The following is a 522,511-nucleotide window of genomic DNA, read 5'->3' as shown; positions in this document are numbered from 1 at the left end:
TACCTTAACTCTAAAAGTTTATTAATGTAACACAGCATGAAGGGAAACCATGCATACTAAAGGTAGAAAAGATGCTCCCTTCATGATATCAACTCCAGCACCAAGAAGAAGAAGAAGAAAAAAAACGAGTACAATTTAGTACCTTTATTATCAGTGCCCCCTGATGTACTTAAAATATTAAACTTCTATTCCATCTTATCAAGAACGGAACTTGTTCGACACTTGTTCGAATGCATGCTTAAACATTGACCTCCTAAAGAACATCAGGGATTAAAAAAAATGATCATGCTGCTTACCTTTAGGTGGAGAAGGGGTGAGGGTTTGTCTGGTATCAGCACAATATGGCGCATGGGGGAATTACGAGATGTCAGTATTCATTTGGCACTTTTTGTGCTTGCAGGAAAGAAAAATAGAAACGATCAGGAATGTCAGTCGACTGCAGATACACACGAAACAATAGAACTTTTCACAAGATGTAAATAAAAACTACATATCTTGCAATATATTTTTGTACACGAGAAATTGCTGCACACTGTGGATATTGTTCGATGAATGATAAAGGAGTCATTTACGATCTGTATATTGAACAATGTGAATAATTATCTTACAAATTAGACTGAAGAGTCACGAGAGCAAAATGATGAAAATATATTCAAAATGTTAGAATTTACAAACCAAAGGGGATAACATTACAGTATGTACTTGTGGGGTTTGGGGGTTTGTTTGCTTGTAGTACATAGCATTTTATTCATTTCTTCTTGATACGCAGCTCGGCATCTAGGAATATAACACATTGAGAGCAGAAACATGGAATAGTGCACAGATACTAATATAATAGCTACAATATCATTGTGCTTCATCAAAAAACTCTTTTTTTCCCCCTCCAGTATGCCTTATTTGACTAAATATTATACTTATTTTTCATACCATCAATGCCCTTTACATTAAAACTTTTAACTGTGACAAAGACTTCTGCTCTGCTGTTTGCATTGTGATATTAGATCACACTTCATTTAAGCCTATTGTTTCTTTTTTTTCTTATTTACTGTATTTATCACAAACTCAGCCGCAATGCATTATCGTCCTTGAATGCCGTTTAAGTCAGTGACGTGTCTGCACAGACTTACTGCCTCATTGACTGTAATGGTATTGGACTGGTAGGAAGGCACACATACAATATGTATAGCAGCACAGTGTAAGATATGTGTAATCTGTATTCTTCTAGTAAGCAGACTGTACAAGTAGAGATATTTTGGCAGTGTACTGTATGTATAAAGGACAGATATTTATAGCTACAAATTAAAAGATAACTGGATGATCTAACTTTTGGTTAGGTCAAAGAAAGTGTGATCAAACTTTGATGTCCTGTTTATGAAAAAAAAGTATGTTTTTTCTGTCGTGACGGTAGCGAAAGCGTGGTTATTAGCGATACGACAGATGTTACAAACTGCTTTTGTAGTATACGTGTAGATACTCTTACAGTCAAAGTAACATTTTATAGAAACATCAGTGGTGCGTATTCACTCGCCATCCCATCGACCACATTATGACTTGGTGCTATTTTGATCCATTTTGTGGTCTAGACAGAAGATAACTTTGGCGCAAAAACATCACATTTCACACATGTTCAGTCTAATGTGAAGACCTAGCGGACAGTACTTGTTAATATTTGATTCAACAAAAAAAGTTTCTTACTGTTAATTGTATTAATGCAGTGTTAGCAAAGACATGTAATAAGTAAAGACATAAGATGTGATGCTTACAAAATGCTGTAAACTAACTCATGTCTGAAACAAATGGCCTGAATTAAATCAAGAAAAAAAATAAAGAATTTTTGAGAATAAATAGCATGTACATTGCAAATTATACACAAAAAGGATTTGCAACAAATGGAAATGAATGAAGGAAGGAAGGAAGGAAGGAAGGAAGGAAGGAAGGAAGGGAGGGAGGGAAGAAGGAAGGAAGGAAGGAAGGAAGGAAGGAAGGAAGGAAGGAAGGAAGGAAGGAAGGAAGCATTTGTAACATCTGGAAGTAACGAAGCAAGGAAGGATTTAAAAAACTGGAAGGAAGGAAGAAAGGAAGGAAGGAAGGAAGGAAGGGTTTTAAAAATTGGAAGAAAGAAAGGAAGGAAGGAAGGAAGTGTTTTAAAAACAAGAAGGAAGGAAGGAAGGATTTGTAACATCTGGAAGGAAGGAAGCAAAGAAGGAAGGAAGGATTTAAAAAACTGTAAGGAAGGATGGAAGGAAGGAAGGAAGGAAGGAAAAAAGGAAGGAAGCATTTGTAACAACTGAAAGGAAGGAAGATCAAAAGAAAGTTGGGAAGGAGGGAAGCAGAGTTAGTCTATATTTATTTAGTCATTCTGTTCTGTAACCATATGTTCTTTTTATCCGCTCTCTGATTTCTACATCTTCAGGTTTTATCTGCTCATAAATTCATTTCACTGAAACTGACATTTCTGTAGACTAAGGACTATGATGAATGTTAAAGTTCATCTTCAAGTCTAATTGCCACAAATAACTATTTTATTATATTGACATAAAAATATAATTTCAAATCAGTATTAAAAGTATACTTTAATACTTTTAATCATCACAGCTGTACACACTGTCTTGTCAATGCTTAGTTATTTTGAAATAATGACTTTATTTATGTATTATACCTAGTTACCTAATTAATGATAAAATATTTTTGTCTAAATATATTATAATACAGAGATAATGATGAATATAATGGTTTAAAAAAAAGGTGGCGAGCCAGAATGTAAAAGACTTCACAGTATTTTACTATATTTGAGTTGCATATTATCAGTTATATCATCTATTCATTCTGTACTGACAAAAGCACTGGTCAAGCCAAAGGGCAATTCTTTTAGCCATCATGTCTTTACGGTGTCTATAGAGCTTCTGTGTTTTAGTACAGACTCAGTGTTAAAGAGGGCAGAAACATTTTCTTAAAACTAGCTTGTGTATTCTTCATTTATCTATGTGATTGCTGTAGTAGACGGGGGGCATTCAGGTCTATAGGAATGTGATTTAACTGGTTTAGAATACGATGATTCAGAATTCAAGATTCAGGATTGTGCGATTGTGATTTAAGCGATTCAGGACTCTAGGAACTTGATTCAGATATAAGTGAATCACTAATGCAGGACTGTAGGAAACTGTTTCCTATGATCAATGATTCAGAAATTCAGGACTGTGGGAACTTGATTCAGAACTCAGCAGTTCAGAAGTGTGGGAAAGTGATTTTGGATCCAGTACTGGGAATGTCTCTCGGTTCAGGCTATTGACCTATAATTTAATACCATGCATGCCATTTGGAAAACAAAGAGCTCTTACATCTGAAATACATCTGAGTTGCCCTTTATTTCACATGTTCCGTGCTGGGTAAAGCTCATTTGGTTGCCATGTTCAGATGCTACAGTGTTATGTAACCTTTACTCTGCTTCAGAAATGTTTTGTATTTTGATATAATAAAAAAATGAAAACTATGCTTGCATGTTTGTGCTTCTCATGCTTTAATACAGAATTCACCGATCCCTCTGCAAATTATTACACAAAAATAGGTTACTTTCTGTAGGTTTGAGAAAGTAATTTAATAATAATAATTTCATATCATACAACGCAGAAGAGCAGAGCAGCAACTGAAAGTAATATTTTTCTAAATGCCCAGAGGGTAAACTACATGTGGGAGGTTGCCTTTATTACCTGTATGTTCCCTTTACTCTCATTTATCATGTGCAAATTGGCCTCTTTGTCCTGAAACTCCTAACAGCTTCATAGGAAACTACAGCAGTGGTTCTGAAAATGGGCTTGATCTCCACCAGTGGCCTGTGTCATATAACCAGAAGGATGTGTTATTTGTGAAGATATCTATTCGTTAGTTTTTTTCAATTTCTACTAGCAATATAGCGGTTACATTATACTGTAGATTATATTACACTTTATAAGAATAATGGATCACACTTGAATTGTTTAGTTTATAATCTAAACCTATAATGGCAAAAAGTACAAATTTAAACATTGATGGATTTAATATTTGAAGTAATGTAGTTAACTTGCAGTAGCTACTTCATGTTGTTCAGGGTTCTGATGGGTGCTGGAGGAGCCAATCCTGGGAATATTGGGTGTGATACAGGAATAAACCATGGATGGGATGCCAGTCTATTGATGACACACACACACACACACACACACACACACACCCCTAAGGGCAACTAAGTGTAGCTAGTTCACCTTTTGGCACCCAACTGGAGCACTGTAGAGAAGCATTGTAGCATTGTAGCTAGCTGTTAAGCGCTAGTAGACAGGCTTGTGCATTACTATAACTAATCCTACATAAAATTAAAAAATTCCCCAAACATATATTGACTACTTTTAAAATATGTACTGACTAATAAAGATGTTCTAACAGTTTGACTAACAAGCGAGCCCCCAGCTGGATCCCCAGCAAAAGCTAAAATCTTTATCGAGATTAGCATTAATAGCAACACTAGCTAATTAGCATAAACGCGTTAAAAATAACAGGCTGAGGTTAGCTTATTTTATTAATTTATCATTTATCATATAGGAAAATTCTACGCATTAAAAAAATTTATACATTTTGTAGCCTCGTTTTAAAGCACACAGCATTTTACAGTCGGACGTGCGGATTGTTTGTAAATGAGAGTTCACGAGCTTCTTATAAACGTCCGTTCAGTCGTTTTCAAAAGTAGAAACGTCGGAAGCGTCCGAGTTGCTTACATGGTGCACATTTCTACAAAAGATTCGAATTTAAACGATGCAACAGCATTATATCCCATATCGACCATTAGATCTGATTCTGAAAGTATATACTTATTAATTACGAATTGCGGATAAACATAAGAATCGAAGGGGAACGTGAAGGCAGCTTGATTAACCGTTAATAATTTAAAACCAAACTTTTCAACGTATATTTGTGGTGATTTTTAAGAGTGAATTGGGGTTTGACTATACTTATAAATTCACGACTTTACTCCTCACAAAGTAAGCCATTTCCTACTTCAGCAAACGAGCACCATTTGGTGGTAAATTGTCATAGATATATACACATATGTATAGATATCTAGTGTAAGACATTGAAACATTTTTGTTAGCAAAGTGTAAGCTAAGTTGCTAACTGTAAGCGTTTCATGTTTTCTGACTAAGTCATTGAATAGTATTTTGTTCAACTTTAACTTCGCCTTTAATCCGTGTACGTTTTTTGTACGTTGCTTAGAAATGTGTGGAATTGAAACTATTTCAATTTTTATATTTATATTTAAAACAAACCGACCGTGAAATCCTTGAGATATTTGTAGGGGAACAGAACAGACACTTATATCAGGAGATACTGACAGCAGTCGGTGTGTGATCAGGTAGGGATGTGAATAAAACTTATTTCTTATCTCACCACTTAGTGTCTGTTACCTGTGAGATATAAACACGAAGGGAAATGGGACAAATCCAGGGGCACGTGGTCTATATATATATATATGTATACATACATATATATATATATACATACATATTAACATCATAATAGTTATGATACGCTTATAGACATGCATACAAAGAACAGTATAGTTCCGAGTATACATATCTTTGGGATGATTTCGGCTGTACTAGGCGCTATAAATGCCGCACTGCACAGATTAAATCCCAGCCTGTCTAATCTGCCTTGGCTGTGACGTCACGGCAGCCGCGCGCACTGCATATCTTTGCGCGTTCACGATTTGAATCCTGGACGAAAAAGTCTCCCGTTGCGAGGCGGCGGCGGTGGTGGCGGTGCGCGTGGCTTGTGAGCGCGCTGTCCCCGAGATCACACTGTGTACCGGTTTATTCTGTTTTTTTTTTTTAGGTGAGCGAAAAGATACACGCTTGCGGAAAGATCTAGTGGATCTTTAATTCATCACGCGGTTACTTTTGAAGTTGATCACAGCGGTGCAACACAAACAAACAGCTGCTCGGTTGTAGCTAAACACAAAGCTAGCTCGCGTGCTTGTCCTCGCCACCATCACCATCAGCATGACCTCCTTCTCCGAGACGAACCGAGCTTGTTTCATGCTTAGTAACATCTCAGATGAATATGACACCCTGTGGAGCCGGATTTCTCCTTTGGGTTTCTACTAAGCCACTGTGACATCTAGATCTGCAAGCTGTAATACGCAGGTAAGCATCGACCTTATTCAGCTCTGCGTGTGTTCCCCGGTTCCTCTGCTGAGTCCACTAGGTTTTACACAACCGAGTCAATGCTAGTGCTTCTAAAGAGACGTTGGTGCGTTTAGATCAGAACATTGTCTAAATTGTAGCCTGGATAGACATGACGTAGTTGGATGCACTGTTTTATGCACAGAAAACATGGGAAGGTTATCAACAGTTGTGTTTTTATGTAATAGTCATCGGGATTTACTTCAATAATACAGTCTTTTTTAATTTAGGAGTGTATGGTTGATTAAACAAACTATTTAGACCAGGCTACATAACAAGGTTGGAAACACTGTAGGGTTAACTGTTGCTGCTGGGTAGATTGTTTTCAGGGATAAACTGCTCCCACATTCCAACACAACACCCTCATCTCTGGATACCCATTAGTTTGTTGTAGTCACAATTTGTGATATCGCATTCATGACCTGTGTCGTGCCAGCCAACACGACAAGTGCTGAAGATCAGAAATCGCCTCCGAAAATGTCACATCTGATCTGATCCCCTCCCAATCCAGTCTTAGTTTTGAAAAGAATACTCGGGATTTGATTGGTACTTTGCATGAGTGATCTCAGCAGTTTTTGTAATAGTCAAATATCTTTAGGCTTCATAGAATTCTTGTACTGATGTTATTTACATACATATAAACGTTGGTTACACTTCAGGCTAGATATACACATTAAAGTTCTGAACATCAGCACTGACTTTTTTTAATAGCTGAATGAAACATCCAGATAGACTGAAAAATATTTGTATTACCTAAAACTCACTTTGAATATAAATATGTTTATGTTTACACACCATTTCTGCATGAACCCTGATCGATGATGTACACAACAATGTAAAAAACATTGTGAAAGTTGAATTCTTTTAAAAAATTATTAGGGTCACCTTGTACAGCATAAGTAATAATCTCAAAACACTGCTATCATCTCACAGTCTAAAGTGTGCACTTCTGAAATTAACACACAGGTGATTGTTTCACATGTATCCAAGAGGTAATATTGTGTCTTTAAACTAGCATTCATCACTTCCAGCTCATCTTCTCTCCCTTTCATACTGGAGCCCTTTATTGGTTCACATCAATATTTCACAGAAGGGAGCTAAACCGGTGACGAGTGTAATGAAAACATTCCTGTACTTTTAAAATCATCTTGGTCAAACAAACAAATCTGGAACACTCTGAAATTTGCTCTGCTTTCCACAGATCTGTGCTACAACATGTTCTGAATGTGTAATAAATAATAAAACGGTGGTACATTTGTAGGCATGCACTGACATGGACTTATAAATCCCATAAGAATCATTGATTACTAACACCATGTCTAAAACAATAGCAATAAATGTGACTGTTCTTGACAACCTTGAAGATGTGACCCTGATTAATTTTATATTGCCAAAGTTGGCTGAATAATAACTTCCAAACCTTACAATCAGTGATCATAAAGCATACAAGTACAACAAGCTTAAGTTGTAAAAACACTCCTCTTCCGCTTATCCATGCCCTCGCCAGCTGGAGATGTAATCTTAACTATATAGACAGAAAATCTGGCTAGGTTGAGTGTAACAGCTTGGTAACAAGCACATCTCTGTCAGTAGATTTTCTGTGCAGTGCCTGAATATAAAAAGCAATAAGCCCTAAGCAAACTAACTCATTATTATTCTTTATTTTATTATTATTATATTATTTTTCATATTATTCATTATTATTCAATTCAGTTCAAATTTATTTGTATAGCGCTTTTTACAATTAGGGTTGCAAAGGGGCGGAAAGTTTCCGGTAAATTTCCAGAAACTTTCCACGGGAACTTAATCTGGGGGATTTTGGGAATATTCAAAATCGGAAACTTTACGGGAATTTATGGAAATTTACGGGAATTTACAGTAATTTATGGGAATTATTTGGAAATATGGGGAAATGTATATAAACTATATCATATACAAACATAAATAAACATTTTGTTTGGTCATAAGCAGACATGTATGCAAGGTAATACAAATTTTAAAAATGACGTCTTGACTGATTTAATTGTAAGTAGAGCTTTAATTGATTATTTCATTGAGTAACACAAAAGCATAATAAACATTATGCTTGTAATAAACATAATAAACTTAATAATTGTAATAAACATATTTCCCTATGATTGCTGTAAAATGAAAGCACCCCCCACCCTTGCACTTCTAAAAAAAAAAAAAAAAAAAAAAAAAAAAAAAGTCCCAATCAAAATGTAAAATGAAGCATTTTTTCTCAAGCTTATTAGGTCTCTGCTTCTGTGGTAGTCAAGGCCTGGAAAATGGAGGTGAATCCCACCTTATGTGATATATGGAGGATTTTTTTTTAATTTCAGGGGGTGTGTGTGTGTGTGGAGGGTCATCAAATTCTCTGTGAATGTGGTAACACTCGTAATTTACTGCTTATTAAGAGTTACATGCAGGGGGTTTGGCCTCATTGGCCCTTACATTGCATTAAATCTTGTTGTTTTAAGCAAAATTATGGTGCAAAATTTTTTTTAACTACATTTAAGTTCCTTGTTATAGGCAACTCTGCATTTTTTTTTTTTTTAATTCCCAGTTTATTCCCGAAATTTTGCAACTCTATTTACAATTAGGGTTGCAAAATTCCGGGAATTTTCAAGGCTGGAAACTTTCCATGGGAATTAACGGGAATATACCGGAATTAATGGGAATTTACCGGAAATTTACCGGAAACTTGCAACCCTGTTTACAATTGACGTCGTCTCAAAGCAGCTTTACAGAACATAAACATAGAACAAAAGGTTATTATAAAGAATAATATAGAGATTGATATAATACAAGTTTGTTTTTATCCCCAATGAGCAAGTCTGAGGTGATGTCAGCTGAAACCCCCGTGTTCTTGTTGATTTACAGTCACATTTTATGTGTTCTGGTATGCTGACTAGAAGAATATGCTGAATATTTGATAAGTACTGTAGAAGAAATTTTAGGCTGGTTATTAGTTTCTCATCTTACCGATTAAATATGATCTGAAAATATGCCAGGTATTTTATATAAAACATAACAGAGCAAAAAAGTTTTAGCTTGTGATTTACTGACCATTAACAAAAGACTGAAAACAGTGGGATCTTAGATTCCTTATGTTCTTATGTACCTGCACACTTGCACCCTGATGTGATTAAGGGATGTGCGTGTTGATTCAAAGAAGCGTGTAGCTTATTATTAAAACTGGTGGTAAAACCTTTCCAAAAACTAATTTATTCTGTATCTTGAGTGCTTCTATGGTGAATATGTCTAAAATGTATGTTATGCTCTAACGGCAATGTTTGATGACATGGTGTGCCTTGCTTTTGTAATGATTCTTATCTCCAGCGTCAGTGTTATAATTAATCTTTGTTATATGGATATGAGTGAACTAGGAATAATTCTGATAACATTTTGGACCAACAGATTTTAATACTTATTTAAATTCTGACTTGGTCAAAATTATCTCCATCCACATCAGCGTTTCCCGCAGAAAATTTGTTATTTAAGGCGGTAGAGTTGGGTGGGGGGCGGAGCCCAGGGGCGGGGCTTCTTTGTGAGATAGACCACAGACTCTGTACTACGTTTAACAATTATTAAAAACAGGCACGTGCAACCTAGCTAACAGGTGAAGAACTCAAACAACAAAATCACCAGCTAACTTACTTTAAATTTGCAAGAACTATAGACTAATACAATAACAGGCTTAAATAAACCCAAAACTATTGGGCGTTGCACAAGACCACATGTCCAGGATGCGTGGATTGCGTATGGTGCAGTTGACATGCTGTTAACTATATAAAAGTGCAATTCAGTAATATAATTGAAAAACTGCCGTAAGCAATTTATGAAATTATTTTGAAATTAAGTAAATTTACATTTAAGCACTTTAAAATGTAAACATCCTAACTTGTTAAGTGTTTAAAAATGTTATACACATTACAATAATATTAAAAATAATAAAAAAAAAAAACAAATGTAAAAAATGTTGAACATCATATGGTTTTATATAGAACTTCTTATAAACCCACCGGTATAAATACGTTTTTATATAATTTTCACGTTATGTAATTGACTATAGAAATGAAAGTACTCTTACCTGAAACTGATATTACAGTAGCCAGTCTTAACAATTTACGTGATTTGGCTCTTCTTGTTGATTTCGTTTTTTTTATTTCTTCGCAGGGTAGCAAACACATTTACATCCATTATTGGTGTGCAGAAAGCAGAGACTTGAATACCGGTGCGCTAGGGTTAATACGGTAGTTCACGTTGACCAAAACAGACAAGAAAACGCGTTTTGGAAAAAACATTTTCGGCAATCACAGACATTCGCATTCAGACGGGATTAGATTTCTCAGAGGAGCGCTGATTTTGCTGAAAAACAGTAGGTAATTTGCTCTGGAATTTTTACACAGGTCATGTGAGAAAAAGACAGACATGGCAGATTCGGACGGGATTAAAATCACAAGGTACATCTGTGAAACTGAAATTTCTCTAACGACCCCCTGTAAAACTAGTCCCATCCAAATAGGGCTTTTCTCTCACTTCGCGCGCGTGCCCGCTCGCGGTGTTAATCGCGTCCGCACTATTCTCCGAGATGCACTTGACGGCCTTATGTGCAGAATTTGTTTTTTTTTTTTTTTTTTTTGGACGACCTAGGTAAGGCAGTAATGTTTCCCAGCTTAGGTGGGCCGCCTGAACTGCAAAGTGCTGCGGGAAACCCTGCACATGATGCTACTCATATTTATATATAAACTGTTAACGTGTGATGCCACAATAGCCGAGATAAGAGCTTGAGCAGGTGAAAAGTGAAATGCAGAAATTCTCTCCTTAGACTTGATGTTCTGATCATTTTTGGGTCTTAAACATGATCTCTTCACAGTATGGTTTGGGCCTCCAGAGGAGTGGGTGAAGGAGTAATAGCCTACAGGACATCATATATTCTAGTGCCTCTATAAAATAGTGGAAAAATAATAATAAAAATAATGTGCTACAATAATCTGTGAACATGTTATTAAATAAGAAATGCGCCCTATTGCAGACCAGGATAAACTGAGACCATTGAGAATACACACAAAACTGCTGTGGGGATGCTGAGGGGGACGTTTTCCATGCTTTTAGTTTTAAAATGCCTGTTTTCAAAATGCTGTCTTTTCAGTGACCATAAACACTGTGTTCATGTGTTTGGGAGGCCAAAAGGAACAGAAAATGTTAAAAAAATTCCACATAGGTCTGGGCAGGGACATTAGACTTAATGTTTTCTTCTTGCTTTTGGACTTATGTGTAATTTGCTTTGGTCATTCATTATTTTTTGTTACAGCATAATTCATCAGTCTTGTCTTTCTTTCAGCATAATTTGAAGAATTGTTTAATGTTTATTATCAGAACAAAGTTGTTAAATAAACCGATGTGTAATACATTTAGCCTCGTATTATGACATGAGTTTCCCTCATATTAACCTCACATGGCCGAGGTATTCACTCACACGAGGATTGTGAATAAACTAATAGCAGGTGGCTACAGCTCAATATGCATCGTTGCTACAATTAGACCAATAACATTGAACCACTTTATAGCATTTGGCATACAGCTGCTTTCAGAGAAGCAAGCATGGTTGTTTACTGTATAAGCGGTAGTAACATTTGTACAGCTGAGGATTTCGGCCTGTTTAGAGCTGTTTCACTGGCTGACCTATTTGCATATTTTGTTGTTTACATGTCGAATGCCTTTAGACTCTAGCATGACCATGAGAAATCTACAAAAATCTAAACTATTTTGCTTTACTGATAATTCTTTAAGCTCATGTGCACTGTTGTGCCATAGAGAAAGGGCGAGTTCAGTCAGTTTAAAACAAAGGGTTTAGGTCAGGAGGGAATAAGTACATTGTTTGAGGTTAGCGCTACTGTTGTGACCTTATGAGACAGGCCTAAGGATATGCAAATGTCTCCTGGTTGCATGGCTCAAGCCAGCAGCCTAGTGTTGGTACTGCCTGTTTATTTTAGCCACTTAAGTGAAGGCAAATATATGATGTCATATAGTGCACAACGATAACGAAACTTAACACCAGACGCTGCAGGTGGAGACAACCATTTCGGTCACATTTTGGCCATAATTTTGACACCGTTTTCAGATTTTTTGGCCCCTAAACATTAGCAATACAAAATATAGAAAGAGATAAATGTTTATTTCATGATTTCTGTACTCACACATCCACCCAAAAAACGCAGCAACTTTAAAAGCCCCGCCCACTTGCCACAATGGCATCATGTCATAAATACATAAAAATTATATACAATAAACAGTATTTTAAGTCGGTTTATGTATCATTATCTTATACATGTCAATTTTGTTTATAAACAATATACATTTTTCATTTCTTTTTAATATAAATACAATTATCTTGATTAAACATTTGTTGTTTTAAAGTGCTTTATAAATAAAGTTTGATTGAAACATTCAACTAATACTTCAGCAAACGTGAGACATTGAAATATAGATTTAATTTCCAACAGATTTTACATAGTTTTATTTTTATTTGGTGTATTTTAGTTTAATTACTGCATTTAACAAAAGCCTCATTTGAATAAGTAAATGTAATTAAAAAAAAAAAACCCAAAACAACAAATATAAACAGTATAGTGCAGAGTTTTGTCCGTTACAAGTTCTGTTTAATGTTTTCAGTTGATGAAAAAGCACGGTATCCATTAAAGGAGCTGTGCATTCTTAAAGTAAGCCCACATCTGCAAGTCTGAAATTCCTTACAGGTCAATCTGAATTAGTAATGCAACCGAGAGCACAATAACACGATTTTACACAAGCCTAAGTTTCTAGTCTCTGTATCCAAATGGCAAAACTATTAAAACTCTGTTACACTGATTGGGGCATTTATTTATTTGGCTGCCATTGTTTGGTTCCACTTGTCCACATTAGAAAGCTCACTACAAATCACTAAACGTTCTTCTTATGGGTCATTTAATGATGAAATACTTCTATCATCCTGATAGGTGTGGTCTCTTCCTGGATGACTCAGACCACCCCATTCACAGGGCATGTGGTCTCACCCTCAGTGTTTTGATGTGAAGTGTGAAAAATGATGCTGCTTGTGACCTTCTCAGTAACCAGCTCTCAATGCAGTTGAACACCTATTGGAGATTATTTTGGAGCTGTTTAACACATGGCACTGCGCCACCATCGTCAAAGCACCAAGTAAAGTAACATCTCTTTGAAGAACGATGTTTTATCTTTCCCCTAGTTATGGAGACTTGTACAGTCAATCCCAAGGTGTGTTAACACTGTTCTGGTGGCTTTTGGTGGCTGAACACACTCGAGTAATACACTTTAACATTATTATTATTATTATTATTATTATTTAAGCATTTCAGTTTTACAGGAAAAAAGTCCAAAAAGCAATATCTGACCGCTAAACCTAGTTCATTACTAAACAAATTATTTAAAGCTTTAATATGTTGAATCATTTTCAAGTTCTCAGATGAGGAAGAATGATCCAAGATTTATTCTTTAATTTTCACGCTTGGGGTCATTCATACTTAATTTTGCTGTGAATGTGTCTGGACACAGAATGTTGGCCCTGCATCCTCTTGCTTTTTGAAGCCTCCTAGAGATTTTCACTTGAAGGTTGTGGATTTAGGTAATGAATCTTATTCCTTCTGGCACTCACACTCCTCTTTTAATTTCCAAACTTTTTTGTTCGTTGCTCTTTCATTGTGGACTTATTTCTTCATAATGTTGTTCTACTGTGCCAGCGGTTTAGATTCACAAGGTAGCAGTCGATCGAGAAGAAGTCAGCACGTCTTTCCAGGTAATCCAGTGATGATGTCCTGGGAATTGTGTTAGGTCTCATCTTTCATCAGTCTGCCTGGGATTCTGGCTCTGGCTCACATTCACACAGAACTTCTCCTTTATTGTTGAATTCCCACATAAAAGAGCATATACAAAAGAAGTTAAAAACAAGCTCAATTTTACAAATGTTATTTTCAGAGCCAAGTTTACTGAATGAACAGAGCTTTAAGGTAATGTTAGTAATTAGTGTATTAAACAAATTGGCTTTATAAATCAGCTTTGGAATATTAGATAATTGTTTGGCAGCAAGCAGGCATTCAGGATTTGGGTTGTGGAATTGCTTTTGGAGGTGCTGCAGCTAAAGACGAAGAAGCTGAGCCCTGAGGTAATTTGGGCATGGCAGATTTATTGCCTGGTGTTCAAGTCGGGCTGTTGCATTGCATTGCATTTCATTGCAGCTTAACAAAACAGAAGTGCTGTGCAACGGTTGCTCATTCAGCCTAAGTCACAGGGTGTGCACTTTGCACTCCGTCTTTCTCCTGCCCTTTAATTCCCTCCCAACATCATTTGTCATTGGTCTGACTGCGTTCTGTTGTTTTCCGTTATGTTCCGTTACGGTTTTTAGATACCTTTGTTCTTGCCTTGCTGATACAGCATTTCTGTACTTTGCATGACCGGTTCTATTTGCTAGAATTGTGATCAAAACATTGCAGACAGCAAAGATCACAGCTTTTCTCTGGGTTATTACTTTGAAGATAAGAAGATGGAAGAACAGGTTGGGTTGCAGTGCTGTCATCAGCAAAATTTAAAATGCTTTGTGTCACATTATGCATTACCTTCTGTTTATTTATTTATTTATTTATTTATTTTAAACGTTGACCTTGTAAGCACGCAGTTAGAGACGGCATCCCATCTGTTTTCATGCACACAACATTCTCAAGCAGCTGATGAACACCTGACAAATTCAGTGCACATACTGTCTCATTTACAAAGAGCATTTATATGAAATGAGCATTTATGTAAAAATGACCTTGAGTAATAATCTCAACAACCTTCTGATCCAACAAGTTCCCGCTGCCCTTCCCTAGTCGTTCTATGTTTTGTGTTAATATGAAATAAGCAGCTTGCTCTGTACCCATAACAGTGTCTTACCAGACCCAGCAGTCTTTAATGTTCCTTTGGAGGCAGAAAATCAGTTAAAACGAAATGCTATAGAATATTTTCTTTTTCCACTCGGCACTATGTCCTCCTTGTGACTTGATTGGCCGGGAACTAAAAAATCTCTTTACTTCAAGTGCTTGAACTTTTTTCAACTTTGGTATCTGTCTATTCCAGGCAGCATCACTTATCCTCCTTTAGCTTTATATATAAAATGCAGTAAAGCAAAGTAAAATCAAGTAAACTAAACACGATGCAGCAGCTTCTTCTATGACCTTCAGCAGTTTTATGTTCAGCTGGCTGATCTGTTATAAAACGTCCTTCAGACCTTTGTGTGGTGGGAAATCTTGAACCGTACAGTATGTGATGTGTCGTCTAGGCAGTTTTTTCTTTAGATTAGACTGGACTGAATTCAAGGGCTAAATCTAGTGTTATAACAAAGCACTTCTGATTGGTCAGAAGGTTTTGGTTAGATTTATATAACTTTATCTCTTACAGTAGTGTATGCTTCATGGCCGATAACAGGTTTATAATAATGAAATTCTGATTGTGATTTAACAAAGACAAATATGGTTCTACATATTGTGAAGCTTTGTGTAAGAAAATATTTATTTATTTATTTATTTATTTATTTATTTCCTCCATAGCACTTTCACATACTTTGTTTTTTTTAATGGTAACATGACAAACTGCATACAGAAAGCAAAAAGAGAGGCTGATGCATATCTACACCATTGTAAGAGATTACAGGAAGTAAATGTAATTCTCACAGATCCACGACATTTAGTTTTACTAGCAGTAAAGTTAGAAAATCAATTACAATGCAAGTAATGACTAATCTCTAGAAATGTCCAGATTAGTTCAAGAGTCTCTGCTTCTGTGTTTTTTAAATGAATCCAAACTTAAATTCATCCATCTGTGAAAGGTTTATGGCTATATCAAAGGGTTTATTGTCTTTTCAACAACCAATGGTGGTAAGACACAAAGCCTGGAGTGACCTCTGACCTGAGGCTCTGAATACTGTGGATGCTTTGAGCAGTAATGATGCCTTTGTTATTCCACTCTGCATGTCCATTAATTACAGGAGCTCTTTTTCCCTCTACCACACACACTCACACACATACACTCACACACACACTCTCACACACACACACACACACACACACACACACACACACACACACACACACAGGGCTGAATTGAACTAAGAATGAAAAGCATTTCTTTTGGCCTCCAGAAGACATTGGCATAGAAAGATGCTTTGGAATTTTCTTTGGTATTCTTTGCTCCCAAACAATTCCTGCATTGAGAGAGGTTAGTGGAGAACAGCCAGAGAATCCCTACAATACAGCTGTAATGAGAATGCATTGGCAATCTGAAATTTCATTCAGGATGCAGTAGGCAGTGTGGTGAGTTAAAACCTGAGTGAGTACAAAGAAGAATCTGTGTAGACACTCGATACCTGGCAAACATAAGCACACAGAGATCTCCGTATGCCTTTTTTTTTTTTGTGTAAACAAATGGCTCTGACTTACAGGTCTAAATTTTAATAATATACAAATGGAAACAGGAAATATGTTTGTACATGCAAACTACTCTGAGTTTGACCAAGCCTATTGACAGTAGACTTTCACTGAATAAGAATGATTGAAAGAGCTAGCAGGAAAATTATATCATAGCTGTATGCTGCACTTTATTTTGCTCAGTTTTAATTCCACATGCCCACGTTACTGATGCTCACCTGCTCACCTGCCAGTTAATCTGACTAGTAATGCTGATGTGTGTAGTGCAGCAGGTGCTTCTCTGTAATTACACAAGTTGTGTATTTTGTGGGTTAAGTTTTATTATTTGTTTTATTTTTCGTAATGTTAGTAACGAGTAAGTTTTTCTTTTCTGCTTGTTGAATGAAAGAAGTAAAAATGCTGGTGACTTCTAGGCCACTTGCTTGATAACTGTGAATAAAAATGAGTAGCTCAGACATGTAATCTCCTTGTCCTGGACTCAGGATACTGATCTGGAGCAGTAAGTGAAAAGGTTGAAGAATCATTAGAAATCTGTTCGAACTGTCAAAAGGAAAACCTTAGTTCACTCTTCTTTTGACAGGTTAATTAAAGTCTTAAATAATCAGAGGAATAATTTCCATATAAATAAGGTTACATAACAATTAACTGAAGACTCATGGTTCCATATGCAATTTCCACTTTCTAAAAAAAAGAAAAGTGCTGTGCATCATTAAGCTGTCATCTTCCAGCACATTTCTAAAACAGCACCAGCATTATTCACAACAAGCTGAGTCCCTGATCCTCCAGCTGTGGGAAGAAGCAATTTGAGCAGTGACTCATCAGCCAAGATTCTTCTCCTCTCCTGACAGCTATTGCTTATTATTCTCCTTGTTGATTCTAATTTGACCGAAATGCAAATGGTGGATGCGCAGTGCTGCCTTCTCTCCAGGTTATGTGTTATGACTCAGCATTTGAGAAAACTGTCAAAGTGAATTTGGCTTCAAAAGTCAATGCAGACATAAGATCTGTAGATGATGAATTGACCAACAGCAATTTATTTCACCAATCATCGTCCCCAACTCGAAAGCCTTTTACAGGGTTTCCGCGGGGTCATAAAAAGTCATAAATTTAACAATAAGAATTTAAGGCCATAAAAAGACATAAAAACGTCCGGATTTTCCATACAAGGTCATAAAAAACATTTAGCCACGTCTTAAATTGATATGCTCGTCTATTAATTTGTTCTTCAATCAAAATGCGCTCGCGGCGGCAACGGTATTTATTTGTTTCGCCTGTTGTAGTTCTGTATGAGGAATCTGGGTGGTATCACACTGGTATCACAGCGTTCCAGAACTACAAGGTCCATGCGGCAGCATACAGACTTGTCGGAAGGACTTTCACAGAAACCCACACGAACTCCAAACATACTGTATCATACTGAGTCACTGCTTAGTTTAATTGAAATCATCCTGGCTATCACAATGGGAAAATGTACCTTTAACTATCTGTTGGCTCGAAGACGGTGCGTTTAGTAGCTGGCTCAAGCCCGTCACTAACAATCGGTATCAAGCCTATTGCACTCTGTGTAAGAAGACGTTGGAGCTGTCTAGTTTAGGCATAAAAGCCTTGAAGTCGCATGCAAAGTCGGAAAAGCATATCGTTGCTGTAAAAGGCCTGCAGCGGGTGCAGGCGATCCGTCAGTTTTGTTCGGCTCCGTCACTAACGTTACCCGGTCCAAGTACAGCGCGGGATTCCGTTTCTGTCGCATCCAGTGCCACACACAGTGGTTTCGGATCAACCTTCACACTGAAAGCGGAGGTCCTGTGGGTGTTGAATACTATAATAATAGAATTACTCTTTAAATAATCAAACTTGTTACTTTCAATGAAGGTCAATAATAAAGACTTTTGAAAGGAATTTTAATGACTGAAGTTATTTATCGTACTTCGTGTAGGTCATAAATTCAAATCATAATGGTCATAAAAAGGTCTTAAAGTCTTAAATTTGACTGATTAAACCGCAGAAAGCTGCAGAAACCCTGTTTTAAGCATACCGTATGAACATATGTTCTCATTGTATACATGCTCGCCACCTGTTTATTGATGTGCACATATCATATTCTTCATGCTGCAGCCTTACTAGCAAGTATGAATTTTCTCATGATTTGATCTAGCTCTTGCCATAGATATCAGACATAAACCTAATCAGTTCAGTTTGTCATCAGATTCATTCTGTCAGAGAATGAAACGTTCTTCTGCCATCACATCTTCATCTTTTACGTAGTCCATACAGATGACAGAAGACATCATTTTAAAAGAGTGACTGGATGACTGGCGATATGGATGATCAAGTTCAGCACACATTTCATATCGTAAAAATGAAGCTGTAAATACAACTGTGCATTTTCATGCATAGCTTAGGTTAAAATTTCAGAGGGAGGCAGAGCATCTTTCATCAGAATCGGAAAGAACTTTAGCTAGAACTTTACTTCTGGATCAGAAACATGCAAAAAGCAAACACACTGCCTTTCAGGGAAATGTTCAGAACTATTAGAGTAGAAAACTGACCATGTTAAAGATTTTCAGTTAATTATACATTAATTATACACCAAATTAATTCTGACTTTTGGATGTGTAAAGAACAGTTTGTGCTCCTTGTATAAACGGTATAAACGTGGCTGCTGACAGTCTCACAGGGTTTGTCTCGGAGCATGATGAATCGAACTGCAGCTAAAGAACAACATGTGGCAGAAACCCATTGAACAATTCAGCGACTTTAATGGTGGGTCTTTTATCAATCGCTGTCAATATCTAGGGTAGGCTTATAGCCCACATTGTCACTAATTAGGCTATAGCTCATGTAGTTGGCTAATTGCTAGACACTTGCATCTCTGTTGTGTAGCCTCCCATCCTGTTTATTGAATTTTTCTCTTTTGATTCTTATACATTAGTCTTATCTGTTCTGGTGTCCTGTTGTGTCCTGTTTAAAAAAGACTGTGTTTCAATTCTTGGAACTTGTAAGGCTACCTTTCAGAAATGTGCAGTTTCAGTAGCAATGATTTCTGTTCCCAAGCACAGCTTTACTTGAAGTGCTGACAGTCTCGCAAGAGTCTGACACCTTTATTTATTTATTTATTTATTTATTTATTTTTTATAGAAACGGAATAAATTTTCAGGTTACAGGGTGAAAAGAATGCAGAAAGACACTGTTAAATGAATATCTCTCAAATCTATTTTTAACTCTAAATTTTTAAAGTTTAGGACAAGACAAGAAATATGTATGTCCTAGGGCTGGGCGATATGGCTGAAAACGGTATCACGATATCAGTGTTTCATATCGGTCGATATCGATAATTATTGATATTTTTATGACCCATTTAAAATAAGGACCAGGAGAAAAATATATTACATTTAAACATTTTTATTTTAATCTTAACCTTCCTCTGATCATAATCCCCTTAGTTATTAAGACAGAAATGTCAACAACCAGGAAAACTCAAATAATTAAAATGTAAACATAAGTCTAAAGTCACAATGAACACTTAACAATTATCTATTAACATTTAAGGTGCAAAATGACAGAAAATGTAAGAAATGCTTAATAAAGTGTAGTAAAATAGTGCAAAGTGTTAAATATAAACATAGAGAAACCTGAGAATTTAGTGCAAGTTTAGTGCTAGTTTAGTGGAAGTTCACTAGCTGTTCACCTTCTGGTGAATAAAGTGTTTTAAAATATGTGCTATGTTTTGTAAACATAAAAAAAACTGAGGTAGACTGAGATACAAGTCTACCTCAATATAGAATATAAAATACAAACCCGATACAGTACAGTAACATTGTTTGAAATATAAATCCTGCAGAAATATGAAAAAGTAGCTGACTTTTCCTCTTTTATTTACAATTTCCTCGCTCGCTGCGGCACTCATTTTCTGCTTATCAGTTGCCGGTTACTAAAGAGGAATCCAGCAGACCAGCACGAGACATCGATATGGTGCAACCAAACTTGATACTGATACATGATTGGCTGTTAGCGTGTTACTCCCTACGTTGCTAGGTTACCAGAGAGTGAGCGCCTTTGTTAATGCAACTAAACTTGCTTCGCAATCTCTGCTTTCTTCCGACGGAGATTAAAAACTATTGAATGTTTTATCGAACACATTTTTTATTGATATTGATCATGTGTCTATCGCGATACATATAGTTATCGTTTTATCGCCCAGCCCTAGTATTTCCTACATGCAGGATATAAGCAGCACAGCAGCACACGTCCTGTTTAGATTCTTTAAGTTTGTTTTAGAAGCTTGTTTCTCAGACAATCCACAACATTTAATGTAGCTATATAAACTATAAGCTGTAAGTATGATGTGTCTTTCATTATTAGCTGTAAAAATGTACATTTTGGTTAATGGACGAGGTTTGAGAGGAACATTTTTTGGATGTGCTGTTAGATGAAGATAATCTATATCAGAGTTGCTTGGTCATTGTGTTAATAAGGCTTGGCTGTGAATGTTCAGGGAAGACAGAATATTAGAACGAAACATCATTAGCTTACACTTATCTTTAATCAGATTCAGCTTATTGCTGTTTATGGTCATGAGAGCATGTTACTCATTCAAGTCATATGTTCTATTTTACATTGATGTCAACATTAACAAGGTTAACCGTGTTTATTGTTTACTGTGCAGGAATTTTCCAAACCCTTGAGTGAAACTGTTGACAGAATTGGGCCACATAACATCTGACAGCAGCAAATTATAACACCGTGCGCTAAATCCTTTCTTTTCTACTTTTGCATTTAACACCAACGTATTCTCTTAGTATCCTTTACACATCTAACATGGTTTAATGTAAAATGTTTAAAAACCCGAATCTCGCCTTATTGCCAGTAGGCTTTCATTTTCTAACACACAGACTCAGTCATGTGCCTTTTACAATACGGATAAAAAGTACCAAAAAAGCTACAGTGAGACTGTTTTAATACACAAACAGAAATCTTCTTTTGCCCCTCATTCTCTCCCTCAGGGTACAGCTTAGTAAGAGTATGGATTGTGTCTCATAAAAAAGTCATTAAAGTTAGAGGATATTAATTATTCATTACACACTTGGGCAATGATAAACTGGCCATGTCCTCTATTGATTTTTAAAGATTCATTCCAAGTTCTCAAATTAACGTATTTTTCAGCATTGTACGTGATATAGAGGTGAGTCACTCAGACACAGTGTATGACATTACAGTATGTGTCATATTTTACACAATTTTTTGTTCTTGACAGTAGATATTTCTGTGTTGCAGACTTTTCTCAGTAGTCTGGGTTAGTATGTGTCCTAAAGGACTACTCTTTATTCCCTACTATTTTTATTTTAGAACTGTAACCATTTTTCATTATCAGAGCCATAACTCTGTTTTGACCATTAGCAGATTACAGACTCTTGTTATTATTGTTACTACCGTAATTTCCAGACTATTGAGTGCACCTGAATATAAGCCTCACCCACTGAATTTAAAAAAAAAATTATTATTTTGAACTTAAATAAGCCGCACATGTCTATAAGCCGCAGGTGTTTACAGGTACATTGAAACAAATTAAAGGAAGGGTCTTCGATTTTTGAGAAATGCTTCAGAAAACTGAGTCGGAACGACAAACTAAGAATCAAAACAAAAATCAAAACAAACGTGTAGCCAATGAGCAGAAAGGGGCGGGTCTTGTCAATATGTGGCATGTGTGACATTAGCAGAAAGCGGTTTTAACATTGACATGGAGGATAAAAACAAAGAAAGAAAGCGAAGAAAAGCTAAACGCTGGTACTAGCAAAACGCGGTTGTAGCTTCCTCTCTACATTACTAAGATAGAAAAGAGGTGTTATTTGTGTAGTAACAGCGTTTAGCTCAGGAGTTATTGACTCAGGAAACTCGAATCTGTGAATATGCGCCAACTTCCCGCTCCTTCAGTTCCCTCCAGCGCTGGAAAGCTGATCCTATATTAACACGGGTCCTACTTCTTGCCTTATTGTAAGCCTTTTTTTGCTTTCTTTCTTTGTTTTTATCCTCCATGTCAATGTTAAAACCGCTTTCTGCTAATGTCACACATGCGCACTGAACACTCTCTCCGCCCATATCGACAAGACCCGCCCCTTACTGCTCATTGGCCTACCTTTAACTTTACACAGGCTTTAATGAAACACGGCTTGTCACAAAAATAAATAGGCTTTATTGAAACACGGCTTGTAACAAAAAAAAATTAGCAATAAACAGTAGCCTACCAAGAAAGTCATTGGTCACTATCTTCCTCCTCCTGTGCACTGAAACCACTGAAGTCATCTCCTTCGGAATTAACCCATTCGGCAATTTCATTGGTCTTATGAAAGCTTCATGTCGCCAAAAAACTGAGCACGTCACAGAATGTGTTTTTTTTTGAAAGAAAAAAAATTGAAATATTTCGGGAAAAATCCATATATTAGCCGTGTCATTGTTTAAGCCGCAAGGTTCAAAGCGTGGGAAAAAAGTTGTGACTTATAGTCCGGAAAATACGGTAATAATAAAGATTCAATGCAGATTAGCTTCTGCATCTAGAAAGCTGACCACAGAAAGACCAATATGTCGCTAAAGTGGGACTGGTCCGTGACATTGCTTACCAACCGATGTCCAAAAACTAGTAAAAGTTACATGTGGTTACATAAAATCTGAATTATTGGGACACACAATTTTCCAACTCATTTATACTGATTTAAATGATTTCATTCTCTAACAAGAACAAATGTTCTGTATGATGGTTTCATGATGGAGTCACAACCTGATTGTTCAGGGGATTAAATGATTGGAATCATTCACGCTTTTCTAAAGAGCTGAATTTCTTTAAACAGTTGGAAACAATTTGCTTTCGAAAAAAGGTATGCTTATAACAAATTTTATAACCTGCTAAAGTCTGAGGAAGAAAAAAGCAACTTAAATAGGAAAAAAGAGCACTGCGTCCCAGCAAGATGGCTATTTAGAACTATTGTTCACGGTTTCAATAACACTTTTTATATGAGTATCAAAAAAAAACTTCTAAAAACTACAATCCCTACTGCTTTCTTTACTCGTTTATATTCAACAGTTGGGGAAAAAAGATCTTGGCAGATATGTGAGTTTTTATTTATTTATTTATCCTTATATAGTCTCATTTGTACTAAAACATCTCTTACAGCTAGTGTGCAGTGTTTAAATTGCTGTGCACTGTTTACTAAATGCTTTGTGGTTTTTAGAAAGTACTTTTGTGCTCTATAGGCTAACCGTATTCATTTATTGCCCTTTTCACATTGGCACAGGCTCCTCTGTGTTGTTTGATCCGATGCTGGCACTCAACACTACCTCATGTCACCAGCTGCCCTGTCTGCCATGAAAAGGGTCCAAGCATTTGCTCTGTACTCCTGCTAGCTGCACATCCCCTAGACTTCCCTTTCAAAAGCTTTATTGATGTGATGCTGATGGCCGCTTCACTCATCTCTAATGCTGCGCCCGTCTTGGCTTCTCACACTCCTCACTCTCACAGTCTGTCGTGCCAAGATAATGTCCAAGCCCTCAAATGCTGGATTCCTGTGGCTTTTAATTTTAGTTCTTGTATTTAGATTTTGACCCTTTTGACACTTCGACATAAATTTCAGTGCCACACTTTTATTTTTCTACTGGGTTTTTTTTCTGAGTTTTTTTTCTTCAGTATTTTACAAGTGTAATTTTGCTTTTTATTGTTGTCACTTCAAGTGACTGTTTTTTTTACTCCTCTTGGGTTAGATTTCCTAAGTAATAAAATTACTGTGGTTTCTAACTGATTATAGTGCTCATGTGTCAACTCTACTATAGATATTAAACGGATTTCTTTCTTTCTTTTTTCTTTCTTTTTATATACAGTAATACCTCAAGATCCAAGTTTAATTCGTTCCGTGACCTTGCTCGTATCTCAAATTGCTCCGTATCTCAAAGCAATTTTCCCCATTTAAATGAATTGAAATCCCATTAATCCGTTCCAGCTTGCAAAATTCCACTCCAGTTGTTTTGTTCATGTGTTTTGAATATGAAAAATATACAGTACCTGTATTTATAAATGACATATATTGTATAAAAACATACAGTAATAAAAGAGAATGTTAAAAAAATAAACTGGTTTTATTTTACGGAAGATGCGCACGGAGGTTGAGGGAGGAGTAAACAGGTGGAGGAGTTAGGAGGAATTACAATTTCACTTTCGTTCACTTACTCGCTACTGTACACTCTTAATGCTACTTTACACTTAAATGGAACTTAACTAAACTTCACTAAAATTAACAAACTTATCCGGAATTCTCTTAACTTAACTGAACTTAATTGCTACAATTTCTGTTTTCTTTACATTCATTTGGCTTAATTTTCTTCATTGCTTTTCTATTCACTTGTTTTTGCCTTTTTTGTCACTCTTTCCTCACTAACATCTGCCGGTCATTTTAATAAAAACCTGTCCGGTCGGCATATCAGATGCGGTGTAGTCGCACAAGTTCAAATTTTTTAACGGATCCAACGCTTAAAACGGATCCGAAAATTACGGATCCGCAGATGGTCAGCACCTCACGCAGCACCTTTGCGACTCTCCATAGGAAATGAATGACTTCCTGTTTATCGACCGTCGTTTGTCGTGTGCAGTGTAAAGGCGGCTTTAACCGAGTGAGACGCGGGAAGCTGAGGCGGGGGAAACAGAGCACACGTGGTTGTCGGGGATCTTTGTTTCTGCGGAGGCGGCGGCTCGGACGCTCATATCTCAAAAATCTGCTCGTATCGCAAGGCAAAAAATTGGTCGAATCACAGCTCATATCTCAAAAAATTCATATGTTAAAGCACTTGTATCTCGAGGCATCACTGTATATTTTAAAAGAATATATATATATATATATAAATGTATATATATATATATATATATATATATATATATATATATATATATATATATATATATATATATATATATATGTATGTGTGTATGTGTGTATATATATGTATATACGTATATGTGTGTATGTGTGTATATATATGTATATACGTATATATGTGTATGTGTATATATATATGTATATACGTATATATATATATATATACATATACGTATATACATATATATACACACATACACATATATATATATATATATATATATATAATATATATATGTATATATATGTGTGTGTATATATATATATGTGTGTGTGTGTGTGTGTGTGTGTGTATATATACATGTATACACGTATATATATATTATATATATATATATATATATGTATGTGTGTGTGTGTGTGTGTGTGTGTGTGTGTGTGTGTGTATGTATGTATGTATGTATATGTGTATATATATAATGTATATGTAAATATATGTAAATGTATATATACATGACTATAACTGCGATTATAATTCACGGATCAACACAAAATAGCCCATATTAAAGTGAGCTGAAACTACTGAGTTTACATGGAATGGTGCCAAAAAAAGTGAGATGGCAGTGAGATGGCAGTTTTGCAGTTAAACAGTGGAAAAGGCCAGACGATTATTTTCTGATCTATCCAGTTTTGCTGATTTCCTGCACTGTTCTCTGACAAGCAGGATCAAGTTAATGTGGTATTCTGCTGTCTTATTCCAGCCTCAGGAGTCAGTGTGCTGTGCCTTTGTGAGATGCTTTTCTGCTCAACACGATTGCAAAGAGTGGGTATTTGCGTCACTCTAGGCGTCTAATCTAGCTATTCTCCTCTGACCTCTTATCAAGATATTTCACCCCACTGAATTGTCTCTCGGTTTTTAACACCAGTCTGTGTAAATTCTAGCTACTGTTGTGGGTGAAAATCCCCAGAGATGAGCAGTTTCTGAAATACTCAAAACCAGACCATCTGGCACCAGCTTGCATGTCAGTCAAAGGCACTGAGATCACATTTCTCTTCATTCTGATGTGTGATGTGAATATTAACCAAAGCGTTTGACCTGCGTCTTCATTATTTCATGCATTATGCTGCTGTCACATAATTGTATGACCTGCGTACAGGTTATGAACAAGGGTACAGATGTTCTTATTAAACATTTTTTTTTGTATAACAAAACTCATTGGATGCTGCAGCAGAAAAGAAATAACAAATAAAATAACGACAGAGTTGGTCAGGTTTTATATAATCCTGCACAGAGACTCTATAGACCTGTGTATTTGTGCAATATAGTGCAAGTTATATTATGCGACAGAGGAACAAAACAAAATAGCACAAAATTTAGACAATATACATACTGTGTCTAATTGTGCAAATTCAATATAATTATAGCTGATCCGAAAAATAAACACCATCAAGAAGTGAGGGGAAAGAGGAGATTTGTCCCTGAAGTGAATCCTTAATCTTCAGGAGTTCTACATACAGCATTGCTGAAATATCTAATTATCTAAATCTCCAATTCTCAAGGTCTTAGCTGCTTTACTGCCTCTGTTTGCTGAGTTTTATACTAGGCTCTTTAACTAATCTTACAATGGCATGTCTTGAAAAATCTTCTCATTGTGAGGTCAAATTAAGGACATATGACTCATGAATAGCTGGGAACATGAAGTCCTTTCTACTTAGTGAAAGGGCTGAGTCTCTTGTAAGAAACATTGTCTATGCTGTACTCTGGTAATTATGGAAAACAGAAGAGAGTTTTCTCTCTCGTATATCATTTTTGCTTGAAAACCGGTCAGTGATGTCAGCTCTTTGTAATAAAGGTTTTTCTGTACTGGTACAGCTTTGATTGCAAGGAGGCTTTAAGATTTCGTTAGCTTCTCCCACAGAGCTGCTTTTCTCTGCTCTCTCTTTTGTGTGCTTAATCCCTGTTCAGAATAAAAAAAAACAACTCTGACAGCGTAGCATACTGATGGCAGTATACTTAAAAGTAAAAGGAACTGCATTACAAGAGAATTGCATTACACAACTCGCTATTCTTATGATAAACGATTTCCTTCTCTCTTTGTAAAGAAGCTTTATTACACTGATATATTAGTTGCTTTTACACTTTCCAGAGCGAGAAAGACAAGCATAAGCTGGTACTTTTTGCTTTGTCAGGAAGGTTCAATTGGTCTTCCTTTTTATTTTTCAGGACACCTTTGAAAGGCTAATGTTGCCATACTATTTCTCCTGACCTTCTTCCATCCCTGTCTCATGCCACAGCCAATAAAACAAACAGTTTTAACTGATACCTCATACCACAGAGCACAGAGTAATAATAGCTGTAATTCTGATCACAGGTTATTTAATGCACTCACTTTAACATTCAGGTTATTCAAAGGGACTCCTTCATATGCAGATGCAAACAGTAATAATTGTATTTGTTTTTTTGTATTATATAAAACAGTTTGCATTTTATGGTTTCTTGGAACCTTACATGTTGTGATTTAATTATTTTTTTTTTTTTTTATGTATTTAATTATCGACCTTATTAATTTAAAAAAAAGAGAAGTAAGAGTGGCTGGTAAAGTTTGGCTGTTTATAGCCAATATAAAGCAGTAACAGAAAATAACCTTTTTAATGGGTGCTCTATAACATTAAATGTAACTATAAACCGTTTGAAAGATGGGTTGTGATAGCTCAGTGGCTAAGGTGTCTGTTTACAGATCGGAAGGTCGTGAGCTCAATCCCCAGGTCCACCAAGCTGCCACTGCTGAGCCCCTGAGCAAGGCCCTTAACTGCTCAGTTGAATAAAATGAGATAAACATGTATGTCACTCTGGATAAGGGCATGTGCACAATGTCGTAAATGCAAAAGCACTAATTGCTGTTCGACGAATGGCAAATTTTTATGATATAGGAAGAAACACTTGGGACATGTTACAATCAATTTTGTGGTGGTAACAGTTACTTCAAGAAAACCTTTGGTAGTCATGAGAACCTCCATCTTCAGAGTGCTTTAACCGTCATGTTGTCGCGGGGTCAAAAAGATATTTTGACTCGGTCATTTTGGTCATTTTGACTCGGCCACATTTAGTGGGGCAATAGGTCACACTTTTGCCCTTTTCAGCGCAATGAACATACATACAGACACAAAAATGCACACGTAAAATGTCCACTAACACACGCACCCAAAACACACACTCACACCCCACACATACACACACACACACACACACACACAAACACACACACAAATTGGGCATTGCATTTCATTAGGCCCCCAGAAAAGAAAAAAAAGCCAAACATTTATAAATATTTCACACTTTTGATATGCCTTCGCCTAGCAGAGGGCAAAATATGATCTACCGAAATGATGCTACACACACACGCACGCACACACACAAACAAACACTGTTCAAAGCATTGGGCATTGCAATTCAGTTGGCCTCCAGACAAAAAAAAAAGCTACACATTTGTAAACATTTCACACACACACACACACACAAGCACTGGGCATAGCAATTCATTAGGCCTCAAGAAAAAACAAAAGCTACTCATTTGTAAATATTTCACACTTGTTAGATGCATTTGTCCAGCTGGGGGAAAAATCTGATCTACCAACAACTTTATACACACACACACACACACACACACACACAAGCATTGGGCATTGCAATTCATTGGCCCTCTAAAAAATAAAAACAATCATTTGTAAATATTTCACACTTGTTATATGCATTTGTCCAGCTGGGGACAATATCTTCTCTTCTCTTCTTCTTCTACCAACAATCTTTACACTTACACACACACACACACACACATTGTGTTTTCATATTCAAATCATATTTGTTTCCTCTCGCTTATTTATGAATTTAGTTGCATCAGTAAGCTTTGGCCTGGAGATATGCTGAGTAATGTTTGACATTTATCAGTCAGTGGTTATACAAAATAATATTTAATAATTTCTGCTTATTTTACTCAAAACATGGCAAAATTTCATAAGGGTTATCATTCATAAATTAAGTATAATAAAACAAAACATAAGGAGGTAAACAAAGTTTTATTCACATGAAATTATGGCATGTTTTTGAGTGTGTGTGTGTAGCCTGTTGTTGGTTGATCAGATGACGTCAGGTTGGCAAAATACATATTACAAGTGTAAAATAGATATTACACACAGAATGGTGCTAATTGTAGAATTATTGATTTATAAGCATTCAAGTCAATTTGGCCTGGAAAAAAACAGGTTTTATTATTTGCTGAATTAAAAATGGTCAAAATGGTTTCAAAACAATCTCCTGCCCTTCATATATTCCAGCCTGTAATCGTGCATCAACTTTTGTGCATCTGTAGTTTTTTTTTTTACTAAAAAATGAGGCATTTTTGTATATAAATAAGGTTTATTATACCAAATATATATAATTTTTTTTTTTTTTTTTTTTTTTTTTTTTTTGCAAAATATATTTTAATATGTTGGAAACAAGTTAGACTAAAAAGGTTAAAAAAAAAAAAAAAAAAAGTTATCTCTCACTCATTTTCTACCGCTTATCCAAACTACCTCGTGTCACGGGGAGCCTGTGCCTACCTCAGGCTTCATCGGGCAAAAAAAAAAAAAAAAAAAGGCTATCATATATAGTTAATTTTTTATAAGCAGTCAAAACAGACAAGGTCAAGTTGACTCAGCGCTCCTAATTTGTATAGGAGGACAACACAAGGGTTAAAATCACCTTTGTCCATTTTTCTACCACACAGTCTGCTTTTACACTACAAGTATCATCCATTAGTGTCAGAGGTTGCAAATCCAGGCATTCAGGCACAAGACATTCACTCCTAATATTAACTGAAATGTCAAACATCTCACGTTACCCCCAAGGAGCATAAATTAGCTCATAGTTTAGTTACAGCCAGCTGCAGAAAAGAGTTGAAGATATCCAGGGCAATCAGTACAGCACTGTAAAAAAAGAATCTAAGTTATTTGTGTTTGCGAGGAAAGCAAAGATTAAATCAAACTACAGTATGGCTGAACATTTGACTAATTCCAAGCTTGAAATGATATAATTAGATTTGCTTATATTCAGGGTATTTTTGCTTGCTAGTGGAGTTTTTAAGTCTCATGGTGACGTGGATAGACAGTGTTTGATCATTGCCTAATTCACCGTTTATTTTTCAAAAGAACGTTTTATCTTCTATTACAATTAATACCTTTATTTTGTTTACCTGCTCAGGTTCCTTACCACAGTGGTTCATATCTGTTTTGTGTCTGGCTTCCCAAAAGTGGACTCCCCTAAAAACATTCTACAGCAGTTTTTAAACAGTTTTTTTGTTTGTTTTTTTTTTAATTGCAGTGGACTGTGCTGAAAGCCCTTTGTCTGTGTTGTTAACTTCTGCTGCCAGCGCTAGCATATTTATAAATGTATTATTTGACCGTAATCAAATTGTAATTGCTGACCAGAGCTATAAGAAACAATTTTTTTTGGTACTGCACACTCTGAAACTAGTTAGGTTTTAAAAAAAATATATATTATGGAAAAAACTCTCTCTAAATTGAGGAGATCTTGATACTTTTTTTTCCAGTGTTTTTTTTTTTCTTTCAGTTTTTCAAAGGTCAAGTATTGTGTTTAGTAAATTTACATACGAATGCCTTTTGACTTGTTTGGGTGTTTCCAGAAAAGGCATGGCCCGTTGCCTGTTGGCTGCTGTTGGGAATGAATTTATGATTGAAGGACATCTCAGATATCCTTATTGCTGAGGCTTAAGCACATGAGATCAGATTGCTAAGGGAGAGGAAGGGACAGCGAAGGAGAATTCCTCATGGTCTCATGTCCATTGATTTAGTGTCAAATATCACGACAGCAGGGACAGATTCGGTAACACAATGACTGAATGGGGAGACTGATGTCTACTCTCACCAGAGCATGAACAACATTTCTTCATATGTCTGGCAGGTTAGATCATAGTATCTCACGAATAGATTTCCTTGGAAACTTCACAGTCAACACCAACAACTGATAGCATGATGGGAAATGTAAAATATTTGCAGTTAAATCACCAGCAGCATCTCAAGCATACATGGCTAGGTCATTTCTGCCAACATCTCGTATAGCTTGCGTTTCTATCTATTGATCAAAAGAATAATGGTGTGAAACAGACAGGCTAGGTGATTCACTGCATAGTGTTGAATCATCCCCGACACGGGGGCGTGAAGTACTCTTCCTTGTAAAAATGCTGAATTGTAGCTATCTTTAGTAGTGGATGTACTTTTGCTGTTTTGAACAAATAATTAGAGCCCTTGGTCAACCTATTAGTCTAGATACTTTTTTTTTTGTTTGGGTCTGTTTGGACATTTTTATAAGCAAAATTGTCCAAACACTCGGAAAAGTGAGCCAATACAAAGCTGATAAATAAACCTAAATAGTGCCCAGCTCCATGGTCAATGTTTTAATCCTAAACAGAGGTCGTTCCCTGTATGGATTTGCATGTCCGTGTGGCTTTCCGCCAGGCTCTACGGTTTCCTCCCAACTCCTAAAAATAATTTGGAGGATAATGAAGATGGATGGATGGATGGATGGATGGACAGTACTGAATCATTAGTATTAGCATTCTTTTTGTGGATTCTTCAGCATCAACAGTCAGGACACACTGCATTTCCACAATGCTGTTTTTTCCATGTATCCTTTCTGCACTCAGGTTTAGGCTTGCAGTCATTCCAACCGTCTATTTTTAAAATGAATAGACACAATGATGCTGTGTTTTTGAACAATTTGTGTTGTGCATTCAATGCAACACACATACGTGGTTTAAAATGTTTCAGAGAATAACATGAGAAAATATCTGATGGAATTTCTGAGCCAATACGTTGTTTCATTACTAATATTCAATATCAGGCCAGTACAGTCCTATTGGGGTTGATTTTTTTTTTTTTTAAATATTTTTGAACTATGCTGAACTTGGTTTTGGTCCAAAGACTTGTCCTGAAGAAAAAGGAGGTGAACAGACCAAGGTTCAGAATAAATACTGCATGTGAAATGGCCCTAATTCATATTCATGTCTAGCAGCAGCTAAGAAGGCACTTAGGGCCGTAGCAGGACTGATTACACATTCACTAAGCATTACAAATGGTCCGGAAGGTTATTTTTTTTTTTTTAAGTGAGGTAGTTACTTCTCTGGTCTGACAGTTTTTGTTGGAAAGGTTTTGACCAGTCAGAGTAAATAAAGTCCTCGGAGAATAAACAAATGTAAATATTCTTCTTTCAAATACAGTTGGCATATACAGTATAAGTGTGGGAGAGAGTAGAAGTGGGTGTACTGTCATACACTGCGTGTGTGTGTGTGTGTGTGTGTGTGTCTGTGTGTGTCCTTTTACACTAGCTCAAGGCTTATGCACTGCTATTTGAAATCCGAACCCATGCACTACCGACTTGTCACATAGATATGATGCAGTCCTCAGGGCAGCAGCCTATTTCCTGTGCTATCCCTCTATAATTTACCCAATGAATATGTGATACTCACTGTGTTAGGGTCAGTGCTGTTTGGAAGGCGAGACCAAACACTTCTGCTGATGAGAGCAGGAGTGAAATAGAGAGGATGTCTTGGCTTTGTGCTCTAGCTATCAGAATGCACTTGTCCCTCGGGATCTCACTAGGGAGCCCTTTTTTGTAGAGATTTTCTTTAGTAAAGGGACACAAATTCACAGTGAAGCTCAGGCTTCCATCACTGGAATTTTCTCTTTGTATTTAATTTGGATTTTCTGAATCACTCTGTATCTAAAAATTAATAAGTGACCAGAGTGCTTAGTAGTATTTAACAATTCATTTTAGAATATCAAATGTTGATTTATTGGCATTGGATGATTCTTTAACAGCTCTGAAAGTAGTTCAAGCTGCAAGGCAAATAACAGGTTTATATTAATACACTTGTTCTAATGCATTATGGATTCAATAATAACAGCTCAGTCACTTGAACCCTTCAAATAACTGGGATTAAAACGTTTAGTAGCTTCGTAGTTTCTCAGTAAGATTTCAAGCCATAGAAATTCTAGAGAAAAAACAGATGGACTGTTTCTAACTGCTATAAAGTGAGAAATACAAGGAGTAGCTTGTTTAACGGTCATTTCGCAAAAGGAATTATTGCAAGTATTATTGGATAAAAAGGTTAAATTCTATGTTGTCACGAAATGACTGCCTTCACAGGAACAAAATTTCAGACCCAAATGCAGGGATAGAAAAACAAACTGGGAGATTTATTGAAAATGACAGAACTACAAACAAGCGGAAACCGTCGAAGCCGTCCATGACATATGACTTTTTATATGCTTTTTTATAAAAAGCGCAGGTTTTGTTGTTTTTAAACATAGCTTCATGACTACAATTGCTTTATTTGATTACTTATAAGCTGTTGTTTTTGATTTAAGGAAACATTTAATTGTTAGTTAATTACTGTGATAAAAGGAGAATAAAATATTCAGGACATTCTGTGTTAGAAAAATAATTTCTAAGGGTGGTAAGAGTTACACTGCATCACATCAGGCTGTGTGACCACAACTCTGTGTCACATAGGGGCTTTTTAAACCTGGTCACTTCATGCATTTTTTGTGATTGGATAGCTATCCGATCGTAAAAACAACAGTTCTAAATGTCCTCCGAAACGTTTTCGAGGCGGATATATATCCGTTTTTTTTTTCAAACCACTTCACGAGGTGGTCTGGGACGCATTTCAGATGAAACTGGACAGGTGTAAATGAACGTGGTTGTTCAAGCCACATACGTCAGCGCTATACTCGTCCCAAACGGAAGTACGTCACGCGCAGGTCACTCACAAGGCATGCATCTCGCCAGAAACAAACAGTAAATGTTTTGTTTTTGTCTTCTTTTTGATTGCATTCTGAAAACCGCACACACCAAAGCGTGTTCCATTACAATTACCCTGGAAATGAGAAAGGTCGGATTGATATCTGATTCGCAAAGACGCATTTATGTGGCCTAATGTAAATGGAACAGTTTTAACAAATCAGATAGCTGTAGGATCAGAGAAAACACATGAAGTGACCAGGTGTAAAAAGGCCCTTACATGTTTTGCACTGCAACCTTTTATTAAATTAATCTTATTAAAGATTTCATTGTACATGTAAGGGCATCATTCATGATACAACATGGTAAATTAGTCCTACTTGTACCATGATTCTCTGTTAGTGTACTGCTAAAGCTTTCTCTACATGACATCAGCTTGTGCTTTGTTTTGTTCCTGAACCCAGTTTGTTGTACAGAAATCTGACTTTAAATGTCAGATTTTGATCAGCTCAATTTTCCTACTTTTTAAAGGCGGCAAAAAGCTCTCCTGATGGGCTTATATTAATAATGGAATGGTTTGAGGCTTATTCATCATTTACTTGGGACTTGACTCTGCTAGCTGTTTTGCTCTTAATTAGAGTTGGGTTCATGCAAGGATGCGATGTTTCAGTGCAGCTATTTGTATTTAATGCGTGGATGCTACTGATTGGATTATTATGGTGTGTTATTTAGTCCATTAACCCGAGGAAGCAGCAAGGCAATGCGATCAAGTGATATTACAGAGGGTTGAAATATACAAAACCGTTTAACTTTACTGTCAGGCTGTGGAAGCTATGTTATGTTCTAGTTTTGTCTACATAATCATCATCTTATTAGTGTAGAGAGTGCGTAATTATAAATTCATAGTTTAATAATAAGTAATTAAAGTAAAGTATTAAAGCAGATGATGTAAACCTGAAAACAATTAGCACAATTTACCATAGTTTCACAGTGAAAACTGTTCCTCCTGTTCTTACAGTCACACAACTGGCTCTTGCTAATGATTGAGTTGCTGTAGACCTTTAAATCACCTTGTCTGGTCATTTAATTTTACAGATTTAAAAGCTCAACAACATGCCATGGTTTTTGTGGAAAGGACAGCATGACGAGTTTGTCCTTCAGAGCAGCGCATTGGTCAGCGTCACGCATGACACTCTGCTCAAGTGCTTTAAACACGTCGACCACAAAATAACGTAACTAGCTCCTCATCACTTGCTTCTCTTATCCTTGACAAGAATGCCTGCATTGTCCTAAGAAATGGATATATTTTGCAGTCTGGTGGACACCTCTTATAGTACTTATAAACCTTATGTGCCGTTGTAAAGCTTTGGCTGGCATCAGTTCTCACATTCATCATTTTATTTATCTCTAAAACACCATTCCGCTTTCAGAAGTATATTACATTTTTTAAAGTCCTGCACGGCCAAAGCACACTCGCACCTCACTGACCAGCGGTAAAATAAATATCTTAGCATGGGAGGCATATATAGGGATAGAGGTTCATTTAATGGTTTGCATAAAAGAAAGTGCTACTACTCATACTACTACAATGACGGAAATGCAGTTGTACAGTTAATTTATATTTTATTATAGCCTCAGTTACTAAGGGTATCTTTCTTTTTTAGAAAATTCGCTATTTGGCTTTATCCTGTGCCCTGTGTCATTACTCGATCCACGTCCACTCTGTCATTACCCAGTGTGTCAGTTTTGTTATCCAATCTACCGATTTCCACTGAATATCCACCATTTTTATGCTTTTTGAAACTACACCACAAGTTTTGACCCCAGTCTGCACTGCTAATCCAGTATTATCTTAATATGTGGCCCCATTTACTCCACTTGACACATAAACCCAGTGGCCCCACTTAATTCGCTGCAACCCGTAAACCCAGTGGTCACACTTCCTTCACTGCAACCCGTAAACCCAGTGGTCACACTTCCTTCACTGCAACCCGTAAACCCAGTGGTCACACTTCCTTCGCTGCAACCCGTAAACCCAGTGGTCACACTTCCTTCGCTGCAACCCGTAAACCCAGTGGTCACACTTCCTTCGCTGCAACCCGTAAACCCAGTGGTCACACTTCCTTCGCTGCAACCCGTAAACCCAGTGGTCACACTTCCTTCGCTGCAACCCGTAAACCCAGTGGTCACACTTCCTTCACTGCAACCCGTAAACCCAGTGGTCACACTTCCTTCACTGCAACCCGTAAACCCAGTGGTCACACTTCCTTCACTGCAACCCGTAAACCCAGTGGTCACACTTCCTTCACTGCAACCCGTAAACCCAGTGGTCACACTTCCTTCACTGCAACCCGTAAACCCAGTGGTCACACTTCCTTCACTGCAACCCGTAAACCCAGTGGTCACACTTCCTTCGCTGCAACCTGTAAACCCAGTGGTCACACTTCCTTCACTGCAACCCGTAAACCCAGTGGTCACACTTCCTTCACTGCAACCCATAAACCCAGTGGCCCTGTTTCCTCCACTTGACACATAAACCCAGTGGCCCCACTTCCTTCACTACAACCGATAAGCCCAGTGTCCACAACTCTTCTACTGTGATTAATAAACCCCTTAGCAACACCACCTTTACTGCAACTGACACCATGTTGCCTTTACTTGCAGACACAGAGGAAACTCCTTCACCGGGGCAAGGCCAATAAGAAAACACACAGTTGATAATGCTTTTAAAAAAATAGAACTGTGATGCAACCGTTTAATGATGTCCTCATTAAAGTTAAGCCCTTAATAATACGATCCCAACATTTGCCCTGTATGTGCTATTTGGAATCTGTGCACCTGTTTCCTAAAATAGAAAGGATCTTTACACTGATGGACAACGAGCTAAGCTCATATACTGTCTGTGTATTATGTGAGAGGAACATTCCTAATACAGAATGAATGTTTAATTAGAGGTCTTTTTGTGACCTCCAGCCTACACAGAGATGTGCTGGCTGATGATCTGCAGTCGCTCCAGAGCCTGTCTGTTCTGCTTTTGTGGTGCCACTCCAGTGAGACCGAAGGCTACAAACTGCATTGTTTGTACATTGGTTCCAGCTTTACCCCGATCCTGGAGCACATACACCCTGATGCTAATACCACTTATCCATCTACACTGAGAACTATTTAAAATGAGCATGTAATTAGGCAGGGCAAATCTTAAAATCAATGCAAAGCAGTGGTACTTCAAGACCTTGAATGAGAACAGTGACTCATCACCGCATCGCACAGCATTATCATCATTTTCCCAAACAGTGCACCCCACTGTGTTTTATTGCTTGCCTATTGTATAACATGCCTATTCTCTGATCATTTGTCCTTCCTCAGTCATGGGAATTATACTCACCTCCTCTTTAACAGCACCCGGTGTGCTTTTGTTTTCTGAAACTAATTAAGAATAAGCAATGCTTTAACGGAGGCAACACTTTTTTGTGCTAATTGTTTCATGGCAGAACTCAAAGTTTCTTGGGAAAAGCAGCCAAAGCACTTTGTCGAAGAACATTCAGATTTAGGTGAATTGTCAGTTTAATCACACTGTGTAAAATTGTTTCTTGCTAAAGTGGTCAGCAGGTACTATTACTATTATACATGCTTTATATGTGCCTGATTCAAACTCTGAGCTGATACATTTGTCATAATTGTAACCTTCTCTGGTACAAGGTACCATATTACTCTAATTAATGTCTGCTTTTGTCATCATGATTTCTGTGGGCTTTAGTTGAAGCTTGTGGAGCACAGAATTCGGGGCACTCCAGTTAGACCCATGACATTTTTACATTCCTTCAGGTGTAAGAGTTGAATATGGAAATCTTTACAAAGCAGTTGTTCTGTGACCATATTATTTAAGGTGGCACAACTTGCTCTGTTTCTGTCATTCTTTTTCGGCCAGAGGCGCTGACTATTGCTTCTGCTTTTCTTCACTGGCTTTAGATCGCTGCACTGTTCTTCTAAGCATTTGCTTATTTAGAAAGCAAGCGTTTGCTTGTGAGCATAACCTTTTTTCTGTCAAAGTCAAAGCAAGTTATTGTGTTTTATAAATAGCAGGTCATAATATAATGCCCTCAAGCAGACTGCCTGTTTCAGATGTGGATTAATGAAATGGCTAAAATACTCATCTGACATTATCAGTGTTCAGCCTAGAATGAAGAATGTGGTTGTTGTAATGGGTTTTTATTTTTTTTTATGAAGATGCTTTTATTTAATGTAATGCTTATATCCCAGATGAAGAGCAGCTGCTTTGCATTGTGTTGGATGGCCAATTTGTCACATGTCTGTAGGGAATTAGAGAGTTTCAGTTACAATTCAGTTACCATTTGACTCTCAGTACATTCTGTCGACATGTACATGCATTACTTGAAGTATTTCATGGTGGGTTTTGGATCATTGCCCTGTTGTAGATGCCAGCCTCTTGTCAGCTTCTGTTTCTTGACTGTGTCACATTTGCTTTTAAATTTGCTGACATTTACTGGAATCCATTCTTCCATCAACCCTTCCAGTGTTTAATATGCCACTGGCCGCCACCCAACCACCAAAGTAAAATGGATCCACATGTATTCCTAACAGTTGGAAAAGTGTTCTTAATTAAATACTGCTCCTTTTTTTCTCCAAAAATAACTTTGGAGAAATCGTGTTTAATTTTTTTTTTCCTCTGTCTATAGCGCTTGTTTCCTAAATGCTTCTGGCTTAACTAGATGTTGTTTTGCTTACATTATAAATTGACATGGACGTGTAGAATTTACATGGAATTACAATTATAACCAGCTTAATAATCACTGATTCAGATTGAGTTTTTGGAATTGATCCCAAGAGGGTCAAGGTAAAATGTCTTCAACAGCTACATTATGCCTATGTTTTATGGGTAATTTTGGCATACAAATTAATAACAAGAAAGATTAGACTTGCTGGAGGGGAAGTCATCTGATTAATGCAGTTGTCATGGTGTTACTTCTTTTCACTTTAAAAAGGAACAAAGCCAAGTGTGCCTAAACATATACATGAAACTGTAGCTTAGAGTTGCACAGTGACATTTCAATAGTACAAGATTAGTAATACGGTCTAGCATAGATAGGAAATGCTAGATCTATGAAACATCCACAAGGCACATGGAAGTGGGTAGAATCTGTACTAATTAGTGTAATAGTAAGCGCCAAGCAAGGTCTGTCTCTCCAGTTACCAATTACCGAATCATGGACAATATAGCAAATAATATAGCAGTGAAAATAAAAGCAAATTCTGTCATTCATTTTAAAATGTAAGGACAAAAGTGTTCTTCATGTGTTCTTGAAGGTTTTATTGGAATCTGCAGATCTAATGTAGTTCCTGTTCTGTTCCAACATTTCAACTGTAGTCAATCACTGACCTTAATGATAGGAATTCAGCACGTGTCCAGACAAACGACTGCATATAGTGCTCTGAGAAAATATTGTGGACTATATATAGGAAGTCAGTGAAGTCAGAGGAAGAACACCATCACATGTACTTATATTAATTTACTTCCGTCTTTTGGATCATCTGCAATGCCTCAATAATATACACTTGTAGCAGAGAGTTAAGCCATGAGACGATGAGAACATTTGTTCTGTCAAGCATGGTTTGAATTTCCCAGTATTATAAAGCATGCAAGATTAGACAAGCTGGCTATTGATTGTTAGCCCATGGATTGTGACAAACCTTGATAATGATAACAATTGAGGCAAACCAGGCTTGATGATGATGTGATGGATTGAGGGATTTTCTAGAATTACACACATGTCTGAAACAGTGAATTGGTCCTTCAACCAGACTGAGATGTCTGTAAAGCCAACTGGGGCATTTTCCATTGAGTAAGAATATGTGAGGCTAATTAAAGCAATAAGTTGGACAACAAACAGTTGCAATTCCATTAACAGTTCTCTTTTATTAAGAACAATAAAAATAACAGCCAAAATTTCATGCCTTATATAATGCATTAAGCAAAGTTCTAAAGCTTCTACTTGGTTAAAGCCTGTGCCTGATAAGGAATAGGGCTACTGTACTTTTAGAAGAGATGGTTTCTTTTTTTATTTAATTCTTTTTTTTTTTTTTTTGAGTGCTGTAATGTAAGTCCTGAACTGTGTGTAATTGGATACTGGTTCATTCTTCAAAGCCTTTGCATCTGTGAGAAATGATGGACTTGGATGTCTGCTTTTCCAACATAATACTAATTGCTGTTCACCATAATATGATACAGTTCTTCAGATGCCTTTGAACGTGTGATTCAAATGTTTCAAAGAACGTTTTTTTTATGTGTTTGATTTCTTTTCTTTGCCCTGTTTACCTATATTATGCTGGGCAGTAACTCACTATAAAACAACAAGGTTGTGCTTTATGAAGGCTCTATTAGATAAGCTTAAATTGTAGGTGAATATTTTGTATGTATAATAATAATAATAATATTAATAATAATAATATTGGAATTCATCAATCAAATGCACAATATCCTGTGCCCACTTGTATGCAGTAAAGCATAATTACAAACTTAAATACAGACACACTCACAATTATCCATATATTATATCTAGACAGGACTTCTAGTGGTTCTTGAAAAAAGGACACAGACATTTTTCTAGTACAGGGGAGAAATGTGAATTTTTTTTTTTTTTTTTTTAACAAATAAAGCAATGACAGTTTAAATAGCTTTAATGAACATAAAATTGGTGTCATTCATATTGTACTTGAGCGGCCTGCTTTATTTTTCGTTACTTAGGTTACAGCTGATGTAATCGTTATCTACTTTTAAACCACACTGAGAGTTCGTCTGAACAAAAATAAAAATGGGTCCAGACTGTGTAAACGTGATCCCTGTGAATGGCACGATGTGGCATTGAACTCTTTGAGTCAAATACTTTGACAGCTAGTGAGACAGCCATGGGATATTCATTTTACCTTATTTTAAAATTGTCTGGTTGTAATTTAAGGCATATAAAGTACCAGTAAAAACTAGATTGTGTTTCATAAATATTAGTGGCATATATATATATATATATATATATATATATATATATATATATATATATATATATATATATATATATATATATATGCCACTAATAGATTATATATAAAAAACCTGAGTGTATAATCCTAATTATTTGCATTCTTTTCCTCCCAGTCATGTGTCAGTTTGCCACCGAATTTCATCAACTAATAGTATTATAATAAGAAGCGATACTGAACAACTACACAAAACCTGACAGAATAAATGTAATAAAATAATGAAATCAAATAATAAAAATATTCCAGATAATGCGTTATAGATGTTGCTTACTGTCTAGAATGAAGTATAGCAAAAACTGGTCTTGACCTGTTCCTGTATAGAACTTTGCTTATGTCTGTAATTTCTATCAATTTGTCAGCTGATGGGTGGTTTCCTTTTTCAGCCTTCAGCACATTGCCAACTGTTCTGTTTAAGTAAAAGAGGACTGATTGTCATATTAAACTGAAAGCCCACGCATTCACAGAAAGACAAGAGGCGGTGATTGGATATGGGGTGATGAGATGTTTGTCCAGATTTCTGTTCATTGTATGTAGTCAATTAGGCAGAGGCAAAGCAATTTAAATTTTGTTTACTTTGCCCTAACCACCATTCAGTATGTAATATCAGGTATGAGTAATCCTGAGCTGAATGGAAAGAAGCAGGGAGCAGAGCTGCCTTTCAGAGCGATGACTAAACACTTCAGAGAAAGGCTCCATGGAGGTTCACAGCACAGTAGCTCAGTAGAAAGGCGATGGCGTGTCTCCTTTAACGCCGTCATGCTGCTCTCAGTGGATCCCAGAGGGCAGATTTTTACTTAAACAAATGTTCTGGCTTTTACCTAACCACTGGTTTTTATACTGTATAGGGCTGGGTGCTAAGGTGATGTATGGACATCGCCAGTAACTAACATACTAGTGATTACCAGTACTTATCTAGGATGGGTGATAATCCCTTGTGTTGGAAAGGAGAATAAACAGCTTGTCATATAATGTTAGACATTGTGTGTGTGTGTGACTGTGATTGCTGCATGGTTTAGCACTTGCAACTCTTTTTCTCATTTTACTACATATTTATAATGTAGTGCTGATCATAGCTTAAATAAAAACAGTTTAAACATAAGACTAACAGATTTAGCAAGTAACAAACATCCATGCTAATGATATAAGGACATTGTAATGATTTGCTCGTATACTTTCAGTCTATAATTTGTGTGACAGGATTCTTGAAAGCAGAATTGAAAAGAAAAAACAACAGAGAGAATCCTTTTTGTAGGTATTTGTTTAAGTATTTTAAAATATTACATTGCGAGGTAAAATGAAATTAATGTGAACTGTGACCAGCAGAAATGCTACAGAAAGTGTTATAGAGGTTTTGTTAATGTTTTCAGCGGCTTATCGGAAATATGCCCATATGCTGCTGTGAAAGACATCTTATCCATGTTTAAAATACTAAATGTTCATAGCATCAAAATATCTTTTATCTTTACATACATATTTATAAACCTAATATCAGTGAGACACAAATTGCACCCTGCTCGTGGACTAACTCTTATGGTATCAATAAAAATTGTAATAATTTTAAAAATAAATAAATAAAACGGCAACTTGCCGAACCAAATTTAAGTGGAGCAAATGCAAATCTCTTAAAAAAGAAGCATTAGCTTAATTGCTTTGTTAAATCTTAATGCAACAGCATACAAAGACATTCAAGACTAGACACCATGGTGCTTCAGCGTTGGCAACAGCTTGGGGACGATTCACATATGTGTGTGATGGGCGGGTGTCCACATACATTTGGCCATATTATGCATTTTGTATATTGTTGAACCATTTTTGAGTATCATATTATATATTTGTCCTATTGCACACCTGTACTCTTAAGGGCCCAAAATGCTTTCAGCAGACTCCAGGGTGGACCTACAAGAACTCTATTTGAATAGGGCACAAAAATTGGTAGCATGGCAAATGTGTGACATTGGGACACATGGGTGGCGGTATGGTTGGTAATCCCAAACAAGAAAATATTGTGATGATTATTTTTCAGATTACATGGATCTGTAATAGATTATGCCATGTACCTGCAATCATTCTTTTCATGGCTGCTGATTAACCTGCTCTAATAAGAGACACTGCTGCTTGTATTTGTGTGTTCTTTCTGATTTATCCGTCCTGACACCATGCTATCTATTTAGCTTTGTGTGTGTGTGTCGCTGTAATGTGTTTGGCAGCACCGGCTCAGGATTCTGCCGCAATAAGACGCACTACACCTTTAATGCGCTAAAGCCTGCTTGAGGCACGGCCGGGCTCACTCAAGCATGAGACACAATTAGGCCAGTCCCATCCATCAGCCAACTGCTCCACTCCAGCAATGGAGCAGCTTTGCTGAGTCATTTGTGAAAAGTTTGTGAATGGCGTTAGAATCAGCCACACTGGAGCACATATCTCGATGATGCACTTTCACAACAGACCCCGGCGCGAGTGTACGGACATCACTCCTCCCCTCCCCCTGTGTGGATGACAAGATGCTTTTGGATTGCGTGTGGGTGGTTTTATGCCTCCTCCATTTCCCTGCCTGCCGTTCTTTGATATGATTGCCCTGTCCGCCTTGGAGCGTGCTTGTTGACAGGAAGCAGATGAATGCGGTGTGGGCTTTAGGTTTTGTTCTTTTAAATTCATGAGGAATGGCCTTTTATTCAGACTGTCACCTGGCACTGTCTCTGTAATTAGACCATGTAGCATGTGCTGGTGTAGGAGTTTGTCCATGATGTTCGCATCGTGCATTTGTGGACACCGTTTCAAACCTTTAGAAAGTGCATGTTTAGGTAAAGTATGAAAGATGAAACTGTGGTACAGTCAGTTGCTATCAGTAGCTAGCACCGGAAACTATTGGTGCTACAATGCTGACTAATGTGATTGGCTCTGTTTGTCACTGTACTTCCTGTATGAAGTTTCCTGATGCTGGTTCCTCAGGAAATTAATAAAAAAACAGTGTTAAATATTGCTGCATATGTGAGCTATGAAATAACACAATGGATCCAGAGAAACAAACTTTAGATTATGCGATGAAAAGAGACACCAGTTTGATCTGTAGCCCCTTTAACAAGAATGTACAAATCAATGTTAGCTAGCACGGCAGCTATAAAATGAGTTTAGCTTCTTAAGGATCTGTTTTGGCTAGCGGAGCAAAAATAAACAAAACCAGCTAAACGTTGTGTCTGAAATTTGCGGTACTCAATATTTACTTCTTGTTCATAGAATTGTTGTGTAAAGCAATATTACACTCATGTAATGTTGCCTAATTAAATCCTCAGGGAATATGACCTATTTAAACAAATGTCCGATCAATTAAAGAGCCAAACAATGATTCAAGAAATATAATGATGATGAACACTTTTACTGTTTCAGCTGTTTGTAAAACAATAATTCTTCCTTTTCTTTGTTTCTACTCTATTTTGATCTGAATATGTCACGATTATAGTTTTGTTATATAACATCACAGTGTGTGATTATCTTGGGTATTATACTGATGGTGTAAATGTGCTGCTGTGCTCAGAATGCATGGAAAAGTCTGGGAGGAAATGACTACATTTTTTTTTATCTCTCTACTGTTTCTCTCTGCTCTACTTTCATATTTTTCTTGTGCTAGTGCTCTGCCTTTGTGACACTACGTCTTTTCGACTCTGCTCATCTCTGTGTGTGTCTCTCTCCCCCTCCCTGTTCTCTCTCTCTCTCTCTCTCTCTCTCTCTCTCTCTCTCTCTCTCTGGCAGGCTTCTCCTGCAGTGAGTCAGTATCATGGAGGCAGGCAGCGGGGCTGCTGCAGTGGTGGGGAGTACAGCGCTAGGACTGTTCACGGCTACAGGAAGTCATGACATCTCTGACAGGTAAGACTTGCACGTCTTCTTCCCACGCTGCTTTGCCAGCCGCACAAGGGTCATTCTCACCTTTATAAGGATGCTGCTGGGAGGGTGTTGGACAAGCCGTGTGTGTGTGTGTGTGTGTACATCAGCATGTGCCCTGCTGCATGTGATCTCTGACTCCTCTGATCTTCCATTTATAAAGATTTTATAAGTGAGGCATAAGCGTATAAGATTGCATTTGTGGAATAACGGCAGTGATGTGAGTTGTGTGTCGGTGAACATGAGCAAATTTCTGGCATGGTTCTGGCATATCTGCGCTTTCTCCTGAGGTTTATAGAGCGATTATAGAAGTGTTGGTGTGTGGAGGCACATCACATGCAGATGTGGATTGCTCTCATTGATTTTTCCACGACCATACAGCAGTGTTGGGCTGATGACTATGTTCATGGGGAATGATTATTGGTCAGAGCCTTAGTCAGTCAGTGACTTTATTAATCAGCCATGAGTGATGTCACTACTCCAAGCTTTCTCTTGATGCAGTGTTACGTTACATTCATGCACTGACTCTATTGCAATGCCAGTGCACTCCCACCCACTCCCAGTGACAGACAACCGAAGCCCAAGCTCCAATTGCAAGTCACATGACCAAGAGAGTGCTCACGATTGCCTGTTCAGTGCTTTGCAGCATGAATTCTCAGAGGACAAGGGGTCTCCCAGACCCCTTTCTGAGATTCAATGATGAAATCCTTTCAAAGGATCACCTCCCTGCCACCAGTTTCGGGCAGTAGAGGCAGGGATTGTCTTCGTTTAAGGGATTATTGTTCTGGCCACTTTTTGAGCGCTCTGCCTCATTCGAAATGGGGTTGCCATGGCAGCCAAGGCTTAGCATATATTAGATATTAGCACAACATTACAGAGTTAAAATAAAAGGCTGCTTTCTTTTTATCCTATGAACAAGCCAGCTTCAGAATTTCTTCAGGAATCCTCAATATGCCTCCTGCATGCTTGGGAAAGGGCAGTGTAACAGTTTTCTGGCCTGTAGTACCCAGTGCTGTAACCTAAAGCAATGCCAGAAGGCCTCTTTAAAAGCTGCGGTCTTGCCAACATGCTCAGTGTTCTTCTTAACATATAAGTCTTCAGAGCTTGGCTCTTACTCGTGCTAGCTCTCAGAAGATGAGGCAAGCTGTGAAAAATTTATAGTTGTTGTGTGTTTTACGACGTAAAGCTACAACGGTCTGTGAAGAGCATACTAATGCACCTCACTGCCAGAAGAGTGTACTGTAATTTACTGATTATCAGACCTGTTTTTCTTTTTCACCCTCTGGTGGGTGCTGCAACATAGCATAGGCTTTTATTTATTTATTTTGCATTAGCAGGACAGTGTGTTCAATTCGTTACAGTAATCACAGTACCCCAGCATTCATAAGTGCTATGCTAATGTAATGGTGGTATATCTTCTCCATATCACTTAAAACTTTATACTGCAAATGTCTGTAACAATATGGACATCTTTAGGTGATATGAAATGTCTGGTGCATTAATGAAACTTGCATAGTATAGTACATAGTTAAAGCAATATAAAATTCCAAACTACTATTAAGTTCAGATATAGCAAGATATTCTGGAGTAAAAAACACAAAGAAAGATCTCGTATAACTTTATTATTTTGTTTATAAATGTAAGGATAAATTTAACACAATAGCTATGCTTTGCTGAATAGCTAGCAACTCACCTTTGCTATGGTAACTTAGGTGGCTCATGTTGTTATATTGTGACTTAAATTTTTGGTGCTTTATGTTCTAAACAGGATGCCAGTCAATCACAGTGTCGTACCATTCACACACTCATTCACACCTAATTTAACACAGACAGTTCACCTGCTGCTGTTTTTGTGGAAATCAGAGAAAACCAGTTGGACTTGGGCCGAACATAGGACACACTGCATTTTGTGAGGCTATATCTATATAAAAAACACTAAGCTGTGCAAAATATCTATTATTATCATAGATATCATTATATTTTGATTCCTAGTTACTAACTAAGAGAAAAGTTTTAAAAAGTGCCAGAAACACCCAAGAATTTTGATGCAGTTTTGTGCAATTTGTAGTCAGTCTGTCATGCTCTTATTTTCCCACCCAAGTGAAAATTCTTAACTTAAATTATTATCCGGAAAAATAGCCTAAGCGCTTTTGGTTTCTACTTCCCAAGTATATAATGGCATGAAACACCCTCAAGGGTTGTTACTTGAAAAGATTGGCTCATCCAAAGCCTTAATCATGCAGGCAGATTCCCGTCTCCGTTTTTTGACTGCCACTCTCATTTTTCCGTATTGCCGCTGGTGGAATATGGCTTGTCAGACCAGTTGTTTCACTTTTGCATGGCTTAAATCCTAGGTGCTTAAATGATTGCAGGTTAACCGTAGCTGTTAAAACGTATAATTTTCATGAATACCTGATGGTTATTTCTTGGAGTGAGGTGATTTTAAAATTGTCACGCAGTCAGGAATTGCAGACGGACTTTGGCTGTGACATCAGGTTGTAATTGTTCCCAGGTGTCCTGAGTTAACCTCGGGAAAGACAAATTTCATTGTTGCCATTTTGGATAGTTTCTTATGCTTAAAACCTCTGAGCTTTTGTGAGATAGAAGTTTCCCTGTGTGTGGCCTGGCTCTCAGAATTTAATTTCCTCTTTGGAGGAGAAGATCTCAAATCTCTTTTTGTGCTTTGAACAACAACAGACTTGCGGTTGTTTTGATGACTAGTTTCTTGCTGTTGTCTATTAAGAAAACAAACCTACAGCTGAAGAGGAGGTTTGAACTCAAAAACGGGCATCACAGGTTTGGTAATGAAAGCAGCATACAGTAAAAGCCCCGCTTTTCTCAGACACTGGAGGAGCGTAACATGTTGAGATTGTGGCTCAATCAGCCATGCTCGCTACTGTCAGATTGTGGTTGTTTCAGTAAAATTGCCCTGTTGCTGTGTGTGTGTGTGCATCCCAGAGACTACTGGACCAGCTTAGGTTCCCAGTCTTCTGCAGGGCCAAACACGGTGTCAGCATGAACAGGATATCAAAGTATGCTAGTCAGATAAGGTGCTTTAATTCTCACTTCTCAGCAGCAGTGTACAAGGGAACCGCAAGCTTCGGTAAAGCACGTACATGATTTATGAAGCGTCGCTGTGACCTTTATCAAATACTCTGATATAACGATGTGTTTCAGGAAGATTGTGGAGGATTTTTTGTGAACTAAACCTACCCACATTTCTAATCCTACATTATGTTTTACTGGAACATAGCACTATTACTCATATGCTGTACTTCTATGTCATATGATTGTGCTCTATTTTACTGCTAAAGCAAATCGAATTTATTTAACAGTTAACCCACCATTTGCTCAAATTTTCTCCCATTTTGGTCAATTCTTACCCACCAGCCAGTGCTCCCTTATCATATGATAGCTACCACTGAGGAGGATGAAGGCTTCATGTTACATCACAGTAAAATGCAGAGGAAGGTGCTGTCTACACTCTGGTGCACACATGACCTCCCTGAGCCCCACAGTTGGCTAGTGTCACTGTGATTGACCAGGTAGGGAAAGCATGCCATCTCTTCCACTCGGAGGGCATGGCCAATTTTTGCTCCTTTAGCGCCCAGACACAAAAACTGTTGCAAAAGGATTTAAACCCTTGTTCTCTGGACTACTGGGAACTTGTAATCTCTGGAAGATACACATTAGCTAGTTATTATTACCAGTTTATGTCCCCATTAGAGTAGTTCACACAAGGAAAAGTAGCTTACTAACAAACTATCAGCAGGACTTATAAATCCCATTCTTTCTCACAATAACGAGGATCTTACTGGACATTAAACTCTCCCTGTAGCATTTTGTTTTATGTCAATATATTTTATAGATCACTGAAACATCCAGTTTTTATAGATGCCGCCCAGAAATACAACATAACTTGGGAACCATCACTCATTTAAACGTAGTGTAAACGAGCCGAGTAAGCAGACCTAACAGGCATGTAAACCATATATAAATGCATTATTTATATTTAACGGATAATGTCTTCAATGTAAATTCAGGACTCAGAGGGCATATACAGTATCTCACAGAAGCGAGTACACCCCTCACATTTTTGTAAATATTTTATTATATCTTTTCATGTGACAACACTGAAGAAATGACACAGTGCTACAGTGTAAGGTAATGAGTGTACAGCTTGTATAACAGTGTAATTTGCTGTCACCCTCAAAATAACTCAACAAACAGCCATTAATGTCTAAACAAAAGTGAGTACACCACTAAGAGAAAATGTCCAAATTGGGACCAATTAGCCATTTTCTCTCCCCGGTGTCATGTGACTCTTTAGTGCTACAAGGTCTCAGGTCTGAATGGGGAGCAGGAGTGTTAAATTTGGTGTTATCGCTCTCACTCTCTCATACTTGTCACTGGAAGTTATACATGGCAACTCATGGCAAAGAACACTCTGTGGATCTGAAAAAAAAAAAAAGAATTGTTGCTTTACATAAATATGGCATAGGCTATAAGAAGATTGCCAAGACCCTGAAACTGAGCTGCAGCACGGTGGCCAAGACCATACAGCGGTTTAACAGGACAGGTTCCACTCAGAACAGGCCTAGCCATGGTCGACCAAAGAAGTTGAGTGCACATGGGCAGCGTCATATCCAGAGGTTGTGTATGGGTTATAGACTTATGAATGCTGCCAGCATTGCTGCAGAGGTGGGGGGTCAGCCTGTCAGTGCTCAGACCATATGCCGCACACTGCATTAAAGTGGTCTGCATGGCTGTCATCCCAGAAGGAAGCCTCTTCTAAAGATGATGCACAAGAAAGGCCACAAACAGTTTGGTGAAGACAAGCAGACTAAGGACATGGATTATTGGAACCATGTCCTGTGATAAACTTATTTGGTTCAGATGGTGTCAAGCGTGTGTGGCGGCAACCAGGTGAGGAGTAAAAAGACAAGTGTGTCTTGCCTACAGTCAAGGATGGTGGTGGGAGTGTCATGGTCTGGGGCTGCATGAGTGCTGCCGGCACTGGGGAGCTACATTTCATTGAGGGAACCATGAATGCCAACATGTACTGTGACATACTAAAGTACTGTACTGTGACCTTCCTTCGGAGACTGGGCCGCAGGGCAGTATTCCAACATGATCATGATCCCAAACACTAAGACGACCTCCAAGACGACCACTGCCTTGCTAAAGAAGCTGAGGGTAAAGGTGATGGTCTGGTCAAGCATGACTTCAGACCTAAACCCTATTGAGCATCTGTGGGGCATCCTCAAACGGAAGGAGGAGGAGCGCAAGGTCTCTAACATCCACCAGATCCGTGATGTCATCATGGAGGAGTGGAAGAGGACTCCAGTGGCAACCTGTGATGCTCTGGTGAACTCCATGCCCAAGAGAGTTAAGGCAGTGCTGGAAAATAATGGTCACCACACAAAATATTGACACTTTGGGCCAAGTTTGAACATTTTCACTTAGTGGTGTACTCACTTTTGTTTAGACATTAATGGCTGTTTGTTGAGTTATTTTGAGGGGACAGCAAATTTACACTGTTATACAAGCTGTAAACTCACTACTTTACACTGTAGCACTGTGTCATTTCTTCAGTGTTGTCACATGAAAAGATATTTACAAAAATGTGAGGGGTGTACTCACTTCTGTGAGATACTGGATCACGATGCAGGTTGTGCGCTGTAAAAATGTCAGCAGGTAGAAGGATGTGATCACCCAACCCTAGGTTACAGGGCTGTTAATGTACACCTGTTTATTTAAAATGATAAAGCACACTAAATTGTATAGATAAATCGGTTGAAATAATTGGGAAAATCATCACCGTGCAGCATTATTTCAGTGGATTGCAGGCCTACGCTTCGTCTCCTCCACCATGCCTTGTGTTGGTGGTTATCCTTCCAGTCTGTGCCTGATGAATCATTGATTGCTTTCACTGTTGGACTGATTTTGTGGTTCATTAAGCTGGAAGTGTTGAATAAGGGAAGCCTTTAGTGCTTCTTCATCACTGCCACAGCGCCATCTTTTGTACATGTGCCAGATGTCATCACATGATAGCATTAAGCCACACCTCTCTGTCTACATTCACCCAATTCATCAGTTCATAGATCTGATGCTGCTTGGGGATCAGTCAGAGGATTTGTAGCTTTCTCTTCGGGCTCCGCCCCCTGAGATCAAACAGGCAATTGGCACTGTTTGAAACCTGTATTGCGGATGACAGTTTGAGGTCAGCCACATGTCTATACAGCCTGAGGTGTGGAGATAGTGAGCAAGGTTTATATGTGCTCATGAGAACTGGCTGCAGGCTCTGGGTGGAGTGGAGGCCTGCGTTATGTAGGTTAAATCTCATCAGAAAGGAATTCATGGATCCATGCATGGATTCAATCGAATGCTTTTCGCATATCCAGGTTTCTGTTGCGTAGCTGTTGTCCTCGTTCTAACACTCTGCTTTTCATTTTATAATTTGTTAGTTTCTTCTACAAGGGTGTGTTGTGGGAACTGAATCTGTGTCAGAGATGAATGGGTTTTAGCTGCATGGAGCAAATAGAAACTGCTTGTTTCTTTCTTATTGAGCTTGCTTTGGTTTGCTCCACATTCCCTTATTTTGAGCGGTTTACAGACTGGAGCCATGTAGGTCACCAAGCGTTTACAGAAACCTCATTACCTCAGTAAGAAGGAAGGTTCATCATTCACAGTGTATTGCTGCAGAAACAGTGTCATATTGTATAAAATACACATATTGACTAAGTGCAGCCCAGAATGCTCTGCTTCAAATTATCCAGGCTGGTTTAATCCATGAAGCGCAGGTTTTTATGTAATTGGTTCCAGAGTGATTTTCTTCATTATGCCCCATACTAGAGAGGGAAATGTTGTTTTGGACACTGCTGTGCTTTTCAGATATATGCTCATTCAAGAGCATGCTAGTGTATTCTCCATAAAGAGAATAAAGATGAGCCAATGTATCATGTAGAATTTATTGCAGATGTTTTTCCATTCGGAAGAAACTACCATTTTTATGATACTAAATTTAGGCATTTTATATCTCAGTACTGCAGCAGATGGATGGATGGATGCATCGATGGATGGATGGACTAAAATTTAATAATGTTGATTTCAAGAAAGTTTGGGTACAAATGAATAAGAATAGGCTGAACAATCTTACATTTGGTTTTATCTCAATCTCAGAATTAGAAATACCTCATACATTCAACAATAATATCCTGTACGTGATTTTCTCATAATTACACGTCATATTTTACAGCATCGGGTAAGTCTGTGCTTTGCTAGACCTACTCTGTGATCAACCATGCTAGTTGTTTTTGTTCTTTTCACTCATGCTGCTTGTAGTACTTACTGTTTTATGACACACTCACAGGTGGGCTGCTAACTTTAATCTCATCATGTTCATTATTTTACAAGCAGATGTTCCTTTTTAGTTGGAAAACATGGTTTATTGCGGTGACACACTGTATTTAGTCATCTCTGGGCATGCAGAGTTTGCTTTCTCAATCAACATGAGGTTGGTTCAAAAAATTTGTCAGTAAGAGTTGTACCCTCAACTATCACACCATTATATGGCTGGCAATGATTTATAAATAATGTGGTGCACTATATAACCAAATGTATGGGTCTGGCAGTCTTAGTCCTGTGTGGTTATTGAACAATTATAGCCATTAATAGGAATTTGGATTTCTTTTTGCTCCTATAACAAAATTTTGAATCTAGGCTTTCCACTTTTTTGGAGTTTGGTTGTGGGGATTTGCCACTTCAGACTTGAGAGCATTGTTTAGAGGTGTTATGATCAGGGTCCTGTGCAGACTACTCAGTTCCAGCACATCAAATTTGACACACAATGTCTTTGAACTTGGAAGTTACCTTGTGCACAGGGCCACTGTCCTGCTCGAGGAGTTTTGGGCCTCTTAGTTTCATTTAAGTGAAATCTTAATGCCACAGTACACAAAGCCATTCTAGAAAATAGCATGCTTCCATCTGTATTTCACCTGTTTAGGGAAGGACCACACATGGGTACACACAAGCTTGGCCATATACTGTATTTCCATCTTATGATGGACACCTAAATTCAAGAGTTCCCAAATGAAAGAGGCATGCATGCAAAATTGTACGGACATTAAAGGTTCAGAACTAATCTTTTCTGTATAGGGACAGTCCAGTTGGAAATAACACCACTGAGCAACACCTGTAGTTAAAACTAACACCATCATTAAAGGCATTGTTATGCTCTCAGATCCTACATCATTGTGCAAAATTACTGCTGATCATGTGTCTGTGTTCTGCTGTTCTTTATGCATCAGGCTCAGTGTGGTGTAATAGCAAGTGCTGTAACCATGATGAAAACCGTGTTAACACTTGGGAGGTTGAGACTAAGAATGAGAGAATATTAGGTTTATGGATGGCCAGAATTCTCAGGAAATAACATCTTTCATGGCACACAGAAATGCACTGGCCAGCATTAGAATGGAGCAAAAGTTTATGCATGGTGCACAGATCAGGTAGTGACTGACATCTTTGGCTTCCCACAGCATGCAAACATTCTGTTTCTTCCAGCCTGTTATTTAGCCTTCGAAAAATATGCTTTGGATAGTTTTGGTTTTCTTTCCTTCCAAGTTTTAATTTAAATTTGACGGATTTTTAGTGATGCAAAGCTTTACAACTATGTATCTGCACTCATGAGTAATGCTCACACTTGTTTTCCTTCTCCTCTCCCTCTGCGTTCCCAGGGGATTGAGGCCTGGCCGCAACCTGGAAGCGGACGACATAGTGCCTGAGCTTGCCAGGAGTATTCATCCACGGGAAAGGCCTGACTGGGAGGAAACCATCAGCGCTATGGTGAGATGCAAATTCTTCATACACACTCTCTCTCATTCACTTTCTCACACACACACACACACACACACACACACACACACACCATCCACCCACACAGCACACAAATTCACTCATCTTGAAGAGGATGCTGGTAAATTCTCAAGTGTAGTAATTACAGCATTGAATCCCTGCTCGCTGATAAAGTGTTTTACAATACTACCATCACACTCCCATTCCTGGAGGAGGTTTTTGTACTTTTCTTATTGCCTTTTCACCACTTACATTATATTTAGTTTTAGTTGGTTATATGACATTGTAAATGAGCTATAGCTGTAACACTCTTCTTGTTTAGCCTCTCTTTCCATAGTTTGAGTCTGTGCATGTTATTTTGTTCTCCATGTTCATGATTTGGATATGTGTCCAATTTAACAACTCGACACGCTTCCAGTGCGTTCTGTGCAGCTGGAATGGCGCGGTCTCCATGGCAACCTCGCCGATAGCTGATGTTGTTTTGAGCACAGACGGATAGGGGGGACTTTTCACAATGATCAGAGTATCACAAATATGATGGCACTGTTTGTGTCAGTGTGTTTATCCTATAATCTCAGTCATAAATTATATGTCAAGGCCGAAAAATGATGGATAACACAGTACTCCTCTTATTCTCACTGGTTATTTATATTTTAATGTGTAGTCAGTGCACTACATTTATTGTACAGCACCTCGTGTGTGCAGTATGCAACTGATGTATTAAGTGAGAATGGTGAACCCATCCTCTAGTGTGTAACTTATTTAATATTCAGCTTTCGTGTGTATTGCACTGGATAGGTCAATATGAATGACACTGAGCGTCATCGGTATGTTAAGTACATTTATAACACTGCACTAATAAACTCTATTCATTTAAATTGTTCATATCTGTAGTTGTTAAAGAAGCCTTTTATTTAGGGATGCAGTGATGCTGGTAATAGGTATCTATCTAAAACTATGCTCATTTATTCATACTCTTGCAAAGAGTGGAAAGAGTTCAAAACACACTTACTTGAGTAAAAGTACTTCATACAAATTCACTTAAGTGAAAGTAAAAGTCTGATGCAAAACTATTAGACAGCCGTTCTTGTGGTTTTAGTAGCTTGCTAGGTTTGATAGCTAGGTATCTAGCTACATAGTTGGCTGCCTAGCAATGCCCCTTACACATTATCCTGAGAGTTAGCTGTGTGTATGTTGTAGGAACACATATATATTCGATATATTTAATGCCCCAGCCCATTGCTTCTGAACATTGAAGTGAGCTCTTAAGTTTAAAGAGCTTTTATACTGTAAAGCATTAAATGATGAGTAAGCTAGTATAGATTAGTCACACCTATACACGTCTCCTCCATTTGGATAATGAGCTGGGAAGTGGCCTTTCTTCACAGGTTCTGATTTGCATAATGTGCATAATGTGCAGATCATTGTCACATTTGTCTTGTTTCCTTTTGAAGCATAAAAAACTAAAGATACCTGATAAATTGGGACAATGATGCCTATGTGTTCCAGTGTCTCAAACATTGCTGCTGCTGCTGACTAAGCTTCTGGTATCTTCAGTGTATCCTCTTGTCAAGAAACTTCAGTTTCAGTTTTATTGGCTCTTGAAGTTATTTAAATTGTGCACATACTGCCTTTTGATTGGCTTACACTCTTCCTGTCCAGAGCCACAACTAGCATGACTGAATAAATAATTACTATAAAATGTTTATTAATTTATGCCACCATAACTTTAACCAGGATAAAGTATCTATTGAAGATGAACGAATGGACTGCTGCAGTTTATCAGTTGCCAACCTCTGTTCAGTAGAAACTCTTTTAAATGTGAGACTCACATTCCAGCACAGTAAAATCTGGCTCATATATGTTGTTCATTTACACAGTAGATCTTTCATTTCCAATCTGCAGTTAATGGATTCCTCTATCATTTATGTGTGATGCGTTTTTCTATATTAGACAGACCCCGTCCTGTAATACATCACCATATTTACACCATCTCTACTTAAGATGCTTTTGATGAGCTGCTATCTGACTGTGCTGCAGCCACAAGGATGATTCATATTTTCTAAGTGTTATTGACTCTCTGAGTTGTTTTACTCGACATTGCCAGATAACCGTGTCTGCCTTGCACTTGGCTAGATGTTGAAGTGACTGCATGCAGGCTTATAAGACCTACCAGCTGTCAATGGAATTAGGCTTCCTTCTCAGCAGGAGTTCCTCTTAGCTTCTCCTAAATGTTGACATTCACGTCACACTTGAGTGTCCTTCAGCCTGCTGTAAATACTCCTCAGCCCTCCTGTCCTAGTGTCCTCTGGTCCTGACTCTCCTTATTTAGAGGCCTGTTTTGTCCTCCATGACTTACCATCTGTAGATAAAGAGCTCTGCAGGTGCTGCCTATTTATGCATGAACTTTATCATCCTTTTTGCCACTTTTGTTAAGGAAAAATATCACAGTGTCAGTACCGCATCATGTTTAAGGTTTGTATCCCATGCTCACCGCTTTGTTCTCTCTTTAGGCACGGAGTGCGGAAATCCCAGAACTGAGCAGTGAGCCGCTGATCCGCTCCTGCAGCAGCACTGCCAGCATGAAGGTCAAGAATGTCAAAAAGTAAGTTCATTTTTACTTTTTACTCACATTATATATTCCTATGGTTTGAAGACCTATTTCTTAGATTGTGTGCTTAGAGATGGAAACATATTTTGTGCCAATGCATAGGCTTTTTTATGCTTCACATATTTTCATTCAGTTTATTGGTTGTGCCTCTGAAACTGCAGTCTGGAAACTTTTAGTCTGTTTTTTGTCCTGTGATTGTTGCCATAGTTCATGCTGCTCTTGTTTCTTTAACTTAAGCCTCTTAACACACTTCACACACACACACACACACACACACACACACACACACACACACACAGCATTATAGTCATATAAAACCTTGATCTGTACATATCCCATGTACTGGAACACCTCACCTTATGTCATTAGTTTATTCCAAGACTCAGGATTTAAGCTAAGAAAAATGACTAAAGTGGAATTAACCTTGAAAAAATGACCTTGCCCCCCCATAAACCCTTATGATCAACCCCATAACATCAGTAAATCTATCAAACACAAGTTTTTTACTGTATTGTTAATAAATTAGTACATTTTAATTGAAGCTAATATAAAGAAAAAAACAAAATTAAAATATCATGCACTTGATGGGTGACGTCGTTGTGCTTGATGGGCTGAAATCTATTCCTTCTCGTGAACGATTGGTCAATCCCATTACTGACTCAAGCCATCGACAAGGATGTGCTATAGCAACAACCTTTTCAACCTTTTCACCCTTTTCACCTTATCTTCCAATAATATAACACTTCATAGCACCAGCACTAGAAGTAGGAACTTCATCTAATGCAAATATTAAAATTACAAATTTAACACAAAGGTGACGCTGTGAATAACCTCCACAAACACAAGTTTAAATAAACTGCCATGACCCAATGCTGCCAGGTGGAAAAAACACTGTTGAAATGTCGGTCAATATAACATCATGTGAATAAAAAAAAAATTGTATGTTTTTAACTGATTTTATACATTATAGTATTTTAGATATCTGAACATTATTTTCATGTGATTTTTACTTTTAAAATTTTTTTAAAAATATTCTTTTTTTACTGACTGGCGTAAAGTTGCATAAACCTACGAAAAATGTAATTTTTTCCTCCTATTATTAACAAAATTCACATAAAGTCTTAAGACAGTTTTTTTGAAACAGTGTAAGTGGAGGTTTGTCAGTAATGTGAAGTTAAGCACGCATGCACCCTGAATTAACTATGTTATTTCCTGTCCAGTGTCACCCAGTTAATTTTAAACTTTATATTTATTGGTATATTTTTATTCTTAATTTTATTTCTTTTTTTCTGTACTTCTGATGAGACAGTGTGAATTGTTAAAAGCGTTATGCAAATCAATCAAATCGAATGAAATTAACTGTACACAGAGGAACAGTGCAGTAAATAAAGCCAGTTCAGAGACTAAAATAAAAGTTGGTGGTCATCTGTAAGCATCAGCAGATAGACCAGGATGCCAGAGCTTGCCTTATTCCAGCATTACTTGCCCTAGATATTCAAAAACCATATTATCTGCATAATTGATATGAATATGCAACATTTATATACACAAGACTCCTGCTCATAATTCTCCCGTCATACCTGGAAGAAGTCAATGTGTTAATCTTTGATACTAGTGAGCTGTAGCATTAATGTTCATTTAATTACTGATTTTGTTTTAACTGGAGAGGATACAAAAGTTGGTGTTAAGCATACCCATTTGGAGAATACCCATTTGAAATACACAAATAAATGAGAAAATTACATCAAGGTTAATGTCAAATTATCACATAACTGCTGTAGTAGAAAAGCATGGACTAAATTAGCTGTCCATGAAGAGCTGGGCTAATGTGTGTCTCTGTGCGTCTCAATATACTGTATGTCTGGGATTTTAATAAGCCATCGTAGCAATTTTATCGACTACTGTAAAATGTCTGAATTGATACCCTGGTAAGAATTGTGTCTGATCCTTTGGAAACAGGGTGCAGTTTGTCTTCACACTTTTCATCCAGTTTTCCTTTAGTTCTTAATGTTGTAGCTAATCACAGCAGTGCCAGTATTCAGTATAGCTGCACTTTTGCTGTGGTACGATAGATAACATGATGATTCATTCCACCACCTGCCTGTCCAGCATTTCACTTTACACCATCGTATTCCATTCAAGCAGTACTTTTCACACCGTCTGCTTTGTAAAAGAGTCTGCATTCACCAAAATCTTTTTCTGCATTGTTGGTTTTTTTTTCTTTCCCTTTAGACTGCCATTCACCAAGGGCCACTTCCCAAAGTTAGCCGAATGTGCACATTTCCACTATGAAAACGTGGACTTTGGGAGCATACAGGTAAGATGTTCAGTTTGTCATTCCAGAAGCACATTGATTGAGTTTAGTGTGTGCTTTCATTTTGCGTATGCATTAAAGGGTTAGGTTTTAATGCGTGGGTGAATGGAGCGTTGGTGTGTTTCTTAAAGAGACAGCTGGTTGCCAATGAAGTGGAAAGCACTGACAGATATAATTAACATGCCTCACAAACAATCAGTATAGCTCCGTTCCAGCTGTTCCTTCTTCCTCTTTGTGCATTTGTCGAGATGTGGTCTCTCTGAATATTTCTAGTGTTTCGTGGTAATGAAAGCAAATGAGGAAATGTTTTATATGACTTGCATTTTAATGTGCCTTGATTAATCTGATAAATGTGTTTTATTTGCTTTATTCATTTTCTTCATTCAGAGTGTTTACTGTTCCCTTTTTACACAGGCTGAGAATAGTCTTGTAAATGTCTTTACAAGCTCTCAGTCCGCCAGGATTCACTCTTCACTTTCAGCGTTTTACAATTCCTATTCCCAAATCCTGCTCATTTTACATTTCTCTTATTATAGCCTGTAGCATTGGTGTATAGAAAAGGACTAAAAGGATTTGGTAGTTTGTGAATGGGGTCTTGTTGCATGGAGACATAAGTATAGTAAGAAGGAGGACCCTGTGGTCTGTGGGCTCTTGTGTTACGGATTAAAGCTGATAATGAAGTACACACCATAACAGATAATAGATGGGGAAGCTCCGGGTGGGAACGAAGCGGGGGCTTTCTGCTTAGAATACTAATCCTGAACAAAGAAGCACCAACCAAATAGTATGGATGCCTAAAGACCAACGTATTAGTTTGTACCTGCTTATGTTGTACACATGCCACTTCAATGAAAATGTTAGAAAGATCAAATATTTTTTAATGAAAGTTTTAGTGACCTGGAATATTGGGAAAGTGTGCTAAGTATGTGTTTTCTGTCAGAAATATTTATCCGTGAATTTAAAATGTTTGTCAGATTTTTTGTACATTTGTGACTTGTAACATAAATTTCATTTGTAGTTCATGCATCATGTATCAGTAAGGGAACATAAATCAGAGGTGTTTAACTGCAGTTTAATGTCTAACCATTAGTGATTAGAGTATGGCTGCAAATAAAACAGCTCAGAGTGGTTATATTTAGATTCTCACAGTTAATTAATCTTTAAAAATTGTCTTTTTTAAAAAGCCACAACAATGGATCTGCTACTGAAGCCATGAAACTATATTTTCTTCACATGTTGATATATTATGCTACAGTATTCTTTAAGTGGTTGGTTCACATCCAGACCACAGTCCACAATCCTCGCTTTAGAAACATATTTTAGGGTAAACACTGATGTACTGTTTGTGTGCTTTGCCGTTGCTGCCGGGGATTTAAGCTGTTTCATTATAAACTGCAATTTGTAATTGCATCCTAAGTATTGTAAATGCTGCAGGATTGCAATATGACAATTCTCCTCTTAAAAGACATTTGCAGATTTATTAATTGCCCTCGGTTCATAAAATGATGCACATTTGCATATGCATAGAATCATTTTGATACTTGTGAACTCCACTGTGTGTCTCCTGAGCATGTTTGGTTTCTGATAGGTCAGGACCTTTTTTAGTCAGGATCTTTTTTACCACCTTTGTGGTTAAATCTTCATGAAATTGGACAGGGGTCTTTGCTGTTCCCTAAAAAGGCTGGCGTGGCTGCAGGGATGTGTTCAGGCCGGGCGTGAGCCTCTTCTGAATCTACATGTTTAATCAGTTGTTCTTGGTCTTTAGATGACCATTAGGTGTGGCTCCTATTCGGCTGGAATGCAAATCTGCAAATAATCCTGAAGACCCGATATGCAAGGGGTCTGCCATGTCTTTGGACTCGTCTGCTCACAACAAAAGAGGAGCAAGCAGAGGCATATTTTCTATATTATTGTAGTTTACACTGCTCCCTGACACTGGGTCACCCTTGAGGTTATTTTCTACGTTATTTTTCTCTAAAAGAAACATTAGACAAGTTTCCTGACATTACTACGGTCCATAAATCTACCAAGTCTCGGATTTTTCACATTTTTTACCAAACAAGGCATAATTTAGGCACACAAACTTCCACTCAGAAAATATCAGGTTTGCTAAATGTCCTTCTAGCAGAGCAGTAAATGTGTGATTCTATTTACATGCACAGATGTCTCCTGATGATGATAAAACTGGATTCAAATACACAAGGTGTGAGTGTGCTCCTCCAGTAGAGGGCAGTAACTGATTGCTCTTGCCAGTGGGCAACAACAGCAGCAGGGTATCACATTGACAGTACATGACGTAAATCCTTCCCTTTGCTGCTTAATAGTCATCTAAAATCTTGGTTTACAAAAAAAAAAAACACACTCCAGATTCGAGAACAAATGCTTTGCTGTGCATCATGCACTTTTAGCATGGGTGACTGTTTGCTGCTCTGCATTTCTGCTCACACACTGGATGTCGTCCTTCTCACAATGGTTTATGAATGGCTTGTAATTACAGGCCTCAGCCAAACGTTATTGTGTTATTTTGGGCTAAGAATCAGCCAGTGGCGTTCACACTGTGCACAACACACTTAGCTTAGTGAACTGTATGAATAAAGTGAAGTTGTTATCCTTGAAGTCTCTTAGATCCTAGATTTAAATGCCTATTTGGCTATTAGTACTCAAATCTGTCTTCATCTTCCACTAAATGCTAAATCAGTGGACATTTTCATAACTGCTTTGACCTGTTCAGGCAGCGAATGCTGAAATACTTTTAATGAACTCTAAAACAAGATTCTACCCCAAATCCCAGCTGAAAAGCTCTGAGCGGAAAGCTTTTCTCGTGACCATGCAGTCTCGGATTAGGATTGAATTTCCGCTCCTTCGAAAAAAAAAAGCAGACTGTGTGTGCACTCTGGAGCTTGCTTAGCATTTCACATATCAATGGACAGTGGACGTAGGGAGGTTTATTGTCCCTGGCTTTGCCATTGCACACAATGAAAGACTTGTGCTGCAGATCTTACTGGAGCCGTCACTGGAAGCGTGCGGCGTGGTACCTGGCACTGCACAGGAACCACAATGAGTCAAAGACTAAAGTGCTACTCAGATTTAGTTACAGCCAAGCCTGAAATTGCAAATTGCAGAAAATAGACAGGCTGTAGCAGGGTGTGTGTTTACCCCCCTTGGATTGTGTGTTCTAAGGCCTCATTGACTGTTAAACCAAAGGAAATAGTTTCCATGGATTCCCCTGCTGGCCTGCTGAGTGAGTGAGTGAAAGGATCCAGTTGCTGTGAGGATTTTACAGTGACTCTGACTGTGCTGTTACTGGGCCACGTGCTGTTCCTGACCCCATTTCACTCCCATCTCAAATGGCACTCCAGCTCTGGCACATGGAAGCACACCTCAATAACACATAGTTTACTCCACAGCCTCACTACCATGTGGATGCTCCTCCATCTATACTTTAAACATTACAGTGTATATAATATAGACACCACTGTGTTTTACAAAGACCAATTAGGCTGCTCAGACAAAATGAATCAGTATATCTCTTTGTCGTGTCTGATGCATTATAAAAACATCTTTTTAGTGCTACAGTCTCTACAGTCTTAAATTTTTGCTCTATTAATGTTGCTGTAGTTTGATATAACAGTATATGCACTCAGTCAGAATATGCTTTGTACATTTTTACTATTGTATATTTTGCTAGTTCTCCCCAGAGATTTTTTTTCGTCTGTTTCTAAACTTGAATCCTTTTTTGTTAAAATTTTTTTTTTTTATATTTTTGCCGTTGAGAATGACTGTGGGGGTCGGTGCCCATTCAGCCATAAGAGCAATAGTAAGATCTGGATACTAATAGGACGAGGAGGCATAGCACACTGACGGCAGGTGTCCACATACTTTTGACCATAGAGTATAGTGGTCACACTGTGTTAGATTGCAGTTTCTTTTTAAAAATTATTGGAATATATATAAATACTTTTACCATGCAGTGTATTGACTGAGATCAGGGTGCTTTTTTTTCAACCTTTGCTAGGTTGCTAAGTTGTTCGTGTTGGCAGTAGAGGGCTTTCTTTCTCCTTTTACATACTGGTTTTAGTGTCCATGCCAGCTTGCTTATGTGTGTGTGTGTGTGTGTGTGTGTGTGTGTGTAACAGCCCAAAAAAAACATGCCTCAGTCTTCTCAGATCTGTAGCTGTCACTGTATCCATTTCCCTTTCTAAATCGGTCTCTCCACATCTTTTATATGTGTTGAGAGAGTCAACCACTTTCACCTCTCATCCATAGTAGACGGCATGTGGGCTCTTTAAGATATTAGACAGCCTGAAGAGAAGCGGCAGAGAGAAGCCTCCTCCACCCCAGGGGTCAGTATGTCTACTGTCAACCCCACACACATCAGTTTGATGTTAGAGTTGTAGTGCTGCCTCAAGTGGGGCCACTTAGCAGCATCATGCCAGTGTGCCACTCCACTGAAGAAGGCCAGTCAACCTGGGGAAAAAAGATACTGGAGGAAAATTCATCCCATTCGCCCATCCTCTGTCCGTCCTCACTGCAGGACAGGGAAGCCCGGTGTCTCCTCTCAGCTTGGAATGGTCAGCTGTTTATTTTCAGGCCAGTATTAATGTGTTGATTTGCACCATCTGCTAGTCTTGGGCAGGCTGTTGGAAACAGATACGGCTTCTGCACTGTTAATGTCGCTGCCCAGATTTATGAGGCAGAGGAAATATTTGGTTGAGTTCTGCCTTTAGTTGACTGATTGCCTTTATTATTCTGTCTCACAAAGATCCAAAATAAAGCTAACCTGTGCTGCTTTTTTACTCTGGTGATTGCTTATGCTGTCATTTGGCTTTTCATCTGCTGAATATATTGCATTCTTCCTTACTCAGATTTGAACAATTTCACAGGATCTATCCACCAGTAGTACAATAATTATCTGATTTCTGCTGTGTAAACCGTAGACCATGATGGTTTATATCGGATTAGAACAGTACATTTGTATGCAAGTGCCCAATAAAACCTCACAGCATGAAGAAAAACAAAACTGTTTGCAGTTTGTTGTCTTTTAAAATCCCTTGATGATATAACAGAATAAAAGCTCATTTTGAACATTCTCTTTTTTAGTGGGTAAACTGGGGATATATCAGTATCAAAATACAGGGCATCACAAACTTATTATATCTTAGTGTTATTGGAACAATTACTGTTTTTATAACCGTTTTGATGGCCCTCATAATTGCTGTTATTTTTTTTAATTAAAACTTACCTTATGATATAGTTTGCCATGGCCAGGTGGATTTATAGCACTCTATTATCGTTATAACAAGAGTGGACCAATTATCCGTTCATAAGCTGGCTCTGTTGGGCTTGCTCTTGTTTAGGTTCTTTCAAATTAATTAAGCTAACGTGTTCTAACTAATGTATATTAACCACAAAGCATGATGAGTTCCATAATTGCTTTAATACAGAGTAATGATTGTGTGAGCATAAAGGAGGAGAGGCTTCTGTATGACCTACTATAATGAAGTCTTTGTGGAAGCATATTGTGTTTATGCCCTTGAACAAAATGCAGCAAGTCTTTGGCTAAGAATTTTCTACACTTGCATCACCCATGAAAGATTTTATTCAAGTTTGGCTATGTGTTTAGTTTTGCTTAACGTGATTTTAGCAGCGTTCTCATAGTGACATGCTGCACTGCTCTGTATTTGCTCAGTTTCACCACTGTTCTTACATTTACGTTACTGATTTGAAAACATTCTGTCAGGCGTACAATCTAATAATAATAATAATAATAATAATAATAATAATAACTCCAAGTAGGGGTGCTATAATCTAGTGGGTGCAAGTGTTGAGGATGGAGAAGATAGGGATAGGTGGAGAGAGATGATTCGCTGTGGCGACCCCTGAAGGGAAAAGCCAAAAGAAAAAAGGGGTGCAACAATACTATTATAATTCTAGGCATGTTTTTATTGGATTTATGATGCTGTAACTGTATTCAATTTGATTCTAAGGATATTTTGAACAAAATTTGAAGGAAGAAAAAGCTTTATTGTTTTCATGTGCATTTTTTTCTGAATAAAATTAACTGCATGAAAACCTTTCAAGGAATAACATGTACTATGGCTTAAAAATAAATTCATATTCTCCCAAATATATTTAAACTGAAACATAATGTACAGCACAAGAGGCACATTACCTGGAAAGGGCTCTGGAAATAGAGCGCTATCTCATTCTTGGGCACAGGGAGAGTGTGCAGGGATGTTGATGTTTACCAGCTACTGAGAAGTTCTTTTGAACTGTTCGTAGTATAAATTAAGTATAACGTGTGTTGGTATCTTTAATGCATTTGGGTATTGTGTAAGTCAGTCAAGCAATCACTGTGAATTCCTGTTTCAGAATGAAACGCATTTAATACAAGAGCTGCTTTCCATCAAACCTTTTAATAGTCAGCACACATTTTACTGTGCAGTGATTGTGTTCAGTGCTAAATGAATTCTGGTTTAGGGTTTATCCTGCTCTGTATAATCAAGTTCTATATTAGTGCGCTTGGACTGAGTTTTCCTCCGGAGTCCTTTGGGAGTGCTGTTGTAGCGTCAGCATCCTTAGAGCCCAGACCCTGTAAGAACTGGTTGATCGTGAGCTGCCAGCTTTCACTCTGAGCATCTCAGAAATGCTGCAGTGGCCACGCTTGCCTGCGCATGTGTACACTGAGCACGTGCACTGTGTGTACACGCCATAATGACACGGTGTCTCAGCTGGTGTAGTGGAGTACTTACTGATGGAGAAAACAAATGTCTGGGGGAGGGGTTTCAAGCTGCAGAGCTTTTCTTTGACCCCACCCCCTACTGTGTGTTTCTGTGTACATCAGCGTTCTGTAAAGCTGCACGCTGGGCACAGTCAGTGTTAGAGCTAAGTAAATATTTGAATTATAAGCAGTCTGTGTGAAGTATGGAATATTAGGGAATATATCTTGTTCTAATTATGTCTGTGATTTTAACCTCCATTTTCTAGTTAATATTAATTTCTTTTCAGAGCATTTAAACCCCCACCAGTGGATGGGTGAGTAATCACTGTTCGTATCCATCACCACCCCCATTCAGTGTGAGATATTCACCCAGCCTATGGCTATTCCAAATCGTTTCCATTTCAATTACTCTACAATACAGTGCTTGAATGCATTTAAATATTATGACTTCTAATGTTATAGCAGGCAAACTTTTATCCCATTTTCTTGCACGTGAGAGAGCTTGAGCATTTCATTCATTCATTCATCTTCTACCGCTTATCCGAACTACCTCGGGTCACGGGGAGCCTGTGCCTATCTCAGGCGTCATCGGGCATCAAGGCAGGATACACCCTGGACGGAGTGCCAACCCATCGCAGGGCACACACACTCTCATTCACTCACGCAATCACACACTACGGACAATTTTCCAGAGATGCCAATCAACCTACCATGCATGTCTTTGGACCGGGGGAGGAAACCGGAGTACCCGGAGGAAACCCCCGAGGCACGGGGAGAACATGCAAACTCCACACACACAAGGTGGAGGCGGGAATCGAACCCCGACCCTGGAGGTGTGAGGCGAACGTGCTAACCACTAAGCCACCGTGCCCCCCCAGAGCTTGAGCATATTACGTGAAATTACATGTGTAAAATACAGCGTCAATATTGCAATGCATGCATTTGGTCTGATCTATTTTCTGCAAGTAGATTTCTTTAAATTAAATAACTAGTTTTAATCTGTTTATTTTCCGACAAGTTCATTCAAATTAGCAGTATAGAAATGATATATTAGACATATTAGATGTATATTAAACATATTAGAAGGAGTATATTAATATTAACCTGTGAGTTGTTTTGATGTAATGAATTAAACTATGACCAGTCAAATTCAAGAAATCATCTATATACTTCACCTTTAACACTGTTCTGTAATGAAAAACTGGAGCCTATAGATAATACATTATGAGGTTGTAATAACTCGTCTGTCTCTAAGTGCTAAGCTATTAACTCTAGTTCCATTTAGAAGACCGTCATTTGTTAAAGATAAGCTTTGTGAGGGAAAGTGGAAGCAAAGGTTTTTTTTCTCAACGCTTGTGTATGGTTTCTGTTTTACTGTAGAATAAATAATGCCACACAACACAAAATTGATGCCTAATTGCAAGGTTTTACCTGTCAAAAACATTACCATTACTTTTTCTCATAACATTTGGCAAAACTGTTCATGGTTTGTTGCTATACAGAAAATGTGGAAGTCTTTTGAAACGTTTGCAGTTAAAAACAACATCCTTCTGTGATATGACATGCATGTGTATCTGTATGTGTTTCTTCCCCAAACTTTCCCAAAAAATAGTTGGGAGCACTCAATTGTGCACAAAGTCTTTGTGTGCGGTAGAATAAAGATTTCCTTTCACTGCATCTAAGCAGCCCAAGCATGTTACAGCATGACCGTGCCTCTGTGCACAAGGTGAGCTTCATGAAGATATGGTTTCCAGAGTTGGATTGGAAGAACTTGAGGTTTCCTCATCTTCTGGCCGAGTGAGCACAAATCCCCACAACCACGCTTCAAAATCTAGTGGAAAGCCTTCCTAGAAGAGTAGAAGATATTAGAACTGCAGAGGGACTAAATGTGCTATGATTTTTAGTTGTGATGGTCAGGAGGCCTACAGACTGTTGGCCATATGTAAACATTTATGGTTAATAATAAGTAATAGAAACAAGTATTGTCTATATACAGAAAATTTTGCTGATGTATGTAGTCTTTGCCTGCAAATGTTTCAAATTGCTAAAACCTTAGCAATGATTTTTCACGAAAAATCACTTGAATGGTTTTCTAGCTGCTAATGGATAAAAGTGTACTCTATACCTGTAACTCGTGCCTTTTTAGACCTTTTTGCGCTCCTCTTTGCTTGTCCACAGCCTCTTCTACTTTCCACCACATTTAACCTCCACTCTCTGCTCGGCTGCTTTAGTACATCCATCTTTGCCATGCACATATTGTGTAACTCTCTAAATGTGTCGCATTGAAAGCACCTGACACTAGCTTGGCCCCCTTATTTCAACAGAGTGTGAAAATATATAATGTGGAATAAAGGGTCCTGTTTATTTTGAAGTTTGAAACTGGGCTACACTGCTAATAATAAAGCGATGCTGCATGTGTGCGCTAGCTGCTGAGCAGGATCTGTAGAGCAGAGCGTCAGGTTTTTCATTAAGCCGGTGAAAACAGACAGATGAGACATGGCCTACTTTATTACTAGCATTATTACTTCCTCTCACATAGGACCAAAAGAAACAGGACATTTCTGCAGCACCATTAATCTTATTTGCTTTGATGATATTTAGGAATTGCAAGGTGCTCTTTCAGGGTTAGACACCACTTCTTGAAAAGTCATCAGACTAAAAGCAACAGCCACATCCTGTGAGTGACTTTTTCTTTTTTGGAAGGTTTTTAATATATTTACATGCTGGTGAATTTTAGTACAAATTTCCAGGCCATGTTTTCTGCACCTGGTTAATGCAATAAATATAACATGGATATATATATAATAAGGGGCTTCATCTCCTATGTAGATTCAGTACTCAGATATGTGACCTTACTTTGACTCAGATTTTTTTAGGACAGAGAATGTACCATCCCTCCGACACTGGGCTCCTGGCTAGGGAGGGCTATGGCATTATTGTGGCATCGTTTACATGAGTTTAAATGTAACCTCATATAATGTAACCTGTATTTTATAATTATAGCCCGTTTTTTATGTTTGTTGAATGTGTTATTTGAGGCACAGACTCAACCCTACAACATGCACCACACTCATTTGTTTTATGAGGGGAAAACTAATCTGGATATTTTAGTGACTTAATTCTGATATTTCAGCAATAATCATTACATAGTGTGATTTCTGTGTTCTTTAGGGACTACAATAAAAGCTCTGTATTCGATCATTGTTTTCCTTGCAAACTGTGTGTCATATGAACTTGACTGTGGAAAGGTTCAGGTCAATTTTGAGATCATCTTTGCATTTGGTTGCTTTTTTTTAACTCCCTGAGCACTCACTTTGGCTTGCATTACTGAAATCACAGTATATTTCTGATTCCACAACATGGACACGACCATTTATTTTATTCCCCACAGTTTCTTAGGAGAGATTTCTCACTTGTTTGCCAGTTTCTTGGCTCCTTCTCTTCTTCCGTGTGGCTGCTCTGTGTCTTGAGGCTCCTCCAGGAAAGTCTATATAATTGTCCTCAGATGTGATGGCATGCCATTGCAGCTGTGGCAAATTTTATTCATCCATAGCCTATGTGTTTTAACACTCCTATCACAGCCATTGCCTCAAGTTCACCTCTCATCTAAAACCATATGCGCTCTGGAGAAGATCGACTGTCCTGCTTTGGAATTGCATGATTAGCTTGGAGATGTCCGCACAGCCAGCTGGATCGATCTCATACAGCCAGGTTTAAAAAAGCAAAACAAATGGAAAACAGCATGGATTTGTTAATGAGTAATCTGGAGGTTTTCTGCACTTGATATTATTGTTTTCATTTTTTTCCTGCCCAAGCACCTATTGTCCCATGCCTTCTCCCTGCATTTGTCTCTGTCACTGTGTTCCTTACGTCTGACTCGCATTAATCCCAGAGGGGGAAAAGAGCGCATAAGGGCACGTGCTGGAGATGCAGTCTGGGCTGTTGCAAGGGCATCCCCCCTCCTTCCAGCGTTGCCTTTTGGTGTACTAGTTCACTGCTTTGTCCCACGGACTGTACCAATGAGAGTGTGTAGGGGAGGAGGGAGCACAGAGGGGAAGGCAGGAGGGATTTACAGCATGTGCTGCTGAAAGGATATTCCAGACTGGTACACAGAGCAGAACTGCTCTTATTCATCATTCTCTGTTCATCGAACCTCTGGCATGTGGTTTCCTCCCATGCTGAAGAAACAGGACTTGGATTGACAGTGTGGTGCATCAGGGGTTTGATGAGAGAAACAAAACAGCGGAGCTTAGAAATCACAGCAGTCTTGTAGAATCCATTAAAAGCAGCCCGGTCATCATTCTGCTGCATGCATTTGTATGAATGCGTCAGTGGGAGGAGCGAAGTCTTACTATCGTGTCAGGACAGAGCACTAGAGAGGCAGCACCACCGTTATCTAGTGAGTGGAACGGCAAGTGTGTGTGTCTCCCACAAACCACGCTCCCGCTGAGTGATGGAGATGGAAGGCGGGCTGAGGGGGAGGAAGCATTAAGGAGGAACAAAAGACTGGCTTAACCATCTTAACCGGTGCAGACAGGACGCTGCTACTCTGTGAGTCCCTCCTCTGTCTGTTTTTGCTTTCCCTTATTTATTCAGTCCTCTTACTGCTCCTGATTTGTTCTCCTTTCACTTATAGTCTGTTCTGCACCTCCTACCTAAAGGATACAGATGTTTGGCTCACATTTCTTACCAAGGGAGCTAATCAATGAGCTTTGCGTCTGCTGTTAACTTTAAGATCTATACTCCAGCTGTTTTCTGCAAGGGGCTCTGTGCATGCTTTAACCTTATTTATATCGGTTCATTTGAAGTTTCCCTGTCTGTCCTGCAAAGTCCATAACCATAGAATAGTCCTTCTGATGATATCACGTGAGAAGGTTGGACAATTGATCAAATTATTACCCAGGCATAGTAATGTGCTAACATTGTTGCCCAGAATATTAAACTAACTATAAAAATGCTTCTTACTTTCGGCCGGAATGCATCCACAGTGGAATAAAGGCATTTAATGATTTTCCAAAGCTATACAAAAGTACAATATTTTTGGTCTTATTTACTAGCATTACCTATAAAAAAATCATGTGGTCATAGGGAAAGTATTTTTATTTCAACTCGGCACCTAAGAGCCAGGATAGGTTCATGGTCCTGGCACTCTCAGAGGGACGTTTTTCCGTGCTCTGTCTATAGTGAGTGTGTTAGTGCTCTGTGGTTTAGCAGCGGCTGTATTGAGCTGTTCTGGAGAAATAGGTCATTCTCTCTCATTGCTTAGTTTTTGGAAGAGTCTCTCTTTCTCATAAGCAGTGTGATGATTACTGCAGCTCAGCTGGACAGAAGTGCAGCTTTACTAATGAGCCGGGTGAAAACCACAACCTCACATTCACTGCCATGCCGTCTGTGATCTCTTCTTTAACTGTTCAGCCTCATTTTCCCATGAATATGCCAGTAGCCCACCCTTCCATTGTACACAGCAGAGTAACAAACCGTTTTACCTGAAAAGAAAGAAAGAAAGAAAGAAAGAAAGAAAGAAAGAAAGAAAGAAAGAAGCAAACAAACAAACCATGCATCCTGCAAAATGTGGAAAATGTGAGAGAACAAAAGAAAGATCATGCAAGAAAAAGACAGAAAAAAGTGAAAAAATCTAGCTGATTTTGTAGTATTAGGAGCTGATTTTGTAGTATGAGGAGCTGATTTTGTAGTATGAGGAGCTGATTTTGTAGTATGAGGAGCTGATTTTGTAGTATGAGGAGCTGATTTTGTAGTATGAGGAGCTGATTTTGTAGTATGAGGAGCTGATTGTCTGTTATGCTCTGTAAATGCCTGTAGGTTTTAATAGGTTTATGTAGATTCAATTCAAACAAACAATCCCACTAAAGCTCCTCCATGCTTGAAGAAATAAGTATTAACTCAAGGATGGTTTATCTCAGAATTTACAGCCGGCTGTATTTGTGTTTCAGAATCCACACTGTGCACTTTTCAGACCTTAAAAAACACCCTAATAAAGATTTGGTATTCTTTGTCCCCAGTTATAATTCAGGTTTCATGACAATATCTCTGCTGTCTTATAGAATTAAAGCTGGATAGTATGTAAGGGGAGTTTATATCTTGTTTCTGAAGGTGTTAAAACTCCTTTACTCATGACTTGTAATGTAACTGGGTCGGTCCAGCTGCTGTATACTGTGTAGGCCAACAAAAGTAAATGTGTTCATGGTAGTGACATAAGAACCAGAAGAAAATCAAACAAGACTTTCAGTTAGTTGATGCCTCTTTCTCCTCCCCCAGACCCCCCCAAACACACACACACACACACACACACACACACACACGCACACGCACGCACGCACACATACACACCCACACACATACACACCCACACACACACAATTACACCATGTAAATGGGAAATGGGATCCAATCATAACAGGCGATGGAACTGCATATAAATAGTGAGTGTGAGCACAAGCGTGAGATTGGATCATTCATTACCCGAGTATTAATATTCATGCACAGATCACATTGTTAAGCAAGGTTCAAATGAGCTCATCGTTTGTGAGTGTAGAGATTCAATTTGAGCTTGAGCTTTAGACACTTGCCAAAGCTTCTGTCAATGTGTTAACTGGAATAAATAATTGCAAATGTGTCTTGTGGAATATATAAAAAAGACTGCTGCTAAATGCCTCACCAAGCCAGATGACACAAAGCCAGATACAGAGATCGCTATTTGTTTATTGATGTTGAGGCTGATTTAGAAAGGCATCATTGTTTGTAGAGTAGGTGTGTGTGTGTGTGTGTGTGTGTGTGTGTGTGTGTGTGTGTGTGTGTGTGTGTGTGTGTGTGTGTGTGTGTGTGTGTGTGTGTTTTCACATAAATGCATGCTTTTTTCTGAGGTGCTTCCCAATCTTTTATTGTCAACATCTGAGGCTCAGTAGTAATGATGTGTCAATCATAGAATTATTCACAGCAGGCAAAGGAGAGATGTCACTCACACACACACACACACACACACACACACACACACACAACAATAAGAATCTAAAAACTCCAGTAACCATGTATATAATTTGTTCCAATGCATAAAAGTGTTTCTTAAAATAATAAGACTTTTTAAAATTGTGTAAATCATATGGAAGGCAGTGGCTTTCTCAACCCAGCTGGAACATTTGGGAAATTTTTAGAGCGATGTGTTTTGGCTTGATGAACAATGATTAGTTCTCCAGTATAGTTTCAGGGATGTGTAGAATTGGTCCCAAGCTGAATTGAAACAGTTTGGGTTGTTTTTGGTGGCACAGCACCTTACTAACACATGTTCATGTTGTTTAATTTGTCATGCTTGTGTTTGTTTATATTTTGAGAAGATGGTCAAATGTTTTAGATCCTTACTGAAATCCTCACTCTCTAAGCCCTGGCATTTCTTTTACATGCAGGAGACAGAGTGATTTTTTTTCACCTGCAATAAAGCTTTGCTAAGCCATAATTCTGAAATTCTGTACAGGAACTGGACAGAGTTACGCAGTACAGAGAGCAATTTGTCACCTGTAAAGCCCAATGTTTATTCTGGCATTCAATTCTATAGGCACTCAATACCATCATCAGTTGACACAAGCTTACTGTGCACATTGAGAACTGGAATATCAAGCTTAATGTGATTTCTGTACCTGACCATTACTTAGATGTGTTTCTGCTTTCGAATCTCATCACATCAGCAAGTAACAGGAAGAAAGGGATGTGGTATGTAGGAATCGGCAGATGCTAGTTTATTCCCAATTACGTACTGTTAACAATAATAACAATAACAATAATTAGGGAATGTAACTTTCTATTTGTTTTATTTGTGAATTAGGTTCATACACTAAGGCATGTACCTACACATGGTGGCATTTCTTTATGAAAAACACACTCAGGTGATTTGATTTGTGTGCACTTGAAGACGTCATCTCAGTAGAATAGCAGCAATCTCCCTCTCTGCCAGTTTAACACACTGCTGCACTAATCCCATTTATCTTCATCTATTATTCATGGTATGTAGGAAAAATGCTCAGCTGGTGACAAATCATCCAGTGTCTCCTCAGCTATAGCACCTAAATAAACTGCTGTGAATGGAGCCTTAGTGAAGGCCCAGATGATGTAAAACTGCTAATGTTAATGTGCCTTCAATTTAACAGTATGCACCTGACTCTCTTATTTACATCCGTGTTTCCTTGTGTGTTTTTCAGCTGAGCCTCGCCGAAGAGCAGAGCGAAGTCAGCCGGAATGGCCTGGAGTCAAAAGAGCTGGTGTACCTGGTTCACATCTACTGTCAGGTGCAGCACTTTTTAAGATCAGACTGCTTTGTTCATGATACAATAAATACTGTTGGCATATGCAAACAACTGGATGACCAGCTTCTTTAAAATTAGTGCTACTTGTGCTACATTTATAGTGCTAGGAATAGTCTAAATCCTATATCTGTGGATGGAGTGGTGTGCTGTGGCCCAACTCAGCAGAGTTACTGCTATCATGGAAGGGTGGCATATATTTTCTCTCCTTATTTGGAGCAGCAATAGCCAATCTTGTGCATGAGGAAGCAGGATAGAACTTTCCTCTAAGTAACACAATACACACTGTTACCGTCACTGTTACTCAATACCTTAGAGGGAAATAACCCAGAAACAAATAATATCCCCTGCAGCTTCAGTGACAAAGCCTCTAATTTTTCATATTTTTATACAGAAAGCACACAAAGCATCTTTGCATAATTTAAGCTCTTGGAAAAAAAGTGACAAAACTCCCATCAGAGCCCAAGAGAAAAACAAGACTCAAAGAGATACTCGAGAGTAGAAGTGATATTAACACAGAAACTTGGCTTAACCAGTGTAAAGGGTTCTCTGAAACTCTAGAAGCAATGGTGCAATTCTGTTAGAAGAAAACTGTCAGGGAAAACAGAATGATAAATGAGTCTGAGATCATGGAAACAAGAGATTGCCAAACAAATGATCCAGTAAAGGTTTGAAATTCATGCCTGAATTGGCAATCAAGTGAATGTGTAGCTAATTACAAATCATACGCAGGAGTTTCAAAGCGAGGTGATGATATTCTTTGCAGTCTTTTGACAGCCAGGTGCATCAAAGAACGCTCTGCTGCTTCTCAAATGGTCAATCAATCAGGAATACAAGCTCGGTTACTGTGGCTTCTGAGAGGGACAACAGAAAGCATTGGCCTTATCATCAGGAGACCACAAGTTCCACACCAATTCATGGTTGGGAGTCCAAAGGATAAAGATTTTCTGTGCTCTCTCATTCTTGTGGTGTGACACAAAACAATCACTGGCATCTGTTTGCTCATTAATGTAGAATAAGGTGGTTAATGCTCTCTTCCAAATGTGTTGAGCTCCCCTGCATAAGCAGAAGAAGGATGTACATGCTAACCTTAAACCTCTAGTGACTGTAAGAGAGTTAGACTTTTGCTTGGCAGTTAGTATCTTTGCAAACTTTTGCACATAGCACAAGTTATTGTGTTCTATGATTTTGTTCCACCTTTCAAAAACCTGAATCACACAGAGTGTGAAAAAGGATCGTGAAGATGGATGAATGTTGGATGAATGAACGAATGAACAAACGAACGATAAAATGAGGTATTTGTGAAACAGAAGAGGTGATGGTTTTATTTTTGAATTGAACAGGTTTTCAAATATTTTTAATGCAAGACAGACCACTATAGAATCTTTTCCATTCTGTCGATAAATGTGGTCAATTTTTTTCAGAAACCAAGGTAATTTGATTTGGAAGATGACCAACCACAGTTCTTTTCTCACAGTCAGTTGGCAATCACTGCACACTGCTTCAGATAAAGCTCTAATTACTAATACTGACCTTGTTTTTAATCCTGTGGCTATATCCTGCTCTAAAAAGCTCATTATGTCATAGTGTTAATGCTTTGTTTTCTTCTAGAAACAGACAAATTAAAGTGCATAGTGTCAGTCAGACTGTAGTATACAAGATTGTGAAGATCCTATGCAGAAACGTGTACAAAAATTCCAGAAAATTCCTTCTTCTGAAGGACTCTTCTCATTCTCTCATCATGGACCTCTGATAACAGAAATGTGCTTTTCAAACTGTAATTTTTGTTTGAGGCTTTTTGTTTTTGTCTTTTTGAGTGTTTTTGTTATGATTCTGCAAACATGTTAAATATCTCAAAGTAAAAAAGGTTTCTTAGCTACATCACAGAAAAGCAGTGAATGAGTGAAGGCTGCTAGAAACCTGCTCATGCACTTGCCTGAATTTCATCTCTCATACTGATTATATGGAAAAATGAGAGGAGTACCCAATCCACAAGCCTGCTCCTTCTGCAATAACAACCACGACAAAAAATAACAATGGTGTCAAATTATCCCCGGGAAAGTGCAGACACACATGGATAGGTCGTTTTAGTTCTACACTCTCTTAAAGAAGGAGTCCCAAACAATGGTAGCTCCAGTCAAAACCAAATGGGAGCAGAAGAATAAAACACCACCGGCTGCACTCCCTTGTTTATTTTCCCAATGTCTTCTCCTCAGCCATGGCTGCAGTTCAGAGGGATCTTTCAAAGCCATACCAAAGGCACAGAGGTTTTGTCTTGGATTAGAGCTCTGTGAGTTGGACAATGAAGGGAGAAAAATGAACAGAATATCAGAGTAATCCGAATTTGGAAAAATAGACTGATATTTTGGTGATTCAGCATGTTTTTGATTTCATCTATAATTTCCACTTGTTTCTGTGAAGCTAATATTAGCATGTTGTGGTGTGTTTTGAAATAAATAGCCATGAAGGTTGTGAGCTAAACAGCTCAGAGAGAGGGTTGTTAAAGCCGCTTTCTTGGCAGCGCCTGCTCTGTGGGTGTGCTGGCGTACTGGATAGACAGCTTTATGGTACACTCAGAGTCAGGCTCCAGAAACCTGCCACTATGATGGATGTCTCACAAAGGACACATCACATCATGTGTGGAATGGGGAAGAAGAGAAGTTACATCCCACCATAACACAACAAGCAGGATGACCATTTCACATCCTGCTGTTCATCTACAGAGCCAGTACTAATGTTAGTAAAGGTTAATAGTTTATAGGTTATGTCATTTTCAGCTTCTATGTCAGTTTTACATTTTATTTTTCACGTTAACAGTACTGGATATGCAGCTCATCTGCATATACATTTTTTATATGCTACAGTGGCTATATAATGGATGTGTTTAAGGATGCTCAGAACAGACAATGCTATAATCTTTGATTTCTGGAGGTGGAGGATGTCAGCAAAGCTTTTGCGAAAGATTTAGAGGAAGTCTGTTAACAGTAACCGAAGCAGAACCTATGATGATTTAAAACTCCACTATTCATCTCAATTTTTGCTGTTCAGAATGACGTTATGTCATTTATGTATGACATATACCAGTTATGGTGCGTATTGATGCCTAATGCATTTTGAAAATGGTCTGCTATTTTTTTCTTTCCTATTTTCCGGTTTTTCAAATGATTTGCATGCATATTAGGGTTATAAAGGAAGGTAATTCAAATGAATTAACAATAATTATCAATATCCTAACAGTAGAAATTGAGCAAACAAAAGCTGAATATAGCGATTCAGAAGGTTTCAGGTTTGCTTCCCTACATATATTGACTTACAGGCTTGACAAAAGAATTAAGTTCAGGACTGTCTGAAAACTTGGAACAAAAAATGAAAACATGGAACACTGCAAAGTAATAATCAAAGAATGAACATGAGTTGTAGTGTTTTTTTTGTCATAGTAAGACATTTGTAAGACATTCTTTTTTTGCGTCTTTAGTAAACACTATATTCTGGTCAGGGTCGTAGATGATTCTTGAAAAGTCCAGTGAGTGGAGCTGGGTCTGATCCAGGTCTTTCTATATGCCTAAGCTTAACCACTTACACACACAACACATTAAACACACAGCCAAAACACCCTGGACATTCGGCTTGACTCCAAGTAAGAGTTTTTTTATCCAGGCCCAGCTCCATCATTCTGTATTTTTTTCCTGATCATGTCTCCAATCTGTGTGTTGCTATTGCAGTGGGGGAAACCTAGGATGGCAGATGGTTGTAATAGTTGTTCTAGTTTGTGTACTGCTTGAGTGATCTTCTCTTATCACTCCACAGGGACGAAGCTGGATGGTGAGGCGCAGCTATGAAGACTTTCGTGTCCTGGACAAACACCTACATCTGTGTATCTATGACCGGCGCTTTTCCCAGCTCCCAGAGCTGCCTCGATATGACAGCTTGAGGGAGAGAGCAGAGGTAAGGCACTTGACACAACTACCTACTCTCTGTACTGCTTTGACAACTGGTCTTGGCTTTTAAAGTGTCATGGTCAGTCATTTGAAATCCTCTGAGTCACCTTCAGAGCTCTGTCCATGTTTTTAATAGCATCTGGTAGTTATGGCTGTAGAAACACTCAGATGTTCTACTACAGTGTTTGTATTGGATTTTTTTTCACCTCATATTTTATATTTGTTTACTTGAGCTATGGCACATCTCAACTTCATTGAACTGCTGTAATGACTGCGTCTTGGTGTTGTTTATACAGTTCAATTACTGGCCAGCAGTAATGGAAGGCTTTTTGTTTCTTTATTGATAAGCGGACACACTCCTGTATGTTGCTTTGTTCCATCATTACATAAGCTCCTCATCATAGCTGATATTTAATCTGTTATATCTTCCTAAAATGGGTAAATCAAAACATTTTCTTGAGGCCTAACTTCAGTATACCATTAACTCCTGTAGATGTACATGCAGTGGGCTTGTTAGGGAGTTTGTAAAGCATAGCCAAGGAGGTCCTGTTAGCCTGCGTGGCTGATCACATGAATCGAATGGGTTTAATCTAAACTACAATAACATAAAACAAGTAGGCCTATAAATAACTTCAGTTTGAATCTAATGAGCGCTGTTGGTGAAAATGTCAGGAATAAAATCTCTATGATTGCAATCAATAGACAACATATGATTGTACACATTTATAATATAACAATGATGTTTTCACAATCACAAATTTCTTTCATTCTTTTTTTTTTTTTTTTAATTGGTCGGTTACTCTGATGTACATAAACATACCGATACAGTCTCAAGTATACAATAAAAAAAACAATTAAAAATGGACGATCAGGTGAAAAAGATTACACATTGCACATTCAGGCAAATAACAAAATTTACACTGTAATACAGAGGATCAAGAGAGGTTGTTAATGTGGCACCAGAGAGGTGTCCATATCTGCCAAAAGTCATTAGACTTTTGGTGTATGTCATAAGTGAGTTTCTCCAGTGGAAGTAATATGGACATTTGAGACAACCATAATATGGACATTTGAGACAACCAGATTTATTTCATTCTTAAAGTTGTACAAGATGTTTGAGAGCCCCTATTTTTTTTTTTTTAGAAATGAAATGATAGTCTTACAACAAATATTAATAAGGATGCATGTTGGATGCATTTTGTAGTCAGCGGTTTCAGCTTGAGCTATGGTGGTGTAAGGGACGGTGGCATCAGGCACTTTTAATTTAGATTGTACAAAATAACTAAAAACACCAAGCAAAGGACACAGCTACACCACAGAAACAGGTTAAAAGCAAAAGGTTTATCAGGCTTTCATACTAGCAGCCAATAAACCAGCAAGCAACCTTTCATTTTCTGTCTAAGTGTGCAGTACAGAGCTGGGATTCCTCTGAGAGCAGCAAGCAACAAGCAGCACTTGAATCAGGAGCCATGCAGATTATATAAGACTCACCACAGCAACAAACCAAAAAGATTTTTCAACCTCAACTAAAAAGTTTGTTTCCCATCTCAGTTGACAGTCACATTGGATACAATGTAAGTGATTGGCTTCCCTAGACAAAACTAATGGCCCAAAGTTCTCCCATCAAATCTCTGTTCATACATTTTCACTTTGTACTTGTGTTTATTCAATATAAATTGAATATATATATATATATATATATATATATATATATATATATATATATATATATATATATATATATATATATATAGTGGAAAAAGCAGATTGGTGTAGTCGTGGTTATTACCTGACAAAATCTAGGGAAGTGATAGTACATACTGTGTTGGCTTACAGTGTACAATAAGGAATTTGAAACATAGCTTCAGTCTTTATTTGTTAGACAGGTGCTAGAGGTCTTGCTAGATTGGACTCCACCTTTGAATTGGACAAAATTCATAACCCTAACCCACCTATGAATTTGACAAAAAAACAAAACAAAAAAAAAACAGGCTGCTAAACTAAAAAAAAAAAAAAAAATTTTAACTGAGTTATTTGGACTGAGTTTTATAGGATGGTGCCAGATTTCTGTGCCAGTGTGACATTTGGGTGGAAATTAGAAAGAGGTCCTGCTAGCATATATCCCATCAGTGCTGTATTCGTCATGTTACTGCATTCTCCCAGTTGTGTCCTTGCTTGTTCACATTCAGGTAGCAAAGTCTCCTATGGCACAACAGCTAGCAAACCAGAGAACTTGAGGTCTAGCTAGGGCTGAAACGATTAGTCGACATTGTCGACAATAAAAAATTGTCGACAAATATCTTTGTTGTCGAGTAGTCGTTTGTTCTCACGTGTCCTAATGTAAGGGCCTGCAATATCGCGATTTGACCGCTACGGCGCTGTAGCGCCAGAGTGTAATGCAGCCCTAACAAATGCGGTAGAAGAGAACTTTTAAAAGAAGCGCAAATTATGACGGAGTGCAAGCGAATGCGAACAAGCAAGGTGTGGGAAAGTTTTACAAAACTTCCAACCAAAAATGCAGTTGTGTGCAATACATGCAAGGCATGGAAGCACAACGTGCATGCTCGAGCACTTGAAAAGGAAACATCCTGGCACAAGAGGAGGCTGGCCTTTCTTCATTTTAATTCAGCACTTATTTGAAAATCCAAAAAAGGCCAGTGCAGAAAGGACACTGTTACATACTGCTTTTCATTAAACTGAACACTTGTTTTACAAATGAAGCTCTTAATACTGCTGCCAAGAGATGTTTACATTCAAACATATATATATTTTTTTGTCTGTAATGCAGCTGATTCATTTGTGTAAATTTTTATTTTTTTTTAATTAAAAGATAACAGAATATTTAAACAGTGCTTAAAAAGAGAATGACCTGTTTAGTTGGCTCAAAGTTCATTAAAACAACCATTTCAAAAGCTGAAGTGATTTTCTTTTTTTATATTATAGTTAGAATATGTATAACTCAATGTTTTAACTAATTGAAAAAGCTGAATAATCATTCAAAACTTACTGATTAGTCGTCAATGACATTGACAATAATCGATGATTAGTCGATTAATCGTTCTAATCGTTAGATTAATCGATTATCAAAATAATCGTTTGTTGCAGCCCTAGGTCTAGCACAGTATATGCTTGCAGATACATTAAGCCAGCCACTGCATGTTGTACAGTAATTGCTGGCTTTGCAGTGTCAGGAAAGATGAACACACTTGGAGAATGGAGAAAGACTGCCATTACCAATCACGTTCTGCCAGGATTCCCAGTCATGGATACTGTGGACTTGTTGGAATTCATCTGTTTGTTTTTGGCCTTTCACTATTTACCAGGAAACGCCAATTTTTGTGTTGGTCCTGTATGGGGTAGTGGTGGCTCAATGGTTAATAAAATCTTTATCTTCTTATTCTTCTTCTTCTTCTTCTTATAACTCTTCTTCTTATAACTCTTCTTCTTCTTATAACTCTTCTTATTATAACGTTTCTCCTCGAAAGGCGAAATTTCAGTGATTTCAAAGATAAGTGTTAACAGACAACTTTTGCTTCTTAAAACAAAATTTTGCTATTTTAATGAGAAATCCTATGTACTGTAGGAGCAGTGGAGAAAGCAAATACTGGATTCAAGTTCCAGAATACATTGCAGTTATACTTCACAGTTGCACTAAATTACAGCAAAATATCTATTTGGCTAGTTAATGATCAATGAGATGATTAGCATGAATATTGAAGAGTATCTTTTATACAGATGTAGGTTTATAAGACATTTGTTGCCATCAAGCTTGTTTCTGGAGTCTTGCAGACCTTAAAGTCTAATTGTAAAGGAAAGCTTTTGTCATATACAGTGCTGTGGAAGTTAATACATGAGCTATTTATTAGTCAGAAAGTACTGTGTGCTGTATTAATGATAAAAAGCTCCACCTCAATACCCTTTGCTATATGACTCAATGTCCAAGCAATGTAGAATATTAATTGAAGCAAATTTATCATTTAGAATGCAGCTGGAGCTTTTAGGGCCATTATTATAGTGAAGCAAACACAGTCATTCCCATTCAAATCACTGTTTCTCACCAACATGTATAAATGCTCACAAAACACTGACACATTGTTAAACCCCATATAAACACACATGGGGCTAATTATTATTTTGCTTTTAAAAGCATGATCAGTAAGTGGGAAACAAAGTTTGGTTACTATTTCCATTGCCAGTCTAAAAACCTCTTATTAAACAGAGAGGATCATACTATACTGGTATCTTGTTCATGAAAGATTGCACCCAATTATCTTATGTTTTTGGGCTGACCATCCTTTTGCCTGAGTGCTGTATCTCAATAACATGTGTTTGGATGTTTGTAGGTTTTATCTGAATTAACATTGTAAACAGCAGATGAAATGATTACCCAACACTTAGGAATCGATCCAAACAGTGTCCAGTTCACAACAAGTGACACAGACGCATGTCTGAAATCATTATTTTTTTTCCCAATAGCGTTCTTCATGTGAGAAGTATATAGTAAGGGTTTTTGTCACAAGAAGGACTAGACTTTGTGGTGGTGAAGGTATTCCCAACTATGTTGTTGATTCGTTTGGCTTGTTTTAGGTAAGATGTCAATAACAGAATATGTTTCTCCCAACAGAAAAATAGTAAGAAAAGCAAGAAGTTACAAAGGGCCATTAGGATTTTAAAAGAATGTTACTAGAACTTTAAACCATTAATACAATCTTTTGCATTTAAATTGGTATTAGCACCTTGATCTTTTCTTTATTGATATCATATAATAAATAATATAGCACTTTTGTGTGTATCCATTTTTTCTCGCTCAACAGGCAGTTTCCCAGATGCTGATGGCTTACCTTTCCCGTCTCTCAGCAATTGCTGATAACAAGATAAACTGTGGGCCAGTTCTTACATGGATGGAGGTATTACACTGACACTATCTCACTGCTCTGCTCATATCAGTGGAAGAGTTAGACCTGCTGCACACTGTTAAATGGGCACCATCAATGAAATCTTAAGGATTTATTACCTTTCAGTTAAAGAGCCTTGAATTTTGCAGCAAAGCCGACTTCCACATTTCTAATGAGCTGACATATCCTTTTTTTTCTTCAGGTTGACAACAAAGGGAATCGTCTGCTGGTGCACGAAGAGTCCTCCATCAATGTCCCAGCCATTGCAGCTGCCCATGTCATTAAGCGATACATCGCCCAGGCAGCCGATGAGCTGTCGTTTGAGGTGAGCATGAAGACAATAAGCTTATTCAAATGTAGTGAAGCTGAACTGAAAACCTGTCTATAGATATGATTGCCAAGACAACTCTAATTCCTTTGAAGCCATTAGTACTGACATAAACGGCTCTTGTTCATCTCTTTCAGGTTGGAGACATTGTATCCGTGATTGACATGCCTCCTAAAGAGGATACTACATGGTGGAGAGGGAAGCACGGGTTCCAGGTATGTTGTTTGCAGATGTAGATACACAATGTGACATCAGGTGTACACGATTTTCCTTATATCCTGCATCTGATTGGAGTATTGATCCTGAAATTTGTTGGTGTATGAGCATGTCTGAAAGTTAATTATTAATGTTTTTGTCTCATCTGTTACATCTGTACTTGAGACAAATGAAATCTCATTGTACTTTTAGTGTTTTTATGGCTGACATGGTAGTACAGCAGGTAGCAGGATGTTTAGTTAAGATACTAGTAGGATTCTGCAGTCACACAAGGGAAAATGAAAATAAATGCACTTGCAATGATGGGAGAAACTAAAGCTACTGATAAGTTTAATTTGCAGAAAATACTCATTCTGACTGACTGGTACTGATCTGTTTGTCTTTATATTTAGACAACGTATAAGTTAAAATATATAAACATTACAAATGCTGTGTATCTATGTTGGATTGTAATCATAACTATGTAAGCTAATCTTATAATAATGCTTTGCTTTAGTATCAAATAAAAGTGGTTTAATTTGTAAGAAAGCTAAAGAAAATTATACATTTAACAGCAGTTAAATAACTTTACCCATAGTGGGGAAAAAAAGAAAGAAAGAAAATCCTCTGATTGTATAAGTTGATATAATCAGTGTATAGCTGAGTGGAGTGTAATTCCGCCGGAGCAGAGCGTGGCTTCCTTTAAGATCTGTTTCGATCACTCAGCGTCACACACTCAATATACTGGTTTGACAAACTGCAAAATAGGTCTAAGGTTATGAAGTTCAAACATTGTTTTAGTCAAGTTGCAAACTTTTCAATTAATAAAATGAATTACCAGAAGGTCAATTGAAAATATAATAATTTTTATCTTTACTACCGTAATTGAGCTACAACGGTACAAACGGAACCAAATATTCTACAGAGAAATTTCATGTCTGAGCGGGATTCGAGCCGACTTTGTTTTAGCAGTGATTGTGAGTGGTACATGAGCAGTGTGTTTGTTTGGTCCATGAGTGGTTGAGCAGAACACACACACGCCTGGAGCAGAATATTATTTGAAGCGTCACACCACTCTGCTTTGCTCACAAAATCTGAATATAAATAATTGCTTCCAAAATGGACAATATTATAACAACATATTTTCTGAAAATATGGTAAGCTATTAGATTTCTTTTACATAAAGTGATCATTTATTTTTAAGAATTGTACTCTACATTATGGACTGGCTTAATTTGACAGCTCTTTGTCCGTTAGTCAGCATCTGTCTGCAGAGAATGATCCTTAAAGCTACACCAGCTGTCACACACAGGGTTTAAAGAGGACATTCACATATACAGATAATGGGATGAAGGGTAAGAAGTAAGGTTATGCTAGGACTAATGCCAGGGTTAGATAAAGGACTTTCTTTTCGACAAGGCTGGTGCTAATGCTGTGATTGCAGTGCAAAATTGCAAAATTCATCATAAACAAGCTCTACCTTTGATGTGTAATTGCAGTGAATAGAATTATCTAGATTATAACTGGCAGCTGACTGTCTGTTTTGCTGAACTTTGGATCCTCCCGTGTGTCTTGTATCTAAATCTGTGGTGGGTAGCTCAGTAGGGACAGAAGGAGGTTCAGCGTGTTGTTATTGTTAGAACATGCAGAAAGAGTGAATTCACTCATATTTTTTTCCAGTTCTTTGGCGTGAAAATGAAAACAGTGCTGTAATTCTTGGAGTGAATTCATTCTTCACTGAAGTATTGGGGTTATGAGACGAAGTAGGGCCCAGTTGATATAAAACCTCTGGACTGATTTTAATGGCGTAATCATAATGTTTATAGCCTTTCTCAACACTGCGTCAAATGTTCAAACAAATCCTTGTGGTTCTAAAAGTCTGTCATTTAATAAAAATTTACCATTGATAGTTTGAAGAAATGTACAGATGACTGATTAAAGATTAAAGGAGAAAATGGTGGCTTATTTTGTTGCTAGCATGGTTTTGGGCCGCTTATAAATTCTTTTGCAATAATTGTTCCCCAAGTACAATTTTAGAAACCTCTGCAATCGAAGCCAAGAAATATTGAAACAGTTTTGGCTGCTTCTGGTGGCTCAGCACCTTACTAACACACTGCGTTGCTTCTTTATGTATTCTCAATCATCTTTATACCTCTGTATGATTTCAATAGAACTAAAAGCTACTGAAATACTGACCATCGTCTCTCCACTGTAACATTAACAGTTCATGAAAAGTGCTAGGAATGAAAAAAGTGGTTAGGAATGACAGGGAAGTTCCCACAGTGCACTTGTTTTTGTTTACTTATGAGTCATGAACATTGAGTGGTGTGGTTTGCACGTATTTTTATTGGCACACAATGCTTGTGAAACATGTTCAGATTTTGGGTGAACTCCACTGCAGCTTTATCTAGTATATTAAGCTTAAACACTAACACAACAGATTTGGATGAGACTACAAATCCCAGAGATACTCTAGTAATAATTCCTTTACTTCACATCCACATGTAAAATTAATTCAATCTGAGTAATGCTGAAGTTTAAAAAAATAGTTTTGGACAGTAGGGTAATGTAATTATTACACAATAGTAACTTAGTATTGGCCAAATTTTTTATTGAATTTTGACTTATGGTTTTGTGACCTATAATAAGATCATTCAGTAAAATTACCTAACACACATAAATGTGGAAATCTTATCCCATCTAAATAGTGCATAAGTCGACGTTTGAATCCTTTAAAAGCTAAGCTTAATTATTTTGTTTTGTATTTGTGATTATATTGCATTATTTGTGGCTTTAATTTTTTTACGATAATAGTTAGCTGTTCTATTCTGTTTTGGTGTGATGACACTTCTGTGAATCAGAGATGCAGAATGTGTGATGCTAATGCCTGTGTTTCCCTCCGTCACAATCAGTTTTTTCCCTCTCTTTAGGTTGGCTTCTTTCCCAGTGAGTGCGTGGAGCTGATTAACGACAAGGTCCCTCAGTCTGTCACCAATTCAGTGCCAAAACCAGGTACCAATATATATATATATATATATACAAGCAAACACAGATGCAGAATAAGAGTGTTTATCATGTACCAGCCCTTATTTACCCTTCGTTGTGCTCCTCACCTGCACAGAATTTCATAAAATCAGATTGGAAGCAAAACAAGCAGAATGTCAGTCATGTGAGTGTGATTTCGAGCTTACACACCATGTAAATCCTGTTTATGCAGGACGCACATATGATGTTAAAGCAGGTGGGTTGTGTGTTTATGGTGGATGAGAGTGATTATGAAGAGAGAACAGGGCTGTGAAGTAGTCATGTGACATGTTGGAGCAACCATGCAGCAGGCGTGTGTGAGTGAACAGGAGCAAATGCCGAAAGGAGACACTGGATAACATCTGAATGTGTGGAAGAGACCCTGAACACTACTTTGTGTCTTTAATTGAAGAGAAATGTATATTTGTTTTAATTCAGGTGGAATATTTTTCGCTTTCTTTGACAGCTCGGGTTTTGAAACCGTTGACGAACTGAGTGGGAGAGATGTGAAGTCTTTCAAGCGTACGGGCCATCTGCTGCGCACGTGTTAATATGGGCTCAGCCTAAGCTGTCTCTACCATCTACAGTGTTTTCCAGCAGTCATTTTATTTGCGATGATTTTGATCTTATGCTTTACACATTTGTACAGTTGTTTCCACATATTCAGTTACATTCAGGTTAATAGTTAAGAGCCTTCCAAATGGCTCAGCATGAATGTGTTCACTGGATTGTCAGGAGATCACAACCTTGACTCTAACTGGTACTTTATGGGTTTGTGAGCTCATATGTGTACATCTATTGCAAATTGAAAATCATAGGAGTCATGCGATGCTGCTGGACCCAGATAATACCTGATTTTGTGTTTGGAACATTAGTGGAACAAAATAGTGAAGATTTTTCTAATAGGATGTTAAAATTAGAGCCAAGTTGTTCAGTTGCTGGATGCTCCCTCAGGCCAAGAGAATTCTATTGATTTCCAAAACAGATCACTTGAATCACTGCAGTGAAGAGAGACTGCTGGATAAACACTAACTCTGGGGTCTGTAGCACATGTTTTATCTCAACTTTTATTAAATAATACACAATTTATAGTGCAATTAATGCATGGCACAAGTCTTCAAAAAATCATCTGAGGGTCTTAGAGATTTTTTAAGCCAGTGTTTAATACTCATACAGGGCTGAATACTCAGATGTGGAAAGTTTTTGTTTACCAAACAGAAAGGCTTACCAGCTAGCTAGCTAGCTTACCAAGCCTTACATTACCACACGCGCAACTTCTGTTGTAAAAATGTAAAAATGTTTTAGGAACATCAATTCACACTACATTTGTTATTGTTAGTCACAATGAAATGTTCTCTAAAGTGCATGCAGAGTTGTCATTAGAGCTCTGCTATACTGCAGCAACATTAAATCATGCTGGATATACTCAGCTTGTGGATATCTTTGTTCGTCTGTCTTCAGTCACTGCTCTATTGTAATCACATTTCAGTTGTTATCGCACTGCTGTCTTTCTCTTCTATGTTGCACTGCACTGACTGCTACTTGTTAATCATGTTAATGAATGTTACCTTAATAACAGCAATCCCCAACCAGCTCCACCCCACCTGCAAAAAACAACAACAAAAAAACACCTGTCAGAATGCAAAATGACTCATCAATATTAATACAGTTCTTCAATAAAGGGAAATATATTTTATAAAGCATGAAGCTGACCATAGTGCCAGAAAGCTCTGAAACACCAGTTTTGATCTCATGGGCACTTTAGGAAAACAGCTACGCAGCCAAGCACTACAAATTTGAACCAAATAAATGTCATGAATAATGCAAGTGTGAAATGGAGGGTTTCAAACACTAACGTTTACTGGGTGAATAATGAAATTTGTCATGTTTAGAGTGGACACAGATCACGCTCAGTCAACTTTACATCATGCTTTGGGCTGAATGCTCTGCCAAGTCCTCTGGAGAGCTTTCTGACAGCGCAGACCTTTCACTACACATCTGTCCACTTCTTTGTGCCTCACATCACTTATTACAGTCCTGAATTTGTGACTCATTATGACTTGACTATTCACTATGCTAGCTTTGGGTGGACAGAATACACATCCATACATTCTCTTGTGAGCACAGGAATGCAGTGCCACAGTATGGGAAAGTCCTGGGAAAAAAAAGCTAAAACATGTTGATTGCGAAGGGCAACACGATACAGGCTGAACCTGAGGAAGGAACACGCTGCATGATTTCTGCGTTTTGCTTTTTACTTTATCGCTTGCATGTTTGCTGATATCTTTGTGATATCTGTATGTGATCTATGTTGATGATTTGCTTGAGTGTGTTGTAATCTCCTGTGCATGTGTAATGATGTATCACTGTGCCTCCCTCTGCCGCCCCCCCCCTCAGCGTCCCCCTGCTCTGCTCTGCGGCCAGCCTCCTGGAGTCTCTTCCCACCCTGTGCGTGCTGGTATTCTCCCCCACCGCCTCACTAATCTACACTATACATAGCCAATATACACTCTCTCTCTCTCTCTCTCTCTCCCTCTCTCTCTCTCTCTCTCTCTCTCTCATGTGCAAATGATTTACTTTACTGAGTGTTTTACATGTGCAAAGATTTTCACTAAGCCCTATGATTTTGGATAAACTGTTTACATTCACCCTAAACTGAGCACTTAAAAAATGAGCCAAGTAACACATGAACCAAATCTACATACATGCTGCATGTAATCGACGCTGCCATAATCATTTGAAAACTGTTTAGATTAAGCATTACAAATGTTAATTGGATGATCATCACAACTCCATTTCAGTATCATTTAAAAAAAAAAAGGCAACAGTAGCTTCTTCTGGAGAGGTTTTGTTCTGCTTGCCAAGTGATCAGCTTGCATTGTGATAAAGAATATGGAATAAGATGAACTAGTCATGAAAAAACCTATAAATAGGTCACATATTAATCAAGTTCATTTTTATATATTGTAGAAAAAAAGAAAATTGTTCATTTCATTAATTGTATAGAGATTTCATTTATATCAGCCTGAATTGCTCAGTTTTCAAATTGTACTTTAAAATGAAGCTCCAATTATATATATATATATATATATATATATATATATATATATATATATATATATATATAGTCAAATTATATTAAAAAAAAAAACATCTTTCTCTATATTATAATCAATATAATTAGCCACCAGCTTTATCAAGCTCTCTAACTATAAGCTCTCTCCATAATTGTAATGTGTTTTTGTTTAAGGCTATTTTATTGCTCCAGCTTGTTTATTATCAAGCTCTCTGAAGCACTGTAAAACATTGCCTAATAGACAGGGTATGCAGAAGGAAATATTTTCCAAGTTAAGAAGAAGGCAAAGGCAGCTGTTGTTCCCGTGTTCTCTAACAGGCTCGACTACTTCTCTCTTCTCCCGCATGCAGATTTGGAGATGGAGAGTGTAAAGCAGGACAGTGCATTGGCACCCGACCCATTAAACCCCTACAGACTGAGCTCAGGTAGACAAAATTGTTCCTCTGTGTTCTTAATCACCGACTAACCCCTAAATTCACTGCCGTGTCTCTCCGCATGTCGCTGTCTCACTCTGAATCATCAATTCTTTATGAATACTGGCACTTTTGGTGTGTCTAATTTGACTCCTCACTACTTTTCAATGTGTAGTATTTACCTGAATTCTCATTATTTAACAAATAGCAGCGTACCTAACTCAGTTTGTAACTTCCTCTTAATTTTCAACCTGTTCTCTTTAATTACACTTGCTTTCATAATCACATTGTGTTTTTTAAAAGTATGTGTTTTGAATTTTTTTTTAAATGTTTATTGATGTAGATTCAACAGTTAAGATCATCATTCACTCCTAATCTAGCTTACTTCTGATTATTATATCCATTGTTATAGCACCGTTTTTTAAACGTCTGGTAGAATGACATTGTTTTCACTTTCACATATCTAATTTACTCAGCCCTGTTAAAGCAGGGCTATAAAATCATTCCGGCTTGGACAATATGAATGAATTACAGTCTCTTTACAGTGACTGCAATCCCACATTGTTCTAGGCTACATTCTGTATTTAAAACTCAGCCTTTCTTCAGCAGCCATCTCTTAACTGCTTGTGAAGCACTGACATCATATGAATCATTCATTTATTTACTTAAGGCTTATGTCTTGAGTTAATGATTAAGCAAATAGTTTTCTTTGCCTGGTTAGAATGAACTTATGGCAGATCTTAGAATGGGCTCATGTACAGATATGCACTTCACATAATTTTTTGTTGTATTTAAGACATTTCTAAAGTAATGGGTGCCTTTCAAGTTAATGACTTAAATGTAAAATAAACCATTGAATTTTAATCTCAACATTGTCACCCTTAATATACTTCTACTCTAGTCTCCAGAGCATATTTTGCTGCCTTTAACCACATCCTATTTACCGGGGTAGAACTAAGAAATGTATATTACTCATAACCATTGATTTTCAACACAAAAGAGACAAGTGGTTGGTTACTGAAATAAGTCAACTAATAGTTTCAGAAGACAGCTTTGCCAGGAAATAGCAAATTGACAAGCAGAATAAAACCAGCAAGCTTTTGATATGTCTATAATGGTCATAAAATTATGTCTTTGTATTGATTGCAAGTCGTCAGATAAGTTGGTCTGGTGTGTTTTTGCAAACAGAGCTTCCTGAAAAGCTTACTAAAAGAGCCAAAGAGTTAAGTATGGAACCCCATTTAGAATAAGTTTAGCCTTCAGTCATAGCAGGTGCTAATCCAGATGTAGTTTATCTCTCTCTGGATCTGTAACTTCCTGGTGAGGCACCAATGTCTTCCTCTCACAAGAGCAAAGGGCAGCTGGCTCGGTTAACAAGCCAAGACAGCTGAGTTTACGAGACATGTAGTAATAACTGTCTTCTTTCTTTCTCTGAGGCATTGTCCATTTCCTGCCTGACCTGTCCCCAATGTGCATGTGAAGTAAAAGCTTACACTGTGTACAGACCTCTGATGTGAACATTTGGAACTGTGTGAATTGGGAAAATGGATCAGAGACTCAAGTGTTGCATGCTGCATGCGCGCGCACACACACACACATACTCGCTTTCTACTCGCACTGTTCTTTTGCTGAATGAATATACTGCTTAGACTGGTTATTGGATGGTATTAAATTTGGTTTAATATTTAAACTGCATTTAAATGGTATATAGATTTAGTGTTCTTTACTCCACTGATACTGTAAACACTATAAAACATGTTTTAGTGCTTGAATTGTTTCTGAGGAGTTTGTTTTATTACGCATTCTGATAAATAATGAGAGTAATTTCCAATTTGCAAATTGATAGACTTTGGCCAATATTTCAACACTATAATATTCCATTACAAGAAATGTGTAAGGGTCTTGAGTGCCAACCTTTTGATTTAACAAATGCCTACAGGTATTTTGTGCATGCATGGGCATATTTCTTATACTATAGTGAGGGACAAATGTCTGCACAACATTTGGAAAATCTGACAGTCTTGGCCTTGACTGGTCCAAAAAAATGGAGGGACAAAAAAAGTTGTAAAACGTTTTTGGTTATTGAGGTTAAGGTTAGGATTTGCTGTAGGCATAACATTAATTAACTGCATTAATAATTATGTCAGTGGAGCGAGACTAAGACAAAAATCTGTATTGGAGTGAGATGGTGGAAGGAGCAGTAGTTTCTATCCTGCACATCAAATTATTTTGACATTTGTCAGATATTATTTTGTATGCAGTTTGTTTGTATCAATCTAGTTGTGTGTAAATATTTTTGTAGGGCAAACCAAACTAAATATCCCACTCCAAATCCAAAGTTCAGAAACATTTCCATAATGCCAAGCGCCTTAATTACCTGCAGATTTGCATTTACAGACACCCACAAAACTATAAAAGACAAAGCTCACAGATATTGAGTGACAAAATGACATACTGAGTGACAAAATGACAAAAAGTGAAAGAGCATGTGGTGTTTCCCCTTTTCCTTCCTTTATAACCCCATTTACTGAATGCCGTTGAATGTCCTAATCGAATGGATAGTTTTATTTACCTTCATTTATGAATTTATTTTGATTGCCTTTACAGATTATTAATATGAAACAAGTTTATTTTTCATTACAATGTGTGTATAGTTAAAATAATAGCATGATATAAACTTGACAGTACATTTAAAGTAACTCTTCTCTATTTTTTTCTCATTCTACTAAATAAATAAACATACAGTTTCAATATGATTATTGATTGATAATATCAATCAATATGATTTTAAACTAGATGTTAAAGAAAAAGTCAAAATCGAAAGTGTCGGTTCTTCAGTAACGATTCACTCATCCTAAACCGGCTCATTCAGAATGCAAAGCAGTTCGACTATTAGCATAGAGTAGATGTAATGACTGTAGGTTGCGTAACATGTGTATGGATAATAAATACATTTCTCACATGGAATGTATTTTTCGCTGAGTTTAAACGTGTACTTCACCGACGTGAGAGCGAGTCGGTTCACTTCACTCGCTTCGTATCGGTTACTGGTTTTGGTGGCTGAAAGCTGATCCGGGAGGCAGGACAACTGTGAAGGAAAATGTGAGGGGTAAAAGCTCACTGAGGGGATTTTTTTTTTCTTCCCCAAGACGCTCGCGCTGTGTGAGCTGAGTGAGGAAAAGTGAAGGGAGTGTGCGCGTGACGCGATGACGGTTTGAATTAGCTCGTGCTGCCGACTCGATAATAGAAACTAACTGACGTTCAGCTCTCAGACGTCCTTCAGTTCACTCAGTTCGCTGTCGGAATGAAAGTAGCTTTACACGCGAAGTTAAGTCACTGTTCTCGTTTGTCTTCCTGAGGTAAGGATTTATTAAGTTATTTACACTGTAGACACGAATACTGAGTTCATCTGGGTGGGTTTTTGAGGGGATTTTAACGACTTGATAAAGATTTCTCTGTAGTCAATTACGCTTGTATATTATTTACATTATTAAATTGTTTTGGATTAATAATGACATCAACATGGAGTATGTCTAAAGTCTAAAAGTATTACCTGGGATTGGCTGCAGAGAGAGAGACAGGGAGAGAGAGACAGACAGACGGAGAGAGAGAGAGAGACAGGGAGAGAGAGACAGACAGAGGGAGAGAGAGAGAGAGAGACAGGGAGAGAGAGACAGACGGAGAGAGAGAGAGAGAGAGAGAGAGACAGACGGAGGGAGAGACAGACGGAGAGAGAGAGAGACAGACGGAGGGAGAGACAGACAGACAGACGGAGAGAGAGAGAGAGACAGGGAGAGAGAGACAGACGGAGAGAGAGAGAGAGACAGGGAGAGAGAGACAGACGGAGAGAGAGAGACAGACGGAGGGAGAGACAGACAGACAGACGGAGAGAGAGACAGACAGACGGAGAGAGGGAGGGAGGGAGAGACAGAGGGGCAGACAGACAGATACACAGAAAGCGAGAGACAGAAAGAGATACACAGAGAGAGAGAGAGACAGGGAGAGGGAGGGAGGGAGAGACAGGGGCAGACAGACAGATACACAGAAAGCGAGAGACAGAAAGAGATACACAGAGAGAGAGAGAGACAGGGAGAGGGAGGGAGGGAGAGACAGAGGGGCAGACAGACAGAGATACACAGAAAGCGAGAGACAGAGAGAGAGAGAGACACCGTACGAGAGCTGCATGTTTATTCACCCTGATGTACCTTTTCTCTATAGAACATTAAAATCTGGCTCATATTTATATTACATGAGTTAAGTTCAGGTGGTTTCAAACTGATAACAGGTGAAAACAGTGAAATATCAATTGACTCCAACTACAATATATACGTCTTATTTTCACTCCAGCTCTCTAAACTAACTACCACACTATACCTTTCCTTATCACAGCTTTGGTACCATCAAGAGTACATCTTTTCACTGGAAATGTATAGTTTAAAGGATAATTAAATGTACACTTGTGGTCCCTAAGGTCCATTTAAGTACCATAAGACTTTGGTGTGTGTATATATACTAAAGTATAAATAAAGTATAAGGATTTGGTGAACGTTGAGTTGGACTAGGTTGGGGACCCGTCTTCATTTCTGTACTTTATGGGCATTTAGTGTTCATAATTCTTCTCTATTTAATGTTAAAATAGAGTTAAAAACTTAACTCTTAAATCTTAAAAACTGATTTCTACCACAAACATTAATAAAAATGTTTTTTTTAATACAATGAAAAATGTGTATTTGGTCTACTGTGTTCAGACTTAACTGTTAGTGAATATACACAGTGGTTAACAGGTGTCTTGTCTGAAGGACTAATTTGCATAATAAATCAGGTCATTTATTCATAAAGCAGTGTGAAACTGAGACTCTGTCTCACCTTATTTCTGTGTTCTCCATTTAACTTTTGTATCCCATTTTTACACTTGCAGTCTTATGGGCTTATAAACATAAGCGCTGTGATATTTATTATTGTGTCAGAATTGTCATATGTCTGCGTCTCCTCAGCCAGGATTAGGTACAGTCTGGAACAGGACGACACACACAAACACACACACTTTATCTATAGCTTGCATGTATAAATGCATGTGTGTTTGTCTAGGTAGTCTGTGAAAGATGTGTGAATCCCATATTTATGGCTCTGCTGGCTCTTAAAAAAGTAGGACAGGAAATGCCTGGTTTGTTTTACATTTCAGCTTTTGATGGGCAAATTCTTTGCAGATCAGGTGTCTGCTTAAGTGTCAGAGTTGCTTTGTGATATTGCCATAACAGTAAAAAGAATTTCAATAAAGATCATAAGCACATTTCTGTTTTGTCCATTGAGGTTTTATGTCATTCCCTTAAAGGGAAAATGCCAGCATTAAGCACATTCTGTGTTTATATACTGAAATATTTTTTATGTATTCAGCAATTCTGGTAAATTCAAATTCATTGTTGGAATCAGTATTTTTTTGTTGTTCTTGTGCAAAGCTAGTTGCACAAGTTGTTTGTCATGCCGATGTCACCATTGCAGTTACAGTGGTATTTAATTGGAGAAAAAAAAATTTAAATATCATAAAAACATGGAATAAATCAGAAATCTTGTGTATAAATAGTGGAGACTTGGAGTGGAGACTCGATTTGGCAAGTTGTAGACCTTCAAGATAATAAACGATAAATGATGGAGCTGGAGGTAACTATCATGACAGTTGACATTTTGGAAGCTGATCTGCTTGAGCTGATTGTACAGTTTGTGAGGTGATTGAGATGGACAGACCTAAGGACTAACCAGATCAAGAGCCAGAAGCTAAACCTCACTGAACCACTATCCAAAGGTAGTCATACAGCATTGTAGGAAACTGTTAGCCATCATGAAAATGAATAATGTTGATAAAGGAAGGTTAATGAGAAAAAGTAACAAGAAATCAACCTAGAATTTCATTACAAAAAATAAATCTTGGACACACTTGAAAGTCACATGGTAATATAAAGATTAATTTGCAAGTCATTCTGGAGTTTCCTATCTTGTTAAAGTAGGTTTGTATGGAATGACTTTGAATTGTCTCTAAACTCCATCTGATTTTTCTTTCATTCTCTGTTATATATCTGTTATATTTATAACCATTACTTTATTTATGAAAGTCAACACAGTTTGTTGACTTTTATTTAGTGTGTTCTCAAATGTTTCCCATGTTATTTAACGACTAACTAAGTGACTTTGGCTTCTCTACCCTTTTAATGTAGCTTTAATCAGGGTGCTAATAATTCTAGATCTGACTGGTCTAAAATGACATGTTCAGTTGTACTTTAGAGGAGATGGTGTATAACGAGAATTGTTCTGCTAATTGTTTGGCATCCTGTGTTACAATGTGTTGGTATACTTCACACTCAGTGGTGTGAATCCATCATATGTTCGCAGCAGTTATCTCAGCAGCTCCAGCTGCTCACGATCTTCCTATTTTCAGCAACAGCTGATTTTTTATGATCCAAACACCTTCCAGATCCAGACAGATTTTTGGATCATTCATGGAATGTTTTCTGTATTCAAAACAAAATGGAGCCAAGAAGGTCTTATAGACTGAATTTGTTGAGTGAGCTTCAAAAAAACATCTGGGAATGTGAAAATAAGGAGTCCCAAACAGTTTGAGTCCCAAACAGACTAGTTTGTGTTGAGTTTGGTTGTGATTCAGAAAGATTGTTTGTGTTTTCTGTGGTATTTCTTTGTTCATGATTCCCCTGGTCCCTTTTTCCTCTGTTTACTCAGTGTTTCTCATTTGTTTTATATGGCCCAGGCTGCAAGATTTAATATGCATGGCAATGACAGTCCGCACTTAATGTGAGTGAATGCTGTACAGCTGACTGACTCGAATGAAACCTAGCATTACCTCATTGCTGCTTCAAGAATAAAAGAGTGCGAAGCCTTATTCACTTATTAATGAGTCTAATATTGAGAAATGGCAGCTTGATGGCCAAACCATGTACAGTACCATGTAGGTCATTTCATGATTGAGCCCCTGAGAGCATTTAGTAATGCTGGAGACCTTGTTTGGTAGGATGTTGGAGCATGTGAGCTGCTGGTTCTTCATGATCATTTGGCCTGATATGACTTTACATCATGAATTTAGAGAGTGGGATGTGGACCACTCCACCCAGTATTGCCTTGGAAGTTGTACAATAACTAACTTATGCCTAAACAATATAAAAGTGGAAATATGAAGTGTCCCCATTAAAGAAATTTGGAACCACCATTATCTGATTGCACTAATTAATGAATGGCGTTTTGTTAGGTTTCACTAGTAAGGTATGAGTAGAGGATTTGAGAACTTATTTCTTGACAGAACATTAAAGAATACAGTTATGCTGAATTCTTTGTCCTGCTTTTACCCCAAGATTTTATAAATATTTATTTTGGTCCTATTGGTCCTGAACTGGTGTTTTATAAAATGTTATAAATATGGGAAATCTTATTTGTGTTAACATGGTGTAAACTGGTTCTCATGTGATGCTGTTGGATTTGAGAACAGGCTGCTCCATGGCTAAATTTCCTGAAGCAACAAAGACTTGTTAAAGACAGCACGTGTTTGTGAACAGTGCAGCGGTTTCCAGACTCTACACGGACTAAACAGGGTGCAGCGTGTGATAATCATATCTGTTTGTTGCAAAGTTATGACTGTGTTATTGGATGTTTACTGAATGGTATATGTTGTCATCATACTTTTGCTAGGCAGTGAGTTAAATTCAGGCTAGCAGACAAGACTGTAGCGATATCTTGCCATCACAAAAGAGGTTAAGATTTGTGATAGAACAATTATTTATATACCAAAGAAGTGTCATTATTTGTTGACTTTGTGCATACCACCAGGATGTTGAAGTTAATAGTTACCTTTGGTGGCAAAAGTATTGCTAATTGCTGGTTAATTATTTGCTATTTGCTGTCGGTATATAATAGTGTATATGGTCTCAAACTATCCTTCAGTATCCAAGAAGCACGGGAAGTTGATCACATTCCTGCGCACCTTCATGAAGTCCCGGCCCACAAAGCAGAAGCTGAAGCAGCGAGGGATCCTCAGAGAGAGGGTGTTCGGCTGTGACCTGGGAGAACACCTCCTCAACTCTGGCCACGATGGTGAGTCGTTAAAGTCCATTTTTCTTGTTCATTTGTCGGGTTAAATAGAGGCCACAGTGTCTGTCTTATGAAGGCCTTGGCTGGTTTCCAGCTTTGGTTTGTAAACTCTGTCTGTGTGGCCTGAAGACACGCTCAGTGACCCCCAGCAACCGTGCTGGCTGTGCCTGCTTGGCTTAGTTGCCATAGCAACTTAGTGCTTAAGAGGGTGTAAAGGTCAGCTTGAATTGGTTTAGGAAGGCAGTGTCTGGAGATTTCTCTTCTTCTGATTCAAAGCTCCCTGGCAGCCATCAACACTAGTCTATTTGTTTGACTCCAGAATCCACCTTGAGCTATTGCTGGTGCCTTTCAAACTATGCCACATCTTTGGCTTCCCAAAAATTCAAGGGTAAAAACAGTTCAAGGGTAAAAAATTCTGGTTGAATTCTCTTATGTGCTTGTTGATATTTGGACACTGTTCTTAAAATCACACATTTTATATACTATTTTATCCCAAAATGTCAACGTAAAGAACACCCACATTTTTTTCTCAGGAGATTAGATTGTTCATAGTAAAATGTTTTCAGTATTTTGAAATTTTATTGCTCATTATCATGTTTGGAGTTTAAAAACTGAAACTGCTCTCGGGTCAGTGTGATCTGACTTTTTATGGCTGAATTCACTGTAGAGTTCAGGGTTAACCCTTCACAACCTTTGAGATTATTTATGCTCTGTCTGTGTGCGTGCGTGTGTGTGTATGTGCGTGTGTTTGTGCTTGCGTGTGTGTTTGCGTGCGTGTGTGTGTGTACGTGCAGGCGTGCTCTTGTGTATGTATATGTAAAAGTTACAATATTCTGTTTTATAGAATGATGACCATGAACTCACTGAACAATTATTCTGAGAAAATACCACCAGCACATTATTGTAATTCTTCATTTTAGTAGTTATCCCAACATAATTAAAACAGAATGGCTTCATATATTTATGACTAGACTTCCCTTTAATGCCTCTAATTAAAAGTCCTCAACAGCGTATGCATTTGACAATGTTTACACCAAGTCCAAGAGAATGCAACATTCTTTCCTTATGGGAATGTATGTGTTGGTTTAGAAGTGGTTTTATCCTGCTTGAGAATTTTCAACTGCACTGTCAAGAATTCTGCTGAACAGCTGCTTCTGAGACTCTCTCATCACCAGGATATTTAATTTTTTTTTTAGGAAACAGGAGGCCAGGGCAGGGATGTCTATCTTCTGTGCTCCTGCTTGTCTTAAATGTTGAAAGGTTAAATAGGAGGCCAGACAGAAAAGAAATTTGTTTATTTTTATAATCATATCAGGACAGCATTCTGTAACCCTCACATTTAGTCACCCAGTTCTTTGTGTTTCTACTGTAATATCCAAAAGAATGACTTTCTTCATTTGCAAACATATCCAAACTAATATCATAAGCCTAAAATCATTTTATACACAGATTAAGTGCAGTTAAATATAGTCTACAACCCTGCAAGTGTTGTTGTGACATTGCCTGATACCAAGCAAAGTTACTTTTAACATTCCAAAGTTGATTATTCCTTTAAAAAGACTTTAAAAAAGTAAAGCCTAAAAGCACTGAAATTTTATTTAAAATTTATGAAAAGAATCTCTGTAAGCACTTTGTTACAGTCACGTTGCTTTGCAAAGTTAATCAGTACAAGAAAGACTTGAGCACAGAGTGATTTCACAGACTTGAGGACCGAGTAGATTTCTTGTTTCTCCATAAAATGACAAGCTATTAAATTTAACATTGCAGTAGTTGGCAAATGTTGTTATAACATCATTCAGATTGTGGAATTCAACATCAATGTGGTATCAATAGTGGTAATACTTTGCTGTTATTGATATATTTGTCTATTGCCATCCTGACCTGAAAGATCATGCATCAGGTGTATTATATTGCCCCTTATCTTCAGTGTTTGCACTCATTTCAACCCTTGTATCATTGTTTCCTCCTTTAACTCTATGAGCTTGGATTGTATTTTGCCTCACTTGTGTATCACTTTAAATAAAAGTATTTGCCAAATGAACAAATGCAATCGACATTGTATTTGTAAGGATATAAGTGTATTATCCAGAAACTGAACCAAGTCGTATTAAAACTCATGATGTGACCAACTCGTAATATCAATTCTTAGTCCCCCAGGTGCTTAAGAGCTGCACAGAGTTCATTGAGAAGCATGGAATTGTGGATGGAATGTATCGGCTCTCTGGGATCGCATCCAACATCCAGAAACTGCGGTATGTGTGAGAAAGTAATACACTGACCTAAAAATCAAGGGGGAAAGAGTACTTTAATAATTAAATTAAAATAAAAAAATCAATCAATCAAAATTCAAATCAATCAGCATGTGCTTTAATAGAAGATATGCATATGGCTTAATCTGAGTTGTTAAAAAGCAGTTAACATGGTCAATATCAATAGCAGTTTTACAGTTTTACGAGTGTAGAAATTTCAGAATTTATATAGGTTGATGAAGCTTATATGGGTTTATATATATATATATATATATATATATATATATATATATATATATATATATATATATATATATATATATATATGTATATATGTATGTATGTATGTATGTATGTATATATATATATATGTGTGTGTGTGTGTGTGTGTGTTATATATATGTGTATATATATATATGTATGTATGTGTATATATGTATGTGTGTGTGTATATATATATATATATATATATATATATATATATATGTGTGTGTATATATATATATGTATATATGTATATATGTATATGTGTGTGTGTGTGTGTGTGTGTGTGTGTGTGTGTGTGTGTGTGTGTGTGTATGTATATATATATAAACCTTCATAAATTAAGGTGTAATGTGCTTTTCTCTCCCCATTAGGCATGAATTTGATTCCGAGCAGATTCCAGATCTAACCAAAGATGTTTACATCCAGGATATCCACTGTGTGGGCTCACTGTGCAAGCTCTATTTCCGAGAGCTTCCCAACCCACTGCTCACCTACCAACTTTATGAGAAATTCTCGGTAAGCACGTCCTTAGTGGAGACAGCCATGATGGTAACAGCTCACACTTACACACATGAATGCAATTTAATGGTGAGTGTGGGTAGAGAGTATGTCCATTAAACAAAAAGGAATGGTCATGGTATTAATGCTTGTGTCACTGATCTACATATGCAAAATGTTGGGCTTTTATATTTTTATAGACAGGGCATGTGTAGATAGTTACAGGAACATTTACATCTGTAGAAACAAAGCATTCTGAAAATAAAAAGGCAGGGGTAATTCAAACACAAAGGTTTCTGCTGTTACTATGACAGCAATCACACATAGGTGACCATTAAAGGTGGGGTTGAGGCTTTTGCATTGTACACTTGGCCCAGCAGAGCAATGTGAAAATTGCACATAATGTTGGCTGCCCATGACTAAAGTGGGTGAAACAGGGTGATGATTCTAATATAAACATCACTGGACAATAGTGGCATTAATTTGTCTCACCTTAATTTTGTCTCCTTGTTTAGGAGGCTGTTTCAGCAGCTACAGATGAGGAGAGGCTAATCAAAATACATGATGTAATCCAGCAGCTGCCTCCTCCGCATTACAGGTCTGAAGAATGGGTACAGTGCCCTCTGCAGGCTGTGCTCACACTTTTGTTTCATCTACTGAAATTTAGAATTAATAATATTTTTTAATGATTACAGTATAGACATTGGAGAAGACTATCTGCAGAGTTGTGTTTGGTTTAAAATGTACAAATAGTACATACATTTGATTTCTTAAAATAGAAGAATATCAGGTTTATGTAGTATAGGTTGATTTGTTTAAATGATGACTTAATTGTAATGAAACTGTTTTTAGGACCCTGGAGTTTCTAATGAGGCATTTGTCACGACTAGCAGCATTTAGCTATGTGACCAACATGCATAGTAAGAATTTGGCCATTGTTTGGGCCCCCAACCTACTGAGGTAAGCTTTATTTTAAATCTTTGTAGAGTTTATATCCACTGTATGTTTTTTATTATTAAAATGCTAATTCTTTTGTAATCAGGTCTAAGCAGATTGAGTCTGCATGCTTTAGTGGAACAGCTGCCTTCATGGAAGTACGAATACAGTCAGTTGTGGTTGAGTTCATCCTGAACCATGTAGATGTTCTCTTCAGCCAAAAGCTAAGTTCACTGATCAGAGAAGGAGCTGGTATGTATAAACAAAGATGTTTCTTTTGAGATATTTGGATACTGAATTGATGAAATTCCAAATGATGTGTTCTGTTCTTTGTCTCTGTCTCGGCAGGTCACAACTCTTTGTCTCGTCCTAAATCACTACTAGTACCTTCACCTTCCACCAAACTACTTACATTAGAGGAAGCTCAGGCACGCACACAAGCCCAAATCAACTCTCCTGTGACTGCAGATAGCAAGTATATTGAAGTAGGAGAAGGTCCTGCTGCCTTACAGGGCAAATTCCACACAGTCATTGAATTCCCCACAGAAAGGTTTGCTGAATTACTGTTAAAATAAATATCTTCAAAAAAACTTTCTCCTGTAAGGTGTTGCTTTAGTCTGATCATGTGTAATGTAAGTTTGTTGTAAATGTTAATCTAAAGGTTATTCCGTTTTTTATAGAAAAAGACAGCCTATAAAATCAAAGAAGTCACCTGTTGGTAGTTGGCGGTCATTTTTTAACCTTGGCAAGTCTTCCTCTACGTCTAAGCGCAAATTGCACCGGAACCCAAGTGAACCTAATGAACTGAAAGCCATGGCATTAGGGGGAAGCAGAGGAGACACTGGCACTCTTCGATCTGCAAAGAGTGAGGAATCCCTCACTTCATTGCATAATGTTGAAGGTATTTCAATAATGCAGTTAAAGTGTTTTTTGTTTTTTTTTGTCTGTTATAAACCTTGGAGAGTCTTAAGTTATGTCTATTGTTTAATTCTAGGAGAGTCTAAAGTCTACCGGCCCCGCAGGCCACGCTCCAGTAGTGATGCCCTCTCCACATCCTTTAACGGTGACCTAATGGACAGCCGACAGCACTGCAATTCTTATGATAATATAGACCATGGAGATAGTGAGGGGGATGATGGGCCAATTTGTGTGCCAGCTCTTATTTCCCCGCCACGCTCTACTGATGACGTGGATTTGAGCCCCCCTGACATTGGCATGGCCACTTTGGACTTTGACCCTATGTCCTTCCAATGCAGTTTGCCTTTGGCAGAAAGCTCTGCCATTTCCCATGACACTGAAACTGTAAGTCTCAAGAGGAGTCCTGGCAGTGCCAGTGACTCAGAGCCTGTCTCGCCTGTCAGGCCGAAGATTACTAGTCTTCAGCAGTCTCCTGATCTCAGTCCAGCTTTTAGAAGTGTTTCTAACTCTTCTGAAAAAATTATGTACCAGTCTTCTGACAGCAGTGAAAGGTTTGCAGAGTTGCCACCCTTACATATATCTCAAACAACTGATACTTCCATAGTTAGTAAAGGATCAGAGAGCCCTGAGCACCAGCCATCTACAACTTCTCTGACACCTCACCAGGATTCTCCAGCCAAAGTTAGCATATTGTCTTTTAAATCCACTGATTTGCCTCTTAGCAAAGCTATTCATCTAGAGCTTCTATCTAAATCTGCTTCATGTGAGAATAAAGAGGCTTTAGGGATAGATGCATCACAACAAATCAATGCTCAGGAACAACCAGGTAAGAATGGTCAATCATAACACTTGTTTTAATTTTCTTGTTACACAGTCTTTATATTGTTAATTTATGATTCATTGGGATTTTTTGATTATTTGATATAGTAACTGCTTTGTTTTCAGAGGTAGTTTGGCAGGTTTTGCCCTTAACACTGTGCATGACCGCCCTAGAAGTAATTAAATTTTAGTTGATAGTGCTCACTTAATGTTTCCCCCTTTTTCCTATTCTTGATTAGCTTATCTCTCTTCAACCCTTTGTTTTGTTCCCTAGGAGCTGTATTTCTGGACTCACTAAACAGCACTGCTCCAGTCATCTCTGTGTCTCTACTTCCTCCTCCTCCCCAACCAAAGAACACTGCACGCATGCTGGCTTTAGCATTAGCTGAATCTGCTCAGGCTACCATTCTATCCCAGAGGGAATCCTCTGAACCCCCCACACCTGTTTCACCCATCAGGTCACAGGAGTTTCTGGAAGCCCATGACTGGCTACCCCCTCCCACCTATAAACTGCAGACTTCCCAAGAAGAAACGTCAGATGTGCCACTATTTCCTGCTACTTCCTCTTCATCTGCTCCCTGCACTCCAGCTGAAACACTAACCCAGTCTACCAGCATGCATCTTATAATAGATGAAAGTGAAAAGACTATGGCTGGCAATAGAGAGGACATTTTGGTGTCCTCAACTTCGGTGGCTCCCAGCAAAGGTGCTTCTCCTAGCCAACCTGTTCAACTTCCCCCCACACCTAATAGTCCAGAAAGGCAGCAGCCTTCTGTTGGCCAGACACCATCCAGCAATGAAACATGCAGCATCACCTTAGCAACCATCACATCCACTGATAGAAGAAAGGAACTTGTAGTCACACCACAAACAAGTTCTAAGGTGAGTTTTGAGATGCTTATCATTAAATAATTAGTATAAGGAAACATACAGTTTATTAATAATGTACTGTGCATTTTTTTATGTTCAGAGTCCTGAAAGTGTTTTGCCAGCACCAACCACAAAATCCCAGGAACAGCCAGTAGCTGTTCTTCAGCCTCAGCGTCAGATTCAGGCTCAGTCGCAACCTCAACAGCTTCACTCTCAGTGTCAGCCTCAAACACAGTCCAAAAATCAGCCTAATAATAGAGTTGCTCCTACAACAGCAACATCTCCAGAGCAGTCTGGAGAGAGGCCTTGGGAATCTATGAAGCCTGTAAATTCTCGAATGGAAAATATTAGCCATCATCAAATTCATGGGACCACACCACCGCCGCCGCCTGTTCGTTCAATTGAAAGTAAACTAGCAGCAGCCGCTCTGTGTAAAACTGAAGCTGCCAGTGCAGCCCCCTATCATTCTGTGGTAGGAGAGGGATCTATGCCGACATCATTAGACGACACACTCCCTCAGCCTCAAACATTACAACGCAAGTCTTCCGTTCATCTGTCATCTTATGTTTATCACGCTAAAGGAGAGACGGGCCTAATAGAGCCAACTGGAGAGACCTATTACCATCAAAGACCAACCCCTGCTGGGCCATCGTCCATGGGTTGTCGTCACCGGCCTGACAGCGTGCCCCCTCATCTATCATATGTATCAAAGTCAGAACCCCAGATTCCTTACAGAGCCCATGGTGATGGTCGCTACAATACAATTGGTCCAAGGTCCTTACACCAGTCAATGAAATCTCGTGAAGCAATGAGGAGTGAATATATTTCCCCAGGATCACTTCACCGCAGCCATGGTTACAGCTCAGTGGATGGACATGCTGCATATCCAACAATCCGCAGGGTTCACTCTCTACATGTTCCGCCCACCTCCATTCGGTCAGCACCAGTAACTAGAACAGAGGTTCCTCCAGATGACGATCTCTATTACTATCAGCGCCCAGTCTACCACTGCAAGTCTTACCAACAGCCATCACAAGCGGAATATCATGTGACACAACTGCAACCTTATTTTGAGAATGGAAGAGTCCAGTACCGCTACAGCCCTTACTCTGGGACTCACCCTCTTGATGTTCCCTACTATGATGTGGATCCTTACGGCACTGTTCGTCTACGACATTTTCACTCATTCAGTACTCGTGACGCTGGTCCACACCTCAGCAGGTCAGGGGCCAAATCAGGTGGCTGTCACTACATGTCACGACATGCCATTCCTGTGAAAGAGCATACATTTGTAAGTAGGGACCTGCCCCCCTACCATGGCTCAAAAGGAGCTGTTTACTATGCATGGGATCCAGAGGAAGCAGAAAGGCTACGGATGCATTCTATACGCAGAGAAAGTCGGACCAGGCAAAAGGTGAAAGTTCCCATAATGTCGCAGTATGACAATGTTGGGCCCTATATGCCAGGTGATATTGGGGGATTAGAAGTGCTACATCTGCGCAGTAAGTCAGACCCTGGTAAAGCTGTGTTGGTCACTGCTGAAGGAAAAGATGGGAGATGCAGTGTAACACCTGGACCTCAGCACGTCTCCAGACACCTGATTTCGGACCCAGACGTCCTCATGTATATGGAAACCGAGAAACACTGCCAGGGAAATGGAATGGGAGATAGAGTTGCTGCACCCAAACAAAGTAGCTCCAGGACCTATCAATCCACCCATCCACATCTGTCACAACTTCCCCCACGGAGCTTGCCACATCTATCAGAAGGTAGCCATGTTGAGTCCAAGTGTGAACCAGGAGACAATCAGATGAGTAAACCCTGGCAAGAGCACCCAGACAGCAAAAGCTATCATGCTCGCTATGAGCGAACAGATCCCGAGAGACACGTAGGAAGGGTCAAAAGCACCAGCAACAGTGAAAATGACCAGAAGCCAGCCCCTATAAAGCCTGTTCCCCCTCCCAAACCAGAGAGATCTCATAGTGTTAGAGAACGGCATCACTACAACCAACCTAATCCTTCTCATACCCAGGAATCCTTTTCTCACCAGTCGCATGGGCAGAGACAAAGTACTGTTACTCAACAATCTCAGTATGATAATCTGGACGATTATCATCCGGTACCTCATTCACAAACCCCATTGCCAAACCGCAGTGGTTTGAGCTTGTACAATACCCCTGGGTTCACAGCTTCACACAATAATCGCGCATACTCCACTGCCTTGGGACAGGGTGCTTTTATCCGTGCTGAGCTTGCCATGCAGAGGCCTGAAGCAGAGATTAATGCAGAGTAAAAAGGATGTGTAAAAACAGACTAATATGTTGGGATTTAAAATATTGACAACAGTTTTAAAAGGTTCAGCAGCCTCTGCAGGACAGTGGACTGTTATGACTGTATCCATTTAATTTCTTCACATTTTGTAATGTGTAAAATGACTTTTTATAAAGGAACTGAATGTACCACGATTTCTTCAGTAAAGTAAAAAGCCACATTGAGACATAAGAAACGTGGAGGTCATACTGTAGATACTGTATGTGATTGACAAATGGTACAATTACCTGAACCAGAAAAGTAATGTATATTGGAAAAAATACTACTGGTTATAAGGGAATTTTTTATGTTCTGTTTTGTTATTATTCTGGGCTTGGGTCTGATTTTGGGATAAAGGTTTGCATTTTAGAAATGCATGTAGTCTATCTCTTACAGAACAGTTCTGTGTACCTTGATATTTCTTGTGTACTTTAAATGTTACAGTAATGGTGGAGGAGAACATCTGTGTTAACATCATAATCTCCCACTGCTCTGTGTACACAACTAGGCTATGTTATGTAACTTCTCGTACTTCTCTGCCTTTGGTTTTGGAGACCGAAAATGTGCAATCTCATCATTTGTTCTCCAACTGTGCCATATAATATTACTGTTATACTATATAAGTATTTTTGCTATAAATTCAATTAAACAGACTAGATTTTAATGGTAAGGATACTGTGTGAAGGACCAAATGATGAATGAGGTTTTTGAGGTAGTTGAGGATGCATTCCTGCAGTTGCCTGATTAAAGAATAGGTTAAGAGAGCCAGTAGGTCGACCGGTGAGCCTTGTCTTATTCCCCCCTTCAGAAACAAAAGGCAAGCAAAAACGCGTTCCTGACTGTACTGTATGTCTATGAAGGGTTTCAGTCATCCAGGTTAATGAATGTGTACTGGTAAAGACATTGAGGAAGAGCTAGTATGATCTTGTAGACATTTCATCACTGATCTTCAGCGCTTCATCTGCTGAGCAACTAAAAATTCCCCAGTTTTTAAACCTCTGATGATCACACAACATTGGCAGGTCTAGAGGTGTAAATTGGTGTGAGCCAGCAGTTGATCACAAGTCTCGGATGATGAGTGCAAAGGTGCCAACATTTACAGTTTTGCCATAGAATTTATTTTTGACCCATTGGTACAGCAGTACAGGAGACATATTTGGAATATAAGATAAAGGAGCAGTCACTCCAAATGCAAATAAAAGAAGAACAGTTCATAAACAGAGGAAGAATACAAGACGTGAAAGAGTAAATCAGTCTCTTGAGCCCAAAGACACCAAGTGGGTGTGACTGGAGGAAAAAATAGGGAAGCTGCTTATTATTAATTAGAGGTCAGTCTGGAGCTTCTTTGCTGCACATATTGGGGAAAATTAAGTGTTCTCCACATTTTTTTGCTAGCAGTGTTGATGCCTTTGTAAGAGGAATGTCTTCAAAATCATACTACAAGCTTAGTTGCATTTCTTAACTTAGATATAGGCTTATAGTTACAGAGGCTAGCAGTTGAAATGTAAGTTAGTTAGACACATTTTCAGACCAGCACCTTGATAAAATATTTTCTCAAATTGCATTTCATCTTTTAAGGCAAAATTTTCCATTGGGACCCTTTGCTAAAATGGGCTGCTCATTTATTTTACTTGTATCAATTGTGCTTTACATGTATTTCATAGCACATGTTCTGTGTGAGATAAGAAATTTCTCATTTCTCAAAGGTAAATATAAATCTTATACACATAAAGAAAATAGAAAATGGGGTTGTGTTGGACACACCAGATGCATGTTTCTATTTTGTTTAAATGTTGTAAAGGTACAAATTCATTTTTGCATAACGTTGTGTTTTAATCTTTAGTTCACTTTAATGGGGTTGGGATGAACACTACAAGCGACCTTTTACACGACGGGTTTGATTATAAGTGGTATTGCCCTGCCTCTTGTGTCACACTTTCGTCAGGTCTCACCAATAGTCTTATTAAATTTTTTTTTTTTTTTTTTTTTTTTTTTTTTTTTTAATCATTATGGTCCACTTGTATGATTGAATTTAAACTGCCTTGTTTTTTCTTGTTTTTTTTTTTTTTAGACTGTGAAAATGATGATTGGGTGACTAGAAAAATGCGAAATAAAAACATATGTATAGCATTCTTTATGAGACTAATTTGACATTTATGTTTAGTTTGCTGCAATAATGAGAGCCTTAACCTTGAGCTAAAATGTCAGAGCCTCATTCAGCATGATATGTCATGTAGATGTTGGCAGGTAAGTGATATTGTGACACTGTACAGCTCAAATTAGTCATTTCTGTAGAACATTATGTTGGAAAAAGTTAGAATTCTCCATATCCTTGATTTGAACAGCATTGTGCCATCTTTGCAATCACAAATAAATCATATGGCCCCCAATATTTTACACAGTACAGGGATTTTAATCCCATTTTTATTTATTTATTTTTTTAATCACATTTACACAGCAGCGGTAGGTTTACCAGCACATTTAACAATCTGATTTTACACAAGCTTTTATTGAGTTTAACTGTCCAACAAATGTTTGAAACATTAAATCATCCACAGGAAAGAAGAAAGTTGTGAGCTCTGAACAATTCAAATGGACAAAGTTAGCAGACCAGATTAAATAAGGTATAACTTAAATATTTTTATTTTATTTTACACAATATCTTAAAATAGTGAGGTGCTGCTCTCTATGTCTCACCATTTAAAGAAAAATAATTGTGGAAAGTTGATTATTTTCCTATAACACCACATCCGTGAGAGTTGTATTCCTCATATACCCAGTAATTTGTTTAATTATTTTTAATTTCTTTATTCTAACATTTAATGGTGTGGAGCACCCATAAACAACAACAGTTAATTCTTAGTGTTGCTTATGATTATAGCATTCATAAACAGATGTGCACAGGCTGGCCAAAGCCTGCAAAATCATTAATACCTTAAGTGAATTCATTTTACAGCTGGAGCTCAGAACACTGGGGCTGCATTCTGATATAAAGTTGAGGTGTAACGTTTAGCAGTTTGAATGAATAGTTATTTTGTTTAAGGGAATAACTGTAATCTTCCAAACAGTTGATTTTAGGAATATTTCCACGTTGATACCGTTAGAGATAATACTGTAATTTAAGGAAACGCAAGACCTTTTCATTTCAGAATTTATGTAAAAACATTTCTTAGCCATAGATATGTTTGCATTTACATATCTAAGTTTTATTTGAAGAACAGCAAATGAACAAACAGCCAGACACACAATACAACTCAAAAACTTGCATTCAACCTGATCAAATAAAATTACATCGAACCAGTTATGTCCCAGTACTTGGAGTATTTTCATGCAAACTTTGCAACGCCAAGTCAGACCACTTCATTTCTTGCTCTTTGATGGACTCCGTGGATCCTCCATTATCCTGTTCTGCTTCTGGAAGTTCACTCTAAGGAATAATGAAAACAGAAACTCAAAAGTCACTATTATCATAGTTCTTACATTTATCACTCATCTCTTACACCGTATATGGCCAAAGGTTTGTACATACCTGATCATAACAACCAGAAATGTTCTTTCTGAATAGTGTGACTAAAAGATTTGTGCTCCTTCATGCATTAAGCAGGAGCATTGTCATGATGAACCATGTTTGGGCTTCTTAACTTGCAGTGAATGAATGAGAGTGTGTGTGTGCCCTGTGATGGGTTGGCACTCCGTCCAGGGTGTATCCTGCCTTGATGCCCGATGACGCCTGAGATAGGCACAGGCTCCCTGTGACCCGAGGTAGTTCGGATAAGCGGTAGAAAATGAGTGAGTGAATGAATGAACTTGCAGTGAAGGGAATTAAAGCCAACTTTATGGAGGCTGACATGAGTGTAATTGTCTATAAACATTTAGCCATAGAGTAGATTTTAAAGGTCTAATGTATTCTGTTGTAAAAAATGAGATATAAAAAGTTGTAGAACTTCAATAGAACTTTTCATAGTTAATAATGATGTGGATTAAGAGCTGGATTATGATGTGGATTATGAGGTGGACTCTGTGAAGTGGGGTCAGAGAAATGTATTTGACTGCTTTAACGTTCAAAAAGACATCATCCTGAAACTGATCATGAGTGTTGTGAAGTTTACCAGAGGAATCGTTACATCTTCATAAGGCAGCCGGTCTTCCCTCCAGGCATCATCGGTCAGATCCAACACTCTCCCGTCCCTCTGAACCTCACTGTCCATCGGCCAAGCTGTGAGAAAACCGCCACAGAAAAACGCTTTAAATAACACCATCAACATTATTGTACACGTTTCACTATAAACATCCATCACCTTTTAAACCTAAACAAAAATAATCACGCAAAAATACTCCGTCTCGTCTCGCCAAAGCAAAATCCACCTAGCAAGCGTTATTTGCCCACCCGTATTCCGGAATCCTGCGCTAGGATTGGCTACTCAAGTTCAGACCTGTAGGAAATGTGAATTTATTGGCCAATCACAGCACAGAGAGGTGGGGTTTGTATTTTACAGAGGGGTAAACATAGTTACAGCTTATCAAGTCGCTTTTTTATGACGTTTTTCCGCCTCTTGTCCCTTTATTTTCCAGTGAACGTTGACTTCATTATTATTATTATCCTCATTTATTATTATTATTATTATTATTATTATCGTTGTTGTTGTTACAGGGCATATTATGCTAAATAAATGCTTGGATCAAGGCTAGTTTTCAGAATTCCATGACAATGTTTCTTTAAATGGTTCCTAAGATCCGTGACCCCATGAGCAGATCGCGTCTTTGGCCAATCAAATCTAAGAAAGGTGATTAGATCATGCGGAAGTGCAGCGCTATTGGCTGCCTCTGTGTGCTGTAGCGAATCAGACCTGTGTACAGAGACCATCAGTGACTGATCTCTGATCTGATCTGAACAGGTAGGACAGCACTGATTACTGCTCTGCTTAGTTCATTACACTCAGATTTTTATATTAATATGATTTTGGTATAAATGTAGATATATATATATAATTTTCTGCAAGGCAAAGTCCAGGTATATATCAGGTATGTGTTATCTTTTCTATAATAACAACTAACTCACAGAGACTTATGTATGTCATTTGTTGATATTGTAAAGTTATATATTTAACATTCTCTAAGAAGGTTTCTTGTGGTATAAGATGAATAAAAGACATCTGGTTGTGCTGTTACAGGAGAATAATGAACTTCAGGGTGATAACAGTAACTGTGCTTTATTTCAGGCTGTACTACATCATAAATGTTTTCTTCTTACAAAGTTCTTTTGTCCTCTAGTTCATGTCACAGGATCAAACATGGACCTGGTACTGAACTTGGCTGACTCTCATTTCTTCACTCCGTATGTGTACCCGACCTCCTGGCCTGAAGATGAGCCTCTGCGACAGATCATTGGGCTGCTGGTGGTCACCAACCTCGGCGCTGCGATTTTGTACCTTGGCCTGGGAACTTTAAGCTACTACTTTATATTTGACCACAATTTCATGAAACACCCTCAGTTTTTAGAGGTCACGCCATTTTTCTTTTAGATTTCTAGATCATAATGTGCAAATAACATATGAGCTTATTAAGCTGATGTCTAGCATTAATGATCACTAAACATCGTCACAAAAGAGCATTGAAGAAATCCTGGTGTAGATTTTTATTTAGATCCTTAATGAGCAAGGACCTAAATAGTGACCGTGATGAGGAAAAACTTCTGCAGACGACATTATGGGTAGAAACCTTGAAACTGAGAAGGAAACCTGTCCTTTTCTGGGTGACACCAGATTGTTGGATTATAGATCATTGTCTACTATGAGTCAGAGTGTGTGTTATGTGTGTTGACAGGATGCTTAGTACAAGCATCATGTTCTTTATGAGTGGTAACTTAGTGGTTAAAGCATTGGACTACTGATTGGAGGGTTGTACTTTCAAATCCCAGGACCATCAATTTGCACCTCTGGTCCCCTGATCAAGACCTTTAACTGCTTAGTTTAAAAAAAAAAAAAAAAAAAAAAAAAAGAAGAGCTAAAATGTAAGTCGCTCTTCATAAAGGCATCAGCCAAATGCTGTTAATGTAAGTGAGTATTGTAGAAGTTCTAAGGTACAAATACAAAGTGAAATATACCATGTTATAGAGTTTTTGGAGGAGTGTAAATATTTATATGTGTAAATATATATATTAGTGTCCAAGTAGGCCTAGTCACAGCAGCAAAAAAAAAAAAGTCAAGATGGAATCAGGATGAATCAGGCATGTCCTTCTGGCGAGAGGAGCCACATTGTCAGGATCTGGTGCTACATCACATTCATTTCTGTTTGTTGCTCATGTTTCTGATTTTGTTCTACTGTAGCTTTGTTTTGAAGCAGAATGGTCAATAGCCACAATTTTCCTAAACTACTGATTTGATTCTTAAAGCATTTCCCCACCTGAGATGAATCAATATCCAACACTGAATCTCTGAGCACGTCTGTTTCATTCTGAAATACTTTAACCAATAATGTCTATTGTCATCAGGCCAGGCAGCAGAGATAGAATACTGTAGGTCTAAGACTTGCTCTCCAGTTCCTGTCTTTTCAAAACCTTGCATAGTATTAAAAATAAACAATATCTTCCCTATAGGAATGTGTTGCTGATTTTTTATGGATTTTTAAGTTCCTGAGTATATTGACAGTGAGAAATCTCTGATGTTACCTAAGACTAGGTTTAACATATCAGCACCTCTCCATCAGAGCACTGACTAGTAAGTTGGGTCAGGGGTTTTAGAGCCAGGATTTACACTGTGATTGATTATAAATTTTCCTCGAAGATCCTGCTGGGTTTTATTTGAGAATGAGATGAGCCACTGACCAAATATATATTAAGAAGTGGTCAGGTGAAACCTCACAAAATTCCGATCTCTGTGACTATGTTTATTTCCATATACACAGTGAAACTGGTACTGATTTTTGTTCCATGTACCCAACAGAACCAGGTGAGACGCGAAATAAAGTATGCTATGACATCTTTGCCTTGGATCAGCATTCCTACAGTCGCACTGTTTTTTGCTGAAGTACGAGGCTACAGCAAGCTTTATGACGATGTTAGTGAATCTCCACTAGGTAAGTCTCTCTCTCTCACTCTCTCTCTTTCTCACTCACTCACTATCTCTCTTTTTCTCCCCCTCTCTCACTCACTCACTCTCTCTCCCCCCTCTCACTCACTCACTCTCTCACTCTCACTCACTCACTCTCTCTCTCTTTCTCACTCACTCACTATCTCTCTTTTTCTCCCCCTCTCTCACTCACTCACTCACTCTCCCCCCTCTCACTCACTCACTCTCTCACTCTCACTCACTCACTCTCTCTCTCTTTCTCACTCTCTCTCTTTCTCACTCACTTTCTCCCCCCTCTCTCTCACTCACTCACTCACTCTCTCTTTCTCCCCCCTCTCACTCTCTCACTCTCACTCACTCACTCACACTCTCTCTCTCTCTCTCTCTCTCTCTCTCTCTCTTTCTCACTCACTCTCTTTCTCACTCACTTTCTCCCCCCTCTCACTCACTCACTCACTCACTCACTCACTTTCTTTCTCCCCCCTCTCACTCTCTCACTCTCACTCACTCACTCACACACTCTCTCTCTCTCTCTCTCTCTCTCTCTCTCTCTCTCTCTCTCTCTCTCTCTCTGTCTCTCTCACTCACTCTCTTTCTCACTCACTTTCTCCCCCCCCCACTCACTCACTCACTCACTCACTCACTCACTCACTCACTCTCTCCTAACAGCAGCTTTTATTTTCTAACATTTTAAGTGACAAAGTTTCCTTTATCAAGTTTAATAATGCAAGTTTAATAATGATGTTGATAGAAGGTCTTCAGAAGGCTAGTAAAACACATTTATGTGTGTGTGTGTTGGTTTGTGTGTATTCTATTTCTACTGATATAACCCTGACTTTGCACTTTGTGCATCATCTCTGTGCCAAGACCGATAGCCAGTGTGAGATAACTCAAGTACCTCTGTGTCTTTGCTTTCTAAGCATTTAAACCAAATACTATGAGATGTAACCAGTAGCAACATTATTTCTTTTTATATCTTCTTTGTATATATATTACTTCTTCTTCTTACACATTACTGGAATGAATTGCTGCTAAATGTAAATGTTACACTTTAGGTTTACAAATGAATTTAAAACTTTAACCCCACCCCCATATGTTATTTAAAACCACAGACATGCTACAGATGATTCTGATTGTTCAGTAAACACTTTGTATATCTGGATTATGCTTTATCCCTAAAGCATACAGAACAACACATGTTATATTTCTTGGCATAGCAGGATCTTTATGGACAGAGGGATGGTAAACAGGTTTTTAAGAATCTGCCTTATAAACCTAAAAAATAAAACGTCTGGTGCAGAACCATTCATTCATTCATTCATTCATCTTCTACCGCTTATCCGAACTACCTCGGGTCACGGGGAGCCTGTTCCTATCTCAGGCGTCATCGGGCATCAAGGCAGGATACACCCTGGACGGAGTGCCAACCCATCGCAGGGCACACACACACACACACTCTCATTCAGTCACGCAATCACACACTAGGGACAATTTTCCAGAGATGCCAATCAACCTACCATGCATGTCTTTGGACCGGGGGAGGAAACCGGAGTACCCGGAGGAAACCCCCGAGGCACGGGGAGAACATGCAAACTCCACACACACAAGGTAGAGGCAGGAATCGAACCCTGAGGTGTGAGGCGAACGTGCTAACCACTAAGCCACCGTGCCCCCGGTGCAGAACCAATTTCTTTTTAATAGCTGTGAAGTTAATGTAAATGATGTAGATTTGTTTCACAAAAATTGTACACAATAAATGGACAAAACCTATGACATGTTCTTTGATGAATATTAAATAACGTGACTAAAAACACTGTAGGATGTGCTGTTAATTAAAGATAAAATAATCAGTAAAAATCCCTGCCTTACTCTGGGCCGCATCACATCACCCTGTGATTGAGTAACAGCACAGCACAAAATTTCATTCAGCAAATCTATTTTTATTCATTTATTCATTCCTTAATATCTTTTCAATAGCTCATTTTCACTTTCCTGTTCCTCAGGTTGGTCAGGACTGATCTTTAGCATGGTCTCCTTCCTGTTTTTTACCGATATGTGCATCTACTGGATTCACAGATTCCTGCATCACAAACTGATCTATAAGGTAATTGTCAGATGTATATATTCTGTAATTGACTCAGATATCAAAATTTCTAACAATTTAATTTCAACTCCTCTAAACTGGTTACAGAATTTCCATAAACCTCACCACATCTGGAAAGTCCCGACTCCGTTCGCCAGCCACGCTTTCCACCCTGTGGACGGCTTTCTTCAGGGTCTGCCCTACCACATCTACCCTTTCCTCTTTCCCCTGCACAAGGTACTCTACCTGGGCCTCTATGTGTTTGTTAATGTATGGACCGTCTCAATTCACGATGGTGACTACCGGGTCCCTCGGGTGATGGAGAAATTCATCAACGGAGCTGCACATCACACAGATCACCACCTGTTCTTTGATTATAACTACGGTCAGTATTTCACGCTGTGGGATCGCCTCGGAGGATCGTACAAGCATCCGTCAGCTCTGATGGGGAAAGGGCCGCTTGACTGCAACAAGAAGAGTTCATTAATGGGGCATGCTAACGGAAAAGAAGAGTAACTCACCACTGTTTACTGTTTAAGGCATGTCTTCTTCATCAAAGAAATGTGCTGTTAATCTTGTAGAGCAGGGATTCTCAAACATTTTGCAAAAACAAAAATCAGTTCAAAATATCAGAACATATTTGTATTGAAATGCCATTAGGTTTATTATTACAGTCCTTCATTTCTGTTTCTGCAGATGCTTTTCTTTATAAAACCATACATTTCTAGGAACCCAGGGTTTTAATTTGTTGTTTAATTTAAGTTAAACATGTTTAATTTAAGTTGTATGCTTTTAATTTTTTTAGAAAGCTAAACTAAAGCAATTGTTTTAGATCTACTTCACAGACCTTTTTTGGGATCCAGTTTTAAGAACCAAGGCTCCAGATAAATCCCTGAGCTTGAACACTAGTATATAAAGTTGAATGCCTTTCATCAGCCTTTCATTAATCTTTACTTTTTAATGTTGACAAACATAGGACACCAAGGATCACCAAATAATATATTCCTTACCGTTGTCCTTCTCACATGCAAATAATATTTATTGTGTGCTGCCTAAAAATACAATGAAGTTATGAAGATGCCTTAACAGTTAAGACACATTTCTTACAAACGATATGTTTATAATTATTCATAACAAGCTAGAGATAAAATAAATAAATCGACTCCACACCATTTGTATATACTCTATATGGCCAAAAGTATGTGGACACCTGCCCATCTCACACACACACACACGTTTCTTCCCCAAACAGTCGCTAAGATGTCTTTGTGTACTGTAGCATTTCAGGTTCCCCAAAACTGTTCCAGCATGACCGTGCCATGAAGACATGGTTTGCCAAGGTTAGTGTAGTAGAGCTTGAATGTCCTGCACAACCCCACTGAACATGATTGGGATGAACTGGAAGTGCATTATGCAGAATTGAGTGCAAAGTAAAATTGTCACTAATTTTAATATTCACTTGCTATTAAAGGTTGGGTAGCGGTGTGTTAATAGGAAGAATTTAGGCTGCGTTTTAGAGAAGTGTAAATGAAATGTGGAAAAGGGAATTTTAAATTAAATTATACACTATAAATTACTTAATACTCTTTAAGGAATAATGAGTGAATAAAAGCTGAAATGCCACAGAGTTTGTTCATGATGGGGTGTGATGTTGGGCAACAATGTTCTCTTCCGTTATATGACGTGTTACTATATTGCACGTGTAGTCTTTTGTTATACACTGCCTCGGCTGAGCAAGTACATTTACATGAGGAGAATTGTTTAAATTCGACATTTTTGCCTGAATTGTATCATTCAATATCACTTTCTGACAGGTGACCGTTCTGATGTTTGAGTATTTCAACATATTCAGCTACATTTCTTACTTTATTGCGCATGCGGATTCCACATTAATGTGTTTTATCCTGTCCAACATGCAGCATAAAGCTGAACAACCTCATCATTTGATTAAGAGATCAAGTTCAAATGTGTGTGAATGATCATTTGATCATTAACTGATCATTTGATTAAGAGATCAAGTTCAAATGTGTGTGAATGACTGAGAGTATGATTTAAAAAAAAATTTATATTTCCGATATAAAGCTTATTTTCATGGATTCTATTGCTCTTGGTGTCATTACTAATTACTAGATTATTGCTATAATATTTCTTTACAGAACTACCTGTAAAGGAGGCTTGTTTTATATTTTTCATTATTTCTTTTTATTTGAAATTGTTATTATAATAAATCTAAAAACACTTTAAACAACACGAACAGCACCTTTATGATGAATAAATAAATTAAAATTTCCTAATTAAATGAAAATAACTAACTAAATAAATGGTCAATTCTATTCCTTGATTTTCTAGATTTTCTGGCATTCTAAAGCAGTGTTTGTTCTTCCATAAAATGAGCAGTAGAGGGCGCTGTGGAATAAGTATTTATTCCAGCTGTCTGATCCTAGCAGCACGTTTTTCAACCCCACATCTTTTTCTTTCACAGAGACCTTTCAGCTTTGAATGCGTGTATGTTTGCTCTTGTTAATCGACCTCAAAATAACATGTTCAACATGTCTATTCCCTCCTGCTGCTTCTGATTTAAGCAGCCTTTTTGGGTACCTTGTTAATTATAGAGCTTTGCCGAAAATTACATTCATTTTTAAATATTGTACATATGTGCCTTAAGAGATAAATAAAGGCATAATCAGATGAGCTGTGTTTTTAATTGTTCGAATAAAACCAGCAAGATAACAGCTGCGACAATCACCATAAGCCAAATGAAAACATCCAGGCCGCTTAATTTGTATCTATGGCAACAGGTCTCGACTCTGAACACTTCACAAAGGCTCAGGCTGAGCACATTTACATAGAAACAGCAGACTGGATCAACACCACTCTCCTGGGGGATGCATTTACAGTTTGACAGGCACTTGAGTTTTGTGATACAATTTGCACAAGTCCATCACTTGTTCAAGAACGACCTCGTGGACGTTTTACCATCGTGCCACGTGGACACCTGAGTTTGAGTCGTGAACATGAACAGATGTGCACAGTTTAGATGAGAGTTTCACTTTGGCTGTAGCTGAGACAGAAAAGGCTGTCCAGCAGTCCTCAGTCTCATCACATCACATCGCCAGCTGACGTGATTAGAACATGCATCAAGGGTCCTTCTCTGTTCTGGAAAAACTTTCCCTGTCTGTCTCAACAGCTGAGTCACTGTGGGCTGTCTCCAAATGAAGACGGAAGACCTGCCTCTTCACTGGACAAAGGAACATTCCTACCTGAAGTACAAGCATCATGTTTATATTGAAATATTTGTGATGTGCTTATAGATGATGGAGCTCATTTGTAATATGTGATTTCGTTATGAGTAGGAGAACTAGTCGGTTGTCTGCTTTGTTGACATCACATTGTTTAATGCTCATGCAGTTACATTGCAGCTGAATAGTGATTTTGTTTTCAACAATATAGACATAAACAGACATAAAAACCAAAAGAGCTTCTCATCTTAACTTAACATTATTTATTTATTTTTTTATTTATATATTTTTTTTGCACTGATACACTGCACTAATGCTGCATTAGACCTTCCTCATGACAGAAACCTGAACATTTTAAGTACATTTTTGTATTTTGTTAGATCAAATAATTGCATCTAAATGTAAAAGGCCTTACTTTGTGTACTACTGGTGATATGCTATGTTATTTGCTTGAACTCCTGGTTTAGGATACCATCTTATTTTCCCTGGTAGGATTTCTGGCTGTATTTTCTTTGGATTTTCCATGTTTGAGGTCACAAATCATGAGTTATGACCTTTAGTCAAATGCAGCATTTCCTCTCTAACAGAGCTTTAGCTTGGTAGTATTTTTATGTTGCATTTGTCCTCTGACTATTTAAAGCCAAAAAATGCCCTATGAGCTCAGAAATCCTTCTTCTACACATCCGTATGGCTGCTCACAGCATGAACAGTGCACAAAGAAGCACCTTCTACCTTTAAATGAGTCACATTTATTCCCACCAGGATCAAGAATCTAGTGGAAATCCATTGCTGTAGAGTGGAGCTTATTTTATATATACAGTATATATATATATATCAATCACAGCAAAGAGACATTGATCTGCAATGTGATGTTCAAAATCACATATTGATGTGATGGTCAGATCTCCACAAACTGCATCACACTCCCTCAAATCCTTTAGTACTGTTCAGCTGGTCTCACCCTCTCTCAGGGTACGAGGACGGCTTGCATCAAGACTCTTCTCAGTTCTGGCATTGAGCTCGTGGAAAGAACTTCCAAACAGCTGAGACGCTGGCAGTCTTCAAAATACAGCTTGTAGGCATTCGAAGACAACCAGAAGTCCTTAATTTACCGCTTTAATTAAGAATAAAAAAACCACAAAAACTTTAAATAAAAAAAGAAATAAAAATGTGTTGCGTGTGTTCTTTTCCTACTGTATTTTCTCCTCAGCAGAGTTTAGTCTGTGACCTACTGAACCAGTAGAAGGATGTATTTATTGATAGAGACTTCAAAGCATTTGTATAAGTCGCTCTAGATAACAGCGTGTGTTAATACCGTAAAGGTTTGCAACATTCACTCACTCACACCCATTTTCTACCACTTATCCGAACTACCTCGGGTCACGGGGAGCCTGTGCCTATCTCAAGCGTCATGGGGCATCAAGGCAGGATACACCCTGGACGGAGTGTCAACCCATCACAGGGCACACACACACTCTCATTCACTCACGCAATCACACACTACAGACAATTTTCCAGAGATGCCAATCAACCTACCATGCATGTCTTTGGACCGGGGAGGAAACCTGAGTACCCGGAGGAAACCCCCAAGGCACGGGGAGAACATGCAAACTCCACACACACAAGGCGGAGGCAGGAATCGAACCCCCAACCCTGGAGGTGTGAGGCGAACGTGCTAACCACTAAGCCACTGTACCCCCCAGGTTTGCAACAGGTGTTAGTAAATTCAGTTGTAATGATCTAAAACAACTTTATTAAAATGTTCCACATTCAGCCTTCGCATTTATACATAAAGGAACATTAGGGGAACATTTCGAACCTATTGAAGGAACATTAATTCTACATTCCTGAGATATATATTAATATATAACACATCACTTTAAAACCAGAGGTATGTGTACACTCCTAGAAAATAAATCATCAAATCTTGATTAATCTTTAAATCTTAAAGTCTAAGGAAGTGTTGTTTACTGATTAGTCTCCTGTTGCTATGCAGTTTGTCCTGCAGTTTGATAAGGAACCACCACAGGTTCGGATCACCTATGAGCAGATACAGTGTTATTTGGGTTTCTCAACACAACAGTGATGCAAAGGTGTTTAAAAAGTCAACACTGCTGTGTGTGAGTCACTCGTACCAGCACCACACAACCCACCATGTCAGTGTCACTGCTGTGCTGAGAATGAGCCATCACCCCAGTAATATTTGGTCAGCAGTGGTCCTGTGGTGGTCCATGTGTGTTGATGGATGAGGAAGAGGCCACCTGATACACTGCAGAGCAACAGATGGGCCAGACGTATATGACAGAAACTGGTGGAGTTTTCTAGTGAAAAATTAGTGAAAAATTGTGTCCAGATCTTTACAATTGTGTTTGCTGTATATTTTGTTTGGAGAAAGATTCTACTACACAAAACCAGAATAAAGCTAAAATAAAATACAGAATAAAGCTATTCTATATATGATATGCATATTGTTGTTTCGATTGGTTGAAAACGTTTTGTCCGTCCCTACTAGCAAGTGAGCGTACAGTATACACCCTCAGATAAACAGTGTATGTTTGCCAGCAGTGTGAACCTGACAGGTCATGACTGCCATGTTTTTTGTGTGTGTGTGTGTGTGTGTGTGTGTGTGTGTGTGTGTTGGCTGTGTTCCTGTATGCACTCTCACACTCTCTGTGTGCACTGGGTTTCTTTCCCTAACCCATGTTTTTATTCCTCATGATCTCGACTTGACACGCTTCCAAATATTGCATACCATTCAGTTCTTGGCTGATAGAAAGGAGCAATGTGTGTCTGAATATTATTAGTATAGTTTCTTCTAAATGAAGCTGAATATGCATATGAACTTGTGTAATGATAACAATGAGTGATGGGAGAATTGCTGTTTAATTTATGCATTAATTTAATTATTGATTTGTTGCTTGTATGGTAATTTGAGCAGTTTATTTCATTTCCGAATCAACTTGACTTAGCTTTATGTTGTGTGTTTGTGTGTGTGTGTGTGTGTGTGTTTGTGTGTGTGAGAGAGAGAGAGGAAAAAGGAAAAAGCAAGAGAAAGAGAGTTTATGAACCCAATCACTGAACTTGAAAATGGTCTTTTATTTCATGCTGGGTGAAATGGGTTTATTATACGGTGGATGTGCATGATCGCGTGGGATGCTTTGTGACTCATTTGTATCCTGGCAGCTCGCTGAGGTAAAAGAACACATAATTTAAAAGTTCACTTACTGGCATCGCAATATTCAGATGCCAGGAGGGGTAAATGCTATGTGGACAACAACGGCACATTGTCTACTACATTATTATGATCATGAGAAAACCAAAGAGGAAATTAATCATTAAATTCCTGTCTACCTGAAATTATCTGCATCCTTTATTAGAATCGATGGCACTGCACGCCGTACTAAACAGAGCTGTCAGTGCGGCAACTCCAGCCACTATCTTTTAATTACAGACCAGGCTGAGACTCATAATGATATATTCAGCGCTGTTTACAAATGGACCCTCCAGAGAATGGATTTCTCTTCAAATTAATAAGCAAGACTTTTAGAAAATCCTTTGTTTTTCCTCAATCATCATATTATATTCATCAACTGTTGCTTATTATTAGGAATTCTTTTTAGTCTGACTTACTGTGATAAGATCTGGAAAAACATGACAGTGAAAAATGATGTGCACCTTAGTGTGATGTGGATCTTCCTTTTGTAAAGAGACCACCAACACAAATGACAAAGAACAGCAATTCTCTTATATTCTGATCACAGATTACAATATTATTGTGATGTTAACATTAAAACTGATTATTAAGAAGGTTTGCGTGGTCAGACAGTATACAGTGTTAAAATCATTTCCATTTTATTGACAGATGAATAAAAAATAATGGATGTGTGTTAATTAGAAAATGAACTGGAATAAGAAATGCACTTTGCTTTTCAATTATTAATCCATATTTGACATGTTCTTGGGGCATTTAGCAAAGAACGTGTCTTTTGTTTTTGTGATGAAGTTATACAGTAATTCTCTCTCTCACTCACTCATTTTCTACCGCTTATCCGAACTACCTCGGGTCACGGGGAGCCTGTGCCTATCTCAGGCGTCATCGGGCCTCAAGGCAGGATACACCCTGGACGGAGTGTCAACCCATCGCAGGGCACACACACACACACACACACACACACACACACACACACTTGTTGTGTAACAAAATATACTGTAATAAACCCCTTGGTGGCATAAATCTAGAAAGAAATCTGAAATGGAACAAATGTTTCAATTCATATTTAAAACAATAGAATCACAAGAAATGTTTAGATTATCGATTACTGCCGACACTGGCTAAGAAATACAGCACTCGTTAATGCGTCTGCAAATGAGGATCATTTACAACAAATGCAAAAAACCTTTAGTTAAAATATAAAATTGGTCAATTTGACCCAAATGCCACACACAGTAGTAGTGTATGTGAAGAATATATCACAATACCTCAGCAAAATCAAAATCTGTTTATAGTTATATTCATAGGCGGCACCAGAGAGGGCTAGCAGCTTTTTTTTTGCATCCCCAAGAAAGAACAAAGCTCGCCCATAGCACCCCCAAACATAAAGACTGTTTTCTAATGAATATTTTAGTTAATAATTTAAAAGAGAAAATCAAATAAAGTAAAAACCGTGTATTTATTATGCATGTTCAAGGTAATGTCACATGACATGAGTTGCAGCTACGCTAACGCTAGAGGCGTAATATCATTACATTTTATTTTCAAAATGGAGCAGGTTCTTGTGCCAAATAAGTGACCTCGGTATTCTTATTCAGATTTCACTCCTAGTGAAAATGAGAATATGAACATACCTCAGCCCGAGGTAGAGAACAGTTCAGATGTTTATTGTTCGGACATAACTATTGAATAATAACTATTATTAAGTAGTATTTGGTGAACTATAGGTGTTTGTTATATTGCCATTGACTGAAATTCTGAAGTGTTTAATTAATGTCTATGCGAAATCATCTCATTTTTTAATCTGAGTGTGTCTTTAATTTCATAAAATAAAAATTAAAAATTAAAAACATAAGCCCAAGACCTTTTTTGCAAATATTATTTGTAACGGCTCTGCTACCCCTGTAAGTCAACTGGCGTGCCCTCAGAACCTCCTGGCGTCCCCCCTGGTATTATTTAATGTTGTGGAACATCCACAAAAGAGGATAGCACTTATATTACAGAAGTGTAAGAAATTACAGATTGTATGTGCCCTGATTCCACCCCAAGATACACATCAGAAGTAGATCATTCCCAATAAGGCTTAAGTATCATAAGTCAATCTAAATGAATAACCTTGATCCATTGGTAGTATGGGAGCGGCAGCAGGACATCAAGGAACGTCACTAAACAATGGCGTATACGTAACCGTGATTACATTAAACAATAGTATGACCCGACCATTTGGGTGATAACACCCATATCAATACCAAGCCAAGCCTTACGTGACCATGATTACCATTTAAAGACATCCAGCTAAACAACAGTATCATCCAGCCACTTGGAAGACACTCAGTTCTTACTCTCAATTTACATTTAAAGCAAAACTCCCTTTAAACTACAAAGAGGAAAAACGGTATGAAATGTTTGAGTAGGATTTTTGTCCTGCATTCTTCTTGACTCAGATGAACCTGAAGTACTTCATGTATTTTGTCTCTGCTACACTGGAAAAAATAAAGTTAACAAGCCATAAAATATGCAGCTTTTTTTTGAAGAATCGCCCATGGTGGAAAACCTCCAGCTTATTGAAAACCTACAGCTTTTTTTCCTCAGACTCTAACACAAACATCTGCTTACTGGAAACGTTTAATTATACTTCTCAAATCTATTTATTATTAGCTGTTATGTGGAATTTCCAGCATAGATGATGCTGTGCGTTAGTTGTTACTATAGAAATAGACATGTGTGAGTAGGAGCACATTAATGTAAACCTGTAATTTGCTTTTAAGCCAGAACTCGGAGCTGGTGTTCTAGAAAATTAATCGACACTTAACCCTTCAGATTCAAGCAATACGGTGGTATAAGACACTTTATTGACGTTTTACGATTTAAAGCATATGTTTGCTGTGTGCAGTTACTGCAATTCACTTTATTTATTTATTTTTTTACTGTGGGAAGCAGAGCTTTAGTTTGACTCAAAATATTTGATTCATTCCTTACTAACATTTGATTTGTTGAAGCAAAGGCTCAAATAAAATCACTTATATCTTTCATCAATGTCCTCTTGCTCCCACATTGCCGTCTACTACACTTCTGACAGATCACAAAAAGATTACAAGAGCCATGGGAAATTATAGCCTGTCTTCGCTAATCTGGACAACTTTGAGATGTAAACAGCCAAAGCCTGATTGTCTTAATACATTTCCTATTTGAAAGCACTGTGAGTGCAGCATGGCGCAGCATTACCTCTGCCCATTGCAGATCATGATCTTGTTACGATTACTGATTGTTCTGCCATGAAATAACCTTATATTTAATTCCATTCTGATTGTGCAGTCTGGGTTTTCAAATGCACCATGATAAGAGCTTTAGGAGGACAAATTTTAACACCTTACACGAAGCCTACATTATGCGTCAGTGATAAGAGACCCAAGAGAAAAGAGAAGATAACAATCTTATTCTGCAGCTTTGTATCATAAAAAAAAGAAAAAAAAAAAAACGACCTGAATGTGCAAATATAGGGTTTCTTAAAAGAATCCATACAGAGGGGAAATTTCACATAATTAGTTTGTATACACTGTATATTTAAAACCGTTAAGACGAACATATTAAAATAATTGCCATGTGGAAAGGTTCAGCACGATGAGCACAACACACACGACACTGCTGCTATCTGGGAGACAAAGTTGGGAGTGATGACTTAAAAAAACCATGTAGAGGATGTTTTGTAAATCAAGTTACATTTTGCTTAAAGGTGTTAATTTCCCCTGTGTATCGAGACACCCTGTATTATGAGAAAGAAGTCATACTCAATACGCATGACAAATAAAATCGATTCCTTCATGCGTTGTGAATTTCCTTTTAAGAATTCTGCATCAATTGGCAAAACATAGAAACACAGACTCAGACCTTTATTTAGGCTTTTTTTTTTTTGCAATTTGTTGTTGATGTTTTTTTTGTAGAATGTCCAATAGTTCCCAACAGTGCTGAATAAGTGTATAATGACTGCACATAGTGCGTTCTATAAAATCTTTGTGTTGTAGCGTACAGACTGCAATAAACGATGGCACTACACACTCTACACATACAGTATATTACAATGCATAGATTTTATTCATTTTTTTATTCACCTCTATGTATCAATAGATCTTTACTCACTGCAAATACTCTTACTCTCACTCACTCATTTTCTACCGCTTATCCGAACTACCTCGGGTCACGGGGAGCCTGTGCTTATCTTAGGCGTCATCGGGCATCAAGGCAGGATACACCCTGGACAGAGTGCCAACCCATCTCAGGGCACACACACACTCTCATTCACTCACGCAATCACACACTACAGACAATTTTCCAGAGATGCCAATCAACCTACTGTACCATGCATGTCTTTGGACCGGGGGAGGAAACCGGAGTACCCGGAGGAAACCCACGAGGCATGGGGAGAACATGCAAACTCCACACACACAAGGCGGAGGCGGGAATCGAACCCCCAACCCTGGAGGTGTGAGGCAAACGTGCTAACCACTAAGCCACCGTGCCCCCCACTGCAAATACCATACCTGTAATATACAGTTCCACTATTTATTCCTTATTTTTTTAGTCTGCACACACCATCCTTTGTTCCTCTACAGTTATCAGCAACACCAGGAACACCTGTAGCTCTGCTTAATGATACACTCATCCAGGCCATTTATGTAGCAGCAGATAATAATAATAATTATGCAGGTAAATCCATCGACAGGTCAAGAACTTCAGTAAGTATTCACATATCAATTATCAGAATATCAGGGACGGGTGGCGGGTGGCGGGCGGCGACCAGGGTGGGGGGTCAGTGAAAAAATTTTTCCAGGGATCAGCAGTTGTTCAGTCAGAAATTGATGAGAGGTCCGTGGAGAAGGTCAGCTATCATGTCATGAGAAGCTTTAAAACACAATAATGTCCTCATAGACATGTTACATTGTCACAGTACTGGATTAATCAGATTCCCACCTCTAATATTTCTGTCTCATTATTATCATTACGGCAATATTGTAAACTACTCCACATGTATTTCTCACAGCAAAAATATTCTGTTTCACATTGAATAGAAGATTTAGAAATAGATTTGTTGCAAGGTTCAAATGTACAAAAAAGTAACATCCTAATTGGTAATTCTTTTGGTACTTTTTTATTTTTTTTTTTTGCTCTCTCAACCCACGTAACATCTGACAGCCTCATGCTAGGAGGAGCAAAAAGAACAGGGCTTTTTAGACTGCTAATTGATCTCTTTTACATAAAACCACAAATTGTCGGGAACAAAATAGCATATTCTTTGTGAACAAAAACAGAACTTGTCGAGCAGCTCCAAAGCACTTACTGTTCTGAAAGAATTGCTAAATTAATCACATCTTTAATTACAGCACTGATCATCAAAGGCTTTCTACTTCACTCCGCTTGTTGCAATGCACTTATAAAGTGACTCTATGATCTAAAGTCAAGTAGATGATGAAGCATATTAAATGAACAGAAACAGGATGACACTGCCTGGCAGATGGCACCTACAGCAGCGGGTGTTAGATGATACAGTTCTGCCCGCCATGAAAACTCATTTCACCACGAAAGGATCTCCATTTCTGATCGTTTTTTCCCCCATACAGCCTTGTTTAGCATTCCTCTGTTAGATTTCTATCATTTAGGCTGCTGATTGAAAGACAGATGTTTTAATTTAGTAACCTAGGCGTTGTTTCACACATTAATAACAACAATAACAACAAATAATATTTTAGTGTTGCCTTTGCTAAAAGCTTCAATTTTAAACATCATATAAAAGTTCTGTTCTTGAATTTGACTTGAATTGTACCCATTTATTTTCTTTATTTTCTCTGGCAATAGCTTCGACTATGACCTAAACCAAATAATTCCTATTTATTGTCATCTCTGTAGATGATAACAAATTACACAGGGATTTATATGCTTTTTTCAGTCAGTATTCAGATCTTTTTTAAATCAGTGCTTTGTAAAAATCAGAGACTTTTTTTGGAATTCTTTTTGGTATAAGAAGTTTAAAATGTTTCTAGACATGTTGTTAACGAAAAAGAATCAACGTTGGTGTGGTAACAGTTACAGCAACTTTGTATCATTCTGAGGTATTGATCGTGTTCCTGTAACAGCATGTCGCACAGTGTTTTAGTCTTTAGTTATCTCATGCATGGTCTATTAATGAACTTTTTAAGAGCCTACTTTATAGGTAGGTAAGAGGTACTTTATAGGCTACTTTACACTGATGCATTCTATAAGCTATTTCTAGATTCTAACAATAATCTAAAGTAACTACCATTGTCTGTGTAGTTAAATACACATAAAGCTTTAACCAGATCATATGCATTTATCTACAATGAGTAAAACACACAGTCTTGGCAACCAAAATGTTCTGTTCCCAAAAAGTAGGAACATATTGACTGATCAAGTCAATCTACCAATCTAACCCCTGCAGAGCTTTTCACACAATAAAGATGGGACTGAAGCCTGAAAACTCTGAAAAAAGAAAGCAGTAACTAAAAGATGGCTGCAGTGCTCTGGCTCAGAATTACATCTCCTATTCGCTCCAACTCACGATTATTTTCCGCTACTAATTCTTTCGCTGGTTTGAGCCAAAAGCTCAAATTGGTGTGGCTCACCACATCATGCACATTCTGAATCATCTTGGGTCAAAGAGGTGATGTGGTAGAAAAATAATCATCCTCAACTCCTTCCTCAGTACAACTATTTTATTAAAGCCAGCCTTTTTCCTTATCTCAGCCCCTATTTACAATATGCACATACTACATATTTTCAGCACATTTAATACTCTTTGTCTTTTCTTTATGTGGCTATATAGTGTCATTTGTATTAATAATGTATTGTCTTTGGATCCTCGCAGGGTTTATGTCATCTCTTGCCTTTATGACCTATAGCTTTTAAAGTGATGTGTGACCATGTCACATAATAAAGAAATAAAATTGAAATACATTTATTTTAAATAGCGTCTTTTACCCAGTTACCAGGTTTCCCTTCCAGCAATTCCTAGACAGCCTTCAGTCCCAGCATTGACTACTGTACCTGTTTCCCTCAGAATCTTTTTCTTTTTGTTTGTTTCTTTGTTTGGTGTTAAATGGTAGTACATTTTTGAAAGCTGTTATAATTACACTTATTATTTGGGATGTGGTAGCCTAGCGGTTAAGGTGTTGGGCTACCAATCGGAAGGTTGTGAGTTCGATTCTTACGTCCACCAAGCTGCCACTGCTGGGCCCCTGAGCAAGGCCCTTAACCCTCAATTGCTCAGTTGTGTAAAAATGAGATTAAAAAAAAAGTAAGTCACTCTGGATAAGGGTGTCTGCTAAATGCTGTAAATGTATTATTTAGTTGCTATAGTTACAAACCTAATAGGCTAGTCACTTTATTTTAGATGAGACGCTATCACGCAGTCAAGCCAATGTGTTTTATTAATCTCAAGCTTACTGATGTGCTAACAAGTAGAAATCATGTCAAACTTCACCAAACTGCATTTTAATATTTAATTTATCATTCTTTAATAAATACACTAATTAATGGATTGAGGAATGCTTCACAACTTTAATACATCCTACAAGGTGTAAATTAAGCGTAGGTGACCATCTGGCATTCTATTTACTTCTTGGTTTTGACATGCATATATCTAGTAACATTAAAGAAGTGTAACATGGACTTTGATTTCCTTGGCAGGTACACTACCACAAACTGATCTGAATCACAGAGAAGTCTGTAGCTTTCTAATAGCCTTTCAACTAAATAAGACACAAGCCTTTAAGCAAGCCTTTAAAAAATTGACAGAACAAAGATGCTGCCAAAGCTTTTATATGCGAACAAGGTTAGCAGCTTGTTTGTGAATCCAAACTGGATAAAAGCTGAATGGCATTACTTGATCAAAGCACTGAAGGTAGAGGTAACGTCTGCCTTTCAAGTCATTGCGTGTTGGCTGATTTGTCTGTAATTGCTGGGAACACACTGCTGAACGGGTAAATAACAGGATACAGAAACATATTTGAGTCTGCTTCATGCTGAGTATGTGATGATGGCTAAATTGATACACTTCCTCATTGGGGGTCTTCTTTTAAGCGAAGGCCATCTTGTAAAATGTCATGGTATTTATCAGTGCAACTAAATGTCAGCAAGAGCTGCTTTAACTGACTCTGTGACCTATGCATGGCATAGATTTTTCAGATATTATTTATAATAGTGAAGGACATCCATGCCTATCCAAGTGATGAAATGGGAAATCTTCATAACGAAAATGTTACATTATGTTACTTTAATTCAAATGCCAAAATGAGTGCTAAAGAATTTTCTTGTATAACCTTTATTTGTGGGTTTAATGCTGCGGAACTGCTCGCTAAGACCTCGGTAGAGTGTCGAGAAACTTGTCCTTGTTCTTTTGGCTGGCGTTTTTATGTAAGTCTACCCACGGTACTAATCATCATCTCTGCAGGAAGCATTTTCTTCAATTCACCTATAAACCAGCCATGCTGAAAGCCTGATTTACCTTCTCCCATACAACACATTTGCAACAGTGATGTCATAATGATCCATTTGAATTTGCAGCCCTTTTCCAGAGAGAGTGCATTACAAAAGGAGCTGCCAAGTTGAATTAACTACCTGGAAATTGTCATGTGAGCATGTCACTCTTTCCTGCTTTATGAACCTCGTTTATACCAATAGTAAATTCAGAGAATTTTATCAGACATTGACAGTGTATGCTTGAGGTCATTTTCTATGATTGCTAACACTTTATGACATCTTGAAACTGGCATTTTATCTCATTTCTAATACGATTTGAAGAAATAATACCTTGTTTCAGGTGTGTGCAGCTAGATGTCATAAATTTCATGGACTGATTTATAATGGAAAATAAAAATATCACAAATTTGTCTCACAAGTGTGGCTTTTTGTTTTATCATCAAAACATATTTTCAGAACAGCGTAGCTTTTGTACATCAATGGCTTTGTACAACACGTAAAAATGTGGGGGCACTAAAAAGGCTGCTAAACATTTAATTCTTTTTCTTTAGTGACTGCTTGATTCTGGTCAGTGTTTCAGTCTATTCCAGGAGCACTGGGTGTTTGATAGGAATACACTCTGAATGGGATTCCAATCCTTCACACTTAAGGGCAAGTTAGTGGAAGCAAGGAAGGACTTTGGTCTTATTAACTGGAATTTGATTATCTTGGGGAGAGTGTGATTGTCAAAACAACCATGGAGCCGAGATGCTCAGTCATGAAGGACCGCTTGCATCCCGCAACACCATCAGCACATCCATTAGTAAATTCCAAGAGTGAGCTGAAAATGATTTAAGCCTGTACATGTTCATGTTCATGATGACACTCCTTATGTATATGATCAGGTATTTTATCAAGTCTAAATTATTTACCCCAAATGAATTTAAGATCTCTGTGCCATTACTCTGGGATTTCTTAGCAATGGGAAAATTGAGATTTAAATACAATTCTTATGAGCTGTTAAAAGAGATTAGTCCAGAAGCAATCATTTAGCTTTGATTACAATCTGAATAAGAACATAATGATCTTCATTGTTGGATGGGGTTTTTCTTTGTCTCCAGGCCAGACTTTGTGTTGCAGGCTGGCTTCCTGTCTTTGGCAGACCCAAAGTAGAAGAGAACAAGTTGTATGACAACCAAAGACTTTCCGTGTAGTCTTCTTTTTGCATGACGGCCTCCGTGGGCTTTTGTGAAGCTTTCAGAATTCCAAATGAGGATGCGGTCTGGTTGCTATCTAAGCCGGCACATCAGAAAGTTTGCTTTGATTTGCCAGATCATCACACATGCTCAGGGGCAGAAACCAGAGATTGCTGGCTTCAGTCCTTCATATGTCTCATTTGATCTCTGGCTGCCTGGCTTTCTTAAGCTAATCCATGCTGCATGCCTCAATTGTGCCCGATGTTCCCCTGTGCAGATCTCAGTCCTACCCAAACCCTAGTGTCTCCTCTTCACTCTGCTGTTTTCTCACTCAGGGCCATTTCTAGTTACCAAGGTACAGTGCAGTACAATATACTGTACATAAAAGTAGTCAAATATATGACTTTTTCTTAAACAGATATTGGATATTGGATCATAAACTGAAATTGGATATTATTGGATGTGACACTGATAAACAGTTAAGAATGTGGCAAACGGCACAGGATACAACTAATTCAGTAAGTCCAATGTGCATATATATGTATTTATATGACTATAAATGAGCTTGATTTTTAAGAATGTGTCAGTTGTTACAATGTACTGGAAGCTCATGTCCATCAACAAATCCTTCCTTACAGCTCAATGACCACCCTTCTTGATTGGAGGCACTATGTTTACAGCAGCTACAGGGAGGATTTTCAAGGCTGATAATGTCCCAGGATTTTACCATATATAAAAACTAGGGTTTTAATCCACCATGTTCAACTCTGGCCTCAGCAGCATATAAAAATAAGTCTGGATCAGTATCCATAAGCTTGACATTTTCCCTAAAAGGTTCACTGTTTATTTTTATTTTTTACTGTTCATTGTGAAAAATAAACTAAACACTACTAGTAGCTGTTTCTGTATCCGTAAATATAAAGTAAATAGTCAGTATATCACACGTCACTTCCATTTCCACAGTCAAGACATTTACTGAAACTCTCCATAACGGTCCATGAAGGAACTCAATAAACGTCACTGTTTGTGAGTTGGGTCTCCTCAGAAGGCAGACAGCTTGATTTGAGATTTTATCAAGCAAATGTGATCTGATCATCCGGAACAGTGGATGGTCAGTCATCAATCAACTTTAACACCATCCATTTGGGTCTCAGCCTCATTACATGCTTCCTTGATTCATATTTAATGCAAGTGAGAACCAAAAAAAACCTAACCAAATCCAATTTCCTGGTCTCTTCAGAAAACCTCCACCTCCCTAACTATGAATAAATATCAGAAATGATAGACATATTCCTTACAAAGTCTTTATTATTTATATTTAAAAAACTCTCTGCCACTCTGTGTGTATGTAACTGTCAAAGGTGAATGCAGTATTTTGTAATACTTTGCATACTTCATTACTTATAAAATGATTTTTTTGTGGGAATAATATGCCTCTAAATATATACACACACATTTTTAAGATAATTACATATTAAGTAATTAAATCCAAGCTCACATTAGGTTTACTATTACATTTGTAACAGATTTTTAGCTATTTGCCAAGTTAATAATTTAATCAATATATTAGTTATATCATTGTATTATTATAATAAGTAATCTAAGCAAAATGCTAGAAAGCTAAAATTATGCTAACTATTACATTGGTAAGTAAAAGTATTAAGTATTAGCTTTTACCTTTCTATATTGGAAGAGAGGGAAGTTTAGTCACTTTTTTAGTCAAATAATCTTTATATATATATATATATATATATATATATATATATATATATATATATATATATATATATATATATATATATATACACACACACAGTATATCTATATTATTATTATTATTATTATTATTATTATTATTATTATTATTAATTTTGGATTTTCTTGCATGTTTTGTTTCTGCACGTTTCCAAATTCTTGCTTGGAAATTCACAAAATCTCATGTCATTTCTGTTGTTCTACAGAATCAGAGTCACTTCATATTGTTAACAAATTAGTATAAGACAAAAAATTTGTCTTTTTTTGGCTGAACTTTGCTGAGCTAGTGTAGCATGTCAAGATAATGAAAAACTCTCCAAAAACATTTCAAAATAATAAATAATTGCAAACAAAGCCTTTTATCATACTTTGAGTAATATGTGTAACCTTAATTTGCAAAATAAACTAATTAAACAACAACTCTCACTAACCCATTTATAAATCTGTCCCTGCATGGGGTAACTAACCCCACTTGGAGAATTAGCACTAAATGTTATGGGTGTGAATAGAATCGATTAAATACCTCTGGCTAATAATTTATGCACTATCATATCCACATTATAATAACAGCACATTATCAGTTTGACAGAGTTCTACACATGCGAGTAGAGAAAAATATAGGAAGTCATGCTTGCATGCTTGCATACATATCAGGGAATAAATGCTCCAGTGGAAGCAGTCACACATCAAGTCTAGCAGATTTCATGCTATTAAGTGTCTGGATAGAAATCAGACTTTGTTATTATGAGTGCATACTTCAATAAAACTACAAGCTCTTTTAGAAGCAAGAGACTCAAATAAGACACAATTGCAAGAATTCTGGAGGGTGTAGATTCTCTTCTACAATGTATGTGGCAGCCTTACATGATTATTTTTTCCTTCATCGCCTAAAAAATTCTAATGAACAACCCAGAGACGACTTAACCAACTATCTAATAGCGCTGTGCTCAGAATGTGTTATTAGCCAACACTGCTTTTTGAAGGAGGCTAATTTTCCTTGTGTGTGCATAATTGCCTGGGGCCTTTAGCTAGAACATTGTGTCCAGTTCTCTAGGACACACTCTTAATACATATATTTTCTCTCTTCAAGCTAATCAGTATGCTATACACTCTGATTACCTTTCCCAGCAATGTTAGCCAGCTGGATTGAAAACACACGGCAGAGGATGTGTCTTACTCATTTGTCCACCCTTGCCTGTTCAAACCTAGCAACCTGTGTGAGTACCCCCTCTCCACAAGACATCTCTTGACAAGGCAGGGAAGGTGATTCTAATTTGTTCTTGCACATCTGAGAGCTTGCGTGGCTGTGCTGAGGAATGATTCAGCAGTGCCGCAGATGCATGCTTTGCTCTGGGACACAGTGCCACCTCTCATTCCATTCCCACAACAACACCTCTACATAACAACACGAAAATGAAGAAGTGAGCAGCATGAGAGCGCAACCCTCCAGCAGACCTGATAATTACCGTGAGCTGAGAGTGTAACGGCCATTACAGCTCTGTCCCTCACCTAGCTCAAATACTGTAAATGTCCTGTGCAGTCATAAATGCACCAGCAGAGCTACATATGCCAGGATATGTAGTTAAGAAAGTGGTATTTTGCCTTATGAATGCAAGACCATACTGTATGATGGACAATCGTGCATAGGAGAAATGGGTGCATGGGTGAAAATTAGCATTAAGTAGAAGATACAGCTATTTACATCATTCAACACATAAATGTTTGGATAAAAATATGGTTGCAAAAGGGTTTATTATTTGGGTTTCTAGTTGAATTGACCCAATCTCCCTTCCTTACACCTTTTTTCAGGAGCCCATGCTGGAATTCAGAATAATCTGCTGCATCCATTGATTGCTCAAGGTTTCTAAAGAAGTTTGAAGAAAAAGTAAAGTAAGCTGCTAGGTAAGGTCAAAACAAACAAAGCAGTGAAAACAAGAATGATAAACATGGACTATACAAAAAATATCCAGTCTATGAGACCTGTGGTGGAACACAACAACAAACAAGTACAAAGACAGTGAGAAAATTGAAGTAGTAGTGCTAACAAGGCATAATGAGACAGAGATGAGTATGATTAGTGAGGCATGTGATGTGGGTTCATGGGTTGTGTCGTTCAGTGTTCTTCCGTACTACTATTACTTATCTGTACGACATAATTACATTTTCAAAGCTATACAAGTGGCTATGAAACTGAAATCAGAAACCAATTTCACTAGCAAGTTAGCTAAAGTTACCTGCAGGTACTCTGTTGTGGTAATGTTATCTGAATAAGTTACTCAGCAAAAGCAGAAAACGTTGATGAGGCCGACTCAGTGAATCCAGAGGCATCTAGAGATCTACCAGCTCCAGTCAGACTCTGCGATACTAAAAAGATGTGAACTCCATGTGATCTGTTTGACTGTATATTTATAATCACACCCTCCAGTGTCACCCATATGAGGATGAGGTTCCCCTTTGAGTCTGGTTCCTCTCAAGGTTTCTTCCTTTACCATCCAAGGGAGTTTTTCCTTGCCACTGCTGCCTGAGTCACCTCAGACTTGCTCATTGGGGATAAATACATACACATTGTGAACTAAATCTATCTAATAATAATCTTGAATTTTGCATTCTATTTATACTATTCTATTCTATTCTATTCTATTATTACTAATCTAATTATACTATTCTTTATAAAAAACATTTGTTCTATGTTTATATTCTGTAAAGCTGCTTTGAGACAATGTCAATTGTAAAAAGTGCTATACAAATAAACTTGAATTGAATTGAATAATGAACAAAAAGCTATTTAGTTTGTTGGTAAATGTATTTACACTCTTAATACAGATAAAAGCACCGCTGTCTCTCCAACTGTCCTGAATGATTTTTGAATTCACAAATATTTTTGGAATACTTGGAATTAAGTAGATCCATTTTCTTCTGGACTACCTACATAAACATTTCTGGTAATGCAAATAAGATACATGAGCTACTTATTCCTAGGTTTATTTAAGCACACTGACTAATAGACTAGGTAAATATCTATTGTACTGATTTAGACCCTATATAAAACAATTCTGAGGTTTTGACCCACTCTCTGGCTGACTTCACCATAAAAACAGCCTTGAATAACGTTGCCATTGTCAAGCACATGTAGCGACCAGAGCAGCCTTGAAAATTTTTTTTTTTTTGGTGTTATTATAAACAAAAAGAAGTTCTCTACAGAAGATGAAGCCACTGTGCCTCGGGGGTTATTAGATGTCACCATATCCTGAGCTCCTGAGCTGTATCCATGTTTCACAAAATCACATACAGCCCATTTACTTTCTTTATTTAAGGATTCAGCATTCAAATTCATTTTTGCTGTAATTCCAAGCATTGCAAGTGTGTTTATTTCTGACTGCTTTTCTTCTGAATTTTACATTGTACCAATTCTTGTTTTTTTCAGTTATGGATCTGGTGTGTGTTATTATCTGTGCATGGGCTTTTCACTGTGTTATGATGTCACTTTTTTTGTGTGTGCATCTGTCTAGGTGTGTCACCAAGATGGCTGCTAAGAGGACAGATATTTTAGCATTGTGAGCTACCATCCTCCCACAGTGGACATAAACTGCACTGAATTATAGAGGGAAAATGATGTTATCCTTACCGCATAGACTGTGGTACCATCAAGATTCAGTCAAGCATCCCAGTTTTGCATTCATGCCCTTAAAAACATCTTCATTTCTACAAGTATATCCTGCTGTTGCATTAGCTGTGTGTGGCTACACATGTCTCATTTGAAGCACATGTATGATGTTTGTATTTCCAATTTGGTATTGAGTTGACAGAAAGAAATGTACAGTATCTTGCAGGTAAAAACTAGTGATGACTAATTTGGATATAAACAGTACACACTGCCATTTTCACTTACCTTCTGTAGCTGTAGTATTCTTTCTTCTGTCAACATTAAACCTTATAAAACCTTGTCGAAGGCCAAACTCTGTTGCTCAATCCCAGTGAATTACCCTTTGCTTGTAACTGTTTAAACTTACTCATCATCAAGGCATAATACAGGTGCTCAAAGACTTCAAGTATATGTAACTTCTTTCTTTCAGCACCCTCCAAAAGGACTAGATCCTTCAACATTAATGGAAATGTACAGTGAGCTGCCACATTTCTCATGTATTACTCATTGTATTCATTTTCCACCAGAGAGCAACTCTGCTCAGTTCCTTCAAATGTCCCTTCTCTGACTAAACAATGTCTTCAAATAGAAATTGTATTTGAGATGATGCAAGATGAAGGAAATACGCAGCTCATTATTATTTCAACCATACACTTCAAATGAGTCTGCGAGAGAACGTTGTGGTTCTGCTTAAAAGCCAGAAAAGACTGTAAAGTTCGGGTGAAAGGAAAATGTCCATCTCCGCATTCTCCAGATAAATAAAACTCCAGAAGGATCAACATGGAGTGGCATGTTGAGTGAGCTGCCTCTCAGTATAAGCTTTCTACAGACATGCACCCTGAGTGCTGGGTCTGAATAGGTTCCATCTCATTGGCAGAACTGTGACTGTACGGAAGAAGAGCTCTCGGTCTCTCCTACAGCAGAGAGCGAGAGTGCTGCACACTCTGAGATTACTGCACATTAAAGAGAAGCTACTTTAGGGCATACCACTGGCACTGACACAGCAAGGCTAGGGCGAGAGTGGCATGGCTACCCAGAAAATACTTCTGCTAATGCTGTCACTTCTAAAAAAGAATGGGATGGATTGCTTATTTCAGTACAGGTGTTTGAGTGCGATAAATGCTACTCAATATAGTGCATATTAGAGGGAATCAAAATGTGCTCGAAGCTCAGAATCATTTAGCAATATTTTGAATTTACCTGGGTGCTGTCAATAAATAGCAGATAGAGTAAGTAGACCTAGAGCAATATCCTGATACCTGATTTAATAGACTACATTTAAGCCAGAGTATAAGCAATCGGATTATTGGTAATAGAAATGTGGCATATTTGCGTAAGTCCATCCCTAAGCATGCCATAATATGAAATTTGACCAATGCAGGATGGCTACTGTATGTATCAGCTGTTATTCAGAATAAAGCCACCTCAGCATTTCATTCTCAACCATGGGAACATGGGAACATTTAGTCTAATGATAATTATGCTTTCATGTTGAAGTTTTGTGCTTGCACATAATTAACTGTGAACCCTCACCGTTCACATCTGTAGCTGCAACTTTTCTTTCTACAGAAATCATTTTGGACAACATTATCTCAAACGTGGTCATGAAATGATGTACCTGACTGAAATAATAGAATTACCTTACATAAGAGAAACAGGGTTCATACAGAAGGAAATTGGATTTTGAGATATGAGGAAGAATAAATAAAATGGTAATGCTTTGCGTTGAGATACTTTGAACTTGCAAACTTAGTTAACACTGACTATGAACTTCATCATTAATAAAGCTTACACTACTGTAGTGTTCCATTCTCGAGTTGGATCGGTCAGAAAGTGATGATCATTTATTTGTCACAGCAGTTCACAATAGTTACAACTGCAATGATCTTATAGTAACAGGGAAACTATACACACAAATATTTGTTTGAAATACACGCCACATAATCTAATAATAAAGTTGCTTGTAAGCTTGCTGAATGGTCTAAAATTCCACATTTAGACCTGATTTAAGTTAATCATGGAAATTTGTGACTTTCAATTGAATTGATTTATCTTAGTTGTAGCCTTAACATTACATACAATTCCTTAATGCTAAAATTTGCCATATTTAAATACCGCAGTACTATATTTACTATTTTTCGCAGTAGTCCGCAGTACTACTATATATTACATCAGTGTTAGTTAAAGGAACCTTAACGTTCAATGTTAACAATGCAATACATAAATATCAGAATCCTTCACTGACGGTGAGAACTGAAAGAAATTTGGTACAGATACTCTATGCTGGGATAAAAATGGTTTAAGCAATGGTCTCCTAATCAGCAAATAAGTCATTACTTTCCTAAAGGAGTTAAAGAATTCTGATTTGGTTAGAGATGCTTTACTAACAAACAAACAATCAAACAAACAAACAAACAAACAAATAAATAAATATAAACCAATATTGAAATGTTCCTGTGCAGAAAGATTTGGTTGTTATTCTGACTCATCGTAGGTGGTTCAACCCAAAAAAAAACAAGTTCCAAACCTGACACTGGTGGAAGCTGGGGGAAAATACATGCAATTTTCTGAAGGATAGAGAAACATGTCATGTGAAAAAAAAAACAAAGCATTAAAGCTGCATTATGACTGATGTACACTGCCACTCAAAAGTTTTTGAACACACTATGATTTTTTTATTTCCTCTTGACCTGATTTTTAAATTCCCTCAAATGTTAAAATCTAACAAAGGAATTAGAAAATATGTCTATTTTTTATGAAATAGTTCAAATTTTATTTATTTGGATTGTTTATTTATTTATTTATAATATGTAATGCGATAATATAAAATTAATATAATATATTAGATATACAGTAATATTTCATATATAATATACAATTCATCTAATCTAAATGAATATTTATTTATTATATTTATTGCTCATTTTTGCTACTTTAGGACTACAATATATTTATGTTTTACTTATTTAACACTATCTCTGGGTATCTCACCTATAGACTTAACAAGTTTATTTTACAAACGCGTCCACCTTTAATGACGCGTTTATTTAGCGAGGCGATCAGAGCTGAGAGTAAGCAGTTAATAAGTTCCACAAAGAATTAGGTTTGCTTAAGTAACTGCTGTTCTGTGTGTTTTGTTTTGTCTGTAGCAACAATATTGATTCAACTATAATAAAAAATCTTTACAAACATTATTGACAGAGAGTTTTTTACATACACTTAAAGAACAAAAATTCGAAATAAAGAAACATAAAAATAAATACATAAAATCAAAAAGTTCAAATAATTTAATTATTTTATTATAAAAAAGTTTATTATATTTTTGAACTATTCAGAAATTATTGAAATATACAAGCACTTTTATGAACTACACTAATACAGACTAGGGCCTGCTTTTCCTCTTCACAACAGAATCCACAAGATGTTGAGAACATTCATTTGGGATTCTGGTCCATGTTGACATGACAGCCTCAAAATTTCTGAGCATTTTTCAGGTGTACTTTCATGCTGCGAATTTCCTATTCTACCGCATACCAAAGGTGTTCTACTGGTTTCAAATCAGGTGATTGGAACGCCACGAAGGAACTCTTTCATGTTCAAGACACCATTTTGAGACAAATTTTGCTTTGTGACATGGTGCATTATGCTGAAAGTGGCCTTTAAAAGATGGTAAATTGTTGTCTTGGAGGGATACACATGGTCAGCAACAATACTTATATTGACTGTTGTATTCAAGTTATGATTGATTGGTATTAATGGGCCCAAGGTGTGACAATAAAACAAAACCCACATCATTACACCACCCCCACAAGCCTGGACCGTTGACACAAGCCAGGTTGGGTCCATGGAGTCATGCCGTTGGCACTATATTCAGATCCCACCATCTGTGTGCCTCAGGAGAACTCGAGATTCATTAAATCTGGCTATGTTTTTCTGGTCTTCAGTTATCCAGTTTTGGTTTGCCTCTGCTCACTGCAGCCTCAGCTTTCTGTTCTTGGATGAGAGTAGTGGAAGCCAACATGGACTTTTGCTGTTGTATTCCATCTGCCTCAAGGTTTGAGGTGCTGTACAATAGAACACACTAGTTACTGTATTTAAGTTACCATAGCCTGTCTGTCAGCTCGGACCAGTCTGGCCATTCTACATTTCTTTATCTGAGAAGACGTGTCCATTTACAGAACTCTTTGATGGAACCATTTTTATAAACTCCAGAGACTGTTATGTTTAAACATCCCTAGAGTTCAGCAGTTATAGAAATACACCAAGGTGCACCAATGGTCCAAATCACTGAGATCATGTTTTTTTCCCTCATTCTGATGGCTGATGTGAACAAAACCTGGAACTGGTGTCTGTATCAACATGATTTTATGCATTGCACTACTGCCAATACTATTAGCTGATTAGATAATTGCATGAATGAGCAGGTGTACAAGTGTTTCTACCAAAAGGTTTGGTGAGTGTATTTTATTTCTTTTCTCAAACCTATTAAAGCCACCTTTTGGTATATAAAAAGTACTCATTCACATAAAAACATAAATTACTTCAAAGGTAAATAACTAAATAGAGTCAAGTAAGATATCCACGGATTTATCCCGTTTAAAACAGTCACATGAGAGAGCCTTTTGTTAAAATCCTGAAATTTCAGTTGAAGTAGGCCATTGATGCTGAAGTATTTCTGTAATAATGCTTTGAAGGTTTCTGCTCCTATGCAATTGCCTGGCTGTCATGTAAATAGCTTGACTGTGGAGAGGCTGTCATTCTGCTCTGACTCTCTTCTCTGTTTTCCCTCCCCGCCTGTGACAGCCTGTGAAGAAGCAGATATGTCCTGGTGATATCCACGCACCTGCTGTTATTTGAAATCAAGCATGACAAGACGGGGTAATAGTGGAATTCAGTCACCCATGTGCATGCTTCTCCTTCAGTTGACATCAAATGAGTGGCCTCCCTTACGTCTGGTCCAATATTAACATGCACCTGCAGCCATGTTCTGCTTTCATCTGTGGTGCCTTAACGTCCTCCTTACTGATCTTAGAAGGTGTGGTGTACATTGTGCTTGCCGGAAAACAGCCCTGTAATACAAGTGTGTAAACAACATTTTTTATATTTGTTTGCGTTACCTGGTGGCTCGAATTTTTCAAACAGCAACGATGAAACAGAAAACAAATAGTGTCTAAAATGATTACTTCTGAAAGTGGCTTAAAAAAAGAAAAGTCTATGTTATATACTATACAGAACATAATAAGACATCATAAATCAGTGGGTGTTTTTTCTTCTTACATTTGACTATAAAACCCAACTGTTTATATCCAGGCTTCCTTTTACTAACATTATTTTCTGCATTGTTGAACATGAAAATTTATGTAACTAATTAACTAACTGTAATTGTAATTAATATTAGCATATAAGATCTAATAGAATTTAAAATGTAGAAATCAGAACTTACAATTCTGAATTGTAAATTTTGAATTTAGAACTCAGACTTCAGAACTCAAAATTCAGAAATTGGAATTTGGAATGTAGGACATGCAACTTAGAATTTAGAACTCATAACTAAGAATTTAGACTTTTATTATTTAGAACTTAAAATTCAGAAATTAGAATTTGGAATTTAGGAAAATAAAATTTGGAAAATAAAATTAAGCTCAAACCCCTTTATCTGTTTTTCATAACTATGGTTGATTAGACTGAATGTAGATGTTTTCATCTGTAACAGGTATTTCGACTGGCTGCAATATGCACTGAAGCCAAGTGAGGAGAAAAGTTGCGAATAGGATGCAGAGTCGGATGAGAATTCTGTGTCCAGATGGAGAAGGGGGAGGAGGAGAAAAATAGAGAGAGTGACCGCGCAGGGTCAGACTGTAGCATTAAACAGCAGCTTGACCGTGAATGGAGCAACGAGTCTGTTCTCTTGGACCAAATATAATGTTGAAAAAAAAAATGTTGACTTGGTGAGATATAAGAGGAAAATATCACGTCTATAACGTTATAAATTGTAAATAATTTTTTCAAGTTTGTGTCAGAACATCCTTAATTATTTTCCTAGAAAACTATGTTTTCACTTTACTTAATTCAAATTTCATGCTTTGTTACACTTAAATGTACCGAAGTGTTTTTTAAGCTTTAATCAGTAAGGTTTAAATACTCATTCATTCATCTTCTACCACTTATCCGAACTACCTCGGGTCACGGGAGGTTTAAATATACAAACAGTAAAGTGTTTAACTGTTTTTTATATAAGTAATTCACATAAAACATAATTTAATCTAACTATGTCTCAGTTTACATTTGTGTAACCTCTGCTTTAGTGCTTCTGAAAGTGACTTTCTAGAGAAAAAACATACTTTTTTGATGAATTAGCCTGGATTTGATCAAAAGTTTTAAAGAAATGTATACTGTATGCATGCTGAGTGATTTGAAGATCTGAATGAAAATGTAAAGATGGAAGTTTTATTCAGCTCAAGCAAGTTTTTAAATATTACCTTCTAGTTACTCTATCATTGTATCTTCCTGTAATACACCAGGCCTGTATAGGCTTTGAATTTTGTGTGAATAAGTAAGCCATCACACTATAAAACGGTGCTATACTCCCACATTCCTGCCTCTGTGGAGGTGAAGATAGACAGTGCAGGCCTTTATATTCATTCACTTTTCGGCTAGTTTGCCGCCAGCTCATCTTATGCACAATCACAAACTTGTGGTGCCGTTCTAACTGAGTGGGCTAAGCTAGTAGGCATTTTGAACTTCGACATTTGTATTCCAGTCACATTTCCTCGAAAAGCCTTCATGCAAATGATTAAACGCAAACAAATAAGAAACGCGTCTGACTGCTGAATTCAGTATTTCATGCCAGAGGGATCCTACTTTTGAAATAATACAACGTACTGTCATGATGCAATCTTTTTTCCTTTCTCCATGACTGGACTGCACACATGTTATCAGAGCCAGACACAGAATATGTGATGGACAATAGCGGTGTTCTCTGAATCTTCAACTAACCAGGCGTGCAGATTTGTTAGCTGTACAAACATGGGCAGTGAAGCTTCTCTGCAGCCACAAGGCTTCCGTGTTCATGCCAACTACCAGATAATAAGATGGGCACTCTTTTCCTGCAAACACTTGTGTCAATATTGCTCTTTGCACAGAGCAGTCTGCCACTTGCTATTAGAGATATGCTGTTGAGGGACTGTATTTGAACTGGCTCGAGGACTGACGCACGGCCAGACACATATGCAGACTTTATATAAGGGTCTTTATATAAGTATTTCAGCATATTCATTCATTCATTCATCTTCTACCGCTTATCCAAACTATCTCGGGTCACGGGGAGCCTGTGCCTATCTCAGTCGTCATCAGGCATCAAGGCAGAATACACCCTGGACGGAGTGCCAACCCATCGCAGGGCACACACACACTCTCATTCACTCACGCACTCACACACTACGGACAATTTTCCAGAGATGCCAATCAACCTACCATGCATGTCTTTGGCCCGGGGGAGGAAACCGGAGTACCCGGAGAAAACCTCCGAGGCACGGGGAGAACATGCAAACTCCACACACACAAGGCGGAGGCGGGAATCGAACCCCCAACCCTGGAGGTCTGAGGCGAACGTGCTAACCACTAAGCCACCGTGCCCCCTGCATTTCAGCATATAATAAGTCAAATCATCTTCAACCAAATGCTCAAAAACCAGGACATTCTTTAAACATGGCATGATCGCTTACCTCAAAATTCTGGTGAAAAATGTCAAACCTAGACAGATTTGGTCATGTGTCATGGCTGGGAGTGGAGTGGGTTAACACTCATGGTTAATGTACGAAAATGTTCACACACAATACAGATTCTTTGCTTTAAAGCAGAATCATTTGGATTTCTGTTGAACAAAGAGCAATAGTACCAACGATAATCTTAAGAAATATATACAGAATTGCCTGAAGAAGTAAAGGTGGGCCTGATTTATTTCTAGCACAGACTTTATAGTCAAAGCCAAACTAAGTACAATTACACAAACTGACAGAAGCTAAAGTTTATATTTTTCTCTCTACCATGTTTAGTATTTAGAAAACAACATGAACAAAGTAGAGCATTACTGTATGTACATGGAATGCTTAAGAACACGTATATTATGTATAATAAAATGACATATTTTATATTATGCTGTCAATTAGACTTAATGCAGAAATTAGAAATAATGCATTGTTGAGCTATATTTGATTTATGCCACATCTCTAATTGTGTTGCATGTCAAATAGTAAAACTACAAAATATAAACAAAATATTTTATTATTTTGTATGCACATTATGTTTTAAATCCTACCAGTGCCTGAGAAAATCAATAATTGCTGGAATGGAACTTATAGTATATGCTTCTGTGTGAGTGACAGCCATTAATTGTGACTAAAAATTTATTTTTTTCCAGTTCAGGAGTTATATACAGCAGTATATTTATACTTCCTATTTATATAACTCCCAAAGGTGTCCTCTGAAGTTTTTACCTTCACCTTTGCAACATTTCATATCAGGTTATTTCAATTAATTGGCTTTGTAGCTCTCAGTGACAGCTCTCTCAGCACCTTTGTGCTAGTATAATTGCCCCTAAAGTTGTGCTTTCTGGATATTTCTGTACTTTGATAAAGCAAGAGTATAATCCTAGGTTGTTAGAGTAAATCGATAATAGGCAAAGGGTTAGCACACATCCCTGAGGGACACCTTTGGGATGCGCTGTCATTAATTTTAACAATGTAGCTTCTATTTAGAGGAAATCAAAGGCCAGTGTCCCATGGATAGATTGGAGATTAAAAGTTTGACCTGTTCGCATTAGACAAACAGCAGGGCTCACAAGTCTCAAAAGATTCCTGCAAATTCCTGTAGATTATGAAGAAGAATGATGTTCAACAAACGCACCGGCACAGATTTGTTGAGATAAAGACATTCAAACTACTTAAAAACTCTCTAAGCTGGAGAATAGTTTTGAGATGCTGACATTTTATACTATATGAAGGTTTGAAAACTGTCAGAACTGAAAACTTCAGAACTGAAGTCATCACACCAGTGCTTGTTCTTCCATTAGTGTTGAAATAATCACTGATAAATTCACTGAGTTTTGTGGAAATTACATACAAGTTAGATTTTAAAATGTGAAGACTGCAGGTAATCATGTGCACCATCAGTAATACTGCATACACTCTTACAAAAAGGTATTAAATTGCACCATTGGTTGTTGCTTTGTTAAATATTTTTCCTTTGCATGTAAAGTACTTAAAATTGTACCAAAATGCACTCTAAAGCATTATGGTTCTCAATCTTGGGCTGTGAAATGTGGCTGGAGCTGCAGGAGGTTGTATCAACTGTTGTAAGTAATTTTTGATTTATGGAATATTTTTAAATACTCAGATCAACCTGTCAGATCCACTGTCATTCAATTTAATTTGGAGCTCCTCTTGAGCCCATTTTATACCAGACCGCAACAGTGCTGCATCCAACACACTCGACACTGGCAGCACACAGAGTATCATTAAAAAAAGCTCATTAATGTGCTACACAGGTTAAGGTTTCTAATAGAAACACTGCAAAATCATAGTAAAAATCATCCATACTATATTTTGCATCTGAAGAGCACACAGGCACACACTCAGGTATAAAAATCAGGTATAAACTTTTATGAAATGCCACCGTACATGATTCTCAATGGTTTCAAAACTTGTGATTTTATACAGTTCAAAATGTAGGATTTTGGTGTTTAGGGATATTCTTGAGTTATATGAAAGCATTGCTAGAAGATATAGTGATGAACGCTCCATTGGTTGGGGGTTCTGACAATTTTCAGCCCTTAAATTGGTGTCTCCGCCCCAAAAAGTATGGTACAATTACATATTTTGTGTATTTTTAAAGGTACAGTATATCCTCATTTCCAGGTGAAATATACATATCAAAGTTCCTGAGGTTTCCAACTTTACAACAAAAAAAAAAAGGTACAGTTTAGTATCCTTTTTTGTAGAGTGTATAAATGAAGTAACCATATGAGAGATATTGTGTAATTGCACACTATAACATGAGAGCGGTTTATTTCCCTGGGAACTCTAGAGAGAGAATGAATGTCAGATTGATTATGGGGCATATTTTTATTCTTCCAGCTGTTTGCACTGGGCATAACCTTTCTGCTTTTGGCTTTGAATATGTCACGGTGTGTCTTTCAGTTTTCACACACTTCACACGCTTAAATATCACTATCATGTGTTTTTTTATTTTTAAGCACCTTTTCCCCCCACTTATAAAACCACAGTTTTTAATAGCTGTATAAAGTTAGGAATAAACCGAGAGTAAATGCCACTGTAATCCTAGGAGATAGGCTTTATGCATAATTGATGCTTGGAAATGGCCAAGCATCTCTCAAGAAAGGAAGTGTCTTTAGAGAGCACTGGTACCTTGAAACAGAAAGTATTATTCATGTCTCCTTGCCAACAGAATGCACAGCGATTGAATGCTAAGTTCTGTAGTTAATTATACGCTGCTGCTTTCATTTGATAGATTCTTAATGTTTTAAATTATGTCTGTTTAATTAATCTTGTCAGTTTTAATAACCGGCTCTATTCATTTAACAAGGGGGAATGGTACAGCACTATTAGCAGTGAGGATAATATCATTCCTTGATGGCAAGTGAATGTTTCAAAAACAAACCAAACCCACCTTGGAACTGAAGCCCTGTTAATTTATGAGGTATCAAATTAACCTGGATGTGAGCTGATGTTTGTGGCTTCAGAAAATGCTGCATTTATGTGCAACAAATTTGCATAGTGTTTAATGGATTATAATGATTACAGTCATATATTATATTTGTCGTCCACTGTAAAATCCGTTCTAGTGTTGCACATGGAGGCTGACCTCAGGGGGAAAAGAAAAGAAACTGCAGGAACGGCATGCATAATAGTGATGCTATCAGTTAAGATTTAATACCTCTTGCTTTGAATCATCAGGTCCCACAAGGGTATTTGAAGTTTCTCAATGTAATGATCCCTGGCATCTTTGGGAGTTCAAAGTAAATTGGTCTGGGTTATAAAGCAAATCTTCTGCCTGATCAAAATAGAGGAATCAGCCAGCTATGCTAAATAGAATTCTCATCACTGCTCAACCAGTGCCACAAATAGGTTATCTAGGATAATTACTGTGTAGCTTCATTACCTTCTTATCAAATTAGGTTTCTCTTTCTCTTCAAGCTAGATTTGAGTCTGATTACGAATTTAACCATAAGCTCCTAGAAAAAGTCATGAAAATGGGGAAAAAAAAAGCATTTTGAAGTGAAGTGGAAATTACTTTCATTCCATCACTTCTGTTTGGCTGCAACTTTCCAGGAGACCCCAATTCAAGTTGAGATGAAAAACACAAGTCAGTGTGAAGCTCAGAGTGCTGCCACTCTTTCTTTCCTTTTCTTTTTTTTTTTTTGCCCAACCGTATTATCTGGCTGCTCGTCTCAGTTCTGTCGAAGATTTAATGTTGATGAGCGCGAAAAAGGCTTAAGCCAAGTTGCATCAGCATTTCTCATTGAGCTTTTTTAGCGCATGCACCTTTCAAATTGAAGAGTAATTCTTGCTAGTTGCCATTTTTACTATTGTCTGACTGAAACCAATGGTGATGCATATTTTATCTTTTTTTTTTATCTATCACATTGAGTCAAGAGCAGCAGTATTTCACACGGCTGTCTCAGGCACGACAGATTGCAGCGCTAATTTGTCACTGGCTGTCTCTAGTTGCTTACTGCCTTGCACAGTGATTCAAGGTCAGACTGACAGATATGTCACAGCTGGAGCCACTGAGGACTGGCCAGCTCTGCTGCAGCAACACTGAGTGATGAAACAGGAAGAAAGATAGGCGAGAGGACCATAGCAGGGCCAAGAGGGAAATTATGAAAAACATTCTGGGTTCACGTGATTTTTTTAAGAGGAAATCTAAGGTATATGACCTTTGTGCCTATAGAATATATGTTTGAATTATTCTTTATTTACCAGCTTGAGTTTCACCAAATAGATTCTTTTCCCAAACTGGAAGTTCAATGATAGAATTCATAGAATAGAACTCATTATTATAGATGCTTAATTATAAACTTTCACACTGGTTAATATTTATGTATATATGCCTTTATAGTCTCATCTGAAAGCACAGGAATGGCAAGATCAGTTCTTTAATTTTTGCTAGACACCGAAGACAATTGGGTATGATATCAAATGAGGAATATGAGATGATGAATCAAAATTTCCGCTTTCATTTCCTGATTTTACATCTCGATGAAAGAACAATTTGGCACCATAAAATGGTCCAAGAAAAGAAAGAAATCACATGTGTACTACTAACAACCAGACCTTGAACAGGTCAGCTAAAGAAAACAACAGCAGTTGATTAAAAAACATTATAAGAGCTGTGAACAAAAACTCAAAGAAAGGTGAAGGGATCACAATCTGCCGTTTGATGAAGGTTTCATACCATATAATGGAATGCACTCTTCAGTACGAATCAGAAGGTCAGATTGAGAATCACAAAGAAGCACAAAGAGGAGCCACAAAAGTTCTGGAACCAATATTAACCTCTACCAAAATATTAGAAATACCAAAGTGTTGAGAATAAAAGTCTCTGATCGTGATCCATGGAACAGCTTCAAAAATCGTTGTCGTTGTCGCTAGCAGAACTCGGAATGCTAGCAGTGAAATGTTTTCACCTCCTAAAGAGGAAAGTGCAAGAAGTAAAACAAACAACATGGGAAAGAAACTTCTAAGCAAGACTGGAATAGCATCAGTGGCTCATCAGCTTGATAACATTATACAAATCAAGGCATATGCAACCAGTATTTCAGAGGAGACTGTATGTAAAGAAGACTGTAGTTAAAGAAAATCTCAATGCAATAAAAACCTGACTAAGGTACAGTTCACAATGAGTTTATCCATGAGACAGATGATCAAATAAATGATTCAAACTTGGGGGCACGGTGGCTTAGTGGTTAGCACGTTCGCCTCACACCTCCAGGGTTGGGGGTTCGATTCCCGCCTCCACCTTGTATGTGTGGAGTTTGCATGTTCTCCCCGTGCCTCGGGGGTTTCCTCCCCCGGTCCAAAGATGTGCATGGTAGGTTGATTGGCATCTCTGGAAAATTGTCCGTAGTGTGTGAGTGCGTGAGTGAATGAGAGTGTGTGTGCCCTGCGATGGGTTGGCACGCCGTCCAGGGTGTATCCTGCCTTGATGCCCGATGACGCCTGAGATAGGCACAGGCTCCCCGTGACCCGAGGTAGTTCGGATAAGCGGTAGAAAATGAGTGAGTGAGTGAGTGAGTGAGTGATTCAAACTTCTCGAATATAAGAGAATTTAAGGAAAACAATTATAATGGAAATATGATTGAAAAATCTATTTCTAGACATTTATACTTTTCATACTTGCAATTACCTCCTTAAATTAGCAGATAATTTTGAGCATATATTATTTTAAGCATTCAATTCTTATAAAGAAGCAAATTATTTTCCAGATCAATGCAGTCTCACATTTGTTTTATGATCTTACAGTATCTAATCATTAAGCTTCAACGGCACTGTGGTATGATTATATATTCATTAATACCTCTTACATAATATAAAGCCTTTATATAAGCTCTGCCAAAGAAATGTCCTATTTTATTGTTGAATTCGCTTTATGTTTTGGATTGTTCTTTGGTTACAGGACATACCCACATTTTATTTTTAACTTGTCTGAGTTAAACTGTGAAATAGAATTTGTCTGTTCTTTTTTTTCCATTTAAAATCCATGGAGATGTAACTATAGTGGTCGCTAAAGAAAGTAAAGTAAAGTAATAGAGTGCATCTACTCCAATTATTGCGTCACAAACAAGGAAGCTCAAGAGAGAATGAAGACATTTCATAGATAATTTATAAGATGAAAGATCTCCATCAGGGGCACAGAGCTTGCTGGATGTGCAATCAGAGATGTGGAATCCCACTAACACCATGTTGCTAGCGGCAGAATGACAGGTGGATGTAAGCATTATTTTACCCCATTATTTATTGATGACTGAATGTACGGATGATGCAACCCAGTTTATTGTGTTTTCAGATTGAACACATCATAGCTCTCGGCCTCCCCTCCAAGGCTCAGTTTCCTGCAGTAAGATATTTCATGGCAGACTAACATTCAATATGGTTAGCATCTCTGCCAAACACTGCAGTGATAACACGAGTGCTTGTGTTGAAATATGTGACTGAACATTGCTTGTATTGCTCTTGCTATTAAACAAAACCTTCTCGGAGTAAGCTTCAACTTAAACAGTGGAGGTTACAATGGGGCTAGCCAGCTTGTGATGCAATCCGTGGCACAGGCAATAGCTGACATTTACGATGTCGAACTTAATCCATCACTAGAAATGATTCAGTAACAAAAATGTCATGCTCAGACTATCCATCTGCTCTGTGTACACATTCCTCTAATGCATTTTGAAAGGTGTTTTATGCTGAGTTAGATGAGGTAGTGATTTTTTTCATTTTCAATGCAGAAAAAATATTGCATATGTGCTACAGATATACAAGCAGTACATCTAATTGAACCATGAATGGGAATGTTAAATACAGTAAAATGACTGATGATCTGATTTTATAGTACAAGTATTTGATCAACAAAAGAAGCCTTGAAGTACAGGACTAATGTTACTTGACCACATGGATGTAGACGGTATAGTTTGCATTAGTAGTTTCTCCTCTATTGGTGCAGGAATCATGCTTCCCATGATCGATCTTCGATGTTTTAAAGATCATTTTCATTGGCAGAGGAACAGCAGACAAGACAGTTAATGATGTTTTTGCCAGATTTTCAATTTATGCCTAATTAGGCAAGTTTAGAAATACGCTGCATCTGCCAAGATCTTGTTTTTATTGCCAATAATTGGAATTAAATCTAATAATTTGTGAGAGTTTAGACAGCTGGTCTATGGTGTAAAGAACCATTTCTATTGTTAGATAGGTTGTAAAGATTGGGAGAGGCAAAAAGGGATTTTGTAGGAGAAAAAAGTCAGAAATGACACATCAGAATCTGCACATTGCTGAGACAAAGGTTCTCAATCCTTTTTAATTCTCAGCTCATGTTACTGTTTTTATGTCCACAGTTTCCTCTGGGTTTTTCAGTTTCCTTCCACTGTTGAAAAACAAGCCGGTAATTGGACTCTAAATTGCTCCTAGGTATAAATGAGTGTGTTAATTTTTGTGTGGTGCCTTGTGATGGACTGGCATCCCAGCCAGATAAATTCTCCTACCATGTGCCCAGTTTTTCTGTGAAAGGCTCCAAGTTTACTGAACCCTGACCAGGATACCAAAAATGAATGAAAATAGCTCATATGCATTAAATATTTAATATTTATGCTTGTGTGATGGTTTGCCAGTTGATAGAGTTCCTCAAAAAATATTATAAATATGAAATAAAATGTTAAATTAAATACAATAAAAGAATATCAATTTTCTATTGAATATCTTAGCATGCAAAAATGCAGACATTCAGAAAAATGGAAAAAATGGGAAAAAAACTGAATTGTTATACAAAAAGTTCATATCAGTCAGTTATTGCAATAGACTCAGTTATAATCTAAACAACACTACTGTAGACTGAAGAGGCAGAGGCTAGTGAGTCACTCAAAAATATGTTTAAAAGTAAATGTTTAAACACTTTACCTGAAGTGTATTTTACTCAACCACTTAGAGTTTTTTTTTTTAAGTTATTTGCACTAGAGTATCCAGTTGTAGTCGAGTGCTAAAGCTTGAGTTGAGGGCTTTAGCATTATTTCCAACACTGTTGATGTGATTTTTCCACAATGTCGATGCCATGGTTTCAGCTGGTTTAAATCTTCCTGTGCTTCCTCTAATTAAATTTCCTCTTTTGCCGGAATCGGGTTTACCCAAAGTTCAAATAAAAAGTTTTTGATACTTGGCCACAAAGAACCTGCATGAGTTTAAACAGCATGATCACAGCCAATTAAATCAAATACAGCTGTTTAAAGAGATTTAAACTTAAAAGCAAATAATACAAGATGGCATATTTATCACACTTACTGTTTGTACAAAATTTGATGACAGATCACCCATGAAGCCACATAATGCTTCCCTGGCAGAAAAAAACAATAACTAACTTATGGATAATTGGCTTCAAAGCTTCGTTTTGCCTTCATATAATTTACGTTGAAATTATATTCAGTAGTATACCATGCTAGGCTCGTCAACTAATAAACTATGACCCATGAATAAGAAGCACACTGAGGAGGAGACCCATAACCATCGTAGATTTTTTACAGGAGAAACAAAGCCAAACAGCAATTTGTAAGATGTCTCAATGCAGTAATTAATCTTTGGCCCATGGAAAAGGTTAATCATTTTGAGGTACCATGGTCAGAGTATGATCCAGTGTCCATTTGCCTGAGAAAGGCAGAGATTGAAGTCATTGTGTGGGCAAAATACTGTCCCCCCCTTAGACCCAGTGCAATTACTCTTCACTCCCCATGCTGTTTTATCTGCTCCCTCATACATCAAAGCAATAACTTCTTCAAAAGGCCAGCCTAGGCAAAGCTCTCTGCAGGGCTGCTTTATGGATCCGCTTTGGGAGGCTCTGTCAAGACATATTATCTTGGAGAATTAATAAGACAAAAATACTTTGCCTAGCACAAGCAACTCCATCTGACTATTTTGTTTCAAAAGAAATGTCACCAGTGTTGCATTACTCCATCATTCTCAGTCAGAAACACACTGTCACATGTCAGTATGTCTATCACTTCATTAACTGTAGTGCATCAAATGCATGTGAACTTATTAATGCAGCTATCACTCAGATTGTTTAAGAAGACAGCATCTACTTTTCCTGTTTGTACTGTGTTATTGCAGCTATTTGGGTCTATGATGTAATTTCCTCACACCCAAACCCTGGCGTTTTACAGGAAAAAGAAAAAAAAAGATAATATTCAGAAAAATTATAATATCCACTCTTAATCTCTGTTGATATTGTTATGAAAGACCTAAAGCGAACTTTATTTACAGACTTGATTATTTCTACTTAATATCTCAATGTTGCAATTTAAATATATTATCCTTTTATTTTGATCTGTTTTTTAAGATTGTATAATATTATATTGAGATGTATTTAGATAGTATTATTAAGATCATTTAATAATTATAAATGATTATATGTACTAAATGATTATATGTACATGGTTTAATAATAAAAAAATGTTTGTATTGTTGCATTTTTAAAAGCAAATGGGCAGCTATGTGTATTAGGTACAAAAATGTTTTAGCAAAATTTAGCTTGTTTTATGTCACAATATTTTCTTTGTTTTATAAGCTGCCCATTTGTAAGACTATTGTAATCCATCACCATTACTGCGTCACATCCCAGACGTTCCCCCAAAGCCACAGGCAAACAATAATTAATATCAAGGACATTTGTAGTGTATTGAAACAAGCTAAAAGGTTCCCTTGACAAAGAGAAAGTGATCGTTGGGGGCTTAGCGGTGGTGGTGATGCTGATGGTGGTGGTGGCAGTGGTGATGGGAAGCTGGGTTAATTGCAGCCATCGCCTGCCTTGCACGCGCTGATGTGCACTGACTGGCTGTCGGTCCCTCTCGTCCACAGGACCTTGCCGTTTGTGGTGATTGGTGACGAGGGACGCTGACAGCACCCCATTTCATCAAAGTACTCTTGTCACAGCCCGCTCTAATGCTTGGTAAAAATAATTCCCCTTGTTCCACTTCTGAAGGTTTTCCATAAATATAGGTTTGTTGTGGTTGCCACTGCCCTTAACTTTGTGGTCAGTCAAAGAAAAATGGGGTATTTGTTGGGCAGATAAATACCAAATGAACAGTTTTCTAAAGTGGCCTTTATAGAGGCATAAAGAGTGACAAAGTCACCATAGATTTATGTTTTTAAATTCTCTGATAGTCTTACCTTGAGCAAAGTGTAAGTCATTACTCTGCAGGACTCAATTAAAAGCATTTGACAGCTTACAGTGTGTGTGTGTGTGTGTGTGTGTGTGTGTGTGTGTGTGTGTGTGTGTGTGTGTGTGTGTTTGTTTGTTTGTTCATGAAGGTCTTCTGAAGCAACCTGAAATTACGGTGCCACTCTGTGTGCTTGTAATTGATGCCCTACACTTATTTGCTGTATGAATACGTTGTTTTCTTTAACAGGTGGAATTGGTATAATTCGTTACCATTATTGATTTGTTACTGTCTCACCAGCTTGACTAATGAAGGCGATTAAGAGGCCTATTTTCTTGATGATACAGACATTAAGGATGCCACTGGGAAGTGGTCTCAAGCACATGCAACAGATGGGTTTAGTTCATCTTCTCAGATGATACACACTCTCTCTCTCTCTCTCTCTCTCTGTCTCTCTCTCTGTCTCTCTCTTGCTCTCCTTCTCTTTCTCTATTGTTGTGTTCAGTCATGACATTCAGTACATTGAGATTAGCTAATTGTTAAACCTTGGAAGCTCCTTGGAACACATTGTTAGTCAGTGAAAGATTTTCTTGAACTTTGGGGAAAGTTTCTGTTCTGACTGAGGCAGGTGTTCACTGAGACTACTGATGATAGCCATGGTTATGTGTGTTGAGAGTATTTATTATAGAAAATACACATGGCCATGATTCAAAATTCAGGTAGAAAACCTCTGACTGAAAGCAGAAAGTCTTTCTCACTCAATGTTTTATCAAAAGTGTCTGGATTCAGAAATTACTGGGACAGTTCAAGTAATTCTTAGGAGTGTCTTAATCTAGGTCATGAATTATATGGCAGGTAATGGCCATTAAAACAACAACAACAAAGCATGACGATAAAGGAAATATAAATGGAAATGGAAAATTTCACAGATGCAGATTAAGATATAAGTGATGAGCACTGCTATAAGGAGATCCCTGTTGATGGACATAAGCATCTGTATTTCTTGCTTTCACTTTCAACCACGAGTACATTTTGACTTGATATATGCATAAAAAGTGTAATATGAAACACAGATTTATTATTTTGCACAACTATTTATGCACCATACATTTATTTCACCAGTAGCAGTATTTATTTATTTTTTTATTAGTCTGTGATGGCTATTCATTGAAGTGCAGTTTAACGTTAACTTTTTTAACTTTAACTTTAGAACTTCAAAACCAATAGTTATTAGTGACCACCAGTGCAATCACTAGGGAGTTGATTATTCAGTTTATATTATTCACTTTCCCACAGCTATAACTACAAATACAGTTTATGCTGTTGAAAAATATCAGACATCTGATATTTATCAGAAATCATCAGACATCTGTTGAGAATTAGTTAGCAGCCTGACTCATAACAGCCTAAGTGAAAACTGGCATCAATTTACAGTATGTACATTAATGTTTTATTGTTATTTATTATTAAAATTAATTAATATTTATTAGCATGATGTTGGTCATGGTTTATTAATAAGAAGTTTTGAACTCTAGATGTATGTTCATATATGGTGTCTTTTAGTAATTTTTCATGTGGAATTTGCTCATTCTGTAAAACTAAAGTTTAATTCGCATTAAGCTCTTGTTTGCTCTTGTTTATCATTGGTTGTTTGTAGGATGTTCCTGTGTAGACTGTGCAACTGAATCCTGCAGGAAGTGCCACTGTCAAAAATAGGCCTACTGGGGAAAAACCCAGGAATCCAATCATTTGTGGAATAGGACTGAAAATGTAGGGTTTGTGGGCTTGGGCATTTTGCACAGCAGACTTGCAAGCAGGTGTGACTATAAGTTATAATAATCACTGCTTTATCCTGGTCAGGAAATACTGCAAACACTAGGTGTAAGTTGGCAATATCATACATGCTTATTCAAATTACCCACTGGCATTATATTTAATTCAATCAATTTTATGAATTCAATTCACTTCAATTCAATTTTATTTATATAGTGCTTTTAACAATGGACATTTTAACAAAGCAGCTTTGCATAAAATATAAGGTAGAAAATGTGAGAGGAAATTGAACCCATCCTCATCTGGGTTATACCAGACAGTCTGATTTTAGATAACCAATGCAATTGTGTAACCAAGATCCTAAATCACTAAAAGATCACTAAATGAACATTTTGGAAATTGTATTTAAAAAAAAAAAAAAAAAAAAACAGAAACAAAAAGGAAACGTGTTCAGATTGCATGCAGATGATGATCAAAAATAGATCATCAGGTTTTACACAAACATGTGCTGTCACACTGTCATTAAAGCAAAAAAAAAGGGGGCGAGGAAATTTATGTAATGTAATGTAATGTAAATGTAAATGTAAATATTTTATGATTATATTTTCATTTAAGTGTTTGCTGTAATATCATTTGTAGGGAAATAGTTTGCGTTAAATTGAAACAGAATGTCAAATAGAAGCACGTGTGTAGAAGTGGTCTCTACCTGAGCATGTGTATTTCCACACAACATATTTAACCTCTATAATGCCCTCATTGTTCCTTTCTAAACCTACAGTTACAACTATTCTGGGGTCCTTCAGTTTGTCCATAAGTAATTGAACAGCGACAACAACAAAATAAGAACCACAGGCTCATATTCCTCAGCCTGTGTGGAACGTTGTCTGTCAGAAACTGAAACCTGTGATCCATGAATCTGTCTATAAATGGTACTAGACCCTGAGGAGTGAAAAGAAAATCGATAGTTGCTTTCAGACAGGGCATGCCGAAGCTCAGATATATACCACAAGCCAAGCTTTTGGAAACACATCTGAATAACATATTGCACGTAACTCAGAATGTTGCATGATGTATTTCACTGAGAAGGTTAGGGGAAATTCCAGCATTATGGATGTGACATTTGGATTCACATTGGCTAACTGAATGTCTCACAGCAGTGACAACGTGGGATCAATGAGCCAATTTGCATATCTTGTCATTTAATCTCTTGAGGTTAATGCAGACAAACCTTAAAAACTCATGTATTGATTTACATGTTTCAAATACATATTGCAATTTCATCCAGATAAGTTAATAGAGTGGAATATAGACATATAAAATGGACACTTTATAAGGAGTTTTCCTCTGCTCACAACTTTTTTCCACGGTAAGGTTGACATATGCATGGAAATGCTCTTAATCGGTAAAGTTACAAAAATAACATTAATGCAATGTTTTGAAAACGTGACATAATGGTTCATATAACATTTGCATTTACATTTGTGGCATTTGGCAGACATATTTATCCAGAGCACCTCATACTGGCTCAGGGACTAGGTCAGGATCAAAGAGTACTATCAGTCTGAAAACCTTGTTGGAGAGGATAGTATACTATAAAACAATTTTCTCTCTCATTTTTATGTAAATACTTTGTAAAGAGAGAGAGAGCTTTTGTGATTATTCCTAGACATCCAATGACTCCATGTTCAGACATCTAGCAGAGTTTTTTCCAAAGCCTAGGCACTAATCCGAAGGGCCTTGTTACTTGCTGTCTTTGTAAACTAATAGATGGTGGGTCAAGCCAGTCAGATGGATCTTAGTGCAGTGTGGGTTTTGATAATTGCTTTAAAGTAGGCATCGTACATTGTTACTGTAATGTCTACTAAACAACGGAACCAGACAAATTGAGCATGTTCTTTATATCTGTACTGTTGAAATGTTCTTTATATCTGTACTGTTCAGAAAATATTATGCTAACTTAATATTTTAGAAAGGATCTTAAACCTGTCTCAATAAGACAATATATCTATAGAATATACAACCTTCAATATATATTGTCACTAGTGAAGGTTGTTACCCACAAAATTTAACTGACTATCTTAAAAATTAGGAGTTTATGAGCAAAAACTTACACTTATTTTTATTTTTCCAGTTACAGCTGGTCACGATATTTCCACAGCCGGTGGAAAGAATACATTATTTTTAAATCCAATGTTTAAATCAAAATCATGTCATTCTGTCATCAAGCATTAATGGCAAACAAAAAAGCTCTGTATTCAGCTCTTTAATTCAATCTATGCACCCCTGCTTTTTTTGTTTGTCTCTTTGTGTAATTTGAACATGGATTGGATGATGTTTACTTCGCTTGTATTTACTTCTAGCTTCTCTAAAGACATTTAAATCATCAACAAAGATACTTTGTTTGTCCTTACGTAATCAATCACCGGCTTGTTACGGATGTTTCAGTGAAGTGGGCTTAAATAAATTAGCCCAATTGTTAATATGAAATGAGTGGGTCATTTTTACCAAAAGGAACATGACTGTCAATGATGAGCGTTTTATTGAGTCACAGTCTGGGCCCTAAAACTTCATACTGTCCTTGTTTTAATGTAATATACGTTGAGCCATTTGTTAACAGCAAATAAAATGTTTTTTTTTCCTTGAGGAAGAGGGAGGGCTTTTCCCTGTCAGCTCATTTATACCAGCCAGCACTGCATGTTGGCCAAATCTATCACTTAGATAGATGACTTACTAAATGACCACTTTAACACAGTTCTTTTCTTTTTGATACCTTCGGTTTTAGGGAAAATCCAATTCAGTTCACATAACGTCTCTGCTTGTGTTAATGTTCCTACATTGCATCCATTTATTCTAAGAACTCCGTTAGAGAATGGAATGGATTGAACATAGCTGTTAGCTAGGACAGCGCTCTAACCATAAATGATTTGGCTGCAGTAACATATTATGTATAAAATAAGAAGAAATAGATCATGTAGCCTGTCAGAATCCATATTATTTTAAACAATAGATGGCTTTTCCCTCTTAGAAATAAAAGCTAAATCTAACTTGTACCTTAAATGGTAACCCTAACGGTTTTGTTGTGGAATTGTGTAGAAAGCTGTGAATCCTCAAGCATTCAAAGATCGCTGCAAGATCCATTTGTTTCTAAAACAATGTTGATGTGTTGGATGAATTGATCTTTACAACAATCTAAATCCTCATCCTTAAAAATAACTGCTGTTTTTATTCACATTGTCTAAAAACGTGCGAGAGATACGATTAATTAGTAATATACTTTGACTTCATTCCTTTAACGAAACACAAATATATTTTTACTTCTAGAAAGGTGAAAATATTTTATTTGGACTAATTCCTAACTTCGCTAAGGAAGATACAGTAGTACAGAAATAAGAGTGTAATAAGAAACACAGGAGGAAAAACAATACCATTTTCCACATGAGCAAATCATGACATAACTAAATCATTTCAGCTTGTAAAATCAATGATCAAATTTTTCAGAAATCATTAAAACAGGGAGAAGTGATTACAGGATTGACAAGAACAGATAAATATTTTGAAATATTTAAATGGCCTAATAAAACCTAATTTAGCCAAAAGAATTAATCAGAGATGAATACTAATGTTAGCAGAAATTGAACCTATTGGATCTATTCAGTGATAGAGACTTCAAAGCACTTTTGCACATCACTCTAAATAAAGGCATCTGCCGAATGCTGTATGAAGAGACAGCACTGAGACTGCAGGTGACTTTTAACTCATGTGATAAGACAGTAAGAGGTGATAATCAAAATGTGAAATTGTTTCCTATTGTAAGCATATATATATATATATATATATATATATATATATATATATATATATATATATATATATATATATATATATACATATATATATATGTATATTTACTTGTGGTTAAATATAGAGGTAAGTGAGAGTTGTTTGATGAAATATTTAACAGGGATTTTCTCTACGTAATAGATAATGTAAACATTTCACAAGGTAAAGGGCTTTCCCAGGCTTTCACATAGTTATTACTGTTTTATTGTTTTACATCCATTAAGTCATGCATAATGTGCAACGTGATCTAAATATCCATAGAATTACATCTATTAGAAAGAAGCAGCAGTGCCAGACAGGTGCACATTTGTCCTCCTTCTCCTTCCCCCTTTTGTGTTACGACACTCAAGAGTGCACTATTGTTTAATTGAGACTTCTCTGAAGGAAACAGGGCAAGAAAACTATTCAGAAGTAAAGATAATTTGCATGTTTGAATGACCACATTAACAAACTCAAATTCATCAAAAATGGTTATAATTGAGTGCTATTAATGGAAATGGACAGTATTTTTCTGGTCTGTAGCATTACATCACAATAGACCACACTATTACAAATGATCTGTCACAGACATTCGCTTTGGTACCAAACTGTTTCAGTACAAGGTTCTTGCTGGTGACCACATGATAAGCTGATAAGCTGTTCCACATTTGGCTTAATATCACCGTTTAATGTTACCTGTTGCCCATGACAGAACAAGAAATGATAATAATTATAATAAAAAAAACAGTATGTGACAATCCACGGGAACGTCTGTCACCACAAGCACCAGTTCTTACTGGTCAAATTAGTAATGAATCAAAAGCACTGCACAGTGGTGCTACATGACTCGTTAACTTTCAAACTCATTACTTCCTCAGCTGGGAAGATTCCGACATGAGAGTACAGATTCACCGTGTTGTTCTGGGGTATACAATTTCTCTAATTTATTTATTTACTTACTTATTTCTACAATTTGAAAACAAAGGCAATTAGCCAAGAAACTGGAGGATACGGAACAGGCTGCAGAAATCTGAGGTAAAATTTAAGCTCAGCTTTGGAGAAAATGTAATTAAATCTGATCATTTAAGAGTCTTAAGAACGAGAAAGATGTAATCCCATAATTATGGGTTATATCAGAGCTGGAGGGTTTTTAACAGCAAAATAAAATGTATGTATTTATGTGGACTGTGGGTAGGATGCGAAAATACATATGCATTAAAATGTATATGAAGTAAAATTAGACCACTTTTATTATATGAATGAATGAATGAATGAATGAATGAATGAATGAATCCAATTAAAGCAATTGGATCTTTTTGTCTTAACTATATGGACTCCTGAACTATGTTGTATCTTTAATGAATCCTAATCATGTAACAGAACCACACAGAAAAATCTCATTTGAAATAATGTTACACATTGTCTGACTAAATCTATATTTTGAGAACAGCCTGAACCCATTCATTATACCTCTATAAATACACAGCAGCATCATTTTAGAGAACACAGACTATTTGGCAATGATGTTTTCATTTACAGAGAGAGAGAGAGAGAGTGAGAGAGAGAGAGAGAGAGAGAGAGAGAGAGAGAGAGAGAGAGAGAGAGAGAGAGAGAGAGAGAGATGCATCAGAAAGAGTGTGATAAGCAAAATGAATGAGATTGAGCAGCTGTGTAAAAAGGTTTATAAATATGATGAACAGGATCCTGCATGGTTTAACAAATCATTTGCACACTTCAGAGGAAAAAAATATGGGTCTACATTGAAATAATATTTAATGAAAACCTTTTATGGTAATTTAGGTTTTACACATTTCAATAACTTGAGAAGGGTAGGGGAGCTTTTAATTCAAGCAAATTTTAAGGGCAGATTTAATGTATCACTGCTTCAATCCTAAGCGTGTCCTGCACTTTCTCAGCTTTATGCCACTGTAAAATGAAATCTTGGAAATGTCAAGATATGACTTGTGAAACTAAGGGGTGCAACAGTGTTTCTTTAATACAAGGTTATATATCTGGGGCAAAGCTGCCATCTTAGCTAGTTGTTTTGCTGCCAATATACAGGAACAGTCAAAACAAACAAGAACAGTCAAAATCAAACATTACTCTTGTGACTTTAAAACAATTAGTAATTAAAACAAAACGAGAAGTAGACAAAACAAACACAAATAGTAAAAACTAAAGGAACAAAAGAAGCGTATATAAAAGCAAAATAAATAGACAACACAAACTGTAAGAGACATTTAAACAGCCAATAAATATAGGATTAGACAAAAAATATGTAACAAAATAGGAATAATCAAAACAGACAAACAGGATCAGTGAAATAATGTTATAAACTAACAAACAGGATCAGTCAGAAGAAATTGGAACAGATAATACAAAAAGGGACAGATGATAAAAACAAAAATGGTAAAAAAACAAACAGGAATAGTCAGAACAAACAGAAAAAAATTAATAAACTAAATAAAAAGGAACAGTGGATACAAACAGGAACAGGAAATAATAACTGTAACTAAACAAAAGTAGCAGTCAAAAGGAATAGTAAATACCAATCAGTAAAAACAGGAAGAAAACATTTTTCACATTTCCCATTATCCCATGAAAATCAAGTGGAAAAAAAACAAAAACATAAAAAGCATATACTTCATGTGAAATATTAAATGAATCAAAGTGCATTGTGTTATTTTTTCCGATAGAGCTCTCAAATCAAACGGGAATAAATTACCTAAAATAAAAAAAAAAACAAGAAGAATCTGAAGAGTTACATCATGGCTGTGATTCAGGACTCCTTCCATTTCATCTTGGAGTCTGCCACTTAACCAGATGTCCAGCAACATGCTGCCGTTCACGAGTCGCCTTTGTGCTGCTTGCCAAAGGCTGCAGGAATAATTGAAAAATAGTGCTCATCTGGCTTGTTGGGGCCAGACGGCTCCCATGTGCAGATTGTTGCTCTGGGAGAAAACACGCCTTGTTGATGTATGGAGCAGAAATTCTGAGGACCCGCACCACACTTCATCACATGACTTAAAAGAGTAAAGGAGTCTTCATCTTCTCCATCCACAACTGCATATGAGAAATGTCAAGTTAATATCAGAATCAACTTACAGTTTCTGCATGTTCATGCTCCTGCTTCTACTTCTGGCTCCATAAAGCAAAGGACAATATCCTGGCAGGGGTATCAAACATTATTTTGATTGAAATACCACTCTGAACAAAGCTGTTAATCAAATAGTAAATTGAAGCACTGTCGGCTTATGGAACCTCAACATGAAGCAGCTAAATCGGGATGGATGGACCATGCCCGTCTTTATCTCTGACTCTATTATTCTTAGTCCGACGTTGTTGTCCTGGATACGAGCCCTGCCATTAATCAACGCAACGAAAATAATGTCAGCAGCCTCTCGTAGACAGTAAGCAAGAAAGAGAGGGTAGAGCCAGTCAGCTCTGATTAATTTGCTTCGTTCCTCAGGACAGAGCTAATTGTAAGATCCATTAACTTGTTATTTAGGCTTGCTCTATATTGGGCTGGATGTCAATACAGGGCTCTTTATCCAGATCGAGTGCCCTTTTTATATCTGACATCCTTGGAAAACATTCATTTATAGCATATGTGCCTACAAAAATAATCACCTTGCTGATGTATCATAGTATCCATCTCTTACGTTACATGTGCACTGTGAATATTACTTAATTAAGGAAGAAAATAGTTATAGATAATGTACTGTACTGACGATACCCTGCTTATATTTAGATATTTAGGTAAATACAGGAAATGCTGGATAATTGTGGTGATGTACATTTTAATGTGCTGTTTCTTTGCTCAGATCATGTCACGCTGTATCATCTCCTTATCCAAATGAATGCTCTTTCATCTTTGGATCAAAGGACACCGTTCTGTCCTCTAACGGAAAGAGGATAAAAGGCTTCCTGTTGACCAATGTCATCCAGCTTTTAGAAATATTTTCCTCATGCTTTTCTAATCTCATATTTTCTAAAAATATGAACAAAAAAAATAAGATTTGGTAAATTAAGATTAGAAGAGCGTGCCACTCTCTTGAGTCTGTTAATGACTTACAGTAGATTGGGGAAGTGTATATAGAAGTGTGATGCATGCTGTGTTTGTATCTAAACTCTCCACTAGGAGTAGCTCCAGCTCTTGTGTGAGTTCAGCTTTGTTTCTGTGCTGCAGTGGTAGATAAGGATATGTAGAATAGAAAAACAAACCTAGACCTTTTAAGCTCCACTGAATAGGCAAACTAAATAGCTGCAATCTAAGAGCAATAGTTCTCAAAGTCGCATTTGTGACGCATAGTAACGGCATCCAGTAGTGGAAATCACACCTCCCTTTATTAGTACAATATTAGTCCATTTTTCCTATAGCCAAATCAACACCAGCGTTTAGACCACCAGTGACCAATGTGAAAATGTCATCTTAATGATTACTTGTTAATTTGTTTTAACATTAATTTTAACATTGATGGTAATTTATGGTTTATTAATAAAGTTTATGGTTTATTCATTTCAATTCATTCTGTAAATAATTTTAATGAGAGAAGACTAAATACAAAGCATTACCAGTGGGTTTAATCTAAACCTCAATAGCACAATAACAATGAAAGCTCAGGAAGGACAAAAGTTGTATAGCTTCAATAAATAGCTAAAAGACTATTGTGCATATTTAAATAATATTAATTTTATTTGAATAGCTGGATTAGGTTCATTAAATTAATTTGACCTTTTTTACACTTTTTTTACACTTATTAAAGCAAATGTCCATGGAAAGACCAATTTTATTCTATGTTCCTCTTACTCTAAATGTAGCCAGTCAAGACCTATACTGTATAGGGTATGATATTTACATTTACAGCATTTAGCAGATGCCCGTATCCAGAGCGACTTACATTTTATCTCATTTTTATACAACTGAGCAATTGAGGGTTAAGGGCCTTGCTCAGGGGCCCAGCAGTGGCAGCTTGGTGGACATACTGTAGGAATTGAACTCACAATCTTCCAACTGATGATTTGTAAATGATTTTACAAAAAATAGCTGTAATAGTCAGGATTTACATTTTAAGCTCAATGTGATGGTGCATTATGATGAACATAGATTAGTTCCTTGTTCCTTGTTACATATAAACCACTAGATTTATTTCTGATTTGAAGATATATTTTCTAAATGTTCATTCAATTTTATAAGCACTATTTCAATACAACCTTTAGAGTCATAAGCACTAGTTCATCAGAGGCCAAGCCCAATTGATTAAACAGGCGTGACTCCTAATGAGCTTAAATGGCAACCTGCAGTCACACCTGTAGTCCTTTGCTGCTTTAAAATGATCCACCTAGAGAGCCTTGAAGAGCTATTTTGTTTCTAAGTCTATATGATATAACAGAAGAAGTGGCTGCGCACTGAACAGATATTTACAGGAAAGATTTGGAGTGAGATAGACTTTCAATACATGATAGCTACATAAGCCTTATTGCTCCAGTGCAAACTTCAGAAAGCAAACATCAGACACCAAATATCATGGCTGATCGACTGCATCTAGATTGATGAGGTAATTACAATTTAATATTTCATCACACCATTTCTTTAATACTCTATTACTCTGAATAGGCTTTCTAAGTATAAGATAATCAATATGTATATATATATATGTTTCATTTTCTAAATGAAATGGTTACAGGGTAGATATAGTGAATGAGGAACATTTTATTATTGAGGGACTTACAGGTATTTTATCTGATTGTCTTGTGATAATCACTGTATCATATTGATCTCAAGAAATGCCGAGTTTAAAAACAAAACTGGTTCATCTTCTAAAATGTACTTTTGTGTGTCTAGTTGATCCTAAGGTTTTTTTTTCCCCACACAGCAAGTACTTCCTTTGCGATAAAACCTTACGGGGATCAGGTATTCAGCAGTGCTTACCACAATAAAGCGGGTTGGTGTATGCAGCATTTGGAAAAGGTCAGCCTCGGCTTGCTGTTGTGCTGCTACTGCTGGGCCACAGGGGGCACAGGGAGAGGCCGGCCTTTGTGTGAAAGACAGATAAGTCTACACCAGCGGCTTGCATGCATTTTTCCAGCCGTCTCACTGCTGTATTTCAGCTCATTAACTTTATCAGGCCATGCTGCACTCAGGAAATGTCTCTTTGGCTGCTGTGGGCGAGCAGCACTGGATTCAGAGGGAGCTCCAAGGCTCAGGGCGCTAACACCTTTACCTCCTCCTCCGTCATGGCGCAAAAGATGATGAGAGATGTGAGCCAGGGCAGTCTTTGAAGGTCTGTGGCTTACTTTAGGAATCAGAAAGGCAGTAGAGTGACAAGATTAATGTCTAGAAATGATTAGCACTTGTCCTACTTTATTGGAGATTCTTCTTGTGCACAGGCCAGAATATAAAGCTGTAATTACAGTGCAGCAAGTTCAGGTTTCTCTTCAAATGTGAGCTTTTCATATTTGTACTTGAGTGGCATGCCAATGCAGCAGGTAGCATTGCTGGATGCTGGGTTCTGTATTTTTTCCCTCCTACAACACACATGCCAGTGGGTGGATTGACATTCTCTAAATTGTCTGTATATGTGCCATGCAGTGGACTTGACTGGACTACACCAATCTGTGATGTATTCTGGCCTTGTGCCTTTTATTCCATAAGAGCTCTGACTCCACCATGACCACAACCCAATTTAATGACCTTTAACAGTTATATGTAGAAACCTACAACAATAACCAGAACTAGAACACACTAAACTAGAACCCTAATTTCCTAAAGTGTCTGCAGAATTAACTAGAATTTCTACTTCTTAATACTTTTTCATGTACATGGGCTGTTACCTGGACTAAGACTTTGCTTGTGAGACCATATGCTTGCTTATGAATATGGTTAAATAATCTCTGAAAATCTTTGGAGAATGCTAAAAAGGTCCCTGAACGAGTGAAGTGTGTTCTTCGGATTAAATTCATGCCTCAGTGCAATCAAAATGGTGTTATGCAAATACAAAGGCATTAAGATTAGCACTAGAGAAGGCAAACTTCAAATTTAACAAAAGACAACAATCAAAACAAATAGCACACTCATTAAAGCCAAGAGAGCTTTGTGCCAATTCAATATGGAGTATCTTTAAAGAAGAAGGAAAGCCTGTTAAGTTTTCCAGACGAAATCTTTAACTAAGAACATGTTGTGTGTATTGCATTCATTAATCTTCAGTAGCGATTTTGTCCCAGTCAGGGTTACGGTGGATTCTGAAGGTTAAGTGTCCCATTTTCATTTTCATAAGTTTATACAGCATGAGACGCCATGTTTATTTCTTTATAACTTTTTAGTTCTTAAGTTCTCAAGAGTAAATATTACCCCTCAGGCATGTCATATCTATTTAAGAAAATACATATTTATGTATCAATATGGTTAATTCATATTGATCCAAAAACTCTCTGCAAGATAAAACTGAAAAACATTGATTAACTCTACATAGTACATAAAACCAAATTAATTATTTTGGGTTCTCTATATGCTATATACTGTTAATAAAGTTTTTTAAACACTCGTATTAACCCACTCATTGACTTTCAGTAACTGCTTTATCCGGGTCAGGGTTGAGGTGGGACCAGATCCTATCCTTTTTAACTTTGTATTATATTAGATCGCTAAACAATATTTCAATTAAACTATTCAGATTATTCTGATTATAGTTGTAGCACATGTACATTAATTGACCAAATGTATGTGGACCCCTGACCATCACAACATTATGTGCTTTTGGAACATCCCAATCAAGATTTAGTTCAATTGCTGTTATAATATCCTTCACTTTTCTGGGAAGGCTTTTCATTATAGTTTGGAGTGTAGCTGTGGGAATTAGTGCTCATTCAGCCACAAAAGCATTAGTCAGGTCAGGCACTCATGTTGGGGTAGGGGACCTGGGGCAGAGTCTAAGTTCCAGTTCAGTGGGGTTGAGGTCAGGGCACTGACACTTGATTTTTTCCACTCCACCATGTATTCATGAAGTTTGCTTTGTGCACAAGAACACTATCATGCTGGAACATATGTAGGTATGTTAGTTCCAGGGAAAATGTAATGCTACAGTATTCAAAGACATTCTATACAATTGTGTGTTTCCAGCCTTGTGCTAACAGCCTGGTGAAGAACCACACATGGGTGTAATGGTCAGGTGTGCACATACTGTATATTTGGTCACATAGTTGATTCTAACATCATTTAATTTTAACTGAAAGATAAATTTAGGCATAGAATAATTACAGTCTTCACTAAAGTGCATGTGCCTTTAATAAAGTAATCATTTACCTAAAAGAGGACAAACAAAGTGGACAAATACCTTAAATAGTCCCGCCTGTCCCCTCGCCAGACCTCTTTGTCTCTGTAGCCATTTGACTGTGAATTAGCCATGGCAAGGGGTCATCCTATGTATCTATGTTTCTTTATTGTGAAAACGAGCAAACATCTATGCCTACTATGAGATGCTTATTAAATAATGTATAAAATAAGTGTTATAGCTACAGTATATATACATCATACATTGGAAACCCTTTCACAAAAACCATTTCACTATTTAATTATGTAGTTAATTTTCAGAAAAAAAATGTTCTTAGCAAAGTGTAATGTATCTTGCTGACATGAGTTTCAAATCAGATTGGTCAGAAGGTGTTGATTAATTTTATATAAGAGCAGCTCAGAAAACATATCCAGGCAAATGACAGGTTTCTAACACATTATAGTTTCTATAGTAACAGCAGGTACAAGGACTTCAGTAGACTATAGTAGACACTCCGTTTAAACCTTTTTTTATTTTAGTTAAACATAGTATTGTTTTTCTTAGATATGTATTTAGCATTTTTAGAATGAGACTCTATGGTTAAAGTTAGGGTTAGGGTTACTATGGCTTGTTTGTTGGCACCAGATAGACAGCTTTTTTACAGAAATGCAGAGATGCCTTGTTGATGAGAGTGTTTACCTGAGAATGGTTAGACTGGTTTGAGCAAACAGGAAGTCTAGAGTAGCTCGAATAACCACTCTTAATCGTGGTGAGCAGAAAAAGAATCTCAATATGCACAACACTTCACATGAACTTCGAACTGAAATGAAAATGCACATGAACTTTGAAGTACAGAATTTTTGGGCTACAACAGCAGAGGCAGTTTCTACTCCTGCTAGCTAAGAACAAGAAACTGAGGCCTACAGCAGCCATATGTTCACTGATACATTACCTGTCTTTAAAATGTACAGTTTAGGTGAATGCTTCACCGGAACTGAGTATCTGCATACTGTAGTTTTAAGTATTGTGCTGCTGCCACCTGATTGGCTGAATAGATAATGGCAGAAATCAGCAAATGTATAGCTGTTCCTAATAATGTGGCTATTGTGTGGAGTGTGTGTTTTAGAAAAGGTATTCTAGGAACATTATGCCAGCAATAAACTATTATGCATACAGGTATTTAGTTATTTATTTATTTTAGTCAAGAACAGTTCAAGAACCTGTCACATGATTCATGAATATTCCAATAACAGTCTGTAGTAGCTGGTTTAGTGCTTACTTACTGCCTCCTTGTTTTATTTTCATTTGCTTTTCCTGCCAACTTTTAATTGTGAAATGTGATATACAAATAAAAATGTATTTTGCAGTGACATCATTGTTGGCATGGAGAATGTCAGGGCATAAGCGAACCTTAACCAACCCACATAGTTTGTGTACTTGAAAAGTCTGTTCTGTCTTTTATTCTTTACTACTGAATAAATAATAATGGACTTTTTAAGGTCATTTGCTGATAATTTGATTATTTTCCTAAATGTGCAATGAAAAAGAAAACAACAAACAAATAAACCCCTTATTGCAACACTTCATTAAACAGAAATACAGTTTGACCAAAATAGAAATGTGTTGTTGTCACACTGATGAATTGCTCAACATCATAATTTGTCATCATGGAAGAATGAGCAAGCGAGCACTAACAATTATTCATTGTAAAGCACCACAGAAATCTAACACAAGGCTAAGTTAATGTAATACCATTGAGCCTAGAACTTCTGGTAGCATGAGGTTTACTGTGTTTTGTTTAAACTTGAATACATGAATCCTCATATTAGAAATCACCTGGAAATGATAGCAAATGATTGTGAATATACAAACAGTACCTAGGGACTACAGAGGTTATTTTGGCAACATCAGCATCTTAATACTTCAGATAATGTCCCATATTTTAACCATCTGAGAAAGACTTTTATGTCCAAAACATCTCAAATATAAGATATTTCACAAAAAAGTAATGTGGAATTGTTTTTGTGTGTGTTTGTGTGTCCTTTTACATAGATATTAGGCTGTAGGCAATACATGTAGATAAAAGTAAGCACACTACAGACTTTAAAATTCTCAGAACTGACAGTCCTTTTTACACTGAAAACTCACTTGTGATCAGATGTTTGGTGGACAGTTGTGGGTGTGCACTGGATGAAGCACTCAAACTACGCAGTCATTCACCTGGAGAGATCTCTGCTGAAATGCCAGATCCTCAAATCCCTCTTCTTCTCAAAAATAAACACGAGTGCTCTCTATCATGTGACTTTTTTTGTCACTGTTTTGTACGGAAACAAGAAAAAAGAGAACTAAGAGAAAATGTTTAGAAAACATTGGCTGGAGGACGCAGGCAGAGATGATGGTCTGTTGTGCAAAGAGAACTAGAGTTTGTTCCAAAAAAAGTAGTTGTTTTGATACTGTGCTTCAATAAGAATCATGTCACGCTTGTTTTTATTTCTGCTGTTTATCAAACCATAAATATATGACATGCTAATAAATTTCATATAGAAACATTATTATTATTCTTCTCACCTTTTTTCTTTCGTCATCATGTAGAAATAAATAGATGATTAACTGTAAGCCTAATCTGCTACACGTAAGAGATGAATCTAATTTTCTTCTGTTGACTTCTGGTTGTTGCTCATCGCTGTACATACAACCACACACAGAAGGATTCACACAACGTGACAAAGAAAATCGAACATACTTGAAAATATTCCATCCTCCAGCACACAAAATGTAATATACCTCATATTACCTTGTTATACATATATGTATATTTTATATTTCTGTATGTATATATATATATATATATATATATATATATATATATATATATATATATATATATATATATATATATATATACATACGTATATATATATATATATGTATACAGTCCATATTTATATTCTAAACAAGCTTTCCTAGTGCAGTTAGTACTGCATATCTCACAGATGAATTATATCAGACTTGCTGAGAATGTAGGTTTGTTTGGGGATTTCTGCTTGGTCACATGACAGCTGTTGGTTTATACACTCACTGGGCATTTTATTAGGAACACCTGTACATCTACTCATTCATGCAATTTTAGTTGGTACCAGACGGGGTAGTTTGAGTATTTCTACCATACAGATGGTAGGATCAGAATTTGGCGGCAACAGCATGAATCCATGGACCCAAACAGCCTTGTGTCAACAGTCCAGGCTGGTGGAGGTGGTGTAATAGAATGAGGAATGTTTTCATTGCACCCTTTGGGCCTGTAAATACCAATCAATCATAATTTGAATGCCACAACCTGTTTGAGTATTGTTGCATCCCTTCATGGCCACAATTTTCCCATCTCCTAATGGCTACTTCCAGCATGATAGTTGATCTCAAACTGGTTTATTGAACATGACAATGAAGTCAGTGTTCTTCAGTGGCCTTCCCAGTATTCCAGACCTTAATATAATTGAAAAATCTTTGGGAAAGTGAGATTTGCAGCATGAAAAAGCACAACTAAAAAATCTGCAGAAAATGTGTGGACATTTTAACATCCTGTGCAATCCATGCTATGAAGAATCAAGGCTGTTTTGAGTAAAAGGAGAAGCCCTGTCCAGAATTAGCCTAGTGTTCCCAATAAAGTGTCCCATGAGTTTGCATACTTTAATTATTGATTCATCTGCTATCAATAAAAAATTGAAATTGCTGAAATAGCTGAAAAACACTAAGAAATGGGCTTAACTACCATAAAATGCTAAACACATAACTAAACTAGTAGCGTGTTGACTGTCATATTATAATAATTGAGCTAATGCAGAAATGATTACATCTAACTTACTTTGCATTGTAAGTTCTAGCAACAGACCACAATAAAGCTTTTTAAAACATATTTTTATCTGCATGACTAAGATTGCTACCAAAAACCCCAAATCAAATCTACAGTACCATTGCTCAGAATTACCAGAGTGAGAGATGGACCAGTGGTGACTTATTTCCTGAATGCTCTGTCTGCGTAGGTTTGACAGAGGAACATCAGCAATGTCACACATCACTATTACACACATCTCCCACTGCTCCATAAACAGCTTCTGTAAATTAAGTCTCCTTGTGTGGGTATTTGTGCTGTAAAACTTGGAGGTAAATGTTCAGGGACTGCACCTTACCAATTATTGTCTCTGGATGGTCTGAACCAGCTCTCAATGTGCAGACAGATGCAGTTACAGCTCATAGTAGCTACCATGAGGGAAATCAACAGCACTATACCGGCTAACACTAATGACAAGCAACCATTATTTACTCATAAAAGTCTAGATGGTCAAAACTGCTAACAAGGGAAGTGTGGGACACAATAGAAATTTCTGGAAATATCATTCTGTAAAAAAGGGAATAATGATGAAACCATTGGACTGTATTTTCCTTTTCTGTTAACAGATACTATACCATTTCAAATGATGCTTTGGGGTTACCCACTAATCAGTTTATATGGAGAGCAGTAACGCTATCATAAATTTTAGCACTATCTGTGCTGACATGGAACTGAAGGCACAGTGGGTTCTATATAAAATGCTACCATCTTTCAAGAAAGAATCCAAGCAATGGCTTTTTAGGATTTCAAGAACCCCTACCTACCCAAAGAACTATTGAGCCAAAAAAGAAAAAATAGCTATTGAAAAGTATACTGAACGTAAGGAAAGGCTTTTCAGCAAAATAATGAACAGCATGGTGATGTGATGCAGCCCAACATGAAGCATAGTTACTGTTACCACTAAAGATCATGTCCTGAAGTGTTTTATTCCTTTTATAATATTAATAGAAATTTGCTAATGATTACACTGATTACATGATTAAATTGTAGTTTCTTATGTTAATGACTGAGTAATAACGTATTAGTTACTATAAAAACGATATTGTATTAGAATTCATTAATGCATTACAGTCTAATATGTTAGACTGAGCACATTAATATAATCCTTTGATTTGTCTTACAGCCAAAGCTACTGTTGAAGCTGCTGTTATATAAAATGAATCAACACCTACTGACCCATGGGATTCAACAACACTGTGGACTATGTTGCTTCTCTCACTGTTATACTGTATCCTTGCTCTCATTTACCTTCATACTTTGTCTCTTTAGTTTATTAATATAGTCAGTGTTTCCTGTTCTCGTTATCCTGTTACCATGGTTGTCATTTGTTTTCCTTTATCCTGTCTTCCTTGACCATACCTTAGGTTTCTCTGTAATTTCATATCACATGTATGTGTTAGGATTCAGTTTCTCAGCTGGACTTTCAAAATGAACTTCACAAAATGGATCTGTCCTTCATATCCTTGTCTGTCGGTTTTGACCACTGCCTGCACTCTTAGAAAAGAGTTCTAACAGTGTTCATAGTAATGGGATCTTAGTGTCCCAAAAAGCTCTATTTGAAACATTTGTTGATATGGAAATGCTCTGCTGTAGAGTTAAAGGTTCCCCTGAAGGTACAACTGAAGTATGCTTAATTTAAGTTCTAGATTTAATCTGTCATTTAATAGTATAGGGATTTTGGTATTAAGCATAATATACACTCTTTAAATGCATACATTGACCTCTTAGACATGAGGGCAAGAGCACCCTAAAGGATGGGATAACCTAATTAGGTGTACACTTTTATATAAAAAAAAAAGTAGCAAGTTCCAAGTAGCACACTTAATGCCTATTTAATTTGAGACGCTTAAAGGTTATGCACAGAACTTTTTTCTGTGTTAAGAGCCCATAACTGTCCAAAGGCCCCTTAAAAACTATTTCCCCCTCAATAGAGTAATGATGTAGACATGCTTGTTTTGTTCTTGTAGATCATTTAATAACATTGCTAAATGTCATAGAGCTTTAGTTCTAAATACTATTCTGGTTTTTTCATCCGTGAGGGAAACGTAAAGTTTCTAGGTGTAACTCTAGAGAGTTTCAAGCAGAAACTCATTAGCAATCTAAGAACTCAGAACTTTAAACTAACCTTTAGACCTTAAGTTCTTCACTTATCTTCATTATGGACTTTATCATGGTCAGCATCTTGTTGGATTCAGCGCATATCCTCGGAAAACTGGGCACAAAGTTCATCCTGGATGGAACACCAGCCCATTGTAGACATAATGAAAGGGATTTTGCAAAAAAAAAAAGTTCCAACAATAAAGTGGTGACCAATGACAAGTTTGCAAGATTCATACGTTCACTCTGTATCCATGCAAAGTGTCATCTGGCCACTCTAGTTTTCTTCTGTCTCCCAAAAATGTATGGGTCAACTATACTGCTAAATGTGATTCTTTGTGTGAATGAATGAATGAATGAATGAATGAATGAATGAATGAATGGATGAATGAATGAATGAATGAATGAATGAATGAAAGAACGCATGGGCTGGATTTCATTCATAAAATTTGATTGAATTGTACATATGTCATCAAAAAGGATAAAAATGATAGTTGGATGGAAAGTGGCTTGGCAAGGCTCGTTTCAAGCTTGACAATTGCCACTGTGCAGTCACGTTATGCTCAGTTCATAGAAACATATATGATATTGTGAAGCATAAGAACAATATTCATCAACTGATTTAATATACAAGTTTCCCATTCCCAATCCTTTAGAGACTAACTAAATGAAAAAAGATTTTACCTCCATAAATTGCCAGAAAGTTTCTAATAAAGTCAGAACAATGTCGAAAATCACTTTCCAATAACTTTTCATCACTTGTGTCTGTGACAAAGGCTTATTGCACTATTCCTAAAGTAATGTGTAATGAGAACACTGGCTCTCGTTACTGATCTCAGATTATAGATTGTGCCTCTGGATCTTGCCTGGTACTGATGGAAAAATCACTGCGGCTCGGCAGGCTGCTGCTGTCACCAACGCCATGACAGAAAACGTCTAGATGTGATGACAGGCCAGCCAAAAGCCATTAAAGCCCTAAAATAAGGTTCACGTAGAGTAGCATGCTGTTAGAAGCTTTTACCGCCTGTGACATGCAAACGGTACGATGGCATTACGGCATGACGCCAGCTGGGTTTGCTTTAGAATATTACACAAACAGAATTGATGGATAATCTACACAGCGCACACGTTCTTTAGGGAAAACATTTACTCCAAGTCATCTGTTCAGTAGTGTGCAGAGTCTATTATTCTGTTTAGATTCAACCCAGTGGTAAATGAATAGTTCTTTTCAGAGGAATACATGTTTTTAATATAAGGTGTGCTGCTTAGGGAGACAATTTCTTGCACAGTCAAGCTTCTCACTAAGGGCTCAATGACCTCCATGACACTAATAAAGTGAGGTGATTGCCTTTGAAAAGAAGGAATTATTGCTAATCTTTGAATCAGTAAATAAGACCTTCATATGACTCCAAAACACAGAGAAATGACTCAATCTCACCTGTTCCTATGAAACGCTGCTCAGATCCAAAACCTTATATTGAGTTTTAATACACTATTCCACCATCTCACTACCTGGAAATCTGTAGCAATTTCATGAATCAGTCTCCTTTGCACCTATTGACCTGGCATGCACTGTAAAGAGGGCCAACACCATTAAGACCCTCTATTGTTGAAGTGAATGATTTCCACTTTCTTCCTACCAGCCATCAGTGAGTCCATTTAGCTCCTGTAAAGGGTAGTTTCATGTCTATAGATGGCTAAAATGGAATTCATAACATGGCAATTTGTGGTGTCTGTGTGAGTGAGTACTGGAATTACACCACTATTTTGCGTTATTCTGCCAAGAAACACATATAAAGGAATTCAAACCATGCATAGTCTCAACTCGGGTTCATAAAATCCTTGCAATGAAGAGAAATCATGGTTTGAATATGAGTCTCTTGCATGAACAATTCATGAAAAATGGAGTGGTATAAAGAGCAGTGCATCAACAGTAGGTATAACATGGCTTCATAATGCATGAGTACATACATGTATAAGGACATGATGCCATTTTGCAAAGGAAGGAAAATGTATATGCAAACATAAAGTTTCTAAATATTACAAGCAGCACAAGGTATACTGTATGCATATTAAGTGCCTGATATCTGTTAGTGCCTGATGTACTACTAATATTAATCAGAAGATTAAAAGAAGATTCATTTGTCACATATACAGTAGAACACAATGAAATGATTTTTTCCTATAAGCCCAGATTGTTAGAAAGTTGGGGTCAGATCACAGGGTCAGCTATAATGTAGCACCCCTAGAGCAGAAAGGGTTAAGTAGTGGCAGTCTGGTGGTGCAATGGCTTGAACCCCAAACCTTCAGATCAGGAACAAAAAGCTTTAAACTTTGGGCCACTTCTGCGCCCAGTGGACCGGAGGACAACATGGCAGCTGGATATTTACCGCGCTGAATAAAAATCACTCAAAATGTATTTATGTACATGTCAATCACATTTAATCAGTGCTTTATTGGGAACCGGATAAGTTTCCAGAGCAAACATCTTAACCAGAGGAAGGAGTGTGCACAATAGTTTACTTTTACTTCCAGCTTAACTTGGTTTCCACTGTTATTACACTACAGTTAGAAAATAAGGCAATACTGCTTCTTATATCTGCTTCTTCTGTCTTGTTAACACTGTCTGCATTGCCATACACATTACTCCACATTATGTTAGTATGTTTGTAAATCAACTCTCATTACTGTTAATGACCATTTTGTAGATTTGTAAATATAAGTATATATTTTTTACTTTTTATATATTTGGAGTTATTTAATTTCTAAACTTGGAACATATTCATTTATAGAAAAATTAAATTGTGTCCTGTTTTAGTGACTGCAAAAATAAACTAAAATATTACATCCTTGTTTTGCACATTTTTATCTCAAAATGAAAAATAATTGGACACAATTTTCACATGTACCACCCCACCGTTTTGGTTTTTTGTCCCCCCCACCCACACCCTTCTCCCCTTTTTTCTCTCTCGACTGGAGATGATACCACCCAACATCCATGCAGGCAGAAACACCTTAAGAGTCCTTGCATCCAGGTAGAAGGTGACATTGAGCTTTGGCAGTGTTACAACTCTGGCGCTGTGCTCATGCACAGGCAATCAAAAACCAAGTATCATACAAACCAGAAATAAAAGTAATAAAAAGACAAAATCTCATGGTCAGCATCTACAGAGTGATTTGCTGGGACTGGCATGGAAAAGCAAGGTCAAAACAGGAGCATGATGCAGCTTGAGGATGGAGCACTGGGGAATATACTTACTTTGAGTGCTAGATTTTCTGTCATGCTTGACATTGTGGTGAAAAATGAAGTGTGATATTCAGCGTTCTGTGCACCACAGAGCCCTGTATTATAAAGGCTGGAATATTATAGAGCGTAGCGTCGCAACGAACAATCTTTTCATTAGCACAAGAAAATTTTTATTACACTTTAAACAGTCATATTGTGTTCTAACAAGTGTTAATGTTAGCTTTAACTGATGCTGCTGAATGGTGTCTGAGGGAGCTTTCAAATTTAACACTCTCCAAGAGAGCTATAACATCACACAAGAAAGAACAACCTTGAGACTTAGAAATTTGATAATGTTTCATGGATAATAATGTATTAAACAAGAGCGCTGTTGAATTCTTCAATCTGTTTGGACAGAAGTTGTTGATTCGGGTGACAAATCGTATTTATATTTAAGCATTAAATCTAATACATGAAAGTGCGATTGTTGTAAACGTGTCATTGTTGATATGCTGAACAGTGAGGAGAAGGTTTAAAATGTCAACATTTTCTTACAGTTAGCTGTTACTTTAGGTTTTTGTCTGACTAACTCCAAGAGAAAATAAATAGTGTTTATGAGGGAACAACTGCTTAAAACTACCTTACGGTAGATTGTATCAGAAAGTAAATATTTAAATGGATTAAAGTCACATAAATGAATCCCAAATCACATACTTATACGCACTGTTCTATACGTGTTTGTAGTAGAAACAGTGTGAGTAGTGTGATCATGCTGAAAACAAGAAAAGTGCATTTTAAGTACTAGCATAATCACGGCTGTGCTTCTGTAGAGAAATGTATCTTATAAATGCTTTATTTTTAATTAGCCATATTGATGAAAGTGATTTTTTCAACACTCAGCGTTCCATGAACTTGATGTCATTTGCATTCGATTGGGAAACGGCTCATACTTCTGGTTATTAAAGCAAAAAATACTACTCTGGTATTCTTTTACATTCATTCATGGTATTCTATTCTTTTACATTCATCTTTAAGCTATGGTATATAAAAGGCATGTTGTTGATCATTTTGCTATAACAGCATGTTTTATTCCTCAAAACAGACAGCAGAGAAAAACATACTGTATTCACAGAGCATTATTTCTACTTCTGATTTTACTCAAACATGCCTGACATTATAGAGTGTTCAAATATGCCTGACATTTCAGTCGTGTTAAGAAGAAAAAAAGCTATAGACTTTCTAAAGAAAGTTATATAATAATTAGTTATAATTAGCTGATGGCACAAATGGTCACACTTTTATGTTTTACTTGAATGCCATTTGATTGTAGAAACATGAAATCAGTTTATGTAGCAAAGGACAAAAAAAGAAAACACCACATACAGTGATTACTTTGAACATTAATATCTTTTCTTTTTATTAAGACAAGAACTCTCCATTTTTGTAAAAATGTCTAAAATGAACCAATACAAAATGTGCATGGGAATGTGGATATTTTTTGTTTTCATTAATACACAGTAACATTGCCCAAGTACAGCAGAGAGACAGAAAAATTCAACCTAAATCTATGGGTGATAAACATCCAAATCTTTCAAGTGATCCAACCCATCTGGAGCCAGACTGATTATATATATAGATTATATATATATATATATCAGTTTGTAACTGATGCTTGTCTTTCTGTCTTTTTAACATCTTTCAGCATTGTTTCTTTATGAACTAGGTCTAAAATGAATACTTAACATTTTGTGTACAGTGACCAAATATTAAAGAATTACAGAAAAATGTACAACTGTAATGCAAATTTAAACCGTTTTCTTTTCTTTCGACTTCCGATTCTTCTGATTAATTCGCACTGACTTCATTAATGAAAGGGGGCATGATGTTGCAATCTACCTGAGATGCAAACATTAGTGTTTGTTTGTTGTGGGTGAACCTGAGGCAGGGCGAAACAACAACAAAAAAAAATCAAATAATTAATGAATTTCGATTCTAAATACATCATTAACACTTTTGCACTATTTAACATGGGGTAGTCAAAATCAACGATTGTAACTGTATAAAATGGGGGCGTGAAAACAATGACTGTAGCTGTATAAAAGAAGACAAAATGCGCTAAAATCCAAATTCCCAAATTCACATATCACCACAGGCAGTTTGCGATTTTTGGACCTTTTTTCCACTGTACAAATAACAGACAAAAATGGAGGTGTTTAAAAACAACAATTTTGCACAACGCTGCATTTCCATAGAGTCCTATTTTGGACATTCAAGTCCTCAAAAGACCACAACCGACACATTTAAAATAGGTCTAACATATCAAGTTTAACAAAATGTACACCGGCCCAGTCTAAACGACCACTGAATCAGTAAAACGGTATTTTTTTTTTCCACGGATGCAAATGTCGAAGGATGGACTCTGAGATCTTGCGTGAATTGAAGCCACCAGACTTTTGACCAAAGCTAAACAAAGTCCACTATGGAAAAGTCACACAATCGCACATCTCTACTTACACCTCGGAACTGTAAGACATTCTTTCTGTACTGTGCTAGAAAATAGGAAGAATAAAGAAGCTTTCTAATGGTCAAACACATACTGAAAGTTTAGTGAAGGTGTAGTTTTTTAAATTTTAAATAACAAAATAAAGCAAAGCGTGACAGTGATTTCTCCCTAACCTCATTTGTCCTATTTACACACAAGAGGTCAGCAGGGCATGGTGTCTACTCAACAGCACAATGTGACGAGCAAAAACCATAACTTCATAAAAAGTACCCTCAGCTTTAAACTGATTGGTTTGCACTTGACATGAGAGGAAGAGTCAGAGTTCTGGAAAACGACATCCATATACACTTTTGTCGGCTGAGCTACAGATGCTTACATATATATATATATATATATATATATATATATATATATATATATATATATATATATATATATAATTTTTTCCACATATGAGAAATGAAGCTTTTTTCTTCATCCAGGGGTACAGGATGCATTCTGAAGAAGGCCCTGCTTACTTCAAGTTTTTTTTTTTTTTTTTTTTAAACCAGATTTAGAGCGACAGCAGAAAACACCAGTGTGTTCGACATGTTTGATTTCTGTTAGTTTCAGCGATAAAGTGTACAGTAATTTACAGAAGGTAAAAGACGAGTGCGAGTTACATTAATGATGAGTATATATGATGTGTGTATATATATATATATATATATATATATATATATATATATATATATATATACACACACACACACACACATCTCGGGGCTGATCAGTTCTACTGAACCCATTCGGGATTTCCAATTCAGTTCACAGAGTTAGTGGAGCTGCACATATGGTTAAATACAGTACATAAATCTGTTTGTTTGTTGTTTAGTATAGATTCAACTTCCTACCTGACCTGTTCATCTTTTGATCAGCATGTTGGCAGCATACAAACGATTGTGAACATGTTCATCATCATGCTGGTGAAGTGAAGCTGAGGGCTAGGGCCAGTTTATAAAGCTTTGACTTTAGTCATTTATTGATTTGGATTGGAAAACAAAAGAAAGGACTCGCTCCAAAATGCCGATTTCTCAATTAACCCATATACTAACTATTATACAGACTTCAACAAATTCTACACAAATCCATTCTGAATAAACGCTGAATCAGAAAAATTGTATGTTCTTTATGCAAACATTGAAATTGGACTTCTGGAGATCCTTTGTGAATCAAAAAACAAACAGACTTGTGACCAATGCCAAAAAAACGTTTATGGAAATCTCTTTATCTCTATAACTTTGAATCAGGAACATGGTAAGATATTTATGTACCGTTTTAAATTGATTAAACACTAATAACAAACCATTTCCTGGAGAATTCAACTCTAATCCTAAACCAACAGAGCCAATCAGGTAGGCTGATTACGTACGAATGGAGCACTGGTACTGAATTCTGATTGTTCTGTTTATTCGTAATATAATCAGTTACCTTTGACTAAACATTGGTTCTTTTTTTTTTTAAAGTTTGTTGTAAAATTAGAGACAGCATTTAGATCAGCTGCACCACTATTAAGATAGATCGATATGTACCATAATCACGGCTGGGGTTTGTCATCATTAGCACATAACTACAACGTCTACATGAGGAAATGTTGAGGATTTGTCCTTAGGTAGTATAATTATATTATAGAACATCCCACAGTCCAAAAGAAACATCTTGGTTGCATCCTACACTTGTCAAGTCATATATACTGAAACCAAAATCTAAAACCTACAGTACTAACAGACCCACAGTTTGCGTTGACAATATTTTAGGTAGTCAGATAAGCATGTGCTACAGGACCATCACCACCAGCTCAAGAAAGCTAGAGCATCTATTTCTAACGACAAAAAGAAAGGAAAAAAAAAGGGTTTGACCTTTTTTATGTCATGGCAATTATTTTACCATTATGGATTTTTTTTTTTGCAACATTTCCATATGACAGTAGCAAAAGAAAAAAAGACAACATTATACCCAAGCAATAAATATCCACAAAAAAAGGGTTTCAACAACATCTAGCTGAGTGCAACCAAACAATGTGCCTCTGTAAGTGCAGAATGTCAAGATGAAAATAATTCGCCTGCACGTCGTACTGGCACATGTAATTTGAAAACCAAACAGATGACACCGAGGCAATATTTAAAAAAAAAAAAAGAAGCATTCTGTAGCAATGCAGAAAGGCCTGCCAAGATAGAAGGAGGTGCAGTCCTCTCCTATAGCACTAATGTACAACTGAGTGGGATTGAATGGTCTTTAATGCGTCATACTTTTACTTTTCCTCATTTTGAATTCTTGGATATTTAAAACGTAATACACATGTTCTGGAATCAATAAAAGGATGTGGAAAATGTTGCCATATAACCTGGCCTTCTCACAGTATAGAGGATCAGATATGATGGGATTTTGGTTTGCAGTAGAAGAACTTGATGCCTACACAGTGCAGGAGTGTCTTGAGGCGCTGTGTATATTTACCCTCATAGGAAAGCAGACTGCGACACTGGTAAAAGGAACACGGATGAAGGAACGAGGATTGCGCTTATGCTTGGGAAAGCATGCCAAGTCGGGAGTTCAAAACCAAAAGCTTGACAGAGAAAAGAAATTCAGAAGAAGGCACAGAAGTTTCTGCAAATGGTCAGAACTGAAGGCGAAAGAAAAATATAAGAGTACCAGCAGTTTGGGAGGTGTTCAATGGTGAAGCTTTCTATAGTGATACATGGTAACATCTGGCAACCACAGCCCTTCCCCTTTCCCATCCCATCCCCTCCACCCCCTGACCACCAACCCTTTATCCCCACCAGCTCCAACTCCACAAAGACAATGGCTAAATCATCTCAGGTGTCCATGTAGTCTACATCACTCAATCCCCAGGAAGAAGAGCAAAAAAACAAAAACAAACAAAAAAAACTGCTCTTAACCCCTCCATGCCCCTCCCATCCCAACAATCCAAAAAAAAAAAAAAACCCAAATAAAAATAATAATAATAATAATAATAATAATAACAACACAACCAGAGATTTGTACAATCAGATATAGTATTCCTTCTTTTCATCCGAGTTGTTGTGTCCACCTTCAGCGTTGATGATGGCCGTGTCGGCGTCGGCCGCATCGTCTGCCCCTTTTGCTTCATGTGTGAAGTAGGTACCTGTAAGGAAGTTTCACAGAAAGTTATAATGATAAATCTAATACGCTCTGAACACCCTACGGCATCTGACTGATGCAACCGGTGGGTCTTAAAAGACTGTCTGGAGTGGCTTCTTTAATTTACCAGGAGTGTCGATCACACAGACTTTAAAATGCGAGTGGGATGCCTGTAAGTAAGGTGCGTGCAGCGCTGCAGGCTGTACCACTATGCTGCTTTTTATATGCAAACGTGGCAGGCGCCTCAAACCAATTTCAGATGATAAAACATGGGAGACAGTTTGATTACAGAATACATTTCCTCAGCTCTCATTTGCAATAGCAAATGAGCACCATTAAAACCAGCAAATCATTGCAAAATGGGCATGGCACATGTTTCTGAAGAACAAGCCTGTTGATCGTTTTGTTCAAAGTCACCATTAATTTATGAAAATATATTCTTCAATTTCCATGAAAAACCTCTCCAAATCAGAGACGCCGGTGTTTTCCATTCGCGCCGACTTGCACTTCAGGATTAACCTTCAAAATGTAACAAGGTGGTGAGAATAACAACGCCACTTCAAACTTCATTTCCGAGTGGTATTATTCCTGTCCCTACAGTCTACTGCTTGATAATGAAAGCAGTAGCCGCAATGAAAACTGGACTATTTTTTCATAATAAAAACACAGAACTGCACTTAGTCCCGAGGGATGCCAATCTTAGCCACGTAACACCAAAGAATTGTAGCAAGATGCTGTGCCTCTGCAGAGTCCTTTCCACCAAAAATCTTTGCCTAAATAATTACCAGGTCTCTTGACCTCATCTTAGAATGAGAGTGCAATTTGTGTGGTAATAAGCTGTCTACGAACCTTTGTGTCTTGCGAAGTATCGGCCCAAAATGATAAGAAGACAAAGCATGGCGAAGACCACGACGGCCACCACCCCTCCGATGACAGCATGGTCCACCGCTCTTTGAGCTCCTGCTCCTGCTCTGGAGTCTACTGGGACAAAATAATACACAGAAAAAAGTGGACACCTTAAAAATAACAGATTGTAGAAATCATAAAAAAGGCAAATAGGAGGGTTTTGAAGATTCTCAAAGGGTTGCACTCCTTAGAGTGTGTCTTAAAAGCAATTTACAAGTGTCAGAAACAATTTACAGTCTGACAAAACAGCAACCATGTTCCTTTTTTCCCTTTCTGGAAAAAGCATCAGAAACATGGCCATGTCTATTCCAGGACAAATTTAGGACTTACTGGACTTAGGTCAAAAAAAAGTCCTTTTTTTTAATGGAAATGACCATTAGGGTTTTTATGTGTTTACTTATAGAATTTATTTATTGAGGTTAAAAAAACTAGACACTTCCAGTAAACAGGACTTTTTACTAGACCTTTGAGTCTTCAAACACCTTAGCACACAAATAGTTAGGAAAATGGAAAATGTTAGAACATTTAATCACATACAGTGAACATTTTTTCAAACAAAGTAGTTCATAAGTAGATCAACATAACTTGTTATGTTATTAACCATTGTTTTTATTACCACAGCCCATATGAGGATTTGTAGACCAATTAGCTGAACCCTATGCTTAAGTGAGAAACACAAACCACCAGAGAAAGTAGTTAGGAAAGCAGAAAAGCAGTTAACAGGGCAACAATTCTCATAAAAAAGATAGGCTTTGACTTGAAAGGTCCATGTCCTCATATCAGTAGCATAAAAGCTCAGTACTACACCTTAAATGAATCTGGCACTGAAATACACTTTGCCCTCGAGACTAAGAATGTGAATCACAGGCAATTTTTAAGAAAGATTTCTACCACTCCAGGCCAAGAACAAGGCAGGCACCTCAGATGCAGCCCGCTGTAATGATATGTGAAGTTTATTGATCAAGTGTAGGCATCCATGACAACCCAAAGTTAATGCTGGCTTGTGGACTTGATTGGTTCTTTCATGGTGAAAAGAAGGCTCAAAATTTTTCATCAATATTTCACACTTAGCTCGGAAATTAAAGAGTTTGGTGGGAGATGGGAAAGGAAAATGGGCTGAAGCCTGCACTCTGTAAGGATTCAGCATCATTTTCACCTCACATCCAAGACAGTTCAAGTTCACTCCCACAGTACAACACCAACTCATCACTGGTAAAAAAAAAAAAAAGCAAAGGCCTGAAAATCATGAATCAAGACAGACACGTCCACTAGTGCATTTCAAAGTCTATATTTACTGTTCCGTAACGCCTGACCAAAAAATTCACCCTCTGACTTGATTGAAAAGGACAGCGAAGGAAAAGGAAGGAAGCGAGGATTGCTGGAGCGGCCGAGCAATCCAGCGCTTGGTAATCCAGTCACGAGGAGTTGATCAGCCCTATGTGTTTACTCACGGCAATCTCCCACACTCATCTCTGGTCTAAATCTGAGGGCTGCTGGATTTCCTGAGGGAGTTCAAAAACAAAAACCGACAGGCCACAACTTATTAGAGGATAACAAAAACCGTGAAAACACACATCGGTGTGCTTGTACAACATCCCACCCAATCTCACCTTATAAACAACTTGTGTGTGAGACTGGGAGCAGGGGGAAATAATACCACAGTGGTAGCTGCCAAAAACAACCAAAAATTACTTGATAAACCTGATAGTGTTGTTTTTAAGATGTTTTCTGTCCCCATGCAGACAGCAGATTCAATTAAAGTCAACAGGAATCTGCCTGACACCCAATTCAATCTTTTCAGTGAGAAGGTAAGGACATAGTTTGGCACACTCTCTTATTAAGATGTTAATGTGAACAAGGCTCCGTCAGCAGCACTCCAGAAAATAAACATACAAGGAGGGATAAACATGATATAGAATCAGTGCGTTCATTTCGAGTTTACCTTCCACCTAGGCGGGAGACAGTTCTTGATCTAATATGGATGTTTTGTCAGATACGGGTCATTTACAGCAATGACAACTGCATATAATTGAGATAACTAAGCAGCAGCATGTCAAAGCATGGAAACCTGTGTACATATGTACACCATTTTACATTTTGGACCATTTCTATACAACAGCACAGTTGACGGTTCCATTCTGGTAGGTCTGATGGGAAGACGTCGATTCATTTTCAGACCTGTGCTAGCTGCAAGGCCCATGTTAATCTTCATTCTATTATGTTATCGTTTCTATAGTAACTGTTGATATGGTGACAATTTTCTGCGAGGAGGTGTTTATTTAGCATTTTTGAAGAAGTTATCAGTGACATTGCATCAGATAGATGTAAAACAGTGACTATAATAAAACTGTACTGAAGCAAGTGTAATTAAATAAATAAAAAGTACAGCCTGTCATTCTTTAATTAAAAAGCTAGTTGGCAAATTGCTGTAATCTGCACCATGTCACCACCCTGCTGTTGATTCGCTTTATATAACAGCATGTCCTGTTGTGTTTTAATCCTTATAGATTATACTCGAAATATGATCTGATCAAGACTGAACTGTTGCCGTTCAGATGAGTGTAGAGCCTTCATCCTGCCTTGCTATATGGGACAGATAAAAATTTTAAGTGTGTCATCATTCATTTGATATATTGTCAGTCTGTCCATTGGCTCTGCTAAACTGGAGATTGAGCGAACTTGATAGCAATTAACTTAACAAGTGGAGTACAAGTAGTGGAGAGGGCTGTCCTATCCCATCCAACTTTTAAAGATTTCTTTCTCTCTCTCACTCTGTCTCTCTCAGTGCCCCCCCTTCTTCTCTCCACTGTCAGAAGATAAATGAAGGGGTGTGCAGAGAACAGCCACAACAATGAAAGAGAAGATTGAAGCTTGTGCTCTTGCTGCATGTGGCACACAGGTATCCAGGGCCACTCTTAACACAATGAATGAAATTCTAATTCAATAAGGGTCCACTGTGAGTCAACCAGTTTGGGTAATGTGTAATTTCAGAGGCAGATGGTTTAGAAGTGAGTAATTCACAAACAACCATATCTAATCTCATCTAGACAGTTTGCCTCCAGAATATTCAATAATTCTGAGAAATTGGTGTCTTAATGAAACCCCTAAAATTTGCTCTCATCTCAATTGAGTACAATAGATAAGATAATGAAATGTATTGCATGCTGCTTATTTGTGAATGATTACCGCAAACAGTACTCGTGTTTAACATTTAGAACTGTAATGAAAGGGACTGGAAAGCCTGTAGGGTTAGATGAGAGTGGGAGAAAAGAGCATGGTTCCTGAATTCCTCTTTTCTAAAGCTGGATGTGGAGACTGTGACTGTGTAGTTAGCTCTTTGGAAAAGATGACGCTTTCTCTTATTATTCTAAATCTGAAGTTATGTTTATTACTGTAAAGGAAACTATTAAAGGAAGACCGTTACTGCAAACTGACACCCTACCTCCGTTTAATCATCTCAGATAGCTGGCAGAGGATCATTGTTGGGATAAAGAAAAAGAAATTTCATTTCAAAATACTGCACACCATCAAAAATGAACACTTGGTTTTAAGTTACAGCATGGATAAGCTACAAAGCATAGCTCTGTCCAGTTTTTAGACAAAGAACACTTTCAAATATCTGTGTCCTGTAGTGTTGTAGGGTTGTTACGGACTCCTGGTGTCCATGCCAGAGGCTACTGGCTGGACTGTAGAGAAATACAGCAGACAATGTCTGTATGTGGAACTCTGCAGGCTAATCCACAGGAAAACCTTCAGCCAAGCTCAGTTCTGACTTATGGACAAGAGCTGGATAAAAAGTCTGTGGAAAACCAAGTAGAATTGTATAACACCAGCTACGGGATCTGTAACAAACCCAAACATTTGTCCATAAAACGAATGGGCAACGTACAAAGCATTAGGTTAAAATGCACTGGCACAGGTGTTTATATAACACCTCTTAACCTGACTGCTTTATGCCATATGGTTTACACTTGTGCTTGCACCAATTCACTGCATTAGCTTTTAGATTGAGTGGAAAATATGATTAGTATCAATTTGAGCAGCTTTGCAAGCGGGATTCACTTTTAGCTCACATACATGGCACATTCAAAAAGAATATCAAAACCATACTGAGGCATCACATCAGTTGCAAAGCTTCAAACTAAAATCCATTGGGAGGATGGTATTAAAAAGGAATGATATAATGGACACAACTAAAAACCCACAAACTCTCCACAAGTCCCATCTCGCAGCGGCACAAAGGGAAGAGAAAACCTGAGGCTGACATTTAATTCCGGCGTTCAAAGTCCAAATGAAGACAACCAGCAGATGGAAAGCTAGCGAGTAAACAAACAAAGCTAGGTGTAATGCCAGGCCTAGTAAAGTACCAGTGCAAAAGCAATCTGGCCTGAATAAGAAGAGCACACTCTTTGCTCCAAGGGTCTCAGAAGAGGTCTCAGGAGCTTTCCATGCTGGTCCGCTTCGAAACTGGCTTTTGATGATGGAGTTCATGTCTACTGGTTAGGAGTCACCTGAGACAATAAAGTTGATTTGTAGTTGGACAATTGACCAGATAAGGTCATCAAATAAATGCAGCAGTGTTTCCCTGAAGCACATCTTCAGACTTGCAGAGGAAACAAAAGGTGTGACCTTGTCTGTCATCACGCTCACACTATTAAAGTCTTTAGAACATGGTGCGTGGTGGACAAAGAGATAAAGCAAGCCAAACTATTATGTATCGATCCAGGTATTCTCTTCCTTTATCACAATCCTTCAGCATGACCGCAACATGTATTATCTTTATCACTTCACTATCACTTTTGAATGACTTTTTCATTTGAATGACTTTTTTTTCACATAAGATGAAAAAATATCTAATCGTAGAATTGTCTAGAATTCTACAAAAAAAAAAAAGACACTGCATATTGACAAAAAGATCTGTGACCATTTCCAAAGTTTAGTGTTGTCAAATGTGGTCCTTCACATTGAAGTCTTTTAATGCAAGATGCAGAGAAGGGCACTGATCTTTCTTCCTGTATGAGCAAAGCCTGTAGCTACATTTGTTCTTGCTCTCATAGGTAATTACTCAAATTCCTAAAGCTAATACAGCCGTTGTTTTATCAGCATGGATTCTGGCAATCATTGGCCAGTTCTAATAACTTTCTCAAGTGAAATTCAGGAAGCAATAGATATTATCCTCCAGTGAACAATTATAATGGCCTTTGCTAAACCTGTTAGAGTAGTTTACAGTTTGTGTCTAAATATAATACATACTTGAAATTCATACTTGCAGTTAGTTATAAATGCACCAGCCAACCCTAGTGCATTATGGCTAAGAGATGATTTAAAAAAAATCTTAGCAGCATGTTGTATATTAGAGTAGTCTTCAGTTCAAATATTATGGGTTGAGAGCTATATTTAGCACTAAACTTGGCAAAAATAACTGGTATTTAAAACAACCAGCCTTGTTTCCTAAAACCTTTTTTTTTCTTTAAAAGTCTGTTTTAAAAAATGAATTCACTTTTTAGATTTAAAATATAATTTCTTATACAAAACAATTTGGTTCTGATTAATTGATGGTTCTTCTTTTAATATCACATGGAAATTTACGGCCAGTAATATACCAGGATCTGCTGAAGTGAGTGCTAAGTGAGAAATAACACAAAAAAGGCTTGCAAAAGAATCAGTAAGAAAAGTAAGCACAGCTGACATTACACTTTGGCTTTCCAGTGGCTTTCCAGTTTTGGCTATGTCAATGTGGCTTGGAGTTCTCCTAAGAAATCCAAACCTCTGATGAAGGACAACCTGGCCAGTGTGCCCACAGGCTGGCAGAAACCCATTGCACTTGCTCAGACACAATCAAATTGACAAGAAGGAAATGGCGACCCTCAGGGCAACAAAAGTGTCTCATTTCAAAGGATGTGTTGATCTCTGAGACAGGAGATCTTCTAATTGGATCCTCTAATCTTCTAATTAAGCAATAGCGATTGCCGTTGTGAGCGTGTGAGCAGACTGTAATGAAAGAGCTCTGCTCTTGGGCCTATGGGCAGATGGATGACAGATGTGTTATTACAAAGCCTGTCTGCATTTACCTGTGTCCCTCCAGCCCAGAAGCAGTCCTGTGCCATTGTGAAAATGTAATTAAAAATCTCATTGACCCAATCTTTTCCTGTCACTTAAAAGAGAGGTTTGTGTAGAATGTTTTATCCCACTCTATCCACCCAAAGGTATGCACTGGTTTCTCATTGTAAATACGGATTGGAATGGATTTCAAATTGATATATTTCATTGAAATGGGAAGTCATGTGTAGTTAAGGGGAATGAGTTTGCGTATAAAACAGTACGCCAGACTCTAAGTAGCCTAGTTTATAGTTATTGCAGTCTGCAGCAATCTGTAGATCCATTTAGCAATTTACCATTATTCAACAAAGATTGTAACATAAGGCAATCATTGTAGCAGGCAAGCAACATTAAATCTGGAGAACCTTTGGGTAGTCCTCACGGCACTACATCTGTCCAAATATTCCATGTGATCCGAATGCAAATGAAAACAACAACAGGCTCCCAACAGGACAGCATATTAAGAACGAGGGTCCCCATCTCACTTTTTCTTTGTTGTTCAGACAAATTGCGATAATTAGTGATTACATTACAGCAGGGCCCATTGTCGATGACAAACCCTGACCAGATTCAATTCAATTTCTACTCAATTTCCTTCTATGAAATCTCTGGGGTTATTCTGAAAGGTTGCTGGTTAAACATATTAAAAATGTAATTACATCAGAAATAAAGAAACTTGATGAGGCCTTCCCCCCCAAAAAAAAATACAAACACAAATCTAAACCAGAATGCATCCTTATCTGATTTTCAAAACCACAACTGCTTTATCTGGCAATTTAGGCACAGCGACAGCAGGCTAGCGGTCACAACAGCATTATGGGAAGGAACCCATTACTGAGCTGTGCTGCATCTCACACTTTCAAAGGGTCAGAACCTATCTTTCATGTCTCAGTAATGCAATCCTGCAGAGACGGAGAGAAAAACAATGGAGCCATAACTGACTTAGCTTCCTAGTTGCCCTTTTCTCTGTTCAATGTCTGTTCATCTTCTCCTTTATGCCAGCCACCCCTTTCTGCCTGGAACTCTATCATTACTGCCAGCCGTGGTAACCCCCGCAGAGCCATATTAACAGTATGCAGGGGTGGAAATAGCTGGGCCAGGGTGGGTGACAAGAGGCAGGACAGCAGAAAGAAGACAATATAGACTAACTGAATGGACATCGATAGGATAGGTGAGTGTGTATTTCTTGATAAAGGGAATTTAAATGGTCAGTTAAATGGCTGGTTTCCTCCTTGTGTTCTTTTACTTTTTTCAAATAATTTTTCAAATGATTGCTGGGGTGCTTTCTATCTGCTTCAGTCTAACATTATGCAATGCTGAGTACAACACGTTCAACACAAGGGACTGTTGTTGCTGTGCTTTAAAATGGAAGGAAATGCGGTTTGTCACAGCTAATCCAGGATAAGATGTCCCTTCCAGGAGCATACAAACTTAGCACAGGCAGAAGGAATTCCTCAGATGCTTTCCTCATTTCCCCAGAGTAGTAGTATCAGTAGAAATTTCTCCTAGCTGGTTGACAAGACACCAGCCGTCCTCTTCAGCATGGCCTATTGCTGCAGAGAGCAGCCACCTCTATAGAATGGGATTTAGTGCACATTAAACAGTTGCCGTCAACTACCATTTTAGCAATTGTGATTCACAATTCCATTAGAAGCCTTATATTATAAGCGATATATGCACACTCTTTATAAGAAGACACTGCTAGCATGGGTTCTAAAAAAATTCATTCGGATCGAGCTTTTACTGTAATTTGGGATGCTTTTTGGCTTGGGTTGGTCTAGTCATAATAAGAGTTCTAGCTCACAGTGGGTAAGCCAGTTCCTGGATAGTGCAAATGAAAACCTTTGACTTCCTGAGTGGGTGGAAGCGTGAACAGGTATCTCTCATATAGTCCTCACTTCAAAAAGTTGTTGGCTCACACTCACGACTGAGCATAGGCTACAGACAGAAAAGATGTTTCCCCATCCCAGCATGAGCTTTTTGGCCAGGTATAGTTACTGTGTCAGCAGGGAGGAGTCTATAGGTGTCTTTAGCACTTGTGTAACTTTGATCTATCGTGAGACCCTTAATTGCTGGTAAGAAACGTTTAATTTTTAGATGATATAGGAGCAGTGTATTTTTCTATATCATGAGCATTATTGCTTACAAGTTGCCAAAAAACAGAAAGATGAGATATAGTATGAGGAAGCGTGGGAGAGGGAGGAAGCAGTAATGAACCTGGCCATCAGTGGCTTCTTCCCCAGTGCGTGAGAGCCTGCTTAAGCCTACAGACTGAAAATCATGAGATGGAGATTACTGTAGATTATATTCTGAACATATGGATAGAGCAATGCCTACTGGGAAATCAGCTTAGTCTTAGACCTGGGCTTGTCCTCCTTCTCCAAATGCAACACTCCATTCGCACAGGGCCTCATCGTTCTGCTGACCAGCCAGCACTGGTGAGGCAGAAATCAGTTCAGGCTTATGTGAAATCGTCCCAGTCCACCCTCCCAGACTAATTAGTGCAACATATGTGCATTGCCTTTGAGGGGCCTTCAGGCAGTCCTACCTATCTCACCTAAATGCCACTCACAAGAAAACACCAACAAAAGCACTTCTGACAGCCGTATATAAACAGCCAACTTCATGAAAGGAGATTCGAGAAAACAGTGAGAGAAAATGAAGTTTGGACGGCTTGAAAAACTATTGAAGTTTCTAAGCTATGGAGGAGGCCTCCCATTGATTGATGAAATCTGTGTCTGTAATGGCATCTGCATGTGATAATTCGAGGATATTAAAGGCGCAAACTCTTCTGCTTCACCTGATGCCGTCCAGCTGAGAGCAAAGTGGTCATTATCCCACTGCATTCTGCTATGGTCGCTCCCTGTGGTTCAGAGACTGGTCAATTATCTCCTCCACACACGCCGAGCCTGACAGGCATGTTGGCAGGTGTGTCCTTTCCATCATGTTCGCCTCTCAGATAGAGGATTAGAGTGCCGACTGGGCATCGGCATGCAACGCCGCTCTGGTAACATAAGCGCCTGCCCTCTCTCGGCCAGTGGACAGAGAAGAACAAAAAAAGCAAATGCTAGTCTTGGAAGATGTTCTTGTCCTATGATTATACATAAACTTAACAAATTCAACTTAGTGCATGAGAAAGGCAGCTGGTAGACGAACTTGATTGTAATCCAACCTCTCAACCTGAATTATACACATTATTGTCTCTGTGACATTTTTTCTATTTCCCTTATACATTCGGATATTAGACTTCTTCCTCTCCTTTCAGTTTTGTAGTAAAGACAACTGGAGTGAGTGATGTGTATGAACATATCTGACCAGCAAAATACTATAATTACCCAAGCATGTAGTGTCACATGACATAAATTTTGTCTCTCATTTTCAGCAAACCAACTGGAAAACCAAGTGTGGCAGCAAAGCAGGACACCTAGTCAATATTTCATGAGAAACAACAGCATATCAAAAGGGCAGCTTCTTGAAGGTTGTGACGGTAACTGGCCATGTACATGGTGTCATGTAACCAATAAAACAACTAATCACATTGTCCTGATCTTTGCACGTTCACTGTGAAGGTCATACTAAGAAGAAACGGACCAGTGCTACAGTATATAGATTCTTTTCACTATGTTCTTCTCACCCTTATTATTATATTTATTGGAAAAGTACTTTTATTTAAATTTATTACATTATAGGCAGGAAGTCAAGCTACTTTGCTGTGTTATCAATTGTATTCTGCCCAGTTGATATGTCCACTGTGTGCTCTATGTTTAAAAAAAAAATCATATTAAAAATAGGCTTAACTTTATACATACAGTATATGTGAATTGTTGGAGTGGTTATGAAGAGAGATAGAGTGAGAAAACTCACTAAGCCCTTGCTTAATTTCGGGCTTCGCATGTGTTACTTGCAGCTTTCTATTCATACTTTTCTAAAGCTGGCTATTCATTTTACAGGCTTTGTTTCGTTACACGCTACTTCGGCATTCAAAAGACAAAATTTAAGACATTATTCATGAATTGGTATTATAAAAGTTGAAGCAGAAATTTGGTTAAAGTACGAGCAGAAAAATGAAAATCATTTTCTCCTCCAATATGAAAGGGAAACTCAGCTGAATGGAGAAGTAAGAAAGGAATTTTTTTTCCCCAGATTTTTTTTTTTTTGCACCATTACTTTGCACTTGGCTAGAGTGTAGTCATTTCTTATCTGGTAGAATCAGAAGCACCACACAGAGGTTCTTTTACACCTGGCTTCTTCCTGTTGCTCTTGATGTCACCGAATGACTAGCTGAGACATGCCAGCTCTGTGTTTGCCAGGTCTGAATGTACGGTGAAATACTAAACAAAAGAATGATGGAATAAAGAAGATGTGAATGGTGTTCAATCATCTGGTTTGAAAATGAGGAGGAGAATAAAGAGCATGCTGGGATGGGGTGGAATAATATTGGGGAAGGAGGGAGGGGGAAAGAGAGAGAGAGAGTGAGAGAGCATCTCTCTGCAGGCTCTCACAATCAGCATTCATCTGGGATCCCTTCATTCTAATAGAAGGAGAGAGATTGGAGAAAAGGTCCTCTCCATTTACTGCTCTGAAAACAGTGACAAGATAGTGATAAATCAGGCTATGAGGGACAAGGCTGTGGGTGTGTGTGTGTGTGTGGCAGTAAATACTGTACATGCTGGATCGGGTGAGAGAGGAGCGATTAATAGCAGGCACGAGTGTCAGGCTATAGAGCCAGTGGATGACAAGGACTGACACGCTGATAAGGATTTGATCTATCTGACCCACAGAGCCATGTTTCTTCTCACCTGCTGCGTGATTCATATTCCAGCTGCAGCTCCACTGAACGACATGCTCATCTAACAAGATGGGCATTTTTTCAACAAGGCCAAGCTCTCAAATATTGTAAACCCTTTTATATATCTCTCTCCTGACAAAGGAAGAAAGGAGTAGCGAAACACACAGTACAGCCAAAATACTCAAATGGGACTACTTTCTGTGGTAATGTGCTAGCTTTTTTTTGCTGAGGAATCCTACTCCAGTCACCCCTCCCTCAACACACACACAAGCATGTGCACACACACACACACACACACACACACACACACGCACAAACACGCACACACACACGCACACACACACACTCACAGTTGAAAACCTCCCTTATTCCTTGAACAGCTTGTTGCTAGGCTACACCAGAGAGACTAAAAAAGACTGTTATCAGAGAAGAGAGAACTCTCCCCAACAGTGAAAGTAGCGCAGTCGAAAAAATAAGATGGTAAACAGGGTTTGTGCTTGGGCTACAAAAGCGAGGTGTGTGAAAATGGACACTGATGCCAGAAAGAGAGAGAGAGAGAGAGAGAGAGAGAGAGAGAGAGAGAGAGAGAGAGCATGGTCAAAATGTGAAAGAAACATCACCAGTACAGCATTTCACCAAACACACTCCTGCTTAATAGAATTAAAGAAATAATACACATAGGCCAACAACAATGCACATTAAAGGCTTTACATGTGTTCTATTTCATTACACTGTTAAAAGATTTCGTAATAACTAGTCAGTGGTATCAAGGAATGTATATGAAATATTGTGCAGTATTCAATTTCAGCAATTTTATTATCTGACAGTCTTTATTATCAAGTTATAAACTGTTTACTAAATCAGTTTTTTTTTTTTTTTTTTAATACATTGTCATAAATCTCATAGGAAAAAAAAAATAAAACCAATTTTATAAATGACATGAGGGAAAAACCAGGAAGCAAACCTATCTTACAGGATGGTGGGAGTTTCACACTCTTACAAATAAAGATTCTTAAATGTCAGAGTATGTGTTTCTATAAAGAACCTTTAAAATCCATGTCCAAAGGTTTGTTCTTGTGGAAAACGGTTCTTCAGACTATACAAGTGTCATTTTTGGCACAAAGATAAAAGGGGATCTTTAAAGAACCATGTACTGATTGGTTTCTTGTGGAACCAGAAATGGTTCTTCTATGGCATCAGTGCAAAAACCCCTTTTGGTTCTTTACTTCATCTCGTGTTACACTGTGATCTGTTCATAAAGACATATTTTTGTTCCTTCATGCAGACATGCAGACAAGCCATTTGCTCCGCTTTCTTAAATGCTGCAAGTCACGTTCAGTTTTTTTTTAAATATTTAAATGAACTTTAAAAAAAGCCTTTACTGGTATTGTTTATGTGAGTAAAACAATTCTTCAGCTCATTTGCATTGTGTACAGTAAGTAGCATCGGTAAATATTTATTCAGCGATAATAATCTAACTAATAATCTAATTAGATAACACTGACTTAATGACACATGTAGCATTATACAAAGTATTGAATCTATTACGTGCTGCTAAGATACATCTAGTTTGTGGATAAACAGTGCTTATCATGTGCAAACAATGTGGTTATTAAGCTAAACCCCTATAGGGAACTGAGTAGCTACTTTTACTGAGTAGGGAACTTTTAACTACAGTAGCTCACTTTTTTCAAGCATCTTTAAACATTTTTTTGCATGTTACTTTACATGAGGAAACCTACTCATCAAGTCTTTCTTGCTTTCTATTGTCCCAAATCCTGACACTCTTCTAATGCTGTGTCGCTTTCACCCTCCGGACTTCCCCGATTCATTCTGACGCTCTATTTCTGCTCAGAGCTTTGTGCATTTGTGACTTGTTTTCTTCACACATGGATATTCTAAAGATTTGCACTTCCATAAAACAGTTGCTTAAGTCTCACTCTTGCTTCAGCAGATAATGTCACCTGGGTAATGTTTGTTTGTATCAAAAAAAACTGCTTATTCACAGAGAGACTGTCCTGCACTCATGCCAAGGCTCTTATTCACAATATCCTTATTATTGAATATCCTTTCCACACTGTTCAGTAGTGTTTGACTTTACATTCACATGTACATTTACATTTATGGTGTTTGGCAGATACCCTTATTCAGTGCTTTTAAATCAATAAATACATAATCATACTGATTCACTAGGTCTATGGAACAGTCTATAGAAGAAAAAAAGCTTGCTCGAATGTTGGTGATGTAAAAGTTGTATATATTACAACTAAATCAATATTAGTGCTGAAATCATAAATACATAAATGGTGTTTCTGACCTAAACAAGGCTCTTATGTGATTACATTTGCAACTGGATGAAAGCGCATAACGTACATTTTAAATACTATTTCTTTCATGTTAATTCTGATAACAGCAAAGAGCTTGCACATGACTAAGGACTGTCTTTATTTCTTTTTCAAAGACAAGTACTGGCCAGTGCTCTGTAAGGAAATAGCTCAGCTACAGAGATACAACATGGAAAAATAAAAAAAAGTCTTGATTAAAAATCACATTTTGTTTCACCTTCTTGACCTTTGAGTCACTGGAAGACGTGCAAGATTTGTTCTGTAATGCAATGGCACAAGAGTAAAGCTGCTCGCTGTCTGACATGGAAAATGTTAACAGTAAACTGTATGAGTCTCAATTAATGCCAGGCACTCAGTGCACTGCTCAGCATTCATCCATCCAGGTGTGAGCATGTTTACTCCTCAAATACATTGCTTCTGCATTATAGATGTGTACAAGAATGAGTCTCACCTTCACATGTACCTCTTGTATTAGACTCGATCTTTTTATTTTCTCTTCAAATATTAAAAAGTGAATGCACATGAATGAAGAAATGCAGCTCATATTATAAAATTAAATCAAATATTCAGAACCTGAATATAACATCTATCACGTGAGGCATAAAGAAAGGTGCAACATAGAATTAACTGTGAACTAATGCAATAAATTGAGTTATTAAACAGAAAGATGAAACGTTAGTGGAATATCTTTGCATGAGAATGCAATTATTTATACGTTGAAATTCTTCATGATTCTGGTATTATTACTGAAATATAAGAAAGTTTGCTAGTTATGCAAATGAAACGCTTCGTGTTATCATGAGGTGTGGAATCTGCAATGTGGTTTTGTTTCACTTTGTCAGCGAAATAAATAAAGAAATTGATCAAGTAAAAAGATTTGAAGAGCATCTCAATTGATGGGAATGATGCAGGCAGATTAGGGGAATGTGACAGGAACAGCACGGCTTAGAGACTCATGCAGCCTAAAACAGAAATACCTGGTTAGACCCGGATTAGGCGGCCAAACCTGTGGGTGAGTGAAAGTCAAGTGCAAAAGACCAGGACAATAGACATGAGATGATGACAAGCACAGGACAGGCAGGACAAACAGATGGGTCAGACGGATACAGACAGATGGAAGAGGCGGACAGTCACACAACATGGCATTTTCGTCATTTCAGCGCCGCGCTTGTCTCCAGCTGCCTGCAGAGGCAGGGGGCACTAAGCGGTGCTCGGAGATCAGCTGGCATGCAGTGCCAGGCATGCTGGGCTAGCAGAAGAAGGAGGGAGAGGTACCAACCGTGAGCAGCGGGTTCAGTGCTGGGCGCAGCGTCTGAGCACACGAAGAGAGGTGTGACAGGCGGTGGTGGGAGGAGGGGAACAGGAGAACGGCATGCAAAAAAAGGAGAAATGGGAGAGGGGGGGGACAGAAAACAAACGGAAAACAATAAGCAAAAGACATTTACACACAACTAACACCTTGCAACAAGCCCAGGAGGAAAAAAAAAAACAAAGAAAGCACACAGATTATCCAACAGGAATACAAATATAACATCATACATCAAAGGAAATAGAGCATCACCATCCAACAGGCAGCACAGTCAGAACACACTTGTTTGTTTCTAGGAAAATGGGGCAGCACTTTTTTATAGACTTGCAACTGAAAGGCTGATGGCGGTATATGAACTGCAAACTGTTGATCTTTTTATTTTTTTCTCAGAGCAGCACGGTCACAATCATGGCACACCTGTAAAACTATCAGTGCGTGATCACTTTTAAATAATTGATTGCAGGTGGAAGGGGTTGATTTATTTTCTAACAGCAGCATTGGTTAATATTGGTAATTACTGGGGCCCTAATTCAAATCACAGGTTTGTTTGAAAATTGGAACTGGTGTTAAATGACTCTGTATAACATGCTGTAATAGGAAAATAAGCAACGTCAGGGAGGGAACAAGAACTTAACAGTGGTCGATCGCAGTTCTGACTAATTCTAATCAAACCATTTTCACATCAGCCAGTTGGTAAACATTTGACAGGATTTCTGATTCATTAGTTCCACTTTACAGGATACCTCAAAGGTGTGAACTCTTGTTATGAGGATTTAATAAGAACTTCAGCCATCCTGCTGTGGCTGATACATAAATAAAACAATATTAATACTGATACTGATATTAACACACTATATGGTATTAAATGGATACAATGCAAATATGAGTTTTTTTAGTCGTTGCCAGTTCCTTGGTATTGACAGAATCCTGTCAAGGGGGCTACAGTCAGAAGTAAAAAAAGAACATGTGCGATTGAGGAACATGATGAAATGGTGATCAAAATACCTTCTATTTTTAGCCTCTATCGATTTGTTGCTATCAACACTTGAACAAGTTATTATTCTTGAATATGTCATTAATGAGCCAAGCTTAAATGTTATCTAAGGCCAGAGACCGTTTTGCATGGTAGTTATTTTGAGGCGATGTTCGTCAGTTTTAGTCATTAACAGTACAACTCTCCCTTTTAGCTTACATCTAAGCCTTCCTTTTTCCCCGTGCCATGTATTAATGACCTGCTCTGAAATTTAGAGGCATGTGCAAGAGCTAGAGCCCTCATTGCAGTGCATTACCTTAGGGCACAGAACACTTCAAACACACCAGGAAAGCTTCTCTGCAATGCAGAGGTGCTTGTTATGGGGTTGAAAAAACATTAGGGATGTCAGTTGTTGTCTGAACATCAGACACTTTGGCCTTGAAGCATAACCTAATGCTCACTGCTAACTCTCCATTAAGATTAAGTTGAAGGTGTTGATGGACGCAGGGTCAGTTTACCTCTTTTCTCCATGTTTACCGGAGCTGGTCAAAGTATGGATGTGTGGTGGAGGCTTAGCATCCGAAGCACAGCACACCAGGGAAGATGAGAGAGAGCAGTGCAATCTCTGCATGCTGAGATGAGAAGGAGCAAACCTGTGGCAGGTGCTGTTTTAAGGAGTCAACTGCTCTCCAATCAAAGCAGCATGACACACAACACAGCTTGGGTCAATGAGTGGGAAAACTCTGCAGTGAAGTTGAAATGTGGGGTTGAATTGAGAGCTAATCTAGAAAAAAAATCATTTTAAGGTCCAAATATGATCAGCATGGTGTGAGAACTAGCCATTATTAAATATATATAGTAATAAGTCACATCAATACATGTTAATTATCTAGCCAAGGTGGATTTTCGGATTTTCTGAAAGGATTTTTGTAAGATTTATAAATCTTCCATGCTACAGCTAGTTACAGCTACTGTAGCTATCTTGAGCTACTGACTGTTTTATCTTAACTTTTACAGATATTCATAACTGCCATTTCAGATGCTAGATAGCTAGCCTATATAAGTTAAGCTAGCATCATTTTAGGAGAGATGATTTGTTAGCTGCTTAACATGATTCCTGTACGTGCGAGCTACAGTAGATAGCTAAAATGTGTTAGGCTGACTTACTCATTCATGTTCATTTTCACTTCTAAATCCAGCTAATGGGCTAATGTGAGGTAGTTTAACGGGATTTCTGAGGAGAATTTCTCCATCAGATTCATTAATCTTCAGGATATTCACTTCTAAATACAGCTATCTGGCTAACATAAGGTTATTTCAGAGGATTTATGAAAGGATTTAAAAAATGTATTAATAAATGTGCATAATCATAATAATTGTCGGTGCTTGTGCAGGCTAACAGGATGTCTGAGTACACCTAAATGCTCAGACTGCAATCAGAAAACTACATTAAAGGACTGCTTTGCTTTTTCGGAAACATTTGAAGGACGTACCTTTAAGCTAAATTATGCTGGTCTGTCGCATTCTGGTATGCAGGGAATGTTCTTTGAAACTGTAAAAGTATAGTAAAGAAACTGAGCCAGTATCATCTAGAGGCTCTTCTAATTCTGTCAGCTTTCATATGAACTCTACGTAAAGTCTTCACTAGAAACTGAAAACTAATGGGTTGAGAGCACTTCTGCCATGTCCGAAAGCAGAGTGGTTATCAAAGATGAACAGCTGGAGCCTTTGAACGCATGCTTGGTTCACTCCGGGCGAGCGGTTCGAGTTCAACATCTTGAGATAAAGCATGTGCATCTGAATAGAGGGTGTTGATCAAAGTAACGAATAATATCTTTAGGTTATTATTTGACATTGAGAAGGAACGAGAAAGATTCCCGCCCTCTTATGCATGCTGAGATTCCCATCAAAAAGGATGGGTTTGTGAAGACAGACTTTTAACAGATAGTTAAAGTGGAGGAGCTGGAAGGAGGGTGTGATTCTTCACTGCTCCTTTGGGACAGGAGAAATGCAGGAGCTTCTCCAAAATAAGTAGTGCAATCTGCTGCTTGTCCTCCAACCCTCAATCATAGGAGGCTTCCCTGGGAGCCTGCTAACCCTGTTACAGTCGAAGGCTGCGGGGCAGGAGCATATCAATGCGTCAGCCGAACAGCAGTGGCTATCCTGCCTAGGCACAGCCCTTTGTCTCAGCTCGGATCACCTGAGGCACTGTCCTTGCTGACATCAGCAGCTGATATCAGCAGACATGACAGCGGACACATTGCATCGTGGCTAATTGCAACAATGTATTTACACCAGGGACAGCAACTGAACATGCGCCTGCAGCACAGGGGAAGGACACGTGCTGAAAATCAGCAAAATTTGCCACTATGGGCATGACATTATAATTCTAATTGTATAGCTACAAAGACTGAGATCCGAGTGACGACTGAATTTCTTCTTTTTAGATTATACTGTCCTCCTCTGTCTGAGAAGACAAAAATTAAAGGTGTTACTTTGAAAAAAAAGTGTAGGGTAATTTAACTTTCTTAAATGCTTAGCTATCTGAGCGACACCAAAAAACGTATGAGAAACCAAAAATAAAGAAAGTGTCTATTTCATATCTATTGCACTTCTCCATTGATTTGTTTTTTTTTTTTTCAAGGAATCTTCACAATTATATGATTATAGCTCTAGGAACCTTTCAAAAAACATTGCATTCAAATAACATCCTTAAGCTGGCTTGGCAAAGCAGGCTAAGTTAGCAAGGGGAAAATGCAAACGTGTATATCTAAGAAAAATATGCACTAAGGCTATAATTTTGAAGCTCTCTTGAAAATTGTAGCAGGCACCAAATGAGAGGAAGGGAAATGAACAAGAAGAAAACAAACTGAAATGAGCACAGAGCACTTAAGTTATTACAGTCTTCAACTTTACAGCAAGTTTGTGGAAGCTGAAAGTGTGAAGAAGTGAAAGGAGTTCAAACAACAAAAAAGCTGCCTATGTGGTCGAAATTGAGAATAGGAGGAGACTGTAAGGAGAAAAAAAAATGAAACCTCTGACAAAAGTGTGCGTCAGTACCCTCAAGCTCCATACAAGGTTTCAGGGCTCTGGCTTTGAAGTGGTAAAGTAAGAGAATTTTGTCAGAAGGATAGAAAAAACGGGCAGAAATGGAGTATAGGTCTGTTACAGTTAGAGTTAGAAAAGTCTGATTCTGCCTAATATGGTTGTTGTTATCTGAAGGTCGGGGTTCAAGACCCAGGATGTCCAAGCTGCCCCTGTTGGCAGCCCTCTCTGCTCCAGGGGCGATGTATCATAGCTGCCTCTGTGCTCTGACCCCAACTTCCAAAAGGTAAGAAATGCTAAGAAATAATAATAAGTGCACTAATAATAATAAAGGCTTCACTAAGACTGACAGGTGTAGCTTTCGGAGCTGGTTTAAATAATAAATGAGAAAGAACAGAAAGAATAGGGTGAATAAAATAAGCAGCATCAATGTCTAATCCTAGCCAGTTCAAATTTCAATTATAAAGATAAATATTCCATAAATGGAAACTTCACATAAACATACTAAACACACAACCTCATATGCACAACCCCAAATCCTGATAGAAAGAGTGAACGCACACCTGTCGGCCAATCAGCGAGGAGCATTTCTCATAGGTATAATGTAGCGTATACAATTAAGCTAATTGTATACTTTTTTGTTTTTGAGTGCAGACAATTTTCGTTTTGACCTCCTCTGGAACATTTGTAACTGTTCACACAGTAATCACTGCTATCGAATGGTGCAGAATGGCAGTTTGGTTGATGTGAAGATGGGAAAATCAGGCTGAGCCTCTCAGTTAAGCGTGTCTGTGTGTCTATGTGTGTTTACTCAGCCCGTGATGCCTGGCAGCTTCACACTTGGGGTTCTGATTACCAGCAGGCCGCCTTTATGATCCCCATCTCCGCTTGGCCATCATAGCTTGCAATCATGGCTCCCATAACAATACAGCTCCATATAAAAAAAGACTTATTGGACGCATTTCTGTGTTTGCATGAGCACAATAAATGCTAAGTGCAATAAATTCCAGAGGATGGTATTCTCTGTGTGCTGTGTATCACTGCACTGCAGTCGTTGTTTTCCCGCTGGTAATGCAATTGACCTTTAGCGAATTAGCCTTTTCTTTGCCAACGAGCCATCCTTCTCTGTCCGTGCTGTACTCCGCAGCTGAAATCAAACAGTGAGAGAAATGGACTTCTATCTTGCAAGTGCTTGTACAGGGCAATTCATTTGTTCAACTTCAAAATCAGTTTAGCAGATGGTGTTTACGCCATTTAAATCCTCCCCCACCCACTTTTTTTTTTTTTGCTGAAGGCTGAAATGAATTGTTTGCCAACTCCGCTTATGGTTTTTCATCAATTAAAAAAAAAGTGGCATTTAATTTGACTGCATTTTATTAATGAGGGAGAGCAATTCTTTAATGACATTTCTGTTGTGTGTTTTAGTGTAGCCATTGTTTCGGTCGCTATTGTTTTCTTCAATAAACTCTAGTCATCCGGCAAATTGCTTTTTCTACAAGTAGGTTTAGGAATACACTTGTCATTTTTCCTGACAGCACAATTGCCAAGGTCATCAGTCAGCCACTGTACTTGTGTCTGTGAGATGAACGGGGATGAATGAGCACCTCTGTGTCTGGGCGTGTCACCCTTTTCATAGTGGCTCTGAACTAGAAATTAGGGGTGATAATAAAAAAATTTGCAGGGAGGAAATAGAAAAACGCAAAAGGGCTATGAGAAATGTGATGTGTATTCTGAGATCAAATTTGCAAAAGCTTTTTCAAATTAAAAAAAAAAACGGACTCAAGGAAAATCGATAAACATCCATTTCTGAGCTGTGTTTAGCAGGGGAAAAAAATTGGCAACACAAATAGCAATGAATGACACTGGGCTCTGTTACGTATGGCGCTCAGCAAAGCCTCTCCATGTAGCCATTTATTTTTCGGTCTAAATGGCAATTTAGTCATCTCTAAATGTCACCTCCTGAAGCTGCAGAGCACTTTAGCCTTCTGTTAGGGCTTTAATAGATTTTTTAAAAGTGCAGTATAGCCCATTCCATTCCTCTCATAGCCAGTTTATCAAAAATGTATTAAATCTTGAAGTGGCCTCTACCTCGGTGGACTGATAAATTCATTTGGTGTTTCTGATCTATACGCGTCCCCTGAACGGATAAAAGAAATCAGAGCTTTACGGCAAGGTGGTGGCCAGTGTAGCGAAATACACAAGTATAATAGGATACAATCAGAAGTAAAAGCATAAATCTGGGCTCATATAAGAAGACTTACTGCTACGTAGGGTTGTGGAAACTGGAACTAACAGAATGAGATTCCACGATTATAGATGAAAGTAAGTCAGATTACTGTAACAGACAACAGACTCAGTGTCCTAAACTACATCACCATGTCTGTGTGACATCAGTAAAAACTTAATGCAGTCAAATGAGTGTGTTACTGGGTAAGTTTCTGTTTGACACTGACGTCCTCACTCGACCTCACAGAACGAGATGAGTAATTTCCTTTTTTACATTAGACTATAGGTTTCACTGTGTCCTAAACTACACCACAGTGCCTGTGTGACATCACTGATAAACTCACATGATGCAGTCACATGACATGTTTCTGACTGACACAGACTCCCTTTGTAACGCCAGTGCAAAAACTCAAGGAACAATCACAAGTATGTGCTGTGAGCACGGAGAAAAACGCAATCGTACAGAGGAAGATTTGTAATTTCGTTCTTATAGATGACAATAAGTCGCACTGTGTCCTCAACCACACCACCGTGTCTGTGTGACATCACTGAAGAACTCGCTGCGGTCGGATGACGTGTTTCTGAGCGTGTTTCTGTTTGACACAGACTTCCATTGTAGCGCCAGTGCAAAAAGGAAAGAAGCTCACACGAGGCGTGGTGTAAGTGCTGTGCAAAATATCATAGCACAACACTCAGCATATGATACCACAGCGCTGTTCAATTCTCGATTCTGATTGGTCAAGGTGTTATTTCGGTGTTATGTATATAATAGCTCGTCTTCGTGAGCGGCGCCAACCGTAGTACAATAGATTTTAGGTTTCTGTAAGGAGACATATTTCTAAATTTTATGAAAGATTATACTAGATTTATGTCTCTAGTGTCAGCATGCTGCAACAGACAGAAATCTTTTTTTTTTTGTCTTATGAAAGTGAGGATAAAAGAAAGGCTTGTGAGAGAATGACTGTTTATAGCTGCGATTATAAAATAATTACAGGAAGGAACTTATTGATGTTCCACTATATTAAATGTGCAGTTAAAAAGCACAATTAAAAATGTGTAATTGTTGGTAAATCGCTGTGGTGTCAGAGAAATAAAACACTTCCGGATTGTGCTGTTTGAGAAAAATGATCCACTTCAGGGGGTTAATGAGCACGCACCACACCACCGCATGATGCATTATTCCTTATTTTTCCTATTACGGCACACCGCCTTGCATTTTATTCCTCACACATGGTAATATCAGTGTGGTGTCATTAATCCAGGTGCTGCTATTCCAATGGGTGATTGTAAGGCAGGTAGGTTGTTTGGTGCTGGTTGAGGTTGGGTTTGATAATGCAGAGGACAGGGTGTGTCTAATCAGCATGCATCACTGGTGCTTTCATTAAGTGCAATCATGCAGCCTAATCAAGCCTGATTCATTTTTATGCTTTTTACAGATTCACTCAAATCATCCGCACAAGTCAGCCCCGAATGTTTGATTGCACTTGTAGCTGAGGGCTGTTCTGCTTCAACTCAAAAGCACACACACACACAAAAAAAAAAAGAAAGAAAAAGTGCGCATCTCATCTCTGCCATACTGAGCTATGTTCTGTGTAATATAAAGAATTGCCCTGAGGAACACTGAAAATGGAGAGCAAAATGATCTAACTTGCTCGCTTCAAAACCATAATTGTTATAGGCAGCAAATCACATCAATGGCTATTTTAGAGTTTGGAGCCAGCAGCAACATTGAATTTGCTTTCTATTATCAAAAGCGTTATTAGCTCACCATATTCTTTGAGAACGATAGCCAAGGACCGGCAAGGCTAATGATGGCGGCAGGGAGATCACAAGACCGCATGTATTACTCGCCGACTCCACAAAGACACACAATATAGTCAGTGAGTCAGAGAATCGGTGGAGTTAGACCGTGAGTGATCGACAGAGCTTGCTTAATTGTGAAATCTAGAACTGGAAATAAAACTCAACTGGTCCTATTTTTAGTCTGCTGCCTTGTTCTATTAGATTTCGTGTGAAGCGTACACACAGTAATACCATTTGTTTGTCTTTTTTATGAGGGCAGCACAGCCTAATTTCTAATGAACGCAGGAAATTTAGGAACAGAAATAACAATATATTTAGAAAAAAGCAACAACATCTTGTTAAAAGTAAGCAATGTTCTCCAAGTGGATTAAGCAATGCAGATGTATGCACATGATTAAAGGGATGGTTCACTTTCCGAATGTACTTCATCGAGAATTTTTTCCGGGTGCCTGAAATTTGTTTTTTAAGCTTTTGCACTGTAGCTGCGATGGCAGTCAACCAGAAACACAAACTGAATGCACTGAGTTCTTCACTGATGTCACACAGACATGGAGATGAGGTTTATTTAGAATCTATAATCATAAAAGTTAGAAGCTCATTCGCCATTGGAATAAACTTAAAAATAATCCAACGTGTTGCCCAACATTCAAATCTGTTACTGTCACTATTCTGAGTTTGAATATTTTCCAATAACATCGTGTCCTGATGCGCTTTATTTCTTTTAAAGCACATAAATTGAATGTATAATTAAACAGCGTGTAAATTCTCCACATTAACAGGCTTAGATTATGTGAAGCGTCTGCCATACAGGTCGCTAGGACTGAGTTGTTACTATAAAAGAAGATCGTATTAGAGTGGGTGCATTAATATAAACCTATGATATGCCTCGCAGCAGGCATCTGGTACTATTATCAGAGATGCTGTTATAAAAAATGAATCACCACCTTCTAGCAAATCAGAATTGAGAATTCAGAGCTTTTTTTTTCGCATTATTATTAACCTAACAATGTCAATTGAAGATTTATGGCTGTGTTTATATATATATATATATATATAAAGAAATTCGGGTGAGACAGATTTACTTGCATTAGCCACATAGCTCCAGGGCAAAAGTAACGAGTTTGATGAGTCTTATGAGGCTGATGGACTACATTTTGGGAGATATAGTAGCCATTTTAAAAATATTCTTGAGGATTCATACCTTTAAAAAAAACCTGAGCACAAATATGATTGTCACTCTGCTTATCTATCGAAGAAGCACCATAACTGGACGGAATAATGTCCGATAGAAAAGAGGAGCATGAACCTGTTTGTGTGTAACCCCGGCCAGACAGCGCCGTCATTGTCACCCCTCCGGAAACACAAAGGGGTTCTGTAATCCTGGCAGCAGACAGGCCTGGATACAGCTCCAGATCCTGATAAGATTAGCTTGCTAAAGGAGCAAGCTGTGCTAAAATTTGAGAGAAACATGATGGCTCTTGGACCTGGCATTGCAGCAGGGCCAGGACTGGTCTGGCCACAGATGGGAGCAGCAGCCACTCATTATCAGCAAGAGAATCTTATCAGGACTGACTAGCTACCGGCAGTCTTCTCTTTCTCCCTGTTTCTCTCTCTCTCTCTCTCTCTCTCTCTCTCTCTCTCTCTCGCTCGCTCGCTCTCTCTCTCTCTCTCTCTCTCTCTCTCTCTCTCTCACACACACACACACACACACACACAAACACACACACAGGCTAGTAGGCGGGCGGGCGGGCGGTTGGAGGTCATACTATACCTTGGGTGATACCTGGGAGAGAGGTGGTGGTGTACATGGTGGTGGTGGCTGTAGTGGGTATAGGGGTGGTGGTGGGGGCATCTGGATGGGAAAACACAACACACACGCACGCACAAACGCACGCACACATACACACACAGGCACGCGCACACACACGCAAAAATGAAAACGGGGAAGTAACAAAAATGAAGCCAAAAAATCAAACTTAACACAATTATGGTATACACCATCACTCAGCAAAGAAAGCAACAAAATCAAAATCTGCATTTAAACATAGTATAAAGAAGCCAGTGTAGGTCACTAATGCATTTGCGGTGATATGTAAAATAAATAAATAAATAAATAAGTTCACTTGATCCACTCTTTGTACTCATATCATCGCTCTTAGTAGTCCCAGAGCGTATTAGCTAACTAGCCTAGCTTTCTATTTAAATGAGGTTATTATTATTAGCAAAAAAAAAACTGGTCAAGCTTTGTGACTTTGGGACGGATAAAACGGGATGTTGGGACATTGTGTCCTAAAAACAGACACATTGTAATATTTAAGAACACTGGAACACTGCCTGTGAAACTTCTGTCATTTAAAATAAAATGTCATTAATCTGCTTCTATTCCCTTACAAACAAGACTAATGTTTCTCCTGCTCTTTATGCTCTAGATTTATTTTTCTTGCCTGAGCTGTGATCTGATTGGTGCAGAAGAAACAAAAAATCCCTCTCGATGTCACTCAGAGCTTTTTTGAAAACTTTTATTCTTTTCTGTTTTTATGCAATTTTGTCATTTGCCAGTTCCCACCCACTAATTATCTCTTACCTATCATGCAACAGTGACTAACCGAGGAAGGGGACACATTTAGATGTGTGTCTAATTTAGCTCTCTGCCTTGCTCTCTGGCTGTGGATGACTGTGGCATCATCTCCTGAATGTTTATCCTCACTGGACCCGAAGTTGAAAATGAAAAAAATATTGTCAGCAGCCATTCAAAAAAAGGTCTTATGAGCGTGAAAGCACCTTAAGATGTCAAGCCAAGGAATGAAGGAACAATGAAAGGGAAGAATGGAAAAAGAAAGACAAAATGTTTTGAACAGAAGACAACAGAAAGAGAAATGGGGAGATGGGAGCCCATACCACCAAACCATGATGCTGAGGTATCTCTGTCATGCTCTCTACAGGGGGTTGTGTTGGTATGTTGGTATGATTTGGTTCGACGGGGTGCAGATTAGCACCAGCAGTGCCGGTTAACCAATGGTGCATAGGATTTTTAATCAGGATTGCTAATGAAATGAGTCAAATTCATTAGAGGCAGGTGAGGAGGTGGGTGTTAATTTGTCATTTACCATCTACGAAGCTTGGTGATCCCATCCTTGAACATTATTCCCTATTCAACTGGTGCACCTAAAAGCATGCAAAAAAAACCCTCAAGGCCCCTTTGTCTGTTGCTGGAAATGTTCCTTTGCGTGTGGAGTAATCAGGACAGACAAACAGGTGACTGTTAATGAAACGGGTAAAATGAAATAATACGTGGCTGGTTCTGGTTAGGGGAGGATGTGTGCGGATCGTGTGGATCCTGTGCTCGCTGCTGAGATAACAGGCGTGAAAAGTGACGCGGGCGGTGCCACTGTTTGCCCGGCGCATCCAGACAGATACCACTGTGTTAACATCTGTGCTGAGGAAATTGGCCGGCTGTCTCCCCTCCCAGCTTTGTTGTCCGCGCTCCATCAAAAGAGCTCGGCGGGAGCCCGGGAACACTTCCCTTCGCTAATGATAAAATATCCAGGAGGAGGGAACACAGCCAGAGATGGCGAGAAACATGCAGAGAGAGAGTAAGTTGCAGAGCTGCCTCCATCACACACGGCACGCTGCAACAACTCGGAAAATGGCAGACGCTACCTGTCTTTCAGCATGCGTCTCACACGGAGCGCAGTCTAGTCCTGAACGAGAAGATCAAAATTAAATTTAAAAAAAAGTGTGAATACATTGTGTATTACTTGATGCAACATCTATTAATTCACTAAAAGCACTATACAGTGCAATTAGAAATAAATGGAGGCTTACAGTACTTCTGGCTATATGTGGTTCTTTTACATGCCAATAAAAAGCTTTTTCTGTATCACAGATTATTAGAGGTTAAATTGATTTCTGTCTCAAACTACAGTGATTCAATCAACCACCTGTAGGGCTACTTTAATTTGGTTTAACAAAAGAGAGCACGGCGTCTGTGGTGCGTGAGTGATTGACACTCGACACCTGCCTCTACAGTAATTAATCTTTACTGTTCTGAAAAAAATTGCATAATATACTATTATTCTTATTCCTATCGAGAAAGCCATTTGGCTTTATGGTGTCCTGATTAAAAACGATGTATAAATTCATATTTTTATAAGAGAATCTTTGGTGGCTTTTTCATTTTTCTTTTATTTTACTGCTTGTCATTCAGGATTTTCCTCAGTGACAATGATATTATGTACTTTTACTACTAAAAATCCATCTGATATTACTGCTGTCCTGTCTAGTTTGTGTTTGCTGTCTTAGTTATTTATTGTATTTTTCCATTTGGCCCACGCTGTCGTATATTTTCACTTTCTGCGCTTTATGGAGACGTGTGTGGTGTGTTACTGTATTATGTTTGTGTGTATGTCATCCGAGTGTATATGAGTTATTAGAAGAAAATGGCAATAAATCTATCTGACTAGACTCGGTGGTACATGTCTGGTTTTTTTTTCACATTCCAAAAAAAAAGGGATTTTTCCATTATAAATAGACTGAAATTTTAGGCCTAATAGACATAAATAGACCTAAAAATGAGGACGTATCCAAGAAAAAAGAGGGCACCTGGTCACCTTGGGTTGCTATTTGTCCCTATCTACACTAATTCCATTATCCACCTGTAACAATGCAAAAGTTTTCTCTAACGTTTACCGTTACTGTGTTCTGCTGTTAATGTTATTTATTTCCAATAGTTGATATCATAGTTTTTCTCCGCCAGTGTAACAGATTTTCCACACTGACAGGAAATACAAGATCCTCCCCTCATCGTTCGTGTTAATCAACAGGAATGAACAAGCCCTGATCGGCGTGGCCACAAAACCAGTTGGATTTTGACACTAATGAGCTATTAGACGAGCAGCAGGTAAGTTTCAATTAGAGATTGATTACCGTGTCTTGGGTTTAATAAATAGTGTGTCTAGTTCGGTAAATTAAGAAATGTTCTCAGGGATAAAATGGTTATGACTGACTGCTAAATTGTCAAAAAGTGTTAGTGTCTTTCTTCAAGTATAAAAAAGCAACATTTTGTAGCTAGCAGTTCCATTTAACTTTCACTTGCAATAATATCCATGCTCTGTTAATTATGATGAACTAGAACTAGTTCAATTCCTGTAGACCTAGCGGGTAAGGATTTAAAACGCTTCTTCCTGTTCATGTGAACGTGTGTATGTTGTTAAGAAGTATTAGTAGCTAAAAGATTCTAAAAGCAGTATCTAAAACAAACAAGGCTAGATGAGGCGTACATTATTAAATGTATCGACCAAGCAGTTAAGCCCCGCCTCCTCTATTTTCATTGGCCACCATGCTTAACCATTTTCCGTCACTCTTGTCTCGGGGAAAAATTTGGGAAAGCAAAAAAAGAAGAAAAGTCCTGACTGACAGACACACAGGGAGCTGACTGAATGGGTAGAGTATTCTGTGTTATGGGCTTAAGACCAATCTCATCCTCAGTGGTGGGCCAACTTAATTGGCTCTATCCCGTTACGAACTGTGAATTCCTAGCAGATGTTTGGGATTAATGGTGTCAGCAGGTCATTAAAAAATGTGACAGGAAAAAAAAAAAGGTTGTGGTAGCTCTACTCCATGTTCCTCATTGGGGTCTTCTGTGTAAATATTTAGCCATGTCTCTTTTAAGAGAACACACACTAATGCTGGAGTGAATCAATAAGTTTAGGGCTTCTTGCCTTTTAAACAGCAGGCGCGCTCCTGCCGTGTCACGCTTGTGTGGGTTTATCATAGCACATTATGAATCATCTCAGCAGGCTGAGATGTGAGGTGTGTGGAGCAGGCTCATTAAACCTGAGCCACGGCAAAACACTGCCAGTTAAGCCAATTCCCCAGACGTGCGAATGCAGGAAGGAGAGCTCATCATACAGCATTTTAGAGTCCCTCCCTCGATCCCAGCTCTCTCTCTGTGCCTTCCCAGTGGACCACTTGCTAAAAGGGTGTATCTTCTACCTGCGATCAGGCATGCATAAACAGCGGGGAAGAGAGGAGGTACGGGGTGCCGTCAGTGCTGCAGAAGCTCATGGTGCTATTTTCAGGTGCACAGGGGACGGAAGATACTGAACGGTCATTCAGAAACATTATGCAAAGTGCATACGCAAGTAAAAGAGTGATCAACACCTTAGGGCTGTTGATTTGCCCAACAACTACCTTCTATCTTGGGCTGTTTGTTTGTTCAAACAGGGCTTTTGTTTGCACGTAAAGGGTGGGACCTAATCCTGACAAATATTGCAACGGTTCTGATGCTCTGGGGTTATAAACACAGAGCCACCTCTGCATCTCCTCGTCTGTCTGTCATTTGCCTCAGAAAAAAAAAAAGAAAGAAAACCCACAACCTATTTGGATCTGTGTGCTTTCCAGTGGCAGAGACAGATAGAGGCATATGCAGACAAATTCATCCCATCTGTTTCTGGCAAAACAGAGAAACGTTCCATCAATAAGTGCCAGACCTAGCACACTTTACTCAGTAAAAGCAAGTAAATTCAATTAGCTCTGTGCATTCTTCTTGCCTTTTTTGGGATCGATGGGTGAAACAGACGTTGAATGAATGGCATAACATAACAATGAGTACAGTCAAATCCAGCATTGACAAGAATCCTAGAGTGATTGACTCCAATTAACGGCTAACAAAGGAGGGGCTGGGGGAGTCCACTCCATTAATGATCCCAGCAAACAGATTGAGGTGGAGGTGCTGCAGAGAGGACTCCTCTGGCTGTGAGATGTGTAGACTGAGAGAGGAGAGGGAAGGTGGGACCAAGCCACTGGGTGCCTCAAAAAAAAAAAAACAGCATCCGCCCAATCTGCTGGCTGCATGGCATGACAGGAGACTGATGAGTCCCCTCTGGCCTATTAAGCGATGAATCTATGACAAGGCTAATGATGAAAAAGAAGCACATGCTGCATCCTGGCCAATTTCATGACAATCAAGTGCGGGTGTACACGTTAATGAGAGTATTTACAGGTAGGTTGCATCAGTGGGTCGGCTGGAGGCAGTGGAGTGAGTCTGGCCGTGTAGTCATCATCCTGCTCATGTTTTTTGCAAACAGATATCCTGTTTGGGTTCTGCTAACGGGATGGCGTGTTTACTGGAGGATAACAATTGACATGAGAATCCAGCATGGTGCACATGTCTGTTTCTTACTTTCCGAACGAGGGCTTATCACGGCCAGCGTCTATGTTTCAACACTCATTGAAAGGAATCCTCGATTGCATGCAGAAGAGAAAGACACGTTTACACGTGTCAGCCATCATAATGAATCCAATTCAGGAGCACAGGAAATCACTTGAACTCCTGATAATGTCAAGCAGCCTTGGTTAGCAGCTACCAATCCACAGGTTCATTGTTACTAAGGTTCGGCTCCATTGACATGCGTGTAATTTGCCATGCCTTGCCATTTCTGACACTTCCGGGAGCGTTTTACATTACCGAGTCTGATACTTGCGCATTTGCATTTCCAGCTGGGTGATTTCTTGAGAGGCAAACTACCGAAGCCATGTTTGACAGCAGCCAAGATGTATCGTAGAAATCTGACTTTTAAATGCGAGTGTCACGACTGCAACAAATTGCGAGGGAAATATCGGCGGCTCAAATGTAATGAAAGTGAGCGGGGCTGTAAGAATGGAAGGAGTGTGTTGAGCGAGGGGAATTTACAGCTTCATTATAATGACACAGTGATGGGATTTGGCCCGCAATGGCAGGACTGCAGATCTTGTGTTTTTTTTTTTGTTTTTTTTTTCCAGAGCATATTTTGAAGATTGCTCGACTGAGCCAGGCTGCTGCTTGGGAGTAACGTGTACTTCTGGGAGAAGTGTTCTCATCTGCTTCGAATTAGATGTTGAGTACGTGGGACAATTAGCTCTCTCAAGTAGTCTGTATCTTGTCGCGAAATGAGCCACGTTATCAATCACGGCTTTTTGTCTCCGTCGTGAGAGAGACGATCAGCTCTGGCTTTGTGGCTGGGGAAATGCGACTTGTGCTGTGACGAATATCTTTTTATGCGCCCTGGCATTTACGGAGACATATGGAGCTCTTCGCTGGAAAGAGCCAGAGCCAGGACTGTATTATAAGCTGTAATCCACAACAACACTGCAAAACCCATTCTCTCTGGAGTTAGGCTGCGTCTTGTGCGTGTGCAGTGATCGATTTCTCGCAGGCGGCAGCACGATGACAGAGGAAAGCACTCTAAGCGCTATCGGAAGTGTTACGGAAAGGGAACGAGAGCGAGGGTGACAAGCGGAGGAGGAGGGTGCAATAAAAAGGGGCTGGGGCTGTGGAGGAAAAAGCTAGTCTCTATTAGGTTAACAGTGTGCAGTAAACTGGTTACAGCCCTGTATGCTGCCTCTCATTCCCCTGCAAGGCTCTTCTAGCACTGAAGCTCTGGAAATGTGTCTCAGGGAATGTCGTTTTTACGCCTATAACCTCTTTAGTGCCAGACCCTCTCTGAGCGTTCTTCATCACTTAGCTTCCAATAGCTGCATTAGAGGGACAAGGCTGCTGCAATACATCTGTTCTGGCTATATGTAAGGAAAAGGCACAAATCCTGCCTCTGACAATCTCAGAGTTGATTTAACTCTTTCAAGGAGAAGTCATTCATAAATTAGTACGAAGGACCAGAAGCCTTCCAATTATAATCGTGTGAAGTTATTTTCAGTGTTGTTCAATGCGGCGGCACAGCGAGAGAGAGAGAGAGAGAGAGAGAGAGTGTGACAAAGACACATTTCTTGCACTCTTATTTCCAGCTGACACGCACGGTTCTAATGGAATACTTAATGCTTTTACGTTTCCACATGAAATCCTTGAAAGGTGTATTAAAACACTACTGAGATGGTTTCTATACGATCATGCATTGATGCTTCAACAATTACCGTTCTGCTATGCCATTTAATGCATGCGCTGGATTGTGTGAAAATGTGCCATGAGCTTGACAACTTGCTAAACAGCCATTTTGTCACACTCTTTCTCTCGCCTCAGATTACAAAAGCCTCTAACTGTGCCATCCCTTACAGAATTTTGGACTATTTCAGACACTTGAGGTGACTTTTTTTTTTTTTCAAACCACGCCAACTACAGTAGTGAAGCTCAGAAAGTGACAGGACCACTGTTTGTAATAAGCAGATGTCATCGCGTTAAAAACGATGGAGAATAATTATAAGACTATGAAGCGTGCAGATGTCATTGGTGCCTGTCTTTATGAGTGCATGTGTGGTGCTTGTAAAATACTGGAGGGTGTCAGAGCGCTCTGTTAACACACTGTGTTCAGGTGGGAGGCTGTGCGGGGTTGTCAGAGCAACATGACGCAAGATTAAGCGCTGACAGCCCGGTCCCTGCTTCCAGGCTCCACACTCCATTTGCAATTCTAATACTAGGACAAGATATGCTGCTGAATTACAGTAGACATTTAAAAAGTGGTGGCAGACATCAAAGCCATCGAGCGGCCAGACGGGGCTCCGTAGGCCCACGCTGCTTTTAATAAGGCTGTTGATCTCACCTCAGTCTGGGTGAGAGGTGCGTGTGGTGTGTGTAACTCCCCCTGTCCTCTTCTACAGGCTGGGTGCTTGTGAATTCTCCACCTGCAATGACTGCCAAGCGTATCGTGGGGGAGAAGTGCGAAAAGCCTGGCAGGTTCCCACAGTGTTCCAGAGAAAGGATTTGAAACACACTTACTGAAGTTGGATATCTGAGTTTACTGCTCAGGCGGTGTAGCATTTAGCAACTAAAACAAGACCATTATACTGCAAACCATTTGGTGGTACCAGGATCATTGACCAACTGTACCAAAGGTTTCACTAATAAAATCCAACAGTACTTGAATCTGGGGCTCGGAGCGCTGTTCAGTGGAGATTGGTTAAGCATGACGTTCCAACGCTGAATATTAATCAAACCTCACGGACTAGCAGTAGATTTGTACCATCACAAACTCACACTGTTCTGTTTCATAATGCAGCTCTGCTGAATTCTCAAATTGGTCAGAAGGTGTTTTATTAATTTTGTATAACAGCAACTTTAACAAGAAGGCAAATCACATTTTTATATCAATGTCCTTATTAATATATGTTAGGCTTTTTATTTTGAGTGCAGGGACTTGTATGACAGACACTAACAATAAATGTTGGTCTTGTTGTTGCTATTGTTGTCCTTTGGCTGCTCTCTGTTTGGGGTTGCCACGATACACCGAACAATCCACATATTTGATTTGGCACAGGTTTTACACGGGATGCCCTTCTTTGATGCAACCCTCCCGTTTTATCCGTGTTTGGGGACAGAAAAGAGAGTTAAGCCCTCAGGCTCTACCAATAAATCTATTTATTAAATGAAATTGTTATTTAACAAAGAAAGTAATTTTGTTATTTATATGTAAAGAGACAAGTCCTTAACATTTAAAGAAGGAGTCTCCAGTGTCAGAGGTTTGTTAAAGTCTTCTGCACCTTGTGTTATCTCCAAGAAAGCGAAAAAAAAAAAGAGAGGTCGATTAAGGAATAACTGTTTGCGGCTGCTATGTTGTAAAGGATAACAAGAATACCTCTTGCGATTCTTCCATAACTTTAAACATAACAAATGATTCAAATGTCTCAGTCATTATTCACTAAACGTAAGAATATCATTATTCCACAAAATCCTGTGGTATCAGTGTGCTTCTTATTTTAATCCTCAATAAGCATCTTTTTTTTTGGTCAGTATTTTCACTGCAGCAGTTTCCGAACTGATCAGATAAAGTAGCACTGTTCATCTGAGCAAATCGTCCATGTTGAACTGCCATTGTCGCACACCGAAACCATGCAGCAGGACATTTTTACTGTCATATTTTGAGTTTGTAGTAAAAGAACCAAAAAGCACAAGTTCCACTGATTAGGTCCTTGTTTCTAATCGTGCAGCGGAAAAAACAACAACACTTATAGTCGCCGTATGTGCTTATCTATTACATCTCTTTCTTCGATGATCTGTCATAATGTTTTATTAGAAAAATACATGAACACAGTCAATAATGAGGAGGTGCAGATGGTTTCTGATGAGAGTCTCTTTCCTTTTTTTGCTCGCACAGCTGTGCATTGTAAATGCTACTATAGCTCACCACTTAAAGACCCTCTGCACAACACAAATCCTTTTAAATAGGGGTCGATTATTGCAATCTAAGACCAGACGTGAGTCATTTCTCCACAGGCTTAGTGCTGTAAACGGTATCAGAAGTGTTTTCAGATAGAAGAGTGTTCGGATCCGAATGTGATATCCTAAGGAAAAGGATACGTTATTGAGATCAAACTTATTGATCTCGTATTCAGCTCGAGTGAGAAGAAGTGTAAGAAGGGTTGAAGATTGCTTAAAGCTTGGTGAACTCACCATACACGTAGAGGATGTAATCGTCATAGGATTCTCCCACAGAGTTAGAGGCCACACATCGGTAAGTACCGTTGTAGGACTTGTTAAGGTTCTCGATGTAGAGATCCGAGCCGATGATGACGGCATGCGAGGGCACGTCGTCGTCCACCTTCACCCAGTTCACCTGTTGAGGCCTGCAGAGAGACGGCGTACAAACCAAACTGGCTTTCAGACAAAATGGACAGAAAATATGCTCTACTTAAGCCAGCTGGATTGCTGTAAGCATCTTACACGGCCAAAAAAGAGCAAAGGTTGATATTTTTCTCTTGTCTATTGCCATTAAGTGCAGCTAAGTGTCTTGTTTCTTTGTCCTAACAGCTACTGTAAACAGAGCATGAAACAGCCTTTGCCCATTTTCACAATGACGGGCCGACTGAGCTAAAGCCGCTAAAAGCCTCTAAACTTCTTTTTAGCGCACTCAAGGCTCAGTGGTGGTCCTGAAGCCTAGTTATTTCCCTGGAGCTTCTGGAGAAGCTGGAAGTGGGGGGTTCTCGTTTTGTTTCTGTGGTAGTTGTACTTAAAACATTGGGAATAAATAAAGAAAAAGAACGAGTATGTATGTGAGTATGAGTGTGGGTATGCCTTTTTATTCTGTTACAGCAATATGACATTCAAACAAATCGTAACTACAATTGGCGTCAAAAAACAATAACACGAAGAAAATTTCTGATGACGTGGAGAGAGTCTGAATCTGAGGGTAAATATAGATATACAGTACATACATGTGTGGAATAAAGATGCAGGCACAGATCTTGTGAGAGAACAAGAAGAGAAATGACCTAGAAAAAGTTCTTTATTTTAGTGAAAGGAAGAGAGGGGGGAGAGAGAGAGAGAAAGAGAGAGAGAGAGAGAGAGAGAGAGGGGCACAGTAGAGGGGCTGAAGAGAATATGGGGTTAGAGGCAGAATACAAATGGTCCCAGAGCACCAAGTCCAAAATTATATGACAGTAATGACTGCAGCCCCTTCTCTTGCCTTTAATGAAAATGACTTCTAATTTTCTGCCCCGCTGTATTGATTGCATTCTCATGCTTATTAAATGAATGCAGGAGGAGCTGGAGCTTTCTGCACAATACGAGTTTGGAGGGAAAAGGGTGGTGGTGTTGGGGAGTTGCAAACGAATTACCTCTCTTTGTGTTTGTACACATTCGCCCCATTGTCTTGTCATCCACAAGCTTTTTTCAATTAGACGCTATAGATGCTGCTATATGTGAGGTAATGTTTGATGGTGCAGGGTCTGATGGCACGAAAGCATATAAACACAGTGTGTGATTGATGACATCATTTGGCTCGTGTGTTCGCCTCTTCAGTATGCACATGCAAATCACACTTAGGCTCAGAGCTTGGGCTCCTGAGGACTGATTACCATACAATTACCAGACGGCAACATGTGCAGCCTGCTCCGGCCTGCATTTCTGCTTTCGCATTCACGCGGCATCGATATGATACGTCTGGAAAGGATGTATTAATTCCACCCTACTACTGATCTTGAAGATGCTGCCTTTTAACGCTAGTCCTACAGACAATATTCGGAATCTGATGGGTCTGATTTTCCATAACAGCGGCTCTCAGACACTGGCTCAAAGGAAAGATTTGTAATCGTTCTAATATGCAACAGTTTTATAGTGACAGCTCACTGGTGAATGGACATATTCTAAGGCTATTAATAAACAAAGAATAAGGAAATGATTATTTCATATTTATAGAAGGAGTCTCCAGTGTCTGCACTTATATAACAAGCTGCATCAATTCCTCCCACTTATTATCATGAACTCTTTTTCTCAGGTGCCAAAACATAGAATTTGTTCCTGTTTTGTTTTGTGTCCATGTTCAGCATTGAATGTCTTTGTCATGTCACACGTCTTAACGTGTGCTTAAAGGCTCATAACGTACATACTCGTAGATTTAGAAATATCTTTTTCAAAAGTATTAATTTTGTTACCTAGACTACTAGGAGCAATATATTCATAGAAAAGTTCCCAATAAACAAAATGGTGAGTTTATATATATGTTTGAAGGGAAATGAAAACCCTCTCACTCTGGTTTGCCTTTGGTCTTGCACGTCAGCTCCAGGTTTTCTCCCTCTCTGGTTAGTCCTTGAGGAAACTCCACGACAATCTTCACCTCTGGTTTATCTGCCCGAAAGAAAAAAACAACAGCAAAAAAAAAAAAAATAAACCTTCAACCAACCATATTTTAATACTTACTTGATTTTCATTACCAGCTGTAAATTGCCATGCTGGGTTTTATTTACAGCTTAACACCTGATTTCAAGACCTGTTTTGGTTGCGATGGTGGATACTGCAACAAGAGAAGAGTAGAATGCGATTGTGGCCGCTGACAGTATGGCCACCTAGGTTGCAATAACACACCCTAACCCCTCTACACACACAATATTGACCTTTACGCTCCATCACTACTGTCCTCTTCCTGATCCATTAAGAGTCTGTGGCCACTACAGGCCTTACATCAGCCTGGCTTCTGTCATGGTCACTGCATTCAGCATGAAACGCACATCCTTCCTTCACCCAGCTAGCTTTTTCTCTCTCTCTCTCCAATTCTGCTGGGATTAGGTTCCCTGCTGCTTCTGTACCAGGCTACAGGAGCACTGACATTCACAATGACGTTTGACATGCACTGATACATTCTCGCACAATGGCATTATGGATATGAGGCCATGGATACGGCCAGGGGACAGTCATGCAGAATGGTCATTCACTGTGTGAGCTCTGAATATCATTTCGTTCAGCCGTCAAAGAATGTTTCAGGCTGCTTAATCCAACTACCAGCATGGAAGGCACAGATATCCCTCTCCGTCTGATGCTAATAAAAGCATTATTAGACTTTGTCAGAGTTTGACAAGTACGGGGCAGCTATAAGCCCCCCTACCAATCCATTTTAGCAGGTAGCGCATACATGGGGGGACCTGGGGTGGTAAAAGGAAAAAAAAAAAGCTCTGTGTTTACACAGAGCACTAATGAGAGCATGGGGAGAGAACATAAGGGAAAGAGGGAAAGAAGAAAGTGTTCCAGGCCTTTCATTAAGCAGCAAAAAACCTAGCAAACAGTAGTTAGCTGAGGACAAAGTAAAAGCCACCCAGCTGTGAACTGGGGTCTAATAATAATTATACTGAATAATGACAACAACAGTAATAATACACATGTCTGTTTCTGTACATCAGTATAAATGCTGGACACTGTAGTTTACAGTTTTAGAAGAACAATATTTGGAGTTAAGGAATCAAACAAATAAATGTTATATCTTTAGATGTACTTTGTCAGAAATTACATGTCATACGTTTGGACAAAAGAATGGTTTTCCTGCCTTTTTCAACCACTTCCAGTTATTTCTCCTGAAGTTGTAGGATGTAGAATTGTAGACTTTTAGCTTTCTGATTAAAAATGGTATTATATATGTATATCTCATTATGGATTAACCTTTACAGATAAATGCTTAACAATTTATCAAAAGTCAACATAATCTGCCTATACAAAGAAGCCCTAAACTGTACAGTCACCATTAATGCACTAACATATTTAGCTTGTACTTTTTTCAGGTGTAAATACATAGGATGTATTTGAGCTTGCTTATGATGTGTGCAGTGGAAATCACAGTATTCAGAGCCACTAACAACAGTTCAGGTACATTGAGTTTTAGAGAATTTTTTTTTTCTCTCCTCTAAAGAATACAATTTTCACTTTGTGGTTTTTTTTAAATAAACCCATACATACTTTATTTTTGCAAAGGAAAGACATGAATGGTTATTTGTGTTCTTAAATTTTTCTAGTGGTTCTTATTTATTAGTAATGGAGTAACTTGATTGAAACATTCAGATGTCAGATTTCTGTCATTTACCCATTGGCTGCATGATAATTATAAAGTGATGGAGATGGCAAACATCTCACGCTTATGTTATGTTTGTTTTGCTTTATCACTGTGTGATAAATCCTCATGAGCCTCATCCACAAGATCAACCTTTTTTTTTATTTATTATTTTTTTTTTTTACAGTAATCCCCATCCAAAAAAAAAAACAAAACAAAACAAAACAAACAAAAAAAAAAACCCAAAAAATCCCAACTTATATTCCTGACACCATGTCGCTGATGCAGCGGTGTGCTGGTATGATTAAGATTAAACCCCCCTCATCCCCTCCCCTCCCTAACATTCTGCTGTCTAACATTCAGTCAGAGAATAAGATAGACAAGCTGCTTTATCACACATACTCACAATAAGAGGTCAGATACCACAATGTGCTGCGCTGCACAGAAACCCACCTAAGCCCTAAAATCCATGATTCGGCTGTGCAACTGCAGGGATATACTCTCACCACCCGGACAGAATGCCAGAGGCCTCTGACAAAGCCAAACGCAGAAACCTTTTAAAGCATACGATAAATAATCTTGAACTTAAACATGACCTTGTGCACCTACCAAGTGAACCGATATGGCAGGTAGGTCTGGAAAAAAAAAAGGATAAAAAAGAAAGACAAGGTAGGAGTACGTAATAAAGTTGCATTTTAGTATAAAGACAACTTAGAAAAAAGTTGCAGTCATAAGCTTTTTCAACGAGACACCATTAGAATCATTGTACTGTATAACAGGGCAGTGGGTCTCAAAAGCAGGGTCCTTTTTATCAGCCAGACACCTTTTTAACTGCAAAATAAATGTTCCTCTCAGAACAGATATACATTAAAGAAATGATTGAAATATTCCAAATTGTAAATTACTTGATTTGATATCTCAGATTCTCAGCACCATGTTTTCCCCCATTTTGACCAGCCAGCTCTCCTCAATCATATGATAGGTACCAACTTGTGAGAGTGACGATAACACATGCTTCAAACATGAAGGTAGCATCTTTTCAGGTTTTTACTCTAAGTAAGGACCTATGTGCTTCCCTATCAGCTTTATTCTGCCATCCTTCCCAGCCAAATTTGCCTCTTGATCTCTTAAACACAGATCTTTTTAAGTCTGGAACTTTCTATTGACATAACATGGTAGATCAAAATTGTCATTATTTAATGGCTACCTGTTTAATTTAAGTCAAACAAGTTCTAGTTATTACATTATAATCATTACAGTTAATAGCTATAAGAACTCAGTAATACATGTAAAAGGTTTGATAATGGTGGGTTTTGATTATGGGGCTCACCACCATTCTTGGCATCATTAACACCTCCATTATCTTCACAGACAGAGTTGAGATAATGGATACAGCCATACAGCTGGTTCAGACTGGGCAACGTAGTCTAACCTTGAACAAACCTGAACTCCTTGCAGGTAGCCAGGTTCCTGCTTTGTCTTATTGTAATGGCTGATCTCTACTGCATTCCATAGGCTGGCTTGCTTCCAGGCCTGCAGTTTCTCCAAGGGCTCCAAATCTAATATTCTCTCATTAATGGAGCTTGAAGTGGCATGCCTGTGCTATGGTGCATTGTGTGCCCAGCTGTATGCACAGCAGCACAGTGCTAGATTACAATGTGAAAACTGTAATGACATTGATACAATTATGGGGCATTTCATGTGCACTAAGTAGTGCGTTCCTTAGTAAGAATGCCTGTATTTGGAACAGCATGTTAATAATGCAAACTGGCCAGATTTCACAGCGTGCATTGTGAATTAGCATGGAGGCACCGAGATACACCCAAATAGAAAGAATTTAGCTCCAGCTTGTGTTGACACAAGCTTGGGGAATCTTAACTGATCAAATAGTGTATAACAGATCAGTTGTATATGACTTTGAGTTAGCTATCTGCCAAAGTCAACAAACACCGGTTGGAACGACTCCATGTCTCATTACTAACATCACAGTGGCTTGTGTTGTTGCATGGTTACATGGTTACTTCACATTGTCCCATGTACATATAATACAGTATAAGAAGTCTTATTCCACAGAGCTGTTGAATTTACAAATTCCAACTGGTCAAAATGTTGATTCATCTTCTATGACATTTGCTCCAGTTAGATCAATTCAGATCAAAGTTTATACCAATCTATAGCCACTTGTTCAAGAAGGTTATCATTTCAATTCAGTTTCATTTCTATAGCACTTAAAGAGATAGGCATTGCCACAAAGCAACAACTCACTCTCACTCATCTTCTACCGCTTATCCGAACTACCTCGGGTCACGGGTACCGTGGGGAGTACTACCGGAGTAGTACAACTACCTGGGGAGGAAACCGGAGTACCCGGAGGAAACCCTGGCCCCAACACTGTAGGAGTGAGGCAAATGTGTGAGGCTAACCACTAAGCCACCGTGCCCCCCAAAGCAACAACACAGAATAAAAATTGTAAAGTTTAAAAATGTTCATTTACATTTATGTGTAACGAGGAGCACATGCTCATCCATGTGACACTGGAGAGTGGGATTATAAATCATTTCCCTTCTATAACTGTAAACTATATAGTCAAGTGAAATTTTGTATGGAGATTTTGAGCATCGTATAAGCATGAGCTTCAGCGCAATACCTAGCAACTTCTTATTATTTCTATTAACAACTTAATCACAAGGACTTAATGTAGCTTCTCAACTTTTTGTGCTCTAATTTAATAAAGATAAATCACAGAACTGTTTATATGGTAAAGTTTATTTAAGAGTTATGGAAGGAGTCTTTAATGCAGCTCTTTGTAGGAGACAGTAAGTTGTCCAACATGGGAGACATCTAACTTCAGGATAGATGACTTTGTTCTTTCCAGTTCTTTGGCCATGAGACAAGCTGTGTGAAGCTGGTGAAGGAATGATGTTTGCTTATAGCTGATGTAACTTAGAAATTAGGTGAATGTTCTACGATTTGGAACATAACTATAAATGGATAAAAAACACAGAAATTATAACTAACTTTTAAAAAAAAAGAAGTTTGCTGCATGAATAAAAAGCTTCAGTATTCAGTATCTATGAGACTGATAATGGAAAATAATCAACACTCAATACCACCCCAGCACTGATTATATTTCTATATCAGCATTCCTGTTATATTCTGCACTTTTCTCAAAGCACTTTTGCGTCATCAAACCTGTCAATTCTTTTGGCCACCCAAACAGTTTTTCCATTATGACCTTCGTGGGGAACAATAAATGTGATCTGTTGCTCGCTGTCCATCTGTCCAAATTACATGAGGCTGCCCTCCTGGTGATGGACAGTCAGGGCTGTGGAGGACAGGAAAGCAGTCTGCTCTGAAACTGTGGTTAAAGAGGAAGCTCCACCTGTTTGTCTCCAGCAGTGCAGGGGAGATGCTCTCCATTCCTCTCCCTCTTATCTTTAAGCTCTTTGCATGAAAGGCACCGAGTGTACGCTTCCAGCTTTGAAGGCTCCCCTGTATCACTTCCTCTGAGGAGCTTCCTCTCCTGGGCGTTCAGGTGCAGAGACCGGCTAAGAGCTCTGCCGCTAGCTTTTGGAACAGCTCACACACCATGACTGGAGGGCACCGAACGAAAAGGTCAGCCTCATTTTAATAACACAACCATTTGCCGGCGCTCTCTTTCAGCACCATTGGCATTTCCCTCAAGTTGCCAAACTTCATTTCCCTCAAGCCGGAGGGGTACAAAGGTGCTGACGAGCAACAGAGTGAAATTGTTGCAAGGCATGCCATCAATATTTCTGGGCTTATTTAATATCCACAGCAATGCATTTTACTATTCTGTAAATAAACTCTCCACTGATGCTGCCCACTCTCATAGATTTTTTTTTAGAGATTATATCCCTGCTGCAGGAGCCAGATTTTAAAGCATAGAGAAAGTGTAGTGTTTAAACTCCATGGAGGAAATGGGGTTCATTTTTCCTGCTTTAAGCCCAGTCGAGCCTAAGGGCAGTTGCCTGGATGATGATCTGGGCTTGTCTGTGCCACAGAAAGGTCAGGCACGAGCACTGATTTTCAGTCAATGCTCTATGGAAGGTGTAGTAGGAAGTACTAGTCCTGGCTTGGAATGCAATAAAAACAAAAAAAAAAACCTTTGCTAAAAAATCAGCAACTGCAGTGAACAGGGTTTCTTATGGTGAACAAAATCATTTTGGAAATCTTAAAAATCTTCCACTATCTATTGAGAAACCCTAAAAGCTTCTATGCTTTACCCCTACAACTGACTGCTTTCCTTAGAGACAGAGTATGAAGAACCTTTTAAGGAAATGTAGTACCCCTAAGAGGAACCTTATTTTTTAATAAGAATCTAAATAGATGGCATAGAAAGAGTAAATAGTGCATCTTTAGTCATTGAGAAACACTGAAGAAGAATAATATTTTTAGACAATTTAGTACATAGAAGGCATAACAAACGCCTTCACAAAAAGAAAGTGAAACCTCTTTAGGAACTGAAGAACCCCTAAGAGAAACTATATCGTTGCTGTCAGACGGAATCCTCGTACAGTATCTCCAAAACCATTATTTTTCAGGAATATTAAAAAAAACGCCGTATCTTATCTGCAGTGCACAGGGTTTAGTCCGTGTTGCAGTGGATTGTCTTGCGCTAAATTCCTGTCCTCAGATGATCTCCAGAACTAGCGGGGGTCAAGATTTATTTTTCTTTGAGCCCAGTGTTTTGAAGACATTTACCTCCGAAGACGTGTTGATTCGTTGCGACTCTTCTTGAGGAGGAATATACCGCGAAGCTCTCCCGCGGAGTGAGGAAGAGGTGGACAGTTGAAATGTCCAATGGAGTTAAGAGATTTGCGCTCAAGCTATTTTCAAGACTTTAGATTGGTTAATAACTTGTAAAAATAACAGACCCACGTGGGGACTGACCAATAGCATCGATATGTGAAAAAATATGAAATTGACCAAATTTGGACATACGAGGTTTCCGCCCGACAGCGACGATATTCTTTAGAGAATCCAGTATAGAAGATATAATAAAGCTTTAAACAGACTGCTTCCCTTTTTTATAGGGACAAATCAGATAAGGATAAGAAAATATTTTAGACTCTTTAGTACAGAACAAACAGAGTTCTTCCCCCTCAGAGAGAAAGTGGAACCTCTTTAGGAACTAAAGGACTCCTAAAAGGATCCCTATTTCTCCCTTAAACAGAGATCTCCTTCATAAAGGATTTAAAGAACATTGCTAGAAATGAAGAAACCCCTAAGAACAGCAATATTTTTACTTCTTCCCTTTCAGAAACAGTAATAAATACATCTTTAGAGATTGAGCAGTGTCTAGGACAAACTTTTTTATAGACTGCGGAGCCTAGAATGCACAGTGAAGTCTTAAACAGAGTTCTTTCCCTTCAGAGAGAGGAAGCAGAACCTCTTTAGGAGCTAAAGAACTCCCAAGCCTATTTCCTTAGCTTATAGGCTATACTGAAAACACAGTCAAAACGTGGCTGAAAGCTTTGGCACAGTGTTGCTGCCAATCACATTGCTCCATGATACTCTTGAAGCTCTGTGGCAATAAAGAATAAATGAAGACTCTCAATCAGACTCTCATCTTGTGCAGCAGTTTTACAGAAAATGAGAACAAATTTTTTTTTTTGATGGACACATTTTCACCAGTGGCCCTCGTATCACTAGTGCAGAAGAACAGGACCACCGGAGGCGAGCAGAAACCAGCAGTGTGAGACAGATTCAGAGCTTCATTACTGAAGAACGGAGGCCTGTTTAATCTTTTGGCACTCACTCAGCGCTGGGTCTGATCTAATGTGTATTTACGAAGAGAAAAAATGCAGACAACACCGTTATTAAAATGAGTGAAATGCCCTGACAGGGCATTTTCTCTGGTAGGAATGCTCTAGAGATCCAGACAAACTCAAATGAACAAAATTATACACCACTAACCTCAAATGTAGTCAATCAGACAAGCCATGTTTGGGGTCTCATGACAGAGTCTTCAGATTTGCACTGAAGCTACAAAGGCTAATGTACTGTAGTTAACAACTAATGGAAATATGGTTAATGGCATAGCATCACTTTTTTTTTGTAATCTAAGGAAATGATCAAAATGGTGTTATGGTATCACTGTTTTAGTGACATTTGAAATCATTCCCAAGATTGAAAGAATGGAATTATGCAGATCTTTACAAAGTTTCACATGAATGAGTAAATACCTAGAATAGCTTTAGTGAGATCAGACACTGATGTAGGGTGAGGAGGCCTGGGACAGGTTCTGCATTCTAGTTCGTCCTAAAGGTGTTTAGTGCAATTGAGGTCAGGGCTTTGTGCTGGTCACACTAGATATTCCACTACAATCTTGGTGAACTACGTCTTCATAGAGCTCGCTTGAACAAGGGAAACTGTAAGGTTGTGGGAAAGAACATCACATGGGTGTGATAGTCATGTGTCCATATACCTTTGGCCATATGGTGTAGCTTTAGCAGTTCAAAAATTTGAACTGAGATTTTGATTTCATTTCCAATGAGAGGTCAAGACTAAATCAAAGAAAAGCTATTTATAGATTGCTCATTATAATACTTCAGAAAGTGCTGTTTTCACCATTTAAGTCAAAAATAAAAAAAAACACTGTGCATTACTTACACTGCACCTCCAGGAATTTCTGAGCCTGAAAGTCCTTGACTGCTGGGTGGTCGACGATGCAGAGGACGGGAACACCGTCGTCCTCCTTTGTTACGGTGAGCCTTACCCAGCTGGTTACAGTGTACATCCTGTCATATGTGGGCTCCACTTTTGAGCTTCCTATAAGAGTAAGGGAAGAAAAAAAGAAGAACAGTTCATTTAACCTCAGTGTAACCTCTTTCATCTGACTCTGCCTCGCTCTCTCGTGCCTTTCGTTTCAGCTGTTTCTCTTTTTAACAGGAAAAAGTAGCAGTCTTGCAGTGCTAGTTGCTATGCCTCCCTAAATTTATTCAGCCACGTTAACAACAGCATAAACAATGCACAGGGAGACTAAATGTGCCTCTCAAGGATACATAACACAACTCAGCAAATCACCATTGTGTAGAGTTAATAAGCTAGTGTAGGGGGTGTGGGCTGAAGCAAGGGTTGAACAAACCCCAGCTATGCGCCATGAGGGGCTGCGAGTGCTGAACAAAACCCACATGCTTTCTGTGTGTATATTGTGAAATGCTAGTGTAGCGGCGCTGCAGGATTCTGTCTAAAGCAGCAACAGACCAGGAGTACATTAAGGGCTCAGAGCCACTGTACAAACTACAACCGTACAGTGCGGGAGGAAGGGAAAAATGGAGATGAAAGGCAGGTGGGCAAAAAGAGAAAAGAAGAACAAATCACAAACAAAAATTGTGCTGTGCTATCACTTTGTTCAGCACAAATCCTGAACTGGAGTGGAAGAGTTGCCAAGATAAATCATTATAATTGGTGAAGTATTGAAATTGCTAAAGGAAAGAAAAGAAAGTAAAAAGAATAGCGGTGGAGACGACACATGATTAGGATACGAAAGAAAGAAAAAAGAAAGAAAGAAAGAAAGAAAATTACAAGTATTATTTGTAAAAATCAATGCCAAAGGAGATTGTGCCCTCTAATTAACAATTACTAATTTGTTACTCTAAAAACTTCAATCAACAAGGAAGCTATTGAAGAACTATTTCTATATATATTTCTACTTTCTACTATTTTCCTATATGTGAGCTTGACCTGCTTAGATCTAATCATTTCACCTGCTACTCACAGTCACAATTTCCTATAAATCCTGCAAACATTCAATAAATTGTTCAACAATCGAAAACATAAAACATCAGAGGCAGAAGAATCTAAACGAAAGGCAAAAAATACAAGCGAAAAACAACAACATTAAAAACAAACAAAAACAGGAATAAAAATATAAGAATAACAATAGAAACAAATACAAATACACAAGTAAAACAAAACAAAACAAACATAAATAAATAACTACTAATAAGAAACTACAAAGAGAAACGTAGAAAGTAAAAGTTAAAAAAAAGGTGTGCAAAGAAATAAAAACAATAAAATATAGAAAAAAATAAACAAACAAATAAATGGCCAAGTGATTAAACAAACTGGTAAATAATCATTTTAAAACAAATAAATGCTCATTTTTACAAAGAGAGAAAAATATAAGCAAATAAACAAATAAATACATTTTACGAATCAGTGGCTTAAAGAAATTACAGATCTAAAGACAAAAATAAAAAGATGCTAAGAAAGAAAGCAAGAAAGAAACAAAAAAAAGAAAGAAATAAAGAAAGAAAGAAAGAAAGCTGATGTGAGTTATTTTGACAAGTGGAGTCTACCAGCTGGCACACAGAGAACCTCACTGCACAGCTGCACCTGCAAATCAGCGCTAATACAATCTATTTCCATACACATTTAATGAGAGACCTTTCACACCATATTAACAAATAACTGCAGACAGCGTGGAGGAAGCCTACAGTAAGACATACAGCTTTGCTTGGTTCTGGGCTCGATCTGACTACCTGTAGCATTCCTTCAACCGGAGGGATAATCAGAGGGAGGAACATTCCCAGCCTGTGATTACGCTCTGTGCTTCATGAGTGCTTTAATAGAGCCGGTGTTTTCCTCATTCTAATGTCAACCTCCCACAATGCCCCAATCGCACCTGCTAGAGATATAATCATGGGTCAATCACTGTCATTCACAACTTTCTTCATCTCAATATCAGCTTGGCATTTTCGAAATGCAACTGCGTGCGCTGATTAGGTCTGATAACACGATGCTACAGGAGGCTGAACATCAAAGAAAGCACACTAGCAACTGATTTCAGCACTTAGCCTGCACCGAGCCTGGCCTCGCTCCTGCTCCCTTCATCCTCCGTCAGTCCTGATGCTCCGTTGTAATTTTACCTCGTTAGACAGCATGAGCCTAGGATTTAGGGGTGAACTTGTGGCATTGAGGAACCTTTTTTTTTTTTTAAATGCTGCACACCTTTCTAAAAATAAATTTCTTATCCATTTAGTGCATTTTAGCTTGTTGGCAGGTTAGCTGAAATGGTAGGTTATATTTCTGCATGCAGACAGCAGGCTAATGACTGTCTAGCCTCCCGCTGGCCATCACCTATCCTGCCTCTGTCTCTCATCTGGCAGCAGAAGATTAATAACTCTGATTTTTTTTTAAATCCATTGTCCCTTATCTTTCTTTTAGCTCATCTTACTAGCACAAGGCATATCGCTGTGTGTGCCAGGTGCAAATGAGAAATATTAAATGCAGCACAAAACAGGACTGTGTGTGTGTGTGTGTGTGTGTGTGTGTGTGTGTGTGTTTGTGTGTGTGTGTAAGTCCAGAGCTTTGCATGGTGGGGCAGCTGAGTTTACATTCCAGGGCTGGATGGGTGTAACCTTTAAATGATATTTAAAAAAGCCTGATTATCCTGAAGGTAATTAGGCTGAATGATGAGAACATTTAATTAAAAATAAATCCGCAAGGCGCCGAGGCCAAAAGCAATTTCCAGACGGTGAGTGCCGGCGCTAGGCTGCTCGTGTTGCTTCCTTACTCTATTATTTTTCTTGTTCATTTCCCATCTCGCTGTTCATTATTGTATAAAGAACGCAGAACAGTCAAACACATCTGTCCATCTCTAATAGCATGTACAATTCTGACAATGATCTCTTCTGCTCACCAGGCATGTTAAAGGGAAAAAGAGCACATAGGGTCTATGGCCTGGCTAACTATTTTTACAGATAAAGCATCGATAATGTGTCTAGGAGAATGCATTTTAATGCAAAACCAACTGTATGAACATGATGCTATTTTAAATAAACATACTATAGTGCACTAGGGGGCAGTAAGAATCGATTCAAGTATCTTTTGTTAGGTGGATGGTTGTTTTCTTAAATGGGTGACAATGACAGGATTCTGAACAATTATCTCTTGATGGATATTTGGATGGATAAATGGATGGATGGGAGGAAGGAAGGAAGAAAGGAATAACAGAAGGAAGGAAGGAAGGAAGGAAGGAAGAAAGAAAGGTAATTTGAGGTAATGTCAGGTCTGAGGTAAAGATGGAACTGAGATTATGCCAGGTCTGTGTTAAACTGGAGACCGAGGTGAAGTCAGGACTACTGTAAAGTCAGATATAAGGTTAAGTCAGAACAGGGGTAGAGTCAGGTACCTTTAGGTAAAGACAGTACTGAGGTCATGTCAGGTCTGAGGTAAACTTTAGACCAAGGTAATGTTAGGTCTGAGGTAAAGTCAGAATTGGGGTAAAGTCAGGTCTGAGGTAAAGTCAGAATTGGGGTAAAGTCAGGTCTGAGGTAAAGCCTGGCTGAAATGAAGTCAAGCTAAATGTAAAGTAAGGTCTGAAGTCAAAACTGAGGTAGACTGTGAATTGTGTACTTCTGTGAGCTGCTGCTCTCCCTTGTACTGTAATGAGCAATGTGTACTTGTCTAGACAGCCCTGCGTCTCAGGTGCTGTCTTTCATTTGGTCTCACTGGTGCTCCTGCACAAAGCTGCACTCGTTTAAAATGAGAAGGTGTTAGATAAATTGCAGGGCACGTGGCTCTGCACAGAGTACAGTGGGGAAAAATTGTTAAAATAGCAGCTATAAGAAAAGAGCACCAAACTGCTACATCAGTCAAATGGAATAAACATGTCATGACTGTGAATCCTGACTAAAAATCTTATAAAAACATAAAAAAAGGTACTGATGTGGATTACATGTGTAATAACCCACCTTGCAGCTCTTTGTCTCCCTTCTTCCATCTGATGGTGGCAGCTGGTTTGCTGCCCATAGCTGTGCAGGTCATCTCCGTTTCGTTACCTTCTCTTACAATTTCCTCACGAGACTCAATGATTGGGTTGCCTGGTGGGACTGCAAAGAGCAAACACAGAAGATGGGGGTAACAGTGTTGAGCTGTCAATCATCTATATTACTAAGAATGCTATACTGCTCTCTAGAAAGTTCGGTGAATTATGTTATATAAACAGTGTGTGTTAAAGACTTTTGTCATAGTCCATTTGTGACTAAGGCCCTACCTTATCCCTAACTGAGCTAGCTAGTTTATGTAGGTAACATTTAGCTACTACAAAAACAGCCTCTTGCTTTAGTAAAGCTGTACGAATTATCTGACTGTTCCTGTTTATACCACACTTCACTGTGTGATGCTATCCAGGCATATTTGAACTTAGTTTATGCAATTCAATTCAATTCAAACCTATAGAGGTGTATAGCGATTTATAAAAAGGAATTTTCTGAAAGCAGCATTACAGAAGTGTACAGATTAGAATAAAGATTATAAAGTTTAAAATGAAATTACTATTTATCGCTAACATCTATCCCTGAGGCGACGGGGACTAGAAAAATCTCCCTGAGATGATATGAGGAAGAAACCTTGAGAGGAACCAGGTTCAGAAGGAAGTATTTAGCTTGCTAGTTATTTATTGAAATAAAAATAATGAATAATCTACAAGCTAGCTAGGTGTAGTGAACAGTTAGGGTGCTTTCACAGATGGTATTAGTTTTTACAAAGGAAGCACTAACTGTTCCAATTGTAAAACAACTCAAACAACACTCTTTACAGTCCCAGCTGTAGACTGAGACTCCTTTCATAGATGTAATAAACCTTTTCGAAAGAGAAAGCTTCACTATAGTGGCAACTGTTAAATTTACTTTAATAATAGCTCTCATTTTTAAAGCCGTTCCCTAAAAATCTGTTTATTGTTATTATTGGTTAATACAAATCCCTGTGGAAGTTGTTGCATCATTGTTTACCTTAATATAAACCTATCATGGACTGTGTAATCATGTTATCTGGAACACAAGTGGCAGCTGCTGAAGACCTTCTGATGATGTTTGAGATTCAGAAATTCTAGAATAACATTCCTCTTTCATTTTTGCTCCCTGATAATCAAGTTTACACACATGGAATTTATCGAGATGACAATAAAAGTGTCTTAACTTCTTGACCCCAAACTATTTTATCAATAGTCCTATAAGGGTCTTTTCCACAAACCCAGCTGATGACAGATGTGCTCCTGTACGTGAATAGTAAAATGTCCTCTGTCAGATATTGCAGCTGTGTCAGGTGAAGTGGTTATATGGATTCTCGAAAGCTTTCCATCATCCTGCCATGTTGTGCTAGTGTGTATAAGTGTTTTTAAGCACCGGTGCAGTACTTCGCACTGTTACTGTAACTAACACAGTAAGTCTCACAGGTCTCTGGTTAGCAAAATATTTGTTGAAGTTCCTCAGCTATGACAGCTCATAAACACCGCGCTGATAAAACATGATGAAGTGCTACAGTGTGTGATGCTGCCTGGTTACTACCGTGCCTTGAACCTCGGGCTGTTAAACTGAATGAGACAAGGACATGTTCAGGGACAGAGGTGCGTTGCTGCCTGTTTGTTTCCAGCAGGAGTTTGTGTATGTGTGTTTGACTCATACTCAGCACAGTGATGTCGGCGTAGGCCTCCTGCGGAGGGTCCGTGTAGAGCTGACACACGTATCTGCCCTCGTCCGAGAGAGACACGTTGGACAGAGCCACACGCAGCTCATTGTCTGAGAAGTTGACCAGTTGAAAGCGAGAGTCCTTCAAGGCTGAGAGAGAGATAGAAAGAGATAGATAGATAGAGAGAGAGAGAGAGAGAGAGAGAGAGAGAGAGAGAGAGAGAGAGAGAGAGATTGACCCACCATTAAAGGATCAGTTATAAAGCCTAAACCAGACATTCACCTTGCCATTGATTTTAGGAGAAACCAAACAATAAGTATATTGTAATAAGTATAACAATAACAGTTTTAGGGCTGTAGTAAAAGTCCTCATAATCACCTAGACCTGACAAAATGATTGTTTTCACTTCTTCAACTCGATCATCTTGGTTACTGAGGTTAAGTGTAGTTGATGCTTTATTGTTAGTGTTAATAAGCACAGCATGAGCATGTCCAAATATCCCCACAAACGAAGGAATATCTGACACACAGGTCCCCACAAGGAAAAAAATATATATATCTATTTTTTAAAGAAACTGCATGTCTAATTAAAATAAATAAATAATAAATATATATATATATATATATATATATATATATATATATATATATATATATATATATATATAAAGCCTAGTTCTGTGGCAATCTTTCTGATGGTTAGATTTTGGTGTAGCGATTGGAATTAATTACCTTTATTAATAAAAATATTAATAGAAGGTCTTCACAAGGATACATGTGTGTATCAAACAAACGTGTGTGTGAATGTTGAACACAAAAGAAGTTGTCTGATGGTAAAATTGGTACCAAATTGCTTCTGGTATGAAGCAGGGAACTGGTTTAGCACATGATGTGAGCTGTGTGCTGGTGCTGGTGGTGCTGCTGCTGCTGGTGGTGGTTTGAAGATATCAAACCTAAAAAAACTCTAAAAGCAATAAATGCAATAATACCTATGGTTTTTAAACTCTTTGAGCCCACTGGACTCTTTCTTAGGAACAAAATAAAACCCCCTCAACACAACCCCTTAGGATCACAGCACAAATTAATTATGCATATTAGGCAAATATGTACTAGCAGATTTATTTACTGGAGTCACAACAGCTTTTTGTTCCTGAACTTTCCGCCCACAGTCGCAACACATTAAAATGTAAATGCGAAACCTTCTGTATCACACAAACACTGTATTTTTTTCTTTATTTTTTCTTTTTTAAGTAACATTGCAGGTAGACATGAGTTGAAGTTATTTACACGTTATTATTATTTTAATGCCATTCACAATTAATGTGACTAAATAGGATTAATAACTAATAATTAAATAACAACTATTACATTGAGAGCCACTGAAATAACAACAGTAATGATAATAATAATAACAACATCATCAACAACAACAACAATAATACTAAAATCTGTGAAGCTGCTGACTTTAAAACCGTTTGGATTAAACTATTATATAGACAGTAGTTAATTTTGAAAGCGATGCTCTCATAACAAAAATTTATTTTGATTCTAAATCGAAATCTCTGGATGGCTATTTGGAAGGAAGTTTGGAAGGAAGAAAGTCTGGAAGGAAATTTGGAAGGAACTTTGGAAGCAAGGAAGTTTGGAAGGAAGGGAACATTGTAAGGAAGGAAGTTTGGAAGGAAGGGAAGTTTGGAGGGAAGGAGATTTGGAAGATTGGAAGGAAGTTTGGAAAGAAGTTTGAAAGGAAGTTTGAAAGGAAATTTGAAAGGTAGGAAGGGTGTTTGGAAAGAAGGAAGGAAGGAAGGTCTGACATGTAATGACATGTTTTGTGTAGATAGTAGCTTTATTCATGTGGAGACAAACATTGGACAGTAAGAGTCAAATTAACTCTGCTTTGGATATGTTTGAACAAAGATCACATATCACTAGATACCAAGTTGTAATATCTCTTCCAGAGATTTAAAAAAATAATAATACATTTTTACCTTGTTGAAAAAATAGATATTTAAATGTATTCTCAGTATGGATAAGGCTTTGAATTTAAATGTGGAAATGTGAACTGACATGTGGCCCACTTCTTAAAAAGTCTGGCTTATCTTCTAACCCATGTCTATGTGCCCCTGATTATCAAACATCCTAGACACTTCCTTGCTCAGTCAATTTAGCAGGAAGCAACCTTGTTTCTCCCTCAAGGAGGAAGTTCTAGAGAGAGGCACATGCTGATACCAACTTCGTGGTCTTCAAATCGAATTCAGGGCCTCTCTCCTAATTATGCAGCATCAGGAGGTGAAAAAAAAAGCCACTTTTTTCCAGAGTCCGCTCCCCCAAGAATAATGAGGAGTCCATTAGGCTTGCTTTCACGCTGAACATGATAGAGAAGCTTGCGGGGCAGAGTGAGTGAGAGAGAGAGACACAGAGAACATGACAGAGTAAGAGAGAGAAAGAGAGAGAAAAGAGAGATAAAAGCATACCCCCCACTGTCAGATAAATTCCTGCAGAACATTTACGACAATAAGAGATGTTCTTGCCGGCACTGGCTAAGTTCAAAGAGGCTGGAGAAATGAGAATAAATAAATAAATAAATAAATAAATAAATAAATAAATAAATAAATAAAAGTATCCGGAGGAAATAAATAATCAGTCATCATTAGAGCTTTTTGAGGCGATTGGTTCCTCTGAGCGAGCACTGATAGAGCGACGTGATGATTGTCCCGGGCTCCAGCTGGTTAACCATGCTCTTTAAATTTTATAGCCCAAGAGAAAAAAAAATGTTACTAGAGCTAGAGGGGCAGACGAAAAAGGAAGAGGACTTCATCATTGCTTGAGTGTGACTGGACTGCCTTTTTTTTCCTTCCGATCCTCTCTTCCAAGCATGACCCCCCACACACTTTGCCTGCAGTTGTTCATCCATCCAGAGCACGTGAAGCTGGATTAACCAGCCTTTTTGTCTGTATTTCTTTCTCTCTTCCCACAGTTGTCAGTCTTCCTTTTCTCCCATGGCCCATAGCCTCGACATGTGGAGCCAGCGCTGGAGGATAAAATATCTTTCTCACCTTTAATCGTGTCTTCGGGCTGGTGTGATCTTCAAACGAATACACAAATAAATAAAACATCCCCGGCATGTAACTCTATGCGTGCATGCTCTCGGGTGAAGGAAAGCGTAAAGCGGAGTGTAAAGCATGGGAAAGGAGAAGGCCTACTCGCTGTGGCAGTCTGTCTGAGCCCTCGTTTCTTTCCCTCCACCTCATGTGGCGTGTCTTTTATGTGCTATTAGAATAATGTGGGACTAATTAGAGTGGCCGGCTTGAAAGCTGGAATCTGGCTGTCAGAGGGAGGGCAGGGAGGTGCTAATGATTTAATTTAATTTATTGATTGGGAACGTGCGAGGGGATTAAAGCAAACTGATAAGGGGCAAGCGGCCAATGCAGTTTGTAATCTATTGTGACGGAGCGTCAGGTGGAGAGACAGCAATAATTAGAGCATTATGGAAACATGAATAACTGCAGCGTCAGCTCTAACCGGGACGAGATACGAGGCTCTGGGAGAGCAAAGAGGTCTGCAGGGTTGAGGCATTGAGATGGACCTCACTCTGCAGACAAATGTAAAACAAACAAAGATAAATAATAAGAAGGAAAAAGATGACAGCATTAATGAAAGGACTGATTAAAATATAATATAATACTAGTGTTCATTCCAGTATCCACACGTTATTATTTCTATAACAACAGCTAACTCACAGGGACCTATATGGGCAAATGATGAAAATGGGTTTATAGAATTCTGATAGCATTGAGGATCTGCTGAGGTGTTGTGTGAAGAAGATGATTTCAGTCAGGGTTTGTGTTCTGATGTAAAGCTCAAGCTGCCTTCAGGATGGAGGGCTTTCTGTTTGCTCTGTAACATGACCAGCTGCTTTTACTGTATATGTCCAGAGAGAGCGAGAGCGAGAGAGAGAGAGAGAGAGAGAGAGAGAGAGAGAGAGAGAGAGAGAAGAAGCTGATGTTTATAGCTGCTATAATAGAAGTGGGAACAGGAAACAAGTTGTTGTCCAATAAATAAGTTAATCAATAAGTAAACGAATAAACAGCCAGAGGTGATCTATTACAATGTAGAGCTGTGAGGATGGCTTATGATGCTATTGTTTAAGACTCACACCCAGTACATGGTTCTGCTTGCATGATGTCTCAGTATGACACGGCTGCTGCTCCCCCTGTGTCAGGGGGATGTTGGTGTGTGTCGGTGGTGTCCAGATCCCTGCAGGTGTGCAGGAGAATGAAGCTCAGCGTGGCACTGCATGTCCCACTGAGAGCACGCTGCCTCAACCCGAGTCCTCCAGCCTCGCTTCCTTATTTTGGGTTTGTTTTTGTTCTTCGTTCTACGATGATTCTACGAGTCTTGTTTCAGACAACAATCTGAGGGAATTGGAACAGACAGGCTGACCTGCGCTGGCAGGCCACAGAAGTGGATGTCTGCTGAGGTTTTGATTATGATTAAGCTGAAGAGAGTGAGGTAGCGGCTCAGGATGGCACAGTGCAACACCCCGCAAAAACAAACAAGAGCATCTGGGTAAAAGACACGACAAAATCGAGGACAAACAGCCGGTGTGAAAAGGCCTCAGAGTTGCCAGGCCTTCCCAGCATGATGAATTCCAGATAGAGACACTCGAGCACAGCGCAGTTTTTTTTCTCTTTGTATGTTAGGAGGTGTTTATTTTTTTGGGTTGAACAAGAAAGGAACTGACCCCCTCTCTCTAACTCCTCATTCTCCACGAAAGATCGGAAAGCAAGATAAATCCATAATTGGCACCGGAAGACAGCCAGAGGGAGGAAACCGAGAACGAGAGCCGGAGAAAGACGATGAGAAATTCAGCAGAACTCTCCTCAGTCACGAGGGTGTTGGTGTGTGGAGTACAGCTCTCATGAGACTTCCAAAATCCAAAATGGTTAGCTTCTCATGCTGAGCTATCTCAGAATACCACTGAGGATTTGATTCTTTTTCTTTCCAGTCAGCTCCGCCCACTCCCTCATACTGATTTACTAAAAATATGACATGGCAAGCCTGTGCAAAAGACACATCAGAGTGGATTAAGCCAAGAAATATTTATTCAACAAACACGTAAAGACGAGTGACAATTTAAAGGAAAAAAAAAAAAATCTCACGAAGTGTGTTTGTAGTTAGTTTGGATATCGACAGCTTCGGTGCAACGTGACATTGAATGCTACCGACATTGGAGTTTGAAATGATTAATAAAATTGAGATCTGGTGAGTGAGAAGGTCATAGGGGAAGATTTTACATCACCTTCATTTTCATCCTAACCTTAAAAAAACCCTCGTGTAATCGAGATGTGGGCGGAGTCACTGCACAAGAGGCCACTCCCACCGGTAGACAAATGTTTAATGAATAAAGCTGAATAGTCAGAAAAAAACTTTCTACTGATTTTGCAGAGGCGAAGTGGACTGGCACAATAAATAAACACCCCACTGCTTCCCCTCTGCATGTAGTGTACCAAACACCATCTTCTCCTTTAATCTGTAGAATAATCAGGATTACGTTCGACTCGTTATTCATTCCTGGTTTTAATTCTTGAATTTAGTTAGGAACTGATTTTAAACCTGGAGCTGAGAAGGTTTATATTTCTGAAATTAGGTGAATTTTGTAAAAAAAAAATGTGTTTGAATAAAGCAAGCAATTAATTCTCTTACATACTAGCTGTTCCATCCATCCATCCATCCATCCATCCATCCATCCATCCATCCATCTATCTATCTATGATTAGTTCTGACTATCTATTCAGCGCTGGTGCAACTTTCCCCCGATTTTTTATTTATTTTTTTTTCAATTTTCTTAATTTTAACATTCTCCATCTCCAAGCAAGGAAAAAAAAACGGAGGAAAATAATCAGCTTCAGAATAGTTTTATTTTCGTCCCGAGCGTTCGTCTGATTGTCCGTCATTAACCTTCCTTAAAAAGGCCTGAAGTCGTTTTCTAAACAAAGCAGCTCCAAACAACCTCAATTTGAATTTCAACGAAATAGTGGCCTTTCCTGAGCTAATGCTTTCTCCTTAATTTGCTGTGGTCAATTTGATTGTATTTATTCTCCAATCATTCCAATTCATAACATTCCGTAGCCTGCAGACACAAACACGTACACACAAGGCTCGTTTTTGTGTTATCGGAAAGCAAAGAAGTGTGTGCTGATGAAACAGCGAGGAAAAAAAAGAAAGAATGAAAGAAAAAGAACTGTTCTTTCATTTTTTTTTTTGCAATCCATCTAGCTGAGGCGAGGCCTGCTACTGAAATGATGCTGGCTGTAAACACAATGGGGAAGAAAGGAATTCCCAGAGAGAGCGAGAGACGGAGAGACGAGAGCAACTTCTTTTGTGAGGAAATAGCTGATGGCTGCTGAGGTGATCTCTTTCACCCGCGTCTCTCTCAATCTCCCTCACCACTTCTCTCTGTCTCTCACCCTTATTTTCTCTCTCTCTCTCTCTCTCTCTCTCTCTCTCTCTCTCTCTCTCTCTCTCTCTCTCACTTTCCCCTCTTTCTCTCTCTCTCTCTCTCTGTCTCTCACCCAAGTCTCTTTCTCCATCTCTCACCCTTACTCTCTCTCTCTCTCTCACTTTCCCTTCTCTCTATCTGTCGCTCACCCACCTCTCTCTCTCTCTCTCGCTCTCTCTCACCCTCTCACCTACCTCTCTCTCACTTTCCCTTCTCTCTCTCAGCCTCTCACCTACCTCTCTCTCTCACTTTCCCTTCTCTCTCTCTGTCGCTCACCCACCTCTCTCCCTCGACCCTTTCTTTTCACTTTATTCTTTGTCACTTCTCTCGTCCCCGCTTTTTCTCACCTCTTCTCTCTCATGACCCTTCCCTCTCACCTGCTTTTTGTTGTCTCTCAATATTTTCTCATCTGTTTCTCTTTGTTCTCATTAGTCTTTCTCTCTCCCTCAAATGCCTCTAATTGTATGTTGTCCCTTCTCTCTAACTCTCCTTTCTTTCTTTCTTTCTTTCTTTCTTTCTTTCTTTCTTTCTTTCTTTCTTTCTTTCTTTCTTTCTTTCTTTCTTTCTCACTGTCACTTGTTATTGTTACTGTTTCTCATCTCTCTCATCCCTGCTCTTTTTCTCTCTCCTGATCCCTTCTTTCTCACATACTTTCACTCTGTTTCATATTCGCATCCCTTCTCTCTCTCTTGACCCCTTCTTTCTCACACTCCCTTAGCATGTTTTCCCACTCTCTCTCTTTCTTTCATTCTCTCGACCCTTCTTACTCACTTCCTTTTCATTGTCTCACACTCCCTTTCTCTCACACTCTCTTGCCCTCTGTTCCCACTCTCCCTTGACCCCTCCCCTTTTTCACTCTCCCTGTCCTCTTCACTCTTCGAACTATTCTCTCATTTTCTCGCCCCCCTCTTGCTCGCTCCCCTTTTCTTCCCCCCGTTCTCGTTTTCTTCAGTCTGCTCTTCTTCCGCATCTAATTTGTATTGTTTTCTCAGGTTTAATCCTCCAGGCCTTGGGGAGACATGCCGTTCCTCCTAAATGGCAGCAATCAATTTTGATTACCGGTCACGGTGATTTGGAGAGGAGCCCATCAAACTTTTATTAAGGCGTCGAGCAATAATGACGGCCTTCTCTGTGCTGCGTGGCATGGATTCTGAGCTCCTCTAATGATTCGAAAGCCCGGAGATGAACTGACAGCTGAACAGACGTGCGATCCACATGAAGAATTTACAGAGTGAGGGTGTGATTATTAGCCTCTCCTTCTTCTCCTCTCTTGCAGACCAAGTTGGAACGTGGGTACAATGACTCAGTCTGGCACCACCTCCACGAGCGGAGGGATCATTACAGAGACGTGCGTTTAAAAAAGAAATGAGCAGATCTCGTCAAAAAAAAAAAAAAAGAAAGAAAAAAGAAACGCTGGCTGCACTTACGATACTGTAGACTGGAAGCATTCATCCATGTGAGGATGAGCGGAGAGAAGTAAGCATTATCCTCGAGAAAAAAAAAAAAAATAGAAGTGAATGCCTGATTGAGCCTGACTGAACTTGAATGGATTTCGTGCTACTTTAATATGCCTCTTATTTCAAATCTTTGAAAGAAACCATCGCCGAGGCTCATGTGGGGTAATTTTGCCTCTGAGGAGAAGGAGATGGCACGGCAGCCTCGGCTCTGATGAAACAAGTGCAGCTGCGCTGAGTGCTGGAGAGTTCGGAGCCAGATCATGGCAGATCAAGGCAGGCCGCGAGAACAACGTGCCCTCGGCGCACAGCTGCGACGCTCTATCAGATGCCCTCGAAAAACATACTGAATTAGTCTGATGCTCTCAGAGCTCTTCTCTTGGAAATGGAGCCCATCTCTTAGAAAGAAATGGAAGACTAGTGTGTGTGTGTGTGTGTTTGTGTGTGTGTGTGTATTTTGGTACTACTCAGAGAGCATCACTACTTACGTCTGACATCTCTGAAGTAGATGGTCTGTCTGTTGGGGTTCAGAAGCTGGATGACGGAGTCGTCGTTATTTTTGACTCGACAGCTGATAGTGGCCGTTTCCCCTTCCACCACCGAGATGTTGTCTGTCACGAGGTTCTGGCTTTGGACTGTGGATGAAGAAAGCAAGTGTGTGTGAGAGAGAGAGAGAGAGAGAGAGAGAGAGAGAGAGAGAGAGAGAGAGAGAGCGTATGTGTTACAGCCATTTCCTTCACACAGAGATAAAAACCCAAGAGCGGCCAAAACCCTACAATCTAACACTTACAGGAGTGCATGATGAGGAGTGAGTGACAAAATGCACCTGGGGCGAGTGTGAATACTCAACAGAGTGTGAAAGTGGGTTTTTGTTTCCCTCGCCTCCCTGTGTGGCGTTTTATAAGCCAGCCTGTGTCCATGATGCACACGCCTGCGCTGAATCGCAGCTCGCATGCTCATCTCACCGGTGGTCAGAGGACGCTTGGAGCTCAGGTTCGTATTCCATCTGAGGACATACATCACGTGTCCTCGTGGCCAACCATTAATCACTTATAACGTCGCCGCTTATCCCAAACTATAATCCATGGGCATGGTGTCTTTGGGTTCTTTAATCTTTAGTATTGTACAGGAGCTACAGAAAAGTACATCGCTCCCACTTTCATATGCTCCCATCAATCATCACTGCTAATGCGGATTCTAAAATCTCTAAAAATGAACTAAAGGGTAGCTCCCGCTTCACGTTACAGCACACCACCCTGTAACATGGGTTTTTGTCTCACAGCAGCACATCTCCACCTTCCACCTTCTGTAACGATACTGTAGTGAGGAGCTGATGTCTTCTGAGGAATGACTGAAACAGGCAGCTTGCATAAAGTTAGAAGGAGCAGCTTATCTACTACTGTACATATGAGATAAGAAAAAAAAACAACGACCAAATACAGGGGGCTTCGCTAGAGCCTTTTTACTGAAGCTACAGTATAGTAAAAGTTTCATGAGAAATGATTGTGATGAGGTAAACGGTTACAGAACGGTTTCCTATTTGTTGAAGGCTATCGTTGATACTGTATCACTGGATTTATTTAAAATATGGAGGCTGAATGTAGCACCAACTGAAGAGAAAATATCCTGTGCATCCTTTACAATAATAAGCCCCGCCCCCTGTCAACCATCGCACCTCCCTTCACTTTTCCGTGTCAGGCTGAATTTGTATATAGTTGAATGCGGACAGCCAGGCTTTTTGTTCTAATTCATCCTTTTAAAAAAGTTCAGAAGCACAGTCCTGTGCCTCAGTAGTGATCCGACTCTGTAAACTCCCCTGACCTAACACGGTCTCAGAGTCTAATTTTGTCGAGAACTGTTATCGCGTACCAGCAAAGAGAGACGAGAGACTTCCCTCAGCTGAAACCACCAAATAAACAGAGACACAAAGAAAGCTATATTTAGTGTCACTCCCTCCCCAGTACTAATGAGAAAACATGTACGGGCAAGTGACAGAGCTAAATAATTATGCAACTGACAAAAAGGAGGGGGTGGGGCTGGGGGCAAAAAGGTGGCATGATTTGCATGCGTCAGATGGCAAGCTCCTCTAAAGAGCCCTGTCAGTTTAAGTAGACGAGAAGAAGGCAATCGGATCCTCTGATGGCGCCCGATAAGGAGAGACAGTTTAACAAAACTGATTTCAATCAGGCTGCCAGGAGTGGATAGTGAAAACAGAGCAAACAAATGAACCTCGAGAGAGTGTAAGTGTGTGTGTGTGTGTGTGTGAGTAAGAGAGAGTGTGAGGGATAGAGACAGATAGAGAGAGAGAGAGAGAGATCCTTAAGACTTGTCAAAGGGAAATAGGGCTATGAGGAGAGAGGTGGTACATTGGAAATGCAAATGCAGCCCATGTTTATCGGCGAGGTTACAGATGAAGGTTAACACACAGCGGGCCACTGCGGTTGTCATGGTGACGGTGTTAAACGGAGGCCACTTTGTGATGGTGCGCTTCTGAGCCCCAAGTGACAGAAAATGTAATGTACAGTAAACACACTTAAGCGTCACAGAACTGAAGTATATCATGTGGACACTGAGCTCTAATCCTGGATGCTGACTGTGTGTCCCGGTGACTGTCCGTCTGACCTCAGGAGTACTATTAATACTGTCAGAGACCATCAAAGCAGGAAAAAATGAAAAGAGGACAGGAAGGAAGGAAGGAAGGAAGGAGGGTAGGATGGAAGGAAGGAAGGAAGGAAGGAAGGAAGGAAGGAAGGTAAGAAGAGAGTACAGGAGAGATGAAGAAAGGAAAAGAAGAAGAAGAAAGGAAGGTGAAAAAAGGAAGGAAGGAAGAAAGGAAGGTAGAGAGTACAGAAGAGATAAAGAAAGGAAAAGAAGAAGGAGAAAGGGGGAGAGAAGAAGGAAGCAAGGAAGGAAGGAGGGAAGGAAGGAAGGAAGGTAAGAAGAGTGTACAGGAGAGATGAAGAAAGGAAAAGAAGAAGAAGAAAGGAAGGTGAAAAAAGGAAGGAAGGAAGGAAGGAAGGAAGGTAGAGAGTACAGAAGAGATAAATAAAGGAAAAGAAGAAGGAGAAAGGGGGAGAGAAGAAGGAAGGAAGGAAGGAAGGAAGGAAGGAAGGAAGGAAGGAAGGAAGAATAAGGGAGAAATGAAGGAATGAGAAAATAAAAAGGAGAAAAGAAAGAAGGGAATGCTGGAGAAGAAGGAAGAAAGGCAGGAAGGATGGAAAGAAGGAAGGAAGAGAGAGAAAGGAGAGAAGAAAAGAAGAAGTGAATGGAGTGATGGGGAGAAGAAAGGAAACAGGATCAGCAGAAGGAAGGAAAAGATAACAGTTTTCTTGAATGACAGCTCCTAATCATTCCGGCATAACTGCATGGTGAGGTCTTGTTCATGTTTAAAGCTGACTGTGTCACATCTCTGGACTAATGCAGATATTTTCACTAAAGATCCTGTGTGAGTCAGCACTTCATTACATCACACACTAAGTACGTGTGGAGTGATAGAGAACATTTAGGATAAAGGGGACACATTACGTAAGGAATACAACACTTGGGGTTTGGTATTAATGGAAAATAAGATGCAGCCTGAGGTGTTAGTGAAACCCGACAAGGTTCCCTTTAGAACTGCAAAGTTTGAAGCGAGATGTCACTTGGCTTTGTGGAAGTGATAAACACATGCAGACACTCGAGAGACTAACTCCATATGCCTTCCAAAATCAGGTGGCAGAACTTCAGCACAATGCAGGTTAACTATTCATCCACTGCACAGCACGCTCCACCTGCAGCCTCAGGAAAACATCGGGTCTCCATATGACATCAGCAGAGACAGGAAGTGCCGGCGTACACACCAGACTCAGACTCTCGTGACCCTCTGGTGTGTGCTCTGTTTCTCAGGTAGTGGCTACGGGTGTGAGTGTGCATTCTCATTTGGTAGGCGTACCACACACACTGTGTTTGGCACCGAGACGCACAGTCTTAGGAAATTGCCTTTAATATACGCCATGTGAAGTAAATCTTGTGCACGGATCACGGCAAATAAAAGAAAGGATTAAACTTGATTAGCCTTGAGATTATTATTGATTATTGGCACGCAGCTTGGCTTAATTAAGATAATTGTTTGTGTCACCGCCTCTGAAATAGATGAACTGGTGATTAATTCCAATTCAAACAAAGCCTTCATTAGCCTTATTGCCTAGGCGAAGGCCGTCGGAAAGAGAGCCTGTGTGAAATTAGCTTGCAGCTCGTGCGCCGACAACCAACAAGGCATTGCGGAAACTCAGAAGAAGTGCGCGCTTCGTATTTGCATAACTTGTTCAAACAGATCTGTGACATTATCTTTCTATTTAATTACCGGCATTCAAAAGCAGTAGCACAGAACACTGATCATTTTAGCCTAGATTAAAGCTGTCAGAGAAGGCTGCTGCGCTCATAGTCGGCCTGACACGCCATTTATATCGCTGCGAGCCTACTGCCACCCGCGCTGCCTCATACATCATGCTAGAGAAAAACTCCCAGTGAGAATGCGGGTATCTATGTGTGTGTGAGTGTCCATAGGCGTGTGTGTGTGTGTGTGATGCCCGGTGTGCTGATGTCACAGCAAACCACTGTGCTGAGAAGGTCGAAGAGGACTAGTGTCCTCCCCTATAACCAGTATCACCTTCCTTCCTTGGCTGGCGGAGAGAAAAGAGGAGTGGTGTCAAATCAGAACGTGAATGATGGCAGAAGTGAGAGATGTGCACACACACTCACACAAACACACACACAAACACACAGAACGCCACACAAACATGACTGCAGATGGCTGTGTATGTGTGTGAATGTGTGTGATATCCATCGCTGTTCCCAGGCTCTGGCCCTGTCTCGCTCACATTAAAGTGTGGCTGATGGAAGGAGTCTGGAGTGGAACCAGGTTTTGGTGGATAATGGGCTCTGTCACACACATCTGAACTTTTAAACTAGGCATTTTGCTGCCACACAGCTATTATTTCAGATTTAGGATTGTGTGAGCACACACATGGAGGCAGGTTCTACAGGCAGAAATGTCTGTTTGGAATGGATGTGCACTGGACATATAGGGAGATCAATATCTGTCAGTGTTAACAGGCTTCCCTGTGCATTTTAGTGCTTTTAGTTAATATTTTTGTCCATGCCATTCAGAATTTGGTATTTTCATCCACTGATACAGCCATCCATATACAGTATACATCCATCTTTAATAACAGTTTGAATAGTTTAAAATGAGGTATTTCCATCTATCCATCCATCCATCCATTTTAATAACTGTTGAATATTATAGTTGAAAATTTTGAATATTTTAGAGTTTGGCTTTTCCATCCATCCATCCATCCATCCATCCATCCATCTATCCCTGCTTTATTTTGATGTAATCTAAGAAACACACAGTCAGGCATGATGCACTCTGAATGGTACACACACAAACACACACACACACACACACACACACACACACACACACACACACACACACACACACACACACACACACACACACACTACAAGCATGTTTATGGACAGTTGCAGGAACCTTTGTGAACCTGAAAAAGTACAAACAAATGGAAAATCTTTGCAACTTTCAGGGAATGTCACCTTATATAAATGACAAGATGTTTTCTTTCTTAAATAATAACCTATAGATGATAAGAATAAGACTATGTGGAGCATCCAATGTAAACGAGCTGTTACCATAGAAATGAACATGTATAGAGTACAGAAAGCCTTATTAAAAAAAATACTTTTTTAGTTTTCATATTTTCAGGGCTCCAGAAAATTAGACATTTGACACCTTTTGACCAATCTGAATGGAGAACTGTACAGAACTGTGGTTAAAAATACATGGATCAGAAACACTGCCCACCATTTTTTGGTGAACAGCGGGTCAGGGAAGCGGGAGTGCTAATGCCACTGTCATCGTCCATCTGTGTGCCAAATGCCAAGCCAGTACTCAGTTCACCAGAAATAACTCTCTTAAGAAAGTGTTTCCTCAGAAGCTGTTGCTTTATTTTTTATCAAGTCCAATTAAAATATGATCTTTTTTAAAAAAAAAAAAAAAAAGTTGGCCAGTCCTCATAATAATAATAATAATAATAATAAAAAACCTTTAAATCTCATCTAGATAATTCTTATTAAAATTTCCCTCCTAAGATCCATGAAGAATTAATGTAATTATCATAACATTGTTTTAATTCCTAATTAATAACGTTAAATGAAGATATCAACAAAAACCATGTATCTTTAATTCAATAATACAATTACGATATGTAGTTACAAAACAGAAAAAAAAATTGCTTTTATATAAATAGTCGTGCTCTTTCAAATGAGTCTCGTCATCTATTTTTCATTAACGAAATTAATTACGCAAGGTACAAAAAGAATATTTACACAACAAAAAGCTGTTTAAACCCACATTCAGGGATAAGAGCACTGCAGTAGATATTATTAGTGATGGTGCTGGGAGTGTTTATCAGTCTAATTGGGGACGGTGGATTTGCAGACTTTACCATAATGTTTTTGATATTTTATTTTATTACATTTTTTTTACTGAAGGAACACGAGGAATCCCTGAAAGCCGGATGTGTACAAAGTGCTTTACTTAAGCGGCAGCGATACATTTCTTTATCTCTACGTCTATGTCTTTATTTCCTGAGCTTTTTTTTTAATGAGTCTGGTATAATTGAGTGCATATGAGCAGAGTTATTTACATCAAACCTGAACCTGAGAAAGAATCATCAGTATCATGTCAACCTCACAGGAGATATCGATGTGTTGGGCTAACATACTGTATGGCACTTTGTTTATACATAATTGTCTGTTTATCATCTTAATTGTACATTAAAAAGGAAATATCCTATCAGTATAAATATTGAAAATGTGTTTCTTTTTATCTTTGCCTCAGTATATCTCAAATATTAATCGTATGATGTGAACAAATGCCGTCTTGACATAAAACAAAATATTTCCGGAACGAATTTAGTTTTAAGAGACACAGAGCTACCCAAGGGACAAGAGAAATGTGTGGGGAAAATGACTATATTTAAATAGACAACAATTTAATTTAAGCATGTGAAAAAAAAAATTTATTTTTATATTTTAAAATGACAACAATTTATAAGTGACGTATATACAATGTAGACAAACACATTTCTTTAAAATGGGAGTATTTTGTAGTTTTTATGTCAGAGATCTTATTCCTCTTCTTCACCATATTGACACTTCTATGGCTTTCTTTGTTCTAGAAAATCGTGGCTGTAACGTGTTTATGATGAGGATTAGACGAGGTACAATATACTCGGCAAACGTGTCTCGGTGAATGAGTTGTTACAGGAACTATAACATCATCCAAATGAGTGCATTAATATAAACCAATCAGTTATACTACAGTTTTAAATACAGTCAGAGCTGCATTTGATTAAAAAAGTTCTAATCAAGAATTCAGGCATGCTGTGCGTGATTTATTGTAATTAACACTTTCTATTTTTCCCTCTTTATTTATTTTTGAACAGTTCCGTTTCCGTCTTAATACAAAAGCGCCATCAGATCAGAGATGAATTTGCTACTGTTCCGTGTGAGCACATTAGACAGCTATGTAGACTTAAAAATTGTCTAGAACAGCACATACAGTATGTATGCAATTTGAACACAGTGCCGGATGAATAAAAGATGGCATGCTGGGAGAAGGAAAAATAGAGTACGGAGAGAGATGAGAAAGCAAAAGAAGAAGAGAGAAGGCAGGAAAGAAAAGTGAGGAGGGAAAAGATTCATAAACAAGCAGGTATGAGAGAAAAAAAAAACAAAAAAGGAATTACTGTTGGAGCCAGAAAACCAGGGGGAGAAGAAGAGAGTGCAACAGAACGGAAGTAGACCTTTTCCGCCCTCTCCATCTCTCCTCCTGCATCACCATACCTATTCTCAGTGGGAGAGGGCACACAAAGGACCTCCAGCAGCTGTCCATCTCCTCAGGTCTCAATCTGCATTGCTCTCTAACTAAACAAACTGTCTGGAGAGAGATTGGCCCAGGCGGAGCTTTGTTTATCCTGCACCATCTCTCCCCATGGCTCCTGATCCAGTTGGTGTCTGAGCGCACTCTGAACCGGCTTTCGTATATCGATTGTCACACCTCACACACGCACAGGCGAGGAGGCGGAAGACAGCCGTCCTTGCGGCAGAGACACGTCCTTGAGGTCAGTGGCAAGCAGGCTGAAGCTGTCCAACGCTACAAATTTCCTGACATGCTTCTGGCATTAATATATTACAGTTCGCCTTTAAATTAGCCCTTTCTTTGTTCCTCTCTAATAACCCTCTCATCTAGCAAATCAAAAGCCCTCCCTTCCTCCTTTTCTACGCTCAGAGGCAAAAAGAACGGCGATCTCCCCGTCATACAGAGCAAATGTTCTTTCACCACAGTCGAGCGCTAATGTGCTTAGCTAACGCCTTCTTCCCGGGAGCCTTTTACTGTAATTTTACAGGAGCCGACGCTAATACCGTAACAGTGGCCCCATCAGCGTCGTTGCGGAATAAGGAAAAAGTGAGAGAGAGAGAGAGAGAGAGAGAGAGAGAGAGAAAGGGAGAAAGAGAAACAGAGCCAAAGTGACCTGAATAACCCAAAGCAAAGACACTGTGAAGGACTCGAGTCCTTAACAAGGGCTGGGTCTCATCCAATTCCCTAACACAGAGTCTTCCTCAGCTCAATCCTAATTTATATATGTATAAATAACTTGGCTGCGATTAATAATTGGATTGAAAGGTATAAAAAAAGGCAAAACAAACCAGGAAACCTGCCAAGTGCTGTTGGATGTGTGTGAGAGCGTGTATGAGAGTCTGTTTCTCCTCTGCTCAGCATGTTTGTGCCGACTGACTGGGTATGGAAGGGTATTAATGGCGGAGGTCTGGAGCAGTGTGGGCCGACTGAATCACTGCTGGATTTTCTGCTTGTGCTTTTAACATAGCCGACACTGCGAGAGTGCATCTCTTCCTCTCTGTCAGTCTGGAGAAGTGATGGGCGGAGATCAGGACAAGGTTAAAAATAATAGCCTTGCTTGTGGATTGTGCACAGGCTTTAATGCGTGTTTATCCTACACTCCTTTCAGTTGCTTACCTAATGTGCATAAGGGAAACATCCCAGCATGCATTATACAGAGAATACATTAGAGTGCATTTCCATAGATGCTAACCAATCCATAATCTCACATAACATAGTGTGTGTTTGTGTGTGGGTGTGTGTGTGTGTGTGATGGCCTGTCAAATCACAGAATTGTAGCAGACAGACACAAGACAAAGCAATGTAAGACATGAGACTTTAGAAAAGAAAAAAAAAAGGTGGTGTGTGTGTGTGTGTGTTTGTGTGTTCTACATTTATTTACTTTTTCGGTTTTTCTGAGATCTTCCTGCAAAGATCAAGTTGGGAAACGAGGAGATGAAAATAAAAACAGTCTGCCTAAATTTTGATGTGCAACCAAAATGGAATTTAAGCGAAATAAGTCGAGTTAGAATAAAATATTTAAATGCAATTGTCTTTCTATACATTTTCCAGTCAAGGAAACTTTTAATTACCAGAATTGTATATAGCAGGATTTCTCCAAGCTGCCACACATATTATACACACACGTCAGAATTCTGTAGATAATGGTTTGACTGGCTTTTGGCTTGGTTTTTGATCAGAAGTTATCACTATATCACCAAAAGCACATGACCACGTGACACATCCATATGTGATTGCTGAATTCCAGATTTAGTCCCTCATGCTGTTATAATAACCTCCACTCTTCCAGGAAGCTGTGGAGATTTGTGTTCATTCAGCCATAAGAGAATTGGTGAGGTCAGAAACAGCTGTCAGGTGAGAAGGCCTGGGGCATGGAACGCATTCCAGTTCATCCTGTAGGTGTTGAGCGGATTGAGGTCATGGCTTTGCGCAGGCCACTACATTTCTCCCACACCAAACTTGAAAAACCATGACTTCATGGAGCATGCTTTGTTCCCAGGTGACCTGCCGGGCTAGAACAGATTTGGGTTCAACCCGTTCGTTCCAGTGAAGGAAAATCTTAATGCTACAGCATACAAGGCATTCTAGACAATTATGTGCTTTTATGTTTGCTGCAATGGTTTGGGGAAATCAGGTGTCCACATACTTTTGGCCATATAGTAGATATTTCTGAACACTGGAACTCAATGAGCTTACTGGAACAAGACTGTCACGAAAATACACTTTAAAAGGAAGTCACTGCTGCCAATCAAATAAACTATCATCATTTTTGTAGCATCAGTTTAATGGCTTCTTTCTATAAAAGTAGGTCTTAGCCACTATTATGGACAAAAGTTACTAGAAAATTATTAGACTCTATGAAGAGTTTAAAGTCTGTTTGTGAGTCCTCCTGATTAAATAAACCTTCTTCTGCCAGGGTGCAACAGTATAAATCATAGAAAATGGGGGAATATGGGTAAAGTCAGAAATAGTATAGGCAACAGTCATTACAGACTTGTTACAAATCAGACTTCTTAAATGTACACTTAAGTATATTAATTCATTTGGATGATGCTTTTATACAAAGCAATATACAACTGTCAGGGTCATGCTTTCACAAGTTCCTGCTGGAACATCCGGCAGTGTGTCTTGTGCTTTTGTTTACGTTTTGTGTTCATGTTTTGTTTCCCCTATTTATCCCTTATTAATCCTTGCCATTGTGTTGTCTTCGTGGTCTCTGTTTGGTGTCTGTGTTGTAGTTTTTGAGTTTCGTTTTCTTTTTCTTCCCCTTGTTCTTTTCCCAGTGTTTTCTGTTTTGTGTTTTGTTATGTTAAACCATGTTTGTAAGCTATCCCTGCATTTGGGTCTGGCTTTTATCTATAAAGACACCCCATTTTTCTGACATTACAACTAAGACAATAGTCCATGGCTAAAGGTCACAAAAGTAGCAGTAAGGCAGTGCTGGGATTTGAACTCACAACCTTCCTATTAGCAGTTCAAAGCCTTAATCACTGAGCAATCAATTCCTGTAAAACATAAAGGAGACCCTGATGCTTCCTCATTGTACTTTTCTCAGTAATGTGTCAACATCCCGCAGCCTATAGAAAGCCTCTAATTTCACAGAAAGGAAATAGTTCTAGATTCAGATTAGTAATAGTATCATGATGCTCCAAAGACTGTCACAAATCATACACTGGTGTGTTGAACCAAACAGAAATGACAAATCACTGCAGGGTAACTGAGAGAATAGAACCGTACAGCAACAGCCACCATGCAAACACTCATTTTAAACCTTTAATGTAATTATTACTGACATTAGTGCATCAGCTATTCAGACCCAGTGAAGTCTGACGGCCTGCAATGCAAAACTTACTGAGCAATTGTATATGTCTTGAATATAGGAGAAATACAGTAGGACAGATACTGCTCCTCATTTAAGTATTAGTTTTACTAATTTCAGCTTGTCTCATTTTCTTATGATGAGAATGATTAGATTTGACATAGTGAGCCTGACTTAAATCTTCTCTGGCTCTTGTATATAATCCTGGCACTAACACACTAAGAATTTCAGGTAAAATGTACGATTTGAAACATCTTTACATGAACCCACGTCAGAGCCCAAAAGCTCATAGAATGGATTTGCTACCCAATGAGCTAACTTGCTTACTATAATCCAATTATACTGTATAAAGTCACTTAGTTATATGATTTGTTCTGTAAGCAAAAGAAAAATGATGCACACGCTTGACATTCAAAATAGCTGCATCAGCAAGAACAAGTCTTCAGGCTAAAAGCACACTCGGTATTAACAGTCCTTTAGGAATGTCTGCTCTTTAACATATGCTTTGTCTGTAGACTTCATGTCTATTTATTAACCCTCTCAGATATTGTATTCTATTGTATTATTCTAATCAACTATTTAAAAACACAAAGGAAGAAGTATTATGAATTCTAGTGTATATAATAATAATAATAATAATAATAATAATAAAACTTCTTTTGTACGATTATTGAACAATGACTTTTCCATAAAAATCCAATATACAGTAATTGCATTGTCATTAATTATCAAATACGCTAAATAAAGAAAGATTGCTGAGTGAAGGGTTAGACCTCTAAATTCCCCAGTTCTCAATTCAATCGAGCATTTGTGGGATGTGCTGAATAAACAAGTCCGATCCATGGAGGTCCCATCTCGCAACTTACAGCATTTAAAGGTTATGCTGCTAACACCTTGGTGCCAGATACCAAGCACACCTTCAGTGGTCCAGTGGAGTGCAGGCCTTGATGGGTCAGGACTGTTTTGGCAGCAAAACTGGGGCCAAAACAATATTAGCCAAAAAAAATAAACCGGTTTTACTATAAAGTGTATTATTTACCCTGAAGATCAGACGACTTGAGCTAATGGAAGATGCGCACGGAGGTTGAGGGAGGAGTAAACAGGTGGAGGAGATAGGAGGAATTTTGTCTCGTACATACACTTTCACTTTCGTTCACTTGCTCGCTACTGTACACTCTTAATGCTACTTTACACTTAAATGGAACTTCACTAAAATTAATGTACTTCTTCTTCACAGCACTGTCCTTTACACTCACTTTCTTAGGACCCATGGTTTTAAATGCGATAAAGTTATACTGTATGCAAAATAAAAGCACAAAACAAGTGTTAACAAAGTGAGCTACAGTACACAAACACTAACCAAGTGAGACGTGGGAAGCTGAGGCGGTGGAAACGGGGGAAACAGAGATAGATAGATAGATAGATAGATAGATAGATAGATAGATAGATAGATAGATAGATAGATAGATAGATAGATAGAAATAAGTTCCGTCTGTATTTAGAAAAAGTCATCTATCATGTAAGTGTCCGATCAAATCATTGCGACTTTGCGTTAAAGGCATGACACGGTAACATCCGCAGTCTGTCAGTAACTGCTGCTTTGCAATTATTCTACAGACATCAGACTATGTCACTTTCTTCTGTCATTAGAATCCTGAGAACTTTCCTGAGAACTGTTCTGCTGCCTGTAGTGTTGCTTGCTTTATTGATTTGTATCTATCAAGTTCCATCCTGCGTATTTGCAGGTAATGTGCAGTCTAATGATTTAGAGGGGTTTAAATCTTTGCAAATAGAAACAGCATGGCTAGCGTTTAGAAATGTGTTTGAACTCTTTTAGTTAGAGCATCATGGTAAAACAAAGTGAGGGACTAAGTCTGGTTTTTAACATCATAATGTTTATAAGGTTTATAACGGTTAAAGATTACGAGAGACAATGGCTCTCTAGACATGCCTCTAAGACAAAGGCTAACATTTTAGTATTTCCTTGTTCGCTTTGTTTAATTAGTTTTCGCATGGGGGTAGAGTCAGAACAGTGTTGACTACATACCGCTAATAAGGTATGAGTTTTAATCAGTTTCTTTTTTTTTGACCCCCTCACAAAATTAATGACAGAACGAGAGGCTCTCAATCCTTTCAAAATTTCATTAACTTTTACTTGCCCCTCATTAAAGTACAAATGATATTACGAGAAATTCACTTAGCATCCTCTTTCAGGGCCTCGCAGGACAAGGAACATTATAGAGACCTTTGAAGACATTGGTGAAGTTCTACTTTTAAGTTCTTTTCTGTAAAGGACATGATAAGCACAGGTTTTAATAGAAATAGATTCCCAGGACAGTACAGCAAATGAAGCATCCAGGTGTCTATGCAGCAATATTGTGCATTTGAGCAAAGACCTTAAGGCCTCAGCACACTTCATGTCAGAGACGATGGCTGTGAGGGTTGTGTGAAGACAAATAGATTTTTTGAGAGCTTTCAATCTTGCACACATGTATGTGGTTTTGTACTGACTGATGCATACCGGCACTCCAGTACAGTAGGTGGTGCTATTAAAATTGCATGACGGTTTCCTTGACTACAGGAAGAAATCTAGGAAGAAGGATGGTATAAACTATGGTGAGCTGAAATGATAAAGAAATGATAAACCATGACTGCTTATTTTGTTCAAGATTTACAAAGAGAAAAGTCAAGACAAGTGCGATGCAGGTGATATATTCTAATGTTACTGCACAAAATATTGTTTGAACATTCAGTATTCACACACAGTATTAACACTGGTCAGTCGGCGCTGTTTCTGTTACTGTTTACTATTTATTGTCTTTTGTGTACTGCATTTTTTGTACTTTTTGTATTGTCTTGTAACTTTGTGTCTGCACTGTCTTGTCCTGCACTGTCTTGTCCTGCACTGTCTTGTCCTGCACTGTCTTTTGTCCTGCACTGTCTTTTTCCCTGCACTGTCTTTTGTCCTGCACTGTCTTGTCTGTCTTGTTTGTCTTGTCCTGCACTGTTTGCCCAGGTTGCACAGTTGCACTTTATGTGGCTAAAACTACTTACAAGTCTTTAGCCCTGTCTTTGTTTTTATGTAGCACCTTGATCCTGGAGAAACGTTGTCTCATTTCACTATGTACTGCAACAGCTATATTATATGGTTAATATATATAATATATGGTTGAAATGACAATAAAAGCTTCTTCTTCTTGACTTCTTCTTGACTTGACATATGGCATTAGCATGCTAGTGAAACCTATGAAATACCACTGCAAGATGCCAGGTTGCCTATTAGGTCTTATTGTTTGAGGCAGCAAGGCTACATCTCTACATATATGCTGAGGTCATTAATCACCTTGTGTGAAGCAAACGGAAAACATTTTACACCAGGCATTATGGTAAGTTATTTCACTGATCACGGAATATTCTAGTCACGCTAAATTTGAACATGGTTTGCACATAATTCACCTCATAAAAATATCCCAGTGATACCTTTAAATAACAAATGTTAATGTATGCTGTACAAATGATGAACATTAATGGATGTAACAGCAGGGGAGGGGGGCATGAGGGCTAAACTTAGACCTGTAAGGTGAGAAACCGAGTTAGAGCAGTCTGCAAATGTGAAAAATGGAGTGAACCAATGAGCAGCTGCACTGCTGGAGGCTGAGAAGGAAGCAGTAGTAGCAGCAGCAGCAGCAGCAGCGGCAGAAGAAGAAAAAGAAGAAGAAGAGGAAGAAGAAGAAGAAGAAGTGAATGAATTATAAACTGAAGAAAGGGTGATTTGGGTTATGACAGGATGCTAGCTGAAAAGACTCAAGAAGGTTTTAGGAAAATGGTGGGGGTTTTTTTTTAGGGACGGTACATACATGATACAAGATAAGGAGGACACAGATGGACATGCAGACAAAGGAACACACAGAGGTAAAAAGGAAGGGCATACCTGGATACTGAGCTGCTCCTGCAATGAAAAAAGGGAGAGAGAGAGAGAGACACAGAGAGAGAAATGTTAGCAGATCAAAATTCTCATAAAACCCCTGAGCAATTAAATACACTTGAACCAGCAGAGCAAAGGTGTCAGAGAGCTATTCATCCATTATAGCAGTCTTTAAGTGTGTGGGAAGAAGGTGCACTAGGGATGCTATCCAAACAAGAAAAGAGAAGACATTTTGTGACATTCTGCCATCAGAGACAGAAATACCAAACCCAATGATTTCATGGCATATTGTAATCACATGATAAAACAGCAGGAGGCATGAATTTTAAAACTGAAGGAGACAAATTATTCAGGCCCTGCATGAAGCCTCCTGCAGAACATTACTTTAACACATTTGCTGCTTTCTCTCACTATGGCAAACCCTGAAACTTCATTAATTACAGTGTGTCAACAGCACCTGGGTTCAGTCTCTCCCTTTCTCCAGCCACTGCCACTACTGAGAATCAAGGGCTAATGCACTAGAATCCACAACACCGTTTTAAAAAGCACTTACAGCCAAAGAGAGAGTGGATGAATTGTGCTCAGAGTCAGAGTCTGATTAGAAAACCAATTTCCTTCTTCGCATTTTTGCCAAATTTGCGTCCTAGCGGTGCATCCATTAACATTCTTCCTGCAATATGCATGGAGACAGGGAAGCCACAGCTATTCAGCACAAAGCCAAACTTCATGCTCCAGCTCTGTGTCAGTGAATGTCTCCTCTCTTTGTTACACAGAGCCTATTAAATCACTGGCCAAGATGACTGCTGCAGTTTCAGATGGGAAGCATGGATGTGCATGTTACAGGTCTGTCTGACTACAGGAACGCTCACAGGAAATGATCCCCCAGCCTGTTGAAATCTGATCCACAAAGGATTCAGTAAATTACCTATAAGGTGTGAGAACTGCGGATTTATATAAGTTACATTTGTAAAAGCCTACAGGCTAGTGTAGGCTAGAAGAAGAAGCAGAAGAAAAATAACAAGAAGAAACTGGCAGAACTTTTTAGAATTCATAACTTAGTCCTGAGTATAGTCACTGAATGTTTCAAAGCCACAGGAGATCAGGGACCACCCTAGAAATCAGTCCCCTTCTACCCTGGCTCTGGTCATGTTAAGTAAATGCCACACGTCATAGGAATTATGTTGCATTGGCTTTTCAACCCAGGTCTGCTGGGGCCTGACTGGGCCTGTTAAGGCTGAAAGATGGCCATGTCACTGCTTTGCACTTCTGCCCCCCAATGTAAGGTTAAACACTCCAGAGGAATGCATTAACCATGAGTTAGCCCCACGTGAGACGAGCTTCCTACTCCAGAATGATAGCTGCATTAACTTGGCGGTCAGTGTGCATGAGTTGAATTAATGAAGCCTTGTGCTTCTCTTTAACATTCCCATCAACCTAAGAGCACTTCAGATAGACTGCTTGCGTGAGGCCTGTACACTAGATAGAAATAAAACCACACTACCCTTGCAAGACTAAGATTATTCTTTTGATTAAGAATAGTCAGAAGGGACTGTCAAAGAGGCTGAGAGAGAAAGGAAGGAATAACAACAAAAAAGGAGTACAAGACCATCATTAGCATAATAAATCAACATTAAAAGATATCACAACTAGCCTAAACTCTTAAAACCTTATATAAAGTTCCCCTGTTAGTGCATCCTCTTGAAAAGTCCTAGGTGGCAAGAGCCATAAATGAGAGCAAAAGTTGCTTAAGCTTGCACCAGACGTCTCTGGTGATTAGCGAGTCCTTCCAGCAATCTTCAGATGAGGTCAAGTCCAAGGAGCTGCATCTACGTAATTCACACTGGTCAAGCAGAGAGTACGGTGTGCCTCACACAGGAGCAGCAGACGAGGAGGAGGAGGAGATCCTCCCCTCCCGTTCCCTTTCCTTTCCCTTCCCAGGGTCTCTGCACATCTCTCCATAAAGTACACAATTCTCTAGTAACAACTAGCAGCACTCAAATGCCAATCTGCCGGTGGGTGTTAAATTAGACAAGATAAGTGAACTCCATTAAAACCTAATCATCAATACCATTCTGAAAAGCTTCTCCTGCCATTCAAGCTCAAGACAGACAAAGAAGGGAAAACAAAAGTGTCTTCCCAAGAGAACAAGGAACACTAAAGTGAATCACAAACTGAAGACCTTCAAAGAGTTCGACAGAGACCACATGGCTTCACAGAGATCTCATCTCAATTCAGAGGGTCACATCCTTTTCTCTTCACCAGGTTTTTTTTTTTTTGTTGTTGTTGTTCTTGTTGTTGTTGTTGTTGTATTTCGCTTTTCCCAGTAATGGAGAAAAGGAAGGGATTAAGTTTGGCTGATCTGCAAATGAGTAAAGCAGCAGCTACTCACTGTTGCTGCTTTAGACTGTCAATGACTGGAGCAAGTGTGTAAACCTGAGCCATAATAGGGAGGGATTTATGGTCTGTCTGCTGGGCTGTGATTAGACACCACTGCTGACACTCTGATAAGCTCTTCATTGATGGGAATATTCACCCTGCTGTCCTCGAGTCACCTCACAGGAGGGAGGGGTGAGGAAAGAAAGATGCTCCTCCAGCATCTGCAACCCCATCAGTCTCTGACTTTGAAGCGACTTTTGAGGTTTCATACACTTTGAGGGCACTTATTCAGAGATGCCACCGTTTCTCCACAAGCTAAACTGAGCCGGTAAACCAGCCGGTTTAAAATTCAACATGCATCACACATCTTCTTTTACCATTCTGAATAATCTTGGGGATTCATTTCCCCAAGAAAATGAAAGCCTGTGACATTCCATGAAAAACCACTGAAGGCTGGCCAATGGTATGGCTGCTAACTTGCCAAAACAACTGGCCTTTTCAGAAATACTCAAAAGGCTAAAGGTCTTCCTTGCTTCCTGGTGGATGGTCAGAATCTACATGCCAGGACCTATTCAGTCATTTAGCGACAGACTGTTGACAGTAAACTCCTCATATGCACGGGGGCTCGAATGGTACTGGCCAGACCTTCATGTAATTAAAAGGTTAGGAGAGCAAAATCATTTTTTGTCTCAAAGGGGAGTAGATAGAAAGGGCAGGGGGTGTGTGGAATGGTCAGCACAGTCTCGACAGAACTACTCAACCATGCTAGTCTCAAAAGCATGCCAATGACAGCCATTTATACACAGCAATTATAAAGGGAGATTCACCAATCAGATATCTTTTAGTGAAGGAGAAAGCTGATCTCCGATCTGAATCTCATTCTCAATTCCAGTATCAAGGTGACATTTACTATTCACTATACCCTAGTCTTGCCTTCAGAAAAGGACTTTAAGGGTGCTGATACTTATGTAGTGTTTATTCCATATGAATCAAATCCTGGTGTTTTCCTCTTGGGTGTGGTTTGTTTTATAGCAGGTGAGAACACAGCAATCGTACCTGGATGCAAACCAAAACAACTAGTCCCAGACTGTCTGAGTTAGGTGGACTTTGTCTGACAACAAGTGAACTTGGTTTGACTGCAGTGAGAAAGTGATTTAACTTTGAATCAACCCAACTTTAGAAAGACAACCAAATGACTTGTGTATGTGTCTTAACAGGCAGCATTTTTTATGGATGTGCGCTGCTAAACTGAGCCATGAGGTGCAAACCGAGCAAAAGGACAGAAATGTAGTTCTACATAAGTGTCATGTTTTCTGGACATGTGGACGGACAAACAAAATAAAACCACTGATTTCTACCAGCTACTAACAGATTTTTTTCTACACTGGTATAATTCTGGTCAATGAATGAATGAGTATATTTTGAATATTATATTTTGAATATTATATTTTTCGAGACGTGGGTCTGGCCGCGGTGTGTCGGGGGTTGTGCTCGGCCCTTCAGCTCGGCCGTGGACGTCACTCGGCCCTTCTTCTGGGCTGTGGACATCGCTCGGCCCTCCTGCTCGGCTCGGCCCTCCTGCTTGGCTTGTCCCCCCACCTGCCTCGCCGTGTGCATTGCTCCCCCCAACTGCCTCGCCGTGTGCCTTGTTTAAATGTCATTTGTATTTTGCCGTGCCGGGTTGACTATGGCGGTGCGGAATCCTTGTCATCTTATGTTACGTCTTGTCTTGTCGGTGTCTTTGTTTTGTGTTTGTTTTAAGTTAATAAACCTGTTTATTTTTACGCTATCCTGCATTTGGGTCTGTTTTTATTACGCGTTTGCTGACAGAATAACCAATGAATGAATAACTCATTTTTAACCATACCGAATCAAACGGCACACAAGCCAAATATCAATATCTTTTTGATTCAGATTCAATAAATGGACCAAGAAATGAAAAAGTACCCGAAGGCTGAAATGATGTGCAGTTTTCAGCAAGAGAAAATGGTTCTCCAGCTAACAAGGACTGCAAACTACTGCATGGTTGGAAAAGGATTTGCAGACACCAACCACTTACGTTCAACAAGTGTACTTGATTTGAGTTATATTCTTAAATCAACAGCCTATACATATATATTATGTTAGGAACAACTGTTTTTGCTGTTTGCCCACCTCACAAGCACTTATAATACTTAACAGCATATTGACTAAGCTAATGTATTATTTGAACACATTACAAATTTGTTGACATCATGAATCTTTTAACAAAAATGATAACATGCTCACTAGAAAATCACTTTATGTCTATGTGACCAGAGAAGGAGCTATTTTATAATTATGAAAGCTTAACACTAAATACATGCTCAAACCACTGAGGACATTTTTTAAAAAGACCTCGCACAATCATTCAGGGTAGAAGAGGGAAAAAAGATTTTAAATGGAATGTCAGTCACATATTTTAAATAAGTGTCCTTGAGCTTTCACGAAAACACGCTACATTCAGTGCAAAATCAATATAGAGCTCTGAACAATAGACCCAGCAGAGACCATGAAGAGCCCACTCTTGTAAGCTTTGTGTCAAGCAAAACATTTTCTGGCTATTATAGCAAATGAAAAGGTCAGCTTGGTGAAGGAGGTGGGGTTATAATTGAAAAAAATATATATAAATAATTAACAGCCCCTTGAACATATTTTTGTATTAAAAAAATAAAATCGGAAGAGGACAAGTTTAAGGTTAACTTTTCCGTTCTGTGGGAATTGAAACAGAGATTGCACGGTGCAGAGGCAGGAAGGCGAGAAAGAACTGCGAGGTCATTTCCAACATCATTCAGACTCTCCCACATGGTAAAAAAAAAAAATCACAAGCCCTGTGTCCTTTCTGGAGGCATCTGAATCTATTCATCAATGCATTGTCAAGAGGTTTGGATGAGATTAATTTTGTCCAAACATTCCCATGGAATTGAGAGGAGAAATGGCCATGCTTGGTTGCAGAGCGTCTACACGATGCAGCCGACTCCCGTTTCCACCCTCCACCCTCCACCGCCCTCTATTGCTTTCACTCTCAGGCCTTGCTTTTTACTTAATTAAATCAGCCTGCCCCTCATATCAGATGTTCTTTGATGGAATACTAAAACATATCCAATCTTCTAATGCCATTACAGGGGCTAGAGAGACGGACGCTTTAATCCCCAGGATCAGCCAGTGAGAGAGAGAGAGAGAGAGAGAGAGAGAGATTGAGAGAGAGGCTCCTATTCTGCCATTGGCTACATATTTGCTCCTGAGATAGCAGCTCCAACCTTCAGCCTGTGTTCTCATTGCTGACAGATATGACAAGCCTCTCCCTCTGACACTCAACACGCTTTCACCCTCCCTTTTTTTTACGGTGCAGTGGAATGAATGATGTTTCTGACATGGCACAGTAGTTCCCTATCTGACATTGCCTCACCTGCACGTACTGATGCAAACAAAAACGAGACTTCCAAGTGTTCCCATCATACGGCTGATGGAACGGCATCACAACAAGAATAAAAAAAAAAGAAAAAGAAGACGATGGCGAAGAAGGAATCGCATGCAGAGGTGGTTGCGTTTTATTTGCTGGATGAACACATCAACAACAGGTTTTAGTAACACTGCGACTATATTGAGACTCTCTTCTCTTTGATATGGAGGAGAAACTGCTGAACCCAAACAATAAACCCTCTCTGTGACAGGAGCTGCCACCACCTGCTGAACGGAGCGTAAAGCAAGTCAGGCTTGAACTCGCGTCTCTGTGATTGTGTGCACGTGTGAATCCCATACGCGGCAGCACAGTGGCACCATGTAGGGGTGTAATGCAACATTACTGCGTATCAGTATCTGCTTTAGTGCGCTCAATATCCAAATGCAGATTTAATCTCAAAGTGAGTGTGGGCTAAACAAGAACATTTTTTTAACCCTACCACAGTAGCACTGATAGCAGTGGACACAGACAGTTCCTCAACCTCAGCTACGTCGTTCTATTTTTTGTACCTTCCTGTGATATTTTCTTATCAATCTGGTTAGATCTTTTTTCGCAAAACATAAATCAACCTGTAGCCTAATGCAAGCCAATAAAACCCTGACCAGGAAGATATTAAGGATGAATAAACAAACTCTGTAAATGTATCGTGCAGTGCCACACAATAATGTTAATGAACATGGCTTTGTTTTGCAAGTTTCATATCTTACCACTCATTCACACATTTTTTAAATCTTTTCAGAACCTTTCTGGCAAGCTAAAAAAAAAATAATCAAAAATTCATATCTGTACATTTAGAACAGGTTATCTATTCATTCATCGCTTAACACCCTGGCACCTCTTACAAAGAAGTCGTCATGGGGCATGAAAAGATCCCAGGTTATTTCTTGTGGCCTGTTAGTACCCTGGCAGGTGGAAGTGCGTGTTAGAGAACCATGCTGCTCCTTGTGCCCATTATTTCGTGCTCCACACTTCCCTGGCTTAATCCCCTCATTTGGGAGGTCAGTGCAGATCATTATACAGTAGCGTGTCATTACAGAAACACTCCAGCGGACTTATTTTCCACCCAACATAAATACGCGGCTCTAGGGATCCGCTTGGACGCAACCTCTTTCTCTCTCTCAGCTTCATCTCTATCTCTCTCTCTCTCACACACACACTTTTTTTATATGAATCCAGAAAGGCGTGTAATTAAATCTGCAGAGAATGCATGAGCAGGAACAAGTGATGCAGTCAGCCAGAATGTGTGCACTGCTGTACACTGGGATGAAGAGAGGCAGGATGAAATGAAGGAGAGAGAGTAAGTTTGTACTGTATCTGACAAGGCAAATCACACACACACACGCGCGTACGCACGCTCACACACACACACACACAGAGCCCGGCAGCAGAGCGAGTTCTTTTTCCCACCGCAACCTGACAAAAAGAAAGGTACATTCATTTGCTACATTTTACACACACTGCAGCTCAAGAGTCCCTGAATAGCCTCCCAGAAAACCTGGCAGCCGGAAAAGTGATAATGGCCTCGCCTAATTTCTCCATATTTTTTAAAATATGGTATGGCTTGTTCTATTTTAACACACGAAGGAGAGAAAGCAGAGGCAGGGTGACTTGCTTGACTGATTTGTAAACATCCGTGAATACATTTTCATTGTCCTGCGTTTAATTGGAGTATAAAGGCAGGTCGTTATTGGCGAGAGGCAGAGACATTTATTTCATCCCTGGAGTCGGTGCCACAGATGGGCCGACAGTCTGCTTTCTGACTCTGTTGTAACTCTTACATAAATGAATCAGTTTCGATCTCTGTGGGGACATTACAGCCGAGCAAGTGTATGAAAGGGAGAATGAGGGGACGTTGGCGCTGTCACAGAGAACAGCCATAAATACTTAATGTACACCAATTATCTGCATATATGTATGAGAGTGTGGCACCAAACTATTATCGAAAGCGACTAGAAACCATAAAAGATCCATGGCTTTAAACCCAGAGCTTGAAAAGGGTTTTTTGGGTGATGTTACACAATTCAAGACAATGTTCCTTCCACGTGCATGTGAACTATGAGGACTTGTGAAGATTTCACATGCATGAGTTCTTTCTTTAGTGATGCGACTCAGACGCACCATCCTCCTTCTCTTCTTCTCTGTCTGTATGTGACAGTATTTTGTTGGAAATGGGGCAGCTGCTCTTACATGAGGTTTCATTCATCACTAGACCAGGCTGTCTTCATCTCCCCTTGCTGCACTCAGGACTAAAACACATTTACCTCAAAGGCTAGGGGTTTGGTGGAGGCTAGGGGTATGCTCTGTGTGTGTGTGTGTGTGTGTGTGTGTGTGTGTGTGTGTGTATGTGTGAGTCACAGAGTGAAACAGAAAAAGGTGAGATTATATCTTGACTTAATAAATAAGAGAAACAGGAAGAAAAAAACAGGAAAAAAACGGACAATGATGAAAATGGCACAGCAAAAGCTGAGAAAGGGTTTCCATGAATCTGCACCCCTGCCGACCACGACGAAAGAAAGCAGGTGAAGTGACATGTATTAATTGTCAACTCTGGATTTAAACCTCAATTAATCTACTGACATTAAGCTACAAAAGGACGGATTATGTAGAAAAGGTTACAGCTTCACTGGAGCTCTTAGATGGAATCAGGAGTATGGCATGATGAACTGTGAGTGGATGTAATTTAGATGGAAAGCCATGCTGAAAAAATCGGGCAGGGACAAAAAAAAAAAAAAAAAAAAAAGGCAAATATTCTGCTCTCAAGACTCAACCAGTCGTGTGAACAAACAGTGCCGCCACTTCACACCACCTCATTTCAGGCTGAGGACTGATTGTACGTGTTTGGCAGTTCCATCTGAAGTGCTGCTTCGCTGCTATTATATAGTGCAGAATCTTCTAGAATAAGCACCCCCAGACCTGGAAAAGCACTCACGAAATTGAACTTCTATAAACACTCCATTTCTACATGGAAACTAAGGCAAAAAAAAGTGGCTGTTGATTTGAAAAACAAAAAATGGATCGAGGTGCGCAAGGGAACGTAATGCATGCCAGTAAAGGCTGAATAATGATGTGTGGACTGGCTCATACCTAAAGCAAGTGTAGAATATAGACATAAGATGTGGATTACATAGCTAGCGCTGCAGGACATTTATACTGTGGTAAATGTGCCATTCTTATGCCAGCCTTGTCCGCTCTGACAGAATAGGCTGTTTGTTTTGCACCACTGGAGTAAGCTATTGCTGGTGCATTTGTTCTAGAAGGGGAAAAAAAACCCTACAGTTTACATTTAAAGTGCTGGCAGGCGTGTGTGCCAATGTTGACAAGTGGCACTGCCAAACAAAGTGATATTGAGAGTGGTTTGTTTGCTTGTCTCCACAAACCCACGATGGCTTATCCGTGTTGTCAAATGAAATAACACGAGCTGTGGTCTGATACCCATTTTGGACCACATAAGGTCCTTATTCACGACAAAAACGCCATGGGCGGATGCTCCTCTATTTAGACGTTGTCTCAGGGTGCAAATCAGCATTCACAGCTGCCACCAATCAATGGTGTCCACACAGACATGACTGCGTGCACCTGCCATACTGGCACATCACGCCCATCCGTTAATTCAATTTAATGCTCAATCCTATTTCCATGGCCTGTCATATGTATGCCAGCCAAAACAAAAGAAAACAAAAAAAAAAGGAGAACAGAAAGGAAGAAAATAACCCAGGGGAAATGCGAGGTGAGAGAAAAGCTTGGTGATGTCTCAATTGAAAAGGGTTTCAGAATTTAGAAATGGATTACTGGGGAAAGTGAACGCTAAACAAACAGGTCTGGAGTTAAGGCAACAACTCTTTACAAAGGTATTAAGATAAGAAGCTGTGATAAAACTGGAGTCATTCCAGACTTTATTGTTTTGGCTTGGAAGGAAGTCCGATTATGGCATTCGAGTGCCAGCACTACTCTGAAGCTTGCACAGGATTTCTATGGACACCGCAGTAAGCCATATGGATTTGATTTTGGCTTGGGCTTGTGAGAATCTGTGCAATCCAGAGGTATGCTAGATGCTAGACAGAGAAAATCTGGTGGTATAAGTCTTAAGGAGCTGATGAGGTGTCATTTTTTGACAATGCTGGAGATTGTGTACATAACCCACCTCTGAAGTGTCATTTCTCCTCATTTCACTCTCCCGCTCAACACACAGTGTTGAGGAATAAAAAAGAGAAATGGAAAAAGAAAACTTGTCTTTTTTTACTCTGCACAAATCAGTACAGAGAGCAGAGATCATCTTTTCTAATGTCACCTCTTTTTATCTGGAGCGGACACACACCCGACACACTGTGAGTCGTTTGTCCTATAAAGGTCACGCTGACGTGGAGAACAAAGATTTCTCGGCCGTATAAGACTTACTTCAGAGTTTCCAGTCTATGTGCATTTGAGGCGTACTGCAAGGCTGTATTGTGGAGTCCTGACAGCTTTGTCCTGCAGTTACGAATGTTCTTTTTTCCTCTTTTCTTTTCTTTCGACTTCCTTTGCACCCCCTCCTCAGCACCTGGGCTCTTTGGCCACTCAGCCTAGTCACTGCATCCCAAGCTAGTAACATCCATCACCCCTGACACCAATCACCGGAAACCTCCCTCCCACAAAACGCTTCCTCTAATTTGTTTCCAATTTCAATGTCTTTCAGCTGAGCCTCCTTTAGACACCTGTCCCAGCCACCTGCTACCTAGTTCCGCGGAAAAGTGTAAACAGTTTATAATCAACATTGGAATTCTAATTTTCAGCTTTTTTTTTTTTTTTTAAATCTGTGAACACCCACCAAGCCCTAAGAGTAATACACATGTGCAGAGTGCACATTATCTTGCATACACTGGCAAACACTTCTATCAACGGGTATCACAGCTATCAATCAGCCTTAGCTTCTGACAGCAAAGCCGAGAGCACTTCAAAAGGAAAAGCGACATCTGCTGCAAAGCAGCTCTATTTGCTCGCCATCTCAGTGAAGGAAGGAGCGTGTGAAGTCGGCGACAGGATGTTGTGACCGAGGTTCTTTAACAGCTGAGAAAAGAAAAGGACAGACAAGGTGCAAATTCCCCATCTAGCTATAAATATATAGCAGGAAACTCTGCATAATTTATCTTTTACACACATTTGTATTATTTTTATTAACTAAAATCTGATTCTTTAAACTAAAGAATCCAGAGAACTATAATGTTGTAGCTTGTAGTGGGTTGTACATATTTCACAAGTTCCCCTGCTCTATATCCAGAGGAGAACCCTTAGGGCCTACTATGCCTTTAGAAAAAAAGCCTACAATTTTTTGAGAAATAAATCTACAGTTGACTCTGATCTGATCTGAGCACAAAAAGGTGGTTTGTGCTACAGATTTCTACAGATTTGCCCCAGATGTGAATGAGTGTGAGTGTGTGTGTGTGTGTGTGTGTGTGTGTGTGTGTGTGTGTGCATGGTGAACTGTGATAGAGTCCCAAAGTGTGTTAAAATGATCCAATTGTGTGGCAGCAGCACAAAGTATAATACCAAGCAGGTACAGGTTAAGTGCTCCAGTTAGTGTTTACTTTAAGCATTAAGAATGTTATCTCAGATGTGACTTTCACTTTGGCAACAATGCTGTTACAGTATATGCCAATACTACTAATCTCCTGGGATTATTATGTACAATACACCAGGTTTCACACAGAGTTGTGTAAGAAACAAACAAAATAAGATCTAGGGACTGGTCGGTCTGCAGGTCATAATGCCTTGTTGATTAGAGAGTGAGAATGGTTCTTGCTGACAGCATCTCAGATAACCACTGTTTACAACCATGGTGAGCAGGAAGGCATCTCACGACAAACACTCAAAACATTCCTGTTGGTTAGAAACAGTGATCTGAAGCTACGGTCCCAAACGTGCCTCCAAACTGGACAACTGAAGACTAGAATAATAGAATAAGACAGGAATGTCCTGTTTTGTGGGGGGTACGGTGGCTTAGTGGTTAGCACGTTCGCCTCACACCTCCAGGGTTGGGGGTTCGATTCCCGCCTCCGCCTTGTGTGTGTGGAGTTTGCATGTTCTCCCCGTGCCTCGGGGGTTTTCTCCGGGTACTCCAGTTTCCTCCCCCAGTCCAAAGACATGCATGGTAGGTTGATTGGCATCTCTGGAAAATTGTCCGTAGTGTGTGATTGCGTGAGTGAATGAGAGTGTGTGTGTGTGTGCCCTGCGATGGGTTGGCACTCCGTCCAAGGTGTATCCTACCTTGATGCCCGATGACACCTGAGATAGGCACAGGCTCCCCGTGACCCGAGGTAGTTCGGATAAGCAGTAGAAAATGAATGAACGAATGAATGTCCTGTTTTGTTTATTTGTATTTTTTGTTTAGTCCTGCTGGATGTGTCTGTTGACGGCGATGGAAACAGCTGATCAATGGCACTGTTAGTATTGACTCACTGGTAAATTACACTGCTGTTTTGTATTCCTAATTGTGTTACAGGTTTTCTTAGTGGCTGGCCAATTATCTTTGGATTTATCTGAATGGATAAGAATCAGTTAGGCAGTAATCCACTGACTGGTCAAGATTTTTTGAATTGCTCTTGTCAGTGGATACATTACATTTTAATGCATTCGGTTATATTCTTAGTATCATATTAACTTTATCTTTTTTCTCTCTGCACGCACACACACACACACACACACACACACAGCTAGTGTTTTCTATGATCTAAGCATCAGAGCTGGAGAAAGGCTGATGGAATCAGACCTCGTGTGGGTGGCTGGGAGGCTGACGGTGGCCTTGACATTGCAGTGCAATTCTGACATGCTGCAATTCATTCCTGAACCTGAGTGCCAAAAACAACGGCGGATGCCGAGTTTGAGTCCATCGTGTCAACAGAGTGAGTCTCGGACAAGAAGATATCACCACATGCTAAAGACTTTTAGCTGAGCTCCTGACAGGTTATGGCTGATTAAGACATGCTGCAGACACACAGGAAGACGATGGACATGGACCTTATTACAGGCCAAGCCTCTTGTCCTTGAGTGATCAGTGCCAAGTAGGCGGGCCTCATACTGGGCTGAGAGCCACAGAACTTTGAGTCCTATTAATGTAAGTACCTTGTATGAAACTTCTGGAAATTGTCTGGGTCAGAAACAGTAGACCACAAACACACTGGACCTCAATATTCGATTTCGCTAGACAGAAAAAAATATAGACACACTCTCCGTGGATGCTGGCTTACTAAGGAAGCTGACTTACTAAGTTAAGAGGGTGAAATAGTCTAGGAAGCTGTATTAGGGTTGTTTATGGTATTGATAAGGAAGTAGTTAAGGATCTAGTACTACCAACACTACCAACTTCTGGACCCTCAAGCGAAGCCCTTACTCCTCTCTGCTCCAGTCTTACTTCAAATTGAAATTCATTACAAGCTGTAATAGCTAAAGAAAAGAAGTTTGTTTGACAGTATAAATATGGGCTGACTCGTTTTCTAATACAGACATGAATTACTCTTCACATAATTAAAGCAACCTTTAAAAAAGTTTTAAAGGTTGTTTAAAGCTTATTGTGGAGTGGGATGTTATAGGAAAATGATTAATGATGGAGTGGTGTGATAAGGCCAGTGATTACATTTTTTTTTAAAGAAAATCAGTGAATTATCTGAAACAACTGCAAAACAAATCCCTGTGAATTAGCTGTTTCTATAGAAACAGTAACGTATTTAAATGAGCACATGAACATGGGACTTGCCATAGTGTCAGAGCTGCTGTTAAAGAAAAAAGTCAAAACCTTCTGAACAATCAGATTCAAGAATTCAAAAGCACTGTGATTCAAGGCGTTTGGTTTCCCTCACACATACGGCTTTAGTGTCCAAGCTGAGGTCAAAAGATCAGCTAGTGTCACCTAGTTGAAGGTAAGCTCTGAAAAGGCTGTTGATATTTCAGGCTGTAGAACATTTAGGCCAAAATAGCTTTGCTACCACGGAGGTCAGTTGGAATGAATGTTTGGGAATTATGTGTACACCTTCATAGGTCACAACATCAACCAGCACCGTAAATTCCCTATGAACTGTGTATTATTAAATGATAGCTTAAAATGGCAAGCCCTCATTGAGCAAACGTCCTCTCTGTGCTCCTATGAAGGGGCCCTTAGCGCATGGCACACTTAGTAAATAGACTTATGGTGTTGTGCGTGACATTAAAATACAGTGGAGAGCTTCAGGGAAAGAGAAAGATGCGCTCGCTCTACACGGCAAAGCCGCAGCGGGTTTATGTAATTGGGCTATTAGCGCTTGAATGGCTACAGTGGCCTACAGCTCCACTCAGAGCATGCTCCCTGGTGAAAACTAGTGACGGTTTCAGGTTCACAACAAGGATGTATTTATCAGTATTTGAACTTAGTGACTGCCAGACCCAGAGACGATTTGTAGTCTCCCCAGCATGAAAAAAATGCTAAATTTGGGGTATTCAGCAGCTTTCTGTGTGTCTGCCATCTCTAGATCCTGTTTCAGCCAGGCTAATCCTCCATTTTACATTATGGGCAAAATAAAGAGCCAACTTTTTAGCGGGGGATTATTTGAAATTCAAATTCGCATTGACTTTCCTAATTTAATGCAACCTGGTGTGTCTGTTTCCAGCAGACAACAGGTCTTCCGTCTCTCAGCAAAAATGGGATGATCAATCATTTAATGGGGACTTGGAGTCTTTCCCTTACATGTAGTGAGACACAACATAGCCAATTTAAAGTCTGGACTCGTGTCTTCTTTGTTTATACCATTTTCTCCCTTAAAAAAAAAAACCTGCATATTATGAAAACAAGAAAAAAAATCTATATCTTAAATTCCAAAAAAAAAAACATAAAAAAAACATATACCTGATTAAGCTTCAAGCATTCTAAATTGACCAAGTTCCTTGCAGCAAATATATCTTTCTTTTTTTTTAGACCATAATGTATATTCATAAACTGTGATGGAGGATCTGGGATTCACTATTGGGGGAAAAAAAAGCCTTTAAATAAACTGTGTATACAAAAATAAATGAACAGTGTAAAGCTGGGCAAAATCATGGAGTGGAAAACTGTAGCTGTAGTAATATACAGCTACATCATAATGCCTGCGAAATCCCCAATGTATATATCTCAGTCCTAGTAGCTCCTCTCGCTAATTTTACAATTACACTACTCAAGCCAGCTAACATTAGCTAATTATTAACCAGTGCAGCTTGGTGAGTCTGTATATCCAGGCAAAACAAGCAGATTCTTTCGAGTTAAAACGATGGGTCCTGATAGATTTCACAAAAGAAAAGGAAATAATAACGAAGCCCCTTTTTTCCTTCTTTTCAGTTCTGCGCTCAGCCAGTGTTTCTCATCTTCAAAGCCTTAGTCCTGTACTACTTTGAAGACAAAAGCCAAGGGTATTTTTAATATCACCCTTCCGAGAGGAATTTAAATTCTCTGACGTTCTGATAATAAACAGCAGCCAGCACAGAGCAAAGAAGCTGAAAGAGCTAGTTAGAGGGCATGAAGAGCTTCTATATCACCTCTGGCCTATGAGAGAAAGAGAGAGAGACAAAGAGAGAGAGAGAGAGAGAGAGAGAGAGAGAGAGAGAGAGAGAGAGAGAGAGAGAGAGAGAGAGAGAGAGAGAGAGAGAAGGAAAAAAAAAAGCAAAGTCACATTCTTCTCCTTCAGTCCCACTGCACGGGGTGTGAGTGCCAAGATGATGCATATTGCTATACCGGGGCTTAATTTACGGTCAATGCATTTATTGATCTGTCAGAACTGAGTGGTTCCAAAGAGGCAGGAGAGAAACGCTGATGAATAGAAGGTCACTGACAAAAATGGACCATGATAAATCAACATCATTCACCAGCACTGGCTATAATATGAACAAAGTCAGATACGAGCTACACTGCAAAACTGTCTTCAAATATTTACACCACTGGTGCCACATGGAGAAAGCAGCCTTACTTGAAATTACATTTTGAACATTCATCAAGGTGTGCACGTGCAAGGCATTGTGTCTGATATCGATGTGCAGTGGAGCAAAGATCACGTCGAGTATCGCCAGGTAGCACACAAGCAACAAACAAATCCCAACCAAGCTAACCTCATACATCAGCCAGTGATTTTGTTTTTTCTTGTCAAAGCTAATTTGTCTTGTGTAATTTAACCTAAACAAGATTCAAAGCATACCACAGCGTTATCATAAAGAAAAACACATATGCGTTAAGAGTGCCTGCTCTCGTAAACACTTGAAGTAGACAGCCGTGGCTTGGTTAAAACGAAACGGGGGGAAAAAGGAGGTCATGTTCAAGGCCGAGCCTCGAAAATATCTGCATAGTTACTCTCCGCTGCACGCTGCTTCTGCTAGAATACCAATACGACGCCTGCTTCAGGAAAGTCTTGGCAACACGGATTTGCATTCTGTGAATAAACACAAGCTGACCACATAACTGACACTGGGAGCACTTTCAATGGTTTGATAAGAGAGAGCCACAGAAAAATGGCACGGCATATTTTTTTCTGCCCCCCAGTTAAAGCAAGAAGTCGTCAAATTAAACACAAGCCCTGTGTACACTACTGCCACCCCTGCTCACAGGATATGAATTTAAATGAAATTCGTGTTTGGTTTTTATGGTCGAGAAGACTGGAAATGAAAGCGGAGAGCAGAAAGGCAGCATGTGGAACCTTTCCTGAGATCCACGTCCTTCCCTTGGGACAGGTAGAATTAATGAGGAGCAGATGGTCGCTCCTTTAAGGTCAGTGCTTTTGCTTCAAAACGCACATCTCTCTAAATCATTAAGCACGATCGGCTCGGCTGCGCTCTGTTGCATAACGCACATGACACGTAGGAGTTTGGATGTGCGCTAAACATGAAAAAATCAGGACCGGTGACGTTGAATAGCGTGTGCAGACACCAATGCTGTGTCATGTTGGCAGGGTGAATGGCTTGCTGGCTCATGCAGGAATCAGTGGCTTACCCTGTATCAACCTCCTTCAAGCCTTTGTGGGAATGCGAGCCAAGAGCCATGTGCTCAGCAGGGTGAGTGGGAAGTGTGTATGGCTGCAGGGCTCAATTGGGTCCTCTGGGTGTCTTGAGCAGACTCTGCACCAGTCCGCAGATCCACCACGTGACCCCGGAGCCAGCTGTCCTGGAGCCCTTGTATGCTCTTGGCTGATGTCGCGCGGGCGCCTTTTCATCTCTCAGCGTTACTCGACCCTCCGCCTCCGATGTTTGCATACCGTGCATGAAAAATGGTGCTCGCCGAGCTGTACAGGTGTTTCGACAGGACGGGTGCGATAGCTATAAATCAGCTAAAGTGGTGTGTGTTTCAGAACACAAACCCGGCACAGCACAATAGACCTGACTGCTAAACAGAGCTCCGATTTGATTAAGGTCCCACGGAGCAGCTCGAATCAATACTCCTGTGTTATGCATCTAGCCTTGAATAGTTAACTTACATAGTGCAATGAATAGCTTGGCTTTTTTATGCCTCAAGAGGTGCAATTAATACTTGCGGTATTAGCATTTCGCCTGTTTTCGACTCATCAGAAAAATAGGAGGTGTCATATGGGGAATGGAAGCAACAGATGAAAACTGACGGGGAAAAAAAACCCAGCAGAACCTGCCGACGGGTTCTCTGCGGAGGAACACCCGTGTTTGCCTTTATCACACGCGCTGCAGCCTCCTGACCTGCTATTGAATGGGAGAAGAAGGAGTTAGCGCCATTCTTCCTTTTTTCACTCTAGTCAATAAACCCAGTGAATCACCATGAAGCTTCTCCTCCTGCTTAAGAATCACTCGTGCATGGGATTTGATCAAACTGTGTGTCTTCCATCAGCAGACTGAAGCTCAATAAACCCGTACTGGTGACTAGTGGAAAATTATACAGTGGGAAATAGGCCATTATATATTTCAGTATGTTTGATCATTTCAGTATGTCTATTAACTTTGCCTGGCTTCTCTGTCAACTGTATTTATAACGCATCCTCGAATACACAGCCGTGCTGCGTTCATTGGTTCGTCCTCCCCAACCCGTTTTTATTTAAACACACATGTGCCACACACACACTCACATACACACAGTAAAAGACACCATATTTCTATCCGAACGCAAAATTAATATTTGATATTGGCATACTGCTTCTTCAGTTTCAGGGATAATCTATTATTTGTGTATGCTTTCCAGAGACAGGCCAGCTCTGCTTTAATAGTTTTGATGAATTGCCGAATAGTTTATATTAAAAGGGCAGAAGACGTTACTATCAATCATCTGGAGCTTTTAATTGAGGAGACTGGTTCCCATCTTTTATTCTGCCAGCCAGCAAACCCCCCCCCCCCCACCCACCCCCACCCCCTCTCTCTGTTAGATCACGAGCAAAGGAGTCAATGCCAAAGCAAATTCCATTGTAGGCTCTACCAACTGTGTAGCTCGGACCAAAAAAAAACAGGCTTGCTGCTTGCTGCGCTCTTTAATTTCTGGGATGAATGGAGTTGCGTCCAAATCTCAATGAAGAGATAACGTGACTCGCTCTGTCATTCTGCAGCCGAGCTTCACAAACATGCTAGTCTGGGACATGCTGTAGGTACTGAACCACGACACATAAAGCACTGTGCCACCAGTGCAATTACACGAGTCGGAGACTAATGCCTTCTAATATCATTTACCTGCTGTATCTAATGCATGTCCAAAGTTTGATTTATTTTGTCTCACATTCTTCTGTGCTTGGTATTTAAATCAAGACATATTCATGATACAGGATAAGAGAGACAAAACCTGCCCTACTCTCACCAAGGGTTCTGATATTTATTTTGTTCCGTTACCCAACTTAGGACAGCACACGTGCTGAAAAATTAAAAATGACTTTCAGTTGTTTGCAAAGTTTGTGGTAAATTAAGAAGCGCTGGATATAATGAGTGCGATTAAAATAAGCAAATGACATTTTAGTAAAAAAAGAAATTAAACAACCAACAAACAAACAACAAAAAAGAACTGTGTTCAGACATTTCCAGATGTGGAATTATGAACTATTTGACAAAAAACATACTGGTTACAATTTGAGTTTATAAAAAACAACTGTGCCAGACAAAACAAAACAAAACAAGACAAAACAAGGTTAGACAGGACATGTAAAAACATTAAACAAGCAATACCAAATAAAAACAAATACAATAAAAAATAAGACTAGACAAAACAAAAAAAATTCCCAAAACAAAACAAAAAAGAAACAAAACTATCAAAAAATGAGGAAAGCCGCTGTCAAATGTGCTTGAACGATACTACAGTATCAAAACAAATCCAAACACACTGCATTTATATGTGCCTTTTAAAATTTCTTTGGTTTTTAACATTGTGTGCCAAGAATAATTGCACCGAATCTTACAATTCATTATAAATCTCCACCTACACAACTAGCAGCACATTAACCGCACTCAAACACAACAACACACAGTGATCACATACTGTAATATACAAGAAATAGTTTTTTAATGTGCCGTACTTTCTCATTCTATCTAATGTTACACACATTACACCTGTGCTCTGTGGTATGAACTGAACCACATCACATAAAACATTGTGCCGCCGGTACAGTTACATGAGCTGGACACTGATGCCTTCTAATATCATTTACCTGCTGTATCTAATGCGTGTCCAAATGTGACGAATGAACGCTGGGCTTTCTTTTGTCTCACATATTTCTATGGTTGATATTTAAATCCAGTGCCTTATCTCACCAAACCAATGCCTCTGACTATTCAGCATGGCTAAACATGGAGTCTGGCTCCCGAGAGTAAAGGTAATGTGTATGAAAGATGACAGCTCCTTTGAATACAGGGAAGCTAGTGCGTCTTTCACGGCCAGCAGAAGCCGCTCGGTCCAGGGGTAATGACACTGCACCATCGAGTGAGGCGGTGTGTAAACACAATGCATCGCAGCATAAAGCGTCTACTTTCCTCATCTCTATCAGCCCATGCAATCAGCCATGAGCGCTGGTTAGTGTCTCTGGCTCGAGGTCACCGGCTCTCCGAGAGCCATTAGTGAGGGAGGTAATTTGATTCTGTGCACTGATAACATATTAAATAGTTCTGGAATTGTGCTTAGGCCCCCCAAAAAATCCTGCTTACTCCAACAACAAAGGGACTCTTCGGGACGAGTGCCCATACCGAACACCGTTTGCTTGATAAAGGGGGGAATTAAAAGCTGCATGGCTCTGCACAGATAGTGTGTACAGTGTAGCCTCCTGTTCTAGCTCGAGAGCCTCACTACGTCTTCCTGGGACTGAAAGCTTTCTGCCTGCTGATCACATTTCCTAAGAAGTGGATATTGTGTGCATTATTTACCTTCACTGCCGAAACACTCGAATCTAAACAGCATGTCTGATAAACTAAACTCCCATGCCACTCGCAGATTTCCTTGAGTACGTTTTTTTTTTTCAGAAGAAATATTTGTCCAATTAATTTAAACACAGAGAAAATGAAACAACATTCATATATCTCTGTGGCACTTTAATAGTAGGTTCAATTGATTTATTCTGTGCATCAGGGGAATATAAGATTTATTCTTATGGATCTATTTTCCACATAAAAGGTGAGTAGTTTCCATCGACTTTATGTGGATAATATACAGGTGAGTGATACAGAAAGAAAAAAAAACATCACAAAAGACATTTTCATGATACACGATGTACTGCATAGATACGCAAACGCAGAGCCGAGTGTAGTGTCGCATCGAGTAAAGAAACCAATCAAAACTGGGTTTAAAAGTTACAAAGCATAAAACACCTGATACTTCCAGAAAAGCTGATGTGCACATAATTTATTACAATATTGATTTTGTATCGTATGCATGCCCAATAAAATAAAAAAGTGCATCTAATACAGTATATGTTGGCGAACGTACTGCTGGACATACACATCCAATTTGAACAATAAATAAATAAATAAAGAGACAAAAAAAAAAACAAATGAAAACAAATGAAAACAAATGGGGGCACGATGGCTTAGTGGTTAGCACGTTTGCCTCACACCTCCAGGGTTGGGGGTTCGATTCCCGCCTCCGCCTTGTGTGTGTGGAGTTTGCATGTTCTCCCCGTGCCTCGGGGGTTTCCTCTGGGTACTCCGGTTTCCTCCCCGGGTCCAAAGACATGCATGGTAGGTTGAAAATTGGAAAATTGTCCGTAGTGTGTGATTGCGTGAGTGAATGAGAGTGTGTGTGCCCTGCGATGGGTTGGCACTCCGTCCAGAGTGTATCCTATCTTGATGCCCGATGACGCCTGAGATCACAGGCTCCCTGTGACCCGAGATAGTTCGGATAAGCGGTAGAAAATGAATGAATGAAAACAAATGAAAAAAAATATATATATTAATTTAAATAAATAAATAAATAAATAAATAAATAAATAAGGTTTTCATGGAAATTCCAAGCAGACTGCAATGTAAGTTGTCTTTTTTTTCTTTTCATTTTTTACATCTAAAGTCCAAACAATGCATTATACTTCTACTTGAAAAGACCCAACATTAATAGTCATGAAAAACTTTAATAATATTAAGGTTTCCGTGTCCATCCTTGTTGCTGTGCCTCTATCAGTTCTGTCTACTTTACCTTCTGTGTCTTTCCGTCTAATATTTTACAATCTAACATATAATTGGCATTTCCTTCACCCACCCTAGCAAACATATTTTAAGCGCTAAAACGACAAAATCCCTACAATACAAAAATACAAACCTGCCTATTGTCATGTTCTCACTCCCCCTCAAATCACTTTAGCTCAGTTCCACTCAGAAATCTCCATCCAAACAGGCCATCTCACACTCTGTCCCTTTTCTGGCTCTATTTTTCTGAAGACCTGTCACTACCTAATATAAAAATTTGAAGCTCTGAATGTGTGAAGAGGTCCTCCAGGCGAATGCTGAAAAGCATCAGAGCGCTTTAATACCACTGAAATGTGCATGCAGCTCATCTCTTCCTGCAGCCAGTTATGTCAGCGCCTTTCAAACTGACCACCCGGGAAATTTTTATGGAGCTTTGACCAAGTGCCTATCGTAAAGGCTGTCCACTCTGCGGCCATCTTGGCAGCACTCCCGGGGGGTTATTTGCAGTCACAGAACACCGGGTTCCTGTCTACTTGCATGAGTATTGACCTATATACTATTAACAGACTGAAAAGATGAAACTTTGAATATGATATTCTAATGGTGGATATATTTTGATTTAACGGCATAGTTTTTAATTGTTTCAGATACTGCACATCCCTGTTTCTCCACAACTAAAGCTGCCCTTTTAATGTATGACTTGAATGTTGTTGCAGACAAAAATACAATGTCGTACAAGAATTCTTTCCTCGTGAGTTCAGTTTGGTGGAATTAGGAAGCATGCGATGCTAATTGGCAGACATGTTCTTAAAAAAAGCATGCAAAAATCTGGCAATGTTCTTAAACAACTAACCCCTGATCCCAACTGTTTCCAAACAACCAATCCCTGATCACTATTTTTCCTAACCAAGCAATCCCTAAACACTATAGATTTCTAAACAATCAATCACAGACGACTATTGTTCCTAAAAAACTGATACCTGATTACCATTGTTTTAAAACAACCAAACCCTGATCATTATTGCTCCTACAGAACCAATCCCTGAGCACTATTTTTTCACAAATGATCAACATTAGCTTCATTAGCCTAGCAACAAAACTAAAGAAACGTTGCCAGAGAGTAACTGTGTTTTGTCCTTGGTAAATTAGTAAGAAAAGCTGACTTTACTGCGTATGCCTTCGATGTTGTTACAGACAAAAATAACTCTTTGGTTGAAGAGTAAAGTGTAGTGGAATTAGACAGTATATGATGTACTCACAGGCAGCTATTTAAATACCGTTGTGACCAAAGAATGCTGAACACAAAGATCTGGCCTGCCCAAAATTTTGTGAGTGTGAGGCGCTGCTACAATTTTTGTCTAAAAGCCACCAATAAGAGGGACAGCAACAAATACCCTTAGTGCCAATGGCGAAACTTAAAAAATAAATCTGCTAAGTATATTTTGAAAAATGCTTCTCATTTCTGATTTCATGCATAAGTCTGGAACTTGGTGAGTGATGGCATAAGAATATAATCATTTTGTTTAATCACAGGTCTTTAGATGATCTTCGTCTGGCATGGAGAACATGTTAGCACACAGTCTGTTATAGAATTCAGCCAAGATTTTACTGGGATCATCTCATACAGTGTGTATGAGTTGTATTAATCTTAAAAGGCTGCTGTAATCGCCCAGTCTAAACCCACTTAACGAAGCCCAGTGAGTCATGATCAGAATCTGATGATTGTTGGCCAGGTGATCATTCAGGAAAAGGCGGGACTGCATGCGTTTTCTGCGATCAGATAGCTATCCGATCATAAAAAGTCCAGGTGTAAATGTCCTCCGATACGGTTTCGAGACGGATATAAATCCGATCGCTCAAACCACTTCACGAGGTGGTCTGGGATTTCAGATAAAACTGGACAGGTGTAAATGAACGTGGTTGTTCAAGCCACATACGTCAGCGCTATACACCTCCCAAACGGAAGTATGTCACTCGCAGGTGACTCACGAGTCGTGCATCGCGCCAGAAACAAATATGTTTTCCCACCAGTGCTGGCTCCGATCTTTCACCCTGGTGTCTCGTTGGGTCTTAAAATGCACTGCTGCCGCCAGCTAAAATGCAGCAAACAGTAAATGCTGTTTTTTGTAGCAACCGCATACACCAAAGCGTGTTCCATTTCAATTACCCCGGAAATGCGGTAAAATATATTAGCATTTTGGGCGGGAGTAGAAATATCGGACTGATATCTGATTCGCCAAGACACATTTATGTGGCCTAATGTAAATGGAACAGTTTTAACAAATCAGATAGCTATCGGATCAGAGAAAACACATGAAGTGACCAGGTGTTAAAAGGCCCTTACACTATACAGCTTTATGCACTTCATATTTGAAGCAATGTGTGTCTCTACTCTCTACTCGGTCTATTCAACAGACTTAGCTCCCAATGGGCTCCTTTATCATTTGCCTTGGTGGAAGTCTATGGTAATACGCTCCTGCCCATTGATTAGCTGCCATTTCCTCCATGCACTGAGCCAAGCCTCAATGCACTTGCTTCAGGGACCTGGCCACTAAAATGCCATCTCTCAAATAATTAAGCATATCCCATGCTTTTCCTGCTGTCTCTATAGATTTCTATAGATTGGTCAGTTTGGAGTTCAGCACAGTGCACAGAGCCTGTGGAAGTCTGTGAGCTTTCGGGCAAGGCGGTAAATGTGTGCGGTGAGTTTATGCTAGACTCGCACAGCGTCAGCCTCTCCGCTCCTAATTGGCCGATGTCTGCAGATGTGCATTTCTCAGACACAACCTCTGAAAAGCCCTACAACCTCGGGTTGACAAGGCTTTCTAAAAACAAACACCCCCTCCCATTTGGACTTCAGCACCTGCGCATTTGCAAACACACATACATATACCCACATATACAACAAACACACACTCACACACATACACACACACACACACTTGAACGCACTCACAAAGGCAGCATGAGCACCGGCAGACGAGTGCAGCTTAACCCTTGCTCTGGCGTCATCCATCAGTGTGAAGAACCGGTACGCTTGCATTGCCTCAGAAAAATCGCTCACTCAGACAGGTGGGATTGAGATGAGGTCCGTAACACAGGCCTAACCCCTACCTCCATCCTTCAAGGGTCACTCCGAATAGAGTGTATAAAGCAAGGCTATAATATAAAAGCTTGCTTATTCGATAGAGATATAAAGCTGGTGTTGCTAATTAGTAAGAGAAGCTTATAGTTGCCAGCTTAGTACTGTGCAATCTGCATGCTGAAATTGTCACACTTTCCTGGAAATCTCAGCAAAGCAAACAGTACCTGATAGCTGTATTAAAAAAAATCTAATCAAACTATGACAATACTGTAGTAACTGGAGAATGAGTTGACTCATATGCATAAATCACTAAATCACTTTCCCAAAGATCAATCACTGATCACCAATGGTCTTAATGACCAATCACTGATCACAACTGTTCTCAATGACAATAAATTATCACCAATGGTCTCAGTGACCAATTGCTTACCATTTCAAGAATTTAAGAGATGCCCTTATCCAGAGCAACTTACATTTTATCTCATTTTTATACAACTGAGCGTTAAGGGCCTTGCTCAGGGGCCGAGCAGTGGCAGCTTGGTGGATGTAGGAATCGATCTCACAACCTCCCGATTGGTAGTCCAGCACCTTAATCACTAGGTTACCACATCCCCTTATCACCAATGGCCTCAGTGACCAATTAGAAGAATTTCCTTGTGAGTTCATTTTGGTGGAATTAGAAGTGTAGTGTCAGTGTAGTGTCCCTGAGACTAAAGCATGCAGACAACAAAAATCTGGCAATGTTCTTAAACAACTAAGCCCAGATATCCTATACAGTCAATCCCTGACCACAATTGCACTCAGCAACCAATCACTGATCACCACTGAGCTCAACAACCAACCCCTGATCACCAATGTCCCTGATGACCAATGATAGCTATATTAGCCTAGCAGCAAAGCATCATTTTCTAACTCAACAGGAAACATTACTGTGTGAATTCTTGTGAGTTCTTGAGGGAAAAATCCACGTGAAAAGTCATGAATCTGCAAAACTAGACTGTTTACATGGAATACTCTCATTCACACAGTGACCCCGATTAAATATACCACTTTTCATTTCTATAAATAGCATCTTAAAATATCTAAAAATAAAATCAAATAAACGCTGAAAAGATAAAAAAAAAAAAAAAAAAAAGGGAAAATGGGACCATCCATCTGCACAAAATACAGTCATAAAAAGACATTTTAAGTGGTGTGCAGTGATGGCATATTGCACCGACCCAATTTTTCACACACCCCACCACTACCTTTACTCAATTTGAGAACGTATATCGCTCTGTCATTGGCAATCATCAAATTAATATGACGAGCAAACGCAGGAGCAGCATGCAGCAGCACCGGGCCTCCAGATTTGTGCGCAGCTGTCAAGGACAATCAAAGAAAAACAGGCCTGTGTGACTTGAGTATGCAGCTGTGGTGCACCGAATACCTCATGCTGCAGAGGAGCATATACACTATATGCATTACACACACACACACACACACACACCTCACAGAACCATCACTAGTCTTTAGTTATTCTTCTTCTCCTGCTCTCTCTGTGTACTCTCTCCATCACTCCTGCTGTTCTCTCTTCCAGTCTCTAAATAGTACAAAACTAGAATCATTACATAACCATCCCGATAATGTTTCCTCCAGCAAAAAGGGCTAAAATTTTAGAAAACATGTAAATTTTAGAACATGCCTTTTACTTTAAAAAAAAAAAATGTTATGCAGATAAAGAGGCTTCCAAACACTAGTGGAGTGCAGATCGTGAATATTTCATCTGACAAAAAGCTACTTTTTATAGCAAACAGACAAAGCCAGGGAGTGTTGACAGCTGTACCGTGTTCGAAATTTTTTTTGCAGAAACCTACAGCTTCGTCTGTGGGAGAAAAACTAAATATGAGCTTCTGAGAGAGAGAAAAAAAAACACAAATCAGAATACTGTATCTGCATCATTAAAGCTGTGCTGGTCAGGAGGGTAAACTAGTTAGAACTGGTTTCATCATGTCTGTGGAGCGGTTATGTAATGTCCATGTAAATGTTACGCTTTTGTACAGTATATGGAACAGTATGTAAGAGCCATGTTTGTGTAGTGTAACGTACGTGCAACGTAAGCATCATGGTTACGGATTGTACTTTACTGAATGTCCTGTGAGATACGTTTGTGTAGTCAGCATCACGTTTGTGTAAAAAGTGTCATGTTTGTGTAGCGTCAATATTACATTTGTATGAATGAATCACATTTGTGTAATGAATGCGTCATTTTTGTTTAACGTGTGAACTGTCAGTAGCGTTAATGTTTGTGTAATGTGAGCGGCGCAGTTGTGTAACATATGTGTCGTGTTTGTATAATGGAAGCATCACATCTGCAATTGTAACACAAGCGTCTTTGTATAACGTATGTTTCGTGTTGTGTAATGTAAGAAACTCATTTGTATAATGCAAGTGACATGTTTGTGTAAAGCAAGAATCAGACTGGCGTTAAAAAACCTTACATAATATAACATAAGCGTCAGACATGTCATGCTGTGTAATTTATGCATCGCATTTGTGTAATATATGCATTATATACTATATTTACACACACACACACACACACACACACATATATATATATATATATATATATATGTGTGTGTGTGTGTATACATATATATATATATATATATATATATATATATATATATATAGTATATGAATGTTTGTTTGTTTTTTTGGTGCGATTTTACGTAACAATTACAGTATGTAACATATTCACTCGTATCACAACTCCTCTATCCATCTCGTACTGCTTCTGCTACCGAGTGCTACCATCACCAGTCAAGCAACAGCATCAATGAAACAAGCAGTGTGTATGCACACGGCACTGTAAGACACGCAGCCTGGTTATTTTTATTCCCTTGCCCGTGTTGCACTTTTAAGCATCATTACTGAACAACCTGCTGACTCTGATTTGAAAAATATTTTGCAACATATACTAAGTTCAGATGCGTGATATGAATAGACTTCTGTGGAGTTTATAATTTGTTCATGAGGCAAGAGAAAGAAGTAAACATGGCATGTGTTTAGAAAAATCAGCAGGAATGCATTTAGGGTTTTTTCTATGTATATGAGCCACATGGATCCATTAAACTGGAAAGGTGTCTGTTCGCCGAGACGTGCGAGACGGGCAATGACAAACTCGTCAGAAAAGATGTCTGTGTGATTTGAAGTCACACGTTTCAAGTCACACAGATCACACCTTGCTCCCGTCGACCATATAGACACGACACCCCAAAGCTGACAAGCACATTAACCCTTTTAACCAGTACACTTGTGTTGGAAATCAACTTAAACAGGCCAAATGAATTATTTTATGGCTGCATATAAAATGAGTCAGGGCACTATTGAATTTTGAGAGTGCGATGTTTGTTTTTAAAATGTACATAGATTTTTAGTGGTTGAATATAACACCTTCAGATTTTACACGCTTTTAGATGAACAAGTACTTGGGTGCATCTTGAAGAGCTGTCCCAACATACATATATAAAACAAGTGTCTTTAGTAAATACATTTTCTTAAGTAAAAACACAAATGCTGAAAGTCCTGAGGGTCTATTTTCATATGAGCTTCATATTAACTATCACCGTGGAGTGATGTGAAAAAAGTGTTAATAAAAAACATGGTGCAAATTTTTTTTTAATTAATGTTTTAATTGATAGGATGATGCTAATGCCTGCAATCGTCCAATCTAGGCTGTTTATAAAACAATTTTTTTACGGTTATTTGTCATCACAGCAATTTGATATCCGTTTTACATTTTAACACGGTTTAACTAATTGTGTTCAGAGGATAGATAATCCAAGTAAAAAATAAAAAAACTCTTAAAGAAGCTCCACTAAATAAATGTGTTCAATATTTGCCTTGATAGTCTTGATAGTATAAAAATATATACACTATGCTCACTGGGTGTCTGTGGAAATATTTTTATGTTGCACTGGGTGCAAAAAGTTACTGAAACCCTGCACTAAAAAACTGTCCTGACCATATGTAGATGTAACTCGCTCCTACACTCTTGTACCATTATGGCTTTTCTGCTGTATCGAAAGCAAGAGACTCCAGTGAGGCTTCAGCGAGATCTTAAGGTCGTGCCTTACATTTCCGCCAACTAGTGTTGCACAAAAACCTTCTCCATCCATCCCACCCACCTCGCCCCCATTCAGGGCCCCTAATAAACACCACTGCTCCAGATATGCTATGAGTCAACCCTGAGGGCGGATTTCTCAACAATGAGCCTCGTGCATTTCAAATATACTCTTCAAAAATAATTGGCACATGTCACTGGCGATAAGAAAGGTGGTTTTTAGTCACCATGGACATATGCTCGGGACATATGGTAGAGGCTTATCATGACTGTTAGACGTCAGACTGAATTACACAGGGTCGTGCTGTACCTGTGGCTATGCGTAAGAAAGAACGGCAATAATATGGATTTGGAGACATTTATAGAGTTCAGGTGTTTACCGTAAGGCTCTTGTTGCTTTTTTTTTTGCTATTGCCATTCAGGGGTAGATGAAAATGTTTAAATCTAAGCAGTCTGTAGAGAAATATGCTTGTGCAGCATTAGATATGAGTGAGCTCCCCTCCTACCTGAACTGCACTCCCTCAGAAATATTTGATTAACTCAGAAATTTATAGCACAGTGTCCTACATGAAGCTAAACGCATCCCTCGAGTTCATTTTTCATTTTCAGGCTGCATCCGTCAACTGCATGAATACAAAGGATGAGAATGCAGCCCTGGGCAGTTTCATCTCTGCTGCCAACACTGTTAAATAGCCCTCGTGCCCATATGGATCGCCATGGTTCGTAATTAGCCAGCTGAACTGTGGCTCCAAGGTACCGCGCTGTTCATTCCGCAAAGCTCCAAGCTTACAACATGGCATACATGTGGGTGTGTGTATGTGTGTGTTTGGGGGAAAGGGGGTGGAGTATGACCAAAGTTCTTCAAAGGAACTGTTGGAAGTGATCGTGGTGCTGGCTGGACTCCAATGCATTAAAGGACTGGCAGACCTGCAAGAGAGGTAGCTTTAAAGGAAAAAAAAAACTGGACTTGCACATCCATCTCTAGCTGTGCATTGCCTTTGGGTGCTCTGGCTTTGCATTTGGGGACGAGGCCAGTGGGTGAGACTGGGGACAGAGATGTAGAGATGAAAGACAGGCCAGACTGGTTCATACTGTGAGTCTGCAATAGGTACAGTGCACGTTGAAAAAAACTCATTAGAGTGTGTGCTCTTCCAGCTGACCTCGCTCTGTAACAGTCTACCAGTTGTGGAGTCACAGCCAGAAGATGTGTGAGTGCTTATGTGTATGTGTGTGAGTTTTAGGCTAGTACCGGGAGGGTGGACCCAAGCCAGTGTCATCTGGGGAGCATCTTTCAGACACAGCGAGTGATCAGACAGGACCGAAATTGGAGATGTGCTTCCTGTGATCTGGGCCAGCACTACCGGCCAATTAAAAAACGGGAGAGAAAGGTAGACAGATGTGTGTCTCAGTGAGGCAGGACAGCGAGGACGCGAGAACGCAGGGAGCTGCCGGGCTTTGATCAGGCTCTGCTGGGCATGGCTTGGCCTCTCCAGGGACTCGACCATTACTTCCTCTCACAACTCCCGTTCTGACAGGTGGAACCCTGCAAACAGGCGCCAATCCCACAGCAGTGTGCAAGATCTGCAGCCAATTATCAAATCTGGAGATGGAGTCATCTCCTTGAAGGACTTTAACCAAAAAGGGCACCTGGGAGACGAGGTAAAGATGAGGGGGTGTAGAGTGTAGATGCATGGAGACATGTGCCACAGCAGATTTGATTCTATTTCTTACTCAGGAGCTTTACGTTTAATGTGGTTCAACATACTAAAAGCGAGGAGAAAAACTACTAACATCGCATCAGCTCATTTTTTCCCTTTTGCTTTTCTTTTGCTTTTGAATAAGTAAACACATGTTGTGTGTCAGAATTGATAGCAGCCCAGATGCACAGCAGCAAAAAAAAACCCGGCAGCTGCTCATCTGTTGCTGTCTTGGTCACAGCATGAACCAGAACAAAATAATAGTTGGAAACACAGTTTGTATGACAATAAACACTCAAGGCAACACTCAGGAAAACATTATAAGCTAAATCGTATTAGCTACATTAGCATGAGTGATATTCAAGTAGTTTTATAAAAGTAATATTTTCTACTTTCACCACATTTTGTTTATAATGTCCATCCTATGTTCATCCTCCCATGTTTTGCTACTGATCTGACACCCTACTGTGTTCACCTGTTCTGTGCCTAACCCTTGATAGGTTTGCCTATTTCTACCCTGTGTTGTTACTGTATCTTGGTGAAGTACATTCCGTTTTAATGTCTAAGCCATAATTCCCTAGAGCTTTTATTTGCTAGCTCAGTGTACAGTATAAATTCATGGATTACCCTTAATAAAGCAGATGCTGAGTTTACGCACTTGCATCTAGGCTCATATCACAGCTTGTTACAATATCAGTGCATCATAAAAATAACACACAGTGTATGAAAGAAAAAAAAAGACTTGAACAGGTAAAGATAAGACAGAAACCATGCTTCCACATCCACTTTAAAGTCTTTCCTGTACCTGAAACCTGACTGCTACAAACCACAGACACTGGAGACTCCTTCCATTGATATTACACAAACATCTTCACCATAGAACAAGTATGAAGATATAATGCTGTCCTTTGCCTAGCAGCTGTCCTGCTGTCAGGGACACCATCACTGGTAATATAATAATGTACAGTTTAACTCAGGCACAAACATTCACTCTTCGTTTGAGGAAATTCTGGTTTCTTAAATTACTAAATAAAAGCATCTTAGAATCTTATCACACTCCTCAGTACATATTAATGGATACTACAATCATTGGCCACAATTAATAATACTTTGGCCAATAATTGTTTATTTTGGTGTTAATTTTTAACCAACACTGCAAAAATATAGTACAAAATACAGTATATTTCCCAGCTGTAAAACATAAAGAACTATAATATCTTACATTGTATAAAATATCACATATAACATAATCCTGTTCATTTGCTCATTTGGTTGACACAGGACACAAGCGTGCTCAAGGGTCTTGCTCGAAGAGCCAATTAAGGCAGTTTGGTGGTGCTGGGATTTGAACATGTGACCTTTTTATCTGTGACTTGAAACCTTAACCAACTAGCTTGCATTGATTTAGTGCAATTTTTTTTTTGTGCAGTTAATGTTGTGTGTTAAAGTCCCAGCACTGCCAAGCTGTCATGGCTGGGCAAGAGCTTTAACCTTCAGCTTACTTGTACCCTGCATCAGCCAAATTGTATTGGCTTGTGTGTTATTTTAGACTTATATATATATATATAATCTTAAGATATTAGACTACTTCACTGTAATAATGTTTTACAGTTGTTTACACTGTAGGTCTGAGGTGATGCTGTTTAAAGACTCTACTTATTCTTAAGTTATCAAGGTTTGAATTAACCCAATTTAATTACAGGTTAATGACTAGAAGAATTATAAGATGTCAATAAAAACAAACCCTAGTCCCTTGGCCATGCTTCTTGCATCCCTGGGGCTACCCAGACCTCACCACTAGTCTAGAGTCCCAGTGGCTACTTCTTGTAAATCCGTTTACAGGCTGTTTCTCACTGAGAAAACAGTGACACAGTTTAATCAGATTAGCTATTATCACACAAGTAGGCATAACAAGGCACATTTAACCACAACAGATAATCTTGGGGATCTGAAAGCTGTGTTTTTCAGGCTGCAGTCCAGATCAGTGCATGTCATTCGGGTGCTTCGTACTTCCATTTCATGAAATGATGAAAGAGCTCAGTTTTAGGAAGAAAAACGCAAGCTCGAAAGACTTCCTAGAGTGAAAACTCAATCTTTTCCCCCAGAGTCTTGTGCTTGTGTGAAGGGACAGATAAAAACTTCACACTTCTTTGTGAGTCTAAAAGTACTGTAGCGAATCTAAAATTTCCCCTTTTTACTGTGTGTGTTGCAAGCGCTGGCCTGTGCTGCGTAAATTGGCCTGACCAGCACTACTCATCCTCACTTTGCAATTAGTCATGGGTGGGTGCATGATCAACATAGCTGGAGATTTCTCGTTTTCTTTAAAATGCCTTTTCATTAGCGGCTTCCTTCTCAGCAGCCACGGCAACATCGAAGGTCCTTAGCACATCTGAAAACGGCTAAAAATACATTTCACAGAATTCTCGGGCCTGTGTGCGGGAAGCTTCTGATTGACGTGAGACATGTTCGTGTGCGAAGAGCAAAGAGGAAACATGCCTGGACAGCAGCCTCTTGATATGAGTGGCTGTGTCGACCTCCGGAACAGCACTCTTATCTGAGCCGACACATGCCAATCAAAAAAGGAGGAGTGATCTCAATCAAGCACAGCAACCCTGTACCTGTCCATAGAGCTGCCTTGCCTACTACCTTCCCTTCTTAAACCTACCGCACCTTACCAAGGCATCACTGAATTCTCTATTCTGATTGGCCAGAAAGTGATTTTATGTAACAGCAGCACTGCCGTTCATTTATATTAATTCCCAGGCATGTAATCAAAGACTAGAAACAAATAAAAATGATGTGTTGTTAATGAGCAGAAAAAATATATTAATGTTAATAAAGAGAAATCATCTGTGAACAGAGGTTGTTTTAACATTTTTGGAAGGAGTCTCCAGTGTCATTGCTTTATAACAGCCTGCGATCGAGCTATAACCAGTTTGTAGTTTGAAGTTTGTAATGTTTTACATTACAGAGGAAACAAAAGATAGGCTGGTGAAAGAGCAATGGTTTATAAATACTCTAACAGTCTGACGGATCAAAATGGTTAAATAGATGTGATGACGTGGTGATTTAGCTTCTAGGTACAGTAATAAAACACTACAGGACACGCTTTCATTGTAAAATAATCAACTTCAGCGTGGTAGATTTAACTCTGCTTTAAGTCAGCAAGTCAGGCCACATCACGCCATAGCATCAGTGATTATTTTCCTAAAATGATATGTTTTATTCCTTACGTAACTAAGCCTTATGAACTTATGAACAGCGATAAGCCTGTGCTGCAATTTATTCCATGTTGGGCAGAGAAGGGCCAGAAAGTGTCAGGCAGAGGACATTAAAAACGGGAAGTTTTAAATAAGATGTTGGCATCAGAAATATGGCTAAATATGGATTTTTTTTTTAACAGAAAAAAGAATGCTGGGGGTGTATGCTGTGACACAAATAGCCATCTATTTCTAAGTTATTTCAGCCTACATATTAAGTTTAAGGTTGGTTGAAGAGGTTTAAGAAGAAAAATGAGGAAAAAGTATAAGAATTGGGGTAAAGAAGGAGGTCAATTAGGATTAAAATCGGTGCTATAATATTTGCCCGAGGCTTTATAGCAAATTGACTGGTTTTGGCCTACAAATCACAAAAGTGGGAGCGCTTTGGATCGATGCCTATAGGAGCTCAATGAACAAAACTATGACACGTGGGAGGAAGCAGGAGAGACAGAAGTGGGCTAACATGATAAAAAGTGCTTGTGTAACAGTCACACTTCAAATCAGGTTTGTCAGTTCTGTGGCTTTTGTTTCTTTAGCATTGCACTGAATCTAGCTAATAGCTAATAAGTTACAGGCACATTATTAACATCGACATAAATCAACACAAAACGCTACATGGTTTTTAAAAAGAGCAAATATGCCTTTAAACTATAAAATATATAGCTATAATATTTTAAAAGCTAAAAAGCTAAAATCTACAGCTATTAGTTTTCGTTACTTGCTAGCAAGGCAAGTGCCATAGTAAATAAAGCAAGATCCAGGCTTTAATTTGGACCTTATTAGAATTTTTGAAGTAAAAAAAGCTATAAATGAGTATAATTAAGACTTTTCAGATGAGTCTGAGGTGTGTGTTAGTTTATTCTGCTGTTTCTTTTACACTTCTATCATGGTAGCTGTATGTTTTGCTTACTCATTAACAAAAAAGGTATCGCAGCCCCAGTGCCAATCCAAAGCAAGAAAACTTAAGACTCTAAACATGTCATGGCTGATTGACTACATAAAGGCTAAGGGGGAAACCCACAATTTTCTTTGTTTCTTTCTTTCTTGGCTTTAATAAATATTGAAGTGTGCTGTGAGCTTCATATTAGATTCAGCTTTACTGCTGAATCAGCACAAGCAGTTCTTCAGCAGCCCATCCTTGACTAGGATTAAGTACAAATCTGATTTAAGGAGAATCAGCAAATGAGTTATTTGGATCTAACAAGACCCTTAAAGCCTCTTTACTAGCACTGAAAAGCCTCTGCATTAGGGTTGTGTGTACAGTAATCAGATGAGAAGCAGAAGAGTCATTTACCATCCTGCAGCAACCGAGCGCTAATGTCAAAGCTAGCTGACAGGGGTGAGTCGGAAAGAGCAGCCTATCGTTAAAAAAATTAGCCTGTCCGCCCCATCGCCATGTCCAGAACAATTACCAGCCCTGTGGGGTGCCGTCTAAAAATGTGCCCAGTGGCCTGGGCAATGGTGAGATGGGGAAGGGAAGAGAAAGAGCAAGAGGGAGAGAGAGAACAAGCAGAACTGGAGGCTCATGTGCAATTCTAACTATGCCAGCACGCCTCTAGGGATGAACTGAGAGCCTTAAGTGGCCTGAAGGCTCCACAGATCCATGGCCTCACACGCAACTTGCTGGCTCCGTAAAGCACTTCAGTTCTTACACACCATACAAAACAGATATGTAAGAGCAGGACTGTGTAGTGATTAACAAGCTGAATGTGTCACAAAAAAAAGGACAACCTGAAGAACTGTGTAGGAAAAAATGAGCTTGGTTAAGCTGATTAGGAATGTAGCAAGCTTGAGAAAATGAAACTTTATGGTAATACAGTATGTCAACTGTACAAAAAAAAAAGTTGACTGGCTATTCTGTCATTGCAAGCATACTGTAGGTGTGACATTAATGTTAACTATTGGCCATGTTTATTAATCATAGATTAAGAATAAGCTAATATGAGGTATGCTAAGATGGCTAGCTATGGCTGTGTGTATGGTATGCTAGGTAACATTTATTACATACCAAAATTAGATTTACAATATTAAATGAATGAATGAAATCATTTTTCAATCATTTTTCTGCTCTGTCTTTTACATTGTACTCTATAAACCTGCCTTCCTTCATGTACAAATCCTTGAATCACATTAAGACTGCTCCTTAGTCAACTAATTATTTCCTTTAAATGTTAATGTGAACACAATTAGAGTAGAAATAAATAAATTAATAAATATTCCACGCACCCAAACAGACAATTAAAACGTATGAACGAAGAGCTTGTAATTGAATGCGGCAGAGTCGGTGTTTGATTTGTAGGAAGATGCAAAGGCAGGTCATATTGCCAGGGTCAAATGAAAAATAACCAGAATAAATAAGTAAAAAAAAAAAAAATAACACACAAAATGGCAAAAATCCACCTTTCCACATCCCACTTAAATCAGAAATATCTTTCACTTACTGAACACTACAAGAAGCTCAGTTTTTCTTTTCAGGGCTCTCAAGTTTTGAAGACAGGCAAGCGCGACATCTTCAGCCACCCCCCCACAGACGGAACCCCCCCCCAACAAAAAAAATAAAAAATAAAAAAAATAATAATAATAATTAATTGTGTGTGTGTGTGCGCGCACGTGCGTGTGTGTTTGTGTGCAAGAGAAAGAGAGAGAGAGAGAGAGAGAGAGAGAGAGAGAGAGAGAGAGAGAGAGAGAGAGAGAGATTATGACTGGTGTTGTTTATTGTAAGTGTTTGTTGCTTTTTTGGACTCCTTTATCATTCGTAATGTTGCTCCCATTTAAAACAGTTCGGCTCAAGCCCAGACATTTTTAGGGTCATGATTGTTTCATTTTGAGGTTTTGTTCAAACCAACCATCAAAAATACCCTCGCTAATGAATGTTTTTTTTTTTCATTGGTTGTTGCGTTAAATCTTACCCAGATAGTGTTATTTTCTGATTGTCTATTGTGTAGCCTCTTTTTTTTTGATTGGCTGATAAGTGTCAGGCTCGACTAAGCGATGCGGACTGATACATTTTGGGTGCTGCGGCATATTAAATATATGATAAATTGTGAAAAAGTTTTTCTGCGTGAGAAATACGATGTGTGGCGGGAGAGCGTGACCAAAAATGTCCAAAATGAGTGACTGTCACTCTCAGTGCGTGACACTTGACAGCCCTGTCTTTTAAATAGCAACTGAGTAAAAACACCACAGACTAGCAAGCATGCTAGCTATCTAGCTAGCAGGTAGGTGTTAAGTATGTTAGTATTGTGTGTCTCTGTTTTTTTGGTTTAGATTTCATATCATTATAAATAGAGGTTGGTGTGGTCTTGAGGGAGTAATAAAGAAAACTGTACCTAACATACCATACACACAGATATACTTAGCATGCACAAAACAATAGCTTGTAAGAGCTACCTAGCCATCTTAGCATACCGCTTACGTAACAGGAGTAACTGACATTCATATTCTTTTTAGAACTTGTGTGTCTAAAAATGTTTCCAGTTTTCTCTGGGTGTTTAAAAACCTTTTGTTTCCTTTTTTTTTTTTTTTTTTTTTTTTTTTTTTTTACATAATATCACCATAACATTATTTTTTGTAACAAAACTTTGACTGAATGCTATCTTTGCAAACCTGATTAGAACTGGTCAAATAGTTTACTGAACTTTCTGTAAATGTTGCCAATAGCCTGAAGCTTCATATTGGTTACTTTGGCTTACAAATGGTTTGAGTGGGAGCAGTTAAGCATCTTAACACCACTACTGACATAAATACTCTGTACAAGCTAGCTGGATCCAGGTGGAGATCTAAGATGTGAGGTGTTTTAAGCAGACTTAGTGGGCTTGCAAGTGGATGGGCAGACTACAGGATTTTCCCCTGGGCTCCCACGCAGGAGCCGACTCACTGAGACACACTGAGTAAGAGAGAGAGAGAGAGAGAGAGAGAGAGAGAGAGAGAGAGAGAGAGATAGTGCTCAGCCTGGGCTCTTTTGAGTATGCAAGAAACCGTCTAGTCTCCTCTGGGGGCGGGCAAGCATGGCTGCCAGGGTGGCTCCTATCAACCAGGTGCCACTGAAAGAGCTCAAGCATGTGTGAGGGAGCGTGGACAGGGAGGACAGGTCTTCACATGTGCTTTCACTCCTGGTCCTTGGGCTCTGTAGGAAAACTGGCTGCTGAAAATGTCATGTTAGCCACAGCCCAATGGACATGGCTTTTCTAGTGTGTGTGTGTATAAATGTGTGATACTTTTGGTAGCTTCTTAAAGTAAGACATTTCAGATAAAAAGGATAATTATAAAAAAGACATTAGAATTGGGATGGTGGGTTTGGTGGGTGGGGAGTTTGGTGTCCATGGTGGCTTAGTGAGTGTGTGTGTGTGTGTGTGTGTGTGTGTGCCCTGTGATGGACTAAAACCTCATGCAGGGTGTCCCACCACCTTGTGCCCCGAGTCACCTTCTTTTAAGATTCAGAAACTGGATGAATGCAAGATATCAGAATTCTTTTACCGATATTTTTACAAGCAGTAACACTTTTTGTGTGTGTGTGTGTTTCAAAATGACATTATGTGAACAAGTCCCCTTCTAATTAAATGTGTGAGAAAATTAAAAGTGTGAAAATGGGCACACTTTTAAAAACAACAAAATGTATTAAAATGTTTATTTCAGTGTGAATTCTTTTAGAGAATACCTTTTACCAGACAGTGTGATGGAAGAGTCTAATCAAAGTGAATACCATGCACTGTAAAGGCAGTTTTCACTATAAAGTTTAAACATTAGGAGAAATCTCTCTGTGATAAGGTTTTAAACACAGCTGGGACTGAACAATGTACAATTTTGTGAATGCAGGTCATCTGAAATGTTTCTAAATAAATGTCATTTCATGTATTTCCACACTAGTAAGTGCGGTTTAAGGTTTATAAAAGAAATATATGTCCCCTTCAAAGTTAAAGACACATAACTTGATATTTTTATTAGGAAACAAGCTTTTTAGAGAAACACTGTATGGTGCATATAGTATGACACAAACCCATTGTGAAAAGGGGCGGAGCTTAAGCCTTAAACCAGCCTGTGTGGGAAAACCATGAAACAGTGAGATAATTAATATAGAGTTTGAATTAGTATGCTATGAGTTTTTAATTAAATATAAATGACTACACTATGAGATATTTAAAACTGTACTGGTCTTGCCTTAATGTCTTAAGTGAATTAAAGTAACTGGACTTGACTGAAGGCTTCTTGGAAGCTCCTTATAAGCTAGCAGGCAGCAGCGTGATCCTCAACAGGTCCTTTATCTTAGCGCACAGCAGGGAGGACACATGGGGGAAAGCATGGCTTGTATATACAATCGATACTCCACAATCCGTATAAACGTAACTTCGGTTTCTGGCTCTGATTAAGTATGCCAGTGTATATTTCATCTCCTCCAAAATAGTCTCTCATCTTTCATTTCCGCTAGTTTCAAATGTCTGCTGGAAGGTGTAGTGTGTGTGTGTGTGTGTGTGTGTGTGTGATACTAAATTAAGTATGACAGACACAAAAGACTAATCACCTTCACAGCTTCAGCCCAGGCCTCATCTTCTCGCTGGCTTATGACCCGAGGTGTTGCTATGGCAACAAACAAATTCTCATTTATCTAGTCACATTAGCATTCTTTTTCATTGCGGCTGGAAAATTTGCTGCATTTTCACTGGTGTGTTTTATTCTTGTTAAAGTTATTTATTTATTTTCGGTCGATGGGAAGCACGTGGCGTGCCTTTGGTTTGGAATGCTGGCAGAGAAAAGCCTCAAAAGCAAGAGAAGAAAAAAAAAGAATACAAAAAAAAAAAAAAAACCAGACAAAAAAAAACACCACGACGAATCACACAGCCAGACCGGGAAATCATCGACAGCAAAACGGTACGGTGCGAAAACAAAGACGACAGCCGCGACGAAACCTGCCTTTGTTTGCACAGTATGGCTGTTCCATCGTTTCCCCTCCACTTTTTTCAAGGAGATCCTATCTAATCCATGCTAATCCGGACCCTAATCCGTGGGTTGCAGTACGTGTAGCGTGGCAGGACTGGAGTACACAAGCGAGAAAGAGAGAGAGAGAGAGAGAGAGAGAGAGAGAGAGAGAGAGAGAAAGCCTGTTGGGGATCTCAGTGATGGATCAGTGTGTGTGCGCCTCATGTACACCTCTAAAACTGTTGTTATAAATCACAGCTTGGCAACGCTGCCCCAGTTCTGACGTTGTGCGATAGATGGACTCAAAGAGACGGCCTATTAACATGGCCACGTGTTATGTCCTACGCATGTGAGACAGGTAATTGCTGCTCGCCAAATGCTAATACAAATTGCATAATGATTCCCACCCAACCAAGCAGCACTTATGACGAGCATCTCACAGACAAATAATCAATATTCATTAAAAAAAATCATCTTGTAGTGGGCGGAAAAAACTAAACAAAATAACAACAACAACAAAAAATTGTCCCAGCCTTTCCTTTATATCAAAACGCTTCCTGCACCTTTTTCCATCTCAGCCACTGGGGGCTGGGTTGTTTTTAAAAAGAACCCCGTGAGCTCCTTTTATATTGCTAGTAAACCAGCGGCAATCATTTTTAATGCAGGACAACAGAAAGAATTCAACTATATCACAAAGCCAGGAGATGAGGATCAATGTACCATTATCTCAGGCTGTCAATATTCCACCCGAAGACATTCAAATTCCTTTCCTTTGGCTGCTTAAGACGTATGAGATGTATTTTTGCACAGCCTTTTTTTTTCCGTTGACAGGGATCAGTTAATCCATTTCCCTGCTGTACCTCTCCTACCACTACCCTCCTCCCACCCTACCGCACCTCACCCCACAAAGGCCACTCATAACTCCCACTTATTTGCTAAAGACTGGCAGCATCAAGTGCTTCCAGTGTCAAAATGATTCCTGGCTCTAACTGATTAAATCAGTAAATTGCACGCATTCCTTTTCTCTACAGCTCTAATGGTTTGCGCGGTTGAGCCAGCCGTGACATCATGCCATCGCCAATAGCCTTGGCGTAAACACGTTATAGCATTGTCTAATGAAGTTTAATTACAAATGCTTGGGAAACTTTGTGAGTGTTAGGCAGAAGAGAAAAGAAACAGCAATAAGTTTAAATCATATTGGCTCGGCAAACAGATCGATCCTAATAATGAGCCCTTGCACTGTCTGAGTCGGGTCCGAGAGAGAACTAAAGAGACCTGAGCAGACCTGCTGACCCTGACGGAAAAAACAAAAACAGCAATCAAAACGTGAATCTTTTGAATTTAATCCATCATCTCCCATGATGCACTGCTCCAATTCCGATTTTAGCCTAAAGCACTAGATTGGAGTCTGGCTCGATACGGCGTATTTTTCAACAATGAGCTAATTTATGGTAGACTTTTAACCAGCATGAATTCCTCATTACTGTAATTACATACAACTTATTTTGACGTTTCTCTGAAGAAAACAAATGACTGTATGCTGTTTGTATGAAGGAAAATAACGAGTGATGTGGCGTGTAATGTCATGTGATATGTGTTTATTTTCCAGCACATCCTGAACTGGTTTATTCCTTTTACACCACCGCAATTTGGCACCGATGAATAAAATTCCATCCGCGTTTTATCTCACTGGAGTAGTGACGTATTTATTTGTGGCAATGTGGCAACCGTGACGTTGGAAAAACAAAGGGAAACAATTAGTTAGCAATCTGACAGATTCTCAGCGTGAGGTGTTTCTTTTGCATATCAATAGTCTCAGTGAAGGTTACTTTTCTCTCTTCATCTTAGTTATCGCTGCTTTCTGTCACAGTGAGCGGAGTAATTGTCACTACTGAGCACCTTTCAGCCGCGCGACTGAGAGTTGCGGATTCTTGTCAGTAAACAGAACTCCACTTAGAATACATAATGGTCTCCGTAAAGGCTATGCGCTGATAGCGAGCGGCACCTGCGACGAAAAACAAAGGCGGTGGAATGAGCAAGAAAACCTCATTTTGTAATCCATCTGCAAAGGACGATGTTGGAAAGGGGAATTTAAAAAAAAAAAAACAAAAAAAAAAACAAAAACAAAACACAATTACAGGCACTGGCTTTGAGGTGGTAACAGAACGACGGAAAAATTCCCTTGAGGAATTAGGCAGGTGAAAACATAGTGCTGTTGAAAATATTGGGTTTACAAGCTCTCATGGATTTCAGATTCTAATTTGTAGATGAAGGTGTTTTTACACTTGACTGCCTGTAGATTTTTCCCCTCCCTTAACCTCACTACAATGTGTTCGAGCATGGTTACTCAATTCCCAGCCTTTGGAGCTATTGACCTACAGAGTTTCAAGGTTTCTTCACTCCCAACACACCAGATCCCGACTGGTCAGCTTGTTATTAAAGCCGTCATGAGCTGCATTTTAGCAAGACTAGAACATGAGTTTGCTCTTGTGGGTGATGTTTAGGAGTTTTATAGGAGCTGGATGTTTTTTGTTTTCTTATATAGTCCAGATTTGCATGTTAATTAGGGCTGTAAACTAATAACCTTGTATATTTGAGAACAAATGCCATGAAAGAAGAAAAGCAATGTGTGTCTGTGTGTGTGTGTGTTTGTGTGTCTGTGTGTGAACTACAGCAATCCTACACTCTAGTTTATCAATGATTATAGGACAGCGCTGAAGAATTCTCACTTCTGATTGGTTCTAACAATTCCAACAATAGAAGCTTATGTTAATACACCTGTTCAAACGACTTATTGTTTCTATGGTAACAGTTCATTCACAAGGATCTGTATGCTTCCATATAATCACTAGCTTAGAATAAACTGCCTTTTTTTTTCTTTATCAAAAGAAGAAAGACCTACACGTTTGGACTGTATACGATGTTTATATTATTAAAGACTATCCTTATTTCTTGCTAGAAAACATTCATCATTTAGAGGACTGGATGTCCCACTGTCACTTTGTGACTGCATGCATTGTTTTCACTTACTATAATTTTACTTACTTACTTTTTCTTTTTGTAGGAAAATAAAACCCTCCTTAGCATTTGTGCGCTGTGTCTGAGTAGGAGTGAACAACCGTGGAATAAGGACTTCACTGTAGATCGTCAATATGGTACAGTTTATGGGAGGAGTCTCCAGCTTCATCACTTTGAAAACAAGCTTAGTTTTTTCCTGTCTTATTACCTTCAAGAAAGAAGGGGATAATTTTGAAGATTTTGAGCTATAGCGCAAGCACAAACGTGAAATAAGGTCTCATACAGATGTTCCACAACATGAAATGAAGCCATAATATGATACAAGTATCTTCTTCTTCTTCTTTTGGCTTTTCCCTTCAGGGGTCGCCACAGCGAATCATCTCTCTCCACCTATCCCTATCTTCTGCATCCTCAACACTTGCACCCACTAGCTTCATATCCTCTTTGCCTCCTGCCTGGCAGCTCCATGTCCAACATTCTCCTACCAATATACTCACTCTCGCTCCTCTGAACATGTCCAAACCATCTTAATCTGGCCTCCCTAACTTTGTCTCCCAAACGTCCAACATGAGCTGTCCCTGTGATGTACAAAGAGAACCTCAACATCTTTATGATGCGTAGTTTATTTAGAAGTTAAGAACCGTAAAAGTTATTGCGGTGTAAGAGAAATAAAACACTTCAGAGAATGCTGAGCTTTGTGTCAGAGAGCATCACACCACCCCATTATTGTAATTATATTCCTCTAACAGCACTCGCTGTATTGTTTTATTGCTTACTAATCACATGAAGCGAGGCAATAATGCGGTATGAAGCAGGAACTTTACATGGTGCCATACATGCAGCGTAGTTAAAGGTCAGTGTAATATTAAGTGACGTTTTAGCTCATTAATTTGGCTGAATGTACATAATGCCTGCCGTGTTCTCGTTCATTACACTCTAAAGACACACTGCAGTAACTCCCAGCCTGCAGCCCTAAAATGAAACTAAAGCACTTTCTGACCCAAGATGCAAAACATAACACGATAGCAAAATGATTAAACGACTGAGCGAGATACGCGATGGAAGTGCTGAGCTAGGAAATTAGCGCATGCAATAAAACTGAGCCTGCACTCGAACCCTTACGGCGAAAGGAAACCCCGTGGCTTTTTCTCACGAAGACACTGAGTAATGACTGGCCATATCTGACGTGACATGTCCCGGATGTGTGGAGGTGAGAAAAAGATGATAAAGCGCTTGACCTTTCGTAAGGTGTGGAGTCTAACAGGAGGTAAGGAAATCTGAATGGCGTAAAGTCTTGAGCGCTTGAGAACAGTCTGTCTGGATTTTATTCCCTCAGACACCGGAGTCTGGTTTGGAAGTCGGTTACAATTTGAGGTTTTACAGAGGAAAAAAACAAGAAAGCCGCTGAGGTCAGAAACTATCCATACATTAGCCTACAGCCAAAGTCTGCCAGTGTGCATTATTCAAATCAGAGGATCGATGGACTTTTGTGAGTCAAACACTACAACCTATTCTTCTTGCTTATCAGCAAACTTGTGCAGCGGCTTTTCCCAAGAGTCGATTATTAAAATCAGGCTGGAAATCACTGGCTTTGTAAACATGCACCGGTTCGTTCTGCTGTTTCTTTGCCTTTCAAAGATGGGTCGTTTATCAACACGCAGGAGCTTTTAAAATGTTCTTATTAAACATAATTACTTTTATCTGCCTTTATTTATTCAGAGTAATTCAGGATACATCAAGATCAATTGGATTAAGTGCTTGTATTTCATTATTAATGATTTTTGGGGAATATATGGTGGCTAATTGGATTATATAGAAGCTACGGCGACGTCTGACCGCAGCGGTCGCGCCGGTAATAAAAGCCTTGTTTTAAATTTCAAACATAACAGTTTACATGGAAGTGCACAAGTGATTTATGCATCAGGACTCCTTTCTGTAATAGCCGGCAAATGTTTCCTTACATGGTAACAGCTTCAATAAATATCCTTGTTCACATGGTCTGAAAAATAAGGGGATAAAAATAGTTTCCAACCTTCATTCAGCCAATCAGGAAAAGGGGGCATGTCCACTTGCCTACCAAACAAGTTACAGATCAACTCTGAAATCAAGCTTTCAGAACCATAAAGCTTTATAGGCTTGAGCTTTTGATTCTTGGACATTTACATTTAATTGAATATGTTTGTACAAATTCATAGTTTCGAATTAAAAAAAAAAAACACGCTATGAATTGGTGGAAATGGTCAACCATAGAACTGTCAAAAAGCTTTTAAGCTCAAAAGGTTCTTATTTAATGGAGACACTTGTGGCAGAATAAAAAAGGTAAAAGACATCAATAAAGACATGGCTGAAAGTAAATTCCCAGATTTACCCTAGTGAAAAAAGAAAACAGAATAATGCCATCTCATAAATATGTCAGTAAACAAGTACATAATTCATTTGCGGTGCATTCGACTTTCTTTCCTTTAATTGAGAAATTTAGCAATGCTAAAAAAATCCCATCTTCTGTATTAGACGTAAAGAAATTGAATCTTTTCAGTCAATGACCAGAATTGACAGTTCTCTATGATAAAAGCAGTCAATAGATGATCTATGAACACTACAGACATGAACACATGGTACTGAGAGGATGAGATGGACAACATTTTCAAGTTTTTTCAAACTGCTCAATTTTTTTGTTGAAAATCAAATGGAATATGTAATCAGCTGCACTTCAGAGTACTCTTTTCCCCCTACTTTTTACTTGCTCTCTCAAATACATATGTAAACACATATAATGGACACAAAAGCAGCTGCCATGTGGACTGCACATACAGTAAGCTATGTATTAAAAAGTCTTTGACTTTGTTTTTATTATTATTATTATTATTATTATTATTATTATTATTATTATTATTATTATTATTCTATTGTTTTATTATTTATTTATTTATGTATTTGTTTGTTTGTTTGTTTGTTTGTACCTGTAAAGTGATTTGGGGCATTAAGATTTCCTACAGAGGAAAACATTTACTATGACTCAGTATAAGAAAATAGTAAACAGGTTTTTTGGACAACTATCACACAAACCCACCGACGCATCCCAAGATCTATCAAAACAAGCTTATTCTGTCTCTTTCTCACACACACAAACACACACACACACACACACACACACAAACACAAACACACACTACATCTGCCTGATGTTGCACGCTGACACAACTCAGCGTCATGCAATCATGCTTCAATCAATTTCTCCAGCAAATCCTACTCAGCTGTATTATCAGGATCAATCCAGGCATGCTTCTGATTATAACACTCTGAACAGGTGCATGTTGTTGGTTCTTCTCCATTCACTTGAAAAGAGAAGGCTGTAGATGATGGAGCCCTGGATGACGTACTGTGTACCTGCTTCCTCATTGTTTTTTCTAGCGATTGTCTGGTTGCAATCGACCTCCTTTAAGAGGTCAGAGAGGTTGTGTTGGGAAATTCAGAGCATGCAAATATGACTCTGTTCCAGATAATTTAATCCCAATCAAAGCCATAAAAGATCCTACACTGCATGAATAGTTTTATTTTAAAATAATTTATTCTAAAAAAAAAACGTCAGGGGTTGGGCACAGTGAGCATTTTAAAGCGGTTCGCGCAGTCACAATTCTCGCTTATGAGCCTTTTACCAATTTTGTAAGAAACAAAATTGCCGTTTATTAAATTCAAGAAAAAATACAACCACATTTTAGGTAGCTACATCCTGTATATCATGTTGTTTTTTCTATACATAGCACCTACATTTTCTTTTGTTTGTGAATTACTGATTTACTATGGGGGGGCACGGTAGCTTAGTGGTTAGCACGTTCGCCTCACACCTCCAGGGTTGGGGGTTCGATTCCTGCCTCCGCCTTGTGTGTGTGGAGTTTGCATGTTCTCCCGGTGCCTCAGGGGTTTCCTCCGGGTACTCCGGTTTCCTCCCCCGGTCCAAAGACATGCATGGTAGGTTGATTGGCATCTCTGGAAAATTGTCCGTAGTGTGTGATTGCGTGAGTGAATGAGAGAGTGTGTGTGTGCCTGCGATGGGTTGGCACTCCGTCCAGGGTGTATCCTGCCTTGATGCCCAATGACTGTTATTTATAGTAAAGTTTTAATCATATCCAGGAAGATAGATATCAGAGTATTTCCAAGAGAGTATTTCCTCCCAAAGACATGGGGAATATTAATGGCTGCTAAAATAATTAGTCATGGTGGTGTTTCTGTTCTGTCATAATCCACTTAATGAACACACTCAATGCCTACTGTGTTTTTTTGAGCGAGATGGCATGAACCCATGACTCACACCCCTCATTCATTACAGTACATACAGCCAGTCCTTTTTATTTTAGTAATGAGGAATTTAATATGAACTGCATAATATTTGTTCCTAACATTTGTTTCGATGAACTAATGTGTCGCTTCTCACTACAAGCAGGGGATTTGAAATTCATTCATAGTTTTCTGATTGATTTCTCTACTGAGTAGGCAGAGGTTCAGGGAGGTCATGTAGTACAATGCCTATGCTCACTGGTCACACTGAACATGAGGAAAAGAGGCTCTCTGTTTGATGTGATAGACACTTGAGGGCTATTGGTGCACAAATGCAAATTGCACTGAAAATCAACGTCATAGTTTAAAAATAATAATACAGTAGATCTCTAATAGACCATGGCGCAGGAATGACTCTGTACCCAAAAACCCAGAGAGAAGCAGTGGAGCTTACTTAAAAGTTCACCATGCACCTATGGATCTAGATTTTTACCCCAGAGAGCTGTTATTCAGAGAGGCCTGGAATCTAAGAAAACTTTTACAGCATTTGGCAGACGCCCTTATCAAGAGCGACTTACATTATCTTATTTTTTTGTACAACTGAGCAATTGAAGGCTAAGGGCCTTGCTCAGGGGCCCAAGAGTGGCAGCTTGGTGGACCTGGGATCGAACTCACAACCTTCCGATTGGTAGCCCAACACCTTAAACACTAGGCTACCACATAAAACTTGCTCTTTAAATGACAGCATAACTAAATCACAGCTTTAACTAAAATCCTACATTGTGTGCCTGTGTACCTCATATATAAGGCGTACATATTAAACTTGTATTTGGAACAACCTGCTAAGACTAAAAAAAAAGCCTGGTTTAGTATTTTATAATCTCTCGTGCTTCCCTTCTGAATCCAATGTTGGCTTCTTCTGTAGCTCCTCTGCCTGAAGGTCTGAAGTGTCTTGCAATGCTTTTCTTCTCACCACGGTTGTAAAGAGTGATTATTTGTATTATAGCCTTCCTTTCAGCTTTGACCAGTCTGAAAATTCATCAAAAAGATGTTTCCTCATGCATTACTGCTATTTAGTGAATGTTTCTTGCACCGTTCTGTGGAAACTCATGTGACCTTTGCATGTAAACTAAGCCATTTCTGAAATACTCAAGTCTGGCACCAACGATCACTGGCCTGTGAAGTTCAGTGACATTTTTTTTGTTGAACATTGAACTGAACCTTGTTGTTGACCTGTATTAGCATGATTTCATGCACTGTACCACTGCAACATGATGCCACATAAACAGGAGTAGAGGTGTTCCTATTAAAGTTGCCAGCAAGTATAAGTTAGGCCAGTGGCGTCTCGATAAAGCTTTGGGTAAGTGATCAGAATGTTGATGGCTCAAGCCTCATTATCATCAAGCTGCCCTGCTGAGCCCTTGGGCAAAGCCCTTGCCCCTTTCTCTAGTGTCATGCCTGAACCTGGGCTCTGGTATGAAAGAAAAGAATAAAAAAAGGACTTTCACTGTACTGTAATGTATGTGTGATAAATAAAGGCTGCTTCTACTTTGACTACATATTGCGATATATTCCATTTGGCACATCCTCTGGAGGATTGAGTTCAGGCACCTAAAAGCGGCTGATACTTTTTCACGCCACTCTTTTCCTTTCCCAAACACCTCCAGCTGTGAAGAGAGTCGCTGTTGCCCAGGGGAGAATTAATCAGCCTTCATTTCCATTCACCGCCGAGGACTCTCAATGAACTCCGACTGCAGATGACTGGAGTCAGGACCTGCCTCACAATAAACTCTCTAATCCACTGAGAGCTCCTAACTCACAGCACCCACAAATCTCATGGCTGGGTGTAAGGAAAAAGGACACGCTGCTTTTATGGTTTTTAAGAATATCACTCATAACTTTTTAGCTGGCTTGTTATCTATGATATCTGACCTTTAGCTGGCGAGAAGCATGCTTGCCATTCTGAAGTCCTTTTTTCCTATCCACGAATGATCTTTGCTGTAGGCCATGAAGACCTTTTCTAACCTTCAGTGTTCAAAGGACAGAAGCACCATTAGCTGGCCAACACCTCGCTTTGTATCGGCTGACTTCTGGGATGAAGCTGACAAACAGTGGAGTGTTCGGATCAAAGGCTGAGACAGGTCTATTAATCACACTAATATCCTTAATGAGGCTAGTCAATATTCACTTTTTTTTCCCCATCTCCTCTTTTATCTCTTCTTGTCTGTCTAACTCTGTCCCGGAGCTTGCCTATCCCTCGATCGATATTTTGGCTGGAGGAGCTCCTCAACTCCAGACATTGTTCTCCTTCCCCTGGCTTTCTTGTGAACTTCACAAGACGTGCAGGAGCACTTGGGGCAGGGGTTTTTAAGTCACTCCGTCTTATTGTTCTTGAAGCACAGACAGCTCGCCTTTTCTCATAGATGAAATGCCTGACACCCTTCGGTCACCTCCCCCCTCCAATGAAACCTCTCTAAAACTAAGCCATGGTAGATCTGGTGGCTTTCACAGCTTGCCACCCTGAAGCCTTTCCATCAGACAGCTGATGCATTTAATAGGGTTCCGTTTAGAAAGTGCTCCCCATAGACCCTGCTGAGTGCTGGTACTCTCGAGTCTCTGGAAGGTGGATCCTCTGCTGTGAAAACATCTTCTTTTACGTCGGATACAAAAACGGGAAAAAAAAGGGTGCCTGCATGAACCCGGGTTGGGTGAGCTATAACATGATCAATGTTACTTTATTACTTTGGCACGATTAAAGAGTTCATCATAAATGGTCTAAGGTCATTTGGGAGGTTGCTGTGCCTGATACGCTAAAAGGTCAGTGGTAAACCAACAACGTCATATTCGCTCAGCACTTCTTTTCCTTGTGGTCTCTTTCTAGAAAAACTAAACTCTTCCTTAAAATACATAAACATGATTTAAAATATTTGTGATGAACTTAGCAATTCTGGTGTCAGTTGTTCAGTCGGAGCTATATTTTCATTCTTCCTGTGGAGACGTAGCAGCCGCATGCTGTGCTGATGTCACAGAGAGACACCGGTAGCACAATTGACTACAAATCAAAACAACTGGCTTTTTTTCTCACTCAACATCTTCTCATGTCATATTAATGAAACCTCAGAGCCAAAGTATTCGAATGCAAAGCAGAAGTGACATACTGTATACGATGCAGCTTTACAGAGTGACTTCAGAAGGCTAGTGAGCGGTCTCCAAGTTCATTAGCAATAATTTTGACATTTTCAAAGCTGGCAGTTGTGTACGGATGAGGGTCTGAGAGAGCTGGACAGAAGAACTGACGTACTAAAGTGCTGCTGCATCGCTTTCTTTGAGTAAGATTGAAGCAAGGCATTAGAATCAGCAGGTTGTTGAAGTGCATTGTGGGTGATGTAGGAAACTGTCATTAACATGGTTAATCATAAAATAAAACTACTCTAATACTGATTCATGAAGTCATTCAGGGTGCATTTTAACAAGCTTTAATGAGTCAATGTGAATAACTACACCTACACTGCCAGTAAGTGTGACACTAAGGTGTGTTTGCAGTTTATTGGTTATAGTGCTTAAGCCAAGTTTTTTAACAGCTTTCCTTAAACATGTGTACGCGCAGCCATTTTCTTCCTTAATAGAACGGACCTGAGCGAGCACTGAAGTGAAGTGAAGCAAAGCAGGGCCAGAGCTCTGGAAGTAATTAGTGATCCTGATAATGTGACCAGGGCAAGAGAGGTTGCCACTGATCTGGCCTAATTGCTGAGAACCCTGGCAGCCATGGCTGAGGTGCAAACGTGTCTTGGCGGAGCGTCGGAGAAGCGCCTCTTAACCGGAACAGGAGCTGCTTTCATATCATAGAAATCTCCATTTCCATCTAAAGCTCCAGGAGATGAATGAGACGCAGCTGGGAAAACACATAAGTGCGACTGGGGACAGATGTGCAAGCCTAGTGACTCAGGCATTATGAAATCATTAGGCATTCTTCATCTCAGCATCGAGACAAAATGCGCCTGACACTTCATAAGGCAGCTCCGCTGGAACGTTTGACGACACAATGGATACGCAAACGTGAGGAAATAGGTATCTGACGCCGAGATTCTTTAAAGCCAAAACAAAGAGTTGCAGCCAATTTCCTGTAAGGCACAGAGGCACACTCAAAGCAGCAAAATAAAACAAATGTAAACGAGCACACCTGTGTGACGAGAAATTCAACAGGGCCCTGATGGTCAGGGCTTCGAATCGCGACCCGGATGTCGCCTCAGCAAAGAGTATGCCCACAATGTCAAGGAGAGACTTACCTAGAAGCAGGAGAGAGGAGAAAAACAAACAGAGAGAAGCAATTAGTACACGTTCTTGAGCACAAGCAATTTTAGATGGCAATGAAAACACAATAAAAGGGTGTGACTCCAAGGAAGGTGACTCTGTGATGACGTTCCGTGCCATGTTACTTCCCCAGCCTGAGCATTTATAAGAGCGAGTAAATGGGAAGAGTGCGGCTCTAACAATCTGACTGCGAGGCACAATTAAGAGAGAACTTCTGAACCGCATGGAAAATTGCAATAAGGCACCAAACACTTTATTTTCTGCATAACATTACGGCCTTGACTGATTAATAATTTATCGTAAAAATGCTTCTTGAAATTAAAGTCTTTTTTTTCCCCTTCAGCGGGAGGCTGCTGGTGGCGAGAGAGAGTGTGTCTGAGAGAGAAAGAGAGAGAGAGAGAGAGCTGTTTTTGAAAGATGGAAAAGAAGTTCCGCTACTTAATAACTCTGACACCTAGGGATTGCAATTAAGGGTTCACATAATAATCTGCAATCTTGCTTTATTAGGTAGATGCGATGGTAATGACTAGTGTTTTGCACAGACGACTCGAGCGCCAGTTAACCCGATGACTGTCTGGTTCTGGCGGGGTGTGGGGGTGTGGGGTGGGTAATTAATGTAGCTTTTAAACTGAGCTGGCACACATGAAAAAAACATGTACATGGCACTTCAATTCAGTGTATGAGCATGCAGATTTCACTGAACTTCATGAATAATGACAAGCACGGTTGGTGAGCGAACGCTCGTTTTCAACCACAAAGAGGCAAAGAGAATAGAAACTGTGCAAAGGAAACGATATTTAAGGCTCGGAGATGTGTCGGATGATCAGTCCTCGGCCTCGGCTGACGCTCACGTGTTTCAGATGGCTTTAAGGAAGCGGCTGAGTGACATTTCAGGATTTCTTTACCATATCTCTAAACCAGAAAATCAATCTGACATCTGTGTAGGTCTGGGATTAGGAAAAGTCAAAAAGAAAGAGACAGACAGTGTTTCGAAATTAGACGCCGGCGCTGCTGGATGCTCGATTCTGATTGGTCGGAAGACGGAGATTCATTTTCTGTTAGTAGCTCAGACAATAGTTTCATTCCTAACGTTTCATATTAATGTGCTCCTTCTAATATGTTGTATGTTTTCTGTCTATATCTAAATGATTTATTTTTACACTTAATTCTTAGACTTGTACGGTCACTTGTGTACAGTATATTTAACATGTCTCCAGTGTCAGTGTTTGTAATTATCAGAGATGAAAATTTGAAAAAGTTTGAAGTTTCATGACAAGCTACATCTTTTTTTAGAACTTAAACTTTTTAAACTTAAAGCCAGATTTTGCACATCTAAAATAATAAAAAAAAAAAAAAAAAAAAAAAAAAAAAAATATATATATATATATATATATATATATATATATATATATATATATATATATATATATATATTTACACATCTGCACTTTACTCATAATAGTAGTCTTATCTTAATTGTTTTTTGTTTTTGTACGGTGACCTTGAGTGTTCAGAAAGGCACCTTTAAATAAAATGTATTATTATTATTATTATTAGTCATTCTGTTCTTTCACTGATCCATAATCATATGTAAATCTTTTTTTTACTATATATTTTACCCCGTTGCTACTGTACATGTAATTCTATTTTTTTATTTCTATTTATTATTAGTATATTTTTATTGAACCTTCATGACACAGACGGTCATGTAAAAAATCATTTCATTATGTGCGTCACTGTCTATGGCTGTGTAGGTGACAAATAAAAATTTGTACAATTTTGGAAAAAACTTCTTTTATGGACATTCCAAGATGTTAAACGCAACAATAAACGTTTTTAAAAAAATGCACTGCACACATGGGATTATTTTCCCATAACAGCATACCCCCATTAAGTTATTCCTTATTTAGAGCCACTCCGAGTCTAAAACCTTTTCCCACTCACGATCCAGGAAGTTGGTATTAAATCCACCGCTCCTCTCAAACAGAGTACAGGTCAGAACATCCGAGAACATTGGCATGCACAGCTTCGCCTGCCCGGCTTTCTTCTTTTAAGTCTGCGGCACGAGTTTCAAGGAAGCTGTCAGTTTGGCGCTAGAGATGCAGGAAAGTGCACGCAGTATTGTGCAGGCCAAAATCTTTACACAGCTTTCATGATTCATGCTCTTTGCAGGCTGCCTTGGCGGTGTGCTGTGACTACATAGGAACTAGCATCAGATGGATGAGGAGAAGCTACAGAGAAAGCGTGCGGTTGAGAGCGAGAACATGTGAAAGAGAGAGAGAGAGAGAGAGAGAGAGAGAGAGAGAGAGAGAAAGAAAAGTGTATGAACACCAGAGACAGCTCTGTGACAGATACACACTGCAGCTGACAGCTTGTTGGAAGTGTGTGCCAATACTACTTGTTGGTATTAGTTCTGCACTAACAGTGAACAGTACTCCTACTGGATGGGGCCATTTTGTTTGGATGTGTATACAGTACGGTGGTCGCTAAAACAAGAAGAAAACAGAAACCATAGCAACATTATCTTACCCTTAACTAACATGGTAGGAGCTCTGGTGCTGGTATCTCACCTGAACTTTCAGATTAAAAAAAATGTATTTCAGGAGGTATCGTTCTTTTTTTTTTTAAATGATCAAATAAGGTGGTCTGATGTGGAGTAACATAAAACAGAGCTAGTCTTCTCATACGAAAGTCGAGTACATTCCGACAACAGTGTGTTCTAAAGTGGTCCATACACAACAGCAATTTGCCAGACTCCAGACTCCTCTACCATATCAACAATGTTAACCTTTTTTTTTTTTTTTTATCAGTACACTGACATTTTACTTCCATTTCTGAAACCTTTTCATTCAGTATAAACAAATTAATTATTTTATGACTGCAAGTGCGATATAAAATGATCCAGGACACCGTTGGCTTACAGTTAGAGACGTAACACCTTCAAATTATTCCTGCTTATGAACAAGCACATGGGGCATCATAGAGAGCAGAAATTGGTTCGATATCACCATTTACCCCACCAATTATTTTTTTTTCTATGAAAAGTTCTGCCCCTAGTAGGCGAGGTAAAAAACAAATACACATATAAAAAACTACAGATTCCTAAAGCACTGAGTGTCTACTTTTATATGAGCCATTAACTATCACTGTGTGACACCAGTGTAACATGACAAAGACGTTCAATATTGATTACATACACCCCCCACACAGGCACAAATTCAATTTTATTGGCCTCTGGGGGAAAAAAAACAAACAAACAGACAACATACGTTTAACCTCAATTAACACCCTTCAAATTTGGTCAAGTCCTTTCTGTTAAACAATGACTACTAACCAGGGAGAGTGAAAACAAACATGTGCCATCTCCAATAACACATTAAGCCAACTGCTGCTCCTGCAGTGCCACATGGCTGTGTAACACACTCAGAGGAATCTGTCCTACAGAGATAAACAACTGTGGCATCGTAGGGTTATGCCTCATTATGGGTGGGTGAACCTAACAGTACTCCACAATTTGAACACTGTGGTATAATAAGCTTATAATGAGTGCTTAAATCTGGGCAAATGACAGCAAAGATTTATCATGAAAAAACAATAAATGCATAAGTAAAAAAAAAAAAAACACCACCACCCACGACAACAAAAAAAATGGTGAATTTCTCCTCATCCAATGAATTCTAGTTACTTGGTTAAAAAATAATTAAAAAAAAACATAATCCTTCCAGAAATCATAATAATCGTCTCAATCTTTTTTTTTTTTTTTTTTTTAAAGATTTGTTATAATACTACTGGAAGCACAGACTGTCGACTACAGAGTCTGCACAGATGCATACTAACAATATAACAATTTATCTCCAAGTCGTCATGCACAAGGCATACTCTGATATCAGATTAAAGCCATTAACCCCCAAAAAATAAATAAATAAAAATAGGAAATCCAATAAAAATTCTATCCCAAATAATCAGGTTATTCAGTGCATATGCACAAACATGGCTTGGAAATAGACTTAATTCAGAAAGCCTACAAGAAATATTGTTAAAAAGAAACACACACACACACACACACACACACACACACACACACACACACACACACACAAAGTGGGATACAATTTCATCTCTTCTTTCTTCTCATTCTGTTATAGGTTTCTTGGCAGGTTACAGTTTATACATCTGGTAACACGTCCTAAAAATCTTTGTACAAATCGTATTCAGCACACCAAACCTTATATATCACCAGTTCTAAACATGAAAGCTCTTTCTTTACAGTTTTAAGGTGTTTTTTAAAAACTGATTAGAAAATCATATTTATTCTGCCAGCACCAGGGCTTCTGTCTTGTCTTGTCATTTGATTTCTATTTGATATGACTTGCTTTTATTTTGCAGCACCTGTCCTCGTTGTTGTGCCATAAATATGAGATTTGACTCGGTCATAAGAGTGTACAAATAAAGAGCACTTTATGTGATTTTACACAACATCTTGGCTGCACTCTCACTGCCATGGCCCAGGATCGATTCCCAAGCCACTGGGGGGTTAAATCTCAGTGCCGGTCCCAAGCCTGGATGAAACGGGAGGGTTGAATCAGGAAGGACATCCGACATAAAACCTGTGCCAATGCACTGTGACAACCTTCACAATCTAAAAGCATATTCTCATGGTCTTATAACAAGCAACATGCGTTATGTATAACAGTGTTTCTCGCTCCTGCTCCTGGACAACACAAGCACTTCTGTTGTTCCTCATGTGAATTACCAAGTCAGCTGGGTTCAGGATTGTTAATTAACTCATGAGTTAAATCTTCAAATGTCCAGGAAATGGCTAGACCTGATCATGATAGAATGCCCACTGAAGGTGAATTAATCATGTATAGGATATGTTATAGGAAATGCAGTTATTGATAATAACATAAGACAGGAAGTGTGTGTGAAATCGTACTTATTTTTAGATTAAGAACAAACATTTGTAATATGTATCAATGGGAAAGACTTTATGAAATACACTAAAAGGTTTATGGGAAACGTTTTTTTTTAACGATTGCCTTTTATTCCAGAGCTGAGTTTTTTTAACTAGCTTTGGAAATGGACAACAAAACACACAACAGACCATTGACTTCTATTTAAACAAAATATATATACCATTATAATTTTAACAACTCTACCTAGGAATCTCAATAATCGCTGGTTTGATCAAATATTGTATAATATTGTTTGTTAATTAATTTGTCAAGATTTGCTAATTAATTATTACATTTTAAAAGTTAAAATATCTTTTAAAATACATTTTTGGCATTAAACTTACCCAAGAATTAGAATACTAACTGAGTTTATTGATCAAATACATTTCAAATATATATCCTGTCTTTTCCTCTTTGATGCTATTAAAATATAAAGAAAAGTCAAAGTTCATTCATTCATTCTCTCATTTTCTACCGCTTATCCAAACTACCTCGGGTCACGGGGAGCCTGTGCCTATCTCAGGCGTCATGGGGCATCAAGGCAGGATACACCCTGGACGGAGTGCCAACCCACCGCAGGGCACACACACACACATTCACTCACGCAATCACACACTATAGACAATTTTCCAGAGATGCCAATCAACCTACCATGCATGTCTTTGGACCGGGGGGAGGAAACCGGAGTACCCAGAGGAAACCCCCAAGGCACCGGGAGAACATGCAAACTCCACACACACAAGGCGGAGGCGGGAATCGAACCCCCAACCCTGGAGGTGTGAGGCGAACATGCTACCCACTAAGCCACCGTGCCCCCAAAGTCAAAGTTCTATTAGAAATTTTCGTTTGAAACTTTTCACAGAAACTTTTTAGTGTCTGTCATTGAACAAATCGTCTGTGACACGTATCTACATTCAAGGCACCAGGCTCGCTACATGATTGTGTCCTGATTGATTTGTTTGTTGTGTGAGAGCTGCTTTGTGAAGTACATGAAGCTCAGAAATCTTCTCGCCTCAACGAGCACTGCAGGGCACAGAGGACACTTGGTGAGCTGCTGAATTCTGGAACGCAGCATTGCACACAAAGAGAACTACATGGTTTGTCTTTTACGCTAACGGTGTCTAAAGATTAGCTTCATTGTTGCTTACAAGAGAGCAGCATTTACAAAGTGTGGCAGCTTTCACACCAGGGTGCACATGCTACGTGGAATCCTATGGGAAATGGGCATGAGAAGAAAAAAAGTGGGCGCGAGGAAGTGCTGAGTGATGTCGAGTGTTTTTTTTAACCAAGTTGAGAGGAAGTAAAAGAGAAACAAATCACGGAGGACAAAGCAAGGTGAAACATCTGTCTTGTTAGTGAGCCAACATATTGAAATTGAATTGAATTTTAAATCTTTATCAATTTATATACTGCAAAGTAACTAAGAAAAACAATGTTAAACTTAGAAAAGAGAGTTCACCTGCTCCCTAAAGGCAAGAGTAAACTCAACCTGTAGATTAAATTGAGTTCAATATCCAACAGTAATTGATTTGATTTTCTTCTGGAAAAAAAAAAAGGTTTGTGTTCTTTTAGACAAAAAAAAAAAAAATACACAAAAAAATCCATAAAGGAATTCTAAACATTTTGCAGTTAGCTCTGAACACGCAAATGCACAGGTTTTGGAACTAAGCGTGTGTAATATGAATCGATGGTAAATATGATTTTAAAAAAGATTTTAAAATCATTAAAAATAAATAAATAAATAAATAAATAAATAAATATAAACTCAAAATATTACAATTTTAAAGAGAAAATATCACATTAAAAGCTTTTCAAAAATCATAAAATTAAATGACATATTACATGGTTCCATGTATTGGGATATGATATCAATATCAGATCATTATATCGTCATTACTTAACCATGACACTTTTTTCTGTACTCTAGAGAGCAAGTTAGACTAGTAATAACAGAAAACAAAATAGAAACAGATGACACTGAAAAACATTTCATGGTGAATTAATTCTCACCTGTTTAATCGGCCGAATGTCCGCATAATCTTTTTTTTTACCTTTTACATATAAAATTTCTGCTCTACCAAAGCCCTCCTTATTGAAGATCATCCTCTGACAAGCACGGACTTGCACTCTGCATGCGCTATGCAAATCAAATGAACTCTTCCTTATGAAATGAACCACCAATTTGCATCATTATGGAATGTGGAATCATCCTTAACAAATATTCATCAACCTTGGTGCATTCTCCTGTCTTTAAAAGTTACAAATGGAATGGGTAATAGATTTCCACTTTTGTGCGCACGCTGGAACGGTGCATATTAACGACGACATTAACGAGATGCCATACGACATTAAAAACCTTCCTCGTTTTCAAAAGTAAATCTTTACTTTTGCGCCTTGCTAGAAGTCTCCTGTACTGAGCTTGTTTTCTGTAAAAAAGAGACGTATATATATATAAGCACAAATGCTTGTGCAGGTTTAGCAGAAAATGTTTTTTCGTGGTTTAACCAGATCAGTTATTTGTGTTGTGCTGCCCTGCACCAGTCTGTACACACACACACACATTTCTCTTCCTATTTCAATATCTCTTCAGATGAGCTTTTTTTTCTTCTTCTGGTTGCAGAGTGACACTACGGAAGAAGCACGGTGCATGCAAACGACGCTTCTGAGGGCTGAGTCAAAGCAAAAATGGCATGCATCATGACCTAAATTCCCTTCTCTGAGTATGAAGAGAGCCAGCTGGTTACAGAGTACACATCAATTAGTGAGCGTGTGCCTCAAACAGTAACCAAAAGTGTTTTGTTAATGAATTTCAATGAGATAAAGGTGGATAAAGGTTTACACGCTCAGAAAACAGAAAAAGGTTTAAAAACCAAAGGAGGAAATGCTGCTGTGAAAAGAATACGTGAAAATAAAAACGTGTAAAAATACTACCAAGGCTAAAATGTACTCAAGTTTGAACAAGGAAACCAGCCTGGTTTTGCCGGACTGCTATCGACTACGTAGCACTTGTCACATAAGTGTAAGCAGATGTGTGTATCTCATAGAATGTCTCTGGTATTGCTTATTGCGTGCACATTTCCTTGCACATGACACTTTTAACGCTGTTAAATCAGTGGACTAAAAAAAGAAGCTTATTGTATTTACAGTACGTCGTTATTATGTACGCCATTTCCACATGAATGAATTGTGCTACATTGAGTTATTTTTCTATCAACTTATTTTTCATTGTATAAGTATTTTTCATATATAAGTGAATAACGTTGTTTACCCTGGTGCACAAAGCATGTTTAAATATTGTTAATATCTTAATACATTTTTACACATTTCAACAATAAGACTCAGTCAGTTAGTCAGTGAGTCAGTCAATCAGTGAGTGAGTGAGGCAGTCAGTCAGTGAGAATGTCAGTGAATGAGTCAGTCAGTGAGTCAGTCAATCAGTGAGCCAGTCAGTGAATGAGTCAGTCAGTGAGTCAGTCAGTCAGTGAATGAGTCAGTCAGTGAGTGAGTCAGTCAGTCAGTCAATCAATTAATGAATCAGTCAGTCAGTCAGCGAGTCGGTCAATCAGTGAGTGAGTGAGTCAGTTAGTCAGTCAATTAATGAATCAGCCAGTCAGTCAGCAAGTCGGTCAATCAGTGAGTGAGTGAGTCAGTTAGTCAGTCAGCGAATGAGTCAGTCAGTGAGTGAGTCAGTCAGTAAGTCAGTCAATCAATGAGTGAGTGATTGAGTGAGTGAGAGTGAGTAAATGTATCAGAGTCAGTCGTTCAGTGAGTCAGTCAGTCTGTGATTCAGTCATTATAAAGTATGTTTTTCTCTTGGAAATGTAATTTAAGAAAGAACACTTGAGTATTCAATTGCATTAAACCTTATGTAAAGTATAAACAGGTATAAAGGTACACCATATCCAAAGTTTCAGAGGAAATGTACATGCTAAATGCATAAAAGACAAGGGTACCTCCCCAGAAAAGGTAATATTTTTGATCTGTCTGAGTTCAAAAATCTACCTATGAATGGATTCCAATGAACTTCAAACAGTCAAAGAAACAAAGGCGTATATCCAGCTGCTCCAAATCGTCTTTCAGTCTAAAAATCTGTTGTTTAAACATGTGTATTTGCAGCAGGGAACTGCAAAAGAGGCAAGGGACCTTTCAAGTAAGCCTCACTGCCTGCTTAGTATTCATAATAATGTAGCCACAAAACGAACTGCAGTCTCACTGCAGAAACTGTGTTCAAATCAAGAGAAGGGAACATCGCTGAAGGCACAATGCGCACCAGTGGGTCTTACGACACGATTAGATGCCACTTTGACTGTTAAACGCTGGATGCTGGTCCAGAGAACCCTCAGGCAAACTGTCTCCACGTCAGCCCTTTGGCAGCGTTAACGTTTGCTTGTTATCATCACAGAGCTGACTGTGATCACTTGAGAGTGCGTCAAAACATCTCTAGTCGAGAGAGCGACTAGTCAAGGGCTGCCTACTCCATCATTGAAAAGGTATCATAGAGGTATGCTAAACCATGTAATGGTACCCTTGGTCCATAATGCCAAACTATGCAGAGTGATGATATCTACATTTCTGGATGACTAAAGGTACAGAAGATATATCTTGTATGTATGTACAACCCAAGAGACAAGCATGTATACCCTATAGGGTAATACTTATTCTTATTTTTGAGACTTTAAGTTACATGGGATGTTCAGTCTGCCACTGTTGACTTCTTGAGCCGGACCCTTAAACCTCAACAAGTTTCCTCTGGAAGAGGATGTCCACCTTACCACAGCAAGTCCAAAAACTTTGAATTGTCTATAGACTGTTCAAGGCCATAGGGGTTCGTACAGTCAAGGAAAAGGTGCCAAGCTCCCAAAGGGACCCTAAAGGTTCCAAGCTAAAAAGGGACCCTTAGCTACAAGCAATGCAAAAGCACATCCTTGGTTCTCGAGGACCAATTAGATACTTTTAATGAGTTTTCAAAGCACCTTACATTCACTTCTGCTGCTATCTAAAGTTACAAAGAATAGATACAATTCCAGTGGCAAGCACTTCTGTCCGGAAAGGTGCAATTTAAGAAGCATATTTCTGCTAGATTGATGGCTCCAACTTGTAGGGAAAGAGGAAGAAACTCCCTCTGAGTTTCAAATTGTTCCATGTTGGGTTTCAGGAAAAGTTGTGCACAAACAATCACTGGGTCACAGCAAGGCTATTAGTGGAGGGACATAAATTACTGTTATGCTGTATATTCATAATTAAAGAAAATTTAGCATTTTGTACCTGATGGCTGTGACGACCTCTCACAGCGCCCAGCTCCAGCTCTTGTACAAGGTTTCATGGTTGTAAGGCGTCAGAAATGATTGTAATGTGCTACTTTTGAAGCCTCCTGTCTGCAATTCACAACACTCAACTCTCAGGGAACCTGAGAGGTGTTGATTATGCGAACCTGAGAGCAGCATGGCGCTGATTAGAAGTAAAGGAAACCTTCGTGCACGGAGCATTCCCATGGTGACCTGGATCACGGTCTCACACCCACCACCACCGCCAGCGTCTTGCAGCCTCCTGACCCCTCCCACGCCCTTGACGTGTCAGTCAAGCTTCGGCCGCGAACAGTGTGGAGCCGGAAGCCGTAGACTGATGTGGGCCGCTGCCATTCACAGCAGGGTAAACTTATCTGAGGCCGGCAGCTTGTACAGCCAGCGTGACATGCTCTGCCGCCACGTCTACACCTCATTTCCCCTACGCCAGTCTTCGTCGCTTGCTTGTCAGTAATCGCAAAAGAGTCAGACTGTCAGTAAAGTCGACTGCCATTGATTTCTCGAAAAGGTGTGCTGCGATTCTGTCATGTACAGAATGGCTTCAATAAGGTGTGAAACGATTATTTACACATCCTGGCATATCATCATTCTCCCCTCTTTGCATCCGAACAACAACAACAAAAAAAATCTCATTCAATCGAGACACGAAATTAAATTACATACTGAATAGAATGTGTTACCGTTGCATTTCTATTTCCTGGAACGTACAGACCTTTCACAAGAAGACGGGTTGCTAGGGGCGGCATTGACAGTCAATTAATTTGTGCAGATATGAAGAAAGGGAGGAAAAAGACGCCTTGCTCTCTTTTAATGCATTCCTCATAACAGCAAATGATCCTGAAATTCTAAATTTCTTTGTGGGTGGCTAATCCGGTGCTGCTGAATGCGCCTGGGAGATGCTTTCCGGTTCCTGATTGATGCTTGTACTCTTTCCTTTTCACATGCAATGACAAACTCGCTATTTCAGTGCATTAGGAACCTCTCGTCACAAAACATCCCTATTCTGCAGCGACGCTCTCTGCCTTTTTTTTTATTAATATTCCATAATCCGACAGCGAGATAAAAGGGCTCAGGTGTGGGTAAATACGGCTAGATTAAGGCTGAGTCAGAGACGGTGCCCTCATCTTACATCCACGCCTCGCATAATGCAGAGCTTCTGATAAACACACTATCAGCAGAATGGGGAATGTCCGTGGCAGGGCTGAATGCACAATCAATTCCACTCAGTCCTCCCTCCTTCTTCTTCTTCTTCTCTCCCTGTGTTGCTCTGGACTGGGTCGGCCTAAACCTAAAGCTCAGATCTTCTGCTTTCTCTTGCAAACTGTGGCGCAGGCTTGACACAGGGATTGAAGGTTCTTTCCGTGGCTATCAACTGATCTCCTCGCTTGCTCTTCTCTTCTGGACATTGGCTTAAACAAATCCACCAGGCGCTGTCAGACAAAACACTAGCCCTCTATTTAACACTTTTTTTAAAGGATGTGTGTCTGTTTTTTTTTTCTTTCTCATGATCTCTTTCGACATAGTGTGTTAATATTCTACTTTACACCACAATGCTGTAGAATTCTTGGTTTTGATCGGTCAGAAGGCGATCATTAAATTTTCAGTACCTCTGATGGTCGTTCCGGATGTAATTTAAATCACAGATTTATATTAATGTACTTGTTTGAATACATTATAATTTTTACAGTAACAGCTTATTCACACGGTGTTGTATGACAGAGGCTCTACATATGAAGGAATTTAAAAAAATCGAATTGTTTATTTTACATGTTTGCACCATCAATCAAAGCTGTAAATGTATTATTTCTGGCATGGAAATGTCAGAAACTATTGTGCTTTGTAGTTTCTCTGTAACAGACTGTATATTTTTGAAACGAATGTCATTCAAAAAAAAAAAAAGATCAAATAATTGATAATATAAGTGAGAGTTTTTAACTTGCTGTTAAAGGAAATGATCGACTGTTGGGTGGTAACAGGATCTTATAGCGTCGTACCAACTCATCGCTGATTATTATCCCAAACCATATTCCCATATTTTCCCTGTGTGTTTTATTTTTATTTATCTTAATTCCGGTTACATTTCATACTGTTGATGTGATTATATCTCTCATTGTGACTATCAGGTATCAGGAGCTATCACTGGGGATGAGTTACACTAGACATGTAAGCCCTGTTAGAGCTCTAATCCGAACCGCTCCACAGGTTCATGTTGCACATAAACGTCTGAAACCGAACTAATTACCTTTCACTGAGGGCATCAACAAGACAAACTTCATCATCCGTCTCCCCTTAAAGAACTTAAATTACCTTAAATTGCATCACATGCATGTTATAATAGAGTCATCCTACTTTCTGTTAAACTACACTCTGTTCAAGGCTCAGAATGACAGATATAAACTTTCCTTTCCTTTCTTTTCTTTTTTTTTTTTACAGCACAGTATCAAGGGAGGTTATAGATGTGTTCTGTCTTTCTTTTGTCATTGGGTCTGTTAGATCATGCACATCAAGGTTAAAGCAAAAAATAAAAAATAAAAATAAATAAAAAGCTGTTAAAGATCTGAATGCTCTTTGAGCGAGGTTTCTGAATCCTACCTTCCTGAGATCGCAGAAAGGTAAAATAATAAATGTCATCAGCTGAAAATTCATTTGACTTATTATGTCCTGATGTCTTCTTTAGGCCTTGTTTTATTGGATCTGTAATTGCATGTTATTATATTGTTATTACACAGGAGGAAAAAACAAAAAAATCCCCTAACCGGCAGTCTAAGGACACGTCTCAGACTATTCAATAAATGTAAAGCAGACAGCTGATCTTATTTAAGCACTTCACCTTACTTTACACACAGTGACAAGGAAATGCCTCCAGCAGTTAAGATATTGTCAGTAAAGGAGTACTTTGGTTTCATATCCCCATCTCCCAGTGTTCAGAGCATGTCAAATGCACCTTTCTGGTTTTTTTTTTAATAGCTGAGACTAAGCTACATTCAGCTACGCATCAGACAGACGTCACTGTCCTCGTATGAGGATATCACGCTTCTCACATCCACGTATTTAAAACCATATATCAGATAAGAGACAGATCTACTTCCTTTACTTATTATTATTATTATTCTGGTATACTTATGCTATTATTATTGACTGAACATTGATGCATTTTCCACAATTATCAGATGCCAAAAAATACGGAATTAACATGACAAACCTGACATGACATGTACAGTAGTTATACAGTCTTAAGCCAGTTTTCTGCACTTATTTTTTCTCTTTAACTTAAACTTTACATTTCAAGCTTTGGAGATTAAACTGAAGAGTTTGAATTTTGAATATTTTATTTATTTTAATTTTTTTTTAAGTCAGGTGAACTTTCAAGTTTAACCATCTCGAAATCTGTTACAGCGTAAAGGATTATTTTCTAAGTGTTATTACACAACAATTAGCCAGTTCTAATAATCTTTATTTATAAATAGCATGACAATTTAACAAAAAAATGAAATGTTTTAGTCACATTTAATGGTGTGGATCATCAAGCTTTAAACTTTAGCTATAATTGTTTTTCTCCTTTCTTTTTTTTCCCCTTGCTTTTATTTAATAAGACAATATTAATATGTATTAATGTAAAATATTAATCATCACCTCTACAGCACATATTTCGTGATAAAACTGAAAACATTACTTTAATTCATTTATCATTAGTCTTTTTTAGACTAATGGAGTTTAATCCGTGAATCCTTTAATATAAATATATCTGATATAAATGAATCCATTAATCTACTATTTTCTGGTATATACAGAAAGAGTGAGAATGCAAATAACATGAAATGAAATAAGGTCAATGAATCATGGATCATCGTGATGAAGGTTATACTAGAAATAAAGCACGTCAGCGCATGCGTGGTTGCGGAAAATAATCGACGACTATGTGCCGCTGCACTAACGTAACTGAGCTGCTGTGTCTGTGCTTCATTACAAAGATTAAGAGTCATTTATCCTGATAACTCATCACCTCCCATAATCCTCTTAACTACATCTTCAACCAGCAGCAGTGCGGCGGTTGAAACGAACACGCAAGCTGAGACTCGAACACGCATCTCACACGTATATGTTTCATGGTGCAAAAGTAATGGCACTGCATCCGAGGAAACGATCTGCTCTCGGAATTAGGTGTTCTTTCGTATTACTGGGACGTTTGCAAACAGCAAATCACTAACACACACTGTATCATTACCCTGCGTTAACCCTGCCGACTTCAACCTGAAAGCTTATAAATTCACAGTGGAAAGTCACCCATTATTCATATTTGTATGGCATATTATGTCCACAAGACCAACATTAACCTCATTAGAAAGCAATTAGAACACATTAGGTTCCCTGGGACTTTCAACATTCCACTTTTATCCAATTAATTCCTTCCAACAGCATCCTAAGTGGGTTTAGTCGTATTAAACTTTACAAAACTGATCAACGTTCTGTTTTCTGTTCTTTGTTCTGCTGCATTAACAAAAGACCTTCGAAAGCGCATGTCACCTGGTCTGCTTCTTTTTACGAACTGTGATCACGAGGCATTAATTAGCAGTGTTCTGCAGTTATTTTGGAGGATTTGTTAAACCTGTAGCTTAGCTCCAACCTTCAGTTTACCTTAACCCATTCGCAAATGTTCCTACATGTGCACTACATGTCCGAAAGTATGTGGACACGGGACCATTCCACCAAAAGCTGTCTTCCTCATTGTGTTACTTAACAATATGTAATGTATGATGAGGATTAAGATTTCACAAGACTTTACTAGAACTAAATCTGTTCCCGCATCTTTTGATTTTTAGTTATAGCAAACTAAAATGTTGATTTTGCTGCATTATTTATTTATTTTATTTATTTATTTATTTTTGCTAAACTTGTGATGCAACTTGAGTTTTTTTTTGCAGAAAACCTCTTGAATTAGTGAAATTAAAAGTACTCATTCTTTTTCTTTTAAACTCCTACCTAAAAAAAAAATTACATTATACGTATATAAATTACGTATATAATTACATTCTAAGATAGCTGTACTCATATTGGAAGTGCGAGCGAAACAAAGATTTCGCTGAATGCGTGTTCCAGTGATTCATCTTGGTCCGAATCTGCAGAACATCTGCGGTAATTTTGAAGCTTCCCCGAATATAACACAGTTGCTTGAATTTCTACAATCGTAGAAGGTGGACATGGAATAATTAAGACCTGGTGTGCCAAGGTTGGAGCGGACGATCTCGAGTGGTCTACACAAAGCCCTGACCTCAACCTTTAGGATGAACTGGAACTCTAACCTTGCCATTTCACACCTCCTCACATGACATCGGTGCCTGACCTCACTAATGCTTTTATGGCTGAATGACCACAAATCCCCACAATGAGGCTCCAAAAGCTAGTGGAAAACCTTCCCACAAGAGCTGAGGTTATTTCAAAGTGCGATGCTAATGCCTATGGTTTGGGAAAAGGCAAATACGGGTGTGAAAATCAAGTGTCCAGATACTTGTGACCATGTAGTGTATGAAGTGTGATGTACTGTAGTGCCACCAACTAGCAAGTGACTAGCAAGACAAAATGAAAATGCATTTAGTTATCATTATATAGTTATTATTAAGGAATAAAGCACTTATTGGTATTTGTGCAGTTATGGGATAATAATCGAAGAAAAGCTTCAACAAGTACACTTTTTTTTTTTTAAAATCTGAAAAGGAAAAATAATAAAATACTAAAATAAAAATTGTTCGAATTTTCAGGGTCTCATGGAAAAGAAGCCTTAGCCGTGCTGCTGCCTTGACGGCTACATCAACTGATATCAGGGAAGATATCAGCCACAGAACCATGCAGAGACAGTGACTGAATAACAATACTCTTCAGCGAATATTTACACAGGAAAAAAAGGTGGCACATTCAGAGTCTATTGATAAACAAAATATCTCAATAATAAAAAAAAAAAAAAATCAAATATGTGAGAAATGATATCCTGACCGAACCCACGGTGACTGTTCGAGACCCATCTTGTCTGGACAAGCTTTTCCATCTTTAACCTGGATCTCCAAGAGCTCGCTGCTATTTCCACATCAACCCTGTTTCTTACTTTCTTTCCTATTTTAAAGAACACTGTGATTAAGATTTGGTCAGACAGGGCAGCAGTTAATCTGAGATCTACACTCTTTATTCTCAGATCCTTTGGTGAACAGAAGCCATGACTTCAGCAGTGCAGGTTTGCTATCTTAAATCGGACTTCTATTCTGCCTAAGAGACACCCTGTTACCGGGGGTTTATTGGGATACTCGAAAATGTGTGTGTAATAAAGCGGCAGCGCCGTGTGAGACGTATAAACGTAAGAGACGTAACTTTTGAAAAAGTTATTCACGATTTTATGTCATCTAGGCTGGACTACTGTAACTCGCTTTATTTTGGGATCAGCCAGACAGCTTTATCCCGCTTGCAGTTTGTTCAAAATGCTGCGGATCGACTCTTGTGTGGGGTAAAAAAGAGGGAGCGTATTACTCCTATTCTACACTCACTACACTGGTTGCCTGTTTGTTTTAGAGTGGATTTTAAAATTTTGCTCCTCGTTTATAAATCTCTAAATGGTTTGGCCCCCCCTTATCTCAGTGAGTTATTGACTGTGTATCAACCCACTAGATCCCTTCGGTCTTCCAACCAGGATCTATTGTTTACCCCAAAGTCGAGGCTTAAGTGCAGGGGATATCGTGCTTTTTGTATTGCTGCCCCCAGGATCTGGAACGCCTTGCCACTGTCCATTAGACAAGCCACTTCTCTTAATATTTTTAAGTCCAGGCTAAAGACATTTTTATTTTCAAACGCATATGGTTGATGGGTTATCTGTATGATTTTTCTTTGTTTTGTTGTGTGTTTTTCTGTTTTTAATTACCTAATGGAAAGCACATTGGTCGACAGAAGCTGTAAGTAACCGTGCTATATAAATAAATTGTCATTGTCATAAATTGTAATTGTACAGTGGTGTGAAAGAAAATTGTTTTTTTTTTGCACGATTGTCGCAATTTAATTTTTCAGATCATCAAACAAATTTAAATATCAGTCAAAGATAACACAACAAAGTAAACACAACATGCCCTTTTTAAATGAAGGTTTTAATTATTAAGGGAAAACAAAATCCAAACCCACATGGCCAGGAAGGGGGGCAAACACTTTTTCACACCACTGTATAATATTCAACTTATTGTAAACATAATGCTGAGATTAGATACTTCCAGGCAGGAAAAGTCATTCGAGTGCCATGAACTTGTTTCCATGAAGAACAAAAGAAACAGACTACAGAGGATGCATTAACACGCGCAAAATAAGATGTCCGCCTTAATTAAAAACATTAAGCTGTTTAATATTGTAAATATATACCGTGAGAGAGAGAGAGAGAGAGAGAGAGAGAGAGAGAGAGAGAGTCACTAATAGAATCATGCCTTATTCATTGGTTTATTATAACTCAGATCTCATTAGCATTCTCATATTTGACCACATGGCTCATTATAAACTCAGGAAGCAGCGCAATATCACTTCCCCACTGCAGGAAATAACAGCTTCTCCTGCTAGGACGGTGCAGTTAAAGTGTATCTCTTCATATTTGTTTTAATATTTCAGCACTCTTTAATGAAAAATTGGAGCTAATGCCAGTTCTTGAACCACACTCAGCGTTATGAGGAGCTGAAGTTCACTGCTGCTTTCTGTCGAGCTTTAGACAACACGCTTACGTGGCTGGGGATTAAAAACGCACAGAAATCGGTGGAATTCGGAGCTTGTACTGTAGGAGTGTGTGTGTGTGTGTGTGTGTGGTGGAATGGGGGATAATTACATAATATCTGAATACATGAAACAGTTTTCCTTGTAGCTTGTGTTTACATTTCATATGTTCAGATTTGTTGTGACCGCAGGCCTCGCTGTTCAGACTGGATACGAAGTGGTTTCTGAGTATGTTTATATAAAGCTCTCAGATTCTGAAAAACCTGTATCATGTTCCTACTTCTGGATTTGTGTAAATTTACACAGAAAAACGCTAACTAATATACACGTCCGTCTGAACAGCTGTGAATCTTCTAACCTGCGGTGAGCCTTACAGTATATACAGGTCATGCAGTTAAACTCAAATCGTGTACTTGGCTCAAATACACACACTGATTCATATGAAGGCGACTGCTTTTTCTTTAAGATATCTTTAGGATTTGGTTACATTTTGAGTGCAATAATTACACACCTACAGACTGCGCCGTAGCCGGAGCGCCTAGCTTAGCGGCACGGCGTTAGCTTTCAATGAAAATGCTCCTTCGGTAGAAATATGCAAAAATACACGGAAATTCTGAGCAACCTAACAACGGAGAAATCCACAAATCTCTCAGTGCTCCGTATGGGCTCCATTTTCTCACGATGGCATCACTAAACATAATCTGAAAACACTCTAACTCTGGTGTTATTATCTAGGTCTCCGAAATGAACATGCTGCTACATGCCATGCTGAGGAAACGTGATGTGGCGCTACACCTGCAGTAAGATGGGTATCTAGGTAGAGAGAAAGAAAAAAAAAATAGCAAAACAACACACGCAAAAAAAAAAAAATAAACAAACGTCCCGATGACTACATCTGGGCTTTGAATCCATACTCGTGGGATCTGGATGTACTGGATGAGAACAAGCGTGGCTTTTAACGCCCAGATAAGAGTGTTAATGGATTTGGTTTCTGCTATGAAAGTGTTGAGCGCTGGGTACGAGAAGAACAGTGAGCTAGTTTGAAACGGCAGAGGAAAAAAAAAGAAAAAGGCGCAAACAATTTGTGTAGCTGTATCAGATGGGACAATGGTGCACAAACAAACAACAAAGTCTTCTTCAAACATTTGCTAGATATACAGATGTTTGGCGGAATAAAAAAAAAAGAGAGGAAAATCCGTTCCTGCAAATTCAATTTCCTCACAACACAAACTCCTTGTCTAATGAAACCTGGAGGGATTAGATGACTTTGTCGACGCAGCCCACACACTCCACCTATTTCAGGAATTTCTACAAGATATATATCTTACTCTTGCATGTCTCCTGCGCTCGCTCTTAAACGGATTAGACGAAACAGACACACATGCATGCGCAGACACAGACCGCCGTGAACATTAATGCTTTCTCACGACTACACTGCTGTTAGGTGTCCTGTTGAAGAACACGGATGCTTTTAAAATGTGCCGTCATTAGATACTGTAATTTTGTTCCCGGGATGCGCGAACACGCTGCGAGACGTTTTGTAGGGACTTGAGCCCGAGTTTGACTCGTTTCCAGCTTGAGTCTGACTCGAAGTGGGGTTCATGTTGATTAACGAGGCTTTGGAGGGGAGAGGGGATGGGGAGGGGGTAAGGAGGGGCTGGGGAGGGGGTAAGGAGGGGCTGGCAGGGCAATTACATGAGAAAAGTACCATGAGGCTGATATTAGAACTAAGTTTAATATTAGAGCCTGGGTTCCACAGCATGGGTTCATTTTGTATAACGGCAGCTCTGACAGCAGTTCTGGCTCTAACGAGTTCATAGTAACACGCTGCTTCTAATGCGCTGTCGTTTCTATAGCAACAGCTCATTCGAAGAGACTTGTACAGTAGACGCTCTACATAAACTTAGCAAGATCTGCAGGTTGGGAAAGAGAAATGTTCTGTTGGGATGGAGAAATGTTCTGTTCATCTGTATGTAACTTTTTTTGTTTTTCTTGGAAGGAGTCTCCAGTGTCAGCGCTGTGTAACTGTCAGGAAGTCCGACATTTTGTGCTTTCCTGTTTCTCAGCCACAGGAAAGCGTTTTTTTTTTATTTAATTTTTTTCTTATAAACTTCATTGTGTTTTATTCCTTGTTTTATTCCTTGCTGACTGCACAACAGCATCTACAGTTTGCACTTATGGTCAGTACACATGATGAAATGATACCTGCTAGGATAACAGAAACCAGACAGAAAAAAAAGAGAACATTCTCTATCACAATACATCGGGTCCGTAGACTCGTCGGCAGAATGAATTGGGGATTTTTCATGGTAACATTTATGGTCTTTGGCGCTCTGTGCTAATGGTTGGCTGTGAGACCGCAGTTCACATGCGCGGCGAATAAACAGAAGGAGAACCAAGGAAAATGGCATTCGCTGCAATTAACATTCAATAATGCATCCCTCTGATTTGTAGGCTCATTAACAGATCTAAATGCGGCCCCAGGTGAAAAGAGACGGCGAGAGCGAGAGCGAGGAAGCCAGTTACTGAGACTCTGCACTGCAAACACAAACTAATGTGAAACAGCTGCTACAATCTTTACTTTGAAGTGGAGGAAATCTCAGCTTGCTATTCTGAGCCTGGGCCAAACACAACAATATGCCGAAGGAGCGAGGACTACCGTGTAGACGTCTCTGTGCTCCGGCGCATTACGAGACGTGTTCTCGCTTTTCTACATGGCAAAGTGAAAGGAAAAAAAGAAGAACAGTAGCAAAAAAGTTTTCCTTTTGACAGAACGGCTGGTAAAACGGGAGCAGCTGGGCTCTTCATGCTGCGGCGGCAGAGCCGCAATGGGGTTTAGCTAAAGCTTAAATCAGGTAAAGGCACAAGGCATGATGGGAGATTTTGTTTTTATGGCCATTGTTCAGGCTGGAGCCATTACTCTGCAACACGCTGGTGAAAAAAAAAAAAAAAAAAAGAAAGAAGGAAAGGAAGAAAGAAATGGAAAAAAACAGTTGAGATACCCAGAGTAGCACTGCTGCTAAATCTGCAATGATGGGCTTTTTCCATTTTGCCCGCCGCTGCAAAGAAAAAGCGCCCACGTTAGCGATCTGGCACACACACACACACACACACACACACAGAGGGGAGAGGGTGTGTGATATGTGCTGCTGAGTGTGTTGTGGGGCAGCAGTGTGGGACTGGATATCCCAGACAGGTAGATTCAGGGCTGCAGGGACTGAAGAGAGGGAGAAAACTGCAGCACAAGTCTGTCACAGGCTTTAATGCACTTGACTACACTTAGCAGGGGCAGCCAGGCGTGGAGAGATGCACATGGGGGAAAAAGGCACATGGCTGGATGGGCTCTGAGAACGCGTGTGAGACAGCCTCGTCTCTAACACACACACACACACACACATGCAAAATCACAGTCACAAGTGTGTACAGTAAAGCACCGCATAATGCTCATGGCATGTCTAAGGCCACGTTCCTTTTTTAACCTTATTCATGATTTAGTACAGAATGAAGGAGGAAGCTGCAAAGCCTGGAAAAAATAACATCTCTCTCTCTCTGTTTTACTGGAGGACAGCATAGCCATGAAGTCTTCTGAGACAGCTGTGTCCTTCCTACACTCTGAGAGTGTCCACTTCATATTTAAAACCTATGCCTCTCCGCTTCTCTCTTCATCAGCACAAGAAGCACCCGAGCCTCTGTTATACTGAGCTTTCATTACGACAGTAGGCTTGAAGATGTTTTGTGTTGTCCCGTGTTACTCAAAGGAGCTGTGAAAGAGAAACTGGGCCATCGCTAGAAACAATAGCAGTCAAACCAGGAAGAACATATCCATCACGGCTCATTTTCAGCTGGCTAGAAATGACGATTAAAAAATAACTAGATCGTCTTAGTTAACCAGGTTCACTGCCTCTCAGTTCAGAGACTTATTAATTCTTCGGGAGTCTATCCGGGGAAACGCTCGCACATGCTGGGAATTCAAACATCCACACACTCGTCATATGCAGTCATTTTCTGTACTGCTTATTTTAAATGAGGCCACAGTGAACCTGTAGTCTCTCTCACGGGACTCAGGGGACACCCTGGATAGGCTGCTAACCCTGTGCAAGGCACAAGCCCAGGACAGACCGTTTAGATACGTCTACAATGTCTGTAAACTACAATCATGCCTAAAGCACAAGTTTATGTACTGGGGGAGAAAACCAGTGTTCCCAGAAAAAACTTCCAACCGTAGACATGCAATGCAAACACGCTAACAATTAAAGCACACCCCTCATTCACAACTCGGGGCAGTTTATTCTGATGACACCGGGGAACCCGGAGGAAACCAACATGGACATGAGGAAAATCCACACAGGCAGTAAATAAACCTCAGGATCAAACTAGGAACACTTAAACAAACAAACAAACAAATAGCATGTGGAGGTACTTACGACATTACTAATGTTGATTATTTTCCTTATTTAACAGCATGTCTTAAAGTGTTGTATTCCTCTGACACCGCACCAATTTGCCAAAGATTACAATTTTTATTCAATTAAAAATGCGATGTAAAACTTTTTGTACATTTCTAGTTACATGTGATGTATTTTATCTTCAATGCTCTTCTTTGATAATCACGCAAACGTCACCGTTAACGCACGTTCTGCTACAAGGCGCTACTCTTTCTAAAGAACAAGGTTAGATCATCTTTCACTGCTGTTGTTACGCCTTAGCGTGTTTTTTTTTATGTTGCTTATTATTTTGTGATCGTCACTGGTGGCTACTGTAGGTGTTTTTCGGTGTCTGTTTTCCTTTCAGCTCCTCCAGCTCCTCCAATTACGTCATATATCCGCCTGTACGTCATTGGACGATCGTCACATGACACAATGATGCCCCGCCTCTTCGTCGTGCTATTGGCTGGATGGGAGCGAGAGTGAAACGGAGAGAGAGAAAGAGAGAAAAAGCCGGTTTTGGATGCTGTGTTGTATGTCGAAATTTTGGGTTGGCTTAGACATTTTGTGTTTTCTGCCTCGTTGTGTGTGTCCTGTTGTATGTGTTTCTATGTAGTTTTTGTAAATATTGGTATATGTAGATATTGTAAATACACCTTGTTCGGTGGTTAGTAGGAAGTCGGTGCCAGTTTTGTTATACGGTTTATTATTGTTTTTTTGGCTAGATAGGGAGCGAGGGAAGAACATGTATTTTCTTTTCTTTTCTTTGGATTAGGTTAGCTGAGTACTACTTGTTGAGTTAGAGGGAGTTTTATTTATTATTTTGGCCTTTCCGACCTCTGAAGCCGTAACCACCTAAGAGAAGACCTATTAAATCCAAGAAGTGAAACTGTCGTGCCAGTTGTATTTTTGTTCCCTTTCTCTTTTCATGCTGAGTTCTAATTTTTACCTGTATGTTACGATCTGACCTAGACACGGTCGTAACAGCTGTTTGTATTCGTTTTTGGCTGCGAGTGATTTAGACCCCCCTATCCTGCTTTAACCATATTGCTCGCCTCTGCACCACCCCATCAGAGAGGGGATAAAAATAAAGTTGACGGATGTTTGATTACAGTAATTTATTACAGCTGTCTGTGCAAGCAGAGCTGACTGTAATTAATGTCTTATTTCTGTTATCTCTCATTTGTTTCAATTGCATAAAGGTGACTCTTTCTTTCAGCTGAGGAAGGACCGCAGTTATCAACCTAGGTGTGTGTGTGTGTGTGTGTGTGTGTTTCCAGGGTTTCAGGGACAAGACGATGTGACCCGAGCTAGACATACTGTGTAATGTAAACATACTTTCATCTATCACCCCCCCTCTCTCTCTCACACACACACACACACACACACCCACACACACACACACACACACATTGCAATTCCCTCAATTCAGGCCATGGCAGACCTCATAGGAAGCAGCCCTCTTTTGTGATATTGCTTCTTTCTCTGAGGCCTGAAAACTGCATCCATACACACACAAATCCATAAATCTCACCAGGCAACTAAAGGAATATTCAGTTCTTGTGACAAGAAAATTTTGGCAAGCTGTGATTAATGGGTTCAAATGGAAAAGTCGGAATCAAGCTCCCGTTATAGAAGATGGCGATCCTACGAGAACGATGAAGCAGGTGTAAAATGCAAATTCAGGACTCCTCTCATTAATACCAGAACACTGTGGACCTTCTTTTAAGTATATATATAAATAAGCTTAAAAATAAAATGCCTGTTTGTCTGTCAAAATGCTAAAAAGCCTTTCCATCCAAGATGGCTGTCTGCCATTTTACCTTTCACCTGTGTTTGTTTAACAGCAGTTAAAGTCAGGCAGAAAGGTTTTGGCATTAAATCACATTAAAGCTCTAATCTGTAACCGCTGCCAAGTCTGGTTTTATTACAGCAACTAGGACAATTACAAAAAAAAAAAAATTAAACGTGTATAGATTGCCCACTTATTACCAATTAACTCAGAACTCGCAACATAAAAGCACTAGTGTTTTTCCCATGGCCTGAATGTGGCATTAAGGCATCTTAATAAATTGGTTGGAGCCATTAACACAACACTTAATATCACTTTAGCCTCAGCTTAATATACATGGCAAGAGTCTCGGGAGCAGACAAGACTTTAATATCAATAATGTCCCTCGAAATCGGTTCAGCATAAACAAATAAAAGGTGCTTCTGCGGTGTATTCAGCGTCAGATGCCTGTTCTCTGCAGACGTCACAAGGCCAAACAAAAACCTGGTCCAAAACACGAGCAAAGGTCAGACGGCGAGCAAACAGACTAAAGTTTACAAGAGCAGAAAAAAAACAGGAAACTAAATGACGAGATTCAAGAATCAGATGTAAGGCGTGAGGCAGGTCAGAACAATTCTCTACACGGAGCGATACTTGCACTGGAGACTCCTTTCACCAAAGCTAAATAAACAGAGAACAAAAGAAAACTTTCCCATAGCAATAACTATGGGCTCAATAATATAAACCTGTGATTTGTCTTGCGACTGAAACCAATGTCAGAGCTGATGTTTTGGAAATCGTTTCCTTCTGACCGATCAGCTTCACGTGGTAGAACAGAAGTTCGAAATGTGTTTAACTCAACATTTGAAAGTGTGTAACTCAGCGATGTTTGAAACGACAGCTCCTGCTTTCCCTGAAAGGCGATCCGTCTGTAAGGAGGCACGATCCGGATAAGTTAAAAAGCTTTGTAAAAGGAAAAAGAAGCTGTGAAATTGAACATTTTACTGCATTTTTCTGCTGTCCATAAACCTTTACAATGTAAGACCGCCCTATAACATTGCACTGGTCTGTCAGGAAGTACATTTAAGGCACCACATCACACTGCTATAATCAGCCTTTTCCAGTGGTGCTGGGAGTCTCTTTACAAGCTTGAATGCCGCACAAAATATTGCCCACCGGTAGCACAACAGTGCTCAAAAAGAAAGAATAATTTGAGCCCCTGGAGGCACCGGTCTTGTTTTGATAGCTGGAAGTAAAATGTCAGCCGCAACATGGGTTTAGCTTTGTGTTCTTTCAGTGGCGGAAAAGGGGGAAAAAAATCAATCTGAATTCTGCTGGGCTTTGAGGCAGAATTCAGAGTGAAGAAGCCCTGCCTCTCCCCCGCTGGCTGAGATGCCAACACAGTTCTCTGGTTCATCATTACCCTGGGAGGGCAAGGCTTCATACATGGCCCCGGGTGCGAGGACAAATGGCTACGAGTAATTGGAGTCCAAAATACCGCTGGCAGCTCGGGGCTCTGCCGGTGTTATTATTTCAAATGATGGCCACTGATTAGCCTTCGACCGTGGCATTGATTGTCAAAGATGACCACTTGCACATGGGTCTACTTTTTCTTTGCAGGAATACATATATAGTTTAAAAACTTCCAACAATACAAAATTTTCATGGACCTCCTCAGGCAATGCTTTATTAGTAAATAAGTGATAAACAAGCTGCAAATTGGCAATTTTCCAGCAGGATATTACGAATGTATTATTTAAAAAATGGAAAAATGAGGAAAGGTTTTGCAAAAATAAGTAGCGAGGCGCAAACCTATTACTATACAACTTGTTTGCAAATTGCAAAATTAAGGATGAACCCCTTATGTAGTTTCTGTGCTGGGGAAAGTCACTGGGATTGCTACTATCATGTAAGTATATGTAGAAAACATGTACAAATATTAAAATATAATTGTCTGAAAGCACATTTTATCTCTCAGCAGTCGTACAGCTCAGCCTGCACTCACAGGTCCACTAATACTGGACCATTGATGGTGCCTATAGATCCAGAATGACTTAATTAGTGTAGCTGCTATATTGCCATGATCACTGACCTTGAAGTGGACCATCATGATCCCCCCTTTTTAACCCACCTCTTAAAACTGACCTCTCACAAACACGTCCAACTTCCGTCCTTCTAGCCCCTTTTTATTTCCAGAAGCTGTAATTGTTAAGTCACCCTGAGTGTTAAATAAATGGGATGCTGTATTACTGAAGGTTATGTTCAACACAAGATTCAGAGGAGATGTACAAGAATTTGGGACGTGGTCATTCACAAGGGTTGGGGGTTAAGTTCTAATCACTTGTTCTCAGGAACTCAGAAGCTGAAATGTGATGTACTACACTGACGTGCTGCGCTGTAAGCTTTTTTAATTACAACATCAACCAATAAGCTTTCTGAAGGGATTTCACATGGTTAGCACTGAGAGACCATCACAAAACCTGAACAGTCTGTTCATCTCAGCTGTTGCTGAGATATTGCATTTCCTAGTTACAGTAACCCTCCCAAGTTGCAAATGAACTTGAAGTTTGTTTGCTGAGGTTTACATGTTCGTTATCAGGTGATGGACAAAACGTTCTGCGCGTCTCTTTAGTGTTATATAGTGTTCTGTGTAACTTGGTGAGATCTGGCCTCTGAGGGTGATATTTGCAGTGGGTGATTGTGTCCCGAAGATCGTGGCTACATCCATTCATTCTTCTTCCTCTTACTCGTATTATTATTATTATTATTGTTGCTACAAACTGTCTCACCCCGCTCTTCCGTCTTTACACCGTTTCATTACGGTATTCACGCCAATAAAGTTTGCTTGATGACTCCATGAACAAGGGTCTAAGTCTCCATTTGCTTAAACCTCAGGAGTAGAACTCATTGGGATCAATGATTGTAAGCCACAATAAGACTTTCTTACAAAAAAAAAAGCTCACAAAATATGTTTGATTCATTGAGATCTGATTGTAAGCCAAAATAAGACTTTCCTACAAAGAAAAGCCCACAAAATATGTTTGATTCGTAACACTCATGTAGGGATAGTGTTTGTAATTTAGAATCGGAGAAACCCACTGCTTGTTGTTTCCACCCATTGTTTGGGAAATGGCCAAAGTGTTGAGTGGAAGTGTGGAGGGGAAGTCGGCTTCTTCTATCTAGTGTAACTAAAAACCCCAATAATTTTCTAATGCTTTACAAAGTATTAGCGGCTGTGTCTCTTGAAACTAACACGTGGCCATCTGTTTCCCAGTTCAAATGTTTTCACTCTCATTTGTTCATGTTACATTTTTCCATTATCCTTGATATGTGAAATAACTGTTCAATCCTCTATATGCGCGTTGCTGTTACTATGGTTACCAAGCTTCTTTTTGTTCAACTGGTGTATCAAAGGCTCTGCCAAACAGGAGGATAGATTTGGTACTTACTGTGTGTCCTAAGTCCGTAAAGCTGTAAGAACATGTTTGCTTAATTCACCAGCTGATTATCAGGAACACACCTGGCAACATCGTGTGGGCTTTATGTATACACCTGAAAATCCTCATCTTGTGATGTTCACCTTGCTGCACTCGCTTACACTCTGTCCTCAGCACCTACGCAGTTTGTTTACTTAACCTTTAGGAAGTCCTCATTAGCTGACCCTCGCTCTTGAAACTGCGCTGGATTGTCAGGAGAAGGCCAAATTAACAGAAGGGGCACTGATGTGACTAATGCCTTGAGCCAGGACCATGTTGGTCAGTATGCTCTGTATAATTACTTCATCACCGTGAAGTAATTCTGCTAAATGATTAATCGTGTACGCGTCCTCCTCCGCCCGTGTATCTCGTCTTCCAGAGCTGGACGACTCGCTGGAGTTCATTATCGTCCTGTGGAAGTGCGTCGACTGCGGATTTGTCGGAGGTGCTGCTTTGTCTGATGGCCGCCAGCCCCTGAAACATGCTGCTACAAGCCACCCACGTCCTAACAATGCTCTGGACATGGCCGAAAAATGTGGGTGCGTAATTTGGTAAGTAATTAATTAGGCGTGACAAAACACAAGCAAGGCGGTGCATTTGCAATCAGCAAATGCCTTCGCGAGTAGGCAGCGTCCGGGACTTTATGAAACGGACAGAGGGATAAAGGGAAAAGGAGGAGATGGGAGACATTTTTCTCTTCCTGGAGCATAATTATCAGCAGCCAGTGCATCACAAAGCACAAAGAGGAGCGCTTTTTGAGTGCCCCAAGCAGTAAACATGCACAGAGAGAGAGGGAGAGAGAGAGAGAGAGAGAGAGAGAGAGAGAGAGAGAGAGAGAGAGAGAGAGAGAATCCGAGTGTGAGTCCCAGCAGAGGTCTTTCCCTCCAGGCAAGTCACACACTGAGTAGACAGACAGGATCACATGCATCCTACACGTCCTCGTCCCCCGACTCCCCCTTACCAGACGGATGGCTGAGAAACAAAGAAAGAGGACACGGTGACTATGTTTATATGCGCCTAATATTCAGCGATCTGATCATTCATCCGAATGACATTTATTCCTAAACTGGGCAATCTCAGATAAAATACAAGATCTGTGTAATCTGGTGCAAAGTTGGTGCTCGCGCATGGAGCAACATTATGCTGTTGTGTCAGTGTTACCATAACGACCACGAGTGTGTGAGTCTGGTCAGCGTGTTCCGTTTTTTAATCGTGCAGCTTCTTTGTTAGCGAGGTTGAAAATGTTTTCTGTTATTGCAAAACATCCAAGTCAACCAGGTGTGATTTTTCTAATGGACATCCAGAAGAAGAGCTTCGTGCTCGAGCATGATGAAGTTGCTCACGGTTTCAGGTTTGCACACTATTCAGGACGTGTGCTGAAAATAAACATCGTTCAGCAGTATAACCACTCTGCTTTTTTATCTTCAAACGGTTCTAGTTTTATCCAGACTTGCTTTGTTTTGTTTGGATGCCACTGAGGCTGGAATTTTATTATTATTTAGTCTAAAAATGAATAATAGTAATAATTCATATTTTATTTTTCAATAATTGAAAGTGTTATACATTTACACATGAATTAATAATAAAATCATTTCTAAATGAATAATAAAATAATCTTTTTTTGCCTAAATATTCAAAGTAATTCAAGGGAGGCATAACACTTTTTTTTGGCTATGCAAATAAAACTGGCTAAATATAGTGGAGAGATGGAGAGAGAGAGAGAGAGAGAGAGAGAGAGAGAGAGAGAGGGAGAGAGAGAGAGAGAGAGAGAGAGAGAGAGAGAGAGAGAGAGAGAGAGTGTGTGTGGTGTGTGTGTGTGTGTGAGAGAGAGAGAGAGAGAGAGAGTGTGTGGTGTGTGTGTGTGAGAGAGAGAGAGAGAGAGAGAGAGAGAGAGAGATAGAGTGAGTGTTATGATCTTTCAGTTCTGATTGCACTGAAACCTTATTAGCAGACAGCAAGACTAAGGGCTAGATAATGAATCCCTGCACTCTGGGTTTCTGTGTGTGTGTGTGTGTGTGTGTGTGAGAGTGTAGTGTTGGAGTTAGCCCAATAAGGGAATGGCCACGTGCTGCCGGACTGAGCGGGCTCCTGGAGATAATTGACAGCTTGCCTCAACAGGTTGCAGCCTCCCTCCAGCAGGGCGCTGTGCTGCAGGCTCGCTGGCGTTTGATAATTGGGTGACGGGGTGGGTGAGCTGACCTGACCAGGCTCTTCTTTTCAGCTGGCCTTCATTCACACCTGTTTGACAACGGCTGCACTGAATCGGAGGCCTGGCATCCCTCTGGACAAAAACGTCAATCGGTGTCGCTAAAAATAACCCATGCTGATGAGGACGTCATGTGACGAGGCGCTATCACGTTTTTTTTTTCTTGGACGTCATGACAGAAGTCTAAAAATATAAATGGATGTCATTAACCAGGGCAGATACATTATAGACATTATTTCATCGGAAGGTGCATTTCAACATGCATCCGAAGAACAAGTACACGCATTAGGGATGGGACACGTTAGGAGATTTCACAGAGAGCCTCAATCAAAGGGTGTGCTGGAAAAAAAAATGGCTGAAACCATGCCCAAAACATAAGTGCAAAAGGAAACAGCACTTTGGCAGCGCATCTAGACTGCTGGATAATTGCTTTAACTGTCGTTTCCGCTGTGCCACAGTAATCAGTGGCAAGCATTTATTTCCGCATTTAGTTCATTATACACAGAGAGCTCTCCACATGGTCGGCACGTCCCTCCTTACTATACGTTAAGGCTTTCCTGATTTGTGCCCGAGATGTAAATCAGGTGGGTGAGCGCTGAGTAAATCAGTCCACATTTGAAGCATCCGCCCACCCTCCAAACGGGCATGATCTTTATTCTGAACAGAAAGCAGCACAAACAACCTCCCCACGTGCTCATTTATGCTGCGGCTAAGCCCATGAGTGATTCTGCATTTCCCCTGTCCGTCCTATTAAAGCCGCCGCTCATTCTAGCTCAGAGCTGGAGCTAATGGATTCGCAACCACTTTCCCTCTACGGTTATTTCCTGGCTCCCTGCCAACTGGCAGCTCAGGACTCTAAGGGTTTGGCTTTCCAACTTGCGAAGCTTCTATCCCATTTAACACAGGGGCTAACTGCGTTCCATGTGTGTTAGGGAAGATCCAGATCCTCTACAGTGGTGCAGTTTAGGTGGTGTTAGAAAGCAAATCTTCATGCTTTTAAGATGCCAAATGTAATCAGCATTGAGAGGAGAGTGGGGCTAGTACAGCATTTTCCATATCCCATTAGCCCTCGCCAGGGGCATGCTGGGTATGCTGGTGTATAAAGTGCATCAGAGCATAAGCTGATAATGACATAAAAGACATTTACGTCTGGACACAAGTTCAACAAGAGCACGAGCATAAGCTGTTAGCAATCGGACTGCACTGACCGTTTATCTGTAGCTGAACACTATTACCACTACGATTAATAATGATAAAATACCCCTTTGCAGAAAAGAGTGTTGCCAAATCTGTGACATTAAAGCTAGATTTCACCTGGTCACAAATCTAGTCAGAGTTCCAGCAGATTTAAGATAAACTGTGTTAAACTGTCCATCACAGTTTCTCCAATGGCCAATCACTGAACGTAAATGTTTAGAAACAAAAAACATCAATCCCCATTGAGCCCAAGGACTAATCACTTATCAACACTGTTTCCCCAATGGCTAGTCACTGATCATCATTGTTCCCAACAAACTTTAATCCCCAACATACTCAATGACCAATCAGTAATCCCCATTGTTGCCAGTCAGTCATTATTCATCATTGTGCCCTGACAACTAATAACTGATCATTATGGTTCCCAAAGACCGATCATTAAACACCATTGTTCCTAATCATCAATCACTACACATCTTTGTTTCTGATCACTCACTAATCACCAAAGTCCCCAACAATCAATCACTAATCACCATTTTTCCCCAATGGCCGATCCCTAATCCCCACATTTCTCGACAATCGCTAATCCCCATTGTTCCAAAAGACCAACAATTGTCCCAACTGTATCCCAACGACCAATCACAGATCATCACTGTTCCCAGTTATCAATCACTAAATGATATAATGAACCATTGTTTGTCCAAACTGTACAGTGCCTAATCAAAACTCTTTGTTCTTTAAGTACCATGATTTAACATACTCATGGCAGCTGAGTTCCTTTATCCTGCTATGTATAAATATATCTGGAATAACCTGATTAGCCATCATGACCTCAATAAATATAGAACTCATGCAAATGTCAACAATTTAAGAACTACACAGCTTTTAGCTCGTATTTCATACGTGACTAATTTTCTGTCATTTGTCGAAAAATAAATAAATAAATAAATAAATAACGACATTTATTTTTATCCAAATGAGTCATATTTATTGCGTGCATTAGTTAGATGAACTTATTTTGCTTTGGGCATCATTCTCATTTCTCTGCTATATTCATCAGTACATGTAACCATAGTAATTTTCCAATTTTACAGAAGAGGAACTTCTCTGTGAAGGACACACACACACACAAAAAAATAAAAAATAAAAATCCTGTTCCTATTCAGAAGAGCTGGCCTGAAGTACTAAATCTTTTCATCCTTGGATGTTCAATCAATGTTACCACGGGTTACGCTGACAGTAAGATATGCCAACACGCTTTACAAAAATCGCTCCTTTCTTCCCTCCACTGTCTGCTCCAATGAAGCCAGATTAATCCATTTGCATGCACTGATATGAAATCTGTTCCCGGGATTCTACTGGGTGGCGATGAAGGAAGAAATAGAGGAGGCTATCTTTCTCGCTTTCAGATTAATCACAGTGAGAGTGAAACACAGTGGCCTTGTCTTCTCTAAGACACAACCACGAATCAAGATTCCTCTACACACTGCACCAAAAAATAAAAAATACTAAAAATAAATAAATAAATAAATAAATAAATGATATCAAATCAAGGCCAAATACATGAAATATAGGAATACTTCTATTGGACTATATAATGGCATTATATCAGTGTTGTGATAAATGACTTCACAATACAGAGGTATTTTGGTTAATGTTGAGATTTTTAAAACAATTACAAACATTATTATTGTACATTGTAAATGATACTATTTTATACATATATATATTTTAAACATGTAAAAATGTAAAAAAAAAAAATCATACAATTGTGTATTTTTAAACACTTATTTCTAGTGCTAATCTTTTAAATAGTACTTAAATAATAGTAGGGCATTTAAAAATCCTTTTTTTTTTGCCAAGTAAAAAATTATTTTTAAATGTCTTTTTATGGCAACATTCTATATTTCTGAATTAAACCTTTAAATTACAAAAAAAAAATGTTACGGATATTTTTAGCGGGGTTCAGTGTCAGAGAGGACATTAATAAAAATGTGGACGGTAAAATGTTACTTTAATTAGTGGGGACCAAGCTTTTTGTTTTAGTTGTTATTCATCTTCTCCTTCTTCTCCTATTTCTCTTACTGCTTTTTTTTTCTTCTTATCATCCTAGCTGCTTACTCACAAATGTCAGCTATGGTGCTATGACACTGTTGTCACCTCCCTCACCACTGTTCCTACTCCAGGGAGATCAGTGCCCAGATTTACATAGACAAATCATTATTAGACTGAGAATTAATACAAACAGTCCCTGATCAATGCCATTGATTCAGAATAGTGACAAACACACAAGAAGAAAGAAGCAATTTCATAACAGGGCCGACTGTAAGATTGCTACGTGCTGATTTATTTAAAACAAAAACCAGGCCTGTGATTCTGTCCTTCTGTTATCCTTGTCGATATACATAGCCTGGAGATAACTGTCAACAACATTGACTTAAAGAAACTGTTTAGTGAATACAGTACGTGAGGGAAATTTCATTTTGATTAAACGCAGGCTGTGTAAAGGACTTTTTAAATAAATAAATAAATAAAGGCTGTCAGGACAGATGTCTTTTGGTGAAGCTAATGAACTGATTTGACTTTAAAAGCACATTGCATCTCCCTTCAATCCCATTCGTTTTTAAACTACACTACATTCAGATCTCAACTGGCTCATCTTCATTTTTATCCTCTGTCTTTTTTTTTTTTTTTAACTGGTAAAATGCTACTGTAATTAAATAGTAAATTAAATCCATAATTGAAGACAAGTGATTCACTGGAAGAAAAGGATCAATTGTATGAAAATGTGAACTTTGGAAGAATAAAAACAAGGTGATGCATTTGTCTGTAGCACAGCTGGCGTCACCACACACGACGACACCGACCATGAGCTAATGGCCAGAAAGAGAGAGGTAGAGCCTTGGACCTAGTGGCCTGCATCTCAAAAGAATATTCTCCTGGTTCTGTATTACTGGCTTGCTGTTGTTTACGGCTTGTCATCAAACTGGATTAGGTTATTACTAGAGGAAAGAAAAGCAGCTGCTGTATACAGTAAAGGAAGGAATTTTCCGGCAGTCTGTGCTTCACTTATTATAGCCTAACTTTCTGTATCATGCTGCTGCTGATTTATTTGATTGTTTTTATTTTTAAGGACAAATATGATGTATCTTAGGGAGCCGTGACTGCTGAGGAACATCAGAGGAGATCTATAATTGGTTCTGCCTGGTTCATTCGGACTTATACAAAGATGCCATTGTTACTCCTTGTCTGCCCTTTTCAGTCCTAATGAGGCTTAATGTTTAGTAAATGACCACTATGACTGAGCTATAGGAGAAAATAATGTATATCTTGACAAACTCTGTGACATTTGACTTTTTTGTCTTTCATTATACCACAACAATTAGCTACGACTTGTTTTGTTTATTAATTAACAAGATACTTTTGTGTAGTGTTAAACATGTCGGTTTCTCTGATCACTTGTCTTATAGCAGCTCAGACATAAACTTTATAGTAGCTGTAATAGGTTGATCCTTCATCAGGTGTTCCCTCTAGTTAAAAAAAACTAGTTCTAAACTTGTTATAAATAAATAAATAAATAAATAAATGTCCCGTTAACAAAAAACTGAACTGCTGTGCTTCCCCTTGTCAGAAATCGTAAACAGCTGTTAATATTGTTAAATCATCATTATTATTATTATTATTATTATTATTATTATTATTATTATTATTATTGTTTTTGTTGTTGTTGTTGTTGTTTTGTAAAAATATTATATACCTGCAGTAAATAAGCACTTAACCAATCAGGATTCAATAATAATAATCGAAAGTCATTTTGTGTTAAAATCTTGTACTGCATTTTAAAGCTATAAAATAGGTCTATTCTCTTTCACAGTGTTAACTTTAAATAATTAATAAAAAAGAAGTGCTGTAGTCAGTTTATAAATATATCACTGCTCTTTTGTTCTTTTTACTTGCTCATGGGAAACCTGATGTCTGTGCCAGAAAACTTGGTGCACACACACACACACACACACACACACACACATAGCAGACAATTTAGAGGTGCCACTCAACCTGCTGTGCATGTCTTTAGATGTCTTTTCTGGTAAATTATGGTCAAGTCCAGTTGGAGCTCATCCATATGGGCAGAGCTCTATCTTTCTTTCTTTCTATCTATCTATCTATCTATCTATCTATCTATCTATCTATCTATCTATCTATCTATCTATCTACAGACACCTAGACAATTAGATAGACAGACAGACAGACAGACAGACAGATAGATAGATAGACAGACAGATAGATAGATAGATAGATAGATAGATAGATAGATAGATAGATAGATAGATATCCGTTGCTCATCAAATCTTCATGAAGCCTCTCCATACATTTGAAATTCCATGAATATACTAATGACCTGGTTTGACTGGAAACAGGAACAAGTGTTAATAAAGGCCCACTGGAGAAGAAATCATCCTGCTTCACGCTCAGGAGTGGAGCAACAGACAGGACAGTAAATGACAGCATTGCCAGGTCAACTAGGATTTTGTTCTATAGCTAATAATTGCAATAGCATCTAAAAAGAATGCAGAAGCGTAAATGTATCTATAATACAGAGAAAAATTTCTACATAATATACTGTAGAGTCTGATCACTTAAGTGCGTGTGCACCACGATGACCTTGTTTCCCATGCAAAGGCTGAAAGAAAGAATAAAAATGTGTTTACTGTTTCCAGTTCCTGAATCTTCCTTCTAGTTTCAGGTGATTTTTGACATGACCTGGCAACCCTGTTTATTCATATTAACTCGTCTGTGTTCACCTGGCATACAATGAGCACGGTGACAAGGAAATGCACATGCTGTATGGAACACAGCTACACATATGTGCTTCACAAAACACTCCAAACGAGCTAGACACTAGCTATAGCGTAAGTCAAGTGTGACAGCCTTTGGTTTGAGGAAGCAGCACACTGCTAGTCGCAAGCACCGCTGAAGGTGACCGTATTCGTTTTAAACGTAGAAATATGCACTGGAATGGAAATACACTGAAATACTCATTGCCCTAAAAAGCATTCGATGTTCAGAAATAATAGAAGTGGTCCACGATTTAAGAACATAGCAAGGCAAGACTGCGAGTGAGTTAATGTTGCTGTTCCTTAAGCATGTTATTTAAATTAAATTAGGCTTAGCAAAATTGAATCAATAGGTTTTTAGCTTGTTTACTCAATTCGCAATGACAAATAGCCGGGCCTGCTTCTAAGTGCGAGCCACAAATCTCACACCATATGGCCCGAACATTCATAAGCTACAGTGGAACGTAAAGACGCACTCTCCTTCCCTGACAGATGTCTAAATAAATATAATAGGACAGCACCCATGAGAAGAAGCAAAAATAAAAATATACCCTCATAAACAATCACCAGAAAGATCCATTGCAGTACTGTGCTTTTTACCGTGTCAGCTCTTTATTTTTCATCAACTTGATCTGAATTTAAACTCGTCAGCTTTATAAAAGAGATGACCACATTAGCTGGAAAAGAAAAATAATCAGCACTCGCTGTCATACAATCAAACTGGTTCAAAGGTTCAAAAATAAATAAATAAATAAAAGACCAAGGACAGTGTGATGCTTACAGATTTGTACAATGCACACTTTACATGTGTATATGTAACGAAAGAGAAATCTGTGGGATTTTCTTAATTTAACACTGTAAATGCAGCAATATATATATATATATATATATATATACATATGTATGTATATATATATGTATGTATATATATATATATACATACATATATATATACATACATATATATATATACATATATATATATATATGTATATATATATATGTATATATATATATATATATATATATATATATATATATATATATATATATATATATATATACACATATATATATATATATATATTATGCAATACTATATATATGCAATATTGTTATATTATTATATTATGTTATATTATTATATACTAATTGTAAATAAAATGCATCTGCTTATTATGTAAAATTTATTTATACATATTGTTTTTTAATACAGACAACTTGTTTTTATTATATGTATTTAAAAAGTTTTTTAGTAATAAAAAAGTTCGTAAATGATAATTATTATTATTTTTTATATATATAATTTGTAAAGAAGTCTTTTAATGAAGAACACTTATAAATAAATTACTATTTTAACTTTTGGGGGAAATGGAAAATTAAATAAAATGAAGTGTACAAAAAGAATGAAAGTAAGAATGAAAGTAATAAAGAAAGATTCTTTGTACCTGTTAACACCAAGGCATGGCAACATTGGTTCATTATGCAATGCTGCCTGCAACCAGCCTTATAAAATCTGATTAATTTCCCAGCAGAGTATGGTGGAGCTGTTAAAGCAAGAAAGCGGACCATTAAAGTGGCGTTACAGTCACCAGGAAACTGACACTTAGCTAAAAACCTTCATGTGTTTTTAACCAGAGGTGGCTGGAGTCCAGCGAGGGGGTTCACCAGCTACAATGAGGGTTCAATTTCTGGTGGCGCTTTCATCCGGACTCCTTTTTTCCACATTGTCAAGACAAGAAACAAACTCCCATTAGTTGTGTTTTGAGTGATTTGTTTATGTTGACACGAAGTTTACTGTTTCACACGAGTAAAAACACCTTAATCCCGTTGCCTGCTCTATCGCATTCGAGGGCATGTAAAGCCCTTATTCCATGCCAGAGGTCCGGTCCTCATGAGCGTAGTCATTACGCAGGCTGGACGGAGGTGAGGGCACCTCTAATGAGCAACTCCATGAGAAGTCTCCTTGAGATGAACCACTCCAAACCAGATCCTTTCATTTTAGGTCAGTCTCTCTGCTCAGCGTTTTCACTCTGGTTATCGGCACGAGTAAAGAATTGTTTAAAAAATAAAACAGTGCGTTAGAGAGAAAGAGAAAGAATGAGCTACTCGTTCTGACAGGGCTGAGAATGACGACGCTCGCTTGGTGGCTCGCTGAATAAACAACCAACCTATAATACAAATACGAGCACGGGGAGATTTAATAACTCGATTGGAATTATCAAGCCAATTCACGTAAGGGGGTTTTGTCTTATATAAAAAAATGTCTAGAATCGGTGGTTGAATGAGCAATTATTGTTTACTTAGATGAACAAAAATATCATTATTCATTCATTTTCTACCGCTTATCCGAACTACCTCGGGTCACGGGGAGCCTGTGCCTATCTCAGGGGTCATCGGGCATCAAGGCAGGATACACCCTGGATGGAGTGCCAACCCATCACAGGGCACACACACACTCTCATTCACTCACGCAATCACACACTACGGACAATTTTCCAGAGATGCCAATCAACCTACCAAGCATGTCTTTGGACCGGGGAAGAAACCGGAGTACCCGGAGGAAACCCCCGAGGCACGGGGAGAACATGCAAACTCCACACAAACAAGGCGGAGTCGGGAATCGAACCCCCAACCCTGGAGGTGTGAGGCGAACCTGCTAACCACTAAGCCACCGTGCCCCCAAAAATGTCATTAATTAATTGCAAATAACTACGTTACTATCTGTACAGTGAGGTCAGACAGGCAGAACCAAACTGAAAAATCGAACATAAAACATAACGTATAAACGTCAAAAATCATTTAAAACACGTTTTTTTTTTGTTTTTGTTTGATGAATAAGGAATCCGGATTTTTTGGCTTATAATTGAGGTCATAATTCTCACTCAAAATTCTTTTTACTGGTTTCCAAGCTGATGTTCTGTGAGAGCATTTTTAATGCAAAATTCCAGCGCAAAAAAACAAACAAACACAAAATGTCGCTTTCCAAATGCTCGACGTTCTCCCAAAGTTAAACGGAAACTGAAAGTATTAAGAGCGAGTTAAATAATTAGCTTGGTGTTTCTGTTCTTCTGCCAGGAGCGACACATAAAAACAGTTGTGGTCTTGATGAAGAGGCTCTTCGAGTAATGTTTCCCTGGTGAGGTTTAATACTGGCCAATATATAATTCTCAACAATTGTTGAGGACTAATTTGCTGTTCCTGATTACAAACTCATTGATAGATTTCACTCAAAGCTTTCACACGTTTCTGCCTATTTCTTTAATAGACTTCCTTTTTGTGAAGCCTGTGCTCATTGGTTAGAGAAACGAAGGATGAATGATTTAACTCGTTATATCTGCCTATAAGAGAAACGAAGGATGAATAGTAGTCTGTTTTATGTAACGAAGCACAAATGCTGAGTAAACAGAATCAGCGTTCATTCTATTTATCTTTTCTATATAAATATAATCCTACTACGATCTCCTAGGACACTTTTCTCTTTGTAAGAAAGAGTAAAGATGCATGACCTTATTCGATCACCTGTAGTGTGGCGTGTCTACAGAAGAACAAAAAAAAAAGAGCATCAATGTTAGAAAGCTGAGTGGATTTGTTAAAATGACCCAATTTCTGCTTGCGGTGCCAAATGTATTTAGGCTTTTGTCTTTATGGGTCAATTTAGAAGCAGTAACTGATGTCCATTGACGTCTAGAATTGAATAAATAACCATTATACTGGAGGTAAACTGCACTCTGGCTTTGTAAGACGACTACATTGTTAGCATCGAACAGTCGTAAGGATGGTTTTAAAGGCCTGGTCACCGTCACGCGTCACTCTCTTAAGGATTTCCCTGATGTTTTCAGAATGCAGTAAGACCAACGATACAGGTGTAATATAAACTCCCTCAGCTTCCACTGACAGCAACTAGAGAAGCTGCGGTTTCTGACAGGCTCTGACCATTACACTGACCAGACGAAGACCAGCCCAGCAACAGTACAGCTGGGAGACAGGGAGGGAGAGAGGGAGGGAGAGAGGGAGGGAAAGAAATGTCAAGCTTTGACACAAGAGCGCATAATGGCAGAGTGTCCACAGCATGCTTCTTCCATCATGGTCAATAAAATACCTCTTCATTTGGAGATGGTTATTGACCGTGCGGGTCTTGCAAAGAAACAATCTCTCTTAATGTGCAGTGCTTGCATTTTGGCTCATATTGTAATTACATATACTTTAGGTGATCAATGGCTAGTTCATAAAAGATGTCTAGGTGTATCCAGAGTGCATCGTGGCTCTGTTAATCACGCACGAGTCACTCAGTAGAGTTGTGTAGAAGGAACTGAGGCTAAAGTTTTCCGAGTCGTAATCATGTCCCAGAGGCAGTTTGAATTTTTTTTTTAAGTAATGGGAATGTTGAGGAGCAAGCTCTAACACTCTCACTTGCACTTTGCTAGGAGGACTTGAGGATTTGCTCCGACAGTGGAGTTCTCTGGAGGGTGGACTAGATGGAGTGATTCTGACATTTCTGTACAAAGCACTAAATAAAGGCCTCGACATGTAGGGCCGAGCCCCATGAAGTTACACTAACTTGGTAAAGTGCAAAGCTGTAAATAGAACTTACAGAAACTTTACTCCAGTATTTTTACTGTGATATCTCTATGCAGTTTATTTCCTGCAAACAGGAACTTTTTACTATTTACATTTGTAACCACTATTTTGTTATTTCAATAAAGCAACAGAACAGACAAATCCAAAAACAGCAAAAAGCAGACGAACTGTTTGCACCAGGTTGCACAGATACACTTTATGTGGCTAGGGCTAAATTACTAAGTCCTTAGCTCTGGCTTTGTTCTATGTAGCACCATGCTCCTGGAGAAACGTTGTCTCATTTCACTGTGTACTGCATCAGCTATATATGGTTGAAATAAAAGCTTCTTGACTTGACTTGACTTGACTGTGACACGTCTTATAGGGCTGCCTGATTAAGTTATAATCACGATCGTCACGTGCACCTTCAGGGTTGGGGAATTGATTTCCTCCTCCACTGTGTGTGCATGGAGTTTGCACTTTCTCTCCATGCTCTGAGGGTTTTCTCTGAGTACTCTGGTTTCCTCCTCTAGTCCAAAGACATGTATCGTAGGTCTGTAGTGTGTGATTGTGCCCTGCGATGGGTTTTCACCCAGTCCAGCCTATCCCATGCCTTGTGCCCTGAGCTCCATTGGGATACACTCCAGGCCTCCTGTAACCTTGTTTAAAATAAGAGGTGTAGAAAATGGAGGTATGGATGATCATTATTTTCAGTTTATTTACTTAACTAAATACTCTTTTCCATTCTGGCACCTAACTGGTACAGTGAACACCCCCTAGATGCGAACAGCTAAGTCACTGCCAGTCATCCTACAGCTACACTTTGAACTTGAACTTGATATGAGCTCCTTCTAATATGTTATTGTTCCTATAGTTCATTCACTACACTGGATTATCGACCTAATCTCTATGATAATAAGCACATGATACAAAATGTGCTGTTTTCAGTAAGGAGATGTTTACCTAACCTTAACAGAAGGAGTCTCCGGTGTCAGTGTTCAATATCGTTACAGTCTTTGCCCTTTCTGCTTCCTGTCTAACACGACAAGCTGCATTTTTTTTGTTATCTTATTAAATACAGACTGCTGAGGAAACAGCTCATCATAGCTGCTAGTGTGAGTGATCATGATAACCAGCATGTTTTTGCAAACAATGTTAAATGTAACTATAAATGGATAAAAAAAATGATGAATGCGACACTATTAACTGTTGGCTAATTGCCAAAAAAAACATTTCAGCACACTGTGTTGTTACTGGGAAATAATCACCTCCATGAAGGTAGCATGTTATTACGTGCATGTGAATGACTATAGGTTTATTATGGAATGTGAAAGATTTATTTATTTTTAATCTCAAAAGGCTTTTTTACAATAATACAAATAATTAACATGCAACGTCATACAATAAATAAAAAAGTATTGTTCCTGAATAGCTGAAGTAATCTTGATGATTGATTTTGAAATGGAGCTAATAATTGTGTTTGTCTTCGTCGTCACTATCTTTTCTTACTCCTGTAATTAGAGAAGGGCTTAGCTGAGCTAAATCTGCTGACTTATTTACCACCATCAGTCTTGCCTACTTGCCTCAATCTCTCTCGACTGCAAACTGATGAAAGAAACAATTAGGGAAATTAAGAAAACTATTCCTGACAGGTTTTAAATTAAAATGGAACAAGGCTGCAGGACTATCAGCTGCTCCCTGTCTGTCTCTTTTTCTCTGCCAATCTGCATCTCTCTCTCTCTTATCTCTCTTTCCCTCTCTTTCAGGTCATGGCTCCTTTTATTCTCTGCCCTGGTGGCTATGATGAATGGCAGGCCTGGCCACTTCACAGTTGCCCACATGGCCACGAGCATGCATTAGCATAGTGTCCAGCCTCAGCAGAACCCTCTAACCCTCTCTTTTCTTCTCTTCTCTCCTCCGTCTCTCTCTCCTCCGTCTCTCTCTCTCTCTCTCTCTCTCTCCTGTGCGCTTCTGTGCCATGGCAACCCCACTTCAAACAGGCAGATTTCAGCCCTGCTGCAGACTGGATGCTATGTGGATGGGATAAATAAATCACTGATCCGCTGCCTCCCACCCAAACGAGAGGCAACAGTCGATAAGCATATGGCAGGTAATAATGTTTATGTGCGTGTGTGTTATGAAGGAGCATATCTCCTGCAACCTAGAGAGTGGTGTGCTGGATAATTACTTAAGGAGGTACGAGACAGGGGAAATTATAAAACATAATCCATGTCACAGTGCAGTTAGAGGGTGAAAACAAACATGCTTGTTTATAGAGCTGGGCAAAAACCGCCAATGCTGCCTGTGATTTCTCATACAATTAGCATGTAAGCCTAATGGCTGACTATAAACGATTCAGAAGCAACACAAAATCAAGGCAAAACACAAGAATCTGGATATGGAGGGAATTAAAATAATCTAATCTCTTGTGGGAGAGATAATCTATAATCTCTTATAGGAAAAATATTCATTCATTCATTCATTCATTCATCTTCTACCGCTTATCCGAACTACCTCGGGTCACGGGGAGCCTGTGCCTATCTCAGGCGTCATCGGGCATCAAGGCAGGATACACCCTGGACGGAGTGCCAACCCATCGCAGGGCACAAACACACACACACTCTCATTCACTCATGCAATCACACACTAGGGACAATTTTCCAGAGATGCCAATCAACCTACCATGCATGTCTATGGACCGGGGGAGGAAACCGGAGTACCCGGAGGAAACCCCCGAGGCATGGGGAGAACATGCAAACTCCACACACACAAGGTGGAGGCGGGAATCGAACCCCGACCCTGGAGGTGTGAGGTGAACGTGCTAACCACTAAGCCACCGTGCCCCCAGGAAAAATATTTAAAAAATATTATAGATTTTTTGTTGTGCATCTACAATCATCTCTCCTGTTGATTTCAACTTGAATGGACTAATAAATATCTGTTTATTTTCCCGGACGTTGCCTTTAGCCCTATTCGGACGGGATTAGTTTTACGTGGGGACGTCAAGTAATGTAATTTTACCTCAGGACGTCTGTAATATTAATTGGCCAATTCGCACGGGACAAGACATCTCAGTAAAACTAGCAGAAGTGGGAGGGGTAACTCGCTTTACGCACCACAGTAACCTCCTTGTCGTCATGTGTGTATGACGTTGCTTCCTGTTATCACGTGCGCAAACAGACAACATGCTTGCAAAACTCCATGCTTGCAAAACGCGCCAAAAACTACTTTTAAACAGGAAATGACGGAATTTTACCGTACATATTTACAGTCTATTCGGACGGGATTAGTATTACCTGAGGTAATCTTTCCGGACCTTTTTACAGAAGGTAAAAGTTGCCATAATCTTTACTGACATTGTCCGTAATGATTACCGAGATGGCACATTCGGACGGGACTAAAATCACCAAGAAGCTCTGGTAATTACTTTACCCCCACGTCCCCACGTAAAACTAATCCCGTCCGAATAGGGCTTTAGTCAAGCTGATCGATAGAATCTTTTTCTTTAACAGGAAAAGGGCTGATAAGAGGCGTTTTTTACATACCCAACAAACTGAAATATCCCTGTGATATATAACTCTGGGGCTATACAGCCCAAACATAACAACAGTACATCATATACTTGCTGAGACTCAAGGTTGTGCTCCATCTGTGGATAATTATCATTGTCTAATCGTCGTAATATAGTTCATGTATGAGAATGTGTACGTTTTAAATACTGCCTGCTATTAAATGCAAAGAAAAACTAAGTCCATGGACTTGCAAGATCTTCATCACATTGGTAATTCTTGCAGGTCTCAATTAGTCCATGAGGACAGTCTTTACACTCACATTATACAAGTAAATCTAAAGCAAGCAGCAGTTTTTCCTGCAGATCTGGTGCCTTGTTCAAATGTTAATCTTTATCGTTTTTAGTTCTTCAAACACTTAAATACAATGTTCAAATAGTTGTAGAGGTTGAATTGTGTTTGCTGTCTGAGTTCGTCGTCTGCAAACCGTTTTGTGAGGATGAAGAACAGATGAGGTGAAGTGTGTGTGGGAGGATGTGAGAAAAATATAAAAATAAAAACAAGATCAGGGCAACGAGCTGCTCCCAGTGCCAGATTGTTAAGCTTAAGCAGTAGGTCAGCACAGGGGGAGGTTGGGTTTAAACATTAACTGATGGAAAATAATGTGTTGAGGAAATGATGGGAGGCAATCATGACTGAATTCATCCTGTCATCTCTGTGTTGGTGAAGTCTGATACCTTGTGTGGATCTGGGTGCAGCTTGTGTGCATCTGGGTGCAGCTTGTGTGCATGTGGGTGCAGCTTGTGTGCATCTGGGTGCAGCTTGTGTGCATCTGGGTGCAGCTTGTGTGCATCTGGGTGCAGCTTGTGTGCATCTGGGTGCAGCTTGTGTGCATCTGGGTGCAGCTTGTGTGGTCTGTAATTCTGTCAGGCCTAAAAAGGAGGTGTGGCCTATAATCCTGTACCTGATAAAAAAGGCTGTCAGTCCTAATGAAGGAGGAGTGGCCTATAATCCTGTCAGACCTAATGAAGGAGGCGTGGCCTATAATCCTGTCAGTCATGATGCAGAAGGTGTGGCCTATAATCCTGTACCTGATAAAAAAGGAGCCCTCTATGCCCATCAGTCCTAATGAAGGAGGTGTGGCCTGTAATCCTGTCAGTCCTAATGAAGGAGGTGTGGCCTATAATCCTGTCAGTCCTAATGAAGCAGGTGTGACCTGCAATGCTGTCAGTCCTAATGAAGGAGGAGTGGCCTATAATCCTGTCAGTCCTAATGAAGGAGGTGTGGCCTATAATCCTGTCAGTCCTAATGAAGGAGGTGTGGCCTATAATCCTGTCAGTCCTAATGAAGGAGGTGTGGTCTATAATCCTGTCAGTTCTAATGAAGTGGGTGTGGCCTGCAATGCTGTCAGTCCTAATGAAGGAGGTGTGGCCTGCAATGCTGTCAGTCCTAATGAAGGAGGTGTGGCCTATAATCCTGTCAGTCCTAATGAAGTGGGTGTGGCCTGCAATGCTATCAGTCCTAATGAAGGAGGTGTGGCCTGCAATCCTGTCAGTCCTGATGAAGTGGGTGTGGCCTGCAATCCTGTCAGTCCTGATGCAGGATGTGTGGCCTGCATTCAGGTCCAAACAGCCCATATCCAGTTAAATCAGCGGCTGCTTTAAGTGTATCGAACTGCACATCACGTCGTCTCTGAAGGAGATACAGAGCCCTAATGATTTCTCCATTTCAGCCACAGTGATGAAAATGCCATTTCTCTCATAGAGTGGTTTGTTGGTTGTTTTGTAAGCATTTATCTGTGGTGATAATCATTGTCACAACACCTCCATAATGAGAAAGCTTTGACACGTCATCGAAAAATAAATATGTTTACACAGATGCTGAAATTGCAAATACAGGGCACTGAGACCATTAGTGAATTTAGCCATGACACTAAAAATAAAATAAAAGAAAGAGGGTAAAATGGCAAGATGTCTATCTACTGTGTCTCACACTCGTTTTCTGTGTTTTTGTGCTTTTAATAGAGTCAGTGACTCCTATCAAATAAAGGCACAAGGTGAAAGTCTTTTTACTGCCTCATCTTGCAGTCATGCAAACGTCGCTGACATGAAGCGCCTCATAAACATGCTCGTAACTCAATCACGTGTATGTTTATGGAGTGGCTCCTGAAAGAATTCTGTCATTTCTAACATTATCACCTACAAACAAAACATAATAACATACAAATATCAAACACACATTTACACTATGCCTTAGTGGCCTTGCTGGTGCTTAGCAAAATCTCCACCAATTTAAATAGCCACCTACTGTAGTTAAGCGTATCATGTATTATAAAGATGTCTGCTTCCATATTGTCCTGGATTCTGACATAAATTACAATATATTATACCAGAAAATGGTCAGAAAGTGTTGGTTACGTGTTTAACATCAGCGCTGACAATAAGTCTGTTTATAACTCCAAAGATAATGAAGATGATAATGATGATGAGGAGAAGGAGGAGGAGGAGTAACAAGTCATCCACAGCGGCTTATGTGGAATATAATGTTCAGCTGATAACTAAGCCATAATTTTTTCTAACATTAAATGTAATGAAAAAAAAAAGCATGCAATATTTGGCCATGTGTTGATGAACAGGAATTATTATTATTATTATTATTATTATTATTATTATTATTATTACTTGATTGTTAGAATTCTTTTACTTATTTTTTTTTTTTATTGAACTAGCTGTTCACTTGTCCTTTTTATCTCTTTCTGGCTAATCATGCACAGCCATCGCTTGTATTATGATTTAGATGTGTTTTTTTACAATGCTAATTTGGCAGCTCTAATCTCCTTAATTATTTAAAACTTTAGCCCTCCAGGTCAAACACCAAATTAAAGAACCCTCAGGCACTAAATGTGCTTTGGTTGATCAGCTTTATTTGGATAAAAATGGTGGGGAATGATTTAAAATGCTGGGCAAATCTCTGATTTTGCAGGTAGATCACCAGGTCTGCTATAGAGGTGTTAAGAGTCAGAACTGGTATAATTAGCAGAGTTTTATTTTAGAACATCTCTATTTAATTTCATATCAAATCACTGTGCTGATGTAACCTGTTTCAACATTTTTCACTCTGAAGATTTCAAAGAGGTGTTTTTTTTTTTCTCTGCTCTTTCTTTCTCTCCACCCGCCACCCCCCATACACTCAACCATTTATACACTGTGCAAAGTCCCATAGAGGCTAATTACAGGGAACATGATCTGTTTACTGATTTATCTGGCCTTTGTGTGCTACCTACTGCATGGATGGAGTAAACAGGGCTAGTCTGCATCACCGCTTTACTCCCAGCCTTCATATCTGCAGTCGGTCCACGGTAAAGCAAATCAATGCGATGTATTCCTGACAGAAGACGGCATGAGTTTATAACAAAAAAAAACAAGGTTGGAATAAGAACACTGACACGATTGCTTACATTTTCAGACTAGCTACCTTTATCCAATCCAGCATATATCTATATGACTAAGGTGTGGATGCTCAGAATACTCAGGCAAGATTTTCCATCTAAGCTTTCTCGCAGTGAGACCTCACTGCATCATCTCATGCCTCTTCCGCTGATTAGGATCTAACTCTGCGCCATCATTATTCCCAGACAATGGAGGTTCATCACTACGCTAATGCTCCCATCATCGCTTGATTGGTCGGCTTTGTCCGTGTGCTTGGAAGCATCAAGGAAAGGTTCTTCTTATCTTCCAGCATCTAGCAGAGGAGATTATTCAAAATTCTCATTTGGAGGTAGACTGGCTGACTGCAGGCCGTAAACAGTGGAGGGTTACTCTTCAGATTTCAGCGCTTTCAAAGTCTAACTACCTCCAATCCTCCAATCCATGGTCTGAGATTAATATCCAGCCTCCTGCCAGCTTGAACCATAGAGTCCAAATCCTGTTGCCTCCAAGAAACTTCACCCATTTTGGCAGTAAATGTTGACATAGGCCAATTATCACAAGCATATAAAACAATACACCATTTGCTGATCGATCACCGGAGAAGCCATACTGGCGAAAACTTGAGAATCACTGGCAACGTCCTACTTCCTTTATCCCAGGATTCCATTAAATCCCTTTGGCTCGAGATTTGTCTTCATTTTTCACAATCTGGCTCCACGACTGCCCAATTGTTGGACCGCGTGTGGAGAACTGTTAGCAAATCTTATGACAGTGGGATAAACACAGAGCGGCATTCATGTGGGGAAAATGCATGGCAAAGAAGGTTCAGTCAGCCAGTCTGTTGGTCAGTTAGCAAAAAAATTACTAATTCTTCTCCTCCTACATTAAATGATGGCCAGGATATAACCAAAATAGAAAATTTTAAGTAACATTATCTCATTTGTGAATTCTGTAAGTAATTGCTACTAGTCCTAGTCATTATTTATCTGTTTATCTCGGCTGTTATTTTAGGTGAATGTTTTCGAGCCGAATCATGTATATGTTCATTAGCATGAATGTGTGTGCATAAGGCATTATGACAGGGAGGATCCGCTTCACTGCTTGCTGGAGATGACCTTATTAATGCAACACAAACACAGTAGGCTCAATTACATTAAAGCAGAGGTGTTTACTGTATCTGTAAAATCAGCAAGGCACATTTTAGTGAACAATTATTAAAAGAGTTTCTACAATAAAATACATAGAATCGTATTTAGTAATGACCAGAAAGGAGAGTAAGATATCTTGAGCCAAATTTAACAATAATTGATCGAAATATTGCAAACTTTTAATTGTCATAAGACAATTATGGTAATAAATGTCTTTAAAAAAAAAAAAAAAGAGCCTGAATTTTCAACACTCCCAGTCATATTTAGTGGCATCAGCAGATACAGATTTTTTTCTTACCAGCACCCATATTTCTTACACCTTTTCCATTTAACCCTTTTTTTTAACCAGTAAACTAGTGTTCTATTTCACCAGTGGAATGGAACTGAGCTTATCAAACATTTTCAATCAGTATAAACAAATTAATTATCACTGCAAGTGCTGTATAAAATGAGTCGGGCACTGCTGGCATTCAGTGTGAGCTTGTGTTTACGTCTGTTCGGATAAGCTTACACAAAATCACAAGATGCTTATGAACAAGCATATGGGGTATCTCAGAGAGCAGAATCGGTTTGGTATAACCATTTTTTTAGAGGATAGAAACATGTGTGTGAACTTTTCTTTGAAAATACTGCCTTTAGTAGGCTGGGTAAATACAGAAATACTTAACATGTGCAACCCAAAACAAACACAAATTCCATTTTTTGGCCTTTGGTTTTGGTGTAATAAGTGTCTGTTTTAGGTTTCTTTCAAAAACAGACATTGTGTCCACCACATTCAAGGCCTTAATGCTAATTACATGAGACGTCATTCACAAAACAGTGCCTTGATTCCCATTCAGGCTGGATGACAATAATAAATGACATAACGATATTAATAAACATCTAGCATTGTTGGTCCGTGAGAAATCCTATTGCCAGGTCTGTACGGGTCTATGTACTGTTCTTTGGCGGTGTTGAGGTAATTAATGTCTACATGACTAAACTTAGTCTTACAGTATTCTAAGATGACATGATAGATAGGAAATGACTTTCTCAAAGCACCTCTCGAAAACTACTCCAAGCTTTCAAAAAACAAAACCTAAGCTCGGCTGAATCTCAGATGCTGTAGTCAAACGGTTTGTGCAAAGCCCAGCTGTCGGCTGTCTTCGTGTACAGAAAAGTTCGACAGATATGATCATTTACCTTTGACAATAGCAGATAAAAATCATCTAGTCCTACATTCAACCTGACACCTATCACACACTGTAAAGCACTTACCACCAGGCCGGTTAATACATGGATGGATCAGTTATCTAATATGGATTGAGTTGTCTACATATATATCTATAATATATGTATATATATCACACCCAATTAAATCCTTTGACAGCAATACAGAAGCGATCCCACCCAACCCATTCACCCCTGGCATGCTTTATGAACGCGTTCGCGTTCATATTTCATCATATTTTCAGCGAGGTCAAGCACTTGGCCATTAGTCCCGAGCTCTTGGGGTAAGTACTCTTGTTGAGCTGTCCTCCGAAAGCCTGTTAAAAGGCACAAGCATAATTCAGGGTAATAATGGTGGCACAAAGACAGTAAAAGAGAGAGAAACAGAGAGAGTGAGAGAGAGACAGGGAGAAAAAGAGATTAAGGGAAAAAATTGTGAAGAAATCTTGAGGGATTTTTCAGAACAAAGAGGTACGAAAGATTTTCGCCCAGGAGCTGGCTGAGCGAGTAAGGCAGCAGAGCATTACTTTTAGACTCTGACTCGAACTGTTCTGGGTTTTGTTCTTAACACAATAATTTACAGAGAGGATCATCAGGGATCTATTAACGACGCCTCAGGTTTGACTTTCCAACACGACAGGCATGGCACGCGGTTCCGCGGGACTGCAGCAGAGCCCCTTAGCACTTCTCCATTTGTCTCTCAATTGCTCTCATGACAATATCTCTCGCCAAATCCGGGCACACAAACACACACCCACACATGAGCAGTCTTCTTTCTCTCTGGTTCTTCATTTAGCTGAGAAGCTTAAACGTGTAAACGGACAAAGACGCAGTGTACCTCTTAGCGGTTTTGTGCGTTTTGCTCCGTTTTACTGTAATCTTCAGCCTTGAATGAGGTACACAATCACAAATTTGTATGACGTAGCGTCTTGCTTTTATCCCACTTGCTTGTTTAAGATTTACTGAGTCGCTTCCAGATGCTGAAAGAGATTCGAGGGAATCGTTTTCAACCAAGATGCTTAGGTAAGCAGGGCCTGTTGTCGCAGCGCAGCAGAAATGCAGACTGAGCGGAGGTCGAGCGATACGCTGGGTGATGGGCTCCACGATTGATGGGAGAGAGAGAGAGAAAGAGAGAGAGAGGGACAGAGCATTATATACTGGATGCACTACTGATCTACGGTGCTACAAAGCTTCTTTTTAATATATTATTGATGAGTGAGGTCAGCGGCAGTGATTAAAAGTCTCGGGCCATCAGAGGTAGCATGTCACGGCATGCCGAAGCTCGGTTTGCGCTCTGATGAGATGGGAAAACAGGACGGGCTGAAATGGAGTGCCTTGTGGCACCTTAATCCGTGATCTAGTGCCTCCATGGCTTGATTGAAAAGAGCAGGGAGTTGATCTGTAGTGCTGCCCTGCTTTCAGGCCGCAGATATCCTATTAAACACAGCTACGCCCCGATCGATTACTGCACACATATTCACACAATGCTGAGAGGCACAGCACCAAAATTTATAATCACTGTCACACAACACAATACACACCATCCTTGTCTCGGTATCCTTGTGAGGACCTTGCCTTTAACATAATTATTAAATCAGTTAAATCTGCATGTAAATCCATCTCTATCCTTTACCTCAGTAATCAGTCTCTTTTACTTCTTAGAATACAATTTTTTTCCCCCTTATGGAGACCAGACACGTCCTTATAAAGACAAAACACTCAGATATTCCTATCCATCAGGGTCATTTGGTCCCCATTAATTCAATAAGATGTTTGCAAATTTCCCACCTCCAACCAAGAAAAGCTGCAAAAAACGCCCCCTCAACTTGAAATTTCAAGTATAAACTTTAGTCTCTCGCTTTCCCTCACACACAATTAGAAGGTCCGAAGCATTCCCAGGGCGTAAAAGATCAGGATCGTATCACCCCATACAGCAAACACACAGCACCTACTATACAGCCCACACACATGTACAGTGTTTCTACACGCAAATACACACACTGTACCAGCTGCCTTTATATGCATTCCCATAGACACTAGCTCCCATCTGAATGGCTCTTTTAGCAGCTACACAATTCTCATATGTGTTTGAGAAAGAGGCCCTTCACTGAAGCACTCCAGGCAGATTCACTGAACATTTCTATTACCCACAGATGGGTATGGGAAGCGTTAGCGAGCGTTGAGAAAAAACTTCCACAATGCAATTTCTGAAGCGAACACTGACTACGAGTCCCCTTCAGAAGCGTAATTGCTTGTTAGGCAGAGGCCCGAGTGTCTCCAGAAGTAAGGAGAGGCCTGAGGCGCTGGAGCTGGATGCGAATGAAGATGCTAATTGCCTAGATGAGGAGAGGTCCTATGTCAGCACCCAAAAAAAGAACAAGTCTCTACCAATTGTTTTAACTCACTAATTAGCTTTGAGGCAACATCCTTAACACTTCCAAAATACACACTCTGGGCTTCTACGGAAAAGTATATTAGCCTGTCTTTTTGCTGAACAAAATTCTTTTGCATGAATAAAGGAATTTATTTTAAAGTTTTTGCAAATTCTTTTGACACGTTACCCACAATACCGTTTAATTAACTATCCGATGATACCTGTGGTGGGATTTAGCCCTGTGTTCGTCTCTAGCAGAAGACAGTGATGCAGCAGCGCTTTATTCCTTCTGTCTGTCACCTCGTCGCTTTTACACCATCACACGAATACCACCGTCAACACCATCGTGATCGCAACATTTGAATCCAACTTTGAATTCTCTCTACATACTCATACATATACATGCTTGGATTTCTCACTGATCGTCACAAAATCTAGCAGCGACCTAGCAATGAAACACTGAGATTCAATGTCATTAGCATGAACATTATGCCAATAAAAATAAACAGAACCACAACACATTTCAACACCACTATTCTCATCACAAGGTGTTTCTGATGTTTTACTCACCGAACAGAAAAGCTTATAGAAATCCATTCTTATCACACAGACGCACACACACACACACACACACACACACAAACACACACGCACACACACACACGCACACACTTCTTTCAGAGTGTTTGTTATCTGTTACGATTGTTACCTTCTGCACTTATTTAACAGAGGACAGAGATTATTAGAGAGCGCATGATTAACTGTTCAAACCCACAATCATTTCCATATGTATTGATATAATTAAATCCCAGGATCTCTGATCTATTAACTATTTATAACTGCCTTGTTAGAGTGCTGTAATATTTATTCTGTTTGCTCTAGCTATATGCTGTACCAGGCATTTTGACTGATTTCTCTGAACTCTGAGTAAAAAAAAAAAAAAAAGACATTAAAACATGTCAGTGTGACCATAAAACTTTAATTTAGCAACCGACACAACTGTAACCTTCCCCTGACTGCTCGTAGATCGTTACATAATAAAGCAAATGAGCCAAATCATCATCAAATGCATGCATCATCATTCATACATTCATACTAGGATTTCTAGCTCTAGATCAGATGTTCAGTAACTGAAGAAGTTTCTTTAAAGCTTACTTAGCAGTGCTTACGTAGCACTTAGCAGTGGGGAAGTCATGGCCTAATGGTTAGAGAGTTTGACTCCTGACCCTAAGGTCGTGGGTTCGAGTCTCGGGCCGGCAATACCACAACTGAGGGGCCCCTGAGCAAATTTGTGCATGGTGTCTATATACTGTATATAAAATACATATATACATGTATATATAATACATACATAACTTTTCTTTCAAGTCTACAATTTGCAATTCTATTTTCAAAACCTGAATATTTGCTATATATTTGTTTTTTTAAAAACCTCCAGATTTTCAATGTAGTTTCAGACTTTTGGACTTCATTGAATACCAGAACATGTAGCTCTAATTCTCACTCACTCACTCATTTTCTACCGCTTATCCGAACTACCTCGGGTCACGGGGAGCCTGTGCCTATCTCAGGCGTCATCGGGCATCAAGGCAGGATACACCCTGGACGGAGTGCCAACCCATCGCAGTGTAGCTCTAATTATTTATTTAAAAACCCTGAAAACAAAATGTGTTGTTATGTTTAATACATATATATATATATATATATATATATATATATATATATATATATATATATATATATATATATATATATATATATATATTCTAGTAATAAAGAGTAATGCCACATGACCTGTTCAAAAGTTATACCGGATTCTAGTTTTTACCATGTGATCACTTCTGTGTCATTTCTGTAACAGATTTCATATACTCAGGCTATCATTTGTGATTCATTTTTAATTTTTTTTTTTTTTTACAGTCTAAAATGCTCAGTGTGGCCAAAAATGCTGTGTGTGTGCACTGTTACGCTACAGCTCATGAGAGTGGCATAAAGTCAACATTTAATAGCCAGCAAAATTTTCATAATTGTGACAGGCCTGGAGTTTGTATGGTGATTATGCTCATTACATCGTCATGGGGAAGCTGAATAAAAGTCATACATGCTGTTTGTTCACTGATCCACGTTCTCATGTATTTTAAATGAAATGTGTGGTTACAGCTGGCCTGAATTCAACTGTCCCCACCACCAGCGTCTACTGATGATCCGGCTGGTGGAAATACGTGGTGGAAATACACAACTATTCTATAAACTGTCACTATGAGGCATCAGATTTTATATAAATTAAGATTTAAGATTTATCACGTAAACAAAAGGGCAATAAGTGAAAATTTGGCCTATTCCTCTATAGCGTGTGCATATAAATAAACTAAAAATAAGAAATTAATGGTTTATTAATTAAAGATAAATAAATGGAAAATAGATATAATAATACTACTACCACTACTACTACTACTACTACTACTACTACTACTAATAATAATAATAATAATAATAACACATGGTATTTAAAATATGCTGTTGTATAAATGTCTGTATGTATTTAATCATACACACAATCACTGACAAACCAAAAAAAAAAAACAAAACCACAAAGTGATTTTAATGTAATAAGGGCAGTTTAGCCTGAAACAGAGCACGGATTGAATGATAAATTTAGCAGTGTGAAAGCTGTCATGTCAACAGGGAAGCGTAGAACAGTATTAAACCCAAGGCTACCTGTAGGAGATGTGTGTGAGTTCGGTCGCGATGGAACGGTGCCGAGATTCCCATAAAAGTGAACGCGACTCGTACACGTGTGTCTGTGCTTGTTCAGGAAGAAAAGTAACCTGTTTTAGCCAATGACGACATCATTAGTTTCCACAGCACACATGTGACATGAGTTGACAGGGGAACGTTGTGTGATATAGAAGAGGTGAGATGCCTTATTGTGCATGGTGAGCACATGTTGTGTTCTCCATGCACATTTGTGGTGACGTAAGATGAACGCAATCACACTGAGATTCGGTGTTGAATAAGACCGACACTGTGGGGGCACTGCGAACAATCACGCACAGGTTTGGAAAACATGTCTGGTGTGAAAACCAGCTAAGAAATCATCTTAGGGGAAGAAATACAGTTACAGCACGGCGATGCTGAACTCTCAATTCTGACTTGTCAGAAGGCATTGACTGATTTCTTTTAACAGCAGGAATTGTAACCATTGACAAGCTGCAATGGTATATAAGAAATCAAAAACTACACAACATGAACTTAAAAGCTAGTAATCAACTCAATGGTGCTGCTTGTGACGCTTCTTCGCTTCCACCTCGCGACTTCTCATCACAGTTCATTACTTATTCAGCATTTATTATTGCTAATGCCAGGAACTCCATTCCTAAGCATGTTGTGGATATCCTGAAGTCTAAATGAGCAATAAACAGCAGTGAGTCACCATTTCAAAGTAAAGAAATATTTTCCCCAGCCTTGTGCAAACACACGTTTGGCTGTGAGCAGCTTCACTTTAAACCAATAACTTCAAACGAACCTTAGAGAGAGGGTCATATTTTTTCATTCGCTGGCCTCCCAGCAGGCATAAAGAAAATATTCTTCCATCAGCCTTTTCGCTAGTGCAGGAGGGAGCGATCGACACGGAGCAGAGACTGAGCAGGAACTAGTGCTGTTCTGAGCCCGACAAAACCATGTACTGGCAAACTGACTGAAGGGATCAACAGCAAGGCGTTCGGGACGTTTCCTATAACTCTACATGCAGGCTAGAAAGGGATGGAAATCTCACTAGTGCAAGGTGTTTACTTTTTTGCCAGGAGTATATTATAGAGACATCTGTTCATCAGTGCTGGTTGGATGTCTCCTTTGTTGCTCCTGTTGTTTTTCCTATCCTAGAAAATTTCCTTTGGCGTTGAGATGACGTGAAGATGCATGAGATGAATCGGAATTCCTGGTGACTTTTCTGAGAGGTAAATGGATAAGAGTTAATTGAGTTTAGTTGGGCTCAGCCTCTACCTCTGCCAAAGTGCTTCCATTAAAGACCCGGGCAGTGGGTAGAGATGTGATCGCTTCAGTAATGGTAGAAACAATCATTTGCCTCCCGCATCCACAATCAGCACCATCTGGTTTCGCAGCCTCCAGCACTTTAATGAGCTTCCATTTATCAGTTTGGAGGTGGGAAGAAGGCTCTCCCTGGTTCAGGTAGCGAAAATATCAATTATGCAATGATGGCCAAGCATCAGAGCGCAGCCTGGTCGTGCCGTTGGCTTTGGCAGAGTGAGCGATTAAGACAACGACAATGACAGGTATGTGGGTACAACCCGAAATTTATGAATTAGCAAACATGAATTAAACCCGAACCTGGAGCTGGAAACAAAATCTCCCGTTTGCTTTGTCAGGTTGAGGGTGTGATATGAGCGAGTATGGTGTGTGCGTGAGAGAGAACGTGTGTGTGTTAGCCTTAAGCATTGTGCACGGCTGCTCCTATTGTGCGTTTGTCAAAGGCGTAATGGCAGGCAGCTTGCTGACTCGGCAAGGCCTAAGGGCACAGGCTCCTCTCTGCCATGCAATAAGTGTTGAGAAGTGTGTTACATCACCTTAATCAGTCTGTTCAGTCTTCTGGTGGACGAGTGCTGAGAGCAGCGGTAGCAGAAAAAGCCAAACCAAACTGACAAATATCTTGCAAATACAGGAGGAAATGCTTACCTAGAGAGCGAGAGCGAGAGAGAGAGACACAGAGAGAGAGAGAGAGAGAGAGAGAGCAAGAGAGAGAGAGAGAGAGCGAGAGAGCGAGAGAGAGAGAGAGAGAGAGAGAGAGAGAGGCGATTAAAACACAAGCTTGATGAGCTTTCATGCAACATTGCGTGTTACAATTAGTAATCAATGATCCCGTTTACATCTGCTCGTTTCATGCGTCTTAGATATTAGGACTGTATCTGGATAGAGACCGTGTGCAAAAAAATAGGCCCCTGGTGCATTTAAAACAGATTTCAACCCAACTGCTCCAACTCACACTGGACACCAAACCCTTGACATCAAAACGTGTGCACTCAGTGACCTCCACTTTTCAGAACAACCGTATTTTGGAGGCTGGTGTATACACAGTCAATATAAAAGTTCTACACAACCCTGTAAAAAATGGCATCAATAAACAAACAAACAAACAAAAAAACAAAAATGAATGAATGTAAAATTACAGCATTAAAGAAATGAAGAATGAATAAAAAACACAGAAATCTGAAACTTTAAAAATAAGAAAAAACCTATGGTGCATCTCGATCACCTCTCTAGCTTGTGAAACAGTAAACCGTGTACACAAGTTGGGGCACTGGTAAGGCCCCTGTTTCGACTCTATATGCGCTGACCTAATTTCCTCGTCAGTCCCTATAAAAACTCAACCGTATAAAATACTTGTTTAATGCGTCCTAAAAATTCCTTAGCTTAAAGGTGAGGTGCACGATGTTTGAGAAATGCTTCAGAAAACTGGGCCGACAAACAAAACAAACGTGTAGCCAATGAGCAGAAAGGTGTGTGTCTTATCAATATGGGCGGAGAGAGTGTTCAGTGCGCATGTCTGACATTAGCAGAAAGTGATTGAAACATTGACATGGCGGATAAAAACAAAAAGCAAAAAAAGGCTTACGATAAGGCAAGCAACGTTACGACCTCTGCCTCTAACGTTAGCTCTGCCTCAGGTTCTAGGTGTTGATCTTCGCCCTTCCGCGTGAAACAGAGCTAAACCTTTCACGGTACAACACACAGTACTACAAAAACATATTTGTATTACCATAGTATTACTCATTAAGTTCATTTATTACTAAAAATATACCCTTGGTCAGCTGCCCCAGCAGGTTCCACCATAATAGTTGTGTATGTATGTGTGGGGCGGAGCTATCAAAACAGGGGTGACACCCATTTGGGTTAGGGGCGTGTTTGTTTTGGTGATTTCAAATGTCAACATTGGCTTTCAAACATCGTGCACCCCACCTTTAACAACGCACGTTTCTGTCATGGTACTTCAAACGCATTTGTATGCTGGCTAGTGGATTTTTTTATTTTCATTTTAAACATTAAACACAAAAGTCCTTAGACTCACACAAACCATATATAGAGCATCAAATAAGGTTTACAACTTTAATCGTCATCATTTGAGAGCTATATTCTACTTTGCAACTAAGATGAGTTGCCAGTTTGTTCACCATTTTTTTTTTGAGCTGAAAGGCTTCAAATATATGATGCCATTTCCAGACTTTAAGGGAACATAGTGAGAACGGTGGGATTTTCTAGGGCAAGTGGGGCGAATTTCGGTGCACTGTAAGGATTTTGAGATTGAGAGAGACAGCCTTTACACTGGCCAACTCCTTGATCAGTGCCCTGATTAGTGAACTAGGGAGCTGATTGAATTGCACCCCTAGCTGAACAAGTGTGCACTCTTTTAAAATTGGGAGTGTGGCTGTGTTCAGAATAACATTCATTCAAGTAATTCTATCACTCAGTTGTCATTAATAGAAATGAATAAAGATTAGTTGTTTCTGTAGGATTTTTCTTAAGGGATCTGACAAAGATGTGAAATGGGACGCAAAAATGTATTTGTTTATTCATTATTACTATTGTTAGTATTATTAGTATTATGATAGTGACAGCTATATATACAGTTGTCAGCCATAACTGAGGATCTAATACAGAAGCTGGCATGGTTCTTGTTTAAAGAACTGGAACAGCTCGACTACCCGTGCTTTTCTTACACTGATGGGTTCTGCTGCGGTATTTTTCGATCCACATCGATCCACTGAAATAATTTCCTCGGTCCCCGTCAGGACTATGGTCTGCTGGCTGACAACTCCTGGTGTTCACCATTTCATAGTAAGCTATCAAGCTTAAATCCTGATGTTGTCTTGTTGGTAGCTGTCAGAAAGATGCACTGGATCCTTCAGCATCTTTCTACAACACTGTGAAACTAGCTAGTAGTCACAAACCGGCAACATAGATATCGAAAAAAAAGATGGCTCTTATCTGAAAACACTCCAGACCCTGGCTGCTTAAAGTGACCAGCTATAAACTCGGTCAATAAGCTTTCAAAAAAAAACTCAGATATAACTGGGAATGGATGGAATTGGCTGTAGAGGATTCATCCAGCCACTGGGACTTCAGGCTGCCTGAACTCCATTGACCATATCTTTTTTTTACAGCTCTCTCTGAAAGAGGTGCCTCAGAGAAAACTCTTAACCCATTCCACTGATTTCTGGCACCCACCAGAAATCAATGATTCAGAAGACATTCGCCATCAGCAGAACTCGGCAAACAAGCCCACGCCGTGCACCTTTCTGTCCAATCTATCTGACGGCAGCTTAAGATCTGCTCCTGGTGCACAATCAAGGACACCATCAGCCTTTCATGGCTTGTCTGAAATAAGACATGAAACGTAATTGAACACAGGTTTTTAGAAGGGAAAATGAAAGCGCAGCTACAACCTAGCTCCTATTAATCACCTGACTAGCCCAGCCTAGTTTGGTAGACAGTATCACATCCAGCAACATGCAAGCGTTAAAGGAGAAACTGGGAGACTCTGCAATCAAGGCCGGCATCAGGAACAGGTTGCAAGGAACAGGCGCTAATGTGCAGGCCAGGGGGGCAGGAAGCACACAACAGAGGCTGGAGGGATTGAATTATCAGGGTTCATTTATTCCGGCAGCTCCAGCTTTCCCCCCGAATCAAGACTGATCGGGATTTCATTTATCCAGGCCAAAAGAGCAGCAGAGCTAGCGCACGGTTTCACAAGGAAGAAGAAATACCCCGGTATGAAAGAGTGTGTGTGTCTGTGGGAGGGGCGGGTCGTAGCAATCTCATGCTATGACCTTGTTTGTGAGGAAATAAAGCAGCTCTCTTGTAGTACACAATGCTTCTGAAGATTAGGAATGCCTTGCATCTGAAATGGCTTAGGCTGGTGTCAAGATGTCTCAGAGTGTGTAGAGACTGCAGCAAATGGCTCAAGATTAAGAAAAAGCAATTAGCAAATGTGCAAAAAAACACACACAAAAAAAAGATCACAGATTGATCGATTAATTGTTTTGCTCAGTATTGTAATTATTCAGCAGAGTGAAATAAAATAATAAAATCACAACCAAAAAAGTAAATGAAGTCTATTGTACTTTCCTGGATATTAATCAATCTAAAATAAGCGTAACAATCGATTTGACTTGAACATAATAAACAACAAACAAAGAAAAATTAAAAACAATTTTTGCACTGCAGCGGTCTCAATGGGCCTTGACATCACCAAGTCGCGGAGACAGAGAGAGCAGACGGGTCAGCTTTATGGCTCAAAAATGTTATTGGCTAATCCTGCGAGAGCTTTAAAGACAGTCAATCAGACTGAGCTAGTCCCTGGAGCCATCCAGCCAATAAATGATGGGGATGCAACTGAATGAGTCACCCGCTGCCCTTCTTACCTTTATAATATCACTGAACATCACAAAGGAAGGCAAACACACACACACACACACACACACACACACACACACACACACAGGCAAAGGCTTTATAAACGTGCATCTCTCAACCTAAAAAGGGGTACAAGTCTGTGACAAAGTCACACAGCTCTCCAAATGCTAATTAGCGTAACAGGATGGAGATGATGCGGAACAAGGCTTTCTCCCTCTTCTGCCATAAATAATTCATGCTATTGACTGGTGACGCGATGCCACTTTAATGCACTCCACTACCAAGTTGGTGCCACTTTATGCAAGCTAAGGCGAGTCAATGAATCACAATTGCCAGTGTCATACTCACACTCACACACACTCACATAAATGCATGCGCATCTAAAGGAGAATGTTTGCTTATAGATGAGAATCCAATTCACTTTTATTTATACAACACATTTAACAGGCCTTTTTGCAACAAAGCAGCTCTATAGACATCCGGATGTAGATTTAAGTTCCCTAATGAACAATGCACAGGCCACAATGCCAAGTCCCATGAGGAAGAAACCTTGAGAGGAACCAGACTCGGATAAAAAAAAAAAACCCATCCTCTTCTACAACCGTAGCAGTGTTGCTAGATCTTTTCAAGAAATATGTCCATAATTCATGCTCAGAGGGTTGTAGAAGTGGTTAGATGACACATCATAGACTAATTTACATATTCATGCCATAGTGATTATCAAGGTGTGTAAAATGAAGGAGTTCTATCATAATCTTTGGTTATGTCACCACTGACAAGCTATTAATATACTTATAAAAAATAACAACCCTAAAATCTTTATTAAGATCACAGACAAAATGAAGCAATAGTAGTGAGCAGTAAAGAAAGAAAAGGAGGAAAAAAATGATAATCATCAGCTAGCTCGCCTTAATAAGTTCTAAATATCACCAAAGAGACTTTAAAATGAAAAAGTGTGCAGGCAGGACAAACAATGATGATCAGTGATTGGTGATTTGTCCCTGGGAACAATGGTGATCAGTAACTGGTCAAGGGGAACAATGATTATTAGTGATTGGTTGCTGGGAACAATGATGATCGGTGATTGGTTGTTGGAAACAACGATGAACAGTGATTAGCTGTTGATAATGATGATCAGTGATTATTTGTTGGGAATAATGATGATCAGTGATTGGTTGCTTGAAACAATAATGATCAGTGATTGGTTGCTGGGAACAATAATGATCAGTGATTGGTTGCTGGGAACAATGATGATCAGTGATTGGTTGTGGGAACAATGGTGATCAGTGATTGGTAATTGGGAAGATTGTTCATTGATTGGTTGATGGGAACAGTGATCAGTGATTGGTTGCTGGATTGATTGGTTGAATATCTTAACTTTTTGAAAAAAATTTACTAAGTTCTTTGGTAAACATCGAAAGTATTGAGGCCCGAATCATAACTGAAACTGAGCCATAGGACGCCCAAACCCAGAATGCACACAGTTTATTACATTCACCAATCAAGTGCCTAAGTTCTCACCTCTCTGTATATTGTTGTTTTGCTTTTTTTTTTTTTTTTTTTTTTTTTTTTTTTGGGGGGGGGGGGGAATGGGGGGGGCTTGCTGTAATTTCTCACATACTGCAAGTTTATTAGGTATCAGATAACAGTTCCTAATAAACTGGTGATTCAGCACATAGTTCTCTGAGACGATTGCATTTTGCCAATTTAATATTCAAAGCCTACATACTGTAATGCACATACAAATCCAAGGGTACAATGTGGCCGCAGAATTATTCATAGATCACTGCACCACTCCCAATGGGTACATTAAAAATAAATTAATGTGTGCTCCTCCATCTGACCCAGTTTGAAATATCTCTCTGCAGACACCACGCCAAAGAGTTTCTGGATCATGGTTGACTAAGAGGAAACACACACACACACACACACACACACACACATACACACACACACTTAATGTTTCAAAACAGCCCCTTTTAAATAAGAGTGTAAACAAACAGTCTGGCTTATGGAAGAGGAATGAGTGGTGGATGGATGGATGCAGGAGAGGAGGGGAGGTTGTGCATATGGTGGAGTGCAGGGGTGTTCGCACTCAGCTGAAACACTCTCAGAGCCTTCGCTGCAGCACAGATGGCCCTCAGCACTGGACCAACTCAGCTAAATCTGATAGTGTCCAACAATCTCATAAAGAGACACTCCTGGGGGATATAGTCAATCCAAACCTGTGGAGAATCTAGAGAAAAGCCTTTAACAACCAATTCCACTGAAATTTGAAATCTAACACTTTCAGCGTGTGTTGAGGTGAGATTTTTGCAATATGCTTTTTTTTTTTTAGCAGTGCATTAAAGTTATGACACCGCCTCCTGGTGGTCCAGCGGTAGGATCCCGTGCTCTCGTTGCCACGGCCCAGGTACGATTCTCGGGCAGGGAGCTAATCCAGCCACTGATGAGTTAAATCTCAGTGCCGGTCCAAAGCCCGTATAAAAATGCGAAGGTTGCATCAGGAAGGGCATCTGAAGTAAAACCAGTGCCAAATCTAATATGCGGACCATGTGATCCGCTGTGGTGACCCAGAACAGCGAGTAGCCAAAAGAAAAACAAACAAATATTAAAGTTATGCCACCATGCAAGAGTTTGTGTATTTATCTGTATTTAATTGCTACAGGCAATGTTTGAAGACTCCTTGTAAAAAAGAAGACATTTTCCTTATATCCCTTTAAAATAGACACCTTAATATGAATTTTCAGATTTTTTTTCCCCCAAATATTTTATTTCAATTTTTTACTCCTAGTCTCTCAACCTCACTCGAGCTGCTAAGTGGTTTCAATCAGATATCGTGATGATGTCTTTCCCACTAATGACTAATTGACTAATGTTTCAGGTAAGCAACAAATAAACCACCTAATCATAGTTCAACTGATTTACTTTCATTTTGGGGTTTTTGTTCCATTCCACAAAGATCAGCAAAGTTCATGTGATTGGAGTCCACTAGGAAGCTGAGACCCAGGGGATGTGTCATTCAAATTATAATGCTTGTGTCATTTTTTTCCTGGTAAGAGTTTCTTTTAATAATGATGCAAAAATGTTAATTCGAGAACAAATGAAAATGATTATTTTTAAAATTAATTAAGTGATTTTTTATTTTTTTTTGCTGATCCAACAGAGATACGCAGTGCATGGGCTGCGTGGGCTATATGGAACAGTAGCGCTATAAATAAACAAAAAAGTTTTCTTTTGTGATTTCTGGGCCAGTTTCTACAGAAAGTTGATTGAAATACGGTTTCACTTTTTAGAGCCAGTGTTTTGGACAGGCTATTGGAGCAAATGACTGCCTATAGAAGAAAAAAACAAACAAACAAACAAATAAACAAACAAACAAATAAATAAATAATGTATTTGCATTTGGTTATAAATTAGAAATCCATGCATGAAGCAAAATCGCAGGGTTTCTATAATGTGTTGTGGTTAAGTATTAAAAACCATTCATTTCAGGAAAAAAAAACAAGATTGCTTGATTCTGGGATGGCTTAACCTTTGCACATAAAATATGTGTACCTTAACTGAATAAATAAATAAACTGCATGTTTAAAAACATCCTCACGGTCTATGAATAGGGTAATTCTTAGAGTAAAGGTACAATACATGAACCTTTCTAGGTGTGAGATGTACTTAAACTACCAACGGGCACAAAAGTGTATCCCAGTGATAAGGAAAATACCTGAATTTTTGGGAGTGCATTAAACAGTCCACAGTAAAACACTGAATACACTGTGGCCTTTGTTTTCATGGTAATCGCTTGAGAGATAAGCAAACAGCTCGAGTGATAAATCATCCAATTAATAAAACGGAGTCTCAGCCTGCACTGCAGGGGCCTATGCCATGCCACTAGTTGCTGCTCTAATTAAAATCATCCCCATTTTATTACGATGCTTACAGCCCCAACAACGGCGATACGTTTTCACTCTCTTGACGTCGCCCTACCAATTTGACATAAGCGGCAATCAAACGCAGAGGCGGGACTGTGTTATTTCCAGGGCACGTCGTCAGCGCCCATCAAGCCACGACAGATGTCAATGAGAGGAGGGGAGCATTTATACACGTTCGTTATGATTACTTCATCAGACGTGAGTTCTTACAGGCTTAGCTAGTCGAATGCCCCATTCAGGCGGCAGCTTTGATGAGGACGAGCGCCGGCTTTTTCGAGAGGCTGGGCGTCGTACAGCTGTACAGCATGTGGTCTTTGAATAAACATCTGCAAGAGAATGTCTTTGTTAAAGCGAGTTCTCGCAAAGGGCAAATCATGCTGCTTTCTTCCACTTCCCTTTCCATCTCGGGCTAAATATCAGAACTGACAGACTGTGCCCGGAGTTTCATAGGTGCCGATTTGCATAACACTCAAAGGTCAACTCTCTTCTTAAGTGAACTGTGATAAGAATGTCAATATTGCATTTGCTTCCGATATGAAACCGCTATAAAAGAAAACAACAAAATGTAACCTGTGTGACCTTTACTCCTGCTTTATTGCGTAATTAACGCTAAAAGGTTCAGGTTCGCTTCATGAAGTTAGAGGTGGGGGCCGTTTTTGGGCACTCCATCACTGGCCGGTGTATCAGGGACAAGGTTAATGGAGACTTCATCGCCTCAAAATGATGACATCTCTCCCAGCCATGGTGAGAGCATGACACACAAGTAAAGACCATAAACCGCAGTCCACAGGGACGGCTTGGTAATTGAACGGCTCATTAAAGCGAAAACTGTTTTAATTATTAATTGGTCTTGTCAGGGTTGTCCTTTCAGAGTCACATTTAATCTGCCCTCAGAGCACCCGTGGCATTTTAAAACCCACCTCATCCTCTTCGATGATCCACCCTGTGGAAAGGTGTGAGTTCACAAACCTACCATCTTACCTGAGCATCCTTTTCACCTCTTTATTTCTCACTCTCGGAGTAATCCTTAAGACAGGCAATTTGACTTTTTTTGAAGCTAGAGGCCATAGAAGCTTAAAACAGCCAGACAAAATTAAGCAGCTCCCTTCAAAGAGGAAGGGCGGAAAAATCAATTGGCTTGGAATTATAGAGTCCCCAGCAACAGGCAAAGCCCAAATAAACAAAGTTTCCAGTTTTCCCTAAGCCTTGATTTCCCCCCCACCCCCATCTTGTTTTAAAAAAATTTCATTTACAGCAGTTAATTATGAAAATCAATCTGCCTCAGGCCCGGGAGAGGGTATGCATAATAATAATAATCCCGACAATATTTAATTTCACTATTCAAATTTCCAGTCATATCTCATGTCAAAAAAACGAACCACCCATTTTGAAATAAGCAGCTGCAAGCATCTGAGACGTTATGTGACATGATGCTGACAAGCGTTCGGTTTAATGTAAGTGAGCATGTGACATAAAAAAAATATTATACATCATCCATGCATTAATCTGACATCAGCGAGGCTGAAATTTGTCTCCATTGTATAAACAGGCTATAATCAAGAAGACTGGGGAAGTATCGCTATAAATTACAGGAGGTGCTAAGGACAATGTCACGTCATTGACTTAACTGTGCCGGCATCTGGAGAAGGTGCTGAGCAGATATTACTGCAGCTGTGCTCCCATGCTGGGTGGCAGAAGGTCAGCACTTTGCCAAATTTGCATGTGACAGCTGCGCATTCTGATACTCGACTGAAACATACTGCTTAAGAGACGGGTCAGGGGTGAGAGCTGAGGGATCCTGTCATCTTCATTTTTCTCCATCTTTCCCTCTCTCACCAGTTATTACATGTCCTTCTCTCGACACAATCATGGCCTTAAGGCGAGCAGAGGAACATCCCTCTTTAAGGAGGCTCTGAGTATTTGAAGATGACAGCAGCAGAAAACATTTGTTCTGTTCTGATGGGAGAACATATATATATTTGTTCAGAGTTCAAGATCCATCTAAGACATACAAAGGGGACCTTTAAAAACTGCCTTGGGATTATCATTGATTTCTGATGGATTTTAAATTCTTGATGAATGAGATGTGGCTTTTAAAATGCTCAGCTATTAAAACGAACCATCTTGCGCATAAACTTTACAGTGTTTTAACCAAAAGTGATAAATAAAGATGAATAAAAAATAATTTAAAGGTGACGATAAAAGGTAATATGTAGGTCATAGCTGTGGAGTACACACACTGTGGAATTGGAATACACACACTTCCAATATACATCCATCAACCTGTTTACATGCTGCTTACATCCATCAAACTGTTTACATCCTGTTTTGCACACTTTTTTACTTTTTTGCTCTTTGCACACACTGTCTAATCATTTCCGTTGTTTTGCACTATTTATGGTTGAAAGGACAATAAAAGCTTCTTGACTTGACTTGACTTGACTTGGAGGGAGGAGGGGAAAAGAAAAAATATTCGGAGCGGAGGTTTGAATATAGTACTTTCACCACTTCACTGTTGGAAAGAATTCTGTTCCCATTGGATGAGAAAATGAATTTATAGACTGTAAACTCTATACTGTAGACTTATAGACTTAACGTGTGATTTAAAAGAAAACCACAGATTCTTCATTTCACGTCCTAACATGAAAGACAGCTACAATGTGTGTTATTGCCTTTCTGGTTTTATTATGATGTGTCTGGTTTTGTTGTTGTGTTTCCTGACTTGGTGTCTTTTATTTTATTAATGTGTTTCACACTGACGCTCAGTCCGGCTGACGAAAAGGACAAGATAATAGAAACAATAGGGCTGAATAAAATGGACTCTAGTCTCATTTCAGATTTACAGTTCTGAAAATCTTTATTGAGGATTATATAGATTTCAACAGAAAAGCTACTCTGGGAAATAAAATAAATGCTCTTATGTAAACTATATACATATATATATATTTCTGTATTCTAATATAGCTTTTCAGCCATTTAAATGGCATAGAAAAAAGGTCTATGCCCTTCAAACTTTATCATGTTTATGTGATATCTGAGCCATACAATGGCATTAAGTAGTAGCCAGTGGTGGCTAGAAAATTGCCCCAGGGAGGCCAAGTCTAGACACAAAAGTTGTCTGTGAAAACTCTAGAATGCATGAGCTGTCAGGCCACATAGGCAGGCCAGGCTCGATTTGACTGGCATTTACATTAGAATTAGATTCACAGCCTCGGAATGTAAAGTGGAAGAAGAAAAAAAATCTTCACTTCTCTTTCGGAAGCCGATCAATCTTTCTAATACTTAACTACTCTCGTCCATGCCAGTCATCCACGAGCAGGATCACAGACACTGACCCATGATAGGTGCTCCATGCCAATTATCATTACTGCATCTCAAGCAGGCAAAGTCGGCTCCGATGCTGTCGAGGTTCCTCGAGCATCTGAAGGCAGATGACTGCAGGACCTTGTAGATCAGGCCACGCCGTATCTGATTATTAACTCATCCAAGCAATCTGAATGAGAGAAACCATTACGTGCACTCTGTGGTGAAAGCCTTATGCAACAAGGACGGATAGGTTCAGCTCGAGCTCTTTGTACTGCTGCACTGTTGAAGAATCAGATATGGCATTGTTTGATTTTCTCGAAGGGCATCTTTGACAGTTGTCCTGACTACAGGGTTATATTAATGTTACTGCTCTAAACACATTAGCGTTTCTATAGTAACAACTTTCACAGAGACTTGTGTATGGTGGACACTCCGTATAAATGAATTACGAAAAGTGTGCAGTTGGTGAAAGATTCCTTTGAGTAGACATTTATGTTTAAATCATTATCTAAAGGAGTCTCCAGTTTCAGTGCAAAGCTAGAGGTAAGTGATGATTTTAAAAATAGATTTGAAATGTTTCAGCTTTGACTAACTGCAGTGGTTTTACAGGATGGTTCTTCAGGATGTGCTTTTATTAGAAAATAATAACCTTCAGGTTGCTTTGTCTGAGGTCTCATCAAACCAATACAGTGTTGTTGCTTATTTTCACATTGTGTATTCCTTACGTTTTCTTTGATTTATCTTCTTATTAAAGGGAGATATTATCCCAGAACTGTGCGTTCTTACTCTTTGCTGGCCGATTTGCAGATCTGTTATTGTCCAGGATCTGCGAAATTCATAGTCTAGTGGAGTATTGTCCTGAGAGCACTTCCGCTCTGCGGGGCTGCTAAAGCCTGACTGCAGGAGGTTTGAAGGCGGGAGCAGTTGCGCATGTGGGCAGCTACAGTCGAGACTTGAAGGAGGTGGTAATCTCTTCCTGCATTGTGATGGGAGCACATTATTTGGCTTCTGCGTTGGTCTGGGAGGAGAAAAACGTTCCATCAGAGACAGGCCGTGGCACCCCAGATGCTCTTGCGGTCACAGTGGGGGCTGAGAGATTAGCTCAACTTATCCTGCTGACAGACTCAAGCCACACAAGATAAATAGGTGCTTTCTCGCTTTAAATGGGCCTCAGGATGATTCTGATCTTAATTGCTCGTTTTTTGGTTGGCAAAACACCAGCAGATCTTCTGGAACAAGCCATAAGTATAAGGGTCAAGGGCACTGTGCAGCAGCCATCCCTAATTTAAGATCAATTCCTTAATTCCTGATAAGCCTCTCAGGGCTCTCCGTGCCATTAGTAAGCCAGGGTGGTTGTGGGTAAGAATTACAGTAAGGACAGGCTTAGCTAGTCCTATCTGCCTGGTAAACCAGTTCACATACAGACAACCTGGTGTATGTGGAAGCTTAATTGTATGGCCTACAAGATTAATTAGGGCTAGGGTCATGCTAGGTTCAACATTTTCTGGGAAATTGTGTTTTTTTTTTTTTTTTTAAATAGAAGATTTCGAGATTCGTATGTAGTAAAAATTTTTAATATACCTCGTCAAAACCTTGCCAAATTTTGGGAAGATTTTTGAAAAGTATTTCAAGCTATCAAACTGACAGTGTTGACAATGTACTTTATGTGAATAGCCTTGACACTTAAAATAGAAAATCTGAGCAAACTATCCATCTATTCCACATTTCTTTTGACAGAAATCCTTTAGTCCTGGACCATTTTCCATTCTTTATCACAATACAGCCCTTTTAGCAATAATCAATAGAACATGGCTTTAATAAATCTAGGTCAAAGCTAGCGGTGGTTTGGATTGAATATTTTCGTGGTAAAATAAACTGGTCTAAAAGTATCATTTTCATGGCATCGCAGAAATTGTTGACCGTAAGACCATAAGGTGAAATTGAAAGCCAACACTGACTATAAAATAACACAAAAAACAAAATGACAAAAACATCCTTTTATTGCCCTTTTTTCTACTACATATGTTTTGTTAAGATGTCAGTATTCATCACGTTGTTGTTACAGCCTGAATTTACAGTAGCAGATATTAATGTTAAAAAGTTAGCGTTTTGGTACGCTGCATTACGGCAGTATAATTTTAGTTAATGAAAACATTTGTTTTGCTGGCAGCACATGGTCGTATCTCTCCTCTCTTCTTTTCCTCCATTATCCATCTTTCTGTTCTGTTAGTTGGCAGCAAATGGCCGTTAATAACAGCCACACACTTCACGATCATTCCTTCCTGATTCATCTTGTGAGGGTCAGACTGATTTTTGTTATATGATGTGTCTGTATATGTAAAGAAGCTGAACGATGAATAAAACAATGCATGGCTTGACAGAATGGTATTTTGAAAAAGTCAGTGGTGAGGTAAACATCCAGTCATATGGCGTGTCTAACTTAGCCTAGACCCACAATGAAAAAAGATAAAGAAAAAAAAAAACAGGAAAAACTTTTTTTATAGCATTAGGAGCCAAGGCTTAAAGAGAAAGGACCTTTCCTCCTTTGTTTGTAGTAGAAATACACTAGGAATATAAAGCACAGCAAAAAAAAAGTGTCAGTGACAGTAACAGAAAAATGAAAGATCTCTGAGAAATGACAGGGATTGATGGTAAAATTCTATCAGAAAACTTGTCATGAACGAATGATAAATGAATATACACGGAAAAGAAACGAATGGTTCGGAAAGCGTTGAAATTTCGTGCAGGGACTGCCAGTCAGGCTAATGTGTAGCTAATTATAAATCATAACATAGTAGGAGTTTTAAAGCTAAAATATGATAAATGAAGCAGAAACAATTATCTGAAACCAATTCTGTCTCCAGACATTTCCCTTAGTGCCGGAACAATGCCCAATTGGAATCCTTAAATAACATTTGGCTTTTTGGGAGCTGGGGAATCGTCATCCAGCCTCACTGCCACTGTTTAATAAGCACAAACAATAAAAGCCAGTCATTATAATCAAAGCACTGTCCTTAAAGATGAGCAGGCGGCAGATCCATATATATGTACAGAAAGGGAATCAGGTCATGGTGTAAGCATTAATCAGGGGTTATACTGCCCTGGAAATTAAATCGGAAACCAAAGAAAAAGTGTCCATTTTTAGGTTAAGTAGAGACGTTAAGCTTGGCTGTAGATGCCTGTCGTTCTATTTATCACTGACATAAAGGTAGTAGAGCTTCAGAGGATGCAAAGAATCAGCGACAGCTTCCCTGTGAGATAGATGAAAGCCTCTTGCTATGGGTTCTTCCTATAAAATTGGGGCGAGTCCAGCTAATGAGTAATTAGGCCATTGTGTAGAGGGACAGAAAAGGTCACCGGTAATTTGAAACCCTCTGACACAACTGTGGAACTAATTGTGTCCGTCAGAATGGCATTGATTCTCGTTTGAAATAAAACCGGCCCTGCTTTTTTGACATGCAGCGTTGACAGATACTGTCTGCCACGAGGCTGGCTATTCAGCGCTCAGCCTTAATCCCTAGCCCTTACCGAGCCTCCAAATTGGCTGTGCTCTCCTGACAAGGGCTGGTGTTTCTGCCAAACCACGGGTGATAGTCCAGAGCCTGCCCTCCCCTGCTGCTCTCTCTTCTGACATTAGTCTTTGCTTTCTTAATAGACCTCAGAAGCACAAGCTTAACTGGGCCAGCTTTAAGAGCATAGCCTTGTTTTGTTTCCTTTCCTCGTCACCGAGTACAGTGTTGTGGAAGGCCTGGATATGTAAGCAACGCCCAGGGTGAACCGTGAGGACATCCAATAGACCGTTTGATTTACGAGCCACCTACTTTCCTTGTCTGGGCATGATCAATGCTTAGGCTATAAAGCAGGCTATGGTATATTTGCAGTTGAGCTCACATACAGTTAACGGTGATGACGGGACCAGTCCCCTGAGGTTTCGCTAATCATCAGGTCTGCCTCGCTGGTCCCTCCTGCCAAAGCATGCAGAAAAGGAATTAAAAGCAACTATTGACCAAATTGACTGTTGGCTTCAGGAGAGCTGAATGTGTGATGTATGAAGCAAGGGACTCCTGCCAACTTCTACACTTTTCAGTAGCAGAGCATTCAAACTAGTTAAGGACTCTCGGTGTGAATCTTACAGATATACCACCGGTATCAGCATGCTTCAATGAAAAAAAAAGACTTAACCAGGGACAGAGACTGACAGGAAGCATCCCACCAAGGCCAGAAATTCAAAGAAACCAAAGCAGCCTTTTTGATTTTTTTTTTCCCCAGCAGCATTTCTTCCATTTCTGCAGACAGCAATGAGTAAGAACATAGACCAACTTCCCTAGTGGGATATAAATGAACTGAGTCTGAATATCCATGCATTGTGATATTAACTGTTATACCACAGCACTGTAAAGCATAGTGCCTTCATGTTGGGTTTGGGCTAAAAGAATTTCAAAACAAAAACTTGAGACATGCTTTTATAGAAAAATACTCACCCTGTTGGTGTCACACCACCATTCCTCCATTAATCATTTTCTTTAAATTGCACATGCCTTCATGTTTCTTACTCATCTTTTCCGTTTTTGATGAATTACCTCCATTAGGTCAATCATAATCTTTTTTTTTTCTTTTTTTTTAAAAAAAATGGGTGGCCAAATCCTATTTATTGAAATCAATCTTATGGATGGAAGGCCCTAGTTGTATATAGAAGCCGCTCTCATTCACCAAATTCCACCAAACATGCAAGTGCAGGTTAGGGCAGGATAATGTTTACAATCTGTAATAATAATACAGGGAACTGCCACCTTAATCAGCCCTGAACTCGGCTTAGCCTGGCCTTATTGCAGATATTACAGAGGTAATTTACGCCACTGCTGAGAATCTCTGGATTTTATTTAAGCCTTTTGGGATGATGCTGAGCAGTGACAATGGCCATCCATCTTTCTAAACAGCCCTAATCTTAACGGAGGATCCCGGCCTCCGATTGTGCCGTTGATGGATAGCTCTTCATTTTTCCTCTCTCGCTCTCCTGCCTGAGGACTTTCTATTATCGCAGCAAGTGAGCTACGTGGCCAAAACCCACTCTGGTTTTAAGTATGTGGTGTGACGATCAGGCTCAACATGGTGAGGACTTAACAAAGAACTGCCTTGAAAGTATGCCTCTGCATTTGTTAGTGCTGTGTCTTGTCGTAAACGTTGTCGCATCACTGTAAATCATTGTAAACAGAACTTGCTTGCTGTTTAACAGTAGAAGGGCTCTTATGTCTCCTGTTTTAAAAGCTAACAGAAGTGGCTATAGTCTGAATTACACACTCAGTACTTGAAAACTTAATAAAAGTAAATGTGAGGATTTTTTACTACCTTTCTTCAGCTGAATAGACCAAGCCTTTAGTCATGCCTCATAGACCAGATTTGATTGGACAAGTTCTTGTCCCTTAGTTATTCTCTGGCTTTGCACAAGGGACTTTCAGGGATTTGTAGGTAAGACAGAATTAAATAGCAGTCGCAGGATCTCTGCCTTAGTCACACAGGAGTAGAGACATGACTCATTTATCCCAAGGGTCCACAGTAAGGCTGCCTTTGATACAAGGATGTCAAGCTCTCCCTCTACACACGAAACCAAATAGTACTTAGCTACCCGAGTTTTAAGAAACAAAAAAGGGAGATTCTTCAGATTTGGAGTGTGTTTATTCGCTTAGAGAATGCATCAGCCGAGATGCCAAAGGAATGTGGGCAGGGGCACTACAGGGCTCACGGCGCTGTCAGCCTGTCAGCCGCACTGAACCATCAGCGTCAGCTTATGAGCCAACCTCCAGCCTCCTTTCAGCACGGCCCAATAGACCCACGGAGAGGCAGACAAGGAGAAAACAAGCTTAACTGCTCAAAATTCAAGGTAAACAGCTCACATCCCCTCTGGATTTAAGGAAAAGCCAGCAATTTCTGTTCCGACTCATCCTTGCGAAGAATGCTGGATCAACACAATGCGGCCGGTTAATGAAGGAAAACTCAAGTTGGTCTTAGCAATTTCTCCAGGATTGGTACCTCGGTAGCGGTGATCATAGGGTTAACCCTGATGGCTGGTATGTGTGTAAAACTATGTAAAAGCTGCTAATTATGTCTTAGCTTTGTGTCAAAAGAGCCCTGAATCCAGATGAATTTTCTGTCTTAGCATCGTCTCAGTCATTGAACAGTTGCTTGAAAGGGTTTCATGAGAAGTAAGCTAAAATTCAGAGGATTCTTTCATGTGGGTCGCATGAATAAGTCTAAGACAGATTTAAAGATCGACACAGGAGTTTGCTATGCTTAAATAAGAACATCTGTGGCCCTTCAAGAAACATGGTGTTATTTTCCTTAATTTTGGCCCATGGAATTGGATGAATGTGCTTCTTTGACACACTTGGAAAGAGTGCAGCACTTTTGACAGATTGATGATTGATGTATGCCCCTGGAGGCTAGAACCATAACTGATGCACAATAAGGACGTACAGGTCCTTCTTAGGATTTCAGGTTGCATGGTGTTTAGCCACTTGAGAACCTTTTACAAAATCTGTTTACTGCCAGCATGTGGTATGGCACTGTCATTAAAGAATTACAGCAAGCTTCAATGCCTAAGGAATTAATAACACGCGTTGGTGATAAAATAAACAGGCGCAGAAACCCATCAGCCATCATTGGAGGCCTCCTGTCATCTCTCACTGTCTGCGACACATCCCAGCTGTAATTAACTCATTTATGGAACAACATGACAGAAAACATTTTGCAAAATGGTGAAGAAAGTAACAGAAAAATGAAGAAACGTGATGGCTTACAGAACTCTTATTTAGAACTCTAAATAACATGAGCACTGAGGTAGCAATTAAAAAATTCCATACTTTAAATGACAAAGATTAGCGTTCACGCTTTATGCAATGATCTGCAGATGATGTCAGTCCCACGCACCTGTCAGGCGTTTGAAGCGTGTGTTTATTATATTAGAGAATGGAAAGAACTTGACAGCAACAATCTCTCACCTAAGTCTGGCGAAAGTGATCATGATGCATTACAATCAGGTGCGTACTGATGTGCCTGCAAACGAGGCATTTAAACACAGAATCCTGTCCCATCTGCAAGAAAGCACTTGCTAGGATGGGGAGTAAATGAGCTCAGTGCAGTTCACGCATCATCATGGCTCCCTCTTCATCCCGGAATCATTGCAGACTTAAGTGTCTCGCCCATCAATCATCTTTATAGTCTATCGGGGAATTCATTAAGCCTGCTATACCTGCAGACAGTTAAAGATGTGGACCCCCCCACACACACACAACACACACCCACTCACACACACACAAACACACACACACACACATACACCAAAATAGATCATGACATAAGGGAACAGGAAAAAAAAAAGTGATACAGTAGTGAAGACAAACAGTTATTATTATAATCTATTAGCCATAACTAATGGTGGTTTTAAGAAAGAACAGAGGCTTAGAGGATCCCTGAAAAGGCATGACTGTGCTGCAAAAGAGCCAGTGCATAGTACGGCCCAAATGCCATCACAGAATTATTCTGTTGGATGCACACAAAAGATATGATGATTTGGAGACATTTGGAGTCGCAGAGATTTGCGCTGGCGGATGAGACGCGCAAAAGGTCTACTTTTCCTGGCAGACTGAAAGAGCACTGTTTTGCATTTGCATTCAATATCTTACCCAGGCCATTTTTACATGCGAGTAATAGACAGAGGTCATGCGGAAAAGAAAAGGCTCTGGGCTGCACTTAAAAGACATTCGTGATGCATATGTTTCAAAACATATGATTAACCGAGTGTTCTTGGATCTGCTAAAGATGTCTGGATACAGAGAAATGAAAGATGTGGGGAGCGCGAGCGAAAGGGCTTGTGGTAATGTATATACTGGATTTCCAAACATATGTCTGAAGAATAATTAGAGCAAGAGGATGTGTGGAGTAATTATAAACAAATTACATAGGATCAGCAACGTCTGCATAAAAAAAGAGAGATATGACTGTCTTCAAAATGTACATGTTGTGGGGGAAAAAATATCTGCCTCAAATTTGGTCACCTGCCAAATTCACCTTGGGTCTACCAAGTCACTTTTAGTCTGCTGGGTCGGACCCAAAAGTGAGTTTTCCCTCATCATAAAGCAGCTACTACCTGTTGAGTTGCAGGCAAATGCACGCAAGATTTGTAGAGGCAGCTATGTGCATCTTTTCAAACTGGTCCTCCTTCTCAATCACAAGGTAGCATAACACACATGGAAGAATGGGCTATAAACAAGCTCACATGATTGGCTACTTTTGGTGTGATTGACAGGGGCTCACACAGCATACCACTCCTCCTACTTGAACAGTATGGTCAGTTTTGTTCGTCTGACCTGTGAATGGCTGTGACAATAACAGGGTGAAGGGTTTCAGTTGTGCCACCTGGACCTCGATTGTTCTGATCTTTACTGTAGGTCACAAGGCAGTAAAAGGAATGTACTTAAGTCTAGAAAATGAAAAACTTACCTGTCTATATTTTCATGTTCTTAAGTAGAAATGATAATGTCTTTATATTCTTTAACCAAACCCTCTTTTGCCACTGAATATAAGAGAATCTTGAGTGGCGTGTAAATTTGGACAGAATATACACAATATGGCAAAAGTATGTAGACTCTTGACCATTGTGTGATGTTCTTCACACATGTTCTTCCAAAACCATGGGCATCGGTATGCAGTTGGTGTGCCCTGTTGCTCCTGTTACAGTGTTCACTTTTCTTGGGAAGGCTTTCCACTAGATTTTAAGCCGTGGCTGTGGGGATTTCTGCTCATTCAGCTACAAGTGGGTCAGATATTGAAGTTGGATGAGGAGGCCTACAAGTAGCATGCAGTCAAGTATTCCAGTTCATCCCAAAGGTATTCAGAAGGGTTGGGTCACGGCTCTGTGCAGGTTATTTAAGATCTTCCACACCAACCTTGAACAACCATGTCTTTATTAGCCTTACTTTGTGCTCAGGGGCACTGTCATGTTGGAAGAGGTTTGCGCCTCTTATAATGCCAATGAGAGAAAATTGTATTTCTACAGTATAAAAAGACAATGGACAAATATTGTGTGATGGCCAAGTGTCCACATACGTCTGGCTGTAGAATGTATTACCTGTGGTTGTTTTCTACAAGATAAAAGACAGGATAATCTTTCAAGCCACATGCACATATGATCATGTAAAAATAAATACATAAATAAATAAACAAACAAACAAACAAACAAACTGGCATATTTGGACAGAACTAAAGTGATGTTTAAGTGAAGTGAAGTCCCAGAGATACTTCAGTAACAATTAGATCACTCCACCTGTCCATGCAAAACTAATCGAATTTGAATGGGCCTTTACTTAAAAAAAACCTGACTTGTATAAGAAAATGGTTATCAAATCAAAAACAAATAAATCTTATCATGTACAAAAAATAGAGATAGTCAGAAACAAATCACAGTGCAACAAACAAAAATCCAAAATGTCAGATCACTGCAAACTGAGTAAAAATGCCAGCCTTTATAAAGTGTATTAAGAGAAACTGCCAGACACTTGTATTGACATGTTTTACTGAAGAAGATGGATGACTCCTGGTCGTGCTGCTCTAAGTGGATATAGAGGAAAGGACTTGACCCATTTTAGCCAATATTTTGAAGCCTCTTCCTTGCATTCTGCATGACCCAGTTGAACACATTAACATGATGGCAAGGGGTGCAAAAAATCCTCTTCAGCCACAGCCCCACGTCCATCAAAAAAAAAAGCACTCCTGAAATAAATACCTTTTTCTGGCATTTATTACATCATGGTAGTGATCATGGGGTTTTGTTGATCGGTGCAGAACTCGAGCTCTAACGGCCTCTACAGTGGGTGGCAAGCTTCTTGCCAGTTCTTCACACTGACTTTGATAATAAGCTAAATGTGGAAACAGAACCATCTGGCTGACTTGCTGAACAGTGCAGGCCAAGCAAGAACAAGCCGGTGCAAACAAAAAATTTTTTAGATTTTCTGCTTGATGCAAATACTTCAGAAGTTATTAAATGAAGAGCAAATCTATTGTTTCCACTGATTAAAACAGAAAAGAACATAACCTTAGTAGCAATAATAAGTCACTTAACAAAGCTGTACAAAGAGCAAAGAAAACAAAAAGAGCTGCAGATGTGAGAAGAGACAAGCTGTAGGTAAGGTTTCCTTTAAAATGGTTTATTCATCAAGCTTTCTTTGTTGTTTTTTTTTTTCAAGCCACCATCTTTGCTACATGACAACTCATGCTAGATTCAGTCAAAAGTCAGGAGGGTTCACGGCTGATTGACCCTTTTAGTGGTGGTAATTAATAACGACACCAGGTCTGGCAGCTGGAACTCCAAGGCGATAGTGTTTCACTCAATCTGCAGCAAGGCTGCTGTCTCTTGGGCTTTCCGTCCACACTAATGGGTCTACCTTATAGTCACAGAGTCATAATCCTATCAATAATAAAACAGCCTCTGCATCTGTGAAAGTGCATCTCTCACACGTGCCTTTTTCCATTAACTGGAATGAGCTCCACTGAATCGCCTAGTCTCTTGAAGCATATACCTCTTCCACTAAATCTCGTATTTTTCCAAGGACCAAGCTGAAAGGGCCTTAGGATTACCTGAGAAAGAGTTTGTTGGCAGGGTATTGCCCCAGATTAGAGTTTTTGTAGTGTGGTACCACCATATCTTACCACTGCTATTGTACCAGGTGGTATCTCTGTACTTAAGCTCCACGTATTTTACTTGCCATAAGCACAGCTGTCATACCTAATAGTTACACACTGAGCAATACAACACAGCCTCTCAGAGAATAATGGGTTTCAAATAGTGTGTGAATCTCCCTCTGTCAGATGTAAAGATTTAACAAGGTTCAATTTATTACGTATCAGTTCAAAAGTGATACGACTGGATTCGGTCATGATACAATATGGTTCAGTTCAATTTAAGTTTTCCACCAAAGGAACTGCTTTCTAATTTGTCTGTGATGTGTAAAGCTGATTTTCAGTTTTATCAACTTCAAGTGAGATCAAAGAGGTTGACAAGGGACCAACTTGATATAAATGCTTAATGATCTTGAAATTTTACTAGCAGCACCGATGTTGAGTTAACATTTACATTAAATGCCAAGACAATTAGCCAGATGTCCATTTTTTATGTATTTTTTCTGACCAGGTGTCCAATACAATCAACTACTTCTCCACAATATCCTTTTTTTATAAAAAAAGAAAAAGGATAACTATTTATTCTCTTCGAATAAACATTCCTATTACTCTTTGTTGCCGCAGTAAAGACGAAGCGCACCCCAGACCTGCACAATGGAAGTCAAACGCCTTTTGTGCCTTGCAAGATGAAGCTGCCGCTATCAGACCTGCCATCACCATCCCTGCATCACAGAACAGTGCGAGTCATTACAGAACCAAGGGGTGCCTAATAGACTGACTGACAGATATGAACTTTCAAAGACCATCAGGGGGAGCAAGCAATCAAAGGGATGGAAGCACAATACTACAAGCACACATGGATTCTGAAGAAGATCCATCAGGTGTACGTGGTGAAAAGAAGCTATTATTACTTGCTTCGGTGATACGATTTAAAAATGACTGCTTCTCTTACAATGGATAGCAAATGACTCGATTTAATCACAGCCATAAGGTGCAGCTCTAGCGGTGGTTCCTTTACCTCTTGCCAATCTAGAGTTCATGTTGATCCACTTTGATGCTTGCTTTAATTTCTTAAATGAACATGCACATATGGCGGTCAATCCATGTGGTATTGGGTGACAAGCTTAAAGTGGCTGACGAACCTGGACCAGCTGTCCGCTGAAACACTTTAGGGAACTCAGCCCCTAATGCCTGGCTATGGTGACAATGAAGAGAACTGAAACGGAACACTACCAGCACGCTGGCCACGTGATCTGCTCTAGCAAGTTGCCATTACACGGCCGTTCAATTAGCCGCAGAGCTTGAGCTCGTACGAGCCCAAATTGAACCAGACTGTGGTGCATTGGGGTGCCTGCTCTCCATCTGTGAGCCATAACAGAGATGCACAGGCAGTGATGGGGAAAGACTCCTGGTGGCCAAACAGAGCAGAGTGAGCGAGGAGGCCTCCGGTGGCCGGCTTTTACGCTCAGCTGCTTCTGTGCTAATTGCCCCACAAACAGAAGGGCCCAGACCCCCCCAGTGGCACACCATGCACTTCAGCGTGAGGGAGGGATTTACAGCCCCCTGTCTAACTGATCGGCCTGGTGTTTGACAACAGTCCATTAACCACTGGAGAGAAGTCCAGACCCACTGCTGCCAGAGCTCACTATCTCCAGAGGGCCTCTGCTGGGACGTGGCATGCTATCAATACAGCACACAACAGCTAATAAGGATGGTGGTGGTGGTGGTGGGGGGGTTGGAATTTAAACAACAAATGTCAGCTCTTCCTCTTTTAAGAGCTGTTTGCAATCCTAAAAATCAAACATTTCTTAATGCCCCTCCAGAAAAAAAAAATCAATAAAATCTTGATGCTGCTTCATATTTTGGTGTATTGTTTGTTTGCTCTAACTACGGCATTGCACTACAACACTGCTATATCACAAGATGAGAATATACTGGCTGATGAATCCCTCTACAGCACATGTTCTTCATTATAGTAACAGTGTTCTAATTTGCAAAGGAACAAAATACATGTCACTCAAAAGCTCTGCCCTAGCTGTTACAGGCAAAGCCGTGCTATTCGTACTGGAAATGGAAAGTGACCATTTTCTTGTATACCGAAAAAAGCTGCATAAAAAACGACTCTATAAACAATTGTGCCTGGACCAGAAGAATACGGCACTGCTCGCTACGCCATTATGAGAGTGCAATAAACATTAGCAGGAACCAGTGGTTATTCCCTGTGGAGAAGACCATGAACCAGGATGCTTGTCATGAGGCCTCATATTAAATTTATAGGTCATTATGGCAGCTAATAACACACAGGCAAAAGCAGATCTAGCAGATAAAGCTGTAAGCAAAGAGCAAATTGCGTATTAACAGCATCTGTCACAAAGGTAGGGCTAAAAGTAAACAAGAGGGAACAAGTGCAGCTGGTCATTACTCAAAGAGTCCACTCACCTGTTTATATCCAGGTTCTAAATGTACTGAAAATCTCAGCAAGACACAATCTACACAATCAATACAAATGTGCTAATTTGTAATCTCTAATATGCTAGGTGCTGATTTTATCCCAAAGCTGGATGCATGAAACATACAGACCAGGAAAGGCAAAAGCTAGAGACCAGTTCAGTCCAGGTGTTTCTGAAAAGTAGTATTTTTCTCCCCACACGCATCACAAACAGCAATTTCAAGTCCATTTTACAGTAACCAGCATTTCAGTTCACACCAGCTGCATTAAACTACCCTTATTTTGTGTTGTTGCTGCTGGTTTTCACCAAACACATACTGAAGTTAAACCTTATAAAAGTCCACTGGAATCGCAAAATCTATGCAATCTGAACATTGGTGAAGGATCTACAAAGATTTCAACCTGTAGTATAATGGGATGCACTTATATCCAGGGATTTCAGAACAGCGTAACAGATATTGCGTCATCGGGTAGGCGTGGCTATTTAATAATCTAACCCTAACCCTAACCGTAGTTTTTGGTTGTTTATTTGTTTTCGAAAATAACTTATCTGTAAGATAATAAAGCATAATAGATATAAAATATAAAATCTACCTGTATGACTGTTTTGTCCTTCATTATCCATCGTAGATATGCTCTTTTTTTTTTTTGAAAGAGGGCGTTTTTCCAAGACCTCCAGAAACGGCCACTTTACGTCGTGGTAACAAACCCCTGGAATTTAGTGAATGCCAAAAAAACGTGTTTTTACAGTGATGATGTTTCATTGAGCTGGTCCCTTCACCTATGTTTTATGGAGGTGGCTGTGTGATAAGGTGAATTTTCTTAATAATACTGAAACAGAACATTGTCATGCCTATAGCGCATATGGTGTGGCCCGGAATGAATGGCTGCACCTGAATTTGTGGTGGTTACTCCAAAGAAAATCTGTTATAAGTTCAGGGTAACACATGCTTCCTCTGACACAAGTGAAGCCAGTTACCTCAAGACCATAGAATAATTGAGTGTCCTTGGAGGATAACTGTCCTCTTTAGTATACATGAGCCGAGAGACACCTACAGTTGGTTAGTGTCACTCTGATCCACCTGGGAGACATGAATGCCATCTTCTCCACTAACCCTCTGTAATCCTCTGCACGAAGAGCGGTACGAATAACATCAGAAACAAACTCGTAATCTCCTTTTACTATTTTGCCACTTCGTAAACAATGCAGCATTTTATTCACATCTCTTTGTATTGGTTGCTGCAATGTTCTGCTAGCAGTGACCTCCTCATGCTGATGTTTAAGATGTTATGGCATTTCAAATGGTTCTTTAATCTTTAATAGAGATTGTGAAGGTGACCTTTAACCCTAAGCGCAGAGCTGTAACGGTGGCAGTGGTCATAAAAATGTGCACATTGTGCCATGGTGTAGTGTAGATGCTGGTGAGAGACTGGGAATGAACAAACGTGTGTCTCAGTACTCGCACAACTGAAGTGCTCTCGTGTGTCTCTGCACACTAACTTCATTTGCTCTTCACTGAGTTTCAATATATTTGTATTCATTTTCAGCGAAACTGCTCTGTATGATATCAAACGCAGTGTTTTAATGCTCTAAGACGTTTTTCCAGGTTACTCACGCTGCAGGAATTTTTTTAAAATATTTTCACAGAGCAAAGTTTTCAGTCTGCTTTTCAAATTCAAATCAAATCAAATTCAGATTAAAATTTTATTTGTCATATACACACATACAAGTACGGCATGTAGTGAAATGCTGTAAGTCTTCGCATATCCCAGGTTATTATGAGGTTATTTCTTTTAGCATCACTGAAAGAAAAATACCTGTCATTCTATGCCGTCTGCTTATTACTGTAATAACATCCCATAGGTTAACATCACACAGTATTACATGCTATAGAATGTTTAAATCCAATCAATACCCGATAAGAGTGTTGACAATACATGACTAGGCTCATCTGTCCTCCAAGTCAGTTTTTGGCAAGTTTATGCAGATGTAATGTGTGAATTTGTTTTTAATAAAAGGTTAAACTATTTTAACAGGTTCTTCTCAGCAGAAAACATTAGCCTAAGACATGAGCAGCTACACTGTAATAGATTTGCCTGTCACTGTGCTGTAGGTGTCAGATCATAATAAGTCCATCAGTAGCCTATTTACTGTGGTGTTTTGACTGACATGACTCTGATTAAAATGAGCCTATACATGCAAAAACAACTCCCTAGACCAATTACAAACGAACAGCTTATTATTTTAAGACTGCTCTTAATCTGTCGACTTCATCTCGTCAATCACCTACCCAGGAGGCCGGTGCACTTAAATGCGGCTTATTGTTCTACTGAAAAAGGAGGTCTGAAATTGTATTCCCAACACATTCATTGGTTGTTATCCAGTGTACACACTAAATGATTCTGTGTGATCTTTGTGTTCTATAAAAGTGAATACTGGCAGACTAACCCCCTTTAGGGTGCCATAAGAGCCGGGTCGATATATCAAGAGGTTAAATTTTGCTCTGGAAGACAGTGATGAAAGACTGCTTCAGGAATATAAACGAAGACAGGAGAAAACGGGTCAAGCTTGCCAGGTCAGAAATAGCCACTGTCCCTGAAGCCTGTAGCGTTTATCACCGACGTCCAGTCAGGTTTTCCGCAGATTGAGTCTAGTAGATTACCTTGAGCAAAGTGCGGCCTCTGACTGTGCCGGTGCGCAAGACTACACTAACTCAAATCTGGGCTAAATGTACGTATAGCTAATTACGCAACACCCAGGGAATAAGAAGTGTTGGTAGTGTGGGAAAAGACTGACATACAAGAATGATCTGCTGATTCTTCTGTCAGGAGATTGACAGGGTGAAACAACCACATGCAGAAAATCAGCTATAGCGCTGTCTCGAGTAAACACATGAGCAACAAAAGCTACATTTAACAATTAAATAAATCATAACAATGATTTAAATAAATCATAATAAATCATAACAATTAGGGCAGCTCTTTGTTATAAACAGTATGGATATGCTGGCACTAGAGCACAGACGTAGGAAGCAACCAAGTCTCCACTTTCTACTCACTGACATCGTTACATTTCTCTTTACATCAGATGATTTAACATTTTTCTTAATAAATATAAATTTGAACATATAACAGACACAATATACGGCACGTTAATCAATCTTTTGCTGAAAACAATTTCTACTTGTATCAGTTTAGCATTCAGCTAGTCTGTTTTCACAGAGTAATTCTAGCTAACATTTGAGAGATTGACATTGTTAGTTTGCCTCAAATCTGACTGTGCTTTTAGATACTAAAGACAAATTAGTGAACATTTTACCAACCAATGTAGTAAAAGATTAGCTAACTTGCAAAAGATGAGTTTTTTTTATCTCTCAGATTTTAGCAAGCTATTAGCATTTTACAGGCAGCTTTTTTCCAGAGGTATCATCATGCTAGCTATTATACTGTATGAACAATTAGAAATAAAGCTGTTTCTCTTACTTTTTTATTGCTTCCTGAAAGAGACACTTTTTACTGACAATAACTAAAAATCGGTGTGATTCGAAGTTTAATTTTTTAAGAAGTTTTTTCCAGCTTTAAGTAAATGTGAACATTTTTACTATTCTACACGAACTTGACGGAAGAATTTGAAACTGTACTGCAACTTTTCACCAAAGACATGACAAGATGTGTATTTTATGCACTTTTATGTGTATCACAGAGGACAATAAGAATAGTAGGGGAAAGAAGTCAGAACAGTGGAGGCCATTAGCAGTGTCCATTCTTAATTATTTGAAGTCCCTAAATCCCAACCTGATAATGAAAATTTGATAATGACCAGCTTGATCCATTTTACAGCCTGTTAACAGAGGAATTCCTTTCAGGCTCCTTGTTAAGTCAGTAGCTTAACATGTTCACCTTACTGCTCTTTTTCCCACTGGTTTATTATCCCTGCCTGGCCATAAAAGGAACCACTTGCATGTGCTGGGATTTATTTTCCAGAATTTCAGCTGCCCTTCCATTCATCATAAAGAGTCGAACGCAACACAACGAACTCGGCTTGGGACATGGTGCTTGCCTTCTGAAATTCACCCCTTATGGATGCTGAACTTAAAAGCAGCCTTCATTTTCAGCCTCTGATATCATTAAAGCACAAGGGCTCCTTCAGACCGACCTATTTTCAGGAAGCCGTGTTGGGGTTGGAGATGTAGTGGCGCGTGATATTTGATCGGGCTGGCTGGGTTTGTGGTTATATAACGCCGCCCCTTGCTGAGTCAGTGTGGAATACCACTGCACACCTTGATGGTAGAGTAGCACAGGTGGCTCGAGCGGCAGGGGCGTCCCAAATCTCCATTTACTGGCCCTGTGGAGCAGGCGGCAGAAGGGAGCGATAGAGGAGAGCGCAATATGGCTGGTTTATTTTCACCTGGCCACACAGTTTGACCCCTGCCGATGTGTCAGCCCTCAGGAAGAGCTTAAAAATAATTAAGGCACTCGTGAGCTTGATTGAAATGTGCTCTGCAGCCGGGGTCAGACAAGAAGTGGACAGACTTTGAGTCAGTGACGTTGCTTGTTGACGATCTTCTCTTTTTTGGTTTTGTGCTTGGGAAAATGCTGAAAAAGCAGCATATCGCAGCGGATCTGTGACAGCTGAAGACAACTGGAGCACGTTACCCTTTTCCCAGATGTTCCGTCAGGTGAACCGTGGCTGCTGCAGCTGCATGGTGCACTGAACTAGATTGGTAAGCTCCTCCCATCGCACAGAGAAGAGGAAGAAACCAGGCTGCTTGTTCCTACTGACCCCTTCCCCACCCTCGTGTTCCACAAAACATACACAGGTGCATCAGACCTTTCTACTCCCCTACTGCATCCAGGTGGCTGGCCTCTTATCCTACTGCAAACCCTGTGCACATGAACTCGCTCCATTATGTTGATGTGGATAAAAAACTCTTAATTTTTTTACTGCATTAACTATCATTTACAGACATTCAACAAAGCATAAATAAATTAAAATACAATGTTAGATGTGAACTCCATGTGATCTTTTGCATCAATACAACATTTGTTTGATTGTATATTTATAATCACACCCTCCAGTATCACCCATATGAGGATGAGGTTCCCCTTTGAGTCTGGTTCCTCTCAAGGTTTCTTCCTTTACCATCCAAGGGAGTTTTTCCCTTGCCACTGCTGCCTGAGTCACCTCATTGAGTCAGACTTGCTCATTGGGGATAAATACATAGTAGTAAATATGAACTAAATATATCTAATATTAATCTTGGATTTTGTATTCTATTAATCTTTATATTATTCTTTATAGTAACCTTTGGTTCTATGTTTATATTCTGTAAAGCTGCTTTGAGACAATGTCAATTGTAAAAAGTGCTATACAAATAAACTTGAATTGAATTGTTACACCATAGTGCAGTTATATTAAAAAAAATTCTAATTATTTTGAATTCATTTTCTAGAGCAGAAATCCTGACAGCTGTTCTATCTGTAATTTAAATGATTGTTCATATTGATCATTTCTATAGAATTTATCTGTATGTAGATATTTGTGGATCATTTTGGAAGGCCTCTCCCCATGCTGTATACCAGTCACACTTCATATTGCTGCTTTCCTGGTTTCCCAAGGTCACAAGAGTCACAAGGTCAACCATCACGACATCAATTATAATTAAAATTTAATATTGTTGAATGTTCATGAGACAAGTTAGCTTTATTACTTTTATTACTTATGCTATCGCCTTGATAAACAATTATTTGCTCGGCATACTGCAAACTCCTCTGTCCTAAAGCATCATGACTGTTACAAAACGTTAATGCCTGAGACTTCTTCCATAAGTGTTAAATAAATAAACAAAAAAAAAGCTTCAGCACATTGACGATTACACAATTTTAGTTTAACAACAGCTTGCTTTTTTATATAATCCATTTAATACAGGTTTTAAACTCTACAGAGTGATTGGCATACAAAGGGCTGTGAATTACCTGTTACTCTAGAAACAAGACTATACACACTACTGTATGTCACACAAGAACAATGCAGATTCGAGAATTCAGCTGCACTAAATAAATAAATAATCCCATACTCCATGCACTATGTTACTAGATCAATGTTAGACTGAGATTAGCAGGATTTAGAGTGTTGCACTGCTCCTATTCATCTACAGTATTATTATAACGCAGTGGTACCGTGATATGACGCCTTTCTGGTATCACTATCCAGACTAACCCGACACTGCACCAGGACGATACAGTGTGACCACTTAAACACAGCATAACCATACCCAAACACCCACTGAACAAAGCTAAAAGCACTGCTATGACCTCAATGTGTGTGTGAGAACGTGAGCGTGTGAGATTTTAAGTACGTTTGCTCATTTTACAGGCAATAAATGTCAAGCTTGCGTAACAGTGCGCCGGCATTAAAGTAATGTACAGTTTGGATGTTTCGGCGGGGTTGATTTAACTGATGACTTGCTCGCAAATCACAAATGGCCCATCATGTTTTATTGCGCATGTACTCTATAGTGACGCATAAAAAAATACATAATAAATAACATGCATAATAAAATCTCTCGCTGCAGGCTAATGTAGGTTTGCAAAGCACCGATGTGAATGTGTTTGAGTAACACGGCCGTCCTTGCGTCATCGAATATAAGCAACACTTAACAATGCAGCCTTGTGACACTGATATCAACACTGGGCAAAAGAAAGCTTATCGCTTCACACATTCTGTCTGAAATTGGACCTTGCATCGGAAACTGGTAGCTCGTCATGACCCGAGCGTTAACTGCAAACTCGGCTGACGAAGCGTCTTCGGTGCTGCCATACTGTAGTACATCGCAGAGCTCCGCTTAAGAGTGGATTGCTTGATAAATAAACATGTTGCCTGTTTTTGGCCTCTAGGAAAATATGATATTATTGTAATAAACTATATCCTTACATAAAATTGCTGTGCTGCCATTTTACTGATTATATTAAACGGTTAAACTGTAAGCATGAGAAAGGCAGCCTTATACTGTGAGGGTTACTTTTATAATCAGTCCATCATACAGCAGTTGCTTATTCTAACGTTTCTTCACTCTGAGTTAGACCTGGATTTCCTCAAGCCGCTACACATTTTCTCAGAGGCCAAAGAATGGAATTTGAATTCAAAAACCCCATTAGACTCTTTTTAATGAATCCTTTAAAATGGCTCTGTATAAAGACTGTATATATGAAGCAAGCATTTTGGGCTCTACATATAACCGTTCCTTTTAAGAGTGTACTCTTAGAGGTCATGAGTCCTCTTTGTCGCTTTGTGAAACAGATCAGTTCAGCCGTGTTCTGCTCTTACAGTGTCTGCTGAATGATTAAATGTATATGCGTGACATCCGCATTGAGTTTCTTTGCACGCTCGGGTTCTGTGGACATCACCAGAGTGTGATAAGACAGAAGGTTTTGACAGCTCTCTGCAAGAACGTGCATAATATCCCATTGAGACGTGGTTTAATGGAGGATATGACTCAGGGGGCATCTGGAAAGACCAAACAAAAGCACATTCAACAGCCTTCCCCCGAGATACAAGAACATACACTTCTTTTCATGGGCTCTTCAAATCACAGCCACGGCTGCTCAATAGGAAGTACGGCATAACGTGAATGAGCCAGTGCAAAGACAACGATGGCTTTCATTAGGAAACTCTGTCCAGAAGATTCGCACCTACGCAACAAAGAGCTTCGAGTCTCCTGGCTGACACCGCCGCCATGGTTCTTGGCTAATTTGAGACTTTTCTTTCTTAATTGGTAGCGATTAATCCCTTGTTTTCACATAGACAAGCTAAGAACTAACAACGAGCCACATGAAGACACGTTGTTGGGTTGTCACTGATATTAGAAACAAAAGTTTAAAAGGAAACAAACGTGTTGCATCCAGTTGCATCAGATGGCAAAGCGGCTGGATGGGAGTTGCTTCAGCATTCATCCCCAAACACTACCACTTCAAAAGTTTGGAGAAACAATGTTCCTGAATGATTGATCTTTTTTGGCATAAACATCTCTCTTTTTCTTCTTTGAAAAAAGAAAAGTGACTTTGTGGGGCAAAGACATAAAAATAGGAGGCCTTGTTTTAGCATCAGTAACTTAGCCAAAACACTGAAGGGGATTCAAATACCAAAGCAGTAATAGATGATGAAAGTACTGGAAGAAAACAGGTCAGATAGATCCAGAAAAGCCTGTTTTCGTGTGAAATGCACCTTTGATCTCGTAGTGATCTCATGCTTAAGAATAATTCAATAAACTTTGGTCCTATAATTGGAACAAGCATGACTGGACCTTTAACTGATACTTTGATAAAGGAAGCGAAGTTCTAAAAAAGGTAATGAACTTATGTACAGGGGTGTCCGATCTTATCCACAAAGATCTGAAAGCCAAGCTGAATAAACAGATGGAATCAGGTGACATTTCTGCTTGGAAAGAAGGCCTGCTACCCAATCCCTTCTGTTGCTGATAATCTTGGACAGCTATGCTCTAAAATTTCACCCAGACATCAGGAGATCGCTCCAATCATGTCATTAGTAAGTGACCAGGAATCCAAGCGGGCATAATTAACACGGCTTTCTGGGTGGAAATGAAATCATCCTCTACTCCATCCAGTTAAACTATACCCACATCTTGCCTTGATACTTATATAAAAAGACGTATATATAAAATACACCCCCAATACTGGACTGACACAACAGATCAGATTTGAAATATTTTCTCATTTTAACTGTTATATTTTTGATTTTCTGCTGATTGCCACTGACACAACATTGCTGATGATCTGTTCCATTCCTTTCAGTCAGTTCAACTCTCGCCCCACCACCAGCTACACCTCCCAGAACACATCATGTCCTACAAACATGGCCCAAGACTACACTCCCTCCCTGGACCTTGTAGCGTTCACAGACACCAGATAACTAAAATCCCACAATCACTCCTCACAAACAGTTACTCACTCTAAAATAGAGCTCAGCATGTCTCTGCCTGACCTTACCAAGCTCTATTCTCTATTCTTTTATTGTTATTCAGGATTCTTTAACCTGCTTGCTTTCATTTGTGAATCTGAATTTTGCCTTATTGTTAAGAGTTTGCTAATCCCCTGCCCTTTGATTGCTTTTGGTTTTGTCTGACAGTTTCTTCTAAAACACTTCATACTGCGCTTGGATCTGTTTCTGAGATCCTTACCTGACGCTCACATAAATCAGCAAAAGAAGCATGGGAATCAATTCAATTCAACTCGATTCAATTTCATTTGTATAACGCCTTTAACAACGGACCTTGTCGCAATAACGTTCCAGACTGCACATGTGCCACAGTTTAATTCTACTATCATTTTGACTGCTTGCTATGACAATACTATGACAAAACTCCCCTTGACTGATTAATCAACTAAAGCAGCAATCAAATCAAACAGGAATCACATTCACATCCAATTCACTGAAAGCAGAAAGGACTCCTTAGGAAGCTTATTTCTTCGTGGTGAGAACTTGATCTTGGTGAACTGTGAATTCATGCACCAGTACAGGCAATTTACAAACCAACAGAAAATTAGCTGGATTCTGGTTGGTGAGTAAACGTGTAGCGTAGAATGTTTCTTCTTATATACAGTATAAAGCATTTGTAGTCCTGGTGTGAAGCCTCCAACACCAATGTTAATAGTTTGTTGGCACCACTGTAGTGATAAAAAGCAGCGTAAATATAGATAGAATAGAAGCCTTTGTTTTGTAACATATACATTACAGCACAGTGAAATGTTTTCCATCGCACTTCCCAACTATGGAGGTTGAGGTCAGAGCACAGGGTCAGCCAAGATACAGCATCCCTGGAGCTGAGTGGGTTAAGGGCCTTGCTCAAGGGCCCAAGAGTGGCAGCGCTGGGGCTTGAACCTTGATCAACATACCAAAGCCTTAAATGCTTGAGCCACCACTGCCTGGTATCATAACAGTATCGTATCAAAAAAAGGGGAAAAGTCCTTAGCCGTGTAGATGATCAGCAAAGATTTTGTGTTGTTTATGTGTTTAGATGAAAAGGTCTGAAAAGCAAAAGTTACTCTCCCTAATGTGAGAGTTAGCAAGGTAGGATTGGCTAAACTTTTGTGTAAAGGAACTATAAATTCTATATCAGCGTCGCAGGACCACTTTGGAGCATGAAATAAAATTATTGTCAGCTAAAGATGGCACAAGAGAGACACTAACTTTCCAAATCAATTATCAAGAAAACAATCAAAGTGTGTTGCCACATACCTCTAACTAACTAACATTTCTAGTGACTGTGTTTATGTTGAATCATGTACTGATCTCTAGGATGCGAACACCACCATCCTGACAGGCTGAATGCCTCACTCAGGCTTCTTGAACAGTGTTTTGATTGTTGCGATGGTACAGCGAGCATTACAGATTGTACCCTTCCTACCTTTTCTACCTTGACGCTGTTTGATGAAACCAATTTCTCAGCTCATTAATTTTGTATTCCTCTTTTGGGGTAGCAAGAGCCAAAAAAAAAAGTACATTATTCATCTAACACCTCTATTATGTATGGTCAGTTATGATAAGCGTCTCAAGACAAATAACTCGGCTTTGAATTGTAAAATCGTGTCGCAAAAAGCCTCGCTTTGCTGGCTCCTGCTCCTGTAGCCACGAGGAACTTGTGATAAATTCGGGTGCGCTTGTTGATTTTTGGATCACCTGGAGACTTAATGTGCACTCGCTCATGTGTGTTCCTCAATCTCCAAATTCGCTCAGTCAGTCAAGTCCTCCATTTCAGCCTTTCAATAAATCTTTCATGCGGAAGAGCTTGTTGAACATTAAAATGATCCATATGAGCATGCACAGCTTCTCTGTTCCCATTTGGGAAGACGGTGAAAGAGCGTGAGAGAGAAAGAGAGAGAAAGAGAGAGAGAGTGAGAGAGAGAGAGAGAGAGAGAGAGAGGCTGAGCTTTGACAGCAGTTTCGTTTCCTGTAATGCGGTGAAGTCAGGGGTATTTTTAAAAACCTGTGCTCTCTCCTGACAATGAATCACCTCGGGACCTATTTCTCAGAAGCATGTGCACAGTCCAAAGATCCAGCCAGGACAAGATAAAGAGCCAAGCGTCCCCAACACTTACCTAGAGAGAGAGACAGTCAGGAGGGAGAGAAAGAAAAGGAAAGAGAAACAAGAATAAGCATAAATTTACATGAAAGGCAAATGGATTTTCCTTTGAAATAAACTTAAAACGGGAGGAAAGTCCTCCTTCTGCAGTTTATATGCACACAAGCCCATCGCATATGGCAGCCATATGCCTGCGTGTAGATTTGGACAGCTTGCGCTACATTGGTTACGCATTTCAGGTGATTTTCAGGAGCTATTCATGCTTAAAAGGAGATTACGCTGTAGAGAGCTTCTGCTAAATGAAAAGTAAACCTAAACCTCTCCCTGAAGTGAGCGGTGCTGTTAGCATGCCGGCGTGACATCTGGGTTCAAATCAGTAAACATCCAGCTTTGAGCCTCTCAACCTCAGCAGCGATTGGGCTTTTTGTTGGCTTTGCCATTAGCCGAGCTAACAAACTTCAGGGGGTGGGCGAAGAAGAAGACGAAGAAAAAAGGGGGAAAAAAACAGAAAGGTGTTTGCTGTTAGCAAGCTGTTGCTGAGCCACTCCAAATCTCTATCAGCTACTTCCACTTCACCACCTTCACTCTTCCAAACGATGTTTACTGTTGTGCAACAGAAGGAAAGTGGCTGACGCAAGTCCTTCAGACTGATGTAGGATTAAAAACCAAACCCTGACAATCTATAGATACATTCTGTCAAAAGAAAAAAAAAACGAATGAAAGGGAAAAAAATGAAATGATGCAAATTACTCAGGGGTATGAGCTTCGATTTCAGTACAGCAGTCTGAATTAAGTGTTTAAAAGAGTTAATTGCGCAGAACAAGGTTATAATGTTCCCATTAACTAAATGAAACTCACTTTCTACATGTGTAAATGAGTGGCTTCAGACAAAATGATGCACTTATGCACAATATTCGGCAGCAGTCTCTGCAGTCAGACTTTTTTTTTTTTTTTTTCAGTTTACGTTTCTGCCATATTTTTATAGCGCGTACTGATTTGGAAAGAGGCTTAAAACGAAGCCATCGTGCTGTCCTGAAAAACCAACAAAACATGGAAAGATTAATGACAAAGACTTTATATGAATTAAGTTTAATATTCTGGTCCATGAAACACTCGCTGACCATAAACAAGGACATCTCGCAGCGATTCATTACAATCCAAAGGGCGATTAAATTCAAACTTACACATCAGAATACAGTACGATTGTCGGTCGCTTGCCAGCCGCATTTCCTGAAGTCCAACCCAATTAATTTAGTCATTTTACTTTTGCTTCCTGTCTACTTGCTTACAGCAACATGGAAATAACTGCTAAAGCAGACTTTGAATAATAAGAACTTAATTACCCACTTGGCAAATACCCAACAAAAAAGAGGAAACAACTGACAGATCGACGGACCTGTGGGCGTTAAGCTCGAGTCCGCCGAGTCGCAAAACATTTGAGTCACAGAATAAATACCTAGGATCATTATTGACAGTAAAATTCAAGTCAGGTTTTGGATGCGTCTGATTTGTGGAGAGCATCAGCAAATCCTTCAGTGTTGTACATGTCCGTCTGCAAGTCCACGGCCATATAAAACATTAAAATACACATTTATGTTGCTTTCACCTCATGTACAAATTACAAGGATAGAGTCTGAACTGAAGCCAGCTTCTGCTCAGTTTATTTGCACCATCACCTTGAGAAGAGACTGTTGAAGCTTGCTAAAAAACAGAGCGGAAAAAAAAAAGGGCCTTAATCTGAATATAGAATCAGACGTGTATGAATCATAGGTCTGTTAGCTAGTTCTAGTCTGGTGTCCAGTCTATTGTTTAAAAAATGGGACAAATATATCTTATCATGATTCTCAAACTCTATGATACAAAAAAAAATATTTCTCACGACATCTGTTTTGTGTGTTTCCGAGATGTTTTTCTGCTCAGCACGGTTGTAGAGTGATTATTTGAGTTACTGTACCCTTCCTGGCCATTCTTCTCCTCTCATCAACAAATCATTTCCACCCACAGAACTGTCACTCACTAGATATTTCTGCACCTTTCTACAGACTGTGTGAAAATCCCAGGAGATCAGCAGTTTCTGAAATACTCAAACCAGACTGTCTGGCATCAACAACCACACCATGGTTAAAGTCACCAAGATCATATTTTCTCCTCTGCGCTGATGATTGATGTGAACATTACCTGAGGCTTCTACTCTGTATCTGCCTGACTGTATATGCTGAGCCGCTACCATACGATTGGCTGGTTAGATAATTGCATGAAAGTGTATGTTCCTAATAAAGTGATAAATTGAATCTCTTTCTCTCTCTCTCTCTCTAATAAAATGTAAGTGTATGTATATATAATAAAGTACATTTAAACAGACTAAGTAAAGCTAAAAAGTTTTTAATTCAACACTTGTTTGGGACAAAATCAATGGCCAAGATTGAGACTTTATTATGTACTGTTCTGTCCTTGTCCTTTATCACATAGAAAAAATAATGCTAGTATTTGTAATACATGGCTGAAGAGTCAGCCTACATGACACCTTTTTTTTGCATGATTGGTGTATCCATACACCTGCAGGTTCCCAATTCTGAGAATACAGTCTGTCACTTGTGTATTCCTATTAATCTGTGTATTCCTAAACATCTTGCTGTCAAACAGACAAAATAAGTGGGATTCAGAAGCTTGTTTAAATATACAAACATTGACAGGCTTTCTTAGAGAAAATGAAGAGGAAGTAGAGATTATTTCCTTTCTATTGAAGCTGTTTGCTTGAAATGCAACAAGTAGGAAAAAAAAATTGACCCAAAACTACTGATTTGTCCACTTGCATGTAATGCATGAAGTAACACCTACAACTTAGCCTTGAAAAGAAACAAACAAAGCCAGAGAGAAATTGACTCTGCTACATTTGTTAGCTCATGTTTCTCTTCATGTCCCAGGCTGGATGGAGTGTGGCACTTGGTCCCTAACAATCTGCGACACTGCCATTATTGCTAAGAAGTGTTTCATTTCAAGCCCAAGTGACATCTCCCACTTATCTGTACACGTGATGCTATAATGCGGCGTCTGCTTGAGGGGCCCTCGCCGCACCGCGCCACTCTACATATGCAAATATGCCATTAATAAATAAGAGTGTGTAGGAAGGCATAAATAATCCAGCACCCTAGGGCAGGTTGTGGGAACAGCTGTCCCAGAGGAGTGCCAGATGCCCAGCCTGGCGCCGCCAATGCCTACGCCCCCACTTCCTTTCCTGTCAAAGAGACGGTCACCTCTTCTTCACTTTTTTTAACAGGCCGATGAACAACAGATGGAACATGGCTCTTGTTAAGGGCTCTAACTAGCCTTCAGTCTGCTGCCGTTGCTCAAGCCATCTTGTGACCTCCAGTAGCTGTCTCCTGAGGTGTAGCAGGGTCGCTCCCTCACGGACATTTACAAATCACTGTGTCACACAAAAACTGCTTCTGTAGCTGAGAGTCTTCAGACGCTAGCAGTCGGGTTAATTAGGTTTGGCAAAAGCAGACATATTGGTTTCATTTGATTTCATTTAAATTCCTGTTGATATAAACCTAAACTAGCTCAAACTGATACAACAAAATTCTATCAAATTTTAGAAGACCATACCTGTCTGCCTTGTTTATATAATCCATTATATTGATTACTGTACTTCTTCTGGGGAATATTACAACTTTACAACTTACAATATTACAACTTCTGGGGAATATTTCTACTTTACTTAAATATAAACGCTTGTAAATGTTAACATTTACTTCAGTACATTATCCAAAAGCAAATGGCTGATTTCTAACTAAATTTCCCATTACATTTTTATCTTTCATTAATATTTAAATGTTAATCATTTCCATGTGAATTAACAGCCCATAAATCCTCCAAACCTAGTTAATATTTAAATTCAGCCACAGCCGTATCAGTTTTGACATGTAACTAACAGCCGTCCTAACTACAATAAATGTAGAAACTGTCCTGTCCTAACTGGCTAACTGTTACTTAGCAAAAAATATTCTGTGTTGAAATCACTGAGTTAATCAATAGTTATCATGTCAGCTAGCTGTATAGAGTTAGCAAATGTTAGCAACTGAAGTGGGAAAAAAAAGCTTACAACAGATAATGACACAAACTAGCTTAATGCTAATAGAAACAATACTCACAGAAAGTGTCCTTAGCAGCAGATAGCTAACGCTGACAGCTATTAGGTCTCTGTTTTGTTTGGACATTAAGTTGAAAATTAACTCCTAGAAGCTGATTACTCGTAAAATGTGAATGTTTATAGAGAAAAGTAGAGGAGAAAGCAGATATTTTTCTTTTGTAATGGGAGTAAAGGTCAGACGCGATAGGTAGAAGATTTACTCAGGGAAATATAATTAAAACCAGGCTAAATGTACAGCAACAACCTAATTGCAGTTTGTCAGACTGTTTACCTTGTTTCTGTTTCAAACAAAATCTATATTTTCTGAAAAACACATTTGAATACAGTACATTTAACATTCATTCATTGAATAAATAAATCACTTTTTACCGGACTTGTAAAAAACTACCAGAATGTGAACAGATCATTAGAGCAAACGCTGTATTGCAACAAAATGTAAATGTAGTGTGTGAATGTAGCTAAGGGATTTGCAGTGCCAAGCTGAAGGTTGTGAAGACAGGTGAAAAAGAGGGTGGAAGCTGCTGCACAGAGCTGTCTCACGTCTGAGCTTCAGTAAATTGCATAAAGGTCGTTTCGCATATACCCGAGGAAAGTGCTGATTGATTAAAGGGGCACATTAAAAAGAGAGAGGGACTGAACTGCAGTGGCAGGCTTTGCCAAATATGCTTCTTCAGTGCCAAGGATTTTGTAAAAAAGGTCAGTTAGTGAGGCAAGACTGAACATTGAGCATCAAAGGTACGGGTTTCTAGTATGCTTTCTGCAGGCTACATAGTACTCCCACTTTAAGCATGCATAAAACAGAATTTAAAAAGACCACTTTTCCTGGATTGTAGGCCTTATATTCATGCAGATTTTATGGTGGGATTTATGAGGGGCTAGACATGCTGTATATTTTACAGATGTATGTATTTTCTTTCTCTCTTTTTTGTACTTACACATCTTGAACTTGGGTCATATATAGGTAAGGAATAAAAAACTCGAGCTGAGTTGTTATAAAGAAAAAACTAATCAATGTCAGCATGGTGGGATGGAGTTAACATGAAGCAGACTTACTCGTATCATTCCTGAAGCGTTTTATTCCTTTTATACTATAGCGATTTGAATTACAGAATTACAATTTCCTATTAAAGATTACTTTCTTTTAGCTGTTTTAGGTAATTATATAGATCTTGTGGAACATCCGTGTGAGTTCCTGCTATCACTTAGATTATAACAGCTATAAATGCTCGTTCCTCATCGCTCTTTTTTATCTCTTTTTCTCTAGAAGTGTTTAGTAACCAAGAAACAACTATACTGAAGACTTCATGACAATCACCTTACTGACAAGACTCCTTCTGAAAAATAAATGTAAACCAAACAGTGTTTTAATCCAACTATTAGGGTTCAGTGATACTGTATCTTCCTTTGCGATCTGTTATTCTAGACCAAACAATAATTTAGAATGAGCATATTATATATGATGTATAACAATTGCCAAATCCAGAACAGAATAAACTCAAATGAACTGAGCAGTACATCAAAAACAAAATGGAAAATCAGATAGTGGCTGATTTAATTTGGGGGTGTAAAACATATTTTCTTATTAACTTCTGATGATAATCGTCCTCCAGCTGAGCGTTCCAAAGTCATCAGGAAGATTGACTGAATGAAATTACAGAACAAAATGTGCCAGTACCCATGAAAATTCCCATTTGAGAACAAATTCCTCTCTGTGATTTTTTTATATACTTAGGATAAACTTCAAACAAGCCCATGAGTCCAGCACAAACTCCCGGCCTCTCCACTGAAACCAATGCAACTAGCAAGGTCACGAGACAGCTGAGGGTCTAGAGAAGGACAAAGAGCGGCTGCGTTTCAAACAGACTGGTGACAGTAGCCTGAATGGGATCTATGGGGAGTAAATGAAAACAAGGTTAATGCATTCACTTCTCATTATCTCTGCTGGAAGGAACCACCCGCATGGCGTAAAAAGCAGGAAATCAGAACAGAACGTGAGGCACAACGCGGCAGCACGCCAACACCTCCACACACAAGACACGCTCTGTTCCTCTCTGCACTAATGCATCTGAAAAGGGAGAGTTAGGGAAGGAAGGGGCAGAGGAAACTATCCTGCATGCTCTAAAACCCTGTTTACTGGCAATCCTGCAGGACTTTGGCTACTGAAATCGCTCAGCTGGGGTACATTTAGAAATAATTACACTGCCGAAAATTTCATAAAATTATAACTTCCTGTCACACACTCTGTTTCCCAGGGTTTCCCCAACCTTCATTTCTAATTCTCACCTTCCAAGACATAGGAACCAAGTCATTAGAACATTGTATAATGGGTTTACAGTAAGTGCTTTGGAAACTGAGAAAGTAAATTTCTATCCTGGGATTCCTTAACATCTGGGTTGGGAAAATACTGCTTCACTGGCATCAGGGAAAAAGATAGTAAAGATAGTGAGAATAATTTATATAGTGTGCAGTATGCTTGCAGAGACAGATGCAATTGCTGGTAAACAGATTTATACATAAATAAAATTGTAGTCAGAGTACAGGCAGAAGTCAGCCAATCGATTAAACCTCAAACCACCTTGATCTTACCCTCAAACAAAAGTATCAGAGGGTCAAAACCTGACAGCAATGCAATAAGCAAAATTCTTGGTGTTGTCGTGCGCTAAGTGCAAACTGAACAAGTACTTCACTCAATGAATGAGATTCCATTTAAACTGTGCTTGTGGTGTGAGGCAGGCTGAACACAGGTGTGTTTAATCAGTAATTGGGTGGAGAAGTAGATGCTCATACAGGTCATGTGTATTGGCCATGGTGTCTGTTGGGAATTTGGAATTTGTGACAGCTGGAGGCGTCGTGACAAAATTTTAGAGAGATTTGTAGTTTAGGTCTAGTTGCAAAATAAGGTGTGATCAGAACTGGACTTGGAAAAAAATGGAGAAAAAATATAGCTTCAGGTCAAACTGTGCCATCAATACGATAACTTTGATAGCTTGATTAACATTTATTTTACTTGGCTCACACTTTTACACAAATCAACTTACAAGTGAGACAAAATACAATGTAAAAGTAAAGAATGTAATTCAAGGGCCCAACAGTGGCAGTTTGGTGGTGCTGGCATTTAAACTCAAGATTTTCCAATCAGTTCCTATTCAGCTCCAAGCTAACAGCTTTAAGTGGACAGAATGTCTGGTCTTCTCTTGGCACCATCCAAATGGACCTCTGGCACACACTTGAATGTTTGGCTTCCAAGTCCAAGCCTGCAAAAGAGTGGAATGCCCCCTTGCCCCTTGTGGAGGAGTTTAAGTATCTCTGGATTTTATTCATGCGTTACGAAAGGCAAGTCCATGAAATTGACATGGCCTGGGTTAGCGGTAGCAGTGCTACTGATGCAGTACTGGCCTGTGGTGTTGAAGAAGTTTTGGACAAAGATACATCCCTATCTTTAACTGAACTTAACTATAACTTAAGGCCATAAACTGTGGAATGAGGAAAAAAGGTCATGAGTATAGGCAGCTGAAATACAGTAAGTGTTCTTTGCAGAATTTCTAGGCTAAACTCTCCATAATTGGTTGGGAATGTCTGGAGCTGGAATCTGTGGCCAGGGATAGAAGAAACTTGTCTGACCTTCTCAACCTGTTGCCACCACAACTCCCAGGATAAAACTCAAAATGAATGAAGAATGTTGCGTGAACCTTATGGTGCTATATACTGTATGTTTATATATGGTCCCAATGTGATCTGGATCCGTCATATTTCGGGCCACACTGAGAACGTGTTATTTACAACGCTCTAACATTATTGCTGCAAAATGTTTACTTAGAGGAGAATTAATTCTAATGTTACTGTTGGGTAGAAGCAAACCTTTTATTATGGTAGGTGATCTGATAACACTCACTCACTCTCACTCATTTTCTACCGCTTATCTGAACTACCTCGGGTCACGGGGAGCCTGTGCCTATCTCAGGTGTCATCGGGCATCAATTTAGGATACACCCTGGACGGAGTGCCAACCCATCGCAGGGCACACACATACTCTCATTCACTCACGCAATCACACACTACGGACAATTTTCCAGAGATGCCAATCAACCTACCATGCATGTCTTTGGACCGGGGGAGGAAACCAGAGTACCCGGAAGAAACCCCCGAGGCACGGGGAGAACATGCAAACTCCACACACACAAGGCGGAGGCGGGAATCAAACCCCCAACCCTGGAGGTGTGAGGCGAACGTGCTAACCACTAAGCCACCGCGCCCCCATCTGCTAACATTGTTGTGATATTATTTCTAAACTGTTACAGTCTAATTCCTTGAAAATGTACTGAATGTTCTTAGAACGTTGCCTTTTAGATGGTTTAAAGCCTAGAAGAGTCAAAGCAGCAAAGCACTTGCGGTAGCGATTGACGATCTAAATTTGAGTCCAAATTCATTACGTTGAACTGCAATGAACTGAAATGTCTTCGCTTCAGAAGTCAGTGCTGTATAATTGTTGATCAAATTAAATGAATTACACTGAAATACATGGCCTAGTCGGACTTACAGTACATTATATGTTCCTTTATCCATGTACACCATATATAATGCAACCCTGTATTCATGTACGCTCATGTAGTACCATACTGAAAGTAATGTAATGAGTAACAAGTAATAAACTTGTGAGACATAAACAATGCTTTTAGCTGTAGGCTTTATGTATCATCTTGTGGACAGCTGGAGCACGACACTACCAGGCTGTTTTCTGTCTAACCCACTCCCTAGTTGAACTCTAAGAGATGTAGACAGTCATCTAAATGGGTAAGGCTACTATATGTCCCCACAGACTGCTTCTGCGAACGCGTCGCACGCTTGCACTTCGATGAGGCACGTCCACATTCCTGTGTTTAACGTTAACCCCATTGTAACATATAACCTCGCAAAGAGCCAGGATTTCTAAATGTTAGCACCTTCTTTCCAGCCCCTGTATCATTAAAAACCTCACCCTCAAGAAGAGTGATCTATTTCCTTCTGCTGAGAATTACCGCAGGTCCATTTAGCACAATCTGCGCCAATCAGCTAAAGTGCAGCTTTCCCTCCGCCCCTACGCTACTGTACCTCTCTGCTCAGAAATAATGCCCGTTACTGCATTTCAGTAAGGAGCTCACTGACAGGTAAATGTGTCTCCAAAGAAACGTGCCATGATGGAAACGGCCAAGCCCGGATGCGGATTATTCCCCATTCATCATTCTTACAAGTTGCGCTGCCGTGCTCATTTCTCCCCTCAGCTTATCGCTTATAGGTGCACGCCACACCGCCGTTGCATAGCAAAAACCTCACCGCTTAAATGTTTTTCTCCCCCCTCAAATCTAATGGAGGTTATTTGACTGATGATTAATAGCACAGCGGAGGCGAACCTGGCCTGTGCTTTTGTGCACCACTTTCTAAACGCTAACTCTGGAGAAATCATTGAAATGAGGAAAATAGAATGTTTTTTTGCTCTCCTAACACCTACAGGCGATGATATACATGCTTTTTTGGGGGTGGCTTTAACAAGTTTTGGTGCCATCCAAAGCCTGAGTTTCTAAACCATACTGCGAATGAATCATTTGTTGTGATATTGTGCTGTATGTTGAGCAGCTGGTTTGATGCAGCTTTGACATAGCTGTAGCACAAACCGTTCACAAACAAACCACTGCCATATGCCTTCCTGTGAAGCTTAACCTAGAACGCGTGGCTTGCAGCAGAAATATTGCATTGTCTCCTCGCAGATCCAGGACAGTGGAGTCTAGGGGACAGTCTATAAAAACTGCCTGACTGGCGACATGGCTTCACGGCTCTCAGTGCAGTCATTCAGAGTAAATCCAATGCCTCTGGACACTTAATCCAACACGTTATCCTCTGTGGGCTCCCTTCATGCATCTGTTACTACTCATTCCAATCCATCAGGCCGAAGATGCTAAGCTTTAGAGCTTTGAGACAGAAGGATGGGGGGCACAAAGTTACCTCATATGCTTTGGGTATTGTCAGTGTAAACCCCCTTAAAGACTTGGATGTGAAATGAAAACTGACCTTTTATTTTATATTCATTTTTGGAAAAAAAAAAATTAAATAAAATCATGCATCGCCACTCATTATCAAAGCCATGCATCAAGAAAATAAATATAACAAAGAAAAATAGAGAAAAATGTAAAAAATATAAAATTAAAAAAAAAAAAAAAAGGTGATGGGGATTAAAAAATAAGATGTGCACATTCCCATCAACAAATCAAAAATCAAACCTAAAGTGACAGCAAAATAGTAATAAACACATGGGAGAGAGAAAGAGGTTTCAACAATCTAATTAATCCCAAAAGATTGACCGGAGTACAGCCGTAAATTATTTTCCGAATCTCCTGTTCCATCATCCTTGTCACTTCTAAGAAATCCAATATCGAGTGCAGCCTGGTCCACCAGGATCACTTTCATTTCTGTCCTTTAATAGCTGTACTTTGGTGCAGCCTAATAATCTGACTAACAGCTCAATCTGAATTTTAAAAAAAAAGAAGAAGGGGGGAAAAAAAAGTAAACTGTCTGAAGTAGAATGAAATTCCTATCTGATGAAAACAAGATTTGTAATCCTATTATTAATCCATTAAAAGGAAGAATAATAAGCCTGTAAAACTTTGGGTATGGTTACTGCAGCTATCAGAATCTGGACTGGTCTGTGAAGGGGCAGTAGAGATTTAGTCAACGGTGTCTGTGTTGATGGATCTAAAGTAACCAGTACTATCAACTCATGAGGTTTCTCTTTGCATATTGATTTTATAATCTTTTAAAGCTGTGTTGTTTAAAAGGGGATAGTGCGACACCGCTATATTTAGTGTTTCCTCCATCTTGGCTTTTCTGAATAGGCCGAGCTTCTGTTGGTCGTAAATCTTCGCAGGATACTAATTCGCAGGCCACCAAATTTAAAGTTTGGAACACAGTGAAACGTGGAACTCTTCACAGTGCTTGTGTTTCCGGTCTCCAGCAATCGCATCACTATGAATGGAAGTTAGATTGAAAAGCAGAGTGTGTCCATTCCTTCAGTCCTGATGCATTCCTGGTCCAGGTTAAGATCCGTATAAACAGCTCCCTGGGAATCTGTAACTGGAATGAATTCCTTCAAATCACTGAATGTAAACATGTGAACTGCAGCTTTCTTTTCTGTCGCTTTCATTTCTTCAGACAAGATTCCTAATTATTTAACCATATGCTTGCAGAAGAATGGTATTTCCGGTATTCTCCACGCACCCAGTACAAGCATCATTTCAAACCAAACAGCATCTGGCAGAGTGATCACAGCTCACTGCTTACCTTCTCAAATGGTTTCATTACAAGCCCTTACATGAGCATGCATTTTAATGGCATGCAAAGTGCTGCAGAATTACAAATACGGCAGATCTGTGCAAAATACGGGGTTTGATGACGCCACCCTCAGCACCGTAAGCGAGCCAGAGGGCAAGTATCGGCTTTTCTTCTCCTGTAAGAGTGTGTGTTAAAACTCCTCTCTCCCACATATCTTCATCAATTCATTCTGTGTTTAAGTTGCAAGCCAAATCCAGATCCTGTTAACAGCAAAAAGCTGTGCGATAACTAAGTTCTCAGTGGACCAAATTAGGACAGGACTTCCAATTAAAGTGAGCTCATGCAACCCCGATGTAATTAAACGTCCTGTCCGGTATTAAAGCTAAAGCTACTGTGGAGAGCACTGTGAATTCGGGCTCTGAGGCAAGCACAAAGCGTGCTGGAAATCTATTGCGCAGTCCCACTGCGCTGCAAATCTCTGATCGGCCCTCGGTTTCTATACGGTGCCAACCGAGAGCTCCCATGGGTAAAATAATCGTGGTGAAGCAGCCTGACAGTTTATCCGTGTCCTACAAAATCTAACCAGCTGGGAGTGACTTTCAACTTTTGTGGCTTTTCTTACAAAGACAAATGTGGGTGTTTTTGGAGATTTTTTTTTCTTATCAATCAATTCACTAAAAAAAAAAAAAAACATGAGATGAAGGATAAGAAAAGAAAAAAAAAACAAATATCATGTTATTTTGCTAAAAAGTGCATGGCGAACATTTACTGATGAAAAAATTCTTACTGATGAGTACCAAAAAAAAAATCAAAACCCAAAAAAAAACAATGTCTTAGTGTGAACATCGTCGATGGCATAGATTTTACAGTCTCTGGAGCAGTATTGGATGAATGAACACCTGCTCTTACAAAAGGTATTCCCTCAGACTGGTGATCTGGTGATATTGGATTGCACCATGTAGCCTAACACATCCTTCAAAAAGTCTCTGCTGCTGTCCAGCTGGGATCAGATATGGGACTATGATGGCCATGTCATATATATTACATTATTTTCATCCTCAACAAACCGTCCACTCGGCCCTCATGCCTTGAGGATATGGGCTGGGTCAAATCCTAGAAGAATAACTGGACTCTAATAGCAGCCTTTATTGGCCAAGGACTACCAAATAGGTCATCTGACAGATATGTACAGAAACCAATCTCAGTTCGGTTTTGTCCGGTGTCATGTTTAGGGGCATGTTGTTGTAAATCATGCCGGATCCGAGCAAAATCTGAGCTTCCGTTGCGACTGATACACTACAGCACATGTTCTTTCATTCAGAGTTCTTTAGCACTGTGTGATCTGATCACTGAAGCACATCCATAAAGATGCTCTAGAAGATCTAACACGATTTCATTATAGTGCTATCAACGCTGAGGCGTTTAACACACAACTATGTTCTGGCTACCTTGGGTAATGAGCCCTAAACAGGGATGCTGAACATCAGCACAATGTACAAATGACTGAGTGTCTTAATCCATACACAAACAAGCCAATACACATTTCTTCACACTAGCACTAACCAGCTAAACATTTCAGTTGTGATCATGATATTTTGCTTTTTCAATTGATTACCAATAATGAGTGCTAGGATTGCTGCTTTTTATTTTGTTTAGGTGAATATTTATACACAACTATACTAGAGGATTGATCAATAAAACTGACTTTATTTATATTTAGCAAATGAAAGTAGACATTTCAGACTTCAGAACAATTTCACATATTTCATCCTAATGTTTCTGTACTCAAAGTAAATGGTGGTCTCTAACTCATCTCTACTCTCCGAGATGCCCCAAAGTGATTGTTCCTAAGATACAAGTCATAAGAAGCCTTTATTTTATTTTGTCACATACACATTACAGCACAGTAAAATTTGTACTTCACATACACTCAACTTTGGCGGTTATGGTCAGATAGATACTTTATTGATCCCAGAGGAAAATTGAATCATGGGTCAGCCATGATACAGCACCTCAGATACAGCACCTCAGATACAGCACCTCAGGAGCAGAGGGTTAAGGACCTTGTTAGTGCTGGGGATTGAATCAACAACCCAGGGCCTTGACCTCTTGAGCCACCACTGCCCCAATCAACAGTTGAAGGCGTTATCTGTAAGAGCCTTTTTACGCCTGGTAACTTCATGTGTTTTCTCTGATCCGATAGCTATCTGATTTGTTAAAACTTCCATTTACATTAGGCCACATAAATGCATCTAGGCGAATCGGATATCTACTCCCGCCCAAAATGCAAATATATTTTACCTCATTTCCGAGGTAATTGAAATGGTTTGGTGTATGCGGTTTTCAGAATGCAATCAAAAAGAAGACGAAAAAAACTTGTTACGACGGTTATGCTACAAAAAACAGCATTTACTGTTTGCTGCATTTTCGCTGGCGGCAGCAGTGCATTTTAAGACCCAACGAGACACCTGGGTGTTATTTGTTTCTGGCGCAATGCATGACTCGCGAATCACCTGCGAGTGACGTACTTCACTTTGGGAGGTGTATAGCGCTGACGTATGTGGCTTGAACAACCACGTTCATTTACACCTGTCCAGTTTCATCTGAAATGCGTCCCAGACCACCTCGTGAAGTGGTTTGAACAATCGGATTTATATCCGTCACGAAACTGTTTCGGAGGACATTTAGAACTGGTCTTTTTACGATCGGATAGCTATCCGATCACAGAAAACGCACGAAGTGACCAGGTGTAAAAAGCCCCTAAGGTTTTCCCGACTGTGGTAATAACATCTCACTGAAAGCCAAACCCTGAACCCTGATTTTGATTGACATAAAACGATTCATTTGTCTATACTAAATAAAAAAAAGTTTTGAAAAGTCAAATTTTCACTGCATAAGAGAAATGGAATGCCACTGTAATGGTAAAAATGGTTAAACGGCATGTCCCGTCATGCTTTAGCGGACACTAACTTTATCTATAAAATACGAAAAACATTTGAATTCCAGTGACAACAGAACTGAAAAGAACTGAAAGCATGCTCTATTTTCTTCGTGGTAGTTTGCTTTAATTGTTTTCTATGAACAAGTAAAGACAGACCCCACACAAAGGCAGACTTGAGCTGCACTTAGGATGGTTTGCATAATATTTATACTAATATGATCTCTGGGTTGCTCTCAATGCAAAGGACAACTAAAGCCTGAATGATTCATGTCTGAAAACACATTCCACCTGCTTTGTTCAAACCGATAATGCATTTTAGTAGAACATGAGTACAAATGGTGTGGCATTGTCATGATAGGAAGAGTCTCTATGTTGTATTGGTCCGTGGGAAGAGGAAGAGGAGTGGAGATTGATTGGGGAATGGAGGCTGCCTTTTTTTCACCACTTAGCACTCAAATTGGTGAACGCAAGACTGTCATTTAAATTTCTAGGCTAGGGCGCTTTCAAAAGCAAGCTTGATATGCAGAGCTTTTAAAATTAAAGCTTTCACTATTCGTCAAAACTTTCTGTGGCATGATAATGCTTTAAACTAAGCCACTTATTTCCCTGCGCTTTTGGGACCCAATTAGAAAATAATATTAATAATCCACATTGCATTTGCACTCCACATAAAAGATGATATGCTTTTTTTTTTTTGTACCCCATCACTAAGCACATAACATTCGCATGCGCCATCGAGTTTTGCGGATTAATCCGAGAATGCAGGAAGTAAAACGACGAAGTAATCAGCTTTCCTAATTCCGACGTGATTGTCCGCCACGCCAGTTGCACGCACCGGTTGGGGGGGTTGCATGGACTCCTGTAGGTATTAAAACAAAAATTAATTCTCAGCTGTTTAAGACCATTCCTTAATTCTGCAGGTTAACAAAAATAACCTTGCGCAGATATAAATGTAGAATATATAAATATATATTTTTTTATTCGACTCCGACAGAATGTTACTGTTGCCGAAATAAAATTATATTACCGCCCTCCTTTTTTAGAACTAATTTAATCCGATTGCAAATTTAATTTAAAAATCTAACAAATGAAATAAATCAGATGATGAGCTTTACAGCTGCAAGGGATCTCTAGACAAGGTGATGGATTGAACTCCCATTATTCAAGATTTGTTATTCAATAAATCATTGATGCGTTCTATGAATAACTGGCGTGACGGTCCAGGAACAAGGGCTAGACCCGGTCAGGCTGCTGACACAGCGGGATACACACACACTATCTATGTGTTTTAAACAGATCTGACCAGGATGATTTATGGCCACGCACAGGTTTACAGTCATAGACTTTTCACAAATGGTGCCACATCCTCAGGAGGTAGCTGACTGCTAAACTATACAGCCTGCAAAACAAAACAGTCAGTTCCAAACATTAGAACTGAATCTAATGATAATAATAATAACGATATGTTCTGTTCTGGATTTCTAACTGATGTCAGTGTCATACCCCTGAGAATCCGAGCTCCAACTGAGTCAATGTTGATCCATCCTAGCAATCAGTTCCCAAAACTTTAAGTATGGCTCCTTCTCAGATCAGAAGATTCTTGTTTTGCAGCAGCTACAGCCGCAGCATAAGTTCAAGGATCGTTTGTTTCGACGACAACATGTCAACAGCAGAACTGAATATGTCTAATGCGTTTACACGGAATGTAAGAACTCGCTGAATGAGTCACGGCATTAAAAACAGAGAGTGCGTGAGACGGATCTGACTACCAGTTGATCAAGGATTCTTTCATCCCCTCTCTTGCTGCTGTCCGTTGCTCTGCCTTAAGGCTGTAAGATGCGGCACTGTTGGAGCAGGGCGTCTCCCTGGCAACAGATCGGCTAAAGTGGCACGGAGTATTTCCGTCAACTTGGATCTAAAGAAATGGCTTTATGAGTCCCTGTTCACACCTGGCATCAACATGCATCCTGAGTGAGCCACCTGTAAGTGGATAGTGCTACTGTACAGTACACGAGAAAGGACATGGTGGCTTCGAGGTTAGCGCGATTTCCTTGTGTGTCTGGGGTTGAGGGTTTGATTACCATCTCTGCCCTGTGGGTCCTAAAAGTACTCCAGTTTCCTCTTTCTGGCCCAAAGACATGTTTTGTAGACTGACCTCTAAATAGTCCATAGTGTGTGATTGTGCCCTATGATAAGTCCCCCCCCTTACAGGGTGTCCCCTGCCTTATGCCCCAAGTCTCCTGGGATAAGCTCCAGGTTCCATAGGGAAAATGGATGGAAGCACAGATGGTCCAATTGGGGTCCAATGTGTTTGGTGTGATCCAATCACTCAAACCACAGACGTGGACGTGGTATGGGGCACATGACACATGTCTTCCGGACAGCCATGAAGGACAGTCATTTACTGTGTCATAGCAAGACTGAGGCTAATACATAAAGGCAATGCCTGTGGCTGAAACACCAGTGACACAAGATGACTCATGTACAGAAGATTTGTCTCACCAAGTCTTGTTGAAAGACCATGTGATTGAAATAGAAATTTGAAACAGCCTGTACAGGTGTATGAGATCCATGGATGTAATATGTGTGTATAAATGTGTGTGACACTCCTTCCCTAGCGGTAATGATATATCAAATTCAATCGCAAGTCATCACCGGAGTCATCGCACGTTCAATACGACAGGAGTAAACGTATATTTAGATGGATGTTAATATAACATCTGGTTAAAAAAAATTCCTAGATAGAAACTGTGCAGGTTTCTATTGAAATGCATCCACATTTGAATTGAGAGACAAAGAAGAGGAGAGAGAATTCAAATTCAGATGCAGATTTGACCGGTCACACACAAGCACACACAGTATGACATGCAATGAAATGCTTTTTACTGTCTGTGAAATAAAAATAGGATTTACATAAGACAGAATTCACTTACAGAAAGGGGAAAAAATATAAAAATATACTATAAGAAATCTAAAAAATAAATAGCAGCATACAGTGTGGACTATATTTAGAATAAAGTTCATATTGAGGAGATCGGCAACAAATCGGAAGCAAACTATAAGAAATAAATAAACAAATAACTTATCCGACATCAAAACTTCGACAAAACTACAGGATCTAGTGCGACACAAACAAAAAAGGAAAAGTAATATTCTATGAGCTGTGTTTTCTATCCATAAAGTGACAGCACACTGCGGCAGAGTCCCTCAGCACAATGAAGAATATAAAAAGTATCAGCTACCCCTGAACACACTGACAAAGTACAGCCTCACTGAGCGCAACCTGGCCTTAGAAACAGGCTGATGTAAGAAATCACTGAGCTGTCGAGACGAACCTGTGCTTTCTGACAGTGTGAACATTTCAAACATTTAAGTGGAAAATGCTAGCTGAAATGTCAGATTATTTAGGCCAGATTTTATCGCGTATATATTCCCATTATTGGAAAAAAAATGCTTCTGATGTTAGAGAAAAAAGACAGATTTAACAAAATAAAAGATACCTGCCTGACCCAATATGAGGTAATATACCCAAACATACAACACACACACACACACAGCCCTGTACTTTCTATTGATTGGTGTTGCTACATAATGATATACATTATATGAATATACATATCCATTTATGGTGAATGGCAGAGCAGAGTAACTGTATCACTTTTCATACAATAAAGTTAACTTTATCCTTAGCTTCAGTCACAGTATAGAGACCACTATGAGAAAAATGTGAGAACAATGTGAGAACAATGTGAGAACAATGTGAGAACTGTGAAAACACTAGGAGAACACTGTGATAAATGTGAGAACACTGTGAGAAATGTGAGAACTCTGTGAGAAATGTGAGAACAATGTGAAAACAATGTGAGAACAATGTGAGAACAATGTGAAAACAATGTGAGAACAATGTGAGAACAATGTGAAAACAATGTGAAAACAATGTGAGAACAATGTGAGAACAATGTAAAAACAATGTTCAAACTTTGAAAACACTGTAAGAAATGTGAGAACACAGTGAGAAATGTGAGAACACTAGGAGAAAACTGTAAGAAATGTGAGAACAATGTGAGAACAATGTGAGAACAATGTGAGAACACAGAGAAATGTTAGAACACCGTTAGCTAGTGTGCTAGTCAGTCTGATTTGCCGTTATGCTAAGTTCAGCACAAAGCCTAGCTCACGAACAAGTTTGAATATTTATCAACAGCTCTTAGATATAATAAACAATAATAATGATATATATATATAAATCATCAGATTAAACAACAAGCATTAACCAACCTGCACATTGTCTTTTAAAGAGATTTTTTTCTGGCTTGTTTAGCAAGAATCAACAGCATTTAGGACAGACATGAGGCATGAGTTGACAGGCACAAGTGTGTATTCTGTGGTTACTTGCAGGTTGCTGTAGATTTAGAATGGAGCTGTACAGTTCTATACCACAACACAGTTATACAGTTCCATAATTATGAAATCACATTACTTTCTTATTTGGTTAATATGTTTAAATATTAATGAATGAATTCAATGGGTTTTCTTTTCAGCAGTATAGCTACAAACGTGTCAACATAAAGACTCGTGTCTTTAAAGTCGACTGTGTTTGTTTTCATTTTACAGCAAATTCTAAGACTTAATTGAATAGGATCATTCACACGCATCATTTTTGTCTGTTCTAAAATTCTGTGATATCAATAGCAGAGATCAGGGTGGGAGGGCTGACTGTTCAAATTTCTGTTTGAGTAAATAAAAGGTTACGTTTGTAAATAAGAGCATCGCTGAGTAAATCTTTGTCTAAGGGCATCCCTTGGCATATTCCTTAGGAGATATCTGGTCCCCAAAACAGCTAAATAGGTAAGTAGGTAGGTAAGAGTAGGAAGGTCGGAAAATAGGTACAGTAGGTAAGTAGGTAGGAAGGAAAGAAGGAAGGAAGGAAGGAAGGAAGGAAGGAAGGAAGGAAGGAAGAAAAGAAGGAAGGAAGAAAGGAAGGAGGAACGAATGAATGATTGAATGACTGAATGAAGAAAGGAAACAAAGAAGGAAGGAAGGAAGAAAGAAAGAATGGAGGAAAGAAAGAAGGACGGATGGAAGGAATGAACGATGGAAAGAATGAAGGAAGGAAAGAAGGAAAGAAGGAAGGAAACAACTACATTGGAAGTGAGCAGAGGTTTCTTAGTTCAAATTCCTGCCTCCCCAGGAGCCCTTGCGAAACACCCCACTGCCCTGTGATTTTGTCGCATCTCAAAACAGGGCTGTTACAGTGTGCCATGGTTAGTCACAGTGTTTGACAGGTGCTTACTTCATGGCAGACTTTTGCAAAAATACACATTAAGCCACAATCCTGTCTATTACCAACTTTGTTCTCTAGTGGTGTCTGGCTGTGACTCCCAAAAATGTCGGTCAGATTTTACAACAAACCCTTAAATCAGACTACAGCACCCCCTGTTTCACCGCGTAGGGGACGCCCTGTACTGAAAACCCTTCGTCTGTGTAATCTGCTACTGCTGCAAACATGTTATATTGCTACCTCTGCCGCCTCTCCCAGCATGCTCGTTTATCATAAAATACGACTATGCTTCTGCAGATGAACCTAGAACTCAGCGCTGAGGACATTATATATGAACCAAAGCTTTAGAAATGGGAAGATAAGTGTACTAGATAAATATGTGTGGTTCATAGGCCTTCTGAAGCAATATAATTTAGATTGGAAACACAAAAGTCTGCCATTTGCTTTTCGATATTATCTCCCAGAATCTCTGCGATACTGAGTGTTTATTAAAAGAAGATCATAACAAATGCAATGCTGGTTAGATTCCTCATTGCCTTTCATCAGTCACTCTGTCTTTCAACTTTTAACAATGCAGTAAATGCTGATAAATACTGACCAATTTGGTGATTTATGCTTTATCTTTCACCAGCGTGTGTGTTGCTTTATTCTGTGAAACTGTGATTTTTTTAAACTAGGTTATTATGTGATGAAACTGACAAACTGCAACACGATTTCTAAACGCTTTTGGTAAATGCTCGTACCGAACGAATGAGCAACCAAAATCAATCGTTCTTAAATTATTGATAATTTTTTAAAAATATTTTGGCTGTTATTCCGCTCTTGCAAATTATGGTTAACGATTTGAACTGCACTGATAAAGGGAAAAAAAGTAGGTAGAGAGAATAAATGCAATGAAAAGTAAGTAGTAGGCTGGGTTCGACTACTGGAGAGTCCTGGAGCCAGTGTCCCGGTGCAGGTTGGCCTGTCTTTTCACCTCTATCAGCTCCTGCACACTTATAAACAAGCCTACGCACTGCTACAGCACAAACTCCCAAACTATATCCTGCCTTGTTGCCCAGCATCAGCCTGTTTTACAACCAAATCTCTAGAGATTCAAATAAATGGGTTCGTACCCATTGAATGTCCACCAGCGAATATTATGATATCACTACTACATTAAAATGCGCTCGGTTAGGTTCCATTATTGAGCACTGGGTCGCGGCTTTTATAACAAAAAAAGCATAGAAAGTCATGACAAAATGGCCAGCCTGAGTAACCTTATAAAACTGAACAGCATGCAGTATTTCTATAAAACTACTTCAAACCTCCACTTAATCCATTTCATCATGTAGCAGTGTGAAGTTTCACATAATGTGCTGTAAATATGCATGGCAGCATTATGGGAGCCCTTATTCCGTTCGATTGCCGCCAAGGCGACGACGGGAAAAAAGCACGCTGTTTCCCTGTGCTCATTAATAGGAACTGAAAATGGAGGGGAGAAAAAAGTTTCGGCGCTTTAAAAACCTCCATCAAGCCATTTAGAAAGGAAGCGGGGGTCACTTTCCAGGAGAGACGGCTCTGGGGAAAAGGCTGCTCAGGGGTTAAAAAACGGAATCATATTTCGCTATTGGACTGATCCTTCATTTCTTCACTATCTGATGAAGGCCGCGGACTCTCTCGCGTTTCTTTGCGGTTTCTTTATGGAAATGCTATACTTCCTCTCCGCATAGGCCCCTGCATCCTAGACAGATAAATGCAAGAGAGAGAGCCTGAATGAGCGTCTACAAATTATCCCCCATCCATGCCAGCCAACCAATTACCATGACTAAGATAACCCCATTTTCCAGGCAAGGGGAATATAGAACAGTGGCTATGGCTTCAACAGGATGGAGCAAGCCTATTAAAAGTCACTCACAGTTATTTTTTTGCCCTTGATATGCCATCCAACTCCCGTCTCATCCTCTCCTCGAGCCCCTACACCCCCATCCACTTCTCCACTGCTCCACCCGCGTAAAAACACATTAACACCACCCTCACGCGCAGCGCCTGCCGAAAGAAAGTGACATTTCTCCTAACTGTGCTTCATTTACATTTTTTTTCCTACAGTATCTTTAAGTGATAACTGTAATTTCTTCTCCTGCTGGCTATAAGTCATGCTGCGCTGTTGAGATGAGGAGCTCCGTGTTGTCGTGCGCAACTTCAGCCGTACGCTTGCTGCTTTGATTTATTTCTCCTGCCTTGCTCTGACAAACTTCCTGATTTATGCTTTGTTTGTGAAGCTTTTCGGCTTTTCCTCGGCGGAAGCGCGGTACGTTCAGCCGCATCGCCACGCTCTCAAGGTATTCTCATTCAAATGGGCAAAGGAGGGGATTAGCGAGCTAAACAGCTCCAGTAAACTTAAGTAGGAGCTTTTCGGCTGTGTTTTCATGTGCCAACATTCTAAGCCTGGAGATGACTGATTTATTAGTCACTTATGTTAATCATTTGAAAGAACAAGAACAGACTCCGTCTTCGTACCAGGAAAGCGCCGTTCTAATATCCAGCACAGATGGGTGGCAAATTAAAGGAAAACAAAACATAGTTAGGTGTTGAGCCACTGTGAGCCACCGGAACAGCTTCACTGTCTCAGAACAGATGAGCATCATTCATCCTCACTTTGGGTTTGATGATAGTCATTGTAGTGCTGTCTAATGTCACTCCATAAAGTTGCATTATTTTCTTTATCTTCATTGATCCCTTCACTGAACCCATGTTTACTATGGATGTGGGCGGAGTCATAGTGGAAGAGTCACTCCCACTGGGATAGAAATCTTTCATCACAGCATAACGATTTGTACTGATTAGCATTTTTGCTTCCATTAATGGTTTAAACCACGCTAAACCATATCGGCAAAATAAATAAACGTCCCCTTTAGCATAAGTGATGCACCGGTTATTCCTTTAATCTGTCCCTGTCTGTAACATGCATGTGAACCATGAATCTCAGCCTAAAACACTGGCTATGCTGGCTAATGGCTGGCTAAATGCTGGCTGTCCACTGACTAATTGACAATTTTCTTCCTACACAAACACAAGTAGTTTGGTTTCATTGCTTAGGATCGTGTTTTCATCTTCCATCATCTTTCATTAGCTGCATAAAAATAATAGCGACAGAAAAGAACGCATCCGATGAATTATTGTTTGCATGATGTTTATAGAATTGTGTGTTAGATTGTGAGAAATAATTCACAACAAGGTGATCCATTTCCATCCCGAAGCTGACTGTTTTCCAATAACCGCATGTCCTGAGGGTTTTATTCCAATTATACCGCAGCGATTGGCCAACGATTACAAAATTGATTTAAAACGGCAAATTGCACTTTTTAATCTGTGTATTATAACGTTCGATGTCCATGAAACAAGTTTGTTTCTGTAAGCACTGACACTCTAACAGAAATAAACAGCTGGTAATCAGCCCCTAGGAATTCGTGGAGTTTTTGTTGTGTCCAAAAATGCTTGTTTTTGCTGTGACTGTTTCCAAAAAGTGTGATGCAGCGTGCAAAGAGTTTTGTGCTTTTTTAATGTGAAAATACTTGAACTGGTGAAATTGCAAGCATGGGATTCTTTTTTTAATCTCCTACCGATGAAGACACATTTAATTACTTTTTTTTAAACGACAGCTGTCCCCACGTTACGCACGGTAATGAAGAGGGTTTTGGCTGAATGAGTGCTGTGAAGTCACATGACGCGTCATGACTGAAAATCTGCGGGATGCACTCATTTCCATTGATTTCAAAACAGCGTAACTTTGATAATCTAACCCTAACCCTAACCATAGTTTTTGGTTGTTTATTTGTTTTCGAAAATAGCTTAACTGTAAGATAATAAAGCATAATAGATATAAAATATAAAATCTACCTGTATGACTGTTTTGTCCTTCATTATCCATCGTAGATATGCTCTTTTTTTTTTTTAAACAGGGTGTTTTTCCAAGACCTCCAGAAACGCCCACTTTACGTTGTGGCAACGAAACCCCTGGAATTTAGTGAATGCCAAAATCTGCGGTGGAGATTTTGAAAAACTGCAAGCTCCTCTGAATATCACAGGGTTTGCTTGATTCTAAATTTCTATGTAGAATCCTAGAGGAAACTGAAGGAAAACAGGAAGAGAAAAACTGGCAAGCACAGATACTGGCAAGCTCTTAACAACGGATTTCTCTTCCGGTCCTCTGTCCTGAAGCCTTCCATTCCCAGAGGTGGAAAAAGTGTAAACCGACTGTTCAGAAATGTAACAGTGGCTTAGCTTCTACTACAGAAACAATATAGAACAAAACATGTTAATAGAAACTTATGAGACAGAACTACTGTCAGGGCATCTGTAAATTATCTTTCAAAGAGATGGAAAAAAAAAACAAACCCTAATAGTGTGTCTTCAAAATTCAGAGCAAGGCAAATAAGACATAAAGGTCCATTAGGCAAAGGCATACGTTCTAATAGACGCAGCTTTGGACAGAGAGCCAACAGCTATTATTAAAAAGAGTGTACCATTATACAGTAATTTTACTGTCATTTTCGACATATTTAAAAAAAAAAAAAAAGAAAAAGGAAAAAAAAGCCTCTTTCGTACTAAAACTCCTTCATATTCTTCTGAAGCCTCTGTGCTGCCTTAGTGATTTCAGGCTGAAATTTTTTTCTCCCTGCAGTACAGCATCGTTCCAGCTTGCTCTCAAGGTTAAATGGGCCTACAGCTCTTAGAGGACTATGGGACCTTTGCCAGCTCTGTAGATAAATAACCTGCACCAGATATGTAAACTCATTCATCTTCACTGGGTTCCACTGTAGCCTGTTTGTTCGGCGCTGTTGCGCTGATCTGCTTTGATTGGCATGCCTCCAAAAGTCCCCGAGAAATCGGCAGAAGTGCACGAAAAAAAAAAAAAAAAAAAAAAAAAAAAGACCTGCTGTTGCTGTTTTTTCCCCTCTATTCTCTGTAAAGTTAAAGTGCTTGGCTCATCACTCCAGAGCTTTGTTTGCAATGAGTATATTATGCCTCGCTCTACAGACACCATTACCTCGCATCTTAATGCGCAGGTTTCCATCAGAACGTGGCAGAATGAAAATGAGCGCGCCTCCGAGGCTGCCGGTTTGAACCCGCTGATCTTCAAGGCCGTGCGACGAGCGCCCGATGCAAGCGTGCAGTTTTCCTGCAAAGTTAGCATGACACTTCTCTTTGGTGTGTTATTCATTAAAAAAAAAGAAAAAAGATAAATAAATAAATAAAAAAGCCAGGTGTTACGACCGACAATGCCCTGCTGCTGACTTTGGACTTGTATGTAATTTTAGAGCTTTTGAGTCAGGGAAAAATAAATCCTCGACTTTTTCTTTCTCCACTCCTCAAACTGAAAGTGAGTAAGTGTAACGTTCTGATCCACGTCAGCAGAATCCAGGATTCTGATGTGTAGGCTCAATATCTGGGAATTATGACAAAGAAATTAGGTTTAATCCCTTTTCTGGGGATCTTCAAAACTGAATACAATTCAGTGTTAAAAGAAAAAGAAAGATCTGTGAAATAGCACGAAAAAAAAATCTATAATGACATTAGAGAATGACAAGAACGAGGGCATGTAGAAGCCTAAATGGCGCTTTCCATTCGCTGTATCCTAATCTCCTGTCTCTGATGTGTGCCAGAATAATGTCTGTGGATGCAGCTGCAGGACTGGACGCCTGATAAATCCCACTCTCGCTGACAAAGCCGGATAATGGACATGCGGTGGCATTAAGAGTCGGCGTACGAGTGGCAAGTGAGGAGTTAGGCTTTAATTGAGAGAGCTGCGTGTGTACAATGCTGGGAATAATACCATGTATTGTTGCGTGGTGTGGAATGCACGTTCTGAAAACAGAGGGATGCGACAATGGCTGGAGATATGAATTCAGAATGAAATCAGCGGGAAGAAAAAAAAAAAAGAAAGACGTGTGAGGGAGATGTGGTTGAGGAAAAGTAATGGAAACAAGCAAATTGCGGAAAAGTGGTTAAAATGCAAAAGATTGCGACAAAGCAAAACAAAAAAAAAAATCCATCTGTCACGCTTTTAATATGGATGGAATGTGAAAACAAGTGCAATATGCTTCCCAAAGGAAATGGCGATTGAAGCGGACCTTTTGTTGTATCACAATGTATAAAAATCCTCACGCAAATAAAGAATGCGGTGGCATGTACCGAATAAGCATGTGTGTCGTTGGCTTGTAAGGTGTTATATCACATTTCGTGCTCGTTTTTTACGCCTCGGAAGAAAGGCCGCTAGTTGCTTAAAATATGCGGCGTGCCAAAACAATTGACATGTTTCTTTTCGTTTTTTTTCCTTTCGGTCTTGTTGCCTGGCTGCTTGAAATAGTCTAAATCTTCATTTAACTCCTTGTGCCCTTAATTACAAGCGAACGAAGCTCTCTGCTGCAACTGCTTGTAAGCGCTATTAATCTTTGATGCCTATAACCTCTGGAAGAGAGTCTCACATGTTACCCGTGTTGGTATTATGAGAGATCAAAGAGCAAGGGGAGAAAGTTGAAGGAAAAAAGTTGCAATTATAAAGCAAATGATTTTGAATGGAGCATTTTTTGACACTTAGTAGAGATGGGTACCTTCTGATTAACGAGGTGATAGGTGAAAACACTCAAGCTGTTGGCTGTAAACACTCTCTTGGCTAGAACGCTCCTGACACACTAAGATTGCTTTCCCTTTCAAAATATGTTAACGTCTAATCTGTTACAAGTAAGTATTTACTTAACTTGCCACGGGGATGAAGAAAATCATACAGCTTTCCGCTGCATATTAATGTGCGTGTTCTGATAAATTGGCGTTCCTGTAGCAACGTCGGTTTGTATGGCTACTTGTGATCAAAGCAACAATCAATCAATAAATCAATTCTGTCTAATAAAGTTGGTGTTAATTTAACATGTCCTTAAGGAGTCTCCAGTGCCAGCGCTGTACTGTACCGTTATTAACAGCACACCACGCAGGCTGAGATGGATGCTACTGCAGATTTTCAACGGTTGTAACATAACCATCCGAACAAACAGTTCCGGATCGTGAGACTCAAAACAGGCAAAACAGGACGTTGATACGTATCCAAAAGTTTAGACGGATTCAATAAGAGCTTTACTTGGAGAAATTTGTGTGAAAGAATATCTCTTTTACGCAGTGAGTGTGTGGGTGTGTCATTGGCAACTGGTGTGTGTGCTTACAACGACAGAGACTGTGAACATGCAGGTGGTGCACAGAACTAGGGATTGTATGTAGGGGATCGATGGCAGCCATGTTTGCAGGTCGTGGTGTGTTCTGGGAGTTGGAGTTCACAGACGTCACATGACATAACCATAGAAGAACCTAATGGAACGACATGTTGTTTATGAATATTATAATGTGTGACATGACGTTCCACAACATTAAATTGAGCTATAAGTATATAAAAAAGATTAAAACTATGTCTTTTTTTTGGAACCAGTGCCAGATACTATATTGTGTAAGACAACAAAAAACATTTCAGGACGTATTGGAAGTTATAGCAAAATAATCAACTTTCTAATGCTTACAGTAACAGCACTCCGAGCTGCGCCTCATCTTTGATTATTTTTTTATGTTTCCCACCTTACATCATCCACACGGTGTTAACATGGTGGTCTCTTAAGTCTTTTGCTCCTAACGTAACCCATTACGACTGTCGTGTTGATGGACGAGTAATTAAATTAGCACGGCTTTCTGCCCTGCAAAAAATAATAAAATAAAACAAAACAAAACACCACTGTAACAGTACACCTGCAGGAAAACTTTGTGGTTGAAGGTCTCACAAAGCCTTGTGGGTAATTGATGGGAGAATAGACTGCTAGAATGCTGCTAGAGAGCCGCAACATCCTAATGGAAAGTAAACAAACCGGCAGAGCATCGGTATGGCCTTTTAAACACTACTTAATGCCGCATGCTTTTGTATTGTGCGCATCTATGGCTGCATCCATCATCCTGCCCTTTTGTGCCTAACCGCACACGAGAACAAAGACACAGGACAGCGACGTGGTCTCTCCATAGCAACGCCACTCATCCACCAAGAGTTCGAGGATTATCACTCATGGTATGGACGGGATGGATGTTAGGGCTTGTGTAATTCCAGGCCAAGGGCACGGCGAACTCCCACGGTACTTATTCTGTCCTGCGCCTTGCGCTTGGACATGAGCGCATCCAGTGCTGCAGTAATGGGAGGAACAACGCTCTCCCACATGATCAATTATCCTGCTTGTTTTCAGCCACGCCGGCATGATGCTGTCTCTTCTGCACTGTGCGCTGTCCTTCCCCTCTCCTCCAGGCTTAATACCAATTTGATCAGATTTGGGTCCACTGTCTGACATGCAGTCTGACATCAGGCTAGAAAGAGGCCTGCTGAGCAAATAGACCAGAGCTACAGCAAAAAAAGAGAGAGACAGACAGAGAGAGCACAAGAGAGAGAAGGAAAGAGAAAGAGAAAGAAAGAGAACAAACAGGATATTAAGACAGACAAAGAGAGAGAGAGAGAGAGAGAGAGAGAGAGAGAGAGAGAGAGAGAGAGAGAGAGAAAGTGACAGAGAGTGAGAGCAAGAGAGACAAAAAAAGAGAGTGAGAAAGAAAGATGACAAGCAAGGGAGAGAGACAGACAGAGAGAAAAAGAGAGGGAATGAAGAAGAAACAGACAGCGAGAGAAAAGAGATAGAGAGAAAGAGAGAGGGGAGAGAAAGAAAGAAAGAAAGAAAGAAAGAAAGAAAGAAAGAAAGAAAGAAAGAAAGAAAGAAAGAGACAGGATGGCCTTCTCATTCCCATGTTTGATTTGGGCTTGGATAAAGTGAGATGTCAGACTAGCCAAACCCTCTGATGATAAACCTTAGTGAATAAAAGCTGGGGAAAGACTCCTTTTTTTTTTTTCTTTTCTTCCAGACTTCTTTATTTGTACACAAGCAAAAAGCTGATATACCAGCAGGCATGCATAATCACACCCACACAGATAGGGTTTTTTTTCTTATCAGGAAAGGTGAAAATAAACAATGTGCCTCTCACTTGCATGTATAAACTTCTACTTCTCCACTCACAAATGCTAAAAAACGAACAAGAAAAAAAAAAAAGGTGGTGATGAAATCATTTCTGGCTTATTTGAACATTTTCTAAGGGAAGTGTGGATTGCACCACATGAACCAAACACTGACTTTCGTTTGCTTGTGTTTGAATCAACATGAAGTGAAGGTTTACGCCGACTCTTTTATTTTCTCCTTTCTTCGTGGTGCTGTTGAAGCCTGATGCTGATTGGCTGTTTATTTATTTTCTTTCATAACAGCATTCAAGCTCCAGCATTCAAGTTCCTAAACTGTAGCATTTCTATAGTTACACAGTACACAGGAGCGTCTGTGAGGAGACACTTAATCAACAGTAATGGAAGGAGTCTCCAGTACCAGCACAAACTCAATAGAGATAAAGCTTCAAGTAACTTCATGTTTTCTGACACGAGAGCCCTTTGTGGTTTCTTGGTAACGTGACATGATGTGTCTTATTACCATTTAGAGAAAAAATAAAGAGGCTGGTGAAGGAAGAAATGTTTTCTAGCTCTATTTGCAGGAATGAATTGGTTCCAACAATTAGTGGAAACAAAACCTTTGGAGATTTATTTTAAACCACCTCTTGGTATAAGATGTCAAGACAAAAGCTGTGTCCCAAATTGCATGCTAATGCACTATTCTATGTCATGTTGTAGTGTAAAGTGTAAGTAGGTGGTTGACGTTATACATTGTGATAAGAAGTGCATTTCTATAACCTAGATTCAACCAAAAAAATGAATGGAATGTTGGACACCTCATGCACTCAACACTCTCAGCTTTGCTTACGTAGTGGAGGATGGGCGGGGCTACAAGATACCGATGCTGTTGTGGTACTGGCAAGGTGCTGATGATGTTTGATGATGTTTGTTTGATGTCATTTGCAATCGGCTTATGTTTCTTTCTTACGTTAATAAAAAACCATCGGAGTCCCATCTGAGAAGATACTCCTCTTCTAAACCTTATACGATAGACAGTACATAGTGTAAGTGCATAGTGTGTGGTACGTCATTTGAGACGCAGCTGTAATCTGTACACTGGATGTGTATGGACCCTCAGGGTGTGTCTGAAACAAATGCTGTGAATCACCTCGGGCTGTATTGGAAAGCAGAAAGGCCTTGAGTTATTTGCATTATTTGCATAGAATACTTCTGAGAAACCTTCATCTGAAGGCAGCAGAGATGCATTCTTGTTGTCCTACGTATCCCAGGAGTTATGTTATGTGCAGCTGTTCTGAATTGATCTGTCACAACTACTCTGCCATGATATGAATTTCATAATGATTTCTTTTGTGAACAATTTTTTATGATAGTTATTCATCTTCAGTAAGCAAATTAATGGATCCGGATCCAATCCCAGAAAGACTGGAATCGAGGTGGTCAGACAACCTGGAATGAAGATGGACCAGACTATGGGCAGATTTATTCACACCTAGGAGTGATTCACAGCGTGGTGTCCACCTAACAGCATGTGTTGGAGAATGGGGTGGACAGAACTACAGAATCTGAAGGAACCTTGATGAGGAAATGGGAAGATCTCAAGCTCAGGACCAAACCAGGGCCTGTAGAGCTGTGCTTTTTAGCCTAACAGAGTTTTAGGATTAGCAAACATCAGCAAATGTGTTGGAACACAGTCTTTAAAGTCTGTCTCAGAGAGTTTATTTGTGTCTAGCTCGGTAACAAAGGTGTTAGCTTCTAAGGCACTCTCTCATGAGACAGAATTCTGAGAGTTCTGGTGTAACTTTAGAAAAAACAGTAGCTCCATTTTCTTTCACTGTCTAATAAAGTCTTCAACAATTTCAGATTTTTGCTATTTCAAGTCTCTCATTTATTTGTACCAAGAAAGAGGTCTGGAGTGTGACCCTGTCATTAGGAGGTATCTCTGAACCTCCCCCTGAACTAGACCATAACAACACGGGGAGATGTTTGCAGTGAAGGTAAACTAGCATGGACACCTTAACCAGCTCCCGATGGTTTACTTAATCACATTCCACAGACAGTTAACAGAACCAGCAGCTGATTCTGGGAGACAGATTTTCCAATTTAACGTTGGGGGAATAAGAGGTGTTGCATTTCGCCATGTACATTACTGTCATTGAGAATGTGACCCACAACAAAATTGCTATTGATCTGCTGAAGCAATCATGTTAACAAGTCAGAAGTCCTACCGGGCAGGTGCGCAAGCAATCCTGGGGTGTGTGTAATGATGTACAATCCTTTTAGCTGCCAGTGTGTAATATCTTAACAATCGACGTTCTGTATATCCAAAATTAAGTCGGCTTCTGGAGCCAAGTCCTGAGGTGAAAATACCTGTCTGTCGTGCGACAAGAACAGCTAGCCTTTGAGCACTATTTATGATTTCAATCACGTTGGTGAAAGGCATTTTATTGGGAGATAAAAATCAAGTGTTAACACACTTGCTTGTGTTTTAAGTATAGAGCGGCAGGCAGGTGAGTCTCAGCTGTTTGGCAATCTTTGACCACTTTTTCATCCTACAATAAACTGCCTAGTCCTAACTGGTCAGGCTCTGATGTTAGCGCATATAGAAGTGAAGCAGACTGGACCTTCTGCTCTCATTAACATTAATAGAGACCTATAAAACAGAGGGTAATCGGCAAAAGATTAGGCGGCTTATCTTTATGATCTGGGTTTACTGTTGGAAGCCATTAAGGATTCTGAGATGGCTACACTATGGTCAGCAATCAATACAGCGGTGTTATTGCTTAGGCTGCAGTCTCTCGACTGGGCTTGAAGATGATAAATTTCGGCACCTGGCTGGCAGGCTAATTAAAATGTTTATATAGGACGGAGCTGTCCACTTTCCCAGTATGCAATCATGACCAACCACAAACCTTTGCTTTAAATACACTTGGCTTATAGGCTTATTAGCTTTCGATGTCTCAGACGGCATACCTGCTGCATTCGATTCGGTACCTTCTTCTTAGCTGCTAACACAGTACTTACTGGCCAGTATATGTGTGTAGTATGGCTACAATCTGGACATAGTAAGTCTGCCATGTTGGCATTGTCATGTCATGTGACCTTTTGTCTTGTTTCTAAAAAAACAAATGTTCTATTTTCTTGTTTAAACCTTCAACAGGTTAATAATTTACTCTTTACATGAATACTTCATTTTTTAATTTACAGCTTTACTAGCTGTTGTTAAGCAAGCACGGTTTAACCACGAGGACAAACGTTTGATACCTCCAGCACTTGAGCGTAAAAACAACCGACGTGCTGCCTTCTGCTGTTTTTGATTCTGACAGCTCTTTCACACCACTGCATTATGGGATAGTGTTGCAGTGTCCATTAGTTCCATACTGCAGGATCTCAGCAGAAGTGGTAGGTCAAGTGGATATTTCCCACCTACTGTTTTATGAATACAGAGAATTCAGATATAGTTTTCCTTTGGCATACTGCTTTTTCACCTACTGTATAGTGGACAGCTCTTAACAAAGATACCTAAGGATAAAGACCAGGTGGTGGATGCTTGGTGTACCAGGGATTTGAACTCACAACCTTCCAAACAGTGGTCCGACGACTTAAACACTAAGGTACGACATCCCCACATGCTAGCCTGGAAACTAGGCTAAAATGGTAATAATGTAATAAAATTAGATTCATATAATCGATTTGTCTGATTGTCGAACAGTTTGTTTGTACCCTCAGCCAACCTTTGGCTATTACTGTCAGTGGTTCCACGTACATGTCTTACTGATTCAGAAAACCTGCGTGTTATCCATGCAAAAGAAACAGCACACGGAGTAAAAGGCAAAGCAAATGCCAGCATGTCACAACACAGTCAAGCCAGACTTGTAATCTTCTTCTAATCTTCTTTGTCCTGGGGCCACTAATTTGCCCACCTGTGCATACATATGTACACATTATGGTACACAAAATCTGTCTGAATTAAAAAGCTCTGTCATAGAAAACTGAGTTGCAGTTGTCACGTCTCATCATTAGCAAATTAACTACAGGGAAGCATTTCAGTTATTAACCGTGAAGGTTGTACAGCAACGACAAGTCTACTGCGCCTTTAAGAACTGGTTCGCGGCTCCGTGGACACCCTTTCTCTTAATTACAGCTGGTTATTACAAGTATGCACTCTGGTTAGTGTAATATGATCGGTTCAACAGAGAAATAAAGCAGACGCTGGGCTGAACAGTTTTCTCTTCACCCATTAGTCTGACCCCAACCTAAAGTGTCTTTAAGTTTAAAAGGGTCAGACTAAACAAGCTCGAAATATCATCATCAGGCCTCCAGAGAGCCCTTTTCCCTTGCATTTATTTCAGGGATTCAGAATTCCCCATGCATGAGGAGATGGAGGCATGAAATATTAATAGCATGGGTAAGAACTTAAAGTGGCTTGTCCTTAGACTTTAATTATACATATCCTTACAGAGCAGTTTTGTCTCGCTGCTCTTATATAATGGGAGAAATTCAAAGGCAAGGCCGACGAACCGTGTCGCGCACTTCAGGCCAGTGTTATTGACCGTACATTATGTGGAGCATCAAAGGTGCTTTGGAGTTCTAATGATGTCGTTAAAAGATGCACAACAGAAGAAAGCCTTAAGGCACGATCAATCAGAACTACACATCTTAAATGTTCCTGTTTGATTCATGCGCTATAGCTTGGGAGCATAAAGAACTAAAACGCTGAGCGTCTTTTACAGTGCTGAGGTTTTTTGAAAAAAGGGCCAATCAGAACAAAGATCAGCGGTTAGCAGAAATTGGGGTTTAAATTTATTGGCTTAATACAGACTTAGTGTGGATTCCATGTGGTATCCAAAACTTCACACGAATAATAAATAGCAGCAAAGCAAAACAACAAGCAGCAACATTATATGGTGTATCATGACCAGAGGTGTCCAATCTTATCCGCAAAGGGCCGACGGGGCTGCAGGTTTTCCATCCAACCGATCAGGAGCCGCACCTGATTCCACCTATTTAATCAGCTCCTTTTGGCCGTCGATGGACTAGCAGGAATCCAGCTCGTTTGGAATAAAAGGCCACAGGCCCACTGGACACCCCTGTTGGAGAGGTGATATAATCCTCAAACCATGAGCCACAAATACATTTCAGTTTTCCATTTTTATGATATGACACAAACACCACAGCCTTGTGTACTAATTGATAATCAGACAATGACAACTTTTTTATCCTCCAAACAACTCTCTATGTGATTGTTGTATGCAAAAATCTGTAAGCTCCTCTAAATATGGGTGTTTCATTTCAGGGGGAATAAGGTTTTGAAATGTTCATAACATGATTAACCTAGCCAAAAGATATAATATATTCATGCCAATACTATACCGTTTAAATACACACAAGCCAGAAGCCACAATACAATTTTTCCGGGAATTCTCTTTTGTAACATTGTCCTTCTAATCTAAGAAAAAGAAAGTAGCAGCAAGGAAAATTCATATAAAAAAAACTGTGTGTTGCTTTGACAAAAAAGATAGCTGTTGCTATTCCTTCCGATCAGCAATATTCCGTGTTGTTCTTTGCATGAGACAGCTGTTGTATATGAAAGTTACCTTCCCTAAACGTAAGAGCCACTACCAGTGTTGGTAGCAATGTAACATGTTTACAGCAGTAAATGGATTTAAAGGGTTTTTAGAGCAGTCCACAGCCCCTGAGCTGAGAAACAGAGGTTGCTGTAGTAGGATTTAGGGCGAAAGTAATCAAAGGAAGGGGTTATGAAATCTTAGGGGAGTCGCAGCCAGACGAAAAGAGATTTTGAAAAAAAAAATGATGAGAAACACTGAAATAGGGAACTTAAAGAAAAAAAATATAATGGGCAGATAGTAATAGATGAAAAAGTCAATGTCCAGTCAAACACATGAGCAACCGAGACACTAAAGCGAGACTAACACAAACATGACACTGAGCAGTCTGTTATTACTACAAACAGAAATGAAGCTCCACACAACTCCTCATATCATCAGACTTAGTATTCAAATGTGGTGGAAACTATACACAATAAATGAGTCCATTTGTAATGAGTGAGATTTCTGTGAACTCATACTGTGCAGTAATTAATATCTGATGAAGCTCCATGCATATGTCATGTCATTCCAATGTGTACCAATGCTCCAGGTGATTAAACTGAGTAAAATGAATATGCACGTCCAATATATCAGTGTTGAGTGTGTATTTTCATAGAATACTGCAGTCAAACCCCAAACTCAGAGGTAAACCCATAACGCATGTTTTTATTGCCTAAATATAACACTGTAGTTAATGTTCCCATCAGTTGCGGCATCCAGTTTCACAATCTACGTGGTTTACGTTAATACTATGTGATTACGCTCCCTGTACATCATTCAGTCTAGTAATTAGAAACTTGTTTAACCTTTAGTATAAGCAATTCAATCAAATTTTGTTGAGAAAGGCAAAAGAAATCTGACTGGCCATGTGGTGGTTTGTTTTCGGTGTGTAAATTGCGTATGCATTCATGTCTAAATTCTCGATTAACAGCCCCAGTGCTGATACTAGGACATGCTGGAAGTCTCAGGCTCAGCAACAATACCATTATTCATTCCTTCATCTTCAGTATGAGCTCAAGGTCATGGATGATCCGGGGTCCTGGATGGGGATATACATCCTGGATATAAAATCACCTACAATCTCTCACTGTACTGTACCACTGAAGCAGTCAGTCTACATCCTCAAAGCAGGAGATTGTTTTATACTTAGATTCTTTTTTTTTTTTGCTTTCTACTCAGCCATGACTAAAAATTCAGAGAAGATTAGAGCAGATGGGCTTCATTTAGATGTTTCCACATAAGCTAGATGAGATTCTTAACAGAAAGAAAGAAAGAAAAAAGAAGAAAGAAATTAAGAAACAAAAGTAAGCAGACAGACAGAGAGACAGACAAACAACGGACAGACAGACAGACATCAGACAAACAGACAGACAGACGATGAGCAGATTTTTGCTCATTGGAATTTGGCTCTTATAGCACATACACATATATTAAGACAATAAAACAAATACTACTCCTCAAAAAACTTTCAGCAGCTCAGTCTCACAATATCTTGGCCAAGTATGTGCTATGAAGGCGCACTTGTTGAAAAGTGGGTAGACTTTAATAAAAATGTCTATTAAAACCCTCTAGTGACTGGCAGTGTAATGCTAAATTGTTCGGTAAGAAGGAATTCAATGGATTGCTTTAAAACTTTCCATTAAACGATTTAAAACCAGCCACAGTGGCTTTAGTAATGTAACTCTGTATTTTCCTTGTAATAGTCCAGTCATATCAGCAATTATTTCAATAGAACAAGACAAGAAATCACAAAAAAAACATTCTGGAAATGATCTTAAATGACAAATTATTTCCAGATAATAATAATTTGCAAAAATTATTGATTGATTTGATTGGTTGATTGGTTGAGGTTTCTTGAACCTGATATGTTTGGAATCTCAACACTAGCATTGCTTGGGATTGAATTAGTCAGTTGTACTTTATGTAGTTTAGTAAGAACATTAGAGTTTATGTGGTTATGCAGCATGTCACATTTTGTGCGCCAACAGTAAAAGTTAACAAAAACAAACAAAGGGGGAAAAAATGGCAGTATTTGCAGTATATAATAACCTACCCTGAGACAAAAACAAATAAGCAATTACAGTGCTGACTACATAATGGGTCTCGCCCACATGATCTTCGCAGATTCAGGCTTCCTTTAAACTGGGAATCTGTGCCGTTTGGGACTGGATGACCTTTTCCATTTGACGTCTGAGAGTATAGCGTGTGATATTATCTGTGGCAACAAGAACGTACACATTGATATCTTCTGCACTTCTCCTTCGGTGGTAATGAGCTTCAAGTAAAGAATACGGTTGTGTTGGAGCACAAGCACCGCTGGAAGTCGAGGGTTCAGTATGATTGAGTTTGATTGGCCTGAGAGTTCTCATTTAGGGCTCGGAATTGGACCATGTCCATCGGCTACTAATCCAGCAGGTCTTTTAAACGGTGTCCTTTTTCATCCTCGTCTTTTTTGTTCGTCTAACTCATTCTGCCTCATTCAGATGGCCTATTGTGCCCTGTCTGCTCTTGCATTTCATTTGCTGGAGGCTTTTGTCTGCAGAATAAGCAGGAAGCATTGAGTTTGCCTTTTGTCTTAAATGCGAATGAAATCACTCTGCTACTTTCGCTCGTTTTCTGCGTGGAGGTTAAAAGCAACAAAGACTTTTAAATTATGTCGCAATTATCAGATAAGTGACGTGAAGGACTCCAATTAAAGGCACTCATGTGCTACGAAAAAAGGGGAGGGTCCCCCCCTCTTTTTTTTTTTTTTTTTTTTTTTTTTGTTCATTTCTTTTGGAAATGAACTTCACTTTTTTTTTTTTGGCTATGAAGTGTCGTGTATTGATTAGCGAACTCAACGCAATCTGTGCCATTTTGGTTTCAAGAGATTCCTTTAAGTATCTTTCTGTCTGATCTTCTTTTGTCTTTTTTCGAAACGCAGCAATAAAAAATTGCCAGAACCAGAAAACACCCATTTACTAATCAAACTTTGGACAGGGGTAATTAATTCTTTGAAATCAGCCCGTTAATTTGCATAATAAAGGTAGTATAATTATGACTTCTGTTAATCGAGCCCAAAAATGTAATTAGAGCTTTAGTCAGAATTACAACAGCACTGCGGCTTTTGGAAGCTGTTTCAGAGGAGCGCAGAAATCTGTTGCTTTGGGATAGAAATACGGTGCTAAAATTGCATTAGGAAGTACAAAACATTTCTCTATGCCTCCTTTAGCTCGGTCTAGAAAAAGCATGCATTTGGAATGATGGTGCTTCTAATCTGCAAAATACAAAGCGCCAGCTAGCATGCTCTCTGCTATTGTAGCATACGTTGGGTAACGTGTTCCGTTTTTATTTTTTAAATGTTGTTTGACCTTGCACTGCTTCGATAAACAAAAAGCCTGCATTAATAGAGCAACGTTAGATGTTAGAAAGGACTCTATTGAATTATAGCAACACTGTAAATCTTTGGAAACAACAACCTACAACAGTAAGCATCCTCCCTACTCGCAACCCCTTAAAGCAACTGGAAATAGGGAGACTGCACAAAGACAGGAAGTCTCTGGCTTTGTCTGCAATGTAACATAACCAAATTATGAAAAATAAAGTTCAGTACTTTGCTGAGTATTCAGTATTCAGTATGTGAACCTTTACAATTAGCCCTGGCACTGGCTTTAAGCTTTATTTTCGCCTGTGTCATCTTTTATCTGTTCTGCATGATCAAACGAGACTTTTTAATGGTAAATGGTGATCAGGAATAAATCAATAGTGCACAAGCGTAGTGTTAAGAGCTCTACTTGCTTGTTGAGCTAGGAAAAAAAAGAAGAAGTCAGACAATGGCACTTGATACCTTGGGACTACTTTGATCGATTTTAAATAATCAACCACTTTATTTGTTTCGTGGTGCCAATTAACCGGCACCTTTATTCAGAGGATGGACTCCACTGCATTGAAAGTAAATTAGAAGGCGCTCTGGCATGGTGGCAGGAATCGGCTCTGTCACTGTGGATCGCTGATCGGTGTTTTGTTAAGCGTTAAACAACTCCAAAAATGTCTCGTCCAGTCAGGATGAGGATGCCGGTTGTGGTAAATTTGCATGATTACGTGGTGGTTGGGAAAAAAGGCGTTGCCTAGAGTCCTTTTTTTTTTAAAGGCGACATGGAGCTTCCTGATGTGAAGTGACAGCTGCTGTTGCATAAGTCCACACATTTCACTTCAAATATGAGCTCAGCGGTGAGTAAATGAAGTGCTGCCGTTTGTATTTGTGCCTGTGTGTCTATGGCTGTGTCTTTCTCTGGGTGACCACGGGGTCCTCAGAGGATTGGCTTTGGACTCCTTTGGCCGTAATCCTATCTCCGTAGCACATCCGTGACTTCTGTGCTCTCAGGGGTGAATGTGGAGCATCGCTAATTCAAGCAGAATTTGAGCCTCTGCTTTCTCTCTCTCTCTCTCTGGGAGTGTGGTATGGTCTGGGCTTGAGAAAAAAAAAAAAAACAGACCCACTGCTGGCTATGGAGGATGCTGTCAGTTCTTCTGCTTGTTACTCTGACCAGGAGGCCTCGGCCTCAGATTTCCAGGTGCCATTTAGTCCAGCTTGGACACTCCTATGTTGCCTAAAATCATTTATAAATATAAAAATCACAAAAATAATAACCATCCACCTTCCATTTCTCCTGCTGTTCACCTGAGCCTTCACACAGGCTTTTTTTTCTTTTTCAGGTAAAATGACATGAATAATGAAACAAAAAAAAAACAACTCCTAGATTGATGAATAGTATGCCCAAAAAGCACGTACCTTGATGAATGGTGCAAAAATGTACGCAGTGGTTTGATTAAAGCTCATTTATTTGGTTTATTCACCATTTGTTATCCAATGGTGCCGTTTATCAAATCACTATGATATGAGTAATACGTCGCTCAAAAAATCCGCTGCACCACGATGACTCATAGGTTATATTTTGTGCTTCTGGGACTTTTTTTTTTATGACTAGAAGTAATCAGGAGCTTGCAGACATCAACGTATGTAATAAAGGTGCTTCCATAGATGATTCGCGTGAATAACCTGAAAAAAAAACCGAGTGATTTTTATCCACGTCGATGTACTTATTCAGCAAATTCACTTTTATCTGGTGAAGAAATTGCATCGCCAGCATTCGCGTTTTTTTGTTTCGTCCGAACGTTGTACAGACTTGTTTAGTGTGTGAAAATGTGTCTTGATTGTGTTTTTGCGATTTAGGATCGTTCTCGGCTCCTAGCGACACGCTGGGGATTTTTAATGAGACAGAATGACAATAATCCCGCAGCAGATGCGGAGCTTTGATCATCTGTAAGAGTAATCGACGCAAAAGGTTTTACAGTGTGTTGGCACTGAACAGGCAGCAGTATCTCAAAGATATGAGCCTGCTCGACTTGGTGTCTGATACAAATCTGAGGGGAATTGGAAAGTACATGTAGTTATGTCTCCGGTTCTCACTTTGTGGTTAATGAATTACTAGAAAAGAAGATGCTTGAGGTCGCCCGGTCGATGGATAAATCATATATCGTTATTATGTGGCCTGCGAGAAGTTTTGAATAAAACCGCATGCAGTAGACAGGCCGGAGTGACATTTCTGTCTTCATTTCTGGGCTGGATTACATTTTACGCATGAAAAGCCATGAAGGTTGAAGCATCTGAATCATCATTCAGGACTAAAAGGGCATGGAAGTACTGGGAATTCAGTCATGCTGATGTGAAATGCATTCAGTGATAATTCTCATTAGAGAAGAATGTAATTACAATATATCTCGTGTAGTATTTTTTTTTTTTTTTGCTGCATTGCTGGAGTCTGAGGCTTGCCTGATTCTATGGAGCCCTGGTGCTTTAGCGCTCGTCTTACATCGCCGCAAATGCATAAGGAAAACAACATATCTCACCTTTGTTCTTTTGGTGCTATTATGATCAATAACAGGATCTCAACCCTTCTGTGTCACACTTGTCTTTTGGAAACTAACGATGACGTCATCGGCTAAAACTCGTGCAGGATAATTTACTTCCTGAAAAAGTTTGTACTCATGAGTACGAGTTGCGTTCACATCACGGCACGGTTCCAGAGCGACTAAACTTACGCCGCCTCCTACCTCTTGGTTCACATGACAGCTTTCGCATTACCAATTTTCACAGACCAGAGTTTGCTGGAAACAGCGTTTTCATTTACTTCCTTCTTGTTATGAAGCCTATTAAAAATCTGGTTAAGATTTTGTGCTAGCCTCTTGGCTTGACATTTTATTACAGTGCACCCGTTATTGGTAATTATATAATTCAATAAACATTATTCAATCCATTACCAAAACCTTTGTGTTTAAGGACAAGCTCAGATTGCAATGGGACGCTAAATGAACTCTAAATGAACTAAACAGTTGATCGTATTATCATCGACTACAAGATCCTAGAGATCAGTGTTGTTGTTTTGTTTTGTTTTCCGGTTCGAGTCAGAATTTTATTTTAATCAAATCTTAAAAAGCCACAACCTTTTCTCAATTCAGTCATTTTAGTATGAAGCTGATTTTTTTTTAACCAAGAAGTACTAGTACATGAGTGTTTGGTAAATTAAATGCATCATGTATGTTGTTTATTGTACAAGACAAATTCATTCTATAATTGCTCTTAATCCTACATCATGACTAGAGTCCAGAAGCAACACTGTGATCACCATCTGAGATGCTTTTCTGCTCTACATGGCTGTACAGAGTGCTTATTTGAGTTACTGTAGCCCTCCTGTATGCTCAAACAGTCTGGCCATTCTCCTCTGGCCTCTCTCATCAACAAGGCTTACGTTTTGCTTATATCCTTTGTTTCTCATGCAAACTCTATCAGCGAGTTTCTGAAACGCTCCGACCAGCAGTCTGTCCAAATATTGCCACTGCTTGTCCATGGGGTTCACTTTCTCCCTGGTGTGAAGCCTTTTGAAAAATCCAAAACATGGAGGCTTATTAAGCTAGTGTGTAAACCTGTAATTTTTTTTATATCGATGTGCTTCTTTTATGTAAATGAAAATAAATGTGTTTAGGTGTACAGGCTCTAAAAGATTGTACGATATAGAACGTTCAATGTGCAATCTTACAGAATAAGAAAGGATTTATTTTCCTATGGGAAAATGTTTCATTTAGAACCCTCTCTGAAAGGGAAATACGCTGCATTTTGGATTCTACCTACAACTTTTTTCCAAAAAAAATAAAAAGAACCAAAATCTCTACATTTTTGTATATAAATATGTATTGTATATAAATATGTAAAGTAGATTGTAAATTATATTATTATTACTAGCAGTAGTAGTATTAGAATTATTATTATTGTCTTCTGGATATTTTTAGAACAGATCTGGTTATCTTTTATTTTAAGTATGTCTATAATAGCTCTTAGAATTTCAAGTCACCTTGCCTTAATATCTTTTTCTTGATCTTTTTCTTTAGCTGCTATTCCTTTGACAGAGTAACTATGTAGATCTCACCTCTGTGGGACGAATAAAGGATTATCTTATCTTATCCTATCTTATCTTATCTTATCTTATCTTATCTCATTTTCACTTAATATCTCAATATACTGAGTTGAAGTGAATGACTGCTGTGCACGAACCCCAGCTAGAACCATATAGCCAGAGGTGGTTTTTGCTTCTTTACACCTGCACCACACGCAATAGTAATGTTTTTTTTAAATTACGAACCTCACTCACATGTCCATTGTTCCTGTTACCCCCACACCAACCCCCAACACCCCCACAACCACCACACACACACACACACACTTCTTATCCCAGCCATTGTGAAGGTGTGAACATGCCTGGGAAATCATTGCGCTCCTCAATGGTCACGATTCATGAATGCACGTCACTCTGGACTAGGCACTTGATTATACATGGCCCTTTCAAACCTGACAACAAAAGTGGAAGGATGTTGTGTAGAAAGGGGGAAAAAAAAAAAACTTATGATGCGGTGCAAAGTGTGAACAGAAAAGCAAATTAGTGTGAAGCTTATAATATACGTTAGCTAAGCTCCTTTCCTCCTTATGTCACAGTAATCTGACAAGTTTGATTAAAATGTCCTCCGGTAAAGCATGGAAAGTGAGAACAACACCTTCACAATGCCTGGAGATCATTTTCCAGAAGGCTGCATCAGAGAAGCTCTTCAAAAGCGAGGAATAAAGCCAGACCCTGGATTGGAGCTGTTCTGGAGAGCCAATCGACAAACAATCTGTGCTAAAGCGCTCGCTGGCATTCGGAGTGCTCGCGTGCAGCTCTGTGCCGTGTTGAATGCTGAGAGCTGGAAGACATAATCGTGGTAATGAGCGCAAATGCCAGACGTCATGATGAGACAGAGCGGCCACGGCCTCCCCGCTGGACCTCACCCCCCCTTCTGGCTCCTTCACCATACAGCCTGCCTTTCATCTCGGCGGACTGCTCAACGACACAATGTTACAATTAGCATGCTGATTAGCACCTGCCCTGGCTCATGGGGAAAGACAGGGGCTAATGACAACGTGGGCTGACGCTGTGTGCCATGTTTGTGCGTAAATATCAGATTCTCTGTTTTCGAAGTGTGGGCTTCGGTGGCCCGTGCTTGCTAAGAGGGATCGCGGCAGAAGCAGGCGTAGTGGACGTGATCGCCTTTCATTATTGCGTCCGTTAAATTACGCCTGTAAACAATGAACATCAAAGCGCTCGGATCAGTCGATATTTGATTTAATGAGGAGCTTTCCATAAAATTAGCGCTCTTCAGTGCTCACTGATGATGAAGCATGCTTGTCGTGGCATATGGCAGACATGAGATGAGCTCTTCTGTCAAAAGATTGCTTAATAGCAATCCAGCGTGAGCCTCTGATAGAGTTTTCGGAGCTGTTCGAGTCCCAAAGTTAGGTGTGACGGATTAGGTATCTGTTACACGCGAGCTGTTGCATCACCAGCTTCGCTGTTGCCTACAGATCGATAGGTGGTCAATGTCTTGGCAGGGAGAAGGCATCGATTGGGTTCTTTTACACCGTGCACCTTTAATCTCCTGAAACGTCCACGAGCCCCCCTGGCGCTTTGAACACACTTTTACACTGAGGCCCATGCAGAAAGCACGCGTGAAGTTAAACTACTGCGGAAATCTATCCCAACACAAACAATTCTTCTGCTTCTGGCTAAAGAACAAAGAGATGCTTCCTCGCCTTCTCAGAGCTATTACCTAATATAAAAAAATCGATAATAAATACTAATGCGTCCAAATATCTTTTCGTAATGCAAGAAACTATATGGGGCTTTGGAAAGCATTCCGACTTTAATGTGCGGTTCGACATTATCCACACACAAACACACACATGCACACACAGAAAGATGCCCACTGGAAACATCTCTTAGCCACAACGAATCAGTTCTGTTTGCATCCCCCAGGTCCTCTCTCTCTCGACAAAAAAAGAAGGTAATTATTTCCAAGAATGAATAGAATATGCTCTTTTCAGGCTGCCACAGAAAAAAGGCATCAAGGACACATAAATAAAAATGCCTGCGATTTGCCAAAGGCAGAAAATATAAGCGCTACCTCTAAACAGCTTTAACTGTTGAGTTTATGGTGACCATGACAGCTCTCCAAAAGGTCATTACTTTAGACAATTATGAAATCCTCATTAAAGCCTGGATGATGGCTTGCTAATTACGCTAATGTTAATTATGTGGACTCTGTGTGTGGTACAAAGTATTCATTAATCGTGATTTCCAATGTCAACATGTACTTAGCCAGAATTTCTGCCCTTTCTGGGTGGGTCGGAGCTAACAGTTGGAGTACACAGTAACCCCCAGGTTGATCAAAACAATGCATTCTCTCTCTCTTCTAGTCAGACCAATTCTAGCCAGAGTCAAATAAGAGCTTTGACCTGTGATGTGAAGTAAAAACAAAAAACTCCTAGCTAAAACCTTGGCGTGACTAGCTGACAAGCACAATCTCATTTGTTTCACCTTAGCGTTTATTAACTAGCTCATCATCCGGTATTACATCATATATCTTCTTAGGTGTGTGGAAAACCAAACAAAAGAAAAGGCAGCACACTGGAGCGTTCTTTTTCTCAGGGGGATCGCTAAGAAATGTATGATCTGATACCTCTGGGTATCATGCAAACATTTTTAATATTTGATACTATACAGTTCTGAAGCATTTGATCTGAATCAACACATACAATGTCTCAGGTGCTCTGATTTTCCCTGTTCGGTAAAGAAACAGATGCCCCTTTGCTGGAGTCACTAAATTACCCTGGCTCGCATTAATATCACTTAGCAAGATGCGTCGCTAATCCTGAGGGAAAACAAAAAAAATCAGACTTCTGTTTCTTTGGTGGATTTCAACCCGGAGAGAAGACGATGCTGAGCGGACCGGGACGATTTGCTCATTATCTCGCAAATCTATACAACTTTGCCTCTGAAAATGGTTTCCTTTCTGCCTTCTAGTTCTTTTTTCCTGCAACGGAGTTCCTCTCCCCATCACTCCAGTCCCCATCTGCTCAGAAGACATAAGCAGCATGCATTATTTAGCATTATATAACAATTAACAAAGAGTTTGCTAAGTGGTTGACTTTAATGATCCATAAAATCATTTTTAGTGTGAATGCATATTATCACAGCAGTGATGTACTGGACAAAAAGTCAAGCATTAATGTACTTTATTAGTTGGCACATACTGTAGCATATTAGCTGGAATTTCCTGTTGATTTATTCAAGCGATTTCTCTAAAACTGGACCAAAGGATTTTATACCAGAATTCTCCATTCTCGTTGGTCAGAGAATTTTACTTCATTTTCAACAGCCAATCTGAAAGTAGTTCTGTCTATAATCTATCTATCTATCTATCTATCTATCTATCTATCTATCTATCTATCTATCTATCTATCTATCTATCTATCTATCAGAGGTGGGAGTAAGTCACACATGTGTAAGTCACAAGTAAGTCTCAAGTCATGAATGTCAAGTCAAAGTCAAGTCGTCTTTTTTTAATATTTGTCAAGCAAGTCTCAAGTCTCAAATTTGCGACTGACTCGAGTCAAGTCATATGACTCGAGTCCCCCATCTCTGCTATCTATCTTATTAAAACTAGTGAGGCTGCTGAGGGCACGCGGCTAGTCATAGCTGCTATAATGCAAGTTATAACAGGAAATAACTTCAATCCATGACATGAAATGTAACTCTAAACGGATTATAAGTATGACATATAATGTTTTACATTTAAAAAATGCATTTCTTGTTGCTAAACTGTTTAAATGGTGTATTTGGAATAAAAAGCTTCAGGCCGCGCTGTTCCTGGGGCTGTAACAGTAACCGCGCTTGACACCACACGGGCATTGATTATTTTCCTGTAACAGCACACCCTGTTGTGTTTTATTTCTTACCTAACAGCTGCATTTAGAGTGGAAACACGTCTAATTATGGTGCTGCTGACAGTATTTCCTGTTCACTGTGAACCTTTAAAATATATTTGTCCGTGTTTAACGGCCCTGATCATGAAGACTGCTGATGCGGGCTATGCTTCTGGAGGAGGTATTTGCCGATAATACAGCGGTATGCAGCGAACAGCACGGAAGAGTAATAGCCTGCCACTGTTTGCATCGGATGGCTTTATATCGCCACATCAGCTCGCCCTCTCGCTGCCTCCACAAACATGCTGCATAAACAGTCTCGAGGACTGCATGGAGCAGCAGCCTTTGTGTATCTAGCTCGTTGAGAGGTGCCTAGCATTTTGTCTTTAATGGAAAACATCTTCTTATGAGGTCAATTATTGATACAAGGTGTAAAATTGAGGATTCCATTGAGCACGGCGATGACATTTCTAGAATGATAGCATGGGGACGCTTAGCCAAACGCTGCTATGAACTCCGATCACGTCCCATTAGCCTCGGCATGGACGCAACACTCTTAGCACTTTATCATGCCACTTATAGAGCTGCGGCATTATAAAAGGAAGTCATTAGATTTAATTACACCAATTATGTCCAAATAGAAGCACAATGATGTGGGCACATGCCACTGAAGCAGTAAGGCACAGATACTAAGTGTCCTAATTGTGTTTCACTCTTTTTTAAATGAATGGGGTTACGATGCAGGGGGGAAAAAAAAACGTAAAAAGCACTTTTTTTTAGCATTGTTCTAACGAACGAAAGCATTCTAAATAAGAACCCGGTCTCTTTTCAGCTCTCTGAATGCGCCGTGTCCCGCCGATCCGGTCCAATTATTTGGAGCAAAAAATATGGAAAAATTACAGGCTTTTCATTTCACCACTGATTATTCTCAATATCCAAGCTGCATCAAGATACCCTTGTTTCCCAGAGTCTTGATTGTATCGCAGGCCTGAAAGTTTGATTAAGAAAAAAAAAATAAACCCTCCGCAGGCCCGGGAGAAAAACACCTCTGCGCAGGGCCGGGAGAGGTTGGGTGTCTGCTCTCTTGCGATTGCGGCTGTGCAGACGTGGGCATCGGAGCATGAATTATCTATTAGTGTGACTGATATAACGGCAGGGGAGCCATTCTGAAACTGGAAATAGACATATACATCATGGACTGTGAGGTGCATGGCACTTTTGGTGATGCCACAAAACCCTGCTGGGATTTCCGGTTGCTGTGGAAACCAGGATGATTGGTCACACTTCTTCAGTTTGTTTTTTTTTCCTTCCAGGAGTCAAAAAGTTGCAGTTTCAATTCTGAGAACATGGGATATACTTCTGTGTGTACACAATAGTACTGGTGCCTTTTTTATAGACAGAAAGACTTTCCAAAAAAAGAAAAAAAAAAAATATATATATATATATATATATATATATATATATATATATCAAAGCTTTAGGTCTTGAAGCTAGGAAGGTAAAATTAAGCCTTTTCACTCTCAATCCTGCTATGCGTCCCTCAGTCTTCAGTGTACCATGAAACAGGGATGAACGGGGATGACACAGCCAATCGAAAAAAAAAAAAGATATTTTTTTCAAGATAAATTTAAGAGGGATTGCTGTGAGAGGCAGGAAGTATTTTAGGGATCTGTTGAGAGATTCACTCTACCTGCCGGCTCAGTCTCGGGCTCAGGCTTTGTGCTTACAACACAGTGTGAAAAGGTTAAAGATGGTTAGGAAGGAAAAGAAAAAAAGGAGAAAAAAAAAAAAGAGAAAGGCCGAGGTGTTGAGACTTCACTTATGGCTAAATGCTAGTGTGCTCTCACAAAGAAGTGGGTTATATTGCACGAAATTCAGCAAGTGAGTGCTGTTAGAACAATTGAGTGCTTGTAGAACAAAAAATAGCAAACATTCCTAAAGGGTTCTTGGGTAATTGGTAATTATGGGATCAGAACATATACTACAGTTGAGTAGAATGGTGTAGAGTTCAACCTTAAAGGACAACCAAAGAACCCTTGAAGAACCTTTCAGTGTTTACCACGGCAGTTTAGCACCATGGGAAATGCTTGGCAAGTTCTTATTATTGATAACAAAATAGAATTGTGTCATTTATAAATTCTTATAGGTCCTTTAAGAGTTCATTCATTCATTCATCTTCTACCTCTTATCCGAACTACCTCGGGTCACGGGGAGCCTGTGCCTATCTCAGGCGTCATCTGGCATCAAGGCAGGATACACCCTAGACGGAGTGCCAACCCATCGCAGGGCACACACACACACACTCTCATTCACTCACGCAATCACACACTACGGACAATTTTCCAGAGATGCCAATCAACCTACCATGCATGTCTTTGGACCGGGGGAGGAAACCAGAGTACCCGGAGGAAACCCCCAAGGCACGGGGAGAACATGCAAACTCCATACACATAAGGTGGAGGCGGGATTCGAACCCCGACCCTGGAGGTGTGAGGCGAACGTGCTAACCACTAAGCCACCGTGCCCCCCTCCTTTAAGAGTTCTCCAATAAATTGTCTTAGTAAACATGTCAATGTTCTTACAGGTTTCTTGGCCAATTAAATAATGAAAGGAATTTCAAATTTCACTAAACTGTGAACCGAGAACAGGTTCTTATTCAGAACCGGTTCTGTTTTTTAACAGAAACAGGAACCGCTCAGAATTTTTAAGTTTCAGTTCCGATGCGATGACGGGCAAAGCGCTGGGAGCGGTCACTTTAAATAGCCATGTCTTACCTCATGAATATTCATTGTTTTACAGTCACGCAACCAAATTAACGCTGCTTACCACAGAAATCAGTCACTCGGAGTCACAATCAACCCTGGAGACACAATAAGCCAGGAAAGGTCTCGTCTTCTCCCAGAGAAAGCAGACATGTTAATTTTTCTTCAGAAAAATTGCTAACTGTTTTGCTAAGTTGTAATTCTGAATGTTAAATTTGATGTTGGATTTATTTAAATTTAAATTGATATGAATTGAAATGCTCTGTTTAAAATATTTAAAGAGTGATTAATAAACACAAATGGAATTGTTTAAGTATTGTGCATTATTTTTCACATTTCTTTTATTATGGAATCGGAATCAGACCTGGGAATCGTAAGGCAGAACTGGAACCGGAATTGGAACCGGAAAATTTCTTTTGATACCCAACCCTACTAAACTGTCTTGGTAAACATGTAAAGATTTCAAAGGAATTCTGGGTAACTGAATAATTACATTTTTAATTAATTTGTCTAGGTTTAAATTATTTAAAAAAATTCTTGCCTTTTTTTTTTGGTAATTGAATAACCCATTTTTAAAAGACTTTACATTTTTTCGTGATTTGTCTCGAAACACTTGGAGGTACTTAAAGAGTTCTTGGGGAATGAAATAGTGAAAATTTCTTAGAATGTCAAATTTTAGCAAACTATTTTGGAAACACTTCTTAATTAAAGGTTCCAAGATACTAGGTTTATTTCATCTTAGATATGTACAAATATACAGCAGAACAAAACAGGATTATTCTACTAGCCGTGGTACAACAGACTGCCGGCTTCCAAAGCTTTACATACAACAGGTTCTTTAAGGGTTCTTGGATAAGTGTATATTTAAAGGTTCTTGTAGTATTTAAAATGTCATTAAAAACTGTCTTGATACCATCTTCAAGCTTCTTGAAGGGTTCTTGGGCAACTGGATAATTAAAGGTTCTAAGAAAGTAGTATTGCCGGCCTGCACTTTAAAAAAAAAAAAGGAAAAAAAAAAGAAACAATCTTCAGATCCATGCCATTGAACCGAGTAGCATTAATGCAATTTATTTTCATACATCCAACATGATTTCAGAGTGGATTTTCAAAGCTCTGAATAAAATCAAACACCATGCTCACACCTGAGATGAAAATCAATCCCATCATGCCAGTGTTTTGTAACAGACACATTACCACTGTGCTATTCTACCATGCATGGTTTAATTTCCTAAATGTAACACCATAGTTATAGTTATAGTTCCCATCAGTGGCGACATCCTCGTGAGCTTTCACAAGTAAACTGGTTTATGACACAAGTACGTAAATTGATCATGCTCACCTACATCATTAGAAACTTGATTAAATTAAGCGTACCATAAGCAATAAAATCCTGTTCTGTTGAGAAAAATCTAACTACATACAAGATATTTTTATTAAACCTGACTGATCACATATTCCTTTTTTTAGTGTAGCTGCGGACAAGTAGACAGCAGAAAGAAAGTATTTCTCAAAGCCTGGGTGCAATATATTATAGCCTCTTTAAACCTAAAAGAGCTTTACATGTAACACGTTCTGACATAAACATGATGTTGTGGAATTCTACAGAGAACCTTAAAGCTTCCCCCAGAGGGTCAACCAAAGACCTTTCAGAGCCTCTAAGAGTTTAACAAATACAGTTTGGTGAAATCTGAATTGCCTGACAGGTTCCAGGTATGAAAAAGAAAGCCTAGAGGCTGGATATTCCTAAAGTCTTAAAGGTTTTTAATGGGTTCTTCTGTAATTAGATAATGAACCTTTCTTTGAGAGTAGAGCGAAGAGAGTTTTATTGCCATTCTAGCTATGTGCAAGAATACAGCTGAACAATACAGTGTTCATCAAGGCTTTGGTGCAATATTACTATATCCTCCTGAAAGGGCTCTTAAGGGTTGTGCCATTTTCTAAGAGCAAACACAAGACGCTAGCAAAGCAGCAGAAAGGAAAAAAGAAAGAAAGTAAAAAACGACTCCAATTAAACAAGGAACATAAAGTATAAAATACATAACGAAGTAATATGAGGTCACATAGAGTTGACTAACATTCTCACTAACATAAAGTTTCCCATAAAGCACAATTACCTTAGGAATAAACAACGATTATTTCATTACTGTTCTAGCAAAAAAATGTTCCTAATTAACTAATTTCCCAACCTCACCACTGTGTAGAACACACACACACACACTCGCTGCTCTCTGCTGATCAAACAAATGATTAAAAAAACAACACCAAAAAACTAGATAACAGAATAACGGCTAATATCTAATCAGACTCACTGCAGCAAAACTGCTTGTTATAATCAGAGTAGAATGTTCCTTTTTTATTCTTATATATTTTCTATATTTATTTGAGGACAATGCAGATCAAACAAAATCACTTCATCATGGTTTATGAGGTAAATGTGTCGGATGTAGCCGTATGGCTAATTTTCTCTGAGCAGGTTGCTGTGTATCCCTACATTCACATTAGCAAGCGACAAGACAATCATATTACTTGTAATCCGATTCAAATTTATTTGTATAGCTCTTTCACAGCAGCTTTACAGAACATAAGAAATATTGCAAAAGGTACAAAAAGGTAAATGGTAAATTCTAAATGTAACTGAGGTGACTGTGGTGAGGAAAAACTCATGGAAGATGGAAGAGGAAGAAACAGATGGAAGAGGAAAAAACCTTGAGAGGAACCAGACTCAAAGAGGAACCTCATCCTCATTTGATTAGTTTAAAGTTCTAGTGACAAAACAGTAGAAGCTTTACACAGCTTGTAACACCAACTAGACAAACACAGATTAAATAAAGCATTAATCTGTGTGAAAATTAGTGGTTTTAGCAAAAACAAGCTAACCGTACAAGCTGCTGTACGTAAACTCACCTGAGGCACCAGTGATTTCTGCTACTGCTTTCCAAGCTTTCTATTTCATCACAATGTCTCTTAACACATTTCATGAGAGGGCAGATAAGATGAACCACAGTTACAAGGTTTATTTCTACTGCCACCTGAAACTGTCTCCACATACTCCAGAAAGAGGAGGGAGTCGAGGAAAGGCTGAGTGGTTCCAGCTAACTGTGTGGACTTGCTGATTTGTCATCATACATTATGGGCACATAACTGAGAAAATGTCAAAAAGTTTAATGTCCCCTGTCAAGCTGGTGCTTGTAGCTTGTTTCTATAATCGAAGCTCTATGCCACACACATAGTTAGTAACTTTAATGATCGCTTTGTTGCTCGCTAATAGGCTAAGACAAGAAGACAAAAAAGAAAACAAGCAAAGTGGGTTGATTAATGTTGTAGAAGTCTAATCAGTTAATTTAACCTAATTATCGAGATTTTTATACGCTTTGCTGAAGCTAGCTAATTGGCTAATGTTAGAGATCGATTTGTATTGACTCTAGCGCATTACTTCCTTGACCATATGTTTTACTTGTTTTTGTTTCAGCATTCGGTGGTTGTATATGAACTTACTCCATCTAACATTTCACTGCTTCAGCAGTGAAAAGCTGTACTTAGTTTCTTTAAATAAGAAGTGATATTTTTTTGTATACATATAGATTCAACCCTGTGTGGAAAATACAACCTACACAGAAAGAGCAAGGTTTATTTTATATTGAATGAAACTGATCTAATGTTCAAAGTACAATAAAACAGATTTGTATCTAAATACTAATTCAGTACCAAGCAAAGCTGTCATTTTAGCCTATCCACCATATTCTCCTCACTCATTACAAAATCCCACTGGGCCCGGCTCTACACGAATGCTATCTGTGATACGGCACAACCGTAGACGTACGCTACAATGCCTGCCGCAAAATATATCCGGATATATCATCCGAAATTCATTTCGTTTTTCTGCTCATTCACCTCTATCTGCTTTATGTTCATTCTGCATGGCTTTCACACACTGTGTCCTGAACTTTAATCCCGCAATGCTACAGCAATTTCCTCTTTACTTGACCCAGAAAGCAGAGCCATCCTATCTGTGCCTTCTGTCTTGTTACTGTGCTGGGGTAATGCCGCCTGACCTGGAAATAAAAAAAAAAAAAAAAAAAAAAAAAGGAAATCCAGATGGCTCATGTACCCCAGCTCATGTCTGAAGCCCAAATACGTCTGGTCTCTGCACGGTTGGGGGCCAAAGAGAGATATATAACAGGACAAAATCATTCCGACTGAGAATTTCCCCTGATACAAATGGGAAACCATTCTCTAACGAGGGGTTGCTGGGGCACTTTTAGATCCTGTTCGATGTATTTATATGCATTTTACTGTAAGATTACTAAAAAAAAAAAAAAAAAGAAGAAGAAATTTTAAAAAGATGAAAATTGATAAAGATGAAAGTTGTGCATTATTGTCTATATATTTCTATGTGGTTGTCATTTTGGCAATCCACTATAATATACAGTGTCATTTAAACATTTTAATTCCTCATGTGAAACTTCCTTCCTTCCTATACTGTATAATACATAATTTTAGAAATTGCTAGTAAAATTCTAGTGGCTTTTTTATTTTCAATTTTCCCATATACATGGCCTTAAGAGTTTAAAATGTAAAGGCACATAAGAGGTTAATGATTATCGGTGTGGACGGATATAAATAGTCTACAAAGAGAACTACAAAGTTATGCTGTTAACCTTTACATTAATAATATAGCTTTATGCTGATGGAGTTGAGGGATGCGAATTGACAACGTTGTAAATTAATTTGCGTTTGCAACATTTAAACGTTTACTTCATATTCACTCAAGTTTTTCTAGAATAAACATAAGATCTGTTCCATTTGTTTTACTAATTACTTAACAAAATTAAATATTATAATTTATATTACATTTAGATCATTTTGCTGTTAAAATTGTCCAAGTCTTGTCCTGCAGCTCTGACAGCAGTTTGGCTGCAAGACAAATCGTACGCTTATATTCATGCGCCTCGTTCTAACAGCTCGTTCCCAGGGGTTACTTTAGCATTTTTTAGAATGAGCTACATTCAAATTTACTGATTTAATAACCTAAATTGTCTGTAGCATGTGTGATTGTGCCCTGTGAAAGGTTGGGACCCTGCCTAAAGTGTCCCCAGCTTTGTGCCCCAACTCCCCTGAGACAGACTCCATGGTCCGTGTGACCTTGTGTAAGACGAGTGGATGGACGTAAAAAATATATTCAACGTTTATATTAAAAATACATTGCTTTGTTACTATTCCAAAACTGAAATTCAGGAAAGCCTTCAAGAGATCTTCAGATGTGTTACGGATTACAAAACAAAAGCAAGTTTATGACTTGAAGTAGACATATCTACACAAATAAGGTCTTAAGCCTGGAGAGCTTTTACAGCATGATGTCGTCTCCACGGAGACAGTCGTGACGCAAACCATCACAGAGCCGGATTAACTCGACGCTATGCTGAGATGAAAAAACAATTTGAATATGGCCTTTTTTCTTTTCTTTTTTTTTTACTCAGCACTAAAGGAGCCTCTATAACGCATCATCAGTTTCTATATTTCACAGCTGATTATTTGTTGCCTCGGCATTAAGGTATGGCTGTCAGAGAGCTAAGCAGAACTAAGTGGGAGAGAGTGCTTGGGGCGCTTTTATGCAAAATAATGTATCCAGCACAATCGTGTATCGCTTGTGACACTTGTTTAAGATAAAAGGCTCCGTCTGAAACAAATCCTTTCATTAAGTCCACTGAATTTCCACTTGTCTGAATGCCAATGATTTAGTCATTTAGTCGCATTCACCAGAGTTTCAGGAGCACATCTTCAAGGCTAGCTTAGCTGCAGCGACAAATCTGTGTTTGTGTTCCCGACCTCCAGGTACACAGCGCGACAAAAGCGACTCCTCCTACCTTTGCGTGATGGCACAAACATGTCATCACAGCTCGCTCCCTCAACACTTAAATGCATACACGGTTTGCCAGACACCCATGACCTCATTTCCCAGCTTACCTTGTCCATTAATTTCAGTTAGGCCCTCTATGGTATTGTTCAAACTACAGCTGGGTAATATTTCAAAAAGATAGCACAATACAAGGCACCTGAAAAACAGCGATGACACATACAAAAAAAAAAAAACAGAAACCTGCACTCAATCTGTGAGTAACAGTAGAGTTCACCATTACAATATGATAACCTGGACATCTTAATGACCATTCACAGGTTTACATTAACAAGCTCGTTTCCATAGTAACTCACAAGGATCTTATCCAAAAAAATTAAGAAAAAAAAACGTTAAAACGTGTCATTATTTAACAAAGACGAATAGAACTGCTGCTCTGGTGAACGTTTGTGTACAGATATTTTATGAAACATTTATGGAGGGAGTTTTCTGTCAGTGTGGGTTGTCCAATTTCCTCCCACTGTACTAAACCATGCCTGTAGGAGAACTGGTTATGCTAAATTGCCTCTAGGTGTAAATGAGTGTGTGAATGTGTGTGTGTGTGTGTGTGTGTGTGTGGTATCATCGACTGATGCTGAATTCTCTCACCAGGCATGTGCACGTCTTCTTGGGATAAGTTTCAGCTCGACCACGACAATAAAGGCTCTAACTTAAGATGAGCATAACACACAGTGTAACTATGAATGGATAAAAACTATGACAAGTTATTATGTAACACAATACAAACTGTAGTAATTGGCAAATTACTGTGGTATAAGAGGAACAGGAATAAACTTCAGGAGGCTTATATCTGCTCTGTAGCTGGCCACATCACGCCGCATAGTTGATTATTTTCCTATAACAGCACACCCACAGGTGACTTATTTCTTATTTAATGCCTTCATATTTAATTCTGTATCTAATGCCATCGTGCTGTTTTCATTCTCAAGCCTTGTTCTATCAATAAATTATTCCATGCTCATATATGTGTCATGAAGTCCTTAGGAAGATAAAAAGAAAATGCAATGTCTAAAAGCCTCACACGCAACCTATGAAGGTTCTGAGATGATAGTCCTTAGTTTTCCGTTTCCCTGATCGTCTTTCGAGTCTGCCTCACTGAAATACCTAATGCTACACTAATCAGTAAATGTAATCCTAACATGGCTCTGATAACGCCACAACACAAGACGAATGTCCCCCAAGGGCATCCAGTGTACTCAGCCATCAAACTCGGTGGCTATTTTTAATCTGTTGGTGACCTGAGGGATGACATTTCTAGAACATCGAATTCCTGTGGAGCTGTTTAGACAAGCACTGAAGATCATGCTTGTGAGTTTGCCGCACCGCTATTTTGACAGACACGAGAGATGACAACATGACCTATTTTGCTTTATCAAGTACGTTTACTTTATTTCAGCTAGGTTGGACAGCCAGAGCAAATATCTGCTTTCTGTACAAAATACAGACTTTGCAAAAACTCTAAATATCAGTAACACTGAGCTCGTAAAGCCCCTGCTGTGCTAAGTGGGGAAATCTAGACTGAGCACTCACGTGCACTTCGTAATAAAAAAGTTAATATCCCGTTCTGAAGGATAATCACTTTTCGGTCCTTGTGATCCTACAACCTCCATTCAAATGAATCTTGAATGTGTTGTGTTATCAGCTATGACACAAGTGCAGTTCTAGCTTCCATCTCCAGCTTCTGTTATCAAAAGTGATTTATCGAGTACAAGGTATTGGTTCGACAGATCTTTCGTGTCCGCTGACAAATGTGTGGGGTCGAGTCTGGAACATCAGATTTAAAAAGAACACAATCTGGTAAACAAACTGCAATATAGGTAGGACATACAGATATGACATAAATCTTAAATCATTCCTAAAATATAAAAAAGAGACTGTACTGACTGTTCATGAGTGTGGACACTAAGCATGAACAGGTTAATATCTGAATGCAGCTCTTGTGCACTTCTGGCTTGGATTATCTTTTGAAGCTATAAACCATACAAATATTAAACACTGCTCGACAAACTGGCAGCCTGGCGAACAGATTAAACTAACATCCTTGCCAGATTAAACAAAGTTTCCTTACAGAAAAATTCAAAATATGAACAATTACACGGTTTTAATCTGTTTGTATGGAGCATGCAAGTCCCTCTGGAAACTGTTCCTACAGCTGACAAGCACAATAATATAAACACAGCAACTGGAGCTACTGTCAGAGCTGCGGTTAAAAACATGTAATCAAAACTAATCTGACCAATCAGAAACAAGAATTCTGAGAGAACCAGCACGCTGTTATAACAAATAATAACAACAATAAGAACAGCTCTGACTTCAACCTAATTCTGTCCTTGTAGTAGAATAAGCATGAAACCTTGAGAAGCCTCTGCTACTGCTCAGAAGGTTGTAAGTTTGATTCCCAGGTCCACCAAGCTGCCACTTCAGGATCCTTGATTAAGGCCCTTAACCCTTAATTGTTAAGTTGTATAAAATGTATATTGCTCTGGATAATAATTGATAACCTTCATATCAGAACCAATTTATTTCCATGAAATTATAATTTACATTTAGGACAGTCCCTTATATTTATCTCACTTATACAGCTGAAGGTTAAGCTTCCTTCATCAAGGGCCCAGCAGCAGCATCTTGGCAGTGCTGAGACTTCTTCTCATGACCTTCCTTCCCTATTAGATGTAAAATGGCTTAACCCCTGAGCTGCTACCACCACCCTTTATATAATGCTCACAAATACGCTGCACCCACAAAGCCTTTAACAGGACAGGCTAATAGCTTTGCGCAACTTGAATAGTTCTTTTGCATAGTCAACTTTTTAATGTACTACAAGAAATGATGTGAGTACTGGAGCTTATCAGAGACTATACAACCCGTGTTTATCCAGTTCAAAGACGAATGGGTCCATTTGGGAAATGACTTTTTCCCCCCGCATGCTGAGCCCGTTGCTATATGATCAGAGAATTGTGTTTGTAAAAGCAGCGCATAGTTTGATTCACATAATTCAGTTTCATGACTTTATTTGTGATCGCACATAATTTCAACCGAACCCTGAGATCATCATATCACAAGCATGCTGGCTCAACTGGATACTGTTATTTACTCATTTATTTTATCCAGACTAAAATGTAAGGAGTTTCAGGTTCTAGACATCTGAAAAGAAAATCTTTACACAGTCTTTCGTTAAAAAAAAAAAAAAATCAATAGAAAATTTATATATATATCAAAAGATTTGATTTGAAGATCTGAAACTGTAACACCCAAATAGTGTTTATAACACATTGTGTCATTATTATATTAAAAGCAGATACAGTTTCGCACGGCATAAATTTTTACCTATTGTTTTTCTCTTCTTTTTAAAAGATGTGCTCAGGAAATCCAATCGTATTTATCTGCTTTCTTGAATTTACAGAATTTAAATTGAGTAAATGTAGTGCTAATTAATCTTCTCGTTACAGGAAACATCAGCGAATATACAGTTTTTGTTCTTTTTTAATCTGTTTATCATCATTTCATTTGTGTAGTTTTACTAGAAAAAGGTTAAAACGAGCACCTGCGATAAGCGCTACAGTCAAAATAAAATGAATCAACACCTTCTGGCCTATCAGCTTTGAGAATTCATCAGCATGGAAATACATGGTAGAAGAACACAGTATATGTTATATATGTATTCATAGGTTACTATACATACAGCCTTCTTGCAAAGTAATTTGCCTTGCCAAGTAAAATGACTGACTGACCTTAACAGAAAAGAGAAAAAAAAAACTTGTATGTGGCATATAAATGTAATGCGCCCTTATAATGTCCTGTAATGAGAAGTCAGCGAGTGTGAACAGTAATGTGATGTATGGTAAACTACAGCATCATGCTCAAACTGCTCTCCAGCAGGGGTGTTAGGTGGGCGGCTGTACTGCTCCTGCTGCTGCATTTCAGAATTCAATTCCTCAGTTCATTAACTACCTGCAGAACTGATTTAAACCATCCGTTAATAAGATGGTTCCAATTTCCAGCAAGCGGGGAAGGTGCATTTCTGGTAATGACTGATCATGTGTACTTGTAAATAGGTGAAGTGCAAATGACTTTCCATTTAAATGGCTCACTGATTGAAATAAATGTACTTTGCTAAGGCTCAATCCATCACGTTTCCTAATCTGGCAGGAAGTGGCCGGTACAGGTGGCAATGCATTGATTGAGACTTGAGAAACTGACACTGTTTTATTAATGGTTCTCAAATGAGAGCTGAAAGAACCAATAAAACACTTGAACATGTTGCAATATTGGTAAACGCTGTGTAGGCAAGTCCTATAAACCTTCACCTTTTTTGCGTTTGCAGTTATTTCCCATAATTGCTTAACTGTGGTTTCAAGGCCAGTGGTACCAAGGCGAATGGCAACACAATTTAAATACATCTATTTTCTGGAGAGAAAAATTGTTTTTCTCTGAAAGCCACTGAGGTTTCTCAGGAGCATAATGGTCAGTCCTTGATGCCTTCATTTAGGCCCAATACATCTTTATTCCAAAATTGTACACAGCAGATGTGAATAGGTCAATAACGAGAGCTCGCTCAAGTCCTTATCATTCCTTTTCTTATCTATTCTTTTTTTAAAAAAAATCTATTATGCCACTGCTATTACTATTGATTATCTTTTCTACCTTATAGTCCCAATATGTAAGAAATAGTACAGCTGGTTTTCTTTTGCACCTAATAAAGCTCAGAAAGACAATTTCATTTAAATATATTGCTTCAGAGGTCCAAAGAAAAAATAAGACAACCATCCAAATTGGCGTCATGCCTTTATTTTATTATTGGTGGACTTCAGAAAATAAAGATGTATTAAAAAATAATGTTTCAACCATAATGGTCTGAAAAAAGAAAAAGAACTTCATCTCCTGTTTTTTGGAAGAAACGCAGCCAATCACAAGCGAGGCAGACATGGCAGACTCCAGCTGTAATCCCTAAAATATTCTTATGTGGATTTGCTGCTCCCCCAGCCATTTTTCATTTTCACTCTGTATGGTATTAGTTTGACAGCTAAGTGGAGCAAAACAAATACTGCACACTTCAAAGGGGAGGCAACGTCTAATAACAGGCAACCTGCTTAAACTATTTTCATTTTATTTGCCATAGGAACAAGTCTTAAATAAATTCTACACACACAGGGGCAGATCCCTAGCTGAAGATTAAGCCCAGACCTAACTAAGAAATCCACCCCCGTCCACCCCCACCCACCACACACACACCCCCGAGCCAGGGTCCCTACTGACATTGCACTTTTATCCAACACTTAATCTGGGCTCCATGTCCTCATCTCAGCACATTCTGCAGTGACCACTATTCTAAAATTCTTCCTGAAACAGAGAGCTGGCTCTATTGTTAAAGCGCAGCTTTTACACTTCGAGGTCTATGTCTTTCATATGCAAATGACTTTTAAGAAAATCACCATGGGGGACTAAACAATAGGACTAAAGGAATGGTTCAGGGTAGAAAATCAGACTTTTTTTTCCCCCTTTTAGACAAAATGTAGTTGCATAGCTAAGACATACTGGTCAAAAAATCACACCAATAACAATTAACAGACTTTGGAACATTGAACAAGCATCTTGCAACATGCAAACAAATAGCAAAAAAATGATCAGTCAGACAGATAAAAATATCATTTCCCATGAACAATTTCAGAAACTAACCAAACAGATTCTGAATTTACATTTTTACATATATGAATCAATCAAGTATTTATGAATCAATCAAGTATCAACAAGTCATTTTTAGATGTCACACCATAACAGATGACACACGTGCAAGTACCTTTGCAGTTAATTAAAAACTTGATGTGATTTGTGGTTATTTTGGTTGGATTTTGTGGTGAATTGCTAACAGATTATTCCTGTGAAAAACTAATATGAAGGAAACCAAAATTTTGGCTGAACAGCTGCATTTGAGGCAAATATTTCGTTAAGCAGATCCAAGCAAGAGATTCCAGAAGCCCTGATTTCAGCCAGGTGATGCACATGTGAAACATATCTACGTCTCCTAAGTGAGTCCCTTTGCGATTAATTAACCGAGGTATGCGTGATGGTTTCAGTGTGTGATTTGTATGGATGTTTTTAGGCTTTGCTACCCACACAAGATGTAATTCCCGTGCAAAGCCAAATAAGTGACGTGGCTAATTTGCAATTCTAATTGTTTTGTGTGGTTTTGTTTTAACCCAACTCCTTTGCTTCCTTGCTTCAGTAAGCCAAACTTCTAGTGTGAATTTTGCTAACAAACCTGTGAACGTTGTGAGTAAATCAGCCAGGTTCAATTCGTGCATGCATTAAACCATTTATTTTTCTCTCCACAGCCGATTACCCTGAGCGAGAGCAAACCAACTAATGGTCTTTTAATTGCCTGTGATGTCTGTTTCCAACTGTGATGGCCTACTGTCTTCATAAAATCAGAAATTACTGCTGACATCTAAAAGCTGCACCGGCTTTGCTAAATGAACACAAAACAGCCAATAGCATTTAGTACGGAAAACTTAATACGCCGTGTTGTTTATCAACCTGATAGAAACAAATCTCTTCAAATGAACGACCAACTTCACAAGTAATCGATTATGATCGATAGTCGGTGACGTCACACGACTTGTCCTTAAGAGCTCGCGACACATGAATGAATTAGTTTAAACTATTCTGACTAGATATAACTTTAACAACAAAAGCGTTTATTTAATGTTGTACAGGGTTCAAACTAAGAGTTACATCTTGTCGTAGTCGTAATAAAAAAAACACTGGCAAAGATTTAACCCTTGCTTTATGCTGAGAGACAAGAACTATAGGATTTTCTCACAGAAACAGGAGAATGAGAGTATTTATCTCTTCATCTGCCTTTGAGTGAACATAACATGGTTTAAAGCACACATAATGAACTCAGGTTCACACTTAATCTCAGGTTCTCTCTCTAACACACACACACACACACACGTTGTCTCTCTCTCACACACACACACATGCTGTCTCTCTCTCTCTCACACACACACAGTCTCTTTCTCTCTTACACACGCTCTCTCTCTCTCTCTCTCTCTAACACACACACGTCTCTCTCTCTCTCTCACACACACACGCTGTCTCTCTCTCACACACACACACTGTCTCTTTCTCTCTCACACACGCTGTCTCTCTCTCTGTCTCTCTCTCGCGCACACTCTCTCTCTCTCTCTCTCTCTCACACACACACGCCGTCTCTCTGCTTCCTTTGGAAACCTCCACAGACTCGACGCGCTCCTCACAACAGAGCTGCTACTCGGTTACTGACCAACACAAAGTAGCCTAGAACATTATCTCATTCTGTCAGAGCGTCGGCTTTTCTTCCAGCTCTGTTGTTCAGTATTTTCAGCGATGACTGAAGTGTAGAAAGCGCAAAATGACCTCCCAGGAGTCCAATAATAGCGGATTTTGCCTTCATGGTTCAGTGTCGCATCGTAACCGAGTCATCAAAGGGCTCCACGTTTTACACCAACTTCCACTAAGTAGCAAACGCTTTCTGGCATTTAAAGCAATAGACGCGAACAAATGAGCGACATTGAAAGTGATCAGTGACGGTAACTATGAGCTTCAGGCAAATCCATATAGTCAAAACTGACACTAATTCCTATGTAACTACAATAAAGAAGGTACCAAGGCGCTCGCGCCATCACAGTCCATGCATATGTGCATATGTGCAGAACTTTGGCGTTTTCAATGCGTAACCACGCAGTTTCACCACATCGGTGGTAACATTTAACATAGCCAGCATGCAACTGCGACATCGGGTCGTTTTTTACTTAGTTTCGGTTCCGATCATGCCGCATTGCACGACTGTTTCTATTTCTCAACATCACCCGTTTAACCCAAGGCTGCCATCCATCATCTAAACGCAACGCATTTATTTATTTATTTATATTTCAATTTATCAGGATTGCCTCCGTCGCTATAGGTCGCTTTGAACAGGCTTTGAAACGAGAACAGTTGCATGAAAAGAAAGTATAAAACCCTGCGCGCGAGCTCCATGCCACGACTCTTTATTCTCTCTATTCTCACTTCTCCAGCATGCAAACCAGGCTACAATAAACCGGCACATCTACGCCAAACGTTAGACGCAGAAAGATAAACATTGTTTCGTCAACTTGTTTGGTTACTTTTTTTCTTTCCTCCCCACTTCATGACAATCCATACGGCGCATCCGAGGCAGTGTTTATGTGCGCGCGCGCGCTGTGTTTCACGCCCCCGCTGCTTGTTGGTCGCTCTTAGGTCGGGTTTAGAGAATCCGCAAAAGACAAACGGCAGAAGAAGAAAAAAAAACGGATGCAAACAGTGAGATTGTACCTTGAAGAACAGCTGCCGCAATCGTGGATAAAAGCAGGAGACTTGCAAGAGCTCCGCTGGCCGCGTTCGCCATGTTGGACACCTGCTTCTTCTTTACTAACGCCGCTGTGAGTTTGGAGTCGCTTCACCTTCAGAGAGAGAGAGAGAGAGAGAGAGAGAGAGAGAGAGAAAGGGGGAGGGAACAACGGCACATTCACAATCTGCGTTTCTCACAGCCTAACAATAAACTCCTTGTTTTAAACACTAATAATTGTCCTCTTTAATGTTACAGAGCAATGACGCACACACTTACTGTGCCGAGTGACGCTGCGTAAAAACAACAAACCCGATACAGGAAAAAACCGGTTGAAGTAAAAAGCGACTTTGGGATTATTATTGTTATATAAAGTTTTCTTTTAGAAATGTGTATTTTCGTCACGCTAGTTCAGTCAAAGTGTATCGCGAATACTTCTGGTTATATATTATCCCTCCTTGGGCTTGACTGTTGGTCCTGTCCTGTGAGAACATAATAGTGTCGCACAATAGCAATTTGCATTAGTGATGGTCAACGCGACCGAATCGTTTTGCCGCATCGACTCCCTTCAACCAACATGTTTGATTCGAATGATAGAATGCGAATTTTAATTGAATGCGTTGATTGCTGCTTCTGCTGGGTTTTTTTTTTAGTACAAAAAATAAAATTAAATAAAATAAAACAATCCATGTGTGGTCACTTTCTTAGAAATGAATCACTTCTTATTATATTAGAATGTTTCATTTCATATTGATCAAGACCTCGTGCTTTTAATTTGCATGTAATGTTGTGGAACATCAGTGAGATCAGGTCCTGTTGTTATTTATATTATAGCAGCTATAAATGTAAAGTCATTCCTTTACTGATGTATCTTTATCTTCTCATTGGAAGAAAAAAAAATACATCTGATAAATACAAGATATGAGTGTAATAATTCAAACCTACCATATGAGTTACAGACAAACTACTATGAGAGCTGCTGTTAAAGAAAATTAATCAATATCTTCTGACCAGTGTGAATCGTTATAGTTCTGGGAAAACATGTCAGTAAGAATTTCATGGAATCTCATACACTTGTGAATTTTATAATAACTTAAATTTAAAATATTATCAGATATATTGTTAACATTTAAACACACACACACACACATACACATCACTATGACGTGTTCAATACTAATAACACCATGAAAATATACACATTAAAATTTAACAATTCATTTTTTTTGTTTTAAAGTATCTTAAACAGTTGTTGGTGTTCATGAATCGATTCGTATAAAATAAGTAATTCACGAGGAATCGATTCCTTTACGATTCAGCCCACACCACTTTGAATACATAGATAGAGCGCCTCTACTGGTTAATTCAAGCTAGTGGATTTCTCTTTATTCCAAGTAGACACGTGTGCACATTTGATTTAATTAACAAAAAATATTTCATTATAAGAAGCAAAGCCAAATATATGATACCTCTGATACCCAAATAACAGATGGCTCCTATAATAAAGAGTCATCCCTTATTTATTTCTTAGTATTTTAGAAACATGTCTTCTTAAATTCAAAGATACAGTATCATGTATTTACCTATCCTGTACCTAAGCCCTCCTGGCCAGATGTAAAACAAGGGATTTCTCATCAACATAATTATGTTGACTTTCTAAGTAAATTAATTGGCCACTTTTTGAAATTGACTCGCTGTTGGAGCCACCGCTGCAAATTGATAAGGTAATGCAGGTAGCTCAACCCTCGGAGGCTCATTATGCTAATTCACTACAGTGGCTCACAGGGCAATTGCTTTGATTGTCTTGAGATGAAGAGGAATTAAAGAGATGTTTATACAGACCTCAACTACAATTTTTATAATCCAAGCAATGACTGAAGGTATCAATTGTCAGTCAGTCATATCAATATTCTTTGCCAACACATTTCTCCCCGATTGGCTTGTTAAAAAGTTTATTAGGGGGTACTCCTGGTAGTTATGTTAGTCAATAGAAAAATATGACCGTGAGTTGGATAAGGATAAGGATTTTCTCATCAGAAATTAGCAGAAGGTTCAATCAATATGCCAGATCAATAGGCCAGAGACCTCACAGCTTACACAAACATACATTGACAAGCCAGCTAAAGGCATATGTCAGTAAATCTTATTAGCCCAGGGAACGAACAAGTAACCAGATGAAGTGAAAGGTTAAGATTAGGTAAGGGATCAAAAACCTTGCTCTAGCTAGAGCGAGCAAGCAAGAGAGAGCCTGTGATCATGACAGAGAGATGCTTTGGGTTTTAAACTTTCAGAGCTTTACTCATTTTGTCCTTGGGGATTGAATTGGTTTGGATTTCTGATGGAAGCGCAAAGGGACTATTAAAAAACAATGAAAGTGCTACATTTTGGTATCATGTCATTGAACATAGTGTATTAAAATAATATTAAAAATGTATGTCTGATACCGAATGTGTAGTTTATATTAAACATCATGCAGAAATATTATATAACTTTGCAGGTCAGCTGCTGACCTTGCTGGTCAAAAACTTCACTGGTGAACCAAATAATAAAGTAGTTTTGATGCATAATTAGCATATAAACAATACAGGTTGCACAAAAAGGTAACAAAAGATCAGCAATCTTAAATGATCCAGAAAAATAAAAATGAGATCCACAAATGAATAACTGTGGATGAAACGAACAAACTTGCTCACTTAGAATATGTTCATGGATCACTTCATATGCATTTGTGCACCATGTGGCAGATGTTTAAACCTCCAACATTCATATGTCATACTGTACAATTCAGTTGACCTATCACAACAGAATTATTTTCAACCGTACAGCCTAACCTTTATAAGCACAACAGGCTGCTTTAAAATTGCTGATGTGTTCATGTCTTTATGTCGTTCATGGTCCTGCAACATTTTTAGATTATTATGTAAAATCTATTAACATGAAGGTTTTCATACCACTTTGCATAAGGTATTATGTTCCCCATTATGGTATTTGGTGTATTTTAGAATGTAAAACAATGTACAAACATGTAGAGGCTCAAACAAACAATACACATTCGAGGACTAAACTGCACAAAACTCCATTAGGACATGTTTTAGAAACGCACTGCAAGCTGTATAAACATGTGGTATATGATGTAAATGCATGCAAAGCGAATAAATACAACTGATTCTACAAATAAATTGAGTGAGCATGGGTACACATTTTTAAACATATTTGTGCAACAAAAAAAGTTTGAATTTTATGCATGTACTGGATCAAGTGCTATTTTATAAGCCACAATATTTTTAAACTAAAACACAACACATTAGACTGCTATTAGATGTTTATTATGCATGGCATCTTTTTAACATCCATTGTTTTACATAATATATGACATTAAAATTAAAATCATGTTCCATTCTTCATGCTACGTCTGACAATTCTACACGAGGAAGATCTGGCAACCTCGAAGGCGTGAACTGCATGTCAAGAAAACTAAGCTAAGCCCAAGCATAACCGACTCTGAATACAAGAAACCTTCCCAATTAATTATTAATGTTAAATATTAATATTAAAATATTAGGGCTTAGGTTACCAGCTCTGAATGTGGCCCCTCATGTCCACATGTCCAACATTAGAAAACAATTTAATAATGTATGATTCTTGTGGATTTATCTTTATTTATACATGTTGTTTTAGAAGGTATAGAGATTATTATTCAAAAGCAAAGAATAAGGGAAGCTACAAGACGTCGACACATACCATGCTCTAACACAGTTGCAATATTTCAGCCGGAGTATACAGACAGCACAGTGTTCTCAAAGCCTTTGTGTCATCCCAACTCTCTGAGGATTACATGTTTATCACTGAGGATTAGCAAATCATTTGAATTCCTTTCAAATAAGGGCTGGTAAAAGAGTACAACACTTTCACCAACACAGTAAAGTACAGTAGAGACACAAATCTATACCTGACATTTAATCTAGGTGTAAAAACAGACATTATTTGTGATGTACGGGCATGGAACATCTGGCAGAATCTTATACGAATGCATCCATCTGCATTTATTTGTTTCCTATCTGCTTTTGTCATAAGAGACTTACATTCAGAGTTACATTCACACATGCAGTGATTTTATCACTTCAAATCATCAGTACTACTGGTTGCCACGGTAATAGTGATTATCAGTGGGTGGAGCAACTGGTGAGCCACTTTTGACAACAAATTAGTTTTCATGGTGCTGCAGGGAAAGTGTTTGTATAGAAAACTGACTACAGTATATGTACATCAGATCATAAGAGATGAAGCAGAAGCAGCGTGTGTGTTCTTTACCACGGATCACGTGTGCTCTGTTGTTTTTATTCGTATTAATACTCACTGCAGACATTAGGAGTCGCTCCATATTTGCATTAAGTTAAACTTTTCTCAAAATCGCTGAACACAGCTCACGACAGTTGCTGCTGCTGACGACACCTGACACCAGCTCTCAGTCGATGTATATATGAACGTCCATTTAGAAGCGAGCTGTAATTCAATCCAAGCATACACAGCAGGTCAAATCTAGAACTGTCCCATTACCACACAGTACCTTCCTATCAGGAAGGAAAGCCATATAGGAAGCTTAAAATTATACAAAGAATCCTTTAAGGCCCTATTTTTATTGGTCAGCTTCATTGGTTAGTGATCACAATAGATTCTAGGGCCCAGTGAAAGAGTCCATGTAAATTTTACTAGTTGGCCATTAAAAAATAGCCCTGTGGTCAACTTGTAGTCTTTTCCATATTTAAAGCAAAAGCTGCTGTTTTTCTGCAGTTTTTTTTTTAGGATACATCGAAAAACAATAAATAAATTGGTGGAATAAATATGAAAAAAAATAAATCTGTATATCATACTACAATATGTAAGAATATATATAAAATATACACTCAGTCATGCTGACAAACTGATGGCTCAGCTGAAATTCATCATTCTGGAACATAGCTTATAGCTTAATGATGAACGGAGAATGCAGAAAATGTCTACAGCTGCGTCTAGGAGGTTTTTCCTCCATGTTAAACTCTGACCCCAGCAGCATCCAAATATAAGTCTGGATTGGAATCTGTGACCTGGCATGTGCTCCTGATCTGAATCTAATCTAGCTGAGTGCGACTGGGCAGACACATGGTTCTGAAAGTATATTTATTCTTCAAGAACAACAAAAATACCTGTGGGAGGAATTCCTTCTGGAGCAGGCAAAGAGTGAGATTAAAAAAAGTCTCATGCACATTTTCATTTCATCTCACTTCATGCAAAGTGTTATTGGTCTGTTTCTTCCGAGTGTAGACTTTGTATTTGACGAATTGAAGCATTTCCTGCATTTGGTCTAAAAAAAAATAATTACGCACTAGCAAAGTACATTTTGTTTGCTTTCTTTTCGGTCTGCTCACAGATTTAGGAAGGAAATAGAGTCTCATCTGCCTAACATGTTTGTGTAACATGATAATCAGTGCTTTTAGATGAAAGACGGTTTGTAAATCATTTATTACCATCCAAATCTATAAATTATTCCATCATGTCTGTATCATTCTGGAAACTGATCTATGACACTGCATGCAATTTTTTAAATAAAATCTATTCATTTATATTACGCCAATTATAAGCATGGTGTAGTCTGCAAGGAGGATATACCACTTCTGGTACTGTGAATGTAAGCGGTCAAGAATCATTTTGAACAGAGATTTTGAACAGAGATGTCAAATCCGTAGGGCTGGAAAATAATCATATCGTCTAAATTTATTAGCCAAAAAGGAGAAATGTTGTATCCGTGGATTGTTCTGTAAAGGATCAAAGACTAATCATTAATCCTTAACAATTTTCCAGGTGCCCAATTTCTTGTCTAAAGTATGCAGTAGTTTAAACCCAGGTCATTACTTGGGTGAATTTTATTTTGGCTGTATCTCTTATGCAGTAGCTGCCAAATGGTCTGTTTCACAGAAAGCCTACTTACGCATTCACACTGAATAACTAACATTCGTGGCACAGACTTGATACTGACTTGATGCTTGGATGTTTAATCAAACATCTTATTACAAAGCTTGTTCCTCATCCGCATGTGTCAACTCCCAACTTGATCTCAGACAAACATTACATGAAGTCTATTCACAGTAGTCGGTCTTTCTAATGATGCCTTCACCATGCTTTGTTAATTAATTGTAGCTGTTAGAGGTAAACAGCTTTTACATGACACCGCACAATCTAAACTAAAGACTCAACCATTTTCTAAATGCAACTCTGTCAAATGGCGGATCGGCGCCACAGCAGATCATCGGCGTATTAATAATTAAAGAAACGTCTATACAATTTTATTACCGCAGAGAGTGATTATTAAAATGAAATGAATGGATGCCTAAAAATAAGTGTGTACTTGTGTGTGCTTATAAATGATACAGTAAGGGCAAACCTTAAGCTTAAATAAATAAAATAAATGCATCGAACCAACAAATGAACAAACAAATATTTTTTTAAATATTGAGGAAATTCATATTTTTTTCCATGAGGATCACAGGTTTACACTTTTGTGACCACATAGATAAAAGTTTAGCACACACACACACACACACACACACACACACACACACACACACACACACACACACACACACACACACACACACACACACATGAGAGAGAGAGAAAGACCTAATCATTTGCATCAGTGGGTTGGAAGGCTGTATACACTTGGTGCTTTGATAAGCAGGTATAAGTATTTCTCTGTTGCCTGCAGCAAACATGCAAACACATTTTATTTATTTATCCCTGTTTATAAAAAAATTATTCCCAAAGTCAGCCTGCTATGCTCAGTGTAACAAGCGCACCTATCAGAGCACAGGCCTTTCCTATCTTACAGTCGAATCAATTCCTGACTTCTGCAAAGTTTTCTTTAGCTAATGACATCCCTGTATTATTTATTGATTGCCTTAAGGTCTTTTTGTTTTTTTTTTCTTGCTCGGCAAATAATGGATATTTTATTTGGTCTTCAAAACTCCAGTACACATTTTGTCCCATGATATCAACACAGCCAGTAATTGGTTTCCAGCATATTTTATATGTGGTTCCATTCAAAGTGAAGAATTAATACATCGGGGAGTTTGATTAATATTTTCACAACATTGTAAGGATTTCTAACAACTTCGGCTGCTTTGTGAACCTACTTCACTATGGAACTCTGTTGAGTTTGATGTGAGTCTAATAGATCTGGTCAGGATTAGCAGTTTCTCACATGTACATGTGGTGTTTGTTGATAAGCAAACACCATTTTGCAGGGATATGAAAACATATGTTCCTGAATATTCAAACATACCTCGCTGTAATATTCAACGATTTCAACCTGACCACGAGAACTGCGCCATCGAAAAATATGCTCTCCATTTATAATCCAGATTCATATTTTGTCAGGAATATGATAATGAAGCTTTCCTGTTAGGCATAAATAATAAATAAAATGAGGCATGAATCCAGTACAAATAAACAAGTACACTGAGAATAAAGAGTATGTTTTTTTCTCCCTCGTTCTGTCAGACTGCAAGTTCCTTCCTGGTTATTTAAGCCACAAGCAAGAATGATGTTATTATACTGAATATCGGCACTACTGTGATTCAAGGCCGCAGGTACATTATTATTTGACATGTCACTAAATATGCAAGTATTTTCTGGAACATTTTCAAAAGGAATTGCCAGCTGCTTGCTGTTTGTTTAACACTGTAACACTGTTATTTCACTTCCTCTGTGTCTCGTATGAGGTCATGCAGGACTGATGTCAATTCCAAACAAAACACGCTGTATAGTTTGAAATTTGGCAGACGTACGGTTGTGTAAGTGGAAATAACATACGGCAACCCTTGATTTGCATTTTCATTTGAATTGTGTCACAATTTATATGTCCACAAATAGAAAATGGAATTGCAAATATAATTTGCAGCTCCTTTAGTGACATCATCAGCGGAAATGACAAATGATGACCTCGAATCTCTGCTGTGCCAAATTTCAAATATCGTTAATATTTATGTTAATATCGTTAATGCTTTGTGTCTTAATTGAATGACTTGTCTTATTTGCTGGAACTTTAAGGAATGGAATTAGTATGAAATGATTGGGCTTCATGATAGTGTCATAACATTGCCATTCAAATATATAAATAAGCTATTTGTTAGGGTAGAAACTGGTGTATAAAATTGTAGTAACACATTAGAAATGATTTGAAGTCTGTCTCAAACATGATTTTCATTGATTTCTTAGCTAAATGCTCCAGTAAATGATATCTGTTAACATCCACAAAACAAATTCAGGTAATCACTGAAGTTATAATACTTATTAACTGTCATCTCTCTCTCTCTCTCTCTCTCTCTCTCTCTCTCTCTCTCTCTCTCTCTCTCACACTCACTTTACTCTCTCTCTCTCTCTCTCTCTCTCTCTCTCTCTCACTCTCATTTTACTCTCTCTCTCTCTCTCTCTCTCTCTCTCTCATTTTACTCTCTCTCTCTCGCTCTCTCTCTTTCTCTCTCACTCTCTCTCTCACTCTCATTTTACTCTCTCTCTCTCTCTCTCTCGCTCTCTCTCTCTTTCTCTCTCACTCACTCTCTCTCTCTCTCTCTCTCTCTCTCTCTCTCTCTCTCTCTCTCGCTCTCTCTCTTTCTCTCTCACTCTCTTTCTCTCTTTCACTCACTTTGAATTAAAGCTAGTAAGAGAAACGTTGCAGCTCGTCATGTTACAGAGAAATTCAAAACTAGTCTTAAAAGACTTTCCTGTTTCACAAGGCTTCAAGTTCCAGCCTTATCTCAGTCTGTTACAAAGTGCTGACGGCAGCAGCTCCTTAGACCGCTAAAAACCGCTAAAGAAAACATTGCAATAATAGTGATTAAATCCATTAAATCATTTATCCTGTGCCTTAGATCCTAATTTTGTCTGCTTGATGTGTTGATCTTATTTATCACTGTGTGGATTTGACTAGTAAATGCTTGTTTGTAGTTATTTGCCAGTTTTTGATAATTGCCTTGCCCTTTCGTTCTGACTGCTTTTAATATCTTCCCCTAAATACAGCCTTGCTCTTGCCTCCAAACCTGTGACACATCCGACTGCCACGTTTCTGTGTTTATTTTATGGCAGATAAATGCTTCTAATATTACACTGTCAAAGGTCTTTTTAAGGACACGTTGTGTCCATTACATTGACTTATATGCTTTACATACTACAGTCACATTAGGCACATCAGTTTATTCAGGTCTTTGGAGGAATGAAAAAAAAGCAATAAAAGAAGACACTTGTGAAATTTACCATTCAATGCGTTTTTTCATTTATTAAAGCACTATAAAGCAGTTTTATACTCTCCATGGAGCACTTAAGAAGAAACAATCTGTCCATATACACAAGAGGATAGTAATGAAATTGCCTCTGAAATTCTATGCCTTAACTATTTTTATGGTTCTGTGTAAAAGACTGCCTCATCCTGGAATTATAGAGAAAATATAAAAATTTTGGACAGTCTGTTGTCAGTTTCCTATCCTTATAAATCACAGAGTGTAAGATATGTCCCAGTCTGAATTGGAATTTGTTCAGGAAGTTGATGCTTGATGCCTTTATCCATACAGCACAGCTAACACGATATGGCATGGTGGAGCTTTCTTGTTCACTGCTCATGTCGATGCAAGAAGAAATGTATGAAAAAAGAATGAAAGTGAGATAAAATAGAGTAGGTCAAAGCAAAAACATATGTCATACACAAAGATCTTTTGTCAGAGGCCCGGATTTAAGGACGCGTAGCATTGTTTATTGATTTCTTTTTTTTTTCTCTTCCATTCAAACGAAGTGTTTGACACCACTAACAAATTACAAAGGTGTAACAGAGACTGTCCATAGCCCAACAAATGCTGCAGCATTTATCACTGTCAGGCAAGGAACAATTTATTATCAAATACACAAATCATTAATCCGTTGCTTGACATTGAGGCTTTCGGTGCTGCAAGTTAATGAGGATGGCAATCACTGTCATAACAGGCCATTTTATGGAAATCGTGGTGGCCTGCTGCTTATTCATTTCAGCTGCTAGAGACGAGGCGTCAGGTTACAGCGCTCCATCACAAATCTGACAGTGTGCTGGCCAGAGGAGTTCTTAGTTAACCGTGTCCCCTGAAGTCCAGTCAGCCAACAGTGTGTTTCCATCCTTCCATCTGCACCTTCTTTGTCATTCTCTTTGGTTGTATGAGTGTGCGTGTGTTTGCCTTTATAGACCTGGTTACTGTCGTCTTGCCCAAGTGCTACACAGCCCCCCTCTGGCTTATAGCCTCCTTGGTAACCAGGCTCAGACTCCCTGAAGTGTATTCAGATTGTTTTCAAGGGTATATGTGTGTGCGTGTGTGTGTGTGTGTGTGTGTGTGGAGTGTGGACTTCATCAAAAGTGGTCCTGATAAGCCTTCCACCACTGTTATGGTTTTGTTCGAAGTCCTATTAACGAATTTACAAGTTTGCTTGTTAGCTTGTTTTTATACATGCTGCTGTATGGTGGCATTAATTAACTTCATTCATCCTTGCTTGCGTGTGTGATTTTCTAAGCACTCCTATATGTATCTTTTCAGGCTCAGGACTCATTAGCTGAACTGTTTGTCCAAGCAATAATTTCTGATTATAAATTGGTCTGCTCATATCGAAGTAGGTTAGCGGTATTTAAAAAACTTTTACCACCAACAGTTGCGAGAAACATGGGTTGTACGCATCATGTGTTCACTTGCTAATTAAAAAAATATATTGTCCATATTTTATTAGCTTCTTAGTGCCAGTAGGAAAGTAGTCTTAACCCCAGTTGCTATGCCCACAGGCCATGGAGCATCTGAAATCATCTTTTATAAATCGCAAAAAATGATTTCAAAGCAAGTGATTAAAGAAAAAAGTTCCCAAACATTTCTCATTAGCAGATTGTTATGCAACGATTATGACTATTTCTAGACATGTGCATTTGCTTAAAACAGCATCTTATTCTACTGGCATGTAATTCTCTTTCTTTTTAGAAATAAAAATAATCAAAATGATTCAAAATGACAATTGTGAGAATAAAAAAGGAAAAATAACAAAGTAAGTACTAGACAGGCATCAGCTGACTGACTATATGAGAGGTAAGTTAAAACTTAAATTAGATTTTGTATTGAGGAATTGGTTTAAAGGTTATGCATATATAATTATTTAGTATTAACATATACAACATGACTTTGTAAATGAATGAGCTCTTCAAATTTTGTATTACTTTATAAAAAAGTTTTATCCCTGCCATCTTGGGTTGCCATGTGAAATCATTTGGACTGTAGATCAGTGAAGATTGCTGCAATTGCATCATGGTTGCTAGAAACATATTATCTTTTTCTTATTAAGCTTGAACTGATGCACCAGGACTTCCAGCCCTGCCACTATGTATATGAAGAAAAAAACATGCTGCTGATGCCCTTGAGAGACAAAATCCTTAAAGGTCTCATTCTCCCAGTGCTTGTCTAAACCTATTTTATGGCTGCACCAAGACATTTCAGTAATGATTGCATTCTGAGATAAATAATGACCTGGTACTGAGTGTACTGAAAGTGCATGTACACTCAGTTATTTCATGCATGTGAATCAGGATTACATATAGATTGACATCTAAATGAAAATATACATAAATGCACCCAAAACACTTTTGAGATTTGCAACAGATTTAACAGATCAGGTCACTCAGCATGTAAATAGACTTCTAATAATGAACTTAAAATGTATACGTTGTTTATGCAGCAGAAAATAAATTGTTTTTGAAATTAGCAACAAAACTAAATTACCATGCAAGCTGACCCACTGTCTCACTGACCCACTGTCTCAGGAGGCTAGTAGTTCATGGTCTGTTCTTGTTGCGTGCACGTGTGAGGTGAGGGAAAGGGCAGTGCCACTGTCAGCATGATATGGAGGTCATGCCGTGCGACAGCCCCCTGAGAGAAAGCGTTATTATTAACAATACTGTGAAATACAAACATACAGAATCTACAGCTCCTCAGTTACAGTGGACATTACTAGCTAAAATTGTAAAAAAAACAAAAAAAAAAACAATGCCAACTGTTTTTTTTTTTATTTTCTCGTATGGTACTTAATCTATTATCAAATCTAACAATTTGCCATGTCTCCATAATTTGATTGAGAGAAGTGTAGTTTGTTTCTCACTCTTGAGGCTAACTATTGAGCTCCAGTTTGTCAACATATAATAGCTTTTCCATCACTTACCGAACTAATGTGTTGAAAAAATGAGTGTGAGAGAGTCTGCCTGGTGCATCACTCGATGTATCATTTGTGTATAGATCAGTTTCAATACTTCATCTTTACTGGTGCTCTATAGAGTGACAAATGATACACATTTCTACGTGGTATATTTCACCCCAGGCAATTAGTTTGTATATTGAATGATATACAAATGGGTGAGAAATCAAAGAAAGTAAACAACACTGGTTATGCTTTGGGGTGCATTTATTTTTGTTGACATGCTTTGGGGGCATTTAGATTGAAGCGTCACGGCTAATCAATACAAAGCTCTTCCAGCTGATCTTCCTCATCCTGTGATTCTGTCCTGATCAGAGTGATCTCTTTGACAATGACTACACCCTCAAGGACAGGAAACTTAGCTGAATAAGTTGATAAGGATGAAAATGAATTTATATAAATAAAATGTTATATCTTGCGCAGTCCCCAGATATCAATCCAAATGGATAGATTTAGAAGAAAATAAAAAACAACAAAAACTAAGAGAATATCTATGGAAGAATGTTAATCATCCATATAATACAGTCCAACAGTTTTGAAATTAATAAAATCAAATCAATGTCAGCAATGTCTCATTGACGCTGTCCGGGTTGCAACTTGTGGCAAAACACTTTACTGACACATTTTTCCTTTAATCTGTCATACATCCACCTTCTCACCACCATCTCATCTTTTACCATTATGTAAACTATAGAGATTTACAGTGCAATTGAAAATAATTATTCCTTATATATGTCAAAAAAACTATAAGGAAGTGGGCAGTCCTCTTGATCCTTCCTAATAGTAAAAATCGAGAGATCATATTGAATGAGAAGAGATGAAGAGTTTGTGTCTGGCTGGCCTATTTTACTCAGGAGTTTAAGCAATGAAATTTAATGGTCTAATATACATCAAAATCGACCCTCTTGATTTTTCTTGGTGTCATGCAGAGAAGACAAGACAGTATGCCAAGGCTGGTCCTCTGCATTAGAGAAAATGCTGATAGATTACCCGGTTTTTGTCCACTTTGCGGCATAAAACTATGCAATGTGTTTTTCAAGTGACAGAGATAATAGACTCATGGAGAGACATAGAAATATTTAATTCCCACCAAAGATACCATCCCAGCAGGTCGTTCCACTTGGCCTCACTGCAGTTACAAACATACCGGTCCAGCCAGGGTTGAGTATCACGGCCGAGCAGTAGAGCACTACACTTAATCCTGGACAGGAGAGCGAGTTACATTGCCTTGAGAGTGTACTCTGATTGCAGCCATCAAGTGGAATTAATGCTGGGAAGATCCATAAAACGCTGGGAATGGAGGCTTAGGCATTTTCAATTTCTTTCTTTCACTGAAGAGGTGAGGAGTCATGAGAGAGTAGTTGATAATTACAGTCTACACACTGATGGTTTTTTTCTTCCTTAATTTCCCCTCATTTGCCTCCTAATTTGGTATTGGCCAATACCCACCCACTAGCCAGATTTCCATTATAATATGACAGTTACCAACCAAGGAGTGTGCAAATGTTCCTCTGAGACATGTGAAGTTTAGCACAACCGCAGCTTTTTGAACTGCTGCTCATGTGGTGTTACAGGGCAGCATAACAGACAGAAAGGAAAACACTAGCTGCCTTCTTCTGCATATAAGAGCTCAAAGCTCCCCATGACTCACTAGTGTTGCTGTGATTGTCAGGGAGGAGAGTCACACTGTCACTCCCACCCAGTGAGCACAGGCACTTTTAGCGTCATTATCTGAGTTTGAACTTTCAATCTATAGATGATAGGACAAATATTTTCTACTTGACATCTCTCGTTCATCAGTATGCCGGGGACTTGGGGAACAAGGTGGAGGACACCCTGCAAAGAGTGGCAACCCAATGCAGAGCACAACTTCATACATACACTCACTTAATGCAGTAATACAACCTGTTATCTAAGAAGACAATGCATGTGTTTTGACTGAGGGAAGACACCAGAATACCCAGAGAAAAGCCCCAAAGCACGAGGTGAACTTGCAAACTCTGGAAATTGAACCCCCAACCCTATAAGTATGATCCAACCCTACTAATACACTATGTAATAAGGTTAATAAATTGTACCTTCACTGAGAACCTACACTTTCCTTCACTGAGGTAGGATCCCCAAGTGTACGAAGCTCTTAAATTCTAATTATGTACCCTAAATCATTTTTAACTATACAATGTATTCATGTTTACCATGAAATAGACACATATTAAATGTACATATGATGCAAGTAAATGTCCAGTTTATTGGCCTTAGAAAGAGTACTGGTTCCTTGAAGCTGAGGTTGCCAGCAAAAAATATTGGGCCAAAAATTTTGGACTATGAAAAAGGTACATCACCGTAACATCTTAGCTTGACTAGATTTATCAGTTTTTGTTTGTGTTTGCTCAGCTGGCTGTTGTGCCTTATCAGCTCTAAGCCACTGTTTATGAAAAATACGTTTAGTGCCAAGCTAAATCATTAAGACAGTTATGAAATAATCTCAGTATCCAGCACTGTAGCTTGAGTAGATTTAGAATTGATTTGGCACATGATTGATCTGTTCTGATGCTAATTCTTATTATGAATCAGTAACTGTAGCTGAGCGATGTTTAACACAAGGGCAGCCATCGGCAAAGTAGTGCAAGTGGTTTCAATATTTAAAATGAGTTTTCCTACATCTGCTTCAGCTTTGTCTGTTTGGTCAGTGTCTTACCTTGCTGATTATCTGAGGTAGCTTTGTGACCAACATAAGCATTCCATGGGTGTCACACCATTTGCATAGATTGATAGTTTTACAGTGAAGTGATGTGTGGTAGTGACAGCTATGTGCATCCACTCTCTCTTTATTATGAACCCTTAGGGACATCACTTTTCAGTTAGAGGCATGATTTGACAGCACAGTATAAACAGGCAAACAAATAAAGGCAGTATATCAGGTTTAGGTAGGTAGGTGTGTGCATGTGGCTTGGCACAAAACAATAATTCCTCCACAATAATTTAAAAGTAATTGAAGACATGAATAATTAAGAGAACAATACAGAATATAAACTATACACAGTTCAGTGAGGAAGACTGGATTGATATTTTTCAGGCTGTCCAGCGTGACAGAGTTCAGTACTCAGTGTAGCCTTAGATTCCTGTTCTTGGTTGACAGGAATGGAACCTGATGTGGTCTTCTGCTGGTATAGCAAATCTGTCTCAAGGTTTGGCAGGTTGTGTGTTCTTAGATACTTTTCTGCTCACCACAGTTATAAAGAGTGCCTAATTGAGTCAATGTATTCTTCCTGTCAGCTTGAACCAGTCTGGCAATTCTCTGACCTCTCTCATCAAAAAGGCATTCCACCTACAAAGCCATTGCTCACGAGATTTTTATTTTATTTTATTTTATTTATTTATTTATTTATTTATTTATTTATTTATTTATTTATTAGATTAGTTAATTAATTAGTTAATTAATTAACTAATTAATTAACTAACTAATTTATTTATTTATTTATTTATTTTTACATCATTCTGCAGACTCTTAAACCATCCCTCCTGGAACCAAGACACTGTACAGGTCATGGTTAAAGTCAATCTGACTATAATCATTCCCCATTCTGATCATTGTTATGAACATTAACTGAAGCTCCTTACATTTGATTAAGATTTTATGCTCTGTGCTGCTACCACATGATTGGCTGATTGGATAAATTCATGAATATCCAAGGCTACAAGTGTTCACGTGAGTAGTCTTGTACTTATGTGCACTCCAGTAATAATGTAATAGTGGATCTAGTAAAAAAACAAACAAACAAAAAAAAAACACTACTACAAAGTTTCTTGAGAAACAGGATTTTATGACCAAAACTTCAGCTGTGCAAGCAAAGAGCTTCTGAGGCTATAGGAGGTAAAACCTGTAGATATTTGAAATGTCAAGACATGACATTCATTCGCCGGTTCCTGAGTTGTGTGATCATAGATGAGCTCTTTTTTTCCTTATGTTTCCTCACTTCATTGCTCCCATAGCAAAATCTAGCAATGCAAACAGAGATGTCATTAATGTTATGAGCATCACTGTTGACATGTCTCACCACTTGAAAGGCGAAATGCTTCATTCTGAAAGTACAAAAGAGTCTTCTTGTAGTTTCTCTGCTATACTGAGTGCATCTTTAACAGAAAAGATCATTCAGAGCCACTCATTTTTATGACTTACTGTATTAACATTTCTGAAAGGTTGTATGCAGGAATACCACTGATTACATTATATATCCATATAATTAGGTTCACTGGTCTCATAAAACGCTAGTTACTAATTAATGAATGGGACTGCTCTGTTTTTACATTCGTTACTGATTTATTACACTGTTCACATTTTAAAGACAAAGCAAGGGGATTATATGACATTCTTAATAAAAAAAAAAAAAAACACACACACAGACAGAGAAAATGCTTACTATTCAAATGGAACCCAGTGCAGCAGTGAGATCTGTTAACATTTCTCCCCTGGGCTGAAAATAGATGTAATGGTGCCTTCACACGCTCATTGAACAGGTCCTATTTCTCACTTGTGAAGCTGCAAGTGCATCGCTAATGGTACCTTGTTAGAAAGGCTGATCTATTTAGGTAACATTTCTCAGTAACACTTTATTCGAAGGATACAGCAAGCCATCATACCTTCATTAGCATTGCATAAATATTTTATTAACCACTGATAATACACTGAAAGCAAAAGAAGATTTGGTATCCATAAGCAGGAAGTCTTTAGTGACTGAAATATAAAACAATAAAGCAGGCAAGGGTGAAAACAAAATCTGGCATCATATGAGAAAAACAGAGGAAAGCCTGTTTATGTTTAAGACTCACTATTGCTTCAGTGGATAATCTCAAACAGATATTGTACACTTCTACTTAAGAACTGTGACTGTAATCATAAAGACTGTTTTGTGTTAATCTTATTCAATACACATTTATACTGTTTACCTTCACTTATCTACCCACTACATTTCGTAATGATTTTTAATTTTACTATCTGGATCCAAAAGAGTACGATTCCTCTTAAGGTTTCTTACTTATGTAATCTCAGGGAGTTTTTCTTCACCATTGTCTTCTCTGACGTCATCATTAATGATCCAATTCTAAATCTCTCAAACTGCTTTCTGTCAAAGTTTATTATGAAAATATACACAAAACCCGAATAGAACTGAATGAAACCCAAAACGTCTAAATAACAGGCAAATGAGCCAGACCATGGGTATCCGATCTTATCTGTAAGATCAACTGATTAAACAGGTGGAATCTGGTGTGGCTCCTGTTTGACTGAATGAAAACCTGCACCCATACTGGCTGTTTATGAATAAGCTTGGATGCTCCTGGTCTAGACATGCACAAAGTCATGAGGGATAAACAAAGCTAAAGAAATAGCAAGACATTTATAAAGAGATGCTAGATGAAAGGACATGATGAACAAGATCACCAGAGAGAGTGACGGGGTAATGTCCTGAGCTGGTGCTATTCTAATAATGGAGAGTTAGCATAAGCCCAAAATCAGAACATATAAAATGATAAGAAGGTTTTATGAACTGTATAGATATGCCTGCCTGAGTCCGTTGTATCTGTATTATTGTTAATCTTCTTCTGTAAGTTGCCTTTCCTAACAGCATTTTCATGAATTATTAAAAAGGCTCCCATAAACAGTCCACCTATCTTCTTACCTTTTGGGAGGTGTAGTTTCTGTACTTACTTTTTTCCAGAAGCAAGCATTTGCATTTAAATATATTATGAAGCACTGAAACCCCTGTCATTTCTTCTGTGAATCTTTGGTGGATAATGCGACAGGTTACCCTGTGTTGCCACTAGCAAGAACAGTTGAAAAAGGAGTTTCTCAATTCTATGCAATTCAATGACTTGAAGTATGAACTTATGCATAATTCCTATGGCAAGTATGGTCTGACTTTTCTTCAGTTTTCCAGTCACAAATTCCCATTTGCTATGTGTATAACTATGGTTTTATCGTATGCTGTCAAAATACAATATCTCATTAAATGTGTTTAGAGACATTAGGAAGAAAAATAAAGCTTGAAAGAAAGTAGCTGAGATTCTTGGTGCCTCTGGTGAGTGTATGTGGCTAGTACAGTTCGCTTACATTGCTAACCTGCCATGAAACCTGGAATGAAGTCTAGCATGTAACATGTAAAAAAAAACTAATAAGCTTTACATATCTGATGGCATTTCTCATCAACAACAGCAGTTTACAACAATAAATACTACAAGAATTAAAAACTACATGTGACATAGGCTACTTATAACTTGCTTGGGTGATTAGTGTAAAAAGTCAGACATGCCATTGTCTACAGTTTAGCTATTGTATTTAAAGTTTTTGCCTCTTTGTTACAATGATAGAGGAGACAACTGAACATGATTATTTGTTTTCTCAGCTAAAGCAGCAGTCAGATGAAACATAAATAAAATGAATTTTTTGCCTAGCTGACTTACTTTTGCTGGGTGCATATCTGAAAAAGCTATCTAGCTAATGTTGCCCCTAAAAGATTTAAATAATTAACTGCATGCAAAATGCTAGATTTTGCTTTTAAAAATATATAAACAAAAATGTATGTAAAATGTATTTAACTTTTTTGTTTTTTTTTACTGTATTACATTTAATTCTATTCCCGGTGAACACAATCCACAATCATGCATCTGTTAAAGATCCTGTTTTAGTGTGCAATTTTGCCATTATTCCTAGTAGATTTGGTCTCTGATTAGCAAAGCTGAGTGCTAAAACATTATATGTGAGCATGAGTACAGTCATAGCTGAATGGCTATTTGTGTTTTAAGGAACTGAATGCTTTGCAGAGTGCAGCAATTAGTCATTGAAACTGACAGCTCAGTCAATGTTGTTATCTTTGGCCATGGCTACATTTTAAATAGTTCAATAGCTAATTACTAAGCTAAGAGAAACACATTAAGCAACATGGTATGTGTTATCTTACAAATTGTTAAACACCTTATGAATGTTGTATTGCTTTACAGTGCACATGCTCTAAAATCCCCCTACAGACTGTGCTGAAATACTATGAATCTGTATACATACTAGGCATGGTAATGAATATGAAAACACAGTCTGTATGGACAAACAACAATTGTCTTCCAGACAAATACAAATTCAGTCATCATTTCTTAGAGAAGGATTGACAGAAAGGTTTGCATGCCATCTGGTTGAGATAAGAGATGTGTATCAGGTCTGGGATCCCATATCACACAACCAAGGGCTCAGACAACAGGTTTTAACTTTAATGAGGTTACAAGTGATCGATCTGATAAGATCTATCGTAACTGCCTAGTAAGGGTTGTGGTGAAGTTTAAATTAGGTTGAAATTTTATACTTGTTTTAAAAATCAAACCTCAAGCTTTGCTTTGAATGGTCCAATTTTTTTTAGTTCCTCAGTTTCTACTTGCATTTACTATATCTATTGTTTTATATTTGCAGCATATGAGATATTTTATATATTTCATCTGCTGTAATATAACGTCTCTCATAAATATAAGATATTAGGGGAAAAAAATAGCTTGGAAAGAAGCAGCAAAGATTGTTGGTGAGTGTGTGTAATTAGTATAGTTAGCATGCTTTGTTAATCTTCCAGCAAAGCTACTACTGTATCAATCTAGCACATAACATTTAAGCCAAACAACTATCACCCTGGTTAATTAATTAGTAGTTGTGAATGAACTAGTTAGCATTAGAAACTGTAAGTAGCTTCTGTTTTTCATCAGAACAAAATAAAATGCTGGAGAGTAAATCAATAACAGTTGTTACACATCCACAAGATTTTAAATGATGCAAAGAAACGTGTAAAGTGGTCAGAAATATTCTGGTTTTATTAAATTATAGGTTTAAAAACTAAATTTGTTATGAAACTTTGCATACATGTGCAAAAAAAACAACAAAAAAAAACAAAAAACAAACAAAAAAAAAAAGATAAAATGAAGTCCCTGGGGAAAATGATGGACTAAACCATTATGATCTGAGTAGCAACACCTGAGGCATCATTTTAACTAGAAATTGAGCTCCAATGTCGGTTACAATGGCCGAAATCAGCTACGTCTTTCTCAGGCACGGTAGATTCCAGCGCTGCAGAGCTGGGGTCATTTGAAAGCTAATGAAGATTTCTTTTAAACTGCTATAAGAGTCATGCAGCCATAAAATACAGTTGCATATACAGCATGGATAAAAAATACACTGAGCTGCTATTTTATTAGATATAAAAATTCTGGACACTGTAGCTATGTCTATTTATATGTTTATTTACACATTTACTTTATTAAAAATGACTTTTTCCAGAAGGTTATAGATTACTCAGTGAGCTTATTTAAACCTCACCTTTTCATCTGAAATCGTGAGTAATTAATATGAATGAGGCGTCTAACTGCGCTCTGATGTCTGAGAATAAATGACACGTATATATTATTAGTCACGTCATATTTTGAAACCTTCCTTTGATGATGTAATTATCAAAGGATCCCACAACGCTTAGACTTTTCATCAGTACTTCAGAATCCCCCAAATCCCCTCCGCCCAAATCACAACAAAGGACTTTGTACCTTGCACTGCATCGCTAAACAGGGTTTGTCGGTGACCTTCAGAGCTAATGGCGATAGGACATGTTGGTTGACTAAGAACAAAGAGAGGGATAAATCTATTGAAACTTTCTACTGACTGACACAATGCTTGTTTAGTGGATTTCTGTTAATCCACTCTAGTTAATCCTGCAGTGTGAACACTTGTCATCTGTGCAATGCTGTTACACCTCCACAACAAGCGTGTTATTAAAAGTTTTATTTTACCTCTTTCACCTGCAGGTGCAATGTCTGTACATTTAACAAAAGACTAGAATTTTTACCTTTTTCTTTGTCCTGATAAGAACAGAAACCTGTTCGTGCATTTATACTTTTATAGTAAGTTGAAGGTTAGCTGTAGCCAGTCAATAGCCATTTCAGTAACACAGCACTACTGAATTCTCAATTCTGATTCATCAGGTGATGTGTCGAGCCACGTTTGAATCTTTAAAAAGAATCTTTTACATCTTTTTAATGTTAATTTTATTTGTATAACTGATCTGACAGCTGTTCATCACTGGTTCATTCACACTTTATTATTTCTAGTTATTTATGTAGAATACTTGAAAAAAAAAAGTTTTTCATGAGGATTTTTTCGAATACTTGAAAGCATCCTCATATCTCTCCTGTCAAATGCACTTTTTTACTAAATTTTCAGGTTGAGTATGTGTCCAATCAAATCCAACATCTTCACACTCTGAGCTTTTCTCAATGGCGGCATTCCAGAATTTCTGCGTTATTAATTTCACAGATGTTCATTTCAACTTTCAGTTCAACGCTGCTTATTTTGTTGTACACGTACTTGGTATTGTTGTACAAAACAATACCAGATGAGAATGTTGGCATATCAGAAAATCTTTGGTGCGTCTAACACTGTCGGGATTGGAGAACTGCACCAAAGAAAGTGTCTCTCATAGTGATGTGACCTTCGAGGATGCAATCACAGCAGTGGCTGAATCTAATCTCCTAATCACATGGAGAGTTCAGAGGTGAGCAGTCAGTGAGATTAACTTGATGTTGTCTGTCACAAGACGCGACAAGATGCCAGTGTTTTTGGAGCACAGCCGAATAGGTCGCTCATACAAGGTCAAGCAGAAAAGGGACAAAACAGAAAGCAAGTGATTTGAGTGAAATTTTGATTTGAATGAATGCTAAAGCAAGCAGATGGTATGTACTACACATCGTTTCAGCTAAAAACACACAAAGCTTCATTTGTTATGCCTGCGCTTCAGGAAGAAGCTTGTTGGAGTTAAAATGATGTAAAAAATCAATATGGTATGTTTCTATCTGACTAAAATGAAAATTGTTTTCTGAATTAATATAAATATTTCTTTGTATGATTAGAAATGTTATTTTTATAAAAACGTTTTTAACATATTTTTAATTAGTTACAATTTTATTAAGTACTTTTTTGTTTGTTTACCCAAATAAGTTGTTTCACAATAAGTTGTTGTATTTTTTTATTTTTTTTTGGTGATTGCATATTTTCTTTCACTCTGTATGGCCAGAAGGTTGTGGACACTTGACCAATCACATCCATTCATGTGCTTTTTTAACACCCCATTACAGGTTTTGTCCACTGCTGTTTCCACTAGGTTTTGGGGCATGGAAATGTCTACCTTTTCAGCCACAAGAGCTGAGGTTACTGAGGTCATCCACTGATTTTTTGTGAGGAGGCTTCAGGCTCATTCAGAGTTCCAATTCCAGTTCAGCCCTCAGCACTCTTTGTAGGCCAATCAAGTTCTTCCATTCTGTCCTTGACACCCTTGGTTCTTCATGGAATGGGATTGTTGTCATGATGGGTCTCAACATTGTCATGATGGGTCGCTGTCATGGTTATGTCAATATCAGCACTGGACCACATTACACATCAGCGTCTGCATGTCACTTGACCTGATCACATCTTTCACTCACGCAGACACTTGTTCTGTCTTTCCCCTTTTCAGCACCTCTACTTAAGTCCTATATCATGTATACTTCTTTTTTTTGATGCAGTGTCTTGATTGTTGCTTGCCTTCTGTAGCCTTGCTTGTGGTTTGTCTGTTTTGTTTCCTTAGCACCTTATATAATAAATGTCTGAACTTAATCCACCAAATCTAGACTTCCCTCAGAGTTTCAGTGAAGAAAAATCATAATGCTACACTATACCCAGACATTGTATACAATTGTGTACTTCATACTTTGGAGTATGGGTGTGATAGTCTTATGATTGTGACAGTCTAGATTTAATTTCATTATTATTTTACAATCATAGAAAATAGTTCAAATAAAATCATTTTATAATTAGGTAAGTCCTCATCTTTGACTTGAAGGTTATAAGGCAAATAAAAACCAGCAACTTGTGTCTGTTTAATTTGTTATTTTCCTGCTACAGTTGCTGATCTCAGATCTGTTGTTTCATGGCCCATAAACTCATTCATTCATCTTCAGTAACTGCTTTATATTGGTGAAGGTCATGGGACTATCCCAGGAACACTAGGCAGAGGTGGGATGGGACACCAATCCATCATTGGGAACCATGCACACACTCACACACACACACTTGCTCTCACAGAGACCATTTAGAATCACAGTCCACCTTCTAGCTTGATTTTGCAGGGGGCAGCAATCTAGTGAAGCCAGAGTAAACCCTCATGGACCAGGAAGAATGTGCACATAAACTCCATAGATAGTAACCCAAACTCAGGTGATATAGACTGATGATATAGGAATCTGTGGAGGGAATATAGGTTAAGGAGAAATTGGCTGCGTAAAAAGTAAAAAGAAACACACAAAAAAAGAAACACAAATTTTATACTCTGTTCTGAAAGGAATTGTGTCATGTTTAATTTTATTTTTGCTATTTGGTATGACAATGCAAATCATTTCTTATAGAAGCAATATTATTGTTCCTGCATTGTGCAAAATTAGTCATTGACTGAAAAATCAGGGTTAATATTGTGCTGTGTGCACTGGGCTTAAAGGGACATTGATTTATCATTTATAGATGGATTCTCCAGTGTTTTGCTCTTCCTTAAATCTCTTATTGTCTCAATTCCTATGTTGTATTGTTTTTTTAATGGAAATGTTCCCACATCTGTTAGCCATCAAAATAAGCATCATTTAAAAAGTTGGTTTAAAGGAAATCACATTGAAGTGGATCTTTTGAAATTACTGATATTGGGAATGACATCTTAAAGTACCACCCAACTAAATCTTAGCACCAGATGCCCAACTTCCACAAACAAACTTAATTTCCCTGGGGCTATATTTGTTTATAAATGCGGAGAACCAATGCAAAGTCTGTTCATGAGTTTCGTTTCATTATATTAGTGGTGAACCCATGGCAGGGGATTTTACACTGCCTTTGGGCTGTTGTTAACTTTCCTTTTTGCTCAGAAAATACTAGCTGACCATACTGAATTATTTAAAAAAAAAAAACACTGCGTGCATGAAAGGCAAGAAAAGACCTTATTTTCTGCCCATTGTGAACTGTTATGTCTGTGGTTTCAGCGTAGGATATTACACATTCTCAGCGGCGCGTGTGTCCTGTAAACCATGAAGTCAGTTTAAGAGCAGAATAAGGTCAGCCACCAAAACCTCTAGTCTGTCGATGGACCTGAACTGAACCGAAAAATAAAATTCACAGAGAAAACAGCCAGAAAAAGCTTGGACAATCCATCATGCTTTGGATTATTGTGAAATATTACACTAGAATTCAGCTTCACCCTAGAAGGAATATTCAATAACAAGAGAAATCTAAAATAGGTGTCTGAAAATAATAAATAAACATGGTTTAGTTGATTATTGTAAGAAATTATGTCCATAGTATTTAGTGAACTTGAAAGATCTTGATCTATGTGTGACAGTGATACAAGCTGGCTGCAGTGATAGGGGTTTTAAGCACTGTGTACACCGATTTAGCCATTTTTTCACTTTATTAGGTACACCAACCTTGTTAGTTCATGGTGGAGGTGTACTCTACTGACTAAAGCTTATTTTTCCCTGTATGTTTATATTAATTGTGTTCCTCTTTGTGTTCATCTACTCATCATCAGTGGTCAGACCAGAGGACTGATGTCAGCTGGGTGCTTTGATTGATGGACTGCTTGTCAGTTCTCAGCAACACTTTGTCAACACTATAGTAGCTGACAAACTCATGTCAGTGGCCATTGCCTGTGTGTGTGTGTGTGTTGGTAATGTGTCATTCCTACTATCTTGCTCAGCTCACGTTGCTAGCCTGACTCAGTCAAGCATGTTTCATCTGCCTTTTCTATTTACAGAGGTCTCTTAGGTGTTTTTTTTTTCAGTTCCATGTCATCTTGAGACTGGACTACTTCAGCTCGATCCTGGCAGATCTGCCCCTGTATGCCACCTGACCCTTACAATTGATCCAAATGCGGCTTCACGGCTTGTTTTCAACCTCTCACAAATCCCTGCTATTGTGTTCCCTCCTGTGGCTTCCTGTAGTTGCCTGCATCAGATTTAAAACCACAAACTTTACTAACAAAGCCAAAGCGAACTTTAAGGTACTTGTCCATACTCTCTGCACCATGCTTCCTTTGAGCCTCCTGGACCCATCATATCACCAAGATTTAAGAAAGACATACATCAAAACTCTTCTTTGTCCTGATGCCCAGGTGAGGGGAATGAACTTGCTGTTGGATAGCTGAGCCGTGGGCAGTCTTCAAAAACTAAAGACTTACCTCTTCTCCAAGCACTTGAACTATCACTTCTAATAATAAAAATAATCCCTTGTCTTGTGTGTTCTTTTTTTATGCTTCCAGTTCCTGTATGGGCCACTTAGTATAGACACATAGTAGAAGAACCAAAAAGTTGTTACTGAGTGTATTTATACATACATACACAGCATTTGGGCCAATATACTCGCAGACTGCCAGAATAACCAGGAACTGCCAACTCTGTGTAGAATCCTTCATCTCAGCCAGTCCCACCCACTAGAACATTATCACACATTTACACCATAGCATTTAGAATTTTTGGAAAGATTCTCCAGTGTCACTGCTTTGAAACAGTCAGGGGTAAAGCTGTTCTTTTTACAACACTGCAAAGGTTTCAATATAGAGGCATAGTCCCATTGTGTTTTTTTCTGCAACAGGACAAGATTTGTTTTGTCTTAATCTCAATAGAGACAGAAAGAAAAATGTTTGGTCAGGGAAAAGCTTTTTTATTACGACTGATATAACTATTTTTGTGAACGTTTTAGAAAATTAAACATAACTCTAAATGGACAAAAAAGTACAACTTAACATTCTTTAATGAATAAAAAATGTCATTATTGATAGATTGCTGTGGTTAAAAAAATTTTGTAATGGAAAAAAAGAAAAGAAAAATATTTTCTATCAAAGCAAACAAATAAATGAAAAAGAAAGAAAGAAAATTCAATTGTAAAAATGTAATGTAAAATGCTAATACGATAAATCTGCTGTAGACCTTGTATAAATATATGAATAAATAATGCATACTGCAAAAATTGAACCATGTCTCATATGGAGTAAGGTTAAAGGGCATGAAAGATGTATTATAAATGTATTATGTATTATAAATTATAATTACACATATTTGAGAATGTTCAAATATTCCAGGGTGTATATCATATGGTCCTGTATCAACTATAGGGAAAATGTGACAAATAGTGTTCATGCTGCGACAAGGCATGATACTATGTAATACCACAAGTGGATCAGTTCTACATAAGAGAAGCCATCTGCGGATCTGTGACAGAAACAGAATTGATTTATGTTTAGAAATCTATTCAGTTTTTATTTCCATTTGACTGCAAAATCCATTTTTTTAAATATAGTAAGCTATTCTAAAGTGTTATATTGATCAGTAGAATCAAAGATAATTGTAAAATTGCCAGAAAGTATTGTTCAATACCCCTATAAACAGTAGTTTTCTTGTGAACATGACCCAATTGAACAAGTTCATAAAGTAGCGTATCATGCTGTACAATCCTACAGCTACTGCTTTGAAAACTAGGCTACTTACCCATACACAGTGATACATGGATAGCCACAGGTCAGATACTATCTCCTTGCACTTTATTTACTATCATATATTATTTGGTGTATGTCTTCCTCACTGCTGTCCAAATATCGGTTTGCTCAGAGCCATTGTGAGCCAGGGTAATTCTCGTGTCAATCACTTACTGTTGCTTGTCCAAACTAAATACACACTTCTCCTGGTCCATGTCACCGTCTACATACTTGGGCCATAAATGGATAATCCTTAAGGACAAGCCTTGAGAATTTATTATCCAAAATGTAGAGTAGGTGAATGTCCAAATGCAGTCAAGTCACATAAACTGTGTTGGGATGGGTACCTTGGGAGCATCCCCACCTTCTGCTGTATGTCATATCATATGGGAACGGAGAAAGTCTATAATGCCCAGGATTGTGTGGGGAATTTGTCTCATATTCACGTGGGGGTAGAAGAAGGGGGGAGATGTGGTTCTTGGACATTGGCCACCGACTCTGCAGCATTGTTGCTCAGCAACTGCTACTGTTTATGAGCTTAGTTTTTCTAAATTATTGTCATTCCCCCCCTCATATTTCTGCACTTGGCTCTCATTCAGTGTCTGTTTCCCCTTATCTGCTTAATCCTCCAGCCACTCCCAAGGACTTTTAGAATCCTGCTTTAGGTAGGACACGTAATTAAAATTATAACTGAAGATGATCTAATCAAAATGTGACACCTGCTGCACTGCAGGAGTATGGAAGGTATTATGGCCGCATATGTTAATTGCTTTACTCGCCATATGTTTCAAAGGGAAGAAAGGTGGCATCTTTTCCCATGATGATAATGCTTACAAGTATGTTTACAAGGTTTTCTTAAACGTGCAAATATTTTGATTAATAGTGCGCATCCACGTCTTGCCTACACATGTGAATTAACGTCAAGATTTGTATATTAATAAGTTTAATTAATTTGAAATCCTATGAAACATACTTAACAACTCCACTACCTCTGTACCCATTGATTATATTTTTAGATTTATTGATATATTTTACCCATTCCTACCTGTATAAGTAAATTTTGTTTTATGTAATTCTATCCTTATTCTATTTTTATTCTATTTTTGTGACGAAGAAAGTAGGAAAACACACTTCATCGTATGCCATACTGTGTATGAGACAAATAAAATTTGAATTTAAACTCCATTTATTACAATATATCCAAAACTTAGATGTGCATAAAAATTTTTAAATATGTACCCTATAAATTAGATTCATGGATTGCAATTGATTATCAACTGCCTTCAGCCTTCTCCTAAATTTCCAAAGTATGGTTTTAACATTTAATAGCCACTTAGTAATAACTGTACACTAAGATTCTGTAGATTTGACTTGTTTAGGTTTTGACTTGTCTAACAAGCTGCACTTAAAATTCATATCAAACATAAGAATGAGGAAATAATGCAATCTCAGTGGCATGATTGTTGGTGCCAGTCAGACTGGTTTGAGTGTTACAGAAGGTACTGACCTCCTGGGTTTTTGATACACGGAATGGTGTAAAAACCAAAAACACATCCAGTGAGCATTAGTTCTGCTGGCAGAAATGTGCTGTTGATGAGATAGGTCAGCGGAGAATGGCCAAACTGGTCCATGCTGAAAGGGAGATTACGGTAGCTCACATAACCAGTAGCAGTAAAACATCTCAGAAAGCACAATATGCTGAACCTTGAGGCAGATGGGCTACAACAGCAGAAGACTGCATTGGGTTCCGCTCCTGTCATCCAAGATTGGGAATCTGAAGCTACAGTGGGCACAGACTTACCCAAAGTAGGCAGTTTGTGCTGGAAAAAAACACACAGTGTTTATTCAATCTTTAGTTGTCAATTTTCAGTGAGCCTGTGGATAAAGGATTAAATCTGGCCCACTAAATAAATTTCGCATCCTCGTACTAAATCAAAATCATCTTGGGTTCTGTACATGACTTGAAATGTTAGAAAAGACAAATGAAACCTAGTCCCTATTATTCCACAAAATAAAGCATCTTAGTATCAAACCTTAGTATAAGTATTAAAAGTATTCAAATGTTTTCCATCTATTAAGCTAGACACTTTAGTGCACAGGCTACATAGTCTTTAACCTTAGGTAATTCTGTGTAGAACAATTTTGTGTTTCTCAGTTAATTATAACAGTCTAAAAGTTATAGTCTGTTAATTATATGTGTTTGTACTGTTAGACTGTAATAAAGTGCAAAATACTGTAAGATTGATTAAAAAAAAATTAAAATACACAAAATTGTTTTTGACCTGATCCACGTGGATGAGTTTGGCTTGAAAAGAATAAATAAATACTTTCCAATGCAAGTTTACCAAAATATTTTACTTTCCATGATGAAAAGTTACTAACTACCTACAACAAAAAAAAAATAGTAAGACTACTAAAATAGCAAGAACAAAAAAAAAAAAAAAAAAAAAATAGAAAGAAAGTACCACTACTGTCATAATTCAGCCTAATGAAAATCATGTAATTAGAAGAAATGAAGTTTCATATTGCTTTATTAAGTTTGGAGAGGGTAAGCTTTGCACCACTCATTTTAATTATGGCCAGATGCAATTATTTAAAATAGTTGTGTCAGCTCTACTAGTCAATTAGGCTACTACTCGTCTAGAATTTCTGTGCTTTTCTTGAACTTGGATAATAAAAAGCACTTCCTGGTCTCTGGGGACCTTACATTTTCTAATGTCTGCACCTTTCAGCAAAAATGCATAATTGGATTGGTGTTGTTGATTATATGACCAGTACAAGCTTTGCATCAGTACAGCACTTTTTTTTCTTTTACATTTGAAAGAAATGTGAAAGAAAAAAGTTTATTTCTTTTTCTGCTTTTTAAAATGCTGTAAATTAAATATGACCTGATGTTCAAGTCTGTACTAGTGTGTATCGTAAATAGCCAGAAAATATCACCCTTCCACTCTAAGTGCAGAACCACTACAGGGGTGAAACATATATATTTATTACAGAATTATGCTGTAACTAAGTTTCAGTTATCTAGGATATCATTCTGTTTTCTTTATTGTCTAATAACAAAAGCCTGACAGAGTTTGGTCAAACGCAGAAGATTTAACAGTGTTTGCAGTAAAGGGTGTTTAAACAATTAAAATTTAAAGGAGTTGAATAATAAATAACTTAATATTTTATTAATGCACAAGAAACTACTAAAGATGTCACCACTGAGGTTACACTTTAGTGGTGTTTCTCAAACGTTTTGCAGTCAGACACCCATTTAGTTTTACTGACCCCTTTGGAACACAATCCAACTAGTAACATAACGGGCCCAGTAATTAATCCTGACTTATAATGAAAATTTTGACCCACAAAAAAATGCAAAACATTTTCATGACAGAATATTTAATTGAAACTGTCAGCAAAATGGGGGTGTCTTCATGGATAAAATTCAGACCCAAATGCAGGGATAGCTAAAAACATGATTTATTAAATAAAACATAACACAGCAAAAAAAAAGGGGGAAACACTTGGAGAAAGAAAAGAAAACCTAATGAACAACCAGAACCACAAAGACGATGATTCCGTGTTGCCTTGGGCCAATATGGCAATATACTCTGCATATTAAAAGGAGCAGGAATCGTTATTATTGTCACACATACATTTCAGCACAGAAAAAATTCTTTCTTCACATTTCCCAACATTGGAGGTTTGGGTCATGGGACATGATACAGCACCACTGGAGCAGAGAGGGTTAAGGGCCTAGCTCAGCAAACAACTGTTTGATCTTCTGAGCAAACAACCAAGAGACTTGACTACTTGAACTACCACTGCCCAATGTGCTACTAATTTTTTTACTTGGCTAAAATTGTATGAACCTGACTTTCACATCCATATGTGCATTTCTATCATATCATTCCATATTAAGGCCCAGTGTTGCTCTTATAATAACCTCCATTACTCTGGGAAGGCTTTTCTCTAGATTATGGAGCATGGCTGTGTTGATTTGCTCATTTACCCACGAGTGCAGTAGTATGGTCAGGCAGTGGAGTTGGGCAAGAAGGCCTGGAGCACTGTCAGCATTACAGTTCATCCCAAAGGTATTCAGTGTGGTTGAGGTCAGAGCTCTGTGTAGGTCACACAAATACTTCTAATCCAAACATGACAAATCATGTCTTCATGAACCTTGCTTTGGGCATTGCTGGAACAGAATTTTTTAATACTACAACATACAAAGATATTCTAGAAAATTGTGGCAACATATGGGTGTGATGCTCATCTGTCCACAAACACTTGGCCATATAGTGTATTTCACTATAACTGTAACTGTAATTGTTAATGAATAGTCTCTACAAGTGCAGAGTAAGTGAGTGATTTCTGAAAATCTATTCCCTGCATATGGTGGTAGTTTCCATGATATGTTTGTATACACAGCATCTCTTACACTTTTTGCCATCAACTGTATCCACCATATTCATCGCTGGTTGATTGGCTGTCATCTGGATCATTTATATTCTGGAGTATAGCTGCGGCTGCTGGAGCCATAGCTGGACTGGTTCATCTCTGGATCTTGGAAGTGTAAATTGTGTAGCCCCTGGAACCATTTTGATTATACTGGAAGTCTGTCTTGGCTTTGTTTTGGAGACAGGTGCCAAAATATATTACCATCTCCAGATTTGCATAGCCCTGCTGAGGATGGTTGTCATGTCCTGTCATTTCCATCTTTTAGCATAGAGACTGACAGATACAGCCTCTGAATTCTTTTCATCTAAAGATTCAAAAATCAGGACTGTCTACTAGCTTGGCCTCTGTCTCTGAAGTATCCTCTGTTTCTGGAAACCTCTATTACAGTCCAAAAGCGGTGATCAGACTTCTTTGACTGTCAGACTTCAGGAGCTGAATTCTGAGCACTCGTGTCTGAGAACGTCTGTAGTATTGAAGATAGACGCTTGGCCAAGCTCTTTTTTTATCCCCTTGCAGGTGCAGTTACACCCAGTCAAAACAATGTTAAATCAGTTTACATCTTTCAAGTCTATGCCTGTGCTGCTATCTTTGTACTTGAAAGTATTTGGGTCAAAATTACTCACAGAATTATTGTAAACAAATTTATGTATGGTTATTCTACAACACATTAGTTATCCAAAGTGTTTACATTTTTCTTGCATATTTATGAACCTATTTTGTCTATTTATTGAAGCTTTTATTTCTGAGCTCTCCATTATCTGAGTGAAATTTTCATTAGACCTCAAATTAGTGTTTGAGTTATTTAGGTTTGGATTAAACCCGTTCGTATAAAAGCAAATAGACTTATAACTTAATTATAATCAAAATAACTTTGCTAATGGTAAATTATTTATCACTAACAAAATAAATAAAAAATCTTGAAGACCTTGGCTATGCTTCATGAACCTATTTTGAGATCCATAGCTTGAAGTTGGTGCTGATGTAGTTTGCATGTTGCCATGGACATATAAACTGTAACATTTAAAATAATTAATTTTTTTGAAAAACAGCAATTCTGTTAACTGTGTTAACATAACCGTTAACAATTTATGCATGAATCGTATCTGTTAATTTTAAAGTGCAATTTTCTATAGACTACATTGAATTTCCCTATATTAAGAATTCTACATTTGGTCAAAGGCATAAGAAAATCAAATATATTAGTTTAGTATATTATGTATTCCTTACATTCTTATATATTATATATTACTGTATTGTTTTAAAGTTGGATATATGTTTGCACATTCAGGCTTATTGTGTGTTTATATACCATTTTTATTGAGTTTACTTAAGAATGAAATATTTATTTGGCTTTTTTCTGAAAATGCCATTTTATTTTATGTTAAGTTTTCATAATGATTTGTGGCATTTCAAGAGAAATAAAAGTGTGAGTGAACCATCAGTATGAAGCATAGACTTAATAGCCTAGTGTAGTTACATACTGTAGCTCTATAGTGTGACCAGTGGTATATTATGGTTTTACAAAAGAAAAAGGCAAGAGTTGCCTATCAACATGTACATTCAAATTTTAAAAAATTCCATACTTATTATAGGTGTACATTGGTAAAATGTAATTTTAGACAAATGAAGACTTTTGAAGTATTCAGGTGTTGAATATGTAATTTCACTTAAAAATAGGCGAGTGGAATTTTCCACTTCTAATCATTTTTAAGTGTGGGGTTACACTGAAATGGTCACTTTAGTATTTTGCATATCAAGACACAAAAACAGGCTGAGTGATTAGACGGACAACAGATTTTGATATCCAATGGAACCTTTAATCAGCAGACATTGTTGTTTGATAAATTTGTTGGATGGATGCTTCTCAACTTCACTTGCCCCCTGAGAAATGATTTGAAATAATAACAGCCAGAACAGCAAGAGGAACCTAACGAAATAAATTTTCTTTTATAATAAGACAGAATTTGAAAGGCACACTTGAGTGGAGTGCTTTAATGCAGTATGGCTCATTAAACTCTGCTGACTGGGCCTGGGTGGCAGATGAACATTAGCTTCACAGTCCATAACACAGAGCTGCAGTCTTCAGGCGACTGTTTAGTAGGCATTCTGCAGAGCCGAGAGAACTCTTCCACTCGTCTTTCCAGCTGACCTACCAAGGCAATGTATCAACTTAACTTAAATATGCTGATCTTAAAGGAAAACTCTATACTGGAAGACATTCGATACATTTAGATTGATATACTGTATTTGTGATGTAGTGTTGTCTCATGTACTGACATCACAGCTGAACATTGGTACTGCAGTTACAATTGAGAAAAATGAGAAATAATCTCAAACATACTGATAATGGTCACGTTTTACCACTAGCCTCTAAAAACAAATACATATCAGAGAAACAAAAGTGAAAACCAATGTAAAATAATGGAACCAGAAAATGATAGAGTCAAAGTTCCCGAATGCAATATGCTATAGCTTAAGAAGCACATAAACATTACAGCACTGGGAAATTCTTTCTTCACAAGTTGGGGACAGAGCAAAAGGTCAGCCATGATACAGCACCCCAGAAGCAGAAATGGGGTCTTGCACAGGGGCCCAACATTGGCAGCTTTGTGGTGCAGGGGCTTAAATCTTGAGCTTCCAATGAACAACCCCAGAGCCTTAACCAGTTCACAGTTGACCCACATGATGCTGTTTTGCATGTGGTGTTACAAAAAACAATGAACTTTTGGAAGCTGATCTATTTAAGTACAGTTTACAGATAAGTATGACTTTCCCTCTGCTGCATTGCTTTTTGTAGCTTTAAGTAGAAACTAAACCCCAATGACAATAGTCTCAGCAGGTAGTCAAACGGCATTGTGAGGAAATTATTAACCAAAGAGGAAATAAGACCAATATGTTAACAAAACATAAATTTCATGAGAAAAACAAATCTTAAAGTTCATACGTTATATGTTATCTACATTATAAAGATTAATATGCAATGAATACATAGTGACTTTTCCCTTTAACTTAGTAGCAGGTAGTAAATTCTTTTAATGTGAGAAATGTAAGTAGCATGGAGAAAACTAACAGCAGCAACGAAACAGCTTCAAACAGAGCTTTCTATTAGAAGAGCACAACGGTGCCTCACTCGTGTCTCTCTGTCTCTCTATTACCGTGAATTAAGTGAAAAAACATGCAAGAGCTTTTTCATATAAAAATGACATAAAAGTCACTATGTATGAATCAATACTACAATTACAGCACAGAAGGATTTAATGATGGGGTAATTTTACTTTTTGAGTGATTCAGACAGAACACACATCTTTGTGTCAGTTTTTTCATTCTGCCAGTAAGTGTTTCCTGCAGTGTTGTGTTTTAACTTTATTTACAAAGCAACACTAGGCCCTGGAGTTAAAGCATTTTTTTTCAGGTTGATATCTCTATTATATTTCTTTTATAAGACTTTTTTTTTATAAGACTGCTCGTACTGCAAGGTTTTTATGTTTGCATTCATATCTACAGCATTTTTTGGTTTGGAAAAGCAATGCCAAATTGTGGGAGACGTCGCTACTCTTAGTTTCTTTCTCACGCAAGTAAAATTAGCCGAAATAACATCAGCTTATTCATATAACGCTTCAAAGGCGTAAGTGCATGGGAAAAGATTACCATCTTTATGCATACTAAAGGCCAATGCTATTTATTAGAAATCAAAATCATAGCTTAAGGCCATGGAAAAGCATAATTTTTTGTGTTATGCAAATTATGAAAATCGTTTTTCTTCTGACTGCAGTGAATTTTACTGCGTTCTTGAAGCTTTGATTTCAAACTAATGATCACATCCCATTTAATTACAAATTACAGCCCTTATATGTCATTAAAATAATTCCTTTTAAAAAGAAGTCATCTGTAAAGAGTTTCTTAAAACCCATAATACTCCTGATGGTGCTGTTGAATGCACAATTCTGATTGGTCAGTATTTTCTTCATTTTATTTCATGCTATCAATCAATCAATCAATCAATGATCATATATTTGTGTATTTATCTATTTTGTTTGTTTGTTTGTTATATATTGCAGTTGGCTGAACAGGCATATTTGATATGACTACATTCACTGACACTTTTTTATATGAATAGTTTCACTCTCTTGGAGGGATCCATGTTATATATTCAATCATTCCAAGGACAAAGCTAGAAATAGCTTTATACTCAAGTGAAGCATTATACTATTCTTCACCTTGTATAAATGAGACTTTTTTTTTTTTAAGATTTCAGCTTGAAGTTTCAGCATTATTGATGTGATTAGGTAAGAAATGCCATTTTTAGAGTGCTTACATTTGGTATCTCTGTGAGATATCTGCTACCTGATATTCCTCTGATAAACAAAAAAATCTGAGATTTTAAAAAAATCTTTGCTTTTGAACTAAATGTTTTAAAGTTTCTGAAGATTTGTCATCTTTAGATGTTTAAATCCATGCTAAAGTGCAATAAAAGACATTTTACAAGTCAAGAGTATATATGCAGAAGTAAGATAAATTAAAGCAAAAACAACATAATGTGTGTTATCAGGATGCTGAGTCATCATGAGCCAGCAAAACAAGTTCAGTGAGCCATGGCACAGATTATGCAAGTCTCTGGATCTTTACTGGAAAGATAAACATCATTTATCCAAAAGATATTCCTTCAGTTGTTTTACTGTTGGTAGTGGAGTGTGCTATCTAATATATCGCTCTAAAATTTCCCATATATGTTGAATTGGGTTGAGATCTGGTGGCTGTAAAGGTAATAGCATCATTTTCATTCACCAAATCTCTCAAAAAGTCCTCATACTTATTAGGAAACTAACATTTGTCAGTGGTTTGGTGGTCATTTAAACAAGAATTAACGTTTGGTGGTAGTTTAGTCCATGTTTTCAGGTGGTTTGGTAGATAGCTGGACAAAAAAGTAATGTTTCACAGTGGTTTTGTCCATGTGTAGTTAAAAGCCAAAGTTCCTCAGTGGAATGGTCCACATGTAGGCAGAAGCCAAGGTTTCAGAGTGGTTTGGTCTAAGGGGAAAACAGAAACTAACATTTATTGGTGCTTTGATCCAAATCTAGTGAGAAGCTGTCTTTTTTGCATAGCTTGTTCTTCAGTAGGTTCATGTGTATTCATGAACTGATGTTTCAGGGTGGTTTTCTGCCTACAGTATGTAATTGTAGGTTTGGTCCATGTGTATCCAGAAAAGCATGTTTCTGGGTGTTTTGGTCTGTGTGTATTCAGGAACATAAATGTCTTGATGGTTTGGGCCATGTGTAATCAGAAGCCAGTGCTTATTGGTGTTTTGATCTACATGTAGTCTGAAGCCAATGTTCCTGTCTGGTTTGTCCTGAATGTAGTCACAGACACCAAAGTTTTTTAGTACACATGTCAGAAATCATTCATATTATTATTTTTCTAAAGTAATTTTTGTTATCTCAAAGATGACAAAAAAAAATAATAATTCTTGATCTTGAGAAAACAACTTTTTCTTCTTAAGATAATGGAAAAATAAGGGGACAGAAAAAATACAATAATAACAAATGGTCTTTCTGACCTTCTGTACTAAACACTTCAAATGAAGAACAGCACATTTTGTGAACTGTGTGAAATATAATACATCACATAGTAATGCAGTTATTATATTTTGGTAGCTACAGGCTCCTCATTCTTCACTCGAAATAAAAACACACACTGTTATGTATCTGTTCTACAAGATTAAGCAGCACTGTGTGTTCGGAGATATTACAAAAAATCAAATGGTTTGATCAAGTGTCCTTGTGATTTTATATATATATATATATATATATATATATATATATATATATATATATATATATATATATAAGAGAGAGAGAGAGAGAGAGAGAGAACGTAGACATAAATACAATGTGAACTATGCAAAGTTTGTTTCTTTAACCATATTTATGTTCTCTCTGCCAGAGGCATATTAAATCAAATATAATGTATAATAAATCCTGTATATCATATTATCTTCAAATTGGTACTTACACAGTAAACACGCAGCCTCAGGCCTCTTTAGAGACTCGAGCTCCTCTCAGAAAATGCATCTTTGTCCAGACTAATGTAGGACAGCAACAAATGGTGCTGGATATTGATTCTAAATCTGTCTCCGTAGCAATGCATGTGATGTTATATTGAGTGTCAAAAGAATAACAAATAGTGCTCAGTCTCTGTCATATTCCAATAGCACATGGCATTTTTGATAACAGTGTGTGCATGTGTGTGGCTGTGTTTGTGTGTATTTGTGTGTGTGAAAGACAGAAAGAGAGAGAGAGAGAAACTGTGTGTGTGTGTGTGTGTGTGTGTGTGTGTGTGTGTGTGTGTGTGTGTGTGTGTGTGTTGAGGGAGACTCGAGTACATGGTACGGACGAGTGACTCATGTATTTCCGAGTCACTGTTGGCTATGAGAAACAGGTCATCTCGACAGCAGTCTCTGTCTGGAATATCCCTTAAGAGCTGAGTTACAGAGAGAGACCTAATCAAACACAATAGCAGCTGAAATACACACCCTTTAAAACAATGCTTATCATTTACTATAAACTAATTATTACCATGTACCTATTAACCAATATCTATTACCAGATGATTGTTGGTAATATTAGATGGGATGTTAAAAACTAACATCTATAGTAGCTTGACATTGAAACTATTAGTGTTGAACATTGCATTATATCACATCACCTTGATGACATAATAAGAATGATGAAACCATTACTGTACACTGATTGGACAATCCTATCTTAGTCTGTGTAATTTATCTTTCACCTCTAGAATACATTTGGGGAAATAATTATGCTTGAGTAAATATTCCACCTCATTCATGTTCATTATACCTGTAACTGTAAATCAAATGCACCTTCATAACCACTGCTGATGACATGTTACAAGCTAAAAATACAAGCTCGTATAGAGATCAAACCTAGAGAGCATTTCACTCTGTGTAATCACCTGTCATGACTGTTGCTTTAATCTACTGTACAGTCTGGGCTAAAAAACAAATCAGCCATTTTTCTTTCAACAAAAATCCTGATTACTCCACATTAAGACACCGGTAACAGCAAATAATCTGAAGACGATGGCAAAATGTGGTACTAGCTAACTGATACTACTGATCCCTGATTATTGCCATAAAACCCTACATGTATATTAATTACACCTGTAATTAATGTAGACCACGAAGAAACTTGGAGTATGAACATAACTTCCAGTTTTTCCTATAGTTACTTCCTGATTATATTGTCATATTTTTGACTGAGGTTCTGTATATTACACATAGGAACAACCACTGTCCACCAGGATGCTAAGATTAATGTTTGGCTTACTTCAAACTGTGAAAGCATTGACAAGGGCACAATTTAATAATTCAATTATACCTTTTAATAACTTTTGCAAATTCCCTCTGATTCAGTTAGACAATGAAACTGAAATAGATCTTTCAATTAGAGCTTTACTCTCATCCTTAAATTCAATAAAATATTGCATTAGGTCAATTTTTACCGACTGCTTTACGATGCTGCCTGGGACAAAGATCCATAACTAATGTAACAATAACTGGTGTTTGTCCTGTGCTTCAGTACAGCTCATCTAGCTTCTATATTTGAACCAAGTACTCCATCTAAAATACGACACTCATGTGCACCATCACACCATTTACAAACTGAAGTAAGTACATTTCCATTAACATTAATGTGTGCAATTTTCTTTACATGGTACACTTGGATAAGTTTATAGTTGAGCTAATACACTCATAAATACTGTATGTTTGAATGATGGCCATTTCATAATATCACAGTTTATAATGGAAAAAAAATGGAAATTCTCCTTCCAAGACATGTACTGATCTCACCCAGATGCATCATTCATCCTATGGACTGTGCTATTCTCACAAGCACTGTAATCACAAAGCATCACCTGTCAATCTTGTGCACTTCATGATAAATATAGATGCTACTTATGGGGAAATTTCATGATAATATGACAGCCAATTTTCGTCAAGTAACCAGCCAATTATGTTCTTGCTTCAAGCTGTAAATATGTGCTCTTTTTGCCTGCACATATTATTTAGACAAGCTGATCAAAGTTTCATCTTTGCCCATGGTATTGCTTAAAGAATGTATTGATCAAAGGTCCATCAGATTTGAAATATTGACAAAAAAGTAATGTTGCAAGGGCAAATTAAAACTAAAAGATTCCAGGGATATTGGCAGTTCATCATTAATGTAAAAAGGAAAAGGTCAGTGAAACTTTCTTCTGAATCTGAGAGTGTTTTCTAGAAAAAAAATATAGAGGCAACAAATATATAGCTTGGAATAACAACGAGAGGTGGTGTATATTTTAAAAGGTTTTGAATGATACATCACTGTAGACTAGTGGAAAATTGTGTGTGTGTGTGGTAGCTTAGTGGTTAAGGTGTTAGACTACTGATCAGAAATTTCTGAGTTCAAATCCCAGGTCTACCAATCTACCCCGTTGGGTCCCTGAGCAAGGCCTTTAACCTTCTATTGCTGTTGTATAAAAGGAGATTAAATGTAAGCTACTCTGGATAAGGGCATCTGCTAAATGCTCGAAATGTAATGTAAATTTTTGTATGCCTCCCAGTAGGTGAATTTCTTCAATAACAAACAGTACTTTGTTTTTTTGTGGCAAAAATGAAAGTTTAAGGTTAGATACAATTAGACGTCATACATTTTCTTGAAATAAAATGAAATTCTAACTATATCTCCATGTATATACAAAAATCCCTAATGTTTACATCAAAATTCATCAACCTACTTTAAACTTGATTCCCAATGCACTCAGCAGACACTGCATTTTTTCATTATTCCAAAGCTTCTTTTGGATGTCCAAATATCCTTTTTAGCAATCTGCAAAATTCAGTATTAATGAAATAAAGCATTGATTACTGGGTATAATGAACATTTACACTAAATGATTTGCACCAGTACACCTTGCAGACAAATTCATAAACTCATTCAAAAACTAGGGGCCATATGGAGTTGCCAATCAACTAACAAAGATCGAACCTTTAAGATGCAAATGGGTGTATCTTCATATGGGGTGACTTTAATTTACGTAATTCACAGAATGAACTGATATATTAAGCAAACTTGTAATGTGTTGTGCTCCTGATGAACTCCTATGGCGCGAAGGTCAGTTGTGTGTAGGTGTGTGTGTATGTGAACCATGCTCTCAGACAACCCAGAAAGTGCAATCCTTAGTCATTGTGGTAATGTAAAGGAAAGTTTCAATCAATTCCCAGCCAGAGAATCTGGAGACCTGCCACACACAGTAAGGGCCACTGTATTCATTGGCACCAATGTTTGGCTTGTTTTCTATTGTTAGCACAGCCTAATTGAAAATATTGACCCTCTCTGTGACATTCCAGACACTCAGCAAGACTCCTTGACACGATATAATAAGAATTCATTCTGACATTGAGGTTATGGGTCCATGCTCGCTGAGAGGTCGTACAAAATCCGTTCTCTGGGTTTGGACATAAAAATGAGAAATGTTTAAAACGAAAGAGCATTTGTTCTCTGTTTGTCAGTTATCTGTAGCTATTAAGTCTATATAATTACAGTTATGTGCAAAAAAATCAGATACATTTAGCATAAAATGAAGAATATACTTCACATTTTGAGTTATTGTTGTGTTTTATGATACAGCTTCAAATTATTTTAAAATAACTTTGCTTTCATGAATGATGTAAACATTTTCACTAAACTGTAAATACTGTGTTTAGATCTATGTATACTAGTATGTGCTTTAAGAAAAGCTGATAGTAGCATTTATTATTTTATTTTATTTTATTTCTACTTTTTGCTGTTTCCCATAGCCATATGCCTGTATTTTATCCACATTGATTTTTACTTAGAAGGGGCATGGTACTGCCATTTGTGATTAAGCTTCATATTAAAAATTAGTAATATTCAGGGTAGAAGGTGAAATTGAATCAATTTATCCTCATTTTCATGTCAGATACTTCCTTATAAAGTGGGGAATAAAACACACAAGCTCTAGTGTTACAGAATATTAAAAAAGGTTGCGTTATTGTGTTGTGGCTTTATGTGACATGGAGTTACGGTTACCTCCCCAATATTGATTATTTTCCCATTTTTGCACATCCTGTTTTATTTTTCTCACACCATAGAAATTTTCCCCATTTTTAAAATGTATATTAAACAACATGTTTTTTTTATCCATTTCTCGTTACTTTTAATATTGCTGAATGTCCATAAATCAGATTAGTTGCTGTTATCACTTTTATTATTTTTCCCCTTTTTTATTTTGATATATTTTTATATTTATTTAATATTTTTATTTTTACATTCTTACATAATGTATATAATATAAGTATAGGGGAATGGTGGCTTAGTGGTTAGCACGTTCGCCTCACACCTCCAGGGTTGGGGGTTCGATTCCCGCCACCGCCTTGTGTGTGTGGAGTTTGCATGTTCTCCCCGTGCCTCGGGGGTTTCCTCCGGGTACTCTGGTTTACTCCTCCGGTCCAAAGACATGCATGGTAGGTTGATTGGCATCTCTGGAAAAATTGTCCCTAGTGTGTGATTGCGTGAGTGAATGAGTGTGTGTGTGTGTGTGTGCCCTGTGATGGGTTGACACTCCGTCCAGGGTGTATCCTGCCTTGATGCCCAATGACGCCTGAGATAGGCACAGGCTCCCCGTGACCCGAGGTAGTTCGGATAAGCGGTAGAAGATGAATGAATGAATGAATATAAATATATAGAGTGTCATAAGTCCCTAAGTTATTAGTATACAAAGGATTATGTATTATAGAGTGCAACCATATCAACCTGTCAGAGTTACTGGTATAGAAAACTATTCAACACTTACGGTTAGAAAACTGTTGAGAATTCAAACAGCAGTGTGGTAGAATTCCAAAGAATTTACTTGAAAATGTACTGAAAATAATGAAAACTTTAACACCACTGGATGGACATGAGGGTCTTTACACTCTTGAAAAACATTTACTTTTATATACACTTATCAATAAACCCTATGATGCCAATACTCTCAGTATCATCAGATAAGAAATACTTCTCATGGTTTGAAGTTGTGGTGGAGGAGGACTGGCAGAATCATCTCATAATCAATTCCCTGCAATCCCAAGACTACGAAAGTCAGCTTGGATGGTTCGGCTTCCAAATTTTAAATTACATTAGTGAAGCTTGAGTCTTGAGAATTGTTGAATCTCTATCTCTCCTGGAGAGAAATGTGAGGCAGCATTAGTTAAACCTCTACAACTTCATAATATCCTCTTCCTAGTCGATAGATCTAAAGCCTCTTGTGGTAAATTCAATATAAATCACTCTTATGTAGCTCCTCACAATCTTCTCCAAGAAATATATTAAAAAAATCTGAATTTCTTTCAGCACACTTGAATTTTGGCATGAGTGACATACTCATGCCAAAATCCAGCATTGCTAATGAACATCGAAGCTTGCATATCGTTTATTACATATGATTCATGCATTCTCATGTATTCTCAATTTCTCCCACACAATTCATTTTGGCTCACATATTTTCCCCTTCATTATTAATTTATTTTTTAGATGTGATTTTCCCATCAAATTATGGGAATTTTTTACAATATTTTTTCATATTTTCCCACAATTTCACACACTTAGATTTACAAGTAATATTCCACACCTGTTTTATTATTTTCATGCCATATTTTCTATTTTCCATCCTTCACTGTACTTTGATTCATTTAATCCAAATGCAATATTTACATTCATTTCTTTTTAATTAATTTTTACATAGGTATATACTTTGTTTTTCTTTTTTAAATAATATTTTACAGTGTTAACTTTTTTTTTCATGATCACATAGTGATCATGAATTTATGTTTGCAACTTACGGGCAGAAGATTAATTGATTTTTTTGCAAAGACAAAGACTAAGATGTTGCTGTTGGACTCTGGCACTGTGGCATAGTGACTGGCTAAATTTAAACAAGCCTTAATGCAAGGTTGTTATTAACTAGAAATTATTGTATTTGGAAAAACATTAGAAAAGTGTGCTTGATTTGCACGTTGCCAGTTGGCTGTTAATAATTTCATTGTTAGTAAGTCTAACACATTTCATCTTAATCTCAGAATAATTAACGCGATCTTGTAATAAACATTAAACTTAGTCAACTGTACTTTATCATAAAGTTCTTTTCTCTAATCATAATTATGGCTGTAATGTATTATGCTTTCGGGGGAAATTATGTACTGTTTCCAAATAATAATAATAAAAAAAAAAAAACATGATTTGGTTCACATGGATACAGGGCAGAGTCGATTCAGGGAGGTAGTGGATAACAAAAAAGCCAGCTGGTATAATCCAACAAAAAAATGATGATGAAATGGAGTGAAATTCCATTTGGACCAGAATGTAATACTACATGTAGTCCATGGATGGGGATGGAGCCTTTTTTCCCAGCTCTCCGGACTGACCACATGGCCGAAGGGCATCTGTCGCTAAGCCATTACCTTCAGCTCACAAAATTGGATATAGCAAATCACTGACAGTTCTTTTCCCCCCATCCGTTTTCATTTATTTACAAAACTTAGAAAAAATATCCAATAATGCGATGTTGTTATTTGTACAGCTAGTGGTGGGTCGCCATATTTTTTCAACCTAAAAGAAAAGCCTGTCCATATCTCAGTGATTTTTGTACATTGCTGTTTAGTTTAGCATGAGACAGCACGTTTGTGGGTGGCATTAGAATTCATTTAGTGAGAAGTGTTTTGCTGTGTGCCACAGCTCTGACAGTTTGTTGGTGAATCAGACACCAGTCAATGTGATTTTTTTTACTCATGGCTTGTTCACATGATAAATGTAAACAAATGTCACAAATGTAATGTAATGAAACTTGAGTGTTCAGGAGAGGAAGGGCTTCACATCAAGGCAAATCTTTACTAATAATGTGCCGTATTCTGTGTTGGTGAGTTCGGAATTAAAGTTACGAATATTTATGTGGAGAAAGTCACAGTCACGCTAGGAACATACTTAATTGAATTTTCTGGCAGCCAAATAAGATTATTCAAATTGCTTGCACTTAGGTTGCTAGATTTTCTAGAAGGTCTGAGACAGGGTTTTTTTTAAAGATAAATGTCTTCAAACATAAGCATTTGACTTTATGTCTAGAAAACACATCAGGGATATAATATACAGACTGAAGAAGGAAATCAAAATAATAATAATAAAAAAAAAAAAAGGTTTCATTTAAAAAATTGTGACAATTAAACGTGAGCGCAATTTAATGAAGCCCCCAGCAAATGAAGCCAACTGAGACCATGGCATCATAATACATACAGGCGATATTTTAATACATAATACATACAGGCGATAAGCTTATATTGCCTCTAAGTTTATAATTTTGAATTTTGGTTTGTCATATTAATAAAATGATACAAATTCTTGAACTGAAACAGGCATCCTGGATGGATTTGGATTGCCAAATGTATTGTCTACGGTGTGGATCTTTGCCACAACTTAATTATCAAAAAATATATTGACAATTCTACTATTGTTTAGGATTAGAGATAGGAGGCACGATAAATGTTCAAATATGTGTGCATGTGTAATTTTTATTTTGGGAAAATAAAAATTTTCATTTTCATTTTGGAATTTCATCTCCAAAAACTACCTTATCCTGATCAGGGTCATGCCAGGTGAAAACAGCAGGGCACCACACACACACACACACACACACACACACACACTAATTCACACCTATGGGAATTACTCTCCACTTCAACTATCAAAATCTTTTTGGGAGTTTTGAGTTTTGAGAGAAACCAAGGTCAGGATTGATTAAGCCAGTAACCCTGGAGCTATGAGACAGCAATGCTACAACTGAGGTATGAACTAGAAAAATAAAATTAAGAATACAGTAAACAAACACAACTGGTAGTAAGCTCTGAAGGTGTGTCTATTTGTTAGTAGTCATATTGATGCTGTTGCACGTTTCCCTCTGCTACTAATGGGCCATCTGCTATCATATATCCTAGAAAATATTGCTAGAGCCACATCAAATGCAAGCCTACAGCACTCAGAAAACACTTGCACAGGGGTGTGAGCAAACCTTTGAATCCCAAAATGAAAAATGGGAGCTTACTTCATAGGCATGAACAAACGAGGACCCTTAGAGTGCAATTGTTCCTTTTGAGACTAAGCCACAAAGGCCTTCTATTTACATTCAATCATTTCATTCATGCATCTACAGTAAACGCTTTTCCTGAACAGGGTGGATTGGAAGACACTGATACGCACTGGGTGAGATTTCAATCCATCATGGCCTTCTATTTCTATTCAAGTTTCGTTATTCATTCTTTGCCTTTTATTTTAATGCTTCCCTGCTAAGGTCCTGTCCTGAAAAATACCCATTTTGTACCTAAAGCTAAAACTTTCCTAGTCTAGCTGTATATTTTCAGTATGTTCAAAATTTTACATGAACAAAATGTTACATTTTCTATTATGTATACTTCAGACAACTACAGACTTTCTTAAATTCAAATATGTTTTAAATAATGCATATTATGTCAATTAAATATTTACTGTAACCACAAGTATATCTAGGTTATCCCCGAAAGTAAAAAAAGAAAATCAAATTCTGTCTAATTTCACTAAAATATTTCACACTGCCTGCCTCTACATTTATAACATACAGTTAGCCTACTCTCAAATACGTATTACTGCTAAAGAACTATAGGCCTACAAATAAAAATGAGTTCTCACTTTGATTATCTGAATTATTCACATCTATCTTTGAGGAAAATTACACTCGCATCATTTAAATCACTCTCAAAAAGCAAAATTTTGAAAATCTTTATGCATATTGTTTTTTGCCAGTGCATTTGCTTTTCCAAGGCAAGTCAGTCAAGCCAAGGTTATACTCACTCTCACTCACTCACTCATTTTCTACCGCTTATCCGAACTACCTCGGGTCACGGGGAGCCTGTGCCTATCTGAGGCGTCATCGGGCAATCCACTCATCAGCAGTAATAATCAGAAGGTCAGATTATAATTCACAAAGAAATACAGAGATGTGCCACAAAAGTTCTGGAACCAAGATTAACCTCTACTAAAGTGATGGAAAGTCCAAAGTTTGGAAAAAGAAAGGATCTGCTAATGATCCAAAACATTCAAACTCATCAGTCAAGCACAGTGGAGGTGGTGTTACGGCTTGCACTTGCATGGCTGCTCCTGGAACAGGCTCACTAATCTTTATTGATGATGTAACTCATGATGGTAGCAGCAGAAAGAATTCACAAGTGTACAGAAATTTTGTCTGCCAGTTCACAGAGAAATACATCCTATTGAAAAGAACTTCATAATACAGAAATACATTAACAGAAAACACATTGGCAACACAAGTGGAAGTTTTAGACTGGCCAAATCAATCACCAGACATTATTTCTATTAAGCATGCATTTTAGCTCATTTATTATATAAAAAAAAAGCCGAGAATAAACATCAACTCAAAGAGGCTGCAACAAAACATTAAAAAAAAAACTAAAAAAAATACAAAAGTTTGGTGATACTGTATCAGTGTTTAACTGTCTTGATGCTCTTATTGCAAGCAATAGATTTGCAACCAAATATTAAGTTTTATTTACTTTATAATATGTTCTGTTATCTGTTATCTTAATACATTTGCTTACCTAAATCTGTGATCTGTTTCCAAAGCTGCTATGATCCAATTTGTTTAACATATATGCATGTAATTATCAGAAAATTATGCTGAAATTCTGATCTAGGGGGGCACGGTGGCTTAGTGGTTAACACATTTGCCTCACACCTCCAGGGTTGGGGGTTCGATTCCCGCCTCGGTCTTGTGTGTGTGGAGTTTGCATGTTCTCCCCGTGCCTCGGGGGTTTCCTCAGGGTACTCCGGTTTCCTCCCCCGGTCCAAAGACATGCATGGTAGGTTGACTGGCATCTCTGGAAAATTGTCCGTAGTGTGTGATTGCGTGAGTGAATGATAGAGTGTGTGCCCCCTGTGATGGGTTGGCACTCCGACTGTACAGGGTGTATCCTGCCTTGATGCCCGATGACGCCTGAGATAGGCACAGGCTCCCCGTGACCCGAGGTAGTTCGGATAAGCGGTAGAAAATGAGTGAGTGAGTGAGTGAGAGTGAATTCTGATCTATCTCATATTAATCATTTAATTAATCATTAAATCAACTATAAGTATATTATTGGAAGAATGATTGGCTGGTTCTGTAATGGCCGTCATGCCATTTTGAAAATTCCTGATTGGGGAATCGACACCGTTTGCAGTACCAATTTTCATGTATTTGTGTTGATGGATATGTCATATGATCTCTAAACCTAAACTAAAGACAGATAATGAGATATTCGTAAAATACTGTTACCAGTGTGTGTTCGTGCCCACCCATGAGCATATCTTCATTCACTAATTAACTGTCATGGCATTCGATTTCATTTGCATAAAACAACATACAATGCCATTTAGGTTTTGAAATACAGAAGTATTGTTTGTTTCTTTTCCCTACAATCTTCATCAGCTGTATACTATTATTGTGTGGAACGTATTTATGCTAACACTGCTGGTCAAATAAGATTGAGTTTCTCTGTATAAGCCTGAGGCTGCTGTCTCATCATGCACTTAGCATCCCTGTCTTGTTAATGACTTAATTAGTGATTTGGCTCATCACTAACCAGCCTGTCTCATTACTGGTCTTGTAATGGATCTTAGAAAAAAGCATCAGCCCAGTTTTAGAACTGCAATGCCTGCATTTTTCTACATGATGCCCAAGTGTTGTAACCATAGAAACCAATGAGTTAGTTTAAAGCTCTATTACATTCATATTTTTCATGTATATTTATTTTTTTTTTATTTAACATTTATAAGGGCTAGAATATTCGACACTTGTTGAATGCATATAGTAAAAATAATTATACAGTTATATATTGGACAAAACTGTATAATAAATGACGTAAATTGGAATGTTGGACATGACTGGAGCTAAAAAACCTTATTAAGTGCAACACAAGAGGCTGTACAAAGTACGGTAAAATAAAACCCTGGCTACTTATTGACGTATGATTTTGGTGTTTCTGCAACTGCAAAAAGAAAATTAGAAAAGCAACACGAAATAACACAAATGGTACATGGATGCAAACGTGTGAATATACTGGAAGGAGCTGCCAGACTGAGCAGGCCCCGCAGAGCTGTTTGTTGGCTCCTGCCTCTTGTTATTGCAGTCAGTTGCTATATTCACACATACAGCTATGACTTGTTTCTCATTTTTCAACGGCCGAAGTTCAATAATTTGCCAAGTTGTTTTGATAAATGCCATTCTACAAGATAAACGTGTCAACTAAACGCATGCTAGTGCCTGTGAGGGTATATATGAGCAATAAATTGCCAGTCCTCTGGGCATTGAATGAGATCAAATAGACTAATGCTGGATCTCTGTGACATTTTCTATATTTTTAGAGAGAAAAGTAGCTCATAATGCCACCGCCTAAATAACCCTGAGAAATGAGAGAAAAAATCAACATAGGAAATAAAAAAGAATTACCACCACTGTCTGCTTTTTATTTTTGTACAGTAATAAATGGCTCAATTTTAGTTTTTTGAGTTTAGTTCACTTAAAAGATTAGAAGTTCTATGCCACCGCCATCTGTTGCCACAAGTCTTAGAGAGTATAATTGGCCCAGCGCTCTGGTAAGAAGCACAGACTTCCTCTCTTTCCTGTAGATCAGAGTAATGCTAGCCAACAGAAGGAATCAGTTTCCACTAGCTCGTGTGTATGGAATAATGCAGTTAGTGCTGTAACAGTAATGGTACCAATTGGAGAAGATGCAGCGGCTTTTTTATGTATTTACATATGTTACTCCTTTGCCTTCCCATCAGTGGTAGCTGCTAAGACCTAGCTAGACCCCTAGCTATTGCACCAGCTGAACTACAATTATAGCCAAGTACGAACATGCCACAATATAAATTTTTACAAACTATAAATAACTTTGCATTTTAAAAAGTACAAACTATGAGACTATGAAATGTACGTTTACTATGAAAGAATGAAATTCCACAATTATAACTTTCACTTGCTTTGCAACAAACTTCACACTTAAATCTAATTTTCCTCTTTTTCATTAGACTGTATTCTTTCTCATCCCCTTCTTCTGAGTGCTTGTTGGATTGTACCTATCACCATGTAATTGGACTTATTTTGTGCCCAAAGTTTGGATATCATGGCGTTTGATGCATCTGAGCTGCTGTATTATGTACTGTATGAGTGCCTGACATCCTTGTCACAGAGCTTAGAATTTACAATTTAGGACTTACAATTATAGGCCATTCACAGCATCTGAGACCCATCATTACATACTTTGTTGTCTACTTCTTTTATTACTAAATTAATAATATTCATACACAAAAGCCACAGGTTCAAAGTAAGTATATAGTAAATACTTACATTTAAATTTCATGTAGGTTGTGTTTACTGTTGATGTTGGATCATGTTACTTGGCTGAAGATGGTGAAACCATCATTCTGTTTGGCAAAATTCAGTCACTTTATGCATTTACAGTGGACTTAAAGTGTCTATGGTGCACGACAAATTCTTTATAGCATTAGATTTCATTTTACACCCTGGTTTATGAGTGAACTTAAGATTAAACAGATACAACTGGCTAGTGCGTTCTTAGTTATAGTAGTTCTGGCTTCTACTTCTCCAAGTTGTACTTTAGCAGTTGCTGTCTGCTTCTGTCTATTCAGATAATGAATATGGATTTACCTGTCACTACCATGTCTTGATCTCCTTCCATGACCTCAGCAAACTAAAGAGACTATGAAAGTACACCTACTTGCCTCTGGCTGTGTTACATATATGAATAAAGCTGCTATTATTATTACAGTAGTTATAGATCTATACAATATTATATTACCCCTGACAGAAATGTAGCTCTCCAGCATCATCCATGATCTTCACTCAGTCTCCCAGTTACTATGGGTCTACAAGTTTGTTTTTTAAAGTTTTAAATTAATTTTTTAACGCAATGTTTTCACTGTATAGGCTCTTGACCATATCGCATGATGGAATCAAGTTTAGAATGCATCTTCCAATATACAATATGATCCCTATATCCACATACATAATGAAAAATGCAATAAAGGAACTGCTTTCATATCAACATCTTAATCAGTCTATATACTGTATATATGGCTTCTTTTAAACCTGCTTCAGGTGCTTCAGGATTTCATCAGTGCACCCTTACAATGTTTAATCTAAGCCTATCATGATCATTAATTACTTAAATGATTTTTATTCTACTTAATGTTGGCTGCTGAGGAATATGAAGGTGAGAAGTTCACTACTCTAATCAAAGAATGTTCAAAGTACACTTATCAAAATACCACAGATGATAAATTAAGCCATTCTTTTACAATTCAGAGACCATGACCCTGAGTTAATTTGAAAAATTAGTGTGTCAATTTTTCCCCATCTGTATTAGAAAAGTAGAATCTAAAGAAAGCATTTTTTGTAAGAACACCTCATTCATATGTATACTGGCATTCAACTAGCTTTTATTCCAAATTTAGCTGCCGATTAATTAATAAATAAACAAATTCATTAATTTAATTATTTTGTTCAGCAGTAAAATGACTGGAGATGTGCATCAAAGAGAAAGGTCCATGGCCCTAATCAAAGAATCCTGAACAGCGCACTTATCAAAACATTAAAGAGGACACATTAAACTCTTCCTTGTACACAGAGACATAGGTCATGCCACAAGTTAATTAACATTTTCTCTCTTTTTATGAACATATCGCTTCAACATTAGAGTGCAGTTTTATTTTTTTTGTCTTTAATCTTGGAATGTACAAAAAGCACAAAACCCCCAGGCCTTGGGTTAAAATACTGACACTGAACACATCATTTGTGTCCCCACCTTGTTATTTTTTTCTTTCTTTATTTACAAATGTATTTATTTATTTATTTTAATATTCACCACTGACATTAAAGTTGTCCACCCATTTAATGCTATCTGTTGCTTTGTGGCCTTCAGATCAAAAAATGTAAGAGTGCTTTATGCAATCCTTTTAACAGAATGTGAGTCTTTCTAAAGGAAATGGAAGGCTTTGTAACTGAAGGCCTGCACACTGCACTCAAGTTAAAGTGATTGTAACATCAGAATTAAACCTGTTCTGTAGTTCGTCTTCATTCATCGTCAGGGTCGCAGTGTATCCGGAGCTGCACAGTGCATAAATGTTTTCTGGATGTGTTCATGCCTGTCCAGTTCAGGATTCTGCACACACTCACAACCAAACCAAGATGATCGATGCCCTTAAAACTGAGTATCTAAAAAAGGCACCAAATTTACAGTCTAATAATTGCTTAGTTTCAACATATTACAAAAACCCTTAGATACATAAATTATTATAAAGCATAGATTTTTGGATGGCTTAATTACAAACTAAAAGACCAATGCGATTTTAAATGAATTGATTTTTGATTACATTAAGTTAAATAAGGGTATTTAACTTACTGTAATGTAATCAAAAATCAATTCATTAAAAATCGCATGGTACTTTCTTAACTTTCATTTCAAGATGAAAAGATTTGAAGATATATTTATACATATACTATAAGGGTTGAGGACACTTGATCATCACATTCATATGTCAACCCCTTCACCTCCCACAAAAACCCCCTCCCAATTTCTGTTTTTAACCCCCAATATTATGGAAAGGCTTTCCAATTTAAAAAAGAAAATTTAGAGAGACTTTACAGAGCTGTGTCCTACCAGCCGTATTAGATTGGCAATTAATGGAATTAATAAAAATTAGTATAATGGTGTATATAACATTAAAGTGCTTTGAAGATGTAGTAAAAGTTCCACAAACAACCTTAAATAAGTGATCTATGAATGTGAACAAATAAACCTTACAGAACCTTTTTCTCTTTGAATCTTTTTCAGGATTACATTCAGTGTAAAGAGGGTCTATAACACAACATCAGCTTTTCCATTTGATCAAAATAAAACAGCAGTCGTTTAGACCTCGTTTACACTCGGTTATGTGATGTGTCTTGAGTTTTAAGTATATATCCAGGTACTGTAGGAATTATTTACATAACAATGCAGACATGAATGCACCCAAGATGCATTTAAGACAGAAATAAATCAGATTGTTTTCCTAGTAATTATAGCTTTGTGCTTTGTACATTACTTGAAGACAGACTATATAATCACAGAACCAACCAGACTACATTTCTCCTGTCAGTCATAAAACTTGAAGTCTAACTGTTTCACCCTCACAGAGATGATAGATAGTTAGTTTATTCATCCCAGAAAAAATTCCATGTATATATATATATATATATATATATATATATATATATATATATATATATATATGTATATTAAATCCTTTGATAACTTTCCTCAACAAAACTGATAGATACTGTAGGACACACCATTTTACTTTTTCTTCTGTTGACAAAGATATGGTTATTTGTGGTATTTGCTTGTTAGCCTTGTGCTTTTAGATTCAAGGAAAAAAGGGTCAAATTCTCACTCAAAAAACAGAACAGCAGTAACACTCTAAATATAGGGGAAAACCAATTTCTCCAACGGGATAACTGCAGAAAATTTCTGGAGATCTGAGATGAATTTTAGCCGGATGATATAAGTGTGAAAACATCAATTTCCCTAAGCCACAGAAGACAAAAAAATAAATAAAATATAAATCCCATCCTAATGTATGAAATCCTAACACACCTAGTCTCACAGGCCAGAATCCTAGCTGTCACTGAACATTGTCCAACACTGAACAGCTGTCCAAGAACCACCTACTTTCAGAGGAATGGATGTCTTACTAACACGAGCAGGCTACAATGTACAATTTCCTTGCCTCAAACCAATTCAAACTAAACTTAAGAATAAATTTTAAAGTCATTAAGATGCAAAATGTTTTCCCTCCTTTCACTAAATCTCGCTCATTGTTTCGCAATGTTCCAAAAGATGGGTGACATATCAGAAACCGGTTTATTGAAGTCTGTATAGACAGAAATCTGATTACACCCTCAAATATTCTGAAGCTTGTGGCCAGCTAAGTATACAAACGTGGACCAGGTGCTCCATTAGCAAAGGAGAGCAACAGGGACTAAAACTTTAACTGAACCATTTCATGAACAACAAATTCAAAGTCTGCTTTTGAAAAAAATTCAAATATCAAGACTTGCGATACAGTGAACATATTTTGTCTGAAACATCGAACAATCCACGAAGTAGGTAGTCAGATTTAGTGAGCCGATTGGCATTTGGTTGAAAATATATCAGGAAATAAGTATATAATTCAACTGGTGTAAAGACCCTGGTTTAAACTAGAATACTAAACTATTTACTATCTACAGTATGTGATGTTTTGCATGTTCTCCCAGTGTCTCGGTTGGATTCCTCATGTTCTCTTACATGGATTAGCTATTCATCTAAGTCTAAGAGAACTGCCCTGTTGGTGTAAATGTGTGTTCATGGTTCTACAGTATGTGATGGACTGATACCCCACACAAGATGTATTCCAGCCTCACTCTGCTGGGATAAACTCCAGATCCTGCATAATCCTAAACAGAAAGCTAACTTACTGAAAAAAGCAAAAACCTGGCACATGTCCTCCAGTTGTCACAAGGCCCTCAAAATTAAATGATGAAATGAAATTCCAGTAAATTAAAGTATGTTGGAACACACAGACACTCTATATATTGCATTTTTATATGGGTGAAAAAGTTTTTTACCGTTCAAGCAGCTGCAAGACTAATGACCATCATTTTCTCGGAGCGTACACAAAATGTACAATTGTATGCGGTTAACAGTGACATTGATGGCAGAAATATTACAAACAGTGCATTCTCTGTGTGCAATCAAGTGCATTCACTGTGTGCAACCAACCTGTATTTACAAATGCTCCCTCATTTGTCACTGTCAGATTCAGCCAGATATTTATTTAACACCCAATTTCATTCCAATTTAACTAATCCCGGCATAGTGCATCAAGCAGAAGTAGGTAAGACATCAATCTATTGTGTTTTCTCTGCTTATATATAGCTTCACCTGTGTGCTAGTGCTAAAGCCTTACAATTGGGAATTTATTAGCTAATTGCATGTGAATGTTGTTCCACTGACCTTGTGCAAAATCAAACATTTCATAAACTTTATAAAATATAAAAAAGCAAACAAATTACCCACAATTTAGAATACATTGAAACAGTGTGAAGGCAGACAATTGTTTATTTGTTAAACATTTACAAAACAAGTGTTCACAAACCAGAGGGCTTCTTTTGGCTTGTTGTCCTTTATAGCCTGCATGATAAGACTATTTACAACACTTCTGCCCCCACACTGGACCCATCAATACCCTTCCCCACACCCAACATCATACAGTAACTTGTACTTTATCTTGCTGCTATGAGACAATTTTGCTGTTGTGATGCACTGTTTCTCACTAATCGTTCTCCTTCTTTGGTTTTTCTACCCAATTTTGTGTAGTTTCTGCATAGTTCATTACATGTTTTTTTGCTATGGCATCCATTTTATTATTCATTCATTCATTCATCTTCTACCGCTTATCCGAACTACCTCGGGTCACGGGGAGCCTGTGCCTATCTCAGGCGTCATCGGGCATGAAGGCAGGATACACCCTGGACGGAGTGCCAACCCATCGCAGGGCACACACACACTCTCATTCACTCACGCACTCACACACTAGGGACAATTTTCCAGAGATGCCAATCAACCTACCATGCATGTCTTTGGACCGGGGGAGGAAACCGGAGTACCCGGAGGAAACCCCCGAGGCACGGGGAGAACATGCAAACTCCACACACACAAGGTGGAGGCGGGAATCGAACCCCGACCCTGGAGGTGTGAGGCAAACTTGCTAACCACTAAGCCACCGTGCCCCCCCCCATTTTATTATTATTATTATTATTATTTATTTTTTTATTTATTTATTTTTATTTATTTATTTATTTATTTATTTATTTTTTCAAGGGGAAGGTGTACAGGACAGTGGTGAGACCGGCCATGCTGTATGGTTTAGAGACAGTGACACTGAAGAAGAGACAGGAGTCAGAGCTTGAGGTAGCCGAACTGAAGATGTTGAGGTTCTCTTTGGGTGTGACAAGATTGGACAGGATTAGGAACGAGTACATCAGAGGGACAGCCCATGTTGGACGTTTGGGGGACAAAGTTAGGGAGGCGAGTTTAAGATGGTTTGGACATGTTCAGAGGAGGGAGAGTGAGTATATTGGTAGGAGAATGTTGGACATGGAGCTGCCAGGCAGGAGGCAAAGAGGAAGGCCAAAGAGGAGGTATATGGATGTAATTAATGAGGATTTGAAGCTAGTGGGTGCAAGTGTTGAGGATGCAGAAGATAGGGTTAGGTGGAGAGAGATGATTCGCTGTGGCGACCCCTGAAGGGAAAAGCCGAAAGAAGAAGAAGAAGATTTTTTTTTTTTTTTTTACCCATCTCCACCAATGTTATGATAGCCTAACGTGTTCACCTGTTCCGTGTCTCACGTGTTTCAGTTAGTTTTTTTCTGCTCTGTTGTTTCTGTTTTGATTTGCAAAATATAATTGCCCTAACCCCAAGCCTGAGTTTCCCCTTGTTCCCTGTTCTTGGCTTGGACACCTTTTGTGTTTTGATTATCAATTAACCTCATGTTATCCCATCTCTCTGTGATTGGAACCCAGTTATAAAATTAGATTTTTATTCATACCCTTAGTAAAACACATGCTAATTTTACCCTCGTGTCCTGCCTCACATTTCTATACATTACAACGGTCGCTAGTTAGAATGTACAGTATTGTAAAGTTAATGTCCTGGGGATTCATTGTACATTTTGCACACATCTCACAAGGTCATGTATTTGCAGTTTTCGTAGTATTGTGTATAACATGCTACTGCATTATGTTGTTGCATGATGACATTTCATTCAATTCTGTATATACAAGTCCTATAGAGGAATGATAATAACAACCCACTTAACAAAGTTTATAATAGGAAAGCATAAGCAATGAATCATACCTAGCAAGGCTTAGCCACTTATATTTAATGTATTTTACATTTCTGAATGCAATAATATAATGTTTTACCATATGTGTGTTGCATTAGATGTTTTCTTTTCAATGTAACTAATTGCAGTTGGTTAAATGGTTGTAAATATTTTCAATGACTGTGAGAAGACTGAGCACTTCACTTCACTCTTTAATATAAAAGAAAATAGATTTTACCTTGGATAAATTATTAACTTCATTTCAAGAAAATGTGGAAAATAAACCTCCAATTCACCAACAATGAAATATCCACAGAGGAGCAAAAAAAAAAGCTTCTTGTTATTGTGCTTCAGATATAGATAACAAATTCAGCTGAAAAGCATGGAATTTTGTGCAGATGGAAAGAAAACAAGCAATTATGAATGCTTATTAAGTATCCAAAGATGCCAAGCATATCATCGCATTTGTGAGAGAAAGACAGCTTCTGCTGCCCTTTCATCGTGATTGCTCATATAAATGTTGATGGTCTTTTCCAGTGACCCTTTAAAAAGTTTATCATGGTAAATTTACTGTGTGATTATCAACTTCTTGTTGTTTTCCCCAGGCACAGGATGCAATTACTTGCCTTAATGGCAATTTCAATGGTGACCTTTTTATTTATAGAGGAAAGAGATGCTCAAATGACTTTACAGCTTCTTTTGGATAGACAGTCAGAGCTGTGATGGAGATTAGGTTACAACTGGGCTTCACATTATTCAACAGGATATTAAACCATCTTTTCAGAACTTCACTGAGCCTGCAGACAAACACACATTAATATATATCGGTCACACATCCATCCGTTTCATTTTTCCACATTTTGCATATATCCAAAATAATCCAACACGTTCCATGCTTTAAAATTAAAACTGATGTGTTTAATAAAGTGCTGCTGTAAGACTTTTTATCTACTTTTTTGCTACAAACTTTCTAAATTAAAAAGTAGTGGTCTGCAAGTGTCTTGTCACTCTTAAGGTGAATAATCAGAATTTTTCCAGGATAACACTGATCTTTGAAGCTCACTGTGTGCAAGCCTATGAAAACACACTATTTCCACATTTCAAATATACATAGTTGTGAAACTTGAAGGTTCCAGCATCTTAAAGTCTACTACCAAAAGTGAAAAAGGAGAAAATTACATTTAAGTATTTATTTCCACTAAAAGCCACTTCATTTACCTACACATCTAATTTTATGTAAAAACAACATTACAATTATATTCACACTTTGAATATCAGCATCATTCACGTGCAGATTCTGTCTTATCACCTGAGCGAAAAGTTAATTTCAACATTAAACAAATTCATCTTTGTCTCTTGGATTGACTGATATCTGTACTCCTTAACATCAGTCAGGAAATAATGACTGACGATTTCAGTTAGTTTTGTTCTATTGACCACATTGAGTGTTGTAAATATATTTTATTTTACCTCGATATGCCAGTAGAGTACCTTGAACTAGAGACACCAAAGTACATTATTATTTTTAGATGTTTTCCAGAATTTAGAGCTTGTGATGACATATGAGGTCCCCCCCACCCCCGATTTCATCACATACTGTACAAATTGCTTGGCTTTGGCATAAACAGGAGAGTTTCTGAGAGTAAAAACATCATTTCTAAACAGAAACTGGAACAATATTTGAAACAAAACTGCTAGATTCTGACGAAAAGCATGTTCAAGCTGTGATTGCTGTGATGAAATAATAAGCCAAACTAATATAAAGGTATAATGTCAGTCATAGTGGGTAAGAATTTAATCCTTGTAGAATGCCCTTCCCACCAGTCCCTGTGCTTTATCCACATTGCATGTGGATAAAATCTAACAG

General features: G+C 38.7%; 5 protein-coding genes across 11 annotated transcripts; 3 read left to right on the top strand and 2 right to left on the bottom strand.

Annotated features, from left to right (window-relative positions):
• The first annotated feature begins 5,833 nt into the window (after positions 1–5,833).
• On the top strand, positions 5,834–109,030 carry arhgap32b (Rho GTPase activating protein 32b). The gene is made up of 24 exons (XM_060890358.1): positions 5,834–6,170; positions 45,140–45,253; positions 54,004–54,112; positions 56,635–56,726; positions 58,965–59,049; positions 73,975–74,061; positions 77,884–78,021; positions 82,829–82,921; positions 83,112–83,234; positions 83,375–83,452; positions 86,363–86,444; positions 88,854–88,904; positions 89,883–89,957; positions 97,887–98,036; positions 100,183–100,285; positions 100,921–101,065; positions 101,563–101,645; positions 101,900–102,007; positions 102,090–102,235; positions 102,332–102,533; positions 102,664–102,884; positions 102,978–103,727; positions 103,995–104,602; positions 104,691–109,030. The coding sequence occupies exons 2-24, from the start codon at positions 45,165–45,167 to the stop codon at positions 106,881–106,883; spliced, it is 5,811 nt and encodes a 1,936-aa protein (XP_060746341.1). The 5' UTR covers positions 5,834–6,170; positions 45,140–45,164; the 3' UTR covers positions 106,884–109,030.
• On the top strand, positions 35,481–36,868 carry LOC132860402 (balbiani ring protein 2-like). Its single transcript, XM_060891590.1, has 2 exons — positions 35,481–35,512; positions 36,271–36,868. The coding sequence occupies exons 1-2, from the start codon at positions 35,481–35,483 to the stop codon at positions 36,866–36,868; spliced, it is 630 nt and encodes a 209-aa protein (XP_060747573.1).
• A 260-nt stretch (positions 109,031–109,290) lies between the features above and the next one.
• On the bottom strand, positions 109,291–111,328 carry anapc13 (anaphase promoting complex subunit 13). Its single transcript, XM_060890357.1, has 3 exons — positions 111,199–111,328; positions 111,010–111,116; positions 109,291–110,327 (listed from the first exon to the last, which is right to left on the bottom strand). Exons 2-3 carry the CDS (start codon positions 111,106–111,108, stop codon positions 110,202–110,204), a joined length of 225 nt encoding a protein of 74 aa, XP_060746340.1. The 5' UTR covers positions 111,109–111,116; positions 111,199–111,328; the 3' UTR covers positions 109,291–110,201.
• A 377-nt stretch (positions 111,329–111,705) lies between these two features.
• On the top strand, positions 111,706–118,146 carry sc5d (sterol-C5-desaturase). Of its 2 annotated transcripts, none has more exons than XM_060890353.1 (5): positions 111,706–111,795; positions 112,172–112,401; positions 113,842–113,974; positions 115,971–116,071; positions 116,159–118,146. In XM_060890353.1, exons 2-5 carry the CDS (start codon positions 112,192–112,194, stop codon positions 116,564–116,566), a joined length of 852 nt encoding a protein of 283 aa, XP_060746336.1. In that variant the 5' UTR covers positions 111,706–111,795; positions 112,172–112,191; the 3' UTR covers positions 116,567–118,146. The 2 variants fall into 2 exon arrangements, with proteins under 2 accessions (XP_060746336.1, XP_060746337.1); XM_060890354.1 differs by having other exon boundaries at positions 111,788–111,922.
• A 65,746-nt stretch (positions 118,147–183,892) lies between these two features.
• On the bottom strand, positions 183,893–464,798 carry cadm1a (cell adhesion molecule 1a). Of its 6 annotated transcripts, none has more exons than XM_060890347.1 (13): positions 464,588–464,798; positions 464,296–464,423; positions 258,593–258,610; positions 243,844–243,990; positions 235,397–235,549; positions 233,687–233,824; positions 229,599–229,757; positions 221,179–221,275; positions 219,104–219,276; positions 209,498–209,578; positions 199,650–199,682; positions 185,081–185,212; positions 183,893–184,235 (listed from the first exon to the last, which is right to left on the bottom strand). In XM_060890347.1, exons 2-13 carry the CDS (start codon positions 464,366–464,368, stop codon positions 184,117–184,119), a joined length of 1,323 nt encoding a protein of 440 aa, XP_060746330.1. In that variant the 5' UTR covers positions 464,369–464,423; positions 464,588–464,798; the 3' UTR covers positions 183,893–184,116. The 6 variants fall into 6 exon arrangements, with proteins under 6 accessions (XP_060746330.1, XP_060746331.1, XP_060746332.1 ...); XM_060890348.1 differs by having other exon boundaries at positions 185,081–185,209; XM_060890349.1 differs by lacking the exon at positions 199,650–199,682.
• Positions 464,799–522,511: the final 57,713 nt, after the last annotated feature.

Source organism: Tachysurus vachellii, chromosome 17 (genome assembly GCF_030014155.1).
Source record: "Tachysurus vachellii isolate PV-2020 chromosome 17, HZAU_Pvac_v1, whole genome shotgun sequence".
Classification (NCBI taxonomy): domain Eukaryota; kingdom Metazoa; phylum Chordata; class Actinopteri; order Siluriformes; family Bagridae; genus Tachysurus; species Tachysurus vachellii.
Note: the sequence above shows the minus strand (reverse complement) of the source record. Positions and strands in the feature narration are given on the sequence as shown.

Excerpts from the sequence above, each read along its gene's own strand:
- LOC132860402 (XM_060891590.1), top strand. The coding sequence starts at position 35,481 with ATGACGAGTTTGTCCTTCAGAGCAGCGCATTG. Across the intron at positions 35,513-36,270 it reads TCCTTCAGAGCAGCGCATTG|TGGTCACACTTCCTTCACTG; the intron begins GTCAGCGTCACG and ends CCGTAAACCCAG.
- arhgap32b (XM_060890358.1), top strand. The coding sequence starts at position 45,165 with ATGGAGGCAGGCAGCGGGGCTGCTGCAGTGGTGGGGAGTACAGCGCTA. Across the intron at positions 78,022-82,828 it reads GCTTGAGGGAGAGAGCAGAG|GCAGTTTCCCAGATGCTGAT; the intron begins GTAAGGCACTTG and ends CTCGCTCAACAG. Across the intron at positions 98,037-100,182 it reads CCTCAACTCTGGCCACGATG|TCCCCCAGGTGCTTAAGAGC; the intron begins GTGAGTCGTTAA and ends ATCAATTCTTAG.
- anapc13 (XM_060890357.1), bottom strand. The coding sequence starts at position 111,108 with ATGGACAGTGAGGTTCAGAGGGACGGGAGAGTGTTGGATCTGACCGAT. Across the intron at positions 110,328-111,009 it reads AAGATGTAACGATTCCTCTG|AGTGAACTTCCAGAAGCAGA; the intron begins GTAAACTTCACA and ends ATTATTCCTTAG.
- sc5d (XM_060890353.1), top strand. The coding sequence starts at position 112,192 with ATGGACCTGGTACTGAACTTGGCTGACTCTCATTTCTTCACTCCGTAT. Across the intron at positions 113,975-115,970 it reads TGTTAGTGAATCTCCACTAG|GTTGGTCAGGACTGATCTTT; the intron begins GTAAGTCTCTCT and ends CCTGTTCCTCAG. Across the intron at positions 116,072-116,158 it reads ATCACAAACTGATCTATAAG|AATTTCCATAAACCTCACCA; the intron begins GTAATTGTCAGA and ends AACTGGTTACAG.
- cadm1a (XM_060890347.1), bottom strand. The coding sequence starts at position 464,368 with ATGGCGAACGCGGCCAGCGGAGCTCTTGCAAGTCTCCTGCTTTTATCC. Across the intron at positions 235,550-243,843 it reads CTACTTCAGAGATGTCAGAC|CCTTGAAGGACTCTCGCTTT; the intron begins GTAAGTAGTGAT and ends TCTCTCTCTCAG. Across the intron at positions 229,758-233,686 it reads GGGAGACAAAGAGCTGCAAG|GAAGCTCAAAAGTGGAGCCC; the intron begins GTGGGTTATTAC and ends TTACTCTTATAG.